General features: G+C 38.6%; 2 protein-coding genes and 2 long non-coding RNA genes across 4 annotated transcripts; 2 read left to right on the forward strand and 2 right to left on the reverse strand.

The window, feature by feature from the left end:
* Positions 1–52,501: 52,501 nt before the first annotated feature.
* On the reverse strand, positions 52,502–392,139 carry GUCY1A2 (guanylate cyclase 1 soluble subunit alpha 2). The gene is made up of 8 exons (XM_058686628.1): positions 391,703–392,139; positions 361,195–361,256; positions 352,563–352,684; positions 314,164–314,882; positions 188,694–189,179; positions 159,918–160,061; positions 105,684–105,838; positions 52,502–54,892 (listed from the first exon to the last, which is right to left on the reverse strand). The coding sequence occupies exons 1-8, from the start codon at positions 392,024–392,026 to the stop codon at positions 54,685–54,687; spliced, it is 2,220 nt and encodes a 739-aa protein (XP_058542611.1). The 5' UTR covers positions 392,027–392,139; the 3' UTR covers positions 52,502–54,684.
* LOC131486753 (uncharacterized) lies at positions 143,234–144,284 on the forward strand. Its single transcript, XR_009249434.1, has 2 exons — positions 143,234–143,620; positions 143,764–144,284. It is a non-coding gene; the product is annotated as an uncharacterized LOC131486753 (long non-coding RNA).
* On the forward strand, positions 355,781–357,414 carry LOC131486754 (uncharacterized). Its single transcript, XR_009249435.1, has 2 exons — positions 355,781–355,959; positions 357,114–357,414. It is a non-coding gene; the product is annotated as an uncharacterized LOC131486754 (long non-coding RNA).
* A 71,807-nt stretch (positions 392,140–463,946) lies between the features above and the next one.
* LOC131488477 (UPF0538 protein C2orf76-like) lies at positions 463,947–464,546 on the reverse strand. Its single transcript, XM_058690368.1, has 2 exons — positions 464,420–464,546; positions 463,947–464,143 (listed from the first exon to the last, which is right to left on the reverse strand). Exons 1-2 carry the CDS (start codon positions 464,544–464,546, stop codon positions 463,947–463,949), a joined length of 324 nt encoding a protein of 107 aa, XP_058546351.1.
* Positions 464,547–576,716: the final 112,170 nt, after the last annotated feature.

Genomic DNA, 576,716 nt, shown 5'->3' on the forward strand with positions numbered 1-576,716 from the left:
AATATTCCTCTCTGTGAATAAGTATACGTCTTTTTTGTTTATGCATTTTCCTATTGATGGACATCTGAGCTCTTTCCAATAGTTAGTTAGAATTAAGAAAACTGATAGGAGCATTATTGTACATGTTATTATTATTTTTAATGAACACATGTCTAATTCTTTGGAGTACACAGCTAGCAATGGGCCTTTAGGGCCATAGGGTGGGTATACATTCAATTTTATAAAAAACAGTGACATAGTTTCTCAAAGTGGTTGCATTGCACTTACCTTCCCACTAAACATCATATGAGGATCCCAGCTATTCCATGTTTTCACTAGTTTTGCAGTTGTCAGTTTGCCGTTCTGATGGGTTGGTAGTAGCAGGTATAGGTGGTTTTAATTTCCTGATTGGGCAGGATTTTATGTGCTTACTGGTCATTTCTATATCTTCATATAGTCTCTTTTCAAAACTTTAACCCATTTTATTGGAATTTTTTTATTCTTAATTGTGAGAGGGTTTTTAAAATATGTATTCTGGACCCTAGTCAGTTGTCAGATATTTGTTTGTGCTTCCCAATAATTTGAGAATAAGCATGCATAGTAAAAATGGTATTGGCTGCCTAAGTGTATTCAGAAGAATTCTGAGGGTTCATAGATTAAGCAGGAAAGCATAGATGATCAATCATCAATGCCAGCCATGAGGAGAGAGCTCTTTACTCTAACACAACACTACTGCAAATGGAATGTGTCTTTGTTGACATGGGTTCTTACAACAGAATTCCAGAGACTGGGTGGCTTGAACAACAAAGATTGATTGCTTTCCATTTGGGAGCCTGGGAAGTCCCAGATTAAGGCGCTATCAAATTTGGTACCTGGCGACAGTCCACTTTCTGTTTTATAGATGCCACCTTCTAGCTCTAACTTTGCTTGGGGAAAGAAGCAAGCTCTCTCTCTCTAAATTCTCTGTTAAAGGGGCACTAATCCCACTCATGAAGGTTCTACCTTCTTTCCCCAAGCATCTCCTAGAGGCCCCACTTCCTAATACCATCACACAGGGCATTAGGCTTCAAGATATGAATTTTGCAAGGACACAAACATTCAAACCATAGCAAGAGAGTTACAGAATGGAAATAAATTTCTGAGGTAAAATACAGACAGTAGTGATCATAGGATGTATGGTAGGACTAGAGGAAATGATACAGTTGACAATGGAACTATACAACTGAAGGGGTCAGGTATAACTACAATAAAGATGAAGAAAATATATATAATAAGGTTGATTTGGGACTTGTGATCTTTTGAGATTTGGAAATGAATGTGTAGATGTGTGGTGAGGAGTTGGACAAAAAAGGTCTAGAACTCTTTATAGATGAGCATTTCCATTCCTCATGTGACTGATTAGGAAACAAATGTTCTAGAAAGAAAGAGTAATTTGAACAAAATCCTAATGGCAGATCCAGGTCTAGAACCCAGGTCTCTTGCTTATTTATCTTGTATTTTCCTCACCACTCAGGGCACTCAGAGATGGCACTCCCACAGCAGAATCAGAATATTAGTGCATAAACAGAACTTTATTTGATAAACATTTAAATCTTTTCTCCAAACAGCAGCACAACAAAGGGAACGACCAAATGCATTTCTGCAGTTCATTAGCTGCTTTAATGCCAGCTGCAGAATTTACTCACCAATGGTGATTATAGGTACAGGATGTTTCAAATGATGCCAGGTGTAGTTCAAAGTGCTTTGGCTCTTCAATCTTTTGCTCTTTAAAGGAGATGAAGATTTTGATGCCAACTTGGTAAAGGTTAATTGACTATCAGATATCAAATAAGCTTGCCAAAAACAGATGTTAGCTAAAGCAGATGCAAAAGTGAGAGAAACAAAGTAATGGCTGTGATCCTTTGTTGAAACAGGTTGGCTGCACATTCCATTTTTTTTTCCAGCAGTTTCTGTTATTTTTAAAAAACAAAACAATTTCCAATTGTTTGTGGCTAGTATATACAAATACATTTTGTTTTCGCATATTGATCTTGTGACTTGCAACATTACTAAACTCATTTAGTTCTAGAATTTTTTAGTTTTTTTTTTTTAATGTATTCTCAACTTAGTTAACATACAGTGTAGTCTTGGCTTCAGGGTAGAATCCAGTGATTGATCACATAAAACAATGAGCGCTCATCCCAACAAGGGCCCTCCTTAATGCCCATCACCCATTTTCCCCACCACCATCAACCCTCAATTTGTTCTCTGTATTTAAGAGTCTCTTATGGTTTGTTGCCCTCTCTGTTTTCATCTTATTTTTCCTACCCTTCCCCTAGGTTCACCTGCTAAGTTTCTCAAAATTCCACATATAAGTGAAATCATGTCATATCTTTCTCTGACCGACTTATTTCACTTAGCATAATACCCTCCACTTCAATCCATGTTGGAATGATAAGATTTCATTATTTTTCATCGCTGAGTAGTATTCCATTGTGTATGTATCTCACACACACACACACACACACACACACACCTTTTTTTCCGATGTTTATGTATTTATTTATTTATTTAATATGAAATTTATTGTCAAATTGGTTTCCATAGGACACCCAGTGCTCATCACAACAGGTGCCCTCCTCAATGCCCATCACCCATTCTCCCCTCTCTCCCATCCCCCATCAATCCCCAGTTTATTCTCAGTTGTTAAGAGTCTCTTATGGTTTTTCTCTCTCCTTCTCTTTTTTTTTTCCATTGCCCTCCCCCATGGTCCTCTGTTAAGTTTCTCAGGATCCACATAAGAGTGGAAACATATGGTATCTGTCTTTCTCTGCCTGACTTATTCTACTTAGCATAACACTCTCCACTTCCATCCACATTGCTGCAAATGACCAGATTTCATTCTTTCTCATTGCCAAGTAGTATTCCATAATGTATATAAACTACAACTTCTTTATCTGTTTATCAGTTGATGGACATTTAGGCTCTTTCCATAATTTGGCTACTGTTGAAATTGCTGCTATAAACATTGGGGTACAAGTGCCCCTATGCATCAGCACTCCTATATCCCTTGGGTAAATTCTTAGCAGTGCTATTGCTGGGTCATAAGGTAGATCTATTTTTAATTTTTTGAGGAATCTACACACTGTTTTCCAGAGCGGCTGCACCAGTTTGCATTCCCACCAACAGTGCAAGAGGATTCCCATTTCTCCACATCCTCACCAGCATCTATAGTCTCCTGATTTGTTTATTTTAGCTCCACTGACTGGCGTGAGGTGATATCTCAGTGTGGTTTTGATTTGTATTTCCCTGATGAGGAGCGACGTTGAGCATCTTTTCATGTGCCTGTTGGCCATCTGGATGTCTTCTTTAGAGAAGTGTCTATTCATGTCTTCTGCCCATTTCTTCACTGGATTATTTGTTTTTTGGGTGTGGAGTTTGGTGAGTTCTTTATAGATTTGGGATACTAGCCCTTTGTCTGATATGTCATTTGAAAATATCTTTTCCCATTCCATTGGTTGCCGTTTAGTTTTGTTGATTGTTTACTTTGCAGTGCAGAAGCTTTTTATCTTCATGAGGTCCCAATAGTTCATTTTTGCTTTTAATTCCCTTGCCTTTGGAGATGTGTTAAGTAAGAAATTGCTGCGGCTGAGGTCAGAGAGGTTTTTTCCCTGCTTTCTCCTCTAGGGTTTTGATGATTTCCTGTCTCACATTCAGGTCCTTCATCCATTTTGAGTTTGTTTTTGTGAATGGTGTAAGAAAGTGGTCTAGTTTCACCCTTTTGCATGTTGCTGTCCAGTTCTCCCAGCACCATTTGTTAAAGAGACTGTCTTTTTCCATTGGATATTTTTTCCTGCTTTGCAAAGATTAGTTGGCCATACTTTTGTGGGTCCAATTCTGGAGTCTCTATTCTTTTCCATTGGTCTGTGTCTGTTTTTGTGCCAAAACCATACTGTCTTGATGATTACAGCTTTGTTGTAGAGGCTAAAGTCTGGGATTGTGATGCCTCCTGTTTTGGTCTTCTTCCTCAATATTACTGTGGCTATTGGGGGCCTTTTGTGGTTCCATACAAATTTTAGGATTGCTTGTTCTAGCTTCGAGAAGAATGAAGAATGCTGGTGCAATTTTGATTGGGATTGCATTGAATGTGTAGATAGCTTTGGGTTGTATTGACATTTTAATAATATTTATTCTTCCAATCCATGAGCATGGAATGTTTTTCCATTTCTTTATATGTTCTTCAATTTCCTTCATAAGCTTTCTATAGTTTTCAGCATACAGATCTTTTACATCTTTGGTTAGGTTTATTCCTAGGTATTTTATGCTTCTTGGTGCAATTGTGAATGGGATCAGTTTCTTTATTTGTCTTTCTGTTGCTTCATTATTAGTGTATAAGAATGCAACTGACTTCTGGACATTGATTTTGTATCCTACGACTTTGCTGAATTCATGTATCAGTTCTAACAGACTTTTGGTGGAGTCTATCAGGTTTTCCATGTATAATATGTCATCTGCAAAAAGTGAAAGCTTGACTTCATCTTTGCCAATTTTGATGGCTTTGATTTCCTTTTTTTTCTGATTGCTGGTGCTAGCACGTCCAACACTATGTTAAACAACAGCGGTGAGAGTGGACATCCCTGTCATGTTCCTGATCTCAGAGGGAAAGCTCTCAGTTTTTCCCCATTGAGGATGATATTAGCTGTGGGTCTTTCATAAATGGCTTTTATGATGTTTAAGTATGTTCCTTCTATCCAGACTTTCTCAAGCGTTTTTATTAAGAAAGAATGCTGAATTTTGTCAAATGCTTTTTCTGCATCGATTGACAGGGTCATATCGTTCTTTTCTTTTCTTTTATTAATGTGATGTATCACATTGATTGATTTGCGAATGTTGAATCAGCCCCACAGCCCAGGAATGAATCCCACTTGATCATGGTGAATAGTTCTTTTAATGTACTGTCGAACTCAACTTGCTAGTGTCTTCTTAAGAATTTTTGCATCCATGTTCATCAGGGATATTGGCCTATAGATCTCCTTTTTGGTGACGTCTTTGCCTGGTTTTGGAATCAAGGTAACGCTGGCTTCATAGAATGAGTCTGGAAGCTTTCTTTCCATTTCTATTTTTTTGGAACAACTTGAGAATAGGTATTAACTCTGCTTTAAACCTCTTATAGAATTCACCTGGGAAGCAATCTGGCCTAGGACTCTTGTTTTTGGGGGGATTTTTGATAACTGATTCAATTTCTTTATGGGTCTGTTCAAATTTTCTTTTTTTTTTTTCTCATTTGAGTTTTGGTAGTGTGTGGGTGTTTAGGAATTTGTCCACTTCTTCTAGATTGTTCAGTTGTTGGAATATAATATTTCATAATACTATCTAACAATTGTATTTTTCTGTTGTTGGTTATGATCTCTCCTCTTTCATTCATGATCTTATTGATTCAGGCCCTCTCTCTTTCTTTTTGAGAAGTCTGGCTAGGGATTTTGTTTATTCAATTTTGTTTATTCTTCAAAAAACCAGCTCTTAGATTCATGGATCTGTTCTGTTTTTTTTGTTTGTTTGTTTTTCTTTCCCCCTTGGATTCTATATTGTTTATTTCTTCTCTAATCTTTCTTATTTCTCTTCTTCTGCTGACTTTGGGCTTTCTTTGCTGCTGCCTTTATAGCTCCTTTAGGTATAAGGGTAGGTTGTTTATTTGGGACATTTCTTGCTTCTTGAGATAGGCTTCAATTGCAATGTATTTTCCTCTTAGGACTGCTTTGCTGAATCTAAGGGGTTTGGACTATTGTGTTTTAATTTTCGTTTGCTTCCATATATTTTTTTAATTTCCTCTTTAATTTCCTGGTTGACCCATTCATTCTTTAGTATGATGTTCTTTAGCATCCATGTATTTGGGGGCTTTCCAGATTTTTTTTTTTAATGTTTATTTGTTTTTGATAGAGGCAGAGTCCGAGCGCAAGCAGGGGAAGGGCAGAGAGAGAGGGAGACACAGAATCTGAAACAGGTTCCAGGCTCTGAGCTGTCAGCACAGGGCCCCATGTGGGGCTCAAACTCATGAACTGCAAGATCATGACCTGAGCCAAAGTCACACGCTTAACTGACTGAGCCACCCAGGCGTCCCTTTCAAGAATTTTTTTTTTTTGTAGTTGGTTTCAAGTTTCATTGTGTTGTGGTCTGAAAATATGTATGGTATGATCTCAATCTTTTTATACTTGTTGAGGGCTATTTTGTGACCCATTAGGTGATCTATTTTGGAGAATGTTCCATACGCATGTGAGAAGAATGTGTATTCTGCTGATTTTGGATGAGAAGTTCTGAATGTATCTGTTAAGCCCATCTGTTACAATATGTCATTCACAGACATTGTTTCCTTATTGATTTTCTGCCTACATGATCTTTCCTTGCTGTAAGTGGAGTATTAAAGTCCCGTACAATTATGGTATTATTATCTATACCATATATCTATTATTATCTATTGTATTATGTTTATGAATAATTGATTTAGATATTTGGGTTCTCTCATGTTGGGTACATAAACATTTACAATTGGTAGTTCTTCTTGATGGATAGACACCTTACTTATATCATGCCCTTCTTCATCTTTTCTTACAGCCTTTGTTTTGAAATCTAGTTTGTCTGATATAAGTCTGGCTACTCTGGCTTTCTTTTGACATCCAGTAGCATGATAGATGGTTCCTCATCCCCTCACTTTCAATCTGAAGGTTTTCTCAGGTCTTAATGAGTCTCTTGTAGGCATCATATGGATGGATCTTGTTTTTTTTATACATTCTAATACCCTATATCTTTTGATTGGAGCATTTAGTCCATTTACATTCAGAGCGATTATTAAAAGCTACAGATTTAGTGTTATTGTGTTATCCATAGGTTTCAGGCTTGTGATGATGTCTCTGATTCTATGTAGCCTTTGCTGCTTTTCATTCACAGAGTCCACCTTAGAGTCTCCTGTAGGGCTAGTATAGTGGTCATGAACACTTTTAGTTATTGTTTGGGAAATTATTGTTTGGGAAAGTTATTGTTTATCTCCCTTATTCTGAATGACAGGCTTGCTGGATAAAGGATTCTTGGCTGCATATTTTTCCTATTCAGCACATTGAATATTTCCAGCCATTCCCTTCTGGCCTGGCAAGTGTTGGTGGACAGGTCTGCTACTACCCTTATGTGTCTGTCCTTGTAGGTTAAGGTCTGTTTGTCCTAGTCTGCTTTCAGAATTCTTCTTTATCTTTGTATTTTGCCAATTTCGGTATGATAGGTCATGGTGTTGAGTTATTTTTGTTGATTTTGAAGGGAGTTCTCTGTGCCTCTTGGACTTGGATTCCTGTTTCCTTCCCTTCCCCATATTAGGGAAGTTCTCAGCTATAATTTGTTCACATAAACCTGCTGCCCCTTTCTCTCACTATTCTTCTGGAATTCCTATGATACAGATATTATTTCATTTCATGTAATCACTAAGCTCTCTAATTCTCCCTTAATGATCTAATAATTTCCTTTCTCTCTTTTAAGCTTCATCATTTTCCATAATTTTATCTTATATTTCACCTTTTTTCTCCTCTGCTTCCTCCATCCTCGTTGTCACTGTATCTAGTTTATTTTGCATTTCATTTATAGCATTTCTTAATTCGTTGTCATTATTTCTTAGATCTTTGATCTCTGCAGCAATAGATTCTCTGCTGTCTCCTATGCATTTTTGAGCTAGGCTATTAGTCTTATGACTGTTATTCTAAATTCTTGTTCAGATATATTGTTTGTATCTGTTTTGAGCAATTCTCTGGCTGTCATTTCTTCCTGGATTCTCTTTGGAGGAGAATCCTTCCATTGCATCATTTTGGCTAGGTTTTTGTCTTTCGTGTGTTTTAATACCTTGTTATGTGTCTTGCCCTCATGAGTGCTACCATATTAGAAAGGGTCATACATTGTCCAGGGCCTGGCACTTCAGGAAGTGTTTTTGGAGTGTGTTGTGTGCACTCTATTGGTACATATTTGGCTACTCTTTGCCACTGATCAGTCTTCTACAAAGCTCTTCCTTACTCATAGTGGTGGGTTGTTTAGACCTTCTACAGGGTGTGCTTTGGCTTGTTTATTGAAGTAACCCTGGCTTTAAGATATTACTTGTCTAGAAGAGTAAACAGTGACCTTCATGATGCTACAGATATTCACAACCAGGTACAAATCAGCCAAGCTAGATCATGCAGGGTCCAGGAGAGGTACATGCCATGTGCTTAACCAGAAACCAGACAGCACCAGGAGATTCCAGCACAAGGGCAACTCCCAGAGTCCATGCTGCCAGGCAGAGGCAGAAAGCACAGTCCAACACAACCCAGAAGGAAGACCTGAAGGCCACAAGGAGGGGCAGGGCCTAATTTTTTTATGTTTATTGAGATTCCTGTTAGTTATACAGTGTAATATTAGTTTCGGGTGTACAATATAGTGATTCATTATTTCCATACATCACCTGGTGCTCATCACAGCAAGTGCTCTCCTTCATCCCCATCACCTGTTTCCCCATCCTCCCACCCACCTTCCTTCTAGTGACCACTAGTGTGTTCTCTCTAGTCATATTCCACCTTGATTCTGATTTGAATGCCAACAATTTCAGACCTACTATTTTATAAAAGTCTTGCACTTTACCTTTCAATTACTAAAACCAAGACCAATAACTTCTTAGTAGACTGATCAGCAATACAGACTCTGTCTACCAATTGTATGAAACTGCAGATTTGAAGCATTATTAAAATCCATTCATTTCCAAGAGTCACTTTAAGCACTCTGGGATTTAAAAAAGAAAGTTCATGGATATTACTTTATTATAGGCAATATTATAAATTCCAACAAGAGGCTCCCTCATATTCACAAATTTAAAAAATATATGTAAGAATATCAAGTTTAGAGGAGTTGATGTTATGCATGTGGCAGCAAGAATTAAAATACTATGTCTGTCTGCTTACTGAAGAGGTATCCTACCAATGAGTAGGGAAGTAGAGACTTTCTTTAAATTGAGATTCCAAATGAGAACTGAGTAAAATTCTAAGCAAATACTCTGTAGTCCCAGACCATCTTCCAAATTCACACATTTCCCTGTCTAGCCTGTCTTTACCAGTTCAAAACTCCCGCCTCAGATATGACTCTTCTCCCCTATCTTTCCCTCACCTCTAACTGAAGTAGAAACAAATGCTCATGTAGAAACAATTTCTGTTTTTGACATTACAGTAATACATCTAAAGAGTTATTGTCCCTAATCACCTTATATCACCAATTATCTGGATTTCATCATTATAATCCGGTCCAAAAATATGTTTAAATATTTTTTAAATTTGTTTAAATATGTTTAAATATCTAAGTGACAACTGAAGATCACACACTGTCATAAGTACTAGGAATATAGCAATAAACTAAATAGAAAGAAAAATCCCTACTACCAATAGATTTATGTTCTACCAGATAATAAGTAATATTTATATAGTGCCTATTCTGCTAGTCATGTGCTGAGTACATATGCTGAATTGACTCATTTACTCTCTATCACACCTTAGTGCCTCATCATACAGATAAAGAAACTCAAGTACAGAGAATTTAAGTAACATATTCAAGGTCAGAACTCTAGTAAATATTGGAGCTGGTGTACAAATTCACATCCTTGGTTTTCCTTTCTACTCATCACATATTCATTGGTTTTAAATAATTCTGATAACACAGTGGATTCCCAAATTTATATCTCATATGAATACCGGGTTCATATATCCCATTGCCCATCAAATAACTCTTCTTTGATTTCTAACAAATTTTAGTTTGATGTGTACCAAATTGATCTCCTGATCACCCCTAAACCTACGTGCAAACTTTTCCATCTTAATGGAAGACATCTACATCTTTCTAATTGTTCAGCCTCAAAACCGTTATTTCTATTGTATTCCACATACATCTTGACTCCACATTCAACAGTCCATAATGCTTCACCCCAGCATATTGCTACCCTTACTTAGTGCGAACCACATCATCTCTCCTCCGACTTGCTGCAGTCTGCTTTATCGACACTGGAGTTCTTGGTCTTCATTGAACAGACAGAATTCCACCTTATGACCTTTGCACAGTCTCTGCCCTCTACCAGGACCTTCTTTCCCCAGATATCCACATCTGAAATCTTTCCCTTCCTTCAAACCCCTGTTCAAATGTTACTTTCTCAAGGAAGCCTACCATGAACTTGGCATTTAAAACTCTAAAATCCCTTTCACTCTTGGTATCTGTTCTTTCTCTAATTTTTCCTCATGACACTAATTCTCCTTTATTCCTTTTTTCATAGAATTTTTAATCTCCTAACAGATTTTATAATTATTTTATTCATTTTGTCTATTCTGCTAGAATGTAAGCTCCAAAAGGAACATGATTTTTATCTGCTTTGTTCATTAATGAATCCTGATATCTACAGTACTGTCTGATATATAACAGTTGTTCAGTACATAATTCTTGCATGAATTGAAAAAGACACCTTTATAAAAAGTCAGGAAAAGCAGCATTCCAGAGTTAGAGAACAATTAAAGAAAAGAACTTAGGTGGATATGACCTTGGCATTTTTATGAAATTGAAAGATCAGTGTAGCCACACGCAGTAACTGGCAGGGAGGAGGTATGAAGTCTTGCAGAGGTAAGAAGAAGCAAGGTCATAGAGGGCTTTATAAGCAAGGATAAGAGGTGTGGGCTTTATTCTAAGTGTCATGTGAATCATTTGAGGGTTTTTAAGCAGAGTAGAGACACAGTTAAGCTTAAATTTGAAAATATAAACTGGGTACTATGTGCACGGTGAATTGTAAGGAGGCAGATTTGAAGCAGGCAGGTAATTCTGGAATAATGCTTGGCATTATCCACTAAGGTTGAACATAATCTTATCCTACACTCTGTATATCCACACTTAGTTATCTATAAGCACTAAATGTGTAAACATGTGCAATGAAAAGACAGGCAGAAGAAGGTTCTTGAAAGCATTACTCACACCGGAAAAAAACTAGAATCAATCCAAATGACTTCAACAATAAATTGTGGTATATTCATGCAATGAAATAAAGCATGACCATAAAAAGACCCTGAACACCAACTACATGGAACCACATAAATGAATATCACAAACATATTCTTAAGTAAAAGAACAAAGACACAAGAGATAATATACCTGTGGTATATTCTCTTTCTCTGAAAATGACCCCCAATGGACTAGGGATCTAAGAGTCCATACATTTATATAGCTGCCTACATCAGTGAATATGGCCTCACCTATGACTAATTTTTACCCATAAATGTGGTGGAGTTGACATGTGCCAGTTCTAGGTCTAGGCTTTTTTTTTCTCTTTTTTTTTTGTTTGTTTTTAATATGAAATTTATTGTCAAATTGGTTTCCATACAACACCCAGTGCTAAGCTTTAAGAAGGCTTAGCAGTTCCTACTTTTGTGCATTTGAGATTTGAACCACAGGTAATACCAAATCAGCAAACCCTGCTGGAGAGACCACTTGGAGAATAGAGGCCCTGAGACTCTCATTAGCTGCCATCTGACTGTAAGCACATGAAGAGCCAAAGCAAGAACCAGCCACTGAATGTGGTTAATCCACAGAACCATGAAAGACAATAAAGTATTACTTTAGGTCACTAAGTATTTGGATGGTTTGTTGAGCAACAATATATAACCAAAGCATAAATTGTAGGTGGGGTACTGTTGTAACAAAAACCTAAACACATGGCATTGGCTTTGGGCATGGGCAGCATACTGAAGCAAGAAGGGCTCATGTTTACTGTGCAAAGAGGCTCTAAAGACAGAAAATACATTTTCCATGGAGGCTGTGATCATGGTGACCAACGTAATGCATCTGCTTCAACATGGAAATAGAAACTGCCTCATAAACTTGTATATTTGGCAAAGGGAATTTCCAGGCCTGATTTTAGAAGTGCCAACTGTATTACTTTAGCTTTACTTAATAAAATATGGGTAGAGGGAAAGATAAACCTAAGTGAAAGTGTTCCATTTTTAAACAGAAGAAACATTTCCAAGTCAGAACCTTCTGGGTCCCTGGAAAAAGACTCTCCAAATAAGAAATGACTTTGGGGGAATATTAAATCTAGAGTTTCTCAGTTATAATGTGATTTTAGGAGGACGCCTGGGTGACTCAGTCAGTTAAGCATCCGACTTTGGCTCAGGTCATGATCTTGTGGTTCGTGGGTTAGAGCCCCATGTTGGGCTCTGTGCTGACAGCTTGGAGCGTGGAGCCTGCTTCAAGTTCTGTGTGTGTGTCTCACTCTCTGCCCCTCCCCTGCTCATGTACTCTCTTGCTCTCTCTGTCTCTGTCTCTCTCTATCAAAAATAAATAAACATTAAAAATTTTTAAAAAGAAAAAAGAAAAAGAAACAAAATGTGATCTTAGGCTCAAGGTCCCTTTTAATATCTCAGAAACAACTAGGGTGGCCTCTCATAGACTCTGTCAGCTGGAGGTAGGGACTTGTAAAACCATAAAGGTGTTGTTTCCTAGCATCCTAACACTCCAACCAGTGTACAGAGGGCTTTGTCTATAATAGATGTGTGGGTATGACTTTTGTCTAAAAGAGCAAATTATCATTTGAATTACCAGAAACCTGACAAAGTTTTTAAAGAAATGACAGAATTTGAGAATGAAAAGGTGAGAGGCTATTCAAAATGAAAAAAGTCTTTCGGGGCCCTAAATTCTTAAGGACAGGAAGCTGGAAGGCTGAGAAGGCTACAGAATGTTTTTTTTTTCTTATGGAAAATGAAAAATGGCTCAGAGGCTGAAGTCAAAATGCATGTAGAATGATATCCATCCAAGGAACAAGATGGACCTTGATCGGGAACTGGCAACGTGTTCCTGGCTGCAGTTCACATTTGTTAGGCATGAGTGATTGCTGTGTGCTTTCTGTTTCTTCCTCCTGTTGAAGGGAGGTGGCTGTTGTGACCCTCCTGTCCCTGTGTAATTGCCCTGTATTGGTGGTGGTGGGAATGGGGGCAGGCATCCTCACTTTAGTTCACGTGACTTCCAATTGAGAGGACTCCTACCTAAAGAGCATTAGCCACATCTGGACCTAATATAGAAGACAACTTTCTAGAATCCAGCCCTTCGCCCCATGCTTCATTTGAATGGAATTTTAACTTCTATGTGGGACACAATGGGTTTATTTTACATGTGAGGATTACATGACTCTTTGACAGATGCTGTTCAATTCCAAAGATGGCCTCCTGGTGAATACTTCCCAGACTTTCACTCTGTGCAGTAATTTTCAGGACCTCTTTGAGTATTCCTTTACCTAGCATCCTGTTCTTGATTTATAGGTGCAATATCTGTTAGTCTCCCTAAAAATATTAATTTGAGTTACTTGCCTTTAAAGTGACATTCTCCTGCCTTGAATTAACTCTTGTTTTACTTAGGGTCATTTCTTCCCCCCATGTGTATCTGTATATGTGTTATTTTTCTTTCACATTGCAATTTCTCCCCAAATAACAGCTGATGCTGGGCTGCACATTTATTTTTAAGAATTAGACAATAAAAATGCTAACTAGAAATAGATGGAGCTTGTCAAAGAGTAACATGTCATTTTAAGACCAATAGTTGTTCCCACCTCAAAAACTTTGTACTTGTTCTCTCTACCTGGAAACTCCTTGAAATAAATTTTCATGCCTAGCTTCTTTTGGTCATTCAGGCGTCCCCTGAAGATTTCCATATTCATCCATGCCTTTCCTGATAGAAATATTTGTCATGTACCACCATCACCGCAGTAATACACACCGTATCTCTCTACATTTTATTCTTACTGGGATTGATTACTAATTTAAATGCTCCTGCTGACTTGTTTATTTCATGTGTTTGTTTGGCTGTCTCTTGCACTGAACTGTAAAACCATGAGATCAAGGATCTCATCAGCTTTCTTCCTCATAGTATCCTCAACACTTAGAATAAGGCAATGTGTACTGCATGTTCTTAATAAATATTGATTGAGAGAATTAATGATTAAAGCCCCATTCATTCATCTTGAGCCTCAAAGTCTCACATAGGTATTTTAACTCCTGTCCTACAATAAACAACCTGAGTGCCCTAATGCAACTTTTAAAAAATGACTATTGAAATGTTAATAATAGATGCTGTTGGCATCTACTATGAAATTCTCTCCTTATGGCAGTACTATTAGATTACAAAATTCCAGGGCGAGGAGACTATTTTCAGCAGCTTTTTTAAAAGAAAAGTGATTTCATACTGCATTGTCTTTCAGAGCAGAAATGAGGCATGTAAGAAAAGGGCACAAGAATTAGGTCACAACATCTTTGTTTGAATCAGGGCTCTGTCACTTATTAGTTGTGTGACCTTACTCAAATAGCTTAAACTCTCTGAACCAGTATCTTTGTATGTAATTTAAGGATAATAACCCCCACACACAGTTGAAGATCTGTGTGAAAATACTCACGTAGTGCATGTCATAAAGTAGTCACTTAATGAATAATTATTTCCTTACTATACTATGTTTTACATTTAGAAGTATTCTATTATGTCTAATTTAAATCTCTTCTGCTCTTTGTTCTCTACTGTGAATATGTTAACAGAAACTACCCACCAAATATGATGCTTGAAAAATTTTACATTTTATCATTTCATACAAATTTTAAAATTGTTCTATTTCGGAGTACCTGGGTGAGTCAATCGGTTAAGTGGCCAACTTCAGCTCGGGTCATGATTTCATGGTTCATGAGTTCAAGTCCCACATTGGGCTCTCTGCTGACTCAGAGCCTGGAGTCTTCTTCAGATTCTATGTCTCCCTCTCTCTGTACCTTCCCAATTCAGGCTCTCTCTCTGTCTCTGAAAAAAATGAATAAACGTTAAAAAAATGTTTTAATTGTTCTATTCCCGTGAAAACCATGCCATTGGAATTTTTATATGGATTGCATTGATCTGTAGTTTGCTTTGGACAGAATGACATGTTAATATAATTATCCCATTCCGTGAGCATAGGATATCTTTCCATTTCTTTGTGTCCTCTTCAATTTCTTTCATCACTGTCTTATAATTTTTTGGGTACAGATTTTTCACCTCCTTCGTTAAATATATTCCTAGGTATTTTTTCTTCGTAGTGTGACTATAATGTGATTGTTTTCTTAGTTTCTCTTTCTGATAATTTATTATTGGTGTATAGAAATATAGAGTTCTACATATTGATTTTGCACCCTGGAACTTTACAGAATTCATTTATTAGTTATAACAGTGTTTGGTGGAGTCTTTAGGGGTTTCCATGTATAATATTTTATCTGCAAATCATGACAGTTTTACTTCTTCCTTTCCAATTTGGATGCATTTTATTTCTTTTTCTTGCCTAATTCTCCTGGCTAGGACTTCCAATATGATGTCAAATAAAAGTGGCAAAAGTGGACATCGGTGTCTTCTTGATCTTAGAGGAAATGAAAACTTTTCTCCATTGAGTAGGATATTAGCTGTGGGTATGTCATATAAGACCTTAATTATGTTGAGTTACATTCCCTCTATATACATTTTGTTGAGTTTTATCATAAATGGATATTCTATTTTGTCAAATATCTTTTCTACATCAGCTGTGATGATCATATAATTTTTATCCTTCATTTTTTAAAATGTGTACATCACACTCACTGATTTGCACGTGTCAGTGCATCCTTGCATCCCTGGAATAAATCATACTTGATCAAGTGTATGATCCTTTTAATGTCTCATTAAATTCAGTTTGTTAATATTTTGTTAAGGATTTTTGCATCTGTGTTCATTAAGAATATTGGTTTCTAATCTTCCTTTTTTTGTGATGTCTTTGTCTGGTTTTAGTATCAGAATAATGCTAGTCTTATAAAATGAGTTTGAAGTGTTCCCTCCTCTTCTGTTCATGGAAGAGTTTGAAAAAGGTTGGCATTTATTCCTTGAATGTTTGGTAGAGATTATCAGTGAAGCCACCTGGTTCTGGACTTGTGTTTATTGGGGAGGCTTTTGATTATTTATTCCATTTCCTTACTAGCAACTGGTCTGTTCAGATTTTCTGCTTCTTCATGATTCAGTCTTTGAAGTTTGTAACTTTTCAGAATGTATCCATTTCCTCTAGATTGTTCAATTTGTGACATAAAATTGTGCATGTAGTCCCTTATAATTTTCTGCATTTCTGTAATATCAGTTGTAACTTCTCTTCTATTTCTGACTATGTTTTGGGGAGGGGTTCCTCTTATTTTCTTGGTAATTCCAGATAAAGATTTGTTAATTTTTTTTATCTTTTCAAAGAAAATTGATCTTTTCTATTGTCTTTTTATTCTCTGTGTCATCTGTTTCTTCTCTCATCTTTGTTATTGTCTTTCACCTACTAACTTTGGGTTTTGCTTGTTTTTTCTAGTTCCTTGTTTGTTTGATATTTTTATTGTTGTGGTTTTTTTTGTCTTTTTTGAAGTAGGTATTTATTGTTGTAAACTTCTCACTTAGAACTGCTTTTCTTGCATCTCATATGTTTGGAGGCATCATGCTCCTTTATTTCCAACCTTCTTACAAAAGTTGTAGTAACCAAGATAGTAAGGTATTGGCATAAAAAATGGACATATAGTTCAATGGAACAGAATAGGAAGCATAGAAATAAATCCATGCATCTGTGATCAGTTAACCTATGACAAAGGAGCCAAGAATATACAGTGTGGAAAGGGCAGTCTCTTTAATATATTGCATCAGGGAAACTGGACAGTCACATGCAAAAGAATGAAATTAGACTCATACCATTCATAAAATTAACTCATAACAGATCATTGACTTGAATGTAAGACCTTAAAATGTAAAAGTCCTAGAAAAAAAGATAAGCAGTAAGCTCCCTGACATCAGTCTTGATGTTTTTTTGAGAGTTGTCATCAAAAGTAAAGGCAACAAAATAAAAAATAAACAAGTTGGATAGCATCAAAATAAAATGCTTCTGCACAGCAAAGAAAACCTACAAAAAAATGAAAAGGCAACCTACAGAATGGGAGCAAATACTTGCAAGTCACATATCCAATAAGAGGCTAATATCTAAAATATATATAAATAACTTATAAAATTCAATAGCAAAAAAAAAAATCCAATTGAAAATAGGCAGAGGATATGGACAAACATCTTTCCAAAGAAGCCATAAAAATGGCCAAAAGACACATGAAAAGATGCTCGACATCATTCATCATCAGGGAAATGCAAGTCAAAATTAAAATGAGATACCAACTCACACCAGTCAGAATGGCTATTATCAAAAAGACAAGAAATACCAAGTATCGGCAAGGATGTGGAGAAAAGGGAACCCTCATGCACTGTTGGTGTGAATGTAAATTGGTGCAGCCACTGTGAAAAACAGTATGGAGTTTTAAAAATAGAACTGCTACATGATCCAGCAATTCGACTTCTAGATATTTATCTGAGAAAATGAAAATGCTAACTCAAAAATATATATGCATCCCCATGTTCACTGCAGTATTATGTATAATAGTCAAGATAGGGAAACAGTCTACCATCATTGGATATATATATATATATATATATATATATATATATATACATACACACACACATACATATATGGATATATATATATATATATATATATATATATATATACACACAGCCATGCCCATTCTTTTACATATTATCTGTGACATAGCAACTCTCATGCTGCAACAGCACCGTTCAGCTTTTGCAAGGGTGGATCAAACTTAAAGTATTTAATTGTGACCCTTTAGAGAGGAAAAAAAAAAGGTTGAGCCTTATTTTAATATATTGTCAAGGTAGCTTTTAAGAAAATTAAAAATTTAAAACATTTTTTTTACAAAAAGGCAAAAATGTGTAGAAGTCTTCGGCCATTGGCATGCAAAAAAAAAAAATCTCATTAAAAAGCCAATTCAGAAAGATCTTTAAAATTTTAGCTATTCAAGGGAAGAAATCTTTCCCATGTTGAACAGTGGTTCACAAAAACTGGGAGCGGTTTTCTCCCCTAGTAGATATTTGACAATGTCTGCAGACATTTGTTGTTGACACAGTAGGTGTGTGTGGGGGGGGGGGGGGGGGGTCAGGGTCACGGGTGAGTGGAGGCCAAGGTACACAAGGCAGCCCCCATGACAAGACACTATTCAGTCCCAAATGTTAACAGTACCTAGGTTGAGGTTGAGAAACCCTGGTATTAAGTGAGCTATATATATGATTAAATAGCTCCCTTGGAATCTGTTGTTTTTTCTAGTATGGGTTCCAAAACATTTTTACATGGTGACTGGCTCTCCAAGGAGAATCCACAACATTCACCCAAATAAGTTTGCCTTCTATTTATGACTTCCTGGCAAGTAAAAACCTTGTGATAATCTTTGACAAGGTCACAAATATTTTTGTTCTTCCCACCTTCCCTCTCTCCGATGTGTAGATAATTATACCTTCCCAGTTTCTCAGACCTCTGTCTGCACCTGTGGTCCTGGAACAGACTTCCTCAGGTTGTTAGCACATAAATGCCGTCCAACCGTTAGGAAACATCCAGGTAGCATCCAGGTGCTGATGCTAGCCATTGCTAGCCAGTATTTCCCTTATTGTCCCCATTACAGGCTGATTGTAAATGTAGGTTAAAGTATTTGTTTCTTCTTTAATCAGGCAATAGAGAGAATAAGAAGCAGTGAGCACTCTCTGTGGAAATAGGCAACAGTGTTTTGTGCCCAAAATAGCATTCAGACACCTGAAACATGCTTTGGGGATAACATAATAGTTATAATGAGCATTTATTATATATCATTTTCTCCCCACAGAATAGCAAATTGACAAATGGACAATTTAGTGCATCCTTAATGAGTTTGTAATTAAGAATGTTTTTATGGAAAGACCATGCTAACAAAGGATCTCTATGAACACATCAGGTGCAGCCTGCCTGCATCCCTTGCTAATGCTGCCTGTGGCTACATTTGGATCCATGTGCTTCCATACCAAGCTTGATTCTTTTGAAAATACTACATCCTGTGGTTGTAATATAAAATAACATCTCATTCTGAGTGTGTTGTCTTCTTTAATGTCACAGATATTCATGAAATAGAATGGTTAGTAGTAGTTATTTAAGTTCCTGTGGTTGACTCTATGCCCCCCTCCCCATATCAAATTATATGCACAAACAGGAAGTGCAACCAAGCACTTCTGGTATATATAAATATCTGGGGCTGGTCTACCGATTTAGTCAGGGTTCTTCAGAGAAACAGAACAAACAGAAGGTATGTAGTTAGGTAGATCGATTGATTGATTAATCTAGAAAGCTTTATTTACCCATCATTTAGAGAGAGAGAGAAGAAAGATTTTTTTATAGGTATTAGTCTCAGATGATTGTGGAGGCTGAAAAGTCCCCAAATCTACAATATAAAGGCCTGAGAACCAGAAAAGAAAGTGTGAGTTCCATTCTTGGTGCAAAGCCAGGATGAGACCTCTGTCCTAGCTCAAGACTGTCAGGAAGAGAAAGCCAGTTCTTTCTTGTTTAGCTTTTTGTTCTATTAAGTCCTACAACCAACTGAATGAAGGGTGAACATATTGTTAAGAGCAATCCCTTACTTCGTCTACCTACCAGTTCAAATGTTAATCTCACCCCAAAACACTCTCAGACACACCTAGAGTGATGTTTAAACAAATACCTGGGCACCCTGGGTTGCAGTTAAGTTTACAGAAAAAATTAACCATCACAGCTATGCTCATAGGATGCCCTTCAGGGTAAAAATAATGCTATTATAAAACCATGGAGTAGGTTTTTCATTTGTTTGTTATTTTTTTAATGTTTATTTGTTTTTGAGAGGGAGAGAGACAGAGCATGAGCAGGGGAGGGGCAGAGAGAGAGGGAGACACAGAATCCAAAACAGGTTTCAGGCTCTGAGCTGTCATCACAGAGTCCCATGCAGGGCTCTAACTCATGAACTGCGAGATCATGACTTGAGCTGAAGTCAGATACTTAACCAACTGAGCCCCCCAGGCACCCCAGTAACACAAACAATCCTGTCTATAGGAATTGCAGTTCCTGTAATCTGATACATCATGTCCAGCTTTCAACAAATTTATAGGACATGTGTAATAGGATTAATGGTGACCTCCCAAAATATCCTAACTCCATATTCATATCCTAACTCCCAGACTCTATAAATGTTACATTTGGAGAAAAAGAGCAATCTTTGAAGAATTTAATTTAAGATGAAGTAAGCATCCTGGATTTTCTGGGTGGAGTCTGAATCCAGTAGAAACTGTCCCTATACAAGTGAGGCAGAGAAAGACAACATGAAGAGAGAAAATCCCTGTGAAGACAGAGGTAGAGAATAAAGAAATTCACCCACAAGTCCCAAGAATTTCAATCAACAGCTGACAAAAGGTGGAAGCAGTGAAAACCACATTCTTTCTTGAAGCTTCCAGATAGAAGTATCCCTGTGGACACCTGGATTTCAGAATTATGGCCACCAGAACTGTGAGCAAATAAATTTCTGTTGGTATAAGCCACTACATGTGTTGTGATTTTTACAATAGCTACAGGATTAGCTATGTATTAATAATACAGCATGCTGAGAAGCAAGAAAAATATCTGAAGTAACAAAGTGAGTTCCAGAACGAGAATCAGATATCAGAACTATCCAATAAGAAGTAAAAATGACTATGATTAATATGTTCAGTGATTTAACAGAAAAAGTGGACAACATGCTTGATAATGTAAGAAGTGCAGAGATGGAAACTCTAAGAATCAAATAAAAAATTTAGAAATGAAAAGTTATAATTAACAGAAATGGAGAATGATTTTAATGGGCACATGGATAGATTTGCCATAGACAAAGAGGGATTCAGTGGGCTTGGAGCTAAGTCAATAGAAAATTCCCTAACCAATGGGGCGCCTGGGTGGCTCAGTTGGTTAAGCGTCTGACTTCAGCTCAGATCACCATCTCGCGGTCCATGAGTTCGAGCCCTGCGTCGGGCTCTGGGCTGATGGCTGAGAGCCTGGAACCTGCTTCCAGTTCTGTGTCTCCCTCTCTCTCTGCCCCTCCCCCGTTCATGCTCTGTCTCTCTCTGTCTCAAAAATAAATGTTTTAAAAAAAAAGAAAATTCCCTAACCGAAATTCAAAGAGGAAAAAAGAAGGAAAACAACCATATAACAGATACCCAAGAATTATGGGACAATTTCCAAAAGTATAACATAAGCATAATTAGAATACCAGAAGGAGAAGAAGGAGAGAACAGAACAGAAGAAATAATTGAATTAATAATGAATGAGAATTTTCCAGGATTAACGATAGGCCTCAAACCACAGATAGAGGAAGTCCAGAGAACACCATGGAGGATAAAAACCCAAAATCTATACACAGGCACCGCATACTCCATCTGTGGAAAACCAAAGACAAAGAGAAAATCTTGAATGAATAATAGAAAGAAAAGAGCCTATCTTTAGAGCAGGAGTAAGAATTAGGTTGGACTTCTCATTTAAAAAGCATGCAAGCCAGAAGATAATGGAGTGAGATAGTTAAAGTGTTAAAAGAAATTTAGAATTGTATATCAAGTGAAAATCTTCAAAAGTGCAGATGGTAAAAAGATTTTCTCAGAACCATGCCCCTGCCCCCCAAACTAAGGGAATTACCAGCAGACCTGCTCTGCAAGAAAAGTTAAAAGAAATTCTTCAGACAGAAAGAAAGTTATATAGACCAGACACCTAGATCTACATGAGGAAAAAACAAATATTGGAAAAGGAATAAAGGTATAATAAAATCTTATAAAAATAAAAATAAAATTATTTTTGTAGAAGGCATGATTAGGTGCTTAGAAAATCTTAAAGAATCCACACACACACACACACAAAAGCTACTAGAACATAAATATGCTAATTTAGCAAGATTTCAATATACAGTCAATATACAAAAATTAAGTGCATTTCTATGTACTATCAACAAACATTTAGAAAATACCACTTACAGTAGGATCAGAGATTTTTATACTTAATGAATATATTGATGATAGACAATAAAGGAAAATTATATAAATGAAGAGCTATATTATATTTGTGCGTTAGGTGAGTTAATATTGTTAAAATTTATATTCTTCCCAAGTTGTCCCATTAATTCAAAGCAATACCAATCACATTCACGGTATCAGGAGGTGTTTTGTAGAAATTCTCAAGATGATTCTAAATGGAAATGCAAATGATCTCAAATATCTTGATCAAATCAATTTTAAATAAATACAAAATCAAAAGACTTATATTACCTTACACGCATAATTCATAAGACTTACTATGAGCAACATTAATCAAGGCAGTGGGTTATTGATATAAGAAAAACATTATAAATCAGTGAAACAGAATAGAGGTCCAGAAAATGACCCATACTTATACATTCTATTGATTTTTGACAAAAGCACCAAATGCAACTGTGGAAAATGAAAGTCTTCTCACCAACAGATTGTGGAATGGCTGTATATCCACATGGAAAACTAAATTTTAACTCCCACTTCCAAAAATAATTTGAGGTGGATTATAAATCTGAACATTCTTCTCCAACAAAGCAAAGGAGAAGATCTTAAAATTTTAGGTATAGGCAAAAGATTTCTTAGGACACAGGGATATACTTTGTACTTTTTTAAACTTAAAATATGTTCAAGAATAAACCTATCAAGAAAATGAGTAGACCATCCATTAATTGGGAGAAAATAGTCACAATATGTACATGTAGCAAAGACTTAACGTCCACCACATGCAAAGAACTCGTAAACTCAATAATAAATTCCTAAAAAACTAAAAATAATTAAAGAATACCTCCAAAAGGAGTGGTTAATAATCACATGAAACAGTCTCTAACATCATTAGTTGTCAGGAAAATGCATATTAAATCCATAGTAAGATACCACTACACACACACTAAAATGGCTAATTTCAATAAAATTGACAACACCAAGTGTTGATGGGGGTGCAGGACAGTCAACATAGTCATACATTGTTGGTGGGATGAAATACTGAAAAACAACTTAGAAAACTATTTACAATTTAAGTATACTTCTACCCTATCACCTGGAAATTCCACTTCTAGAGAACTGAAAATACATATCCACAAAAAGACTTATACAATGTTTATATAACTGTTTTATTCATAATAGCCAAAACCTCAAAAAATTTTTGTTTTCATTAGTGGAATGAATACATTCATTTAATGAATGAAACATTCATTTAATGAATGAAACATTCATGTAATGAATTTCTATTAAGCAATAAAAACAATGAATTACTTATATATGCAACCATATTGATAAATCTCACAACTATTCTGAGCTAAGAGCTGAGATAAATAGGCCAATTACTGAATGTTTCAATTACATAAATTCTAGAACAGGTAAACCAATCTTTTGCAATGGTAATCAAAGAACTGGTTGCCTATGAGTAGTGAGAATTGATTAGAAGTGGATGCAGGAGAACCTCTGGGGTGATAGCAATCCATTAATAAGACAATCATATGGGTTTATGCATTAAACAAGCCTTTTGTAATTTTACACAATAATATCTGTACATTTCACTGGGTATAAAGTATATGTAAAAAATTAAATGCCAACACAAAATTATAGATGAAACCATTCTGAAAAAAACAGGCTGAATCTGGCTGACTGTAATATGGGGTATTATTTTACTATATTCTGGGTTTTTTTGTATGTTTAAAATATTTAAATAAGCATTTAAAAGAGACCCACTGTCATTATTACTTCTCATTACCTAATATATGTATGAAACACTAATGACGCAAAATTTTCAAAATGGAATGGTAGGCTATTCCTCATCTCCTTTGAGAGAAGATGAGAAATGTGTATTCAAATTACCAAACATCCAGAATTTAACTTTCCTTCCACTGTCTCCTAAGAATGCTAAGGAACTCTTAGACACTAATTCAGCTTTTGGAATTCTGGGATCCTGTCAATGCCAGCAGGTGGTTTGCGGGTCCCATAATATCCATCTATACTATGATCCCCATAATCTCCATCTGTACCACGATTCCCTGGAATAAAAACACTGACCGTGATAATGAAGGTAACAATGTTCGAAGGTATAGGTCTCTACCTACCATAAAAGCAATGCATAAAACCAGTGTGCTCGAATACAAATCCTTCTTCCAAACAAATCCATGAGCCCTGCCTTCCTGGAGATGGCCAATCCTAACATCTTCTATCAAGGTTCCAGAGCTGCGGTGGAAGATACCATGTTCCATTTTCTCCTCTGCCCGTTCCAGCCCTCACATGCTTCTATTCCTTCTTACAGACAATTCCAGTGCTTAATGAGGTTAGTGATGAAAGACAGTCACCCTTCCAGGCCAACTCCGGGTATTCAAGCTATCCTATTTACTTTCAGCACTTCAGAAGTCAGGAAAGCCTAGAAAATTCTGTGATTGAACAGTGTTTACAGACTCTGCCTAGTCTTCCACAAAATATATTACTTTTTGTACACTCTGTCCAGTTGAGTGGGCATTGGGACTTGGATTCATAGGAGTCATTTACCTGAGTACAGAACATTTAATTTGAATAGAAAAATCTGAGATTGTGTGACAAAGGCTTGTCACAAACTATATTCCAAACACTTTTCACAACAGAAGTGTCCCCAGTCTCTTCCCTTTATATGCTTTTGACATTTCCAGCCTCTTTCTTGAGCTCCTCTCTGGGAAGCTGTTGATCCTTTTGATTCTCTTTGGAGACCTACAGTCCTTCCTAGTTATAGAATGCCAGATTCTCGTCTTAAACCAGCTCCTCAGGGAAAGTGTCATTTTTCTAGATTTTAGAGGAAGAAGTTACTTTTCTGATTTCTCAGCTTTCTGTCATTGAATTAGTGATAGCTGTCCTTTTGCCCTTCCTTCACATACCCATGTGTATACTCACCAAAAAGTTATAAAAATGTAACAGAAACATGAGTTCAACCAAAGCTAGTATGTTAAATCTTACTATTATTTCTATCTCTATTTCCATCTGTTCACACGTGCATATGGGATAAGACAATAATTTAATGCATCTAACACTGGGTTCATGATTTACAGACTGTCAGCCTACCTTAAATAGGTAGGGGCTGTATTAAATAGCCCTGAAGCACTTCGAGAAATGAAGAAAAAAATATATATGTTGGAATCACCAAAAAGTTAAAAAGCAAAATCTGCATTAATTTGGATAAAGTTATAGGACTGAATAGATGTCATTTGACCTATATATAACCTGGTAATTTTTGAGTGGTATGTATTGGATTTTACTTTTAACTAAATATTTGATTAAATCATATTGCTTCAAAGGAGGAATGGTAGTCCAAATATTTGACAAACAATTCAGCACCAGCAGAAACTCCATCAGAATGGGTACCAAGTTCTAAACAACCAGGTTGAACAATACCACTGAGTTTTTACTCTGCCTCTTAATGCTTCTGAGCTTAAACATTTTTTTCAGCTTCAGTAAACTGTTTCCCTAGTCTCATGCTACTCATATTAAGCTCTAAATATATTACTTAATCTCACCGTGTTGAAACATTTCAATGAAAACACTTCAGCTAATTCAAGACATTTTAGATTCTAGGATGAATTTTTTTCTGTATGTTGCTATACCAACCAATAATAAATAAAATACATGTATGGTTTATTAAATGACCTGTAAATTTTGAAATACCTCCAGTGTCTTGGGGTATAAGTAAGCAATCAACATGATATCTTGATTGATGAAATGGAATCCAGGGAGATTAATTTGCCTAATATGCTTTAGAGTGGGTCTAGGATCTTAATGTGAAGCCAGGTCTGAAAATCATACTATTTTTCATAGCATAGAGCCCCATCGTTTTCAACTGCATTAAGAGTTGTTTATTGGTTGTCTTTCCTGTGCCAAACACTCTGTGTTAGACACCAGGAGACTAAGCAATGAGGACATAGTCCCTTGAAGCAAATGGATGACACATCCTTAACCCAGCATGATAAATAGTGTGTAGCTGTGTGAAGGTGGCTAGTGTTTTTTTGTGTGCGTCTCAGAAACCGGTCACAAATGAGATGATACTCAGGTAAGACCAGGACACCAGAACAGTATGTGCTGTTGCCTATAAATAGTATCCTACCGTGTGCTACACATATAATGTGCTATACCTATAAATCATATCCTGCTGTCTATACATAATTATTATTAATATATATTTCAAACATATAAAATTACATAGAGAACAGTATAATGGATACTATGTGCCATCTCACCATTTAGCTTCATCACATCCTATCATTTTTGCCATACGTGCTTCACATCACTCTCTCTTGAAATAAAATATTAAACCATACAGATAAAGTAATGCTTTCTGGGCATCTATTCCTGAACTTCTGTCAATAGAGGTAGCCACCATTACAGATTTGAGATTTAACCACACTGATTCTTGTAATTCTAGTGCTAACTAATTAGAATGATACTGTATATCACTTTATTTTTGTACATGTCTGCTTGTGTTCATATGCATGGATTCCTCCTGGACATAAACCTAGGTTTGGATTGCTAGATTTAGTGGATGTGGGTATCTGAAACTTTAACTTGGCTTTATATCCTTGCCAAATTGTGGTTTTGTGACACCTTTTAATTTTTGCCAACATCTGGATTTGAAATAGGATATGTTTATTGTCTTAATTTGCATTTCCATGTTTACTAGTGAACTGAATACCTTTCTTGTGTTTATTGGCCATTTGTATTCCCTTTGTTAATTATTACCATGCTTTTCCTTTGTAGTTTTAGAACCCAACCACATATTTGTGCATCCCTAAACAATACATTTTTAGATTTATCTCCTTTGAAACTTTTGTAACTAAAATCATACTATATGAATTTTTTGAGACTTATTTCTTTTGGTCAACATCATCTTTTAGAGATGCATCAATGTTGCAGCATTTTATTTCATTAATTTTACATACTGTGTTTTAGATAATTTTAAGAATATACCATAACAGATTAATCTTTCCATTGTTGATGGACATTTGGATAATTCCATTTTTTTGGTTTTTGGTTTGTTTTTTTCGTTATTTCTTTATAACAAGTCTTCCACAAATATTCTGGAACCTGGCTTATGGTGCATATGGGAAAAAAAATTCTCTAAGTTATACACAGAATAGTGGAGTTAATAAGTCTTACTGGGTTTGTTGTATATTTTCAGCTCAATTCGTGATGTCAAACTGGTTTTCAAAATAGCTTTACTATTTTTATCTTCCCATCAGAAATAGATGAGCATTTCTGTTCCTCCACACACTCCAGCTATCACTTGATAATGTTTCACTTTTAAATTTTGCCCATCTGAAGGACGGAAAATCTCATGGTGGTTTTGATTTGTATATTTGTATATCTCTATTTATAACTGTATCTCTAATTATTTGTGAGACTTCACATTCTTCCAACGTTTGAGTCTATTGTACTCCCTTCTATGAAATTCCTTTCCCTTTTATTTACTATTTTCTCATGTGTAAAAGTTCTTTAATATATGCTGGAGATAAATGAGATGCGCATGTGTTCTTTAAGTTTGATCTTGCTTTTCCACTTTCTTTGTGACTTTTAAAATGAACAGAATTTCATGCAGATGAATGTATTTTGCTTTATGACTATAACACTTTCTGTGTCTCATTAGGAAATCCTAAGATCATACAGATTTTCTGCTCTATTTTCCTCTAAAAGTTTTATAGTGTTTTCTTGTACATTTAAATCTTTAAACCACCTGGGATGTATGTTGTGTATGATATGAAGTCTGATTTAAATTTTTCAAATGAATGTTAGAAGGATCAGTAGAAATGTTGCACAGTTTTGAAATTATGAAATTCAATGATTTATGGGTCAAAGAACAAAGATAAGAGAATTTAACTACCATTTAAAACTGAAACCTGCTAATCATTTGGAATTTGTTGAGACATCCAATGGCCCAGTGTGGTACAATTTCGAATCTATTTTGTGCACTGGAAAAGGAAGAATATTTTGCAGGAATTAGGTAAAGTGTTCTATACCTGGCGTTAAGTGAGCTATTTAAATGTTTCATGTCCTTGTGGATCTTTTATCTGCTTAATCCATCCATTACTGACCAAAGTGTCTAAAAAATATGTTTCACTATAATTGTTGATTTTCCTGTTTTACCTCTTAGATTTGCCTATTTTTATTGGGATACACACACACACATATATGTATATATGTATATATATATTTACATATGTATGTATATATATTTATATATTTAATTATAATTATATTTACCCATAACATATACAACACTATTTTTTTTACAAAGTGCAAGTTTATAGTTTTACTCTTTTGAGGTGACTAAACATTTCATAATTATGAAAAAGACTTTCTCAACACCTAGTAATTTTGTTTTGCCTAAATCGCCAATTACCATATTATCGTTATAGCTGCTTTTTCTATTGAAATTAGACTTGGCAATTTATTTCAAAAAAATTTCTTATTTTTAAATTTTTTAATTAAAAAACCCCTTTTTTATTAAAGTACAGTTGACACAACATTACATTACTTTCAGGTGTACAACTTACTGATTCAACAAGTCTATACACTATGTTATGCTCACTGTGAGTGTGGCTACCCCGTGTATTACAATCACATTGGCTGACAATCCCTTTTATCTCATTCGGTAGCTGGAAGCTTACATCTTCCCCTCCCTTTCACCCCTTTTTCCGATCCCTCCATTGCTGTCCCTCTGGCAACCATCAGTTTGTTTTCTGTTTTTATAGGTCTGTTTCTACTAGTTTGTTTATTCATTTGTTTTACTTTTTAGATTTCACATATAAGTGAAATCATCTGGAATTTTTTTTTCTCTTAGTTCATTTAGCATGGACCTCTCAGTCCATCCATGTTGTTGCAAATGGCAGAATCTCACCCTTTTTTTATTTTTCTTAAGTTATTTACTTATTTTGAGAAAGAGAGAAAGTGCAAGCAGGGAAAGGGCAGAGAGAGAGGGACTGGGAGAGAATCCCAAGCAGGCTCCATGCTGCTAGCACAGAGCCCAATGTGGGGCTAGAACTCACAAACCATGAGATCATGACCTCAACCAAGGTTCTCATTCTTTTTAATGGCTGAGTAATATTAATGTGTGTGTGTGTGTGTGTGTGTGTGTGTGTGTGTGTGCGTGTACATACATGTCACATCTTTTTTTTTTTTAACTCATATTGACGGACACTTGGCTTTCTTCTATATTTTAACTATCATAAATAATGCTGCAATAAACATAGTGGTACATAGAATGAGCTGTATTTTTTAAGTGTAGCATTTACTCAGTATATCTTTTTTTTGCCCTTTTACTTCTCCTTTCTGTATTTTTATATTATAAACATATTTCACATAGATAACGTAGATGTACCCTTTCCAAGTCTGACAGTGTTTTATTTTAACTTGACCTTTAAATTCATTTTACTTTATTATAATTACTAACCTGTTTAGGTATATTTCTAACGGTATTTTGTGCTTTCTTTTGCTCAGCATTTTGTTTCTTTTTCTTTATTTTCTTGCCTTGTTTTTGACTATTTCCTTTTTTCATTCTATTTTTGATCTGCTAATTTGGTTATTTCATCATTTATTCTTATTATTTTAATGTTATCCTATAAATTTAAAGATAATATGTAACTTACCAAAATCTCAGGTTAGTCGATACCTTTTTTTGGTTCCTAGCAAATAACACAGGGATCTAATTTTAGAACATTTAAGGGTATATAAATATCTTCCATATTATCTCTGATCAACCTGTCCCAATCTACATGCCACCATTGTCAGATAGTCTGGTTTTATTTTATATTTTATAATCTCAAAATACTATTATAATTGATTTATATGGCAAATGTTTGTTTCTATTTACCCATAGTTTTGCAATTCCTTTTTTTTTTTTTAATTTATCATGGAGTCTCAGATTTTTTTTTTCCTGGGTTTATTTTCCTCTCATCTGAAGCACATCCTTTGGAATTGTCTTTAATAAAGTTGTACCAGAGGGGCACATGGGTGGCTCAGTCGGTTGAGTGTCCGACTTCGGCTCAGGTCATGATCTCACGGTTTGTGAGTTTGAGCCCCACATTCAGACTCTGTGCTGACAGCTCAGAGCCTGGAGCCTGCTTCAGATTCTGTGTCTCCCTCTCTCTCTGGCCCTTCCTCTCTCTCTCTTTCTCTCTCTCTCTCAAAAATAAACACACATTAAAAAAATTTTTTTAGATAAATAAATAAAGTTCTGCCAGATACAAAATTTGTCCATTTTCTATTGCCATATAAAAAGGTTTTATTTTACATTCCTTCTTAAGAAAACTTTGTGGTGAATATAATTTAGTAAGTTGACATTTACCTTCCATCTGCCTATGGTGGAAACTATCCATTGTCCTGAGACTTCCATTTTTGCTGTTAGTCCTCTTTACACTCCTTCTAGGAAACCCCCTTTTTTTTTTTTTAATTTAAATAGCATTGTATCCAAAGTTCTCTCTAGCTCTTGATTTCTTCTTATTCATTCTTCTTTTGTATTGTTTGGCTTCTCATTTTTCTGGTAAATCTAAGCCATTTTCTATCTATATTTTCTATCTATATTGCTTCCACCCCATTCTCCCCCTGGGTGGCGTTCCATTTAAGACATGTTAATTCTTCTAACTCTGTCCTCCAGCCCTTGGTCTTTATATTTCCATCTCTTTGTTTCTCTGATGTACCTTCCCTTACTCTCTTGATTTTCCCTTTCACTATTCTTTAATTGTATCCATTCTGCTGTTTGGTCAAAGATGGAGTTTTAAGTTACATTATTATATTATGCATTTCTTTAAATTTTTCTTAGCTTTGTTTAAATTTTGTTTGTTGTTTATTCTTACTGTAATGCCTCTTTCAATTTATTGAAATGTATTAAATACAGTCACTTAATAATGTTTTGCATTAACTCCGTCATCCAAAAGGTTTTGCAGTATTAGCTTTGCCCCTTTTTTTCAGCTGCCCCTTTCTCATAATAATGTCTTATTTCCTTGTACATTTGGTTATTTTTATGTGTGAGATACTACTTTCCTTGAAACTTATTTGAGCAAAAGTTTTTGTGGCCAGGGCAAAGGTAAGTTTCTCTAGAGAATGTTTCTATGTGCTTCCCAGGTGCTTGGGATATAGCCATTCTTTGAGGACCCAAAATAACTCTTGGTTTGGAAAAAATGATAATTCTTGGTTTGGGGTGATTTGGTCAACTCAGGTAGTGTCCATTTGGCTTGAACACCTGTGTTTGAATCATAATATGGTTTTAGTTGCTCAATGAGATTTTTATTTCCACCTCCAGTCAATATCAATGAATGAGATAGTCAAATGTTTTTGCTGTTTTCTGGGTGGTAGAAATGTGGCAGGGGAAGAAATCATATTTTAGTTCACCCTTACATTAAAAGTATGGCTCTGTGCAGTGTGAACTTATACAGTAAAGCAAAGCCCTGGACCCATCTTCTGTTTTCTAATGATACAAGTCCTCAACTCACACATGTTCATTTTCATTGGGAATAACAATGTGTTCAAGAGGAAAGTTGGCTGTATTCAAGAAAATGATTTTATTTCATATATGCATGTGATATATATGATATTGATATATATCACAGTTTATTTAGTTTTCCACAGGAGGGCCCAGGTACTTTAACTGTCGTGTTTCCAGAAACTGAATAAATTGAACATTTTCCTTCAATATCTAAGATGAAAATCTCATTATTCAAACTGGTGGTATTGATTTGCATTACTGTCCTTACTCTGATATTTGGGTTTATATACATTCTACTTTGTATTTTTCTTCACCATACTTTTGCATTGTTTCTTTGTATTGATTGAGTTTTCTTTTTTTCTCCCCTCTTTTGTTTTCTCTTTATATATTTGGCAGTTTACAACTTCTTTTTCTGTCAAGTTGACTCTTCAATTTTGACAGACATAACTACTGTAGAAAATCTAATGCTAATACTCACACACTCCTCTCAGATAATATAAGACTTAATGTACTGCACTCAAATCATTTATTCCTACCTTACTTTTTACATTACTTCCACCTTGAGGTTTAAAAATCTCTTCAATTAGCATTATGGTTATTATTTATTTATACGGTCATTGCTTGTTTGGATTTACCAACATATGTATTGGTATCTTTTCTCCTTATTCTCCTTACATCTCAGAAATTTTTTCTGAGAATCTTTGAGTTCTTCCCCAAGTATACTTTTAAGCTCTTCCAAATTCTTGAGTTCACCTGTATGTAAAAATGCCTTTATTCTGCCTTAATCCCTGAATTCTAAATTCACATTCTTTTTATCTCAGCACCCTGAAATATGCCAAACTGTTTCTGGCTTATGCTATGCCTACTGAGAACACATACTATTTGTCTAATTATGATTTCATTGTAGGACATCTGCCTTTTTCCTCAAGTTGCTTTTAGGTTCTGTGCTTGTGAAAGATGGTTTTGTCATGTTTACTGAGGTCAAGAACCACCCCCTTCCACGTTTGCCCCCTGTTGTTCTGTTTTGTTCCTTCCTGGTGGCATTTACCCCTGCTTCTAGGTTTTAAAATTTAGATTGTGAGCTAGTATTTGCGAAAGCTTTGTTTAAAAGCATTAACTGACTGCGGATTGAAGTAGTATCATTCCAGTGATGTTTTGCGTTTTCTCTTGACAGAGGCACAAGGGATCTCACCAGGACAGGACAATTTTTTATAGTAGTTTAACAGTTAAAATGCACAATTTTTAAATTTAAAATATAATTTGAAAATCCTAACTGTGGCCTCTGGTTATCAATTCTTAGGGGAAACTATAATTCTTGTCCTACCTGAACACTACTGAGAGAGAACTTCCTCTGTGCAACCTTCTGGCTGAGGGTGATTGTTTTTTTTTTTTTTTTCTTGCCGGTCCACTTTTTATCGATAGTGAGATCCCATGTGAGTTCTGGCTTTATCCCATGTGAGGGTACCCACCATTGTGTTCCTGCAACAATGTTCACATATTCCTTTTACTCTGGGCTTCAACTTCATCTTCTTACTTTCTTCCCTAAGCCGCCCACTTTATCCTTCATTTCTAGCTCTTTTTTTAGAAAAGTGGTTCCTACTTTTCTCCTCTACCACAGGGCTAGAGATCTTCCCTTAATATTTTTTGTGGAATCCTTACCCATCAGTTGTTGGTGGAAATGTCATTCTCGGTAATGTATTTCTCCAGCTCTATTTGTAAGTGTTCCATGTTACATTATTTGCTATTTTTAGTTATGAATTACTATGCAGTTCTGATGAATCTTTGTCTCCTTCACATTTAATTCAGCTTCATCTTGAGATAAAACATGTATATTTTGTTTACCTGTGATGGTCCCAGAACCCAGTACAGTTCTGGGCATAGTAACTATTTGATGACTGAATGAAGAGCCCTGAAGATGATGAAAAGTTAGCATATAGCTTGCAAGTGCTAAAATGTAGGCTCTGTAATGTAAGGTGAAGAAAATTGAAGCTGATTTTAAGGTGAAGGAAAGGGAAAAAATGTAAAACAATGTCCCTCTGTAAGTGTTGGAGACATATGGGGAAGGGCACTTAATTTCAAAGTTAGCTCTAAAATTTATCAAGTGGTTTTGGAAATGTTGCCCATCCTCTTTCTCTTTCTCTATTTTTTGATACTAATTCTCACCTGGTAAGGTTGCTATGAGGGTAAGTAAATTAAAGAATATAAAATGGGACCTGGCTGATAGTCCAGATTTAGTAATAACCATAGACTTTTATCTGGGAAACTTTAAAACAGAATTTACTCTAGTGACGAAAAGTGGACTCATCCTCAAGAAATCCCTCCTGAGGATAAAGGTGTGCAGGAATGGACCAGCAAGTTTGTAAAGCTTTGTCTGTTTCTGTTTGAAGACCTCATCTGGGGCCACTGTGATCATGCCCAGTGGGTTTGAATCATCCTGACTAGAGGTAGGGGGTGGATAAGGTGGCCATTGCAATATTTCCTACCTAGGAGTCTTGCTTAATTGTGCATAAGCAGGGAGAGCAGCAGAGGTTCTTTGAAGATTTCACTCCTTAACTGGCTGAAAACTTGTTCTATATTTGAAAGTGTTCCTCAGTATCAAGTATTTCAATCACTTCTCACTCTCTCACATTAGCACTAATAAACTCAGAGCTACATTATCTTAATAAGGCATCTTGACAATGAAGTGCTTCACTTGTGATCTTGAAGAAAACTCAGCCTTCTGGCCACATAGGGACAACTGTTCCCACAAGTTCAGTATCCCAGTGAGCAGGAGTCTCCTCCCAGAAAGAGAATGCAGGACTTCTTCCAGGTGAATGACAATGAGCAGAAGGAAGAAAGAGAACCTTCAAAAAATTCTCTTTGGGTTAAGATTTTAATATCTCATCCCATGGTAGGTTCTATCCCAAAGTCCCTGCCCTCAATGCAGTAATTTAAAAGTGGTGTGTTTTAGCAGTGGTAGTAAATGACACATTATATAATGTCAGCTCACAGAGCTGACCTTGTGCATGCACAGAACAGATGGCTGCCTACATGATGTGTTTGAAAGACATTGGAAACTGTCCTTCATCCTGAAACATTACCCTCTATACTACATTTTACCATTGCAGTTGATTCCTACTTTGAAAATACAAATGCAAGTATCTCTAAAACACTGAATTGGCTATACTGGGATCCTAGATATGTGTACAATAGGTTGCATATTCTAGGTGTTTCATAAGGAGACTAAATAACCCTGAAATATTTGGCATTATTATGGCTACCTCCCCAAACTCACTGCATCCCTTCCCTTTTGGATAATAGTCAATCAAAAAATTTTTCCTTATTGCTTAAGCTAACTATATAATTTGCTCCCTCTTTAAGCCATGGCAGGTTTAAAGGACAGTGAGAACACAGTAATCCTCAGGTCAAAGTAATTACTTGATATTTGTTTCAGGCTTTACATCTACATGGAACATTATCTAGAGGAAGAGAGAGGGTTTTCCCTTCCTTCAGTGATTGAACAAAAGTACTGCCAAAGCCATTTTACTTACATAAGGGAAGCCAGTCTCTCTGGACCAAGCCAAAACAAAAGGCGGGAGGGTGGAATCACACATAAATGCAACCTTTCACCACATCTAAATCCTGAATTCTTACTTTCAGGAGCCAATATGGTTCCTTTACCTTAAAAAAACAAACAAAAAACATTGACTTGAATTTTCTGTTCCTTGATGGTGTACCCATCTAAATAAACAGAGCTTGTTTTTTAATCATTGGCTATTAATGCATAATCGTTCTATTCTATTTTAGATTTCTAAGTGGCACAACCTCATTCCAGTAGTACCCCACTGTGGCAGTGAAAGGTGTAGGGAAGCAGATAGGGAGAATTTCATAAAAGATGTCATCTGAGTAGCCACTCTAAAGAATGAGTACGTTCTGTGGGAGGCTCAGGGCAAAAGGCAAGTACTCTGGAAAAGTAAAAACAAGCCAGGAAAACCCTTAAAACCACCTACCCCTCAATACATCTAAATTAGTTTTTCTGTTAATTTCCAAATGAAAAGGTTTTCAAATTAAATTGATTTAGCTTCATGAAAATTTTTCCCCACTTTTTTTTTTTTAACAAAAGTTCTTAGAGACAAGCAGATTGTGAAGGATTCATCTGGATTCGGGATCACTGCGTGTTCAGTGTCCATAAGGGCAATAACGGAGATGCTTTTGGGTAGGGTGAAGAATCTAAAGCAGATACTTCAGGATTTGGTGACAGCAAACATGTGTAATTAGGTCATTATAGGTAAGATGGGGAGGGTGTCCCTTCCCCCAGCTGTCAACTTTGTCAACTAGAATTTGAAGCAGCACTCTTTGTGCTCCAGGTATCTCATGGATCCTGAGCAGGATGGCCTCTTCACCTTTGGCTTTCTGGGCTTCTTCCTATGAGACCTCACACTTAATCCCTGAGGCCAGACTGGAGAGCAGATAACCTGTTGTTTCTCCAATGTTCACTGGTCTTTTCCTTCGGAACCCATTTACATCTCCTCTTTCTTTTTAGTATCTGAATCAACTTCATATAAATCAGCTCATGCAAATAGCCAGGCTCATTCATCGCATTTCTCCTTAAGGTTAGCTGGGATACTCGAGCATATTTAATATAATTGATGAACTGGACTTTAACATTTATCTAGCATAAATGCATTAACATATTATACCAAAGAACACAGTGTGATGATGTGTGTGTAGGATAACATATTATATTTAAATTTTGATTAAGAGGTAGATTCAAATAAGATAGAGTAGACAGAAGAGGTAGAAGCACTGAGGTGCAACTCTGTTCTGATGAATTTACTCCAAACTACTTCCTGCTAACCACCACTTACTTGGTTGCATAGAGGGCACCACATAAATAAATCTTGGGTGTTAGAATTTAAAGACAGCCGGGGCGCCTGGGTGGCCAGTTGGTTGAGCGTCCGACTTCAGCCAGGTCACGATCTCGCGGTCCGTGAGTTTGAGCCCCGCGCCGGGCTCTGGGATGATGGCTCGGAGCCTGGAGCCTGTTTCCGATTCTGTGTCTCCCTCTCTCTCTGCCCCTCCCCCGTTCATGCTCTGTCTCTCTCTGTCCCAAAAATAAATTAAAAACGTTGAAAAAAAAAATTAAAGACAGCCAATATTGTAAATTCACCCTTTGGAAGGAGATGCGGTTGGTCCACTCTAGTTGTGCATGGTTAACTCTTTGTTACAATAACAACAAACTTGAGGAATCTTCAGACTATGGTCACCTGAATTACTCATGAATGTTGTCAAAAGGTGTTTGCACTCGATTCACTTGAAATCAACACATTCTTCCCCTTTCATCTGTTTGTGATTTTCACTTGGCCCCTCAAGCATTCTGCATTGAGAGACAAGTCTTGTTAGTCATGGAGCCATCATCAAAGAACATTTAAAGAATGGAAGCCAATGCCTTTTTTGAAGTGAGAGCATCAGATGAATTACATGTGAAAATGAAATTAATAAAGCTCTTCTAAGAGAGCTTCATCTCTTCTTAAAAGAGGGACTCATTTCCTGCTGGTCTCCTCATGTTGGGGTTTAGCAGAAAGGTTTAGCCAGTAAGTATTTTCCTTCTGTGGAAACGTAGGCTGACAGAAGCACAGGTGTCAAATTGGATAGGAGTATTGTTTTCATCATTACCTAGCCAACAACTTGCGTGACTGGGGTTGGTCCCAGATCTGTATAATTCCAAGTATCACACACTTAAGTAATAACTTGTACTTCTTTGCACATGTTTCTGTAATTATAACTTTCAACTAAAAGACATAAAGTGAGATCAAAATTTGGTGAAGTGTTTCTATATAAATTCTGTATTTTGAAAGTTGAAACCTTCTGGGCATTGCCTGTTCACACTGGAAAACGTCCTGGGATTGAAGTCCAGACCTGAAAAAAGAAAGTGTGCATAATCTGTACAGCACTGGAATGATTAGGGGTTTCTTACTTCTCTTGTTCTGGTCATTGTAATTCCATGAGAATGAATGTTGGGACTGCTCTGTTAGCACTTTGTATATACCAGGTACATAGGTGGGATGGGCTTTGTCTCCTGAAGAATTGTCACCTTCCATCCTCTTATTTGATGATGGTGATGATGACACTTTGTAGTAGAGTCCCTTCCTGATTAGTAGAGGCCATTCCACAGGCATCTGGGACCCTTGTGGGAATCTGTGATCTGGTCACTGTGTTTTATTTGGGGGATTTATTTGCAAATACTAATCATTGACTTGTTGAGAATGTCTCTGTCCCTGAGAATTAGAGAAGCAAGATACCCGCGTGGCTAATATTGCAGGCACCATTTCTGAAAGATTCCAGCTCTGTTTGAAATAGGGAGATGCAGACTTAATTAAGCCTGAGTCAGTTTAGGTTTTCAAAATCCTTATTCTTTTTGAGTTGGACTGCTTTTTCTGTCCTCTCTTGCAGTTAGTTGTGGCTGCGAGACTGAGTCTAGAGGTAGGAATGTGGATGAAAGCAGTCCATGCCTACCAGGCCTGGCCTAGAAAATAGCACCAGGCAGGGCCATTCTCAGACTAGGTCCCTGAACGGCAGCATGAAATTGCTTTACTCTAACTTGGAAACTTTCTGTCCTGATATATGAGTGAGAAATACATAATCATTTCATGAGATCTTTATCTGTTGGGATTCCTTTGTAAGTGCAGCCTATCCTATATCTTAATCAGTATGCACAGTGTAAATGGGGAACATAGGTGCTACCATCACAAAAGCCTAAACTCCATGGCTCTGGTGCAGAGGTGAGGTGGTCCATGAGGTTGGAAAGAGGAGGATATGTGCTTATTAGGACCGAAACACTGGGTAGAACTCTCAGCCTTGGATAAGTTGGTGGGTGAGTCCAACGCCTTCAGTCTGCAGCAGAAGTGGTTGTGGGGAGGCAGACCATTAATATGTGTTGTTGGCTGCTTCTTGCTGTATTTGGCAAGGTATGAAGAGACGGAACTTTGCTTAGGACAGGACTGGGTGGTTTGTACACAAAATGTGGACAATGCTAAGGACTTCTGTATGGGGTGGGGGGAAAAGCAAGCAACCAAAGACAAAACTGAAATTTTAAGAAAAAGATAAGATTGAATTGAGACCCAGTGAGACTTCTTGTTGTGACAAACAGACAGCCTGGGGCAAAGATGAGATTAAGAGTGTCTCCTTCCCTCCAGCAAATGGAACTGACTGGAAGCAAATAAATAGATCAGAAGCCTTCTAAGTTGTTTTTTTTTTTTTAAGTTTGTTTATTTTTTCTTAAAGTTAATTTTTTTTTTTTTTGAGAGAGAGAGAGCTTGAACAGAGAGCTTGAGCAGGGAAGGGGCAGAGAGAGAGGGAGACACAAAATCAGAAGCAAGCTCCAGGCTCTGAGCTGTTAGCATAGAGCCCAACACAGGGCTTGAACTCATGAACCCCGAGATCATGACCTGAGCCAAAATCAGATGCTTAACTGGCTGAGCCACCTAGGTGCCCAAGTTTACTTATTTTGAGAGAGAGAGAAAGAGAGAGAGAGAAGAGAAGAATGAATGAACAAACCGGGGAGGGGCATAAAGGGAGGGAGAGACAGAATCCCAAGCAGGCTTCAAGCTATAGGCACAGACCCCAAAATGGGGCTCGATCCCACCAACAAACACTGAGATCATGACCTGAGCCAAGATCAAGAGCTGGACGCTTGAGGTGCCTGGGTGGTTCAGTAGGTTAAGCATCTGACTTTGGCTCAGGTCTTTTTCTCCAGGTTCATGAGTTTGAGTTCACGTCAGGCTCTGTGCTGACAGCTCAGAGCCTGGGGCCTGCTTCGAATTCTGTCACTCTCTCTCTCTGCTCCTCCCCTGCTTGCAGGTGCACCCACAGGCTTGCGCGCTCTCGCTCTCAAAAATAAATGGAAAAAACATTTAAAAATTTGTTTAAATCAAAAGAGCTGGACACAACCAACTGAGCCACCCAGGCACCTGAAGCCTTCTAAGTTTTAAGGGGATTATCTTGTCCAGCAACAAAGACAAAAAGGATCCTGTCTTGAAAAACCTGTGAAGTTACTGATGAGGTTTTGGGGGTGACAGTGGGGTTCATGAGGTCTGGAGCCAATGGCCAAGAAAGAATTCTTGAAGATGTCTTTGGTGCAAAAAGGTGATTTTATTGAAGCACAGGGGACAAGACCCATGGGCAGGAAGAGCTGCCCTGGGACCATGATGAGAGACTGGTTATATACTATGGGGTTGGGGGAGGTAAAGTCCAGGGGAAGTTTCCAGTGAGATTTTCATATGCTAAAGAAGATTCCCAAGAGAGTGGAGGCCTAGTAGCTATTGTCAAGCTAAGGTTGTTTTCCCTGTAGCAAAGCATTAGTCTTAAGACATAGGGGGTTCCAGGAGAAATGTTTCACTCTGCTGGCCATCAGTGCTTAAACCTATAAATATGTGTAGCATTTGGGGGCTATGGAAGCCACTAAGGAAGATTGCCCCACGCCCCTTTACATGTAGCCAGAGCTGCATAACCAGGACCCCATCCTGCTCCACACCCAGGAACTTTGTTCCATTTCCGCCTTTTAACTGCAGTTTTCCCACGCCCCACACAGGCATGTGTGCACACATCCTCTACTTTTTTCTGCCTCCTCAGTGTCATAGGGTCAGAAAAGTACTTCCCAGTGGCTTCAGAACTGCAGATGTCTGTAAGAGGACCAGGGCAGAAAATGAGAACAGCTCTGTTTAACACAGTTCTTTTGTTATGGAAACTGGTCTGGGTCACCAGGCAGAAGGATCAAGTGGCACTTCGAGATCTTGGAAGGCGGGAGGTTTATTTTACACCGGTGGGCTCAGACGAGATCATTCTCCAGAGGTCTGCACCCCAAACATAAGCAGAGGGGACAATTTATAGTCTGTTTGTGCGTGGCAAGCGGGGTGGGAAGAAAAACCGGAAAGGGGAGTCTCCGGGCAGGGACTTGAGTTCCCCTATCAGTCCTGTGGGCCGTCCTATAACAGATTTTTCCCTATCACTTTGGGAACAGCTAGAAATACTAGAAATAGATTGGTATAGTTGAGACCTAGTGGTTATGGAGAAGAGGGCCAACACAGTAACAAATGTGACTTGCTTTCATATATATTCACTGCAGAAATACAGGAACATGGGATCAAAATGGTCTTCTTTTAGGTGTGTGCAGCATCTAATCTAACTGCTGGATGAGGGCTGACAGGCACCCAGTGGGTATGCAACTGACATTTAAAGAAAATGTTTATTTATTTAGAGAGAGAGCAAGTGGGGGAGGGGGAGAGAGAGAATCCCAAGTAGGCTCCGGGCTGCCAGCACAGAGCCCTATGGGGCTCGATTGCATGAACTGTGAGATCATGACCTCTGAGCCCAAATCAAGAGTTAGATGCTTAATGGACTGAGAGACCCAGGCAGCCCTCATTCATATTCTTAGTCATTGTCATTCACGTTGTGAAAAAAATATGCTTAAAAGAATCTATAGACTCATCTTTTTTTGGTATTATTTATTGATTTAAATATTTTATAAGTGACAGTTTGGACTTAGAAAGTAAATAAATGCATGACTTAATTTTGTAATGAATTATGTAAATTTAACACACACAACTGTTATTTCCACTGTGTTTTGTAAGAATCCAAGGCTTTCCTCATTTTTCATATACAAATTTACCTTGTTCTGCAGTCTATAAATACAAAGACATTTTTCATGATGACACATGCTATTTACACTGTGCGTGATTTGGAATAATTACAAATAAAAATAATCACACAAGTAAAAAGTGGTGTTACATGAAAACCAAAGAAGATAGAGTGGAAGTTTATAATCCTGTAAGTGCTTACATACTTTTACAGGTACTAGTATTCTTAAAATTCCAGTGAAATGAGGCATATTTTATCATTTCATTCAGAAAAAGTTTCTCTAAACCTGTACTAGTAAAGGAAAATATTGAAAATATAATATGAAACACCAAATGAAACTTTTTAATTAATGGTACAGGTTTAAGAGATGCATTCATCTTTAAAAAAAAATAGCTTGACATTTCAAAATATATGCAATTTAACCATGCCTTACAGATATATTAGTATATTACCTGGTATTATTAATGACATTGTAATTCAAGTTTGTGATAACTAGATTTTTTTAAAAGAAATGACTCACAAAGTATACTCTGATAGCAAAATAGCAGATGTACAATAGTATTTACATTGCAAGCCAAACCAAAAATTCAGACCCATGAAATTACAGCAAATGAATTGGCCAAAGTATTAAAATAATTCAGGTATCTCGTTATGTAAGACCTACCCCATGCAGAGGAAGCAAATGAAGGCCTAGCACATTATAACTATGTGTTTTTATTGAGCTGGGAAACCTATTGATTATTATATAGTGCCAGAATGTTTGATGGAAATGCACTGGCTAGTTATCCACTGAAATGAACAGGCAAGTTTTTAAATCTAAAATACTGTTTGGGAAATGAGGCCCTTTGGTTTTGTAAAATGGCTACTCACAGTTGAAGAGTCAGAATTTAGGTAGGTTGATTTTGAAATGAAGAATGATATGTATTATTTCTGGAATGCGCTTAATCAGTACATTTTAAAAGCATAATGAGGCAATTCTGTCACTTGATTACTGAAGTATAATGTAGTTGCAGGCAGATGCTATAAAACTTCAGAGTTTTTCCAAGGCCTAACTCCCAGGAAGATTTTTTTCTTTTATAAGGGAAAAGCTGTTTATCCATCTCTAAGAAAAATAAAAAATTCTTTCTCTCCATGGACCATTTTTTTTTAATCTGAACTTAACCTAGTATTCACAGTAGTCAAAACCTGCCACAATGATGTGAACAAATGACCATGTAGTTGGAGTAATTTTTGCTTCTACCCAAATTCTTCAAGGAGACCGTGATTAGTAGAATACCAATCTGGGCCTCATATGCCAACTCAGCAGGAGGCAAAGACATGGAGAAAATGGGACTGTGGGTCCCAGCTGCTCTCATCTGATCTCAATTTCTTCTGTTTCCCTCAACCAATTTTTTTCTACTCTTACATCATTATTAAACATATTTCCCTCAAGAAATAAAAACGGTAAAGGTACTGAAGGTCATGTGTGTTCATTTGAACAAATACTGACCTTGTGCATCATTTTGAGACACAGGCTTTCTTAACACTGGAAATGATGATAAGAAAGTAATTTGGATTTTCTGAAGTGTCAATTTATATGGTAGCTGCCTGTGTCTTCACAATTTCACAATAGTTTGGTCAGCATGAAATAAATAAAAGTCAATTAACATAGAAATTTACTCTTTTAAAGTGTTAAATTTTTCTCAAGTTTTCATATCCTTTCTCTGGCCTGACTGGCTGAACATAGAAAACCCTTGAGGGGTATAAAGAAGAAGTCTAAATGAGAAGTGAGAACCAAAATTCAAAGATAAAGGACTTACAGAAGCACACCTTTCCATGAAAAAAAAAAAAGGCTGCATTATTTCTATGTAATTTTCTGTAATGAATACATCTATATCATGGAGACAAGGACAAATAGTTTGAATGTAATGTTAATACAGTAACAAAAAGTGAAAATAACATTTTCAGTTCCAGAGATTAAAGATTCTTTAAATCTTACTCAATACTTGTTCAAATGATTATAGTGTTAGGGATATCTAAAATGAAAGGGCATATTCTGTCTTCCTCACTTTTTTAAATAATTCACTTCTTTTCCCTTAAGAATCAAATACTTTGCTAGAAATGATTGAATTTTCCTTGAAAAAAAAATGGTTTTGGGTTAGGATTTGTAGATGATCCAACCTGTGTCTTTTTGTATTTAAGAACATGGTAATTAGTTAATTCTGGTGAATAAGTAGAAATTGTGGTTATAAATAGCTATCTGAATATATACTAAATGTCAAAGGCATAGAGCTAAGAAACAGGGAATACATTGTATATTGCTTTTTCAATACAGTAGACTTAGAAAATTGATAGCAAATGTTTTCAGACCCTCAAAAGAGAACCCAAAACATCATGCTATGCCAAACTGAGTTACAGAAGGGTATACAGAGGAAGCAAGACAGTGTAACAGTTCTCTCTAAATAAAAAGCCAGTAAAATCAAGTAGCATTGGGTGTATTTGCCTTACTGGAAAGTAATTTAAAAAAAAAAATAACAGTTTCCCTCCAAATGGAGAAATCTTCTTTTCTATTTCAATGAGCGCTTGGTACCCAAGTAAAAAATTACTATTTGTAAAGAAGTAAAGAGGATTCTTCTAAATGAAGATCCTTGTAGGGGCAAAAATGTCCAAAAAGATTGACCCTGATAACTTCTTGAGAAAGTGTTTAAATTCATTGTGAAAGAACAACATACATATATATTTTTAAGCCCCTGTTTTGTTAACTGAGAAGCCAAGGTCTCAATTATCTCAGCCTTTTCTTTCCCCAAACAATCTTTATCTAACATGTTCTCCTTTTCCTTACCTCCTGAATCCACACTGTGCTCAGTGGCATGAAACTGAAAAAGAGAAGCCCCAGCCAATAGTGAAATACTATTTTTACATCTTTCATAAGAGCTACAAAGAAAGAGAAGAAGGAAGGAAGGAAGGAAAGAAGGAGAGAAGAAGGGAGAGAGGGAGAGAGAGAAAGAACGAAAAGGATAAAAAGAGAAGCTGGCAATCTTTAATTAGTTTACTGCACATAATCCCTGTACACAGGCCATTCACTTTACTCTTGCCAAGAGTCTTCCTGAGAAATAATACCAAATTCCACTGATGCACAAGCGACAGCCACACTCAATATGGGGACCCTTTCACTGTTTCTCATTAAGACTATACTAATGTTTAATTAGGACATACAGCAAATAGTGTTTAAAGACATAATACCACATTTTCCCAAGACAACACAAATTCTGGCGGTGGGCATAAATGAAGCAAAAAGTTCTTGTACTTTTAAATAGATTCATTCTGGGGTGCCTGGTTGGCTCAGCCGGTTGAGCGTCTGACTTCGGCTCAGGTCATGATCTCGTGGTTTGTGAGTTTGAGCACCGCATTGGGCTCTGTGCAGACATCTTGGAACCTGGAGCCTGCTTCGGATTCTGTGTCTCCCCTCTCTCTGCCCCTCCCATGCTCCTGCTCTGTCTCTCTCTGTCTCTCAATAATAAATAAACGTTAAAAAAAGTTAAATAGGCTCATTCTGAAGAGCATATATTTTTAAGTTTCTCATTTATCAAAGTTTTGACATGATTAATTTTATGACATTCTATGAAATATGAATACCGTATTTAAAAAATCGATCATCATTTCATCTTTTTTCAGCCTTCTTTGGGATGAACAGGGTTGGGCTACAGACATAATCTTAATGTAGGTAAAGTTTGACTTTTCTGTCTCTTTTCATCTTCCCAGTTTCTATCCTTTCCCTTTCTTGCAGTCTAGCTGAATCCAAAGTATTTCATATATGCTCATAAAATGGGACACCTCCATACTCAGGTGTTTATTTACATTTTTGCTAGAAGAATTCTTTTAGATCAAAAAAAAAAGTTTTTTGAGGGTCAAAAAAAAAAAAAAAAAAGCAATGAGTGCCCATTATCCCAGGTCATGGAGTCATATAACAAAACAAGGAATGGATTTTACAAGTGCCTGGTGACACATTTGAAACAGATGAAAAATATAGCAATAATAGTTTTGGTTGTCATCCAGGAATAATCTTCACACAACAACCACAAAGACTAAAGAAGTTTTAAAAACACCCCCCTGGATAAATGTAGATAGTTACACAGTCATCTAGGTTATTGAGACCTTCCTGGCTAGAATGACATCTACCATAAGAGTTAATTTCTTCTTGATAGTTCCTTCTAGTCAAATACTATAAAAATAATTCATCTGAGACTCCAAGCCAAGGTTGGGTTTTAATTTCAACATGGTAACTTATACCAATAAAATTTGGAAGGGGGGTTTCAGGTTGTTGATAAGCTTTCTGGCCACCCTGATATTTCCAATATTATGCTTCACTTCATGGAGATTTGAATGAAAAAAGCAAAAAGGGAAGAAAGAAAGAAAGAAAGAAAGAAAGAAAGAAAGAAAGAAAGAAAGAAAGAAAGAAAGAAAGAAAGAAAGAAAGAAAGAAAGAAAGAAAGGAAAAAAAAAGAAAAGAAAAGAAAAGAAAAGAAAAGAAAAGAAAAGAAAAGAAAAGAAAAGAAAAGAAAAGAAAAGAAAAGAAAAGAAGGAGGGAATGTTTTAAGTGCTTATACAGAAATGTACTCATCCAGACTACCCCACCCTCAGAAGAAAACTGTCTTCTCTTGCTGGCCTTGAAAGTTAGTGATATTGAGCATAGAGGAATGCTTCTAGGGAGATAACAAATGTAGAATAGTTCAGGATTTGATGTCTCATTGGGTACAGAAATGTATAGACTGTTGTTTGTCAGAGGTGATGTAGGATATTTATATTTGTTCAAATGATCTGCATATACAGTAACTTTGATTTAGATTTTGGTTTGAGAATCATAAGATGAATAATCCTAATGTGAACAAGTCTTAACACAATATTATTTGACTATTATTCTCAATGCTTATATTATTACAAATGAGTTTATCATTTTAAGAAAGAATGTTGTTGCCCAATTTGCAAACCGTGGCTTAATGCCGCAATTTGTAAGTTTACCTTTTTTGTGACATCCTCTATATATTTTCTGCCACAAATGGAAACATGGAGAAAACAATTATTTAAATGCATCTTATAATTATGTGTTATCCCTGGGGGGTTAAACCTTAAGAAATGCATCAACAACATTTTTTTTCTTTCTCAGTGCTGAAGAACTTGATACATTTAGAAAACTTTGAAAAGTGTCTAGCGTTCCAACTTTGGGATGGAAGTAAGTTGAGTCTTTTAAGACGGCAAATCTTTGTCCTAAATTCTTTTCTAGCTGATAATTTTGACTAACAATTATCCAGACTTGTTTCCTTCCTTAAAAATTTTCCCGTTCTAAAAAATCTCTGCTCGAATTACCAGTTCCATAGATGTGAAGAAAAACGACTACCTGACCGCCTCTAATTTCGGAAGCCTGAGGGCTCCTCTTGCTCTCTCCCACAGCACACGGTCCGATGCTGGGGTGACTCTGGCTGGCTCCACTTCTGGAGTGTCCCTGCAGGAGCTGGGTGGGCTTGGGGTCAGAAAGGCTTCTATCTACAGTTGAGCGCTAGTCATGCCGGCAGCCAAAGCCCACCTGGAGAACAGGGTGAAGAAGAATTTGGAGGAGAGCAGAGCTCCAAAAATGATTTTCCTGATGGTAGAACCCAATATAGTTTTCATTCTTAGTGATCAAAGTTCCCAGCAAGGGAAAGCTATCATTGCTATCATGCCAGAACACCCAGAAAAAGGATGTATAAAATCAGACTGTATTCTTCTCCCTGAATGTTACCTCAGCCAGGCGTGTTATAAAGGGGGAAATGTTCTGACACTTCCATTTACCTTTATCACAGAAACCATGGCTGGTTCTATCTGCCACCTTCAGAGGGGCTCTATATTTATCTCCGTGAGGCTCTAATCCCAGCATTACTGGTGGTGCCACTACTGAGCGGCTGACACTACCTCCTAAGAAAACAGACTATGGCTTGTGAAGAATTTTTTCCCTTTTCTCTTTTCAAAATAAGAATGATCAGCAGTCAGATAAGTCATTTGGCTTCATGAAACCACATGTGTCTATTATGGAAACTTGCTCTCCTCTAAGGGTATCTATACCTTCCCGAAAAAAACAAGTAAATCTTTTTGCTTAATCTCTTCTAAGGCTCCTCCCATCCCCACCCTTTCCACACATCCCGTGTCCGTCTGTCTGAGTCTGACTTACAACTGCCAGGCAGCAAAATGGCAGGAGTGTCTTGAAAAACGGAGGTAGTGTGAAGAAGCAATTTTGCACATTTCTGATTTTACCCCAGTTAATACATGACTGTATTAATAGGCCACCATAAAAACATATTTAGAAGAATCTCTTCTTTATCTCCAAATAGTGAAAAGGCCACAGAAGAAGGCTGAACATGAACTGATCCCTTTATTTTTAAAATATGTATCAAAAGAATCAGAAACAAGGTACCACTCGGGCTTGCTATTTAGTTTTCTGCTTTCCATAATAACAGTACTGACGTCTAATATTAAGAATGATCTGCTCACCAACTAGATGAATTTGCTGAGAGGATAAGTTCACTATAGTTTAACACGTTCAAATTAAGTATTTTTCATTCTTAACAATCAAAAGCACATTTACTAAGAATTAAGCATCCAATGACATACCAAAAGAAAATTGTCAAAAGCTTTCTGAGGGAATCAACAATCCTGTTGGATTTTCAGCAGGGAGCTTCTCTAAATTGTGACAAGGATGCTGCCTTAACTTTTGCAGTGGTAACAGGAAGGTAATCTAGCAGCAAACTCATGCACCATCCCAACTGTATTCAGATTCATGGTTAAAAGAGAGCTTACCGGCTGAGGCAGTGATGGGAGCTGTAATCTTATTGAGAGGCCTCTGAATGGATCCTAAGCTTATGTGACTTTGCTAAATGATAATCTGATGTTTAGAAGTTCCTCTGTGTCACATACATTTACTGGTTGCTTTTAGCTATAATCCTAGTATGTTATGCTAAATGGTGGAGGGGTAATTTAAGTATTAAAGGACCGATTATTAATGATTATGCCATATTTGATTAAAATTACATTTTGAGACTAAACATTTAAGTTCCTCAGTTTGAAATTTGCAAGCTTCACTGCTATCATCAAAACAGTTGAGAAGGGCAGGTTATTTGCAACATGGCTACAGAATCATTTTCAGATGTTTCTTAAGTTATGCTACAGGTGACATGCAACCAGTCATATTCTGGAGACAAAATACTATTGTACTGACTAAGTATTTGCCACCATAGAAAACAGTAGTTGTGAGCTCTTTTTGTCTTTCATCTTCTGAGACCTTATCAATCCAAGAGTTGGATTTACATGTCCTAACATCTATCTACATTTCTGCAAAGCCTACATTCTCAACCAACTCATCCAACCTCTGCTCCACCTTTACTCATTTATCTATCCTTAACTCTTCCTTACTACTATATTCCACAAAGATCTGAAAGTCTGGGCAACATTACATACACATATCTCTTGAGAGGAATAGAAATCATATTACAGTAGGTATTTAAAAGTTATACAACAGAAATAATGTGATGGGAGTCTATTACTTTATAGCATGTGTGCAAGTGAATAACTTCTGAGACAGATGAACCATATTATTTGCTCAGCTAATTTTCGTCCAACTTATCACTTGCTGCTGCTCATTTCGCTGTAGTAGAATCACGGATATCTTTTGAGAGTCCATGCCAGCTATATTATTGCTTGTATAAAACGTGTCTCTATTTCCCTAAAGGTTCTATGACGTGCACAAAAGTGCAGGTTTCATGTGGCATCATACCATGGCTTAAATTATTGCTTGCAAGGTTGTTATAAAGTATTGCTAGGAAATCATTTTTAGATGAATGCACAATTCAACGTGAAAAGTACAGAGTGAGACTAAGTATTGAGTTGGTGATTTCTTATAACATAAAAATCAAAGCATTCAGAAATCAGGCTGTCACTTTGACATTTGCTTCTGTGTTCAAAAGTTGATAGTTAATATCTTGGTGGTGAGGATCAGCAAATACTGTGATATCCTGCACAGCTCTGGTGGTAACTAAGAAAATGGTACCATATCTAGTGTGCCTGATAGCCCTATAGTGAGCAATATTCATTCCTCATGCTTATTAGTGTTGACTCCTTTCTCTAATAGGTTTGAAATATCGTGCTCAAAAAGCAGACTGTAAATTTGAGACTAAAACTAAAATTAAAACTTGTGAAGGAAATAATGCCACAAAGCCCAGAATACTTAGCTCTTCAAAATAACTACACATGAAATAATATATACTCCCTTAGTCAACTTGTATTTATTCCTAGTAATTGGGATGATTTGAATACTCTTCAATGATTCCCAAATCTGGCTATACATTCACATTACCGAGAGTGATTTTTTTTCTCAGTACAGATTCCTAGGCCACACAGGTAAAGCTCAGTAATTTGTATTTCTGAAAGCTTCCTAGGTCATTCTTAGGTAGGCAGTCAGAGACTACCAAGCTGATGAGTTGAACCACTGAACAGGATCATTTCTTAATAAGGATGGGATGGCAGTGGAGCACTTGACTGGTGCTGTACTCTGGTCACAACATATTGGAAATAAAAATGCAAACTTTAATTTTTGACCTTGTAGGTCCTTCAAAATGGCACTCCTTTTAATCATGTTAATCTCTACATTCAGCACACACACGTACACCCACAAACACACAAAGAGCATTCATTACACTATAAAACTGTAACTATTTTATAAGGTGAGATTGACTGTAGCACTGACCTTTCTTTATGAAAGGGAGAAGGAAAAAAAGGAAGGAAGGCGACAGAAAAGCAGCAGGACAAGAATACTTAGGTTTCATTTGTTTGAATCAAGTGTGAGGAAGGAATTTTGCACACTATCTCAGTATATTCTGACAAGATTTATGTTACTCTGTTTATAATATCAGAGTCTGTTCTTCATTCACCACCTCAAGGATCCTCATACTGAGTCCAATGCTGGGGCCAATTTATCCATCTAACAATAAAGTTCAGTCATGTTAACACAACTTATGTATATATGAAATCAACTGCTTGTGGATGAAGTATATTCCTATCAAGAGCTACCCATACGGAATCATTCAGATTGGAATATGTTAGCCTCTGATTACTCAGTCTCTCCTATACTGTGTTTTTCCAGCTCTATCTCATAAAATGCCCTTATAGAAGCCTCTGATATAACATAGATTTTGTAGTTGAAGATCTATAACTTAATAATAGAAATACCTAGGCTGCAGTATGGGGCTTGGTCCTTGGACTTGAGTTTCTAGGTATTGTTGGCTGAAAGGCATCTGGTGTTGCCCAAAGCCTATGCAGAGTCATATATCATTCATTTTGAAGGAATTTTCTATGAAGTTACACCAAGTGCTTGGAGTCAGATTGTTATTTTGAAGACAAAGCACAGGGGAAAGCTGCAGATGTTGGCATGCCCCAGCACAACTTGAAGTGCTTAGTTCACTTCAGAAGTGCACTGTTACTTGGGCCTGGAGTGAGTCTTTCTGTCTGCCTGAGACAGACATCAGCAACTTTTGCTGTGGCCATCTTAGGTTCAGAAGCACAAGGAGGATGGGGTTGTTGGGGCCATGGTTGAGGGAGCCAGCTTGTTTCCAGTGACAGCATGGAGTAAGACAGGATCATGCTCCAAACGCATGATAAGACAGAAACCTACCTGTGTAAATAGGCCCTGACGATCCGTTATACCTGCCCTCAGCAAGTCACGATCCCAAGGCGCTTTCAGGAAATATGTGTAATGACATAATGACAGTTGTCATCTTGAGTTCCTTTTTGATATCTCCCAAACTCAAATACAGGATCTCAATTGGTAGCAGTATTTTTGTACAAAAAAAAAAAAAAAACAAAAAAGAAAAACAAAAACAGAGCTTGGTGGTTTTCCAGGCTCTGAGGCTTTGCCTTTTCTTTGCATGCATCAATTTAATTTTGCTTTATTGCTTGAAATCTTTGGAACATTTGCACAATTAAAAGCCCTGCTGCACTTGGGAGTAAGATTCTGTAGAAGCTGTTGTCTCGTTTTACTGTTTCCCGGAGAGGCACATTTTTGCACTTTAACAATAAAAGACTATGTCCCTGATACTATTGTCATTGGACAAGAAGACCAAGTGTGAGACCATGAGAGTTCACATTTGAAGTGCTGAATCCATGGACTCAAAGTCTCAGGCATCAGTGCCCATCTCAGAGTCCTAAGAGGTCATAGCTCATTGGACTCCACACAGTCAGATATTAAAAGAGAATTCCAAAATAAAGGAGAAGAGATGGATATCAAGGCAGGTTTTAGACAGTTTGGTCACCTGTTACATAGGAGCTATGTCTTCTTTCCTTCTTGATGTCACACTACGTGGCTGAGACAGCCAACTGTCTTGTGTGGGCATTGAGTATTAATCTTTGTTATTATGGCTAATGTTACCTATTTATCCAGATTCCCAAAGCACATACTGTGCACTGTGTTTGGGGGTACATATGAAGGTATATGACTTTGTTGAATAACTGATTTATTTGCAAACAATGATGTTCTATCAAAATAATACTAGTGCCATTGTGAATCTTTGCTGCTGATGCCTAGTCATAAGGTGACTTCTTCAAAACAGGTTCCTAAAAGAACACTAAACTGAAGGAGCTCTATGTGCCAAATTATTAATTAATTAATAATTAATGTATCCTTTTGAGAGTGGATTAATACTGTTTCCCTAATTTAATACCACATGTCTAATGAGACACCCCATTTACATTCTCTTTTAATCTGCACACTAAAATCATCGTGTCTGCAACAGTTTTTAGGTAAGAATAATGTATAGATATTAGTCAAGTGAAATCCTCGCTATGATTCATGGTTATAGTTTTAATTCCAAAATGGAGAATATGTGGACTGTGTTATATCGGAGAAATAAAAATGTAAGAGTTTTTCACAGTTTCTAAATTCTATGACAGCAGCTAGAACGAAGGCCATTTTATGCAGTTAACTTGCAAACACATAGCAACAGCATAACTAATAGTCAATGCTTGCAGGTTGGCAAAATGGAAACAGATGAGACTATTGTCTCAGACTCTAGCTTCAAAGATACATTTAGATTATATTGTTTGAAAAATGTAGTTTACATCCTGTCTGTGATATATAATAGATCTCTGGTATCTTTTTTGTTGTGATATTTGTGACAATGATATGGCTACTTCTTCTCTAAGTAGAACCATAGAAACTAAAAGAGTTTGTTATTTTGACCAACTGAATATATATACAATTCATGTCTTGGGCCCTATTACCAATTACTGGATAATGAAGTGGATTTTTAATGATGCTTTTAAAATATGCTTGCCATAGATATTCTTAAATATAGAGAGAATGATCATCTATCTAGAATAGTTGCTCAGACAAATCTTCACAAAAAACAGAGAAATAAATTGGATGATTACTGGAAGTCCCTTTTGGCTTTATGGTTACAAAACACATTGTTTACCACCCAAATGTTTATTGATTTACTTATGATCATAATAAACCCTAAGTAAATTCCTGTGCAGCATAAGCTTCCGTGACTTGAGCAAGCTTGGTGCTCTCTCCATGTTCCTGTGCTGTACAGAACACATTGCAAGGGCTGACTGCTTTTAGTATGAGGGCTCTGGTGCTCCCAGCCTGTGCTGGCCACCTGATGGTAAACCTCTCCTTATTCCCAGTTAAGGAAGTAGTTTAATCTCCCAGTCCCCTGAAGAGATTCCATGACAGCACCCTGTTCTCAGTCTATATGCCTCCCCTTAAATGTCCAAGCTTTCTGGCCTCCATGTTGTTCAAAACAGAGGCCTACTAGACCCAGGGAGGAGAGGGACAGGGAGCTATCAGAGAGCTCAGGGTCTAGATCCTGTCTCCACACTAAGTGTTGCCCTAGGGTCCTCATAAGTCTTGGGGTGCAATTACAAAAGTGATCACCATTTTAACAAATACTTGGCATATCTATAAATGTTTTCTAGCTACACACTTAGAGAACTTAAAAATACTCATAAGCCCCACAGTTACACTGGACATTAGTTAATATGCTCCTTAGCTGCGTTTTGTCGTAAACAAATCGTAATGCAGCCGAAATGCCTGACTAGAACAAGAAATGGATTACATTCAGTAGACATAAGCGGTCTATGAGGATACCATCTGAAGGAAAAGAAAGAGCCCCTTCAAGGTTTCAAGGAAACCAATGTTTCCAGCTCATCAACCTCAATAGAAACTTGGGTTTTATATTTGATCCAAAAGAGAAAAACTCTGGACAGCCTGTGCTCCTAATTGCAGGGCGAGTCTGCGATAATATTTTCATGCAGTATTGATTCGTGGGAACAGCTCTCCATGTTAGCACCATGTGCAATAGAAGCCTATCTGTCACGATGACAATTACTGGGCCTGAAGGCTAGACCTACTTCAGCATTCACCAAGGGGATTCACCGACTGAAGAGTCACATCAATGAAACTGCAGAAGAAAAACTCTTTCGTTTTTTTGAAATCTCAAAGCCATAAAATACAGGGTTCCTCCCCCACCCCCCACCCCCGGCTTATTTGGCAAGAGGAAACAGCATTCTTGGCAAAATGTCCCTACTACTGCTTTGTCACTAATGCCAGCGTTGAGGAATTTGCTCCCAAGAATGGCAGGTAGACTTGGGAGGCATCAGTGGTTGGGCAAGGTGGGGTTGGGGGGAAGTACTAACAAGTTCCGTAGCAGCAAGCTGCTTATGACAATGCCCTCGAACATGGAGCACAAGCTACCTAGATTTAGAAGCGCTAAATTGAAAAGGGTCCAATGCAGCAAAGCATTTCATTGTAACCGGCATTCGGTAGAAGATAGTAAGAAGACTTTTCTGTGATCCTAGTTACAGCGCAATCTGTTATTAGGAAATTTGATTTCCTCTGGATTCCATGCTACATTAATTAAATTTAAAAGATACGTTTACTAAGCAGACTTACGGTGCTTTCTCAGCATCTGAAATCCTGTTATATGTATTCTCAGTCCAAGCACTAATCTGTCTAAATATGTCAAACTACATTTGATTAATAGGTTAGTTACATAATATACCAACTACACAGTAGCAGATTCTGACAATTGAATAGTGTTGTGTGTGAAATGGAATTATTCAGAAGAGAGATGTATAAAAATAGGTAATATCCCTAAAATATTTTGTGGAGTTATAGTTCTTCCTGCCAGGAAGGCAACCACAGAGCTATGATGTACGTATGAAATGTCTGTTCGGGGAAACAAAATTATAAAATATTCCTCACATACCAACTCACTAAATGTAGGAATTGATCATCAAAACTGGCTCTCAAAAGTGATAGAAATATATAGGGAAAGATACCTGTATGTGCGACAAACAAGAAAACACAGAATCTATTTATTGGTTAGTTGTGATTAAAATATATATATGACTAAAAGCACTCCTATGGATGGACACCTCTTATTTCTGCCCCGCCCCCTCCGGTTTCTTTTTTACTGACAGTCATCACCCACCTTTTTCTAGGATTATTGCCTAACATAACACAGAAATTCTGCTGCTTGTTCTCAGCAAATCAGTGGAAGAGAAACAATCTCTTTGCACTCCCCCTTCATGACCCATGTTGTGGGCTTGTGCTTTGTGGAGAAGTCTTTGATCTGCTGAAGGTCTCAGAGGCTTGTCTCCCGGAGAAACATGGTGCCAATGTTGTAGGAAACTTTCTTGATTCTTGATGAAGAAAGAGAAGGCTTTGGCTGCTTAGGACCAGTTCTTACCTCCAGGAAATAGCAGATCCCAGGGATTTCCTTTGGAAAGTTATCTGGAAGCTCTTCACGGGACCGAGGAATGAATGTGAAGCTTTCTTCCCGTTTTAATAATCTAAGAAGAAAATACAGATAATGTGAATCAAATGGGTCAAATCGGCAGGATAAGGGAGAATAAACAGACAAAAAATTTAAAGGCTCAGGAAGCCTATCAACAACCAGGCTCATGTTGACACCTCTATTTCTTTGTAAAACACGTGGCCTTCCTAGGGCTCCAAATGCCAGGAAATGTTGTTTGTCAGGAAAGATGCCTTCATGTTATAATTTTTTTTAAAAAATGCTATTTCTGGTCCTACTTGAAAATATTTTTCAAATTTGATTTTTTTCCTAAACAAAAGGCAAAAGAAAACTGTACAATGCAAATTCTTTCTTTTTTTAATGTTTACTTATTTATTTTGAGAGCATGTGTGCATGCACACAAACAGGGAAGGGGCAAAGACAGAGAGGGAGACTGAGAAACCCAAGGAGGCTCCAGGCTCAGCACAAGCCCAACTTGAGGGCTCAATCACACGACTGTGAGATCATGACCTGTGCCAAAATCCAGAGTCAGATGCTCCACTGAGTGAGCCACCCAGGCACCCCATGTATGACACAAATCTTTATTTGAATATGTAGTATTTACCCTTTCTGGTTTTAAAACCTGCCTAAATTCTGGAGCACTGCTCTTATGTTTTGCAGATTCTTGATAGGCTTCAAATGTGTGTCCTGTGTGTCAAACATATCAGTTATTTAGCATTGTAGAACATTCATGACTTCAAGTGTCTTCAATAGTTGGTCACTGATCTCTAGCAATGTTTTGTGAACTCCAGCATTTACTGGTCAAACAGTGTGACTCTTCCCTTCCAGTCACACTTACTCTTTTCTAGTACACAAACACCAGAGACTTACTCTTGTCCAGGTCCATGAAACATTAAGTTCAATACCCAGACCTAAAGGTGTGGCCCCGCCATTCAATTTAACTCAACAGCCCTCCTAGGTTGCTTCTTATTGCCTGAGAAAAATCTCCTGGGCACTCTTGTGAATATACTCGTGAGTAGAATACCAAGTTTTGTCAACAGAGATGGAAACATGGAATAAAAGAAGCAGGAAATAAATACTGAAAACCAAAGCCCACAGTAATAGGGAAATGTGTGATCAGTATCAATGCATTTCCAACCATGTTTACATAATGAGGAAGACAGTGAAGGGTCTGCATAAGCAGTAGGGTAAGACAACACTTTGAAATCCTAAACATGTAGACTTTATTTGGAAGGCACAGTGGAGCCAAACCCAGCATCACCCCTTTCCTAAAAACAGCTCATTTTCCCGAGCCAGGTGAATGGTGACAGCAGATACCAGGTATGCAGTGTAAGAGACTGGTCAGGTACAAGAACCAGCTGTGGTAGAAGGCAGGGTCAAAAAGGGCAGTAAGTTCATGGAAAACAAAGGACATGTGGGAATGAAAGATCATTGCACAAGCATTGATAATCATCTCCACACTGAGAGGGAAAAAAACATTCCTTGATGTTTAATGGATAAAATATATGAAAACAACAGCTGATAGCACTAAGAATTCTTATAGTAGGAGGAGCAGTCTATATTTACTTTTACCAACAGGAGTGGTACTATTTTGCTTTGTAAAGGATTTTTAAGCTTTAGTTGTCTTTTTAATGTTTATTTCTGAGAGAGAGACAGAGATGGGGGTGGGGGGAAAGCGAGAGAGAGGGAGACACAATCTGAAGCAGACTCCAGACTCTGAGCTGTCAGCACAGATCCCGACACAGGGCTAGAACTCATAAACCATGAGATCATGACCTGAGCCAAACTCGGACGCTCAACTGACCAAGGTACCCAGGTACCCCAAGGATTTTTAAGTTTTAACTCACCATTTCTTTAAAAATATTATACAATGACCATACTGACTTGGAATATAAGGAAATGAGGCTCTAAAATTTCAGAATTCTTTCCCTTTTTCATCCTCATCCACATAACCCTATGTAGAATCTCTTCTCTGACAACAACATGCTCTTCTCTGACAAATTTATGGTAAAAGCAAGCCTGCATTAAGTTAGGCTGATTTGCTCAATCACTCTAATTTAATGTCTTAAGCAGTAAGACAGCAGTGGCCTTGGAACTAGAATCCAGATTTGTTAACTCCTAATTAAGCTCAACCCTATAATAAATAAGTCTACACTAAGATAGGATGCCTGGAGGGCTCAGTCAGTTAAGCCCGACTCTTGATTTCAGCTCAGGTCATGATCTCACAGTTTGTGGGTACAAGCCCTGCATAGGGCTCTGTGCTGGATTCCTGCTTAGGATTCTCTCTCTCTCTGCCCCTCCCCAACTCATGCTCACTCTCTGTCTCTCTCAAAAAAAAAAAAAAAAAAAAGACTACACTAAGATAGCTTTCTGTGATAACAATGAAACTGAGATATAGGTAAGGCATTAATGACAATCACAATGAAATTGTTGGTAGTTTGCTTTCTTTTTGTTTTTACAGATGTCAATTTTCTGTACATACAATATATAACCAGTCACTTCTGAAATAAAATGTAAGATTCCTCAACAGTAGTTAAGTTTAGCACTGAATTCCACAATAATTTTGCTTAGCTCAAACAGAATGGTCATCGATGTGAAAATATTTGGGTATCAATCAACAAACATGTTGAGTGCTGGCGACATGCTGTAATGGTTTTCTGAATGGATGAGAAGAAGTAGGGATGCCCAGAATGACTTAACATAGAATTTAAAAGGCAAGAAATACTCACAGGAACAAAGTAGCAGCAATACAAGGCGGTCTTGAGTAACACATAAAATAAAATCCAAAGAAGGAAATTCTGCATGGTTACTAGAGAGATGACTGTGCATCTTAGTACAAAAGTCAAGAGCCAGAGCAATAAAGTTCACCTCTACCAATTATAAAATTGAGCCACAACACCAACCTTTCAAACAAGTCTCCTTAAAGGCCCATGCAGTAGATAGGACTCCACATGAGCTATATTCTTCTATTTATGTTAAGTCCTCTATTTTTTTATGCTCTATTTGAGTCACCAAGGTCTTCATATTTTGCCGTAATTGAGATGTTCTGACACTGAAAAATAACATTGAGTTTACATCTATGAAAGTACTTGTAAATGACTGAAAGTGGGTCACTAGCGGCTTTAGAGGCAGTGCTTTTAAATAATTCACTGCACTTTGGTAGGAAACTTCACAATGAATTGATCTCTTGACCTTTTAAATATGTTTCATATTTGATGTGCTAAAAATCACAAAGACAGTAGCTTTTATGGGGCTTTATTCTTCTCCAACTAAATATTTTGGTATTAATAAACTCAGTACAGTTTTAAACTTCAATAACATGAATGAGAGCACAGAAAAGCAAATTCACAGAAGCTCCTATGATATCCAGGATTTAGCAGCGTTTGTATAAATGAATGCTGAAGTGAAATATTGAGATGACTTCCAGTAGTACAATCTGAATGAGTTCCTGGTGGGTCTGTGCGGGAGGTCAGGGGAAACATTTCACACAGCATGCCTGGCGATGATGAGTCGTGGTGCTGAATAAATGCTCAAATGTGTATACAGGGATTAGGAATTTATACACTGATCACTCCAGAACCTCTGATCCCCTCTGAAATGCTTTATTAAGTCCAAGTCCCTGGGCTGGCTCTAAAGCTCTGCCTAAGAATCCATTTCTTCAGCAACTTGGGACTGATATGGAAGCTTCGATGCCACACAAATCTAAATTCATCCCCAGCCATAATCCCCAGCTGGTTGATATATAACCTGGGGGTTTTGGCAACATGTTTAATAAGTATTGGGAAGGCACACAAATCCTACTTCACCTGCCTGTTAGTATTCATCGTCTCTCAACAAAGTTTTTCCTACAAATTGATTTTCAAGATGAGAATACTCTGCTGCTTTGAATCACTGGATGGCCCCCAAACATGTGAGGGGAGCTGGATACCATGGGGGTCCATGGAGCTGCTCCCTCACTGTTAGGAAAACTAAGCCATCTCTGACTCACTCAGTTCTTATTTGCACATCTCTGACCACACCAAGCTTTGTGCTCTATCCTGTATTCTGTTCTATAAATGGACCTGAAACTTATTCGTACTGAGGTCCAAATGACCTAAATGTAATTTACATTTTAACACGGGACTCAGAGCTTTTTAATAGGTAACAGAATTGTAACAATGACATTTCAGGCAACTTATTCTGGGATTTATTAACTTCTGCAGATCAGAAGATTTATTAACTTCTGCAAATTGGCTTCTATAAAATACAGCTTGGTCATCTATAGGATAAGGTCAGAATCTGGTCTTTCATTCTTCTATATACTTTTCTCCAATTACCTACAATGACTTCATTGTGAATTATGTCCACTTGCTCTATGTATTTCCCGCAATTCTCTAGACTCTGTTATGAGGAAAAATAACCAGTCGTGCAATTCTTGAGCCAGGCTTCATGCAGTCTTTGGTCAGTGAATTCAGCCGTCAGCCGGTCAAAAGTTATTTTATTCAATGCCTTCCACGAGCTGGGTGCTGACCGAGTGCTTTTCTACTTCTGATCGTATTAATTGTGGGACAGGAGAGGACTGAGAAGAATTTTTATTTTTGCTGAAAATATCTTTCTATAAAGTGGTTGGTTATGTTTTTGTTTTGATTTAGCCGAGTGGACACCATGGACCACCCACAGACAGAACCTACCTTGAGGAAATTAATACATGTCGTTGCAGTCTCTAATAGTGACCCACTAGTGTAGGTAGTCACCTAAGACCTACTTGTTTGAAGTCATCTTGTGAGATTAGAAAACCTTTGTTTCAACAACTGAAAAGATCCATGTAATATGCAGAAAGCTCTGAGATAGTGACCATTCAGAATGCTTACCAGAGTGGTCACTAACTTGTCTACTAATTACCATGCTACCACTCGCCAAAAGGGGATGTGAGACTGAGGCAAGATAGGGTAATATATGCTGCATCTTTCAGAGCTGAGGGCCTGAAAGATTATCTGGATAATGACCTTTTAAAGACTTTGGATGTCTGAAATGTCTTTAGTTAACTCTCAGTTTGATTGTTCTCATTAGGCATTAAATTTTTGTTTGGAAATTACTTTCCCCTCAGAACTTGCTGCTAGAAACTCAGATTTCATTCTGTTTGCTACTCCAGTGGATATGAATTTTCTCCTTGATGTTGATCAGTCTCTCTCATCATCATCATTCTATCTCTGGTGTTAGGAAAATTAAGGATAATATATCTCAATGTATCTTTTTCTCTACCTTTTTTAAAAAAAATTATTTAGTTAACTTATTGTGAGGCAGCAAGAGACAGAGCATGAGCAGGGGAGGAGGAGAGAGAGAGAGAGAGCAAGAGTGAGAGTGAGAGAGAGAGAGAGAGAGAGAGAGAGAGAGAGAGAGATTCCCAAGCAGGCTCCACAATGTCAGGACAGAGCCCAACCTGGGGCTCGATCTCACGAACTGTGAAGTCATGATCTGGATAGAAACCAAGAATCAGACACTTAACCCACTGAGACACCCAGGCTACACTGCACGGGGTTTTTTTGTTTGTTTGTTTGTTTGTTTGTTTGTTTGAAGTATAGCTGACCAGTGTAACATTTGTTTCAGATGTACAACACAGTGATTGGACAACTCTACAATTTAGGCTGTGCTCAGCTCAAGTGTAGCTGCAGTCTGTCACTGTACAACACGATTCCAGTGCCACTGACTACATTCCCTATATGGTCCCTTTTACTCCCATGACCAATTCATTCCAAAACTGAAAGTCTGTACCTCCCACTTACCTGCACCCGTTTTTGCCTACCCCCTCCTCTATGGCAACCACCAGATGGCTTTCCATACTTATGAGTCTATTTTTGCTTTTTATCTTTGTTCATTTCATTTTTTAGATTCCACATACAAGTGAAGTCCTATGGTATTTGTCTTTATCTGACTGCTTGAATTCACTTAACATAATGCAACCTATGTGCATTCATTGTTGTCACAAATGGCAAGACCTCATTCTTTTTTATGGCTGAGTAATATTCCATTTTTTAAATATACCATATATTTATCCTTTCATCTATGGCTACTTAGGGTGCTTCTGTAACTTGACTACTGTAAATAATGCTGCAAAAATATAGTGGTCAAGATATCTTTATGAGCTAGTGTTTTTTTTTTCCCTTTGGGTGAATACCCAATAGTGGAATTATTGGATCATACAGCATTTCTAGTTTTAATTTTTTAAGGAAACTCTATACTGATTTTCACAGTGACTGCACCAGTTTATGTTCCCATCAACAGAGCACATGGTTCTTTATCTCCTCATCCTCACCAACTCTTGTTATTTCTTCTCTTTGTGAAACTAGCTATTCTCAGAGGTATAAGGTGATAACTCATTGTGGTTTTGATTTGCATTTTCCTGATGATCAGTGATGTTCAGCATCTTCCATGTCTGTTGGTATCTCTCTCTTTCTTTAAAAAAAAAAAAGAAAATGTCAGATCAGGTCCCCTGCCCAATTTTTAATCAGACTGCTTGTTTTTTTGTTTGTTTGTTTGTTTGTTTGCTTGTTTTTTGTTTTTTGTTTTTCTTTTTTGGTTGGTGTTGAGTTGTATAAGAGGTCTTTATAAATTTTGGAGATTAATCCCTTGTTGGATATGTCATTTGCAAATGTCTTCTCCCATTCAGTATGATGCCTTTTTGTTTTGTTGGTAGTTTATTTTGCTGTGTGAAAGCTTTTTATATTGGTGTAGCCTTAACAGTTTATTTTTGCTTTTGTTTCCTTTACCTGAGGAGACATATCTAGAAAAAAATGTTGCTAATATTCATGCCAAAGAGATTACTGCCTATGTTTTCATCAAAGAGTTTTATGATTTCAGGTCCCACATTTAGGTCTCTATTCCATTTTGAGTTTTTGTGTATGCTGTAAGAAAGTGGTCCAGTTTCATTTTGTAGGTAGCATCCAGTCTTTCCAACACTGTTTACTGAAGAGATTTCCTCATTATACATTCTTGTCTCCTTTGTTATAGATTAATTGACAGTATAAATGTGGGTTTATTTCTAGACTCTGTTCTGTTCCCTTGATCTATGTGTCTATTTTTGTGCTAGTGCCATACAGTTTTCATTATTGTAGCTTTGGAGTATATCTTAAAATCTCAGATTGTGATTCCTCCACCTTTGTTCTTTCTCAAGATTGCTTTGGCTATTCAGGGTCTTTTGTGGTTTCATACAAATTTTTGAGTTATTTGTTCAGTTCTTTGGAAAATGCTATTGGTATTTCCACAGGCACTGATTAAAAATATAGAATGCTTTGGGTAGTATGGATATTTCAACAATATTTATTGTTCCAGCCTATGTGCATCATATGTCTTTTGTGTCCTCTTCAATTGCTTTCATTAATCTTTTAGAGTTGTTGGGTACAGGTGTGTCAACTCCTTGGTTCAATTTATTCCTAGGTATTTTGTTTGTTTTTGGTGCCACTATAAATGGAATTGTTTTCTTAAGTTCTCTTTCTGTTACTTCATTATTACTGTATAAAAATGCAACTGATGTCTCAGTTTGGTATCTTGCAATGTTATTAAATTTATTACTTCTAACACTGTTGTGGTAGCGACTTGAGGGTTTTCTATATTTTCTCTGTATCATGCCATCTGCAAATAGTGACACTTTTACTCCTTCCTTATCGGCTTGGATGCCTTTTATTTCTTTTTCTTATGTAACTGTTGTGACTAGAACTTCCAGTACTATGTTGGATAAAAGTGATGAGAATGGACATGTTTGTGTTATTCCTGGTCTTAAAGAAAAGGCTCTTGGGGCGCCTGGGTGGTTTAGTCAGTTAAGCATCCGACATTGGCTCAGGTCATGATCTCACAGCTTGTGCTGACAGTTCTGAGCCTGGAGCCTGCTTCAGATTCTGTGTCTCCCTTGCTCTCTGTCCCTCCCCCACTCATGTTGTCTCTTACTCCTTCAAAAAGAAACATAGGAAAAAAAATAAAAAGCTGTTCAGTTTTTCCCTATTGAGTATATACTATCTTGGGTTTGCCACACCTTACTCTTACTAGGTTGAAGTATTTCTGTCTAAAAACCCACTTTGAGAGTTTTTATCATGGAAGCATGTTGGATTTTGTCACACAATTTTTTTTTTTTGCATCTACTAAGATGAACATCTGATTTTTATCCTTCATTTGTTACCATAATGTATCAATTCATTTGCAGACACTAAATCATCCTCATACCCCAGAATAAATCTTACTTGATCATGGTCAATGATCCTTTTATTGTATTGTTGAATGCAGTTTGCTGACATTTTGCTGAGGATTTTTACAACTATGTTCACCAGAGATATTGGCCTATAATACTCCTTTTTTGTGTTATCCTTTTCTGGTTTTGGTATCACAGTAATGCTGGCTTCATAAAATGTGTTTGGAAGTTTTGTCTTATATTTTTTGGAATAGTTTCAGGAAAATTGGTATTAATTCTTCTTAATTACCTGAGAAGAACTTACCTGAGAATATATCTGGTCCTGGACTTTTGTGGCAGTTTTCCTATTACCAACTCAATTTTGTTACTGCTAATTGGTCCTGTTCAGATTTTCTCTTTCTTCCTCATTCCATTTGGAAGATTGCATGTTTCTAGGAATTTGGCCATTTCTTTGAAATTGTCCAATTTGTTACCATATAATTTTTCATAGTAGTCTCTTATAATCCTTTGTATGTCCATGGTATAGATTCTTCTCTTCATTTTGGATTTATTTCATTCCTCTCCCTTTTTTTTTTATGAGGAGTCAAGCTAAAGCTTTATCACTTTTGATAATTTGGCCTTCCCCAAAAACAAACTCGTTTTCATTGATCTTTTATTTTTTTTATTTTTAATGTTTATTTTTTCTATTTATTTTAATTTTTAAAAGTTTTTAATTTACATCCAAGTTAGTTAGCATATAGTGCAACAATGATTTCAGGAGTAGTTTCCTTAATGCCCCTTATCCATTTAGCCCATCCCCCCTCCCACAACCCCTCCAATAACCTTCTGTTTGTTCTCCGTATTTAAGAGTCTCCTATGTTTTGTCCCCCTCCCTGTTTTTATATTATTTTTACTTCCCTTCCCTTGTGTTCATCTGTTCTCTGTCTTAAAGTCCTCATATGAGTGAAGTCATGTGATATTTGTCTTTCTCTGGCTAATTTTGCTTAGCATAATACCCTCTAGTTCCATAGTTGCAAATGGCAAGATTTCATTCTTTTTAATTGCCAAGTAATACTCCATTGTGTGTGGATACACCACATCTTCTTTATCCATTCATCCATCAATGGACATTTGAGCTCTTTCCCTACTTGGATACTGTTGAGTGTGCTGCCACAAACACTGGGATGCATGTTCCCCTTTGAAACAGCATACCCATATCCCTTGGGTAAATACCTAATAGTGCCATTGCTGGGTTGTAGGATAGTTCTATTTTTAATTTTTTGAGGAACCTCCATACTGTTTTCCAGAGGGGCTGCACCAGTTTGCATTCCCACCAGCAGTGCAAAAGAGATCCTCCTTCTCCGCATCTTCACCAACATCTTGTGTTGCCTGAGTTGTTCATGTTAGCCATTCTGACAGGTGTGAGGTGGTATCTCATTGTGGGTTTGATGTATTTCCCTAATGGTGAGTGATGTTGGGCATGTTTTCATGTGTTGGTTGGCCACCTGCGTGTCTTCTTTGGAGAAGTGTCTATTCATATCTTTTGCCCATTTCTTCACTGGATTTGTTGTTTTTTGGGTGTTGAGTTTGATAAGTTATTTATAGATTTTTGGATACTAACCCTTTATCTGATATTCCGTTTGCAAATATCTTCTCCCAATCCATTGGTTGTTTTTTAGTTTTGCTGATCGTTTCCTTTGCTACACAGAAGCTTTTTAACATCAATTGATGAGATCCCAGTAGTTCATTTTTGCTTTTGTTTCCCTTGCCTCTGGAGAGATGTTGAGTAAGAAGTTGCTGCGGCCAAGGTCAAAGAGGTTTTTGCCTGCTTTCTCCTTGATGATTTTGATGGCTTTCTGTCTTACATTAAGGTCTTTCATCCATTTTGAATTTATTTTTGTGTATGGTGTAAGAAAGTGGTCCAGGTTCATTCTTCTGCATGTCGCTGTCCAGTGTTCCCAGCACCACTTGCTGAAGACACTGTGTTTATTCCATTGGATATTCTTTCCTGCTTTGTCAAAGATAAATTCGCCATACGTGTGTGGGTCCATTTGTGGGTTCTCTATTCTGTTCCATTGATCTGAGTGTCTGTTCTTGTGCCAGTACCATACTGTCTTGATGATTACAGCTTTGTAATGCAGCTTGAAGTCCAGGATTGTGATGCCTCCTGCTTTGGTTTTATTTTTCAAGATTGCTTTGGCTATTCGGGGTCTTTTCTGGTTCCATACAAATCTTAGGACAGTTTGTTCTAGCTCTGTGAAAAATGCTTGTTATTTTGATAGGTATAGCATTGAATATGTAGAGTGCTTTTGGTAGTATTGACATTGTAACAATATTTGTTCTTCCTATCCAACGGCATGGAATATTTTTCCATTTTTTGGTGTCTTCCTCAATTTCTTTCAAAAGCTTTCTATAGTTTTCAGTGTATACATTTTTCACCTCCTTGGTTAGATTTACTCCTAGGTATTTTATGGTTTTTGGTGCAATTGTAAATGGGATTCCTTATTTCTCTTTTGTTGCTTCATTGTTGCTGTATAGGAATGCAATAGATTTCTGTGCATTAATATTATATCCTGCAACTTTGCTGAATTCATGTATTAGTTCTAGCAGTTTTTTGTGGAATCTTTTAGGTTTTCCATATAGAGTATCATATCACCTGTGAAGAGTCAAAGTTTGACCTCCTTGCCAATTTGGTTGCCTCTTATTTCTTTGTGTTGTCTGATTGCTGAGGCTAAGACTTCCAATACTATGTTGAATAACAGTGGTGAGAGTGGACATCCCTGTCTTGTCCCTGACCTTAGGGGGAAAGCTCTCAGTTTTTCCCCTTTGAGGATGATATTAGCATTGGGTCATTCATATATGGCTTTTATGATCTTAAGGTGTGCTCCTGCTATCCCTACTTTCTTGAGGGTTTTTATCAAGAAAGGATGCTGTATTCTGTTAAATGTTTTCTCTGCATCTATTGAGAGGATCGTGTGGTTCTTGTCTTTCTTTTATTGATGTGATGTATCACATTGATTGTTTTGCAGATATTGAACCAGCCCTACATCACAGGTATAAATCCTACTGGGTCGTGGTGAATAATTTTTTTAATGTATTGTTGGATCTCGTTGGCTAGTATCTTGTTGAGGATTTTTGCATGCATGTTCATCAGGGAAATTGGTCCATAGTTCTCCTTTTTGGTAGGGTCTTTCTATGGTTTGGAATCAAGGCAATGCTGGCTTCATAGAAAGTGTTTGAAAGTTTTCCTTCCGTTTCTATTTTTTGGAATAGCTTCAAGAGTATGGGTTTTAACTCTTCCTTAGGTGTTTGGTAGAATTCCCCTGGAAAGCCATCTGGCCCTGGACTCTGTTTTTGGGGGGAGATTTTTGATTACTAATTCAATTTCTTTACTGGTTATGGGTCTGTTCAAAGTTTCTATTTCTTCCTGTTTCAGTTTAGGTAGATTACATGTTTCTAGGAATTCGTCCATTATTTCCAGACTGCCCATTTTATTGGCATATAATTGCTCATAATATTCTCTTATTATTGTTTTTATTTCTGCTATGTTAGTTGTGATCTCTCCTCTTTTATTCTTGATTTTATTTATTTGGGTCCTTTCCTTCTTTCTTTTTGATCAAACTGGCGAGTGGTTTATTAGTTTTGTTGATTCTTTCAAAGAGCCAGCTTCTGATTTCATTGATCTGTTCTACTGGGCTTTTGGGGGTTGGTTTGTTTGTTTTGTTTTGTTTTTGGTTTCTATAGCATGAATTTCTGCTCTAATCTTTATTATTTCCTGTCTTCTGCTGGTTGGGGTTTTATTTGCTGTTCTTTTTCCAGCTCTTTAAGGTGTAAGGTTAGGTTGTGTATCTGAGACCTTTCTTCCTTCTTTAGTAAGGCCTGGATTGTTATATATTTCCCTCTTATGACCGTCTTCGCTGCATCACAGAGGTTTTGGGCTGTGGTGTTATCATTTTCATTGGCTTCCATGTATTTTTAAATTTCCTCTTTAACTTCTTGGTTACCAATTCATTCTTTAGTAGGATGTTCTTTAGTCTCCAAGTATTTGTTGTCTTTCCAAATTTTTTCTTGTGGTTGATTTTGAGTTTCATAGCATTGTGGTCTGAAAATATGCATGGTATGATCTTGATCTTTTTGTATTTGTTGGGGACTGATTTGTGTCCCAGAATGTGATCTATTCTGGAGAATGTTCCATGTGCACTGGGAAGAATGTATATACCACTGCTTGAGGATGAAATATTCTGAATATATGTGTTAAGTCCATCTGGTCCAGTGTGTCATTCAAAACCATTGTTTCCTTCTAGATTTTCTGATTAGATGATCTGTTCATTGCTGTAAGTGGGTGTTGATTAATTGATTTATTTGTGTGCTCTCACATTTGGAGCATAAATGTTTACAATTGTTAGGTCTCCTTGGCGGATAGACCCCTTAATTATGATATAATGCCCTTCTTCATCTCTCGTTACAGTCTTTATTTTAAAGTCTAGATTTTCTGATATAAGTGTGGCTACGCCAGCTTTCTTTTGGCAACCATTAGCATGGTAGATGGTTCTCCATCCCCTTTCAGTCTGAAGGTATCTTTAGGTCTAAAGTGGGTCTTTTGTAAACAACATATAGATGGATCTTGTTTTCTTATCCATTCTGTTTACCCTTTGTTTTTTGATTGGAGCATTTAGTCCATTGACATTTAGAGTGAGTACTGAAAGATATTAGTTTATTGCCCTTATGTTTCTTGTAGAGTTGGAGTGTCTGGTGGTGGTCTCTGGTCCTTTCTAGTCTTTGTTGCTTTTGGTACGTATGTATGTATGTGTGTGTATGTATGCATGCATGTATGTGTGTATTTTTGTCTTTTCTCCCTCAGAGACTCCCCCTTTAAATTTTTTGTAGGGCTGGTTTAATGGTCGTGAACTCCTTTAAGTTTTGTTTGTCTGGGAAACATTAATCTCTCCTTCTATTTTGAATGACAGCCTTGCTGGATAACGAATACTTGGCTGCATGTTTTTCTGATCCAGCACATTGGACATATCATGCCACTCCTTTCTGGCCTGCCAAGTTTCTGAGGATAGGTCTGCTGCAAACCTGATCTGTCTTCCCTTGTAGGTTAAGGACTTTTATTCCCTTGATGCTTTCGTGATTCTCTCCTTGCCTGAGTATTTTGTGAATTTGACTATGATATGCCTTGTTGATGGTTGTTTTTTGTTGAATGTAATAGGAGTCTTCTGTGCTTCCTAGATTTTGATGTCTGTGTCTTTCCCCAGGTTAGGAAAGTTTTCCACTATGATTTGCTCCCTTTTTGTCCTCTCTTCATCTTCTGGGACCTTACGATTCTGACATTGTTCCTTTTTTCTTTTTTAATTTTTTTAACGTTTATTTATTTTTTTTTTAATTTTTTAACGTTTATTTATTTTTGAGACAGAGAGAGACAGAGCATGAACAGGGGAGGGGCAGAGAGAGAGGGAGACACAGAATCTGAAACAGGCTCCAGGCTCCGAGCTGTCAGCACAGAGCCCGATGTGGGGCTCGAACTCACGGACCGTGAGATCATGACCTGAGCCGAAGTTGGACGCTTAACCGACCAAGCCACCCGGGCGCCCCTATTTATTTATTTTTTTAATGTTTATTTATCTTTGAGACAGAGAGAGACACAGCATGAACAGGGGAGGGTCAGAGAGAGAGGGAGACACAGAATCTGAAGCAGGCTCCAGGCTCTGAGCTGTCAGCACAGAGCCCGAAGAGGGGCTCAAACTCATGGACAGTGAGATCATGACCTGACCTGAAGTCAGATGCTTAACCGACTGAGCCACCCAGGCGCCCCACTTTTATTTATTTTCTTGAGACAGAGCTTGAATGGGGGAGCGTCAGAGAGACAGGGAGACACAGAATCAGAAACAGGCTCCAGGCTCTGAGCTGTCAGCACAGAGCCCGATGTGGGGCTTGAACTCATGGACTGTGAGATCATGACCTGAGCTGAAGCCAGACGCTTAACTGACGGAGCCACCCAGGAATCCCTGACATTGTTCTCTTTTTAATGAGTCACTGATTTATCTAATTCTTAAATCGTGCTCTTTTGCCTTAGTCTCCCTCTTTGTTTCTGCTTCATTATTCTCCATAAGTTTGTGCTCTATATTGCTGAACGTCTGCTCTGCCTCATCCATCCCTGCCACCATGGCATCATTCGAGATTGCCAACTATGTTATCGCATTTTTTAAATTTCATCCTGACTAGCTTTTACTGCTTTTATCTCTGCAGAAAGGGATTCTAATCTATTTTCAACTCCAGCTAGTATTCTTACTATCATGATTCTAAATTCTGGTTCAGACATCTTGCTTGTATCTGTGTTGGTTAAGTCCCTGGCTGTCATTTCTTCATGCTCTTTCTTTTGGGGTGAATTCCTTCATTTCATATTTTGAATTAAGAAAAGGAATTAATGAGGTAAAGAAAAATTAAAATTAAAATAAATTAAAATTAAAACACACATACAAATCAAATAAATGGTGCTAGACTCAAGGTGTGTTTTGGTCGGGGTGTTGAAAGGGTCTTGATAGAGGAAAAAGGGGGAGGGAAGGAAATCATTTGAAAATTTGAAAAAAATGAATACACTGAAATAGAATAAAATGAAATAATGGATGTAAAATATAATTTGAAAAATTTACAAAAAAGTAAAATATATAGTAGAAAAAATTTAAAATATATATATTTAATAGAAATTTAAAACAAAATATTTTTTCTGTCTGTATTAAAGAAAAAGGAAATAAAAAGGAGAAAATAAGAAAATTGAATAGATGGACCAGGGAACAGACTGAAATACAATTGGAATTACATCGTTTTCCCCTAGAAGTCAAGCCATGAATTGATTTATAGCCCTTAAACTAAGCAGGTGGAGAGACTTGTGTTCCTGAAGAGCGAAGTTGGCCCAGTTGGGTGGGGCTTAGTGTAACAGCTCTATTCTCCACTAGATGGCACTGCTTAGCTTATTGGGGTGGATTGTTGTGGCACTTGTAGGTGTGTATGTGCATGCGTGAGAGTGGTGAACATGGTGTCACCCAGCTACCCTGTCTCTGGTATCAGAACTCTGTTCTCCCTGATCAGCAATCATGCACCTGTCCTTGGCCTCTGTCCACTCCCCACTTTTCCATGGTTTGTGACCAAGCCCCAGGCAACACCTCCCTCCTGAGTTCTATCTCAGATGCAGCTGCTTTTCCCAACCCCTTACTTCTGAGGGACTGTGGCTTTGACCAGTTTTGACCCTCTGTGGGAGAGTCTCACCGAGCAATGGCTGGGTGCTGGCAGCACCCAGGAATGTTAATGAGACCGTGCCACTGCTGATGCCTAGAGACTGCGGCTGGATACCAGCCCACCCCAGAAAAAGTTCACATGATCGTGTAGCAGCAGCATTTCAGGGATTATGGAAAATCACAACACACATCTGGCACCAGGCTTCAACCTTAATGACCTTGTTCCAGCACCAGGGAATGTGGTTGTTCTCCAGGGTCCACTGGGGCCTTTGCCTATGGGGGGGCCTCACAGCCTCTACCAGATGTCCTCCCTGCAGGGAAACTGCTTCTCCTCGTGTGGCCCAAAGACTCCGGACTTCACACTGCTTCTGGGGATTTGCCCTTCTCACCAGAGCACCACCAGTTATTGACCTGCGGAGTTTCAGACTCTGTGCTCCCCCTGTTTATAAAGTCTTAATGGAATTTAAACCCTCTCCTTTCTCCTTTCTCCCTTTTTAATTCAGTCCCTGTGGCTTTTTCCACTTTTCCACATTCTCTCCAGCAGATTACTCTCTGACTCCAAATTTCATGTCTACATTGTCATATTTTACATATTATTTTGTGAGTCCTCTTTTTTGATGTAATTGATTTTAGTACTTCCATTTGTAATCCTAATAGCTTTATAAGTGATTGTTCTACTATTTTTACTGTGTGTTTGCTTTTATCATGGGATTTTTTCTTTCATAATTTTCTTGGGTTTTTTTTAGTTTTCTTAATGTTTATTTTTGAGAGAGAGAGAGAGAGAGAGAGTCAGTCAGTCAGGGAGGGGCAGAGAGAGACGGAGATACAGAATCTGACGCAGGCTCCAGGCTCTGAAGCGGGGCTCAAACTTACAAACTGCAAGATCATGACCTGAGCCAAAGTTGGACACTGAACCGACTGAGCCATCCAGGTGCCCCAACAATTTTCTTATTTCTAATTATGGCCTTTTCTTTTCCATTTAAATAAGTCACTTTTAACATTGCTGCTAAGGCATGTTTAGTGATGAAGTCCTTTAGGTTTTGTTTGGGAAACCCTTTATTTCTGTTTGTATTCTGAATCAACCTTGGCATGTAGAAGTTAGGCTTATATTGTTTTCATAGTACATAACTAGTTGCTTTTCTATCTTTTTTTCAACTTTTTTTTTTTTGAGACAGAGAGAGACAGAGCATGAACGGGGGGGGGGGGCAGAGAGAGAGGGAGACACAGAATCGGAAACAGGCTCCAGGCTCCGAGCCATCAGCCCAGAGCCTGACGCGGGGCTCGAACTCACAGACCGCGAGATCGTGACCTGGCTGAAGTCGGACGCTTAACCAACTGCGCCACCCAGGCGCCCCTTCTATCTTTAATCATGGTGTGGTCCTCCTTGGGTTTATCTTGTTTAGAACTCTGTGCTTTTTTCACTATTATTTCATCAAAGTTTTCTGCCCCTTTCTCTCTTCTCTGTGACCCTCTACAACACAAATGTTTTTTCACTTCATGTTGCCCAAGAGATCCTTAATATATCTTCATTTTTTAAATTCTTTTTTTGCTTTTTGCTGTTTGGCTTGGGGGCTTTCCATTGCCTTGTCTTCCAGATTGCTGATCTGCTTTTCTGCCTCCTCTAAATCATTATTGATTGCCTCTAGTGTATGTTTCCTTTCAGTTATTGTATTTCTCAACTCTGGTTGTTTTTTATATTTTCTATTGCTTTGTTCTCACGGAGCTCATTCACTCATCTCTCCAGTCCAATAAGCAACTTTATGAACATGACATTGAACTCCTTGTCAGATTGCTTATCTCCATTTCACTTCGTTATTTTCTCTGAGGTTTTGTCTTATTCTTTCATGTGAAGCATATTCCTCTATCTCTTCATTTTCCTTGACTTTCTGTGTTTGTTTCTATGAATTAGGCTGAACTGGTACTTCTAAACTTGAAGGAATGATCTTTATATGGTCATCTCCTATAAACACTATATATGCCTGCTGACTTTGGCTAGCTGGTTGAAACTGCATCTGTCATGGGCTGGGAGTCCCAAGGCTTTCTGAATTGGGTCCACCCTGGAGGAATGACTGGAGCTGAAGTGGGCACTGCCCAGGGAGACATGAGGCTTTTTATGCAGAGGGCCCCTGGAAGGACACATGAAGCTGAAGTGAGTACAAGCCAACGGTCTTGGAGTGCCTTGCATTAGGGGTACCCTGGCAGGATAGCTGGAGCCAAGATAGGTGTGGGCTGGTGGTTTCCTGAGTGCTTTGCACAGGAGGTGACCTAGTAGAACAGTTGGATCAGAGGCAGGTGTTGGGGGGGGGGGTCCTGTGGCACTCCACTCAAGGGCCTCTGGCCAGCTGGCTGTAGCCAAAACAGGCATGGATGAGGAGGTTACGGGGTACCCTGGAAGTTGTCTGGGATCAACGTGGTGTGGACATAGAATGTTACTGGGTGCTTTGCATCTTTGTCACCTTGGTGAGATGGCTGGAGCTATAGTGATCACGGACCACGGGTGTCTTGTTGTATGCCATGTGGGTGTTGCCTAGGTAGAACAGGTAAGGCTGGTGTGGACTTGGAGCATAGGAGTCACTGAGGTTGTAGGCTAGTAGGGAGGTCAGGACAGTGCTCTTGTCTTTGCTCTCAAGGTGTGTGAGGGGGGGGGTGGATATAAACCATGGTATTTGCCAGCCCTTTCCATCTGGAGAGAGTTCCAGCAACTCCCCTGGCCATACTCTAGGGCGGGATCTTTTATATTCTAGTTGTTATTTGAAACTGTGGCTTTTTTTTAATGTCCCAGGATATCTGGGGCTGTTGTGGGCTAGGGATCCAGGGCTTGCAGAAGCAGCAGGTTGGCTATTATTACACTCAGAAGCAGCAGGTTGGCTATTACACTCAGGTTGTGGTGTCCTGTCCACACCAACAAGTTAGAGCAGGAAGGCAAACAGTGGCCCTCATCAGCCCCTCTGACCTAGAGAGAGTCCCAGTAGTTCCCCAACATATGACAGGGGTCTGGGTTGTGTTCTGCTTCCTCTATGTTCTAGTTTACGTTTTAAGCTATAGCTTTTCTTATTTTCCACAACGCAGACAAATATGCTCACAGTTTCTTCAGTACTATCCCTCCCCACTGTGAATGGTAGTATTGGAGGTGGGCAATCCCTTCATTACTATATCTGTTTCTTTTGCTCTTGTCTTAAGTGGTCTACCTCTTGTTGTGCAGAAACTGTTCAGTTATCCCTCAGTTCTTCAGGAGGAATTGCTCTATAAATAGGTGTAGGTTTGGTGCATCCATGGAGGAGGGGAGTTTAGGGTCTTCCTGTGTCACCATCTTGGACCACAACTCCATCAATGCATCTTTTTTAATCATTAAAATGACCCCTAGTGGAACGTTTTAATATAGAAAGTTAGATGTTTTAGTTCTGGGAATTTTGTTACTGTTATTGTTAATTCTTTGATGATTTCTTATGTTTTTCCTGTATGTGTTCTTTTTCTGGATTTCTGCTTAATCAGACATTGGGCTTGGTAAATTGATCAGACATTGGGCTTGGTAAATTGATCCTTCAACTTGTTTTCCTTTCTATCTGATCTACTTGCTCATTTTTCTCTTGTATTTTCTATGAGATTGCTTTCAGTATTACCTTTTCATTCTTCTATACAATTTTAAAAGTTCACATACAGCATTTTTAATTTCCAAAGCTCATTCATGTTATAGGATTGTTTCTTTTTTCCTGTGCTGTGCTCTTAATTATGATCTGAAACCTATGACAATATTAATCAATCTTTTATTGATTTTTGGTTTTAGTGGTTGTTCTCTGTATTGTTTCTGCTTCTCCAGACATTAAATAATTAACCTTTTTTTTCTTGTTTGTTTTGGTCTTTCTCTTTCATATTAAAGGCATTCAAGAAATGACTAATATTCCTCAAAGTCTCCTTCTATTTAACTGTGAGCCATTAAAATCTGATTGGAGGCTTTGTCATAAATGTAGTAAGACTATGGAATTGTGATTCTCCCCTGACTATGTCATTATGCTCCCCAAATAAAAAATATATTTAGTGGTTTTCCCTTCAGCTAATTTGTCCAAGTACCAATGTTGCAAACATGCCCATTGCATTATACCTAGCTTACAGCATTTTGAAAGCTGAATGGAAGGAAATCAGCTAGAAATATCACTGTTCAGTATGTAGACTTTTACTTAACGCCCCCCCCCCCCCGCCATGTTCACTTGCCGAAATATAGAACAATTTTGGTTCAAAATCTCAAGGAATGCAAACCTCTGATATCCTTCTCAAGTTACTTGTCCCCTCAACTGTATTCTTTCTTAGTAATGGAGTTTCAGGTAAGCACATCATTACCCAGATAGAAAACTAGATTTCCCCAAATTCCCTACCACTGTTTGTGTGTGATTATTAGGTTCTTACAGTTAGATGAATTTGCCCATTTTAAATGAAAGAAGTGAAGTAGACTCCATTTTCCTTTGGCAACTGTTAACACTGACTGTCAAGATTAGAATTTTGCAGAAGATGTCTCCAGCTTCTAGTTCCCTGAGTCTCATAAAGTGGGCTTTTCTCACCTATTGGTGACTTTCTCACATAATTGCCTAATCACTGGAATGTATTCACTTTTCAGTTTCCTGATGCTCAAAGGCAGCAATGGGAGTGGCCATGGCTCTAGTGGCAACCTCAGGGGTAGGGGCTTGCCTAACTAGCCAGTTTTGCATTTAAGGCATCATTTTGAGATTTAGAATCTGCTCTTTATCCCATTTCATTGATTCTGTAAATACATCATTCATTGTATGAAATCTCTTCCTGCTTAAAATAGTTGGAGTGGTTTCTACTTCCTGTACTTATTCTGGAAATCTTCTCAATTATATGTTGTACTTGGTAAATTAACCCTCTTGTTAGTTCCTTTCTCTCATTCTGTGTTCGTGTATTTGAGTGAATTGGCCAATATCTAGATTTAGAGTGAATATTGTTGCCTCTTACCGGTACCTTTTTTATCAGAATGCTAGACTTCAGCTTTGTCCTCTGGACAAAGTCAAATACCACTTACGTATACACTCTCCATCTTGCTCTCTTCCATTCCTTGTATGTTGGGAGAGGGCTGTACTTCTTTTACACCTTTACTATCATTTTACTATTGTTTGAGAAAATATTAATGATAAAGTCAGGCATCTATCTGCTGTGTTACATTAGAAGTCTCTGCTGTTGCTAATTGTCCATCTGAATATCTTTTTGATAAGGAAAGTATCTGGACTCTATTACGGTGGCTTTAGACACTATGCCTTTGAATGCTGGAGAAAGATGACAGTTCTGAAAAATGAAAATAAAAAATGATGAAGATTCTTTATGTTTTTTAAAGAGTTCTGTAGGTCCTGAATTTTTCCTATTCATCTTTCCAACTCAGTGGAAGAAATGGAAGTCTCTGTGTTTTTGCTTTGTGCTTCATTGCTCTTTGCTCTGAGATCTGATGTGGTCTGAAGACAGGCCCAATGCAACTATAGTTATTGAGTCAGCTAGAGAGCCTAAAATCCCTTGAAACTCAGTAATTCATGCTCTGGAAATAACACTCTTCTCCAAATAAGGACAGTAAGAATCCAGCTCACTATGAAATACAGCAAGAAGGATCTCACCAAATATGTATGCATTTTAAGGTCACAAACACTTGAAGTTGCAGGTTTTGTGGCAATTCTGTAGAATTATCAATTTATGGGTTTTTAATTCAAGTTAATCCTCAGAAAGGGATAGTCTTCCTGCATGTCCTCTGAAAAATACAGGGCAGAGAGCCCTATGCTGATGCTGTGACTCATTTTTTTCTGCAAGCATCCTGAGTTAAATGTTGACAGCCAAGTGTGCTTACTATGGATTCCATAGTCTGCATGTCTGGTGTTTTGCGAGAGGGTACATTCTGGCATGCATTTCCTATTTGAATGGCAAAACAAATGTCTGTTAAATTCATGAATTTCAGGATCCTAAATAGCTAAAGATGATTCCACCTCTAAGAGAAGGGAAGGAAAAATAAGATAAAAACACAGAGGGAGGCAAAGCATAAGAGACTCTTAATTATAGAGAACTGAGGGTTGCTGAAGGAGAGATGTGGGTGGGATGGGCTAAATGGGTGACGGGCATTAAGGAGGGCACTTTGTGATGAATCACTGGGTTATACTCCTAAAGCCAAGACTACAACGTATGTTAACTAACTTGAATTTAAAACAAACAAACAAACAAAACCATGATTCTACCCCACTGGATTCTGTGAACATTATCAATTCTGACCTTTAACAGCCTAAAAAATCCATCAACAGACTAAATACCAAGAGATTCAAAACACTAAAATGTTTTCCGTGTCTATTGATGGAACTTTAAAAAGATACGTCAAATGAGAGATTTGAAAAGATAACTGTAGTCAACTCATGTCAGTTAAATAATTGCCTCACATGTTTTTATGTCTTTGATCAAAATGATTTCTTAAAAACAAGTCCATTATTAAGGGACAGAGTAGAAAAAGAAAATATGCACATTTATTTTGAAAAATGAACAATTCTCTGTTGACTTCATTATTTAAAAATTAGGACCACAATTTTAAAGAATTCTATGTTCTCTATATTTTATATTCTTGAACCAATCAGATGTAGAAGTAGCTTAGATAAACTGTAAGGAGATATACACAGAGTTTTAATGACTTCAGTCCCACAGAAGGCAAGGCAGTAATAGAGATGAGACAGGAGAAGAGGCTGATAAACCATGTAAATCTCACCTCTTAAATTTTAGTGTCATTCCCACCCCACCTCCATCCAGGTGACATAGAAGAAAATTAGCTAATAACCTTGGTTAAATCACTTAGATTCTTTGGTTCTCAATGTCCTCGTGGAAAAAGAAAGATTTTGATCTAATTCATTTCAAAGTTTATTTATGTCTCTAACATTTAGTGCAGGTTGAGAATTCATATATCATTCAATTTTGCTAGATGAGACTTTTATTGGCACATTTAAGAAGGTAATATTAATTCTACTATCTCTAATTAGAAAAGTAGAAATATAATTTTCTTTTTAATTTAATTTTCTATTTTTTAAAATTTACATCCAAATTAGCATATAGTGAAACAATGATTTCAGGAGTAGATTCCTTAATGCCCCTTACCCATTTAGCTTATCCCCCCTCCCACAACCCTCAGTTTGTTCTCCATATTTATGAGTCTCTTCTGTTTTGTCCCCCTCCCTGTTTTTATATTATTTTTGTTTCCCTTCCTTTATGTTCATCTGTTTGGTCTCTTAAAGTCCTCATATGACTTTATTTCACTTTATTTCACTCATTTCATATGGGTGAAGTCATGTGATTTTTGTCTTTCTCTGACTGACTAATTTCACTTAGCATAATACCCTCCAGTTCCATCCAAGTAGTTGCAAATGGCAAGATTTCATTCTTTTTGATTACTGAGTAATACTCCATTGTATATATATATACCACATTTTCTTTATCCATTCATCCATAGAGGGAAATTTGGGCTCTTTCCATACTTTGGCTATAGTTGATAATGCTGCTATAAACATGGGGGTGCATGTGCCCCTTCAAAATGGCATACCTGTATCCCATGAATAAATGCCTAGTAGTGCAATTGCTGGGTCATAGGGTACTTCTATTTTTAGTTTTTTGAGGAATCTGCATACTCTTTTCCAGAGTGGTTGCACCAGCTTGCATTTCCAGAGTGGCTACACCAACAATGCAAAAGAGATCCTCTTTCTCTGCATCCTTGCCAAAATCTGTTGTTGCCTTAAGAGACTCTTAAAAACTGAGAACAAACTGAGGGTTGATGGGGGGTGGGAGAGAGGAGAGGGTGGGTGATGGGTATTAAGGAGGGCACCTTTTGGGATGAGCACTGGGTGTTGTATGGAAACCAATTTGACAGTAAATTTCATATCTAGAAAAAAAAATCTGTTGTTGCCTGAGTTGTTAAGGTTAGCCATTCTGACAGGTGTGAGATGGAATCTCATTTTGGTTTTGATTTGTATTTCCCTTATGATGAGTGATGTTTAAGTAGAAATATAGTTCTTGAGGCACAACTCAAGTTTTCCTTTTAGGAAAACCATTAAGTCATTTGTCTTCACTGATTGTTATTACTATTTTTTTTTTTTTTTTTGTAAAATACAGTGTTTACTGTTTTGGTGCTTCTACGATGGATAAGATGATTAATAAATTCACTTAAAAGACTAACAGGACAGTGTGAAACTTCTCATTTTCTTTAAACATCAAATGCCTAGTGCATGAGCATTTTGATTTTTAAAAAACAGAAAACTACAGGTAAACTACTAGATAGGAATTTTCTGAAGCTTTTTGGGAATCTTCCCCTACATTTAGTATCTGTATAAAGATTAAGTATCTAAAATACAGTAACTCTTTCTTGTATAATAATTATACCAACAAAAGGCATAGAAAATTTTCCAGCTAGTGTTCTGAACTAGTGTTAGTAACTACTAACATTTACATGGACAGAAAAATATACACAAGTAACCATCTTTCTTCTATTATTCCACACATAGTACAGTAGAAAGGTGCATTCTGGAAAATTGCCAACATTATTAGTGATTTTATTATATACATTAGAGACAAGTTCCCATAAACAAAATACAGTTTGCTGTTTAACATGGAGAACTGTATTTGACACATCGTTTTAATATACACTTGTGTTCAGATCCAGAGTTAGAGAAACCGATGTGGGTAGAAGTATGGAGACACCAAGTAAATATTTTCAGAAGAACATACCTCTTCTTCACCATCCTGAGTATGAAGAAAACTCCAGGGTAGCAAGAGATGGGAAAGGAACAAGAACAAGATCCCCTTCCTGATTCTGGTTTCCTCCCTTTTGCTCTCTGCACCACTCTTTTGCAGAGAAAATCCACTTATCAAGGTAAGTCCTATTCAGAGATTATCATTCCATATCATTCATTACTGACCAGCAGAGATGGTTTAGCCAAGGAGAAGAATGCAGGCAGCCCAGCATAAGGCTCTAGAGTATGGATTGAATTCTTACTCCACACTATCTAGCCATGCATTCTTGTTGACTTATTTAACCAAAGTCTCACTTTCCTCTTACATGGGCTAAAAGATATTTTAGAGACCATCTTGGTCACCACCACCTCATTGTAGACATTAAGAGACCAAACCCAGAAACATTATCCTGTTTGCAAAAAAATTACACAGCAAAGTAATTCCTGAACCAAGATGAGATTCCTAGTGCAAAACACAGGAGAAATGGGTCTATGCACTAGAACAAACTCAAGCCTGCACAACGTGGTTTGTGGAGCCTTATGCTTGGTGCTGGTCTTCTATTGCTGTTAAGGATTACAACCTCATGAGTGCCCAACTTTTTAAGAGATTATTCAGGGGGTAACTATGTCTGCAGACATCTCTATAAAAATTCCATGTTTCTTAGAAATTTTCCTTAACATCCTTCTAAAGCAAAGGACTCCACTTCTTCTTAAATATAAAAGTACAATTCATTCCTTGTTATGGAATGAATTAATTTGTTTAAATCCTACCCCGCTTTGTGATGGTATTAGGAAGTGGGACCTTTGGGATGGAGTTAGAACTAGGTTAAGTTTGTGAGGGTTGAGACCTCATGAATGAGATTTGTGCCCTTATGAGAGTCATATGGGACTCTTTCTTTCTACTACGTGAAGACAAAATGAGAGAGAAGCTATCAGAAAGCCATAGGGAAGCTCTCAACAGAACCCAACAATGCTGGCACTGTGATCTTGGACTTCTGGCATCCACAACTGTGATAAATACATTTATGTTGTCTATAAGCTGCCCAGACAATGGCACTTTGTTAAAGCAGCACAAAATGACAGGGCTATAGTTTTAGGCATATTTAGTCCTGAGATTTTTCCCTTGTTATATGCAGAATAAACAGTTCCTGTGCTGCTAAAAAAAAAAAAAAAAAAAAAAAAGCCCATGGCCTAATGTCTGGAAATGGATTATATTTGGACACCTGACAAAGATGAATTCAGGTGGCTGGATTATCCAGTGGACCCAATGTAATCACAAGGGTCCTCAAAAGTGGAAGAGGGAGCAAGAGATGTGATGAATAGAAACAGCATAATAAAGATGCAATATTCCTGACTTGATAATGGAGGAGGGAAGCAGTGAAGCAAGAAATACAAGTGGCCTCTAGAAGCTGAGAAGAAAATAGATGATCAACTAGAAACTCCAGAAAAGATTGCAGTCATAATGACAATGTTATCCCAGTGATACCCATGTTAGAATTCTGTTCTACAAAACGGAAAGATAATAAACGTGTCATTTAAGCCAGAAAGTCTGTAGTAACCTAATTAACATGTATATAATTATGTATCTCTGGTTAAATGTGGGCATTTGCAAAGGAAATAGGTAGGTTTTTAAAAATCACATTACTATGACTTAGTCATCAGGAAGAGGATTTTGCTAATAGAAACTTGTAGGATTAAGCTGATTGCTAGTTCAGAGCTGAGTCATGGCTTAAAATGGCTTTGGCCAAATTACCAAATACATTGTTTCTTTGGGATTTCCAGATGAGGCCTATAATCCAACTATCACACATCATTCAACATGGAGAAATTTATAAAATATGAGAATTAAGTCCAGAAATAAGATGATCTATTCTTTCAGGGAAATGACAGCATAGAGTCCTGGTCCAAGATGGAGATATGGGAGACCCCAAACTCACCTTATTCATAAACACACCAAATCTACATCTACTTACAGAGCAGTTCCTCCTGCAGAAGAACTGAGGGCTGACTGGACAGCTTCTGCACACCAAAAGGTAGACCACAGAGAGAAGAGCAAGAGAAACAGCGACATGGTAAGAATGGGAACCCCACCCCCACACTGTAAGCCGCAGCGGAGATGGATACCCCTGAGGGACCTTGGACCACGTACAAAAAAGTTTTGATTTAAAAGGCCAACTAGAAAGTAAAGGAACCAGCCCTAGAAGCCTGGCAAATGGTGGGGTAATGGAGGCTGGGAGGGTGGGGGAGCTGCTGGAACTCTGGTTTGGAAGGGCTAAAGAGCATCACTATTTATGTTCCCCTTCCACCTCGAGAGCAGCCCTGGTTAGTGCTCACTACAGCTCCAGGCCAGTACCACTTAGGCTCCAAAGGACATACCAGGGCACCCCCAACAGAGGGTACCGGAGGACCACCCATGCTCACTTAGGCTCCAGTCAACTTACCAGGGTGTTTTCTATGTGCACACCCTGGAGAGCACCCTGTCCAGAACACCCTGCAGCACTGTGTCTACCTCAGCTCCAGCTGCCTTGTTAGAGCACCCCTTGTATGGAAAGCCCCATAACATTCTGACTTGAACCCACTTTAGACATCCTACCTGGGTATCCTTTGTGCAGAGATTCCCAGGATCCCCTGGCTTGCAACCACTTCCACTGCAGCTGTCCTACCAGGGCACCCTCTGCACAGACACCCTGGAACTGCCTTGGCCTGCACCCACTATAGCTCCATATTTCCCTTCAGGAAAGCCTCAGCAAGGAGTGCTCCAAGATCCCCAGTCTATCACATCCAAAACCCCTGTCTGCCACAGTCACCAGGCACACGCAGTCTACACAAAGCACAACAATACACAAGACCATTCCCTTATGTTTGGGAGAAGTAATTTTTCTTCTAATTCATAAAAACACAGAAAGTCAAGCAAAATAAGGAAAGGGGGAAAATGTTCCAAATGAAAGAACAAGACCAAACCTAATAAAAAGAAGTGATATTGGAGATGAGTAATCTGGCTGATAAAGAGTTGAAAGTGATGTCATAAAGATGTTCACCATACTGGAAAGAATGGATGAACTCAGTGAGAACTTCAAGAGATAGAAAATAGAAAAAAGAACTAAAGTGGAAAAATATAATAACTGAAATGAAAAATACAGGGGGTCAACTGTATATTAGAAGAGTCAGAAGAATGGATCAGTGATCTGGAAGACAGGCTAATGGAAAGCACTTAATCACCTAATAAGGAAGAGGAATAAGGAGAAGTGAGAATAGGTTAAAGGCTCTTTAGGACAGCAAGTAAACAAACATTACATTATGAAGGTCCCAACATGAAAAAAGAGAGAGAGAGAGAGAGAGAGAGAGAGAGAGAGAAAGACTGAAAACCTCCCTTACCTGGAAAGGGATACAGACCACCAGGTCCAGGAAACACAGAACATTCCAAACAAGATTAACCCAAGGAGGACCACACCATGAAACGTAAAGAGAGAATTTAAAATCAGCAAGTGAGAAGCAATTACTTGTGTACTACAAACACTCTTTACGGCTATCACCTGATTATTCTGGAGAAACTTTGCAGGCCAAAACGGAGTGGCATGATATATTCAAAGTGCTGAATAAAAAAACAAACACCCCTACACCCAACATCATAAAATTATCAATCAGAAAAGAAGAAGAAATAGTTTCCTAGGCAAAGAGAAATTAAGGACTTCATCACTAAGCCTGCCTTAGAAGCAATGTTAAAAGGACTTATTCAAGTAGAAAAGAAAAGTCTATAATTAGAAGAAAATTATGAAAGCAAATTATTTCATAAGTACAAGTAAACGCAGTAAAAGTAGATCAATCATTTATAAAGCTAGTATGAAGGTTAAAAAATAAAAGTAGTATAACCAATTGTATCAAAAATTAGTTAAGGGGACTTACAAAGGTTAAAGTAGGACAACATATATATGAAATGTGGAGGCTGGTAGTAAAAATGAGATTATTTTAGAATGTGTCCAAATTTAAGTTACCATCAATATTTAATATAGAATGCTATATACTTAGGATGTTATATATAAGCTTCATAGTTCCCAGAAAGCAAAAACCTATAATAGATAAAATAAAGCCAAGCATAACACTAAAGTCACCAATCGCAAGGAAAGAGAACAAAAGAAGAAAAAGGAACAGAGAAGGACTACAAAACAACCACAAAACAATTAGCAAGATGCCAATAAGTATACACCTATCAATTATTACTTTAAATGTAAATGGCTGAAATGCTCCAATAAAACATATAGTGTGATAAAATGGATGAAGAAACAAGACCCATCTATATACTACCTACAGCAGACTCACTTCAGACCTAAACTACATACAGACTGAATTTGAAGACATGGAAAAATACATACCATGGAAATGGGAGCAAAACAAAACAAAACAAAACAACACACACACACGAAAGAACAGAAAACAAGATACCCAGGACTGCAATACTTATATCAGACAAAATAGGCTTCAAAACAAAGACTGTATTAAGAGACAAAGGCACTACATTATGATTAGAGGATAAGTCCAACAAGAGGATATAACAAATGTAAATATCTATGCCCCCAGGGCACTTGCATAGCTCACTTGGTTAAGTATCGCCCCCCTCCCCCCATCAGCTCAGGTCATGATCTTATGGTTCATGGGTTCAAGCCTTGCATTGGGCTCTGTGCTGCAAGCTCAGAGACTGGAGCCTGCTTGGGACTCTGTGTCTCCCTCTCTCCTGCACACACTCTGTCTCTCAAAAATAAATAAACACTTAAAAAATTAAAAATAGATAACTATGCATCTAACATGAGAGCACCTAAATACATAAAGCAAATATTAACAGATATAAACACAAACTGACCATAATCCAGAAATGGTAGGGGACTTTAACACCACGTTTACATCAATGGATAGATCATTTAGGCAGCAAATAAATAAGAAGACAGTGTCATTAAATGACATTTTAGACCAGGTGGACTTGACAGATATATACAGAATGTTCTATCCACAAACAGCAGAACATAAAATTCTTTTCAAGTTCACATGGACCATTCTCCAGGATAGACAGCATGTTAAGCCACAAACCAAGTGTCAATAAATTTAAGAAGACTGAAATCATATCAAGTATCTTTTCTGACTGCAGTAATATAAAACTAGAAAATAATTACAAGATGTTTCATTGTTAAAAAAAAAACAACAGCATAACAACAACAAAAAAGAAATAATTACAAGAAAAAAACCAGGACAAAACAGAAATACCTGGAGATTAAACAACATGCTATTAAACAACCAATAGGTCAGTAGGAAATCCAAGGGGAAATTTAAAAATACATGGAGGCAAACGAAAGTGAAAACACAATGGTCCCAAATCCTTGGGACACAGTGAAAGCACTTTTAAGAGGGAAGCTAATAGTGATATAGGCCTACCTCAAGAAACAAGAAAAATCTCAATCTAACCTTACACCTAAAGGGAGAAGAAAAAGAAGAACAAATGAACCCCAGATTTAACAGGAGAAAGGAAATAATAAAGATCATAGTGGTAATAGAGAGTAAGAAGAATAAAAGGAAAGATCAATAAAACCAAGAGCTAATTCTTGGAAAAGATAAACAAAATTGATAAGCCTTTAACCAGACTCATCAAGTAAAACAGAGACAGCCAAAATAATGAAACTCAGAAATAAAAGAGGAAAAATAACAACCTACACCACAGAAACACAAAGGATTTTAAGATACTATGACAAAAAAATATATGCCAACAAATTGGACAACTTACATTCCTAGATACATACAATCTCCAAAAACTAAACCAGAAAAAAATAGAAAATCTGAACAGACTGATTACCAATTCAATTTTCTTACTAATCAAAACAAACAAACAAAACAAGAAACAAAGTCCAGGACCAGATAGATTCACAGACGAATTCTACCTAACATTTGAAGAAGGGTTAATACCTACTCTTCTCAAACTATTCCAAAAAGTAGAAGACTCTGGGGTACCTGGGTTATTCAGTTGGTTAAGCATCTGACTCTTGATTTTGGCTCAGGTCATGATCTCACAATTATTAGATGGAACCCTGCAATGTGTTCCGTGCTGGGCATGGAGCTTTTTTAAGATTCTCTCTCTCTCTCTCTCTCTCTCTCTCTCTCTCTCTCTCTCTCTCTCTCTCTCTCTCCCTCTTCCCCTTCCCTACTTGCACATTCATGCTCTCTCTTTTTAAAAAGAAAATAAAAGAGGAAGTAAAACTTCCACATACATTCTACAAGGACAGCATTACCCTAATACTAAAACCAGACAAAGACACCACAGAAAAGAAAATTACAGGGAGTTCCGGAAGATGGCGGCGTAGGAGGACGCTGGGCTCACCGCGCGTCCTGCTAATCACTTAGATTCCACCTACACCTGCCTAAAGAACCCAGAAAACCGCCAGAGGATTAGCAGAACGGAGTCTCCGGAGCCAAGCGCAGACGAGAGGCCCACGGAAGAGGGTAGGAAGGGCGGCGAGGCGGTGCGCGCTCCACGGACTGGCGGGAGGGAGCCGGGGCGGAGGGGCGGCTCGCCGGCCAAGCAGAGCCCCTGAGTCGGGCTGGCAAAAGCGGAGGGGCCGGACGGACTGTGTTCTGACAGCAAGCGCGACTTAGCGTCTGGGAGGTCATAAGTTAACAGCTCTGCTCAGAAAGCGGGAAGGCTGGAGGACAAAGGGAGGGAGAGCTGCTGAGCCCCCAGACGGACGGCAGAGCTCAGCTTGGCGGGGAACAAAGGCGCTCGCCAGCGCCATCTCCCCCGCCCATCCCCCAGCCAAAATCCCAAAGAGAACCAGTTCCTGCCAGGGAACTTGCTCGCTCCGCGCAAACACCCAACTCTGTGCTTCTGCGGAGCCAAACCTCCGGCAGCGGATCTGACTCCCTCCCGCTGCCACAGGGCCCCTCCTGAAGTGGATCACCTAAGGAGAAGCGAGCTAAGCCTGCCCCTCCTGCCCCCGTGCACCTTGCCTACCCACCCCAGCTAATACGCCAGATCCCCAGCACCACAAGCCTGGCAGTGTGCAAGTAGCCCAGACGGGCCACGCCACCCCACAGTGAATCCCGCCCCTAGGAGAGGGGAAGAGAAGGCACTCACCAGTCTGACTGTGGCCCCAGCGGTGGGCTGGGGGCAGACATCAGGTCGGACTGCGGCCCTGCCCACCAACTCCAGTTATACACCACAGCACAGGGGAAGTGCCCTGCAGGTCCTCACCACTCCAGGGACTATCCAAAATGACCAAACGGAAGAATTCCCCTCAGAAGAATCTCCAGGAAATAACAACAGCTAATGAACTGATCAAAAAGGATTTAAATATTATAACAGAAAGTGAATTTAGAATAATAGTCATAAAATTAATCGCTGGGCTTGAAAACAGTATACAGGACAGCAGAGAATCTCTTGCTACAGAGATCAAGGGACTAAGGAACAGTCACGAGGAGCTGAAAAACGCTTTAAACGAAATGCAAAACAAAATGGAAACCACCACGGCTCGGATTGAAGAGGCAGAGGAGAGAATAGGTGAACTAGAAGATAAAGTTATGGAGAAAGAGGAAGCTGAAAGAAAGAGAGATAAAAAAATCCAGGAGTATGAGGGGAAAATTAGAGAACTAAGTGATACACTAAAAAGAAATAATATATGCATAATTGGTATCCCAGAGGAGGAAGAGAGAGGGAAAGGTGCTGAAGGGGTACTTGAAGAAATTATAGCTGAGAACTTCCCTGAACTGGGGAAGGAAAAAGGCATTGAAATCCAAGAGGCACAGAGAACTCCCTTCAGACGTAACTTGAATCGATCTTCTGCACGACATATCATAGTGAAACTGGCAAAATACAAGGATAAAGAGAAAATTCTGAAAGCAGCAAGGGATAAACGTGCCCTCACATATAAAGGGAGACCTATAAGACTCGTGACTGATCTATCCTTTGAAACTTGGCAGGCCAGAAAGGCTTGGCACGATATCTTCAGTGTGCTAAACAGAAAAAATATGCAGCCGAGAATCCTTTATCCAGCAAGTCTGTCATTTAGAATAGAAGGAGAGATAAAGGTCTTCCCAAACAAACAAAAACTGAAGGAATTTGTCACCACGAAACCAGCCCTACAAGAGATCCTAAGGGGGATCCTGTGAGACAAAGTACCAGAGACATCACTACAAGCATAAAACATACAGACATCACAATGACTCTAAACCCGTATCTTTCTATAATAACACTGAATGTAAATGGATTAAATGCGCCAACCAAAAGACATAGGGTATCAGAATGGATAAAAAAACAAGACCCATCTATTTGCTGTCTACAAGAGACTCATTTGAGATCTGAGGACACCTTTAGATTGAGAGTGAGGGGATGGAGAACTATTTATCATGCTACTGGAAGCCAAAAGAAAGCTGGAGTAGCCATACTTATATCAGACAAACTAGACTTTAAATTAAAGGCTGTAACAAGAGATGAAGAAGGGCATTATATAATAATTACAGGGTCTATCCATCAGGAAGAGCTAACAATTATAAATGTCTATGCGCCAAATACCGGAGCCCCCAGATATATAAATCAGTTACTCATAAACATAAGCAACCTTATTGATAAGAATGTGGTCATTGCAGGGGACTTTAACACCCCACTTACAGAAATGGATAGATCATCTAGACACACAGTCAATAAAGAAACAAGGGCCCTGAATGATACATTGGATCAGATGGACTTGACAGATATATTTAGAACTCTGCATCCCAAAGCAACAGAATATACTTTCTTCTCGAGTGCACATGGAACATTCTCCAAGATAGATCATATACTGGGTCACAAAACAGCCCTTCATAAGTTTACAAGAATTGAAATTATACCATGCATACTTTCAGACCACAATGCTATGAAGCTTGAAATCAACCACAGGAAAAAGTCTGGAAAACCTCCAAAAGCATGGAGGTTAAAGAACACCCTACTAACGAATGAGTGGGTCAACCAGGCAATTAGAGAAGAAATTTAAAAATATATGGAAACAAACGAAAATGAAAATACAACAATCCAAACTCTTTGGGACGCAGCGAAGGCAGTCCTGAGAGGAAAATACATTGCAATCCAGGACTATCTCAAGAAACAAGAAAAATCCCAAATACAAAATCTAACAGCACACCTAAAGGAAATAGAAGCAGAACAGCAAAGGCAGCCTAAACCCAGCAGAAGAAGAGAAATCATAAAGATCAGAGCAGAAATAAACAATATAGAATCTAAAAAAACTGTAGAGCAGATCAACGAAACCAAGAGTTGGTTTTTTGAAAAAATAAACAAAATTGACAAACCTCTAGCCAGGCTTCTCAAAAAGAAAAGGGAGATGACCCAAATAGATAAAATCATGAATGAAAATGGAATTATTACAACCAATCCCTCAGAGATACAAACAATTATCAGGGAATACTATGAAAAATTATATGCCAACAAATTGGACAACCTTGAAGAAATGGACAAATTCCTAAACACCCACACTCTTCCAAAACTCAATCAGGAGGAAATAGAAAGCTTGAACAGACCCATAACCAGTGAAGAAATTGAATCGGTTATCAAAAATCTCCCAACAAATAAGAGTCCAGGACCAGATGGCTTCCCAGGGGAGTTCTACCAGACGTTTAAAGCAGAGATAATACCTATCCTTCTCAAGCTATTCCAAGAAATAGAAAGGGAAGGAAAACTTCCAGACTCATTCTATGAAGCCAGTATTACTTTGATTCCTAAACCAGACAGAGACCCAGTAAAAAAAGAGAACTACAGGCCAATATCCCTGATGAATATGGATGCAAAAATTCTCAATAAGATACTAGCAAATCGAATTCAACAGCATATAAAAAGAATTATTCACCATGATCAAGTGGGATTCATTCCTGGGATGCAGGGCTGGTTCAACATTCGCAAATCGATCAACGTGATACATCACATTAACAAAAAAAAAGAGAAGAACCATATGATCCTGTCAATAGATGCAGAAAAGGCCTTTGACAAAATCCAGCACCCTTTCTTAATAAAAACCCTTGAGAAAGTCGGGATAGAAGGAACATACTTAAAGATCATAAAAGCCATTTATGAAAAGCCCACAGCTAACATCATCCTCAATGGGGAAAAACTGAGAGCTTTTTCCCTGAGATCAGGAACACGACAGGGATGCCCACTCTCACCGCTGTTGTTTAATATAGTGCTGGAAGTTCTAGCATCAGCAATCAGACAACAAAAGGAAATCAAAGGCATCAAAATTGGCAAAGATGAAGTCAAGCTTTCGCTTTTTGCAGATGACATGATATTATACATGGAAAATCCGATAGACTCCACCAAAAGTCTGCTAGAACTGATACATGAATTCAGCAAAGTTGCAGGATACAAAATCAGTGTACAGAAATCAGTTGCATTCTTATACACTAACAATGAAGCAACAGAAAGACAAATAAAGAAACTGATCCCATTCACAATTGCACGAAGAAGCATAAAATACCTAGGAATAAATCTAACCAAAGATGTAAAAGATCTGTATGCTGAAAACTATAGAAAGCTTATGCAGGTAATTGAAGAAGATATAAAGAAATGGAAAGACATTCCCTGCTCATGGATTGGAAGAATAAATATTGTCAAAATGTCAATACTACCCAAAGCTATCTACACATTCAATGCAATCCCAATCAAAATTGCACCAGCATTCTTCTTGAAACTAGAACAAGCAATCCTAAAATTCATATGGAACCACAAAAGGCCCCGAATAGCCAAAGTAATTTTGAAGAAGAAGACCAAAGCAGGAGGCATCACAATCCCAGACTTTAGCCTCTACTACAAAGCTGTCATCATCAAGACAGCATGGTATTGGCATAAAAACAGACACATAGACCAATGGAATCGAATAGAAACCCCAGAACTAGACCCACAAACGTATGGCCAACTCATTTTTGACAAAGCAGGAAAGAACATCCAATGGAAAAAAGACAGTCTCTTTAACAAATGGTGCTGGGAGAACTGGACAGCAACATGCAGAAGGTTGAAACTAGACCACTTTCTCACACCATTCACAAAAATAAACTCAAAATGGATAAAGGACCTGAATGTGAGACAGGAAACCATCAAAACCTTAGAGGAGAAAGCAGGAAAAGACCTCTCTGACCTCAGCCGTAGCAATCTCTTACTCGGCACATCCCCAAAGGCAAGGGAATTAAAAGCAAAAGTGAATTACTGGGACCTTATGAAGATAAAAAGCTTCTGCGCAGCAAAGGAAACAACCAACAAAACTAAAAGGCAACCAACGGAATGGGAAAAGATATTTGCAAATGACACATCGGACAAAGGGCTAGTATCCAAAAGCTATAAAGAGCTCATCAAACTCCACACCCGAAAAACAAATAACCCAGTGAAGAAATGGGCAGAAAACATGAATAGACACTTCTCTAAAGAAGACATCCGGATGGCCAACAGGCACATGAAAAGATGTTCAACGTCGCTCCTCATCAGGGAAATACAAATCAAAACCACACTCAGATACCACCTCACGCCAGTCAGAGTGGCCAAAATGAAGAAATCAGGAGACTATAGATGCTGGAGAGGATGTGGAGAGACGGGAACCCTCTTGCACTGTTGGTGGGAATGCAAATTGGTGCAGCCGCTCTGGAAAGCAGTGTGGAGGTTCCTCAGAAAATTAAAAATAGACCTACCCTATGACCCAGCAATAGCACTGCTAGGAATTTATCCAAGGGATACAGGAGTACTGATGCATAGGGGCACTTGTACCCCAATGTTTATAGCAGCACTCTCAACAATAGCCAAATTATGGAAAGAGCCTAAATGTCCATCAACTGATGAATGGATAAAGAAATTGTGGTTTATATACACAATGGAATACTACATGGCAATGAGAAAAAATGAAATATGGCCTTTTGTAGCAACGTGGATGGAACTGGAGAGTGTGATGCTAAGTGAAATAAGCCATACAGAGAAAGACAGATACCATATGGTTTCACTCTTATGTGGATCCTGAGAAACTTAACAGAAACCCATGGGGGAGGGGAAGGGAAAAAAAAAAAAAAAGAGGTTAGAGTGGGAGAGAGCCAAAGCATAAGAGACTGTTAAAACCTGAGAACAAACTGAGGGTTGATGGGGGGTGGGAGGGAGGGCAGGGTGGGTGATGGGTATTGAGGAGGGCACCTTTTGGGATGAGCACTGGGTGTTGTATGGAAACCAATTTGACAGTAAATTTCATATATTAAAAAATAAATAAATAAATAAATAAATAAAATAATAAAAGCAAGGATGTCAAAGAAAAAAAAAAAAAAAGAAAAGAAAATTACAAGCCAATATCTCTGATGAATGTATATGTAAAAATCCTCAACAAAATATTAGCAAGCCTCATTCAACAATACATTAAAAGGATCATTCACCACCATCAAGTGGGATTTATTCTAGGAATGCACGGTTGGTTCAATATCCACAAATCAATCAATACACCACAGTAACAAAGTGAATTCCCATCTTAGTAGATATAGAAAAAACACTTAATAAAATTCTACATCCTTTCATGATAAAACTTAACAAAGTAGGTTTAGAGGGAACATACTTCAACATAATAAAGGTCATATATGAAAAACCCACAGCTAATATCACACTCAATGGTGAAAAACTGACAGCTTTTCCTCTAAGATCAGGAACAACACAAGGATGTCCAGTATGCCACTTTTACTCAGTGTAGTAATGGAAGTCCTAGTGAAACAATCAGGCAAGAAAAAGAAGTAAAACGCATCCAGATTGGTAAGGAAGAAGTAAAACTGTCACTATTGTAAATGACATGATACTATATAGAAAACCCTAAAGACAGCACCAAAAACTATTAGAACTGACAAGTGAAATCAATACAGAGGCAAGATATAAAATTAACACAGAAATCAGCTGCATTTCTATACACTAAAAACAAAGTAGTAGAAAGAGAGCTTAAGAAGATAATTACCTTTACATTTGCACAAAAAGAATAAAATACCTAGGAATAAACTGAACTAAGGAGGTTAAAAACCTATATTCTGAAAATTATTAAAAAGAAATGATGAAAGAAATTCAAGAAAGCACAAAAAAATTAAATGCTCATGGAATGGAAGAATTAATGTTAAATGTCCACACTACCCAAAGCAATCTAAAGATTCAATGTAATCCCTATCAAAATACCAATAGCATGTTTCACAAAATGCTATCCTAAAATGTGTATGGAACACCTTTTATTTGTCCATTTATTTGTGCAACAAATTATCCTAAAATGTGTATGGAACCACAAAAGACCTTGAATAACCCAAAATATGCTGAAAAGGAACAAAGGTAGAGGTATCACAATCACAGATTTTACGATATACTACAAAGCTATAGTAATCAAGACAGGATGGTACTGGCACAAAAATCAGATCAGATGGAACAGGATAGAGACTCCAGGAACACACGCGTACATAAATGGTTAAATGATCTACAACAAAGAAGGCAAGTATAAACAATGGGGTAAAGACAGTTTCTTCAATAAATAGTGCTGGGAAAACTGGACCACTTTCTTACACCATACATAAAAATAAACTCACAGTTGACTGAAGACTTAAAATGTGAGGCCCAAATCCATAAAACTTGTAGAAGAAAATGCAGATAGTAATCTCTTTGACATTAACCTTAGCAACATTTTTCTAGATAGGTTTACTCAGTCAAGGAAGACAAAAATCAAAAATAAAGTATTGGGACTCCACCAAAATAAGATTTTGCACAGTAAAAAAGTCAACCTACTCCCTGGGAGAATGTATTTGCAAATGATATATCTGATAAGGGCTTAAGAGCCAAAATAAAGAACTTATACAAATAAACACAAAAACAATATATCTGATTTAAAACTGGGCAGAGGACCTGACTGGACATTCTTCCAAGAAGATACACAGGTACGGCCAACAGACGCATGAAAAGATGCTCAACGTCACTCATCATCAGGCAGACTTAAATCAAAACCACAATGAAATATCACCTTACACCTGTCATAATGGCTACTATCAAAAAGACAAAATAATAGCAAGTGTTTGTGAGGGTGTTAAGAAAAAGAGAACCCTTGTGCACTATTAGTGGGAATGTAAGTTGGTGTAACTGCTGTGGTAAACAGTATGGAGGTCCCTCAAAAATTAAAATTAGAAAAACCATATGAATCCAGTAATTCCACTACTGGGTGTTTATCCAAAGAAAATAAAAATACTAATTCCAGAAGATATATGCACCCCCATGTTTATTGCAGCAATATTCACAATAGCTAATGTATGGCACCAACTCAAGTGTCCATTCATAGGTGAATGGATAAAGAGGATGTGGTATATATACAACTGAATAGTATTCTGCCACCAAAGTAATAATAACAATAATAATAATAAGCTCGTGCCATTTGCAACATGGATAGACTTGGAGGGTATGATGCTGAGGGAAATAAGAGAAAGACAAATACCATATGATTTCACTTAAACGTAGAATCTAAGTAAAACAAGCAAATAAAAAAAAGCAAAAATAGACCCATAAATACGGAGAACAAACTAGTAATTGCCAGAGAGGAAGGAGTTAGGGATGGAGGGGATGGGTGAAAGGCAGTGGGAGATAGATACAGGCTTCTGGTTATTGAATGAGGAAGTCATGGGAATAAAAAATAGAGCATAGAGGATATTGTAGGTGGTATTGTAACATGTTGTATGGTGATGGATGGTAGTTACACTTGTGTTGAACATAACAAGGTATAGACTTGTTGAGTCACTAAGCTGTACACCTGAAACTAATCTAGCATTGTGTGTCAACAATACTTTAATTTAAAAAAAAGAATGGGATGAAGCAATAAATGAATTCTGTGTTCCAAGTATTAGGAGATTTATAAACAACATGTTTAATCCCAATGATAATCATCAGGAATAGGTACCCTTTTTTTTTTTTTTTTTTTTTTTTGGGGGGGACAGAGAGAGACAGAGCATGAACGGGGGAGGGGCAGAGAGAGAGGGAGACACAGAATCGGAAACAGGCTCCAGGCTCCGAGCCATCGGCCCAGAGCCTGACGCGGGGCTCGAACTCACGGACCGCGAGATCGTGACCTGGCTGAAGTCGGACGCTTAACCGACTGCGCCACCCAGGCGCCCCTAGGTACCCATTTTTAAGATGAGAAAACTGGATCCAAAAGCAATTAAGTTGCTAAACTGTACACAGATATTTAGAGCCTGGATTCCAATATAGGCACTCTGATAGTGGAATTTGTACACTCAACCACTACCCCATCTTGTCCACTGTAGATCCCCTAACATGATGAGCAGGAGTTAGTAGGTAACTGGGTTTTAGCAGAAGGGGACTTTGACAGTGAATGAAAAATCGGTATTTTGAAAAGCCCAGAAGTAGATCAACTGTAAAATAAGAAAAGAAAAATGTTTGAAGGTTAAGGAAAACTTCTTTTGCAGGAATTAAAGAGTCTTTGCACATTTTTAGTTTGCAATTAGCAAGGAAATGGATTTTTCTCAGGCAAATCATTTGATAATTCAAGCCATCTCAAAATTTGCTTCCACTATCCTAAATATACTCAATTATTTTAGTTCCAAAGATCAGTAACATAATGGTAAAAGACAAGTGTTTATCATGTGTGCATTATTTCAAAACTGGGATGAGTGGGAATAAAGATGAGTATAAGCTTCACATTCATTAGAGAAAAAGGGAACAACATCAAATATGGAAAACTTAAAAACTCATTGGCTACCTTTTTTTCCAGAACTAAAACAAGCAATGAACTGCTCTAGGTGAAGAAGGAATGGTTCTTGGCCATTACTCTATGCAACAAGATGACTCACACACTAAGAGTCTAAAAAAGTGAAGATTACCATATAGACCTTGTAGCTCTGATTTTTAAAGTGTTATTCCTTATATCTACAAAATTGTGAAGTACTCTAATTCCAACTCTTATATGTATAAGACACTCAATTTATATGACATGAAATATAAAGTGAGTTAAGTAATTACAGGTACATAATGTTCATAGGAACACACTTTGTCATAGTTAACAACTAAGAAAAAACAATTAGGTGTTAATCAATAGAGGAGCAGATGAATAAGTATTAAAATATAGTGTAGTCATAAAATGGAATGTTGCAGTAGATGAACTAGCGCTTATGTTCCATCATGTATCAATCTTAGATATATGACATTTTTTAAATAAAAACCAATGTTTGAGAAATTTTCATATACTGTGTTATCACTCATGCAAATAAAAATATATAAAATTCTGTTGTTTATGGTTATTTTTGAGAAAGTTAATGTATAAAACAGTGAACTTTGAAATATATCAAGTTCATAGTGGTGTTTGTCACAATGAAAGGGAGTAAAAATTCCAAAGGAAAAGTTTTATTAAGTAATATCTGAGGCAAATAAAGTATTAAACAAGTGGTGGGGTCATGAGTATTATTTCTTTTAATTTTTAGTACTTCAAAATATTTGTAAAAGTTCAGTGATTTCATAAAACTACTATTTTGGGCAAAATGTGTTTGGAATGAGTAACTGAGAAAATTATTTCAGTTCATCATAATATGCAAATGATTCACAGGTGTTTATGATGATCATATAGTCTTACTAAAAACAAAGTGAACATAAACCTCTCTGAAGATTTCCAGATAACCAGACAATAGGGAGCATTCTACAGGATTGAATTCAGGAAAGAAAACTAGAAGCTTCAAGCTCTCGTGAGCTAAACTTTGAGTTTTATATCACAAGTTCCTATTTGCTCTAAAAAGTGTAATTTTGCCTCCTTGTAGGTGATGTTCCTGAGAATTCAATCCTGATGTTTCACTTTCAGTGTCCTAGGAAAGGGGAGGTACACTCCACACTTGTGGGTTCATAAATCACCTTGTGCAGTGTAGAACACAACAATCAGACATGAGTCAACTGTGCAGAGTAGCACAGGCTAAACCAACTGATCCAGACTCTGAAAACCCAGTCATACTGAGATCATTGCCAGGACCCCAGGTACAGTGTTTTTAATGGTATCCCAGATCTACATGGATGTCAAAGGTCAGTAAGACCACCTGCTCTTCTGAAGTTTGGGAAGACAAGGTGAAATAGCCAAAGGTTAGGAGTCCACAGTATAACTAAGCTGTGCTCCCAGCAATGCAATGAGGGTAGGATTACCCGCTTTCAATCAATGGAGTGTTGCCCCTATGTACCACCTGATCTGTTCTCCTTTCGACCATCTTCGTCATTTTTAAAGCACAAATGTGGTCAAGTACACTCCTCTGCTTAAAAGACTTCAATATACTTCCTTGCACTTGGCATTAGGCTGAAACATCTTAACATGATGTACCAGCTTCGTTTTAGCCCACTTCTCCTCTTGCTCCAATACTCTAATTGGGGTTTCTTCACCTCAGCACTAGTCTGTTTAAATTAATTTGTTTTGCTCAGGTACATTTATCATCTAGTCTCTGATCTTGTCCCTGAGGGTAGAGATGGTTTTTATGCTGTTTATCCTTATAATGTTAGTGCCTATCATACTGCTTGGAATGTAGGAGGTTCTCAACAAATGTTTGTTGAAATAAGGGAAAGAGGAGGAAACGTGGGGAAAGAGGAAGGAAATGTTTTTTTTTTTTTGTAAAATAGAATAAAAGTAAAAACATTTGCATAAAGTATTAGTAGGAATGACAGGATTTGGGCCCAATCAGAAAAAATATCTTTTAGAATCTATCCATATGGCAGCTCAATGTGTCTGACCATGGCTCCACTTGTTTTCTTTGGTGGGGGGATGGAGGTAGACAATAACAGAATAAAATGTTTTGGTTGAAATGATTCAAGCCTGAAGACCTTATTGACCACTGAGGATCATCACAAACTCAATGTGAAAAAGATTATGATAGAAACAGCACCCAAAGGCACAGATCCTGTGTGGCTTGCAAGGTTTCCTTTACTGCTTATGTGTAAACAAAGCCAGCTATACCTATCCTGTCTCAGCTCAGGGCACGAACTCCTCAAACAGTTAATCCATTCTTTACATGTCATTTTTTAAAATAGAAAAATTTTAAGATGGAAACTGTCAAATCATCTGTAGTATGCCCAGAATTGTGTTAGAAAAAAAAATGGAAGAAATTTAAAAGAGGCAAAACCCTTATATAAATACCCTTTAAATGACAGGTAGTTCTTATGCAACTTTCGAGTTTATATTTGATATTTCAGTTCCCTTTCTCATCACCTCAGAAATCTGCATATATATCTTCCATCTAAAAGACTAACCTCTCTCTCTACAGATATATCAAAAGGTTCAAAATATCACCATTTTGTTTATCATTATCTATATATTCACATTTTCTGTCTCAGGGTGTTTGTTTTAGATACAATTTAAAACCCAAGGGAGGGGCGCCTGGGTGGCTCAGTCGGTTGGGCGTCCAACTTCAGCTCAGGTCATGACCTCGCGGTCCGTGAGTTCGAGCCCCGTGTCAGGCTCTGGGCTGCCGGCTCACAGCCTGGAACCTGCTTCCGATTCTGTGTCTCCCTCTCTGCCCCTCCCCCATTCATGCTCTGTCTCTCTCTGTCTCAAAAATAAATAAACGTTAAAAAAATAAATAAATAAAATCCAAGGGAAATTCAGAGAAGATAACAAAGTAAGAGGACCCTGAGCTCCCCTCAGCCCAAGGACATGCTAAGATAATGGCTACGTCTGCACAACTGACTCTGGAAACAGCCTGAAGACTGGCAGAGCAGACCCTCCAAAACTAATCCCAGAGAGGAATGAAAAGGGTAGGAGCGGTGGAGCTACAGTTGGGAACCAAACTTCCAGTGAGACTAACTATAAATGGAAGGTATGTCACAAGCATAGAGGGCAGTAGGAAACTCAGTGTAGTAACTCAACCCTGAGAAACACCACAGAAGCAACAGTTTAAAAGAGCTTGGATATATGTGAAGGAGATTTATTTACTAATCTTGGAATGTGTTCTGGAGGGGCAGAGATCTTCAAGAGATTTCTTGAGGAAGAAGAGTGCTGGTGGGCATCATTTTTCTTCTCCTCCCCCAGCCTAGGTAGCTGGAAACTTGCAGGAGCCAATGATAACACTCTCCATCTACCTTGCTAGCCCTGTACATCCAGCTTTCACAATCCTTTCCAGCTACACTGATCCAACCCACTCAACTTAGCAGACATCACTCCAAAGCAGCTCCTGCATTGCAACACCCTGTAAGCAGCTCCAGCAGGGACAAGTACCACTCCAAAGTGACTCCTGCCCTGGGGAAGGGATAAGGTAACCACACACCCCAGTGCCGTCAGTTCCAGCATCCTGGTCTCTTAGCTGTCTGCTGGGGGAGTAAGCCCTCCCATTCAGTGTTCCAATAGCTGTGGCAGAGATGCTAACTGTAGACCACTGGTCCCATTCACCAGTAACAGTCTCTGAGACTTGCAGGGAGAAAGCCCTGCCCTTTGATGTACCTGCAGTTCTGGCACAAATCCCAGCTGCAGACAGTCCACTAATGAGCCCACAGCAGCCTCGGGCCTCTCAACATTGAGGAAACTAACCCCCCCCCAACATTCACCACCCAATAGTACACCAATAGCAGGCAAACCTAGTCATTGCAACAGGCCTGGATAGAGACAATCATGGCTCAGCCAAAATGGGACGTGCATGCAGCCCACAGAGGGGACATTCCTGGAGCAAATGGTTCTGGTGACCAGGGGGACATTACTATAGGACACCACATGCCCTCTTCTACACAAGGCTGCTACTTTAAAGACCAGGAGACACGGCTGACATAATACATAGAAACAAACACAAAGAGTCATGCGAAATGAGAAGAAGGAATAGGTACCAAATCAAAGAACAAGATACTATCATTAAAATAAACTAGATGAAACAGAGATAAGCAATATGCCTGATAAAGAATTCAAAGCAATGGTCATAAAGATATTCAGTGGATTTTGGAAAAGAGTGGATGAAATAAGTGAGAATTTCAACAAGAAGAAAATAGAAAAAATAACCTCTCAGAGATAAGGAATTCAATTAATAAAATAAAAAATACACCATAGAGAATCAGTAGCAGATGAGAGGATGCAGAAAAAATGGATCAGCAATCTGGAAGACAATGTAATGGGAAGCATCCAAGCTGAACAGCAAAAAGAAAAAAAAATAACAATAAATGAGAAAAGGTTAAAGGAACTCAACAACATCAAGTGTAATAACATTCATGGTATAGGGATCTCAGAAGAAGAAGAGATAAAGAAGGACAAAAAAACTTATTAGAAGAAATAATAGCTGAAAACTTCCTGAATCTGGGGAAGGAAACAGGCATCCAGGTCCAGGAAGCACAAAGATCCCAGGAGGCCCACAAAATGACAAATAATGATTAAAAGAGTAATAAGTAATGATAAAGAGAAAATATTAACAGAAGCCATAAAAAAAAAAGTTTCCATACAAGTGAAATTCCCTAAAGCCATCAGCTGACTTGTCAGCAGAAACTTTGCAGGCCAGAAGGGAGTGCCATGATATATACAAAGTGCTAAAAGAAAACAAACAAACAAAACAAAACAAAACTACACTAAGAATACTTGATCCAGCAAGGCTATCATTCAGAACAGAAGGAAAGATAATTTCCCAAACAAAAGTGAAAGGATTCATCACCTTTAAACCAGCCTTATATAAAGTTTTGAAGAGAATTCCTTAAGTGTAAAGGAAAGGATATAATTAGAAATAAGAAAATTATGAAAGGGAAAATTTTGAGATGTAAAGCAAACATATGGTAAAAAATAGATTAAGCACTTAATAAAGTCAGTATGGAGGTTAAAACACAAAAGTGGTAAAAATCAATTGTATCTACAAAAATTAGTCAAATACACAAAACAAAAAGATGTAAAATGTGACATCATATACATAAAACATGGAGGGTGAGTAAAAATTTAGCGCTTACAGTGTGTTTGAACTTAAGAAACTATCACCTTAATTTAGACTGCTAGATACTTAAGAAGTTACAATGAACACAGCAGTGCCTGGGTGGCTCAGTTGGTTAAACATCTGACTTCGGTTCAGGTCATGATCTCATAGTTCATGGGTTTGAGCCTTCTGTCAGGCTCTGTGCTGACAGCTCAGAGCCTGGGGCCTGCCTTAGATTCTGGGTCTCCCTCTCTCTCTGCCCCTCCCCCACTTGCACCCTGTCTCTTTCTCTGTCTCAAAAATAAACATTAAAAAACATTCAAAAAAGAAGTTATATGTGAACACAATGGTAACAACAGATCAAAAACCTATAATAGTTACAGAAAAAAATAGAAAGTCTAGGGGCGCTTGGGTGGCTCAGTCAGTTGAGCTTCCGACTTCAGCTCAGGTCACGATCTCGCGGTTTGTGAGTTCGAGCCCCGTGTCGGGCTCTGTGCTGACAGCTTGGAGCCTGGAGCCTGCTTCAGATTCTGTGTCTCCCTCTCTTTCTGCCCCTCCCTCACTCACACTCTGTCTCTCTCTCCTTCAAAAATAAATAAACATTAAAAAAAATTTTTTAAACATAGAAAGTCAAGCATAACACTAAGTAAAGCCATCAAACCACAAGGGAAAAGATCAAGAGAAGAAGAAACAGGGAAGAACTATAAAACAAACAAACAGAAAACAAGTATATACCTACTAATCATTACTTTAAATGTAAATGGTCTTAATATTCCAATCAAAACATATCAGATGACTGAATGGATAAAAAGAAAATGAGACCCATCTATATGCAGCCTACAACTATCTCACTTCAAACCTGTAAACACATACAGACTAAAGGTGAAGAGATAAAAAAACATATACCATGCAAATGAAATTGCACAAAGGGCCAGTGTAGCAATTCTCATATCAAAATAAGCTTTAAAACAAAGACTGTAGCAAGAGATAATGAAGCACTATATAATGATAAATGGAACAACACATCAAGAGGATATAGTAATTGTAAATATCTATGCACACAATATAGAAACACCAAAATACATAAAGCAAATATTAACAGATATAAGCAGAAACTGACAGTAATACAATAGTAGTAGAGGGCTTTAACACCCCACTTACATCAATGGATAGATCATCCAGGTATAATATCAACAAGAGTGGCTTTGAAACACACATTATATCAGATGAAGCTGACAAATATACAGAACATTCCATCCCCCAAGAGCAGAATGCATATTCTTTTTAGGTGCACATGGACTCTCCAGGATACAACAGATGATAGGCCTTAAAGTAAGTCTCAGTAAATATTAAGAATATTGAGCTCATATCAAGTATGTTTTCCAACCACAACAATATGATACTAGAAATCAATTATAAGAAAAAAATCTGGAAGAAGCACACCAACATGTGGTGGAGGATAAACAAAATGCTACTCAACAATGAAAGTGTCAACCAAGAAATCAAAGAAGAAATCAACAAACACCTGGAGACAAATGAAAATGAAAACACAACAGTCCAACACCTTGGCATACAGCAAAAGCAGTAAGAGGGAATTTTATAGTAATCAGGCCTACTTCAAGAAATAAGAAAATTTTCAAATAAATTTCTAAGAAACTAAAGAAACTAATTTCTAAGAAACCTAAAGAAACTAAGAAGAAAAGAAAGGACAAACAAACCCAAGGTTAGAAGGAGAAAAGAAATAATAAACACCAGAGCAGAAAATAACAAAATAGAGACTAAGAGAACAATTGAAAAGATCAATGAAACCAAGAGTCAATTTTCTAAAAAAATAAAATTGATGGGGTGCCTGAGTGGCTCAGTCAGTTAAGCATTCGACTTTGGCTCAGGTCATGATCTCAAGGTTTGTGAGTTCGAGCCCTATGTCGGGCTCTGTGCTGACAGCTCAGAGCCTGAAGCCTGTTTCAGATTCTGTGTCTCCTTCTCTCTCTGACCCTCCCCCGTTCAGGCTCTGTCTCTCTCTGTCTCAAAAATAAATAAACATTAAAAAAAATTTTAAAAAAATAAATAAATAAAATTGATAACACTTTAGCCAAATTCATCAAGAAAAAATGAGAGAGGTTTCAAATAAAATCATAAATGAAGGAGAAGAAATAGCAACTGATACCAGAGAAATACAAAGGATAAGAGCATATTATGAAAAATGATATGCCAACATAGTGGACAATTTAGTCAAATGGATAAATTACAGAAACATATAATCTTCCAAAACTGTATCGGGAAGAAATAGAAAATGTGAACTGAGTAATTACTAGTAATGAAACTGAATTAGTAATCAACCAACTTCCTAATCCATCATACAAGGCCAGCATTAGTGTGATACTAAAACCAGACCAAAAACCTAACAACAACAATAACAAAAATGCAAAACAAACAAACAACTACAGGCCAACATATATGATGAACATAGCTGTAAAAACCCTCAAAAGACTGGCAAGCCTAATTCAACAATATATTAATTAGTGACCATGATCAAGTAGGGTTTTATTCTAGGGATGTAAGGGTGTTTCAGTATGTGCAAGTCAATCAGTGTGACACATCACATTAACAAGAGAAAGGGTAAAAACCATGGTAAAGATATGCAGATATAGTATTTGATACTTTCAACATCCTTTTCTGATAAAAACTCAGTGAAGTATCTCAACATAATAAAGACTGTACACAGCAAATCCATAGCTAACATCATATTCAATGGTGAAAAACTGGGAGGCTTTCCTCTAACATCAGGAACAAAATAAGGGTTCCACTCCTCCCACTTTTATTCAATGGAGTTCTGGAAGTCTCAGCCATCATAATAAGACAAGAAAAAGAAATGAAAAGCATCCAAATTGCTAAAGAAGCAGTAAAACTGTCACTCTTTATAGATGACATGTTACTATGTATAGAAAACCCTAAAGGCACCAACAAAAAACTATTACAACTGATAAATGAATTCAGCCAAGTTGCAGGATACAAAATCAGTATAAAGTATGTGTTGCATTTCTATACAGAAATATAAAAGTAGCAGAAAGAAAATTTAAGGACACAATCCAATTTACAGTTGCGCCGAAAGGATATAATAATTAATCAAGGAGGTGAAAGACCTAATCTCTGAAAACTATAAAACATTGATGAAAGAAATTGAAGATGAAACAACAAATGTAAAAGTATAACATGCTCATGGATTTGAAGAATTAGTGTTGGTAAAATGTCCATATTACCCAAAGCAATATATAGATTAAATGCAATCTCTTTCTAAATATCAACAGCATTTATCACAGAACTAGAACAAATAAAATTTTTCAAGAACCACAGAAGTTCTCAAATAGCCAACGCCATCTTGAGAGAGAACAAAACTAGAGGTATCACAATCTCAGATTTCAAGATATATTGCAGACCAATAGTAATAAAAACAGGATGTACTGGCATCAAAAGAGACACATAGATCAATGGAACAGGATAAAGAGCCCAGAAATAAGCCTACTCATATACGGTTGATTAATCTACAATAGAGGAGCAAGAATATATAGTGGGGAAAAGACAGTATTTTCAAAAAATGTTTTTGAGGAATCTGGTAGCTACATGCAAAAGGATGAAACTGGACAATTTCTTACACCATATACAAAAGTAATCTCAAAATGGATTAAAGTCCTACATATGAGAACTGAAACTCCTACAAGAAAACATAGACAGTAATCTCTTTGACATCAGCCTTAGCAATGTTTCTCTAAGTATGTCTCCTGAAGCAAGGAAAACAAAAGTGAAAATAAACTTTGACTACACCAAAATAAAAAGCTTTTGTACAGCAAAGGAAACAATGAAGTGGCAAAATGAAAGCAAAATAAAAAAGCAAAGGCAACTTACTGAATAGAAGAAAATATTTGCAAATGATCTATCTGATAAAGGGTTAATAACCAAAATAGATAAAGAACTTATACAACTCAACATCAACTAACAATCTGATTAAAAATGGGCAGAGGATCTGAATAGACATGCAGATGGCCAACAGATACATGCAAAGATGCTCAACATCACTAATCATCAGGAAAAAGACAACAACAACAACAACAACAAAAACCAACACCCCCCCCAAACAACAAAACAAATAATGAGACATCACTTCACACCAGTTAGAATGGCTAGTATCAAAAGGACAAGAAAAAACACATGTTGGAAAAGATGTGGAGAAAAGGGAACCCTTGTGCAATGCTGGTGGGAATGTAAAACGGTACAGCCACTCGAAGATACTGTGGAGTTTCCTAAAACTATTAAAAACAGAAGTACCATATGATGCAGTAATTCCACTACTGGGTATTTACCCAAAGAAAAAGAAAAGACTAATTCAAAAAGACATATGCACCCCTATGTTTACTGCAGCATTATTTACAACAGCTAAAATATGGAAGCAACCTAAAGTGTCCATCAAGCGATGAATGGATAAGTATGTGGTATACATATACAGTGGAATATTATTCAGCCATTAAAAAACAATGTGCTTTTGCCATTTGCAATAACATTAATGGACCTAGAGTGTATGACACTAAATGAAACAAGTCAGACAGGGAAGGACAAATACCATAGGATTTCACTTCTATGTGGAATCTAAAAAGCAAACAAACAAACAAAAGAGACAATCAAACTGATGTTTAAATACAGAGACCAAACTGGTGGTTGCCAGAAGGAAGGTGGGTGGGGGAATGGGTAAAATAAAGAGGATTAAGAAGGATAAAACTTCCAATGTGAAATAAATAAGTCACAGGGATGAAAACTACAGCAGAGGGAATATAGTCAATAATAGTATAAAAACATTTTATGAAGACTTATGTTGACTACACTTATCATGTGAACACTGAGGAATGTATAGAATTGTCAAAGCAATATGTTACACATTTGAAACTGAAGTATATTAATTATACTTCAGTAAACAATAAATAATAAAATAAAGGAGAATCAATGGCCACTATTTCCACTCTACAGTTTTACAATACGATTTCCTAGTTATCCAAATCATGGCACTAAATTAGTTTGCACACAGATGCCTAGTGTAAAGCCAAAGTCTAACATGTAGGAGATAGTCATGTTTTCTTACTCTAGAGAAGTCCACCCTATCAATGCATTTTTCAATAATTCAATAAATATTTATACAGTGATTATGTGCCAAACATGTTTTGTAAGTTCTGGGAAGACAATGATGAGCTGAAGCAGAGATCATCCCTGTCCCTGTGGAGTTTAGTATCTAGTGGGTGAGGGGACATCTACCAGGCACAAAATACAGATACGTTCAGCTGTCAGCTGTATATATCGAGTTAACAAATATGACCTTTAAGAATAAATAGAGTTTGCAGTTTCACTCTGTGTCCAGTATATATTTATCTTTAGAGAGTTTTTATCTTAATTATTCCAAAGAATAAATGTAGACAAAATGTCTTTTCTATCTCATTCCTTTGGCTTTATAAATACTGAGGAACATTTTGGAAATGTGAAGCCTTCTTGTGTGATGCAGCCACTTAACATTTGTTCTCTTGTCAGAAGGACAATGACTGTGGGAAATGACAAACCTGTGTTTCCTCTCAGCCAAGTCAGGCTCTTCATGCACTTGCTCATGGTGCAAATAAATGTCTGTGTCACAGCTGCTATCTTTCAGACTGGGTGCATCTATTCATATTACCTCAGAGAATGAAAGGATCAAACACAAAAAATACAGGGTCTCACAAATGACAGGATATCGCTCAAGGCAATGTCAACGACAAGAGGGGGTGGAGGCCAGAGAACACTTACTGGTAAGTGGTAGGGCTGACGTTGATGCGCCGAGGGTGACTTCCTGATTCGAACTTGCTGGCCAGAGTGACATTATTTCCAAACAGGCAATATCGTGGCATTCTTACCCCAACAACTCCAGCGAGCACAGAACCTGAGTGAATGCCTATCCTCATCTAAAAGAAAAAGAAAGAAAAATGAAAAGGATATATTTATGTTTTTCTTTTGGTATGCAATTCTTTTAAGGAGGGGTACTACTGCTAATTATGTAAACCACCGAACTAGGATCTCCTCAAAGACAGAAAGTTGGTCTTGGTCATCTTTGTGAGCCTGATATCTGGACCATTATAGTGGCAGTGAACATGAATACTATGGAATAAATAAGAAATTATAGGAAAAAATTGTATTTAATTAGCTACAGAAATCTGGTTATACTACAGGTCAGATCACCTTTCATTTGTACACATGTTCTAACACATAAAAACCTTATTATTTGCCCTCCATTTACTCTCACATACAACCCTATTTTTTCCTTCATAAAATTAAGCACAATTATAAATTAAATATGTATATTTCTGTTTATTTTGTTTACATGTTGGGTTGTCCTAGGAGAGAAGTATCCATATCTTTTTTCTTATTGCTGAATATTCAGTACTTAATATTATACCTAGAGCAAAGTAGGCCCTCAATGGTAAGTAATAAATGTTGAATAAGTTGAAAATAAGTGATAAATGTTGAATAAGTTGAATAAGAGTGTCAAAACTCTTCAACATTGTATTAAAATGGAGTTATAGAGAATTTAACCCTTGCGCCAGTCAAGAAGTATCTATTGAAAACCCTGAAAAATAAATTAAGGGCTGTATATTTTACACTCTGTGAATCTGATAACTGTTAGTCTGTCCCATGCCTTGGAGGAGTCCTCAGTGTGAAGTCAATATAAACTTCAGTGTGATTACAGCAATGAAGTTGCATGTACATGGTCTACACCAAAATAGCTGAAGCTAATGTTGACCAAGTGGGGAATGGGATCCTTAGTCCCAGGGGAATGTGGAAGAGAGGGAAGCAATCTGACCCCTAGGAGCTACTATGTAAGTAAAGTGTCACTCCTTCACTACCATGTCTCCTTCTGTCCCTATAGTTGTGAGGACAAAAAGTCATTCTGAGACTAACCTTTGTCAGAGAACTGGAGACTCCTGCATACATCAACTATTGATAAGACAGGCTGAAATCATTGTGATATAGCTGCATCTCTTAATAACCTCTTCATCTAATTTTTAAAAAGTGATTCTGACATTTATTTTGAAATCCAACACTGGTGAAAGAATAAAGATTTTTCTTTATTCTTTTTTTATATTTATATATATTTATAAAGAATAACTTTATATTTATAAATAATTTTATATTTATAAAGAATAAAAAATTTCCCTATTAGTGTGAACATACACCAGTATATATATAAACAGACTAACAGAAGAGGAAGTCGAGGAAGACTTCCATGTATATACAGGTGATTGATATATAATAGAGTTGGCATTTCAAATTAGTGAAAAAAGACGGCATTTCCATTAGGATGCTACAGATCAACTGTGTCTTCATGTTGAAAAAAAAATTCCAAGTAGAGTAAAGATCTTAATTTAAAAGGCACAACTTTACAGCTTTAAAAATAATTGTTTTAATTAAGGTAAAGGTCAATGTGCAGTATAAGTAATACTCTAAAATACAGAAATCCTAAAAAGTATAGACTTTTATTAGTCTCTCAGTAACAGTTCCCAGGTGAGTGGCCCAGATTGTCAGGAAGCTCTGTTTGGTCAGGGACAGGTCTTATCATTGTGTTCCTCCTCATGCATCATCACATATTCCTTGTTGGAAAACCTGAAGCTGAGTCAGGAGCACTCCCATGTTCCAAGTCATGATGGGGCAAGATAGATAGTGCAAGCTCAAGGGAAGGGTCATGATGTTACCATTTAAGGTGCTCTTCATTCCTTTGGGTAGATTCGGACTTACATTTTCTATCAATTTCCTTCTGCCTAAAAGATTTCTTCAAACATGTTTTTAACTGTAGGTCCACTGTCGATGAATTCTTTCAGCTTTTGTAGGTTTGAAAAGGTTTTTATTTTGTCTTCCTATCCAGATATTTTTGTTGGATATGGATTCTAGGTTGACAGCTTTTTCTTTCCTTTTAGTACTTTAGTGATGTTGTTCCATCATCTCCTCCTGTATACCGTTTCCTATGAGAACACTGCTGTCGTGCTTATATTAACTCCTTCATACGTACTAAGATCTCTTTCTGTCTTTTTCTAGTTTTGCAAAATTTATTTAAATAATTTTTTAATTAATAAACTTATTTATTTCTTTTTGAGAGAGACAGAGACTGCACAAGTGAGTGAGGGGCAGAGAGAGAGAATCCCACAATGTGCAGAATGAGAGGGAGAGAGAGAGAGGGACAGAGAGTATGGAGCCCAAGCTCACCTGAAGCAGGGCTGAAGATCACCCAATGTGGGGCTCGAACTCATGAACTGTGAGATCATGACCTAAGCCAAAGTCAGGTGCATAACCAAGTAAGCCACCCAGGCACCCCCTGCAGAATTTAGTTATGATTTTCCTTGATGTTTTCTTCATGCTTCTTGTGTTTGGGATTTGTTGAGTTTCTTGAATCTGTGAGTTTGTAGTTTTCTTCAGATTAGGAAAAACTTCAGCTATTTCTTCTTCAGATATGTTTTCTATACACCCCTCTATCCCAAAAACTCTAATTATATGCATATTGGGATACTTGCAGTATTTCCATGGAAGACAGATAATTTAATCATTTACATTACTTTTTCTGTTTATCTTGGATAACTTCTATTATAACGTCTTCAGATTTATTAATCTCTTCTTTTGTAATGTCTAATCTTTTGCTAACCCCATCCACTGCATGTTTAATCTCAGACATTGTGATTTTCCTCTCTAGAAGTTCAATTTGGGATTTTTCTTTTTCAGGCATCAAATTAACTTTTGAACATATGGAATTTAGTTAAAATAACTATTTTAAAACGTGTCTGCTAATACTAACATCTATTAGTCTATTTCAGTTTTGATTGGTCTTTTTCATCATTATGGGTAATATTTTTCAGCTTTGCTGCAAGCTAGTAATTTTTGGTTGAATGTTCAGTATCACAAATTTGACTCTGTTGAGTGGGGATATTTTTTATATCCTTGTACATATTCTTGAGTTCTGTCTATGGATGTAGTCAAGTTCCTTGGAAACAATTTGGTCTTTTCAAGTCTTGCTTTTTAGGATTTGTTAGGCAAGTCTTGAGCAGTATTTCATGTAGGGCTAATTATTCTCCACTACTGAGGCAAGAACACCCGGAGTACTGTACCCAGTGCCCATGATTTATGAGGTTCTCAGGTCTTCCCGACGGGAACAGGCAATTTTTTCCAGGTCCTTTGTGAGTGCCAGGAACTTTTTCCTCTAGTCCTTCCAGGTGTTTTTCCCTGTTAAGCCAAGGGAATCTTCTCACATAGAAACAATAATCAATGTTGTGCAGAACATATAGGGAGCTCCTTGGAAGAATGCTGGTGGTCTTTGTGCAACTCTCTCCTTACTGGTTCCCTGTCTGTGACCTCCAGCTTCCTTGGTCTCCCCAGATTGAGCTCCACCTCTCTGACTGCAGGAATTTGTTCGATGCCTCCTGATTTGCTTCTCCTTGCACCACAGTCTTGATATTCCCAAAACAACATACCAGGGAAATCCTATGTCTCATCTTATTTGTTTCCTATCTCTCAGGGATCACTGTTTTCTATTGCCTAGTGGCCAGTGTCATAAAAACTGTTCTATTGTACTTTTTCCTCCAGATTTTTAATTGTTTAAGGTAGAAGTATAAATCCAGTCTGTTATTCCATTTTAAGTGGAAGCAGAAATAGATAGTACTTTAAAAAAAAATTGTCAACGTTTGTTCATTTCTGAGAGATAGAGACAGAGACAAAGACAGAGACAGAGCATGAGTGGGGAAGGGCAGAGACAGAAGGAGACAGAATCTGAAGCAGGTTCCAGGCTATGAGTTGTCAGCACAGAGGCCAATGTGGGGCTCAAACTCACAGATGGCAAGACCATGACCTGAGTCAAAGTCAGACACTTACCCGACTGAGCCACCCCGGCGCCCCATACTTTTTTTTTTTTTTAAAGAAACCTGTCTGAAAAATGTAAGCCTATTTTTTTCTTTTTCTTTTTCTTTTTTTTTTTGAGAGACAGAGAGAGGTGCTCACGCAAGTAGGGGAGGGGCAGAGGAAGAGGAAGATAGAGAATCCCAAGCAGACTCTGTGCTGTCAGCATGGAGTCTGACATGGGGCTCCATCTCACCGACCATGAGATCATGACCTGAACCAAAATCATGAGTCAGATGCTTAACTAACTGAACTACCCTACCCAGGTGCCCCACAGGCCTGGTTCTGATGAGCGATTATCTATTTGGATTTAAAAAGGTGAAGAAGAAGAAGAAGAAGAAGAAGAAGAAGAAGAAGAAGAAGAAGAAGAAGAAGAAGAAGGAGGAGGAGGAGGAGGAGGAGGAGGAGGAGGAGGAGGAGGAGGAGGAGAAGGAGAAGGAGAAGGAGAAGGAGAAGGAGAAGGAGAAGGAGAAGGAGAAGGAGAAGGAGAAGGAGAAGGAGAAGGAGAAGGAGAAGGAGAAGGAGAAGGAGAAGGAGAAAGAAGGAGAAGGAGAAAGAAGGAGAAGGAGAAGAAGGAGAAGGAGAAGGAGAAGGAGAAGGAGAAGGAGAAGGAGAAGGAGAAGGAGAAGGAGAAGGAGAAGAAGGAGAAAAAGAAAGAAAAAGAAAAAGAAAAAGAGAAAGAAAGAAAAAGAGAAAGAGAAAGAAAAAGAGAAAGAAAAAGAAAAAGAGAAAGAGAAAGAAAACGGCTGAATGGCAATAGTCCTTTTAAACAAGATAATTATAAAGCACCTTCTCTCAAGTTAGAAAGCATTTTGCAATATTATTATATTTCTTTGGGTTTGCTTTTATGAGGCCCATTTATACTAAATTACTTTGTGTAATGAAGGCTTGCTAAAAAACACCTCAGATGCTAAGATTATCAGTTTGGACCTGTGATCACTGTATTGATCTTTTTATGCAGGAGGCAAGATACATCTCACAGCCTCTTTACTCTGTGTGTTTTGTTTGAGAAAGACTCTACACCCCCCACACACTACACAGAAGGCTTGTGTAGTTCCACTGCTGCCTCCTGTCAAAAGACCTGAGGGTTTTTTAAATGAAACTATCAGAATTAGAATTATTATAACCTAAAAAATGCTAGCAATAAAAACCCTGATATCCTTGGGCGGGGTGGATGGAGAAATGGTCATTTATTATCTCTTAGAAGGCACAAATTATTATCTCTTAGAAGGCACAAAACACCATGCACAAAATATCACCAAACATGCACAAAAATATCAATAACCACACAAATAGCACAAATTTGCTGTCATTGTGTCTATCATACAATGAAACAAAACTCAAAGAATTATTTAATTTTGGAAGGAGATACTATTGAGAAATTATAAACTGAATCATCAGCCTCTCTTTTCATTTCTTTTTTCTTAAGTTTATTTATTTATTTTGAGAGAGAAAGAATCCCAAGCAAGCTCTGTACTGTAGGCACTGAATCCTGATGCAGGGCTTGAACTCATGAAATCATGACCTGAGTCAAAGTCAGATGCTTAACCTGAGCCACTCAGGCGCCCATCTTCTGCATTTCTTTTGACAACTTACTGAGATTTCCCAAAAATTGGGAAGGATAGCAAAAAGTGTTGCCTATGTAAAGAAGGGAATGATTGCCTCACTCAGAATATGTCAGGAACATTGAGCAGTTAGACAAAATAGATGCATTCAACTCTCAATGATGAATTTAGATTCCTTTCAACAAGATTTAACATCATTTAAATAATTTAACCACTCAGAAACATTGGCATCCATCTGCCCAGGATGTCCTCACTAAAGAAGGTCATTTTGCACTAAACCAGTGGTTGTTAACTAGGGACATTTGTGCCCTTCAGTGAACATCTGACAATGTCTTGAGACATTTTTTTATTTTCACAACTGGGATGGGGAGCTGCTTCCATTCTTTTCATCTATTCAGTTGAGCTAAAGATCCCTAGGACAGCCTCCCCACAACAGAGAATTTTCCAGTCCAAAGTAGCAATGGTGCAGAATCTAAGAAATGGTGCAGAATCTGAGAAATGGTGCAGAATCTGAGAAATGGTGCAGAATCTGCCCTACACAGGCTTGTGGCACCCTATAGGTACTTAGTAGACCAGCACACACACGAAATAATAAATGCTTTAATCAGACCAAAGCCTTGATGCGTAACACTAGACTTCACTTTTCAGAGAACATTTATGAAAACAAATAGTGTTCACCCTAGGGATTTATTGAAAAACACAGTAACTTTTGGATCCATCCTGAGGTTAGGATGCCTGTTACCCAATCTCCTCTATCTACCTGAAATGTGTGAAAGACTGCAAAGCTCTGGGAAACATCAGAGTCCCCACTCATCAAAAGATGCAGTTATTCTCCTAATACTTCACTGATTATTCATCTGCTGAGGCACATAAACAAGTGCATTTTAAGATAATATTTCTCCCACGGTGCCTAAAAATAGAAGGCTTATAGGGTTAGACCTCAGAAACCAGATGAAACTGGTTTCACCAAGAAGGAATCTTTGGGTTGGGAGAGCAGCACAGATTCATTAGTTGAGCCCCTCATTTTACAAATAAACTCAACTCCAGAGGAGCACAATGAAAAAGAGCAATTAGTCCACAGGGGGCGCTCGTGCAAGTTCCCTTCCCATACCTCATGGCGCCCATCGTGGTGCTTATGTGGCAAGGACCCCTTTTTAGTTCAGTAAATAGATGGACTAATGCCCAAATGTCCGAATCAGACTGAAACCATGATTAACAGGAGTTAGGAGCTAGCAAGTTATGAAAATCAAATACCAATTTGTGTTGAAATAGTCCTGCTGGAGCAAGACAGAATTTCCAAATTAAAATAGAAGGTCTATAGTAGGAAAAAGAAGAAAGACTTCTGTAGAAAGAGCCAGTTATCTGTGTAATCATGTTTGCATTTAAGTATCATTCTGAGATTCATGTAGTTGAGATTTTAAGCTTTTAAAAATAGTGAATTGGGGCGCCTGGGTGGCTCAGTTGGTTAAGCATCTGACTGGCTCAGGTCATTATCTTGGGTTCAGGAGTTCAAGCACCGCCTGGGGCTCTGTGCTGACAGCTCAGAGTCTGGAGCCTGCTTCAGATTCTGTGTCTCACTCCCTCTCTGCCCCTCTCCCGCTCATGCTCTGTCTTTGTCTCTCTCAAAAATAAATAAATATTAAAAATTATTTTAAAAATAGTTAATTAACTGTTTTAATAGCCAGGACACTAAAATCGTTACTCACATTGTTAGGAAACAGGGAAGAAAACAAGTACTTTATTCTTCTTCCAGTATTAGCATGCATTATAAGTTTCATCCAAAAAATATTTCTTTCACTAATAAAAGGAAATAAATTAAATTGATTTTCACATTTTTGTCTCATTATTTTATTAATAACCAATATTTCCCTGACAAGAAAATGTCACTTAATGTTTTAACTTCTAATTTTAAAAGCTTGAGATGCTGAGGCAGAATACAATCAACTCATAAAACCTCTGTAGTTTTTCACAATTTCTCCTTATTTCCCCCACGTGTAGGAAAAGCAGGGAGAAATCATCTCTGTAGATATGTGGCATTTTTCCTTCTATCAGGGGACTCAGCCTCCAACTGATGGTGTCAAAATGTCATAGTCGCAAGTAATATGCTTGGACAAATAGCACTTTGGGCAAAATGTCTCATTGTGTTTACTCTGAACATTACAGAAGCACCACTCATAGATAAATTTCAATTTACAGAAAATACTTGACAAAAAAAAATGGTTCTCATTGCCGGTATGTTAACATATAATTTCAGACACAAGATATATGGTGACTTTTATAAAATAAAACGGTAACATTTTAAATAATTGGTACTTTAGAGTTAGGGGAGAAAGTGAGTTGGTAATCTTGTTTATGGTGTTTTGGTGGGGAAGGATAGGACCTTAAAAAAGATGATTAGGAGGGCATGCCCTGGAATCCTACAAAGGGTACCACTGGCAATGTTATCAGAGACTGCAGGGGGTGGGGAGGGGAGGGCACTATGGTTCAGCTTCACTGTAACCTTCTCACAGGGTATTGATAACCATGTATGTGAGTGATTATTTAAATACATTTGCTGCTAATAAAAGACTTAAATATGACTGAATTTGTAGGAGTCTTATTACTAAGGCCTCGAAGTAGAATCTCAAATTTACCTTTGTGCAGAAAAAAATGCTTTAAGAATTGTTTTTCAAAGGGAGAAACTGATTTAAGACAATTCATCTCCTTGAGTTAAATATGCGTGCATTTGGGAATAACCAGCATATAATTTAGCAGTTGAAAAACACAGCATTTTGTCCTAGAAATACAGACACTGATAAATCATTAACATAGTGCTATGCTTTAAACACATATGGAACTGCTCATTATAATAAAGATTAATAACATAATTAAAAGATAAGCTTTTTTTTAATTTAAGAAGATGATTGATACTATTTTCTAAGAGCACTTGATTTTTCATTCTGATATGCAGAAAAGAATAAGAAACCTTTATCTCAAGAAACATCCAATCTTTGGTTATCTAACCTGTGATACTAAGGGAATACTTACTTTACAAATCACATCTATAACATTTATCAAATCATTCTACTAAATACATCTATATTGTTTAACTGCACAGATTGAAATTTCCTTCTAACTAATATCACAAAGGCACTCCTTGTTAATGGCTCATTTTTTAACAACAAAGTATGTTAATTACTAAAACTTCAAAGCTCTTAGAAGTTTCTGTTTTGAGACTACCACTAAAAAATAATGCTACTGACCAATTCTCTCTCTGTTAACTAATGAAAATCTTCTGTCAAAATGCAGATCTTAACAACAGGTAATCTAGAATAAGTTTCTAGTCTAAAAGAATCTTTACAATATTATGGATTCAAAAAATGATTTAATAAAAGCTTAAATATGTAGAAATGGCATAAAGGAATTTACAAAGAATTCTAATAGTAAGGATTGTGTATTCATCAATTTATAAATTAATCCATCTAAAGTAAAAAATTTACATTAGTTTTTCTTTATATTTTTAATATTTTTATCTATTTATTTGTAACTTATTCTCAAGACCAAGCACCAAAGTCAACCAATAGAATAACTTTCCTTTCAATAGAAATAACCCTGAAGTCGAGCCCTTTTAATAATAATGCACAATTTCAAAGAAGAGAAAATCCCTCAAAAGAAACGTACAATGCAAAATGTGAGAACTCCTTTGCCCTTTGCCCATTCCTTCCTTTCAGCTTCCTTCCCTTCCTTTCCTTCTGAAGGTTATTATGTAACAGTTCAATCTCAAACACTTACTAGGCATTGTGGAGGAAAGGAAGGACAGAAAGACTTTATTCACTTACTTCAAGGAACCTGAAATGTTACAAAATTAAGGAAAGATAGAAACCTTATTTCTTAAGAAAAAATATACATGTGGTCAACAAATATCACTTTCAAGATTTTAGATAATAACATTACTACTTTACAATTTTACAAAAACTGAAAATAAAATTTGCAAATATAGGATTTTCCACTTAGATTCTATTTAAAACAAATAAAGTTCCTCTATGAGAAAATGGCATATATTATAATGATGTCCATGCTTACTGCTGATAACTAAATTTCTTCAGAGAAAATTGAGTTCATTTTACATCTCGAAAGAGTTCTATATCTCAGAAAACAATGAACTTGATAGATGTGTAAGAAAAAAATTAATGAGTTTAATTATTAAACATTAATAATTACCCTCTTTCTTTTATAAGCCATTATTTTTTTTCTTTATAAGAATTGATAGCATGGACATGTTTATCCCCCAAATGAAAGTAAAGTAACAAAATTAAATTCTTGAGTTACAATGTAGAACTCTTGGCCACACATCAGAATCAAGGGGGGAGACTTAAAATTGCTGTTTTGGTTCTCACTTCCAGAGATTTTGATTTAATGAGTCTGGAATGAGACGTGGGACTTGTAACTCCCTCTAGAGTTTCTAACGTGCATCCAAAGTTGAGAACCACCAAGTGTAGAACATCATTTCAGTTTCTGCTGGAACCAAGTCGTTTAAATAGCCCGGCCCTTTCCCAGCAAATGGTTTTAGCAGTGCTGTGTAAATACTTTCATATGCATTCACACATACATAATACCTTTCAGTTTTGAGAAGGAAACACAATATTCCCTCTTGCTCTTGGAAGACAACATTCCTGTATGTTGAAGACTTTTGAAAGCAATAAGAATATATGTTTAATTAAAATATTAGCAAATTGGGTAGAACTATGAATACTCCTCAGACTTCATATATTTCAGTTGGTTAGAGACAGAGGTTTCTTTGAGACCTCAGCACATCTGTTTTTGGGTGGGTGGCAACCCAGGCTCATATATAGTGTTTTAGAGAGTCTACATGGCTAGGGCCAATAGAACTGTCAAGAGAAAGAACCTCATCTGGGAGTGTTGGTCATTAGAGCAAACCTAGGACAAGCATGGTGGCTGGGATGGAGGGCGCTGTAGGCTTATGGATGCTGAAAGCAGTGTTGTCTCTGAAAGTTGTCATAGACCAGAATCTGACCCATCACTTACTTGCTCAATAATCCTGGGCAAATTACTTCTCTACATCGTGTCATCTATAATATAGAGATACTGTACCAGCTTAGGTGGTGGATACCTAGTGTTGACTCATATCAACACTAGGTATTAGTGTTGACTCATATCCAACATGAAACATTAGATTATTAACTTGTTCTAGGAAAATACTTTTTTAATCTTCTCATAGTACAAGGGCTGGGGAATTTCCAGGTTCACAGACCTTATTCCACAGATATAGAAACCTAATCCAAAGGGTAAGTGGCCTGGGGCGCCTGGGTGGCGCAGTCGGTTAAGCGTCCGACTTCAGCCAGGTCACGATCTCGCGGTCCGTGAGTTCGAGCCCCGCGTCAGGCTCTGGGCTGATGGCTCGGAGCCTGGAGCCTGTTTCCGACTCTGTGTCTCCCTCTCTCTCTGCCCCTCCCCTGTTCATGCTCTGTCTCTCTCTGTCCCAGAAATAAATAAAAAACGTTGAAAAAAAAAAAATTTTCAAAGGGTAAATGGCCTAAAGAATGCAGCTAGTAAGGATGAGAGTCCAAATGCAAACATAATTCTTATGATTTCTACCGAATTGGTCCTTCCATAACATCTTGGTATTTCTCTTTCTTAATTCTTTTTTTTTTCATTACTAGAGATGAAAATGCACAATGATAATTTGTATTTCTACAAACCTCCACAAAATCTGCTTAGTTATATAGCATTATCAAAGGAATAAAACAAGGGAAATTATTTTCTGAAAAATTCTTAAAAACATTCTGCGAACTAATGCCTACAATAAAATTCAAATACAACAACCATCATCATAACTAAGCCTAAGGAGACATGGCTATTAAATGCAATGTGCTATCCTTGATGGCATCTTGGAACAGAAAAAGGACAGTAGAGGAAAATTGAGAAAATCTGAATAAATTATAGATTTTAGTTAATAATAATGCATCCATGTGGGTTTATTAATTATAACAAAAGTGCCATACTACTGTTTGGAGAAAAGTGGATGTAGACTATTTGGGAACTCCTTGTACCAACTTTGCAATTATTCTGAAAATCTAAAACTATTATAAAATAAAAACTTTATTTTAAAATGTAAATCATCTGATCCTCCACCAATAAAAGGACACATTTTCAAAGTTGTTGTTTTTTTTAATCTTTACAAGTGTTAATATATCCTAGTCATGTTATTACTGTTGTTACCAACATTTTTCCATTTGGGCATTAGATGGCACTCATGCTCATTTTACTGAGCCGGTTGACTTAATATCAGCAATAGATCTCTCAACTCCAATATGTTTCTGGAAGATCTGGCCCAATATTAATTTTAAAGGTAAATTGTTTGAAAACAAAGTTAACCCCATAAAAAGGTTTAAATAATTACCTTAGGTTGGGAGGCAAAATTCAAACAATGAACAAAACCGGAAATTAAGAAATCATTAAGTAGTATTCATAAATCTCAAGGGCTCCAAAGGCAAACTTCAAGGCATCTACAGATCTCCTTAAGATGTTCATATATGTTGGATCCATCATGTTTATCAGATTTTCAAAGGATCCATAGATACCCCAATATTTGAGAACAATTATTTTAATATACCTTTCAGTTTCAAACCATGGCCCTATCTTCAACATTTACCATTAAATTTTGCATTTAATACACAATTTTAAAAAGTTCAACTGAATAAACAAACTGATGAGAAGAATGAACAAAAGGAAATTCTATGCTGAGCCCAAATGTCACCCCTTCCCTTCCTCTAAATACTTACATTATACTTTTTTACAACTCAAGTCATTGGACACTTATTTATCTATGTATCTCTCCTCAATATTTGCAAACTAAGATTGAAAAGCACCTTTTAAACAAGGGATCTTGAATTGGTGGTTTTATACCCAGTCCTGCCAATGCTTATCATATTAGTCCTGTAATTGATAAAGGAACATCATCCCAGAACTTTATAAAGTTGTAGCTTTAGATCATCCCAAATCTGGCTAAAAATTAGAAGAAACTAGTTAATGGCTGCAAAAAGAAAATAAAAACCTTAGCAACTGGGGCTAAAATTACAACTCAAACTGCAAAATTGTTCTTTTAGTGCTGCTTCAGTCCAGCTGTGATGTTTTTATTTTTGATGGCATTCTCTAGCACTAAATAAAAGGCTAATAGATTCTCAGGAATCAATGAGTCCATGGACTAGAAGAAGTCATCTGATTTAACCAGGGCTCTGCTTTTAACCTGGGCTTTGAGAGAAAGCTCTGAAGTTTGAAATGAAAGGCTTTGTAATATTTATTTCTAATTAACACAACACTTGATGATGCCATCTAAGCAAGCAACGGGAAAAAGAGTAGGAAACCTTTTTCTTCAAAAAGGTAACATGATAAATGAAGAACGTATACAGAGCAGTCATCAAAGACCAATTCTATGTGTGTGTGTGTGTGTGTGTGTGTGTGTGTGTGTGTGTCGCACACACACAATGTTAATTTTAAGGAATCTCTTCACACAAAGAACTCCGAGAACAGTTCATGTGTACGGATTTGTTTTGACCCCATTTTCTGAGCACGTGAAATGTGGGATAAGAACTCAGTAGCTTCAACCACACCTTTCTTTTTTTTAATTTATAAAGGGATTTCTGATTCTTTGTGTTTACTAATGTGTGACTTTATAAGACTATTAAAATCTACACAGTTCTTTTGATATATTTTATTATGGGGCCAAGTCACCTATATATTCCTAAAACCACCCCACTGCTTTACTGTCCTGGGCCTTTATTGTTGCTTTTTACCTGATGTGACTCCCTTCCACCACTTGCCTGGAGGACATTTTCAGACACCCAGCTTGGCCATCATCAGTGCTCTGTACCCATGCATAAGCTGCTCTCTCTGCTCTCCCCAGTCCTTGACCTATCTGGATGGCCTCTCACCTTTCACACCACAGCTTATAAATCGTTTCTTCCATGTAGCCTTTCATCAGGAATATAGGTGTCCCGGCATGAATTGTAGTCACTGCATTTCCCCTAACAGGCACTACATTTTGTTCATTTGTTTTCATTATCTATCTCTTTGACATGGTGTTAATCTCTGAAAAACAAGGGTAGCATATGTCTTGCTTACTGCTATATCTCAGCACCTACCAGAACATTTCTGCATATAGTAGTGGCTCAATAAATATTGAAGTGAAATATGAATAAGTCATTTCTTTCAACACCTCAGAATATGACTATGCCTTTTGAATTAGATATCTGAAACGTGTTTTGTTTTCTTCAACTGTTCCTCTTCATACAAGAAATACCCTAAAATGCAGATTTAACTAAAGAGTAATTTGCTAGAAACTTGCCTAAGATACTCCCCCATGTGTTTTAATTTTACTTCTAACACCAAGTGAAAAACAACAAGATGAACAAATAGAAGAAACTGAGTCAGGTTAAGTGACTGTATCGGAGCAATGGCACCTGCCCAGTGGAACTAACTCTCTAAGGGTTACCTGTGAGGGCTGTAATCAGGAGCCAGGCACGTGGCAAAATGAAGCCAGTTCCCACTTTCTTATTGACACTAGCCACTAAAACATCGAGCTGTGATATCCATTTGGCATATGGAACAGAACATATATATCCTACAATTACCAAAATTATATCGAGTACTTTAAATGTAAATAGGGACGGGTATCATCAGAACAAAAATCAAGCCATGGCAGATTACCATTCTTTAGTATAAAGTAACACATTTCAATATGTAATTTGTTTCTGTCACAAAATTAAAAAAGAGTATATTCTCATAGAAAGGACTTAGAAGTGTTTCAGGGTACCTTGAACCAAACATCAGAAATGGTAAGATACCAATTTTTATTATGAACTTAAGAGGTGGTCAGTAACAGACACGTGCATGTCTAATTAAGTGCCTGAATCTCCAGTGACTTTCACAGTGACAGCATTGGACCCAACTTCTTACACCAGATTGTTTCTGTCCCTTTTATATAGCCATGCATGGACTATGCATTACTTTTTTGGGGGGGTGGGGGGAGAAGCAAATAAAAGCAGATGTTACACAGTATGATTCCCCCTTTTCCACCAATAGGCAGGCAAGAACAGACTGTGGGTTTTACGCATTTTAAGGACTTTTGATGTGATTAAGAAAGCTATCAAGAGGCTGAGACTCAGTCGTGTCTATCTTGTAAATAGGTGATTGATACAAATTTATTAGGTAAACAAGCAAAACTTAAGTTGTACATTAGCAGATTATATTTTTGATCCAGAGTACTGACATGGGCTACAGGATGGAAAATGACTTTAGACTTTTGGCTGAGGAACAAAGATGGCAGGTTAAAGGAGTTCTTACTGAAATATGAGTGGTAATGCTGATGGAGAGGAGGAGCCGTCTTGGAGATTTAGGTGGCAAATTGATGGGACTTGGTGACCAAATGCAGGTAAGGTTAAAAGAATTATAAGGATGTCCAAAACTCTGGATTAGTGTGCTAGGTGTCATGGATTGGAATAAAGGCTAAAGAAGAAAGAATACATTCCTTTGGGTGAGATGAACATTTGAATGGGAGTGTTAAATGTGAGTTAGATTTGAATGGGAAAAATCAGCTCTGAAGTGGTTCCACATGCCGTGTCTTTGGCAGATTGACCAGTGAAACACGGGGGAAGAAAGAAAAAGAGCTGGGTGAATAATTTTGGGGAACAAAATATTTAAAAGATTCATGATCAAAGTATAGCCAAGTCCACAGTCTGAAATTGTAGAGTAGACACACGTAGGAGTTGTAGATCAGGGCAAAATGGCAGGACAAAACCAAGAAGTAGGTGATGTGTAAGGAGGCAAGTGACGAAGCTTGAGGCAATGAAAAAAAGGGGACCTTAAACGTAAAGAAAACCCATCAGGACAAGAGTCAGTCCCTTCACAAAGCCTAAGTTCTGGAGAAAGAAGAAAGTAGGCAAAAAGGACATCCATGTTGCGGTAAGCAGAGACTCAGAGGCCCATCCTGACAATGGGAGACCAAATTTGAGAGATGTCCCGAGAGAGGCAGCCCATCTGGAGAGTTTCCCACTGAGAGTCCCCTGAACCTGACTCACAGAATCTGGCAAAGAGAATCCAGACACTGGCATTTTCCCACATCTGCAAGATGAGAACATGTAATGAGGATATGAGCTTCTCAATTAGATGACTTTAGTCTCTTGATCTGGGAAGGAAACCACAGACATTCTTAATTTCTTAAGCCTCAGAAGAATTTTCAATCTCCTAAACACAGCACTAAGGTCACATTTTTTAATTGCTCCTTTGCCCCAGTCATTTAGAAAGAATTCAACAGAAGAAAAATACTGTAACACTTCTGAAAAAAGAAAATCACAGACCTCTTAAAAAGGAAAACAACGCATGTTCAGAAACTAGACTTAGTTTAGTTTAGTAACTGAAATCACTTAGAAATCTTTAACTGGCTTCTCTTCTCTCCTTTCCTGTTGTTCCCACCTTAGCTGGGGCTGTCACTCTCTTACCGAGTACCACCCTGATGTACCAACTTGTCTACCTGTGTCTAGCTTGGTTCCTCTTCAATCTTCCAATACATAGCTTCCAGGTGGTACTTTCTAAAATGTTCTAGGACATTCTTCTGAAAAAGTTTCTCCCCAACTAAAATCTCTCAATGGTTCCTGACTTCCTCCTGATTAATATCCAGACCCCTTTGCAAAGAGTTCATATTTTTTAATGGCCTGGCTCCTTGCCAACGGCCCTGCTTCATCAGACACTCCTTATAATTTCTCCTCTTAAAACACCATGTGCCTTCTCATTTTCTAAATTCAAAGAATAATTTCACACTTCTGCACTTTGGATATGCTATTTCTTCTGCTTGTACTGTCCTCCTACTTTAATTACCTGAGAAATTCCTACTCAATCTATTAATCTTCAATGCTCATCTCACATTCCCTCTTAATAAAGACTTCCCTGCTTTCTTGACCTCCCTCTTCCCACCCTTCACCAGCCATTGTCTATCATCCCATCCGCTTTGCTATTCTGGTTTCTTGTACACTCCTCTACTTTAGCCTGTATAAGTAATAGTAGACTCTTAAAATCTTACTGAAGAGATGAAGAGGTCATTTCTGTAGCAATCCAGACTAATCTTTGGAAATCCCTAAATTCACAAAGCCAGAGCATCATAAATTTCTCCCAAAAATGTTTCTTAAGAAGGAGACAAAACATATGTGTATATGAATGTGCAGATGATGAAAAACAGTCTCAGCTCACTGACTAGCTCCCTGCCCAACTCCTATCTCATGGACAATTTAAATATATGTCTAAGTGAAATTACTATTTATGGTGTATAACTACTCTGTACTTACTAGTGAACTATTCAAACTAAGAATGTAAATTGTATAAATACTAAGGATCAATATTATAGCACTTACTTGTTTAAACATTTGCCAATCCATCCCAATCTACATTCTATGAAAGGACAGACCATGTCTATTTATTTTTGTGTAAGAAATAGTAAATGTTCAATAGATTTTAGATGAATAAATGAACCACATACCTGAAATTGCAATGTTTAAAAAAAAATCACAAAATGCTCATTCCCTGCTTCCCTGGTTTTGAGAAGAATGTAACCACATCTTCCTGTTTATAAAAAGTAATATTGCTAGAAGAAAAGATTTACTTCATTCAGTACTGATTTATTTCAGTATATATTCATTCACCAACCAAATATTTGTTGAGTTCTTACTATACGCTTCACACTGTTCTATGTATTGAAGATACAGGAATAAATACAATAAGACGAGGTCTCTGCTTTTATAACATCTGCATTCTAATGGAAATACAATAAGCAAATAAATGAAAATCTCCATACTACCACAAATTCATATTTTTAAAAATGACTCTGTTCTTTAAGGTTTTTTTAGTGTTTGTTTATTTTGGGGAGAGATAGAGACAGACAGAGTGCAAGCAGGAGAGAGGGAGACACAGAATCCGAAGCAGGCTCCAGGCTCTGAGCTGTCAGCACAGAGCCCAACACAGGGCTTGAACTCATGAACTGTGAAATCATGACCTAAGCTGAAGTGGGATGCTTAACGGACTGAGCCACCCAAGCGCCCAACCTCTGTTCTTTTCAATACCTGGTAAAAAGATATGGGAGCTGAAGTCAGGAGGAAAGAATTGGTGGGGTCTGTTGTCTACTGTTGCCACTACACAATGCAAACTCTGAGCTTTGCAATTTCAGATTTTGGCTATCTTTCAAATCTTTGTAGTGTTCCTAACCTATTTGTATAAATAGCATTGCCAACTGACTGACTAAAATAATTTTTCATTTCTCTGGGCTGGGTGTATGACTTTGCAAACAAGCAACTTTGCCAGGAAACTGAGTGGTGAAAAAAAATCTTACTTTTGTCATAGGGAGAGACTTAGCTGAGAAAACCAAAGGGGGCAAAAATACGCAGTCTTGTAGTAGTAACTGCCCTTTAGAAATTCAGTATAATTTAAGTAGAGACCATTTTCTACAATGACACAAGTCAGCCAATCATTGTAAAATCAGCAGGGGGAAAAATGACTCCTTCAATGATGAACTAGCTCTTTTTGTAAATTTGGAGGAAATAATACCTGTCAGAATCACAACAATTAATTAAGGCAGGGCTTGGAAGACTGAAAACATCTTGTGGTTTCTCACAACTATTCTGTCCTTTGGAATAAGCTTCCCTCCACATTCCTCCAGTATCCAGCTTAAGGAAACCATCTTTTGAACCCTTCTCCCTCATGCCATTTAGTACCACTGTGCTCTATATATTTCAACTAGTTCATTGATGACATTGTACTCTAATTATTTTTATAAGTCTGCTTCCTATTCTAGATAATAATCTTGTTCCCATATACATCTTTAATCCCCAGAAGTCATCTTTCTGGAATGGATGGAATGAATGAATAATTATAGTTTATTTTCTACAATGGCTTCACCAAGCATATTATTCTATAGTGATAAGGAAGAAAAGTCACTCCTTCAATGGCTAAGCAACTTCCTTTAATTAAAATGATATATTTTTATATTCACATTCTTCAACTTTACATACACACAGTTAGCTTCAAAAGACTCTTATCCACCTTTGCTGAATTTGTTCATGATGACAAAATGGAATACTTAATGAATCTTTAACTTAAAAATGTTAAATATCAAATATTATAATTGCCTTTCCATACTACCAACAACATATGTAGGCAAGAATGATGATGAAGCGCTTCCTTAAAAGGCAAAAGACATGTTATCCCAAACAATGAAATGTTTAATGGGATTAGAGTTAGTAAAAAACTAATATTGGGAGAGGAAAATTCTTTAGGCTCTGACTTAAGGATGGGCAGTTTTTCTCTTACAGAAAGTAAGAGACAGTGTACTCATTTGTGAACAAGAGCTGTATACAGAAATCATTTCTTAACCAAAGCTAAGTAAGAAGGATAGGGTAAAAAGAGAGTAGAAAACACAGACTAGATTTGATAAAAAACAATATCCTTACGCTACGTCATTTATCTGCTATAAAATTATGTGTAAAAATGTAGTCCCTGAGAAAAAAATAAGGTAGTAATGGAAAATTCAGAATTGGAATAGTCACAGATGGCTGTAATCTAAGATTATTTGTTACATTTTAGCACTGAAATGCTTTCTGAAATACTTATTTTCGAACAAAGTAACTTATAGGCCACTGAACATTTTTCCGGTCAAGCTTGCCAAAGGAACTTATTTTTCTAAATCAGTGCTTGTTAAACTGCTGGTTCCAATCTTTGCGTGAGTTGTAAGGATAAGAGTTGTTTTATTATTCTTGTTTTTTTAATTATGTGTACCTTATATACACACATGAACATATATGTGTGCTGTGGCTCAGGGCGTAAAATGTATTTATTATGAGTTACAGTCAGACCATTTCAAAGCTGTCATTTTAAAGATCTTAACAATGTTTAATGGAAATGTCTGAATTGCCTCAGTAAAGATTAACTCAAGATATAAATGAAGTAAATGAATGCCTATAATACGTCGGTGGAGGACCCTAAGCACTCACTATTTCCTCAGTAAGTTAATTTCCCAACATTGGTCAAGGTGCCTTTCTCTCTCCACCTCACCTTAAAGCCCCACCATTAGCGCCCCCTGGAGTTTTACTGAGATACAACTGACAGAACACTGCAAGTTTAAGATGTATGACACCTTGATTTGTTTTACTACCACAGTATTAACTACCATCTCTCTCCCCCTGAGACATAGTTGCCATTTCTCTTCTGTGCTAAGAACAATGAAGGCCCACTCTGTTAGCAACAACTCAAGTATGTGATGCAGGACAGTTAGCTGTAACCCCTATGCTGTGCATTAGATCCCCAAATTCACCAGTCTTACAACTGAAAGTTTATACCCTTTGAACTGTAGCTCCTCCGTTAAGACTAAAAAAAAGGGGGGGGGGGCACCTGGGTGACTCGGCTGGACGTCCGACTTCAGCTCAGGTCATGATCTCGCAGCCCATGGGTTCGAGCCCCACATCAGGCTCTGTGCTGACAGCTCAGAGCCTGTAGCCTGCTTCGAATTCTGTCTCTCCCTCTCTCTCTGCCCCTACCCTGCTCATGCTCTGTCTCTGTCTCTCAAAGATAAATAAACATTAAAAAGTTTTTCAAAAAAGACTGAAAAAAGAAATCTGCTTCAAGATCATTTCTTAATGATTTTTACTAAAATGAGGTGATCTTTAAAGTCTAGTTTTAGTTATTTAACAGCCAGAAGCCGCAGAAAGACTGGCTCTGAGGGAATAAGATGCTGAGCACAAATACTATGTTTTCCTAATGAGAGAGAGACGAGTAGTGGCAGACCAGCCCGGGGCACTCACTGTAGAAGAAGGGGAGCTGGGGCAGGGAACCAGGACTCCTCAACAGCCGGAAGCGAAGAGTGCAGATGCTGGGCCAGGAGGAGGAGGGACCTCGGGATGCCCTAACCTGAGTAGCAGAGGACATCAGGAAGTATCTCTTAGAAACACCGTGACTCTTTTTCTGAGGATGCATTCAGCAACGCCTCCCACAGGATTATTCCTCCAGCTCCTGGGGACTGAAGCACGTGGCTACATGTACACTCTAGACTGTAACTGGTCAGTCACAGGGTATGACTGTGGGTGTGAACAGATCCCAGTATATGAATCTCCCTCCACCCCATGTCCTCCACACAAATAAATCTGAGTTCCTTTCTTTTATCTGTAAAACAAGAAAAAGGAGGATAACTAATATTTTGGAGTGCTTTTCCAATGTGCTTTTTAACTAACCACCTTCTGAAGAACACAAAGCAAGTGTATTATTATCGCCAGAGAAAACCCAGAGCTGCCATGACCCACACAAGTTCACAAATCCAGCAATTACTGAAGAACTAAAGCCCGGAGTCTGCACTCCAAATCCTTTGCCCTTTGTACCGACTGCTTTGCCATTTCAGAAAGAACAAAAGGAACCAAAATCAAAGATATATTTTCCTTACTCCCTGGCTCTACCCTTGGCCTGCCGCGGTGTTTGGTCACATTAAGAATATCTGGTAAATCGGAGATGATTCGGGGCTTCATGTGTTCATTTATATTCTCTTTCACAACAGGTTGAAAAAATACTGCATTTCCTAAACTCTAAGACTCCATAAATTGTAAGACCCATGATTATTTTATGTACCACCAAGAAAGTAAAAAAATACATAAGCAGTTAAACTATAACATGGTGCTTTCATATCTCTTTGAATTTCCTTTGACAAATACTGAAATATTTCTTTAGACTTATTCAGAGATAAATTTTTTATCACATTCACTCTGGGAACCCGTAAAAGCCAGTATGAGCGAAATAATTTGGTGAAGCAATTCCTAACAGTTCCTCGTGTCCCAACTCTAACTCTTATGACCCATTTTTCAAACTTCCATTACTGTTGTCCATGGCTTTCCACCTACACCATCCTCTGTGACCACAGGTTCGTGATTCAACAAGTCTGAATGATGAAACGTCTGGATTTCACCAACTATGAACAAAGGAATGTTTGCAAACAATCACTATGTCTCATAGTCTTTCTTCAAATAATCTTTAGAGGTTTTGTGGATTGAAATATCTAGGGTTGCATTTGTGTACACAAGCCACCAGAAGTAACGAGTCTCCAGATGCACAGTCAGGAACAACTACTTCAGTCTGGCTGACTTTGTAATGACCCAGTCCCTGGGTTCAGTGACATTAAATGGGGTGGGAGTGGGGGAAACCATGTGTTTTAAAGTTCTTTAAATAAAGCATGTTTTCCTTGAATTGTCTTTTAATTTCCCTTTAAAAATAATAGGTCACAGGGGTGCCTGGGTGGCTCAGTCGGTTAAGCATCCGATTCTTGATTTCAGCTCAGGTCACAATCTTGTGGTTTGCGAGTTGGAGCCCCATGTCAGGCTCCAAGCTGTCAGTTCAGAGCCTGCTTGGAATTCTCTCTTTCTCTCCCTCTGTATTTGCCCCTCCCCTGTTCACACTCTTGCGCTCTCGCTCTCTCAAAATAAATAAACTTAAAAAAAATTATGAACAGATTTGGATAAGACACTTAACCGCCCAATTCCTTCCAGGGAGTCAGCCAAAATTAGGCAAATATTCAAAATCAGTTAACCAAGAGTGGCCAAACATAATAGCTGACACTTATTGAATATTACAGGTACCGGATGCTGTGTTTCATGTTGTCTCTAATTCTTACTAGCCTGCATGGAAGTCTTTGTTATACATTTTACAGACCAGGAAACTGAAACTCATGGAGGTTAAGCAGCTAGCCCACAGTGAAGAGGCAGTGTATGCCAGAGCCTTAATTACAACCCTCGAAAGATCCTTCACCACCTCGTGTATAACCCCCACTTCTTCTCTCTACTCTCCTTATGGGCTTATCTCCATGTACAAAGCATTCCTTTTGGAAACTGTTCCCACCCGCACTTCCTTCATTCCGTTCTCCATTTGTTTTGTTCACTCTCCTCACTCCTGAATACTTTGTGGTGAACAATAAGATGTCCTGATTCTCACTAGACACAACCCCAGGAATCCTCCTCTTCCCTTCCCATTCCCCATTGGGGTTTCTCACAGGTGTCAGGTGGCTACATCTTGCTTTCCCCCCTCAGGAGCCACAACCTGAGGCCAGCCCCACATGGTCCCCCACCAATCTGATAGCCCCAGAGGGGCACTGCCTCCCCACCCTCACTGACGGGGCTAGTCCTTGCCAGAGGAAGGCAGGGCAGGGGACACACGTGCTGCCGAGTGCCACTGGTAAGGCCTTGAAATACTTTCCTGAAAGGTGTTTAGCTTCTAGGGTGATGTGATTAAATAACATCTGAGGAGATGACGTCGGCAACCTCTTTCTGTCACCAAAACTTTACCAGTGTGGTTTTCTCTACTGAACTGCTAATGTCCTCCTCTTCTGAGGATGGTCCAATATCACTTCTCCTGTGGACCCCTCCTCAGGTGCTCATCAGAAAGGATGACTCACTCTCCTCCTCACACCCTTCTGAGGGTCTTACCATCTTATGATATCATAGTTCCTCTCACGTCTAGTTTTGGAACCTCTGAGCAGAAAGCATGACTTCTTTAGGGACATTTATTGCCAGGCCGGGCAACAGAAATACAATGCAGGCCACATATGAAATACAGAATTTTCTAGTAATCATAATAAAAATAAGACACAGTTCATCACATATTTTACTTAACCTAATATATCCAAAATTTAACAATTTCAAAGTGTAATCAAACTGAAAATTAAGATTTTTATATCCATTTATTTTATAGGAAGTATTTGAAATCTAGTATTTTTCTTTTCCATCACATCTCAGTTCAGACTAGCTATGTGTAAAGTGCCCACAGGCCACTGTGGCTCAGGACCAGAATACTGGACATGGCAGCTGCAGACCTACCTACTGAAGCTTGAAGAGGAGGAAACAGATGTCATATTTTTACCAAATGAAAAGGGCCGTGTGATGAAACAATCGGCAAGGTGTGCTGGCATTGTGACTCATGGGAGAAGGAATAAGGAAAAACAGAAAGTAATCATAGAAACTAAGCTTTCAACAATGAGATCTAGTGTTTCATTAGTAGAAACAGAGAAATTACTGGAAATAGGAGGATTTGGGGACCAAAATAAAAGGTGGAAAGTTTTGAACCATTGGCTAACTATTCTGAAGGGAAGAAATGTAATGCTTTTAAGCAAAAATGTGGTCTCCCCTTCCGGCACCACCCACATACAGGCATTGAGAGAAAATTTTACAATGGTAATGACAACAAATGCACATGACCTCTCATTGTGCAAATACCAGCAATTACAGCAAACATGATGGATTTAACCATTAAATGAAATGTCACAAGTGCACTGAATCCTTTTAGTTCTTAATCTAGATAGGCGCTTCATGAATTTGACTAGCATTCATTTCTATATAGTGCATATGGCTAAACAGACAAGCCTGAATACAGTTATGACCTTTGACTATGTAAGAAGCCTGCTCATGTTTCATTCCTCAGGCTAACAGATTTATTATTTGATAAGAAGAAATGACCCCACTACATCTGGTTAGTCTTACTTACTTAGCAACTGCAGCCTTCCAAATAAGTGTCGTTTGAGCTGTTTTATCACACTTCATGATGTTATCAAAATACATTCAACAAAATCAAGTTATAAGTAGAAAAAAAAACACCAGACACCCGGAATTTCAGACAGCTGATGTCTCAATAGGGAAAGAGATGTTGAAGACGTTCTGCACTTCAGAAGTACCCTTTCCATGAAGAACCAATTATGGTTTCCTTTGGTATTTGTCTGCTAACCTAACATTTAGTTTTTAATAATAAGGAAAAGTAAATAAAAATGGTCTTTTGACCTTTGATAGGTTCCCGCTAAGGGAACAGTATGGTACCACTAAGGTGCTGCCCTCCAACCAGGATCCTGGGAGCAATCTTCTGTTCCTGAGTGTGCCCTGTCTAATCAAATAGCGATTGCTGTCAATTCAGATTCATAGGTCATTTTGAACCCTTTTTCATCTCCTCCAATACTGTTTCCTTAGTTCAGATTCACATTGTCTCTCACAGGACTACTACAATAACCTAATTAATCTCTCTGTTCTCCAGTTTGTCTCTTCCTATTCATGAGCCATGGAGCTACCAGAGGGGTCCTTCCCCTGCTTGGAAAAAGTCACACTCCTTAGCCCGATCACAAAGCCCAACATGATGCCCAGTCTGTCTCACTTCATGTCCTTGATTACCCTCCATTCACTCTGTGTTCACAGTGAACCTTTGTTTTTCCTGACTCTAGCTAGAGTTTGGGTCCTCCTGATCTTTCATACATTATCCCCATACTAATTTTTCTCTGTGCCTCCCACTAGTGGGAACTCACAAGTTCACTGAGATCAGGGAAAGTCGTTAATTTTTTTTTTAACCTTTAGTTCTTCACATCATATCAATTATGCCAGGATCTTCTCCATTCAAGAACCTAATTCCTCAAAGGAGTGTTTCACACATAAGAGGCACTAAGTTTGTCAAAATGGATTCAGTCTACCGACATGCCCAGAGTTGGATACAAAATTGCAGAGTGTAATATAATATTCTGAAAACTAAAAAGTTACCTCTTTTAAAAGTCCGTAGTTTAAGAATCCACCCCAATCTTAGATGAATCATGTTCTAATTTAGAAACTAGGACAGAAATGAACTACCAAGAAAACTTTGCATGTACAATATACAATGTTATTAAATCATGAGTATACCTAGCCATTATCCATTATTGTGTTAAGCAGAGGGAATACAGTTTGCTTTCACTCAGAACTGAAAAGGGCACTGAAAACAAGTTGAGGAGGGTATAAAAACCTTTGGAAACTTTCGTTTAGCAGATGTCTTCCTGTGTGTTCATCAAAATGAATATATATTTTTTTTTTTTTTAATTTTTTTTTTCAACGTTTTTTATTTATTTTTGGGACAGAGAGAGACATAGCATGAACGGGGGAGGGGCAGAGAGAGAGGGAGACACAGAACCGGAAACAGGCTCCAGGCTCCGAGCCATCAGCCCAGAGCCTGACGCGGGGCTCGAACTCACAGACCGCGAGATCGTGACCTGGCTGAAGTCGGACGCTTAACCGACTGCGCCACCCAGGCGCCCCTATATTTTTTAATTGTCAGATCTGTTACCCTTCCTGAAAAATTTAACTTTATTTTGTATACACTTTCCCCACCCTTATCTTTTTGACCCTTATATTTTCTTAGGCATTTCCAAAAGACATGCTTATGAAAGGTAGTGAGTAGAAGAGCTTTCCTTGCTATGTCATATAATGATCTTGTTTTATGAGCTGTTGGAAGAGCAAGTGAGAATCTGTATCACTGAGTAAACACAGTGGCTTCTAGGACTTCCCCAACATTTAAAGATTATAACTCGTCATCACACAGAAGATGGGGGTTGGGGGCAGAGCTCATTTTACGGTCCTTGGAAAAGAGGCTAATTACATACTTCATCAAAAACCATATTTTAGTGAGTACTTAAGTTGTCAAAAGTGGATAATGATGGACTTTTCTTTGTCCTTATACCTCCGCATTTTAAATTATGTTTCCACTTTGACACTTCCAAAAAGATTCCTCGACCAAATATTTTACTGTTTTTGTTAAGTTCCTGCGTGTAAAACCCTTGGTATAAAATTATTTAAAATGCTAAAACACTGTTTCATAAAGAAGAAGAATAAAAATGATTAGATTTGGAAGAGAGAGAAAAATAAGTTAAATTCACCACATGTTAACAGACTATGTACACAGGAGAGGATGCTTTGCCCTCTTTGGCAAAGATTTGTTCATTCTACATAGTTCACAGTAAGTGGGGCCAGAAAATACCACAGCACAATATTCAAATTAAAAATTATTTAGCTCTTGTATTTTTATTTAATGGCATGTGTACTTAAAAGAGTCTTACTTACTAAACTCCACAACAGTTCTTGGGTAATGTATAGTGATAGTTGTATAAACACATATACACACAAACATACATTTTAAAAAATTTTGTTTTTATTTTATTTTTGAGAGAGAGAGACATAGCACAGGGGAGTGGCAGAGAGAGATAGAGACAGAATCTGAAGCAGGCTCCAGGCTCTGAGCTGTCAGCACAGAGCCCGACATGAGGCTTGAACTCACAGACTGCAAGATCATGACCCGAGCCAAAGTCAGATGCCCAACCAACTGAGCCACCCAGGCACCCCACAAACATACGTTTTTTAAAATAAATGAGAAGTGTTTTGTCTAATTGGTTTTTGACTTCTTCAAAAAAATATGTAGTTATATATTAGCGATTTTATTATATCACTGTGTATTATATCCCTCATTAAGTTGCATCCCATTTTTAAATGATAAAATCCCATCAAATATTTATTTTAATTACCCCTTGTTGCTACATGTCAGTATTTCAGTGGATTGAAATTTTAATATTAAAATGCTTTTTATGACATGGCATAAAGAGTAATCAGTGTTTACTTCATAGCAACTTCTGTCTTAACAAGTTACCCATTTGTACACAACAGATACTCAATAAATAATAATTAACCATGAATGAAGACTGTCTTAATATGCAACACAGCTACTCTCAGAACAAACTACATTTGCAATTTTGCCCCCATGGTCTCTGTGATGTCTTGCATTTGGATAACAATTTCTGTCTTTTGCCAATAAGTTCCTCAAGCATTCCTTAAATGCTACTGTGGTTCTGCACTAACAACAGTCAAAGGGATCTATTTTGAGCCCAGAAAATATGTTTACCATCTCATGTAAATTCAAGTTATACCCTTTTTTTAGTCCTTTGTTTTCAAAATTGGATATTTTCAATTATTTTGATAGTCATCATCAACATCTGTTAGAGAAATGCATGGTGAGTTTCCATCTTTAGTCCCACAGTTAAGATTTGAGAACAAAAGTGTTTTCTTTTTGGCTCAAGGTTCAGACACAGTCCTGGTAAAGCAGAACCCTGAGTGGAAGCTACTGAAATCTGGAAGCACATCAGCACCTGGCTTGTAAGAGGAGAGCAAAACTGGGGAGCAGCGGCCACAGTGAGGGACAAAAGCTCTGTGCTAAAATGACCTACATAGGATTTCTGGCTCTGCCATTTACTAGCATGTGAGTGGGCAAGTCAGTTCATTTATGTGAGCCTATTTGTAAAGTGAGAAAAGCAAGGCATACATTATGGGGTTGCTGAGAGGACTAAAGAAAATTAACATTGACATATGTTCTCACATATGCTTGGCATGAAGTGAACACTCAACCAACTACTATTCCTCCTACTAACAAAATGAAGATGACAATATTTGAATGGAGAAATGAAGATTATAATCAGAGAAGTAGGCTAATAACCAGATGCACATCTACGTCCTCTGTTTTCCTTCTCCCAACCAGTGTAGACACCTCACCCTTCCAGCACCCAACTCCAACTCTTTAATGGTGATCCAAAACTGCTAGATGGGCAAAGGAAAGGAGAGGAGTTCATTCCTTTAGGATATGAAAAACCACACTAATACACGAAGTGAATCAAAGCACAAGAATCAAGAATTGATATGGGGACTTCTTAAATCTGCGTATGTGAATAGCCATGATCCTGTAGTTTACAGCTAATATCACTAAAGGAGACAATGGTGGTACAATAAAGAAATTATCCAGGAGAGGAAGGTTTGTTGTTTGAAGGGATGACAAAGTTCTTCAAGGGAACTTAGAAGAATAAAAAAACATCTTAGAAAAAGCAATGGCAAGGTCATCCAGGAAAAAAACAAAATGGCACACTGGTTAGAACCCTGTTTTCCATACTGAGCTATGAAAATAATCACTGTCTTTCAAGCTATTAAAAGATGTTTTATGAATAGATGTGGGAAATACTGGGTTTGAAAAGTTAAATTCCTGAACCTTGAGACTTGTCAGAGTCTTGAAGATGCTAACCTGCTTTACGAGCACTCACGCAGTAGGACAGCACTTCCCAAAGTTACCTCATTACCAAACTTAAGTTTCAACGGACACTCATGTAACATCACATGAAATCAGCTTCAGAACTGTTATCATAGAAGCTCTACTGTAACATGAAGAAGGCAACTGCTACCTACGGGTTACTACTAAAGGCGCTTCTTGGGAACAGTTGTGAACCCAGGTAGAGACATCCAGCGACAGATGGCAAAAGAAGCCCCCGAACCCAGCAGTCTCTGTGTTTTTTTTCCTACAATAAGTGGACGATATTCAATTACAACTGGGATTTTGTGAGACCTTAATACTAATAGGTAACTAAAAGATTCAGTGGTGTGTGTGTTTATGTGTGCCCATGTACACATGTGTTATCATTTCCATGAGACAGATTCATAGGAGTGCTTGGGAGGTGGGGGTGGAGCTCTTAGAAGGGGCTGTCTACACTAGCAAAGGTGGTGTTTGTAATTGCAAAAGACCTTATGGAAAGGTTGTGGCTGATGTGAGGGTTCCTAACCCTCTCGTTCATTTACCCCCTAACAGTGCCCTTGTATCAGAATGTGTTACAACCCCTGTGCTGTGGATTCCTGTGACAATGATATTCTTTTTTTTTTAATGTTTATTTTTGACACAGAGAGAGAAAGACAGAGACAGGGACAGAGACAGGACAGAGCATAAGTCGGGGAGGGGCAGAGAGAGAGGGAGACACAGAATCCGAAGCAGGCTCCAGGCCCTGAGCTGTCAGCACAGGGCCCCATGTGGGGCTCAAACTCACGAACCATGAGATCATGACCTAAGCCAAGTTGGATGCTCAACCAACTGAGCCACACAGGCACCCCAACAATGATATTCTTAAACACAATAGCTGACAGTAACAAGAGGCAGCCAGAGCTCACAGAAGCTGGGTGGGATTTCCCAGATTCTCAAGCTCTCATTTCCTCCGAAGAACATGAAGAAAAGAAATAGGAAAGAACAAAGTAGTTTCTTTTTTTACAAAAAAATCACCATTTGATTTGGAGGGTAAGGTGGGTGGTTGAATTATTATGATACACCTTCATAGCATAAAAATTACAGGTAATTTTCTCTTTTCTGAAAGGTTATTATGATAATAGAGCTCTGCTCTTAAGAGACCAAAAGCTCTTCCTCTACAAGAGGAGAAAAGAAGCTTAGAAATGACAACTGTCAAAACAATAACCCTGAAACAAACATAAAATGCAAACGGATCCTGAGATACTACACCAGCCAGCTCTAAGGATAAGCCGCACACAGCTGGCTGTGAATGTATGCATGTACCTATGCGCAAGTGTGCACTATCTCCTCACTGTCCACACATGAATTGGGACAGCAGGAAACAAAACAGCCAAGGGAAAAACAGGAGACACAGCACCTCATTATTCGGCCCTTCTGTGTTCCTACCCTGTTCGTTCTCTTATGGAGCTAGATGTTCTCTACCCATTTATAGATTCTGAAACACTGACAGATGAAATTCAGAACCATGAACAAGAACCCAGGCAACCCTGTTTTCTAATTTCTTAAGAATTCAGTCTACTGTTTTCAGTGACCTTGAGAATATGACCTTTATGTCTAAAAATTTCCTTGTAGGGGGCACCAGGGCACATGATTTTAATTATACTAATAAGCATTTTTTAATTTATTGAAAATCAGTTTAATTATCTTTTCAGCCAGTGTTTTCCAAACTCTGGGTTAATTTCAAAAATAATTTAGAGAGTTATGAATGGCATGTTTCAAATTAAGCACAAAATAACAGCATAGTACAGAATAGAAAATATTATATTGCTTTGTACACAGTAAGGGTATATAGTTTAATAAACTTTTGTCTCTGTATGCCCAATAGAATCAGGATATATTTTTTCTTACTGTTGTTTATAAGGAAAAAAATACTTGAAATCCATTGTTTTAGGTGATATTTGGGTGTCAGGTTTTCCTTTGTGCTGTGGAAGCAGCCATGTTACATGCCTCATGCTTACCAGGTCCTTCCAGTGCTCCACTTTGCAGCCTCTGGGCCATGATGGAGTTCAGCCATAGTTTTGTGGACAGTTCTAGAAGCTCTTAGACTCACTCTGCATTGCTATCTTCTCACCTATCCGTGTTTGTATGTTTGTTTGACTTTTTTCCCTGCAGTTTCTCTAACGCTGTGGGGTTTACTGGGGTGAGTTAGTGCACCCTGGAAGTGAGAGGCAGTTAATAACCTTGGGGTAACCTTCAACCCACATAGGATGGAGCTAGTGGATATATGCTTTTGTCTGCCTTTCTCTAGAGTCTGAGATAAGGTCTTAGGTGTAGGTGGTTTGTTTGGAAGACGATACCAGGGTCAGGAGTGAAAAAGGGAATGGAACTGAGAAGGAGGAAAGAATAGTGTAAGGTTACATCTCAAGATCACACTCCTGTGAGCCGTGTGGACTGGACTTTGCCAGGGGTTCCTCCTAGAAGTCATAGGGAATGCTCTATGTCTAGGGAAAGGCAGGCAAAAGCATATATCCACTAGCTCCATCCTGTATGGGTTGAAGGTAACCCCAAGGTCATTAACTCACTTCCAAATCTTCCAGTCTCCTTTATATTTTTCTTATTTCTACTTATTAGTGACAATAATACATAGAAAGGTAGAGTATCCTAGAATATTGCCATAAAAATTAAGGTGCATGATAAATATTTGATGAATACTGCACACTGTCCTTTCAGACATGGTATTTAAGGGACACCTGGGTGGCTCAGTCGGTTAAGCGTCCAACTTTGGCTCAGGTCATGATTTCCCAGTTCTTGAGTTTGAGCCCCGCGTTGGGCTCTGTGCTGACAGCTCAGAGCCTGGCGCCTGCTTCGGATTCTGTCTCCCTCTCTCTCTGCCCCTCGCCCAGTCCTGCCCTGTCTCTGTCTCTCTCGAAAATAAATAAACATTAAAAAATATACATGGCATTCAAGAGGGAAAATAATAACAAGTGTTGGTGAGGATGTATAGATATTGGAACCCTCATTGCTGGTCAGATGCAAGGTGGTGCAGCTGCTCTGGGCAACAGTGTGGTGGTTCCTCAAAAAGCTACAGAGTTAATATGAGCCAGCAATGTTTTCCTAGGTATGTACTCAAGAGAATTGAAAAGATATGTTCACATCAAAGCTTGTACATGAATGCTCAGAGCAGCAGTATTTACAGTGGCAAAAAAAAAAAAAAAAAAAAAAAAAAAAGGAAACCAAAAGGCACTCAATTGAGGAAATGATAAGCAAAACGTGGCATGCACATCCATACAATAGAATATCATTCAGCCATAAAAACGAATGGAGTTCTGATACATACCACAACATGGATGACCTTTTAAATCTTTATGCTAAGCCCAAGAAGCCAGACACAAAAGGCCACTTGCTGGAATCATATAAATGACTCCATGTATATGCAATGTCCAAATTAGGCCAGTCTATAGAGGGAAAGATTGGAAGTCGTCAGAGGCCATGGAGAGGGAAGGGAAGTGGGAAGTGACTGCTAATAGTACAGTATTTCTTTCTGAAGTGTTGAAAATGTTCTGGAATTAGACAGTGATGGTCAAACAACTTTGAATACTAATTCAATATACTAAAGTCCACCAAGCTGTACAGTTTATTGTGGGGATAACCTTAGGAATCCCCCCGGCTTACACCAATGGGTTAACAAGGCATAAAGAAATACAAAACCATAAAATGCTCACACCTGAGTTTGGGTAAACCAGACTGGCACCCCAAGAATAGGGGGGTGCAAAGACAGCCCGAGAATAGGGAGGCACAAAGGTGCCAGGATTAGGGAGGTGCAAATGTACCCCAAAATAGAGAGAGGGTGCAGAGCTGCCAAAATAGAGAGGGAGGGGCAAAGGCCTAAAATAGGTACGGCACAAAGGTGCCCACTGTATAGGTATATGAAATAGACAAGATTAGATGTTCAGGGTGGAAGCACCCCCAATTTAGTACTATGGCAGAAAAGCTGCTTTCACAGGAGGATAGGGTCAGGTTAGGTAAATTGGTGAATTGGACTATGGACCGCTGCGCTGCAGGCAAAGCAGCCCGGAGAGGAGATGGTTAACAAAAGAAAAGGTGCCTTGTCAACCCTGAGGTTATTTACCCCTGTCTCATCCCTGAGGTTAGTTAAGGTAAACAGAGGTGCTGCCTCCAGTGGGTTGTAAACAACCCTCCTCCCGCCTGGATTTTTTTTTTTTGCATTAACCCAAAACCCTAACTATGAGTATCTTCAAGACCCCCTTTCCCTCACGTCCACAAGTTCATGTTCACAGATTCATTGTCCCTTTGTGCATGTCCATCGCCATGTTTGTAAGCCTTCTGATCCTAATAAAAACAGGGCAAGGGCCCTTATTCAGAGCTCTTGCCTTTTTCTGGACATTAGCCATCTCTCACTTTCAATACTACGTCCCACTCTTTTGCTAGACAAGAGAGAACTTTAGACCCAGAGTCTACGACACTTTATAAAGGTGAATGTTATAGTATGTTAACCAAATCTCATTTTAAAAAGAGGGTAATGAAGCTCCCATCTTTCTTACACCAGGACAGAAGTCGTGAAGCTGTAAAATGCCACACAGAACACAGTCTCCAAGGCTTCAGTGCCTTCCGTCTGTCCATCTCACTGTGGAAGTGGGAGATGAGAACCACATCTACTCGCATGGCTTAGATGACCTCCAATACATCACAGCCACGTGTAAATACTGAGCACTAAAGGTACCATAATAACAACATAATAAAATATTGAATATTCCAATAAGCTATTACAAAGCTAAAATTCTGAATTCTTATACAGGAAAAATAACCCTTTCCTGCAATTACAAAATAAAGTACCAATTCCAATTGCATAAAAATGCAGAATGACACTACCAAAAATTAAATGAGTTATGCAGTACGATAAATGGTTGCTACATAAGAATGAAGTGTTTGATTTATACCAATCACCCCACAACTAAGGCATTTTCCAGCCTAGTGGTTTTAGCACCATAGTGGGTATAGAAAAATGTCTATATTTTATCTTGAGTATGTTCTTAATCAAAAAGGCTGTTTCCTTCCTTCTTTTCATCCATATATTTCTTTGTTTTCTCTTAGGAAATATTTCTGGAGTGTCCCTGAATTATAAGAATAAAAAAATACTGATGGGTCCTACTTGTCAATCAAGTTGACAGCTATAAAATAAAATCCGTTATTCTGCTACAGTTTAACTTTTAAGGATGAATTTTTAACTGTGAAATTTAATCATGTGCATGCTCCTTAAATGAAAAGATGATGCCTGGGTAATTCGCTCTATGTGCCACTGCATATTAATTCACACATCTCCTCTTTAAGGATACTGTCCTGATAGGATAATGTTGCCCCGGAAAAGGTTTGAATAGCCCAACCATTGGTACATTTTGTACTTTTCACTGCAAAGGGTTGATAATGACTCTAATAATAGTTAATGAGAGAAAGGGATAATTATTCAATCTTTGGTAACTACAGTGAATTTCAGAAGTAGCCTCTAGATTCAAGACATTAAAATGTACACAAATCAAAAGGAAGAATCTGCTCTATTTCTAGAGTCTCGACAGCTTGGGCAGAAAAGGATGTGCAGTAGGATTGGACATGATCAGTTTAATTAAGCCCAGTTTATGAAACCCTATTATGAGGTTTTATTCTCCTTTGGTTAGTGACACTCATCAGGTCATTAGATTATATCACTTTTCTTTTTCAAAAAATTTAAAATTTTTCTTTTATTAAGTTATCTATTCTGTGTGTGTGTGTGTGTGTGTGTGTGTGTGTGTGTGTGTGTGTGAAACAGAGAGAGCACAAGCTGGGGAGAGGCAGAGAGAAAGGGAGAGAGAGAATCCTAAGCAGGCTCTGTGTTGTCAGCACAAAGTCAGGCGTGGGGCTCAAACTCATGAAACATGAGATAATGACCTGAGCCCAGATCAACAGCTGGATGCTTAACTGACTGAGCCACCCAGGTGCTCCTCACTTTTCTTTTTAAAAAATTTTTATTTAAGTCTAGTTAGTTAACATACAGTATTACATTAGTTTTAGGTGTTTGATACAGTGATTAAATACTTCCATATGTCACTTTCCTAGCCCCATAGGGATTCCCATCCTCAGACTTGACATAAGGACCTTGTTTCCAATGTGTCTGACTACTGACAAGAGTAGTATGATGTTACAACCCAAGGTCCTGAGCTACGGTTATTAATAGACCATTTGCAGACATTACACAAATTTTCCGATTTATTTTAAAAAATAAAATTTTGAAAAGATATATGCACCCCTATGTTTACTGCAGCATTATTTACAGTAGCCAAGGTATGGAAGCAACCCAAGTGTCCGTGAATAGATGAATGGATAAGGAAGATGGGGTATATATACACAATGGAATATTACTTAGCCATGAAAAAAGAATGAATGTTTGCTATTTACAACAGCAAGGATACACCTGGAAGGTATTATGTTAAGTGAAATAAAATAAAGACAAATGCCATATGATTTCACTCATATGTAGAACTTGAGAAACAAAACAGGGGCACATGGGTGGCTCGGTTGGTTAAGTGTCTGACTCTTGATTTTGGCTCAGGTCATAATCTTGTGGCTCAAGAGTATGAGCCCCACATTGGGCTCTGTGCTGACAGTGTGGAGCCTGCTTGGGATTTGCTCTCTCCTTCTCTCTCTGCCCTTCCCTCACTTGTGTTGTCTCTGTCTCTCTCAAAATAAATAAATAAACTAAAAAATAAAAACAAAACAAATGAACAAAGGAAAAAAAAAAAACCAGACAAACTAACAAAACAGACCTGAACTATAGAGAAATGGTGGTTTCCAGAGGGAAGGGTGAGTGGGGGATAGGTGAAACAGGTGAAGGGGGTTAAGCATACACTTGTCATGATGAGCACTGAGTAGTGTACAGAATTTTTGATTGTATCATATACCTGAAACTAATATAACACTGTGTGTTAATTATACTTGAATAAAAAATTAAGAGGAAAAAGATGGGGAGAGAAGGAAGAGAGGTGTGCAAAAGAATTATTAAAATGTTCAAGATAAAATTAGAAAAGTTCACAAATATATTTAATTGATGCAAGTCTACAAGAAATAATAAACCTTTGTTTTAATTTAAAATAAAAAGTCACGGGGCACCTGGGTGGCTCAGTCGGTTGAGCATCCGACTTCGGCTCAGGTCATGATCTCACAGTTCGTGAGTTCAAGCCCCACGTCGGGCTCTGTGCTGACAGCTCAGAGCCTGGAGCCTGTTTCCGATTCTGTGTCTCCCTCTCTCTCTGCCCCTCCCCTCCTCATGCTCTGTCTCTCTCTGTGTCTCAAAAATAAATAAAACATTAAAAAAAAATTTTAAATAAAATAAATAAAATAAAATAAAAAGTCATATATGCTCGCCAAATACAATCATAATGGACTTATTTATAGAATAAAATTATATAGTAAATTGTAGTTTTCTATACCTATTGAGTATCTGGTATCAAGCACACAGTAGTATCTTGATAAATATTTTTTTTAATATTTAATATTTAAATATTTAATATTTAACGTTTATTCATTTTTGAGAGAGAGAGAGCATGAGCGGGGAAAGGGCAGAGAGAGGGAGACACAGAATCTGAAGCAGGCTCCAGGCTCTGAGCTGTCAGCACAGAGCCCGATGTGGGGCTCAAACTCACAAACTGCGAGATCCTGACCTGAGCTGAAGTTGGACGCTCAACTGACTGAGCCACCCAGGCGTCCCATCTTGATAAATATTTTGGATGGAAAAGTGATGTATGAAAAAATGAATAAAGAATGAATAACTATACCAGGATATCATTTTTCTCCTGTTTGTCACAATGAATATTCTACATTAGTGTATCAATTTTAATATAATTCAATAAATTATTCATAAGCTGCTTGCACTACAATGTACAAAGATGGAGACACCATCCAACATACGAAAGTTCTTCCAGTATAATTCATAATACAAAGAAGTATACATAACCTCTTTTTAATGGCAAATCCCAAATTTTGTTATCTTTAACTTGTTATGTAACAAGATATTTTACTTCAGAACCCATCATTGGTGGCTCTAATACACATAAAGGATTTATTTGCAAGATAGGAGATACTAAATACCAACAGTTATATGCTACAAAAGTTATGGATTTCCTTAAGAGGGAGCAATTAATTGCCACTAAAGAGAGTTTGATTGTTAGTGATGAATTTACACCGGTGAAACTTGGCCAAGAAGGATGAATAGAATAGGAAAATGAGAGGAAAATGAGTTAGAGAGGAAAGCCTTCAAAGACTATCAAAATTTCGTATTAATAATAGAAGAAATTTTGTTGACACATGGGGACCAGCTGAGTAGGAGAGACAAAAGAGGCCAAGGAGAAAACATTTGAAAAAGGACTATATAGGAGAGTGGTGTGGAGGAAAAGGTGAAGTCATTCATACTGATACCTTCTATTATTTTATTTCATTGGAAAATAAGAGTCTGTTGAGAATAAAAGTAGCAAGGGTAAGAGATAAACCCTTTTAAAGAGTGAAAAACATTAAGCAACGGTCACTGCCAGAGGGTAGTAAAATGACACCCCTGAGAATTTAGGGACCAGTTGCGTTCAAAGGCATGCGTTTGTAACAGATAATTTAATTATCATGATCACATCGTGTTCTCCAATAATCTTCATTAATTCCAGACCCAGACTGGTCTACTTAGGCAGTCCAGTGTGGCAGGAGATAAACAAGAATAAAACTAGAGGGCTGTCAGGAACAGTGTTGAGCCAAATATGAGACAATGGGATCTAGGCTAGATAAAGTGTTGTGAATTGGATTGTGTTGCCCCAAATTCATATGTTGAAATTCTAAGTTCCAGTACCTCAGAATGTAACTTAATGTAGGAAACAGGATCATTGTGCATGGAACTGGTTAAGATGAGGTCATACTGTATGGACTGTGCGTGGGGCCCTCTAATCCAGTAAGACTGATGCCCTTATAAAAAGGAGAAATCTGGACAGACATGCACGCAAGGAGAGCACCATGTGAAGACTGGAAGTTATGCTGTCCCCAGATCAAGAACTACAGACAGACCTTTTCCTAGTGCCTTCAGAGGGGCCTCCTGGCGCTGCCAATGCCTTGATCTGAGATTTCTAGCCACAAAACCGTGAGACAATAAAATTCTAGCATTTAAGACACTCAATTTGTGCCTTTGGCAAACAGAAGGCAAATAGCCAGAAGACAAATAAAAGACTGAAAACCTCTGAAAGGATTAGGCTTGCAGGTCACAGTGAGATCCGTGGGAATGGGAGAATACAAAATGGCAGACAAACAACAGGTTAACGTACAACTATCATGCACGTAAGCATAAATTTTTTTAAAGGTCAAAATTTTCCCTTAGAATAGCTTCTTATTATAAATTCATAGTATTTGTAACTTGATACTTAGGCAAAGTGTAAATAAAAATCATTTTTCTATAATCAATTTCTTTCACACATTTGAAGATGACAACAAATACAAGAAATATGAAAAATGTTCATACCTGAAGACACATCAGGACACTCTACTATTTTCAAAAGTAAACATGTTGTTAGAGATGCAATGGAAGAGGCATGGGGATACAGAAGGGTACTGACATATTGGTTGTTTTCCCTTTTGCAAGCTAACAACTGACCAACCCTAACAGAAAAGCTGAAGGTTAAAAGAAGAAATCTACTTGTCATCTTTGACCAAGTTCTACATGAACAGTTGCCCCCAAAATCATGAGTCTCTCACTGAAGGAAGACTCAGGAATTGGGAGAAAATAGTTTTTTACAAGAACTAAACAGTAAAAATGGTAATATTCTACTAATAGAGAAATGACACTCAAGAGGTCAAAATAATTGGACTTCCTGACACAGCTTTGTGCAATGTTTTCTACTTCTTTTATATAATAACCTCAAAAAGACTCCAAGTGATATTTCTTCTATCATAATGAGCAGCTACTGGGAAAAAACAGAAACTATAAAATTATTTCTCCTGCTTCTGTCTGGCCTTGTCTTCTTCATTAGCTTTCTTGGTAAATCTCAAATGTTGAGATTCCATTGCCAATGAGTTACCTAATGTTTTATACCTGTTTTATTGTATGTGGAATGACAGAACTGTCCTCCAAATGTTCTATTTTTTAAAATCTTAACAATTACCAATAGTTAACTATAATACAAATTAACTAAATACAAGTGAATTTCCTAAGTTCCTATATAATTATCATCTCTGGTTATTCTGGCTAAACTAGAGTAAAAGGGGGTGGGGGGAAAGGAAGGGCATTTTAGCCCCAGTTCAGTAAAGACAAAAAGCTATATTATGCTTAAACTTTTAACACACGTAATATGCTGTAATAGCATAGCTAAAGAGTAAAGTGATTTCAATATAGCACAGGATGCCCCACTGCATACAATGCAGACATCACACTGTATCATAATGTCACAATATATATTCTCAATAACGGCATGATGAAGAAGTTCCACTTAGCTTCATTGTACTTTTGGTACCACAATTACTAATTTCTGCCTTAAGTGGTAAATTTAGCACTGGGATACGTTTAGCAATTTTCAAAACATGTGATTCTAAATACGCAAATTTAGGGAGAAAAGAAGAATATGAGAAGATAATATAAAGGAAATAGAGACCACTATAAATTTATACAGACTCCAGAAGTCAGTGTATCTAGTGGTACGCCAGGTAAATGGTGGCAAAAATATGGCAAATATAAAAACATATTACTTGTACAATGAAGGATCAGAGAGAAGAAATTATATACATATAAGCAAAGATATGATAGCTATCAATGTCATAACAACTAAATTCTCTTTCTCCCACCACTGGGTAAATTTTAATTCAATTTATTGAGCAAACATGTCTACAACATCAGGTAATTACTATAACTAATAAAAGAGTTATAGTTTGAGACATCTGGATCCCAGCAAGGAATTCAATTGAATGCAGAAATTTACCAATGCTGAAGTTTATCATGAGGAATTATTTTCTGAACTGCTGTTAAGTAAATTTAATTCCTTGATCTATGCTCTGTATAACACAGTTAAACTGATTCTAATATTTTACATTTCTAGTTGTGTTCCTCTGAAAATATTTTAAATGGCATCAGTTCTTACCCATTTTAAATTTTGCAGTCCTGGGGCGCCTGGGTGGCGCAGTCGGTTAAGCGTCCGACTTCAGCCAGGTCACGATCTCGCGGTCCGTGAGTTCGAGCCCCGCTTCAGGCTCTGGGCTGATGGCTCGGAGCCTGGAGCCTGTTTCCGATTCTGTGTCTCCCTCTCTCTCTGCCCCTCCCCCATTCATGCTCTGTCTCTCTCTGTCCCAAAAATAAATAAAAAACGTTGAAAAAAAAATTTAAAAAAAAAAAAATTTTTGCAGTCATGATTTGTGACTCAGTAATCAAATATTTATTTATATTAATTTCTGCTAGTGTAGTTTTCTTTTATGACCATTATTTCTACCAACCCTCATTTTCCTGGCCAAATGCTTTAGTGCCCCATTTTGTTAAAAAGATTTGATGTTCCTAATAATTTTTAGCCAATAAATGTTTTTGACCCTGTTCAGTTTTGTTGTTCATTAACATAATTGTTTATTAATTAGCAGATAATGGTTAATAGCTCAGCTCATGTTTTAAAATTCTTCTTTAGCATTTATTTTGTATTTATTTATTTTTTAAATGAAATTTATTGTCACATTGGTTTCCATACAACACCTGGTGCTCATCCCAACAGGTGCCCTCCTCAATGCCCATTACCTACTTTCCCCTCCCCCCCACCCCCCATCAACCCTCAGTTTATTCTCAGTTTTTAAGAGTCTCTTATAGTTTGCCTCCTTCCCTCTCTGTAACTTTTTTTTTCCTTCCCCTCCCCCATGGTCTTCTGTTAAGTTTCTCAGGATCCACATAACAGTGAAAACATATGGTATCTGTCTTTCTCTATATGACTTATTTCACTTACCATAACACTCTCCAGTTCCATCCATGTTGCTACAAAAGGCCATATTTCATTCTTTCTCATTGCCAAGTAGTATTCCATTGTATATATAAACCACAACTTCTTTATCCATTCATCAGTTGATGGACATTTAGGCTCTTTCCATAATTTGGCTATTGTTGAGAGTGCTGCTGAAACATTGGGGTACAAGTGCCCCTAAGCATCAGCACTCCTGTATCCCTTGGGGAAATTCCTAGCAGTGCTATTGCTGGGTCATAGGGTAGATCTATTTTTAATTTTTTGAGGAACCTCCACACTGTTTTGCAGAGTGGCTGCACCAGTTTGCATTCCCACCAACAGTGCAAGAGGGTTCCCGTTTCTCCACATCCTCTCCAGCATCTGTAGTTTCCTGATATGTTCATTTTAGCCACTCTGACTGACGTGAGGTGATATATGAGTATGGTTTTGATGTGTATTTCCCTGATGAGGAGTGACGCTGAGCAACTTTTCATGTGCCTGTTGGCCATCTGGATGTCTTCTTTAGAGAAGTGTGTATTCATGTCTTCTGCCCATTTTTTCACTGGATAATTTGTTTTTCCGGTGTGCAGTTTGGTGAGTTCTTTATAGATTTTGGATACTACCCCTTTGTCCGATATGTCATTTGCAAACATCTTTTCCCATTCCATCGGTTGCCTTTAATTTTGTTGATTGTTTCCTTTGCAGTGCAGAAGCTTTTTTATCTTGATGACCCTGTTCAGTTTTAAGCATTATCTGCTGATTACTCTGTATGAACTGAATACATAGGTGAAAGTTTGTGCTTACTTCATTTTTAAGATATATTTATGTTTTTAAAATTATAGATACTTATAAAGAAGGAAAGAATAGAAGTCCATGATAGTGCTGCCTGTATACTCTTACTGATACATGCAGGGGGCACCTGGGTGGTTCAGTTAGTTAAGCGTCTGACTGTTGATTTTGGCTCAGGTCATGATCTCCCAGTTAGTGATTTCGAGCCCCAATATCAGGCTGTGCACTGACAGCGTGGAGCCTGCTTGGGATTCTCTGTCTCTCCTTCTCTCTCTGTTCCTCCTATGCATGCTCTCTCTCTCTCAAAATAAATAAATACACTTAAAAAAAGAAAAATGAATATGTAAAGTAATTCATGCACATATTTGGAAAATGTACACAAATATAAAACTTCAGGGTTAAAGGTAGAAAAAGCCACTTCTCCTAAGTGAACCAGTATCAACAGTTTTATGTGAATTATTTATAACAATATTATTTTGTGTTAATAAATCTAAGGTAGCCCATAGGAAAATGACAAGCAGTTTTATGAAATTGGCAGAGAAAGGGGAGTAAGTGGGGTCTGGGGGGTAGGGTGGGCTAGGGGTAGGGAAGGTAAACAGAATAGGAGAAGTAGAACACCACATGGGTCTGTACAAACACTTGACTGAGGGACCGTGAGAAGCAGGACTTGGGTTTTCTCTTCCATGTCTGTACCTTTTCTTAGGTAAGGTGCTTGCCAAGCATGTTGAAATAACCAAATATAGGCTACTGACTGTTTGACACAGCTTTCAGATAAACTAATAATTAAAGCAAACAAGTTGAATGGAATCCTAGAGTCTGAAAATCTGGGCGGCTAATTGCATTTTTGACTGAATGGATTTAAGTGACCAGATGTTGTGGTATTGTGTAGACAGAATTTTTACTTAATGAGAGCCAAGGAAAAGCAGATTAGTATTTGGCACTCCCACAGTTCAGTCTGCAACTCAATTATGTAGTTTTGTCCATGAGAGAGATTCAGTAAATGCTTGCTGGCTGAGTGATCAAACTATTTTACTACATTTTCCCACTTCCCATCAGGGCTTTGGTTATTGTAAATATAAAAGCGATCCTGGATAACTTAATATACAAAAGAATCAACTGATACCATCTGGAAAACAATATGTCTTAAAGAACAATATTTCTTTTGGGTTTTCTGTTGTGGTTTGAAATCTCTGTTTTCCCAGTTTGGGATTATTGTATTGCCACAAAGAAGAGATAACATCTTCTATTTCTCCTAAGAAGCTAATATTACAGAAGTTCATATTTCAGTATTATCCACAACTTAACGTTTCCTTCAGAGATTGTGAAATTTTAGAAAACCACCAATTTTCAACTCTCTATATTAAATGCAGACATAATTATCCTCATTTCCACATCTTTGTGCACAGTTACAGCCACTAGGGTTTGTCTCAAATTAGAATGCCTTCAAGTCATTGCACTGCTGATACATCTGAACATTTCTTAAGGAAGAGAGAAAAGCAGTCATTCTTTTTCAAGGAAGATTAAAGTGATTAGCTTAGTCCTAAGATTAGAAATCATACATTCTAATTATATTGTGGAGGCAGTGTTAGGGAAATGGTTAGAGAGAGGGACTTTGAAGTCAAACAGATTTAAATTCCAATTAGGAATCTACTCTTACTTACCTACTTACTCTTAGTTGACAATAACTCCCTTAACCTCTCTGAGTCCTGTTTTTTTCATTTGTAAATAAGGATGATACCTTATTCATGGTCCATGATTGCTGTAGGACTTACATGGTAACATTCAATACCTGTATATATTTCACCAATATGAAGACATGCTTGTAAGACACATGTATATGTGTGAATAAATTACATATATGTGTGTAGGTACATAGGAGTGTGTATAGATAGATGGACAGACAGATGAGAGGAAAAAGGAGCATGCACGCACTTTAGTTTAGCATAATGTTGGGCACATAATAAGTGCTCAATGAAAGGCAATTCTTATTAAATATTCAGGAAATAGAATTCTACTCTGAACATTCTGGCGAGGTCCTGGCCAGTTTGGTATAGCAGAAGTTCAAAGATTTTTTTTTTTTTCAAGAAGATAGATCTGTGTTCAAATTTAGTTCTGCAACTGACTAGCTGTATGATCTTGGTCAAATTATGTAAACTTCTGAAGCTCCAATTGTTTAAAGGTAAAATAAGATTACAGAAATAATAAGATTATATTTACTCTGCAGGGTTTTGAGGAGTGAGCAAGATTAAAAGACATAAAGTGTATAAAGCACTCGACACAAAGTCTGGCATACAGAAGACGTACAATATACATATCATTTTCTCCATGATCTTACACTTTTTTTAACCCCTGATGTTTTATTTCTTGATCTTTAAAGTATATAAGAACTACATCTGTACCCTTCATAGGGTTGCTGTGTAGACTGAATGAGATGCTATATGAACTACCAAACCAACCCAGTGTATAGCTGGTTTGCAATGTCTCTCAACTCCACTTTCCTAGATACAGACAAAATCTACAAAGTGAGACATTCAAAGCAGAGTCCAGGCCAATATTTGTACCCACCTGCTGATTCTCTGGTCATTTGACCATCAAAATTAGTCCATTTCTTCAACTTCAGCAGGCCTTCTACTAGAAACTACTCAAACGTATTTCGGACACTGTCGTCAAAATTACCATGTTTCACCAAAGAGCGCGATCTGCATTCATCAGATTTTACGAAATTTATTTTTTTATGGTTGGTTTAACCTTTGAATGAGCACATTAAACGCAAGCGTTAAAGCAGAATAATTTCTTAGAACCGAATCTACATGTAAATTTGATCTTGTAATATTTGCACACAGGGTGACAATTTCTGATGCTGTGGGAAGCATTACAAATGTGCAGAAATCAATTCAGCCATTAGGAAAAAGCAAGAGTTGCTAGGAAACCACATTCCAAATAAGGAATATTATAGTGGTGACCCAGACAATTACCATATGCCTGGCATGATATCAACACAAAGGGTAACAGACTTTTAAAAGCACACATGACACTGAATTATTCCTACCACTTTTGCAACTCAGGTGATTCAAGAGTTGCCTTTCTATGACTCAAAAATTCAAATGCAAAATCAAAGTGAGTTAAGAACAATGAGAGATGCCTCCTAAAACTTACCAAGTCTCACCAGTGTGCTTAGGTACGTCTATGGTATACAGTGTCACATAATTTCACTTTATTGAATGAAGTCCTCTCAATTTTTAAAAGAATCTACTCTTCAAGTCTGTATATTCTATTTCCATGTGTTTGAATATTCATAGGAGAAAAAAAAGCCTTCAAGAATAAACACTATTTTGGGGCGCCTGGGTGGCGCAGTTGGTTGGGCGTCCGACTTCAGCCAGGTCACGATCTCGCGGTCCGTGAGTTCGAGCCCCGCGTCGGGCTCTGGGCTGATGGCTCAGAGCCTGGAGCCTGTTTCCAATTCTGTGTCTCCCTCTCTCTCTGCCCCTCCCCCGTTCATGCTCTGTCTCTCTCTGTCCCAAAAATAAATAAATGTTGAAAAAAAAAATTAAAAAAAAAAAAGAATAAACACTATTTTTTTAATTTTTTAAACATTTATTTATTTTTGAGAGAGAGAGACAGATGTGAGTGGGGGAGGGTGAGAGAGAGAGGGAGACACAGAATCTGAAGCAGGCTCCAGGCTGTGAGGTGTCAGCACAGAGCCCATCGTGGGGCTTGAACTCACAAACCGTGAGATCAACACCTGAGCTGAAGTTGGACACTTAACTGACTGAGCCACCCAGATGTCCTAATATACGACACAATTTAATATGTGGTGATGGTTGGGTGGTAAATTACAGGTGATGTGACTTTCTTCCGTGTGTCATTTTTCAGAGGGCATTTGACATTTTGTGATTTTGGAAAACTAATAAAGTTACTTTGAAATGATTTTTACATTTTTATTTGGCGCTAGATATTAGATTTCAAGACAGCGTGACAAATCAAAAACATAAATCCTAACAGTACAGTTAGCAAGCAGAGAGCACATTCCTCTCTCTCATATTATTCCATCTGGCTATCTTCACATCAGTGGTGGTATTATAAGATTCAAGCTGCTGGCCTTGGCAGATGCACATGTCACAATTAACTTTAAAAGAGAGTAAGTTAAACTGGCAGTAAAAAAGAAAAACCTTCTTGGTCAATAACACCAGAGAGACCATATTCTAAAATATAATGGGCTAACTGCCCTCACAATAGGTTGGTAAAATCACATCTTAATGTCTTTTTAGGAGCAAGACTTGGCAGACAGAGATTCTTATTCTTTACATAAAACTCAGATAAATAAAAATATGAGCTACCTAACGGCTTAGAGGCTTCACACTCTAAAGCACATGATGCAAGAATCAAACGAAAAGGAGCACCTTTACTAATATAATTTCTAGTCTCCTCTTAGGACATTGTACAAACACTCCTGGGAGGGACCCTCTCTCAGACAGGCTAAAATAAATGAAACAGATTATATCTTCTTGAGGAGGGTTTACCCCATCGTGACATGATTTAACGGCATAACTTTATAAAACATTTAAAGTGTGTCCCCACTAAAGTGCATTTCTCTTGTGAAAATGCGGAAGTGTAAAAACCAGTACACAAAACCAGGCTAAGCAATTTTGTATTTTATGTGCACAGTTTCCACCCAAACAATTTAACTTTCCCTTAGTTGCTTGGCTTTGTTTTTCCTTGCACACACGTATTACTGCTATTTTTTTGCATGTAGCAAAAATATGCAAACACTTTCACGAAATGACTTCTTAGAAAATCTGTTTGACAAATATCGTGACAAAACTCTTCAATAAGGCCAACCCTTTCAGAAGTGTGTGCCTGACAAACTATTTTTTCCACAGATGAAAAAGGTGATCATCAGTCTAACTATATTATATGAGAACCAGTCATGATTAAAGACAAAAGCCAAAGCAAACCAGGAAGGGAATTCTAGCTCATTGACATGCGCAAAGCATAAATATTAAGGTCTATTAATTCATTATGCCAACATTTTATAGAAAGATTGCAAGGCAGTAGGTGTGCTCTATTACAGCTCAGAACTGCAGCATCGGGCCAGAAGTGCAATTCGATGACTAAAACAAATTTCTTGCTCAAAACATAAAAATAATGAATTAGAATATAAGACACGATGTTTAAATCCAAAGACTATCTTAGGAAAAAATGTAAACATTTTAAAATATACATCTTCTGTGTCACAATCCACAATAACCAAGGGACAATAAACAGAGAAAAAACAATGAAGTAAAGTGGCTAAGGATTCACCCAATCTGGCTGGTGACTGTGATTTTCAAAATAAGGATGAAATGACAGCCATTCCCTCCCCACACACACATCACGGAACTTATCTCCCTCATTTCATAATTTAAAAAATTAATCGTTTTGGATGGAATAATTCTTAAATAGATTACTTATTTCCATTCTCTTCAAGAGGACACCTAACGGTAGTTTAACTTTTCTTGACTAGAGCCATGAAAAGTCTAACTTAACAGATTCTACACAGTAAGAAAATTGTGACAATATGAAGTTTATTTACCACACTTCTATTTAACAAGCCCTATAGAGTGCAATTAGGAGCTCAGGTTAACGAATGTTTCTTATTCTTGCCTTCAACTGTAAAACTGAAATAATATCAATAGAGTCCTTCTAGGTTCGTGAGACTCAGCAGAGCTATCACATGCCAAGTCCTTGGATCGGCGACTGCCTGGCACACTGCGAAGTGCTTCAACAGATATTTATTGTTATTCTGCAGTGGCTAGTTTAAACACAGTTAGATGTTTTGGTCTTTTCTATTTACAGATAGTATCATCTGTGACTTGGGTTGAAAATAGGCACAAATGTAGATTAGTGAGGATGAATCATTATTAGTAATAAAACTCTTACAAAAAATGTACATGACTTTGAACTTCTATTTCTAGGAAGAGCAGGTTATATAATCTGAATATCCCTCTGCAGGTCAGCTCACGAGGCAATGAAAAGAATATGACACCAAGATGGGGGGGAGGGGGCGAAGATGAAGCTCAGTGAGAGGTCATTACTAAATCTGAGGGTGCTTGTCCGCTACAGGCATCTTGTGACTTTCAGAAGGGAGTGAGGTTAGAGAAATGCTTTTGGGACTCTAACGGTACCTACAGAACTACGGGGACAAATACCCAAGTCTGAGGATGGCCAAGGGGGACACCTTGTTAAACCCTCCATACTTTTAAGATGAGACCCTAGGAGCCAACACCCCAGGTATAAGGGTGATACCAAAAATATAAGGTGAATCAGTAACTGGCCCCCATGGGGAAGGATGCCTGGCATTAAATCATGTGACCCTGATTGCTAGAGCCCCGAGCAATTCCTCCCACCCGAAGAACACATACAATTTCCCTGCAGGAGGGTAACATCATTCCACTTCTCGAATGATTCTCTAACTGTTCATACACAATCTCCAGCACACAAACAAAAAGTAACAAGAATTAGGTACACAGGAGATAAGTAACATGACTAAAAAATAAGTGAAAGCACAGATAATATCATAGACCATGAGGCTCTAGAGAAGGTATTTATGGAGCAAAGAGTTTAAAGATGGCTGATACCATCAAGGAAATAAAAACAGTATGAAAAGTTTTGTCAGACGAATGGAAACTTAAAAAAACTACAAACTGCTCTGACAACATGAAGTATCAAGGGGGCGGGTTTAATGAATGATTTTCATAACCAGTTGAGGGGAGTATTAGTGAGTTAGAAGAGCTGAAGAGAATATACAGACTTTAAAGTTCTAATAATTAAACAGAAGCAAAGTATAAAAGAGAACCTATTGTAACCTCCTGTACTGGTAAACTCTTAGTGAAAATATTCTCTAAACATATTCTTTAAAGACACAGAAACACATTTCTAGTACCATATAAATTCACTATACAAAGTGATGTATTAGAAAATACATTTAGCCATAAATTTCACCAGTAATAGTAACTTTGTACATTATTGCTACAATAAAACAGTAATTTACCAAAACTGCAACTATCTGCATTAGCTAAAAGATTAAAAGTACTTTCAAACGTGTCTACTGGATAAACACAGGAGGTGAGAATAAATTGGGCTATTTTAGTGAGTTCCCACAATGCCCAAGTAGTTCTTCTGAACCCTTAGGTTTAAGTTCTAGAGATAGAACATTTCTGGTAAGTACAATACACACTTCAGGGTGAAAAATAAAATTAGAATATTATACATAAACACTTCTCAAAGAATCACAGAGAATCAAATTACCAAATAATTAGTTTTTTTTTTCCCTAGATACAATCTTGGGCTATAATCTCATGGGGTTAAGTGAATACTGCAGTATTTGCAGAGAACAAATCCCTCCAAATATTAAAGTAACAACATCAGATTTCCTTTATAAATAACAAGTATTTAAAAATTAATTGGAGAATAATTATTTCATAATCTCAAAAAATCCTGTAAACTCATTAGAAGATTCAGTCGAAGTTCACACAAGTTACAATTTAATGTAGTACATGCAAATTGTAGTATACATAAATTGTATGTTAATATTCCTGCCTTTGGACTAGGCGGTTAGAGAAGATTCATAGCATTTCCCTGATTTGCAATTAAGATTGCTAAACACGTTAGTATTACAACATGATTACACATTGTCTTTTTTTAAACTCTTTCACAATCTCTGTATAATTGCCTCATTATATAAAATGCACTGTTCTCTAAACTAATGAAGCGAATTTGAATTTGTGTGCCTGTGTGATGAAATTCAATGCAAATATTTTTTAAAAACTGAAGTCCAGAAGTAAAACTTAGATATTTGGACACACTGACTCAATCTTCTTCAAAAGCCTGAAATCATGAAAATGCCACTGGTCTTTCCAAAATCTATATAATCACATTCTCTAGTCCATCAATGCAGCTTCTCTTTCCTACCCACATTTTTATTTCTAAGGAATAAAGCACAAGCAGTAATAAACATTTTGTTATTTTAATCAAACAGTGGTTAAATTATTAGTAAAAGCCTTTCAGCCTTAAAAACTGTTCAAAATACTTTGGTAAGATTAGGGTCACAAGGTTAAGGAACAGCATGAAGTCATACAATTTTCTAGTGAAGTCACAATATAGCTAGCTCAAACAAAGGGCAAAGAATATAAATTTGATAGTACTTTTCTTCAAGAGTTAAGTCTAAGATGTAAGAAAATCAGATTTCCTCTGCACGGGGGGAGTGGAATAAGCATAATGCTGACATTATAAGTTCAGCCAGGAGAATAAACATCATATTGAGAAAATATTAAAAATTCTAATCATTAATTTTAAAAGCAGCTTTTTGTTTGTTTCAAATTTTTATTTAAATTCTAATTAGTTAATATATAGTGTAGCATTGGTTTCAGGAGAATTTAGTGATTCATCACTTACATACAACACCCAGTACCCATCAAAACAAGTGCTCTCCTTAGTGCCCATCACCCATCTAGCCCATCCCCCACCCACCGCCCTCCATCAACCCTCAGTCTGTTCTCTATGGCTAAGTCTCTTAGGGTTTGCTTCCCTCTATGAAAGCAGACTTAATTAAAGTCACTTTGGGATTATTTTTCCAAATGGACCATATTTGTGTATGCTTTATGGCTTCAGTGTGGAATGAGCTTGTGAGTCTCATTAGAGTATTTATAAAAAATAATTTCTGTGAATATTATAAAATGAATAACTGAAATACTATATTCTTTTGCTACTTTAAAAATTTTTTAAACTAAACCAATTTTACAGTTAATGATTCAAGGATATTACCAATCACCTTCAAGGAATTATAACTGATAATTCAGGTACCTATTTCCTGTAATGAGAGGTGCCTGAAAGACTTATAAAATCATGTACACATTATCAATTAATTTTTCAAAATATGAAAGGTTTGAGGGAACTTTATTTTGAACTATTACAACTTAAATAGCTTAAATTTTAAGCATCCTAAACTTACATAGTTTGAAGTAAACAATCAGCTGATCACATATCAACCCTACTGCACACCCAAGCATTTTTTTTTAACGTTTATTTATTTTTGAGACAGAGAGAGACAGAGCATGAATGGGAGAGGGTCAGAGAGAGAGGGAGACACAGAATCTGAAACAGGCTCCAGGCTCCGAGCTGTCAGCACAGACCCCGACGTGGGGTCGAACTCACAGACCGCAAGATCATGACCTGAGCCGAAGTCAAAAGCTTACCCGACTGGGCCACCCAGGAGCCCCACACCCAAGCATTTTTAATAAAAGATTCCTTCAATAAGTTTAGAAATGTTCCCATGGCACCAACTTAGAAGCCAATTCAAAGTCAAATTAATATGCCAAAAACAATCTCAAACCACGCAAATAATATGAATAAGTAATGAAGCTAAAATTATTAAAGTGGTTTTATGATTTTGAACTCTCTTTCTGCATTCTTATTAAATCTTTATAGACATTTCCTCTTCTGATTTAATAAGACTATCTGATTCATAAGACAGAGTAATGTTACATACCACAGATAAAAATATGGAGGAGCATACCGTAACGCATGATTCCCTGGTTTTGTTCTAGGGTAATTTAAGTTTGCTTTGACAAGGCTGAATCAATACAAACACGTTATCTCCTATAAAAGAAAATCCAACACAGAAAAACAATCCCAAGTGATAAGACTGCCCAGCTAGCAGTCTTGAAAATTTAAGAACTTATAGGAACTCAGTCTGGACTGTGTATATTTGCAGTTTGAAGCAGATCTGAGACAGCATCACTTTGTTTTCCTGGCAGTGGTAGAAGTGCCATTCCTATACTTGAATAACTGGATAATTACGTCCTGAGGGGACTTAAACTATTTTTTTGAATGCTCCATGCTTTCCTATTTTTATTGCTGATGAGAATGGTGAGAAAACCCTCTTTCCACTTTTTAAAACTGCCAAATGTAAACATATATGTAAACATCAAAGAACAGTAGTAAAATGGGTGATTCTGCACTACAATCCTACCTGCACTTTCCTTCCTGCCTCCTCTCTCTTCCCATCATCTTCTTCCTTTCCCTTGGAGTTAAGCACCATCTTGAATTTGTAGTAACCACTCCCTTTTTTTTTCCTTTACCCTTTTTCCAGCAATGCAGCTATCTCTAAATAACATATTTTTTCCCACTTTCCCAGTTTTGAGACTTAATTAAGTGGGATAAGGCTACAGCCTTCTTTTCAGACTTGCTTCTTTTGCTCAAGATTATGTTTTTGACATTCATCCTTGTTGGTGTCAGTAGCTGAAGTCATTCATTTTCCCAAGTGTATGGTGTGTGTGTGTGTGTCTACACATACACACGTACATATACATTTTTTTTACAGGGAATCCTTTCTATTAGATGGCTATTTGAGTTATTTCCAGTTTGAAACTCTTATCAAGGTGTTGCTGTGAATAATCTTGTGACTTGTGCTACACCTGAACACGTTCTTCCCTGAGCAAGCGTGTAGGGGCGAGGTTGCTGGGAGGTAGGCAAGGCACAAACTAAGGCACACACAATATACCGTACTTGGGACGGCACACTCCCACCAGCTGTGTGTGACTTCCCGCTGCTCCAGATCCTCACCAACCTGATAGTGTCAGAGCTTCAAAGTTGTGCCAAACTAGTAGGTAGAAATGCTACAGGATGGTGCTACCGATATACAGTCATCCCGTTACTCGTGAGGTCAACCTAAGATACTTTTAATGGTTAAATGTGTTGCAAAAAACCCTCCTAGTTTGTGGTTATCTTTTTACTCTTTTTAGGTGTTATTTGATAAGCAGGAAGGTTTTAACTTCAGTGTAGAAAAATTTACACCTAGTTTCCTGTATGATTTGGTAAGTTTTGACTTGACTAGTTTACAAAAAAAAATGTTCCGTAGGCTGAGTTAAAAACTCCCAAATTATAAATTTAAGACCTTATAGTGGGGCCCTTCACATTTAACCCAGGTGGAATTACATTCTGTACAGCTTCGTGAAGTAGACATCCAGTTTTAATACTTTTGTCCACATGGATAAACAGTTGTCCTCCAACCTTTGATGGAATAGCCCATTCTTTCCCCACAAATCAATTTCACCTTCGTCATGTATCAAGTCCCTCTTTTCTCCGACACACTACAGAATTATTAAGACATGTTCAGTTTTGAATTCCTATGATTTGGCTTCGTAGAATCCCTTAGGATTACTGGGTCTGAGAACTGATTGATGTCTTTTACTGTTCCAGAAAAAAAAAATGCCCTGTTTTGCATTCCCTCTGTAACTCCACGTGAAACCCCAACTGAACATATATTTTCCTACTCTGTCCTCCATTCCTCCCACATATTTTATATTTTACATTATCTTATTCATATTTCCACATTTTTAATTCTCTGGACCTGATAATGGGTAATTTCTTCAGCTTTAAGTTTCAGTATACTAATTTTTCCTTCAGCTCTGTCTAATCTGCTTTTAAATTCATCTACCGGCCATTTTCTTAAGTATTATGTTGATTACTTAGGGGTTCTCTGGTTCTTTTTCACATCTACTGTTCCTGTGTCATGTTTTTAAGCTTCTTCTTTATTTTCTTACTTATATTAAACATTGTCATTTTGATTCTGTCTGAAAATTTTGATAATCTGATAACACTTCACTGTTTTCTTAGCTATTGTTCCCACTGGTTCTTACCTATAATACTTTGATTTCTTTCATGAACGTGTGGGTTTAGGGTTATTTTTTTGTGGGGGAGGTGAGGGGTTGTTTTATTTTGTTTTTAGTATTAGTCACTCAGTCTCCAGATACGGATATCCATATATTCAAATACGGATATATCCAAAGATATGGATATTCTTTGCAAGAGGGATTGAAGTTGACTTCCTCCAGAAAGAAGTAATGTTTCCTAGTTTCCTACTATCACTTCTCATGACAGAGCAATTAATTTAAATTCCCCACTGAAATTTTGTCAATCTACACATGCAACATTATTGGCACATTTTTTCTTTCCTAATAGTTCAGTGAGGTGCTTAGTAGTTTTTAGAAATCTTAAAGAGTGTTAAATATTTTAAAAATATTTTTAACACAGCATTTTAATAATTTTAGTCAGAAGGACACTCATAATATCTAATTTGCCCTAACTCCAGGAATAGGATTGTACCACATTTTGAAGCTTTCTTTTTCTCTATTTATTTTAAACTCACATTTGGTGAGCTGTTATAAAAGGGCTGCCTTACATTCATGGTTACTTCTCCAAATACATGATTTCTGGTTTCTAAGAAGTCACAGTAACAATACTTCTGGGATCCACTGGGTCTGGGAAAGACTAGAGGTGGGTGATCTCATCCATTCTTAGAGGTAGACGTTAGACTGCAGAGAGGCATCAGTACCAAAAAGAGTACAACATACCAGGAGCTACATTTCCCACCACTATTAAATTTTCTTAGTTATTGGGCTCCAACCTTCAAGCTCTGCTACATTAAAAACACGCACAGGTAACCCTGAGTGCTGAGGTTTTATAAGGAACACTTACCTGTACACTACCCAAAGTAAGTGTTCAGGTCCTCCATTTTCTTCTGAGGATTATGTCTGAGACCCTGATTCCCACCACCATCTTTGCTTGGTGTTGGTGAATTGGTAACTGACAATGAGTGTTTCTTTAGTCTGTCTTTAGCTCTTTGTTTTCTCCATGGCAATTAGCCTTTCATACACCTTTTCCTTTTTTGGATCTTATTCCATTTGTTCTTTTGCTGGTGTTCTATGAGTTTTTTTTCTAGTTAAGCCTCATCCTCCTTACTTGTCTAAATCTGTAGGACACATAAGTAGAATTCAAAAGGGAATTTCTTGCCCCCTTCAGTTAAAGGCATGCTACTACTCAAACCACATTGTAGAGAAGATTACCTGAATTGGTCTTCCATCAGGTGTCAGCACCTCTTCTGAAAGTTCCATCATCTTCAGGGCCATGAGAGCAATGGGCTTTGCGTGGCAGAGGCTTTTCCTATGGAGTCCTGCAGCAACACAGTATGCATCACCTATTGTTTCCACCTGCAGCAATCAGACAAACCAAATGCAAACATATGATAATGAGCCAGAAGAGAAATGATGAGTTATCTGCAATCACAAATGTTGCTGAAAACATGTCAGCAAAACATCAATAAATTAAGCAATTAGACAACAGAGTGTAATCACAGCAGAGTTTGCAAACAGTCGCTGTCAAATACTGACATCTCACTCCAGGGCTGTTCATCAATGTAATCACCATAGATGATCATTGAAATTGGGGAAAACTGGAACATAAAACAATTATCCTCCACAAAAACAGAACTGCCAGTATTTTGTGTGAACAATTTTCAAATAATGACCTTTTACAAAGCTATCCTCTTGTCTCCTTCAACCTTTCAATATTATTTATATCTGAGAGATGAGAAACTGATGTACAAAAACCCATCCATAACCCTACAATTAAAGAGGTAACAGGCACTGTCAGAGTCTTTTCAGACCCTATTCTAATTTTATTGTCAGCATCCATTCTGAATAGACATTGCTTTTGTTAAATCTCCTAAGTATTTACCCCAGGTTAAAATTCTTAAATTTCTAAGGCATATAGCATGATACATAACTTATGTTCAGAGGAAAGTTCTCTAATTATCCAAAGTATATGGTGGTATACTTTGGATAATTTGCAAATGATATATCTGACAAGGGGTCAATATCCAAAAACTATAAAGAACTCCTATAACTCAACACTAAAGAAACCAAATAATCCAGTTAAAAACTGGGCAGAGGACCAGAATAGACACTTTTCCAAGGAAGACATACAGATGATCAAGAGACACATGAAAAGATGTTCAACATCACTAACAATCAGGGAAATCCAAATCAAAACCACAATGAGATATCACCTTACACCCATCCGGGCTAAAATTGAAAAGACAAGAAGTAACAAGTATTGGTGAGGATGTAGAGAAAAAGAAGGTGGGAATGTAAATTGGTGCAGCCATTGTGGAAAAGAGTATGGAAAAAGTATAATACTTTTTTAAAGAAACAGTTGCTCAAAACATTAAAAATAGACATGCCATATGATCCAATAATTCCATTATTCAGTATTTACTGAAGGAAAATAAAAACATGAACTAGAAAAGGTATATGCATCTCTATGTTTACTGCAGCATTATTTACAATAGCCAAGACCCAAAAGCTACCTAAGGGTCCATCAACAGACAAACAGATAAAAAAAGATGAAATTGTGCCATTTGAGACAAGATAGATGGACATAGGAGGTATTATTCCGAGTGAGATAAGTCAATCAGAGAAAGACAAAGACCATGTGAGTCCACTCATAAATGGAATCTTAGTAAACAAACAAAAAGCAGAATCAGAACTATAAATACAGAGAACTGATGGTTACCAGAGGAGAGGTGGATGGAGGTGTTGCCAAAATGGATGAAGGGGAGAGGGACATAGAAGCTTCCAGTTATGGAATAAGTCAAGGGAGTAAAAAGAGCATAAGGTATATAGTCAATGATATTGTAATAGCGATGTAATGGGACAAGTGATGGTGAGCACAGCATAATGTATAAACTTGACCAATCACTAAGTTGAACACCTACAACTAATCTAACATTGTGTGCCAACCATTCTCAAATTAAAAAAGTATATGGAGATGGGGCGCCTGGGTGGCTCAATCAGTTGAGTGTCCGACTTCGGCTCAGGTCAGGATCTCACAGTCCATGAGTTTGAGCCCCGCATCAGGCTCTGTGCTGACAGCTCGGAGCCTGGAGCCTGCTTCAGATTCTGTGTCTCCCCCTCTCTCTGCCCCTCCCCTACTCATGCTCTGTCTCTCTCTGTCTCAAAAATAAATAAAAACATTAAAAAAAAGTATATGGAGGTAAACTCCTCAATAGTTCTAACATTTTAATTAGAGGAAAGTGACAAAATATGTTAAATGTCCAATTCCAATATCATCTTTTCTATGAATCCTCCATGGTCTCTCCATTGGTTCTTAGTACAACTAACCATTCCTTCTGTTTCCACAGCACTTTCCACACCTCTTTTCTATGGCTTTCATCATAGGTTATAATCAAGATGTATTCCCAACTCTGATGGCAGCTCTTTAAGAATGGGTCCATGTTGGGGCGCCTGGGTGGCTCAGTCGGTTAAGCCTCCGACTTCAGCTCAGGTCACGATCTCACGGTCCGTGAGTTCGGTCCCCGAATCGGGCTCTGGGCTGATGGCTCAGAGCCTGGAGCCTGTTTCTGATTCTGCGTCTCCCTCTCTCTCTGCCCCTCCCCCATTCGTGCTCTGTCTCTCTCTGTCTCAAAAATAAATAAACGTTAAAAAAAAAATTTTTTTAAACAAACAAAAAAAAAGAATGGGTCCATGTTTTCTTCATCTCTGTATTCCTAATGCTTATAGTGGTTTCTAAAATATAGCTACTTAATAAATATATACCAAATGAATAAACAAATAAATCATGTTTATCATGATTTATCCATGTTTATCCATGTTTATCATGATTATAATAAATCATTCTAATAGTGTGTTCATATTCACTGCTCATTTCATGAGCGCCACATAGATGTGTATAGAAAAAAAAATTGCCTCTGAATGATTGGAGATGCTTCTATCATAAATTACCAACACTTATAAAATATGCTATTAGTTAAGATATAATGGCCATAATTAGATTTTGTGTGAGTGCATTCTAACAATAGGGTATTAAAAAATGTACTGCATAAAATCTGTTGGCACTTATTTAGGGAATATCATGAGAAGAGTTAAGCTCATGAGACGAGAAATGCCAAAACGATCACTTGATCACCAAAATCTTCTCAGAAAATATGCATCTAAAGTTACTCCCAATACCCTAGACCTATCATGAAGTTCAACATTTTCACCTGTTTCCTGTGCCAGAGAAATGGAAATAAAATCATATGGTGAGAAAAGAAAGACAATGCATTGTGAGTTGGGAAAGGTTATACTCCAAGGACTGAAATATACTTCCCCCAAAGAATTCCCACTGAGAAAGACATCCAGTAAATAATGAATGTCTAATATGTGTCAGTTTACCATTTCCCCCTGAAAACACAATGTCCTCTGCTAATTCTATTTATTTCATCTTTTTGTACTTCTATATACTTTTTTTAAATTTTTATATAAATTCCAGTTAACAAACAGTGTAATATTAGTTTCAGGTGTACAATATAGTGATTCAACACTTTCCTACAACACCCAGTGCCCATCACAAGTGTACTCCTTCATCCCTGTCACCTATTTCACTGATCCCCCCACTCACCCCCTGCTTTGGTAACCATCAGTGTATTCTCTGCAGTTAAGAGTATGTTTCTTGGTTTGCTTCTCTCTCTTTTTCCCCTTGGCTTACTTGTTTGTTTCTTAAATCCCACATGAGTGAAATCATATGGTATTTGTCTTTCTCTGACTGACTGACTTTGCTTAGCATTATACCCCCTAGCTCCAACCATATCATTGCAAATGGCAAGATTTCATTCTTTTTTATAGCTGAGAAATATTCCATTCTATGTATATACCACATGTTGTGAGCCATGAACTTTGAAACTAAATTCTGATTTTCAGATATCAGAACACATAGGCAGTAAACTATTTGTACAAATTGAATTGCTTTACAGTGAACTGTGAACATGCATGTTCCTGAAGCATTATCTCTTCTTGAAATCCCTATCCTCCTCTTCTTCATCAGCCATCATCTTCATTATCTTTTCAGCTAAAGTTGAATGAGTTCCACTAAATGTGTATTCCTAGAATTTGTACCATAAGAATACAGATTAGTTATATGTTGCACTTTTTCTTTTAGCAGTGTGTAATGTAGTATGGATATGGACCAGTTGCCAATGGATATGACACAGAATTCTAAGAAAGTGCAAGATAAATGTGTATACAATATAACAAATTCACATGAAAATCTATACATGATCATGTAAGCTTTTATAGTGTTTAGTTTCCAAATATTTGAAGTCTGTTTACCTGTCAGAAACAATAGGATCAAGAATTAGGCAAGGGATGCCTGGGTGGCTCAGTTGCTTAAGTGTCTGACTCTTGATTTTGGTTGAGGTCATGATCTCAACAATCATGAGTTCCAGCCCTGTGTTGGGCTTGGAGCTAATGGCAATGAGCCTGCTTGGGATTCTCTCTGTCTCTCCCTCTCTCTCCCTCTCCCTCCCTCCCTGCCCCCTCTTGCTCGTGCTCTCTCTCTCTCTCTCAAAATAAATAAATAAACTGAAAAAAACTAGGCAAGAAATAGACATCAAAAAACAATGGCCTGTATCAAGTTGTGCAACTCACAATTATTCATAAACACCAAACATATAGAAAAAATATAAAAGATGTTTTCATCATGCTAGGCTAGATTATGTTGCATTAACAATACAACTTCAAAATCTGAATGCCCCAAAATAACAAAGGCTTATTTTTGATTCATGCTACAAATTCATGTGAGTTAAGGGATTGGAGGAGAGAAGAGAAACATGTGCTGTGTCTCTCTACTCTAGGACAAAAGTTAATAGAACCTCCCCACCTGGTGCTGGTTGCCATGGCAGAGATAAAGAGGTTCTGACAAAACGTGCACTAGCCATTACAGCTTTTTCCCAGATGAGACATGTAGAGCTTCTCAAGATTCATCCACCAAAGCAAGTCACATGACCATGATCAGTGCAAAGTCAATGGGAAAATTCAGCCACCCTTCTGCCCAGACACGAATCAGAAATATTTGGTGAGTAGTACTTGTATGCACATGAATGAATAGGTAATAGCTTAAAAGTTTTCAAATACTTAGATGTCTGGAAACTGCAGGTAATATATCTGTAAGATGTTTTTTTTTTTTCTTTCCTTACAGATATATTCAGCATCTTAACCTAAAAATCTTGGTCTAAGTGCTACCACCTTAGCCATGCATCTTTCCATGGAGGTTCTATTCTTCTCTCCCTTCATCTAATTCTGATCTACGCAAGTTTAGCAGAATTAAGTATATATGCAAATTTTAATGGGTTCCCTCCAAAAACATTAGTCAATTTTGCTTCACGGGAGCAGAAAAAGGGAAAACATTATATATCAATTACATTTGCTCCTAAGGATGTTTCCTTGAGTTAAACCAGATAAACAAGTGGAAATTGTAAACTTTCAAAAAAAAAATGCCTGTAAAGTTGACTATGTTCTGAATTCCTTTACAATTGCCTTGGTGTTTTTTACATACAATTTTAAATACAACAAACTACCTAAAGTAGTACATTTCATTTATTTTTGACATCTCTGACCTGTTCTTGAATGGTACTAGTTAAGAATAAATATGGCTAAACTACTCATAGAGGTGGAAAAGACCGTTCACATCCTTTTCTGAACATAGGAGGCTTCTGCACTAAAATTATTATGTATGACTATTGCCTCACATATTATTATAGATGCTTTTATCAAACTAAAACAATTTACCCATCTCTGTATATCATCTGTTCAACCCTTGATAGTAAAAACCCTCACATTATCCCAGAAATAAAGGAGGTGTAGAAATAAAGGAGTGCACAGAGCTGTGCACTCTTCCTTTTTATTTATGTTATTTTAGTTAAAAAATTTTTTTTAATGTTTATTTATTTTTGAGAGAGAGACACACAGAGTCAGAGCCTGAGTGGGATAGGGTCAGAGAGAGAGGGAGACATAGAATCTGAAGCAGGCGCCAGGCTCCAAGATGTCAGCACAGAGCCTGATGCAGGGCTCAAACTCACGAACTGTGAGGTCATGACCTGAGCCAAAGTTGGACACCCAACCGACTGAGCCACCCAGGCACCCCAATGTTATTTTAGTTTTAAAGTAATCATTTAAAAGAGTTTATTTTAGTTCTTAATAGGATCTCACTCCTGTAACATTCTTCTCCATCCCCTCCAGGCTAATGCTCAAGAAATATCTACAAGGTTTCTTAGAAATTTGGGCACAGTAAGGAGAAAGGAGTTTGTGTGTGTCATGGGGAAGGGTAGTGGTGGTAATATTGGCCTAGGATTAGCCTAAAAGAATACTGTGTATAACAGGGCAATGAATAATCTCTGTCCCACGGATTCACATCCACCTCAGTCCTTCAATCCCACAATCCTTGGTCTGTCTTCTTTTGAACTTTAGGACTTGTAAAAGAATGCTTGTGGAGTGGGGGGAGGGGGCACAAAAATAGAGGGTCAGAGAGCTCTGGCAGCCTATTTTACTGGACAACCTCCCTCTCTCCTTCTAGGTATCATCAAGAGGAGAACCAAATTGGAAAGTCTGCTTTCTAATTGTTTTGCTTTCTGGTTTTGGTCCCTCAAGTCATTAAAAACAGAAAGAGGAGAGAAAAGTTGAGAGAGGCACAGAAAGGAGAAGAGAGATGTTGGAATGAGTTGGAGGCAGATGAAGTCTACAAATGAATATGTCTTTTCTCTCCTGGAATCTCACAGAGCACTTTGTCACCTGGTCATGATCAGGTAGGCAAAAGGGGGCTGAGAAACATGCCACACTCTGCATGAGCTCATTGACTGTGGCTAAGAACACGTGATTCCCAGAAAGGACACCCTATTCACCCTTGTTGAGAGGATAGAGCCACACCTGCCAGCCTAATCACCTCTCTGACATCAGGTATGGTTCCTGAGTGACAATGAAAGGAAGGGAGGTGGAAGAGGTTTCCAGTGGCTGGTAGGGAGCCTCAGTCCACAGGTGGTTCTGAAGGTCCCTGTCACCTAGAAACCAAAAAATGGGGTCGCTGGTGCTCTGGACACAGATTACCCAAAAGGCTGACTAGAAAAGGTAGACCATGGCACAGGCCTTCATGAAGACTTATCACTAGCAAAAAAGCTACTGGAAAGTTTTGGATTTGGGTAGATTTAGAGGTCCCTTACTTTTATCCTTTACCTCATACAAATTCAGCAGCTCTCCACTGTTTATGTCCCTGGTTCCAGATACTCAGCAGGGTGGGTGACATGGGCTCCTGGCCAAAGATGAAAATTCAGGTGTTGATGGCCAAGCACAGGTCTTGGGGCCATGGCATTATCCACTGGAAGATGAGCAATTTGCCAGACATTAAACATGAACCTAGATTTTCATTGTTCTTGTGGTTGTGGGGCTTGAAGATACAATGATCCTCTTCCAATATGACTGTTAAGTATCTATATCAGAAGCAGGCAGGAAGGCCTTGACACAAAGATTCAAGCAATGGAGATAAAGGCAGTGCTGTCTTTAGTATCATTTCCTTGGCTTAGACAGATGATGGCCATGTCCACAAAAGCTACATTAATGATGATGACAGCACTGATGGAGCACAGAGACCAGCACATGCACAACACCATAGTTGCCCAAACAGAGGTCCGACAAATGATGGCAGGTAATCTGGGGCGAGAACAATTTCCAAAGGCAGGCGTTAACCACATGAGTACCCAAAGAGCTTGAGTATCTCCATGGACTGCCCTGCTGAATGTGGTCTGATTTCCCTTCACAGGGTAGTTACTCCTGTATGAACTGGGCTATAGTTCCCCATTAGTAATAACAATTGTTTTGTCAGATTCTGGGAGGCTGTGGTCTGAGGCAGTGATGAAGGTGAAGAATCTACAGGTGATGTCCTGCTCCTGTAGATGAAGGGCAGGGTCGGAGGTGGGCAAACGGTGCTGATCCTATGTTTCAAATGGAAAGAAATGACACCTGTCCAGAAGATATGACCTCATCATACTCTTTAATGATCGCCTTGTTTCTGCAGTAAGAGTTTGTCCAAAAGGAGACCCTGAACTTGTAGCCTGTCCTGGGATGTCTGAACTCTTTCATCCCTAATTGGTATAAACCTTAGCAAATCTGCATTGGAGCTCTTAAGTGTTAGGTGGGGGTTGGCTCAAAAGGCGAGGTCCCACAAGGCGGGTATATTTTGGTTGATGAAACTTGTGCCCTCACCCAAGTGCCACTGCATTCACCCCAACTTGGGATTCAGGTGGAGAAGGCCCTGCCAACCTGAGCATCCATGGTCTCTAACTCCACACTCAAGAAAGTCCCTGAAGAGATCATGTTCAGGGCTCAAGCCCCCCCCCAACTTCCGTCACCTCCACCACTTTATTCTCGTGCACCATCTCTCATCTGAACTTCCCTTCCTCATCTTCTCCTCTACCTCCTCATTCATTTTTCTTCTCCAGGATTCCAATCTCTCCACTGGCTCTTCATCCACTACTTTCTTCTACTGCCACTGAGAGAGAGGTGGCACACTCTTCAGTCATCACCTGAGATCTCTATGACACCGTGAACCAGATCTCTGTAGGCATTCCACCTGGCATTACCAGGGTGTGAAAGTAGATCACTCACCAGTAACAGAGGTACGGGAGAAAACTGAGGCTTCACAGGTGATGGCTGGCAGAATGCAGCAGCCTGGATATGGCCACACCCTGCCACCCTAACTCTAAAGGAGGGGACACCACTGAGGACACCAGTTCCTGGGATTAGACAGAACAGTAACAACTGAGCATGAAGGGCCTCTATCTCCCACAGGGGGACCAAGAAGCAGCCTCCACCTCCTAAGCACATTCATTTTCATCAGACGCTATGTTGGGAATCCACCTCCACATATTTATCCCCTTCCTATACAACGATTACCAGAAAGCAAAATTGTCACCCTGTCCTTTTTAATTTTTTTTCAGATCATCTTATAGTCGATCCAATATTAGCACTTTCATCATAGGTCCTATTTTATGATGTCAAAGGCTGATATTCTGGAAATAATTTTGATGTTTTAATGAGTTAATGTTGCAAAGGCTAGTGCTCCATGCTGGTCCTTATGCGGTCACTGGCAATAAGAACGAAGGTGTGATGGGTCATTAAAGTAACGTCCTATTACTTCTAACTTTCTGTGGATGTTACCTCTTGTCACACAGGAACTGAAAGTTCTCACTTGGCATTGTCATTAACTGGAACTTCAGAGAGAGGAGTCTCTGTACACAAACACTGACTCTTTGCACAGTCTCAGGAAAATAAAAGTTCGCGCTCCTACAGTCAGCTCCCATTTTTACCCCTGGACTGCTTTCCCCACTACAGCTTTAAAATTCACAGCCTGATTACCCCCAGACATCCTGAATCAGCAAGTGGGTTGAAACCAGGTTTAATGACTCTTTTTTAAAGGCCTTGAAAACCACATGGATGTGCTCATTATTTTGAAAGGAGGTGTCTCATAAAGAAGAGGAACTATCTCTACCTCACTGGGTACACAGCTTGGAGGGCATGTTCCTAACACTACAAACTAGACAAACAAAGTCTATCTTAAGAGGCAGCCCTCACTTTCAAGTTTTCTTTCCCTACTTCTGAGTGTGTAACTGGCATACAAATACCCAATGGATAAATTTCTCTCTTTAGCATGGTATTACATTGGTGTTGGGAGTGTGTGTGTGTGTGTGTGTGTGTGTGTGTGTGTGCATGCGCGTGTACACACATGTTTATATTCTCCTCCTACTAGATATGTACTTTACTTTTTATATGCCTGGCTCCTAGCACAGTAGCAGGATCGTTTTTATGAGTTTTACTAAATGCTTTAAATTGTGTCTGATTTCTACAGGTTGGAATTGTAAAGTTTTCCAACTCAAAACTCAGGACCACCTACATAAAAATCACCCAGAGGGTACTTGTTAAAAATCAGACCCCAAAGGCCCCACACCTAGATCTACTAAATCAAAATATAGGTATAAGGCCCAGCCATCTACATTTTCACATGTTCTCAGGTATATTTGTGATTTTCAAAGTTGAAGGACTTCTCTTATATTACATGAACTAACAACACTACAATATTTACCCAGATATTCACCTTTTCTTTAAGACCCAAGGAGAAGAAAAGAAAAAGAAAAAAGAAAAGAAAGAAAAGTACTCCTACCCTTGAACTCCAGTCATTCCCATATACTCCTTCCTGGTCTTCCACCCTATCCCATAGGGCAATAAACTTCTCCAAAGATTTCCTTGTCAGAACTTTCAACAAGTTCTGACCAGGCATCACCCCAGCCCCCCCACACACACACCCAAAATGCTGAGGGTCATTTTGCACAATAGGTATTCAATGATCCAAAGCAAGTTTGCTAAATTCAATTAATGGCTGTATAATCGCTTAGCAATTCAAATGGAAACTACTTTAAGGATTTACTGATAAAGCTACTTAAAAACCTCTCATTCTTTAAAAAAAAATCTGTCTAATTACACTCATTTTGGTTGACATTTCTGACCCAAATACTACTTCTTTTAAGGATGTCTCTACAGTGCTCAGCTGATACAGCACTGGAAAAGAGGTCATGGATATAAATAGAACAGTGATTTGGCCTGGTAACTACTCCCAAATGAGGGAAAATAGATTCCAAATGACTGCCTATCAAATAAAGCTCTTCTGTTAATATGCTCAGTAGATCTAACAATATAAACTCCAGTTTCTTCCCAGGAATCTCAACCATGTGGAAAATGCTGCTGTCAAGCCCCAGATTATTTACCATAAAAGTTATTGAATACTGGGTCACGTGAAAAAAGAAAAATATATTGAAACATGCAGTCAAAATTTCTTTCTAAATCTTCAAGTTAGATGTGGGCAACCAAAAATTTCTTTCTGCTGTCCAGCAGGCTATCCTGTAGGATCATCAGTGATAGGGCTCCAACTCTCCACTTTCATCCCCCACTACCACTTTTACTCTATGCGCCAATCAAAATGAAGAACACAAAGTTCTTTGCCAACTTCCCATATCTCCCACCACCATGTTTATACTCAGAGTTACTGCTCCACTTGAAATCATCAACTGTTTACTCTTTGTAAAATAATTACTGAGTCTATCACTTTCAAGAGAAGTTTTCCAGGGATTCCTGATTTGCCAGAACTTTAAACATTGCCCCTAAAAATCAGTGAATGTCTGCTATATTTTCAGTAAACACATAATGAGTATAAAATTAAGTGAATTAATGTCACAAAGTGAATAATTTCAAGACTTATGATAATGCTACAGTAATCAAGACCTTGTGATACTAGTGAAGGAACAGACAAATATATCAGTGGCACAGAACAGAGAACCCAGATGTAGATTCTCAGAAATACAGTCAACTGATCTTTGACAAATAATGAAAGGCTGGGCACCTGAGTGGCTCAACTGGTCAAGTGTACCACTCTTGACTTCTTATCTCAGGTCTGACTCTTGACTTCAGCTCAGGTCATGATATCATGGTTCATGAGTCTGAGCCTCACATCAGGCTCTGTACTGACCGTGTGGTGGAGCCTGTTTCCGAAATGGTCTCTCCCTCCCTTTCTGCCCCTCCCCCGAGCATGCTGTGCTAGCTCTCACACACACAAAATAAACAAGCAAACAAAAAAGAAGCAATGACAACAAAGTGGAGCAAAGATAGCTTCTTTAACAAATGATACTGGAACGAGTAGATATCCACATGCAAAAGAATGAATCTAGACAGAGACCTTACACCCTTCACAAAAATTAACTAGAGGGGCGCCTGGGTGGCGCAGTCGGTTAAGCGTCCGACTTCAGCCAGGTCACGATCTCGCGGTCCGTGAGTTCGAGCCCCGCGTCGGGCTCTGGGCTGATGGCTCGGAGCCTGGAGCCTGCTTCCGATTCTGTGTCTCCCTCTCTCTCTGACCCTCCCCCATTCATGCTCTGTCTCTCTGTCTCAAAAATAAATAAACGTTAAAAAAAAAAATTTAAAAAAAAAAAAAAATTAACTAGAAATGGCTCACAGACCTAAATGGAAAATGGAAAACTATAAAACTACTGTAAGAAGAAAACCTAGATGACCTTGGGATATGGTGATGCCTTTTTACATACAATACTGAAGACAAGATCTATGATAGAAATAACTGATACACTGGACTTCATTAAAATTAAAACCTTCTCTACAAAAGACAGTATCAAGAGAATGAGAAGACAAGACAAAGACTGGGAGAAAATATTTGCAAAAGACACATCTGATAAAAGAACTCTTATCCAAAATATAGAGAGAGCTCTTAAAATTCACCAGTAAGAAAATAACCCGATTGAAAAATGGGCCAAACACCTTAATAGACATCTCACCAAAGATACACAGATAGCAAATAAGTATATGAAAAGATGCATCACATCCTATAGCATCAGAGAAATGATAAATTAGATAAATGAACAAATAAACACGGTCCATACCAACAATGGAATATTATTCAGCACTAAAACAAAATGAACTATCAAACCGTGATAAGACCTGGAGACTTAAATGCATATTAGTAAGTAAAAGAAACCAATCTGAAAAGGCATCATACTATATGATTCCAACTATACGACACTGTGGAAAAGGTAACACTATGGAGATAGCAAAAAGACTAGTAATTGACAGTGACTGGTGAGTGAGGAGGGGGATGACTAGGGATAGAATTTTTCAGGCATTAAAAATAATCTGTATATTAGAATGATGAACATATGTTGTTATACATTTAATCAAACCCATAGAATGTGCAATACAAGAGTGAATCCTAAAGCAAACTATGGACTTGAGGTGTTTATAATGTATCAATGTGAGTTCATCCTTGGTAAAAAATCATTCTGGTGAATGATGCTGACTGGGTAAAGCTACGGGGCCAGCAAGTATATGGGAAATTTCGGTACCTTACTCTCCATTTTATTGTAAACATAAAACTACTCTAAAAATATTAAGTCTTCTTTTAAGAAGTGCATGGTGAAGCCAAATAAGCAAATCAAATGAAACTGTTTCATTACAAATTTGTTTCTTGAAGCAAGATTATCTAATCACCAAAAATTCTAATAGCTTCAGGTACCAATATAATTACTTTTATCCTCCCAGATTAAGCTTTCCACACCCCCTCTTCCATGAGTTAAATGTGTCACATGCCTCCAAGTCCATTTCCATGCTCTATCTTTGCTGATCCTTTAAATCCTTCAGTAGAAAGTGATCTTTGCTTCTTAAAGAAATGCAATAAAACTTGGCCGCGGCACGGCACGTTGTACACCACAGTCACTCGTGTTTGCACTTTGTTATCATCCTGTCTAGATTACTAGGCCACTTGCTTTTGCAAGCAAGGATAGTATCTTAGTTATCTTTTTAAGTCCTGTAGGGGTTAATAGAGTGCTAGAATAGTAGACGCTTAGAGAATTATGACTGAGTCAAACTGTATTATAAACATCTCTATCAAGAGCTAGGTCAATATAGATAATATATAAACTACTTTCAAAATCAAAGTCATCGTTAACAATCAACTCACGATGAGCCTACCTAATGCCAAATCAAGAACATATTCAGATCAGCAGGTGATTTGCATGAATGGAAGTATTTCCATTAAGTAGACAAAATTAACTGCTTCCTTCTGGTTTCCATCAATGACTCAAGCCTCTGATACACACCTGCCAGCCCAGGTAATGCTACCATCATTTCTCACTTGAATGATGGCGATAATATCCTTATGTTCTGCTTTTGCTCTGAAGATCTATGCCCACACCACTGAGAAAGTGATTTTGTTAATTCTTTATTTTTTTAATGATTTCAGGAATAGAATTTACTGATTCATCACTTACATAGGACACCCAGTGCTCATCGCAAGTACCCTCCTTAATGCCCATCACCCATCTAGCCCGGCCCCGCCCACCTTCCTCCAGCAACCCTCAGTTCTTTCTCTGTATGTAATAGTCTCTCATGGTTTGCCTCCCTCTCTGTTTTTATTTCTTTTTTTTGCTTCCCTTCCCTTATGTTCATCTGTTGTGTTTCTTAAATTCCACATATGAATGAAATTATATGATATTTGTCTTTCTCTGACAGACTTATTTCATTTAGCATAATACATCCTAGTTTCATCCACAATGTCACAAAAGGCAAGATTCCATTCTTTTTGATGTCTAAGCAATATTTCATTGAATATATATACCACAGCTTCCTTATCCATTCATCTGTCAATGGACACTTGGGCTTTTTCCATATTTTGGCTATTGTCAATACCGCTGCTATAAACATTGGGGTACATGTGTCCCTTTGAATCAGCATTTTTATATCCTTTGGATAAATACCTAGTAGTGCAATTGCTGGGTCATAATGTAGTTCTATTTTTAATTTTTTGAGAAACCTCCATACTGTTTTCCAGAATGGCTGCACCAGTTTGAATTCCCACCAACAGTGCAAGAGTGTTCTCCTTTGTCCATATCCTCACCAACATCTGTTGTTGTGTTAATTTTAGTTTCTGTGACAGGTGTGAGGTGGTATCTCAATGTGGTTTTGATTGGCATTTCCCTGATGATGAATGATGCTGAGCATTTTTCATGTGTCTATTTCATGTGACATCTATCTGGATGTCTTCTTTGGAAAAGAATCTATTCATGTCTCCTGCCCATTTTTCACTGATTGATATGATAAAGTGATTTTGATAAAGCAAATCTACTTATGTCACTCCTCTATCCAAAATCCTTCCATGACTTCACTTTGATCCTATGATTAAGACCAAATTCCTTAAAAAGGCTAAAACACCAGGTTCTAGTTCCTACCTATTTTTACCTTGTGCTACTCTTCCTTTATTTCAGTTTGACCACAGTGATCTTCATTTACTTGTTCCAACTTAATCATGTTCCTTTCTGACTCACAGCCTTTGCGGATCCTGACCCCCCACCCCCACCCCCCGCGTACAATCCTCTGTTTCCACCATCCTTCCTACCTGGTTAGCTCCTCCTCATCCTTAGATCTCTACTTTAAGGTCACCTCCTCATGGATGCCTTCCTGAACTCCTAGGCTAAAGTGGATGTCTCTATCACAGGCTCTCATAGCACCATTTAATTTTTTCTCAGTCATTTTGTAGTAGTTTATAATTATGTATTTTTTTGAGAAGTGATTCTCTGTCATCCTCACTAGACTATGAACTCCATGAAGGCAGGTATCATGTCCATTTTGCTCACTAGTTGGCATGCTGGTGACATGTGGTAGGTGCTCAAGAAACATTCCTTTAAGGGATAAATGGGTGAAAGGGGTTGGTCAAGCTGTGGACCTCCTTAAGATCACGCAGCCTTGAGACCCCCACAAGCAGCCTTCTGGAAGAGATAAAGCCTAGCAATGTTAAGTCCACAACCTATTAGCTTTGTGACCTCAGACTATTTCTTTAACCTTTTTAAGCCTCATTTTCTTTCTCTGTAGAAAGCAAATAATATCTATTTTACAATACTGATGAAAAGATTAAATTTTATACCTCTCTAGTGATAGCCATAATTTTAATTAATCATTAACTGTGTCATTATTTGTTTAATGTCTATCCCCAACGCTCAATTTATAAGCACCAAACAATATGGACCATGCCACTATGCTCCAATGCCTAGCTCAGTATGTAGAACACAGTAGGTGATAATTATTTGTTGAAGATAAATCAATAAACATATAAAAAGAATTTAGCATGGTACCTAGCTAAATTAGGCATTCAGTAAATATCAATGTCTACTATAGATTGAATGTTTGTGTCCCCCCAAATTCCTATGTTGAAACTCAATCCTCAGTGTGATGATATTGGGATATAGGAGGTGATTAGAGACCTTTGGGAGGGCTCTACACTCATGAATGAGATTTGAGTCCTTATAAAAGAGACCACAGAAGGTGAACATCCTTGTCCCTTCCACTATGTGAGGACATGGCAAGAAGACAGCCATCTATGAGCCAGGAAGTGGATCCTCGCTAGACAGTGAATCTGCCGACACCTTGATCTTGGAACTCCCAGCATCCAAAACTGTGAGGAATGAATTTCTGTTGTGTATAAGCTACCTGGTGTGGTATTTTTGTTATAGCAATCCAAATGTACGCACACACTCTTCTTCCCTCCCTTCATAGCAAATTCCCCAAGACATTCCTTCTAACCCTGCTGTTCTTTCAATTGGATGGAGGTGGAATCAGTTGTTTGCACTGTTCATTAATTCACAAGGTATTTACTGCAGATAGTGTTATTATGTGGAAAATTCAACTGAATTTATAATTTTCCAAATAATAACACTCTCTTTTTTATGGGCAGAAAAAAATCCCAACAACAATGATCTGCTGAGCACAATTTATGTGTCAACCACAACAAAATGTTCTGTAAATACTACTGTTCCGACTTTATAGAAGCAGAAGGTAGGCACAGATATGTTACATGACTTAATTAAGTAACAAAGAATTAAAATGAGCTTCCCATGCTTCTGTTCAATACCCTTCCCTCTACTCTTAATTGTCATTGCACATGAGCAAATTCAACAGTCCTCAGCAGGCCTCCTGTGATGGTCAAAGAAATTTCTTTCATCATACAGCTGAAATATGCCCTATTGTTTATGAGACAGTGAAATGAGCAATGAAATTAGGTTAAGTGGGAAAGAGAGAAGCACAAAGTTTCCTTTCCATGACAGCATAAAAAAATCTATACAATATCAAACTTTGAGGGGCACCTGCGTGGCTCAGTGGGTTGAGCATCTGACTCTTGATTGCAGCAGCTTGGGTCATGATCCGAGGGTCATGTGATTGAGACCCAAGTTGGGTTCTGCACTGACAGCTCAGAGCCTGCCTGGGATTCTCTCTCTCCCTCTTTCTGTGCCCCTACCCCACATTCACTGTACACAAACAACAACCTTAAAAAAATATATCAAACTTTGAGTACTCAAGGAAAATAGGAAATTAAAAATATTGCTTTGGACTATATTAAGAACAGTATTATCTTAATAGGCAGCTTTAATACATTGCAACATCTTGGCACATGCATGTGCATGCACACACACACACACACACACACACACACACACACACACAGAGCTGGATCAGAAGTCCAACAAGAGTTTTGCTTCAGCTGATTTCTCATAGTTTTCTAAATTATTAAAAATCCTGTTAACAATTTCAAAGCTTGACCACTCTCAACAATAGCCAAATTATGCAAAGAGCCTAAATTTCCATCAACTGATGAATGGATAAAGAAATTGTGGTTTATATACACAATGGAATACTACGTGGCAATGAGAAAGAATGAAATATGGCCTTTTGTAGCAACATGGATGGAACTGGAGAGTGTTATGCTAAGTGAAGTAAGTCATACAGAGAAAGACAGATACCATATGTTTTCACTCTTATGTGGATCCTGAGAAACTTAACAGAAACCCACGGGGGAGGGGAAGGAAAAAAAAAGAGGTTAGAGTGGGAGAGAGCCAAAGCATAAGAGACTCTTAAAAACTGAGAACAAACTGAGGGTTGATGGGGGGTGGGAGGGAGGGGAGGGTGGGTGATGGGTATTGAGGAGGGCACCTTTTGGGATGAGCACTGGGTGTTGTATGGAAACCAATTTGACAATAAATTTCATATATTGAAAAAAAATAAAATGAAAAAAAAGAAAAAGAAATAAAAGGCATCCAAATTGGAAAAAAAAAACAATTTCAAAGCTTGAAAAATGCATCAAAATATGTAAACATTTATAATCAAATACCTGAATTTAAGAGAACAAAGTTAAATTCTCATTTTTTTACTTTAAAAAACATTTACAAAAATAAACCCAAATCATTTCAAATTTTTCATATTTGAATAACCAGTAATAGAGAATCAGCAGGTTGATTTTCACTTTAGGAACATTCTCCCAGCCAACTACATACAGCTCCAACATTGAGTATTAGAATCTTAGAATCTTGTGGAATGATGTGATCTTTTGAGATTTTCTTCTATCTATCCCATCAAAAGATCACAGCCTGTGTCTGAATTACTCCAGTAACCAGAGCATATAGCTCTAGCCAATCTATTTCATTTTGGGGAACAGCAACTTTCGTAAGGATAGTCTACTGTGCCTTAAGTATTTTTTTTAACTTCTGCATAAGGATTCTCTTTAGCTTCCTGGAGCCAAAGAGAAAAATCTTTATGAAATCCAACACATATTAAAAACTAGTACAGGGGCGCCTGGGTGGCTCTGTAGGTTGAGTGTCCAACTTTACCTCAGGTCATGATCTCTCATGGTTTGTAAGTTTGAGTCCCGCATTTGGCTCACTGCTGTCAGTGCAGATTCCACTTTGGATCCTCTGTCTGCTTCTCTGTCTGCTTTTCCCCTGCTTGCACTCTCTCTCTCTCTCAAAAATGAATAAACATTTAAAAAATAATAATAAAATAAAAATAGTACATATATGTTGAATGCCTTAAAAAAGGAGACCTGGTTATAGTCTTAACTCCAGGCTAAAATTCAAATCACAATTTAAAGACTCAAACTCAACCTTCAGCCATTATTTCAGGAGCCTTGTGTTCATAATAAAGGGTTTTGGCTATTCTTTCTTTTTGCTCTCTGAACAGTCCTGTGATGTACCCACTGTTTAATTCTAAAGGTATGAAATTTGCCTCGTGGTTGTCAGTTACTGGATGCAGGATACCACATTATGAAATATATATATAAAAGCTAGAACAACCTTTGGTCCTAGTTCTGCATCTAACTAATTAGGAACAGTAGCTGTCTGATATGTGAATGATCTCAACCACTGTTTTCTACAATATGAGAATCACATTACATTTCTGCTACATAGCATTAATTAAAGGTTAGTGAGGAAGATAACGGAATCAATCCGATTCAATAAGATTTGCAGATTGCACTGAGGCTATCCTATCAGATAAGTGAGAGGCATCTGTCCTGTCTAGAAGACCAATTTCCATTTTAGTAAACGCATCCAATACCCAGGTATTACAAACCTTGATGGGAATATAACTGACATATTCACATTCTAAAGCTTGCCAGAAATCCTCTGCTAAATGGCCTAAGGGTAAAAGAAATGATTATATAATGTAATAATTTTTTACAAAGAAAAGTTGATATCTGTAAGTGAAAAAAAATTAACTTTATTCATTTATTTTGAAAGAGAGAGAGAGCATGAGCAGGGGAGGAGCAGAGAGAAAGAGAGAGAGAGAATCCCAAGCAGGCTTTGCACCATCAGCATGGAGCCTGACACGGGCTTGAACCCATGAACTGTGGGATCATGACCTGAGCCGAAACCAAGAGTCAGATGCCCAGTGAACTGAGACACCCAGCTTTCCCTAAGTGAAATTGTTAAGTAAACATATTGAAGTAACTCACTAGGTGGGAAACTTAAAATTCCAAAGTGTACACAAACTAAAAGCTAGTTTCTCATAGTGTTCTGATAAAGGTGTTAGTGACAAGGGCAAGCATGCTGTTGAGCTCAGAGCTTAACTTCTTACAGCTTAATACATAAAAGACATACACTGTGTAATAACATAGGCCCCATAAAGGCTAGTGAAAAATCTTTCACTTGTATCATGAGGTAACATTTACCCTTGTAGATACAGGAAATTCTAGCAACATGGGTTAATATACTAAGAAAACTCGCTAGAGACTTGTTATCATAAATTTCCAGACTGTTTTTAGAATTGATAGGCCTTTCCTTGATGTCTTATTCCAATCAGGCTGCAAATAACAAAATACCATAGGCTAGGTGGCTTAAAACACAGGAATTTCTTGGGGCACCTGGGTGTCTCAGTCGGTTGAGCACCCGAATCTTGATTTGGGCTCAGGTCATGATCTCGTGGTTCGTGAGTTCTAGCCCCGCATCACACTCTGTGCTGATGGTGAGCTACCTGCTTGGGATTCTCTGTCTCCCTCTCTCTCTGCCCCTCCCCTGCTCACTCTTTCACTCCCCCTCAAAATAAATAGATAAATTAATTAATTAATACAAACAAACAAACAAACAAACAAACAGGAATTTCTTTCTCACAGTTTTGGTGGCTCGGAAATCTAAGACCAAGGTGCAGCCTGATTTGGTTCACTGGGGAAGGTGGACCTCCTGGCTTGCAGAGACTTCTCCCTGTGTCCTCGCTTGGCAGAAAGAGAAGGAACTCTGGTCTCTTCCTCTTCTTCTAAGGACACTGATCCCATCACAGGGCCCCTTCCTCATCATGTCATCTAATCCGGATCCCCCTTCCAAAGGCCCCACCTCCAAATGCCATCACAGTGGGGCTTAGGGTTTCAATGAAAGAAGTTGGGGAGGACACAAGCATTCAGCCCATGACACCTGGTAGCATAAAAATCAACCACCATCAATCTCTTAGCAGCGTCCACCACTCTTGAGGTGATTAAAAAATCAATAGAGATAAAAAGAACAACCCCCAAACACTTTGTTTGATCAATTCAGCAAGACACTTCATCAATTTTGATTTCTGCTTGGCAATCCACGTTATCTTAGCCTTCTCTCTATTTCAGAATTTGCCACAACACTAAAAGAAGACGGTGTTTGAATATCGAAGGAAAATCATTCAGGATGTCAGATTAGAACATAAAAAAACATTTTAAGTTCCATTTCATAGTGTTGGTAACACACATTGCACAAGTCAATGTTACTTAAAGAAGCACTGTTATCTTCATAGATGCCATATTGTAACTTGGGTTATTCAGATAAAAGTGCAGACAGACTATGGGCCCGTCTTCAGGAATGAGGATCCATGAGGCTCCACTAAACGTCATACAAATAATGCATTTCTGGGAGCTTCGCTCTTAGCCCTTATTTCACCTCTCTCCATACCCTTCCTTCATAGACTTTCTCTGGCATACAATGTAATTCTAATAACCAGAAAGAATGAACCCAAGAAAATGAGCATTTTATCTATTTCTAATAATCACTTGGATGTGCATGTACAAACACATGCACATCCAAGCATGTGCCTATCAAACACCCACCTCTCTACTCACCATATATGCCCAGAAACACCTATGTGAGAAAGGATAGTTAACATTTACAGTCACTACTATGGACCAGACACTGTAATAAGTACTTTATAGGTATTTCATTTAAAAGCTCATAAAATGAGGGGCACCTGGGTGGCTCAGTCGGTTAAGCGTCTGACTTTGGCTCAGGTCATGATCTCACAGGTCATGGGTTTGAGCCCCGCATCAGGCTCTGTGCTGACAATTCAGAGCCTGGAGCCTGCTTCAGATTCTGTGTCTGTCTCCCTCTCTCTCTCTCTCTCTCTATCTCTCTCTCTCTCTCTCTCTCTATCTCTATCTCTAACTCTCTGCTCCTCCCCTGCTCACACTCTTTCTCTCTCAAAACTAAACATTAAAAAAATAATTATTAACTAATTAAAAGCTCATAAAATGTAACTATGAGAAAGATGAAACTGGTCTATTTACAGACGGTGGGACTGAAGGAGAGCAGTTGACTAAGCAGTTAAATGTAGAAAGACCAGAACTCCAGGTAGTGTACTTTCGGGAACACTGGGATTTAGTCACTTTAGCAGACTGTGATGCCGAGAACATGCAAAAGCACCCAACCTCCTTCTTGTTTCTCCCTTATCTCCAACCCCAGTGCTTGCCAAAGGCAAAAATTTAAAGGCAAAACCCTCGTCGGGAAATTTCTAGGGCATTATGGTATTTTGAAAGTGACAATGCAATCCCCCTAGTAGAAAAGATATCAGAACGGAACGCTTATCTGCAACTTTCACCTTACCTTAGAAAGCATATAAATTAGTTCTTCCCTACTCATTAAAATCAGGCTAAAAATATATACTAATTTCCATAACATTTTTGTAGGCTTCTATGGGAGTCATACCCTGTTATCAAGCAAACAAGTCAAACATGTTTATTGAATGAGTGAATGAATGATGAGAATATATGTATTTTTTACTTCAGAAATTCCTCTTTTCTAGACTTACTAGAAGACACTGTGACTTCATTTCCAGCAAAAATAAATGGCACTAATGTGCTCCAAAGCACTGAAAAGAACTAGTATAAAGTGTTCGTAGCTTTTAATTTCAAAAGTATATGCACTGATTGTTAAAGCAGAAAATATGTGAATGTTGGGGGGGGGCGAAAATGAACCAGTCACCCACTCCTTATTAAATGGAACTGGCACTCAGTGCTGGGAAATGGAGTAAAATGATATACATGTATTTCTAAAATTCCAAGAATAATCTAAGTACTTAAGCATTTTAAAAGGCTATTTTATCATAAAATAAAACAAAGGGGAAAGGAGGCACTTGGGTATTTTTTTCCTGCAGAATCACATTCACGCTAGACTGATAGCCTTGAGCTCCTGCTTAATTTTCTGAAAGCTGGCTGCAGGGCCAGTGAACAAAGGCTTTAGTAGCTCCATAGTGGCACAAGATATATCAAAATTCTCAAAGCATAGAGTTGTGTGGCCTGGTAACTTCATGTGTGAAACGTCCACTTTCAGTTCCTACTAAGTAGGTTAAAGATGGGGTGCCAGTCCGGTACAGCTACCTGCCCAATTTACAAACCGCTAGCTTATCCATGCAAAGCAGAGGCAGTCTTCACCAAAACGTCTGAATCTGAAGGGATACATGACTCTCAGTTTCCCTGGGGTATTAACAACATGCCTACTCACACCTGACCACTGACCATCTGCTACTGGGTAGGAAACCTTCCTACTGCGGATATGTATCACTGTTCGCTTCTGCATTCTGTATTCATTTTTAGAATGTATAGACTTTTCCCCACATAGTAGTTAAGGAGTTACAGTTAAAAGGAGTGTATAATTAATAGGCAGACTGAACAATTTATATAAATTATGTTAAATGTATATCATGTTAATGGCTTTCTAGCCCTTTTTATTGGTACTGTATTTACTGAAGTTTGGAGGTTATAAAGTCAACAGTGTTTCCATGGGCCTTCAGAGATTTTCAGAACTCAAGCTACCTGGCAATTTTCAAATTGTATTAACATCAAGAGTGCCCCCAAATATGTTCTACTCACTTTCAAGAATGGAAAGAATTAACCTGCTAACTCTAGTATCTCTGTGGGTCTAATTCCGGTTTCAGCATTTAAAAGCTCAGTGGGGGCACCTGGGTCAGATGAGAGACTGACTCTTGGTTTCGGCTTAGGTCACGATCTTGTGGTCTTGTGAGTTTAGCTCCCTGTAGGGCTCTGTTCCAACAGTCTGGAACCTGACCAGGGTTCTCTCTCTCCCTCTTTCTCTGCCCCTCCCCAACTCGTGCTGTCTCTGTCTCTCTCAAAATAAATAAATAAATTTAAAGAAAAAATTATAAAAGCTCAGTGGACATCTCTACATCCTGTGATGAGGTTTCCATATTTGGTTACCTGTTGACTCTACCAAGGGGGTCCTATGCATCCTCTGGCTCTAATGCTGGTGCTGGTCAGGGAAGACTCTAGTTCTGTATCAGTTTGGCCTGATGCCTGTCTTCATACTTGCTGCCTGGACACACTGCCTGATTTCTGGTTCCTGTAATCCAGCCTCCTTGTGCTCTGTGCCAAGGTTTTGTTCCCCAATGAGTCTGGATTTCTGTTCCTTCCTACCTTGCTGTACAGCTTTTCCACTTGAATTTAAACTACTTGCATTCCCTTGTCAATATGAACTTTGTGTTGTTCTTCAGACGCTCAACATCAGGTTCCCTGACCTAACAGATCGGCTCCTGGCATTTTCTGGCTGCTGCATAGTGTCTTTCTACCCCTTCTCCCCAACCCAAGCCTGGCAGTGTTACTCAATGTTTAACTCCACTGACAGCTGCAAACCAAGTTTTCAGTTTGCAATAGAAACGCTCCTTCTACCCCCACCACAAAAGAGGAAAGGATTTTATTACTGGTATTCTTTAAGGGATGCCTGGTCAAAATGATTTTAAAAATCAACTTTTATTCAATTTTATTATTTTAAGATTATATTGCCTTTTGCCTACACTAGGGATCATTGGTCCCACTGTACCATTTCCGACATGTTATTTATCCATAAAATTAAGAGAGAAGATGCTACTGGTTTCTGACCAAAAAAGGAGAATGGCAGAGGCAAGAGTCCCCAACTTTTAAATGCAGCTTCTCGGGGTGCCTGGGTGGCGCAGTCGGTTGAGAGTCCGACTTCAGCCAGGTCACGATCTCGCGGTCCGTGAGTTCGAGCCCCGCATCAGGCTCTGGGCTGATGGCTCGGAGCCTGGAGCCTGTTTCCGATTCTGTGTCTCCCTCTCTCTCTGCCCCTCCCCCGTTCATGCTCTGTCTCTCTCTGTCCCAAAAATAAATAAAATAAATAAATAAATAAATAAATAAAAAATAAATGCAGCTTCTCAAAGCTCTGAACTATGTGCTCCTGGAAGGGAATCGGGCAGATTTGGGCAAAGTGGTCACATGATTTTTCTTCATCACCTGACATGATGATCATGTAACATCGTTTTAACAACAGTTCCACTTTATTATTATTACTATTATTATTATTATTATTATTATTATTTTACCTTTGAATAGATCACAGCCCAGACTTGTGACAATATTGTAGGCTTTAGAACGAGACAAGCTGTGGTTCATATTCTGATTTCTAAGTCACACTGTCTGGATTCTTTAACCTTTCTAAAACTCCATCTCCTAACCTGAAAATGGAGATCAAGAAACAACTCCACATGTTAGTCATGGGAGATGCAGTTAGATATTTTACTCTTTTCTCATACACACTGGATGCGCTATGGGTATGTATATCCAAAACATACAAAGCAGTCACATGAGGCAGATTCCCGTATGTCCAGATATACCTGTCTGAAAACTAACAATGGTGGCTACCATGTACATTTACTACTATGGAGCAGTTGCTGTTCTAAGCATTTTGCAGGGATCAGTTCATTGAAAAACAACTCTGAGGTAGACACACTTAGTATCTGAACCTGATAGGTTACAGAAATGGAGAAGAGTGAAGTTTAAAAAGTGGCTGCAGGTGTAAAGATGAGAACTCTATGAAGAGCATTAAGAAAGCACTGGGATGCTGCACTGTTGCCTAAGTGGAAAGCGGAGAACTAAGGGCTCACTTACCTCCTTGCTTATCCCTTATTTCTAAGTGATGGGTTTGCCAGAGATAAAAATATAAAATGAGGCAAAACCCTCATTATTCAATGTCATTATCACCACCATCACCACCACCATCATCATCATCACCATCATCACCACCATCACCACCATCATCATCACCATCATCACCACCATCATCACCACCATCACCATCACCATCATCATCACCACCATCACCACCACCATCATCACCATCATCACCACCATCACCACCACCACCATCCTCGTCATCTATATGCCAATGATTTAAAAAGTTAGATACTGGCTCTTTCTTCATCCCCTACACCATATAAAACCCAAGGAGCAAAATGTTATATTGTGCATTATTTATGCCAACTTTTTACTAAATATTTGCTTTTCTTTTTTTTTTTTTTTTTACTTTTTTTTTTTTTTTTTTTTTGGGACAGAGAGAGACAGAGCATGAACGGGGGAGGGGCAGAGAGAGAGGGAGACACAGAATCGGAAACAGGCTCCAGGCTCCGAGCCATCAGCCCAGAGCCTGACGCGGGGCTCGAACTCACGGACCGTGAGATCGTGACCTGGCTGAAGTCGGACGCTTAACCGACTGCGCCACCCAGGCGCCCCTAAATATTTGCTTTTCTAATCATAAAAGGATCAAAATTATAACCCATGCTTCCTTCAATTTACCTAACTTTTACTTAGGATCCATATACCTGGGACATCTTGGCAGCCAAGTGCTGTAAAGGCTTTAATTTTCTCAATGCCAGTAATATGCCCATTAAAATCTCTAGCTTCCTCCTATACCTCCTTCTTTACAGAAGGTTTACTCCTCATTATGGCCTAATTTAGCTGAATCCTAACCCTGGAATTAGAGTCCATCCCTGCACCATCTTCCCTAACGATAGGAAAGCATGGAATAATAACATGATCAAGAAAAGGACAACCATCAATTTGGAAAGGAGAGTCTCACTAGGCAATAGCAGGCTTTGAATGCCCCCCTGTGGGGCACTCTCTCTAGGTCTTTCTTGGTATTCAGATTTACCTGGTTTCCTTTCACATTTCCAACATAAAAGTGGGTTCCACGGGGAGCCTGGGTGGATCAGTCAGTTGAGCCTCCAACTTTGGCTCAGGTCATGATCTCATGGTTCGTGAGTTCAAGACCCGCGTTGGGTTCTGTGCTGACAGCTCAGAGCCTGGAGCCTGCTTCAGATTCTGTATCTACCTCTCTCTCTGACCCTCCTCCATTCATGTTCTGTCTGTCTCTGTCTCAAAGATAAATAAACATTAAAAAAAAAATTTAAAAAGTCGATTCCACCATATTTTTCCTCATGATATGATTATTCCAGAAAAATTCTACATGTAATTTAAATCCAGCAAAAAGTCTTCTTAATTTTATGAAATCAGCAGGTATCTGGTCCTTTAAGAACTGTACCACTTTTGGAATTTTTTTTCAATAGTAATTAGAAAATGAGCAGATAGCTCATGGTACAAAAGAGCACTGTGTAAATTTTCTAGAAAATAAGCTGATCTGCTTATGATGATTAGAAATCTCAGATTAAGCATATAAGAGGACTTCTACTTTATATTCCTCCTAATGCATTTCTCACAATGTATGTTGTTTTATCTTATACAAGGCTAATATTCTTTCTTTATTTAGTCTTTGCCTCTGTGTGGCCATGCCATCATCACTCTGGCTTCAGCACATAATGTTTTCCTTGTCTGAACCCTAAATTCAACCCATATAAACCTGAGGAGACATCAAAGCTGCCCTAGATACCTATTTAAGATACATACACATACTGGCATCAAAGACATATTAAAAACACCAGGCCTTAAAATAATATCACTTTATAATTTATTGCTAAAATTTCCAAACAAGTTCAGTTTAAGAGAATTTGTGAACCAGGAATGTTTGTTTCTCTTTCTCTCTCTTTCTCTATCTCTCTGATAGATATAGACATATATAGATATATAAACACATACACACACACACACACACACACACACACACACACATACACACACAAAGATGGAAAGCCCAGTCTTGAGCATCAGGGAAATAGTAGATCCATTTTATAAGTTAAAACTTGCTGATACATAAAACTTGTTTATATATATATATATATATATATATATATATATATATATATATATTAACCATGGGCAGTTTTATATATATATAAATATATATATTAACCATGGACAGTTTTATATATATAAAAATATATATATGTATATATATATGTGGTTATATATATATACAGTTATATATATATATGGTTATATATATGGTTAATATACATATATATACACATATATATATATGGAAAAATTTGAGGCTCACACAGAATATTACCATATTTTTTTCTGTGGGGTATCTTAGCTTATTTCAAGGTAAAGGAAACACGATGTTGTGAAATCTGTATTTTTAAACCTTCAAATTGTTGTGGTACCCTCAGAAGATATCACATACCTTCTTTTCTCAAAACCTTGACACTTATATTTAAATCAAGGATTCCCTTGGTTTTTCAAAGGAGAATCTGTTTATCTGTTTATCATTTATCTGTATCTCATTTAGTTGTAAAAGCTTAGAGCCAAAATAACATGACTACTTTGGTTGGAGAAAGCTAACACAGCAAATCAGGGGTTCACAGAGGAAGGAGATTGGTGGTTGCTAAGATTAGTGCAGTAGAGCCTGCAGCCTGGAGAAAGGCATGCGCTGGCAAATTCAGGCCAATCTGTTCTACCTTTTGGAAATCACTGAGTGTAACAGTGACAACTCATTGTAGTGTCTCTCTGGTTTAAGATCAGACATTTGGCTATGTCTACCATACATTATGTAACAATAAATTATAAGGAAGTTGAAGATAATTTATAAGAACTTCTGTACAAGGCAAATCCTGCACATATACCAAACACTGAAAATTCACCTTGCCAAAGAGACTCACTAAAATATTTAGCAGCAGCTACCCATTATACATAATGGCACTAAAGAACACCTTTCTCCAAAGGAGAGACACCTTAATGAAAACACCCTCTGGGATAATAATATCAAACTACAATGTTTCTTTCCAAGTCTTCTTATGTGCAGATCATGCTATGAAAAAAAAAAAGTAGCAGTCTAGATGCTTTAGTAAGGAAGAAAATAAAAGCCTACAGTTCACTACTGTTAATTATACTAAAAGTGCTTTCTGTCCTTTATATAAAAAAGCCATATACCCTGACATTGTGTAATCCACGTGAAATTCTATGTAAAGTTACAGAATTATTCATTAGGTATATATGATTCTGAATTGTTCAAGATAGCAGTTTTTAGTAAGAAAATAGTAAGGAGTTAACCAAATCAGACCAAAAAATGGTGACCCATTTTCAAAGCTCTTCCTTTATTTAGCTTGGAAGATTAAGATGCTTCCACTAAAAACCACTGGTCATTTGGTAATAGCTAGAACATTTCTAAGTATCCCTTTAGAATTAGAGGGTTATTTGACAATGCACTGCCAAATACCGATTAATCATCATATAACTGATAACGCAATGCATATTTTAACATAACTTATTTTTTACTGTCAAAATACAATACTTAGTTTATATTGGAATCCTGTTCTCTAAGAAAGACTAATTATGATGTTGTGCAAAGTTGCCTAGAATTCAGCAATTAAATTCTGTAATAATAATGAATGTAGAGAACTAGATCTGTAGAAGTTTTCCTTACTGAGCAATATTATGATTTGGTTACCTATAGTATGTCAATACTATGAATTGACTCACAATGGAAGTTCACTCATTAAACAGAAATACCTGTTATTTGGTATAAAATTTCTAAATTAAATAGATTTCCATCATTTACTATCAAGTTTAAGTACCAAAAGAAATTTATACCCATGCAATTTAATTTACTATTAAAAAGTATTTGTGTACAAGCAATTAAACCCAAATACCTTGTAAACATCCAAAAATCCACACTGGTGGTCAAATCTGGTGTACAGTTCATTCAGCATGCTGATCACCTGCATGGGGGTACACTGGGCACAGATGGCTGTGAAGCCAACAATGTCTGAAAAGAGCATGGTGACATCATCAAACTTTCTGGCCTGCACCTGCTGTCCTTGCCACAGCTGCTGAGCTACATCACCAGGGAAAATCGAATACAGAAGATCCACTGTTTTCTTTTTCTCTTCTTCCAGGGCCTGGTGAGTTCTTTCCAAGGTCGCCTTTAATTTATCCATCCTCTTCTTCAAGCCATCTTGGGCCTTGGCCTGCTCACCAACCAGAATGACATCTCGGGTGGCATCATGGATAGGGATGTCTGAGAGATGCAGCCCTCGGCCCATGAGTTCATCCAACTTGTCCACACATGGAGAGCCCAAGAATAAGATGGAATTTGACTCTGGAACATGGATCATCTGTCCCTTGACTTCCATCACCTGCAAAATTAACATGAAATTTTCATCAGCGCTCTTCATACAAGTAGGTTCACAAGTAGGTTTATTTATGACGCTGATGAAGAGGAGGAACATGAAATGTGCTAGTAGCTATGCTGAATTTCTGCATTCATATAAGCATATTTAAATATGGTTTCCAGCCAGCGTAAAAATTCATGGTTCTAAACAGAAATCTTTGTTATTATCTCCCACTCTGCCACTCTCCAAAGACAATGGTGAGATGAAGAGTGAGATCAATGAGAAATGAAGCAGGAAAACATTTTTTTTTTAATTTTTTTATTTTTGGAACAGAGAGAGGCAGAGCATGAACGGGAGAGGGGCAGAGAGAGAGGGAGACACAGAATCGGAAACAGGCTCCAGGCTCCGAGCCATCAGCCCAGAGCCTGACGCGGGGCTCGAACTCACGGACCGCGAGATCGTGACCTGGCTGAAGTCGGACGCTTAACCGACTGCGCCACCCAGGCGCCCCAGGAAAACATTTTTTATTCAAGATGAAATTACACTCAGGCACATCATGAAACGGGCTCAGGAGCCAGTTCAAAACCTTTCAACCTGCTTAACAATAAAATTAGGAAAAATCCATTTGTCAAAATAACTACATTCAATTGTCATTAAAATAAGGCTCAGGAAAAAGTCCAGAAGATTAAAATAAATCAAAATTATTGTTTAGCCTTATGTAAGTCATTTTTCAAACAGTTTGTAGACCTTTGAATAAGTAGCAGTTCTTGCACTGACTGGATTAGGGAATAATCCACTTGATCTTAAAAATAAAAATTTAGGGGAACCTGGATGGCTCAGTCGGTTAAGCCTATTACTCTTCATTTCAGCTCAGGTCATGATCTCACAGTCCTGAAATCAAGCCCAGCATGGGGGCTCTGTCCTGACAGCATGGAGCCTGCTTGGGATTCTCTCTCATTCTTTCTTTCTTTCTTTCTTTCTTTCTTTCTTTCTTTCTTTCTTTCTTTCTTTCTCTCTCTCTCTCTCTCTCTCTCTCTCTCTCTCTCTCTGCCCTTCCCTGCTCAGGTGAGCACACTGTCTCTCTCAAAATAACTAAATAAACATTTTTTTAAAAAACAGAAATTTATACTAGATATGATTAAGTCACTATTACTAGGAAGTAACTATCACTCAACTAGCATGTTCAACATAGGCTAAAAATAAACCCCGCAAATCAGAATAGCACTAGTGGAATGCATCTAATAAGATAAAGAATCTGAAGAAATAGTACTTTAAATCCATCCCTCCTTTCTGTGCTCTTGGACTGGAGAAGCTGGGGAATGGACGTTTGATGTTTCCCATCAGTGAACACAGGTTTATGCTATCTCTGCTCAGCGCCCCACAGAACACTGCAAGGAAAGGAGCAGAGGCAGGAAAGGAAGTAGACATAGGAGGCGGCAATATGAATATAGTTATTTGGGTCAGAATAAGGTATCTGATCACACCTGGAGAGGAAAGGGGCTGTAATGACCTAGAAAGAACAGCATACTATTTGGCCAGCAGAGACTGCCCATCCGTGTAACCTGTGTCACCTTCCACGGCCCCATGGAATGTGCTCAATAAATGTATCTTCCCTTACTCTTCATAGCATGAAGTAGTTAGGCTGGTGGATGAAACTAGAGGCAAAGAACAAATATGTGGTAGCCCTGCAGCTATGTCTTACTTTGCTCCCCCTGTGCCATTCATCAAGATCTAGTATGGGGAAGGAGATACAATTGAGTCCATGCTTGATGCTGTACTTTTCACGAAATCAAAAGTTGGCTTTATCTTGTGTAAAGTTTCTGCTAGTGCTCAGTATTTCATCCTTTTAAGCATAATCCTCTCATTTACTCACTGATATATATGCTGTTTTCTATTTACTCGAACTGGGTGATAAGCATAAAAGGGTAAAGGAAGATCCCCCTTCTCCAAGTTATCACACTATGGTGGAGGGGACTGGAGAACAGCATGAAGAAGACACTTCTAGCTCCCTCATGCAACATGGGCTCTCAAAAGACTGCAGACTGTGGTTTGAGTACAGAGAAAATAATTGTTCTCAGAAGTATTTCCAGGTTGTTTTATACCTGCTTATACTAAAATTTATTTTTTAATTTTTTAATGTTTATTTATTTTTGAGACAGAGACAGAGCACAAGCAGGGGAGGGGCAGAGAGAGAGGGGAACACAGAATTTGAAGCAGTTCCAGGCTCCGAGTTGAAAGCACAGAGCCCAATGTGGTGCTCGAACTCACGAACCACAAGATCATGACCTGAGCCAAAGTCGGACGCTCAACCAACTGAACCACCCAGGTGCTCCCTCAAATTATACTGAAGTTTAAATGAAAGAGCATGAGGTATAAGAAAAATAAACTTTTAAATCTGTCAGATTTCAGAAATTGGTAAGCATAATAAAAAGGAGTATTGGATGGGGCAAAAGGTTAAAGTCATCCTTTTAGAAATCTTGGTGGTCAGGTTCTGTTAAACTACCTGGGTCATTTTTATTTTAATGCACAGGTATCTCTATACTAACATTTACCAGCCTAACCAAGAAGTGATTGAAAACTGAGTAGCTCATGTAACTGCACACTACACATTTCTGTATTTCCGCATATCCTGAATGTGGACTAACCAATGCTCCCATGAGACTCAAGTCTAGGAAGACAATCATTGGTAGCAGGCTTATAGCATGGTTAAGAAAGAAGGATTTGGAAATAGTCAGACCTGGATTTGAATTCCAGTTCTCTTGACATTTAAATGGGCCAACTTAAGTTATTTATACTTTCAAAGCTTTGGTTTCTTTATCTCTAAGATAGAGATGAAATGATAATTATGTTGATGAGGATGAGCCTGTAGCTAACTCAACACATCTGCTGAGTGCTTGCCATCAGCTAGGTACTGTGCTGAGTACTTAATCTACATGTTGTTAAATTTTACTGTACCCTATTACTGTTCTCCTTTTTTTTTTTTTACAGATTTAGGGAGGTTGGAGGCCTTCTAACAACGCACAGGCTAATAAACAGCAAAGTCAGCATTTTAAACCCAGAGGACATGCTCTAAGTCACTGAAGAAGCATGATGGGTAAGGATGTTGGGCAAGGCCAGAAGGGACAATAATAATTCTACATGTAAACCAATGTGATGGCAAAGTAACCTTATTGAGATATTCACAATAGGCATGAGAAAAGATAGAAGTTGTTGCTCTTGATATAGATGAAATAGTTACTTGTATGCCTATCCACTGATAGCAGGGTAGTAAAAAATTACTTCTATATGTGATTTCATCTTTAGGATATAACTTATGCATGCACAGACAAAATGATATGTCCTTGGTGTCCACAGAGGTCTTTGTTCTCACAGAGTAACATTCACTTCGAAGGATTAGATCCAGAAGGAAAAAACAAAAGTAGAAAACAAATGGCCAGCCTGGAAAACTTCTGTATCTTCACAAGAGTTGAGATTCTCCCTCTCTCAAGCCCCCTCCTGAGGCACTGCCCAGCTGGAGTCACCAGCAAGAAGGATCTTGCCACAAGGGCCCAGTCAGGAAGTATTCATATCCCACATGAATGAAAAAAACCTCTTTTGCATGAAGACACCAGGACATCTCTCCTCTGGGAGCTGGTTCTTCTCCCTTAAGCAGCATTAACAAGGACTAGTGGGAACCCTGGAAGCATAAAATAAACTCAACAGATGAAAATAGGACCATGTGAGCTCTGAAAATCACACTGTCATTGCAACTACTATCTACAAAAGTAGGCCAGGACCTGTATGCCAAACTTAAACACAGTGACTGCTTGTTAAAATTTTTAAAAAATTAAATAGGATCTGGTGTCTTCTAACATAATAGCCAAAGTAACCAGGACATAATAGGACGCCAAGAATCATAATAAGAACCAGGAAAATCACATCTTGAATGAGAAAAGGCCATGAGTTGATGCCAACACTGAAATGAATCAGATATTGGAATTATCTGTCAAGAATTTTAAAGAACCCATCGTAAAATGTTTCAACAAGAAATTATAAATTCTTTTGAAAGGAATAAAAAATTAGAAAATCTTAGTAAGGCAACAGAAGATATAAAAATAACCAATGTTGATTATAGAGCTGAAAAATGCACCAAAAAATAGAAAATTTGCTGGGTGGGCTCAAAAAGATGACACAGGATGGAATCAGTGAATTTGAGAATAGTTCAAGAGAATTTACTCAACCTGAACAGAGAGAAAATAGACTAAAAAATAAAATAAAATGAACAGAGCTATAAGGACCTGCAGAACAACAACAACAATGACAACAATGATGACGACAATATCCGACCTTTTTATCATGGCAGTTCCAGGAGGAAAGGAGAAAGAACAGGAATGAAAAAGCATCTGGAAAAATAATGGCTGAAAATGTCTCAAATTTGACTAACAATATAAATCCACAGGTTTGACAAACTATGTGAGCCTCAAATAGGATAAACACAAAGAAACCCACTGTAAGACACACCTTAATTAAACTTCTTAAAAATAAGTTCAAAGAAAAGATCTTGAAAGTATCCCTAATGAAAGGATGCATTACTTACAGGCAACGCTAATTTGCATGGAAGTTTGTTTCTCATCTGAAACTATGGAGGCCAGGGGAAAGTAGCACAGTCGTTTAAATATCAAAAGAAAAGACTTGTCCACTGAATTCTCTATCTGGGGAAACTATTCTTGAAGAATGAAGGGAAAGTAAAGACATCTGCAGCTAAAGAGACACTAAAAGTCTGTGTCCTAACAGACCTACCCTTAAAGTCTGGACAAAGAAAAATTTTCAAACAGAAAAATAGTAAGAGAAGGAATCTTAGAGTATCAAGAAGGGGGAAAAAAAACAACCGAAAAACTAGGAATATGGGTTCTTACCACAGAGTATCTTTCTCCTGAGTTGTCTAAATTAGATATAATGATTGAAACAAAAATTATAACACCATCTGCTCTTATCCCAAGTGTGCTTATAAGGGAGAAGCAGAGGGAGATTATGTGTGAACACACGTGCGGGCACGCACTTAACGATGTGGAGGAAGAGACACAGTGGAGTAATGTAACTATAAGCCAAGAAACACCAAGGTGTGCCAATAGCCACCAGAAGCCAGAAGAGTCAAAGAACAGATTTTCCTCCAGACCCTCTGCAGAGTCCATGGCCCTATCCACACTTCTGGTGCAGTTCTGGGGTGATGGTGGGGTTCAGAGCTGAGAGTCAAGAACGAATTCTTGAAAACATCTTTGGTGCAAAAAGGTGATTTTATTAACGCATGGGGACAGGACCTGTGGGCAGAAAGAGCTGCACCGGGGTTGCGAAGAGTGACTGATTATATACCTTCAGGTTGAAAGGGAGTTAGGGACAGTTTAAGTATCTAAGGAATTTTGGAAGCAAGGTTTCCAGGACCTTGATGGGCTAGCTGTTATTAGGAAAATTCCATTTATTACTGTTTAGTAAAACCTCAGTCATGAGACCCTTCAGATGTATATCAGCAGCCATATGTTGAAGTATGATTGCCAACATATACTTGGGGGTTAAAGATAAAGGAGGTTTTCAAAGGAATTTTTAAGTAAGGAGACTCACAGGATCCAGGGAGGCAGGGGTGGGGGGTGGGGTGGGATAATGTTAAGCCAAGATTCCCTTTTGCCCCAACACAGTGTCATCATTGAGGCAGCTAAGCTCCTAGAGGGAGGTCACTCTGCCTGTTTCAAGGACTTGTCAATGGGCTGTAGGCAGTAAGGGAATTTAATTTTTCATTTGTCTTAAGTTCCCACATCACCATGGCAAACACTTAAACCCCCTTACATCTTGATGAGGGTGATATTAGGGCTCTAGGAAATGGAGTCTATAGGTTTCTGCAGATTGGAGTATGGATAAGATTGTCTTTTTCTTGCAGTTTACTAAGTTATCTGTAAACTGAAGGAGACTCCTATCCTGCATGACTGTGATCTCTATCAGTAAACCATTTGTTTTCTTTCCTTTCCTTTGTTCTTGGGCAGCCAGGAGTGTCCAAGGAATAGCACCCAAATCCCACCTGCGGGTGCGGGATGCTATTAGCCTGTACTTTGCCCTCAGCTTGCCTTATGCTTCCTCATCACTTTGATTTTAAATTCTGACCTTCAGGACTGTGTAAGAATAAGTTTCTGTTGTTTTACATCACCAAATTTGTAGTAATTTGTTACAACAGCTGTACAGATTGAAAGAGCAAAGTTAGCAAATAAGACCTTACTGACACATATGGGAAGACCCACCCAACAGCAGCATGTACATAATTTTTTCAAGATCTCATGGAACATACACTAAGTCAGACCATATCCTGGGCTGCAAAAAGAAAAACCAACACAACAAATGTTTTGACTTGGAATTATATACAATATGCTCTAAATGGTATAAAACTAGACATCAATTACCATAAAACATATTCATAACAGCCAAAACTGAAAAGAGTCCAGATGCATTTCAATGGATGAATGATAAAACGTAAAGAAGAATACTATCTAGTAAAATAAAGATGACTGTACTCACATAAGCCAAATTTTGGATTAATCTGTAAGGAACTCCACTAAGTGAAAAAAAAATTCTCATTTAATAAAATAGAGCGCTTGCTTTCCTGTTTGCTTATTTCTTTTTATCATTCACCTGTTTGTGTTTTGATTCTTAGACTATAATTATCCAAAGAAATAAAGTGTTTTGAAATAAAACCTGTTATCTCCCAGAGGGCTATTGGTTTTTTGTAATTCTAACCTACTCTGTGTATTTGTAACAGCTACAATTTTTAAAAACTGTAAATTTTGTTTTGATTTTCTCTGGCAAGAATCCTTCATTAAATATTCTTATTTAAAGAGGCAATACAAAAATTCTTAAGTGAAATACACTAATACATTTTACAAAAATTAAAAGCATTCTTATTTATTCATCTGTTTTATAAGTATTTACTTAGTAGATATGACCTATCATTGCTATGCTATGCACTTGAAATATGTAGGAATTTAAGCAGAACATCTTTGCATTTTTAAAGAACTAAACAATAAATTCAATAGTAAAGTGGATGTATCTGGGGGAATATTAACATCTAAGGCTAATTATGATACTTATTCTGTACACTGAAATGTTGCCTTTGTTGAAATGAGATACAAAAAAATTCATACTGTTTACTGATGAAATCAGCAACCCCCCACCCCCCAAAAAAACACATAACCCCCAGACATTTCATCTTAGAAGAGAAATGCTTAGCATAGAAATGCTTGCTTCCCTCCCGCTTCGTGTATTTGTACTTACTTCATTGTTATTCTTCAAACCTCAAAACTTCATTCTAAAAATGGATTCAGGTTTTGTTTTGGTAGATAAGCTGGTAAACCACATAATGAAGTCATTTAATGTTCCACGATTAGATGCCACTTTTCTTTTTAAGTCACAGCAGGATTCATATAATATTTAAAGGAAATAGTTTTATGCTTCATAGTTGAAAGAAGTGTATCAGCAAACATTTCATATTCTGTTGTGAAAATTTTCCAAATGTGAAAGGCTTATGTTTTGCTTTTAGATTCTTTATTCATTTTTTTTATTGAAAATTTCACACAATGTGGGGAATATTAAAGTGATACATGGTGTTTAATACTTTGCACCCAGAGATGGCTCTTTTTTTCCCCCAAAGAGTGCAAACGATTGTATTTTTCATCACATTCGCACCAGCAGCAAATCACACACATTTAAGGAATAGCACTAAAAAGTCTGCCTTGCTTTACCACCCATAGTTAGCCTGCACCTCTGGGACACCTCTGTCCCCACACTGCCACTCACATGTCCCATGGGAGATTTTGGTTAGATTTCTATATAAAGAGTTCAGAAAGCTATAGTAAATTTTTGGAACCACCACTAAAAGATTCTGCAAGGAAAGGAAATTCTGCACTCTCTTCAAGGAAATATTATAAAAAATAATCCTGCACAAAGCACTAACTCATTGTTATACAAGGATGAAGGAAAAGCTTCCTCATAGTAACAGAGTACAAAATAAGAATTTGGATTATAAAAAATACTGGCCATCGTGACCCAGCCAATTTATCATGAGAATATTCTGGCAAGGCCTCAAAACAAAACAAAAACCCTAACTTCCAATTATCCAATTTTATGTTATTATGTGTGTGTTGTGTGTGTGGGCATGTGTGCATTTTTGTTAAAATATTTGTTCTCCCATAACTCTTCATGTCATTTCTGTGAGTCAGGGGTCGGATGGAAGATTAACAGTGGCTGTTTATTTTTAGTAATAAAAACAGCATTTTGCACTTTGACTCGATTGCATTAAACATTTAAAAGAAATAACTAGGGTTTGTGCTTAGACTCAGGTTGGCAAAACCTGATGCTACATACTGAGAATCCCAGCCATTGGAAATCCAAGGAGAATTAAGGGCACTGGCACGCATAAGGAATTTTCTAATGAGATCAGAGGGCATTTGCTCAGTCTAGGGGATATACCATGGATAAACAAATATGGACAGCTGCAGAATCTAGCTTTTATATAGAAGATTCAAACTTTTATACAGAGGATTCTTACCCAGGAGATCTTTCTGTAATGATGAAAACAGCATGACCAAAGAACTAAATTTTAAATTTTACTTGATTTTCATTATTTTCAACTAAAATGCACAGAACCACATATGGCTACTCACTAAGATATCAGACAGCATGGTGCTCATGTAAAATTTATGGCTCCAATATTCAATCCATCATTTCATCTAGATATCATTTTTCACTTGTTTGTAGGTAAGAAATGAATTAGTATTGGGGTCATGGAGATGTTTTTGCTTTTAACAATATCACATAAAAGGTTTGAGAAAGCATTATGATCTGCCTTTCAGGAGCTTATATTCTACTATATTCTAATTCTAACAGAGGAGATATATATATGTATACATATATATATGTATATATTATATATATATATATATATATATATACATATATATATCCTAAAAAGGAAAGAAAGGGGAAAGAATGGACAGGTTAAGAAGGGCTGAGGGACCCTCCTGCTGCAGAACAAACATACTGCTGAGGCAATGGTGATCTCTTAAGAGGTAGGAGAGGTTTCCAAGGACACTCTCTTATACACACACCAGAAAATGCAACAACCAAATCAAAACAAAGAAAACAAATAGGCAAACAACAAGTGAAATGCTGAGCTGGATCCCTGACAAGGACAGAGAGAAGCTAGGCTGCCCTGACCAATGTTCTTTCCATACACAATGCGGAGGGATGGATCAAAGGAGTGATAGCTTTGAAACTATAAATGATGTGAGTTTAGAGCCTAGTTGCACCACTTACCGGCTGATTAACCACAGACAGATCACACGGCCCCTCAGGGCGATAGCAACCTCATCTGTAAGACTGGAATAGTAATGATTCTAATGCAATAGCATTAGGATTAAATTTAAATGAGGTAATATACATAAAAAGCCGAGCCTAGTACCCACGTACGCATCCACTCAGTAATTATTATTATATTATTGTTACTCTTGTTATTAAGCATCATGACAATGATAATGATGATTTGGCTGGTGCTACAGACACACTACAAATAAGAAATGATAATGCAATTTTGTTGAAGAAATTATGATGATAATACATTTTATGAAGCTGTCTGTATTGAATAGGCATGCGATAGGAGTAAATAACACATCCCTTTGGGGCGCCTGGGTGGCTCAGTCGGTTGAGCATCCAACTCTTGTTTTTGGCTCAGGTCATATCACGGTTCATGAGTTTGTGCTCTCAAAGCAAAACCTACTTGGGATTCTCCCCCCTTCCCCCTTCGTGCTTGTGCTTGCTCTCTCTCTCTCTCTCTCTCTCACTCTCTCTCCCAAAAATAAATACATAAACTTTAAAAATGCATGTCTTTATTCACTGAAGCATTTTTAGTAATAGTAAAAAAAAAAGGCAGTAAACAAATACCTGTAATAGATTTCTACTTAAATGAGTTATGTCGTATCAATTAAAAAGAAAGTTTCACAAATCATACAAAATGCTATCATAATTAAAATATCACAATGAAGGTTGACTTTGCATTGGCAAAATTTCTCAGACATACATAATTGGTATTTGTCTTTGTAAACATCCCCAGGAACATGAACAATGTGTAAGAATTCCTTGTCGAGATCATGGCACTTACCGGAAGAAGCGTGCCTTAGAGACTGTTTCTGACAGTGAAAAGCACAGGAGTTCTTGGCATATGGCAAGGGAAGTGTTCCAAGGTGAGTGATGGCAAGTTCAAAATCCCAGAGAAAAAAGAGAGTATAGAACATTGAGGGCACTCAGGAAGGTCCAGAATGATCACAAAAGAGAGCAAAAGGGAATTGACCAGAAGGTCTAGCCATTTCAAGGATACACAACAGAGTCATGACCACCAGAAGGTGTGCCTAGGCCTTGTGATTCTCCAGTCCTCTCTCTACTCTCTCTTCTGGAACCACAGAGGACACATGTCCAAGATGGTGGAATAAGAAGGAGCCTGGGTGCGAAAGTCTCTCTTGCATTATAGAAAGAGCTTAAATGTCCATCAACTGATGAATGGATAAAGAAATTGTGGTTTATATACACAATGGAATACTACGTGTCAATGACAAAGAATGAAATATGGCCTTTTGTAGCAGCGTGGATGGAACTGGAGAGTATTATGCTAAGTGAAATAAGTCATACAGAGAAAGACAGATACCATGTGTTTTCACTCTTATGTGGATCCTGAGTAACTTAACAGAAGACCATGGGGGAAGGGAAGGAAAAAAATAAAGTTAGAGAGGGAGGAGCCAAACCATAAGAGACTCTTAAAAACTGAGAATAAACTGAGGGTTGATGGGGGGTGGGAGGGAGGGGAGGCTGGGTGACGGGTATTGAGGAGGGCACCTGTTGCGATGAGCACTGGGTGTTGTATGGAAACCAACTTGACAATAAATTTCATATTAAAAAAAAAAAAAAAAGAAAGTCTCTCTTGCAACCCAGTGGCTTAGACATCTAACCAGGGCCCCCGACTCCAGATCATGGGAGCAAGAAATCAATCTTCACTGTGTCAAGGGAATAAGATTTGAAGACTGTTTGTCACCACAGCTAGCATTATTTACCTTGGCTAATACACCAGGTCTTGGTAAAAGGTCACTTTCCCCCATCTGCATGCCACACTTGACAGGTGGTCTAGAATCACACCACTTCCACGCTAAGACCTTGGAAAAAAGACTCAATCATGGGTCTTTCCCATCTAACCTGAATATATTCACCATCATTCTAGTTAATATCACTCTAAGGTTCTATGCCATCAGTGAATTACAAGAAGAGCCTTGAGACTCTTCATACTAATACCTAGTTCAGTCTATAATTATGAATCTAAAGCTTTGTGTAAAAGGCTAATGTATGCTTAGTATTATGCTTACCCAACGTGAATCATAACTTGCTATCAATCGTCTCTTTGCAACCAGATTACATGTATTTCCTTCATTCCAGTGAGATGGTATCAAAGCTTTTCAAGTATACCATAAATAATTTAAAACATTTCTTAGATCTAAATGTTTACAAAGAACGTATAAATGAATAGTGTTTGGGAGATACTGAGGAGATGTTTCCTCTAAAAATAAAAATCTCCAAGGGAAACAGTGGATTGGAGACTTTATTTCTTTTTGTTCTTTTTAAATTTAAATTTATCTTCTGATTTAATTTGACAGCTATTCAGTTAGTGTAAGAACAAGTGTAAGAATCGAGACAGAAAACAGCTAAATGATGGGCCCAAGGTCAATGGTTAAGGAACACACAGGGGGGACTAGAATATGGGCGTCCTCATCTTAAGCATACCCTTTCCCTCCATCTTCCACTATCACCAAAAAGAGGACTTTCCAAAATTGTGTGTTCACATGTATTGTAGGAAAACCTAAGGAAAATCTACTACACAAGGTCCAAGAATCTCTGTGCCCTGTAATGTTGGTTTAAATGTTTTCCTTCTCTTGGGAAGTAGATGCATGACCAAAATGTGAGTCCACATCTTTTAAATGGAAATAATGGGGGCACCTGGGTAGCTCAGTTGGTTAAGCACCCAGCTTTAGCTTTGGCATGATCTCATGGCTCGTGAGTTTGAGCCCTGTGTTGGAATCTGTACTAACAGCTCAGAGCCTGGAGCCTGCTTCAGATTCTGTGTCTCCTTCTGTCTCTGCCCCTCCCCTGCTCATGCTCTGTCTCTCTCAAAAATAAATATTAAATAAATAATAAATAAATAAATAAATAAATAAATAGCTAGCAATAATGGATGAACCTCTATAGCAGGATTGCTATTGGGATATATACTGGCTAATATTTACAAAATACATAGAATAGTACCTGGTATATAACAGACACATTATATTCATTAAATAAAACAACCACTTGTTTCATAATAAGCCATCACCAGTTTTAGAGCCTTTTTCCTTCTCATCTCCTATTGTCCTACAAAATGGTAAGCTTTATCACAATGAATTATTGATTGCATTGGTTTGTTAGGGCTACTGCAACAAAGTACCACAAATATGAATGGCTTAAACAATAGAAATTGAGTGTCTCAGAGTTCTGGAAGATAAAAGTCCAAGATCAAGCCTCTCTACACTAAATGCCTCTCTCCTAGCTTCTGATCATGGTTTGGCTTATAACAGTATGATCAGTATGAGAAGATAAGTAGAAGACTAATCTTCTCACAGTGCTCTCCTTCCCTGTGTGTATGTCCATCTCTATATCCAAACGTTCCCCTTTTTATAAGGACATCAGTCATACTGGATTAGGGCCATCCTAATGATCCCATTTTATGGTCACATTCTAAGGTACTAGGGGCTAGGTCTCTAACACATCTCTTTTGGAGGACACAATTCAACTCATAAGGCCAACTCCCTAAACAATGTTTACGTGACCATGTGAGCGTTCCAGCTGTGACATTTTAGACCAGATTCTAAGGCTCATTAGTAAAGTGCTTAGAACCAGTAAGTCCATCTACCCATCTGTTACTTTAACACCGCCATAGTTTATTCCTCTTGTAATGTTTATTGTTCTCCCTAGCACTTACCATCCTACCATAATATTTTACTATGCTTCCTTGTTTATGTCTATCTATCTTTATAATATAATGCAAGATCTATAAGCATATAGATTTCTAATTGCTCCTTGCTAGGTTTTCTACCATATGGAACAGTACATGCGATATAGTGACCACTCTACAAATATTTTTTTAATTAAACAAATTTATATGAAAGTAATCATGCATAAATGGATAAAGATTTTATTAACTAATGCAAGAATGGACAAATGACACCTTTGGTCTTACTTCACAGGTCTTTGATTGCTTAATGGATCAATTCCCTCTTTTCCCTTCCTTGGAACATTGTAAACCATATTATACTAAAGAAAATAGATATTTTATTTATTTATTTATTTATTTATTTATTTATTTATTTATTTATTTATTTTAAAGAGAGAGAAAGCACACAAGCAAGGGAGAGAGGCAGAGAGAGAGAGAGAGAGAGAGAGACAGAGAGACAGAGAGACAGAGAGAGAATCTTAAGCAGGCTCCATGCTCAGCAAAGAACTCAACACAGAGCTTGATCCCATAACCCCAAGATCAGGACCTGAGCCAAAATCAAGAGTTGGACGCACAAGCGACTAAGCCACCCAGGTGCCCCAGACAAAAGACATTTTAAGAAGAGGTATATACCAGTAGTCTCCTAGTGGCTCAGTTACTTCTTTTATTCAACAGGAACATTTCAAATATTTTATTAATACAATATTTTGGGTTATCTCCAAAAAGCACACACAAGCAAGAATTGGTATAGATAACTACACTGGACAAATCAGATGCCAAATTAGTGTTTGTTTGTTCTAAAATATCCTTGCTTGTCTTACTTATACTGATCAAACTATTTTGGTAATTCCCATATGGCTACTGTGCTACAATAATCTATCATTAGTCAGCTTCCAGCAGCAGGCCAATCTGGAGACTCTCAAAGAGAATCTTGAGAAGAAAAAAAAAAAAGTAGATCCTGTACATGACATAATTTTTATAGCATTGCTGAGCTTTACATAGGTGAAGAAAAGCTCCAAAGGGCCTACGCAAAAACAAAACCCATCATCTTGAACTAAAATCTTAACCGTGAGCCACATGTGCAAACTTAAAGATACAGTAGCTTGAAGGTAAATGCCAACATTAGCACCAAGTTCTGGAGACTTAGCTTTCCATTAGCAGCAGGGATGCAGAGCTAAACCTGATATGTTTGGATTGTACCAGAGACCCTCAAAGGGGTTCAAGTGGTCCCAGGTCTGCAATGCCCCCACAGTCCCCGTGGAAACACACGAACCTTCTCTCATGTGGAACACCCACTGAATTTAGGTTCCAAGATTTTCCTGACAATAAAATAATGTCAAACAGAAGACAACGGGCAACAATCCCAAAACATACAGGGAAACTAACCACTAGAAATGAGATGTGGAAGAAACAAAAAGTAGATTTAGACCACCAAGGACATCAGATACTGAGATCTCAGACTGAGAGCTACAAAACAGGTATGGAATGCTTACAGAAATAAAGGATAGCATCACAAGCACACAAACAGTGAGAAGTGACCAAAACTGACTTAGGAACATTCAAAAGGGGGGGGGGGGTGGATAGAAATTTATAAATTAAAAATATAAGCACTGAAATTTAAACAAAATGAAAGGGTAGATGGGTTAAAAAGTATTAAGATGCCACCAACAACAACAAAAAAAAAATTGATGAACTACAATCAGAGTACAGATCTGAAAATACTGTGAAATGTCACACAAAGAGATAAAAATGTGGGAAATATGGAAGACAAATCAAGTGATATGTAAGAAAAAATAATGAAAAAATGTAGCCTAACTCTAACCAGAGTACCTGAGGCAAAGAACAGGGAAAATGAAGGAAAGGTTAATATTTGAAGCTCTGGAGCTTGTGAATCTTCCCGAATGAATGGAAACTATCAATCCATACCACCAAGCACAGTATCCACTGAGAAATATAAATACAAGGAAATCCAATACTAGACGCTTGTAATGAGCCTGCCCGAGATTTAGCTATGACAAAGATCCTAAGAGAAGACAGAGAGAAAAGATCACCTGCAAACGAAAGACTGACAGCAGACAGCCATAACAGGAGTCAGAGTCAATAAAGTAATATTTTAAATGGGCTGAGAAATAATACTGTCATCCTGCAATGGTGCACTCAGAAGAAGCTACATTTTAAAAATGTTAAAGAGGGGCGCCTGGGTGGCTCAGTCGGTTAAGCGTCCGACTTCAGCTCAGGTCACGATCTCATGGCCCGTGAGTTCAAGCCCCGCGTCGGGCTCTGGGCTGATGGCTCAGAGCCTGGAGCATGCTTCCGATTCTGTGTCTCCCTCTCTCTCTGCCCCTACCCCGTTCATGCTCTGTCTCTCTCTGTCTCAAAAATAAATAAATGTTAAAAAAATTTTTTTAATTAAAAAATAGAAAAAATGAAAAATAAATAAATGAAAATGCTAAAGATAGGGTCACTTGTACCCCAATGTTTATAGCAGCACTCTCAACAATAGCCAAATTATGGAAAGAGCCTAAATGTCCATCAACTGATGAATGGATAAAGAAATTGTGGTTTATATACACAATGGAGTACTACGTGGCAATGAGAAAGAATGAAATATGGCCCTTTGTAGTAATGTCGATGGAACTGGAGAGTGTTATGCTAAGTGAAATAAGCCATACAGAGAAAGACAGATACCATATGGTTTCACTCTTATGTGGATCCTGAGAAACTTAACAGAAACCCATGGGGGAGGTTAGAAAAAAGAGGTTAGAGTGGGAGAGAGCCAAAGCATCAGAGACTCTTAAAAACTGATAACAAACTGAGGGTTGATGGGGGGTGGGAGGGAGGGGAGGGTGGGTGATGGGTATTGAGGAGGGCACCTTTTGGGATGAGCACTGGGTGTTGTATGGAAACCAATTTGACAATAAATTTCATATATTTAAAAAAAAAGAAGAAAGGAAAAAAATAAATAAAAATGCTAAAGAGATAAACATTGTTTATCTCATTGTTATCTCACAGTCTACTGTTTAGGAACAGTAAACTAAAACACATACAAAAATGTAATTATTGAAAAAAGAAAAAAAAATGGAAAACAAACCCAGAAGAATGGTCTACAATGGAAAAACACATGGTGAACAAAAAGGAGGTAAATCTAAAACAATATTCTGTCTATGGAACAGGACTTGAAATATTTATAGAAATTGTAGTATGCTACTTTTTTACGATCATCCCAGATGATTTTTTCTTACTGCACAAGCTTAAGAAATAATGATGTAATCGAAAAAATTTTATACAGCATACAGACGTAAGAAAGTAAGTTACTATGAAAGAGAAAAACAGAGTGAAAAGTCAGTGCATGTAAAGTTAGCCACTGCCACGCTGCAGTTCTTTCTTTGTTGTAAAATAAATAGTACATAAATAAATAATCCCCAGAGCATTATCAGATTCTAAGAAATGTATCTCTGTTATTTCTGTTGAATAGTAAGTTTTTGGTCATTTGCCTGTTGCAAACCACGTGATCTAGGCACCATTCCAAGCCTTCTCAAGATCCAATCTGACTCCACACTTTGCTTCCTTACACTGTGCTCCTGCCAAAACCGAGCCACTCTGCCCCAAGCACATATTCTACGCTAATACTTTATTTACAGATAAAAATGTGCTTTTCTCCAATCCTCCCATGGCTCAGTCCTATCCTTTGTGAGAGATGCTTTCCAAATGTCATTTCCATTAGGAAATTATTCCTGACCTCCAAGACTGCCTTCTCAGATAGAAATAACCTTCCCTACCTCAGAAGCATCATGGGTTTGCTCAAGCCTCTCTTTCAGGACTTAACACATTCACTCTTACAATTTCTGTTCACATCTCCCTACTTGACTCAAAGCTCGTTGAAATTAAGATCTGTTTAAGAGTAAACTTTGAAAACAGAGCCTAGCATGGGGCTTTACCTAGAGTAGGGCTTCAATATTTGTGGAATTAATAAAATGAAATGAAAATGGAAAACATCTCTGAAACAAATAAGCTTTCAGGAGCAATATGAAAGAGATAAATCACTTGTAAACTACATAGATTGTGTATGTACATTTATAATTATATTTTCACATTTATATTTAACTAATAACCAACGGACCAACAAGATTCCATCTTGAGAAGCAAAGAGAGACCATGAACAAATGGTCTATTATAAACTATGTATTACAGAAATCCAACATTTGGCAAGATCAGAACTTCTTATACAAAAATTTTGCCGTCCTCTTCGTGATGTGAAAAACATCTTTGTTAAAATAATTTAAAATGAGCCATTGAATCCATAAGGCTTGAAAAATAGGATGCTGTAAGCTGGTTAAGAAATCATTCCTTCTGTGGAGAAACTGAAACCATCATACATTGCTAGTGGGAATGTGAAATGGTATAGCCACCATGGAAAACATCTGGGCAGTTTTCCAAATGGTTAAGTAGAGTTACTTATGACCCAGCAGTTCTACTCCTAGGCATACACCCAAGAGAACTGAACACACACGTCTACATAAAAACCTGTACACAAATGTTCCCAGCAGCAGAGTCAACAAGTGGAAACAACACAAATGTCCACCACCTGGAGAATGGATACACAAAATAAGGTCTAGACATACAATGGAATATTATTCAGCTATAAAAAGGAATAAAGCACTAGTACTCACCACAACATGGATGAACCTCAAAAACATGAAGCTGACTAATGAGACAGGGCACAAAAGGCCACATACTGTATAAATCCTTTATATGAACTACCCAGATTAGAAAAATCTGTAGTGGTGAAAACCAGATTCATGGTTTCCAGGGCTGGGGTGGGACTGGGAATTGACTGTGGTAAACATGAGGGACCTTTGGGGGGTAATGGGAATGTTCTAAAACTAGATTTTGCTAGTTTGTCATAGCTTTGTGTATAATGTTAAAATCACTGAATAGTGAAGAAAGAGAAGGAGAAACAGAAGAAGCAGAAGCAGAGGCAGGAGGAAAAGCAGAAGCAGAAGCAGAAGCAGAAGCAGAAGCAGAAGCAGAAGAAGAAGAAGAAGAAGAAGAAGAAGAAGAGAAGAGGAGGAGAAGAAGGAGGAGAAGAAGATGAGACCAATGAAGAAATCATTCCTTCAATCATGTCCATCCATGTACAGTTTCATGTGTCTGAGAATAATATATTACCTCTCACCTGCACCAAGAATGACAATACTGGCAGTGGAAGAAATAAAGTGTTGTTGATTGCACTATTCATTTACTGTGTTAGAATCCTACAGGACTACTCTAGTGATAAAAGGAAACACTTGGAAAAATAAGGCAGAGGAAGAGATGACTGGCAGGATCTCAAACACTTCTGACAGTTCTCGTATGGTAGATATTGATAATAAATGTGCACATGAAATAATCGTGTCTGCGTAGATGGTTCTAGCACAAGAAAGACTCTGTATGTCATTTTCACTTGGCTAGCATTCAGAGAAATACATACTGGTCATAAATTACCTTCTCCAGAAGGCAAAATGACTGCATAGAAGCATCAACAGCCTAAGGTGGCGGATGAAGGAACTCAAAGATAAGTGCTATTACTGATAAAGAGAATTAAGAATTTTCAACAATGGGGGCGCCTGGGTGGCTCAGTCGGTTGGGCGTCTGGCTTCAGCTCAGGTCACGTTCTCACGGTTCCTTGTTCGAGCCCCACGTCGGGCTCTGTGCTGACAGCTCAGAGCCTGGAGCCTGCTTCCAACTCTGTGTCTCCCTCTCTCAGTCCCTCCTCCACTCACACTCTCTCTCTCTCTCTCTCTCTCTCTCAAAAATAAATAAATAAAAGAATTTTCAACAATGGCAAAAAACACATACATACGCGCACACACACACACAGTCATGAAATTTACTTGCTAATTGTCAACCATTCTATGATACTTTTTTAATGCTACTTTTAGCAATAACCAATTAAATATGCTTCTATCTTCATAAGATTGTTAATAAGGAACACTGTCATAAATTTCCTTTGAAAATGAGTTATTAGGTTGGTGTATAGCAGCATATGACAGAAAGTTCAGAACAATTCAGCTATTTTCCTACATTAAAGGAAAAAAATAAAAACTTAGGGAAAGTTTTGAGAAACATGCCTTTTTGTCCTTATTTTTCAGAGAAATTTCAGTAGACAATAAGTTCAAGTTTTACCTGAAGTGGCAACACTAAGTCCAATATTTTATATTCATAATTTCCCCCATTTGATCAAGCGATTCACTAATCATGATATCTTAATAACTTCACATTGCTTTATGGTACCATGCTTCCTTAGTTTTATGCACCACATGCAAGAGATTCTCGTCAGTTTGTTAAACATGTCATGGTCTCTTTTCTCTCTAAGCCTTCTGAACATATGATCTGCTCTGGCTGGAGCACCCCACACGGCCTTCCCTCCAGCACCTACACATATACATACCCTCACCTCCACCGCTCCCTTCAACTGCTCTTCATGGTAACTACCTTCCATTACCTGGCTGACTTCCTATCTCCATTTCAGATCTCAAATGCCTCAAGATGGCTTATTTTGGATCTCCAATTTAAATTAGGTGTATCTGTTATAAAGTCCCAAAGAACGCTATGTTTCTGTTTTTATCAACCCTTGAACTATAACTATTATTTATCTTCCCAACGAGACTATAAATTCTGTGTGGATATGGACCATATTATGTACAACTCATTATTTTTGTAAACTTTAGTCACAAAGATATTGTTTGGTATTCAGCAGGTGCTTGATAAATACTGGCTGAATAAATCATTCCATTCCATATGTATATTCTAGATGTATTTTATCATTTTTCTTTTAACCTGTATCACAGCCTGAAGATGGGGTTCAAGTTTTGTACCTGAGTGTTTTTAATAGCACCTACCAAAGAGAATGTATTAAGTAAATACAATTTAACATCATTCCGTTTTTTTTAAAACTTTTCACAGCAGAAGAAAGTATAAAAATACTTCTTTAAAGTATACCTTCTGCTATTACTTTTTCTTAAAAAACGTCTCCTTGATCATTTAACATATCTTCATGTTATACACATGATAGGTGTATATATACACATGAATGTGTAATATACATTCATTCATGTATATCTATGTATAAATACATATTCAAACAAAAGAAACCTTTCCATTAAAATTCTACTTTATTATCTGTTGTGTTATTGCCAAATCCAACCATCTTAGTCACTGCTTTAGCTATTCTAAATGTGCTCTTCAGAATCACTCTCTAACCTTCTGTACCCCACTCTGTGCCCCAAGAAGACAGTTATATGGACTTTATCCATTGGTTTTCCAGTTGCACTCTGGTTTCCAGTTGGGTTTGGCCACCAGCAGGTGAGTAAGAAAGGAGAAAAAGTGTGGTTTATTTATTTTTCTGGTTTGCTCCACCCTAATGTGTGGTTTGGCAGTGGTTGTATCATTTCACCTAAGGCAAGAGCTCCTATAATGGGCCCTTCCTACAGTTTAAGCTCTCCCAAGGTACTTTTCCTTTCCTTTCTCCATCAAGATTAGAAGTGTCAATGGTTCCCACCATTGCAAGTCTCTGGGTGCTTCACCATTGGTTCTCTTAATCCTGCCCACAACTCTTAAAAAGGCTTGTCAATCATCTTGGTTGAGTGTGTCATTAAGTTTCTGCTGGGCCCTTGACTGATAGATTAACATACATAAAGACCATTACATAGACCCTCCTTGAAATGATGTTGTGGAACAGATGGAACACTGGACTCTCTGTGAAATAAAATACTCCTTTGCATTCTTGATTCCAAGACTCTAAAAATGGCATTGCTTCCACTACTTCTTGTTCTTTCTGCCCACTGGGCTCCCAGCTGAGAAGTGGTCAGTGTGGTATATCAGAGGGCAAAAAAAATCATGCTTAATCCCTGTGGTAACATTAACTAGTCCAGTAGTTAGTTTTTAAATGGAGTTTCAGGGATCTCTAGAGCTGGACGTCTCAAACTTTACTGTGAAACATATTGCTGGGGTACCTATTAGAATGTAGCCTCAGATTCTGTAAGTCCAGCTGGGGCTTGAGATTCCCCTTTACTAGCTAGATTCTGAGGTTCTGCAACACCAACCAGGTGCTGATGCTGCCAGACCACACCCTTGAGTGTCAATGTCTGTGATCATGCCTCCAGAAATATGGGGGAGGCTGGGAGAAAGGACTTCTCTCCTACATCTTTATTTTCAATTGTTTGACATTTTATGATTCCAAGTAAGATTTCATTCCAAGGGGAAAATAACTCTATTTCTTTAAATGTTTATGAACTATTAAAATACTAGCCTAATGCTCACTTTGCAAGTGAAGTCAAGAGGTAAGATGATTTACCCAAAGTCAGAGCTGGTTGGTGACAGAGACACAATGAGAATTTAGCCATTTATTCCTTCTACTTTACCGACTCTGATTTATTTTCTTCTCTTTTCCTTATTTCTATTTTTGAATGTCACATTACTTTGGAAATTGTGAGAAAAATCTATTTCTACATGAGTTGTTGAGTCCCTGCATGACAGGACCCATATGGGGGCACTGAGAACTTTCCAGGGAATGGGGTGTAACACTGAGTCACCATCTTGTAATTCTGTTGGAGGTCCACTCAAAGTAACTCTCTTCCTATGGATAAAATTATTCCAGGTAATGTTTTCAAATGCAAAGAGAAAATAGTGCTCATGTTTTAAATTTGGGTGATATTACTTTTCCTCTGTATTCTGGAATATGTGGACATAAATATTTTTAGCTTTAGGATCCCATACTGTCTGCTATTCTGCTTATCTGATTCTCTAAAACTTGTTCTTTTATTAAAATATAATAGAGGAAGATAAAATATTTCCTAAGGGTTTCTTTCCAGCATTTCACACAATATATGTATTTTCACATTAGGAATCTATACAAAACCCAAGAAACATTTATCACTAGACAAATTCAATAGTTTGTATTATCAATATTTACTCATTTTCATCTTCCATTTGGCCATTCTCAGCAGATACCAAAATTGAAACCTAACTCTGAGCTAAAGCCTTGCCACAGTTGGTTTTATGCTTTTCATCTGCTATCTGTGACTCACCACTCTTGATTAATATCCATTCAAGATATTTACATTCTGTTTCTTGTGCCTCATAACCAGTATTTACAAGCTTGAGATTCACTTTTCAAACCTGTGGCTAAAGCACAAACATGAAACCCAAGTTTGCCCTTTTTTGTTCTTTTACAGTATCACTGCCATGTCAGAAATTATTTTCAATAAGCCATGTTTTGCTTAATATCTTGCCACCCAGCAAAGGTTGTAACGTCCTTCCATGAATGGGCTTACCAGGACTGACATGACAGGGCTTGCTATGCAACAAATGATAAGCTGAAGAACATCATCAAGAACAGAGCCTTATTCTTCTCTGAATAACACAGTCACAGCAATACTTAAGCCTCAATCTTTCAAATGAGTGAATTTTATTACATCATCTTTCAAGCTACCTTCTCATGAACGTGCCAAGAAAAAGGGTTTTACAGAAGAAAAAGAACAGCCAATCTTTGTCATCAGGTCAGCCTCTGTTCATGCTCCTATCTTAACATGGAGTGACCTCCCTCAATCTCTACATGTCCGAATCCCACCCATCTTTCAAGCTGGAGTTACTTCTTCTTCCCCTAAAGGTTCTCAACCCTGGCTGCACATTAACATCACCTGGAAAGACATTAAAGTATCACTGTCCAGGGTTCACCCCAGAGCAAGTAAATGAGAAAGGAGCTTGCTCATGTTTTATGGAAGCAGTGTTCTCTTCTTATTCAAAAGAGACAAAACAAAACAAAAAACAACATAAACAAAAGTGAGGCCAGTATTTTCTCAAATACTCTTCATTTTCCCGCAACAAATCAATTTCTGAGTCCTTAGGGCATTGGCCCACCTTATTTTTTGGAATGGCTTTAATATTTGGAACTGGGTATTTCTTTACTTTTTACTTGAAGGGAGATAAACATGTTAATATAGGTACACTTTATCTGTGTTCCTGGTGTCTGTCAGACATCTATCAACACTCATGTCTTTTCTATTAAAGAGATTTCATTCTAATCCACTAGACAGAAAAAGCAGCTCAGCATATTTGGGGCAGACAGAGATAGTTCTTAATGAGGTCACAGGTACGCTTAAAAGACTAGGAGGCAGAATTAGAAAATAGCTATTGTACCACCGCCAATGTAGTTATAGATTCAGGCAAGCATCATTAATAAATATTAAATCCACTGAGTGAAAGTTTGTTGGAGAACAGGGTATGTTCACATGGTACAGAGTATCACCCCACAAATAACTTGTTAATTACCAAGTAAAAGTTACCTTTTCAATGGAGAGCTCTAGCAGCCAAAACCTTAACCAAGTGATCTCAGTTAACATTACAAAGAATAGGATAAACAGATTAAGTACTTCTTGGTGTGATAGAAGGCAAACAATATTGCCTATCCAATATTCTTGCCAAAAACCTTTAACCTAAAGGAGAGACAAAGAGAGACAGAAACAGAGAGACAAAGACAGAGAGACAGAGACAGAGACTACAGAGAACACACTGATGGTTACCAGAGGGGAGGTGGGTGGGATGGGTGAAACAGGTGATGGGGATTAAGGATGCACATACTGTGATGAGCACCTGTGATGTATGTATATTGTATACCTGGACATAATATTACGGTGTATGTTAACAATACTGTAATTAAAATAAAATAAATGTTTAAGAAAGACAGAAAAAAAAGAGTCTTCTGTGGTTTTAATATACTTAGATAATCTGTGAAAGCACTTTAATTGGCCTTAAAGAAATAAATCCATGATAATTAACAAAACAAAACAAAACAAAACAAAACAAAACAAAACAAAATGTCTTTGACCTAACCCTATTCATGAGGAAACAGCCAGAAAAATTCGGATCAAAGTACTTCTGAAAATATGTTAGTCTTCAAAACAATAGTGTGAATCTGTTTAGAATAAAGGTGACTAAAAAACGTGAAAACTAAACATAACATATAAGGCTCAAGTGAATCCTAAGGGGAATAAACTTAAAATTTTGGGGAAAACTGGGGAAATTTGAATGTAAATTATATTTTAGGTAATATACTTTCAAAGTTAAATTTGGGGGAGGTGACAATGGTATTATGACTATGTAGATGAATCTTGTCCTTAGGATATACATACTGAAATCTTAGGGATTAGGTGGTGGAACTGAATTTCAACAACTAAAGAAATAAAACTCATTATTCACAGATGACATGATATTACACAAATCCCTAAAAATTCCATCCAAAAACTAGCAGAATAAACAAGTTCAGTCAAATTGCAGCATACAGAATCAATGCACAAAAATCTGTTTTATTTCTTTACACTTTATCAGAAGGATAAGTTAAGAAAACAGTCCCATTTACAACTGCAACCAAAAAGAATAAAATACCTAGGAATAAATTTAACCAAGAAAAGCAAAGGCCTAGATATGAAAAACTACCAGACATTAATAAAAAAAATTGAAGAGGACACAAATGGAAAGATATTCTGTGCTTAAGGACTGGAAGAATTAATATTGTTGTTGTTTTTTTTTTTAATTTTTTTTTCAACGTTTTTTATTTATTTTTGGGACAGAGAGAGAGCATGAACGGGGGAGGGGCAGAGAGAGAGGGAGACACAGAATCGGAAACAGGCTCCAGGCTCCGAGCCGTCAGCCCAGAGCCTGACGCGGGGCTCGAACTCACGGACCGCGAGATCGTGACCTGGCTGAAGTCGGACGCTTAACCGACTGCGCCACCCAGGCGCCCCAGAATTAATATTGTTAAAATGTTCATACACCCAAAGTAATCTACAAATTCAGGGCAATCTCTGTCAAAATTCCAATGGCATTTTTCACAGAAATAAAGCAAACAATCTTTAAAATTGTATGGAACCAAAAAAGACTGCAAACAGCCAAAGCCATCTTGAAAAAGAAGAACAAAGCTAGAGGCATCATGCTCCCTGGTTTCAAACTCTATTACAAAGCTATACTAATTAAGAGTTGGTGGCCCGGTAAAGGGCTCTTAAGAACAAGCATCTTGGATGCAGGTAATCAGCTCCCTTTTCCCCTTTCCCCCTTCTTCTAGGTTCTTGGGACTATCGCGGAGCTTTTGGACCTGATGCAAGCACCCAGTCTTGGGACCGTCCCACCATGCTCCTCTACTGCTCCAGGTGCTCCCGCACCCAGGTAGGGGTGAGGGGCAGGGGCAGTGGCAAGGGCTGGACTCCATTCTGGAATCTTCCTGTTGAAATCTCCTGGGTAACTCATGGTTCTTCTTCTTTTCCAGGACTAGTTTCTGGGGATTGTGTCTTGAAGGCTCTGCCAGGGAGCCAGAGCAGATGCTAGAAGGACAGACGGAGGTTGCAGAAAACCCTCACTTTGAGCACAGTCTCACAGACAATATTGAGAGGATAGTAGACAATGAGAAGATTAATACAGAAAAGTCATCAAAACAGAAAGTGGATCAGCAGATTTTACCAACTCGTGCCTAACCTGGAGAGATAGCTGTGCCCATTTCATCACAGGGACTTCCTGTGCTTGGAGAAGAAAGATCGCCAAATTCCACTGAATTTCTAGCAACATATCTTTTCAGAAACAATGCACAGTTTGAAGATCAAAACTGACTTACTAGGAAGAACAGAAAAAATTGTTTTCTCCTGTAGATTTACATACTTATGAGTCAGCTTTAATTGCCATGATTCCCATCCCTTCTTTTTGTAAGTATAAGAACCTTCAGGATGACAGAACCCATTTCCAGAATTGGGGAAGAAAACATATCTCCCTCAGTTTCATTTAAGCACCCTACTTATTCAATGAGTACAGTCTGTGCAATTTTTTTCTGATTGTCTTTAACTTTGTTTTTAAAATGACCTTCAAAATAAAATGTTAAAATGTCTTTTAAAAAACTATAGTAATTAAAACAGTGGGTATCTCCATAAAAACAGACACATAAATCAATCGAACAGAAAATACAGAGCCCAGAAACATGTCCACACATACACAATCAATTAATTTATGACAAAGGAGCCAAGAATACACAAGGGGAGAAAGGATAGTCTCTTTGAAAATGGTGCTGGGAAAACTGTACAGCCACATTCAAAGGAATAAAACTGGACTATCATCTTATGCAACACAGGAAAATTAACTCAAAATAGATTAAAGACTTGAACTTAAGACCCGAAACCATAAAACTCCTAGAAGAAAACATAGGAGGTATGCCCCTTGACATCGGTCTTAGCAATGCTGTTTTGAATCTCACACCAAAAGCCAAATCAACAAAAGCAAAATTAAACAAGTGGGGCTACATCAAACTAAAAACATTGTGCAGAACAAAATAAACCATCAATAAAATGTTAAGGCAATCTAATGAATGCGAGAAAATATTTGCAAATCATGTATCTGACCAGGTGTTAATATCCCAAATACATGAAGAACTCATATAACCCAAAAGCAAAACGAAACAAAAAACAATCTGATTTAAAAATGGGCAGAGGATCTGAATAGACATTTTCCCAAAGATATACAGATGGCCAACAAGTACATGAAAAGATGCTCAACATCACTAGTCATCAGGGAAATGCAAATCAAAACCACAATGAGCTATCACTTCACATCTATTAGAAAGGCTACTATCAAAAAGACAAGAAATAACAAGTGTTGGTGAGGTTGTGGAGAAAAAGGAACCCTTGTGCACTGTTGGTGGGAATAAAAAGTGGTACAAACACTATGGAAAACAATATGGAGTTCCCTTAAAAAATTAAAATAGAATTAAAATTAAAATATAATCTAGTAATTCCCCTTCTGAGTATTTATCTGAAGAAAATGAAATCACTCAAAAATATGTATTAATATATAAATATTATATGTATGTATATAAGATGAATGTTGTATATGTATATGACTCAACCGTTAATAAAGAACAGAACCTTGCCATTTGTGATAACATGTATGGACCTCAAAGGCATTATGCTAACTGAAAAGTCAGAAAAAGATAAATATCACCTCATTTCTCTTATATGTGGGGCTCTTAAAACAAAAACATCAAGCTCATAAATACAGAGAACAGACAGGTATTTACAAGAGACAGGGTGTACAAGGAGGCAGAAGCAATGACTGAATGTTTTTTTGTTTTAGTTTAAATAAGTAAATAACAATTTTTTAAAAACAAATGAAAAGTCCTATTTACAAAGATAGTCTCATTCTGAGATCCTATAAGTTAGGTTTTCAACATATGAATTATGGGTGGGAAGGCCCAAGTCAGCCCATAACAGACATATGGGAAAAATATAAAAAATGGTCTACTCTACATGTAAAAACAAACAAAAACAAAACTCCAGCAAATTAATTATGTCATAGAACACTCCAAATAATTTGAAAATATTGTTCTCAAGGGTGCAATAGGCTATGATATTAGTTTTAAAACCTGTATTTTACTCTTAGTGTCACAGTACTAATATACCCATTAGCTACGATTCAAAAGGAACTAGCAGCGAAATAAAATTATATTTAAGAAGATTAGAAGATATTTTTAAGAAAAGAAGTAAAAAGAATTATTTTCATATATAACAAACGTTTTAAACACTATAATGTCAACCAGAGAGTGGAAAAAATGATCCTAATTACATAAGAAACCTTAACTACATGTAAATTATTGCTTCTCTGACACAAAGGATTCATGGTTTTATGAAATCAATACTCACGATGAGTCATAAGAAACGCAGTAAAGTTTTAACAATCAGTAAGCCTGGATATCAAAAATTCATTTTTCTAGTTTCCAACTTTTTAGGAAGCTTTAAACTTTCAAAAAAGTTGGTGGGAAAAGTTTCAGATTTTGAATTAGAATATTAATGTCTTTGCAAAATTTAGCACATAATAAATTCACACTAAGTGACCACAAAATACTAATTTTATTTAGGGGGTTGGGGAGAGGCAGAGGGAGGGAGGGAGGGAGGAAGAGAGAGAGAGAGAGAGAGAGAGAGAGAGAGAGAATGAATCCTAAGCAGGCTCTCTGCTGAGCTGCATCTCATGACCTTAAGATCATGACCTGAGCCAAAATTGAGAGTCAGACTCACCGACTGAGCCACCCAGGTGCCCCACAAATTTTAAAAACCATTAAAGAAGTCAGTACTCTATTTGTACTGTTAATAAGACTCTTTGATGACTAATACACATTGAGGAGGTTTTCAGGGGACGTGTTTTGGGTGGGCTGCCTGGACATTTTGACCTCTTCAGCAGTAGTCATCTTGAAGTCTCTGCATTACACCTGTTCCTACTCTTCGCTCCTTCTACTGTCCAATACCAATTGAGTGTCTAATCATTTTTGTATTTTCCTTAAATAGAGAATGAAACAAAGGAAATGTAAAACTATTCAAAGATATAATACAGGACATTTCTGTGAAATAAAGAGAGAATTCAATCTTCAGATAGAAGTGGCATACAGTGTATCAAGGGAAAAGCTTATTAAACTTCAAGATTAAAAACAAAGTTCTTCAGGGACTCAAGCAGTGAAAAAAAAAAAAAGCAAATCCCTTCAAGAAGTCAAAACCAGGCTTGTTTCAAAAATTCCTGTGAAAGATCAGATGCCCAGAAAAAAATTCCTTGGGAGAAAAAAATGTGACCCAAGGTTATCTTGCCCAGAATAATGTGCTTGACTTTTCATTATGGACAGAAATCATTTTTATAAAAACAACAATGCCATATCTATATATAATTTATGCTTCTAAATGCACATTTAAATGTATGAAATATATAAATATTTATATATGATATTTATATGTACACAATTTTTATATACAATATCTAGGTTTATACATACACATACAGTCATATACATATGTGTAAGATAAAATGAAGATGACCATAATACTTTTAACACAAGGCGGTTGTAAGAATTAAACAGGATCTTGGGGTACCTGGGTGGCTCAGTCAGTTAAGTGTCCGACTTCAGCTCAGGTCATGATCTCACAGTTCGTGGGTTAGAGCCCACATCGGGCTCTGTGCCAACAGCTCAGAGCCTGGAACCTGCTTCAGATTCTGTGTCTCCCTCTCTCTCTGCCCCTCCCCTACTTGTACTCTGTCTCTCTGTCTGTCTCTCTCTCTTAAAAATAAACATTAAAAAATTAAAAAAAAACATTTTTAAAAAATTAAGAATTAAACAGGATCTTATATACAACGTTTCTGGCTCTAAGGAAATGCTTAATCAATTGTCATTGTCATTTTTTAATTATTTAGGACAACTAAGAACTGCACTCATATAACTGTAATAAGGCAAAATGTTTAAAAAACCAAAAGAGCTCTTGGGACCCAAAGGAAGGACAGATCCTTTAAGCTGAGTCCCACCAATGCAGGCTGGTGAAGAGGTGATGTTTGGTTCCAGACATCCCTCGTAAATTTCAGTGGCAAAAAGAAAAATGAACTGTTAATTAAACATTTGAGTCTGTCGAAGAAGAGCCCTAGAAAAATTTGAAAGACACATAAATCCGTTCTATTTTCTTCCTTTTCAGCAAATGTGTCTATTTTTCGTGGAATAAGAGGCTAAAGGAAAAGATAGGCAAAACAATAAATAACAAGTTTTGAAAGACACTAAAAGAAATAAACACTTTTTAAAAATGAGAAATGCCACCAGTTTATTAAATGGGGAGGGCAAGAACATGATAAATGATTCTAGAAAATTACAGACTTTCAGCAGATCTTTTAACTCTGTCTCTGTGAAGGTCAGCCCTAATTACCACAACAGCAGCCACTGCGGTAAGAGTGCAGGAAACCACAATAAAATAGGGAAGGATCCAGATGCTAATTACTTAAACTAATCAAATGCATTCAAATCTTTGGTCCCAATGATGCTCACTTTGCAGACATTTAGAACGAGCTGAAGGCATCAGCTCTACAAGGTATAAGAACAAGTTTTTTAGTTATTATTTATACTATTTATACTTTTGTTTTCATGATTAGGCAGAAGGAGATAAATCAATAGAACATATGGCAGCATAAACAGGTGGAAAGCCATTTCATGAGCAGAAAAAAACAAGGGTTCAAACAGCAAGCACAGAATCAGTATGTGCATATGGTGAATGTGAAATAATTTATTTTTGAGAAACATATACAGATACTGTTAAATGAGTATTATTCTTTCCAAAGTAGTACAAAGTAACACACACGATACTCACTCCGTCACTCAAGCGACATTTAACTAATTTAACTAAGTGCTGAGCATGTACCTGGTAGTGAATCAAGAGAAGCATTTGTTGTGGCACGGAGCTCAAAATCCATTTTAAAAAACTGTTATTGGTAGCATGTCTCCCTACTTTGACAGTAGATATAATTTTGGAAGCACCCTAACGTGATTCTGAGCTAAGCCTAGAATAAAGTAGTTGACTGACTTGAGTAATAGAATTTTGGTTGCAAACCAGATATGATTAAAAAGGACTAAGATTGCATGCTCATTTAACTTGCACACTGGCTTTCATAGAAATTACAAGAGAAAAACTAAAAAATTCTTTCACAGTATCACCATTAGTGAAAAAAAGAGTGCTGACGGCCAAAAACCTGCCACGAACGATGCTTGTTGGAATGTTTGGTCATTTATCGAAAATTCCATCTTATTGCCACATTACACCTTGCATTATGTATAGGAACATGTTGTATACAACATGAAGTATTGTCTGCATTTGATTCTCACTTTTAAATATTTATGGGAAGAAAAATTTATATTTTGAACTTTATTTAGAATTCCAGGAAGTCAAAGTCTTCTAGGCCAAACGTACTTTGCAAAGAGTTACCCTTTTTGAGGATAAAAAACTCTAGCTACTAAATGATGAACCTTGTAAGAGGGTAGAGAGCATCCTTAATTTTATCCATTCTATAATTTTCTGAATTATCAAAAGGGCCATTCACAGGGATAAATACACCTCATCCCTGGTGTGGAGACTGGCTTAACAACTAACTGAAACACTTACTGGTTAGCTCATTTGTAGAGATCTGTGTTAGGTGTCTGAGAAATTTAAAAAGTTCTGTCTTCTTACAGGGGCTCCTGGGTGGCTCAGTTGGTTGAGCGTCTGACTTCAGCTCAGGTCATGATCTTGCGGTTCATGAGTTTGAGCCCTGCATCGGTCTCTGTGCTAACAGCTCAGAGCCTGGAGACTGCTTCAGTTTCTGTGTCTCCCCCTCTCTCTGCCCCTCCCATGTTCACACTCTTTCTGTCTCAAAAATAAATACACATTAAAAAAAATTTTTTTTAAAGTTCTGTCTTCTACAGACTTAAAATTTTAATATGTATTTGAAAATATAGGATATATACAAAATAAATATTACAGATAAGTAAATATACCTATGCATATTTAAGTCTATACAAGCCCACATATGCTAACTGACAAATTCTGGGGTTGGGGGAAGCACAGAAGTGCAGAAAGGGTAGCAATTAGTGTGTTTCATGAAATTAGTCATTGTATTTGCAAGTTAGTAAATGGCTATTAGGGGATATGTGTTTGATTGGCTCTATTTTAAGAAATGAAGTAGAAAAACGTGCCACAAAACGTAAAGCATCCTTCTCCCAGCTCCAAAATTAAATCTTTGATCAAATATCTTCAACTATTTTTCAGAATAATTGTATCATGTTCCAAAGGAAAGGCAGCTTCGGGGCACCTGGCTGGCTCCGAGGGTTAAGCGTCTGACTTCGGCTCAGGTCATGATCTCACGGTTCGTGAGTTCAAGCCCCGCATCCGGCTCTGTGCTGATGGCTCAGAGCCCGGAGCCTGCTTTGGATTCTGCGTCTCCCTCTCTCTGGCCCTCCCCTGCTTGCTCTCTCTCTCTCTCTCTCTCAAGAATAAATAAACATTAAAATTTTTTCAAAGGAAAGGCAGCTTCCATATAAGACTCTCTTTTGAGAAATACCTGTTGTAGCCAAATCTACCTGAAAATTTCAGTAAAAGCAGAAGTAGTAATCGATCTCATCTAGGCACAATATTGGAGAAAATTAAGGGGAAAAAAATCACAGGCTGAAGTACACGATATAGAAGATGAGGGGACACCACTGTCTTCATTTTTACCTATTTTATTGAGATACCATCCATGTATTATAAAATTTACCCCTTTAGAGTGTATAATCCAGTAGATTTTATAGTGGATTTCACAGAGTTGTACAATCATCACCACAAATCAATTTTAGTTCATTTCATCACCTCCTAAAAAAACTTTGTACTCATCCCTCCTCCATCCTAGGCAACTACTAATTTACTTCTTGTCTCCATAGATTTGCCTGTTCTGGACATTTCTGGACACAAATGTAATCATATACCATGTTTCCTTGAAGAATTTTATTGGCTTAGCTCTTAACATTTCAATCTAACATCCATTTCAAGTTAATTTGTTTATATGGTGTGAGGTGGGGGTTCAAACTCATTCTTTTACAATGCACATACTAATCACTGAAAAAAGACTATTCTTTCCCCATTGAATTATCTCGGTACCTTTGTCAAAAATCAATCCACCATAAATGTAAGAGTTGTTTCTGGATGCTCTATTTTATTCCATGGGTCTATATGCCCATTCTTATGCCAGAACCATACTGTCTTGGTTACGATGGCTTTGTAATAAGTTTTTAAATAAAGAAATGTGAACCCTTCACATTTCAAAAGCATTTTAGATCCTGAGGTCCCTTGTGTTTCATGAATTTTAGCATGAGCTTGTCACTGTCTTCCCAAAAAGCAGGGGGAATTCTGATGACATTGATTTTGTAAGCCACTTTGCATAGTATCGCCATCTTAACGATATTAAGTTTTGCAATCCATTAACACAGACACCTTTCCATTATTTAGGCCTTTCATTTCTTTCAATAATGCTTTATAGTTTTCTATATGCAAGTCTTTTACTTGTTTGGTTATACTTTTTCCTAAGTTTATTATTTATTTTGATGCTGTAATTAGTGGAATTATTTTATTTCATTTTTGGATTGTTCATATATAATGTATATATAATGTACATATATATAAAATGTTCATATATAATGTATATACAATATGTATAATGTATATATATAATGTTCATATATAACGTATGTAATTTCATACAGTGATCTTCTATCTTGCAACCTTGATAAAGTGGTTTGTTAGTTGTAACTTTGTGTGGATTCCTTGAGGTTTTTCTATAGAGAAGATCATATCATCTGAGAATAGAGATACTTTTACTTTTTTCTTTCCCAATTTGAGTGTCTACTGTATCTTTTTCTTAGATTATTGCCCTAGTAAGAATTTCCTGAACAGTGTTGAATAATAGTAGGGGCAGATATGCTTGAGTTATTCCTGAAATTAGGGGGAAGTCAGGCACTCTTTCACCCTAGTTATGACATTAGCTGTGGGTTTTTGCAAGATTCCCTTTACCAGGTTGAGGAAGATGCCTTTCTATTGTTAGCTTGCTGAATATCTCTAACAGGAAAGGACGTAGGGTTGTCAAATGCTTTCTCTGCGTTTATAAAAATGATTATGAAGTTTTCATCTTTTATTCCATTAACTGGGTGTATTACATCGATTTTCAGATGTTAAACCCTACATTCCTGGGATAAATTTTACTTGGACATGGTGTATGATCATTTTCATATGTTGCCATGTTCAGTTTACCAGTATTTTGCTAATGATTTTGCATCTATATTCGTAAGGGATATTAATCTGAACTTTTATTGTTATGTCTTTGTCTGGTTTTCCTATCAAGATAATCATCCTGACCTCATAAAATATTTCAGTTTTCCCTCATCTTCTTTCACAAGAGCTTGTAAGTATTGGTATTAATTCTTCTTTAAATGTTTGGTAGAATTTGCCAGTGAAGTCTAGGCATTGCTTTGTTTCATTGTCTTTATATAAAAATAATATAATAGAAAGACTCACAGGGACTAGAGAAGGTCTGTGTTTTATTCCTTGATTCTGCTACAGAGAAACTAGAACTTTGAGCAATCTTATTTTCCATGTTTGTAATTTAGAGATAAAACTATCCATTCTATCTATTTTCAAGGATTATTTTTGAAAATTAAGTGAAATGATAGATGTAAAAGCTTTCTGTAACCAGAAAGTGCCATTCTATTATACCCTATTCTGCTTAGGATTTCTTGGCTCTACTATGGATAATGCTATCTGTAGACAGTTGAAATTTTCATTAAGTATCTGAAAAGCAAGGCTGACACCTTCATCTATGTCCCTGGGGCAAATACGACAACCACAATGTCCACTGTACTGAATTGAGAACCTGTGTCAATGTACTACCTGGCTTCTTTTTGTTCCTACCAGGCTTTCCTTCAAAACTTATCCTGCCAAAAGTGGAAGTCAGAGACATGCCAAGTTCCCTACTCATCAATAAAATGGTCTTTATGAGAAAATCAACTATTTCCTGGATATTTGTTTTTTCACTGAAACCCAACTGTAAAGACCCCATAATGTTTTTCACTGTTGAGGAACAAAGTCAATCTCCAAATAATTGGTATTTTTTTTTCCTAAAATGGACTATTTCCTACCTAGAGAATTCCGAAAGGAGCTGCTACGAATCTACCTGTACGTCAAAACCCAGCATTAAGTGAATTAATATGTTTATTTCTCTAACCTTGAGAATAAAGTCAGTCCCCTACTTACACGTGACTACATAAAATCAGCCATCACTGTTTCTCACATCCTACTCTCCCAACCCTTCCCTCCATGGTACGTCTCATTGCACCTGACAAAGAAGTCACAGTTTTTGAAGAAATGTATACTTTAAAAGGAATAAAGAAACAAATATGACAAAAGGTTTAATTTTCTGATTACCGAAATTTCTGATAAGCTTCTAAGCAATGCCAAGCAGCCTGAAGGGCAATGTACCACAAAAGTACCTTTTCACTATACCGTCTACAGCCTTTACTTCAATTTATCTCTTTGACTCCATCTTCAACAATTAATTATATTGAAGAAAACAAGAAATCTCTTCTTAAAACACAAATAATTCTTGAAGGGTTATAGCTCCTAGTGACTCACAGCTTAGTAAAAATTAATATAATTAAATTGCTTTCCTTCTAAGATCTACATGAACTCTATCCATTATACTGAAAGAATGAATAATTTTATTTGGCAGGAAACAAAAGGTAGATTAAGATCATTTAGAATGAGAAGCAATTTGTAAAGTTGAAAAGATTTGGCAGAATACCATAGTAAAGGACTTAGGGCACTATAATGGTAACAATTATCACATACTTAGCATGTGCAAGGCACATTTCCAAATGAGTTCCTCCATTGAATCCTCTTGACAACCCTGGGAAATACGTACAATTATTATCTTCATTTTATAGGTGAGAAAACTCAGACAAAGGGAGAGCAAGTAATTTGTCGAAGGACACATCACCAAGAGGTAGAACCAGAATTTAAACCTAGGTCTACCTGAACTCAGAATCACAGTTCCAAACATCTATGATGACTAGCCACCTAAAGGCTGAAGACCAGAAGCACTAGGACTCGGGGGGACCTGGGTGGCTCAGTGGGTTGAGCATCTGACTTCAACTCAGGTCATGATCTCACGGTTCATGGGTTCGAGCCCCGTGTCGGGCTCTTTGCTGACAGCTCAGAGCCTAGAGCTTGGCTCCTTCTCTCTCTGCCCCTCCCCCACTTGTGCTCTGTCTCTCTCTCTCAAAAATAACTAAATGTAAAAAAATAAATAAAAGAAGTACTTGGACTTATATGATAGATGAGGACAAAATGCTGAAAGGTAAAACCATTCCTCAGACAAGCTTCACTGGTCTCGAATATTGATCTAGTCCAAAAATCTAAAAAAATACCAAACAAAAGCATTATGCTCCTCCTCACCCCTACTTCTTGAAGTCAAAATTTTAGTTGAATATAGTCCCAGGCTTATTTAGATAATTTAGATAATTGGCTTTTGTAAAGTAGCCTGGAAACCTAGTGAGTTACCATGTCATCTGAGTAGGTAATTGCTATTTAAATTGCAAACAGCTGACTTAAAAATAATCTACTGAAACAGCAGCCACTCAATAGTTGAGGTTTCCCTGACCACATAGAAGCATAAATAGGTTGTGAATCTGAACAGTCGATGTTAGAATTACCTTTGGCTCCCTGTGTCATAGATTTTAGGGAATGTAGATTATTGTTATGATAATTTGACCTACTAGTGACATTATGTAAAATTAACGAATTCAGATTAAAATGAACAGTAAGATTGCAGTAATTGTAAATGTGCTAACATCTAAAATTAGATCATCAGACACATAATTGTGAACCAAGGTTGTTCTGAACTGACAGCTTTAAATCTGAATTAAGTCTTCTTTTAAAGGCTTATTTTTCTTTTGTATGAATATTTAAACTTCCCTAAAGGTAATAATTTATAACCAACAGAGGCTAATAAATATTGTCTCATACTTAACTTGAGCTAGCCATCCATGCCTAATTTATGTATTTGTTCTGCTAAATCTCATACATATATTATCCCTGGCCTGTTAAGAAATAAATTATAAGAAAGGACACAGAGTGCCCAATGAAATTTTACAGTGGCTTTATTAAACCCATAAAATTTACTAAGCTTCTATTATGCAAAAAGTGTGATAAAAAAATCAGCTATTAGTCATTAATAATAATCCAAGGTAGAGAGTGATATAATCTAGCTCTGATGGGAAAAGAAGACTTTCATCTGATTCAGAATATGATAAATAGCATGTGTTAATACATGCCAAGTACCCAAAACAGCTTTCAATAAAAGAAGCTATTATTACTGTTCAGCATGTCTGAATTTTATGAATTAATGAAGTTCTTATTTTCAAATACTAAACTATGTTTCAATGATAACATTTCAGGTTAAAATGAGCTTATGAGATACTCAGATGCTGCTCTGCTACTTTGTATAGGATACCCTGATCATAAAACTTCTCTCAAAACTCAAGGCAACATTATGAGCACTGATTTTTGTGCTGCAATGTAATATAATAATGTTTTCAGAGGGGGAAAAAAAGAAAATGTGAATTAAGCATCTAGTACTTACCTAACACTGTATGTATTATGTCCACATGACGTTCATGTTTTAATGTTCCTACCATCAGAATTCCTGTCTTCCAGATTATAGGTCATTTCCATGATAGCTCCCCTGACATAGGCTTTCCACAGTCACACTTGCTGTTATTAGAAACAGCTCCCCCTATCATGGTGTGTTGCAACATATTATATCTAATTTGCTATAGGTTAAGTAACCAGATGACAAAACAGACTGAAAGCTAACTGGGTTCCAATAAAGTGAGAGATGTGGCCTGCATCTTACTTCTCAGAGCTACTTGCCCCTTCTCATACTGTGATAAATTCAGAAAACTTGAGGTTGTCAGACACTGCAACTCCATTTAAAGTGTTAACGCCTAGGGGCACCTGGGTGGCTCAGGTGGTTGAGTGTCTGACTTCAGCTCAGGTCATGATCTCACAGCTTGTGAGTTTGAGCCCCACATCGGGCTCTGTGCTGACAGCTCCAAGCCTGGATCCTGCTTCGGATTCTGTGTCTCCCGGTCTCTCTGCCTCTCCCCTACTCATTCTCTCTCGCTCTCTCTCTCTCTCTCTCTCAAAAATAAGCAAACATCAAAAAAAATTTTAAGTAAATAATAAAGTGTTAATGTCTATGCTTTCACTGACTGCTACAATGGCTGAATTAACCCACAAATATTAAAAGGGTGCATTTTCTAGCTGCCGCTGGATGTATAATGCCATCGTGAAGAGCTTAAATTAAAAATATCCGTGCCAACCCTCATTTCAGTTGGACTCTAGTCCAAGGGATGGGTCATAGGCCAGAAAAGAAAAGGTCCATCCCTCATATTGTAAAGACAAACTTAAGAAGGAGAGTAAAGAGAAAGAGAAGAAACAGAAGAGGAGGAGAAGGGAGAATGGCAGGGGGAAGATGAGACAAGGAGGAGAAGGAAAATGAAGAATTTTCTTTGGTTATTAAGGGAAAGGAGGCAGCTGCCTTCTCACCCCCTCTTGAAAAGCTGTCCTTGAAAACTAAAGGAGACTTGAGTCCTTGCTCTAATCTAGGGAATAAAAATGGATCTCTCCAGGGATTAGATAAATCCAACCTCTAGTTTTACAATGCAAACATGTTGCCAAGGTTGGGACCTCAATCCCCCTTGAAAAGTCAATTTACTTCCAGAGTTAATCTGGGAGCCTCTCTTGAGATGTAACAGAGAGAATCAGAGAAATCTTTGTATTTTCCCCTACTTTGCTGTGTAATTTGTAGGAAATGTCACCCTGACTTCCTGGTTCTGGTAAGCTACCTATCTGCGGATACTCAGCTATGTTCACTGAGTAATGAATTCATTTTCTTTTCTTCCCCTTATTGATGTGGATGGGTTTCTTTTTGTCGGTAGGACATGTTGCTTACCCGCTAACTTGCCATTTGTTTCCTCAACTGCATCAATTTTCAGTCCCGAGATAATTCCCCTCCCCGAAGCACCAACTTCAGATACAAGTGTGGGCTACATCATCTGTGCACTGTTGTTATAGCTATCATTAGCAAGTTGTAGGCATGTTCTTGGGATTATACATCGCTAATTCTGAAGGCAGAGATGTGTGTGAAAGAAGAGCATTTAAAATTGGGCTTTCCTTTTATATTCTGTATATTCAAGCTGAAGATCTGATAATTGCAAGTTTTTTCTTGAATCAACAAGCCATTTAAAAAATAAATGCTCAAAAACAAATATAGGGAAACCTCCCAAGTAATTTTTTTTAAGTTCTCTCATTTCCCCATCTCACTTCCCTGTTCTCTTAACAGTGCTTGTCATTATCTAAAATTAGCTTTTATTCTACTTTTAAAAAATTGAAGTATAATATGCATATAGTAACATCATCACTTGTATGTACAGAAAAGCATTTTCTTATACCAAATTTTCAATACAATAAATCTCTGGCAGTGAAAGGAGGAAAATCTCTAAAAGCAATTGTTTTCTTTTAATTTTGTAATGTTTATTTATTTTAGAGACAGAGAGAGCACAAGTGGGGGAGGGGCAGAGAGAGAGGGAGACACAGGATCCGAAGCCCGCTCCAGGCTCCGAACTGCCAGCACAGAGCCCGACACAGGGCTTGAACCCATGAACCATGAGATCACGACCTGAGCCAAAGTCGGACACTTAACCGACTGAGCCACCCAGCCGCCCCTAAAAGCGATTGTTAAGTACGCTATTTGGATTTCCTCCTCACTGAGCACTGTAGAAAAATTGTGCTTAAAGGCACAATAAGCCAAAATTGAGAAATTACATAGTTGGCCTCTTTCTTCCTCCTAAAAGGAAGCAAGCTGTTGTAACAGTGTACGCAGATGTCCTCAAGTGCACTAAGCAAGCAACGCAGAGAGACGAGACGCTCCACCCATCCCATCAACAGATTTAGAATGCTCTCTTTTTCGAGAGAAGTAAGGCCAGTAGTGCAAAGAGTAGGTATGGGTGGGCTTTGAGGTCAGAAAAGACATGGGTCTGAATCAAAGAACTATTACCTACTGACCTCAGAGAAGTCACTTAACTCTCGTTTGCAAAATGGAAATAATAGCACAACTTGTATAGAAGTGTTGTGAGGATTCAGTAAGATAGAGAAAATGCAGACAGTAGATTCGTTTCTGGTGCAAGCAAGGAGCTGAAGTGGTAGCTGGTGATGATGTCAGCACACAGCCAACCTCCTGACCCCAGCCAGGAGCATCTCACTCCCCTCTGGACAGCTCCAGAATGTCCTGCAACTCTTCACAGAAACAGCCGCTACTGTGAAAACTGGGCGAATCAGTTCTTCACTGACAGAGTGAGGAAATGACTAAGACTTGTTCGCATCCTAGGGAATACCCAGAGAAGGACAGTCATTACTTTCCCCCTTAGAAGGTTAATGCTCTATACTGTTTCGGTTGGAAATTCTGTTCCAGTCCTTTGTTGGAGCATGATTTGGAAGGAGGAGGGAACTGGGGTAAGAAGTTCTCTGGTTCCTGAGCCAAAGCATAAGAGACTCTTAAAAACTGAGAACAAACTGAGGGTTGATGGGGAGTGGGCGGGAGGGGAGGGTGGGTGATGGGCATTGAGGAGGGCACCTGTTGGGATGAGCACTGGGTGTTGTATGGAAACCAATCTGACAATAAATTTCATACTTGAAAAAAAAAAAAAAGAAGTTCTCTGGTTCCTTTCTGAGGGTTTGGATTTTAGAGAAGGAAGGTGTGGAGGGGGCCCTGTAAACTCATCAAATACGTCTCTGCCTTGATGGTCAGACATATGAGGATGAAGAACTTGGTCAGGGTAAACTCTTCTTTGTTTCTGTGCTTTTATAGTTTCTCTCTTTTCTTTAGACTCCTAAAGAATACCTCTTTTGAAAAATGCTATACTTTGCAAACTAAAGGGAAGAGCGATTTTTCCAACTGTGGAGCATTTGTGAATCATCTGTGGCCAGGGTCTGAGATGGATGTGGCTGGCCCCTGAGTCTGCCTGCCCACTCTCTCTGCCTGGGCCTCCAGGTAAGCTTGAAATTAAAAAGACAAAAACAGAAAAAAGTAAGAGGTGACCCTAGATTAAATCCTTTTCACCTAGGATTAAAAAAAAGGGGGGGGGGGATTATCACATATATGGGACTGATATATGTGATATATCACATATATAGAACACAACGTACCTGACAGAACACAAACTGCTTGAGGAAACAGCCTCTGTGTCCTTCACCTCCACGTTGACGATAGCACCTTACAAACAGTAAGTGCTCAGGATATACGTGTTAAGACTTACAGCATTTGCTCATACTTTTATAGCATGTATATTATAAGGAGGGAACATGTGTGGCACAAAAAGGCCTAGATGAGAAAAATTTAGTTCTAACTCTGGCACCGCTGAAGCGATCTGGACCCTAGTTGCCTCATATTTAAAAAGTTGACTTGGATTACCTCTAATTCAACTTTGAGTTCTAAAATGAAAGAGAAAGATAGGGAGGGAGGGAGGCAGAAGAAAGAGAGAAGGAGGAAGGAAGGATAGCACCTTACTGTTTGTAAGGTGCTATCGTCAATGTGCAGGTGAAGGACACAGAGGTTGTTTCCTCAAGCAGTTTGTGTTCTGTCAGGCACATTGTGTTCTATATATGTGATATATCACCTATATGGAGTCCTATATATGTGATAAGGGAGGGAGGGAGGGAGGAGGGAAGGGTGATTCTATCAGAGAAAATTCAGTCACAGAAAATTCCCTAAGGAAGCATACCTGCCAGTGAATGGCTTCAAAGAATGGGAAAGTCGCTGTTACTGTTAAAGGCAAATCTTGGTGAATTAAAAACGATTTGGACCAAGAATGAAATTTGCTACCCCAGCCAGATGCAAGAAGGAGAATATGGACGAGCCATTGAAAAATGACCAATTTCCAAGGTCATTCTGCAAGTTGGTCCTGCTATGTTGAGTTAGCACATCTGTACCTTTGCTTTTATTTGGCCTGTGATAACAGTGACACTGCTCTCTTCATTTGCTAACACCTGAGCCTCCTTGCAGCTCCTAGTTTTTGCAGTTCGTAAGGTGAAGAGTCAAACCAGTCTATTAAAATGCACAGCATCAGGAGTGTGCACTCCAATTGCTTCGAGTGGCTACCCAGCTCACCATGGAATGAAGCAGGAGACAGCCTTTTCAGAAATGCAGATAACAAGACTCTTATCTTGCAGTAACAACCTCCAGCAATCAATTATGTTGCTACTAGCTGATAGTAGTAAAACCTTTTTCAATACAGGAAATTTATTTTAAAAGACAGCCTAGATCTTATCTGTCCACTAAATTTCCACAAGCCCTAAATACTGCCTTCCCTTAAACTCAAATGTTAACCAATATTTCTTTAAACTTCCTATGCACTTCAACACATAACTTGAGTCCCCCCCACCAAAGTAATGAACTGGTTAATTAATTAATTAAAAATAAAGCGCTAACTGGGCTCACTCCTTTAGAAAGCTAAGATATCTGTTCTCAGAAGGAGGCAATTATCAACGTGCACTACAGTTGATTTACTATGAAAATGTATGATTTCTTTTTGAGACATCATCCAAAGGATGGTATGTAGTAAACGTGATAGAGGAAATAAAAGAACCAACAATCTACATTAGTCTGCAGTCACAACCTCAATCGTCTTTGTTACCACCCTGTAGTAAGTGTGAAGTGTGTGAAGACACTACAAGATCTGGGAGACAGACACATATATCAGGCACTAACATCAACTACGAGCAATAGAGTCCCCCCAGTTACGAAGAGAAAGCACACACTAAAACACACTAAATGTAAAACACACTAAAACAGAATCACTTTCGGGGGGCGCCTGGGTGGCTCAGTCGGTAAAGCGTCCAACTTCGGCTCAGGTCATGATCTCAGGGCTTGTGGGTTCAAGTCCCGCGTCGGGCTGTGTGCTGACAGCTCAGAGCCTGGAGCCTGCTTCAGATTCTGTGTCCCTCTCTCACTCTGCACCTCCCCCACTCGTGCTCTGTCTGTCTCTCTCTCTCTCAAGAATAAAACATTAAAAAATTAAAAAAACAAACAAAAAAAAACATAACCACTTTCTAGAGATCAGTTGAAAAGTCATTTCAATTTCTCAGTGTGTACACAATCCTCTAGAGGTAAAATTTATTCAGATTGGCTAATTTTTAGTACTGTGGTACTCAAGATTCAAAATACCTAACCAGCATATTATACCATATTTAACATAAAATGGAACAAATTAAATCCCGATTCAAGGTCCCAATGTGAATGCTAAGGGCCGGTGTAACACTTTATAAGCAAAATTCAAGTTAAATAGAATCAGAATAAGTTAAAACATCCAAAACAGAGTTAGATCAAATGAATGTTTAACGTAGAGCACTATAAATCAAGCTGATTTTATATCAAAGACTAAGAGATCAATGCATTGGTTTAACCACCACATCTAAATCATACCTTTTCTAATTTTTAAAGCATTCAGAACACAAGAGAAAGGAGAGTGATGGAGAAGGATTAAAATGTTTTTACTCCCTATCCTATGGTAGCTCACTGCTGGAGCACAGGATGATTTATTAACCTGTCTGCAAATGGAATCAAATGGAATAACATGAATTCCCAATTTATTCCCAAATCTATATAAGAATTGTCCTTCACCACCTGTCCTAGCCACACTCCCCCAGTAGAAACCTTTCTCCGGTCTGGTTACAAATCCCCAGAGCAAACTAAAAGGAAATCCTGGGGTGCCTGCGTGGCTCACTCGGTTGACGTCGGGCTTCAGTTCATGTCATGATCTTGGGGTTCATGGGTTCCAGTCCAGCACTGGGCTTGCTACTACCAATGCAGAGCCCACTTGGAATTCTCTGTCCCCTTCTCTCTCTCTGCCCCTCCCCATTGGCACTCTGTCTCTCTCAAAAACAAACAACACAAAACAAAACAAAACAAAAAAGGAAATCCTGGAAGTCCTCTCTGTCCTTTAGGTAAGTCACAAATATACATTTGCTTATTTCACAAGGCCCATGAAAACACTGGATAAAACTGGACAAAATTCAGGCCAGGGGACATCATCTAAAAACTGTAGCTACAAAGCCATGCCTGTATTTGAAAAAGGCAAGACTGAGTAGGTAAAGTGATTTGTAGTAATCACAGTAAGTGATTTACAATTAAGGAAAACTATACCTCGCATGTCACCGTACAAGCAATGCAGTTTTTTTTTTTTTTTTAATTTTTTTTTTCCAACATTTTTTATTTATTTTTGGGACAGAGAGAGACAGAGCATGAACGGGGGAGGGGCAGAGAGAGAGGGAGACACAGAATCGGAAACAGGCTCCAGGCTCCGAGCCATCGGCCCAGAGCCTGATGCGGGGCTTGAACTCACGGACCGCGAGATCGTGACCTGGCTGAAGTCGGACGCTTAACCGACTGCGCCACCCAGGCGCCCCACAAGCAATGCAGTTTTGATCATAAATACCGCCTGCTTGAGAATCAGTAGAGGTCCCTCAGGAACACAATGATGTTGCAAGATAAATGTGATGACCATAAACACAGTCCTTGAAATTCTGTGTGAACATAGCATAATATTGACAGATGGCTTTTAGAACATCTTTATACTTATTATAAATATTTAATGAAGGGTCATAAAGTTCATTGAGAAGTATCTGATTCCAAGCAGACCAAGGGAGTTGAAACAAAATTTTCTTTTACATTTTAAAAAGAATTTTTTTTTAAATTCCACAGTTCCAATATTGCCTCAAGAACATCCTATGTTATTTACAAAGTCTGGATCACTGAGGTTTGCTAAGGGAGAATTTCTAAAAAAGAGTTTTCTACTGCAGCTCCTACAATGTAATGATTTTATTATATTAATACTGTTCAAAAACATTGCACTAACATAAATGCTTTTATATGTGAATCCCTTCTGATTTGGTATCTGGATAGCTACAGCTATGTGCAAAGATTGTATATTTGAAACAGCTAAACCTCAAAAAAAATCTGAAATCCAATTTATGTTATCAAAACTATAATATTCTTCAGAGTCTCAAAAAATAAAGCACAGACATTATTAAAGCCATTATTAAACCACAGCCATTATTAAACAAAGCACTGAGTATAAACAGTGCACTTTAGAATACCATGAGTACAGAACATGGTTTAGTTTCAAGTAAAATTCATCTTTAGCGTCAACTAAAATGAATTGTAAGCATTTTGTCCAGTTATAAGTTCACAATGCTTTATCAAGTCTATGATATCACTTCTATCCAGTACAATAGCCACTACCCACATGTGGCTATTAAGCATTTGAAATGTGGCTTGTATAACTGAGGAGTTGCATTTTAATGTTTACTTTACTTTAATTAATTTAAAATTAAATAGCTCCATGTGGCTAGTAGTTATTATATAGGACAGTGCACTTCTTTACAGTGAAAACTTATATAACTTATTATATAAGTATGTTAATTCTGCTCTCCAAATATAATAGTCAAGCTCAGCCCTAAAAGTGATTGACTCATTACCTATAAAAACTTAAACTTCAGGAATTTTTACCTCACCACTGGTATTTTTAACCCAACACTAGAACGTCAGTAATTGTCAGAATGCCTGAGTAATTGCTATATAAGTGAATGAATATATAATTGCTAAAAGAAAAAATACTCCTGTTTTGCTCCTATTTTACTGTCTTTACCCACGTGGATAATCTTCAAACTGTAAAGAAGAGAACAAACTTGATAACAAACCTGCAAGACCAGTTTAAAATGCTACTTTAAAATCTCTTGCTTTAAAATGCTGCAACACAATATTTTTCCAAACAGGATCAATTGACAAACATTATCTTTAACAAAACTCATAATGTCATGTTACAGTATACATTTAGTATAAACATATTTTAAGTTATAATTAATATTTACTAAACAATTTTGGGGCTCCTACGTGGCTCAGTTGGTTAAGCATTCAACTTTGGCTCAGGTCATGATCTCACCACTTCTGAGTTGGAGCCCCGCATCAGGCTCTGTGCTGAGAGCTCAGAGCCTGGAGCCTGCTTCAGATTCTGTGTCTCCCTCTCCCTCTGCCCTTCCCCTACTCACATACTCTCTCTCTCTCTCTCTCTCTCTCAAAAATAAACAAACATTAAAAGATTTAGAAAACAGTAAGTATTAAGCAATTCTAAGGCTTTTTTGTACTTGAATTTGTGTTATTGTTAGCTCTAAGAAGCACACTTTTTACTATCATAGGTGAAAAAAAATCACATTTGTGCTAAGAGGAAGCAAAAGGTTTCAGAAAGGATGTGACGGTGAATGCTTCGCAGTGGCTCAGAGAGAAAAAACTGGCACTGGAAATGGTGATAAACCTACCATAGAGCTAATAATGCTTGTCTCCTAGTTTGACTACAGGCTTGAAAGCATTTAATTGGGAAAAAAAAGCTATGATGCTGGTTGCATTATTAGGTTTTTCTACACCCTCCTATAAAATATCAAGACTCTGCCTTGGATAGTGTTAGCTTTTATTCCTTCTTGTCCCATTATGAATCTTTTAATATAAAAGAAGTGTACTTCTGTCATAGATTTTCATGAAACTGTATTAAATTGCTAAATATGCTCTTGACTTTTGGTAAACCGGAAAATCTCAGAGGGGAGACTGCATCCAAATTTCCATCCAAAGGTTCATAAGAGAATACTGATTTTACCAATGCCATATGGACAGGATAAGAAACATTACTCACATAAAAACACTAATTCAAAATTTTAAAAAAAAATTATAGCAGGTGCAATTTAGCTTCAGAAAATCATTGATTTTTCACATAACGATATTTCTAATTTGAAATAGAGGAGTTTCATGGGGTTTTGGTATTCCATTTATAAGTATATTTTCATTGGATATGAATTATATGCACAAAACTTTTATGTTTATGCATAACTGAAGTTACAACAAAACTGGAGATGAACAAAAAGTTGTTTTGGTTTTTCATTGTCATTTGTTTCCTTTGAAAGATTTGACTTAGTATACAAGTTTGGAGAGGCTGACAGTCATTTTAATGGCTGCATCGGACCTTCAGGAAGAAATCCAAGATCTACCATGAACCACTTCTGACCACATTCTCCAGCAACCTCTCTTCCCTGACATTGACCCTGCATTCCAAACATATCTACTTATCTAAATTCCCAGAACGCTTCTTGCTCTCTCTTACCTCCAAGCTATCTAATGCTCTTTCAATTCCTCTAGTTTATTTTTAATTAATTAATAAAGGTATTTATCTACCTATTTATTTATTTTTGGCTTAGGCTACTGCCACACATCATATTGTATTCAAACTCAATTTCAAAGCTATGGTAAACTTTCCCAGGTAAGCCTATTCTCCAAGCTTTCTCCTGGGAAAATTCATATCCTCTCTCAAATGCTCCATATTGTACTGATATTTGAACTGTTATGGATAAATAAAACCCTTATTTATCCATAAATTCTTCCAGTCCAAGAATATATCTGTATTTCCAGTGCCTATCTGATTCCCAAATGCATAATTAGTGATCCATAGATAGTTTTAAATGAGTAAACAGTGGAGCAATGAAGATCTAACTACTTGAAATGTGTACACACCCAGAGAAACTGTATCCTGGAGGATTAAAATATCTTGAAAATGTCATTAATCCATCTTCACTAATCTTTGGAGAATTACAGAGAATTAAAACATCACCAAAGGAATTAAGATGAGCATATATTGGCCTAATGTCAAAAAGGGGTACAAGTGAATTCTGGACACTTACACACATGCCTACATGTATTAGTTTTCAAGGGCTGCCATAACAAAGTATCCCAAACTAAGTGGCCTAAAAGCATAGAAATTTTTTCTCTCATAGCTCTAGAAGCAAGAAGCTCTCAGTCAAGGTTTTGACACAGCCATGCTCTCTCTAAAGGCTTGGGGGAGGGAGAGGGATCTGTTCCATGTCTTTCTCTTTGTTTCTGATGTTACTGGCAATCCTTAGCATTCCTATGATTGTAGACACATCACAAAATCTCCGCCGACACTGACACATGGCATTCTTTCTGTGTGGCTGTATGTCTCTTCTCCTTTTATAATAAGGACACTGATTATACTGGATTAGGGCTCACTCTAATGACTTATTTTATCTTGATTACAACTGCTAAGATCCAACTTCCAAATAAGGTCACATTCACATGGAAAATGAAATGGAGATTTCTGAGACTTAACATACATTCGTTAAGAAAAAGGGGTGCCAAACTGACAATATTTCCATTTGTTTTAAGGTTATTACACTGCTTGATCTGGATAATGTCAAAGACGTACTGTACTTTGATTTAAAAAAGCATTTAACATAATCATTATTTCTATTCTCCTGAATTCAGAACTGATTAGCCAAGGGGCGCCTGGGTGGCTCAGTCAGTTAAGCGTCCAACTTCAGCTCAGGTCATGATCTCGCAGTTTGTGAGTTCAACCCCACGTTGGGCTCTGTGCTGACAGCTCAGAGCCTGGAGCCTGCTTCGGATTCTTTGTCTCCCTCTCTCTCTGCCCCTCCCCTGCTCATGCTCTGTCTCTCTCTGTCTCTCAAAAATAAATAAATGTTAAAAAAATTGTTAATAAAAAAAAGAACTGATTAGCCAAGTCCCCAAAATATTGCATATTGCCTATTTTGCATAATATCAATCTTAACAGGCAGTCTATAGTGCCCTGCTGCAGGATGCTATAATACTTGCTTTGAAATAGTCTATTTTTATCAAAGATTGACGGGAAAGAATGTTTAACTCACAGATGATTCAAAAACAAAGGGTTAATAATAACACAGAAAAACAAAAGGAATATCTAAGCACCTTTACACACGACTGTGCTAGACTGTTATTAAATTTAAATTAACTGAACTGAACACAGATATAGGTGCCTATTCTAATTCTGTTCATGGGAAAAACACAAGAAGAATATTCATTAACCAGGTTCTGGGCCCCACTGAGACAATGAAATTCTATTTTCCAAAATACTTTTATCGGTACTACTATTGATAATTTGACTTTTACGACTGCAAATTATCAGGAGGTAGTGAGGAAGTCCAGGTCCCTCTCCCCGAGAGTATTAAGCGAGCAGGCAGGGCAAACACTCTGAAGACCGTGGTCAACATTCCACAGCAGGACCTTAAAGAGAACGTGGATCCCCAGTGAAATTCTGGGTGTTGTAGGTATATGGTATTAGCCTGGAATTCCGATTGAAACAGAGATATAGGACTCAAATCAGCTTAAATAATGAAAATATGCTGGTTTACACACCAAACATGCAAGGAAAAATTTCAGCTTCAGTCATAGTTGGATTGAGTGCTCAAATAATATCATGAGGACTAAGGCCCTTTTCATTTTTTTTTTTAAACTAGCTTTGCTCTCCTCTGCATTGCCTTTATTACAAGGGATGCTGTCTCTAATAGCAATTTTCAGTAGCCCGGACTTAGATCCTATCAGCTTAACCACCCCGGAAGAGAGAGTGGGTGCCTCATCCTCAGTAAGTCTAGTCAAAGTCTCAGGTCTATCCTTCACTGACTCAAATTACATTAAAAGCCAACCATAGAACTCATAAACCTGATATAATTGGCAATCAAGAATGGGGTTAGGGAAAGGGCAAGACTCGTGGACTGTAATAGGAAAAGGATAGAAGAACCCATACATACTAGGTAAGCAAAAACAATAAATATCTATTATACAAGTTGTCCTTTCCCTCCTGGTGCCAAAGCACATGTGGCTCTTCACACTCAGGTTAAATACAATTCGAGCTCCATGGCTTTGTAACGATGCAAAAACAAAACAAACAAACAAACAAACAAAAATCACAGAAGATATTCTATTATAATTAGAAGGATTAATCCTTCTTAGCCAACTAACCCTTGACCTTTTCCAGTTAAAAGCAATAAAAACTTCAGTTAAGATGTATTTAAATACCCAGTCTGATACAAGTACCTTCCATCTGCGAAGAATTATTCAATATTACAAAGCTAAGAATTAATGAAAATTTATAGCAATATCAGGAGAAGTAGTTGATCACTCTTTTTTTTTTTTTTAAGTTTTTTATTTTTATTTTTGGGACAGAGAGAGACAGAGCACAAATGGGGGAGGGTCAGAGAGAGAAGGAGACACAGAATCCGAAACAGGCTCCAGGCTCCAAGCTGTCAGCACAGAGCCCGACGCGGGGCTCGAACTCACGGACCGCGAGATCATGACCTGAGCCGAAGTCGGACGCTCAACCGACTGAGCCACCCAGGCGCCCCAGTTGATCACTCTGTACATAAAGTTACTTCCACAGGAATAAGGGAGACTTCTCCAACTGAGAAAAAGAGCCCCTTCAGAACAGCCATTGAAATACCAATGTTAAGGGAGGAAACACAAGACAGTGAGAAAATAAGAGAAAAACACTGACCCACAACTGAGTTAGAGCCTGGCTTCAGAGACCATCATGGTCCAGAAAGAGCCATCACTATACTCCAAACATAGGTAAGACCTGATTAAATCACTGATTTATAGAAAGTCTAACAATTGCCACTCGAATTCAAGAATTTGATCAAATAGGGGCACCTGAGAGGTTCAGTCGGTTAAGTGTCCAGCTTTGGTTTAGGTCCAAGATCTTGTGATTCATGAGTTTGAGCCCCGCATCAGGTTCTCTGCTGTTAGCACAGAGCCTGCTTACGATCCTCTGTTCCCCTCTCCCTCTGCCTCTCCCTTCCTCATGCACATGCTCTCTCTCTCAAAAATAAACATTTAAAAACAGAATTTGATCAAATAATCTACAGATGTGTATTAAGTGTCCACATATGTAAAGAACCAGGAAAGGAAACACATCCATTTCTGCATCTGCCAGAATCACTGCTTCAAACGTCCTCTCCACCAGGTTCTTCTACAAATCCTATCTAACTAATCTCTTACAAATACTATTTTCACAACACTAGCCATTTTCCAAAAATGTGAAATGGTTCAAACCTAAATCTCCTGTTCTCAACCTTAAAGCCCTTTGTAACCTGCCCACTAGTCAGGCGATTCGCCACACTGCTTAACATGTACTCCACATTTTGTTCTGATCATTTTATTGTTCATCTTTACACTCCATGCTTTCGTCCACCTCCAGAACTTTGCTCATGTTGATTCCCTACTATATGGTAGGAAGCATAATGTCTCCGCAAAGATTTCCACTTCCTAATCCCCAGAAACTGTGACTATGTTACCTTATGTGACCAAAGAGACTGTGCACATATTTTAAAGATCTTAAAATGGAAAGGATCTTAAAATGAAGAGTTGGGACAATATAATCACAGGGTGCTTGTAAGAAGGAGTCAGGAGGGTCCCAGGGCAGAAGCAAAGGTTGCGATAATGTGCATTAAAAACACAATAAAGGGCCACAAGCCAAAGAATGCAAGCAGTCCCTGGAAGCTGGAAAAGGCAAGGAATGGATTCTCTCCTTGGAGCCTCTAGAAGGAATGCAGCCCCACAGATAGTTCAATTTTAGCCTCATAAGACTGACTTCTAGAATTGCAAGCTATTAACTTGGTGCTATTTTAAGATACTTGACTTTGTGATCATTTCTTACAACAGCAGTCAGACATTAATTTAATGTATGCAGCAACAGCACCTTTACTAAATAATAATTTTCAACACTGTATTCTTTACGAAGCCTTCTCTGACCTCTCTCTTACATGGACATGTCCTATATCAAGGCTTTCAGTACAGAATGCTCTTGTTTAGTGTGTTGTCTTGAATAAACTCTAAACCTATCGACAGAAGAGATTCCCAGGGCTAATGCATCACGTACTCAACCGTAGTTGTGCACCGCATGTAACATACACACTTGTTGGTCCTGTAATGTATTCAGTCAGCCAACATTCACTGAAAGTATGATGCACACAAAGTAATGTACCGGTACCTGTGGGACTTACTAAAAAGAACATCTACTGTCCTTGTCTTCTAGAATGGTGTCTGGGGAGGGATAAAGCATATACGCAAACAACTAAATGAGAATCCAGAGCAGGCGAAGTAGAATTACAGAGTTAAGAAGGAAAAGTTTTAGGAGTGGAGACATGGAAGTTTTCTTGCAGGATTCAAAAATAACCTCATTGAGGAACTGGCATATTGTCCTACTGAATCTTTAGCACGCCTATGTTTGACGTCCTTTCTTCCTATCTACTGCCCTCAGACGAATCATCTTCCTCATGACACCTTCTGGTATTTTTATTTGGTTTGAGGATCACCCCAGTGAGCAAAGGACAGGGTTAAGAACCCTATCACTCTGAAACGGGCCTGATTCCTCTCCTCTCTCCTCTCTCTTCTGTCTGTTTCCACTGCCAAAGCCTCACACCTATATTTACACCATAATTACTACTATCTTCATTAGCATATTCAGTTTTCATTAGAGAGAACCTTATTCTCTCTCTTCACTAAGCCATGAATGAAAACTCCTACAAGCACTTATGGAACACTGACCTCTTTATTGGGAGAATGTCTGTGTATGTTAAGGTGGATCCATATGCCTCGTATCAGTTATCCTAATTTTAAAAACTGATCTTTCATTTGATTAGATGGCATAACAAAAAGTGATTTGACTAATTTTATGTCAAATTTCCTCAAAATGCACTGTTTCCTACAATAGGGGTTGGGTTATGAAAAATTGTGGGGAAGAGTGGATTAAACAATTATAGAATAATGCAGAGCTTCTCAGAGCCTTTATTACACTAAAGTGTGCTATAAATCCACAAAGGTGGGGGGAGGATATAGGAATGTAATATAGCAAAAAGATACTTTACCACAAAATCCTAGTTTTATTGTTGCTGTTCGTTAGCTTTGTTACTTACATTCATATGAACAATTTTGGAGATGACAGTTTGAGAAATATCAATACAGTAAGGAAGCCCTGAAATCTTAGTTTTAATACTAGTCCTTCTACTAAATAACTAAGTGACGAAAGCTTCTGTGGACTGTAATCATTTCCCCACTTATAATTGGAGGGGGAAATTAGATCATCTCTGAGGTCCCTTCCAGACAACCTTCTATGATTCTATTTTCCCAGAATTAATCTAATTATCCAGTGGTTTGGACTATGTTCAGACAATAAACAACTTTCATTTTCAATTACACTTGATTCTAGAAAAGTCACCTCCATTTTATTTTTTTTTTATGTTTACTCTTGAGTGAGAGAGACAGAGCGCGTGAGTGGGAAAGGGGCAAAGAGAGAGGGAGACACAGAATGTGAAGCAGGCTTTGGGCTCTGAGCTGTCAGCACAGAGCCTGACATGGGGCTTGAACCCACGAACCATGAGATCATGACCTGAGCCAAAGTTGGATGCTCAACCAAGCCACCCAGGTACCCCAAGTCACCTCCACTTTAAATGTTAGAAGTCTAATAATAACTCTATGTACATATAAAGTACAGTTACTTAAGGCATCAACTGCATGTAAACATTAGCCACTCCCTAAAGGTTCAAAGGATGAATAAATTACAAATGATACAATTTTTGGTTAGAAAACGGGAATCATCCTTAAGAGATGGCCATATCTCAGTTGACTTGCCTTCACAAATTACCATGTTTATTATATTATTTTTACATAAAGCCCAATACAATCCAGAATGATCATACAATGTGCTTGCTCAAAGTCACAAAACTAGGGACTATTAAGTCTGCCTTAAAATGTATTTATTCTTATTAAAAATTTATTATATATGAAAAGGGATAAGACTACATATACCCATTTACCCATCATCCATCTAAAGAAATAAAATGTTGACAATATGGATGAAGCCCCTTAGGACCCCTCTCCCAGACTACCTTCCTCTTCTCCTCCTCAGAGGCAATCTATGGTACTTCATAATAAGTACAATAAACATGGAATAAACATGGAAAGCTCTAAAATAAATACTATCACGACCAATTCTACAGAATTGTCCAGAATAATTTCTGATCAATTTTATTCATTTAAATATTCTCTGCATGAACATTTTGTTTCATGATATTTTGTAATGTTAATCACTAATAAGGGTGTATCTGCTATATACTGTTATATAAGCTACCTGAAAATGAGTGAGGAATGATACAAATGTCATCACAACATATGAGAACAGCATCTGTCGGAAGCTCCTTCATAACATCCCAGACTTTGCCTTGATCTGTCAATGGCAAAGCTTGATGAGTCACTTCCCTCCACTGGAAATTTCTGCCAAGCACTTTTCTCTCTTTCCCTTTCCCTCCTCCCTCTCTCTCTCTTTCTTCATTTCCCTTATTTATTTGACAAAAGAAAACAAAAGTTGGCTCAGCTCTTCACACTACATTTCAGTACATAATACCTGGAGCTGGGAGGTCCATAGATGCATCACCATCATCCAAGTGGCCAAAGATTATTACATAATTTGTGGAGATGCTAAAGAGAAGACACAGTGAGTAGGATAGGAACTGCCTTGTTCAAAATGGAATTTTACATGAATCAAATTATTCAGATGATTTGCCAACTGTGCATTTCACTTTTCTCTAATGGCTCTAGTTTCCACAATACTGTTGTAACAATTTAACAGGGTCACGGGGTGCCTGGGTGGCTCAGTCAGTTAAGCATCGAACTTCAGCTCAGGTCATGATCTCATGGTTCCTGAGTTCAAGCCTGGCATCGGGCTCTGTGCTGACAGCTCAGAGCCTGGAAGGTGCTTCAGATTCTGTGTCTCCCCCTCTTTCTGCCCTTCCCCCACTCATGATCTGTCTCTCTGTCTCTCTGTCTCTCTGTCTCTCTCTCTCTCAAAAGTAAATAAACAGTAACAGTAACAAAAAAAGAATTCAACAGTGTCGTGATTTATAACCAGCAGCTTAACAAGGTGGGGGTTTGAGGGGAGGAAGAGAAAGTATTGTTTAAACAATAACTAAATTACTAAGTTTCCCAATGGCTGCGTGAAGACAAAATGTGTGTTATAATATTTAAAATATTTAGTGAAAACAAGCACAAAGTACTCCTTTAGGACTTCATAAATCTAATCTACAGAAGAAACCATCTTGGACCTATGGTTGAGCATGGAGGTTGATTCTCATTTGACAGTATCTGCAATTTTCCCACTATCATTTCACAGAAAGTTACACTTGTCAAAAATATGTATTTTTGCTATTGAAATTTACCCCCAAAAGAATAAAATTTGTCTCAAGGAGGAAACGACCATATGCTTGGCAGTCTCAAGTGTTTACTGGAGATGTGATGTTAACACTGTATCCGTTCTGAACTCAAACTACAAAATTGACCCATGATTGCCCCTCATTCAAACCCTGAGACTCTCATCAGAGAAACACGTGAACACCCAGTATCTGAGGGTCACCATTTAGCTAACTGGCAGACTGCCTAATATCTCTGTGTTGTCTTCTCTTTGTATATAAACCTGCATTTGGATAAGGAAAAATGATTTTTGCCTTTGATATTACATATGGAAGCTGTTTGGAGAACGCAAATCCCTATTGAGGAGGGTTACAATGACACTATCTAGCCATTTATATTCATTCTGTCCTGCGCCTACAATGTTTTAATCCCTACAACACTTAGAACAAGCACACGTCTCACCCTGGGACCTGATCATTTAATGTTCACCTTTCATTTTTTGACTACATATCCATCTCAACTCAGCCAACAAGTGAGTAGACTTCTGGATATTCTTATCTCCACATGTGTAATGTACACAAAGGATGTTTTTATAATGGGTAGAATATGCCCAAAAAGATGTACTCATTCATTCGCCAACAAATACTTATTGTGCATCTAGTGTGTAAGAAAGATTGCAGACGTGAGGGTTAAGTCGTGAGCAACACAACATGGATTGTGTCTCCATGGACATGTCGTTCTGTTACGTCTGGAAGAGCTGAGTGATGCTATGACAGCCATAACGGGAATTTTTATTCGTCAGTTCAAGGAAGTCTTCCCTGAACAAGTGTTGGTTACATTTAGATCTAAAATGTAACTGGAACTAAGCAGGTGAATCCTGGAGAGAAGAACATTTCAGGCAAAGAGCAGGCCAGGTACAAACATTCTGAGGTAAGGAAGAGAAGAGAGAAAAGGCAGTTGGGAAGGAACAGCTTGGAACAAGCCCCATCCAATGGCTGGGTGCACAAGGATGATTGCAAAGTAAACCAAGAAGGAGCAAGCAAGCCTTTGGAAGGAGGAAAAACAAAAAAAAAGGCAAAGTTAACAGAAACCAAAGGAAAAAAGTGTCTCAAGATGTAGACAGAATTTAATAATAGATGATGTCACGAAACAAAGAGGTGTGATGAGGAATGAAAAACGTTCTTGGAGATCGGTACTGTTAGTAAAAAGCTGTATTACTAGTTTCTACAATATAGAACCTTATTAAAAACAAATGAGGGAGTTTCATGCCAAATTGTCTTGTTTTAGCCCTTGATTAGTTGTCAGCTTCTTACCAAGTGAGAGTTTAAATTTAAACCATGTCACTTAGGTTTTTAACTAAAAATTCAGTGTTTTAAAAAAACGTGGCTCAACTCCTGGGCCGGTCAGTGACTCAATAGTTTGCTTTCTCCTTTGCTACTTTCAAGAAAGAGGTATCCTCAGAAAGTTTACTCCTACAGATAATCGATTAAAAATACATACTTTGCATTAACTGGAAGGACCACTGGACAAGAAATTATAAACTATATCCTACTAAGCAATATATGGCATCAGCTCAAAACACATGGATTGGAGCCAGTTTCTACTGAAAGTGTTTGCCTCACTTTACATCTCTGGTGATCACACTTATCAGGATACTGTAAAATGAACATAGTTGAATTCTCTGGTTATTTTGTACAGTGAATACATCAAAAAACAATTAACATGTAGATCCATTTTGTGTGTCGCACTGTCAGGGAAGTGAAAGATGTTTGTGTTAATGAGCAACACCAAACAATTGACGTGTCCTGGTGGGAAAAGGAAATAGTCACACCCATGAGAAAATGCGAGGCTCTGACTATGGTCAAGATACCACTGTTCAATGTAAGTGAAAAAACAGACTTCTTGACTGCTAAGTTCTCAAATGCCAAGAATGCCATGCCATTACCAGCAGACATTCATCCGAACTAAAATATCAACTATAAATACCCTCTGTTAATTCCATTTCCCCAGTAATAAAATGCGGATAGTGCTATCGTCCTATTTACTTTAGAAATGCTAGCTAGACTATATGAGGTGTGAACGTACTTTGTAAAAATGTTGAAAAATCTTTAACAAATGCAATTTACTACAATCATATGTGGTACATACTAAGCCAACGACATAAACACGATCATTCTGAAAAATGCTTATACTTGCAAAATGTTATTAGTGCCCATAAAATATGTGATTTTAGGTTTTTCCGAATGGAGGACTTCTAAGAACACGTCAACTTCATATCCACACACTCACATTTTGTCTAGAGAGAACTACTGGAGGAGGAAGAAATGAAGCACTTAATGGCAGGGTCTGCTAGTTCTCATCTGTATTCCTTCTCCCCCTACTTCCTCATAGGGGAGCCATCACTGTAAACCGGGCATATTGCCATCCAGAACAGATAATATTTTACAGCCTCTCTCGCAGTCAAGCGAGGCTGTTAGGCTAAATCCTGGTCAATGGGATGTAAGTTGAAACATCATGTTTAATGTGCCCTTAGAGTAAAACGGTTCTTTAAGCCAAGGTTATCTGTTTCTTCCATCCTTTCTTCCTTCCTATTAGTTGGAATGTTTAAATTTTTTTTTTAACGTTTATTTATTTTTGAGACAGAGAGAGACAGAGCATGAACGGGGGAGGGGCAGAGAGAGAGGGAGACACAGAATCGGAAACAGGCTCCAGGCTCTGAGCCATCAGCCCAGAGCCCGACGCGGGGCTCGAACTCACGGACCGCGAGATCGTGACCTGAGCCGAAGTCGGACGCTTAACCGACTGAGCCACCCAGGCGCCCCTAGTTGGAATGTTTATATGACGCTGACAACTAGGCCACGAAGAAGAGCCTAGATGCTGAGGGAAATGGAACAAAAAATAAAAGTTGTCTGGATTCCTGATACACCAATACCAACTCTAGATGACTACACATTTGTCACATGAAACAGAAATAATTTTTTGGTATTTTAGGTCTTCAGCTATTGACAGGCACACTGCATCCTATCTGCATGCTGTATATGTTAGTGTGTGTGCTTACATTATCTCTATTTATAGGCACAGCTATGCATAAACACAAGAACAAATATTTATACACATACATACACATATATTTGTGCACACTTAATTTAATGTAAAACAAAAACAAAAGACTATGTCTATTCAACTGTCTAGTAGAACAGACACTTCAAATGTGGAATGCCCCAAAAGGCCTACAGCATTAATCTCTCCGATATAATCTCAACACAGCCAATAAAAGAGTCCTTAGAAACTCAAATTCCAAATCTGATTTTACCACATCCCATCGTGAAATCCTCCAATGGCTCTCTATTTCCTTAAAGATAAAGTCCAATAATATAAAGCAGGCATCCAGGACCTCCCCAGGGAAGCTCTCTAGTCCTCTCCTGCAGGCAGCCTCACCTGTCCTCTCTGCTTTTGCACAGAGAGGCATTTTCCACGTTTGGAATCCCTAGTCTCTAAACCGAGCTGGCAGATGGCTAAATAATCCCTCAAATTTCATTCAAAGCTTATCTCCACTAGATGTCTTTCCATGACTCTCCTGCATAGTCATTCCCCTGTTGTCCTTGCTGGGTTAGTTCCTTTGGGCTCCCTTAAGACGTCATGCATGTGCTTATTCTTTCAACAAATATTTAAGTATCTACTGAGAGAAAGGTACTATCTATCTCTATTGTAACCATCAAGTCTATTGTAATGAATTTTCTAATCTGTTACCCCCAGTCATAGAAATTATAAATAGTACATTTTCCAACTCCTTTCATGCTTAATGCCCCATACAGATGTTCAGTAACTGATAAACTAATTAATTATTGCAAGTCTGCTCTACTCTTCATCTGGATGACCCACCCATCCCCTTGTTGTCATAGTTCACTGACTTCACTTATTTCAATGACCTTCCTTTCTCCACTTACATGACCTCAATTTAGACAGGATCATCCAAAAAGGTATCTTAAATCTCAAAATCTGAAAGCTGTCTTATTCATCCTTTTAGCCACTGAACATATACTGAAGCATCCACTCCCTTGACTTCATGCTGTTCTCCAGTCACTAAACCCCACATGCTTCACCTCCTTTCCTGCCCAGCTTGAACCTCATCCCAACCATTTCAATCATGTTCCCCAGCACCCTCATTCCTCTCAGAGTTGTGTCACACCTACCTAATCGTAATGCCTGGTTCAAATTAATCAGTTGTTTACAATGCTACGTGCTACTGGAATAAGAAAAGGTAGCTGGTGACAGAAATATTTTTAGGTTAAGTGACAGGCATCAAAACTAAAGCCGGTCATTTTGCCTTTCTAAACTATCCAAAGATCTTTACATTGAGTAAAAGCCATAGAATTAAGTCATCCAACTCAGAATTAATAGTAGCCTTATATTCCCAATATTCCGCTAAAGATTGTCAACTGCCACAATTTAGAGTATCATTTTCATCTTTCCCCTACAGGGTCATGGTCCTACCAAGTTCTTTATCAGCCTCTGAAGGTTATTACCACAGTGATTCTGGATAAAACACTAAAACGTCACCTGAAGGTTCCTGGATGGCTCAGTCCATTAAGCATCTGACTTTGGCTTAGGTCATGATCTAACAGGTCGTGGGTTTGAGCCCCACATCTGGCTCTGTGCTGACAGCTCAGAGCCTGGAGCATGCTTCGTATTCTGTTTCCCTCTCTCTCTAGCCCTCCCCTGTTCACTCTCTCTGTGTCTCTCAAAAATAAAATAAAACATTAAAAAAAATTTTTAAGTTGCCTGAGAAGGTCTCTCTTTGAAGGGAAAAAAAATGAACAGTCACCTTACCTAACTACTATGTTCTAAGGTAAGTTGTCCGAAAAAAGTCTTTAAAAGATGCTGAGACCTAGAGCAGATTCTGAATGAGCAAACTATTTTTAGTACACAAGTCTTGAACAGGACATTCATCACCGCATGCTGTGGGGAGAGTAATACAATTGTTTTTATTTCCCTTGCCTTTTGCTTTTGTTTAAGGGCTATACTTTTCCTTTATAGCCAACAGGTGTTTGTGCCTCAATAAGGATAATGATTTAGTAAATATCTAATCCATCACTTCTGGTTGCCGGATACCATGGTTACAGGAATCTTTTGCTTGTCCCATAAGAACAGTTAGAAAAGTTCATTTCTTTGGTGCTATATTCTTTTTGATCATTGGAAAAGCAATTGATTTCCTTTCCAATTTGGCATCTTGATGCATCCTCCTACTTTGGCCCATTCCCTACTTTAGAACAACCAATTCTTTTAAGATTTATTGAGGACAGGAAGAGTAGCATGAACTATAGATAGTACAAAATTGCTACTGAAGACCGCAAGAAAAGCTCTCTTCAAAGGTATAACATATAAGGTTATATTTTAATCCAGTACTCTTTATTTTTAAAAAGGGCTTTCAAATTGTGCATCGGCTAAAAAGAAATTATTTGCAATGCACTATATCTCTTCTACACATAATACACATAAATTAAATGAAAACTGGGTCCTACGAATGAATGTCTTTTCATTGCCATATTTCTTGTTTTGCATTTTATATTCCTTATTCTTCTTGATAATTTAAAGGCACTTAACAATATTTCCCAGATAAAATGTACTTTAACTCTTGTCTCTCACATTATACATTTTACAAAGGGTTAGGAATCATGTTTTTGGCATCTTTTTGTTTTGTTTTGTTTTCTCTAGGATGAGCTCTCATACATTTCAAAAGGCCCAGAAAGAAGCTCAAAGAAGGACAATTCTGTTAGAAAATCAGATGGCAGGAAATAAATTAATTGGTCATGTAACAGATTCTTATCAACTTTTGAAGAGGTGTAGAATCTTGGCTTTCTAATCTCAGATGTGCCTACATCCAGTCCATATGGCAAGCTCCAACCTCTCGAGTCTCAAGCATTTCAAAATCCATGTCCATGGTTTCACAGTTCACTCTTGCACCAAGGAAAAATCTAGCACTGACATAATTTATTACAGGACCTTTGACACCTGAAGAAATTTTAAAGCAAAGATGAAACATGTGATTTTATTTTACTCATGCTAATTTTTTTTTTCATTTCAAAATCTCTTGACATGTCTGCAAAATTATTGTCTGTCTTGGCTGCTTTACCTCTTGCTGCCCAACAAAATTTCATTATTTCCTGGTATCAGTCAATGACATTTTGTACATGTGGTTCTGTATTACTCACCGAAAAGTGTTCAAAGAAACAGACACCATGTCACAACTAATGCTTCTTCAGCATGACAAAGCATATTAATTTTTAGCATCATGTAATTTCTCACCTTCAGAGGATTCTTACTGAGGATTTTTTTACTCATAAGTTACCAAAAAATATGAGACTGCAGAAATTTTCAAATTGAGATCACATCTTATATAAATAAATGTCTCCATCTCTCTCTCTCTCAGACCCTCACATTCCTAAAGGATGGATCTCCAATTATATGCCAATAGTCTTTCTATTGTATACTTTAACATCCTCACCTAATTAATCAACCTCACCTGCCCCAGGCTGTCTTTTCTAATTTTAACCGTCCCGTTTGAGTAATAATAAATTGTCAGTGGATGGATGTTCATTGCCATTAAATCTGCCACTCTTTCTTTTTTCTGTCTTTAAGGACAAAATTTATTAATTTATTATCTATCATTCCATTAAAACCCAACCCTCCACTAAACATTTTGCTAGTCTCAAATGCATTTGTATCTGCATAGCCAGCAACCTATCCTCACTAAATCCTGTGATTCTTCACTATGCTTCTCAATCTTACTCCTTAATAAGAAAAATACCAAGACAACACCAGTCACACAACCCATCTCGTTCTGCTGATACTCCAGCAGGCTGGTTCTTGCTCTTTGGCTGACTCCCCTTCACTCTTTCCACTGAAAGCTGGAGTCCTCTAAAAGGCTGAGTGTATGGCCATCATTACACTGCTTCTCTATGCTAGGAAGTTCCAGATTCTAATTTCCTCTATAGGTGATGGTTCATGACCTTAACCTCCCACACTTGAGCACTATATTTTTTGCTTACCACTGAACAGCACCACTCAGATAGTATGCTATGCCATCATATTGTACACAAAATTTCATCTAGTGAAGTCACCTGCAACAGCACCTCGCATGTAACTGTAGTCTCCAAGCCCTCTATACTGCATAAACATTGTAAAACAACACCATTTAAAGAACATTAGGCTTCTGATCAAGATAACTCTTTAAGTTTAAGGCTAGAAAAACCACTGAAATTCCATCATATAGCAGTGTTGGACAAACTACAGAAAGGCAACATTATAATGTTACAACCTATTAATGAACATATGGGCCATTTCCAGGTTTGGGCAATTATTAAGAAAACTACTAGCTACTAGTTATTAAGAAAGCTACTTGCACTATATTCCTATGCAAATACTTTTATGCACATTGTACTTATTTCCGTTGGGTATATTCCCAGTAATGAAATTGTTAGGTCAAACAGTAGAAATATGTTGAACTATCAGCCAATGCCAAAAAGTTTTCCAAAGTGCTTAAACCAATTACATCTCCTGTTGTGTGTGTAGAGTTGTATTACCTCCCCATCCTTGCCAGCATTCAGTATTGTTGGTCTTTCTATGATGACTCATTCTATAATGGCATATTATTGTGGTTTTAGTTTACATTTCCCTGAAGACAACAATTTTAAGTATCTTTTTCCGTATTTTTTTCTCAATTTATAAAAATGTTTGAGCAAGACTTTTGCTCATGTTTTCTCTGAGTTGTCTATTATTGAGCTATATGAATTCTTTATATATTGAAGATACAAGTCCTTTGTCATATCTATGCATTCCCAATCTATCGATGGCCTTTTCGCTTTCTGCCGTTTGATGATAAATGTTTTTAACTTTGATGAAATCCTATTTAAATAGATTTCTATTATCGTTAGTGCTTACTGTGCCCTTAAGAAATCTCCACCTTCCCTAAGATCATGAAAATATTTTGTAGTTTGTTACAGAACTTTTAGAATGTTCACATTTACATTTACACTTATGACCCTCTTGGATTAATTTTTGTTTACATACAAGAGGGATATGAGGATTCATTTTTTCCCATATAAAATATACAGTTACTGTAACACCACTTCATTGAAAGTTCTTCTGCTCTTCATATATAAGTTTGGGCTTATTTCTGAAGTCTCAATTCTGTTATTTTTATTTATTTACCTATTATAGTGCAAGTACCACACTGTGATAATTACTGCCACTTCGTATTAAGTCTTGAATCTGGCATGTTCTCCAACTTTTCTTTTCCTTCAAAACTATCTTAGATATGCTAAACATTTTGCATTTTCATATAAATTTTAGCATCATCTAAATTTAGCATCATCTACTTCTACAAAAAAAAAAAAAAAAAGTAGCTGTATTTTGATTGACATGCCCTGAACCTGTAGATCAATGTGTGGAGGATGACATTTTCATAATAGCTTTCAAACCCATGAATATAACATATTTCACCATATAAGTCTTCCTTAATTTCTCTTAGAAAAATGTTATAGTTTTGAGTGCAGAAAACTTGTACGTCTTTCATTAATTTTTTCCTAGGCATTTGTGTCCTACGATATCCCAGACACTTAGGCATCCTAGGTATTTCCTAGATATTATGCATTGCTAGTGAAACTGGTGGGTTAAAAATTATTTACAGTTATTTGTTGGATTTTCCCTTGGTTTTTTGGTGGCACATACACTTGTCCATGGTGACACAGTAAATAATAACTACAAATCTTGGGATATTTCCCCAGGACCAATGGATCTCTCATTTTCAAATCTTTCATATTCTGGTCTGGTAATGTATTTGCATTCATCATCTTAGCCAGATAATAATGAAAAATTTCCAATCATCTCTTGCTTTCAGGATTGCCAGCTAAACACTGAAATAAGGGCAGAATCATTATGTTTTCTTATTTAATTGATATGGGTTTGCACTCCCAACAGTATTTACTTATCAGATGTTTCTTCTCTAGAAAATATTAAGGAAAATACTTAAGGGTCCCTTTAAAATGATTTGTTCTTTTCAACATTTAAAGTATACAAGTGAAAACCTGATAAATAATCTTTAAAGAACATTCCTAAAGTTTTCTGTAGTCCCACGGGGCTAGCATCACATGAATGACACAATTCTAGACAAAGCCACAAAGGGATCTGACAGTGGAAAGCACCATCTATTTATTCATAAATGCTGAATCAAAAAGTATGTTGGCTAAAGGCATTTGCCTAAACTCAAACAAAATATATAAACTCTCACAGAGTAAAAGACCAAGTATTTGGTGCTTGAAAAAAATACTTCTTCAATATCTGGGGGAAGAAATATTCCAACCAATTCTTTTTGGTCTATTATTTATGTCATATCATAGCTGTAAGCTCCAAGCCAAATGTAAAGAACATCTATATTGAAATTCAAAACCAGAGGCTTCTGGGTGGCTTAGTCAGTTGAGTGTCCAACTTCTGATTTGGGTTCAGGTCATGATCTCATGGTTTTGAGATCAAGCCCCACATTAAGTTCCATGTTGAGCCTGGAGCCTGCTTAAGATATTCTCTCTCTCTCTCTCTCTCTCTCTCTCTCTCTCTCTCTCCTTATACCCCTCCACCCCATTCACACTCTCTCTAAAATAAAAAAAAGTAGAAATACAAAACTGTAAATTACGACATGAGATACCTAACTTAAAAATATATGGTGGTGGGATGCCTGGGTGGCTCAGTTGGTTAAGTGTCCGACTTTGGCACAGATCATGATCTCACGGTTCATGAGTTCAAGCCCCGCATTGGGCTCTGTGCTGACAGCTCAGAGCCTAGAGTCTGCTTCGGATTTTATGTCTCCCTCTCTCTATGCCTTTCCCCCACACACGCTCACTCTCTCGCTCTGTCTCTCTCAAAAATAAAATAAACATTAAAAATTTTTTTTAATATATATGGTGGTGACTTATGGTTTCTGGGCCAGCATATAAGTTGTCTAGAAGTTGTTACTCTATCCTGACATAAAGTAAAAAGCTGAACAAACTGAAAATTCAACTCTTCTTAGAAACATAAGAGAAGTGCACAGGGAAAATTTCTGCTCACAAAACTCGAGAAATACACAGGTGAAAACAGAGAAATACAATAAACCATAGTGGAAAGCTCCCAAAGAACCAACATTGGTGTAGGAAAATCTGATCCGTAATTGATGAACTGTTGGAGTCTCATGTGTAAAAGTCTGAAAGATTAAAAACCATAGGGGAAAGTACTGGGTGTTGTATGTAAGCAATGAATCATGGGAACCTACTCCCAAAGCCAAGAGCACACTGTATACACTGTATATTAGCTAATTTGGCAATAAATTATACTTAAAATATAAATAAATGCATGCATACATACATACATACATACCATGGGGGAGTCCAGTTGTGGGGAAGGGTGGGAGGGGGCAATTTGTGAATTTTACCTCCTGAATCTCTAATAGGTTCTTATGGTGAGTATCAGAGAAACATTCCCTAGTGCTTCCAGTGAGGAAAAGGAAAGAAGAACCATTTTTCAATACACCAGAACATTCCTTTCTTAACAAGGTCTGCCCACAGGAGAAATTAGTTTACCTGAGCCTAAGCAAGAGAGGTTTCATCAAAGCCTAACTGATCTGTAGGAAGAGAAACACTCAACTCCAGACAGCTCTCGCCTTCCTTGTGGAGAAAGGACAATAGCCAACTCCAGGTTACCTGAACCATCTTGTTCCACCTAAGGTGGGAGGGGAGCATACAGAAATAGGGGGGTGCCTGGGGGCTGAGTGGGTTAAGCATCTAGCTCTTGGTTTTGGCTTAGGTCATGGTCTCACAGGAGACAGCCAGCTTGGGCTTCTCTCTCTCTGTCTCTTTCCCTCCTTCTCTCACATGCTCGTGCTCACTCTCTCAAAATAAATAAAAACAGACAAAAAAAAGAAATGGAGACTTGTGAAGTTCACTGTCTAGAGACACAGGGTCATGAAAAGACGGAGAGGTGATCATAGGAACAGAGAATGCCACCCTCCCCTACACCTTACCATCACCTTGCTAAAGGCCTATTTACTTAGTACATCACGTCTCGCTGTCAGGAAAACAATTACAATGCATATTAAAGAGCAAAAAACACAATTTATGCATACAAAACAAGTATCAGAACCAGATTCAGAGATGGCAGGGATTTTGGAGTTGTCAAACCAAGAATTTAAAGCAATTCTGATTAATACACCAAGGGCTCTAACGGATAAAGTAGGTATCATCTAAGACCAAATGGACAATGTAAGAAGACATGGAAATACCAAGAAAAAACAAACAAAAATGCTAGATCAATAACACAGTAATATAAATGAAGAATGCCTATGACAGGTTTATAAGTGGTCAAGACAAAGCTGACGAAAGAAAATCTGAACTTGAAAATATCTCAATAGAAACATCCAATAATGGACAGGAAAGAGGGGGGAAACCTGCCAAAAAAAAAAAAAAAGATTATCCAAGAACTGAGGGAGAGCTACAAAAGATGTAACATACAAGTAATGGTAATACCAGAAGGAAAACAAAAAGAGAAAGGAACAACAATTACATATATATGTGTGTGTGTGTGTGTGTGTGTGTGTGTGTGTGTGTATACACACCGTATGTATACACACACACACACACACATATATATATGTATATGACAAAAAATGACAGAATTTATGCCACTCACAGATCCAGGAAGCTCTAAGAACACTAAGCAGGATAAATGTCAAATAACAATAACAATAACAATAATAATAATTTAAAAAATTAACTATGTCTATGCAGATCATATTCAAACTACAAAAAAAGATAAAGAAAAATTCCTGAAAGTAGCCAGAGTGGGAAGGGAAGGGGACTTAACTTAGAGAGGAGCAAAGTGAAAAATTAGATCTGACTTCTCTCAGAAACAAAGCAAGAAAGAAGAAAGTGGACTGAAATGGTTAAAAAACAAAAATTGGAATAATTTGTCGCCAGTAGACCCGCCTTGCAAGAAATGTTAGAAGAAATTCTTTAGAGAGAAGGCAAATGGTATAGAAACTCGGATCTACATAAAGAAAGGAAAAGCATTAGAGATAATAAATGGAAGCAAAATAAAAAATTTAAATTTCTGATTCTTAACTGATCTAACAGATAGCAGTTTTTTTCAAAGTAATAATAGAACAATGTGTCTGATTATGTTTGCTTACATATAAGTGAAATGAACAACAGCTATAATACAAGGGATGAAAGGGAGGAATTAAAAATATTTTGATATTATAAGGTGGATCATATTACCCTTTTCAATAATATAGTGTTACCTGAAAGTGGATTTGGACTTATAAAATATATTGCAAACTTTAGAACAACCTCTAAAAAATAAACTAAAATAAATAAAATAAAATAATAGAATTGAATAACTAATATACTAAGAAAGGAGAGAAAATGAAATCGTATGAAATAATTAAAACCAGAAAAGGGAGAAAAAGGCTGGAAGAAAAACAGAGACAAATAACAAGGGCAACAAATAAAAAACAGTAGCAGATATAATAAATATTAATCCAACTATATTAATAATCATTTTGAATATCAAGGGTTTAAATGCACCAATTAAACAGAGATTGACAGACTGGATAAAAAAATAAGACTCAAACATATGTTGTCTACAAGAAACCCACTTTAAATACAAAGAAACAGATTAAAAATAAATGGGTGGAAAACATATTTAATATTAACATAAATCAAAAGAAAGCAGGAGTAGCTATATTAACTTCAGAAAGAAGAGATTTCATATCCAGGAAAACTGTCAGAGAGAAAGAGGGTCATTATTACAGTATAAATGGATCAATTCTCTAAAAAGGCATAACAATCTTTAATGTGTATGCACCTAACAACAGAGTGTCAAAATATACGAAGCAAAAATTGATAGAATTGGTAAGAAAAAGACATGACTCCAGTATTATACTTGGAAATTTCAACATCCCTCTTTCAGAAATGGATTTATCCACAGGCAGGATTAGCAGGACACAGTTGAACTTAACAACACTATCCATCAACTAGATATACTGACATCTATATACAACTTCATCCAATAGCAGGATACATATTCTTCTCAAGCTCACATGGAACATTCACCAACATAGACCACATTCTGAAGACACAAAACACACTTTAACAAATTTAAAAGAACAGAAATCATTGATGTCAGCTCTCAGACCAAATATAATTAAACTAGAAATCAATAATAGAAAGATAAACAGGAATCTCAAAATAGTTGTAATATTCAATAAAAACACTTCTAAATAACACATGAGACAAAAAACCATAGAGGAATTTTTAAATATTTTGAATTATATGAACATGAAAACACAAAAAATTAGTGGAATACAGTGAAAGCAGCACATGGAAAACATATAACAATGAATACATATATTAAAAAGAAAGAGCTAAAAGATCTAAAACGAATAGTTCTGGCTTCCGCATTAGAAAACTAGGGGAAAAAGAGCAAATTAAATGCAGAGCAACTAGAAGAAATGAAATAATAAAAATGAGATGGACTTCAAGCTGTATTACAAAGCTGTAATCATCAAGACAGTATGGTACTGGCACAAAAACAGACACTCAGATCAATGGAACAGAATAGAGAATCCAGAAATGGACCCATAAACATATGGCCAATTAATCTTTGACAAAGCAGGAGAGAATATCCAATGGAATAAAGACAGTCTCTTTAGCAAGTGGGGCTGGGAAAATTGGACAGCGACATGCAGAAAAATGAACCCGGACCACTTTCTTACACCATACACAAAAACAAACTCAAAATGGATGAAAGATCTAAATGTAAGACAGGAAGCCATCAAAACCCTTGAGGAGAAAGCAGGCAAAAACCTCTTTGACCTTGGCCACAGCAGCTTCTTACTCGACATGTCTCCAGAAGCAAGGGAAACAAAAGCAAAAATGAACTACTGGGACTTCATCAAAATAAAAAGCACAGCAAAGGAAACAATCAGCAAAGCTAAAAGGCAACTGATGAAATGGGAGAAGATATTTGCAAGTGACACATCAAATAAACAGTTAGTATCCAACACCTATAAACAACTTATCAAACTCAACACCCAAAAAACCAAATAATCAAGTGAAGAAATGGGCAAAAGACATGAATACACACTTCTCCAAAGAAGACATCCAGATGGCCAACCGACACATGAAATAATGCTCCACATCACTCATCATCAGGGAAATACAAATCAAAACCACAAGGAGATACCACCTCACACCTGTCAGAATGGCTAACATGAACACCAAAGGCAACAACAGATGTTGGTGCTGAGAAAGAGGATCTCTTTTGCATTGCTGGCAGGAATGCAAACTGGTGCAGCCACTCTGGAAAACTACATGGAGGTTCCTGAAAAAACTAAAAATAGGACTACCCTATGACCCAGCAATTGCACTACCAGGTATTGATCCAAGGGATACAGGTGTGCTGTTTCGAAGGGGCACATGCACCCCCATGTTTATAGCAGCACTATCAACAATAGCCAAAGTACGGAAAGAGCCCAAATGTCCATCGATGGATGAATGGAAAAAGAAGATGTGGTACACACACACACACACACACACACATACACAATAGAGTATTACTTGGCAATCAAAAAGAATGAAATCTTGCCATTTGCAACTATGTGGATGGAACTAGAGGGTATTACACTAAGTGAAATTAGTCATCAGAGAAAGACAAAAATCATATGACTTCACTCATATGAGGACTTTAAGACACAGAACAGATGAACACAAGGGAAGGGAAGAAAAAATAATATAAAAACAGGGAGGAAGGGGCGCCTGGGTGGCTCAGTCGGTTCAGTGTCCGACTTCAGCCCAGGTCATGATCTCGCGGTCCGTGGGTTCGAGCCCCGCATTGGGCTCTGTGCTGACAGCTCGGAGCCCAGAGCCTGTTTCGGATTCTGTGTCTCCCTCTCTCTCAGACCCTCCCCTGTTCATGCTCTGTCTCTCTCTGTCTCAAAAATAAATTCACATTTAAAAAAATTTAAAAAAAAAACCAGGGAGGGGGACAAAACATAAGGGACTCTTGAATATGGAGAACAGAGGGTTACTGGAGGGGTTGTGAGAGGGGGGCTAAATGGGTAAGAGGCATTAAGGATGGGCTAAATGGGTAAGAGGCATTAAGGAATTTACTCCTGAAATCACTGTGGCACTATAAGCTAATGAACTTGGATGTAAATTGTAAAAAATAAAATAAAACAAAGAAAAAAGAGATACGTTTTTATAGTAATAATGAAATTGAAAACAAGAAATAGAGGAAATTAACAAAACCAAAAGCTAGTTCTTTGAGAAAATTAACAAAATAGATAAGCCTCTAGCCAAGCTAAGAAAAACAGAGGATACAAAATACTAATATTAAAAATGAAAAAGGGGACATCACTACAGATTCCATGGACATTAAAAAGATAATGCAGGAATACTACAAAAGACTGTGCCCACAAATTTGATAATCTAAATGAAATGGACTAATTCCTTGAAAGACACAACTCAGATAAGAAGAAATACATGATCTGAAGAGGGCTGTATCTATTAAACAAATTGAATAAATAATTAACAACCTTCCAAAATAGAAACCACCAGGCCCAGAAAGGTTCAATGATGAATCCACCAAACGTTTAAACTAGAAATTATACAAGTTCTCTACAATGCCTTTCAGAAGATAGAAGAAAAGGGAACTCCTAAGTCACTATATGAAGCTTCAGTACACGAATACCTAATATTAAAACCATAAAAAATATTACAATAAAACCACAAACCAGTATCTCTCATGAACAAAGAATTCTGAACAAATATTAAAAAATACAGAGCAAGAATTCTGAACAAATATTAAAAACTCACATATAACAATGTATAATAAGAATTTTGCACCACAACCAAATGGGATTTGTCCCTGGTACATGAGGTGGTTCAACATTCAAAAATCAATTAATGTAATCCGTCACATCATCAGGTTGAAAAGAAAAAATTACACGATCATATCAATAGATGCAGAAAAATCATCTGACAGAATCAAAAACCTACTCATAATAAAAACTCTCAGTAAACTAAGAAAAGAGAGAAACTTCCTTAACAAAGAATACCTTAAAAAATCATACAGTTAACATCATATTAGGGGTACCTGCTTGGCTCAGTGAGTAGAGCAGACAACTCAATTTCAGGGTTGTGAGTTCAAGCCCTACATTGGGCATGGAGTCTACTTAAAAACAAACAAACAAACAGACAAACAAAAAGTTAAAAAAAATCATACTCAATGGTGGAAAATTCAAAGCTTTCCTATGAAGATCAAGAACAAGGCAAGGATGTCCTCCTTGCCACTTCTTTTCAACATTATACTGAAAGTCTTTGTTAATGAAGGAAGAAAGGGAAAGGAAATAAAAATTATACTGATTGGAAAAGAAAAAATAAAACTGTCTTTGTTCACAAATGACATGATTTTTCATGCAGAAAATCTCAAAGAATTAAAAGGATACTCCTGTAACTAATAAACAATGATAGCAAAGTGGCAAGATATACTGCTTATACACAAGTCAATCACCTTCTGGTATACCAGCAACAAACAAGTGGAATTTGAAATTAAAAACACATGGGGGCGCCTGGGTGGCGCAGTCGGTTAAGCGTCCGACTTCAGCCAGGTCACGATCTCACGGTCCGTGAGTTCGAGCCCCGCGTCAGGCTCTGGGCTGATGGCTCGGAGCCTGGAGCCTGTTTCCGATTCTGTGTCTCCCTCTCTCTCTGCCCCTCCCCCGTTCATGCTCTGTCTCTCTCTGTCCCAAAAATAAATAAAAAACGTTGAAAAAAAAAATTTTTTTTTAAAAAAAAAATAAATAAAAAAAATAAATAAAAACACAATACCACTTATACTATCATCAAAAAAATGAAATAATTAGGTATACATCTAAGAATATATATATATATATATACACATATATATATACACACACACACATGTATATATATATATACATATATATATATATACACACACACACATATGAGATGTATGAAGAAAACTAAAAATATCTGATGAAAGAAATCAAAGAAATAAATGGAGAGCTACTATTCCATGTTCATAGATAGGAAGACCCAATGTTGTCAACATGTTAGTTCTTCCCAATTTGATCTATAGATTCAGTGCATTCCCAATCAAAATCCCAGCAAGTTATTTTGTGGATATTGAAAAATTAATTCTAAAGTTTATATGGAGAAGCAAAAGACTCAAAACAGACAATACAGTATTGTAAGAGACAATAAATTTGGAGGACGGACACAGCCCAACTTTCAAGACTTACTATAAGGCCACAGTAATTGAGACAGTGTGGTATCAGAAAAAGAATTGACAAACAGCAATGAAACATAGTAAGAGCTCAGAAACTCACTTTCATAAATACAGTCAACTGATCTTTGACAAACAAAGGAAATACAATGGTGAAAAGAATGTCTTCCCAACAAATAGTGTTGGAACAATTGGACATGCAAAAAATAAATTAGAACAGACACACATATTACACCTTTTTAAAAAATTAGTAAAATGGATTTGAGCTAAATGTAAAGTGCAAAACTGTACCACTCTTAGAAGATTAACAGGAGACTAGATTACCATGTGTTTGGTGATAAATCTTTAGATGCAACATGAAAGGCATGATCCATCAAAGAAAGAATAAGCTAGCCTTCATTAAAATAAGAAATTTCTAACCCACAAAAGACACTGTAAAGTCTCAGTGAAAATGCTTATAAAGACGTATCTGATAATGGCTGTTATACAAAATATGCAAAGATGACTTAAAACTTAACAGTAAGAACACAATCTGATTAAAAATAGGCCAAGACCTCAATGGACATCTCACCAAAGAAGATATACAGATAGCAAACAGGCATATGAAATGATGACCCACATCATACAACATGAAGGAACTGCAAATTACCACTACATTGAGATACCACATATCTATTAGCATAGTCCAAGTTCAGAACACTGACAACTGCAAATGCTGGCAAGGATGTTGCACAACAAAAACTCATTCACTGCTGATGGGAAAGCAAATGGCATAGTCTCTTTGGAAGACAGTTTGATGGCTTTTACAAAACTAAATATAATCTTACCATATGATTGATCCAGCAATCACACCCCTTGGTATTTACTTAAATGAATTGAAAACTTACGTCCACACAAAAGCTTGCACACAAACAGCAGCTTTATTCACAGCTGACAAATTTAGAAGCAATCAAGATGTCCTTCAGTAGGTGAATGGATAAACAAACTTTGGTACATCCAGACAATGGAATATTACTCAGTGCTATAAAATAAATGAGCTATCAAGGCATGACAAGCCATGCTGGAGCCTTAAAGGAATATTACAGAGAGAAGGGAGCCAATCTGAAAAGGCTACATATTTTCTAATTCCAGCTGTATTACATTCCATAACAGGCAAAACTAAGAAGACTGTTAAAAGATAAGTGGATGCTGGGGATACAGAGGAATGAAGAGATGAATAAGCAGAGAACAGACAATTTTTAGGGCAGCAAAACTCCTCTATATGATGTTCTAATCAGGGATATATGTTATTACACATTTGTCAAAACCTATAGCATGTACAATACCAAGAGTGAATGGTAATGTAACTCATGGACTTTGATGACTATGATGTATCAATGTAGGTTCATCATTTATAACAAATACCACTTTGATGGGGATGCAGTTAACAGAGAAGGCTAGGTAGGTTTAGGGGCACAAGGTGGGTAGAAAATACCTGTACCTTCCACATGATTTTGTTGTGAGCCTAAAATTGCTCTCAAAAACAGGCCATTAAATTAATACATAAAGCCACATATTTATGGGACGCCTGGGTGGCTCAGTTGGTTAGGCGTCCGACTTCAGCTCAGGTCACAATCTCGCGGTCCGTGAGTTCGAGCTCTGCGTCGGGCTCTGGGCTGATGGCTCAGAGCCTGGAGCCTGTTTCAGATTCTGTGTCTCCCTCTCTCTGCCCCTCCCCCGTTCATGCTCTGTATCTCTCTGTCTCAAAAATAAATAAACGTTAAAAAAAATTTTTTTTTTAAAGCCACATATTTATAATTTGGGCTTTGCTGTATGTAAGTTACACCTGAACAAAAATACATCATGGAATATGTACACAGAAAACTCTTTTAATGAAGTCCCCCATTGTGGGGAATAAGTTTAGGAATTCCCTGAGTTTGCAATGATGGGTTAACAAGGCATAAAGAAATAGAAAGCCACAGGATGTACACATCCAAGATTAGGTAAACAGGGAAAAGGCCCCCAGTATAGGACAAAGGTATAGGAATAGGAAATCTCAGGATGAAAACGTCCAAGATTAGGTAAACAAGATTAGGTATTCAGGGCAAAAGCACCCCCTAGTCAGTATAATAGCAGAAAGCTGCTTTCACAGGAAGGAAGGACCAAAATAGGTAAACAGGGCTAGAGACCACAGAAGGGTGAAGTTGCCCAGAGCTAATTAGAAAAAGAAAGGTGTCCTCTTGACTCTGAGGTAGCATGCTCTACCTTACTTGTCCCCTAGACAAGTTTAGGTAAAGAGAGGAGGCACCTCATACCTGCTGTAAACACCATCTGCCTGGTGCCAGATTTTGTTTTATACTGACCTGAACCCCTAACACTTCATATCTTCAAAACCCCCTGTCCCCCATGCCCATGAGTTAATGTTTATGGTTTCATTGTCTCTTTGTGATTGTCCATCACGTTTGTAAGTCTTCTGATCCTAATAAAAATGGAGCAAGGACTCTTACTCAAAGCTCTTGTCTCCTCCTGGACATTAGCCTCTCTCACATTTCAATCCTGCATCTGCTCTCTTGCTGGACAAGTGAGAACTCCAGACCCACAGTCTACAACACCCACATGAGAACTTTTTTGCAAGGAGAAGATACCAAGAAATATCACGAGAACAAAAAATACTGGAATATGTTATGACAAGGAAATCAATCCATACAATGAAAAGCAGAGTCATTCAAAATGCATTTTTAAAAGATAATTAAGCTTTACTGCTCCAGAAATAGTTTAAATGAAACAATATAATCTAGAAGAATGTATTTTTAAATATAAAAGTGGAAATGTCCTCCATGTGGGAAATTTAGTAGCAGCCCAAAGCATGCTGTTTCCATGGAGCAATAAATAGAAAAAGTGTGGGTGAATTTCATGTATTGTAAATTCAGACACAATTAAAGGACTTGCACTTTGTCTACATAATGCCAAACAACAGTTACAGAGAGAAAATTCAAGCAACCAGTTGTTTAATCTATTCCGTGTTAAAAATCATATTTTCTTCCCCAAAGAATTGAAGTAAAGTATTTGTAGTCACTTCCTCCAATATCAAATAGCCAAGAGTATGTATTTCTAAGAAAACTTTTCAAAAATTGGAGGGTCTTCACCTTATAAAAAGTTATCATATACCAAACTTTGCAGATTAATAATTCAGAAGCCCCTGAAATATATTTTTATGTCCTTGATTAAGAACCTATGATACATGTAGTGAATCAGTGTATGGCATGTGGTAACCACTATCATTATTTAAACAAAAACCAAGCATAATTATGAATCCATTAGCCATAATTGTATGGCCCAAAAAAAAAACCCTAATAATAATATATTTGTACTCAAATAAACACCTAATACCTACAGTAAATGTGAAGAAGAATCTTGGTATTTCTAAGGATAAGCTTCTTTAAAAAAAAAAAATCTAGGGGCAACTGGGTGACTCCGATGGTTAAGCACTGGACTTCAGCTCAAGTCAAGATCTCACAGTTCGTGGGTTTGAGCCCTGCATTGAGCTCTGTGCTGACAGCTCAGGGCCTGGAGCCTGCCTCAGATTCTGTGTCTCCCTCTCTTTCTGCCCCTCTCTTGCTCATGCTCAGTCCTCTCTTTCAAAAATAAACATCAAAAAAATGTTTAATAAATTAAAAAAATTTTAAATCTATATTTCTAATTAGTCTATAATCTCCCATGGGATGCCTATATAAATGCAAAATGCAATACATTTTAGGAAAAAATATGAAACTTATTTTCATCACCAAAAAAATAATTGTTTAGTCTTACACTTAATCAAAACACTGTGCAAGTATTATTTCTCCAAAAGCTATTACAATTCTTCTAAAGGAGAAAACTGGAAATTTAAAGCATTATAGAAGATAAACATTCATGATGCTATGGAATTCAGGGACTTTTAAAATAAGAGAGTTGTACTTTCAGGATCAAACAGAAGGCATAGCTAAAAATAAACAGTATGCCTTCTTTCCTCCTTGGAGATCCCAGACCTAGAACTTCTGTACTTAAAATGTGGTTCTCAGGCCTCCAGAATTTTTAGAAATAATTTCAGGGAATCCACAAGGTAAAAACTGTTTTCAAATTAATACCAAGACATGATTTGCCTTATTCACTGTGTTGACGTTTTCATGGGTAGTGCAACAATGATGGATAAAACTGCTGTCATCTTAACACAAATCAAGGCAGTGGCCCCAAACTATACCACGCATCCAACAGTGCCAGTTTTCCATTAGAGTCATGAAAGCACTCACACGTATCTTGATTACAAAGATGTATCCCTCAGACTGTTCTGATATAAAAAGTTTAACCCAACCTCAAACACATATGCAATGATGTACTCTGTCCTCAAACTCTACTTTCATTCTTTTGAATGTCAACTTTCAAAAGACAAAAAACAAGTCTGTAGAACATTAAATAGATGCACCAAAGTCCCAAACACAGGAGAGTCTTGAATACATATATTTAACAACTATTACATCTATTGAAATTATTTTTAAAATATTTCATTACCAAGTTCTGAAGCTTTTTACAGCCAGATTCAATTTCATTCCACTGTTGTCTGGCCATATCCAATTTTTTCAGTTCAAAGGCACTGCTTCCCTATCTTGATTCAATCTATATTTGACCTTTACTGAACTGTCTCTAAAGAAACAATGATACAGAATTTCTTTGTTATTACATTTCATCTTCACATGGCCCATCATGGCATTACATTGCATCACAACATAAAAGCAAGACCACTAGTAATCTTACAGCATTTCTCCTGAAGGCTGGTAAATTTCAGTTTACCACACAAAAGAAGTATTTGTTTCCTAATTTCCCACAACCAATTTCAGCTTAACCAGAACCAAACTTCCTCGTCAGACAAAATCATGAATCTCTGGTCAGGGTCTATTTTGAACATTCATAGTCCTCAGGCCCTGATGGAATCTGTAGCTAATCAACCCAAAGGCAAGCAAAGGTTTTAGGACTTTGTTACCTATTTGCTATGGCTAGATACCACTCAAATGTAGATCCATGATTTTTTTTTAGACTTTTTAAAGAGCAGTTTTAGGTTCACAGCAAAATTAAGTGGAAGGTACAGAGGTTTTCCATATATCCTTGCCTTCACACATGTATAGCCTCTCCCATTATTAACACCCCCCACCAAAGTGGTGCATCTGTTATAACTAACTTACAGTGACCCATCCTAATCACCCACAGTCAGTTTACACTACCATTCACTCTTGCTGCTATCCGTTCTATGGGTTTTGACAAATGCATAATGACATGTATCCATCATTATGGTATCATACAGAGTAGTTTCACTGCCCTAATAACCCTCCATGCTCCACCTCTTCTTCCCTCCTCCCTCCCTAAATCCCTGACAACCACTGCTCTTTTTACTACCTCCCTAGTTTTGCTTTTCTCAAAACGTCCTATAGTTGGAATTATACAATATGTAGGCTTTTGAGATTGGCTCCTTTCACTTAGTAATCTACCTTGAAGGTTCCTCCATGCCTTGTCATGGCTTGATAGCTCATTTCTTTTTAGTGCTCAAAAATACTCCACTGTCTGGATGCACCAAAGTTTAGTTATCCATCCACCTACTGAAGGACATCTTAGCTGCTTCCAAATTTGGGAAACTCTGAATAAAGCTGCCATAAACATCCCTGTGCAAGCTTTTCTGTAGACCTAAGTTCTCAACTCCTTTGAGTAAACACCAAGGAGTATGATTTCTGGATAAATCATATGATAAGATTGCATTCTGTTTTGCAAGAAACCAAAGGACCACACCGTTTTGCATTCCCCCAAGCAATGAATGAGAGATTTTTTTTTTAATAAAAATTCTGAAATCTGTCATCAACTAAGTAGCAAAGGAAACAAAATCCTCAAGGGCAGGGAAAATGCTAGAAAAAGACAAAAGGGTTTCTGTGAAGTGTTACCTGTCTTCTAATTTACCTTCAAACCATATAGCATGGTCACACTTGGGTAAAATGGTCTATTAATTGCTTGTAAGCCTTCTTGTAGGAATACTCACAACAGTACCCCATAATTCTCAGAGAATAGCATAAAAATGAAATGGATATTGTAGAACATTTTCTTACAGGAAAAGAAGCATTTTACCATCCAGGTCCTAAGCCACAAACAGTGGCTACATAAAGGACACTTTAGTAACCAGAATTATGGTCTTCACCAAACAGAAAACTCTGAAGTCACTCATAGTTAATCATAGTTTATTTAACCCTAAGATTCTTTTGAAGCAATGAGACTTACTTGCCAGCTGGACAAAGCCAGAGTTACTGATGTTAAGAGTCTCAAACAAACTAGCTAAACACACTATTCCCTACTTGCCTGTGTGCTGTCCTCAGGGCAAAAGCCTCGGCAGCTTTCCACAATGCAAAGCGCAGCTCCGGAGGACTGTTCCTGTGTGGTATCCAGAACAGAGGTGAGCAACATCATAAAAGTGTTCTTCACAAGGAGTTTCCTTATCTGCTTTCCTGATCTCCCATGTTAAATTCCTGTCATGTTGCCTCAATACTGCATTCTGTTGATTAAACGTTTAGAATATGTCATCATCATATGTCAGATGTTGTGAGTAAACATCTCTACCCCAGTAACTCAGAAGTTTACATAAACCTCTTTGCAGAAGTTGCCATAACTATTATTCTTTGAGGAGCACTTCAAAGTCAGAATGCTGCAAATTCTCACATGGATCAGATTTTATATGGAGGGTTTTTTTTTTATGTATAACAAATAACTATGCACCCATTGTCCTGACACATTTCAAGCACCGAAGATGTGAAAATAAAATAGACAAAATTTCTTTACCACACTTATGATGAAGTCCATGTTTTATTTAAATCCAAAACCTACTACCAATTTAATACATGCAATATGAGAATGAGGCCTCAGAAGTAGATATGAGAAAATGTCAGATTGTTATGACATATTCCCTTGGAGAAAAGTATGTATAATATCAACTGATATCAAAAACAGCAGTGCAATTATCCAATTTTCTTGGTGGTTCTGACTCTTGAAATGACCCTGCTCTGAAAAAAATAAAGATACATAAGCAATATTATTTTGCATTTCAGAAGCCTAAGTTACTAAGCGTGTCTCTGGTCACCTAAGTAAATTAGACAGCAAGATCATTTCAGATCCGGAGTATCAGAAAAGACACGAAATGACACATAAAGCCTAAACATGTTATAAGGCCCTGAGATGGCTAGAAAATGTCGTTGCCATTTCACACAGTTCATGAGGAGTCAGCAGACATGGACAGATAGAATCAATGCTTCATTTATTTTCTTTAATGCCTAAACACGCTGGAACAAAAATAGACTATAATAAGATGATTTCTAATCAAAGGTGACTCATTACTCATTACTCTTTACTCATGCCTCATTACTCTTAATATTCTTAATACTCTTAATATTACTCATTAATATGGCAATCATTATGATGTCAGACGTAGAGTGTTAGCTCAGGCTGCCATGACAAAATACCAAAGACTGGGTGGCCTAAACAAAAGAAATTTATTTTCTCCAGTTCTGGAGACTGGAAGTCTCAGATCTGGACACCAGCGTGGGCAGGTGCTGGTGAGGGCTGATGAGGGCTCTCTTTCTGGCTTGCAGACAACTGCCTTCTCGCTGTGTGCTCACATGGCAGAGAGAGCACTGGTGTGGGTTCTTACAGGTGACCCCATTATATAGGATCAGGACTCTGCCCTTGTGACTTCATTCATCACCTACTTAAAGGCTCTCTCTTCACAACACAGATACTGGGGAATGGGAGGGCAGGTTTCAACTTACGAATTTGGGGGAAACATAATTCAGTTCATAGCACTTAGAGAATTGAGACCACTACATATCATTAGCAAAAAAGAAGTCCAGATAAGCCAAGATCCATTTGTTCTAGCTATAGACAGAGCAATTTTATCTTTAAAATATTGTAAAGTTTTATCTTTATGCAAGTAAGTTTATCCACACAATTTCAAGAAAGTTTAAATTGAGTTTCAAATCCCTTTGACAGACTATTATAATTAAAATTTATATAAAAAAACAGTAAGGGAACATTTACAAACATTTTAACAGAAACCTATGTGTTAGTGTTATGATAATTACCTAAGTGTTAGTTCATGAACAGCAACAGGCACCCAAAATGCAGCAAAAATAATTCAAGCTTGGATACTAAAAGCATCATCAAAAAGACATTAGGCAAATGACACTAGGGTTCCCTTGTTAAAAAAGAAACAGATGCTGTCAAGTGTATTCTCTATCATTTAGACCCTTCTTTATGAGGCATGTACTAAATATAGTGATAAACTCAATTTTTCTCAAATTAATCTAAAAATACAGTACAATCCTAACCAAAATTCTAGATATTTTAAAGAACTCAATAAATTTACTCAAATATATAGGAAATAGACATCCTGAAATAATTCTATCATTTATTTTTTTAATGTTTATTTATTTTTTGAGATAAACAGAGATACAAAGAGAGCAGGGGAGGAGCAGAGAGAGGGAGACACAGAATCTGAAGCAGGCTCCAGGCTCTGAGCTGTCAGTACAGAGCCCAAGGCAAGGCTCGAACTCATGAACCACAAGATCATGACCTGAGCCGAAGTGGAAAGCTTAACAGACTGAGCCACCCAGACGCCCCTAACTCTTATCATTTAAACAGATACAAGTCATACAGCACAATAATATTTCTGTAAATGTAAAACACACACAAAATGCTACAGGTTTTACAAGAAAACATTCATACCTAAAACAGAAAACTGACTGTGGGATGTGGTGTTTTGAAGTGAGAGCCAGTGATAAAGAAGGAATGTAAACAAGCAAATTAATCAAGTATGAAAGAAAGGGCTTGGCACAGAGTGATAACAGAAAAGTGTTATAACCTGAGGATATGAGGAATATCACTAACTCAGTTCTCCTGTTCAGAGCAGTTTTCAAAATAAAAAAGTAAACAAAATCAGATTCTATTTTGATAAAATGAAAGAACTCCTTTAACAGCATTACTTATTGACCGAGAGCATATAAGTAGATACAATTGGTTCCTTATGCACAAAGACAACCCGTGCCACTGAAGAAGTCTCTTAGCAATTACTCTCTATCTAAAGAACATAAAAACACAAACTTAAAAATCAGGCTACAGTCAGAGCTACCCTAAATACACATCAGTGAAAACTTTATGATCATATGTCCAACCAAAAGGGCTACAGAATGAAGGAATATTTTTTGGAATTGCAATTATATTGGGGGAAAAATGCTAACAAGTAAAAGAAGAATATAGGAGCAAGATACAATAAAAGAACTCATCTGTATTTTGAATGTTTAACTACCAGCTAGAAAGAATAGGGAATGAGCAAGAAAGGCACAATTTCCTATTTACAGCAAAGCTTACAGACATCAAACAACAGAGCTTTTATTATATCGGAAGTACTAAAGCCTCATGATAAATTGTAGGCATTATTGTTTTTAATAAAACCTTTTATTTTGAGATGACTATAGATTAACATGTAGTGGTAAGAAAAACTAGAGATCTCCTATGTGTTTTACCCAGTTTCCCCAATGATAGCATCTGGCAAAACTTTCAAATAACATCACAGACTGAATATTGACATTAATACAGTCCACCACTGATCTTTTTTTTTTTTAATTTTTTGAGTGTTTATTTTTGAGAGAAAGAGACACAGTGTGTGTGGGAGAGGGGCAGAGAGAGAGGGAGACACAGAATCGGAAGCAGGCTCCAGGCTCTGAGCTGTCAGAACAGAGCCCGATGCAGGGCTTGAACTCACAAAACACGAGATCATGATCTAAGGTGAAGTCAGACGCCAAACTGACTGAGCCACCCAGGGGACCCAGCACTGATCTTTTTCTGATCTCCCTACTTGTGCTCAACTGTGTGTGTGTGTGTATGTGAAATTCTATGCAATTTTATCACATATGTAGGTTTGAGTATCCATCACGAGGCAAGATACACAACAGTTCCATCCCCACAGAGACTGCCTGTGTTGTCCCTTTTTAACTACATTCAGTCCAATGCCTCTCCCCCCCATCCTTAACCCATGGAAACCACTCGCCTGTTCTTTATTTTTCTCACTTCAAAAATATGTATAAATGGAATCACAGAGCACTTTATCTTTTGAGACTTTTTTTTGTTCACTCAGCATAATTCTCTGGAGATTCATCTACGTTCTGACTGTATCCATTCAGCTCTTTCCTTTTTACTATTGAGTAGTATTCCGTGATAGGGATCCACCATGGGTTATTCAACCTTTCACTTGTTGAAGGACATCTGGGTTTTCCAGTTTTTAGCTATTATGAATAATGCTCCTATGAAAATTCCTAATAGGTTTTTGCATGAACATAAGTTCTTATTTCTCTGGGATAATACCCAAGAGTATAATTGCTGGGTCACCGGGTAATTGCATGCATCATGTGGGCACATTTATTATTGCTCTTGGGAAGTTAAATTGTTATAATTCTTTGAAAATAACATGCATTGGGGTGCCTCGGTGGCTCAGGCAGTTGAGCATCCAACTCTTGACTTGGCTCAGGTCATGATCTCGTGGTTCATGTGTTCGAATCCCACATCCAGCCAGCTCTGCACTGACAGCACAGAGCCCGCTTAGGATTCTCTCTCTCTCCCTTTCTCTCTTCCCCTCCTGCACTGGTGTGCACATCCATACTCTCTCTCTCAAATAAATAAACTTTAAAAAAACTGCTTAAAAAAATTAACATTAATTAAGGACCTTAATTGTATTCCTACTCTTTGAGTCACCAAGTATACTATGGTAATAATTAGAAATGCAGGCACGGATTTATCTATAAAAGTTATTCACCAAAGACACATTTATAATAAAAAATAGAAATATCCTCAACTCCACCAATAAGATAATACTTAAATAAATCATAGATCATTCTTCTAATCATCTAAAAAGCCAATAACATTTTCAAGTATTTTTACTGTCATGAGAAAAAATTCAAAATATTAATTTTCAATTAAAAACATGAAGCCTAAACCATATGTAGTATAATCTCAATCACATTTTTATTTTTTTCAATATATGAAGTTTATTGTCAAATTGGTTTCCATACAACACCCAGTGCTCATCCCAAAAGGTGCCCTCCTCAATACCCATCACCCACCCTCCCCTCCCTCCCACCCCCCATCAGCCCTCAGTTTGTTCTCAGTTTTTTTTTTAAATTTTTTTTTAACGTTTATTTATTTTTGAGACAGAGAGAGACAGAGCATGAACAGGGGAGAGGCAGAGAGAGAGGGAGACACAGAATCCGAAGCAGGCTCCAGGCTCTGAGCTGTCAGCACAGAGCCCGATGCGGGGCTCAAACCCACAGACCGTGAGATCATGACCTGAGCTGAAGTCGGACGCTTAACCGACCAAGCCACCCAGGTGCCCCTCTTCTCAGTTTTTAAGAGTCTCTTATGCTTTGCCTCTCTCCCACTCTAACCTCTTTTTTTTTTTTCCTTCCCCTCCCCCATGGGTTTCTGTTACGTTTCTCAGGATCCACATAAGAGTGAAACCATATGGTATCTGTCTTTCTCTGTATGGCTTATTTCACTCAGCATAACACTCTCCAGTTCCATCCATGTTGCTACAAAGGGCCATATCTCATTCTTTCTCATTTCCACGTAGTACTCCATTGTGTATATAAACCACAATTTCTTCATACATTCATCAGTTCATGGACATTTAGGCTCTTTCCATAATTTGGCTATGGTTGAGAGTGCTGCTATAAACATTGGGGTACAAGTGCCCCTATGCATCAGTACTCCTGTATCCCTTGGGTAAATTCCTAGCAGTGCTATTGCTGGGTCATAGGGTAGGTCTATTTTTAATTTTTTGAGGAACCTCCACACTGTTTTCCAGAATAGCTGCACCAATTTGCATTCCCACCAACAGTGCAAGAGGGTTCCCGTTTCTCCACATCCTCGCCAGCATCTATAGTCTCCTGATTCGTTCATTTTGGCCACTCTGACTGGCGTGAGGTGACATCTGAGTGTGACAATCACATTTTTAAATGTATATAAAAGTTGATGGGGCGCCTGGGTGGCTCAGTCGGTTAAGTGTCCGACTTCGGCTCACGTCATGACCTCACAGTTTGTGAGTTCGAGCCCCGTGTCGGGCTCTGTGCTGACAGCTCAGAGGCTGGAGCCTGCTTCGGATTCTGTGTCTCCCTCTCTCTCTGCTCCTCCCCTGCTCATGCTCTGTCTCTCTCTGTCTCAAAAATAAATACAACATTCAAAAAAAATTTTTAATAAATAAATGTATATAAAAGTTGAGAAGGAAATACAAAAGTATTATGATAAGCTTCTCTGAGCTATATGACTAGGGACAGAATTAGCATTCTTCTGAATAGTTTATATCCAAAGAAAATTTCCTACAAAGTGCAGGAGCAGTTTTTGTAAACAGGAAATAAAAAGGCCAGAAATTATTTTTTTATGGTTTTTAAATTGAGAACTAATTATTATAGAGTGTATCATTGTGAAAGCTACTGATTGGTTCTGGCTCAAGGTGGCCACCCATGGCTGTGATCCATGACCATTAATTGTAGATCAAAATCCATTCCTCACTTATTTCTAGGTTCAAAATTAGATTCCATTTCTGTTTTTCTTTCACTTAGTGTGAATATGTGACTACAAAATATGAATAGAATTTATATACACTGTCCTTGATCTGATCCCTAAACCTCTCTGGCACAATATTCCATGCTTTCTTCTCCCTTACGTGGGCTGAAATGGCAAACACCCAAAAGCCATGCATCAGCCTGGGTCCCTCAGGGACTATAAAGGACAGATCCCCAGTCTCTGATTTGGGACATTTGCCAGGAACCTTTATTTGAGATGGACTTCAACTCTTCTTGAGCTATTATATACTAGTGATAGTTGTTACAGCAATATAGCTTTCCTTAACCAATACAACATCTCGAAAGGAAGAGGACTTTACCCACACTGAAGCCAGTCAGCTATTTATATCCAGAGACAGGTAACTGATTGTGCCCTTGATTTTCCAGGAAAAAAAAAAAAAGGAAAGATTTTCCTCCAGAAGGTCCACCATTAAGACATATGCAGACATACATGCCTGACATACAGATGACATTCGGTAAGTATTTGTTATGGGAAAGTAGGAAGGGTGGAAGAAAAAAGGAAGGAATGAAGGAAGGGAAAGAATAAAAGGTAGAAAAGGCACTTGAAGAAGGAAAATGCACACTCAGGAAAGGAGTTAGCAGACTGAATACAAACGGCACAATTTAAAAAAATGTTTTTCTGGGGGAACCTCAATATATATACTACTAAAGATAAAAATACATTTAAAATACTTCAAGATCTCACAGTGGCCACTTCTACTGAAAACTACTAAGAAACTAAACCCAAAGTGAAAGCAAATTCTTTACTATACAGGAAAATGAAAGCAAGACAGATTATGTGGAATCCTACTTTAACCACTCTGTTTAAACTCTTTCTCCAAAAACTAACCATCAGTCATAAAATTGACTAATTTGTATTAAGGTTCTATTTTTTTCTCCCTCTTCCTCAGAGAAGATTCCAATTAGCAAAGAAATGATAAACAGAAGCAGAAGTTAAAGCACAGGATTTAGATAATCCTCAGATTTAATAATCATCCCTTAAATGCCCAAACATTGGTTTTGCATGTAAATTGTAATGTGAAAAATCCCTAGGGCTAAAACGACTAAGAGTTTCACAAAACAATATCAACTTGTGTGCACAGCACTTATTATTTTTGTTTACCATCAAGAAGACTTTTATCTGCACAAACATGAACTATGCTTTGAAAGTATTTTTTAAATGTTCATTTTAAAGCAAACTGTTAGAAGCAATGCATAATTAAGTGCATAAAATTAGCTTGAGAATTTAGAGGTTTCTAAAATAAAATTTTAAGTTTTACTATATAGTAACTGAGGTTATGTTTTAGATGACAAAGCAACCAAATATTCTAATATTTCTGGTACTTCACTTCATCACATGCACTGAATTAGTTGCTCTAATTATTAAATCCATATTTAAAAGAAGTGATTATTTTATTGTTAAAAATTAGTTTAAGTAGAGATCCAAAATCACAGGAAATTTTTACTCTATAGTAATTTCCTATTCTAATTTCTTTGTTCCTCCAGCAAACTAGCTGCTGGAAAAAATAAAAATACAAGTTTTATAGTGTAAATCACCTGAACACTCTCTATATACCCTATAATTCACATTGACTCACAGGTTCTTAATTCATACCTAAATTCTACACCAACTCCCACCTTTTTTCACAACAAGCTTTCAATGCAAATCCATCTCAAAAACACTGAAATAAAACTTTCTCAAAAACAATCTCATCACAGTCTATAATGCTGCCCTCCACAAAAAATAATATTTAAAAAATACTTGACGTATTCACTGGTCCATGAATCTTCCCACCATCTTGAAAACACATTGATGGAAGGAAGGTCAAAATTTCATTTACACTTAAGCCTTTACCTCCAACCCAGATATTCTTTGTGTTTAAAAGAATATTCTCTGCAACAGCTATGAAGGACAGGGAACAATGTAAATCTCTATTCTTGAGTATTTTCTACCTACACATGGTAAACTTTCCTCTTCGATTTGAGATCACTGCACTAAGATGAGGTTTAACTCTGTGATTCTCTATATTCAATCATAATGAAGGTTTGGGAAATAGCTCAGCACATACTGTCAGAGGAATAGATTAAATGATTTCTCCAAGCCCTAACAGCACTGGGATACTAAAATGATGCAGATCAAATACCAACCAATGAAGAGAAAAAGCAAAAAGAAAATTGTTAACTGTGCCCACTAATAAAGCCTGTTGTTTCCCTGTTTGATGCAAGTTAGGTCTGCACAGCATTAGAACAACCAGCTGAACAGTGAAAATTACAATCAGCTAGACTTAGGTGTGCCTGCTTCCTTACACTGACTTCTACCATTACGTTTCTCATAATAACCAAATATTTTTGCATCATATAGACACAATCTGTATGCATTTGGCAAACCCACTCTGAAGATGTTTGCCAAACCCAGGGACGAGTTTTGGCTTTAGACACAGGATTCTACACACAATTACAAAAATAAACTGATGCCTTGCTTATGCCTTAGAAGAGTTTTTTAACATTAACATAACTAAAAGCAAATGTTTCAGTACAACTTGTATCATCTATGAAACACACACACACCAAAATTCAGCTCTTCAAAATACAAATCCAGTACCCATGTGAGGCTAGACAGGTGTAGACCTAATGTACTCTATAAATTCACAGGCACGACTTGTTTTGTCTCAAAATTATTTAAATAAAATACCGAAGTTTATTCCACTAGAGTATTTTTTTAAGTTTATTTATTGATTTTGAGAGAGCAAGAACATGTGAGCAGGGGAGGGGCAGAGAAAGGGAGAGAGAGAATCCCAAACAGGCTGCACACTGTTAGCGCAGAGCCCGATGTGGGACTCAAACTCACAAACTGTGAGATCATGACCTGAGGTGAAATCAAGAGTCAGACACAACAGACTGAGCCACCCAAGTGCCCCTCACAAAATTATTATTAAACTTCCAAAAGATTTCCTGTAAGGGAAAATGACCTATACTCAATGGCCAAAATATTCCTTAGCCACAATGTAGAAAGAGTACTAAACCTGATTCACTACTGCCCATCGTGTATAATTTGGATAAAGGCTAGAAGAGTACTTGAGTTTATCAAATTGTTGATACAAATCAACAAAAAAGCTATCAGTGCAGGAGACAGACAGGTAAAACACAAACACAGAGCACGAAGTATCTGCCAAATGCTATGGAAGCAGAGAGTAGGGGCTCTTAACTTAACCTCCAGGGCATCAGTACCTATACAGGTTTGCTTCCAGAGACATGCCCTGGAACTTACTAGATCACAGCACCTCATATCTATGCTCAGCAAATATCCATCCATAGCTCCACTATGACTGACATAATTAATGGGAAACTGACTCTAATCAAAATTTTTAGAGATTAAATTTAGTTGCAGAACGACTCCAGTGCCATCAACAAATGGTGACAACAGACACGCTGGGCTCATGTTTCATTGCCCAGCATACAGTAAACAGTCTTCAGTTGGTGTGGCATTTCTGTGTTTGATTTTGAGATATTTTGAAAATATTACCAGCCATGACATGACCATTAAGTATAAATACAGTAACAATACTAAAAGTGCTGATAAAAGGAGAAATAAATACAAGGGAGATTAAAGATAATAGCACTTTAAAAACTGGAACTCTGAGAAAACCAAGACTATTATATGAGGTCTGGATTTTTCCAATAATAAGAAGTATTTTGAAGGACAAAGAGGAAGTCACAAAGGGACTTCCAGTTTCAGCACAGAATGTCAAGAGTCTGGAAGTTATCATCACATCTTCCAACAAGAAAAAAAGCTGAACAAACTGAAAATCAAGAACTTTTACTAGATCAAATAATGCAAACAAAAAGGGAGTAGGGTGAAATATTTAGTGTCAAGTAAAAAAAATCAACCTAGAATTCTCTGTCCAGCAATTCTTCAAAGTAAAGGAGACAGTAAGACTCTGTGAGATCAACAAAAACTGAGGGAATTCATTGCCAGTAAGCCTGCCTTACAGGGAAATGTTAAAAGAAGTTCTTCATGGAAGAGGAAAATAACATAGATCAGAATTAGATCTAAATGAAGAAAGTAAGAGTAATGGAGAAACAATAAAGGTAAAGTAATTTCTCTTTTTCTTAATTGATCTAATAGTAAACTGTATTCAAACAATAATAGTAAGACACCTGGGTGACTCATTCCGACTTCAGCTCAGGTCATGATCTCATGGTTCATGAGTTCGAGCCCTGCACTGTGCTCTCTGCTCTCAGCGCGGAGCCTGCTTCAGATCCTCTGTCTCCTCTCTGTCCCTCTCCCTTCCACACACTGTCTAGCTCTCAAAAAACAACAACAACAACAACAACAACAACAACAACAACAACGATAGTAACAGTGCACTGTCTAACTATAGCACATGTATAAGTGCAATGAATGACATCAGTGCTACAGGGATGGGGAGGAAGGAATGGAACATTCTCTGCTGTAACATATCCATGCTACCATGTAGGAGTATAACATCATTTGAAAGTGGACTTAAGTTTAGTTGTCATCACATATTGCAAAATCTAAAGCAACCACTAAGAGGAAGTCACAACAAATGTGAAAGGGCCATGTCTGTGTAATCAACAATTTGTCATGAAAAATCTTTTAGTAATGTGACTAAAACATTGTATACTGAGGGGCCTAATATTAATCTTGGGTAAGTTAAATGCTTGTTCATGAACATGAAGGAAACAGGGTGATGGTCTTGCTGGAGATTCAGCAGCCACTATAAAATTTCTAAGTCACTTCAGGATATGACCACAAAGGGGACTTCTTGATTTAACCCAATGTCAATATAGATAAACCAGGTAACCCAAGTGAAAAAGAGATCATGCCTAATTTTAAGATTTCATAATATTTGTACATTTTTTCTTTTATTATTATTTTTAAATTTATTTATTTAAATTCAAGTTAGTTAACATACAGTGTAGTATTGGTTTCTGGAGTAGAACCCAGTGATTCATCAAATACATACACACCCAGTGCTCATCCCAGCAAGTGCCTTCCTTAATGCCTATCACCCATCTAGCCCATCCCCCACCCAACTCCCCTGCAGCAACTCTCAGTTTGTTCTCTGTATTAAAGAGTCTCTTATGGTTTGCATCCTGCTCTGTTTTTATCTTATTTTTCCTTCCCTTCCCCTATGTTCATCTGTTTTGTTTCTTAAACTCCACATATGAGCGAGATATTATACTTGTCTTTCTGTGCCTGACTTATTTCGCTTACCATAATACACTCTAGTTCCATCCACGTTGTTGCAAATGGCAAGACTTCATTCTTTTTCGTTGCCAAGTAATATTCCAGTATGTGTGTGTGTGTGTGCGTGTGTGTGTGTGTGTGTGTGTGTGTGTGTACACACATGCCACATCTTTAACCATTCATCAGTCAATGGACATTTGGACTCTTTCCATAATTTGGCTATTGTTGATAGTGCTGCTATAAACATTGGGGAGCATGTGCCCCTTTGAATCAGCATTTTTGTACCCTTTGGATAAATACCTAGTAGTGCAATTGCTAGGTCACAGGGTAGTTCTGTTTTTAATTTTTTGAGGAGCCTCCATACCATTTTCCAAAGTGGCCGCACCACTCTACATTCCCACCAACAGCGCAAAAGCATTCTTTCTCTGCATCCTCACCAACATCTGTTATTTCCTGAAATGTTCATTTTAGCCATTATGACAAGTACAAGGTGGTATCTCATTGTGGTTTTGACTTGTATGTCCCTGATGAGTGATGTTAAGCATCTTTTCATGTGTCTGTTAGCCATGTGGATGTCTTCTTTGGAAAAGTGTCTATTCATGTCTCTGCCCATTTCTTCACTGGATTATTTGTTTTTTGGGTGTTGAGTCTGGGAAGTTCTTTATAGATATTTGATACAAACCATTTATCTGATATGTCACCCACAAATATCTTCTCCCATTCTGTTGGATGCCTTTTAGTTTTGTTCATTGTTCCTTCACTGTGCAGAAGCTTTTTATCTTGATGAGGTCCCAATAGTTCATTTTTGCTTTTATTTTCCTTGCCTCCAGAGAAATGTCAAGTAGGAAATTACAGCCTGTTTTCTCCCATAGAATTTTGATGTTTTCCTGTCTCATATTTAGGTCTTTAATCCATTTTGAATCTAATTTTGTGTATGGTGTAAGAAAGTGGTCCAGTTTCATTCTTCATGTTGCTGTCCAACTCTCCCAGCACCGTTTATTGAAAAGACTGTCTTTTCTCCATTGGATACTCTCTCCTGCTTTGTCAAAGATTAGCTGGCCATATATTTCTAGGCTCTCTATTCTGTTCCATTGATCTATGCGTCTGTTTTTGTGCTAGTAACATACTGTTTTGATAACAAAAGACTCTACCAAAAAACTGCTATAAGTGATATGCGAATTCAGCAAAGTCGCAGGATATAAAATTAACATACAGAAATTGGTCGCATTTCTATACACCAATAATGAAGCAGCAGAAAGAGAAATCAAAGAATTGATCCCATTTACAATTGCACCAAAAACCATAAAATACCTAGGAATAAACCTAATCAAAGAAGTAAAAGATCTGTAGGCTGAAAACTATATAGAAACCTTATGAAAGAAACTGAAGAAGACACAAAGAAAGGAAAAAAACATGCTCATGGATTAGAAGAACAAATATTGTTAAAATGTCGATACTATCCAAAGCTATTTAAATATTCAATGCAATCCCTATCTAAATAATATAAGCATTGTTCACAGAGCTAGAACAAACAATCCTAAAATCTGTATGGAACCAGAAAAGCCCCCAAGTAGCCAAAGTGATGTTGAAAAAGAAAACCAAAGCTGGAGGCATCACAATTCTAGACTTCGAGCTGTATTACAAAGCTATACATTTTAAATCTCACACCTGTTTGTGTGAAATACATTTGACCCTACAAGCTGAAATCCTTAAGTCACACTGGACTCATCAAATGAGCAACAAAAAAAGGCAATCTGGAACCTAACTTGAAATAGAGGGGCTTCTACATACACAGCATTTTTTGTCTATCATGGTTAATACCACTCTCATTGCAAAAATACATAAAGGGGAATAAAGGCACTCAGGGACATAAGATACATAAAGAACATGATCAAAATATGCCAAGATCAACACTTTAAGCTGTGACTATGTTTTTGAAATCAGCTTTCCTATCACTGGTCACAAGAAGTATTCCTTTAATTAAAGCTTAAAAGACAAAATATTCATTTGACAGCCTAGTCAAACATATAAATTGCTTTTAAAGTTATATATTAAACTTAGACTACTTCATAAATCATAAATGACAGTAGCTGTCACATCAATCCTGTTTATTATCCATTTTAATTATGCGGGAAAAAATATTTGTTTAGCAAAAATTAAAGCTTAAAAACTTCAAACACACACACACACACACACACACACACACATTATTATAAGGCCATTAAAAACAAAACAAAACCAAAGACGCGGGAGTGATAACATGGAACGCAGGATGATTATCTCTTAACAGGCAGAGTAAGGTGAGATCAGACGGTACAGCAAAGAGATTCAGCAAGTTGTCCAGTAGAAAATCAGAAATGTTCTAATTGTCACATTAAGGAGTGGATTCACAGGTTATTATGTTATTTTTATTCTTCATAACTTACATTAATGTTATATATATGTTATATTATTCTGTCTGTATAAAATACCATTTACTAAAAAATTACTGTAGAGAAAAAGAGAAAAAAAAACATCTAGTGGCATTTAATTGTGTTCAGAGAAAATCTAACCCTCACACTCAAGATTTTGGTTAATCTAGTCCAAATTTAACAATGAAATCATACAAAGTATTTTAAAGCTCAGGGGAATTTTATGAAATCAATCTAGTGACTCCCACTTCTAGACAAAGGGCAAAACCTTACACAAATTAATGAAATTAATTCAAAGTTCTCAAATAATTCTTCAGTTTAAAGACAGTATGTTAGTAACTGTTAAGACTTCCTAAATTTTAATATATGTTTTTAAACTCGATTGACTCTTTATATTCCAAATTAACAATAGTTTGGGGAAGCTAAAATGAATAGATTATAAGTAATTCATAATTTATTAACAAATACTTTTACAAGTTGACCATCTTAATTTTTATATGCCGGGCACACAATAGGTGCTCTATAATTTATGAACAAATACAGGAAAAAGTAACAACTGAACTTGAGTTACTATAAAGTGTGTATAAGGACTTTTCAAATAATTTTTGATCACTTTCTTTTTATTTACTATTTAGTGTTTCCTTTAAGTAAAGTCTTCTTGAATACTAACAGTGGGGAGAAAGCATCTGTGTGTGTGAAACAAGACAGACGGAGGAAGAGATCAACTGTCTTCCAGTGAGTAGTATTTTAGAATCTTACTTCATGACCAAACACTCATCTTTTCTAGAACTTCTGGTTTCTACTGTTCTACTCTACCCAGTGTTCCTTTTCTTGGCTATTATAATCTCTAGGATGATCTGATCAGGTTACTCTCATTTCCATAACCAACCATCCTTGCTAGAAAGAAACAAGTCTAGAGAAACGACCCATCCAGGGGCACCAGGGTGGCTCAGTCAGTTAAGCATTGACCTCGGCTCAGGTCATGATCTCATGGTTTGTGAGTTCGAACTCCTCGTCGGGCTCTGTGCTGACGGCTCAGAGCCTGGAGCCTGCTTCAGATTCTCTCTTCCCTCCCCCACTCATGCTCTGTCTCTCAAAAATAAACAAACATGAAAAAAAAATGACCCATCCATTTCCCTAATTTCTTACATATGTTCTAAAAGATGGAATTTTCACCAAAGCAAGTCAGTTGCCACCATGTGCTCTGCTTTCGGCCATGTTGCCAAGGGACCGTCAAAATGGAGGTGTCTCCATGTGTCTTACCTCGATGTTAGTTTAGCAATTTCTGTTCGGAAATCCCCAGTCACATTTTCTGGCCACCTTCTGTGTAGAGTACACTCCCATCAAACCACTTCAATGTATCTCTTTTTAATTATGCCTTTAATACACTAATTGGTTTACATAGAGATCTATCTCTTGGCTAATCTGTTTCTCTTAGATCTATTTTCTAAAACAAAGTTTAGTTTTCAGCTGAGTTACAGTGCTATTAATATCGGTGAAGCTAGTCATGTATTTCACTTCCTATTTCAACTTATTATTACCTATCAAATGTGTATCACTGTGTACATATCAGAAACTATAATCATTGCCCTTGACTCCTCTTCCCTGCTGCTTTTTCCCATCAGTTATTATAGGAAGGCATTTTTTCTTTCTATGCTATCTGACATCAGGTTTTCCAAAACTTGTCTAAGCTTCATATTAATTGCCACCTTAAATCTCAGTTAAAAGACCTCTTGGTTAGGTCACTGAGTGGACTACTAAACACATTCTTTGAAGTCTCTGTGATCTGTACTCTACACCTCCCTACAACAGCAACCCCCGATAGCATCAGTCACAGTGTGTAGCACCTAATCCTGGGCTGAGTACCATCAGCCATGCCTGACTTTTCTCCTCATACTTCCTTTCTTTTTGTCAGGGATTTACCTTCCACTGGTACAAGAATGAGAGTATCTGTCAATGTATTGGGGGTCCTTTTTTCCAAATCTACCATTTGGTTCCCTTGAATTACTAGAAATTATCACCAGTCGGGTGGTATTGCTGGATCTTATGATGAACATGAGCACTTCTGAGTCTTCCAAGCCAGGACTCTATTTGGCTGCCTTCCTGGCTCTCAAAAGTGAAGCACACATGTTGTCAGTACCTCTTCATCTAGAGTTTAAAGAAGGATTCCTTATAAGTGTTAGTGCCTGTAAATCCTTCTGCAGTTTTGAGTGAGGGCTTCAGCAGGAGGGCCCTAACACCTAATTCTACAGTTTACTGTCTTCAGAAGCCTGAGGAAAGGACATTAGTTTCTTGACCTCCAACTTCCCTGTTCACCAAGAAATAAAATTTCAAACCTCATACCAATGTTTTAAGAATTAAATTAGTCACGAACAGTTCCGGAAGATGGCGGCGTAGGAGGACGCTGGGCTCACCGCGCGTCCTGCTGATCACTTAGATTCCACCTACACCTGCCTAAAGAACCCAGAAAACCGCCAGAGGATTAGCAGAACGGAGTCTCCAGAGCCAAGCGCAGACGAGAGGCCCACGGAAGAGGGTAGGAAGGGCGGCGAGGAGGTGCGCGCTCCACGGACTGGCGGGAGGGAGCCGGGGCGGAGGGGCGGCTCGCCGGCCAAGCAGAGCCCCCGAGTCGGGCTGGCAAAAGCGGAGGGGCCGGACGGACTGTGTTCCGACAGGAAGCGCGACTTAGCGTCTGGGAGGTCAGAAGTTAACAGCTCTGCTCAGAAAGCGGGAAGGCTGGAGGACAAAGGGAGGGAGAGCTGCTGAGCCCCCGGACGGCAGAGCTCAGCTTGGCGGGGAACAAAGGCGCTCGCCAGCGCCATCTCCCCCGCCCATCCCCCAGCCAAAATCCCAAAGAGAACCAGTTCCTGCCAGGGAACTTGCTCGCTCCGCGCAAACACCCAACTCTGTGCTTCTGCGGAGCCAAACCTCCAGCAGCGGATCTGACTCCCTCCCGCTGCCACAGGGCCCCTCCTGAAGTGGATCACCTAAGGAGAAGCGAGCTAAGCCTGCCCCTCCCGCCCCCGTGCACCTTGCCTACCCACCCCAGCTAATACGCCAGCTCCCCAGCACCACAAGCCTGGCAGTGTGCAAGTAGACCAGACGGGCCACACCACGCCACAGTGAATCCCGCCCCTAGGAGAGGGGAAGAGAAGGCACACACCAGTCTGACTGTGGCCCCAGCGGGGGGCTGGGGGCAGACATCAGGTCGGACTGCGGCCCCGCCCACCAACTCCAGTTATACACCACAGCACGGGGGAAGTGCCCTTCGGGTCCTCACCACTCCAGGGACTGTCCAAAATGACCAAACGGAAGAATTCCCCACAGAAGAATCTCCAGGAAATAACAACAGCTAATGAACTGATCAAAAAGGATTTAAATAATATAACAGAAAGTGAATTTACAATAATAGTCATAAAATTAATCGCTGGGCTTGAAAACAGTATACAGGACAGCAGAGAATCTCTTGCTACAGAGATCAAGGGACTAAGGAACAGTCACGAGGAGCTGAAAAACGCTTTAAACGAAATGCAAAACAAAATGGAAACCACGACAGCTCGGATTGAAGAGGCAGAGGAGAGAATAGGTGAACTAGAAGATAAAGTTATGGAGAAAGAGGAAACTGAAAGAAAGAGAGATAAAAAAATCCAGGAGTATGAGGGGAAAATTAGAGAACTAAGTGATACACTAAAAAGAAATAATATACGCATAATTGGTATCCCAGAGGAGGAAGAGAGAGGGAAAGGTGCTGAAGGGGTACTTGAAGAAATTATAGTTGAGAACTTCCCTGAACTGGGGAAGGAAAAAGGCATTGAAATCCAAGAGGCACAGAGAACTCCCTTCAGACGTAACTTGAATCGATCTTCTGCACGACATATCATAGTGAAACTGGCAAAATACAAGGATAAAGAGAAAATTCTGAAAGCAGCAAGGGATAAACGTGCCCTCACATATAAAGGGAGACCTATAAGACTCGTGACTGATCTCTCCTTTGAAACTTGGCAGGCCAGAAAGGCTTGGCACGATATCTTCAGTGTGCTAAACAGAAAAAATATGCAGCCGAGAATCCTTTATCCAGCAAGTCTGTCATTTAGAATAGAAGGAGAGATAAAGGTCTTCCCAAACAAACAAAAACTGAAGGAATTTGTCACCACGAAACCAGCCCTACAAGAGATCCTAAGGGGGATCCTGTGAGACAAAGTACCAGAGACATCACTACAAGCATAAAACATACAGACATCACAATGACTCTAAACCCGTATCTTTCTATAATAACACTGAATGTAAATGGATTAAATGCGCCAACCAAAAGACATAGGGTATCAGAATGGATAAAAAAACAAGACCCATCTATTTGCTGTCTACAAGAGACTCATTTGAGATCTGAGGACACCTTTAGATTGAGAGTGAGGGGATGGAGAACTATTTATCATGCGACTGGAAGCCAAAAGAAAGCTGGAGTAGCCATACTTATATCAGACAAACTAGACTTTAAATTAAAGGCTGTAACAAGAGATGAAGAAGGGCATTATATAATAATTACAGGGTCTATCCATCAGGAAGAGCTAACAATTATAAATGTCTATGCGCCAAATACCGGAGCCCCCAGATATATAAAACAGTTACTCATAAACATAAGCAACCTTATTGATAAGAATGTGGTCATTGCAGGGGACTTTAACACCCCACTTACAGAAATGGATAGATCATCTAGACACACAGTCAATAAAGAAACAAGGGCCCTGAATGATACATTGGATCAGATGGACTTGACAGATATATTTAGAACTCTGCATCCCAAAGCAACAGAATATACTTTCTTCTCGAGTGCACATGGAACATTCTCCAAGATAGATCATATACTGGGTCACAAAACAGCCCTTCATAAGTTTACAAGAATTGAAATTATACCATGCATACTTTCAGACCACAATGCTATGAAGCTTGAAATCAACCACAGGAAAAAGTCTGGAAAACCTCCAAAAGCATGGAGGTTAAAGAACACCCTACTAACGAATGAGTGGGTCAACCAGGCAATTAGAGAAGAAATTAAAAAATATATGGAAACAAACGAAAATGAAAATACAACAATCCAAACGCTTTGGGACGCAGCGAAGGCAGTCCTGAGAGGAAAATACATTGCAATCCAGGCCTATCTCAAGAAACAAGAAAAATCCCAAATACAAAATCTAACAGCACACCTAAAGGAAACAGAGGCAGAACAGCAAAGGCAGCCTAAACCCAGCAGAAGAAGAGAAATCATAAAGATCAGAGCAGAAATAAACAATATAGAATCTAAAAAAACTGTAGAGCAGATCAACGAAACCAAGAGTTGGTTTTTTGAAAAAATAAACAAAATTGACAAACCTCTAGCCAGGCTTCTCAAAAAGAAAAGGGAGATGACCCAAATAGATAAAATCATGAATGAAAATGGAATTATTACAACCAATCCCTCAGAGATACAAACAATTATCAGGGAATACTATGAAAAATTATATGCCAACAAATTGGACAACCTGGAAGAAATGGACAAATTCCTAAACACCCACACTCTTCCAAAACTCAATCAGGAGGAAATAGAAAGCTTGAACAGACCCATAACCAGCGAAGAAATTGAATCGGTTATCAAAAATCTCCCAACAAATAAGAGTCCAGGACCAGATGGCTTCCCAGGGGAGTTCTACCAGACGTTTAAAGCAGAGATAATACCTATCCTTCTCAAGCTATTCCAAGAAATAGAAAGGGAAGGAAAACTTCCAGACTCATTCTATGAAGCCAGTATTACTTTGATTCCTAAACCAGACAGAGACCCAGTAAAAAAAGAGAACTACAGGCCAATATCCCTGATGAATATGGATGCAAAAATTCTCAATAAGATACTAGCAAATCGAATTCAACAGCATATAAAAAGAATTATTCACCATGATCAAGTGGGATTCATTCCTGGGATGCAGGGCTGGTTCAACATTCGCAAATCGATCAACGTGATACATCACATTAACAAAAAAAAAGAGAAGAACCATATGATCCTGTCAATCGATGCAGAAAAGGCCTTTGACAAAATCCAGCACCCTTTCTTAATAAAAACCCTGGAGAAAGTCGGGATAGAAGGAACATACTTAAAGATCATAAAAGCCATTTATGAAAAGCCCACAGCTAACATCATCCTCAATGGGGAAAAACTGAGAGCTTTTTCCCTGAGATCAGGAACACGACAGGGATGCCCACTCTCACCGCTGCTGTTTAATATAGTGCTGGAAGTTCTAGCATCAGCAATCAGACAACAAAAGGAAATCAAAGGCATCCAAATTGGCAAAGATGAAGTCAAGCTTTCGCTTTTTGCAGATGACATGATATTATACATGGAAAATCCGATAGACTCCACCAAAAGTCTGCTAGAACTGATACATGAATTCAGCAAAGTTGCCGGATACAAAATCAATGTACAGAAATCAGTTGCATTCTTATACACTAACAATGAAGCAACAGAAAGACAAATAAAGAAACTGATCCCATTCACAATTGCACCAAGAAGCATAAAATACCTAGGAATAAATCTAACCAAAGATGTAAAAGATCTGTATGCTGAAAACTATAGAAAGCTTATGCAGGTAATTGAAGAAGATATAAAGAAATGGAAAGACATTCCCTGCTCATGGATTGGAAGAATAAATATTGTCAAAATGTCAATACTACCCAAAGCTATCTACACATTCAATGCAATCCCAATCAAAATTGCACCAGCATTCTTCTCGAAACTAGAACAAGCAATCCTAAAATTCATATGGAACCACAAAAGGCCCCGAATAGCCAAAGTAATTTTGAAGAAGAAGACCAAAGCAGGAGGCATCACAATCCCAGACTTTAGCCTCTACTACAAAGCTGTCATCATCAAGACAGCATGGTATTGGCATAAAAACAGACACATAGACCAATGGAATCGAATAGAAACCCCAGAACTAGACCCACAAACGTATGGCCAACTCATTTTTTTTTTTTTAATTTTTTTTTTCAACGTTTTTTTTTTTTATTTATTTTTGGGACAGAGAGAGACAGAGCATGAACGGGGGAGGGACAGAGAGAGAGGGAGACACAGAATTGGAAACAGGCTCCAGGCTCCGAGCCATCAGCCCAGAGCCTGACGCGGGGCTCGAACTCACGGACCGCGAGATCGTGACCTGGCTGAAGTCGGACGCTTAACCGACTGCGCCACCCAGGCGCCCCTGGCCAACTCATTTTTGACAAAGCAGGAAAGAACATCCAATGGAAAAAAGACAGTCTCTTTAACAAATGGTGCTGGGAGAACTGGACAGCAACATGCAGAAGGTTGAAACTAGACCACTTTCTCACACCATTCACAAAAATAAACTCAAAATGGATAAAGGACCTGAATGTGAGACAGGAAACCATCAAAACCTTAGAGGAGAAAGCAGGAAAAGACCTCTCTGACCTCAGCCGTAGCAATCTCTTACTCGGCACATCCCCAAAGGCAAGGGAATTAAAAGCAAAAGTGAATTACTGGGACCTTATGAAGATAAAAAGCTTCTGCACAGCAAAGGAAACAACCAACAAAACTAAAAGGCAACCAACGGAATGGGAAAAGATATTTGCAAATGACACATCGGACAAAGGGCTAGTATCCAAAATCTATAAAGAGCTCATCAAACTCCACACCCGAAAAACAAATAACCCAGTGAAGAAATGGGCAGAAAACATGAATAGACACTTCTCTAAAGAAGACATCCGGATGGCCAACAGGCACATGAAAAGATGTCAACATCGCTCCTTATCAGGGAAATACAAATCAAAACCACACTCAGATATCACCTCATGCCAGTCAGAGTGGCCAAAATAAACAAATCAGGAGACTATAGATGCTGGCGAGGATGTGGAGAAATGGGAACCCTCTTGCACTGTTGGTGGGAATGCAAATTGGTGCAGCCGCTCTGGAAAGCAGTGTGGAGGTTCCTCAAAAAATTAAAAATAGACCTACCCTATGACCCAGCAATAGCATTGCTAGGAATTTACCCAAGGGATACAGGAGTACTGATGCATAGGGGCACTTGTACCCCAATGTTTATAGCAGCACTCTCAACAATCGCCAAATTATGGAAAGAGCCTAAATGTCCATCAACTGATGAATGGATAAAGAAATTGTGGTTTATATACACAATGGAATACTACGTGGCAATGAGAAAGAATGAAATATGGCCTTTTGTAGCAACGTGGATGGAACTGGAGAGTGTGATGCTAAGTGAAATAAGCCATACAGAGAAAGACAGATACCATATGGTTTCACTCTTATGTGGATCCTGAGAAACGTAACAGAAACCCATGGGGGAGGGGAAGGGAAAAAAAAAAAAAAAGAGGTTAGAGTGGGAGAGAGCCAAAGCATAAGAGACTGTTAAAAACTGAGAACAAACTGAGGGTTGATGGGGGGGTGGGAGGGAGGGCAGGGTGGGTGATGGGTATTGAGGAGGGCACCTTTTGGGATGAGCACTGGGTGTTGTAAGGAAACCAATTTGACAGTAAATTTCATATATTAAAAAAATAAATAAATAAATAAATAAATAAATAAATAAATAAAAATTTGTAGAAGTAAAAAAAAAAAAAAAAAAAAAAAAAGAATTAAATTAGTCACATTTTGTAAAGCTACCATTTCTTAACCCAGAGGATTTAGTTAGTACATATTGAGTGAATTAAAGACCTGGCAGAGGCCAGTGCTTTAATGGGATTTCATTCCCTCCGTCCCTTTCCTTTCTATTTATGTCACAGCCTTCCACTTACCTACCTCTTGTTACAAAGCTGACTCAAACAAACAGCTGCTGATTGTCCTGGGCAGAAGAGAAGGCTCACACTTTCACCGGTTACTCATAAACCTCCTCTGGTGACCATTCCCATAGTACCTCAGGCTGAGTCCTCATGGCTCCCTGAAAATTGCCTGTTTGTTGCACCTGTTCACCACAGGCTGCTGAACTTGTGCAAATACCACTTTTACATCTATCTGCTAAAATGTGCTACGTGTTGGGGGATCCTTTCTCCCAGCCAAGTGCCTGTCCAGCCTATTGGGCAAAAGTGTGCCTTAGAAAGTCACTCACACAGTTTCTCACCACATGCATTCTGCCAGCTGGCTATTCTGTTCCCTCCTCTTCTGTTCACTCCTGTGAAGTCTCTATTTTCTCCTGAAAACTGTAAAAACCTTCCTGAAAACAGGAAGTGTACAGCAGGCTTATTTTTTAAAGTTTAAGAGGTTTACATTATTTTAAAGGTGAAAAATTCCTTTATTAAGTATTAAAAAATACTTTTCCTAACCAACCATCCTTGTTAGAAAGAAACAGGTCTAGAGAAATGACCCATCCAGGGGCACCTGGTGTACACAGGTCCACAAATATCTCTTAGCCAACTTGATTGATCCAGTAACATTTTAAAGCAAATGTAAACTTTTCAAGAGAAAAAGAAAACACTTTTCTTAACAAAAAAAGAGACACAGTAGCCCAAGAATTACTTTATTCTGTTTGATTCACATTTATCAAGGAAAAGCAAGAATAGATTTTTCTCCTATTGGAAAATGAGGTAAAATTGAATTAAAACAGGGTGAAACATGGGAAACTTGTAGACCAGGAGTAAGTCCAAGTGAGCAGAGCTCTAGAACAGACACTGGAGACCAGGGGAAGGACCAAAGGCAGATTTCATTCACTCATGTCTTCCCATTCCATGACATTTATTGAGTGTTTATGCTGCACCCAATACTGGGCTTTGTACTGGCATAAAAAGAGGACTATGGCACAACTCATCACTCGGCGAAGGGACACTGGACAATTTACACATAAACCGAGGTGAGAAAGTTTATACTCTGCTATATAACAAGAATACTTAAGAGTGTGATTATTAAATTGGTACTCTGTAAAAAATATGGGGATTTAAAGATGGAGTGGTTGTTTAGTTTTACCTGAGTCAGGAAAATCTTCTTAGAGGAGGGGACTACTGAATACTGAAAAATAGCTAGGTGTTCACCACTATGTGACTGCAAGATGGGGAACATAATCCAATGCAGGTTCTTTTTTTAAACCTTTTCCTTGAACTTCAGAGACCATGGAAACAGACATTAAAGCCCGAGGGACTAAATTACAGGAGACAATAGTAATAATAATAAATAGTAATAATTCAAGAGTATGTAACCAGAGACTATAGAGAAAAAGGTAGATCTCTTGCTTAATACTGACAACGTATGAGCATTTTGTGAAGAAAACTAAAAGCACTATGAAATCCATCACTAATATAATTATAGAAAAGAGCTTTCAACTGTCAATCATGGTTACAATCACATAAATGCATTTACTAAATTCACTTAAAAATATTGATAAATAATTGAAGTAGGGAAGGTATGTTACCCTGGTAGGAAGAAAAAATATTTAGCAATGATGTTGTATATATTCTGAATAGATGTATCATGTAATTATGATGCATTATTGTTAGTAATTACATCTTAGAACACATGCACATATGAATGGAGATTTTTACTGTGTTGGAAATGGGAAGTAAACACTACAAAATACCAACATTTATTGTTAAAACCTTTATAATGCCATCACTTGATAGGTTTTTGATAGGATTTCCCTATTGTGTCTTCCCCCATTTCCCTTCCCTTCTTAAAGATATGCTAAAACGCAGCCTTCCAGAAGGAATTCCTAATACACTAATGACAGAATCAGTCTGCAAAAATATTCCAATAACTAGAGCAATGAGCTAAACTTAAGATGATGAGACTGAACAGTGAAAACTTCATACAAAAACAAAATTCAAAGGCAGACAAAAGACCTTATTAAAAACAGTTTACTACAAAATGATCTGGGCATCAAAAGTGACTACCAATCCAAAGCACACGTTTCCTAGGACAGGGTGGGGACGGGGAGAAAGAAAAAGCATTAGCTGCATTAATGGAAGAAGCCTCATTTACACCTCAAATATTTCCAATCCTTCCAGGTCAGATCACGTCTAGACTATGGCATTCATTTAAGGACCAAGTGGCAAAATGAGAGCCTATCCATTGGTGAGCACACTGGAGGATGCAACATCTTAAACTCATATCACATGTGCAAAAGCTTAAAAATATCAACAATTCGTAATTAGTCCCCTCCAAAAAATGACTTAGAGTTATACCTATTTTCATGATCTTTCAACAGATAACTTGAGAATAGGTCAGGCTGTTCCATATTTACCCAGGACAAGAAGAGAAACTCAAGACAGACAGATCTACCCAGGATTAGAGTGGAACTGGATTAATTAGCATAGAAAAAATGCAGAGTAAATGCTATATTTCTATCACTGGAAAATAAAATGAAAAAGACATTAAACCACATAGCACCAATTCAAAATTTAAGATATATATCACTGAGTGTGGGTGAAGTGTAAGTTTATTAAATCTCATTAAAAGTGTAAGCAGGATTACTACTTTGGGGCAATTTTAATCTATTAAAAGGAACTCAACCCTGTTTAATGGCTTAAATATTTCCAATTGTTTGCCATTTGTATAATATAATTACACAGGACTCTTTTATAGCCACTCCAAAAGTCCTGCAAGATGCCTCTCACTAGCAGAACATTAACCTGGTGGTTTCTTTCACAATACCAAATAAAGTTGAGCATAAGAAAATTCCATTTATTTATTAAAAATATATCCATTTAATGAGTTCTCTTATTCAGACTGTCCTTACTGCAGTTATGCTCAAATAATGACACTTCAGTGCTTCATTAACTCCCAAACACAATGACATTCTAGTAATAAAAAACAATGGAGCCTCTACGTTTCTGAAATGTACATTATATTCAAAATCCTATGATAAGGCTAGTTTTTATTTTACTTTTCATATTTTATAATCGATTCAATACATGTAACATGTCCTAAAGCCAGTAAAGTATCATGTTATAAGGCCAACTGTGATATCCCCTGCCTTACATAGTCCATGTGCCACATAATGTGATTATGTGACACCATGGGAAAAGCCAGGGACAGGGCATGGAAGTCACCTATTTTTAAATCTTGTTTATGGATTTCTCATCATTATTTCCATGTTCACTGAACTCAATTTCTCATATCCTGAAATGCTCCAAGACTCGAACTTGCAGTATGACTTCTGTTCCTACTGGACCTGACCAGCAAAAATCCCTCAGATGTTTCCACATTTACAGCCAACTGGAACATTCTAAGATGGCCTTTCTTCATATTCCCAGGGATTCGTGCCAGAAATGTGATCCTCAAGACAAAATGCAATCCAAACATGGCCTCAAGGATCATTAAAAGACTAGAGCAATTCTGGTGTTAAACTGCAACTCTTTTATTAAGAATATGCTTTCAGTACCTTTCAGTGGTCTTTCTTGACCAGTATAATCATGTCATCCTTCTATTCTCAATTGCCTTCTCCAATTCCTCTATGTGTTGTCCCGTCTTTGATGAGCTTACAAAATAATATTCACACAATCAATTTTCTTATCTGTAAAATGGGAATAGTGGTTTGACCTTACAGGGCTGTTGGAACAATTAAATGAGACTGTAAGATAAAGAGTTTAGGCCAAGGCCTTCCTCATGGTAAGAACTTAATAAACAGTCACCAAGGAGACAAGCCAAGAACAAACCAACCCCTTCCATTTAAGGATTACCACAATGTATTGGCTATTTACCACACTGAATTTGGTCTTGCCTTCTCCAGGGGTGGAAACTCTTTAACAACAGATGGCTTATTCATCACTGTGTCCTTAATGTCAAGCACAACCCGCTGATTAGTATACAGTACATTATCAAGAATTAATCAAGTTACTGAATTTAAGAAAGACACTCAAGGGGGCTCCTGGGTGGCTCAGTCAGTTGAGCATCTGACTTCAGCTCAGGTCATGATCTCATGGTCTGTGAGTTCAAGCCCCGCATCGGACTCTGTGCTGACAGCTCAGAGCCTGGAGCCTGCTTCAGATTCTGTGTCTCCCTCTCTCTCTGCCCCTCCCCCGCTCATGCTCTGTCTTTCTTTCTCTGTGTCAAAAATAAATAAACATTTAAAAAAATTATTTTAAATAAATAAATAAATAAATAAAATAAAAAGACGTTCATTTCTTTTTCCAGTTAGGATCTTGTCATCGGTGCCCATCAATGCATCTCCAAAAGCATATTTATTCCATAAAAATTTGAAAAGTGCTAAACTCTCCACACTGTTAACAATTAGCTTTTGCATAGGTTACTTTCCTCATGAAAATGAGTCTGGGATTAGCACAGCATGTGGTACATCATTTCTATCATCTGCCCTTCTGTTTCTTCAACTATAAAATAGTGATAACAAAGACCTGCCCTCTTACTGCAGGTTGATGAGCTGAAAGAAGAATTTGAATTGAGGTTTATGCATGAAATGATTTTACATGGGCCTTCCTAATAAAGGATAAACTCTCTGTGAGCTTATTCACTCAATCAATGACTGAGGGCCTACACACAGAAACGGACAACAATTAAAAAATATATGTAATATGAGTAATGAGTGATAAGAGTCCTTAAGGGCTGGAAATGTGTCTTATTCAAATATGCACTTCCACGGGCTTGAATGAACTAAGTGTTCACTGAATGGTCTTGTGCTGAAACATGACTGAAGAGTTGCAGGCAGTAATGGAAAGGAAAGAAGGCAAAGAAAAATGACGAGGGACTTAAGGTCAAAATTCGCACTGTAGAAACATGTTAGACAAAGAAGGAGAAATATATAATAAGCTTGAATTATTTATGTTTAAGCAATGATTAAAACTGGACTAATAATCCATAAATGGGGGACCCTTATCAGAAAATTACTTTAGGATTTTACTTGTAATTCTTTTTGTCCCCTTTCTTTTTATGCCAGGCAGATTGTGACGCCAGGCATAGTAAATCAGAGAAGTATTGTCTAAGTAATCAAATTATTTTATGTTAACAGTGAAAGTTTAAATATGACCACTAACTAAGGAGTGAATTGGTTTTATCTAAAAGTACCTCCAGGGGTGCCTGGGTGGCGCCGTCGGTTAAGCGTCCGACTTCAGCCAGGTCACGATCTCGCGGTCCGTGAGTTCGAGCCCCGCGTCGGGCTCTCGGCTGATGGCTCGGAGCCTGGAGCCTGTTTCCGATTCTGTGTCTCCCTCTCTCTCTGCCCCTCCCCCGTTCATGCTCTGTCTCTCTCTGTCCCAAAAATAAATAAAAAACGTTGAAAAAATAAAATAAAATAAAATAAAATAAAATAAAATAAAAGTACCTCCCAATCCAACAGTACTTTACAAAATGCCATCACATGTATCCTCGCACTTTGGCCTTAACAAAACACAGTGAATTACAAAATTGTTCAATCACTCGCTCAGCAAACATTTCCTGAGTGCCTGTGACATGCCAGACAGGGGCCCAAGGTTGGGGATGGAGTCACGAATGGAAGCCGACATGCCTGACTCTCGGGATGGAGTCACGAATGGAAGCCGACATGCCTGACTCACGTGTGAAGCGAAAGGACAAGGTATGATGCCTGGTCATACATATGTGACTGGCCCAGATGTAGTCCCAGGCTAGCACTTTTGAGGTCCCAAAGCCACATTTGCCTAAACATGCCATTGTAAAGAGGACATTAACTATGGGAAGAAAATGCAAACTTTTAGAAACTTTCTAAAAAATGTATGACAAAAAAGATGCATTGGGAAGCAATATTTTTTTTAATTTTAATTTTAGCAACTACTAAAATATGAAATGGGGGGTAGCAATATATCAGAATTCTACCGAATAAAATAGGGAGGTGGATGATAGACTTAAGACTTTAAGGATGTCCTGTAAAGCCATCAAGACAGTATTAGATTTTCCTGTGTTTTATAACAGATGAGAAAGAAACTTAAATTAGCACAATTTGCTAATAAAATGATAAGTAAAAATGATAATACAATTACTTTGTTATCATCTACAGTTATACACCTAGGACAATCAAAAGAATTACCTAAATGTGATACTTAAAAACAAAGTTACCTCCTCTCAAAGAAGGTATTCTAAGTTCAGACTGATGTTAAGTTATTAAAAAATTCTAGGTATCTTTTGTGCTCATTATGACCTTTGCAAATATTTATCGTATTTCCCTGTGAGTTGATCTGTGAGAATATGAACCTTATGAGAACGTGTAATACCCCTTTTGCAATAAATGCTCAAAAAATATATGCTATTTGATATTCCTTCAGCAGAATATGATGATGAAGTTCATTCCGAGCTGCATATTGTAGGAAAGCCTGTGGAACCAGACTGTTTGGGTTCAAATACTGACTTTGGCAAGAACTAGGTCTAGAACCTTAGAAACGTTTTCACATCTTTGGACTTCACTTTCCTTACCTATGAAGTGGTCCTTAGTAACATACCTATACCTCACAGAGTTGTTATAGGAACTAAACAGGATCATACATAGGAAATATTTAGAAGAGGGCCTCATCATAATCACTCAATATGCCCTATTATCACTGCCATCATAATCATCGACTTTGAAAGGGTAGTAAGAAACTATCAGGCTATTACAACTATCAGGCTAGTAACCCATCAGGCTATTATAAGCTCTTTCCCCAAAGTACATTAAAATCCTGAGAAAGTTTCCAAAAGGTTTAGTCCCAAAGATCATCTTTTGTTTTACAATATACTAAGATTTGTGACCAGAAACTGGAAGTCACTAATTTTAAAGAAATTCATGTTAGTTTTAAACTTCAATTAACTTCATTAATCCTTCACAATAACTGCCACACAAAACCCGTTTTATATGTTTATCATCAGTGGTAGAATTTTAGATTACTTTCTTGCCTCTCCTACCATGGACCAATTCTATACCAGGTGATATGAAACCTGTTGTAAATTATCCTTAGTTCTGAAAGGGTAAATATATCAGGAATTCTAGGTCTCACTTTAAGTTAAATAAAAATAATTTTTTTTAATGTCTTGATTAATTCTGTTGGGAAAATACATGGAATAAGTAATCAGATAATTGTCTACTCCAATTTTTAACAGGATGGCTGGAATGATTTCTGGCATTTTACACTAAAAATAAAAAGAAACATCTACAATATGATACATAATAGTTCACAAGTAAATCAATGGTTGGTCTAATAACTGACTTTTTTGGCATTAGTGCTATCAACACTAGAAGGCTTCTTCTCTATCGTAAAGTGTGCTTTTGAAAAATATACTCAAACTTACAATATGTAAAAATAGTGTCAGAGTCAACCCAACTATGCCAAACCACGAAAACCAACCCTAACATTAAATTCAAACAATGAAAAAGGAGACAGATCAAATTGGGGAATGGAGTATCTCAAATAAAATAAGCTGAAAAGTTTTAAATAAACCATAAATGTTGGCAAAAGCAATTACAATTAAGATAGAGTGAAGGGAAGTGTGCCTGGGTAGTTGAGTTGGTTAAATAACCAACTTCAGCTCGGGTCATGATCTTACAATTCTGTTCATGGGTTCAAGCCCTGAATTGGGCTCCGTGCTGACAGCTCAGAGCCTGGAGCTTGGTTTGGATTCTGTGTTTCCCTCTCTCTCTCTGCTCTCCCCCATTCATGCTCTGCCTCTCTCTCTCTCTCTCTCAAAACCAAACATTAAAATTTTTTTTTAATTTTTTAAAAAATTAAAATAAAAGATGGGGTGAAGGGAACATGTCCAAAAGTTAACCCACAAAATCCTCACACCTTTGATACTAAGATAGGTAAAAGTAAATGTAATTTAGGTATTATGACTCAAGAATTATTAAGGGCAAAAACAGGAAAATATTAATAAAGCGCTGAAGTAAATTCTTGTACACATAACAAAACAATTTTGAAATTTACGAGAAATATTTTCTTCCAGGAAACATGAGATCAGAGCCTTGTTCAAATTATAAAGAACATTTCATACCAGACACACTTAATAATTTCTTCCCCTAGAAATTATCCAATTAGTGGTTAAGGGAAACAAAGCAGATGTACATATACTCTATATTTAGACTTAGAGAAGACTCTGAGGACACATTTTTTTAAATTACTTTAAATTGTTATATGATAGGGGTGAGAAACAGTCCTATAAATTGAATATTGGCAGCACTTACAAAGTCACACTACAAAACTGCTGATCTCTTCAAAGAAATGTCTGGGGAAAGCTAAAGATATCAAACTATATGGAATGTCTTCAGGATAATGTTCTTTAAGAAAATCAAACACATTTTTATAGTGCCCAATGATCCCTATCAGGAACAGAACATTGAATCCTTTTATGCATATGGAGACAAAATTATTCATTCTCTTCTGTAATTTAGTAATACAGGTTCAAGTTTAAAAAGGCATAGCCATGGGAATAAAGATTCAATAATACAAGAGCAGTAAGTTCTAGAGATCTGCCCTGTGGTTAACAATATTGTATTGTACACTTAAAAATTTGTTAGAGTGTTGGGGCGCCTGGGTGGCGCAGTCGGTTAAGCGTCCGACTTCAGCCAGGTCACGATCTCGCGGTCCGTGAGTTTGAGCCCCGCGTCAGGCTCTGGGCTGATGGCTCGGAGCCTGGAGCCTGTTTCCGATTCTGTGTCTCCCTCTCTCTCTGCCCCTCCCCCGTTCATGCTCTGTCTCTCTCTGTCCCAAAAATAAATAAAAAATGTTGAAAAAAAAAAAAATTTAAAAAATTTGTTAGAGTGTTGATCTTATGTTAAGTGTTCCAACTACAATAAAATTTTTAAAAAAGTATCTACTCATGAATGGAAAAACTGACAGACTGCAATGTAAAATCTATGAAATACATAATCCCATAAAATCAAAAAGATTATAAAGAAACTGAAAACAGAACCTGTAAATAATTTATTAGATATTATTTCTATTCTGTAAATTGGGAGGGAATAAATAAGGATTCTAACTTCATAAAACTTTGTCCTTTTGAGTTTATATAAATTGTAAGTATTATATATAAACTAACATGCAAATTATTTCACAGAATAATAAACTCACAGTATTGAAAAAACTACAGACCAGAGTTGAATGGTAATTAAATCACTGAAAATTAGTTGTTATAACCAGTGTCAGAAAGACCTGAAGAATAAAATAATGTATGGAGCACCTGGGTGGCTCAGTCAGATAAGCATCTGACTTTGGCTCAGGTCATGATCTCACATTTTGTGAGTTTGAGCCCCATATCGGGTTCTGTGCTGACAGCTCAAAGCCTGGAGCCTGCTTTGGATTCTGTATCTCCCTCTCTCTTTCTGCCCATTTGCCACTCAGGCTCTGTTTCTCTCTCTCTCAAAAATAAATAAACACTAAAATAAGTTTTAAGAATAAAATAATGTATAACCTACCTAGGAAATGCATCAGAATAGCACAGAATCCTTTTAATGTAAAATACTTATAAAAGTTTCTTTTTTACTCTTGTTTACTGAAATTCTGTACTAAAGGTACATTTATTGCATTTCTAGTACCATCTAAATTAGAAAATAAGGGAATGCAAGGTACTAGAATCATAGTAAAATTCTCCATACATGTAGAGAGTGACAGATTCCATGACATCTTTACTAAAGGGGAAGTATGTCTGAAGCTAGCGTTCAACAGTCCATAGAGAATTATTTCATTCATTCACTCATAATTTTGAGACATAAAACTTAAAGTCTCAATCCTTTTAACGAATTCTACATGTTACCAGAAGCATTCTCAATATTAACCATCAACAACAGTCGGGAAATAGGTTCTACTTACACAAATGGGTTAGGAAAAAATGCTTAGGGTGCAAAGCTGCCACCAAGGGGTGAAAATGCCCAAGATGAGCTAGTGAGATATTGTACTGGGATCACGAGTAACCTGTTATAACACCTGCAGGAAATTACTTTCCATCTGGCACCAATGTACATTGATCACAAACTCCACTTGTCCCTCAGACCCTTTGCTTCTTACACACACAAGTTAATGATTACTGTCTGATTGTTTTCTTCATGTTCACATGTGTAGGATCTTGTTTTCCTCATGTTCACCTTGTGGGTAATATCTTGTGAGCTCAAAAAACACAGAAACGAAACCCCTGTTTGGGGCTCTCGTCTCCTCCCAGACACTAGCCTCTCTCATATTCAATTCTGCATCCACTCTCTTGCTGGACAAGAGAGAACTCGAGACTCATAGTCTGTCACAAACATCACAGATTAGTCTGTCCTGACAAGAAATACAGTTCTAGATCTCTCCTTCAAAGGGACAGAGTTTGGAGATCAATTTTCTTTATCTGCTTGTCTCTGGCACTCAAATCAGATTTGAACTCCTCTGAGCCTCTATGAAAACATGCACACTGTCTTAAAAGAAAAGCAAAAATAAACAAAGACAATCATGTGATTCAAACATACTTTCTTTTCAGAAAAACACAATCCAGTTAACCCTACTCATTCTCTTGCAAAATAGGGAAACACTATTAAACATGACCAAGGGCTCTGGGTCATATTTTGTATGTATGACAGAAAAAGATCAACCTGATAAAAAAAAAAATCAGTCTTTAACCAACAATACACTAGAAAATGAAAACTGTTATTTTCTAATAACTAAAAAGCCTCAAGAAAACTTACTAAAGACTCAGATCCTAATGAATTATTTACTATTTCAGGATTTCCTAGAGGTTCAATTTTGATACTAAAAAGCATAAATAAATACTTTCTTATACAGTACTTCTGTAAGCTGTTGTAAAGGTAGCTTTTCCTATGTTTTACTATTCATAATAAAAAATAGCTCATACAAATCCAATTTTCATTGCATTTTGAGGAGTGGAAACTGGCTGCTAAACTTGGAGCCCAAATACAGGGGGCATTTCAAAGATACTTTAGTGAGATGAAATTTGAAGGACATTGTAGACTACATTATAAAAGACAAGGATTGTTGGCATGCGTGGATGGCTTAGTCGGTTAAGCATCTGACTCTTGATTTCGGCTGGGGTTACGATCTCACAGTTCCTGAGTTTGAGCCCCTCATCAGGCTCCGTGCTGACAGCAGAGCCTGCTTGGGATTTTCTCTCTTTGCCCCTCCCCAACTCACACATTTTCTCTTTCTCTCTCTCCCTCAAAATAAACTTAAAAAAAATAATAAAAAATAAAAGAAGAATTGATAACTAAAATTACAGCTTTTACAGAAATGTCTATTTCACAAATTCATCAGTTCAGGAAAGCAAATAAAATGGTATCAAAGCTTATCCTCATAAAAGCACAGAATGTCTGTCAGATATGAACTACTCTGGCTCAGTGAAATAAGTCAGACTGAGAAAGATACTGTACGATTCCACTCTTATGTGGAATCTAAAGAAACAAAACACGTAAATCAACAAATATAAAGCAGAAACAGGCCTGCAGACCCTGAGAACAAACTAGCTGTCCCCAGAGGGGAGGGGAGTAGGCAACACGGGTGGAGGACATGGGGAGAAGCAGTGTTCCAGTCAGATGGGAGCTGCACCTGTGGTGAGCTGGTGGCATGTTCAAACTCATCATGTCACCATGCTGTGCACCTGAAACTAACATAATACCATGTGTCAACTGTATTCAAAATAATTAAAGAAAAAAAAACAGCACAGTGCCACCTGTCAAATGGTAAGCGCAACAAATGTCAGCTGGTCTTACTGACAGACAAAAAGAAAAACATAGGTACTGCTCTTATTCCATAAAATAGCATTTTAAATTTTTTTTTCAACGTTTTTTATTTATTTTTGGGACAGAGAGGGACAGAGCATGAACAGGGGAGGGGCAGAGAGAGAGGGAGACACAGAATCAGAAACAGGCTCCAGGCTCCGAGCCATCAGCCCAGAGCCTGACGCGGGGCTCGAACTCATGGACCGCGAGATCGTGACCTGGCTGAAGTCAGACGCTTAACTGACTGCGCCACCCAGGCGCCCCTAAAATAGCATTTTAAAAACAATGTGCTATTATTTACCTCTGAAGATTTTGGGATTCCCTCTCTGAATCTTTGATAAAATATTTCTAAGAGGTTATCATTTAATATATTTTTGAATTCCCAAGTATCGCGTAGCTGACTATCTTGAACGGCAGCTCACTCCATTTTAAATGTATCTAATGATTAGAAAGTTCCTCTTAATCCTAAAACCAAATCTACTCCATTATAATCTGCACTTTGATCCTGGTTTTGCTTTCTGAAATAAAGTGGAATAAATAGTATCTTTCTTCTATTTGATAACTATTCAAATACTTGAAGGAAGTTTCCACATCTTTCTTATGAATATTTTCATGCAAGGCACTTAGTATCTTTCAATAGCCCAGGTACTGTTTTGAGTGCTTTGTGTGAATTAATGAATATATATAATATTATATTTCATATTTAAATATTAAACCACATTAAGAATGAGTAACACTCAAATTTAAGAAAAGGAACAGGGCTTAGTCAAAATCAAGAATTAAAGATATGAGAAGCCACCAAGGAAATGTTAGATATGTTTATTTGTAAAATGGAAGTAGTAAACATATTTGTAGACATCAGGAGAATGTGATAGTTGTGCAGGGAAAATGGGAGGGGACAAGAAAGGCCCACTGGCCATAAGGTTGGCAAGAAAAACAAGTTTTTAAAAGTTAAATTGCTCAAGATCATCCAGCAAGTAAGTGACAGAGTTGGAATGTGGGAAGTTCTGGTCCAAAGATGACATTCTTAATCACACAAAATACTGCCTCTCAACACCCCTTCTGTGCTTTCTGGAGGAGGATGTCCAACCAAGATACATATAGAGCTAACTGTTTCTATCAGAACCAGAATCATTACGCGCTATCATAAAATCCACTTGAAAAAAGAAAGAAGATATAGTTTAAAGAATGATGTACAAGTTGCTTCCACAGTCAAGAAGTCGTGATCAGTGTTCTGGGACTCAATTATAACAACTCTCAGAATCTTGCAGAGTAAAGACGTGATGTGAATAAAGGAGAAAAGAAAACCTAGTATATTGTGTTTTCATGTCTCTGAGATCTTCAGGAAGTCAGGATGACTTAAGCTGCCTTCCCACCATACAATTAACACAGTAAACGGTGGCCTCTGAGGTCCTTTTTTGATGAATATAGGGTGAAGCTTGCCTAGACAACTAATGTGTGTTCTCTTACGAGACACATACTATGGTAGTCATAACAACATTGACATGTCAACAGTGTTTGTCTAATGATCTTGGAGTATTCAGCTGACCAAGTTCAGTTGCTGCTCAGAGAAAAAAAAAGGATACATAAAGGTACATACTGGCCTTGTGGTTCAACTGAATTGCTGGGTTCCCACATGGGCACAAAAAATATATATATATACTCAGAGATACACCTGTCATTTCAACCAATGCTATTTATACAAAGGATGAAGTATAAGAGAAGGAGATACTGAAATATGCAAATAGTGTTGACTGATAAAGACTAGACTTATATTTGCAAAGAACAGAAGTTCCTGGGCCAAAATTTCTCCATAACTATTTTTTATAGGAGAGTAAATAAACAATCACACAAGACAATTACATGAGAACTAACAGGGATAGAGTTAGTAGGTGTGCCAAAGTATGTTAGACTGTTACTGAGTAACCAAAAAATGACACACAAAAAAGTAACTGCACTAATGATAATCTGAAGAAAAAAAACTGTAAAGACTAAATTGTCACATGTTACTCTTTTATCAGAGAAACAATTTTTAAATCCAATTATCTAAAACTATATAAAAAAAGATTTATAGGAAAAAGTAAAAATAAGTATACCAAAATGTTATCAGTGAATACTTCAAAGTGCTAATAAAATAGCTTTTTTAATGATCTACATTTTTTTTAACATTTATTTATTTTTGAGACAGGGAGAGACAGCATGAACGGGGGAGGGTCAGAGAGAGAGGGAGACACAGAATCTGAAATAGGCTCCAGGCTCTGAGCTGTCAGCACAGAACCCGACGCGGGGCTCGAACTTACAAACCTCGAGATCATGACCTGAGCCGAAGTCGGCCGCTTAACTGAGCCACCCAGGCACCCCATGATCTACATTTTTTACAAAGTATAAATTATTTCATAATAAAAAAAACTTAATAAAAAGATTCCAGGAACAGATTGAAAAAATATGATTAAAAATCTTCAGTAGCCAAAAAATATGTAGCTTTATTTGTTAGAAAGAAAGAAAGAAAGAAAGAAAGAAAGAAAGAAAGAAAGAAAGAAAGAAAGAAAGAAAGAAAGAAATTAAACAGATGCCCCAATGTTGTTTATAGCAGCATTATCAACAATGGTCAAACTATGGAGAGAGCCCAACTGTCCATCAACTGATGAATGCATAAAGAAGATATGGTGTGCATATATATATACACACACACATACACACACACACACACACACACACACACACACACACACACACACACAATGGAATAATACTCAGCCCTAAAAAAGAATGAAATGTTGCCATTCACAACAACATGAATGAAGCCAGAGTGTATTATGGTAGTGAAATAAGTCAGTCAGAGAGAGAACAAATACCACATGATTTCACTCATATGTGGAATTTAAGAAATAAAAAAAAGTGAGCATTCGGGGGAAAAAAGAGAGACAAACCAAAAACATACTCTTAACTATAGAGAACAAACTGATGTTTACCACAGGGGAATTGGGTGGGGGGAGGGGTAAAATAGGTGATGGGGATGAAGGAAGGCACTTGTGATGAGCATCTGGTGATGCATGGAAATGTTGAATCACTATATTGTACACTTAAAGATAATATTATACAGTATGTTAAATGGAATTTAAATTAAAACTTTAAAAAGAAATAGAGTATATAATACACTGGAATATATGTTTTTTCCTAATTAATTAAAAAAATAAATATATAGTTACAAATAATATATGTAATGATTATCCTATACATAATACTCACAATTATTACATATAACTAGGTTTATAACATGTAAACTGCATCACAAAATGTGGTGGGAGAGAAGGAATGGAACTGTGTAAGAACAGAACTGTCTACCAACACCAGGGCAGTATTAATTTGAAAGAGCTTATAACAAGCTAAATTATGCATTGTAATCTCTAGAGCATCCACTAATAAAATAACTTTAAAATATATTTGTAAAATCAATAAGGAATTAAAGTATCATGCTAAAAATATTCATTTAATGCAAAAGAATTCTTGAAAGAGGAACATGGGAACAAAGAAACATGAGACACATAGAAAACAAAACCATAGATGTAATTCCAAACAAGTCAACAATTACATTAAACGTGAATACACTACAATCCAGTCAAAATGCAGAGATTATTCAGGGTGTATAAAAAAGTGAAAGCCAACTTTATCTGTAAGAAACACCCTTCAGATTCAAAGGCAAACACAGGTTGAAAGTGAAAAGATAAAAAAAAAAGATATACCATGCAAACAGTATCTATTTATGAAACATTCAAAAACAAATATTAACTATCCTACACTAAGTCTTTCAGAAAATGAATAATAGCAAACACTTCCCAACTCATTCTCTGAGGCCAAAGACACTGCAAAAGAAAGAAAGAAAGAAAGAAAGAAAGAAAGAAAGAAAGAAAGAAAGAAAGAAAGAAAGAAAGAAAGAAAGAAAGAAAGAAAGAAAGAAAGAAAGAAAGAAAGAAAGAAAGAAAGAAAGAAAGAAAGAAAGAAAGAAAAAAAGAAATGACAAAATCTAAAGACCAATATCTCTCATGAACAAAGATGCAAAAATCCTTAACAAAACATCAACAAACCAAATTTAGCAACATATAAAAAGGTTTATAACATATAAATATGACCAAGTGGGATTTATCTCAAGATTTTGAGTGCAACATCTGGAAATAATTAGTATCTCATATTAAGAGAAAGGCAAAACCACATGATCATCTCAATAGATAAAAGAAAATAGATGGTACACAATCTAACACCTATTCATGATACAAAGTCTCAACAAACTAGGAATAGAAAGGAATTTCCTCCATCTGGGTTAAGAACATAAATACCCTACAGCTAACATCACATGGAGGGTAAAAGACTGAATGCTTTACTTTTTAAGTTCAGAAAAAGGCAAGGATATCCGCTATCACCACTTCTATTCAACACTGTACTGAAGGTTCTAACCAGGGCAAAGGTAGGGAGAGAGAGAGAAAGAAGTAGGGAGGGAGAAATACAGGGAGGGAGATAGACAAAGAAAGACAAATTAAAAACAAAGAAGGCTAACTATCCTAACTCTCAGACTACATGACCTCCTATGTAAAAAATCCTAAATACCCCCCTCCCCCACAAAATAGCATTTTTCCTATTCTGTAATAGTAAACTATTCTAATATGAGTTTAGTAAGACCATAGGACTCAAGATCAATATACAAAAATGATTTGTATTTCTATACAAAAATACCATTTAAAAATATTGTCTTTGTTGTATCAAGAAACAAACAAAATGTTGACAAAAGTTAAAGAAGATCTAAATTAACTGAGAGAGATAACTTCATGGAATGGAAGACTCAGTATTTTAAGACAGCTCTTCTTTCTAAATAAACCTACAGATTCAGTAAAATCCCTATCAAAATACTAGAAGCTATTTTGGAAATTGACAAGGGTATCCTAAACTTTATGTGGAAATAAAAAGGACCAAGAATAGCCAACACAACTTTGAAAAAGAGCCAACTTGGAAGACTTACCCAATTGCAAAACTTATTTTGATCCAGTAATCAAGACACTGTGTTATCACCATACAGTTAGGTATCTTTAAAAAAAATGAAAAAGAACAGAAAGGCAAGAAAAAATGTACAGTCAATTGATTTTTGACAAAGTTGCAAAGGCAATTCAATGGCAAAAAGATCGTTTTCTCAAAAACTGAGCAGAGACAACCGGAAATCTACCTGCAAAAAAATAAAAAACAAAAAACAAAAACTTGGGCCCACGTGGCATACACAAAATACACCTCAAAATGAATCACAAATTAAGATTTAAAACCATAAAACATCTAGAAGAAAACAAAGGAGAAAATCTGTGGCCTTCAGTTATATAAAGATTTGTGAGATACCATACTAAAAGCAAGCTTCCTAAAAGAAAATAATGGTACCATCACAGTACCATTGTGCTTCAAAAGACAGTAATTTTTGAAGTCAGTATCTAGAATGTATATTTTTTTTTAAATTCAGTAGGAAGACAAACAACACCGATATGGGCAAAACATTTGATTAGACATTTAACCAAAGAAATTATACCAATGGCTAATAAGCACAAGAGAAGATGCTTAACATCACCAGTCATCAGGGAAATGTGAACTAAAACCCAAGATACTACTTTACATCCACCAGGATGGTCATGATCAAAAAGAATGCCAATACCTAGTGTTGGTGAGAACGTGAAGAAGCATGAAGCCTCCTATGTTGGTCAAATGTGAGATAGCATACATAGCCTCTTTGTTCAACAGCACAGCAATTCTTTAAAAAGTGAAACATATACTTAGTATATGACACGGCAATTCCTCTGCTAGGAATCTACCAAGGAGAACTGGAAATATATCCAACACAATCACTTATATGCAGATGTTCATTGCAACATTATTCAGGACAGCCAAAGTCTGAAATCAGACTTTGTTTCCAGTGTCTATCAACTAGTAAATGGAAAAAAACAAAACAAAACAAGAAACACAGTATATATGTGCAATGAAACACTGTACTAAAAATGAACAAATTACTCATACATGCAACAACATGGATAAACCTCAAAAACATTATGCCGACCAAAAAAGACTACATATTTGTATGATTACGTTTTTAAGAAAGGTCAAGAAACATCTATATAGATGTATGTAGGCCAGTGGTTGCCTGGGATCAGGAGTAGGAGCAAAGATTGATCACAAATGGTCACAGGAAACTTTGTTTGGGGCCGGGGGAGGCAATAAAGTGTTCTAAAACTCTACTGTTGTGATAGTTGCACATACACTAACTAAAAATTACTATGCTGTATACTTATGAAAAATGTTAATATGAATTAAGAGCATCTTTAAAACTGAGAAGGTGGGCAATGAATTCCAAACAGCTCTTCAGCTTTTAATTTAACTGAGACTGAAAGCTACCAGCTAAAACAAAAGGATCAATCAAAGAAAGATTCTGAACAATTTGTAACTCTAAGGGCCAATTCCCCCTCCCCTCCAAGAAGGTACCACTCTAGCAGTCAATGGTATCTCATCTATGGTAGGAGACACCTTTTGTTAGTTCAGGTGCAATCTTTCCTGCTAACAAAAATTAAAACGTGGTAAATGGGCACTTGAGGCATGGAGGTCACTATAATGAATATATAATTCACCAAGTAACAAATACCTTGTCCTCTCTATAGAATACGGTAACTGGACGGTAGCATGGCACTATGCAGACATTTTAACGTTATAGGCATTTAAAGATTGAAAGACCCGGAATGAGCCTCAGCAATACTGGTGTCAGAATCCGAATTTGTCCAACACACTTTAAAAGGCAGTTTATGGTCAGGAAGCAGTTCCAGAGAAAAGACAAACAAACAAAAACAAAAAAAAAAACCCACAAAAATTAGACATCTCATTTATAACTACAAGAGCAAAGCAAACTCCAGATAGTTGTGACCTGAGTTATGACTATGTTCTATAATGCTAATTTATAGAGAAAGCCCTAATGGCATTTTGTCCATCACTAAAATTATCGTTCAATATTTGAAATTCTCTAGCAGACTGTTTCAGTCTGAAGAGAGAAAAAAAAACTCACATTTTCCCACACTAAACTGAACTGAAGTTGAAGTCAAATGATATACTCTTGACAGCCAGGTGAAATTTGTCTTTCAATGGTGTCATTATGGCATAGTAAGATTAATAAATATATTTTCAACTTTTCAATCATCGTGTCAGGAGAAAATGGGCACATGTCTAGGAAAAATAAAGGAGTCTGGAACCTGATCTGACCACAGAAAATCAGAGGTTAATTCTGTATTCTTTTAAAATTATTTCCTAGCATTTGTTTTGTGGCTTCTAATTAATAAGACAGACCTGGGGTGGGGGGGGGGGGTAGAATAAGACAGACCTGGGGATATTTCTAGGGATTGAAAAAGAAATGTGTTATTATTGTTCATGCTTTTCCTCAGTTCCAACTCTGAGAACACAAGTGAAAATGAGTAACAATGCCATTGCTCTATTGTGGGGATGATGTATTTCAAAACCTGGACTCCTTCCACAATATTATTAAAGTTCTTTGAAGCGTTGCTGCTAAGAAAAAAAATATCAGAAGAACTCATGTTACTTATTGTTTCTCAAATCCACTGCTATTTCAGGTTGTGCCTAAGCTAACCAGTTGGTTTTATCTTAGAAGCCATTGGCACAGCAGAGCACTATCACATGTGTATATAAAAGATATTAGTAGACCCAGGTAGTAAAAACTTGATTCCAAACTTCAGTGACTCTGAAAAGGAGACTCACGATTTTAAAACAAGAACAGTTTATAAAGAAAAAAGCAGATCCCCAAGTCATATTTTAGGGAGATGTTATACCAGCAGGTTTCATATTTCTTTAAAATTATTAAACCTACTGATGTCCAGTACCTTCTTTTCTAAGGCCATAAGTGAGGAGAAGAACAGATAGGAAGGAGGTTACAAGTGTGAAGAGCAAAAATAATAATCATGGCTTACACTGAAGCTGAAGATAGAAAAATTTTACATGGATTGTCATTTAATCCTTACAAAAAAGTGTTTGAGGTAGGCAGCCTAAGCTGTCAGAGAATTACTTTAAGTCGGTCCTGATAAGAGGATGACTCTTCATGGTTGAAAAGTCAGATTCCCCTCTGCTTCTCTTTGAAATTGCCTGAATTCATTGAATCAAAGGGATGATAGCAACTTTCATGACCCACTGACTTCCTATAAATTTACACATGTTAAAGATGACTTAATAAGGAGTATAAATACTAATTATTCATCTGGGTTTCTTAATTTCCAGATGAATTAACCTGAGGCTCAGATTACAGGGATTTACTAAAATCACGGGTCTGAGACGCCTCTCGCCCAGGCTACCTCCACTTTCCCACACACTATCACCTTATAATGTGGAGAAGGAAGCCATGGGCCATTCGTCCAGTTTCTAACAGCCCTCTTTACACACATGGCCCCTCCATACAAAGAGGCTTTGGAATCTATGTCAATACATTAGATTCATAGGACTAGATGTAACGCCCCAACCTGCACATTGCACCGCAACAAATTTCCTCTAAAACTCACCACAATGCCTCCAAAGACTGATGTGACAAACTTCCAAATTCTCCAAATAGTTAGATTTGAATGACCTAAAGATGCAAGTACAAATTAAGAGATTCATAATTCACCGTTAATTCCCAATGCTGAATCTGTTCTTTTTTAAATAATGAACTAATTCATTCATATTTAATGCCCAACATCTGATAAAGAAACGTGATGAAAAGAAGGTGAGCTTTAAGGAAAGATAAAAACACAGAAATGCCACATGGGAGGAGAAGAAAAGAGAGAGAGGAGACTATGTAAGGCATAGGTGATCACTTAGAAGATGCAGAGGGAGCCAAATAGAGGGACTCCAAGTTGGATCAATCCACCTGACCTCTAAAGTCTGCTGAATTGAAGCCTGCCACTGATGACTGCATATGATGCCTCTCGGTGACATTTTCCCTTCTGGTCTCCATAACTCATTACTGCACAATCACGATGCAAGTTCTCTGGAACTAGGATGATGGCTTTCTGATCCATTAGTATTTCACCAAACTGCACACAAACACATTCTGCCTCTAATCACATGGTTAACCAGTGACTGATAACACAAAATGACAAAGATCCTGTTTAGCAGAAGCATTACAATTCATTCCGCAAACGATTTACTGTCATTCAGCTACACAATCAGCTCTTGGTTTTCGTTTCTTGGGTATCTGGCATTTTATTTTGTTTTTTTGGATGGCAGGTATTAAGTGCACAGCCAAAACAGTTAAATTATCATGAAAGCCTTCACCGTTGGACCAAGGAATATCCTAAATTATTTAAAAATAGCACTTTCTTGGGGTGCCTGGGTGGCTCAGTCGGTTGAGCGTCTGACTTCGGCTCAGGTCATGATCTCACAGCTTGTGAGTTAAAGCCCCACATCATGCTCTGTGCTGACAGCTCAGAGCCTGGGGCCTGCTTTGGATTCTGTGTCTACCTCTCTCACTCTGCCCCTCCCTGGCTCATGGTCTCTCTCTCAAGAATATATAAAACATTAAAAAAAAATTTAATAAGTAAAAAAGAAATGAAACTAGCACTTTCTTATCAAAGCCCCATAAAAAATTAGAAACTTTAGACAACATGGAGTTATTCATTGATAAGAACAGCTATTATGGGGAAAATAATGAATAATAAGGTCAAATTTATCAAGAGAATCCTAATTTTTAACCTTGGTTTTCTTTCCTCTTTCCATGTGTTAAGAAAATACAAACTTGGGATTTGGAAACATAGTAATTCAAAAACGTTATTCCTCTGGTTAAGACTCCATGACATAATGTTACTGACCACAGTTCCAATTGGGGCCAAGAAGAACTTCCCAAATGACCCCTTCTGGCAAACCCAGGTGAATAAGCAGAACTATGAGCCTAAGGATGAGAGGATTGCTGTCCTATTCTAAGAAAAAATCCCGCCCTATTGCTTTATTTTTAAGCTGTCACTGCCATGTTTAAGTTACAATGGCATCTTCTCAATGAGCACATTTTCCTATTACTGGAATTGGCAGGGGGCCTTGACCTGTGAGTCGTCATTTCATTATGTCTATTCCTCACCATGGTACACAAATGAAATAAATACAAGCCAGATGAAATAAAGGGGGAAAATCTGTAGCAATAACTATAAATTGAATTAATTTTTCTCAAATCTACAAAATATATAAAGCAATTAACATTGGTAATAACATATTCTACTGCAGGCACATTTTCAAAAATATAAACTTCAATTTTAAAGGCCAACACTGCTCACACCCTTCTAGCCAAACACTTCACTTCTATAAAACAGAACCAACAGTTTTAATATTCTCTAAATTAAAAGGACAGAATAATTTCAAATTTAAATCACCTACAAATACGGACAAAAACATACACTAAACAACTTCGTTCTTTTGCAACAAGCTTCAAGAAGGAGTAGCAATCACTGAACATATAAATACATATAACATATATGTGAAAAATATTATTTAAAACACCATGTGTAATCAAACAGAAATAATAACAGTTCATTCAGACTAAAATACCCAAGCATGCCAAGTTGGAATTTTCAAGTTTATCCTTAGAAGCTTTCGAATCACTGAATCTAAATGATGAAAACAGCACTTGTATGAGTTTCCTAAGTCATGGGATCCAGTTATCCTGAATAAACGGGCATCGTTCCCTATTTCCCAAGTGTTTTGCTTAAAATGTTTCCATTGAATTTCAAAATTATAAAAAGCAGTTCTAAAACGAATGCTACAGAAAATCCTCAAAAATGTCTTTGGCTCTGCTTTCAGGGGGCTAGTCTCTCATTTATTTATCATGGCAGGCATGTCAGAATACGTGAGTACTCATTCACTGAGTTTTTAATTGTCTCTACAACTCATCTTTCCTTTAGCCCACAGGAGCCTGTTCATTTCCAAAAGTCAACAGCTTTCCCTAAAATGCTTGTGAACAAGCTGAATCACCTAGAAGAAGTTCACTTTTTTTTTAATTTTTTTAACATTTTATTTATTTTTGAGAGAGAGAGAGAGAGAGACAGAGCATGAGCAAGGGAGGGCAAAGAGTGAGGGGGGACACAGAATCTGAAGCAGGCTCAGACTCTGAGCTGTCAGCACAGAGCCCAATGCAGGTCTTGAATCCACGGACTGCGAGATCATGACCTGAGCCGAAGTCAGATGCTTAACTGACTGAGCCACCCAGGCGCCCCATACTTTCCTTGTCACAAAATACCAAAAAGCTCTACTGGAAGTTGATACACACAAAGGTCCACTGCAGAAGAATATCATTTATATCATTTATTTTTGTGTTTAAAACAATAATGACTAACTTTTCTTCACACTCCTATTTTAATGTTGACTTCCTCTAAAAAAAAAAAAAAAAAAAAAAAGCTTTACCCGAGGGCACATATTTGTGTCAACTATTTAAGATTCTTCTTTTATCTTTTCATTTCTTAATAACCCAGATTTTCCAAACAGGGATTCCAAGAAATTAATAACAATTCCTAGTGTTGATGCTGTTCTCCAAGCAGTGAGCCTGTTCTAAAGGAATGAGTCCCTGTGTCAATGCTACAATCTATTGAGAAAAGCACTCTTGAGGTAGCCACTTAATTTCCAACTCTTAGAAAATCCATTATTCTGCATACTGAGACAAAAATAGGATGCAACCAAGACGTTCCTAAATTATGACATTTAGAACAGAGCATATTCAAAGTGGAGCTAGCTTTCCCCCCATAGTTATTTAAGGAGAAGGCGAGCAGGCCCCACACTGTTGCAAACAATCTTTCTATTTCTCTCCTGTTTGCCTTCAGTTGGTAGAAATATTCATGGGTTTACAGGATCAGGTTCTTGGTGAGTCCTATCATTTTTGTAATTACTGTGGCTGGTATTAATAAGTGTCTTCTTTTTATATGCTGAAATAAATTAATGAAAGAGGCAGACACTATGCAAAATGGCTGGGAATAAGGCCAAATCCTTTTCCATACATCCAGGGACCAGTAATTTTCTAAATGGCACTTTAAGCTCTCTCGCCTAAATAATTACAACTACCGCCGGCATGTAATTTACAGAAATAATTATGCACTCTTCCAGTCCCCATCACCCATCTCAAGCCCATGGCCACTCACCTTGTCTTTATTTTCAGTGCCAGAAGCCTCAGGCTTGGTCCTGATCACAAACGGGGTGGACAGTCGCAACAGGACCCTCTCAAAGGCGGCACTGACCTTTGGAGAAACGATCTCGAAGCAGTCCTCAAACCTGAGCACTTTGTGGGTGTCGCAACGCAGCTGCTTCCGCAGGCCTTCCCCCAGCTGCAGGACGGACATGTGGGCGTCGAACATCAAGTGGAAAGGGAAGGCCCTGCAGAAGGTGCTGATGCTGATTCTGAGGTCGGCAGGGACTCGGGAGGCTCCCCGGGGAAGGTTCTTCATGGCATCAGTATTGTCACATTCTTTGATGAGGAAGGTAAGACAGCTACAGTTGCCTGGGTTCGAACCATCGGAGCACAGTTTCTCATTGGCCACCTGCTCCACGCTCACGTCCAGCCTGTAGATCTTCTTTCCTGCAGCCTTGATCATGCCCAGCATTGCAAAGCCCACAACGTGGTGAGGACGGAAGTAGTGAAGCAGAAGGGCACCCTCGGGGAGCTCCTTGCACAGGAACGATGGGGACTCCAGCGTGGCCTGTTTCCCAAAGGAAGTTCTGATGTGTTCCAACAAAGCATCAAAGCCATTAAAAAAGTCCTGCAAAGTGCCACCTACAGCTCGAAGGACTCTCTCATTCTCATCAAAGCATATATTAAAGAACTCCTCACCAAATCTTTCTTGAAGTTCCTCGAACTTCAAACCTAGAGGTAAATGGGAAGCAAATGTTAGTCAAGTGCAATAAAATAATCAAATTTATAGCTTTTTTTTGAATGCTCATCAAATGAGATAACTAGGCAGTGAAGCTGGAGAGGTATTTCCCTTGGGCCCACAGATTCCCAGAGAGATTAATTCATTTTGAATTAGAGAAAGAAAATTTCAATCCATCTTCTGGGGGCTTCTAAGATGTTGATGGGCATAAGCTTCCTTTATGTTTGTTTGCTTTTGTTTTTAAGTAGACTTTATTTTTTAGAGCAGTTTGAGATTCACAGCAAAAGTGAGCACAAAGTACAGATATTTTCCATAGAACCCTCTTTCCACAAACGCACAACCTCCCCACCCCACCCCACCCCACACATACAATCAGTCATGCACTACAGTGGTGCATCTGTTACAATCAATGAACTATAATGACACAACACCATCACTCAGTCGTTAGTTTACAGTAGGGTTCACTCTTGGTGTTGTATGTCTTTGGGCTTGGACAAATGTGTAGGGATATGTGTCCACCATTACAGCATCACACAGACTAGTTTTGCTGCTCTAGAAATCCTCTGTGCTCTGCCTGTTCATGCCTCCCCCCTTACCTCAACCCCCTGTAGCACAAACTTTCTAAATGCTGCTAATTTAGCTGCAACAATTTGTTTTCCATTTGCTATAATTATCACAAACAAGATCTTTTTCTTAATGGTTTCCCTCATCGGTAAAGAAACTTTTCAGAAGCAGCTATCAGCTTGTTTCTCTGTCGTGCCCATCCACTATTACTATTTGACTTACCAAAATTCTTATGTTAAGTGGGAAATGTCAACCAGAGAGGAAATTTACGGTACTTGAGCAGAGAAAGGTAATGGATTATCTAGTGTGAACAGAAGGAATGAAGTGAGACACTAGGGAGAGAGGGACAAAACAAGAAACTAAAATTGGCAGAAGGGTGGATGGATTTGCAATCTTTCACCCACAAAACTGAGAGTAACCAAGAGTCTGTAATCTCAAAAGAAAGAGTTAAAAGTCTTTGTCTTCCCAGTTCACATTCACTCCCACCTGCCATGGCGAGAGGAACTCTATCTTATAATAATGGAGGTATAATGAATGGTAAACACACACACACACACACACACACACACACACACACACACAATGCAATGCACTATGTAGAAATTAGAACCAGTCACACGTGATCTACTTAGATCCATCCTTAAGGATGATCTGAGGGAAAATATGGAGGGAATTTACGGTCCATAGAGGAAGGATACAACACCCATGTATGATTGAGGGTGTAGACTAAAGGAAACTTCTATACAGAGTCAGTCTGTTGCTTCTCCTTTGACTTTGGCTGAAATCAACACATTTTAAGTTCATATATTCATATTTTCTTGCCTCGTCTACTCCATCTTGCAAGGAGGTCCTGAAGATAAGGCCAGACTGGGAAAAAAACAGAAGGTCACTCTGCCAGTGTCCTATTCAAGGGCAGAGCCATCTGGGCTGTCTATGGCTCGCTTTGCTATCTATTCCTACATTTATTATTCCCTAAGGGTTCTCCCCATGCAGAAATCAGGGAATAAAGCAGAGTCAACACTACTATTTGAAAAACACAGTCAAAAGATACCAAATATTTTTTGAGAGAGTATTAGAGAGTATAAACTTTGTGACAGCCAAGTGAAGTAGTCAGTTGGACAAAAAAAGTGAAATGAATGTGAAAATCAATGTGAAATGAAAAAAAAAGTAGAAAACCTAAGAGAAAAAGAGTCCTTTTATTAAGAAGAATTTCATATTAATTTTACTTTCACAGGTTTGACATTCAAGTCAAGCTGACAAAGTCACCTATCAAGATAAAAAGATGAGCGCACATCTTACATGGTCATGGTACAAGATTGCCCTTCAACGTAGGCTGCAATCACGAGCAGTAAGACCAGCTCAACTGATGATAATAGCATTTATCTGTCCAGTTCTCCAGCGTGGAAGAAAAAAAGGTGGACGACACTCACTGCAATTTGGCTCCTGTCCCAATGGCTCCACTGAAACTACTCTTCCAATTGCTTAAAGCAATACATACTGTTTCATCCCTACCTTAGTTAACCTGGTTTGATGTTTTTCTTTTAATTTGACTGTATCATCATCTTACTCTCCTAAATCTCCCTTCTCTTGGCTTCTAAAAATATACCATTGGTTTGATTACTGACAGTCTGAAGACTCGTTCCTAAAATGTCTTCCTACACCAAATCTCTGTATCACCATCGATACATGACTAAAAAGTCCTAATACAAATTAAATGTATATCCCTTCAAATGTATATCCCTTCTTGGTTGCTATCAAATTTTTCAATTACAACATTCTAATTAAAACTAAATTCAAAATAAATAAAAATTCCTATAAGCTGATTATACTCCCTGAACAACAAAATTCCATGGGTCACTAAAACATCCCATGAATTGCTTCTATATTTTGAAGAGTTCTATCTTAAAAGGACTCAAGAGTCTTTATGCGCAAAAAAGAAAAAAAGAATTTCTTCTAACTTGCTTTTTTTTATAACATTGAAAACGCCCTCAGAGTTATTAAGAACAGAGATTAAACATAATATAGTAAGCTTATGTTCTATTTTCATGGCCAGAATCCCAAAAAATCATCCAGAAAATAACAAGTAAATTCACCAGGAGCACAAAATAAAAACTACTCCGTGAGTACAGCATTCTATCTGCTAGGAATCCCTGCTATCTTACAAAGCACTTCTCTACCTGAGGGTACAAGGGCTGTTAATTCTGAAATAAAGACACCGAGGCCTGCCCGGATACTAGAGTCACTTGTACCAACAAAGAAAAGCTAGAATATTTCTACTCTCACACCCAAATACTATACATGGTAATTCTATAAAATCACAGTACTCAATTAACTAATTAAGATTTTGGGGGCACCTGGGTAGCGCAGTCAGTTAAGCGTTCAACTCCTGATTCTGGTACAGGTCATGGTCTTATGGTTTGTGGGCTCCAGTCCCACATCAGGCTCTGTGATGGCAGCACAGAGCCTGCTTAGGATTCTCTCTCTCTCAGTCTCACTGTCTCTCTCTGTCCCTCCCCTCCATGTCAATCTCTCTGTCTCTCTCTAAATAAGCATTAAAAAAAAAAAAGACTTTTGTTTTCACAATTATTAAACTTCACACGATCATAAAAGAAGTTCTTCAAGTTGGAAACATGTAAAACTAGGGAAAGATCACTGTAACTTTTACAAATAGTTCCATTTTAAACCTTATCTCAAAATTCAGAAAGCACAGAGAAAGTAGTTCAGCTGAGACAAGTGGTACAGTTCTCACTTCCAATATCCCACTTACGAGGATGCAAACCCCCTACTTACAGCAAATCACATGAAACATACAGACCATGCTCATGTGTTCATGTCAGAAGATGCTATGACATCTTGACCTTTGGGTCTATAAGAATATGTTCCTCTAGAGGCAAAACTTACAATAAATGTGCTTTCATTAACAAGTTAAAATTTTAAATTACTGTTGGGGCACCTGGGTGGCTTAGGTGGTTAAGCGTCCGACTTCGGCTCAGGTCACAATCTCCCGGTTTGTGACTTCGAGGCCCACATTGGGGCTCTCTGCTGTTAGCATGGAGCTTGCCTCAGATCCTCTGTCTCCCTCTCTCGCTGGCCCTCCCCCTCCTTCCCTTCCTCTCTCTCCCTCTCTCAAAAATAAACATATAAAAAATAAAAAATTAAGTAAAAATTTAAAAAGTATCTAAAACCACAGTCATGCCACATTTAAGGGTACCTAGACACCTAGACACATTCTTTTCTGATATGAGCCTCTAGGGATAATTAAGTCACAGTGTGATTAGGCTGTGACAGAGGCAAACGGGAATACTTATGGACAATGGAGAAAAGAATGTGTGACCCCCTCCTCCACAGATTTTCCTGTTTGCCTCTGTTAGAGGCATGGGTTTGAGCCCCATGCCTCTGATAGCGTCTGAAGAAGAACTTGAATAAAAGTGGGTGTTCAAAAACCCATCAAGGAAGGCACAGTCACACTGACAGATGGACAGTAATGGAATACAGAGAATGAATACAGTAATGAACCAGAGAAGTGGGAGAGCCCAGCCTGGTCAGGGATGGGCAAACGGTAAGTGGATAGCATCTGGGGAATAGGAATGAGGGGGTGAGCTGTTAACTGATGGGCAACACCGAGCCTGGACTTTTGAGCACCAAGACCAGAGTCAAAGGCACCAGCCAGAGAGATGCTATAATGTCTTTAAAAGCCTACATTGACTGAACTAGAGAGGTCCCAGTGAGAAGAATATTAAGCAATGTGCCAAATATTTTCATAGATCACTTTACACTTTAAAAAATTCTTATCAAGTAGATATTTTTAATTGTCTTCATTTTACAGGTGAAAAATATTAAGACATTTGCCCAAGTTCACACAACTATACGTAGCAAAGGTAGGTCTCAAGGTGAAGTATGTCTGATACCACATCTTGTGAAATAAACACAGAGGAAAACATCTGTGCGAGGGAAGAAATGCACGTCTTGCCCACTGTTATTTAATCAATACCTAGCATTTTGCCTGTCATTTAGGAGATGCTATATACGTATTAGCTGGATGGTCAATGAATTAATGTATCACTGAAGTCAACAGAAAGCAGTTATAAGGAGCAGTCAACAGCTATCAAATGTCACAGTGAAGTCAAGTAAAAGAAAGACAGAAAACTGTAAAATGGATTGGTCAGCACTTTGGGGACCTTTGACAGCAATTTTAGTGGAGGAGTGGGGCAGACTACTGGGTGTAAGGGGTTAAGGAGTGTGTGACAAGTAAAGAAACAAAAAGTTTTCAGCTGAATTAATATTATTGGAGAGCTAAAATTACTTCCTTTATAAAACTGTAACAAATCTGACCACTATACTTGGAAAAGGAAATATTACCTTCATTGAGAACCAAGTAATTAGAGAGAGGTAGCACCAAATACACAGCATTGTACATTTGGGGTCCTGGATCCTCTGGGGGAAGATGTATCAATAAAAGAGTACAATAAGTGTTTTTTTAGATCCAGAGACCATCCTTGCCACCCAGGAAGGGCACGGGTCTCCACTAACACAGGAAAACACCAAAGCAGCAAGTGTATCCTTATGTGGACCAAATATCAACTGAGGAGGTGAATACCTACCAGCTACTCACTTCTGTGAGCTGCAGATGCCCCATAATTATCTTTTAAATATTTAGGCTCCATCAAATTTGCATCTAAGTAATGTCCCTCGGGGCACCTGGGTGGCTCAGTGGGTTGAGCGGCCGACTTCGGCTCAGGTCATGATCTTGTGGTCCATGAGTTCGAGCCCCACGTCGGGCTCTATGCTAACAGCTCGGAGCCTGGAGCCTGTTTCAGAATCTGTGTCTCCCTCTCTCTGACCCTCCCCCGTTCATGCTCTGTCTCTCTCTGTCTCAAAAATAAATAAACGTTAAAAAAAATTTTTTTTAATTTTAAGTAATGTCCCTCAAGCACAACTATATCTCCAGTCCAAACCGTAAAGAGATTCCAATATTTTAAGGAGATAATCATCCTCTTAGAGAAACCATTTTTTCAGCTTTCCTTCCTCCACTATAACTGACATATAATATTGTATAACTTTAAGGTGTACAAAGTGTTCTTTTGATACATTTATATATTGCAAAATGATTACCCTCATAGTGTTAGCTAACACTTTCATTATGCCACATAATTACTTTTTTTGTTTGTTTTTGGTAGTGAGAACATTTAAGATCTACTCTCTGAACATGCAAGCATATAATACATCATTGTTAACAATGCTCACAAAGCTGTGCAATAGATCCCAAGAACGTATTCATCTTCTAACTGGAAGTTTGTACCCTTTGACTAACATCTCCCCAGTCCCCCACCTCCCAGACCCTGGGAATCGCCATTCTGTGAATTTGGTGTTTTTTAGATTCCACATAGAAGTGACAGCATATAGTATTTGTCCAGAAACAATACTTTTATCTAGGAAGACCCTAAGGTTTTTGTGAGCTAGTTTGAAACCCAGATGACACTTTAATAAAAATTTATTCTAGTGTCTTGCCAATCTATAAAGAAATGACTGAAGTTGGTCTCGGCCTCCCAGGGGAGACTTACCGGTAAATACTATATGCATATGTCTAAATAATAACAAAGGAGAAAGGCTCAAAAGAAATGCCACTGGAAGTGGAAGGTATTATGCTGAGGGAAATAAATCAGTCAGAGAATGACAGATATCATAGGTTTTCACTCGTATGTGGATCTTGAGAAATTGAACAGAAGACCATGGGGGAAGGGAAGGGGAAAAAATAGATACAGAGAGGGAGGGAGGCAAACCACAAGAGACTATTAAATACAGAGAGCAAACTAAGGGTGGATGGGGCTCAGGAGAGACGGGGAAATGCGTGACGGGCATTGAGGAGGGCACTTGTTGGGAAGAACACTGGTGCTGTGTGGAAGCCAAGTTGACAATAAATTATATTCATGAGAAAAAAAAAGAAATGCCATTGCCTGAATTGTAATTTTAAAGAAAACTGTTTTCAATCTGATCTATCAATGCAGTTTCATTTGAATCTCTGTTGGGGTGATATAAAACCTCTGTAGTTTCAGGATATTCTGGAGTTAAGTAAGTAACAGTATAGGTATAATAGTGAAAAGAAAGATCCTTATCAATCTTGGCCTTAATCTGTGAAGAGTTAAACAATGAGTTTCTACTATTTTAGAAGCAAATCATTCTCCTTTTACTGCATTTGTGGCACCTGTGCCCCCTCCAAAAGGAACACAACTATGTCATATATTTACTTTTAAATATAAGTGAACCAAAATTAATTGTTTCAAATTTTATGATACACTTAAAGAAAACAGAGCATACAGTCAGATTCTTAAAAATATATATAGGGTTTTAACACCTTTGAGCTAACAAAGAATTTGCTAACAACAGGGAACTCTCTAATATATTTAAGATTAATTACTGAATATCCAAAGGCGTAGGTATTATCAAAGGCAAATTAAGTGCTTCCGGGACATTTGTGATGCTTAAGTTTAAAGTTTTTAAATTGGAGAATATGCTAAGATATACTTTAAAATATGCATAGGAGGGGCGCCTGGGTGGCGCAGTCGGTTGGGCGTCCGACTTCAGCCAGGTCACGATCTCGCGGTCAGTGAGTTCGAGCCCCGCGTCGGGCTCTGGGCTGATGGCTCGGAGCCTGGAGCCTGTTTCCGATTCTGTGTCTCCCTCTCTCTCTCTGCCCCTTCCCCGTTCATGCTCTGTCTCTCTCTGTCCCAAAAATAAATAAAAAACGTTGAAAAAAAAAAATAAATAAATAAAATAAAATATGCATAGGATATAAATTTTAATAGTGAGAAATATGGCATAATGGAGGTGAAGCTAGACTCTTTATAATCTGGGCCACATTTACAGTCTGCGATACATTTTTCACCAAGAAACCACATCTAAAAAGCAGAGCATCCTATGGAAATGATGAAATAGAGACTGTCGAATGTTGTATGATTGGAAATGTTTAATATGTAAATTAAGAGATTAATCTAAGTTTTAAAAAAAGAGCATCATAAAATTACACTCCAATATTATCAGTTGTTTCTCTTCCCTTTCAAACAGCAAAGCCTATCTGTGTGCCTTTCTTATAAAATACCAGATATCCCCTTGTATTATATATATTTGTCTGGATTCCTCTGTTGACTCTAAAACAGATTTAATAGCACAATTCATGAAAAGTACGACCTCTAAAAACAGTGTGATCTAGAATGAGAAGAAAAAACCAATGGAGGAAGAAATATAAACCCAAAATAGAATTTCCCCCTGAGCTGTAGAAAATCCTGCATCTTTAGATGGAAAGGCACAAGTTCCAGCCAGATTTATTTTTTTTTTTTTAACATTTATTTATTTTTGAGACAGAGAGAGACAGAGCATGAACGGGGGAGGGTCAGAGAGAGGAGGAGACACAGAATCGGAAGCAGGCTCCAGGCTCTGAGCCATCAGCACAGAGCCCGACGCGGGGCTCCAACCCACGGACCGCGAGATCGTGACCTGAGCCGAAGTCGGCCACTTAACCGACTGAGCCACCCAGGCGCCCCTCAGCCAGATTTAATAAGGGCACACGCGCACGCACACAAACACACACACACACTAACACACGGGATAATGGGATACAGGATAATGACAGATTATCTGCAAATTAATAAGTGTTAAATAAAAATTCATGAAATAAGGGCAAAGAGAAACTATTGACTCCTCCAAGATGTATTTTATCCATAATCTGGAGCTAAGCAATCGGAGTAAAATCCAGGAGTTGGGAGGTTGGGAACGAAGGCATTATCAGCATTCTAAAAGTCTCTTCTCAATGGAATCAGGGTGAGGAGAGACAAAATACAGTCTTAGTAGGAAAACAGGTAATAATTTGTTTTAAGACCATGAGACAAACGTGGGTCTAATTTGAGTAACAGCAAATGAAGGTAATCAGTTATGGGCAAGCACAGTAGAACTTTCAAATTATGAAGGTAAAAACATATGTTTATATTTAAGTTTATTTTCAGAGAGAGAAAGAGTAAGCATGCACACCAGCAGGGGAGAAGCAGGGAGATGGAGAGGAAGAGGGAGAGACAGAATCCCAAGCAGGCTCTGAGCTGTAAGCACAGAGCCCCACGTGGGGCTCATACTCACTAACTGTGAGATCATGACCTGAGACAAAATCGAGTCAGACACTCAAACAACTGAGCCACCCACACACCCCTGCACATATGTTGATTCAACTTCATCAATACAGAAAATGATAAGGAAAGAGGTTGGAAAATAATCAGAAATCAGGACAGAAGAAAGAAAATCAAGTAAATTATGCATTTCTGTAAGTATAAGCAAAACCTCCCGTCAAATGGCAGGAACTCTCTTTTCATCCACAAGAGGGGCACTTATAAAAAGTGATTTAAAAATAAATCAGTAGGCAACGACTTCCAGAAAACTACAAGAAAAATAAGCAAGGAGCAGGATTAATATCAAGCCAGGCAGAATTTAAGCTAAAAATGTAAATCAGGATAAAGAGACACTATATAACAAAACAACAAAATATAAAGAAGACTTAAACCAATCAACATTGCCGTTAAATACACAAAGTAAAAACCTTAGGAACTGATTGCTAATGGATACATTTTTTTTTTTTTATGTAGTGATGTTTTAAAATTGATTTAGTGATGGTTGTACAACTTTGGGTATACTAAAAACCCTGAAGAATACACTTTAAATGGGTACGTTTAAATTATAAGGTATGTGAATTATATTTCAATAAAGCTCATATATTTAAAAATTAAGAATGAAGGAATCCTATACAATTCTCCTGGGAAACTTTAATATAGATCTCTCAGGATCATATGCATCTAACAGAAAAGCAAAATCATAGAGAAATTAAATAACATATACAACATAACAATAAATGAACTTAATAAAAATAAAATTATAGTGGGAAACTTTAATGTGCCTTTTTCAGAATCAAAAAGATCAAAGATTAAAAAATCAAAGTCAATGATTAATTAAATACATATCAGCAATAAAAAATAAAAACTGATCAAAAAGTAAGGTCAATGGAAAAATGAAATTAAAATAACACAAGCAAAGTCCAAACACATATATGCATAAGTATACACACACATACACACACACACACACACACACACACACACATATATGCATGTGCTTTCATATATGTGTTTGCATACATAGGAAGAATTATAAAAATTCCTCAAATACTTGGTCAGAAAATTCCCGTAATATATTTTTAAGTAAAGATTTTGCAGATGACATTTTATAATAGTAATAAAAATAATAAATATTTTTAAATAACAAAAAGATAACCCAAAGTCCTATCTATTTAGAAGGTGAGCAATACTCTGTTGAATTAAAGAGACAATCAAAATTAGAATTATAACTTGTAGAAAGCAATGAAAAGAAGACTACTTCATACAAATCCTGAGGCACAGCAAAAACTGTACTCAAAAATGTAATCAATGTTTCCAGCAAAAAGTAAGCAAATAAAAACTGTGAAATTAAGAAAACTGTGTTGAGTTTTTTTTTTTAATTTTTTTAAGTTTATTTTTGAGATAGAAAGAGCATGAGCAGGGGAGGGGCAGAGAGAGAAGGAGACACAGAATCCAAAGCAGCTCCAGGCTCTGAGCTGTCAGCACAGAGCCCAACACAGCACTTGAACTCACGAACCGTGAGATCATGACCTGGACCAGAGTTGACCGCTTAACCCACTGAGCCAATCGGGTGCTCCAAGGTTTTAAAAACTTAATAGGTAAAAGCTGAAACTAAAAGAAAAATATATTAAATTAGGAATGAGAAAGAAGACATAGACACATATTAAGAAAAAATAGAGGAATCAAAAAAAATTGCAATGTTTGCCACATACAATTGCGTGTGTAAATGTAATGTTAAATAGATAATTTTATGGCAAAATAGAAATGATCAAAATTCACCAAGAAATGGGCAATGTGAGTTCTGACTAGTCATTAAAATAAATAATTCCAGTTATTTAAATATTTCCAGGCCACAGAAAAAAATATTAAAATCACTCAATTATTTTTATTAAGACCATACAACTGTAATACCAAAACTTGACATAGTATAGTAAAACCAATTTCTCTTATGAATATTTAATAGAATAGTAGCAAAATGAATCTATAAATTTGTAGAATAATACATTCTGACCCAATAGTATTTATATCAGAAATAAAAACATAGATCAATGGCAGAAAATCTATCAACAAAAAAATATCATCTACATGAATAAAATTAAATGAGAAAACGGTAAAATTCTATCAGTAGTTTCTGATGAGTCTGAAATTTAATGGTCTTAATAATTTTGAGTAAAATTGGGATATAAAGAAACTGCTCCAATATAATTAAATGCTGCTTTCCAAAAACTGGAAGTAAAACTTTTGTTCAAAGGATAAAACACTAAACACATTTCAACTAAAGTCAGAGATTAGATGAGTGGGCTTGGCATTGTCTTTGCTTTCAAGGTAGGTTGGAGTTTCCAGCACATGCTAGGAGATAATGAGTATACACACTGGAAAAAAGAGTAAAATTATCTTTTTGCTAATGAAGAAGACGTAGAAAGTCTTCTGATTGGAGGCTCTTTCTTGCTTACTAGATTTCTTTACAACATACACTTCATAAAAAAAAAAAAAAGACTAGTATTTTAAAACTGTGCTAAAGTAGCTGAATATAAAATAAGTTTAGAATCAATAGCTTTTCTCTGTATTAGCAATAAAAAACTAGAAGTAGAAATGGGAAAATATTCTAAGTAGAAATAAAAAACTGTAGTCAACATGACTACATGAGAAAGGCATAGAACTTATATTAAGAAAAGTATTAAATCTTAACACAGCAAACAAAACCTAACGAATGGGAAAATATTCTGTATTTTAGAATATAAAGACATACTATTATGAAACTATATATTCCCCCAAAATTAATGTAGACGTTTAATGCATTTCCAGGCTGGCTTCTTGCCAGTATAGTAATTTTAAAATTCCTATGTAAGAATAAGTATCTAGAATAGCACAGAATGCTTGAATAGGAATACTGGGGAGCAAACAGACACTAGAATAAATGAAAAAGACCACAGTTAAATTTCTTATTTCCAGAGGGACAAACAGAGAGATCACTGAGTCAGAATAGAGAATTCAGAAGTAAAACTGTGCATATGACAAGTTTTAATGCAGCACAAAATAGTATTTTAATTCAATGGGGGAAAGAATGGTTTACCTAATAAATGGCACTAGCCATGTGGAAAACAAAAGTAAATCCTAACTCAGATCACACACAAAATCAAACTGTAGATCACTTAGAAGCTTAAAATGTAAAAGACAAAACAATAAATACTATAGAAGAAAATCTAGGACAGTACATGTATCTCTTAATCAAAAGTGGCAAACATACATACAGACATCAAGACGTATTTGAGTTTGTAAAAGATCTAAATTTAAATAAAGTAAATAAATAAAAAAATTTTAATGAAATAAATACAACTGTCAGAATAATGTGTATAGTACAATTTTATTTTCATAAAAGTTCACGTGTGGGTGTGTGCATGTGTCTGTCTCCATGTGCATGCTATAGCTCCCAAGTCTGTCAGTCTCTCTGTCCTAAATACCACTTTGTTTAGGCCGCCATGATTAATAGTCTAGAATTATTTCAACAGCTTCCTAACCAACTTTTCTGCTTTCCAGTCTCTCTGCAATCCATTTTCTATGCACTCTTCGAAACCACAAATCTTCCATATCATTTCTCTGCTTAAAGCCCCCCCCCCATTACTGTCCACTGCCTTTAGAATAAAATACAAACCCAGCAAAGTTTGACCCGGCTTTCCCTTTGGGTCCATCCTCACCTTTGCCAATTTCCCGTGTCACATCTCTGCACAAGCCAGAAGGAACCACTTGGGAGTTTCCCAAACATGCTCAACAAACTCTCCCTCATGTACAGGCTCCTGCATATGCTCGCTTTCCGTTTTCTTCTGTTTTATTTCTTTACTGGAATTCTGTTCTCCTAACCCACTTAGCTAGTCATCTGCTTAGACTCACCTTGCAGATCCACACACCAAAATTCCTCTGGAACGCTTTCCTTGACACTCAGGCTGAGCTGCCTCTGCTTTTGGGCTTCTCAAGCACACTGTGATTACCCCCTAGAATTTATCCCATGATACTTGCTGGTTTGTGCACCCCCTCACCAGACTTGACCTCTCTGAAGACAAGAGTTACATCTTATTTAACATGTATTCACTGCTTTATAGAAATTAAAGAAAACGAAGGAACACCTGCTCTGGTTGAGTCTCCGTGCTGAGTACTGGCAATACTCTACTGATCAGAACAGACATGGCTCTTACTCTTACTGAGCTACAGGAAGGAATGAATAATCCACTAACTGAACATGTAATACAACAATAATCCAAAAGAAGACACACGATGTTAGTGTTAAAATGACAAGGGCATAGTACTTGAGGGCATGTAACAGGGACATAATATAATCTACTGGGTCAAAGAAAGCATCCTTTAAAAAGTGAAGGATAAATACAAGTCATCTAAGCAGCCAAGAAGGAACAGACAGAAAGAAAACCATTCCAGAACAAAAGAACATTATGTAAAAGTCCTGGAAGAGAAACACGGAGTTTTAGAGAAGCTAAGACCATGGCTGTAACCCTAATCACTGGCACACTGACTTGCCCATAGTGGATTTTCTGGGTAAACAGAAGAATCAATAATATGTTAACAAATACAGCTGTGTGTAACTGTTCATGTCTAATGCATAGGATGTATGTATTGTATAATATATATAGTAGGTATACTGGACTATGTTGTTGATATATAATTTTTCCCTTTCTGTTTTTCAGACCCTTCAATACTTAATGGCAGTCTTTTTACACAAGCATGGAAAAGTTCTACCAAATGACCAGTTTAATAGATGTAAATGCTTATTTGATGAATTCTTCTTCCTTTACCAAAACATAGCCACAGGTGAGAACTAAGAAATGGACAGACTCAGGGCAGCACATGGATCATGAAGTGGCCTTATCAGAGCCTGTGCTATGCTTGTGGGCCACCTGTCTGGTGACAAAGGGCTCCTCACACTTTCCAGCCTTCCTTCCCCAGCACCCTGGCACGCTGCTGTGGAAGATACTAAGCCAAAAGCCCAGCAGCAGTGTGGTACAGATTCAAAGAACACACACACACACATACACACACACACACACACACACACACAATCTAATTACAAAGAGGAGCTGGCCAAGCACCTGCTTCAGCTCAGTACCCAAAACCTGCATTTTTGCATTGTGTAAATAGGGCAATGGCTCACAGGCTTTGGCATCTGCCCACAGAGACCTGCTCTCATCATTTCTCATGCCTGTACCTCTCCCAATCTTTCACCTGGTGGCTAAGAAGGTTGGAGAGGGAATCACAGTGCAAATATGCATGGACTCTGGCTTCTGTTGATGACGGCTGGCCATGTTCAAATTGGAGGCCACCGTAGCGATGGCAGGAGAGTTTCATTTCCACAAGGACAGATCCTCAGAGGGCTTACTCGGAGCCATTAATCACTGCTAATGCCTCTTTAATTGCTATGCCTCTACAATTGTTCAGCTGTGTGATTCACCCTCCTGAACTGCTGCAACCCAGTCTTGGGAGCTACGTGTCTGATCAATTTGTACAGAAACGATTAGGTTTTGGAATGAAAGTTGTGTTACAGTAAAGAAATAAAATTGAGGAGAATCTGAAAATTTTTACCACTTTCCAAATGAATTAGGTAGAAATTAGCCAAAAACTAAATCTATGTGTTTCCTTATCCAATAGCATCAGATTTTAAGTGTGACAGAAATTAGTACATCATACGTCCACGATGTGGCTATTACAGTTAGCACATGGCAGCCTTTACAGAATTTACAAAGAACCAATCCTAGTAATTATGTCCTTCTGGAGGACAACAGCATAGGACTATGTGCATGTTTATTTAAAAGAGCATTTGTAGGTACACTGTTTCACACAAGATCAGTGACACGAAGTTATCAGATGCCCTGGAACTGCACTAGCCAGTCTAACCTCTGTCAAAATACAGTAGTCCTCGGGCACCTAGGTGGTTCAGTCAGTTACGTGTCCAACTATTGATTTCAGCTCAAGTCATGATCTCATGGTTCGTGGGTTCGAGCCCTGCATCAGGCTCTGCACTGACAGTGTGGAGACTGCTTGGGATTCTCTCTCTCTCTCTCTCTCTCTCTCTCTCTCTCTGTTCCTCTCCAGCTTGTGCTCTGTCTCAAAATAAATAAATAAACTTAAAAATATATAGTATTCCTCATAAATAGTCATCCTTCGTCTACTTCTGCACCACCCGTGATGAGGAACTCCTGAAGCATGCTCTCCCAATACTATCTCTAGTGATCACATAGTTCCTTCCTTCTTCCACAGAGAAACAATCTATTCCTATCACTTTGGCTCACTGGTTCTATTATACTCTCTGCTCTCCCCACAAAAATCCTTTAAAGTCCCTGAAAATAGCTCACAGGCTCTCCTTTGTCTTCTCATCTTATTTTCAAAGAACTAATTCAAAATGCATTAAAGGCAGCTCAAAAGAATGATCTTAAATGGATGTGAAAGGCAAGAGTACATGAGAAAAAAGATACATGGCATGTGTGTTTTGGAAGGACATTACAAGTTATGAGGAGGAAGGGAACAAGAAAGCGGCAGAAAGAGAAGAGGTCTATTTGAGGTAAGAGGAGATAATGTGAGATGCTTTAATGCCAGGTTTCAGCCCTGTGTGTATATGTGTTCTAACTGGGGAAAAGAGATGTCTGTATTTATTCATCCTCACTAGAGTATACACTGCAAACTGTTTTCCAGTGTCCTATTTGAGTTATTTGCTCTGACCCATCCACAGTTTTCATACTCCGTTCCCTTTATATCATGCATACAGAAGATGCTAGGCCAGGTAGAAAATCAATTGAGGACTATGGAAAAACAGTATTGATGGCACCCAGAGGAACTGAATGCATAGTCACTGTGTCTTCGGCATCATGGGTGAGGCCACCCTAGAAAAAGATGAGCAGAGATTGTTGATGTGTGTTACTATTTCCATGGGAATCTGACAGAACACTGAGCTACGTTCATCACACCACATCCAGACATATTCCACGAATAGAACGCAAAGGCAAGCCTGAGACACACAAGAATTAACAAAAATGGCCATATTTTTAAATCAGGAGAGGAGACCATATACACCTGAGCTCCTCTGTTACTGTAAAGGAACCTACGATCTGTTTGGATTCACGGTTTCTTTGGGGAAAGAGTTATGCCCTGATGACTTCTTTCACTTTTGTGACATAGCTGTGCTCATTTTTTTCTGTGTCCCCTTCCAGTTTCTGTACATACCCATACACATATTTTACAAAGCTGGATTCACAATGGACACAAAAACACTTGGTTTCTGTCTATTTTTTGTGTGTGTGTAATCATTTATCTCTAACAGATGCTGGGGTTATTTGTGGCTGTCGGTGCTCAGCCGAGTCTTGCTCTAGAAATTGCCTTCAGCTAAATAAGGCTGCCTGGCCCAATGTCCTGTCCCCTCCCCAGGGCAGCCTGCATCCAAAGACATGCACTGCAATGCAAAGATGAGGCTTCCTGGTCTCCATGGAGGGCAACTGTGAAAAGCTAAGCAGAGTCCTTTCCTGTGACAGCACATGAACCCTGGAGCCTCTCCTTTCTTCACATCCTCACAAGGAAGTAGTCTGGTGAAACTACAAAGCTGTACAGGTGCTACCTAACTTTCAGAAAAAGGGATGATTGGAGGGTGGAGCTGCGAGCCACAAAGCGTTATTCTCAGGACTTGAAACCTGCAGGGGTTTGCCTGGTTGTGTCACTGATCCTAAGGGTTCCTGAGCACAAATCTTCATCTGAGTCTGTTTCCTGGGGAAAGCAGGCTATCACAACATCATAAACATTCTCCCACGCCACAGTGTCATCTTGCCACACTGTTCTCATTGCAACAGCTGCTTAATGTCCTCGGAAGCAGATCATATTTTAATTGACCATTTCCTCACAGTAAGACGGTTGGTTGTTGCCAATATTTTGTCATTATGAAGAGCATTCAATAAACGCCATCGAGCCATTATTTAAAGATTCTTCTTCTTGTTTTGAATTATTTCTTCAAAAAAATCTAAGGTGTGGGCCATTACCAAGAGGATGGGAAGGTTTTAATCTACTGATACTAAAGGTTTATAGGTTGTAATATGGCACATAAGTCTAATAGGAAGATATACTAAGGAATCAGGGCAGATTATGTTCTGCATTATAGTGTCTTTGACCCAAGGCTCGGAACAGGATGCTTCAGAAGCCCAAAGAGAAAAAGAGAACAGAATGCTCTATAATGAACTTATATAGCATTCCATTATACTTGGCTGAGTAAATCAGAGCCTACACAAGGTACCCAGTGTACAATATATATTTGTTCAGTAGATATGTGAATGAATAAATGAATATTTAGGTTGCTTTAAATTTTAATTGAAACATGAGGGGGCTCATTAATATAGAAATGTAGATAATGCAGAAAATATGGACTGGATACTAATAAGTCCGTGGCTTTAAGTTCTTAAGTTATTCCCATTCCAAAGCAAAAGTGGTGGTGGTGGTAACAGTGAGAGCCCACATGGGTACGTGATAGATCCTCATTTATGCACAACTTAGCAGAGGGACCAATGAGGAAAATTTAAGGAAGAATAAAATAAAGTAATCACTAATAAAAGCACTCTGTCAGCCAAAAACCAGTAAGCCAACTTTGTCATTATCACAATAGGACACATACAACAAATCAATGCAAAAGAATGCCAAAGACTGGGTGATTTTAGTGAAAACCCCAATCATTAAATTTGGGGCAGATGAGGAATGAAGACAGTAAGCTGAGTACAGTCTACCTCTGAGATGCGCTGGCAGATCCTGGAGACTTAACCTAAGAATCATCTCCTGTTCTTATCTCTTAAAATGTCCAAACAAGAGTCATTTCTCAAATTAGGCTGACTTCATCAGTGCCTTGTGAGCACGTCCTACTATCCAACTGGTGTCCTATCACTCAGACCCTCCCTACGGTCATCACAAGCAAGCAGAGGAGGACAAAGAAGAAAACACTCTACTTGTTACAGAGGGGAGGGAGGAAAAACTATGGGACAAAGAAGGTGCAAGAGGAAGAAAACAGCACCAAAGGCTTAGTTTCTTCTTAATAGGTCAGTTTACGGGCCACGTGACCCAAAGAAGATGTAAAACAAAAATGTCTGGATTCAGAGTTCTTCATTTTCATATAAACATTTATCCCCGCCCTACCACTCCTTAATTCCTAAAGAAAACAAAGGTTCTATGAGAAATCTTTCTTAATATTTGAAAGCAAACAAAAAAGCATTTTCCAAAGGTCACCCAAATCTAGTACTTGACAGGAAGAAGATGTTACAGAGCTGTAAGATCTTGAACTTTCAGTCAACAAAAGATGTCACATGCTTTCCAAAGCACTTCTTTAATGCGCGGTAGAGAAATTCATAATTAAAAGCAAAATTTCAAAAAAATGGCTTTTCTCTCCTCAGTCCATTCCCAGGACTTGCCAGAATATTGCTATTTCCTTTCTAGCTTCCAGAAGGATGCCAATGGTCAACAGAGTTTGCTTTTTCTATCCCAGTGACAATGAAGTGGTTGGCCTGGTGCCCTAGAAGGCAAAGACACAGATTTTTTTTTTTTTAGCTTTGTGACCATGGTAACCTTGTTCCAAGTGCAAACCTTGCAATATGGGCGATCTTCTTTTAAAACAGTGAACCAATAAACTACACTTCTGCTGCCAACAGAACTGAGCCAACAGTGAAGCTTACTAACATCCGTTTCACTTATCAGAATGATCCAAATATGTAGATAAATAAGACAAGAATGAAACCAAGGGCAGGCAAGCCTGTTTGTGGTAACAGTAGTACTAAGATATACTCTATCCCCCAAATCCCTATTTTTCTTGAGTACTAAAGTGGAAGCAGCCACAGCGGTTTGTGAATACCGCTGTTACTTAAATTTCTGCCTCCCATCAGTAACTAGATTCAGCCCACCATTTAATTAAAAATTGTGCCCCCTAAGGATCAAGATTGTCAAGTATGTCACAGCATGAAAATGCATGTGTGGACGTCAGATTGGAGGGGGGTGGTTAAGAATACGTAGGGAGACATGAAATGACATTTATCTGCCTTGTATGTTGGCTTCTGATCCTAAACAAGTTTGAAATTTGAGTATAATTCACTTAAATCCCGTTATTTCTATACAACAATTAAGGTTTTCAAGAATTACACAGACATGCATTTAAAATGGATATGGTTCTTTGGGCGCCTGGGTGACTCAGTCAGTTAAGTGTCCAACTTAGGCTCAGGTCATGATCTCGCAGTTCTTGAGTTTGAGAACCACGTCGGGCTCTGTGCTGGCAGCTTAGAGCCTGGAGCCTGCTTCGAATTCTTTGTCTCCCTCTCTCTGCCCCTCCCCCATTCATACTGTCTGTCTGTCTGTCTCTCTCTCTCTCAAAAATAAAATAAACATTAAAAAAATGGATATGTTCTTGAAAAGTATTCCATCTGTACAACAAGAAAGAAAATTAGTATATCCAGCATGTGTCAGATGCTCTGACCCACTAGGAATTGCAACGACTGAGCCTAGGTCATTTTAACCATATATAGTTTCAGTCAAAGGGTTTTTCATCACCTCTAAATAGTTCACTTTGAACTCCTACTAGCTCAGTTGAAATACTAAACAGCTACTTAGCGTGATGTCCTGCTTAAGGTGAAGATTCTGCTTAACTGTACACACTGCTATAGACAGAGGCAGAAAGCACTGCTACTAAACATAGAAACACTTTATTTTTATTATTATTATTATTTTTAATGTTTTTATTTATTTTTGAGACAGAGAGAGACAGAGCATGAGCAGGGGAGGGGAAGAGAGAGAGGGAGACACAGAATATGAAGCAGGCTCCAGGCTCTGAGCTGTCAGCAAAGAGCCTGACGCAGGGCTCGAACTCACAGACCGTGAGATCATGACCTGAGCCGAAGTCGGACGCTCAACAGACTGAGCCACCCAGGCGTCCCAAACATAGAAACACTTTAATAGTACATTGCAATAGTATCTAATGACTGATGACAGACTGTGAAAAATCTTTTACCCTGGGTATTTAAAATGTCAGGGAAGCAATCAAAAAAATCACAGTCTACAGGAGAGATTATGTCAATGATTGATGAGGCTTCTGAATTCCATGAACGTATTTGGGAAGTCCAAAACTGCCCTAAGAGTAAAGGGATTACAAGAAGGAAGGTGTATGTGGAGTGTACCTGTCATTTACGAGAGCATCAGGAGATTAACAAGCAATACAAGCAGTCAGCAGTTTTATCATTTTCATGGTGTGGAAACACGTGCTCTCATTCCTGCATATTTTTCTACAGGGAAAACAATAAGATGATCTGGAACGTAGAGGCATGAATCACCTGTTCTGAGACCAATTCCCTGCAGTATTAGGAAAATAGAGTAGGATTATGTTCAGACACTATTCTAATTTCATCTACAAGATCCTTAGTGCTACATTAGGTCAATAAGCAAGACCACAGAATGAGGAAATGCACCCCATAGATGGGCTCTACTCTGGACACTGATTACATGTATAAAATTTGGTGCTTTCATGAGTGAGGTTAAGGGAAAAAACACACTTAAGTATAAAAACAGACTACAGGCTCTTATTCAGGTGTTTTAGTTTGGGTTTGGATTTTTTTTAACTGGGGCTACAACCAAGTAGTAATAAAAAGTCCCTTTGGACTTATCTATCTTAATTATAATTTTATTCAACAGCTTTTAGAAATATTTCATTTTGATATAATCTCAAACTTAGAGGAAAGTTGCAAGAATAGTACCAAAACTCCCTTTTTCTTTAACAATTTATCTCATCTGTCTTATTCTCATTCTCTCTCTCTCTCTCTCTCTCTCACACACACACACACACACACACACACACACACACACACACACACATACACACACACAATTTGAGAATTAAGTGGCACAGGTCCTTTCCTTTACCCCTAAATACTTCAATGCATATTTCCTAAAAACAAAGATGTTCCCTTACATAACCACAGTACAATTTTGAAGATGAGGAAATTTAACTTTGGACAATATTATCTAATCCACAGTCCATATTCCAAATTCGTTTAATGGCCCAATAATGTTCTTCATGGCTCTTTCCTAGCACAGGATCCAATACGGGATTATTCGCTGCATTTGTCTAGTATATTTAGCTTTCCTTCCTCTGAAACAGTTCCTCAGCCTTTGTCCTTCCAACAGTACTTCCCAGACACCTACTCTTCCAGGCCCCCTGCCTTGTTGGTGTGGTTACAAAGGATTAATACAGCACCTAACCACTAGGTACCCACAGTCAAGGTGGAGAGGAAGACCTGGAGACAATCAGGAAGCACACCATGAAATGTGCTTTAATAGAAGGATAAGCAGATTCCTCCCAACTTTATCAGTTCAAAACCCTTGCTCTCTAGATCCTTATTTTTTTCTATCTTCATAGAAGAATACTTGTATAGCCAGAATCGTCATTAGCAAAAATTATTTGTAAAATGTCTTTTAGTTCAAGGAACTGGCCAAAGTTGTGTGTGTGTGTGTGTGTGTGTGTGTGTGTGTGTATGTGTGTGTGTGTGTGTGTGTATGTATATATATGAATAAGGAGTATTATATGTACATGATACAGTATATACACAAACAGTGTGTGTGTGTGTGTGTGTGTGTGTGTGTACACACACATACAGTAGTTTACGGTAACACATGCACACACACACACACACCAAGTTGGTTTTTCTTTTCTTTTCTTTTTTAAGAAACAGGGATGGTTCTTTTAAATAGGACATGTGTTAAAATTACTATTTTCAGACACAAAAAAATGTGACCTGGTAAAAAGAACTATGTTTTTTTCCTATAGTTAGAAAAGTTATATTCAAACCAACCTCAATCATTTATTAGCTAAGTGATCTTGCGTAAGTCACAATGTGGGCTTTAATGAGTTCATCCATAAAATGGAATGACAACAGTTAACCATAGAGGTTAACGTTTAACAGAGTACAAAATAATATACATTCAAGTTTTTATAAATAGTAAAGCACTATGTAATTTATAGATGTGTGTCTATATACACGTCCACAGATATACTTATGTACATAGGTGTGTGTGTGCATTAGACAGAGCATGAGAATGAGAGGGAGAAAGCCAAGGATGCATTTGATTTAGGATTTTTTAAAAACACAGTTCTCCAGGGGCGCCTGGGTGGCTCAGTCGGTTAGGCGGCCGACTTCGGCTCAGGTCATGATCTTGCGGTCCGTGAGTTCTAGCCCCGCGTCGGGCTCTGTGCTGACAGCTCAGAGCCTGGAGCCTGCTTCATATTCTGTGTCTCCCTCTCTCTGACCCTCCCCTGTTCATGCTCTGTCTCTCCCTGTCTCAAAAATAAATAAACGTTAAAAAAAAAAATTTAAAAAACACAGTTCTCCCGATTACCACATAGAGGAATTTTGAATCCCAAATTTCTCAGCCTATTTGGGGATGGTGTTCCCACTTCTCTTAAAATGGCTGTCTTTCATTCTTCTCATTAAGTACACAAGTTCTATTCTTCACATCATGTGGTTTTCCCATGAGCTTCTGAAAACTGGCAATGCCAGGACAGCAGAGATTATGTTTGCCTGAGTCACTGTCAAATCTCTAGAACCAGCAGAGGCCTGATAGGTTGAGAGTACTCACCAAATGTCTGTGGTATGGGGAATACCAGTTGGGACCTTTTCTTGTCCAAAATACCGACACAGCATCACTGCCTTTCTCTTGAAGCAATCGCTACTGAGACATGAGTGGAGAAACCTGAACTTTTATCAACTGCCTTCACATTAGGGTAAATGATAAAAAGAAGGAAGGAAGGAAGGAAGGAAGGAAGGAAGGAAGGAAGGAAGGAAGGAAAGAAGGAAGGGAAGAAGGAAGTTCATTCTTGAAACTGTGAATCCAGAAATACCATTGAAACACCATAGTCCTGTAGAAATTCCATTCGAATTGTTTAAAAGAATTAAAAACTATTATCACTAACACAATTAATTAGTTAAGCCCTTCCCACCTGCTTTTACGTTCCATGGTCTTATTTTTCTTCTCAGTACCTATCACTCTCAAGTCACTGTTTTTGTTATTTGTGATTTTTTGTTGTCTGTCTCCCCAATTTGTTTATCTCCCTGCTCATCACCAACACCTAGAATGGTACCTCAAGATAGTAGATATTCATTAAATATTTGTACTGACAGAACAAAGTATTTGAAAATTCTTTTATAAGACACTGCCTACAATATTATATATATATATATATATATATACACACACACACACATACATAATACACATATCACTAGATTAATAAACGTTTCCTGTATTTAATACAACTAAAACCCCAATGATCATGTAGAACCTTAAACTAAAGAAGTTTTATAGATTTGTAACAAGTTAGGGTCTCCTGATGAATCAATCCCCATCTAAAACAGTAAGTTTCCATGTGGCATGCAAGCAAAAAGTAATAACAAATTAAGAGACGCCAATTTTTAAATGCAGATTTTCCTTGTTCCTTTTCACTGATACGTAGGACTGAGAATCAGAATAGTGAAAAAGAAAGGGTATGAAAGCATAAAAATAAATGAACAAGAGTATGAAGCCCCAGACATGAGTAAAGAAGTGACCAGCGGTCAGATGTGGCAGGAAGTACACAGAATGTGGAGAAACAGAACGAAAAGTAGAAAACTGGGGCACCTGGGTGGCTTAGTCAGTTAAGAGTCCGACTTTGGCTCAGGTCATGATGTCGCAGTTTGTGGGTTCAAGCCCCGCATCAGTCTCTGTGCTGACAGCTCAGAGCCTGGAGCCTGCTTTGGATTCTATGTCTCCCTCTCTCTCTGCCCCTTCCCCACTCATGCTCTGTCTCTCTCTCTGTCTCTCAAAAATGAATAAATGTTAAAAAAAATTTTTTTAATATTAAAAAAAAGAAAAAGAAAATTGAAGGCAACCAAGGGTATTTTCAGTCAAAATGTTTCTGGGCACTAGTCAGCACCATAACTCTTAAGAATCAGGATCATTTTTCAGTGCTCTGCATGTCCTCAGGGTGAAATCCCTCTTGGTCTCGCCTTTGTAAAGACCCTGCTCCGCTCAATGAATCACTCCCCTCAATGAAATCTCACAGACCAGTATCAACTTCTCTTTCCCATGGCAGCTGCAAACTCACTCTACTGCCCACTTAATTTCCCCCTAGGCTAACTGTCTTCTGGTGATTACTTGAATTCGAGTCCTGATATTATGGGGGATAAAAATGTTAATAAAGCTATCATTTTACTAAAACTATGACCAACAATTTCTGATGTTGGATGAACCACCTACCATATGTCTTTGCAAAGTTAATGACATAGGATAGAGAAAGGGAGAACTGACCCATAACTCATATATCCATTTATGCAGGGATGAGAGAAAATCGGGGGAAAAAAAGCAACATGATATCATAAATGTATGATGAAGATGGGCAGTCGAAGTCAGCAGTGCTCAGCATCAAAGATACCCGGCAAAGAGAAAAGAGAAAGCCTGGCTATAGCAGAGAGCATCTAGCAAGAGGCATTAAACCTTTACCTGGAAGGCAAAGGGCATAGAAGGGAAGCCGGGCCCCAGGTCCTGCTTGGGGTTCAAAAGCTGAGTTGAAAGTCATAGGCAGAAGTAGAGTAAGTCAAAGGAACTGAAAGTTGTCCAAGGCAGCAACCCACTCTCAAAAAGAAGACAGAAAGAGAATCCCAGGTTCTAGAACCTCGGGTAGCAGAATTGTAACTTGGTACCAAATTCCCTATGAATTCAATGAAGTGTCCTAAGCACACCTGGCCAAGAGCAGGGTTAGCCTTGGAATTCAAGTATCAAGACATGCCTGCACACCAGGGCTCTCTTGGGAGCTGATTTTTAAACAAATTCTTGGTCCCCATCCTAGACATGATGAATCAGAGGATCTGTTGTTTACAGAGTATCTAGTTTACACAATATATGGTGGCTGCAGGCTGGTTTTTTAGTTTGGTTTTAGTCTGTCTTTTGTTGTTGTTATTGTTGTTGTTGTTCTTGCTAATGTCTCCAGATGATCCTACTGAACCATCATAGAAGAATCCACTGTTTTAGACTCTGGAGTAGAAATGATCACTTGTGGGATTAGCATTCAAATCAATAATGCAAAACACATCTCCCTAGCAAAGGCAAAAGCATTAATTCATTAATGTTAAAACAAAAATACAAATTTTTGGAGTTGGCTTTTCCTCTTTTTTCCCCTCATCTGGCTCTGAACAATATTCAACTTGACCAGTGTGTCTGAGTCAGGAATTACCTCAGCTTCCTCGCGTTTGAAAATCACATCTGTTTCTTCTTCAACTGCCTCCTGTCAGGGCTCCACTGGTTCCTTTTTGCATCTTTTGCCAACACTTCCCTTACCTTAAATAACCTTCTATCCATACCATCCAGGATACACCTCTTTCATGGGGGACTCACCACTGTGGTTCTTCTGACTCCCATTTTCTGTGTGGTAAGTGAAGCCCGATCCTTCATGTCCCCAACCACTGTCTCTCCAACAACCTACCCAACCAGATCCAGACGGCACACTGGTGGGAAACAGTGTACCAGCTGCCTATTAAGACTACAATAAAATTCACTTGTATCACAGGCTGCTAGTATTTCCAGGTCTACATCTTCTCTTTCCACACAGAAAATTTACCATTTCTTTTAATATTTATTTTTGAGAGAGAGAGAAAGAGAGCGAGAGAGAGTGAGAGCGAGAGAGAATGTATTCTCACATGAGTGGGGGAGGGGCAGAGAGAGGAGAGGTAGAGGTGGGGTACGGAGAATCCCAAGCAGGCTCTGGGCTGACAGGAGAAAGCCCGAGGCAGGACTCGAACTCCCGAACCATGAGATCACAACCTGACCCAAAGTCGATGTTCAGTTGACTGAGCCACCCAGGCATCCCCAGAAATTACCATTTCTTATTTCAAAGCTAAGACCAGAGTTGGTGGAAATCTAGGGTAAAAAACATGATAGGGAAAAAAATTGGAATTTGGGGTTCAGTCATGCTATATCTGAAATGAATCTCCTCTCACACACACTACCTATCATTAGGGGTAACAGAAATAGGGAGATAGGATTCTAAAGCATCTAGAGAATTCATCCAGGATACAGAATCCTCCCTAGATCCCCACATGGAAAATAGAGCATATGGGAATCTTTAGCTGAGAAGGCTCATGAAAAACAAGAGAGTAATATTTTGCTTTTTGAATATAGACTAACAGTGAGATAATAAAAGGAATGTGCCATACATAAAAAGCCCTAATTTAAGTAACATTTTTATTGTGACTCATAAAACTCTACTCACCAAATTAATTTAAACAGCTGATAGAAATGCTGTCAAAAACACTTAAAACTGACTGAAAATCTGAACTCATGGCAAATAAGAATGACAACTCATCTAGCATAGAACCTAGGATGCTTGAATTTAACTCTAATCTTTGTCAATTTTCATTAATTTTCAGGATAATTAAATTGCATGTTATAAAAATGCACAGTTGAGTCAAAGTCAGAGTTCTGTAGCAAAGAGCAATGAAAACAGAAAACAAGGTACCAAATAAAAAAGAAAAAGTACACCTACAGGTAGAAATGATGAATCTGACAAATAAAAGTCATCAAATAAAAAGGAAAAAGTGAAGAGAGAAGGAGAGGCAGTGTGTTCATTTGAGTTTAAAAGACTCAAAAAAATAGGGGCACCTGGGTTGCTCAGTCAGTTGAGCATCTGACTTGGGCTCAGGTCATGATCTCACAGCTCCTGAGTTCAAGCCCAGCATCAGGCTTACTGTTCTCAGCATGGAGTCTGCTTCAGATCCTCTGTCCCCCTCTCTCTCTGCCCCTCCCCCCTCTCATGGTCTCTATCAAAAATAAACATTAAAAATAAGTAAATAAAAATAAAAGATTCAGGGGCGCCTGGGTGGCTCAGTCGGTTAAGCGTCCGACTTCGGCTCAGGTCACGATCTCGCGGTATGTGAGTTCGAGCCCCGCATCGGGCTCTGTGCTGACTGCTCAGAGCCTGGAGCCCGTTTCAGATTCTGTGTCTCCCTCTCTCTCTGACCCTCTCCCGTTCATGCTCTGTCTCTCTCTATCTCAAAAATAAATAAATGTTAAAAAAAAATTTTTTTTTAATAAAAAATAAAAAAAATAAAAGATTCAAAAAATAGTATTTACATTAAAAAAGGAAATGTGCCAAATCATGATGAACTCGCTTCACAAAAATGAGATCCAAGTCTGACGTATGAAATGATACAGGCTCACGCACCTCTTTCTCACATAGTAAGGAAAGAATCAGAATTCCTTCTAACTCAGAGAAAAAACAAAAATAGCCATTAGGCTTTTGCAATAGAGCAGTTGAGGGGTCAATAAACAAATCTGGAGACTCTCACATGTGAGCCTCAGCCTCGCCATCCCCACGAGCTCATGTGTGAACCTCTGCAAGCAGCCTGGCCTATCTGTGTGATTTCTTCTGTTCTAAGTCAGACCTAGCTTCTTTTCTTCCTTCCTCTCCATCTTCCTTCCTCCAGTTCATTCATTCTTTCGTTCTTTCTTTATTTTTTCCTTCCTTTCTTTCCTTCCTTACTTCTTCCCCCCTCCCTCTTTCTTTCTTTCTTCCTTTCTTGAATGTTGCAGATATTAAGTGAAAGTGATACCATCTCCTGAGAAGAGGGATGGGAGGTTGTTGAAGAGGACTGACAAACCTGCTCGGAAGAATGACCAGAGTAATAGGAGGTTTAGTGAAGTGAATGACTCACTGGTCCGGATGGTGTTGAAAGGAATTCAAATTACCGCCCTCTGGGGGCTAGGGGTGCATAAGGACATTGATCAAGACTGTTTGTGGGTATCTTCAAATTTGAACACCTCCAACAAACAGGATTACAAGTGATGTCACCTAGAATTTACACCCAAATTCCTAATTTCATTTCATTTCCCACTGTGTAATGCTGGCTAGCTCCATTTTAGAGACTTATTTTTTACCAAAGCAAAGATAAAGAGTCTACCCATTAGTACCATGGGCAATTTCTGCTATGATTGAGAATTTCCAAGCAGTTTCTCCATTCAGTCATAAAATCTTGAAAAAGCACTAAGGATGACAAAACAGGAGGCAAAATTCTTTTCTCTTTTGTTGATGTTGAAATTGTAAGAAGACAGCAGGGGCGGTTTTGTTTATGAAAACTTCAAGGGAGGGACAGTCAGTTGGGCATCTGACTCTTGATCTCAGTTCAGGCCATGATCTCAGAGTTCATGAGATCAAGCACTGCATCAGGCTCTGTGCTGACAGTGCAGAACCTGCTCGGGATTTCACTCTCCCTCTCTCTCTGCCCCTTCCCTGCTCGTGCTCTCTCTTGCTCAAAATAAATAAGTATTTTTAAAATATAAAAATAAAACTTCAAGAGAAAAGGCACATCAAGTAGAAGGAATAAATTTTTTTTAAAAATCTAACAATACCAATTTCTGTATAGGATGTGTAGCAAATGGTACAGCCACTTCGGAAGACACCTTAGTCGTTTCTTACACAGCTAAACAAAGGGCAGAAATCACACTCCTGGGTATTTACCTAACTAGTTTGAAAACTTATGTCTCCACAAAAACCTGTGATTGAATGTTTGTAGCAGGTTTATTCATAATTTCCAAACACAGAATCAACCAAGCTGTCCTTCAAGAGATGAACAGAGATGCCACCTGTGGTCTATATGTATGATGAAATACTCTTCAGAGATCAAGAGGAATGAACTATCGAGGCACACAAAGACATCTATTAACCCTAAATGCATACTGTTAACAAAAAAAACCAATGTAAAAATGTTAAATTTCGTGTGATTCCATTTAGAAGACACCCTAAAACAGACAAAAACTACAGAGAAACAAACATATCAGTATTTGCCAGGGATGTGGTGCAAGGAGGAGGGCAGGGCTGAATGGGTAAAGTGCAGGGGATTTTTTTCTAACAGTTAAAGTATTCCGTATGATACTGTAATGGTGGATGGTGGATACATGACACTGCACTTATCAATACTGATACGATTTTCCAGCACAAAATGTGAACTTTAATGCATGCCAATTTAAAAATACACACATACACACACGTGCACACACACACACACACACACACACACACACATACACACAGATCCAAGAATCACAGGACAAAATTAAGAATGTGATTAAATAATGGAACTGTATTATAAATGGAGGAAAAACTCCTCACTGGAGGTGGTAGGGGGTTAAGGTGCTGACCTAAGTAACATGGGAAATGAGTAGAGTCTAAAACTCCATACATAACTTCATACCCCAAAAATGCACAACACTACACTCTGGTTGATAAAACATTTTCCCCACAAGAGTGTGTGTCAACAATTCTGAAACAACTGAAACAACTGTACGTGTAAGCTGCAAGTGAACAATTAAGTGGATGGGATGCCTAAGGAGAGCCAAGTTTCCCGCTGTTGCAGTAAGAGGTTACAGACAAGCAAGGGGAATAAGCTAAAACATTCCATGCGGTTGGATCACTATGGACTCACATTTAGCATAATCCAGAGATGATGCACACAGAAACACTGACAGAGAGGCATATATACAGGAGTTAGTACACACATAGGTATTTTCCTGCTCTGTCAGCTGAGGGGGCCTGAAAGGAAGAATATCCCAGCCGCAGTAAGTACTCCGAGTGCCCAGATTTGGGTTTCTAACACCATTCTCCAATCAAAGGACTCCTCGGATTAACAGCTGATTCTAGGCCTGAGGCAGAAAATACACACGATGAGCCTGGAGCATCTTGTAGTGCTATCAAGTGAGGAACTGTTCAACACACACACACACACACACACACACACACACACACACACAGTGATGGGCATATGTCCAAGTACACAGCAGACAATTGCAAGACCTGACCAGTACTCTTCAAACCTGCTAAAGTCATCAAAAACAATGAAAATCTCAGAAACTGTCAGATGAAGGAGTCTAAGGAGATACAACAACTAAGTGTAATACAGTATCTTACATGCAAGTCCGGAACCGAACAGGTAAAAGCCAAGGATATCTGAATAAAGTGTGGAATTTAGTCACTAATAATGTATGAATATCAGTTCATTAATTGGGACCAAAGTACCATATGAATATCAAGACATCAATAATACAAGAGAGAAGTTTGGAATATGTGATAACTCTTCTATAAATATCGAACTATACTGAAATTAAGAATTTTTAAAAATATAAAGGTTAGAAAAGAAAAACAAAGACCTACCTACTGAAAATTTCAGGACAGAGAACAATAGTTGGAAGAATCCACGATGTGAGAAGTTGCCCTCCCATACAAAGAAGTGCCAGACAGAAAGTTGGTGATGACAATGAGGCAACGTAAAAGAGAAAAACAAAGACCCCCCAGAAAAGGGGGAAGAAAAATGACAGTCAGGTTTTTCCAGTAAGGAAGAGAAGCTAAGTATGGAGAAATCCAGCAGGACAATGGGAAAAGACCAGTTATAAGATACAGAAAAAAAATGTTCCTAAAATAAAACAGATGATCTACAGAAAGAGAGAAAACCTCCCCATCTCTGTGGATACGCCTATATCTTCTAAAAGTGATGTGCATGATTGAAGATTCAGTTATTAGTGTTTATTTTACATGCAGGAGCCAGTGTCCACCCTCAGCAGTCTTCCTCCTTTTCAGACTGACCTGCCACATCTCATCACTGCATGTAAATTATGCAAGCAGAAAGTGAAAAACACAGGTTCCTTCCAATTTACATAGACCCACTATTCAAGATCTCTGTTAGGAATTAAATTGTGTTATTAATTTGGGTCGCCTGGGTGGCTCCATCGGTTAAGCGTCTGACTCTTGATTCTGGCCCAGGTCATGATAGGGCCCTGCGTCCAGCTCTGTGCTGTGAGGAGTATGCTTGGGACTCTGTCCCTCCCTCTCTCTCTGCCCCTCCCCTGCGTGCACAGTCTCTTCCTCTCAAAACTAAACATTTTTAAAAAACCATGTTTAAAAAGAAAGAAAAAAGAAAACAGTTTGTGAGTTTGAGCTCCATGTCAGGCTCTGTGCTGACAGCTCAGAGCCTGGAGCCTGCTTCAGAATCTGTGTCTCCCTCTCCCTTGCCCTTTGCCGCTTGTACTCTCTCTGTCTCTCAAAAATAAATAAATGCTAAATTTTTTTTTAATTTTTTTTAAATTGTGTTAATACATGTTATTAAATGAGATAATGTAACAACTTTCCTAATGAGATACTGTGACCATGTTCCTAAACTTTAATAGGCAGCACCCACTAAAACAAAATCAATGGCCTAAGAAACACAACTTTTAGAGGCTTTGTGCCCCACCAGTGATGTCCAACATAGTAAGTTAAGCCACTTAAAATACCAAGATCGGCTTGAAATCTTGCAGCCAGCAGAACTGGCATGTCATTTACTACAGTTTAACTGTGAGGCCTTGTCTGTGTCTTGAGGACAAACGCATCAGCCTTCTTTCGCACTGTCAACTCCTGAAATCTAGACAAATACTGTTTCTAAACTGACAAGGGTCCACATTGTAAAGAAACTGCACTCTCCTCAACACCAGTGGGGAACGTTGTCGATACATGTCACGTGCAAGCACATATCGAAAAGCAGTGAACTAAGTACAATTCACACAATTCAGAGAGACTTGTGCAATTCGCGATAGAGAAGTGACATAAAGCCCAATTTGGTCGTGATTCTGGAAGACCGCGCAAAGCCCTGGAAAGAAAGCCCTGTGGTTCGAATCAGACTGACCTGGGTTTAAACCCTGCTTCTATGGCTTCTCATCCCTGACAAAGGAACCTAACAAGTTAACATCTCAAAATATCCATTTCCTCACCTGCAAGAGTGAGCAATGGAGTCTCCCAGGGCTGATGCAAACTTTTGTTTTGTGTAGCACTTGTCATGCATCAGGCTGCCTTAAGCACTTTATATAAATTAACTTATTTACTCTTCCTAACAACTGTAGGAGATACGTGGTTATATTACCATCATTTTACAAAATGGGAACTATAAAGTACAGAAAGGCTGGGTAACTCGTTCCAGCTCACACAGCCACTAAGTAGGTAAGCTGCATGTTCAACCCAAGTAGTCTGGTTCATTTTTGCCCTAAACCGTTAGTATATCAGAATACCATTATTAAAACAATTAATAAATCAAGTCTCCTCCAACCACCTTCTTTCTTTTTTTTTTTTAAACGTTTATTTATTTTTGAGACAGAGAGAGACAGAGCATGAACGGGGGAGGGGCAGAGACAGAGAGGGAGACACAGAATCGGAAGCAGGCTCCAGGCTCTGAGCCATCAACCCAGAGCCCGACGCGGGGCTCGAACTCACGGACCGCGAGATCGTGACCTGAGCCGAAGTCGGACGCTTAACCGACTGAGCCACCCAGGCGCCCCCAACCACCTTATTTCTAATCCATTTCTTTAAATACTGACATGATTTACTTAATGAAAGAGAAAAATTATCCATTACTAAGTGACATTAACAAGAACTATATTAGAATTTATCTATTACTGTCTATCTTAATTCATCAATAAAAATGTTAAGTGATTATTGCACCAGCGAGTTCTCCAAGATTCCATATATGTTAATCAAAGAATGGTTCAGTGAATGGGAGAATGTGTATGAGTTATTCCAAGAAAACCCCCAAAGTAATCTTAACCCTAAGTAAGGCTAACTAATCCTTCACAGTTTTATGGTCAATTAGCAAGGCTGCTAACACGCACACTCCGAGGCACAAGAAAACCAACCTAACAGTTAACATACAAACAAATTATTGCTTATAAAAAATAAAAGGGTCCCTATCAGCTAATGATTCTGGAATGGGGAGCACTTTACAGTGAGCTCTGCATTCAGAGTATTTCTGAGTCCCCAAGACTAAGAGAAAGCTGTAATGTGTAAGCCCCAAAGGCCATCTCCTTCATCCTCCTCATCAGCTCCTTCCCAACAAATATCCCCCTGACCTCACTTTGATTCTGACCTAACATGTGCTAAGTTTTTTGAAGATAATAAAGCCCCACTCTAACAGACAACCTTTAAAAAGAGAGACAACTTGGGGCCCGTGGGTGGCTCAGTCGGTTAAGCGTCTGACTTTGGCTCAGGTCATGATCTCACGGTTCGTGGGTTTGAGCCCCACGTCGGGCTCTTTGCTGACAGCTCGGAGCCTGAAGCCTGCTTCTGATTCTGTGTCTCCCCCTCTCTCTGCCCCTCCCCTGCTCACGCTCTGTCTCTCTCTGTCTCTCAAAAAGAAATAAATGTAAAAAAAAAATGTTTTTAATAAAATAAAATAAAAAGAGAGACAACTTAAATGAATATTCTTTCACTATTCATGTCCTTGTGATTATATCGAGAGGAAATGCACTTAGCAAAAGCAGCATGAAACTCTACTTTGTGAACACCCAGTAAATAACTGGTGCTTACTGAAACAGCAACCTCAAGTTTGCTCCAGGTCGTTAGGAAGTGAATTCCCTAGAGCACCCATCTCTGATTTCTATCCTACTGCGCGAGGACTTTTTCTGACACCACCATCACCTCCACCTCAGGGCACCAGATGCTCTCCAACCAACACATCCCCAGTCCCCCCAGCACAACTAAAACTGGTCAGAGCTGCAACAGCCACAGCAAAGTATGGGACCAAACTTAATGCCACATTAATACTGTTTTTCTATCTGCAAAGCTAAAAGGGAGCTGTGGGGAAGGCACTGCTCTGGCTTGATTAAAGACTGGTCAGCCTACATATTTAGGCAGATACACCATGGATGCCCTTCTGAACAGGGATGGTTACCTTGTTGTAAGGAAACAATCGAGCACACAGAGTAGTCTGGGTGTCTGTCCTTCTGTCATTAAGGGTAGCCTGAATATCCAAGACTCTGCTTGGGTTGATAAGGAAAATTCAAAAGGATAAAAACAACTGGAACAGCCATAACCCTCATTTATTTTACATTGCCTTATGTGAGGAAGTTATGCCATTTAGACTGCCTCTCCCTTAGCTCTCCCTACTCAGTCAGGGCTTTATCACAGATGCTCCTTTGTACCGTTCAAGCATTCCAATTTCCGAGAAAATACTCAATGCCACACCTAAGAATATCAATACATTTTACTACTTAATTGGAGCTAAAAATGGGCCTTGCTGACTACGGCTGGAAAAGCCATAATTTTTCAGACAACTAAAATTAGATCATTTCGGTGAGCAAAAGACATATTCCAAATAAAGCAGTAAATTTAACACAAAAAGCCTCCAGCAGGGAGGGCATAGTTCACAACTATCTTTCTTTGGAGAGCCTTTCTCAGAGTTTAAAAGCCCCTTTGGGGTGCTGTCCTGAATTAGCACAGGGACTGCTGGAGCACCAATATGAGGCGATGGATGAGTATGAGCAGCCTGTACTTAATATTCCTAATTTGTAAGATGAGACAAAAGACAGCAACAACCAGTTTCTAAGCCAAGAGAAGAGAAATAAGTGAGAGAATGTTGATCTGGAAACAGTTCTGTCCCATTACTCGTAGGGGCGTGAACCACTCTCTAATGCACATGCATTTCCAGGGAGTCCTAGGACAGCAAGGATGAAACAAATGCATGGCAGAGGCCAAACTGGTTTTCTGCAGCAAGATCTTGCAGACCCCTCACGTCCTTCTTTTTACTGCAGGCCAACCACTCAACTCAAACTTCAACCTAAAAACCAGCAAATGATCAAACCGTCCAAAGGAGGACATGCTTAGTTGATAGGGTTATTTTGAAAGGAGAAAAATTGGCTTCTCTAGTCTTATTTTCTGACCTAGGAATTTAAATCTTTCCTGAGAAGAGGAAGTGTAAGTCACCTACAGATGAGCGAACAAACCCATTTCTCGTCTCTACCACAATGTCCTTGTTGGTTAAGAAGGTGAGAGAAGTAGGTGTTTCTCCATCGCAATCCACCCATATTCTAACCATGCTCCCCAAAATCAATGAACATAAATCATACTGTTGGAAAATCGCCCTCTGGTAGGATTTGAGGATTCCAGCAATCAAAATTCCTCTGAACCTGGTTGAGACTCTCCACTCCCATGCTAAACTCCCCCACTCAGAAGATAACTTCCTTTCTCATACAGTGTTTTTCTGTTCAAGGAGTTGATCAACTCTTACATTCTCATAAATAAACCCTAAGAGACTCTTAAATACTGAGAACAAACTGAGGGTTGATGGGGGATGGGGGAGAGGGGAAAGTGGGTAATGGACATTGAGGAGGGCACCTGTTGGGATGAGCACTAGGTGTTGTATGGAAACCAATTTGATGATAAATTATATTTAATATTAAAAAAATGATTGCACTGTGGAATTTAAATGTAATTTAAAAAGAGGAAATCTAAGCAAGCCTAGGTCAGTCATAGTGCAGTGACCTGTTGAAAACAAAGCTCTCACTGACTCTGACCAGTAAAGGTAAAGCTGTTACCTTCGTCCTCGGATAGCCTGTATTGCAAGAGTTATGAAAAGGCATCACCCAAAAGAGAACAGCTACGTCTTAGACACATAATCACCTGTTGGATCCACGCCAGTATCTGGTCGACAGATGGCAGGCATTTCATTTTATTCTTCAGACATTTAAATTTTACAAGATTGTGATTTTTAGATTTGAAGAACAACCCATTGTTACTAAGAGGGAAAAAAAATCTAGTATCTCGTGTCTAGGAAAACTTGCTATTTATGAAATCCAAACCCTGTTGTACAGTCACCTTCTAAATCATAAGCACCTCACTTAAAAACACTCTGTCATTGATATCCTCAGGTAGCAAGCATCCTGCCTGCAGCTCTTTTCATGCCCTACTTGAGCTGCAACTCAAGGCAACTCCAGGAGAGCAACTGAGCTGTGCTGGGCCAACAGTGCCCCCTGGTGGTTACCCTGTCAAACTGTCTGACCTCAAGGTGTGTGGGACTTGGGCACACCCACCTTCAAGGCTGTTGACATGCCTTGAGCACCTGCATAGATTTATCCTCAACATTTCCTCCCTGCTCTCACTCCATGATGGGCAAGGTGGGGAGCATATGACACGACAATGTGAGGGGCGGTGAAATCTTTAGAAACTGAGTAAGAGCAGCTTTCAAAATCATAAACGCCCCTTGCCAAGATTCTAATACATCACTTAGTGGGGCATCATCTCACGCCACCCCTGGAAAATCACAAGGTCTCAAGAGAAATAAATGTTACTGATGGAGTTGGATTTTTTCTTTTTTTTTTTTTTTTTTTTTAAATTTTTTTTCAACGTTTTTTATTTATTTTTGGGACAGAGAGAGACAGAGCATGAACGGGGGAGGGGCAGAGAGAGAGGGAGACACAGAATCGGAAACAGGCTCCAGGCTCCGAGCCGAGCCATCAGCCCAGAGCCTGACGCGGGGCTCGAACTCACGGACCGCGAGATCGTGACCTGGCTGAAGTCGGACGCTTAACCGACTGCGCCACCCAGGCGCCCCGGATTTTTTCTTTTTTTGTCATCCAGCTAAATTTATTCCATTTAAATGCCCATCTTTTATTGGAGATTAGACTTTCCTATTTTGGGGAGAGTTTAAATGTCCCTTTTTTATGAAATGGTGACATTACAACATGATCACTTTAACAAATTATCCTTACTTGGCCAAGTTCACCAACTTTATTTGGGTTTTTTTTTTTTTAACTGATGGACAATTCTTGAAAATAAAAAATCAGAAAAGTTTGGTTTTGGGTAATGACTGGCCCCTCTTCCCAGTTATTCTTATACCTTCTCTTCCACAATAATTAAGTTTACTGGGGTAGTAAGACATCCCTGCACCTGTACTAAGATTGAGGACAGTCAGTCCTTGGGTTCTTCTCACTGTCCATCACTCTCTTGCATGCATAATAGACAAACCACCCCTCACAAAAAGGTCCATGTTCTTAATAATTTGTGTTTACCTAGGATGAAAATCTTATCAATTGGCAGGTGGCATCACAGCTTGAGTGTAAAAGCCAGATCCACCTCTGGGAGTCAGATATGTTTAGAAAAATCTGGTAGAGTCATGGTTTGAGGTCACCTGGAATCTGTCTGTAGAAGGGACTCAGATGTCTCCAGAGAAAGCACCTACTCTAACAGGAAACAAAGTCAGGCAAACAAGTTTGCCCCAGTCTTCATCCATCTGATTCTGAGAGAGAGGAGATTCTGAGTTCTATATGGAGTCTGTCACTAAGATTTGTTGTTCCCTACCACCCCTCCCCAACACTCTATGGATCCCTGAGTAGTAAGGAAAAAGGAGAATTCCCAAAAAATTCAAAGAGCTATTTTTTCTTTTACTACAAACCTACAAAAGACATTACGGCAAAAAAGTATTTCTGCTCTGATATCTACTGTGCATGTAATACAAGGTAGCTCTCACACACCAAGAACATCATATAGTAAGAGAGCATGGCTCATTTATGGTGCCTGAAGGCAGCATGATTTAGTGTGCTAACACTCCTCCTTCAAAAACAGTCCTGCTGCCATACTACTGGCATCTTCAAGGTGGACACACACACACACACACACACACCACACACGGACAAAGACCTCAGTAGATGACCTGCCACCACCTCTGAGTGTAGAGTCCACTATGGGTACATGTGAGCCACCCTCCAGCTCCAACCAAGGCCTCTCACAAATACTGTTATGCCAATAATAGAGTGTGGGCTTGGACAGGAAGATCCCCAACTTCAGTCGAAGTTAAGAACCAGAGAAATATGGATTACAGGAGGCTGATACCAACATACAAATTCTGGGTTTCCCTGGCACGTGAGTATTCTTATTATGTTTTTCTACCTCCAAGGAAACGGCGTGCACGTAATTTGCACTTACACATCTCCAGGAGTGTCGAAATTAAGTCACTTGAAGACAAGGTCCTAGTCTTCATTTGCCTTAGTCTCCAAACCCCCCATCAGTAGAAAATGAAACATTTATACTTGACTTTCCCTTCTCCCCTCATTCTCTCTCAACCTATAAACATATAGTTAATATACCGAGTATATTAGCAGTGCATTGAAGGATTCCTGAGACGTCTTCAATACCCTCTTTGTTGGAACGGTCTGCATAGGAGCATCTGTTAGAGATATTGTGGAAATTCCTTTCTGCATCCCTGTAACTAAGAAGAAAACAAAATTAGCATACAGAGCAAATTTTTAAACCATCTGCAAATGCACTCATATATGCACACACAAGCACACGTACTCTGTGCTTTTAAAAATAACTGCATTTTAAAATAACTCAGGGTTTCAGACACCACTTCTGGCATAACCCGCCATTAACATCAGCATGAGCTGTGTGGATCAGGAACCAGAGGCCATCATTAATAAGACAGCTGTGTGTGGGGAAAAAAAATACATGAGGAGAACCAGAACATGTATCAGTTTGTACAGCTAGTGGTTTCCTTATCTGAGTGCTTCAGAGCTGCTGGTAATCTGTTTCTGTAAGGAAGATGCCTGGCAATAAAAATAATTAATGGTACTTACTTGGTGCACTGGTACTTTGTGAAAAGTCAACACGTCCTAACCTCTATCACAGCCCAGGACGCAGCAGTGTGGTGCATGGATAACAAATTAGCTAACGAACCACTTGGAGTCTGACAGAATTTGAATCATGCTCTTACCATTTTCTATCTGTGGGACTTTGAGCAAGTAACCTCATCTCTTTGAGTCTAACTCGCCCCCCTCATAAAATGGAGATCCGCTCCCCCACCACAGTTCCTGTGAGGAAAGAATTACAAAATGCCTGTGTAATCAGGTGATGCCTGGAACTTCTCCAGTTGCCTCTAGATTAGAGCGAAGGCACCAGAGCTGAAGACACTAGAGGCCTGATGCTCCCACATTCTACAAAAGTAGCAATTCCCTTCAGAACTTAAGAAATGACTGGAGGCCCTGCCATCGCCAGCTCACAGAAGCAAAGGAATAAAAAAAAAAATGAAAGCAAATCCTCAGAAGAAAAAGTAACTGGCCTAGGAGGAGAACACTGTTGTTATTCTTCCCTTGCCCTACAAGAAAAAGAGAAAGGACAGGTTTTCTGCAGAAGCCCAGTTGGGGAGAGAGGGGTCCGCCCCTGGTCAAGATGGGGCGCTGGGTACCACATTCCGCTGTGAACGTCTGCTGAGGTGGTATAATTCCTGATCATCCCTTGGTGCCTGAGTGGAGGGAGAAGGTTCCAGAAAGACTTATTAACAGGGAAAAGAAAGAGAGGCAAAATAGGAGCCGCCTACCATACCTCCATTTGGCAAGGCAAAAATTAGGCATTTCCCATGGGTCGGGGAGATACTAGGAAAGAGAAGAATGCTTGGGTTGTCCCCTCTTACTGCCTTCCCCAGCCAGAGGCTCCCAGCAGGAGAGAGATCCCACCAGCAAGACCATGAAGTATACTTCTCAGGGGCAAGAGTGGGGCATCTGAAATACCTTACTGAGGGTCTCCTAGCCAAGACAGGACTGTCACAGTCATCAGTGAATTTAAAAAGGTTGCCCCTATCTTCCATTTTACTCCTGCCTGATACATAAGAGAAAGGGACGTAGAAAGGGTTGGCCTGGACCACAGGAGTGAAATGCCCCAGGATACCCCTCTACTTGCATTCTGACACAGGCAGAGAGGGATGGAATGGGGAGAATGGATATGGGATTGACATGTGAACTCATCTGGAGTAGACTATAGACTCCCTGGAAGTTCTTGAAAATCAGGGCAATCCACCCAATATCACAGCGGACCCATCCCTGCATGTTTGAAGTAACTGAGAGAAAAAATAAGATGGCCTCAGGCTTGCACACTTCCCTGAGATCAGATCCCAACAAACCAGTTTGGCAAAATGCTCATTACAGTTTCCAGGATGCAGGAATCACTCAGTAAAAGGTAGAATGGGGAACATGGTCATCAAAAACAGACAAATACAGGATTGTTTGTAAAATCAGGCTCTCTCACTTTAATTGGACTGATCCTAGACAAAATGTTTTTTTCTCACAGCTTCAGTTTCCTTATCTACAAAATGAGCTTTATGCAATAATCTTATGAAACAGATGGTCAATATCCCATAAAATAAGAGATGTAAAGTGTCCAGTACATTGCCTCAAAAAGAGTAATCAATTAATAGATAATAGCTTTTATTTTTTTTTTTAATTTTTTAAGTTTATTTATTTTGAGAGAGTGTGTGTGTGAGCAGGACAGGGGAGGAGAGGGAAGGACAGAGATATCCAAGCAGACTCCACACTGTCCGTGCAGAGCCCAACTCAGGGCTCGAACTCAGTAACTGTGAGATCATGACCTGAACTGAAATCATGAGTAGAATGCTTAACGCACTGGGCCACCCACCCATGAGAAAAGATAATAGCTTTTATCTAACATTGTGTTTATCCATTCACATATTCTTTGTAAATATATGAAAAGGAAGCTATATCACTTTTTAGATAAAATGACGATAGCCACAAAATCTAATCATGACAGCCTAAGTAATAACATTAAGGTTTGTGTCCCAGAATATCCAGGGTTCACCTACTTCTAATGTTCTATGGAAATTATTCTAGTTTATTAATCCCTATTCGACTGTCAAAAGAAAAAAGAAGGTTGGCAATACAAAACAAACATGAGGCCCGCAGTGATAAAGGGAATGAGAGAATTTAATTTTAGATGACTATAGGAAAAGTTGTCCCAAATAATAAAAGAGCTTGGCAGTGGCCCCACCCGCGATATTAGCACAATGATGCTTCTTCTGGCAAAAAAGGCTCGAAATGAGTGGCAGTGTTCTGAATATACATTTCTTCAGGCTTCAGCTTTTAAAATATGTAACGATTGAACATTCCGTCTCAGGAAGATGGATCATCGCGTGTTTTCCAATCATGGGTTTAAAGAACTCTCTGTCTGCACCATCGTGGTAATCCACTTTGGTGAGCTGTAGACCAGGGGGAGTCATGAAGCACAAACGTGAGGACAGTCTGGGAGTGGCACTCTGGACGTCAGTATGTTGTTACCAGTTTAAAAATGAGAAAACTGAGGCTCGTTTTTGTTACCTAATGTGCCCTAAAGCATTCAAAGGCAGAATCAGACTTTAAATCTAGGAAACCTGGTATGTGGTAGGTCTCCTCCCAAAGCATTTTCTCATCCCTCTGCTCAGAGACCAGGAGGGACACAACATAATGGCAACAATGACATCAGAGGGAGAAAGTCATCATAAAGCAGACTTTCCTCAATCTGGGGTGCCTTTCAATTCTGACAGTGATGCCGGCCTGTCCCCTACTTACCCCTTCTGGCTCTGATTGTTCCTTCCACCACACTGTCCAAGAAGCGAGTCCAGCCCCTAGAAGCTGGAGTTACAGAAAGACTAACACAAAGATGTACACTCAGTGCCGCTTTTCCTCATATTGAGGGAAGAAGACTGTGCTGTATGGACAGGTGAGTGTGCTTGTGCAGAGTTTATATAAAAAAATTTAAAAATAAACTTACCACAAACTCAGCCTGACACACAGTAGTAGAACATTAAGCATAAAGGAGAAACTAAACAAATAAATCAGTAAAATTTATGCTATGCAGGAAAGGCTCTTGGATACTACAATTGTAATGGAACCTGGAGATTATTTCTACCCCTCATTTTAAGCCCCCTTCCAAGCATAATCTACTCTTATCCACTAGACACATACTTCTATGTATATACTTCCAGGGAGCAACTTTCTCATTTATTCACACTTCCCCAAGCCCCCCAAAAAACATGTTAGTCCCTCCTATGTACCAAGCAATTATAAAGGCATAGAAATATAAAAGAAAGTAATTTAGATAAATAAACAAGATAACATCAGCTATGATAAATTGTATGAAAAGGAATACCAGAGAGGAATAGAATACAAAATATCTGGGTTGGAGATGTAAGGAGGGGATGGAGGGCTTCTCTAGATTGGGTGGCCATGGGATGTTTTTCTGAAGATAATGATGTTTAAAAAGAGACCTGAATATTAAAAAAAAAAAAAAAAAAAGTAATCCATGTACCTATCTGGGGACAGGCCATTTCAAGAAAGTGGGATGGTATGTGCAAAGGTCCTGAGGCTAAGCAGGAGTTGAGAAGCCCACAGATGCCTGGCAGGGAGGGCGGGGAGTGACAAGGGGGAGTGGAAGAAGATGGAATCAGAGAGGTAAGCAGAGCCCAGATCACAGGCAAAGTTCATATTTTACTCTATCACAGGAAGCCATTAAATGGTGTAAAGCAAGGTTTTCACAGTGTGATAGCTGGCCCAGCAGCGTCAGCAGAATTATCTGGAAACTCATTAGAAACTCCCCACGAGTGCATGGGAGGCATGGGGTCAGAGTCCTGTAGGTGAGGTCCAGCCCCCTGGGTTTTAACAAGCCCGCAGGTGATTCTGATGCACCTTAACAAGTGAGAACCATTGGGCTGAAATGAGAAAGGGACATAATCTAATCTGATTAGTCACCTTTCTGTGGTGGACACAACGTTGAGGCACAAGACTAAGTGTCCAGGCCAGAAGCTGCCACAGCAACAGTGGGGATGCAGAGGCTTTTCCACACGGTATGAATAATTTTCACCCTCCTTTTTCCAGCCTGAACGGTCTCTGTGAATAACTGTGTGAACCAGAGAATGGACAAGCTGAGGACTAGAATAAATTTTTGAAGATGAAGTTCCTGGGGCACAGAGAGGCTGTCTCCCTGACAGAGGCTAGCGAGCTCCTCCCTTCCATCCTCCATCTGTGTGAGCCTTTCAACAGCTGCTCCCTGCATTCATGTCTCCATCTCGGAGACTAAAAAAGCCTCAGAGAGTTTCTGTGAACTACTTGTAAGAATTCATCAAGGACCAGCAGGCAGTCCTGAAGTTCTGATAAATAAAGCAGGTCCAAGGGCAGTTTTAAAGGATAAGAAAGGGAGGCTGGGAGGCCAGTGGTTAGAAGGGACTTAAGAAATTCACAACAGAAGGGCTGGGACCCTTCTGGACATGGATGGAGCTAGAAAGTTATGCTAAGTGAAATCAGTCAGAGAAAGACATACCATATCATGTCACTCGTATGTGGGATTTAAGAAACAAAACATATGAGCAAAAGGAAAAAAAAGAGAGACAAACCAAGAAACAGACTCTTGACTACCGAGAATACATTGACACACTGGTGGTCCCCCAAGGGGAGGGGGGTGGGGGATGAATGAAACAGGTGAAGGGTGCACTTGTGATGAGCACAGGGTGATGTATGGAAGTGAAGAATAACCATATTCTACACCTGAAGCTAACATAACACTGTATGTTAACTGCACTGCAATTACAATTTTGAAAAAAAGAAACCCCAGGAGGGCTAGCTCATACTCCTTACCATTCATCCCGATTCATCCTCCCAACTCAAGGCTCCTTAAAGCTGAATTACTTCAAGACAAACCTTGGGCAAAGCCCTATTTCAGAGATTTGGAAAACCATCGCTCTCCCAACCTCACCCTCTGCCGGAAACATGTAAACTAATACTCAGCAATTTTTACCAATTGCCTGAAATCCCTTTAACTGGAAGAAACACACTCCTTTTCAGTTAGAGATAAAAAGCCTTTAATTGTGTCTTTGAAAGAGGTACAACAGGCAGGTGTGAATACTGAATTCAAATGTTAATCATAATAGATGCTCTCCTTTTTCACTATTACAGAGAAATAGGAAGAAAGAGAGACAGATGGGTGGGGACACTGGGGCCAAGGGAAGAGGGAAGACAAAGTCAAGAAAGGCCAGTGTCACAATACTGCCACCAACATCTCTCTGTTCGCGTGCCAACGAATAAAGGCAGCGGGCACTGGTACTTCCAAGTCCTCAGAAGTCACTCAGGTGAAAATGTGTTAACGGGTCTCTTTGGAGACAGCTGGACATCAGGATGCCTCTTTATCGGAGTCACATGCACGGTTTTCCTTACACTGTCTCTAAGAAACAGAACTACCAAAGACTATTTGGAGGCCAAGAATCACCACAGGCTATGTCTACAAGGAAAGAGGGAGCAGGAGAGTTGAGGCAATGGCTGAGATAAAAGAGAACGCCCTCTTACTAATGGAAAAAAGACTTTTCTCCTGAATACGGTAACATAGTCTAGGTAACTACTCTGATCACAGTTACAAGATTCCTGCTCCAATCTGCCCTGAGGACATAAGTTCAGTTCACAAATGAGCCTTTCATCAGTTACCATTTCATTTCAAAAGAGAGGGCATTTGCAATTCCAGGAAATGATTTGTTTTTTGGTTACTGGTATTGTGTTTAAAATATTAAAAATACTCATTGCCAAGTAGTATTCCATTGTGTATATAAACCACACCTTCTTTGTCCATTCATCACTTGATGGACATTTAGGGTCTTTCCATAATTTGGCCGTTGTTGAATGTGCCGCTATAAACATTGGGGTACAAGTGCCCCTATGCATCAGCACTCCTGTATCCCTGGTGTAAATTCCTAGCAGTGCTATTGCTGGGTCATAGGGTAGGTCTATTTTTAATTTTTTGAGGAACCTCCACACTGTTTTCCAGAGCGGCTGCAACAGTTTGCATTCCCACCAACAGTGCAAGGGGGTTCCCCTTTCTCCACATCCTCGCCAGCATCTATAGTCTCCTGATTTGTTCATTTTAGCCACTCTGACTGGCGTGAGGTGATATCTCAGTGTGGTTTTGAATGAAATATGGCCTTTTGTAGTAACGTGGATGGAACTGGAGAGTGTGATGCTAAGTGAAATAAGTCATACAGAGAAAGATACCATATGTTTTCACTCTTATGTGGATCCTGAGAAACTTAGCAGAAGACCATGGGGGAGGGGAAGGAAAAAAAAAAAAAAGGGGAGAGAGGGAGCCAAACCATAAGAGACTCTTAGAAACTGAGAATAAACTGAGGGTTGATGGGGGGTGGAAGGGAGGGGAAAGTGGGTGATGGGCATTGAGCCGGGCACCTGTTGGGATGAGCACTGGGTGTTGTATAGAAACCAATTTGACAATAAATTTCATTAAATAAATAAATAAATAAATAAATAAATAAATAAATAAAATATTAAAAATAGAGGCGCCTGGGTGGCTCAGTCGGTTAGGTGACCAACTTTGGCTCAGGTCATGATCTCACGGTTCATGGGTTTGAACCCTGTTTCAGGATCTGTGCTGACAACTCAGAGCCTGGAGCCTCCTTTGGATGCTCCCTCTCTCTCTGCCCCTTTGCCGCTCGCGCACACACTCTCTTCCTCTCAAAAACAAACAAACTTTAAAAAAAATTTTAATAAAATAAAATTTAAAAAATAATAATGACACTAAACACAAGAGCAAACAGGTTGTAGTGCTCACCACACACAAGAAACTGTGCCAAGTATATTGACTAATTTGATCCAAATACCACACTTTGGAAGCAGCAAATCCAATGAGAGTGATTAAGTTTTATTTTAGATATGTGGGGAGAGATTAATTTGACATCATTTGCCTCCATTAGGGTAAACCATTTAAAGTCACTAATGGCCTCAAACTAAAAGCCATCTCACAAGTTTAAATAATATGCTTCTCCTAGTACCACACTTTTGAGGACTCATGTGACAAAGTTTCAAAGCAATTCCCTCTGAAATGACAATGAACATAATTATCCAGCACTTAAAGTATATGGCATTGTACTAGGTACTGAGATTATGTTTCCACTAAATCTTCTTTTCTTCTGTTTTGGTTTAAAAAAATAATCACAGTGTAGCCTACTAGCCACAAATATAGTCTCGATCCCCAGGGCAATGACTATTGGCCCCAAATGTTAAATGATGCTTGATGGCCTTTCAAAAGGTACTAGGATTTGAATCTTAGCTCCTCAAAAGTGCTCACAATCTTACACAAATAAATGATGGCAGCTCAGAGAAATTAACTATGTGAATTACAAATATGCACTGCCTCTCATGTCAATGACTTCAACTTCTTCATTATAAGGTAGTCTGCATCAGAAAGTGAATTGAGGCTTCTGTATTTCCAATTGCTTTCTGCCATAGCCAGTCGTTAAGTATACCTTACACTTATCTGGAGCTTTCTATTTACAGAATACTCCCACTGAAATTATCTCATTTACCCACAGCATCTAATCTTCAATTACCTGTTACCATCGTCATCCTCCCTTACAAAACAGATTAAAGTAACTTTAAAGTTCTATGTGCTGGTGAGGGCTGGAGTTCCTGTTCCTTGATTTTGTCTTCTTACATTACACCATATCCCAAAGATGTCAAGAAAAGAAAGATTAAAAACAAATATGGAACGTGGAACTAACTAAACTAACTAAAGCAATACCTCTCCTTGAACTGTATTAGGCTTGTAATGACTCTGAGTCGACTTTCCTAAAGGAATCTAAAATCCCATTTAAAGCCTCTCAGTTGGTACCATTAAACCTGACTGTATTACGAAGGCACAATTAGGAGATTCAGTGGAGAAGATGGAAAGAACACAAGAAGAAGAAAAGTTGAAAAGGAAAGGCAATACCAAAAGGGAGTTTCATTTAAAAGGATTAAACAAAAATAAAGCAAAGGAAGTCAATCCAGGGGTCCCGAGGAATCTCCGCCCCACAGCCACTGGTAAAGACTGACTTGGGTGGCAGGAAAGCGCATGCTCAACAGCTGTGTTTGAGTAATTATCTTTAATTTTCCCCAAATAATGACCAAAATCTATTTTACTTACCCAATAACTTGGTGCTCATAATACTGCAATGTTCTCTGGAGAGTCTGCTGTATCGTCTGAGGCTGGAGAAGAAGAAGAAAAATAAAAATATATTATCAGCAAATCAGTGCCTTTCCCCTTCTGAGCATCAGAGGCAGATATGGGGCTTCTGATTTATCTTCTACGAGTTTTCACTTTGTAATATTAACCCATTATGCATTTTGCCATGTATTTTCTCCAGAGGAACTAATATGAGGCAATCAGCAATTACCCCGAATTTCCCAGCGTTTCAAGGGTGATAGCATTTCCTAGCCATATTTTTTCCAATTCTTTTGCACCAGCCCTTAGGTTCAATATTTATTGTGGTTGTCTACAACAAACCGAGGCCTTGAGGGCAGGGGAGGGGAGGCGGACTCAAGAAACAAGGGCCATGCCCAGATCAAGCCTCACCTCCTCAAGGACCCAAGAGATTTCAAGCAAGGATTCTGAGGCCTCCAAGAGGGGCCACAGGTGCTCTGGGCAACAAAATGGGGTCTGCAGCAAACACATAAGTAGTTCCCAGCCGAATCATATAATCCTTGCCTCTCTGGGAGAGCTGAAGATAGTTTCTTACCCCCAGGTCAACAAATTTTTCTTAGACTTATTTAGGCAACGGAGCCTGGGCTTGGAGTTTCTGACACAGGTAGCCACAAAGTTCCCTGAACATAGATTTTATTAAGAAATTGGGGTAAGAACCAAATCAGAAATTAATTTTTGGAGGAATCAGCCTCCAAGTGTGCAAGGAAATGGGTACAGGGCAAATGCCTTCAACAGCTGTTTTTCATATACACCAGGTGAAGAAGATGAACAGGAAGCCTCAATCGCACTGATGTTTCTTCTCTTCCGGACGGAGTCAAAGCACAGTAGATAGAATGTGCCCAAGCAAGAAAAATCACTCCTGAATCGAGAAGCAATGGAGCTGTTGAGAAATCTAAAGAAGCAGCAGACACAAAAATCCCAGTGCACAAGAAAAGTGTGCTTTAAAAACTCAACCCACGGCCAAGCTAAACCAAGTCATTATCAGTCACTGGCCGGGTACCCCTGGGAGCTGGGCCTCTTGCACTGGCTGGGAAGCTTGTGAGCTAAGATAACTTTCTCTTTGGCAACATGCCCTAAAAGCAGTGACTATGCACACAGGGATTACCCTTCCAATAACCTCTGGTCACAAAACGTGGAACAGAACGCAGGAACTAGAGTGCCTAGGGCCAGTTAAGACCAGAATGACCTCATTTGTACAAAAGGGCATTTTTTCCCTGCACCAGGAATTTCCCAGTTATTAAAAAGCACATGTTTGTGACAGGAGTTAAGCCTTTTAAAGAGCTTTTTTTCCTTTGTGAAACCATTACTTTTTTTTCCCCCAGCAGGAGTTAAATTTATAGTTTCCAAATACATTAAAAGGGAAACGTTCTCTGGGAATATCCGACAGAGCTCCAATGCCAGAAAGCATTTGTATACTTCCTGTCGCTCACCAGAGCTGGTAGGCACGTTCTGATGGTCTAAACTCCAAACCCAGCAGGTGACTACAGACTATCTCCTCATCATCAGCAAGCCAAAGCTGACTTCAGCACAGAACATCTCATCACCATGGATTCATAGAGTCCTCTTCAGAGTTTGCCTGATTGCTCACCCAATGGCTCTTATCGGTGAGAGATGTCTTCACGTAATCTCGGGGTCTCTCTTGACCTGAATAAAAAAGCCACGTGTGGGCCAAAGCCATCCACGGGGGTGACTTCTGCCTTGAGAGTCATAGGATCCATTCTTAGTCCACGTATGTCAGCAATGCCGGTCAGTATATTAATGGGAAAAACAGGGGCTTTGAAGATATGCAGACCTTCTCTCCTCCTCTAAGAATACACCTCCATACCTGACCCCGACTCAAGAGGTCATCCAACATTCTATAGGCCAAGATCCCATTCTTCTTACCTGTATCTGCTCCTTCCTTTCAGAAGGAATTTAGAAACATGATTTTAGAACACAGGGTTTAATATCAAAGTGAGTTCAAAAATCCACTCAAAAGCCACATGACCTTGGGCAGTTTACTTAAGCTCTCTAAGATTCCTCATGTGTACATTATTTTTATGGAGATTAATTGAAATAAAGCAAAGTCTCTGGTGCACAGTAGATACATAATGATAGTTATGACAATACTCAGCTATAAAACATGGCTTCTACCCTCAAGAGTCTCATAATCTAGTGGAGGAGCACAGGATTTAAGTCAGACCACCCAGCCCACAAGTGTAATGTTTGGAGATCCTTACCACCTAAAAATTCAATACAGCTCCTACTACTGTTAATCATAAGAGGGTGCTGATTCCAGTAGACAAAGGAAACAACAGAAAAATGGCAGTTTCATTTCCAATGAAAACTTCAGATGAGTCCAGAGATGGTCATACAAGCAGAATTCTGAAAATTAAGATTGAGGATAGTCCTAGAAAGCAGGCTTACAAGTGGGAAGGACACTGAAGCCCCATAGTTGGAATCAAGACCTGAGGCCTTAAGCTTTACAAGGAATAAGAAACCACGAACCTCCTTCCTAGGACACAAAGAATGGGCAACAGGAGAACTAGGTGGCCTAATCATTTTATAGCCAAATGCTGAAGGATCTGAGAGACAAGGGTGGGGAAAAAGATGAAATCCAGTATTCCTATCATAAAAACAACAACAACAATAAAAGAGGTCTATGATTCTTCTGTGCTTACCCCAAGCTAAGATAGAGATAGGAGCCTCTCATTGTTCCTGTTCAACCCCAAGAAGCAATGGCTAAGAACATAGAGCTGGAGACACAAGGCAGCCATCTGGGTCCTGCACACAGATCATCTGGGGCAGACAGAAGGTACTCAATGGCTGCCATCACATGGCCACAAGATCTCCTTCATCTCCTGTCTCATGAACAGCTTCACTCTGCTTGGCCAGCAGTACTGACCCCTGCACACTAAATGTTATGCTCACTTAAGGTCATGGGATCCAAACATCCAGCCATGAAACAGTCCCAACAGAGCCAGAGAAGTGGTCCCCGAGGAGTGGGAGGAAGCAGTTCCCAGAAGCTGGCCCTGCAGAGGCGGCAACGCAGTCCCTGCCATGGACATCTGCACCAGATGGGATCAAGGTAGGAGGCAGGGAAGCAAGACATGCGTGTGTGTGCCCATGAAACACACTCGTCATCATATAAAGCACATGCTCACCTCGATTTTACAGATCAAGAAGTTGAGGCTCAGATTGGTTCAGTAAAGAACCCAAGATCACAAAGGTAGGAAGTGAATAAGCCACTAAAAGCCAGGACTGGCTTCAAAGTGTACCCCTCTTTCTACGAGATGCCTTGAGGGTCCCTCTCATCTTTAACATTCTGGGATTTCTATATTGTTTGCTAATATTGACAGCACTTCATCCTTCCAAAAACAAACAAAACTTCATAGCTAATTTTTGTTTTTTAATGTTTATTTATTTTTGAGAGAGAGAGACAGAGACAGAGACAGAGCATGAGTGGGGCAGGAGCGAGAGAGGCATAGGCAGAATAGAAAACTGGCTCTAGGCTCTGAGCTGTCAGCACAGAGTCTGACAGGGGGCTCAAACTCACAAACCGTGAGACCATGACCTGAGCCGAGGTAGGACACTTAACCACCTGAGCCGCCCAGGTGACCTTGATAATTTTAAAACAAGCTTCTCATTTCTGCTTTACGGCACACACCCATAGGCTACAGAATTAATGGAAACCCTAGGCCCTCCTTTAAAGAAATATCTGTAAATAGCCATGTCATTTTATTTACTTAAATATGAGGAAATTACATATCAATGTCAGCAATTAAATGATAGAGATATACATTTAATTACTAACTCTCTAGGCCAGTGGTTTTCTATTCTGTCTGTACATTAAAATCACCTTGGGGAGCTCTTAAAAAATACCAATGCCTGAGTTTCACCTCCAAATTTTCCAATTCAACTGGTCTGAGAGACCCAGTTGCTTCTAATGTGCAGTCATGGGTTGTAAACGTTTCGTTTAAGGTATAAACATGATGATCAAGACCAATAATACTCTATGAAACTTACCTGAACTGAGTAAGTCTACGTTAATGAGAACAGATTCTTTATTCAAATATCAAGAGAAGTAAGCTTCTGGGAGGTGTTCATACGTAACTGCCAAGTTCAACACAGTTCCATTTATTAACTGTCACTAATGGCTGATAATTAAAGTGAATTTCTTACATAAACAAAGCGCTATATTGCTTGAGGCATAAATAAAGGATGTTTAAAATTTCCATACAACTCAGTCCCGGGCACTTATGTCAGCAATGCTGGGACACATACATACAACATAACAGCTAGTATGACACTCCCTCTATGAGAGGCACTGCTGTAAGCTCCCTGCACACGAACTCCCTTGTTCGTCACATCAACAGCATGACATAGACATGGGTGTTATTATTTTACAGATAAGAGAACTGAGACACACAAAATTGAAGCTGCCCTATGTCACACAGGTAAAAAGAGGCAAAACCAGTACTGAAGAGTAGGTAATCTGCTCCAGAGTCCACGCACAAAGCCTCCAACCTACACTGCACATTACACTTAAGACTTTGGATCTGGTTGTACACTTTACAGTTCACGTTTTTTAACGCGTGCCGTGCCAGTGGATCTTCCACCAGTCACAGGGGCCTCCAGGGAAATAGTCAGGCTGGTGTTATTGTCACCATTTGACTGAAAAAGAACCAAAGTTAGAGATGTTACAAGTCCTCTTTTGCAAACAGAGCATCTCTCCCCTTAGAAAGTGTTTCCAGTAAGAAAGAATTTTTTTAATGTCAACGCACAATTAAAGAATCACATGGATTCAAATTGCTTCTTAAAAACACATTTAAAATTCTTGACACCAAACCTGTATAAACAAAGAAAGACATAGGCAAAATCAGGAATAAAGTCTTGCCTTGGACACACGTTTCCACTCCTCCTCTCTCAACTCTTTGTCCTCCTCTGGCTCACCCCTTCCTTACACCCTGGGCATCTAATATCTTCAGCTGCATTCTGATAGGCTCAATCGCTTCCATCATCATGTAAACTCCCTAAACAGGTCTCCAGTCATCATCATTGCATAATCTACTTCCTTTTCTCCTCAAAATTTTAAATACCTTTAGTGCTCTTATCTCAGGTGGTGCTCAGAAGGAGTCATGCCTCCATTTCCTCAAAAACTCGATCCCTGGTCCTAAGGTAGAGGAAGATAAAAAAGGAGCTTCCCTACATTATAAAATATGGTCTGAACCACAAACAGTGGAGTTGTGGTAAATAGGCTTATCAGTGAGAGACAAACTGGGGGCAGAGACCACTTCTCATCCTCTAAATCACACCACAGGGACCTCCATGTTCTCCACAAGATTATTTCATGTACTAGGACATGATATACCAAATTCTATCATTTAACATGACCAAAATCATAATGTGAGATACCCTATCTTTACGACTAAGCCTATAGACACCAACGGACCAAATGATATGATTGGTATTAATAAAACTAGTCAAAACAATAAGTCAAAACAATAAGTCACTTCCAACAACCAGCTTAACTGCTTCTGAAAGATATGTGATTGCAGTATTCATCAATCTTGCTAAATATGAAGACAAAATATTCACTTTCCCAGCCTCTGACTAAACTTACTACATATAAACCAAAAAAAAAAAAAAAAAAAAAGAGAGAAAGAGAGCAAGAGAGAGAGAAAATAGATGACAAATTAAATATAGAACTTTGAGTCAGGACCTCTGTATTTCAAGCCCAGCTGTGCTACTGACCTTTTTATAAAATTAGCCAACATCTCTTCACCTGGGAGTAGGAAACCTTGGGGAAAAAGATGCTTCCATTTTCCCATCTGAAAAACACTTGCAAGAAGTTCCTAGTTCTCAGGGTCATTTGAAGTAAAGCATTGCAAAGTTAAGCACTTGAAAACAGAGGGTTGGATCAGACCGGAGATTCAACCATCTCTTGGGAAGCTCGGCAGTACCATTTCAAGTGAATGACACCAGTAATTTGCTAAACAAAACTGTGGTAGTTCAGATAATTAATCACAAAAAGCAAAAGTGGTAAGTGTGTTAAAAGAAAAAAAAATAAAGCTACGAATGCATTAGAAGGTAGACTTCTTCTCCCCGTACTGGTTGAAGATCTGCATGATTTCATCCAATCTCCATTTTATTCTCCTTGTGAACACAAGTACACACCTGAATGACCCCATGAGAGCTTAGGGTGGAGGCTGACATGATGCTAATTGACCCATACAGGGATTCAAACTGATCACCTTGGCCTTATTAGAGATATGCTCTAATTAGCAAAGCACAGTGGTTACCATCATTGTAATTATTGATTGTAACTGAATATACTTACCCCCAATCAACAGTATAATTAAGTCTTCCTATACAAAGTATGTTTCCTTTCCAAGCATTTCCCTCTGTTATTTTAATGCCCTTCCAAATATACCCATTGAGTTCCAATTTAATACAAGACCTAATATCAACAATACCAATTTAAGCTGGAAGCACTCGTTCCTTAAACTGAAAGAGATCCAAGAGGTGATTTATTTAGTCCTATCCTTCCTTCCGGCAAGAATACATTTAAGTTATCCAAGAATTTTGGATGTTTTCAACAAACTCTGGAGAATAACAACACCACTTTAAGTTTGTAAAACACTTCGCAGCTTACCAATCACTTTCTTTTCTTTCATCTCATTAGACATTCACAACAACCTTGTGAGTCTCCGATGTAATTATCCACGTTGTACAGATGCAAACACTGAGATCCAGAGAGGTCAAAGTGCTTTGCCTCAGCTACCCAGAGGGAAAGAGCCACCAACAGGACAAGGACTTGGGTCTCCTACAATTTTTCTCCCACAAGCTGCTTTCACTCTGTTGAGTATTGAAATATCCTTCCATGTATCTAACTGAAATCCCTAATTTCCTTTTATTCACTTTTAATGGCTTTGAAAACAATGTGGTAAAATCGTTTCCCCAAATTCATAAATGTTGTTATTGTTATTTTAATAGTTCTGGTGTGGTCGTTAACTTCTTAATTGGGAAGCTTTAGGAGAAACGTGCTTCACTGGGCACCATCGTGGCCAACTTGGCTGTCCGAATAAAAATGCTGTCCGAGGGGCGCCTGGGTGGCTCAGACGGTTGAGCGTCCGACTTCAGCTCAGGTCACGATCTCGCGGTCCGTGAGTTCGAGCCCCGCGTCCGGCTCTGGGCTGATGGCTCAGAGCCTGGAGCCTGCTTCCGATTCTGTGTCTCCCTCTCTCTCTGCTCCTCCCCTGTTCATGCTCTGTCTCTCTCTCTATCTCAAAAATAAATAAACGTTTAAAAAAAAAAAAAAATGCTGTCCGAATAAAAATGTTGAGACAGGACGGTACTGGTTCTAGACACCTTCTCGGGGCAATGGATCATGCTGCACTACAAACCTTTAGAGGATATGGCTCCAGTCCTGAACCCTCCAACCAAAAAGCATCCCACAGATGGTGCAAGGCTGACTCAGTCTACGAAGAGAAATAATGCTAAGTTTTCCTGATTAAACACCGTAGTTACGTGGAGCAACTCATTTACTCCTCACAGAAACCCTAGAAGAAGTATTATGCTACTTCATAAATGTGAAAACTAATCCCAGACAAGTTAAAAAATATGCCCAAAGTCACGTAGGTACTAAGTGTCTAAGTCTACATATGTGTCTCCTTTACATGTGACTGCCTCCAAACGGCCAAGCTTTTAATCTGTTTTTCTAAACTGAAACACATTCTTCAATCTTCAAGGCAGAAAAGGTTACAGTTGAAAGGAATTAACCCTTGAGGCACCTGGGTGGCTCAGTCGGTTAAGCAACCGTCTTTGGCTCAAGTCATGATCTCATGGCTTATGAGTTCCAGCCCCACGTTGGGCTCTGTACTGACAGCTCAGAGCCTGGAGCCTGCTTCAGATTCTGTGTCTCCCTCTCTCTGCCTTCCCTCCCTTACTCATGCTCTGTCTCTCTCTTTCTCAAAAATAACCATTAAAAAAATTTAATAAATAAATAATAAAAAGAAAGGAATTAACTCTTGGCTAGATTGTGTGATTTTGAATACAGCATTTTATTTTTCTGAACTTCAGCTTCCTTTTTTATAAAACAGAAATTTCTAGCATAGCTACTTCTAAGGGTTGTTACAAGGTCAAAATGAAATTAAACTACAAAATATGATACATATATGTGTTATATGATGATTCCATAAAAAAAAAAAATCTCTTGATGAGGAGGTAGTCAAAAAATTGTTAAATTGAACTAAACTGACCATGTCTAACATCTAGGACTGTTGCCAGACATGCCTCACAGCCCAAAGATGCCAATTAGATGCTGCAAAGCTAATTGGTATCATTTCAACTCCTGAATATGCTACTGGAGAGCAATGGCCCTCGTGTCAGGAAATCATTTGTAGCCCCTTACTTTCCTTTGCAGCCTGCACTTGGGCATTCCCAAAGAATTCTCTATTGTTTCTAGTACTTGGGAGCCACAGCAAGGGGTTTTCCCAACAGGAGCCTGGAGATGAGGGAAGTAGGATTTCCTGACAGTTAAATTACAAAATTAACCCACAAAAAGGGGAAATGTTTTGTCAACTCCAAATGCATCAGCTTCAAAGATAATTTGTAAATGGGTGACGGAGATTTATCTCCAATCATCCAGCCCAAAGTACAGCTCCAGGCAAAATGGGCCACTGAGCAACAGATACAACAAAGGTCAAGAGGATGCAAACAGGGCATGGGGATGGAAGGTGAGGTTAACAGAGAGCAACCCACAGGGCAGAGAAGGAAGGGGAACAGTTTATGAAACATTACATCTAACACCGTTCAGGGTATACTGCCCTCCGTCACATGGAGAAAGATTATTCCTAAACAAAAAAGTGCCCAACCACCTTAACCAGAGGGATTCTTATCAACAGCCATGGAGCATCAGGTCTCATTAGCAAGATCGAACCCAATAGCTCCTTAAACCGGATTGAATCATTCGGCTTGAAATTTCATTTTGCTTTGACTCCAAGTGGATTAAAGCAAACTTAAAAAATTTTTTTTGGGGGGCGCCTGGGTGGCGCAGTCGGTTAAGCGTCCGACTTCAGCCAGGTCACGATCTCACGGTCCGTGAGTTCGAGCCCCGCGTCAGGCATCTGGGCTGATGGCTCGGAGCCTGGAGCCTGTTTCGGATTCTGTGTCTCCCTCTCTCTCTGCCCCTCCCCCGTTCATGCTCTGTCTCTCTGTCCCAAAAATAAATAAAAAACGTTGAAAAAAAAACTTTTTTTAAAAAAATAAATAAATAAATAAATTTTTTTTTTGTTAATGTTTATTTTTGAGAGACAGAAAGACACAGAGACAGAGCACAAGAGGGGGAGGGGCAGAGAGAGAGGGAGACACAGAATTCGAAGCGGGCTCCAGGCTCTGAGCCGTCAGCACAGAGCGCAACGTGGAGTTCGAACCCACAAACCGTGAGATCGCGGCCTGAGCCGAAGTCCGACGCTTAACCGACTGAGCCACCCAGACGCCACTAAAGCAAACTTTTAATTATGACTTGGCTCATCATGTAGCCTGAACAGGTAAGAAATGTGCTGACCACACAGACTTCAGGTAATAAGCCTCACTTCACACTTACTGCTCAGTGTCAATAAGTAAATTGTCATGCAGATGCCACAACACAACTAGAGTGACACAGGTGTTTTGTTCAGTCAGTCAGAGGCTGAAGGTCTGATGGCTTCAGGATACTGACTAGAACAGGTCCCTGCAGTTTAAAAGTCTCGGTTGCTGAAACATGGACAACCGTCCAAATCCTACCCAGGGTCCTGCCCAGCTCTGCTGCTCCCACCTCTCTTGGAAGATAAAACTCAACAAGGGCCTAAAAATAGTCCTATCTAGTGTTAACTACCATCTGATGATCCAGACAGATAGAAGCGTGCTTACTAGTCAGATAATGGCGCCTACGTCATCAGTGTTTATGACGCATCACGTTCCTAGGCTGAGGCACAGAATAATCACACTTCATTCTGGAAAAAACGTGCAGGCAAAGAGAACGCTAACCCTGCATGACGTGAAAAGCCTTACTTTCTTTCATTCGACTCTATGTGAGCCCATTTTTTTACTCTAGGGATCACTCCATTATTACACTGTTTCCCCACTCCTTCCCACAAAGTATTTAATTACACCAAGATCTGTGTATGTCTGGGTATGCACAATTATATGCAACCTATGAGGAGAAATATAAACCCTCGCTTACATAACTATTTCTATGATAATCATGACTTCTTTTGCATTCAGAAATCAAACCACAAGTAACATCATTGCTCTTCCCAGACTGCGGCGTAAGCTAAACTACTGGCAGTGATGATGGCTTTTGTCAGTCTGTTCAGAGCTGCCTTGCCTATGGGAGCCCAGAGCGCACAGACATGACAGTGGACAGGCAAACTAGGTCAGCCTGGAGGCAGAGCCCTGATGAAGAAAGAGTCCTTGTGGTTTCTAACACAGGTCGATTTGGGACTCCAAGCACAGTCAGGAACTACGCAACTGGCAAGGAATGGTCAGGTTCAGGAAAACCAACAGGAAATTGCTACCAGCCATCCCTCAGCGAGTCACACTTAGAAAACATGTGAGAGAGGAAACAGGGAGTCTACACGGTATGTGGAGGATGAAACAATTCATGGCCGGGTAGACAGATGTCCACATCATGATGGCAAGAGCTAGGGCTACAAACAGGAGGCTGGACACTAAAATGCAGGTGGTTGCTGGCATCTTCACTTTGGGCAAGTTACTGCTCTTCTCTGAGCTTTGGTTTCCTCTTCCTTAAATTGGAGTTAATACTAATCGTGGTCCTGCCTACGTCATACACATCCTGCACGAAACATGCCTTGTAAACTCCAATGATGGCACTCACTGCTAGTGGCTTTTCTGGATGGAAAGTGTGGGTCAGCACATCATTCCCTCACAGTCCTGAAGGGGGTTAAATTTAGAAGGGGAAAAAAAATGTCACTAAGGCTTTGTGTTCTTGAGTGCTAAAAAAAAAAAAAAATACAGTCAGCAAAAGCCCTTGATTTTTCAAACTCCTCTTCAAATCGGCTTACACTATAAACTAATCAAAATAAGCCATTTATCACCTAAAATGGCCATGATAATAAGAATTGTTGTGGTCATTTTAGATGAATTCCAACAAAAGCCATCGAAGCTTGCTCACATTGGAACCAAACTTTTAACTATGTGGTAATTCTTAGCCATTTGCTTGCCTCATTACCTAATGGAAAATTAGTAACTGGGAAAAGGAGCAGGGTAAAAGGATGTGAGTAAGAAAGGGATACTGGGAAAAGCTGCCTACAGAAGAGGAGAAATGTTTCTGGTGCAGTATTATTTTTTCACATCCTTCCTAGAATACTACATGAGTTTTAAATACCTTACTCTGCATCCAGCTTTACAAATGTCATTCAAATGTGGATCCACACAAGTCACATGTACACATTTACACCAAACAACAGAGAATTATAATGAAATGATGCTTGGGAACAAGATCTTGATGGGATATCATCCAGTGCTTTCCAGCTTTAAAAACAATTTAATTTCCTTGCACGTACAAGGGCTTTTAACTGGAGTTTCCAAGGCAAACCCAGTGCAAGGGCATCCATAATTGGCACAATACATATTAACCCATAATTTATTCATTTCAGTAGCCAAATCTCCAGAATCTCTGAGCATTATAAAACATAAGGACAACATCAGTCCTGCGAGCTTTATTTCAAATGAACCCTGAAGTAGCAGTAACAGCTCTTTAAAAAACACATAATAGTTTATGATACAAAATTAATAAGTATAACAGCATATAATCAAAGTTTTATATAGATGTATATATATATTATATATAATCTCCTGTATATTACATATTATCCCATATATTTCCTATGTTATATATATCCCATCATATACGTGTGTGTATATATATATACACATATATATATACATATATATATATATATATATATACTTGATACCTACAGACCAAGGAATATATATTATCCCATATTATATCTCCCATATATTATATATACACACATAGTTGATTCCTACAGACCAAGAACATTAGATAGTTTACTGCAGTTCCAGAGGGCTCTAGAAGGCGGCCTGAGAAGCAGCGAGATATACCCACTTCTATAGCCATCAATGTATGTCGGAGCTTTGTGGGAACCGACACCAAGTCTGATTTCAGGATTTTAGGAGCACCAAGAGAACTATCTTCATGCCATCCATTCCCAATCCTCCCCGGCCAAAACTTACTTTCCACTCCTTTAAGGTTCTTAAAATCAAGAGAGGTACTTTTCAACCAAGAATTTAACGTAAGTCCAATTTGTCTGATGGGAGAGACTCATGGCAGATTTTTGCGGCATGAGGTTTTGATAATAGAGAAAGAGTGACAGCAGTGAGAAAGAGAGAGAGAGAGAGAGAACAGGGACAACCAGAAGTAACTGTCCCCTGCTTCACAATTTTTTTTCAACCTTAAGTCATAGCATATGAGAGTTTAACATCAAGGCAGAAACTTTGATACTCTTAACGTAAAGCATACATGATATACCCTTGCTTTCATTCCTGTTAGTGACTCTGGAAGAACAAAATAATAAACTTTGTTATTTTAGGTTTTTAAGATGTTTCCAGGCAGGCGTATCTTGATTTGATTTATAAGTCACAGAAAGTAGCTGAATACCTTATTTAATGGCCAAGAACCATCGGTCAGATCTTATTTTCAGATTCACATTTTTAGCCTCGTATGTTATAGTTCTACAATGGTAACATTTTTATTGACCCGTACTTGAAAGTGTCTTACTCAATTTTTCTTTGAAAAATTATTATGTGTCTTGGAGTAACTTGTAGTAAAATGCTTTTTCCAATTATATACCCGATGGAATTGGTAATTTCTGTCATTACTGTCATCATGAATGCTATTGATTAAGACGATTTATCCCACTGATATAATCAAAATAATTGGATATCTGTGTTAACTAGATATCTGAGACCTAGATTTTTCTCAATAGTCAAGAATGCAAGGCTAATGGTGGAAAATTACACTTACAATTTAACTTAGTATTTGATTTCCTCAATCTTCTCCCTACCCCCATCCCTAGAATGTAGTTGAATAAGGAATGAACTGACCAAGTGCTTAAAATACCAGCAGGGAGCAGCCTCATATACCAGACTTACACAGTTAGGTCCTTGCGAGCTGCGGGTCCCAGCCATTCTCCTTCAGCACGAAGGCTGGGTTCATACTTTGCAAGCAAACTCTTAGAGAAAGAATTTCATTCAGAACAAAAGGAAAGACTGGTTTTCTTTGAAATGTGTTTATAATGGCAGTAAGTTTACACAAGAGGGAGAGAGGGGGAAAAAAGGAGACTTTCTAGCTTGCAAACACTGTCAGGTCCACAAAGTGCTTATTGATCGCTATTATCAGGAGGAAACAATAAACCTCTCTTCTCCAGCATCCACACCAGAAACTCCCTCCTATGTGTCTGAAGCTTCAGATGGAATCACAATAGTCAGGAGCTACAATTTACTCTTTCCCCCAATCTTTGTTCCATTTCCATTACAACACAGTTACTTCATCATTATCACTCCTTGTAATAAACGCCTTTAGAGGCAGATTCTTTTGTTAAGGAGATAAAAGACATTTTCACTGCTAGTGGCAAATTATTAAAGAAACACAATGATAGTAATTATACCTACTCCAGATTCCTACTGAGTGGCATTTTTTAATTCAGAATCCAAAGACAGAGTCCTTTCCTTTCTGCCCTGCATGATCAACAGTAGATAGAAAGACAGATACATGCATACATACACACATGAATGACATATACGTCGATAAATAGGTAAATATCAAAAATGCTATTAAAATAAACTCATGTTTATATATGTACATACCATGATGAAAACACAGTTTGTAATAATCTCTGAACCCTTTCCTCAGTGAAAAACAAATAAAGAAATAAATTCCTTAAGTTAAAAATCAAGTATTTCCTGACACAACTTTTGAAAATGAAGACATCTCCAGGCACCTGAGTTGTTCAGTCAGTTAAGCGTCTGACTCTTGATTTCAGCTCAGGTCATGATCTCACAGTTCGGGTGATGGAGCCCCACATCAGGATCTGCACTGACAGCACAGAGCCTGCTTGGGATTCTTTCTCTCTCCCCTCTCTGTCCCTTCCCTGCTTGCTCTCTCTCTCTCTCTCAAAATAAGTAAATAAAAACTTTTATAAAAAAGAAAATCAAGACACCTCTTATACACAAATTAAACCAATCACACATGAATATGTGAAATAAGAAGACAGAGTGACCCTGCACTGGGAGAATCTGGTCAACAGGCATTTTTAAACAAGACACTTTTTCTTTCGTTGAGATCTCCATAAGGTTACAAATTCGGATGACAGGCTTCTCACCAGGGCAGCGGCAGATTCTCCTTGAATGTGCTGTTGGGGTGATGTGAGTTTTTCTTCCAAGAGTTTTTGCTTTCCCTCGGGAAGACTTTACACAAGAAATAGGTTGGAAGAAAGATAAAATCTTTTTCATGCTTTAATCCTGAAATGTTTGCAACAGAATCATAAGAAAAAATGGGGTCGGAAAGGGGGGATTGTAATTTTTCCCATGTAAATATGACATAGCCAATTTTTGGCACAGAAAAAGCCAACAACAGGTATCTGTTTAATGAACTGGAGTTGAATTTTTTTTTTTAAATATGGTTTGATCACATAGCAAAAACTTATTTCTTCCTCCTTGTACATGATGTAAATTGAGTGGTATAGTAGATTACAAGAGTATTTAAGGAAAACCCAATCACAAAGCTATATTTGATTGTGTATGCCCTGACTGGCCTTATCTGACCTTACACACCTCCTTTCAACTGTGTGAAACGCATTCAATATAACAACAAAGTACAGTCCCATGCACTTGGCCCCTAATCCCTGGAGAGTTCCTTCCATTAGGGACCTTTCCATCAGGGTCAAAAAGAGCTCTAACTCTAAACAAAGTCATATCAGACATGGCAAGGGTAAGAACAGGGGTTATATATATAAAATATATATCTCAAATTACCTTTAAAACTGAAAGAGAGCACACTAATGCAAGCACAAATCAAAAAAATAGTTCCCGCCACATGTTATTAGGCTTACCAATTCTATCTTTAGAAGGATAAAAAAAAAAAAAAAAATCTGAAGTGTTCACACTGATAAAAACAATCCAAAAGTTATATGCAGTATAATATACGAATGAAAACATGTACTTCCTGGGGCACCTTGGTGGCTCATTCCGTTAAGCATCTGACTTTGGCTCAAATCATGATCTCGCAGTTTGTGAGTTCGAGGCCCACATCAAGCTCTGTGCTGACGGCTCAGAGCCTGGAGCCTGCTTCAGATTCTGTCTCTCCCTCTCTCTCTGCCTTTCCCCTGCTCATGTGCGCTCTCTCTCTCTCTCTCTCTCTCTCTTAAAAATAAACATTAAAAAAATTTTTTAAATGTACTTCCTGATTTGAGTATAAAATTTCTGAAGGATGCATTAGTGACATTTCTGGCCTCAACTGACATCCCATGGTCAGTGCAGCTACCACAGTTGAACTAGATCTTGGGAACCGCAAATAGCACAAGTTAAACGTAACATTCATTAGGTATACAAAATTATTGGCCGATCACAGAGTTATAAAATCAGGATGAGATCGTAATAAAACAGGTATAAATAAAACCAAACTTTGCCAGCTGCCTTTGCATCACACCCCTAGTGCACCATATTACTTTCCCCTTGGGCAGAGAGAAAATATCCTCATACTTGGCCAAGGGACTCAAGACTCTCTAGATCAATCCCATTTTTTCTGAAGCCTATTTATCTCATCCATCTCCAACTTTTTTTGACTGTTACCTTCAAACACTAGTCTCCACTTCTTTAATAAACTTTTATTTGGCCTCACAGGCCCTGTCAGCTCTTTCTCGCTTTTTACTTTTATTGCCAAATGTCTCGGGTGATAAATTGATGCGTATGATATCCTTTGTTTACTCACCACACATTCCCTCTGTAAATAGGTTTCTATCTCCGAAGCAGGTTTGACATCACTTTTCTAAGGCCCCCAGCCGCTTCATTCACACTGAGCACCACCCTTAAATCCCTGTCATTTCACAAATGGTCATTTCACAAATGTCAACCACTGCAGCCCTTGCTCTCAGATGCTCCCAGCCACCTCCCACCCCCACAGGCAGACAAACAAAACAGCACCCGGGCACCTACATTCTTCAGCTTCTTTGTATGCTAGTCTCAATGCTCTCTTAGGATTTTTGTCTCTCTCTCTTTCACTCAGAGAGCTCATCAGTCTTCAAGATATTAGCTACTACGTCCACAAGCTCTTGTCAAAACCCAATCCCAAATCTCTGTCTCTTTATTGGGTACATTGCCTGCAACGTGACAGGCACTGACTGTGCTGAGGCTGGTGATCCAGCAATGCCAAGCCCTGAAAGAATGCACATGGCTCAGCCAACCATTTGCACCTAACGTCAAAACATCCACTGCTTTGGATTTTCTCCTTCTCTCTGCCCTTCCCCTGTTCGTTCTTTCTCTCTCTCTCTCTCTCTCTCTCTTCCACTTCTCTCTGCCCTTCCCCTGTTCGTTCTCTCTCTCTCTCTCTCTCTCTCTCTCTCTTCCACTTCTCTCTGAAAAATGAACGTTAAAAATTTTCTTTAAAAAGGGGGCACCTGGGTGGCTCAGTTGGTTGAGCGTCTAACTTCAGCTCAGGTCATGATCTCATGGTCCGTGAATTCGAGGCCCACATCTGGCTCTGGCTGACAGCTCAGAACCTGGAGCCTGCTTCACATTCTGTGTCTCTTTATCTCTGCCCTTTGCCTGCTCTCTCTCTCTCTCTCTCTCTCTCTCTCTCTCTCTCTCTCTCTCTTTCCCTCAAAAATAAATAAGCATTAAAAAAATTTTTTTAATCCAAGTGCAAACAAGGTTATCATGATATTTCTCCCACATGCCATCTCCCCATTACTACCTGGGTCTATCACTGTTTTCAAACGCAGGCACAGGCTGGGCTCCCTGGGAAGCACATTCTGAGAAGATCAGCATGTAGAAAGCTTATTAGGGGGTATTCTTGGGATCAATACCCATGGAACAGCACAGAAGGAGGCAGAACAAGAGGAAAGGAGGAGATGGAGGGTGATGCAGTCTCAGGGGAGGCCTCAGTTTACCCTACATGAAGATGTCCCTTCAGAGTTGGCTAAATGAGGGCAAGAAGATCAAGCCTTCATAGCTTCATGCTCACTAGTTACTGCAAGGGGGCAAGACCTTGGACAAGGCGGCTCTTTTCAGTCTGGGCAATGCATCCAAGGTACTGACAATAGAGGGTGAGCATTCGCATCATGGCTAGCATCCAGGGGAATAAGTCCTTCATTTCTAAAGGGGCATCTAGACACTCCATCACAATGTCCACCATGCGCACTGAGGCTCAAAACATACCACAGGGTGGAAGGAATACAGCGCTTGGAGCTAAACACACCAAAATTCTAATCTCTTCTCTATCAGTAACGAATTGTGATCCTAGGCAAGTTGCTCAACTTCTCTGAATCTCTGATAAGATTATTTTTAAAAGTCACAGACACAAATGGGGAAACATTTAAATGCCTTATACAGGTTAATTGCCTTCTTCCACCCTCTAAGTTGGTGGTGTTGTTGTTTAGAACTCTGCTCTTTCTTTCCCAAGTGCTGTGACTTCTTCCAAAATGACACTTGCTCATCGAGTCAGTGAGGATGCACCGAGCACCACGTGCCAGCCAGGCCTGCTCTGGGCACAGCGAACACCATCGTGTGCACCCAGACAACGCCTCTGCCCTGGAGGAGCCGGAAGTACAGCAGGGAAGACAGAGAACACACAGGAAGACAAGCAGATAAAGAGTAATTTGTGATGGTGAGGGCTGTGATGGCAGTAAACAGCCAGGTGACAGGGGCTGGGTAACAAAGGGCTGCCTGCTGCTGAGGCTGAAACCTCCTGAGAGCAGAAGGCTGAGCGAAAACAAAATGGCTGCCCGATGCTTCAGCGAGGCTCGATGTTACACTAAGTAGCCCCTTTCGTGTCTCTTCTGCAAACCTTCCCTCCTCCTTCCTTAGCCCTTTCTTTCAGGAACCAGCGCCACCCTAAAAACACGACAAAGGCAGCACATACACACTCCCTGTCCCGAAACCCATGAGGTCCTGTATCTCCCGCTAAAACCCCCAGCTCCTTCCTCTCGGTGGGCTTGCAGTTTGAAGACCTAGGCCTCCTGCAGCCTCTTTTGTCCCCCAAAGCAATAAAGCTATTGATCCTGTTTATCCCCAGACTCTGTCTTCACATAGAGGTGGGTTTTCCACAAGGTGTCATTGAGCTGGAACGTGAAAACCAAGAAAGGGTCAGTCACGTGGACAACTGGAGCCAGGGGGCATTTCTGACCTGGGGATTAGGACCAAAGTCCAGAGGCAAGATGGTCCTTGCCTGGAATGTTCAGGGAGCTACTGTAGAACCGTGAGTGTAGGTTAGACCTCACGGGGTGAGGTCAGAAAGGTAGGCTTTCCCTGTCATGTAGACCATGGTAAGGTAGCACTCCCTATTACTGTTAGGAGTAGCTCATTAAATACAATGCGCACAGCACTTAGCACGACGCCTGAGGCATGATGAGGGCTTGATAAATCAACACCATTGTTATTACTATCACGTCATTATTGTTGCAGCTTCAAATGGTCTTTTGCATACAAACCCTTTTTTTGTCCCTATATCCCCAGTATCATGCCAAATAAAGAAAAGTTGGGGTAAGACGAAGGGGAAAGACAGAAGGAGGGGTAGAAGCAGCTGTCATGTACATTACTCAGTAATTTTTTTAAGGTGGTTTTATGGTTTTTAAATCCAAAAGGACCACATCCCATTTCTGTCTGAATGTCCTACTTCAGTCATGTTGCTTCAGGCACATGGTGCGCGTGCTGAATGAATCACTGAATAAATGCTCTATGAATGAATGAAAATGAGAGGTAGGGGGATGCACAAATGAACAAGAGACCAGAATCATATGTGGTTTTTAGATTTCTAGGACAGAACTTCTGGAAGTGTTCATAACCCTGAAAGGTTGCATGCCCAGAAAATGGTGGAAATGTTTCCCATAAAAAGCACAAGAAGGCTGAACAAGATACCCCTCTAACAAAGGGGAGCACCTACAGGTTTTGCCAAAACTTGTGGCTGGAGGGGAAGGAAGGTTACCAGGAGATGTGATTAACAATATGCCGATTGGTAAAATGGCCGTCAGGAAGGGGTTGGATAGAGGCAGCAACACGGATTATTTACTGGATTCAAAATACTATGCTGTCATTATACTTTTGATTTTCATAATTCTATAAAATATTACCTTCATCTTATCAGCACCAGGCTCGAACCCACGGAGCTAACCATCCACTCATCACCTTCATTTTATAGATAAGAAACTGAGCCTCAAAGAGGCTTAGCCAAGAACACACAAAATAATGGCCAGAGTCAGTGATTGACTCCACAGCCTGTTCTCTTCCCAGAGTGCAGGGAGCAAAAGAATCTGAACCAATGCCGTAGTCCTCAAAAAATCAGCATAGCAGCACAATGAAGTAATCCATAATAGTTAAACACAACGTCTTCAATTCACCACCCACATTTCATTACATATTTACACTTAAGTAAGAGATTTGTATTATCATATATGATTTCAGAGATGGGGAAAGAGAGACGGGAGTTATTTCCCCAAAGTCAAATTAAAACAACAAAAATCAGAATGCAGCATGTATTGAATTGTAGCTTCTGCACAAACACACAAACATACACACATACACACACAGGCATTTTTCAAGAAAACAAGGCACACACATGCACATTAGCCAAATTATAAAGAGGACTGTAAAAGTTAAAACTTCTTTTAATTTTTTTAATGTTTATTTATTTTTGAGAGAGAGAGAGAGAGAGAGACAGCAAGAGAGAGAATGAGTGGGGGAGGGGCAGAGAGAGAGAAAGAGAGACAGAATCCCAAGCAGGCTCCAGACCCTAAGCTGTCAACACAGAGCCTGACACATGGCTCCAACTCATGAACTGAACCATGAGATCATGACTTGAGCCAAAGTCAGATGCTTAACCAACTGAGCCACCCAGGCACCCCAAATTAAAACTTCTTTTAAAATCCACTCCTAACTTGCCTCCCCTTGCCTCCTGCTGGAGTGTGAGAAACTAAGTAAACTCATATTAACTCTCTGAGGCCACAAGAACCTTAGAGTTCTTCAGTGTTTCCATTTAGAAGAAATGTCCTGTTCATAAGCATCTGATTATCTAAGATATTCCACTTATGAGAATGTCCACACACCTATAGCACAGTGGTAATTATGACGCATAATGATGACACTGAGGTACTGAAACCCATAGCCAGTCTCTGGGATTATCAAAGACTGATTAATACAACGAAAATTGCTTAACCCTCAAGTGTGTTTTATTGAATTTCATCCACTGACAAATTGATATTGCATATGTAACAGTTTACTTAGAATGTTTGGTTCACCAAAACTATTTTCTTAACTTTTCAGGTAAGAAAATATCTGCTGGGGAAAAAGGAAGGAAGGAAGGAAGGAAGGAAGGAAGGATGGATGGAAAGGGAAAGAAAGAAGGAAAGAAGGAAGGGAGGAAGGGAAGACAGAGAGAGAGAGAGAGAGAGAGAGAGGAAGGAAGAAAGAAAGAAATGTGCTCTCCAATACAAGAGGAAATGTGTTGGTAGCCACCATTAGCCTAAACTCCACATACTCCACATACACATTACTTCTGATACTCAAGAAGCAGTGTATCAAGTCTGAGCCAAGGAAACCTCATTGTGTGACAACTAAGGACCATAAATAGTGCATTGAATGATGTAACTGAATATTCTCATATTTTTCAAGGATTAATTCTAACTTTGAAAACATCATGTAAATACTAATCAAGCAGATAGAACTGAGTTTTTCAATCACTAATTATGAGTTACCAGTTCTGGTTTGGGGATGGTGTAGTGGAGAGGGAAGGCCACCTGGGGGAATCAGCTATTCTAAGAGAATGATTTCAATAGCGAAAACAATAAGACCGAGATATAAATTAAATAAGCTTAACATCAGATCTGCGTCCAATAGAGGGTGACTAGAAATGCCTTTGAATATTACAGTCTGCCCCCTGTGACATTCATTCTCATTATTTCCCAAGGCAAAACCCTCTACTTCAATGGATTGCTCTCAAACACCTCAAACTCAACTGACATATAGACCTTTTAATATACAACGCATATACCTTCACAACTTTCTGTCTCTCCTAGTTGTAATCACCTGCTCAGTTTAGGCTACAAATTCATTACATTCAGCCTCAGCTGGGCCCTCAAAAAATACCCAATAATACATCTACCTATTCCTGGTCAGTTTTCTTTTCCATTCCTTAAGTCAATAATTTCTAACTTTACCACTTTCCTGAAGACTCTATCCCTCCAGCACCATTATTATGTCTATAATGGTCACTGTGGATGTGCTAGTTTGTGAAGATTTTGTTTAGTAGAATGTTTGATAACACAGGATTTCGTATACATTGAGATAACGCTGAATAAAAGAGCAGAGCGGGATACCATCTCTATAACTTATAGAGAACCATATCCCTTTCGCAGAAAAGACACAAACACCTCTAAGTGAGAATACATATGTCCCCCCCCCCGTTACTGTGTCTCTAGGCATTTACGATAATCATACTAAGCAAAGTTAAAGATAATTGGCATAAAATCTATAGATTATTGTGAAGCTACAATAAAATACCCAAAACAGAGTGTCGTGAAAATTTTAAAGCACTGTAAAACATGTTATAACTATATTTACTCCTATTTGTGATTGAGCAAAAGCTACAAACGGAACCCTTCACGAAGCAGAACTGAAATATGGCAGCATAAAATAATGGGAACCTACAAAGCATTACCAGATACACGACAATCTACACAAGGATTTATTCAACATTTATTTGTTCTCCTAACATTTACTGAGGGTCTTTATAAATCAGACTTTCTAGGGGTACCTGGGTGGCTCAGTCGGTTAAGCATCTGACTCTTGGTGTTGGCTCAGGTCATGATCTCACAGTTTCCTGGGTTTGAGCCCCACGTTGGGCTCTGTGCTGGCAGTACAGAGCCTGCTTGGGATCCTCTGTCTCCCTCTCTCTCTGCCCTTCCCCCACTTTCACTGTCTGTCTCTGTCTCTCTCAAAAGAAATAAATAAACTTTAAAATAAATAAATAAGTAAATAAATAGGCAAATGACTTTCTACTAGGCATGAACATATATAGATCTCTGCCTTAAGGAGGCAGAATAAACCAAAATCACATCACAACACAGTAAGTACTATACTAGAGATGTGAAAGATAACTTAGTAGTCTATAGGGAAAATAATGCAGTGACTGGAAACAAGATGGATGGGTGTGTGTGTGTGTGTGTGTGTGTGTGTATGTTTGCCTGTTGGTCCGTCTCTAGTTGTGTGTGCACAATACTAATTTAAAAAACCATTCTCTCCCAATATTAAATTGGAGGGTTTATGCATGAAGAAGTATAGGCATAAAGCAACAAGAAATGGAAGCATATTCTAGAACATTTTTATTTCCTCCACCAGGCACAGCAGACTCACACATAACAAACTACGGTGAAAGGAAAAGGAGGCAAAGGTGACTTCAAGGACTTACAAGTAAGATAACATCAGGATTTCCACAGGACAGCCTCCTCTCATGACAGAATGGTTCTAGAGTTCTCTGCAAATGCAAATTTCTTTAAATGTTGGATCACCATTTATCTGGACAGTTCAACTGGACTCTTACCCAGCTCAACCACGGAATAAGAGAAAGACTAATTGGCTACAGATGGAGATATTAGCAACCAGTATTGTATTTGTCATGTTTTGGTAGGGTTTGAAGGCTGGTTCTACATGTCTGCTATCTGAATGTCCTATTGCTTCTTTTCTAGGAAGATCATTTTTTTCTGGCATCCAGATGTTTCTTTCTCCCTTCACCTTAAAAAAAATGTATTGGCATACAAACAAGTCATTGCTCCAAAAGGAACCAGTAGAAGGAACATTTGAGAAATGCCATGTCAGTCTCACTCTGAAAACCAAACTCGGAATGCAATGTCAAGTGGACCCTCACAACAACCCTTCTCCCTTCTCCTCTACTCTCCCCAACGTTTTTTGAATAGCTGTTTCTTGAATCAGAGGAAAGAGGCCACAGAACACTGACGGCAACGACATGTGACCTATTGAACAGAAACTTCGGGAAGCTAACAAGGCATCCTCAGCAAAAATGGGAAGAGGGTCATAAATAATTGAAACCACAAACAGTGAAATCTCAGATACCTTCTGCCATGCAACCAACCAGGTTATTTTGAACACAAAGGATACCATATGAGACATGGCTCCAAGTCACTGCCTTTATTCTGTCCCCTGTTGGTCAGTAATTGCTTGACATGTATTCACCCCAAAGGAGTTACTTCCAGATCTATTCTGTCCAAAAAATTCAGTCTGCAGAGCTCAGTGAGCCTGGATCCACGATCCTGACAGTATGGAATTCAGTCACTTTCAGTGTGCCTAGCAATCACCTGGAGTGTGACTTAAAAGTTAGAGCCCATGCCCCTCCCTAGGGCTACAAACTAGACTTTCTGAGGAAGAGGCCCAAGAATCTGCATTTTCACAACTTTCTTCAGGTATTTATGTTCAACGAGGTCTGATAAACCACTAGCTTAAAGGAAGACCTGTTTAATAAGCCTTAGATAAAGCCTGTACTGATAGTGACTTTTCACTGTTCTATTTATAAGAATGTTCACTCTTTCTCAATTCCCCACCACAGCTCAACAGATCTCCAGGCTTCAGAGATATTTCCAGCTCCCCTACTTCCTAAATCACTCTAGTCTGGAATTGTCAATTTTATGAGATACTCTGAGTTTACAGCACATAATTCTAGGTCTTCAGATCCTGTCCTGAAGTGATATTTGAAGAGCAGAATTATGTCATTCCAGCTCTTAAGAGTGCATTTCTGGCAGCAGGATCCCACTTGCTGACAAACATATTTCTCTCATTTGGGAGGGAATTGTATAAAAAAAAAAAAAAAAAAACAAGAAAATATAAGGAAACTGGAGGAGAGTCATCACATTTACCTAACTTCTTAAAATACAAATGGGCCTCTCGCTAAGTTTCCAGGACGAGGAAACTACTCCATCTGCTCTCTTTGAACATGACTGCATTCTGAAGTTTTGCTTTAAAAGGCAGGTGTAGGGGGTGCCTGGGTGGCTCAGTCAGTTAAGCGTCTGACTCTTGGTTTCAGCTCGGGTCATGATCTCACGGTTTGTGGGTTCAAGCCCTGCATTGGGCTCTGTGCTGATAATGTGGAGTCTGCTTGGGATTGTCTCTGCCCCGCCCCCCCTCAAATAAATAAATAAACTTTAAAAAAATTTTTTTAATGGCAGGTGTAAGTAAAATTCAAACAGGTTCACATACTTCAAAGTATCTCTCACAGACTGGGCACAAAATATAAATACTTTGTTTGAACCACACATAATACAAGAAACCTCAAACACAAAAGAAATAATGGAATTTGACAACTGAACAAAGAACATCCATTCATTTATTCTGAGTATTTTACTGAATCACCCATCAGGTACCAGGTACTGTGCTAAATATGAGACCAACATAAGAGTATCAAGGTAAGAGTCAGAATTTAAAAAGAGGAACTTTAAATTTTGAGCTAAATACTAGCTCATGCATCAAGTAAGGGAAACCTGGTCACCAGACAGCCCTAGCAAATATTCTCCCTGCTAATATCAGGATCCTTTTTCCTTCCTAGATATGTGTGAAATTCCAAAAGGGATCATTCTGTCTTCTTGCTAACTCACAGTGAATGATGTATATACCTCGATACAATCAATGCATTTATTTTACTATCATATGCAATGAAATACGTGTCTTTCAATTTCTACCTTCAGCTCTACATGATGGAACAAGTCCAAAAAAAAAAAAAAAAGGTAAATAAAAGAGCAATGATGATATAGATGGAAAACACGTAACAGTACTCAAGTACTCTCCCCACATTTCCCAGAGTATTTCGAGGTAGATAAATCACATACTAAAATGGAATGTATAATCACTTATCACCTCAGCCTATAAACTAAGAATCACTGATGGCATTTCTCATTGTCAAAAATCAACTTCAAAATAAAGACTTAACAACTGAGCCAGTAGCCAAACAAGGATAGAGCACTGTGCATGAAACATAAATGCCACTAGCTGAGTAACTACTGGACATCACAGCCTAAGCCCTTGAACAGCCGTACAAATTCGTTTGAATGGGGAATTGGTTAGATGGGGAATGCTTGAAATTCTCAGGCAATAAAAATAAGCAATTTCTCTATCACCTCTCTAATTTTCTTTCTAATCTAAAACTGACTTATTGGAAAATACCCACATTCTACCAAATATACACACCCTTGTATTTTTAGAGAATTTACAAGACTGGTTTTCATAATGCCACATAGCATTCAGCAGTTTGCTGGAAATGTTTGAATCTGCAATGATTACACATGCTCGTGCGCACACAGGAGTCCTAGCCAGGAAGCCAAAAAGGGACTCCAGTTTTAATTTTTTTAATGGATTGGCTGGGTAAGGCCAACAAAATTAATTCCTTCTTATCACCTTTTTTTCTGAGGACATGACATCAGTTAACCCATAAACTCCTTCAATAAGGTTACTAGCAAGTAATTATTGCAAAAAAAAAAAAAGTAAAAGAAAAAGAAAATTTTTATGTAGAAAAATTTTCAATCATTTGGAGACATTCGAATTCAGTTGAAATTGATGGATCGCAGTCTGAAGCTAATGTTTAACTGTGTTGCAGGAGTGTCACAAAGAATAGTGCCCTCTTTCACAACAAATCCACAAGGTAGCTATTATTCCTATTTCACAAAACAGGAAACCAAGGCTCTGAGAAGGGAGGAGTCACCTTTCCAGGGTCCCACACTTAGTAAGGGGCTCAGCAGGGAGTTACTCAAACCCACAGCTGTCAAATTCCAAATCCGCCTTCCTTCAGCTCTGCCATGATGCTTCTCAATGACTAGGGATGAGGTAGGGAAATGCGACAGATGGCCATCAAATTCTGATTTCAGATTCCAGCATCTAATTACTACAGATATAAAAACATGGATCTACTAGAATACCTTTTGTCTAACTTTTTAATTTTAATGGATGTGTTGCTCAGAACTTATTAGCCAAATTGAGCCCCAAATCTTGAAATCATCAATAAGATATATAAATTGATGAAGTATCCTCTCTCATGAATATACCATACTCATTTTTCATTATTTCCATATTAGTACCACTGTCACATTCTAAGGTTTTTTTTTTTGTTTTTTTTTTTTTTAAGGGTTTACACAGGGCAGAGAGCTCATTTTATTTAATATCAGGGAAGGCTAAATGTGTATTTTTTCACGTTCTTCCACTTTTTCCTAGACATGTACCAATACAATTTCCTTTCCACTAATAATGAAGCAATTTTTGTTTTTTTGTTTTTTGTTTTTTGTTTTTTGTTTTTGCTGCTTGAATGTAGGCTTCCCTTCCATTTCCTTTCCTCGCTGTTCTCTCATTTTCTTGGACTACTCTCTGTCAGTAGCTTTCCTCCCCTTATTTGCCACCCTTCCAGTTACTTTTCTTCCTGCCATTTGGCTCTCCAAAGCTTCTGGGGCCTTGAGAGCCACCTGTGTTGCTGTGACAGCCAACAGTTCTCCGACAAGAAAACCAGCAAAGCCATGACCTTAAACTGGTCCCTTGGAATATCTTCACTGACAGGCTGACATTAGCAATCCCAAGCCCGGTAAGTGATAGGGTTCTAAGTGATAGGGTTCTCAACAACTCTCATTTATAAGAACAAAATAGCAATACATGAGTTACTAAATTCACCCTTGATGTAAAATCCCCAGCTGTTTCTCCATATGTGTTCCCAAGTAAATTATTTCAAAATCAATAATGTGATAAGTGATTTATGCATCTTCAGCCAGGTCTTTAGGATTATTTTTATTGCTATGGCTGTGCCCCAGAAATTCACAATGAACAAAATTATCCACAGCGAATGGTAAATCAACTTCCCGTAGACAGCTCCAAGACAATCGGAGTTCTTATGTTTTCCTTCAGCACAGCTTCCTTGAAATAAAGGCTATAATTAAAGAAGTTCCATGAGGTCAAGGACCGGGAATGTTTTGTTTGGAATATGTATTGCCAGTACTTTGCACAATACTTACCACACACTAGATCCACAAATATTTCAAATATTTTTAAATAACTGCGCGGAATAAATGTCCCTACTTCAGAAAGTAATCTACTTTCTTCAAAGTTTTAAAACTTATAGATGCCTGCTTTCCTTTGAAATGCCTTTATAAGAGCTTATCAAAAGCTTGAAAATATGTCTTCATAGGTTGCAAGAACAGGGAGGGATCCTGGGAACCCTAAGTGTCACACCGTACAGACAAGGGGGCTCCTAGAGGGTTAAAGTAACATGCACAGGGATAGATAAGTAGTTAGTTGTCCAAGGTCCAGTGAATGAGAACCAGGCCTCATGAATTCTGGAATTTTTTCACTTTCACCAATTCAGTTTACTTTTATCATTAAAACTGTGTCAAGTATTACACTATTTACAGCCAACATCAATGCATCTAACAATGTCTATCAAAATGTCAAAAACCTGAGTGTGACTATTCCAATGATCCAACAGCTAGCTGAATCACTTGGCCATATCCTTGGGCTTATTAAATTCATTTCCTACTTGCAAGTTATTCTGAATAAAGAGCCAATCTGCTGTGGCTGAGACAACATTCCGTGGCGAGGCCACGAAGAAGGCAGAAACTTCCACAGCAAAGATAGCTTCTCCTAAGGTACGCTGTGACAGAATACAAAAAAGGGTTCCCAACACAAAACAGCTGGAAACTGCCCTCTAAGAATGCTTTGGTTATAACTACTCTCTATTAAATTACTTCTTTCAAAAACAGTCACTTGGTGCTAATGAAAGAGAATGCAGAAGACATAATTTGTTTCCCCAAGTGTTTTCAGAGAAACTTAGAATGCTGACAACATAAGAAAATGAATCTACAGAAACTTCTTGAAGCAGAGTTCTAGACTGCCAAAAAAAAAGGGGGGGGGGGGGAGGGTGGAGAACACAGAAATAAGTCACCGCTTTGAAATAAAATCTTTCTGTTGTTTTTGTGTTACCAAGTCTACAGGTGATATGGTTAGCCAAAGAAAATTTGCTCCTACGTGCCTTACGATGTTGCAAATATTTATACCATACTCACCTGTGTGCTGTCAGCATTGTAGCTAATAGGCTAATTTCAAAATGGAAAATAACTGTAGCATGGGAAGCAGACAGAGCTGTTACCTATATAAGATCATTGCAATGATTTGCAAATTTCTTATCCTGAAAACTATTATCTGGGCACATGCTTTTTATCCATCAGAAAGCTAGTGTCATTCAAATTTGACCTATAAGGGTAAAAATCAGAAGCTATTCCTTCCTTCCCTCTTATTCTGGCAGTAAATACTTGAGTTCAGTTTATTTTATGCACCTCTCACCTAAGCGGTCGAGAACAGCCTTCAGTTAAATCGGCATTACCGGAGGCATTGCCATGACTTTTTAGAGATTTGTAAATTCTGATGCAAAGGCAAAAAGAAAACTCCAAAATGATAAAAGAAAAAAAAAGTCCCCAAAACTAGTCATTTCCTTCAGTAAAATCACTGTATCAGATACGAATCTGTTGTACTGACCAATTACTACATTGCACAAATGTTGCTTTAGGTACTAACACAAAACTACAGACCTGCAGGATTACCAGCCTCCTTTTATAAAGGCTTCTAAGTTCAACAATTTGCAACATCACATAGTTCCTAAGATGATGCGTCTTGGGAAGTATTTGCAGTAAAGAATAGCAAACAGTTGCCAACCCATTCTGAAATCTGTTTTGTATGTTATCAATGGAAGACGTGGAAGGAAGAAAGGGACGCTGAAGGGAAAATACGCAAGGCAAGGAAGAGGACTGAGAGTAGTTTCATTGTCAGAGACAGAAAAGGTCCTTCTTCACTAATGCCAAGGCCACAGGGATATTTGTAGGACTGCCTGGTACTAATACCCTGTCCCTCTGGATCCCACGCTTTCACAGGTGCCTCCTATCATCATTTGCAAGAGTGCTTTCAAAAGTGAGATTCCAGAATAGTCAAATAAGATGGCTGTTCAGATTCATTTCACAAACTTTGAGAAAAGGAAGAGGAGTGCAGGGGTGCACCCAGGGGTGCAAAGGTTAAAGTTCTGTCCCGAGTGGAAGCCCCTGCACCCAAGACCAGGATGAGAATAAAAGGTTTCTCAGGAGATTTGACACAGAATCTCCTTAGGATTCCGTCTGCACTGGAGCGGATTCCTTCAAAACAGAGCTCATCTGTCACAGAAAGACTGGAACAGAGGTCTGGCATTCCTGCGGTCGGTAAAAGTCAAAGGGTAGCTGAACAGCCTGAACAGGAATGAGGCAGAAGCCACTGGAAAAATGTCTAGAACGTGGAGGAGTCTGGAGCACACCCCGAAATGCTGATGCAGACATCCCGGTGAGCACAAGTTTAAGAGAAGGCTAGGAAGGCATTTAGTAATTCAACAGATCAGTATAAAGCGTCCAATACAAGGCAGCCAGGACAAAATGAGGGAGAAAGCACTGAAGAATCCAGGGTAAAGGGAGTGAAGGTTGAGGTAGGTGTGCAAGAAACACCAGGGAGGTTTAGAAAAGCAGACACCAGGCTCCCCCAGAGAAGAAAGTTGAGCCAGTAAATGCTCAGGGAATAAGGGGGGGGGGGGCAGCGGGTGGGGGAAAAAAACAGAGATCATTAGAAGGCAACTCAGAAAAGTATCTGACAGCCAGTTCCTGAAATTCTTGAGAAAAGGGATGCAACACAGAAGGCAGAAAGCCTGTGGAATTCAGAGATGTCAGAAAAGGTCACGCGGAGCCCAAGAGAGTGTGGGAAAAAAGAGAGGAAGAGTTTCCTGGAAGGGGCAGGGGCTCCTTTGGGATCCTGGGGAACAGTGAGGCAAGACCGGGAAAGGGGAGCTGCACGACACTGGGCCTGGGAAAGTTTAGGGATAGCAGAACAGGTGGGTGTGAAGGGGGCGCCGGGGTGACCGAGAGCGAGCAGGAGTGCACGGCCAGGAGGGGAGCGTCCGGGCCACCACACCCCCCCCTCCCCCGCGTAGAACCCTGACACCCCATGTGTGAAGCCTCGCCCCGCCGCCGCGCGCGCTGACGCCCCCCTCCGGCCGGGCGCAGGGGTCGGGGCGGCCCGGGGACCGCAGCCGGCTCGCCCCCCAGAGGCCGGGCTCGGCGCGCACGCCCGCGCTCTCCCGGCGCCAACTTTCCCCACCCGGGTCCTCCGCCCCCCACCCCCCCGGGCTCACCGAGGGCGCCGTCAGGCGGCTGATGCTCTCGCCCAGCGAGTCCAGGTTGACCCGCCTCCGGCGCTGCGCCCTCCGGGCCCCGGCCGTGGCGGCGGCGGCGGCGGCGGCGGCGGCTGAGGCTGAGGAGGAGGAGGAGGAGGCGGCGGCGGCAGGGGCCGGGGCGACGGCGGCGGCCGCGCGGGGCTCGGGCGGCCCGGGCGGGCTCCGGCTGCCGTTCCAGCAGAGCCGGGACAGGGGGCACTCGCCCTCGTCCTCGGGACTGGTCTCCAGGTAGTCGGAGCCCAGGGAGCTGAAGGACTCGGACGAGATCTTCCTCCGAGACATGCTGCGGGCGGCCCTGCGGCGGCTGAGGCGGCGGCGGCGGCGGGGACGCGGGCGGCGGCCGCGGTGGCGGCGGCGGCGGGACCCGCGGGCGGCGGCGTTAGGCGCGTCGGGGTCGCGGGGCTGTACGGGCGCGCCCGGCCGGGCGGGAGTCACCGGAGCCGCGGAGCCCGCGCGGGCGGCCGCTCATGGCGGGAACTTGGGGCCCGGGCGCGGCGGCGACGCCAGGCTGCGCTAGGGGGCCGCCGCCGCCTCCGCCGCTGCTCGCGCCGCGCCGCCTCTGCGCTCGCCCGGCCGCCTGGCGGTGCGCCGCGCTCCCGCTCCCGCTCGCGGGGAGGCTGCGAGAGTGCGGCCGCGGGCGGCGGGGCGGCGGCGCTGCGGCCCCGAGCGGTCCGGGAGGCTGAGCTTCTGCCGCCCGCGCGCCGATCGCTCCCCCCTTCCCCTCTCTCCGCCCGCCCCTCGCCGCCCGCCTCCCTCCTTCTCCCTTTATCAGCCCCCCCCCCCCCGTGCGCTCCCTCCGCCGGTATCACGTGTCGCCATCATACTCGTTGCGAGTCCCAGCCTCGCCCGTCGCCACGTTTCAGGAGCAACGAGGACACTTGGTCGCCGTCCTCTGTGCGCCCTCCCCGCTCCCACCCTCCCCTCCTCCGAAGAGGAGCGCACGGCGGGCCGGATCGGACCGCAGGGCCCACACAGCCCCCGAGCGCCCCCGGCCCTCGACCGCGGGGGGCCAGCCCGGGAGCGGACGGACAGCGCGGGGGGCCGAGCGTGGGAGACGTCCCTGTGGAGACACCTCGGGGCAGCCTGGGGGCGCCAACTGGAAGAGCGGGGGTCCAGAGCCGTCCTTCCCCTGCCTTCCTCCGAGTTTATTTAAGTTCTGAGGCGAAGGGGAAAGGCCGGTCGGCGCAGCCCGCCGGCTCCAGAGAAGACGCTTCCAAGGGGAGGGAAGGGGCAACGTGCTGGCACCCAGCCCTCCGGAGCAGCTCGCGGGGCGGAGTGCTCGCCTCGGTCGAGGCCGCGGGGGCTCGGAGCGGGCCCAGGGCCGGGAGGCAGCTAACGAGGACAAGGTTCTGCCGGGCGAGAGCCCTGTTGCTGCGCGTCCGCGGGGCTGGGGCGCGCGGGGCTCCGGGCTCCCGCCGGCTCCGCACGAGTGCTGGACAGCTCCGCCTGCCACCTGCAGCCGCGCGCGCCGGCGTCGCGGACCGGGGGGACAGTTTTCTGCACACTCCGCTACCTAGGACCCGGCCTGGGGACACCGGGGAGTGATTCCAGGCCCCGCAGTCTCCCTGCTCTTTGCACTACACATGCGATCTCTGTGCACTTGGCATGCTGCTCGGAAAGCTGAGGGAGGATGGAGAGAAAGGCCTTTCAAAGCCCAGGAGCAGACCGGCCAGGGCGCGAGCACATCTCTTGCCGCGAGTTTTCGGTGGAGCTGTTTCCTTCCAAAGCTTGCCTCGTGGCAAACCAGCAGCCGCCCTCAGAGCCTGGCCCCATTGCGCCTGCTCGTTAGCTCCTGAAAAGCGTCGGACTTGTTCGGACATTAGTGAAGAGATGGGGGACAAAAAGGGCAAATAAGAGAGTCACCAAAAAGAGGGGTCCCGGGCTGTGCTTCCCCGTGCGGCAGAGCAGGTGAGCACGCTCCCCACCTCCACTCGCCTGGAAAGAAAAGTTCAGGGGCTCTAGCTTTAGCTCCTCAAGGATGCACATGCCAAAGTGCTTTTGGTGGTGTTTTTGTTTAAAGGACTGGCCCTTCCAAGGTGAAAGCAGATGAATTTGTGGGCTGTTTGTGTATTGAAACACACACACAGGCGCACGCACACACACACACACGACAAAAAAACCTTTGCTATATGTCCAACCCCAATTTGATTTTAACTCTAAATTTTCCCAGTTGTTTATGAGGACCCAAATAAGTATAAATGCTATTCGAGGTCTCCTTTTATATTTTGGGAAAATCCACTCAATTAATTCAGGACATCCCTTCTTCTCAGATTTTAAGTAGACGTTAAAGTTATAAAAAGTGTGTACTCTCACATGCTTGCCTTCAAAAATATATGTACTCTTTCTGAACCTGCTGAATAAGTTCCTAACTGCATAGGTTATCCTAGTACAGGAAATTCAGGTCTTGCTTTTAAAATAATAATATGGGCCTGGGTGGCCCAGTTGGTTAAGCTTCCGACTCTTGATTTCTGCTCAGGTCATGATCTCAAGGTTGGTGAGATCATGAGATAAAGCCCTGCATTGGGCTCTCCACTGACAGCTAGGAGCCTGCTTGAGATTCTTTCTCTTTCTCCCTCTCTCTCTCTGTCTTTCTTTCTCTGCCCCTCCGGCCCATTCATGCTCTCTCTCTCAAAATATATATAAATAGGGGCGCCTGGGTGGCGCAGTCGGTTAAGCGTCCGACTTCAGCCAGGTCACGATCTCGCGGTCCGTGAGTTCGAGCCCCGCGTCAGGCTCTGGGCTGATGGCTCGGAGCCTGGAGCCTGTTTCCGATTCTGTGTCTTCCTCTCTCTCTGCCCCTCCCCCGTTCATGCTCTGTCTCTCTCTGTCCCAAAAATAAATAAAAAATGTTGAAAAAAAAAAATTAAAAAAAAAAAACAAAATATATATAAATAAAAACTTGTAAAAAATAAATAAAACAATAATGATTATTATATTTATAGTAATTATTACATATAATTATTATTGTTGCTATTTTTCATTTGATCGTGTGGTGCATCTACTGTTGATTTTCCCATTACCTAATTTAATCTTATATGTATTTGTTTCCACTGGAAATGAGACACAAATTATACCTTCTATCATAAACAATAGTCATCGGTTTTGCTAAAAAGCTTCTCTAGTCCTTGTTTTTCCCATGAAATACAACGGATGGTACCTTTGAAAAGTACATTATTCCAACTTGGGAGAAACTGTTTAATAATCTTGCTGTGCGGTATCCATCACAGCACAAGCTGTAGTTCTTAATTCTTTAGTACTAATGAAGTAATTGGCCAGTTCTTCAGAGTCACAGGATTTTATAGCTTCCATTAAGGATGCTAAATGGCATACGCCCTTCATTCTTTTAACCAAGTACTGCTTTGAGCGAGTGCGCACACACACACACACACACACACACACACACACGTATTTCTACGCTAAGGGAAATACCTGTGCACTGAACTTAAAACCAGAACTTTTACTAAACATTCCAACTCATGTTTCAAAGTAAAAATGACTGGGTGCAAAGCAATAAGTATCTTCTGTTTCTAAAATTCACAAGAGGCCTAAGTAGTCTTCCTGTTTACACTACAAGTTTATTGCCAGAAAGAACTTTGAACCACTGGAACATTTCCGCTTTGTGTGAACCATTTGAATCAAAGACTCTTTATAGAACCTAGCCAGATGAAGGGGTCTTATGATTTTCTGTATAAATTACCCTGCCTTTCATCATGATTTTCCCACTGATCTTTAAACTATAAACAAATGGAGGCCTAAATATAGACAATAGATAATGTCCACTACTTTCAACAGTTTCCTTTGTATTTCTGTTCAGGAGTAGGATTCAGAATGCTGTGTTCTATAGTTGGATTAACATTTTTAAAGGAAACATAATCGATTCTCATAAAAAAATTTTTTAAGGCTTAGGCCTAGTGTAAGGAATCCAAACACTTTAGGAAAGAGTAGTCTACTGAAAATGAAGAGTTTGTGCTCTGATTTTTTTTCAAAGACTCATATCCACAAATCTAGCCCTGCTGGATACACCGTGCTTCAATAAACTCCTTAAAGCATCATTTCCCAATGGAAAAGGGAAATACAGGAATATATTTGGTTTGTTTATGAGGCTGGAGAGGGCACCCAAGGACTCGTTTCAGATTGATCAAGCATTGGAAAACACTCCTTAAGAAAGCAGATTCTCCTGGTCAACTAATTTACAACGGAGGAAGCAAGAATACACAATGTGGAATGGACATTTGAATGGTGTTGGGAAAACTGGACAGCCACATGCAAAAGAATGAAACTAGATTGCTATCTTACACCATACACCACAATTAACCCTAAACGGATTAGACATGAATATAAGACCTGAAACCATAAAACTTTTCAAAGTAAACATAGGCAGTGAGTTCCTTGACATGGGTCTTACCAATGAATTTTTGGATCTAACTCTATAAGCAAGGATAACAAAACCAAAAGCAAACAAGTGGGACTACATCAAACTAAAAACCTTTTTCAGAGCAAAGAAAACCATCAACAAAATGAAAAGGCAACTTACTAAATGGGAGAAAATATTTGTAAGTCATATATCTACCAAGAGATTAGCATCTAATAGCCAAAACAAAACAATCCAATTAAAAATGGGCAGAGGACCTAAAGAAACATTTTCCCAAAGAAGACGTCCAGATGGCCAACACATGAAAAGGTGCTCAACATCACTCATTATCATGGCAATGCAAATCAAAACCATAGTGAGTTATCACCTCATACCTGTTATTAAGCATGGGTATTATCAAAGTAGACAAGAAACAACAGGTGTTGGAGAGGATTTGGAGAAAGAGACCCTTGTACACTGTTGGTGGAAATACAAAATGTTGCAGCCACTATGGAAAATAGTATGGAGGTTCCTCAAAAAAACCAGAAGTAGAATTACCATATGGTCCAGCTAATCCATTTCTGGATATTTATCCAATGAAAACAAAAATACTAATATGAAAAGATACATACACCCCTATGTTCACTGCAGTGTTATTTACAATAGCCAAGATATGGGAGCTACCCAAGTGTCCACCAAAGGATGAGTGAATAAAGAATATGTGATAGAGTTATAGACAGTTATAGATATATACTTGAATACTACTCTGCCATAAAAAATAATGAAATCTTGCCATTTGCAACAACATGAATGGCCCTTGAGGATATTATGCTAAGTGAAATAAGTCCAACAAAGAAAGAGAAATACTTTATCATTTCACTTGTATGTGGAATCTAAAAAACAAAACAAAGGGAAAGAACAAATCTCATAGATACAGAGGACAGACTGGAGGTTATCAGAAGGGGAGGTAGGTGGGAGTGGGTAAAATGGGTGAAGGGGGTCAAATGCGGTGATGGATGGTAACTAGAGTTACTGTGATGATCACTTTGTAATGCATACAAAACTCAAATTATTAGCTCGTACCCCTGAAACTAATATGTCATATATCAATTGTACCTCAATTTAAAAAAGGGAAGAATGCTCCAAAATATTTTTTAAAAGCAAGCAGATTCTCCACCTTAATTAAGATAGTGACTCTTCCCCACCATTAAACATAAAACTGTTGTGTATGCCTTAGCTTCATATACAGCATCGCCATTTATAAACTCCTTTCACTTACATTTTCCATTTAATTTGATGTTCATCCTTCCTAGAGAAGTAGTTTTAAAAAGTCACATCTGGGGCACCTGGGTGGCTCAGTCAGTTAAGCACCTGACTTCAGCCAGGTCATTATCTCAGGTTCATGAGTTGAGCCCTGCATCCAGCTCTGTGCTGACGGCTTAGAGCCTGGAGCCTGCTTTGGACCTTGTGTCTCCCTCTCTCTCTGCCCCTGCCCTGTTCACACTCTGTCTCTCTCTGTCCCTCAAAAGTTAATAAACATTAAAAATTTTTTTTTAATTTTTAAAAAATTCACGTCTGTCAAATTCAAATAAAAACTACAATCAGTCCTTGCTCCCCAAATTCTTTGCTTTTTGAACCTCAAACTCTTTCTTAATTTCTTTTCATCCATCTAAGTCTCCAGAAAGAAAACCTGTAACATCTGCATAAGTGTTCCCTGGAGCAGATCTCTTGCCTACTATCAGAAGTCTGATGAAATCTCTCCCTGGAGTCAGTCTTTACATAAATCTGGTGCCTCAGAGGAACTGTACATGTAACATTAAAGCAAGTTCTCTAATGAAATATAGTAGCTGCTGAATTCTTAACTAGGGCAAGCATTTCTGGATCCCTAACCTAGAAAATTACACACAAACACACACACACACACACACACACACGCTCAATCCCTGTAGTTTTAACCCTAGGTACAGATCTCCCTGAATGAGATCTGTCTATACCTCCCACTTTCTCATACTTTCCTTTTTAAAAGAGAGCAAAAATACTTTCTTGCAAGTTTGTGAACAAATAAGAGTGGAGATATTATACTTCATAGTTTTGCATAACTTTGCAAGTAAAACTAAATATTAAGGATAATATCAAATTGAGAAGAACCATCTGCTTTGTTCATATATAGACACATGGAAGACAATGCAATCCATCATCCTACGGTTCCATTTCATTATGAAACCATCCCTAAGGGATAAAGCACTCGATACTCAAAAAAAGAAAAGGTGGGGGAGGGGGGCGTGCAGTGGGGGGAGGTAGAAGGCAAGTAATAAAATTAATGCAATGTTTAGTAGAATTTGTTCCAGAAAGATACTCATGAGTTATGAGTGGGATGGCTACTTTTTGATGCTACCATTTCCAAGAAAGCAAGAAAAGGGAAAGAAAGCAGTGTCTTTTGGTGCCTTTGGCAGATTACGCTCTCTTTCCTACGTGGCTCTAAGTGGTTTTGCATTCTCCATCATGCATTGCAGAAACCTATCTTCTGCTAAGGAAAGACCCTATAAGTCAATGCCTCCTATAATTCCCAGCCTCTGTGTCTTCAGCATCATTAGCTCTCTGCACACTTTACTTAAGTTGGGATTCTTTTTCAGATACTAAGTGAAGACTATATTTTAAGATTAGTGTGCCCTTGCCTACATGTTTTTGTAGACCACAGTATTGCTCTTATAGGTCTAATAAGAGCAATATTTTCTCACTAATGATTCTATTGTGGTCTACTGCAGCCTGTAAAAATTTTCCTAAATACCTCTTTCCACCTTGTACCCATACCTTTACCTTCCAAATTATTTCCAAACCTTTGCTTTCCAGATCTATATAAGCAAAGGTGAATTAACATTTGTTGAGAACCTGTTAAGGACCAGGATCTCTTCATTAGCTTCATGTAATTTTTTTCAGTGCCACACTAGGACGTATCATCCCACTTTCACATATATAAAAATTCTTTTTTTTTTAGTTTATTTATTTTGAGAGAGAGAGAGAGAGAGAGAGAACATGAGCAAGGGAGGGGGAAAGAGAGACAGATCCCAAGCAGGCTGCGCACTGCCAGGGTGAAGCCCAATGCGGGGGCCAAACTCATGAACCGTGAGATCATGACCTGAGCCAAAACCAAAAACTGGACAGTTCACCAACTGAGCCACCCAGGTACTCCCAGATATGAAAATTCTTGCACAGAGACTTTAAATGTCTTCCCCAGGGTCATGGAGCTGATAAATATTAGTCATAATTCCAGCCCTGAATCCTAAGCCTGCGCTTTCTCTACTGAAACACGTTTCCTGACTGATTCTTGTAAGTGTCCTCAAATGTCCTAAAAACACAGAGAAAAACAAATCTGATGCATTAAAATCACAATGTGAGTGGTTTATTGCATTACAAATAAATACTGCATACACAATTAACATGTTGGAATTATTCCCTGGCACAAAGTGTCATGGAAAACCACTGATGGGTGCAGCATCTCCACATTCTAGAAGCTGCTCTGCTAATAACTAGCCACAAGCAAGTTTGCTTAACCTCCCTGGGATCAGACCCCTCACCTCTCGATTAAACTCTCCAGGCTATGATCAATCCCCAGTATTTTATGTTTCTACTTGTGTAGTTACTCATTTTCACTCCAGACATACCCTGTGCCTAGAAAAATTTCTCCTTGCACATCATAAGGCCATCTTCTATTCTTCCTCCCCACTGTATCCTTTCTGAGAATGCAATTCCTCAGCAAATCCTTTCTGTAACTGCCTAAGATCTTCTCCTTATACAAAGCTGCCGTGAACATGGTCCACAGGATTAAATGGATAAAAAAAAAATTTCATCTCAATTGTATTTGGTTAGATGTTCACCGTCTCCCTGTCTTTTCATAACCTAATTCCTCTGTCTGCTTTATTATATTATAGAAAGGAATCATATCTTCCTGTCTGCAACTTATTAAGCTTGACAGCTAGCAATAATAAGTATGAATTATCAGTAAGAGTATCTTGATATAACCTTGTTAATGTTAACAGACATTTACTTAAATATGCCCAATTTGTCATGATTATGCAATCTGTTATTTAATCAGTATCTTAAAACAAAGACTCTATTCTTTTAAAATCCAATTTTTATATAAATATCAGAATTCTTAAAAGTATTAGCATTAAGAATGAAATGTTGTACCCTTGTCACAAGATATAAAGTAAATAGTTGCAAAATATCACTATCAATGGTTAAATGGCAATGTACTTAGATCCCTTAAAATAATTAATAGGAACAAACTGTTTAAGAAATTAAGAAAGCACAATTTATACTCATGCTATTATCATTTCTGAAAAACATTTCAAGGTTGATTTTGCAATGAGTGACCTCAGCAATGAACAGATCACTTCAAGCATAAAAAACAGTGGTAAAATAATTCTAAAACACTTCCCCACCAAAAGATTTGAAACCTTTCAAATAAAACATATGTTTACTCATTCCCGACAGTTCGCCTTAGAGTGACTGCATTAATTCCTCTTTTTGGTGGACCAAAATCAATGGGCATCCATACCACCACCATGAACTAGAAAACGTTCCATTTCTCTAACTCACAGTAAGTCTTATCAGGGCCAAATACAGAGAAATCCTTGTTGCCAAACAAGAACCATGTAACTGTGTACGCACACGTCCTCTGTCCTAAGACCCCACAAGTGACTCTGTCTCCGTCCAGGTTATACACACGTAAACTGGACCTATCCTTGCTCGATCCAAAAGCCTTTGCACTTTGATCTCAAGGAACAGAAGTCCCAAATTTTCTTGGTTTTTAGCTTTTCTAAGCAATTTTAATAGCACCCTAGACCAAAAGAAATACGCAACAATTCAATTTGTAAGGTAGCTGCACCCAAACAATTTAATAAGCATTCACATCTTAACAATCTGGTAGCACTTAAAAACATGTGTAACATGAACAAAAAAAGTTTCTTAAGTAATTTTAATTATTTAATTCATTTTTAAACGAACTAATAATGAGGTTGAGCACCGCACACCTTCTCAAACCCAGTGAGGAGACAATGGTGCCACCCTCATACCCTGTTCCACACTGATTTTCCTGTGCTTTTCACTTTTTTATCACAGCAACGTCCCAAAAACCCAGCCTCACAAATGTATGAAGTGATCGAAATGATGTAGCACAATCCAATATTAAAACTGTAAACTACTTAAAGCTAACAGTCTGGTCAGTTTTTAACAGATGTTAAGTATAGGCATTTTTCCCTTGGGCTTTTAAACTCTCTCTCTGCACCCCTGTGCATTCATGACAGCATCCCAGGAATCTGTTGCTGTGCAACTTGGGAACTATGACCATGGTTGCTCAGCCCTTCCAAAGTTCTCAAAAAAGCTTGCCCATTATCTTGATTACAGACTCTGAGTAAATAGACATTAAGAGCTTACAAGTGTAAAATGAAAATTATGAAAGACAGATACCATATGTTTTCACTCTTATGTGGATCCTGAGAAACTTAGAAGACCTTGGGGAGGGGAAGGAAAAAAAAAAAGTTGGAGAGGGAGGGAGCCAAACCATAAGAGACTCTTAAAAACTGAGAATAAACTGAGGATTGATGAGGGGAAGAGAGGGAAAAGTGGGCAATGGGCACTGAGGAGGGCACCTGTTGGAAGGAGCACTGGGTGTTGTATGGAAACCAATTTGACAATAAATTTCATATTAAAAAAAAGAAAGTTATGCATTTTAATGCCATTTTCTAATGTAATAAATTTGTGTACAGAATATTACCTTAAGTATGATTAACAGTGCATTATTCTATGATTTAAAAATGTTTCATAGTTTAACTCATTAATTGTCTATCAACTAAAGCTTTGAATGCCTAGTAAGAAATTAAATAATTTGGAAAGACACATAAAATATTTGCTTTTAATATTTCTTATACATATAATCTTTTTTACCAAAGATTGTGTATGCCAATAGTGTAGCAGAACAGTATTACCTTATGAAATACTTGTTAAAGATTTTTGTATGTTTTTCTTGTAAAAACTGACCCTGAAATCTTGGTAAGTATTCTTTGTTGATAAGGCCAGGAAAGGCACAGGTAGGGCTCATTATTCCCTATAACATCTACTGCCACGCAGGGGAAAGAAAGAACTTTATGGCATTTGTTGATAGAGAAACAAAGGCGTTCAGAGATTGAAAGACCTGTCCATGGTTCAACGGCACATAGTTAATCACAGGTAGAGTTCTTATCACTGCAAAATCTCATTTCATAGTTCTATAGTAGAATACTGTTTCTAAGAAAGACTCCCTTGGGAAAGGAAAAAAAGTTTAGCTCATTATTTGTAAAGGATATTATTTGGTTGTTTTCTCAGATAGTAAGAATAGACTTGCATTAATCCCCTTACACATGACCATTATGGAGAAGTTAATTCATCCATGTCCATTCATCTTAATGCATATTTTAAAAGTATATTATTAAGCCAAGAACAGTGGACATTATAAAGACAAAATATGGTCTCCACTTTTGGAGAATTTACACCCCAAAAAGCATAAGAAAAACTTAAATAATATCAATACCTAAATGGCCCTACAAAATATACCAGATTAGCTGTCCAATGGAAAATAAGTTGCAATATTTTAGAAAATAAAGAAAGATAAACTCTGTTTCCATATGAAGGGAATGAGACCCAAATGGGCCTTTGAAGAATGGGTAATATTTGAAAAGATGTAAATGAATAAATTGGACATGGAAGAGAGGGTATTTTGTGTTCAGAAATACAGTGCACGCAATCCAAACAGGGTCAAAGAATAAATACTGAGGGATTGTGGGAAGTTTAATAAGAAAACAAAGACCAGATTGGGATAGGCCTTACTATCCCAATTGTTCTGGCAAGCATTGAAAAAAAAATTATTCTAATTGTTTTACCTGGCAGGTGACATCAAGACTGTATTAGACATGTGAAAAAAAGCTACCCGTTCATCTCTACAACCCATTATTTCCAAGAACATAAATCAGCAAAACTGCCTCAGTTGTCCAAGAAATTGGCTGCATATGATTAAAACTACAGTATGCTGCCTCTTCATGATGTTCCCTCCTCCACATGCACACACACACACACACACACACACAACGACTTTCTTTAATCTCATTCAAATTTGGGGCATACTTGCTATGTATTATCTGCCTATGATATTATCCAAGAATATAATCCAAATCCATAAAGGACATCAACTTTCCATTTCAGCTTTCTTAGTGTCTAAAATGACCAATTTGCAAAGCACATCGGTCATAATAAAGCAGTAGGAAGAAGAGTTACCTTCTACAGAAGCCACTTGTTTAAAATATGGAACCCCCCCAAAGACCCAGTAATTACCACTTGTGTGTTAGGATCAGTGGTATGTCTTGTACTTAACAGACAGACACAAAAATCCTTCCTTTGGTGTCCTAAGACAGTCATGCAGTTGACTCAGTGAAAAGGATCCTAAACCACATTGGTCAAGAAAATCATCTCACCTTGACTCATACCAAATACACTGTACCCTTACATTCAATCTAATACAGCTCCCTTTCCTGTGAAAGAAAGACTGTGAGATTGCTCCCTTTGGTATCTCAGCTGAAAGTGGATGTTCATCCACACAAACTGAAAGGATTGGCTTCCAGGCATTTCTTGTCAGTTAGTGAGCCAGTGCAGATTATACTTTGGAAGCACCATCAGCCAGGACCTGGAGATTCTAGAGGCAGGGAGGAGGAGAGAGAGATAGGAAGATGGCTGTGTGAATACTGATCATTGTCATGGTGACTATAGGATAACTGGGGGAGAGGAGGAGGATATCATGGGATCAATATATACAATTCTACAACAAATATTGGCCAAATAGGAGTGAAGATGGACCAAACAGGAGCAAACAGGTATCTGAAATTACCAGACTTTTCTTTTTGAGAGAGAGAGAGAGAGAGAGAGAGAGGAAGAGACAGAGAGAGAAGGATAGAGAGAATCTCAAGCAGGCTCCACATTCAGCACAGAGCCTGATGTGAGGCTGGATCCCATGACCATGAGATCATGACCTGAGCCGAAATCAAGATTCAGATGCTCAAGAGACTGAGCCACCCATTAATGAGCAAATGGGATCTTTACTCAGAGACAGCAAAATTGAGAGTGTTCACTACTTTGACAAGAAAACAAGAGTCATCTCCCAAATTTCCCATAAACACTGTCCATTTTATAAGGCAGTAACCACCATTTGTAACTTTGTTCAGAAGTGCCTCAAAGATTTGATTAAAGTTTAAATGTAAATGTCCCATCCAAATATCATACTTAATTGCTTCTAAAGTGTTCTTTTCACAGGATAACTAAAGTATTTGCAAAACCAAAATAGCATTAAAGCTACTAAAGGAAAATGTTCAACTTGTTCTCTATCTGTAGCTCTCAACTGCTCCTTCATTTGTCTTAGTTTATATGGTGGTTGTTTCTTTAGGAGGTTATGTAATGAACCATAATAAAATTAATTGTTTCCAGACTGATGAGGTCATAGATTCTCAGTGTCCTTGATTTCCAGTTATCTTAGCAGAATTTCTTCCTCAGTTGTTCCTGCTCTATTTGGTGTCCTATTTCGAAAATGAACACCTTTGCTCTTTGCTGTTTGCTTTCTGTTGGTAGTTTTCCATTAGCAAAAAAAAAAAAAAAAAGTTTTCTTATTATACAAATGACATAATTTCTGTGCAATCTGGCCAGATTTAAAGGGAATTCAATATTAATCACTAAAAAAGTGTCAATTTATAAAATAGATCATAATAGTCTTCATACACTTGGGAATTAAGTAAGCGTCAGCACTGGCAAAGTCAGACTGTCACTCAAATTCACTGGCATACAGCAATCAGTGACACGCTGGTATTCTACTGTGGTGAGTTCCAATGTTCTGAGGTAAAGCTATACATTTTTTTCACAAAGAAAAATAATCTTTTTTTCCAAGGTATTTGCTACCCAGTTTCTAAGCTACAAGAGACATATTCCTGTTACGTAAATTGATAACTGAGAACAAATTATAGATGCATTCATGCTTGAATGGATACCAACACAAACAGAAAAAGAATTCATTTCCACCATTAGTTAGTTCTGAGGAATTTAAATTATGTGAATAAAGATTTTTTACATTTGCTCTACATTATACTTGCAGCTTACTTAAACCAGGAAAAAAGTAGAAAATGCTTTCTAAAGGGTAATGAAAGCATTGTTCTATTTAACATTAATTTCATGATTTATTTTATTTTTATTATTTTGTATAAAGCAATTCCTTACAAAAACAGGAATCCATATCAAGGATAGAATTAAGTTGTCTTTTCTCCAGCATGGTAATTACCTCTATTATGATTATTACTTAAAGACTTAGAGATAATGGCTTCATGCAGAAAACACAAAGAATGTTTCTGGTTTTATTGAGAAAAAATAATAAAACCAACATATATTTGCTAATTCATTCCTTAATCTGCAAGCATTTATTGAGTAATACTTTGTGTCATGCACTGTACTTGGTGTTGTAAACAAAAAGGAGTATAAAACAGTCTTTTTATTTAAAGACCCAGCAATACAGTTTTTTTTTTTAAATCCCCTTGGAAAAAACAGACACACAAACTGATAAACATTTTTTTTAATGTGTATTTATTTTTGAGAGACAGAGAGAGACAGAGAATGAGCAGGGGAGGGGTAGAAAAAGACAGGGAGACACAGAATCCAAAGCAGGCTCCAGGCTCTGAGCTGTCAGCACAGAGCCCGACGTGGGGCTCAAACTCACCAACTCTGAGATCATGACTTGAGCTGAAGACAGACACTTAACCGACTGAGCCACCCAGATGCCCTATGATAAACATCTTTTAATGGTAGGTTTAATAATGGAGATCACACAGGATTTACAAAGAGGTACCTAATACAACTTAGGAGAAAAAGAAGGTCTAAAGACCTTCTTGGAGATAAAGATGTCTAAACTGAGTTTCACAGTGGACATCACAGTTAAATCCCAACTCCCTCACTAGGTAACCATACACGGGCCCTCATCTCCCTATGCTTCAATTTCTTTATCTGTAAAGTTGGCATAATAGTGCTTACAAGAATTATACACTATCACACCATTTTGCAAATGAGGGAAATGATAATTGAAAATAAAGATAAATTAAAGGAGAAATATTAGACAAGTGTAGAGAATCTAAGTTAGGAGGACACAGTGGCTGATTTAATACAGGAACTGAGAGAGAGCTGAGATTTAAGAATGACCCCATGTTTCAGTTTTGGAGACTGTCAACTGATATAAAGAACACAGGAAAAGGACACGGTCTGGTGAAGATGATAAGGTCTCTTTCTTATAATTGAATTTGAAATAGATTCAGATGAAAATGTCTAGCAAGCAGTGAGATGTATGGACCTTGAATGCAGGAAAAGGAACTGGATAGGACATGTGGATAACAGAAATTATTAGCATTTGGGTTTTAATCAAAACCATAAGAATAAAGGAGACTTAGGGTGCCTGGGTGGTTAAGCCTTGTCTCTTGATTTTGGCTCAGGCCATGATCTAACTCTTGGTGAGACTGAGCGCTGCGTCAGGCTCTGCACTGACAGCATTCAACCTGCTTGGAATTCTCTGTTCCCCTCTCTCTCCATCTTTCTCTCTTTTTCTCTAAGAAAAGAAAAGAAAAGAAAAGAAAGAAAAGAAAAGAAACAAAAACAAACAAATAAAACATAAAAAAAAAAAGAGTAAGAGAGACTGATAAAAGTGTGATAGGCTGAATAATGCCCTCCTCAAGGACCTCCATAGCCTAATCACTGGAATTTATGACTATGTTACTTTAAATGGCAAAAGATAATTTACCAATGTGATTAAGATAAGGAATTTGAGACAGGGGAGATTATTCTAGATTATCTGGGTAAATGCAATGTAATCACGGGGTCCTTGTAAGAATGCAGGAGGAATCAGAGCTAGGAAAGAAAGCCAAGTGATGACAGGAACACAGATTTGAGTGATATACTTTGAAAATGGACAAAGAGGCTGCAAGCTGAAGAATACAGAAGAGTACAGGTAGCGGCTGGAAGATGGAAGAGACAAGAGAATATATATTCCCCTAAAAACCCCCAGAAGGAACAAGCCCTCATGATACCTAGGCTTTAGTCCAGCGAAACTGATTTTGGACTTCTGACCTCCAGAACTTCAAGAGAATGAATTTGTGCTGTTTTAAGGCACTAAATTTGTAGTTAATTTATTACATCAGCAATAGCAAACCGACACACAGAGAGACTATCATAAAAATAGAAACAAAAATATTTGAGCAACACCAAATTCTAAGAACAACTCTCAGAGGAGAAAGAGGAAAATCGATCAGAAAAGGACCAGAAAGAATTAGGAGAATGTCAAGTCAAAGAATTTTAGGAATGGAGGGTGATGTAGTCAAACATGACAGAGGGGTCTACTAATAACTTTTTTATATGGACAAATGTATATCGCCCAACTACTCTGGCAAGTGATACTCAACAAACAAAGGTCCTGGGTATCCAGTGAGAGACCACAGGATGGCAGAGGAGACTGGACATGTGCAGGATAAGAATCTGTGAAGAAAGAGAAAAAACAAAAAACAAGAACAAAGCCCTACAGTATAGAGGAATGCATAGAAAAAAAATTAACCAGCAACAACAACAAAAAATAACTGATAGGAAATAAGAACCAACCCTCCTCCCCCAGATACCCAAAATTAATGATGAAAGGAGAGGAAGAAATAAACGCATGTCTCAAAGACCTCAACATTAGTAAACACCACAGGAGGAAAACAGGCAATGCTAGAGGAAGATCGGGGAACTATAATCTGGTTTAACCAGCTAGATTGGCAGTTGGTGGAAACTGGAAAATAGTTTGGAGTATGTAAGTCAGGCTTCCGTTATAGCTTTATTCTATGAGATTTTTTTAGTGGTGAAAATATTAGGACTTACTAGATAAAGAAAAAATAGTCCATTACGGAAGCATTAAAAAAAAAAGATAAAAGATGGCAAATAATATAGGAATAGCCTAAACATTCGTGGAAGAAGTACTTGTGGTAGGGGTAGTTTTCAGATTAAAATACTGAAGGAGAATGAGAAATTAAAAGTAATAAATTCTGGGGTACCGGGGTGGCCCAGTCCGTTGAGCGTCTGACATCAGCTCAGGTCATGATCTCACAGTTCCTGAGTTCAAGCCCCACATCGGATTCCGTGCTGTCAGTGCAGAGCTGGCTTCAGATCCTCTGCTCCCCTCTGTCTGTCTCCCCTGCTCACGCGCTCTCTCTCAAAATAAATAATAAAACAAAAAGTTTTAAAGTAATACATTCTATTTTGAAAAGGTAAACATCAAAATATAATTCAGTCATTTGAAAAATTAGTCCGATGCTCTGTCAATGATTTGCCAAATCCATAGAACCCATGTCCATCGAAAGAAATACTACAGGAGGATTGGACACAGCATATATATTTCCCATCCATCTCAAGACTTTCATAACATTGGCATTTCCCATGGTAATTCAAGCCAAGGTATTTCCCAAGCCATTGTGAAACATTCTGCTTCTGTGAAGAAAAAGTCCATATTACAACTTAAATTTCACAGAGAATTTTAAGTAGGTGAGTCAGTCCTCAAATTCATATCTAGCCATTCTACTAAAATCTCTTGAAAATATAAAGGGTACATATCTACTATATAACACAGTACTAAACAAAAGAATAGAGACAGAGAAAATAATAAGCATTTTGATACAAATATGACTGGCATAATGAATTTATTTAAAATCAAAATGTATGAATAACCTCACTGAAGGTAGTAGGGGTAAAAGGGGTTTACCTAAGTGACAGTAAAATGGTGTTTTCACTGAAAATAAGACTAGAGACAAAAAGAACTGTGCATAAACACAGTATGCAAGTTAGTAAATTTGTTTCCCATAGGAGTATCAGTTAACATTCTGAAATTATTTTACATGTCCACTAGGATTGAAAACATTAAGTGCATAAATGATAGATAAATAGGATCTAGGTTTCTTACTATCAGAAAAAGAAATTACAAACAGCAAGGGGAAGAGTCTAAGCCAAACTCTGTGGTACTTGATTAGAGTCAACAACGTCAAGTATGAACTCATGTTTTGGATGGTCGGATGGATGGACAGATAGATGATAGACTGATAGATCGATGGAGATAGAAAGATAGATAGATAGACAGACTGATTATGGATAGGTGTTTATACATATTTTAGTGTATGTACACATATTTCCTAGCTCTGTTCTCAGAGAGAGCCTGGAGGTAATGACACCCCAGTATCAATAAGCACACTCACTGCTCTGATCTTGGTGTTCTATACACAATTTTCCAATAAAGGAGCTAGGGATCCTTGGAGAAAGGGCTAATTCTAGGGCTGGCACAGGGAAAAAACGAGACAACTCTAGAGCATCTTCCAGTGCCAAAAAATAAAGAAACACTGAAAAGGAAGGAAATAAATAAATAGTGGGTATGTATGGCAAAAGAACACTGGAGTCAACCTAAAATAGCTTCCAGTGGTCAACACTAGATGAATTTGAAGAAAAATGTATTATTAGACCAGTGGTCAACACTAGATGAATTTGAAGAAAAATGTATTATTAGACCAGTGGTCAACACTAGATGAATTTGAAGAAAAATGTATTATTAGACCAGTGGTCAACACTAGATGAATTTGAAGAAAAATGTATTATTAGACCAGTGGTCAACACTAGATGAATTTGAAGAAAAATGTATTATTAGACCAGTGGTCAACACTAGATGAATTTGAAGAAAAATGTATTATTAGACCAGTGGTCAACACTAGATGAATTTGAAGAAAAATGTATTATTAGACCAGTGGTCAACACTAGATGAATTTGAAGAAAAATGTATTATTAGACCAGTGGTCAACACTAGATGAATTTGAAGAAAAATGTATTATTAGACCAGTGGTCAACACTAGATGAATTTGAAGAAAAATGTATTATTAGACCAGTGGTCAACACTAGATGAATTTGAAGAAAAATGTATTATTAGACCAGTGGTCAACACTAGATGAATTTGAAGAAAAATGTATTATTAGACCAGTGGTCAACACTAGATGAATTTGAAGAAAAATGTATTATTAGACCAGTGGTCAACACTAGATGAATTTGAAGAAAAATGTATTATTAGACCAGTGGTCAACACTAGATGAATTTGAAGAAAAATGTATTATTAGACCAGTGGTCAACACTAGATGAATTTGAAGAAAAATGTATTATTAGACCAGTGGTCAACACTAGATGAATTTGAAGAAAAATGTATTATTAGACCAGTGGTCAACACTAGATGAATTTGAAGAAAAATGTATTATTAGACCAGTGGTCAACACTAGATGAATTTGAAGAAAAATGTATTATTAGACCAGTGGTCAACACTAGATGAATTTGAAGAAAAATGTATTATTAGACCAGTGGTCAACACTAGATGAATTTGAAGAAAAATGTATTATTAGACCAGTGGTCAACACTAGATGAATTTGAAGAAAAATGTATTATTAGACCAGTGGTCAACACTAGATGAATTTGAAGAAAAATGTATTATTAGACCAGTGGTCAACACTAGATGAATTTGAAGAAAAATGTATTATTAGACCAGTGGTCAACACTAGATGAATTTGAAGAAAAATGTATTATTAGACCAGTGGTCAACACTAGATGAATTTGAAGAAAAATGTATTATTAGACCAGTGGTCAACACTAGATGAATTTGAAGAAAAATGTATTATTAGACCAGTGGTCAACACTAGATGAATTTGAAGAAAAATGTATTATTAGACCAGTGGTCAACACTAGATGAATTTGAAGAAAAATGTATTATTAGACCAGTGGTCAACACTAGATGAATTTGAAGAAAAATGTATTATTAGACCAGTGGTCAACACTAGATGAATTTGAAGAAAAATGTATTATTAGACCAGTGGTCAACACTAGATGAATTTGAAGAAAAATGTATTATTAGACCAGTGGTCAACACTAGATGAATTTGAAGAAAAATGTATTATTAGACCAGTGGTCAACACTAGATGAATTTGAAGAAAAATGTATTATTAGACCAGTGGTCAACACTAGATGAATTTGAAGAAAAATGTATTATTAGACCAGTGGTCAACACTAGATGAATTTGAAGAAAAATGTATTATTAGACCAGTGGTCAACACTAGATGAATTTGAAGAAAAATGTATTATTAGACCAGTGGTCAACACTAGATGAATTTGAAGAAAAATGTATTATTAGACCAGTGGTCAACACTAGATGAATTTGAAGAAAAATGTATTATTAGACCAGTGGTCAACACTAGATGAATTTGAAGAAAAATGTATTATTAGACCAGTGGTCAACACTAGATGAATTTGAAGAAAAATGTATTATTAGACCAGTGGTCAACACTAGATGAATTTGAAGAAAAATGTATTATTAGACCAGTGGTCAACACTAGATGAATTTGAAGAAAAATGTATTATTAGACCAGTGGTCAACACTAGATGAATTTGAAGAAAAATGTATTATTAGACCAGTGGTCAACACTAGATGAATTTGAAGAAAAATGTATTATTAGACCAGTGGTCAACACTAGATGAATTTGAAGAAAAATGTATTATTAGACCAGTGGTCAACACTAGATGAATTTGAAGAAAAATGTATTATTAGACCAGTGGTCAACACTAGATGAATTTGAAGAAAAATGTATTATTAGACCAGTGGTCAACACTAGATGAATTTGAAGAAAAATGTATTATTAGACCAGTGGTCAACACTAGATGAATTTGAAGAAAAATGTATTATTAGACCAGTGGTCAACACTAGATGAATTTGAAGAAAAATGTATTATTAGACCAGTGGTCAACACTAGATGAATTTGAAGAAAAATGTATTATTAGACCAGTGGTCAACACTAGATGAATTTGAAGAAAAATGTATTATTAGACCAGTGGTCAACACTAGATGAATTTGAAGAAAAATGTATTATTAGACCAGTGGTCAACACTAGATGAATTTGAAGAAAAATGTATTATTAGACCAGTGGTCAACACTAGATGAATTTGAAGAAAAATGTATTATTAGACCAGTGGTCAACACTAGATGAATTTGAAGAAAAATGTATTATTAGACCAGTGGTCAACACTAGATGAATTTGAAGAAAAATGTATTATTAGACCAGTGGTCAACACTAGATGAATTTGAAGAAAAATGTATTATTAGACCAGTGGTCAACACTAGATGAATTTGAAGAAAAATGTATTATTAGACCAGTGGTCAACACTAGATGAATTTGAAGAAAAATGTATTATTAGACCAGTGGTCAACACTAGATGAATTTGAAGAAAAATGTATTATTAGACCAGTGGTCAACACTAGATGAATTTGAAGAAAAATGTATTATTAGACCAGTGGTCAACACTAGATGAATTTGAAGAAAAATGTATTATTAGACCAGTGGTCAACACTAGATGAATTTGAAGAAAAATGTATTATTAGACCAGTGGTCAACACTAGATGAATTTGAAGAAAAATGTATTATTAGACCAGTGGTCAACACTAGATGAATTTGAAGAAAAATGTATTATTAGACCAGTGGTCAACACTAGATGAATTTGAAGAAAAATGTATTATTAGACCAGTGGTCAACACTAGATGAATTTGAAGAAAAATGTATTATTAGACCAGTGGTCAACACTAGATGAATTTGAAGAAAAATGTATTATTAGACCAGTGGTCAACACTAGATGAATTTGAAGAAAAATGTATTATTAGACCAGTGGTCAACACTAGATGAATTTGAAGAAAAATGTATTATTAGACCAGTGGTCAACACTAGATGAATTTGAAGAAAAATGTATTATTAGACCAGTGGTCAACACTAGATGAATTTGAAGAAAAATGTATTATTAGACCAGTGGTCAACACTAGATGAATTTGAAGAAAAATGTATTATTAGACCAGTGGTCAACACTAGATGAATTTGAAGAAAAATGTATTATTAGACCAGTGGTCAACACTAGATGAATTTGAAGAAAAATGTATTATTAGACCAGTGGTCAACACTAGATGAATTTGAAGAAAAATGTATTATTAGACCAGTGGTCAACACTAGATGAATTTGAAGAAAAATGTATTATTAGACCAGTGGTCAACACTAGATGAATTTGAAGAAAAATGTATTATTAGACCAGTGGTCAACACTAGATGAATTTGAAGAAAAATGTATTATTAGACCAGTGGTCAACACTAGATGAATTTGAAGAAAAATGTATTATTAGACCAGTGGTCAACACTAGATGAATTTGAAGAAAAATGTATTATTAGACCAGTGGTCAACACTAGATGAATTTGAAGAAAAATGTATTATTAGACCAGTGGTCAACACTAGATGAATTTGAAGAAAAATGTATTATTAGACCAGTGGTCAACACTAGATGAATTTGAAGAAAAATGTATTATTAGACCAGTGGTCAACACTAGATGAATTTGAAGAAAAATGTATTATTAGACCAGTGGTCAACACTAGATGAATTTGAAGAAAAATGTATTATTAGACCAGTGGTCAACACTAGATGAATTTGAAGAAAAATGTATTATTAGACCAGTGGTCAACACTAGATGAATTTGAAGAAAAATGTATTATTAGACCAGTGGTCAACACTAGATGAATTTGAAGAAAAATGTATTATTAGACCAGTGGTCAACACTAGATGAATTTGAAGAAAAATGTATTATTAGACCAGTGGTCAACACTAGATGAATTTGAAGAAAAATGTATTATTAGACCAGTGGTCAACACTAGATGAATTTGAAGAAAAATGTATTATTAGACCAGTGGTCAACACTAGATGAATTTGAAGAAAAATGTATTATTAGACCAGTGGTCAACACTAGATGAATTTGAAGAAAAATGTATTATTAGACCAGTGGTCAACACTAGATGAATTTGAAGAAAAATGTATTATTAGACCAGTGGTCAACACTAGATGAATTTGAAGAAAAATGTATTATTAGACCAGTGGTCAACACTAGATGAATTTGAAGAAAAATGTATTATTAGACCAGTGGTCAACACTAGATGAATTTGAAGAAAAATGTATTATTAGACCAGTGGTCAACACTAGATGAATTTGAAGAAAAATGTATTATTAGACCAGTGGTCAACACTAGATGAATTTGAAGAAAAATGTATTATTAGACCAGTGGTCAACACTAGATGAATTTGAAGAAAAATGTATTATTAGACCAGTGGTCAACACTAGATGAATTTGAAGAAAAATGTATTATTAGACCAGTGGTCAACACTAGATGAATTTGAAGAAAAATGTATTATTAGACCAGTGGTCAACACTAGATGAATTTGAAGAAAAATGTATTATTAGACCAGTGGTCAACACTAGATGAATTTGAAGAAAAATGTATTATTAGACCAGTGGTCAACACTAGATGAATTTGAAGAAAAATGTATTATTAGACCAGTGGTCAACACTAGATGAATTTGAAGAAAAATGTATTATTAGACCAGTGGTCAACACTAGATGAATTTGAAGAAAAATGTATTATTAGACCAGTGGTCAACACTAGATGAATTTGAAGAAAAATGTATTATTAGACCAGTGGTCAACACTAGATGAATTTGAAGAAAAATGTATTATTAGACCAGTGGTCAACACTAGATGAATTTGAAGAAAAATGTATTATTAGACCAGTGGTCAACACTAGATGAATTTGAAGAAAAATGTATTATTAGACCAGTGGTCAACACTAGATGAATTTGAAGAAAAATGTATTATTAGACCAGTGGTCAACACTAGATGAATTTGAAGAAAAATGTATTATTAGACCAGTGGTCAACACTAGATGAATTTGAAGAAAAATGTATTATTAGACCAGTGGTCAACACTAGATGAATTTGAAGAAAAATGTATTATTAGACCAGTGGTCAACACTAGATGAATTTGAAGAAAAATGTATTATTAGACCAGTGGTCAACACTAGATGAATTTGAAGAAAAATGTATTATTAGACCAGTGGTCAACACTAGATGAATTTGAAGAAAAATGTATTATTAGACCAGTGGTCAACACTAGATGAATTTGAAGAAAAATGTATTATTAGACCAGTGGTCAACACTAGATGAATTTGAAGAAAAATGTATTATTAGACCAGTGGTCAACACTAGATGAATTTGAAGAAAAATGTATTATTAGACCAGTGGTCAACACTAGATGAATTTGAAGAAAAATGTATTATTAGACCAGTGGTCAACACTAGATGAATTTGAAGAAAAATGTATTATTAGACCAGTGGTCAACACTAGATGAATTTGAAGAAAAATGTATTATTAGACCAGTGGTCAACACTAGATGAATTTGAAGAAAAATGTATTATTAGACCAGTGGTCAACACTAGATGAATTTGAAGAAAAATGTATTATTAGACCAGTGGTCAACACTAGATGAATTTGAAGAAAAATGTATTATTAGACCAGTGGTCAACACTAGATGAATTTGAAGAAAAATGTATTATTAGACCAGTGGTCAACACTAGATGAATTTGAAGAAAAATGTATTATTAGACCAGTGGTCAACACTAGATGAATTTGAAGAAAAATGTATTATTAGACCAGTGGTCAACACTAGATGAATTTGAAGAAAAATGTATTATTAGACCAGTGGTCAACACTAGATGAATTTGAAGAAAAATGTATTATTAGACCAGTGGTCAACACTAGATGAATTTGAAGAAAAATGTATTATTAGACCAGTGGTCAACACTAGATGAATTTGAAGAAAAATGTATTATTAGACCAGTGGTCAACACTAGATGAATTTGAAGAAAAATGTATTATTAGACCAGTGGTCAACACTAGATGAATTTGAAGAAAAATGTATTATTAGACCAGTGGTCAACACTAGATGAATTTGAAGAAAAATGTATTATTAGACCAGTGGTCAACACTAGATGAATTTGAAGAAAAATGTATTATTAGACCAGTGGTCAACACTAGATGAATTTGAAGAAAAAATGTATTATTAGACCAGTGGTCAACACTAGATGAATTTGAAGAAAAATGTATTATTAGACCAGTGGTCAACACTAGATGAATTTGAAGAAAAATGTATTATTAGACCAGTGGTCAACACTAGATGAATTTGAAGAAAAATGTATTATTAGACCAGTGGTCAACACTAGATGAATTTGAAGAAAAATGTATTATTAGACCAGTGGTCAACACTAGATGAATTTGAAGAAAAATGTATTATTAGACCAGTGGTCAACACTAGATGAATTTGAAGAAAAATGTATTATTAGACCAGTGGTCAACACTAGATGAATTTGAAGAAAAATGTATTATTAGACCAGTGGTCAACACTAGATGAATTTGAAGAAAAATGTATTATTAGACCAGTGGTCAACACTAGATGAATTTGAAGAAAAATGTATTATTAGACCAGTGGTCAACACTAGATGAATTTGAAGAAAAATGTATTATTAGACCAGTGGTCAACACTAGATGAATTTGAAGAAAAATGTATTATTAGACCAGTGGTCAACACTAGATGAATTTGAAGAAAAATGTATTATTAGACTATAACCCAAAGTTTATAAAGTTATGAATATCCATTAGTCCATGGATGGATGGATGGATGGATGGATAGATAGATAGATAATAAATAGAAAATACATCTTCTTTACAGAAAAATTCCAAATAATATAAGTAGATATTCCCTCGCTCCGAAACATGAAACAATCTCCATCCTCCCCCAACCTCTACTATAGGTACACATATGTTAAGTGTGGACTGAGTTTAATGACCCACTTCCAAAGAACAGAGAATGAAAAGGGAGAAACAGTAACTTCATGTGGTTAAATATGACAGGTAGCATCTTGTCTGAGTGACCAAGCTCAATATCACAGTGATAAGTTATGTTGATATCATCTATCTCTGAAAAGATATGATGAGGACCCTCCACCTCTGTGGTATTTGTAACCTAAAACCATAACTCCTGTCTAATCATGTGAAAAGCATCAGACGACGCAAATTGAGGGATGTTCTACAAAATATTTGATCAGGACTCATCAAAGTTATCAAGATCCTGAAAAACCAGAAAAGGTTAAGAAATTGTCACCGATCTAGGGTATCTAAGGATACATGACAACTAAGTACAATGTGATATTGTAGATTGGGTCCTGGAACCAAAAAAAAAAAAAAAAAGGACGTTAGTAGAAAAACTGGCAAAATCCAGGGGCGCCTGGGTGGTGCAGTCGGTTAAGCGTCCGATTTCAGCTCAGGTCACGATCTCGCAGTCTGTGAGTTCAAGCCCCATGTCGGGCTCTGGGCTGATGGCTCAGAGCCTGGAGCCTGCTTCCAGTTCTGTGTCTCCCTCTCTCTCTGCCCCTCCCCCATTCATGCTCTGTCTCTCTCTGTCTCAAAAATAAATAAACGTTAAAAAAAATTTAGAAAAACTGGCAAAATCCAGATAAAATCTTATGTTTATTAGCAGTAATATATCAGTATTATTTCTTAGTTTTAACAAATGCACCTTGTACATTGTTAACATTAGGGAAACATGGGTGAAGGGTGTATGGGACCCTTGTGTTATCCTCATAACTTTCCTATAAATCTAAAATTATCCCAAATTAAATGTTTATTTTTTATAAAGTTGGTTGGCACATTTTAAAACTCAGAATTTAACATTTAAGATTGTGAAATATAAGTACAGTGATGAGCGATTTTTTTAATGCCAAGATCTAAATATACTAGCTCTATCATATCTATGACCAATAAAAGTCCACCAAGATGTTTTGATGATCTATGGTAGCAATAAATTCTATATTCTCCTTTAAGTATAAATTATATTCACCTTACTATGAGAAGATCTACAGAAAGCCCCCTTCCCAGCTATGATAAAAGATGATTTCAAAACAGAAGGTCCCATCCACAAGTGAGTCTCTGTAGAGGGGTGAAGTGTGAATAGTATATTTAATATTAGAAAACTCTTCAGGATGAAGTGTCTTCTACAAACGGGTTTAATTACTCTAACAGACTATGACCAGTATGTTATGGTACCATAAGAATAAGACCAAGAATAGGTTCTGGGCTGTTCTAATTCCAACATCCCACTATCATGTAGACAGTTTGTAAAGTTTCAACTATCAGTTGGGCTGCACAGAGCTAAATGCACTGCATACCTGAGGTATGGGCTCCCACCTGCACTTTTAAATGGCTCTTACCTCTCTTACTTAGCTGGCTAAAATGAAAGCCTCTGATCACCTGTCTGCTCTTAGCACAAAATCTCTTCCCAATGTCACTTTGGTTTTTTTTTTTCTCTCCAAGATTCCTCTTTTCACACCCGATCTCCCAAGTTTTCCCACCATGCCCTCCAGGGCTATGGTAGCATTGTTGACAACTGAGTCAGGTGCACATCTTCACAATGAAATACGACTTTGCACCCCTAGCATGCTTCAAATTACCATTGGCTGTACTACATGTTGCTAAAGATGTAGAGCAACTTGAAACTTCTTCTATTATTGTCAGGAGTATAAAATAGTATAAACACCTTGGAAAACTATTTGGCAATTCCTTGTAGAGTTAAAAATACATCTATACTAGAACCCAGCCATTCCATTTTTAGGTATATATCCAAAAGAAATGAAACTATATGTCTGCAAAAAAATGTGCACAAGAATGGTCATAGAATCCTTATTCATGGTAGTCAAATACAAGCAACTGAAGCATCCATCAATAGTAGAATGCACAAGCAATTTGTGGTACATTTATATGATAGAATATTACTCACAATAAAAAAAAATGCATTATTGATTCACCCAACAACATGGATAAACTTCAAAAATGCTATGCTGAGTGAAACAAGTCACACATAAAAAATCGCATTCTATTTATATGAAGTTCAAGAAGAAGCCAGATTAATCTATAGAAATAGAAATCAGAATGGGTGCTGCAGGTAGGGGGTGCTCAGGGGGAACTGCCTTGAAATCAATGGAAGGGATGTGAGGGGACTTTCTAGGGTGATGAAAATGTCTTATATCTGGACTCGAAGGTTACTCCTATAGGTAAATATATTTGTCAGAAGCCATCAAACTGAAAATTTTTCTGTGCATGTACAAAAACTTGATTATAAAGAATTCATGTCTGTCTTATTAACTTAATGTATACTTAATAGCTATAATTAAGTAATACACACTTAACACTTAGTAACTAATGATATTTAATATACAGGATAATACCTAGTTCAGAGTTGGTGTTTGATGGGTGGTTGATTAATGAATGATTATTGATACAATTTGATTTCCATCGACATTTGACACATAAGAGCAGATCCCAAATCCTTCGGATACATACAACCCAGAAAATCCCTTCAGTTCTATCTAAGCATGTCTAGCTTAGCCTTCTCATTCACAGTTGTGGGAGGAGATATAGGAAATGAAAAAACATCCTTAGCATATTAGTCATCTGGTAAAAATGGGAGACAGATGGAAAAGGAGACAGAAAAAGAAGGAGGAGGAGGAGGAGGGATGGGAAGGGAGAAGAAGGAAAGAGAAGGAGAAGGAATGGGGAAAGAAAGGAAGGCATTGTATGTTAAGGAATGCTATAAAAATCTCTTTAGAAGTACCACTTTATGTTATACATGCAGATACATAGTCAGTACAAGAATTCAAGGCAAGAACTCAAACTCACTATTTGGCAAGAAAAAATTATACGCATCCACTAAAATTAAGATCATTTAGGAAGAAGAAATACTTCTTCCAGAATTGTTTTAAAATATTTCAAATGCCAGTTAAAATTTGCAAGCGTTATATTGCTACAAACTCATGCCCGTTCCCAACAGCAGCAACAATAGCAAAAATAAAACTAGGTAACTGCTTGCTCTCATAGATCCCAAAATTAGCTGTCTTGTTTATAATTTAGCCCCATCTTGTGGTAGTCTAGCAAACTGTGGCTAAAGGCTCTCCCTGTCCTATTGTGTTTTTGAAACCGTAGGCATAAATGATACTATTCCTAGCATTGCTAATACCTTTCTTGGCCAAAAGAAACTGCGCTAAAAGACAGACATGGCCAGTGACTGAAGCTACGTACCTTCTCCTTAGCTACTTAATACAGACATTCACAGGTGTCTATGAACTACTGTGGGTTCCTTAAACAAACCACTTCTCACAGTGTAACTGTTTTCACAGAAGGGCATTCTCAAAACAAGTCTTCACGTAACTTTTTGTTTTCTACCTCAGCCAAATAAAAGTCAGAAATCTGAAAAGGCATCTCTGGGAACCCACAGGGGAAGTGAAACCATTCAAAAAGAAGGCAAACACCTTGTCCTCCCATCTCCACAACCATGATAACTTTGGAGTAAATGACAGTTTGCAAAGCTATTAATGAAGACACTTTGGCAAAGATTCATGCTGATCAGTAACATTCAGCTAAAAGATAAAAGATGACACTGAAATTTATTTCTTTGATTTCCTTTTTACATTCGAAATTACGTGGAGAAATGCATTTCTTGCTGTCTTTTGGCAATAAAAGCAGTTTTTGGAAGTGCCATTTAAAAATGTCTTCAGCCTGACCTTTCAGTGCTAAATGAAACTTGTTCTACACAGTCCAAAATAGATACTTCTTTCTATCTAATTTAGATAGTTAACCACACTATGATTCTGAATATCATGATTACTCATATATAATTATCAGAATGAGAATTACTCATACATGACCATCTAAGCGAATGTGATTGAATTAGGTACTTCAGTTATTTACAAAAATATTTATATTTGGATCTGTGTCAAGGTGGCCTGCAAATTCAAGCATGAATATAATGTGAATTATGAACATACTTCAAGTAATATTGCCCAGACTTGATTTACTGCACCACTGATAGGATATAATACCACACAGTCCAAGAACCCATCTCATATATTACCATTTCACTTAACTTTAAAAGGAAACATATGTAGCTAACTGTAAATGACATAACTTGGGAGAAGCAGAGATACTTTCATTTAACCCTGGTAAAATAGGTTCTTAAAATACACCCAATTACTTTGTAGTTTGGGTAATAACTTCATATTGAACGAAATGACATATGTAATCACACATCTTCCCAGATGTCTTATTTCTGACTGATCACAGTTCACACGTAAATGTACCAAGCATCTATACTTCAGAAGATACCCACCAAACATACTTTGATGAAAAAAGAATAGTTTTGGAATATAAAGATTCTTCTTACTCTACCAGCTTGATGCATTTCATTTTCCTTTGTAGGATTTCTTAACACAAGACAAATCATAAACACAAAGTTGTACAGCTCCTAACACTTCTTTTCCACTAGGTGATATAATTCCCATAAACTTCTCATCACTAAATTTTATCCCTCATAATACTAGTGGACAGTCACTTCCATAGATTAATCGATCGACGAAGGGTTGTTCTGGAGATCTGATGAACAGTGTGGTAACTATAGTTAATAATACTGTATCATATATTTGCAATGTTCTACAAGAGTTGATCTTAAGTTTTCCTGCCATACATGCCAAAACAAACAAAAAACCTTAACTCTGTGAGGTGATGGATATGTTTATCAACTTGATTGTGGTAATCATTTTACAATGCATATGTATGTCAGAACATTACCTTAAATATACAAAGTTTCTCTTGTCGATTATAACCTCAGTAAAGTGGGAAGGAAAAAAAGAAGTGCATCACAGAAGACCAGGTTTTGTATGAATGCATTTAGAGAAAGTGTCCAAAACAGGCAAATTTAGACAGAGAGAAAGTAGATTAGTATTGCTTAAGACTGGGGTTGGGAGGGCAATGGGACGGACTGCTTATGGGTACAAGGTCTTTTGGGGCTGAACAGTATTAAGTGAATCATACGGTACATGACATATTTCAATAAAGCAATAAAAAGTAAAGCTTTCCATGTTTTAATAAATGAATGAGAATTTTTATTTATACATTTTAGGCATTTTTGAAATTGCGTGTGTGTGTGTGTGTGTGTGTGTGTGTGTGTGCCCACTGACTTCCATTTTGCTGGTAGATGTGATTCTTCTTGTTACGGAAACTGGTCTGGATCACCCAGCAGAAGAACCAAGCAGCACTCAGAGATCTTGGAAGGCAGGAGGTTTATTTTACACCGATGGGATCAGAGGAGATCATTCTCCACCGGTCTGCACCCCAAACATAAGCAGAAGGGACAGTGTATAGTCTGTTACTTTAGCATTCCTGATTAGTGGTAATTTGGTGCGTGTGGCAAGCAAGGTGGGAAGGAGAACCCACAAGGGTGTCTTCAGACAGGGACTGGAGTTGCCCTATCAGTCCTGTGGACCATCCTATAACAGATATTTCCCTATCACTGCCACAGGTCCCTCCTCCCTAAATATATAGTAACATCCCTCTTCCTTTCCCCTGGCCCTTGTGTCCACTCTCTTGTCTCTTTATCCATCTTCTGATTCTTTCTTTTCCTGCATCTCTCTTCTCTGTTTTTAATTCCTTTCTTTGGGGAGCCTGGGTGGCTCAGTCGCTTAAGCGTCCAACTTCTGCTCAGGTCCGGATCTCATGGTTCATGGGTTCATGGGTTTGTGGGTTCATGAAGGGAGCACCTGGGTGGCTTGGTCAGTTAAGTGTCCCACTCTTGTCTCTGCTCAGGTCATGATCTCACAGTTTATGAGTTCCAGCCCCACACTGGGCTCTGCTGAAAGCGTGGAGCCTGCTTGGGATTCTCCCCCCTCCCTCTCTCTCTGCCCCTCCCCTGCTTGCAACTCTAAATAAACAAACAGATTTTTAAGAATTTTGCCTGCGGGAACTACTCTGATTACTTAAATAAGATAATACAAGAAAATTCTTATATAAATATATAAATTGTAAGTATAATGACCATCAATCATAATATAACACCTATGTAATGCTAGAACACTGGCAATTGTGAGTTGCCTGGTCTAAGATGCCTGGACCCCCATGCCCAGGAAGGCGTTAATAAAAGCTGGAGAGCTTTCACTATTTCACTATTTGTCACTGGTTTTTAAAGAATAATTAATGGGAATTGCACTTACTATCTCTAAAAAGTCAACAAAAGCCTAACTAAAACATCACTCTTTTTTTCTTTCTTAGCTATAATTTTATTACCTGATTAGAAATTATGAATTATGGCTGCCGTTTTTAATTAAAATGGAAAGAAAGTGTTTGATGGACAACACTTCTCAGAAAATGGTATGCTTGATGGAGACAAGAAATAAAAACAATTCCTAATGATTAAAATAAAAGAAACCCTTTATAATCAAGTTACTGGGTTTTTTTTTTTATGTTTTTATTTATTTTTGAGAGAGACAGAGACAGAGACAGACTGTGAGTTGGGGAGGGGCGGAAAGGGAGGGAGACACAGAATCTGAAGCAAGTTCCAGCCTCTGAGCTATCAGCACAGAGCCCAACACGGGGCTCAAACCCACGAACCGTGAGATCGTGACCTGAGCCGAAGTCGGATACTCAACCCACTGAACCACCCAGGAGCCCCTCTAGAGTTACTATTTTAAAAATACCAGAGACCCACCAGGGGTTTGCCACATCTCCCTTAGACATCTCTCCAACACGCTCCTGTGAAAAGTGATGCTTTGTTGGGCAGAGTACGCCTTCTAAAATGTAAATGAAGACAAATGTGTGGCTATTTATAGCAAACAATAAGCTGGTGGCATGTAATTAATTGTACACAGTAATGAGGAGATGCTTTTGCAGCTCCAGAACATTCTAAGCCAGTTGCTTCCACCATCAGGGGAGACCATATCACAGGCTCCCATCTGGCACATACAAAATCACCCTCAGCCCCTCATCTGCATTATGCATCCTTGCGCTCCCACAAACGTGACAGGTCAGCAATGGAACAAACACCCACCACAGAATGATCTAGCTACTTGCCTATAGCAATGAAACCTACCTGGCCAAAAACACAGAAGCAGGGCCGTGGATTTGACAATGAAGCTTCCCGGCCCCGGGCTCGAGGTTGGTAATGCTTCTCTCTCGCTTTCGTGTTTGCCTTTGTTTTTGTTCTGCAAGCTCCTTAAACCTGCGCCTGTTCCCAACACAGGAATGCAATACCTACATACCAGCCTACTGACTGAACGTAGTCATTAACGTGATCATTAATGTGATCGAGGGGGACACACAACTATCTGGAAACTACTCTCGGTCAGTTTCACAGAGAACACTTTATTAATGCCTCATTTGGGCCAGGCTTAATGAAAGAGGCAGACTGAGTCAGAGCTCTGCCACAGAGCATGTGCAGGCCCGTGGTTTGCGTTTGAAGAGTGAGATTCAGTATTCACGGGCCGTCACCCCATCACGAGTGGTAACACTACGCTGAAGGCCACGTGAGAGACACCAGTAATCTTCGCACCAGGACATGCACACTCGAGCTCCAGGGTGTCCTCCTTCATGGCTACTCATGTAGGAACGCGAGGCGAACTCCTAAGACTTACCTGAAAACAGCTCTTTCATAGGAGTCCCTAGCACTGTGTTTTAGACATTTATTTCTACACACAAGGAGCTTGGAGTGTGAGAGAATAGAGGGAATTTTCTCAGCTTCTATTGTGGTGAACACAAGAATGAAAACTCAGCTGGCCTTTTGGCCACCACTCAGTGTTGTCTTCCAGAGACCCCCTCAACCTCCTCCCAAAACATCACTACATAAAAGGCCCAACACAAAAGACTGAGAAAAGCCAGTGAAACCACCAAGGCGCTAATCATTCTGCCCTTATGACAGTTTCAAATGTCCAAGGCACTGACCTCAGATGGCCTTACTATTGCCCCAAGCCATACAGACCAAAGCTGAAAATAAGCAAGAGCAAATAGGAGTCGTGTATGTTCTGCCCGAAAAAGCAGCAGTGACCAGACCTAAGCCAACGGGGCCTGGTCTGAGTAAGAACACAGAAAGTTTGGTACATTTTTACAATTCCCAGCCATTAATGCACAAGAGAGCTTATATTCTCAACACCTAGATTTTTACACCACGGATCTGTTCTCCATTTTACATATATGACAATTCTTCACCTTTGCAGCTAACAATTAGGCTTTTTTTTCTTTACCAATCCACCTCCTGCTTAATTCACAGCAAATCATTCCCACTGTCTCAACAATTATTTGTCTTATTTGGTTAACAGGTCCTTCCCCAGCCTGGCTATCTTTCTACAAACATTAATGTTCCTTTTAAGTTGTGATTTGATATTCTGTAAAACTTTACTTTTCTACTATACAAAAACAAAACAGTAACAATAACCACCATTTTTTGAGGCTCTTTTGGGTACCTGGAATCAATTCTAATGTTTGGGGGTAGGGGAGGCAAGGTTCCCACCACACCAACAAATGGTTCAGGGATGCCAGAAAGTGTTCAAGGAGAATTCAACTCAATTCTGACAGTATCCACCTGCAGAGAGCAATCAGGAGCCACAGGGGAGGGTTCACCCCTACAGCACTGCCCTCCACAACTTCAGACACCAGTCACAAGCCCAGGCTGTCACCTGTGCATCTGACCACCTGGCTATAGACTGGGGGACTCCAGCAAGCCCCCACCAGATGCCAGGTGCAAGTCTAGGTTGTTACCTGGCAGACTGGCTATAAACAAGAGGTTCTCACAACACCCTCCTTCAGTTCCCTTAATTTGCCAGAGCAGCTGCCAGAACTCAGAGAAACATTTTATTACATACTCGATCGCCAGTTTACTATAAAAGGATATACCCGAGGGGCAGTCAGACATAAAAGATGCCTAGGGCAAGTCATGGAGAAAGGGAGATGAGCGACCACTTCCTCCAGGAACACCACTTCCTTGCAAATCTCTGCAAGTGCATCAACCCAGAAGCTCTTTGAACCCATCCCTTGTGGGTTTTTATGGAGGTTTCATTGCATAGGTTTGGCTGATGAAGTCACTGGCCATTGGCAACTGATTTGACCTCCAGCCTCTCCCCTCTCTGAAGGCGGGGAGGTGAGCATGAAGCTCAAAGTCCCAACGCTCTAATCGCCTGTGAGCTTGGTTTTCCTGGCAGTCGGCCTCATCCTTACAGGGGATCCAGAAGCCAACTAATTAACAAAAGACACCTTTGTGGCTCTCATTACTTAGGAAATGCCAAAGGTTTTAGGAGCTCTGTGCCAGAAACAAAGACCCCACATATATTTCTTATTATAAATCACAAGAGTATATACCCCTTACGTGTGCCATTCAGTATGCTAAGTGCTTTACAAGAATGATCCCTTATGATGCTCAATCAATCATTACCTCAGTTTACCAGAAAACAAAGTGAGGTGCAGGGAGCTTAAATCCTTAAGTAACTTACAGCAGTTGAAGAGCCAAGATACAAAGTCAGGTTTCTTTGACTCCAAAGCTTTTGCTGCAAAGTGACTGAACGGAGCCTAGCGCAGTGAAATAGGCCATTATATTTGGTATACCATATTATAACATAACACGGTCTTCTATGGCTCACCAGCTTGGCTCTCAGGAACAGTGTTTCCTCCACATTTTCAAGTTTCTGAAATCAGGATATCTCTTAAAATTGGTGTGGACATCTAATATGGCAGTGTGAACATCTAATATGGCGGTGTGAACTTGCCCCTCCCTAAAGCCCTTGTAGCAGCTGTTAATAAGTAAGTATCACACGTTAGAATTGAGGTCGAAATGAGGAAGTATCTGACTTAGGTTTAATTGTTTCCAGGTCTCATCCACCTGTCTGCCTCCAGAGGAAAGCACGTCAACAATAGTCTTCATCACGGGTTGCCCCAACCCAGTCTGGCAATACCTCTGGAAAGCACCCCAAGGGTATTCACACTTGCGTTCACCAAATTCTCCAGAGCTAGGCACCAATACCACCCATCTGGGCAGAAACACTGCTTTTATCCCCACATTTTGATCCCTTTGTTGAAAGAGCTTCTGTAGCATCTGCTTAGAGCTCTTGCTCCATAGAATCTGACCATTGGGCCAAGCACAGCACACAAAGGGATAGATTCCATTCTGGCTTCGCTACCATGCCTATCCACAGATGCTCCTGCAGAAACTTCCTCCCATTTTTATTAGGAAATAAAAACTTAAAGCCTGTGCAGCATTATTCCCCACTATTTATGGAAATAATCTAAATTTCCACCAATGCATGAATGGATAAAGAAGATGTGGTGTGAGAAAGCTATGAGAAACAAGGAAATCCTGCCATTTGCAACAACATAAGCGGACCTTGAGGAGAAAGCCAAGTGAAATAAGTCAGAGAAAAAAAATACTGTATGATATCACTTCCATGTGGAATCTAAAAAATCCAAACCTATAGAGACAGAGAAGCATGGTGGTTACCAGCAGCTGGGGGGGGGGGGGGGCGGGTGAGGGAAGTGGGGAGACATTGGCCAAAGGGTACAAACTACCAGTTACGAGATTAATAGGTTCTGGGGATCTATTGTACAGCTTGGTGGTTATAGTTAATAATACCGTGTCACATACTTGAAAGTTGCTAAGAGGTAAACCTTAAATGTTCTTATCCCAAAAAAGAAATGGTAATGATGTGGTGTGATGGAGATGCTAGCTAATACTCTGAGGGCAAGTATTTTGCAATATATAAGTGTGTCAAATCATCCCAATGTACACCTTACACTTGTACAATGATAGATGTCAACTGCGTCTTGATGTGGCAGGAAAAAAAGTCTTCAAACTTTCCTCTCAGGAAAGTTTATTGTTCAATCCTTTGGTTGTGTTTTCTTCTATTAAACCCTGAAAAAGGTTTTGAGATTGGATACCTCCAAATTATTCTAGGAAGCATTTTGGGAAAGGGCTCAATTATCTGGCAAGGATCTAGTTGGAGCTGGTCAGAGTTTCCTGATGAAAAGTACCTTTATTAGAGGATCCTTCTGCAAAATACCACCGCCTGCAATTTCATAGCCTGATTTCATACTTCATCCAGGTGTCTGCCCAAATAGGTCCTTTTTAAAGAGGTCTTCTATTTGCACCCACATAAAAACGCCTCCCACCATGTCAGTGAATGTCCCTGTACCTTACTTACTTTTTGTAGTCTTCATCACTACCTAAAATCACGTCACATGTTATAACACATTATATAAAATGCACATGTTCCTTTGTTTCTTGTTTACATTCCTCCCCACCCCTGCAATCTAGTCCTGTCTTGTCATGCCCATCACTGCATCCCCAGCTCTAGCGCAGTGCCTGGAACATAATAGAATTTTATTAGACATTGGTTGCATTGATGCTCATTGATCTTCATATTAGCTGCTCTCGGGAAGGCCATCCATACAACTCTTCACCATTTCAGGCACTGAAAACTCCTGTGCAGGCCAAGCGCAAAAAAGACCCCTCCTCAGACTGAGGACTGAATCTTGGTTCTTCCAACTACATGACCTTGCTGCAGAGTACTTAACCTCTCAGAGCCTTGGTTCCCTCTTTATAAAATGTAGATAATAATGATGACTTAATAGGTCTTTCCTGAGGATTAAATTATCTATGTAATCCATGAAAACATGTATGTTCTGCAAAGAGGGGTTTTTATCTATTCTTTCCAGGCCTAGATTAGTACCTAGCAACTGTCAGTAAGGGATCTTCACTGAACTCTGAATGATCAACTGAATGAATGTCCAATAGAGAAAAGTCAGAATATCTGAAAGAGAATGTTCCCGATGAGGAAATTTTGCCAAAAAAAAAAAAATAGGTCAGAAACCTTCATAGGTTTGATGACCAATATCTTATAGAAATTATGAAAATTCTGAGCAGTGAGGCCAAAAATTCTTGACCTTTTCCTTCAGGGACTTTCCAGCTTCGTTTTTAGGCATGCGGAATATTTTCTGGTTACATAAAACAAACATTAAAGACCATAAGATCAAAGTGTACTTGGCACATTCACGAGCTGAATTCGTGTAGAGGTGTGTCCTCTCTAACCCTCCAACCCAAGCTCCACGTCCAGTCAGACAAGCACACCTCCCTCAGCTTTATCCCAAAGATCCCTGTGGCAACAGCGGCCTGAAGCCAGTGTCAGGAGGCAACTCACCTCCTGGTTGAGAAAGTCACAGAAGGCATGTGACAAGAGGCGCCTGGGTAGCTGTGGCTGAGCGTCAGGTCTTGATCTCACAGTTCGTGAGTTCCAGCCCTGCATTGGGCTCTGTGCTGAGAGGGCTGAGCCTGGAGCTTGCTTCCGATTCTGAGTCTCCCTCTCTCTCTGCCCCTCCCCCACTCATTCATTCATTCTCTCTCTCTTTCTCTCTCTCTCTCTCAAAAATAAATGAACATTAAGAACAAGGCATGTGAGAAGGGTCTTGAATGGCCGTAAAAGATACATCAGCCCCTTTTAAATACTGCAGTCTATAAACTCAAAGAACATGGTGAGCCATTTAGAACCCCTTAAAAGAAACTGTATGAGTCAGGAAGAAGGGTAGTGTGGGGGGAACCATTTGGTAAAAAGCAAAAATCTAATGCTAAAGTTGAAAACTGTCCCTTAAACAATAAGGATTGTGATTCCAAATATAGTTTCAACTTTTCAAAGCTTTCTCCCACCTGGATGCCTTAACCATTTTAGTCTTCAGTCTTTCTCCCTCAAGAGAACCTGTCCCTCTGTGGAGGAAAAAAGGAAAGCTGTGCTCTTTGGAGAAAGTACTTAATGCGAATGGCTTCCAGAAAGAAAAACATGTACCAAACACACATTTAGTGTGACTCAAATGGATGTCGAGCTCAGTTCTCTCTGCTGTCTGCATGCCATCTGCCTCACCCAAGCCAGAGGGATCTCTGTCCCATGCAGATGTGAGGAAGGCTGCACAGCATGACAGACATGGGCAGCTTTGGGGCACTTCTGTCATTAAATAAATATCCATCCTTTTAAACATTATTATCATACAGAATTACTATAAAACAAACAAAAGAGCGGTCTTGTCCATATGCATGCATAATTTTAAGTATAATATAGCAGAATACATTTTCTATTTTTCATTAACACATATGATAACCATTTTCCCAAGTGGGATTCACAATGATCACATTTGATTATCATATAAGATTCCACTGAGTAGATGAGCCATAAATTATGGAACTCCCCTCTTCTGGTAGACAATTAAAGTTGTTTCTGCAGTATCCTTCTTTAGAGTAATGTAAGAAACATATATAAGAATGTAACTTTTAATGCTTTCATGTGAATCACTTTATTTATAAATGCTCAATATTCATTTTAGATGATTCGCTCATTTATCCAAGAAATGTTTATAACTTACTATTTTGTTCAAAGTACAGCAGCAACAACACTTCTCAAAAAGATCTCTCGATTCCTCATTTCTGAGTCGTAATGACTTCCATCATTTCCTAACGTGTCATAAATCCAGCAGTGAATGTTGTCTTAAAAAAAAAAAAAGTCCCTGATACCAAGAAGCCTGAAGAATAGATTTACTCTGTCCACAAGTTTTCCTGTGCCTTACTGTGCTCAGGCTGCCATAACAAAATACCAAAGACCAGGTAGCCTAAACAACAGAAATTGAACTTGTTACAGCTCCACAGGCTGACAGTCCAAGATCAAGGTTCTCACCCATTTGGTTTCTAGTGAGGGCCATTTCCTAGCCTGTGGATGGCCGGCTTCTTGCTATCTGCTCACACAGCCTTTCCTTGGTGTGTGCACTCAGAGAGACAGAGCTCAAGAGAGCAATCTAGTGCCTCTTCTGCTAAGGAAACTAATCCTATCAGATCAAGGCACCACCCTTAGGACTTCATTTCACCTTAGTTACTTCATTAGAAGCCCTACTCTCAAATATAGCCATGCTGGAGATGGGGATTTAACATGTGGATTCAGTCCATAACATTTCATCCATATGCAGGATGGTTGTATTGTGTTAGGCAGAATTATGACCTTGCTATTATCTGTGCCTGGAGATTAAGTATGGTTTAAGGACAGGTGTATGGGTGCCAAATTGGGGCTGCTGAAAGCCCAGATATTTGGTCAAACATTATTCTGAATGTTTCTCTAATGATGTTTTTGGATGAGTTTAACATGTAATTTGGTGAACTGAGTATGCAGATTGCCTTTCCTAATGTAGGTGGGCCTCATCCAATCAGGTGAAGGCCTGAATAGAACAAAAAGCAGCCTCCAGAACTGGGAGACAATACAAACATACTTCTATTGTTTAAGCCACCAGGTTAGAGGCACTTTTCAGGACCCTCTCCTGAAAAGAAAGGGCAATTCCTCTTGTCTGACTGACTTCAAGCTTAGACACTTTTTTTTTCCTGCCTTCAGACTTGAAATGTAACATCTGCTCCTCCTGTGTCTCAAACCTGCCCACTTTCAGACCGGAATTATACCGTCAGCTGTCCTGAGTCTCCAGCTTGCCAAATGTGCATCTTGCAATTTGTCAGCCTCCATAATTACATGAGCTACTTCTTTAAAACAAATTTCTTTATATATGTAAAAATATATACGCACACTCTACTGGTTCTGTTTCTCTGGAAAACCCTGACTAATACACCCTTCGGTCAAGATGCTTTGTAAAACAGATTGAAACGTCCTCAAATGTAAACTGAAATCTGCCTTATTGAAGAAGCAGTGGTATTGGTAACTAAGATGGAAATAGAATGCCACAGTTCTGGGGTCAGTAAGGTTCTGGATGCATCAAGAGCCCCGAAAAAGAACCACGGTAGATTTGTCAGGATTTGATGGAGTTCTATTCAAGTTCCAGGCTTCCATTTCATTTTACCCATAGCAAGACCCTCAAAATATCTCAAATGAAGTGTCATAACCAGACACAAGCTCATGAATATTCTAAGATAAACCTCAGCTTTGGAAGTTGTTCAAAGCAACAAACTGAGTAAGCCCTGGTCTTTGCTTTCTTCAGGAACAAACCTTAAGAATTTATCCCCATTCCCTATCCCAGTGGAACAGCAGAGGTTAAAAAAATGTATCCATATCTATATCTATATCTAATCTATATCTATATTTACACACACATACATATGTGAATTCTTAAATATTAATTAGTGGATTATGAGGTATTTTAGAAAAGGGATGGCAGCAAGTATATTTGGTTGTCAGTTTGAGAGAGAGAGAGACAGCACACATACGTGAGAGAACAAGAGAGAAAGAGAAAACCCACAATACCAACATAAACATTAACCAGAAGCAACGTTTTAAAATTTCCACATCAAGAAAGGAAAAAACACTAAATTGGTTCTATAAGGAGCCTCAAAGCACCAAGTCACCTTTGGTAAAGACAAGGAACAACTTTTTAAAACCTAGAGAGGGGGGTGCTTTAAAGTCATCTTCTTTCCTCTCTGCTGCCTGCAAGGAAGGTCAACTTAAAATGACTAGGTCTTGGCCATCTGATCTTTCTGATTCACAAGTCAGGAAGAAGGAAAAGTTTGAAAATTTTATCAAAGAGAAATTCTCTTCAGGGAAGAGCCATAAGAACAAGCAAAATGGTTTCTGTTAGACTTGAGGGTGAAGAAAAGAGGCAAAACCACTTTTTTGAAAATGCTCTGTTCACTCCCCAAAAGAGACTCTTTGATCACCAGTGATCTCTGAAACACCCACAAACAGCCTGTGAAATGTGTCAGATAATTTTTATTATCACCTTCTGGACTCAGAGAACATCCAATCACTCATTCTTTTATTGATACACAAACTATTCAACACATGTTTATTAAACATCTTTTCTTTCTTCCTTTCCCACATCCAAAACTCTAGAACCTTCCATCACTGGCACCCCCTCCCAATACCACCAGCTAATCTTAGGGTGATTTTAAAGACCTATTTATAGGGCTTCATCCAGATTTCTTCTCCCTGAGATGTTCTAAGTCCCAAACATGAGCTTCAACATCTTTTCCCCCACACACCTGCACACACACATGAATACACACACACACACACACACACACACACACACACACACACACAGCCTTTCAGCCCTCCAGCTAGGTGAATATCTCAGTAAGGGCAATATACTGTGAAAAACTACCAAAAATTTACCCACAGAGGAGCATATGAATTCATAAATATTAATTAGTGGATCATCAGGTATTTTGGAAAAAGGATGATAGCAAGTGTATTTGACAATCAACGGATACCACCCACCCATATGCCACATCCTCCATCACACACAGAAATACACACCCACCCACGTTGTTCGAAGAAGAAGGATTAGAATCTTAGGAATTAATTTGGAAAAGTTGTCCATTTCTAAAATGTGGCCAAATTTGTTTTTATAATAACAAATCACTGTCTAATCTACAAGGACAATGTGGAAAGAAAACAGTCTTTCTTGGCAGTGAGAATTAGTTAAATATTCCACTGTATCTAGACACCTAACTAAAAAGAAGAACTGAATTATTCCTTCATAGCTATTAATATAGTTGTCACTTTCCTTGTCACTATCATCATCATTACCCCTTGAAAGGTAAGTAGAAAAGAGTATCATCTAGTCTACATAACCTTCCAGAACCATTTGGGCAGTTCAGTCACAGACTCACAGTGTTGGACACCATGCATTTTTCTCCCTTCCTAGTTAACAAAATATTTTAGGAAGAACTCACATTCCCTAATCACAGTTAACCCATCATAAAGATTAAAGGCAGACAGTGAGTATGCTTTTGGCTTCGCTTGCCTATATCTTTGGCTGTATACCAAAAGCACTCAAGCACTCAATTTTGCCATCATAATTCTTTAATAATGTGGTTTGTCGTATTGATTTCAGTAAACAGACCCTAGAGAGCCTAATAGATTTTAGAGATTTTATGAATGATAAGTAGGCCCATTTGGTCATGTCTTAGAGAGTAATAAGTGTCTGAGCCAATTTCCTTTGCCTTTGTACATGCAAAATCTACTCTGTCTCATACAGGCTTTGAAAGAAAGTGAAACTGGCTGAATAAGAAAGAGGTCAGCCTACAGAGTACCTGCCTGAAAGGATGGGACACTCACTCTGCCAAGTGACTAGTAACTTTGGAACTATTTATTTGTTCACCCAAACATGTTATTCAATCATTCAAAAATATTTACTGAGTATTGACAATGCTCTAGGCACCATTTATGTGCTTGAGATCCAGTAAAGATCTAAAATCTTTTTGGAGCTTATATTCTAACGGGAAGAGAAAATAAACAATAGTTAAAATAAAGAGAAAACTAACTATCCATGGCATGTTAGAGTCTTAAGTGTAACGGGGGGAGAAAATATAGAGTAGGATGAGAGGGATAGTAAGATGAGGGGGTTTTCATTTTAATAGAGTGGTTGGGGTAGGCTTTATTGACATTCAAACAAAAAAGTGAAGGAGGTGAGAGATTTAGCCATGTCTGGAAGTTCAAGGAACATCAAAGAAACCATTTCAGTTAGTGTGAGCTCAGTGCCACGCAGTAAGGAAAGAGCAACAAAAAGGTAGAGGGGTAGTTGGGTGTACAGATCATGTAGGGTCTTGGAAGACATTATGAATTATATCTGGGTAAAATAGGGACAGAACGGCTCAATGTATGCTTTTTCACAGAGGAGTGACAATCTGACTAATGTTGGGAAGGGTTACTCTGGGTTCTGTTTTAAGGATGGACTGGGGGAAGGGATTGGGATGAATGGAAACAGATCTGTTAGGAGGATATTTCAATAATCTGCAGAAACACAAAGGTAACAGCACTAGGGATAGGGAGATACAGTCTAATCTCAAATGTATTTTGAAGGTAGAATCAAAAAGATTATCTGAGAGATTGGATATGGGGGTTAAGAGGAAGAAAAGAATCATGAATAACTCCATCTGGCTTGAGTAGCTGCATGAAAAAATATTGTGGCCACCAGTTGAAAAGGGAAATGTTTAAGGTGGAGCAGTTTCGGGACAACAGCTTGGTTTAGGGTCACGCTGAATTGGAGGTCTCTAAGGTAGTTGGATACATTCGTCTGGAGTTTGGGAGGAGCCTAGGCTGGAGGTACGCAGTTGTAAATCACTGTCATGAAGTGGTCACCAAAGGAGTCATTGCACGCAGGAAAATAAAGAGGACATGAACCAAGACAGAGTCCAATATTAAGAGGTGAAGAAGGAAAGGACGATTCCACAAACACTATAAAGGAGTGACTTGAGGGGCGCCTGGGTGGCTCAGTAGGTTAAACATACAACTTTGGCTCAGGTCATGATCTCAAGGTTCGTGAGCCCAAGCCCTGGGTCCGGCTCTGTGCTGACAGCTCAGAGATTGGAGTCTGCTAAGGATTCTGTGGCTCCCTCTCTCTCTGCCCCTCCTCTGCTTGCATTCCGTCTCTCTCTCAAAAATAAACAAACATTAAAAAAAAAAAAGGAGTGACTTTCAAGGTAGAAAGAAAACCAGGACACTGCATTGTGCAAGGGGCCAAACAAGGTGTGTGCTTTGCACACAGAACAGAGTGAACAATTCCAAGTGCTGATAAAAATTCAGCTAAAATGAGGACTGAGAATGGGCCACTGAAATCATCAACATGAACGTTGTTGGTGACACTGACAAGAGTAACTGAAGCAAAGTAGTGAAGGTGAAAGAATAATTGCAATTGGCTTAACAGACAAAGAGAATAACTGGAAACAGTGGAAATTTGGGTGTCTGAGTGGTTCTGTTGGTTAAGCATCTGACTTCAACTCAGGTCATGATCTCACGGTTCATGGGTTTGAGCCCCACGTTGGGCTCTGTGCTGACAGCTCAGAGCCTGGAGCCTGCTTTGGATTCTGTCTCCCTCCCTCTGCCCCTCCCCTGCTCACACTCTGTCTCTCTTTCCTTCAAAAGTCAATACTACCCAAAGCTATCTACACATTCAATGCAATTCCAATCAAAATTGCACCAGCATTCTTCTCGAAGATAGAACAAGCAATCCTAAAATTTATATGGAACCACAAAAGACCCCGAATAGCCGAAGTAATATTGAAGAAGACCAAAGCAAGAAGCATCATAATCCCAGACTTTAGCCTCTACTACAAAGCTGTAATCATCAAGACAGCATAGTAGTGGCACAAAAACAGACACATAGACCAATGTAATAGAAGAGAAACTCCAGAATTGGACTTACAAAAGTATGGCCAACTAATCTTTGACAAAGCAGGAAAGAATATCCAATGGAAAAAGGACAGTCTCTTTAACAAATGGTGCTGGGAGAACTGGACAGCAACAGGAAGAAGGATGAAACTAGACCACTTTCTTATACCATTCACAAAAATAAACTCAAAATGGATAAAGGACCTGAATGTGAGACAAGAAACCATCAAAACCCTAGAGGAGAAATCAGGAAAAAAACCTCTCTGACCTCAGCCGCAGCAATCTCTTACTTGACACATCTCCAAAGGCAAGGGAATTAAAAGCAACAATGAACTGTTGGGATCTCAGGAAGATAAAAAGCTTCTGTACTGCAAAGGAAACAATAAACAAAACTAAAAGGCAGCCAACGGAATGGGAAAAGATATTTGCAAATGACATATCAGACAAAGGGCTAGTATCCAAAATCTATAAAGAGCTCACCAAACTCCACACCCGAAAAACAAATAATCCAGTGAAGAAATGGGCAGAGGACATGAATACACACTTCTCTAACAAAGACATCCAGATGGCCAACGTCACTCCTCATCAGGGAAATACAAATCAAAACCACACTCAGATACCACCTCATGCCAGTCAGAGTGGTTAAAATGAACAAATCAGGAGACTATAGATGCTGGAGAGGATGTGAAGAAACAGGAACCCTCTTGCACTGTTGGTGGGAATGCAAACTGGTGTAGCCACTCTGGAAACAGTGTGGAGGTTCCTCAAAAAATTAAAAATAGAGCTACGCTATGACCCAGCAGTAGCACTGCTAGGAATTTACCCAAGGGATACAGGAGCGCTGATGCATAGGGGGCACTTGTACCCCAATGTTTATAGCAGCACTCTCCACAATAGCCAAATTGTGGAAAGAGCCTAAATGTCCATCAACTGATGAATGGATAAAGAAGTTGTGGTTTATATATACAATGGAATACTACTTGGCAATGAGAAAGAATGAAATATGGCCATTTGCAGCAATGTGGATGGAACTGGAGAGTGTTATGCTAAGTGAAATAAATCATACAAAGACAGATACCATATGTTTTCACTCTTATGTGGATCCTGAGAAACTTAACAGAAGACCATGGGGGAGAGGGAAAAAAACTTAGAAAGGGGGGAAGCCAAATCATAAGAGATTCTTAAAAATTGAGAATAAACTGAGGGTTGATGGGGGGTGGGGGGGGAGGGGAAAGTGGGTGATGGGTATAGAGAAGGGCACCTGTTGGGATAAACACTGGGTGTTGTATAGAAACCAATTTGACAATAAATTTCATAAATAAATAAATAAACAAACAAACAAACAAACATTAAAAAGAAACAAACAAATAGCAGAAATTGTGAGTGCAAACAAATATCATGAGGAGTTCCTAGGAAGGAGATGTAAATAAGTAATTCTGGAGAAGTGTTCTGTTCTGTTTCCTTTCCAGTTCTTTTGTGAAAGAAGAAATAGCAATATGTTTGCATGCTGATGAGAATGTTCTGGTGCAGGGGAAAGTTCATCATGTAGGAGAGAAGGGGAGTTGCTGGAGTAGTATCTCTGAGTAGGTGAGAGGGGAGGACAGTAGTCAGCAAATGGCAAGACTGATTTTCAATAAGACTATGACTAGGTCATGGATGGTAACAAGGCAGAGAACAGAAAATGTGGATGCAGGTTTAGGGAGGGGGATAAATGTGGGAATGGTAGTTAGGATAAGATCCTGTCTGAGTGCTTTCATTTTGCAGGGAAGTAGGAAATTTCATAAGCTTAGGGTAGTTTGGGGAAGATGACGTTGGATGTTTAAGTAGAGAAAAGGTCTGAAATAATTATCTAAAGAGTATGAAGGTGGAAGTATAGAGGGGAAAGAGTGTGGAGCAGCACTAAGGGAATGCTTGGGGTTGGTGGATGTGAGTTTAACAAGAGTGTTGAGAGTCAATGAGCACACAAGGGAGTGATTATAACAACTGACCATAAAGCATAAGCTGGGCAAAGAGGGGGGAAAGAGGACCTCAAGGGGGTAAAGATCAGAGCATGTGGGTGGTTGAGCTGGTTGAGCATCTGACTCTTGATTTTGGCTCAGGTCATAATCCTAGGGTCATGAGATTGAGCCCCATCTCAGGCTCCACACTGAGCATGGAGTCTTCTTATGATTCTCTCTCTCTCTCTCTCTCTCTCTCTCTCTCTCTCTCTCTCTCTCAAAAAAAAAAAAAAAGAAAAAAGAAAAAAGGTGGGGGGGGGTTCACCTGAAAAGGAGGTAAAAATCAAGCAATAGATTGGTGATCTTAGTGGGACTAACAAATTGCTGGGCTTGGAGTACTAACAGCAGTGAAGCAGAAAGAAAAATGAGGGAGGGGTTGCAGCTACCACTGTTCACAAGCTCCAGGTCATGCGCCTGAAAAACAAGTTGCTCAGTACAGAGGCCAGAGCCTTGGAGAAGATAACTTCAAGGAATGAGTGTGCAGGGAATGATTATTTAAAAAATATTGAAGAAAAAACAAGAATTATGATGAGCCATATGAGACAGTTCCAGTTAGGCAGGAGCCAAAATGATGGGAAATGTAAGGGAAATGCTTCAGGAGAAGGAAGAGCAAAGGAACCGTGAGCGGTGGTGGGTAAAATAATCCAATGTTGTGAGACTCCAAGATGGACTTCTGAAGAAGGGGAAGAGTGAGCATGGTCTGCAAACAAAAGTGGAGGGCAAACAGGGCTCCCTCCCATCTCCAGGTTGGTAAGGCAATGAGAGTAAAAGCAACTACCACTGGGGATCGCTGTAGGGAAAGCAGGACCCTTGGAGAGGCCAGATGTCAGTGAGAGCAGCAAGCAAAGAGGGGTGTTCAGAGAAATGACTAAGATACAGAGACTTCTGGAAACAACACACTGTGATTTCCAGAGGGCGCAGTGGGAGGAATTGAGGAGTTGAAGAGGCAGGAGAAGCAAGTGCAATAGGAGATGCTCAGGTAGTTACGATAATCTGAGAACAAGAATAAGAACACAACAGGGAACCAGGGCCCTAATAAAGACGTGATGGTCCTCATCAGAAGGTTATTCCTATACATGAAGAGCAAGGAGTGCTGTGATGACACGGGGAAGGCTGGACGATGGACATACAATCAGTATATACTCACCATCCAATTTAATCCATCCAATCAAGCTTCTGCCCCAAATCCTGCTGGGAGTTTCCCTGAAGATGGCCAGTGATGCCCGTGGGCCAAATCCAGTCCTCGTGTGCCCGCTCTCACTAGCAGTTTGTAGACTTGACTTCTCCCTACCTCACGGAACCCCTCTCTTGGCTTCAGCAATATCATTCCTTCCAGGATTTTCCCCTCTCTTTCCAGCCACCCCTTCCCAGACTCCTTTGTTGGCTCTTTGTCCTTTATCCTGACCTGAGTCAGAGCTTCTCTGATTCATCCCTGCTGAATCTCAGTGACTGAAACACCATCTGAAAAACACCTTACCTCTCAGCTCCCAATGGATCAGTTACCCACCTAACAGTGAAAAGCTACAGCTAGCCAGACGTCGCTCAGAGATGTCAAACTTTACATGCCGAAACTAGAATGAGACTTCTGTCTCCCAAAACACCCCTTATACCAACACCAACCATCTCCATTTCAGTGAGTAATATGACATCCACCCAACTTCAGAAGTCGAAAACCCTAGAAGCTGGTCCAGATTCTTCCTTATCCAGCAGCGCACATATCCAGTACATAATTAAGTCCTATCAACATGATCTCCAAAATTATCTTGCTGTTCCTCTTCCCTAGAGCTCTCCCACTACCCTATTAAGCCAGCTTTCACAATCTCCTTCCACCCATCGGCCACCCAGCTCATGTCTCCATACCCACCCCTGCTCTCCTCCAGTCCACACACCACACAGCACCAAAAATGAGCTTTTAAGATACAAATCAAGGGGCGCCTGGGTGGGCCAGTTGGTTGAGTGTCCAACTCTTGATTTCAGCTCAGGTTATGATCTCACAGTTCATGAGTTCAAGCCCCATATCAGGCTCTGCACTGTCAGTGCTTGGGATTCTCTCTCTCTCTCTCTCTCTCTCTCTCTGTCCCTCCCCTGCTCACTCTCTCTCTCTCTCTCTCTCAAAGTAAATAAACTTTAAAAATTAATTAATTAATTAATTATTAAAACTAAAATACAAATCAAAACATATCACCAGCTTGCTTGAAACTATTCAAAATGATAGTTGCAGATGAAAATACAGTTGAGTTTATCTGTAATATATTTATGATCTGGAAGTGGAAAAATTCTTTTAAACATGGTTTAAATCTAGGCACCATAAAGAACAACTTGACAAATTTGACTACTTAAAAATCAAAACTCTGGGGGCGCCTGGGTGGCGCAGTCGGTTAAGCGTCCGACTTCAGCCAGGTCACGATCTCGCGGTCCGTGAGTTCGAGCCCCGCGTCAGGCTCTGGGCTGATGGCTCGGAGCCTGGAGCCTGTTTCCGATTCTGTGTCTCCCTCTCTCTCTGCCCCTCCCCCGTTCATGCTCTGTCTCTCTCTGTCCCAAAAATAAATAAAAAAAAAAAAAAAAAATCAAAACTCTGGATCGCAAAATATCAAGCTAGGAAAATATGTTTGTTACAGTATCACCAGGCATCCTTTCCTCAATTACAAAGCAATTATTTCACAAGGAACTCAAATAAATCCATAATGAAAAGAAGGACCCAGGATAAAGGTGATTAAAATGTATGAAAAGACACAAACATGAAAAACTTATAGACATAAGAAAAACTCAATTCTATTCATGATTCAAAAAATGTCATTTCAAAAGACATGGGGATACCATTTCCTACTTACCAAGTAGGCAAAACTTAAAATAAAAATATTTAATGATAGGGGTGTTGGGTGGCTCCGTCGGGTGAGCATCTGACTCTTGATTTCAGCTCAGATCATGATCTTACAGTTTGTAGTTTAAGCCCTGTGTCAAGCTCTGCACTGACAGTGTGGAGCCTACTGTGGATTCTCTCTCTTCCTCTCTCTCTGCCCCTCCCTGCTTGCACTCTCTCTGTGTCTCGAAATAAATAGATAAACGTGAAAAAAATTGTTTAAAAACTTAATATTATCCAGTGTTCAGGAAGGTGTAGGAAAACAGGCACACTCATATATTTGAAGGGAGCGGTTTTAAATTGGTGAAATCATTCTGGAAGGACAATTCAGCACTATCTTTCAAAAGTTGAAAAGCACATAGTAATGTTACTTAATAATTAAGCTTGCAAAAGAGCTCCAAGATTTATGATCAAAGATTCTGCGGGAAGTATTGTTTGCTATGACAAAACAAAAATGAAAGGAAAGCTACAAAAATATCTATTGATAGGTAATTGGTGAAAAAAAAAAGATCATGAATTCATAAGCCAGAATATTATGTAGCTTTTTATAAGAATGAGGTTTTCGAGGTGTCGATATATTATTCAGTGAAAAGATAAGTACAGAACATCATGTAAACATGATCCCTTTGTTTTTTATACATACAAATATTCAGGTATTTGAATAAAATTTTGAAGGAAACACAAGACATTTTAATAGCGACTATCCTTGAGGAAAGGACAAGAGCATCAGAGTAAGAGAGAGAAACATATATGCCTATATATTTAAATGTATAAAAACAAAACTTTTGGGGCACCTGGGTAGCTCAGTCAGTTAAGCGTCCAACTTCGGCTCAGGTCATGATATCACAGTTCGTGAGGCTCATGATCTGAGCCTTGTCTACTACTCTTCTCTGATATTAAACAACATCCTCACTGCATTCTTTCAATTTCTCAAATATGCCATAGTACAAAGCCTCAGGGCCTTTGCATCTGCCAGAGATATTCTGCCCCTGACTTTGTATGGCTAACTCCTCATCTCTTAGGTCTTGGCCTAAATGATACCTCTTCAGAAGTTCTTTTTGTAGTTTCTCTAAGGATGGTCTCTCGTTTGCAATTATTATCTCAGGTCCTGGTTTGATTCCTTCACATTACTCTGTAAATTTTTGCTTACCTTTTCTGTGACTCTTTTTTTTTTTTTTTTTTGAGGGGTGGGATGGCCCTTCCACTAGAACATTAGCTCCTTGAAAATATGGAACCATGTTTGTTTTGTTTGCTTCTGTGTCTCTCTCCAGATCCTACCATATGGTGGGTGTTCCGCAGAGTAACCATGGAACTGATCACTCAAGCAGGGACGCTTGTGAGAAAGAAGGGGGGTGGGGCGCCTGGGTGGCTCAGTCGGTTAAGCGTCCGACTTCGGCTCAGGTCACGATCTCACGGTCCGTGAGTTCGAGCCCCGCGTCGGGCTCTGTGCTGATGGCTCAGAGCCTGGAGCCTGTTTCAGATTCTGTGTCTCCCTCTCTCTCTGGCCCTCCCCTGTTCATGCTCTGTCTCTCTCTATCTCAAAAATAAATAAGTATTTAAAAAAAAAAAAAGAAAGAAAGAAAGAAAGAAAGAAGGGGGGAGCCTAAAAATTTTTCCACACTCACAAGTATAACCAGGAGAATCCTAAAAAACTTAGAAATATGTTTGCCCTATTAAGGACACATTTTGAAAACTGCATGAATGACTATTAATACTGAAAAGCTTAAAGATCTGTCAGAAAAGAAGAGACTGCTCAAAATAAGCAACTATTAGAATTTGTTTTCAGAAGTTGTTTCCTGATCTCCTCCTCTCCTCCCTTCGGGCTGTTGTTTCACGTTCTTGCTGTACATGAGCAACAGTGACAAGAGTTCTAGTGTTTCTTTGGGGTTGGCCTTCAAATTTAGTTCAGCTAACTAATCTATATGATCTACCTCAAACTATAATTCTCCTCCATTCTAATCACTACCCCTTTACTGCCTTGACTGAAAAATAATACCATGCAAACAGTCCTCAAGGAAACATTCCTGACTTAGAGCAGGACTTTCTCAAGTCAGGAATCAGAAACCACAGTTAAATACAGTGCCAATTACCCTGTAAGTTGTGATAACTAAGTTAATGAGCATCGATTTTATTTTCTACTGTTCGACCAGAATAGATTACACATCAGTACATATCTGACATGATCATATTAAAGAAGTCAGCCTCCTACAATACACCGGAGCTCTATTTATCAAACCTATTACACATGCATGTGCATCCAAACACACACACACACACACACACACAGAATATGAGGTAGCCTACAAGGGGAGCCTTTGGGTGGCTACAAGGGTGGCTCAGTTGGTTAAGCGTCTGACCTCACCTCAGATAATGATCTCATGATTTGTGGGTTTGAGCTCCACATCCGGCTCCGTGCTGATGGCGGGGAGCTTGCTTGGGATCCTCTCTGCTTCCTCTTTCTCTGCCCCTCCCCTGCTTGTGATTTCTCTCTCTTTCAAAGTAAATAAATAAAAACTTTAAAAAAGAAAAAGGTAGCCTGTAAGAGAATGATTCCTGGAAATCAAGGATGCCCAAACATTTCCAGGGGACAGCCATATCCCTTCACAAATTCTGAGACGATAAGCATGAGTTGGATGAACCCAAGTTTAAGCCAGTCTCACACAATAATCACAAAATTATTTAGTCTTTCTCCCTCCATTTTTAATCTTTCCAAATGAGGTCAATGCCAATGGAACAGGTGGGGTCTTGCAAGGATTAAGCGGGACTCAAATAGCAACTAGCATGTACACCTGCATACATTCCATATTCAACAAATGTTAGCCCCTTCCAGACTCTCTCTGTTTTCACCCCAAGCCTCCACAAGGGACCAGCACGGCTCCCACACCAACCTCACGTGGTGATGTGGGGTATGGAGGAGGGAGTGAGGGAAGGTGGGGGGGAGAGGTGACAATCAATGACTCACTCTCCCTGGGAAACCATTTGGCTTTCTCGGTGCTGCCTGTGCACCCTGTACTGACACATGAGAGCCTTTTCTTAGCAGCTGCAGATACACGATGTTCTCGCAAGCCAACGTGACACAGCCACATTTTTACATTTTATTTTTTTTTTTAATTTTTTTTCAACGTTTTTTATTTATTTTTGGGACAGAGAGAAACAGAGCATGAAGGGGGGAGGGGCAGAGAGAGAGGGAGACACAGAATCGGAAACAGGCTCCAGGCTCCGAGCCATCAGCTCAGAGCCTGACGCGGGGCTCGAACTCACGGACCACGAGATCGTGACCTGGCTGAAGTCGGACGCTTAACCGACTGCGCCACCCAGGCGCCCCCACATTTTTACATTTTAACGTGACCCTAAGAAATAAGCAATTATAGTTTTGGGGTTTTTTAAATAGGAAGTACTACATGTAAAAAGGAGCCCTCCCTCCTCCTGGGGAGATAGGAGTCATGCCCTGAGACTGGGGTGAAAGTCAAAGACAGGCTATCTACAGTGATGCCATGGGCAGAGGTAGGGGAAGGGTCTGGATGGAATGATAGTGTGAGCATCTGCGGGCACCTCTTAGTGACAGCACAAGATGGAAGCTGAAGGCTGTTTTTAAGATCATGAAATATCCATGATATCAAATCAGACACATCCAACTGCCATCGAGACTGTCAGACTGGGATTCACCTGCTGGGACTCTTACTACCCACCCACCCACCCCCCAAAATCAGCTTCAAATTTTAAAAATTCTACAAGGCAGTTACTGCCACAGTTTGAAACTTGTCAAATATATTTGCAACTGCTCCTGCGTTTTGGTGTGCAAAATACAAATGTCATTAGTAATCAGTATTTGAAGTTTCTCTTTGTCTATGTAAAGCTCCAGCTCAAAATATTTTAGTATCTGTTCTTTCCTTCAGCAATGTTAAATGAAGCATCCCAAATTTAGCCTTACACACAACGCGTTTTAAAAAAGAAATCCCAGAAGGATGTAATTATTTAAATCCAATTTCATAAAGATTGTAACTGCTTGGGGGGAAAAAAAGGAAAATAATTACAAGAACTGTCACTGATAATTTTGGCTAACAAAATGGAACAAACTAGAATGGGCTACACCCTGTACCTAAGTGCATTTAGTGTAAATGAATGTTTTCCATAAAAATGCTGTATTTTTAGATTTGTGACAACTTTCTGCTTCACAGGGCCCCTCCTTGGGGACAATAAATTAGGAATAGTAAGAGGCCACCTGAGAACAGGTGGCAGTTCATTTTATCTTAGCCGAGCTGTGTCAGAGCACATGAGCAATGGATTCGGTTGACTTCCTTTCTTAACAGGACCCATGAATTCCCAGTGCTCCATCCTGTCTCTCTTGAAGTGCACGCTTCCCTCCCACAGGCCTCTTGGGTTCCAGCACAACACGTCAGCTCAAATCTGCACACCTCTTCAAGGTCCTCCACATCTGTAATAACATTTTCCATGTTTGTCCTTCTCACCTTAGGCTTTAAACCGGCGTGTGAAGGAGGAATAAGAAAGTGGAAAGGGCTCTGGCTTTGGAACCAGGCGGCCCCGAATCCCAAATCTCTCTGCAGTGTTTTCTACCTATGATTCCTTGATCGGCCTATTAACATCTCTGAATTTGCCTCATCTTTAAAATAATGGTGAGGATACTTCTTTCACACTGTTCCTGTGAAGGTGAAATAGTCTAGTGTGTAGGACATCCCTAGTACGGTGCTACCAATGTCTAAACTCTAAACCAGAGGAAGTTGTAAATCTCTAGGTGACCTCCTGGGACCCTGGTCTTAAATATGACTTAGGACAATGTCAGTTAAACATGTGTAAAGTTAGCAGTCATGGTGGCTGTACTGAAATGTGGGCTAACAATGCTATTGACCAAGTGAATTGCCTCTCTGTTCAATGAGTTATCATCAAAGATAAGGTACCTGAAGTTTTACTAACAAAGGACCACTTAGCACAGACCCTTCTTTACTTTTACCCTGTTCAAGATGTTGTACAATGGATTTGTATTTTTTAAACAATCCATTTGTTTATTGCCATGTAAAAATGAACACAAAAATATAAAAGCTTAAAATAGCAACAACAAAGCAATTTCTTTGGGCTGGGAAATCCAGGGAGAGCTTAGCTGGGGGCCCTCTGTCTGAGGGCCTCTCAAACAGTAAACTGAGGCTGTGATATGATCTGAACGCTTGATGAGAAAATGACTGAGGGAGTCCACTTCCAATCCCATTCACCTAATTATTGAGAAGGCTGTCTTTCACCACGAGGGCCATTCCCCAGAACAAACAATCTAAGAGGGAGAAAAAGAGAGAGAGTATCCAAGGTAGAAGTGCAGTCTTTTTACAACCTCATCTCACAGAAGACATCTCACAATCTGCCATACTCTGTTCATTAGAACTAAGTCCCTCAGTCCAGCCCGCAGTCCCTGAGCGGAAATGACACAGTGGTGTAAAGGCCCAGCAGCAGGGGTCACTGGGGGCTACCTCCCATGTAGTCACTGACACAACTGCTGAAAACAAGTCTAGCTGACTCCTCTGTGATGGGAGCCACTTTGTTGAGTTCCTGAATTGGTAGGACAACATGACTCTCTCCTCTATTTTTCTTCCAAGTATGGAAGAACTGGAAACCCACCCCCTTTTAGGACAGTCCCCATCCAGTAAATACATCCTGGTGCTTCAGACCATGTTTATAGCCAATGCATGCTTAATGCAGTTTCAGAGCATGCCTTCACAGAAAAACGAAGTGGGGAACATGATCCAAAAGAATCACTCTCACCAGCATGCCTTCCCAAATCCCACTCTTCACCAAACTAATGCAGTGCAGTTAAAACCCTATGCATTCCATGGACTGTCCTGGTATCATAAGCCTTCCAACCTAAGCCTGAATACTTCCAAAGACTTTAGTTCAATCCTTTGAAAAGTCTTTCAGGCCACAATGGAATACACTAATGCATTAAATTTAGAGCTGCTACCTTTGGAGTTTGCTAAACATTTCTCTTGTGACCTGAAAGAGTTAATGTGACATACACAGCTTATCTTGTAATGAGGGTACCACTTGAACACTGATGATAATAAAGCTCTTTATATTGGCATCCTACTGAGATCTTGGTTACTAGTTTTTTCAAACAACGAACAGGCACACAATGACTTTTTATTTTGTGTCTGGAGAACTAGAAATAATATTTAAATACTACTACAATGCAAAGATTACCAACAAAAGAAACACACTGTTAATTTGAAAGCCAAATACCAACCAAATAGAGCCATGAAGGCAAACTCATAAACCATGATTTCAAACCACGTTTAATGGAGTTCTGCGATTCCTGAGAGATGCCACTGAGGACCCCCAGGACAGGGAGATGGGAAGCTGACTAGACAGGGCGGTGGCCCTCCCCAACCGGGATTTCATTTCAGTCACAGCTCACAGCCTTCATCTGTTGTGCACAGTGAGCTTAGCTTAAAATGTCACACAAAACTGATAATATCCAGGATTGGCAAGTTTATGAGAAGTGTGCATTGTAAGGTAGAATACAAATTATTATAATAGTATTGGGGGACAATTTGACATAACCTATCAAAATTTAACTCTGATACTTTTTGTCCCTGAGTTTCTGGATCTAAAGTACCATAGTGAGGAACCAGCTGAGTCTGGTATGTCATAAACTCAAGCAGGGTGATAAGTTTCACAAACACTCTTTGTGAAAGAGTGACTGATTTTTGTGAATTAAATTTTTATTTCCCTGTCTTGAAACACTGTGACACATAGGTATTGAGAACATTTAAAGGGAAGACCACTTTCAGGATGCTGTCTGCCACTCGGTGGACAGTCATGTCTTTTTGTTTTTGTTTTTGTTTTTGTTTTTGTTTTGAGAGAGACAGAGCACGAAAGGGGGAGGGGCAGAGAGAGAGGGACACACAGAATCCGAAGCAGGCTCCAGGATCTGAGCTGCCAGCACAGAGCCTGACTCAGAGCTCAAACTCTTGAACCACGAGATTATGACCTAAGACAAAGTCAGAGGCTTCACGACTGAGCCACCCAGGCACCCCAGTCATTTCTTTTTGTAAAAGACAATAGTTTGCATTTTTATATCCAGTAGCAAGACCACAGCCTGACACAAAGAAAGTACTAAAAACATGTTTGCTAAGCAGATAAGTGAATCACTGTTAAGCAATGTGTAAATATGGTAAAGTATCAATTATGTACACCTGTATAAGGAAAAAGAGATAATGACTATCTTTGCTTGACAGTGGGAGCTGGAAATTCTCCTTTAGGAAAACCAAACAGCCATTTCTTATATATTCTCCAACCATTTCCTACTCAGATCGGAAGGAAAGGAAGGAAGGAGGGAGGAAAGGAAAGTAGGGAGGGAAGGAGGGAGAAAGGGAGGGGAGGAGAGGGGAGGTAGGAAGGAGACATGGAGAATCGTAGGCTAGACAGATTGCTTCAAGACCATGAAAATAATTATGTTATATACCTATGACAATAGCAGCTTTAAAATTATTTCCATTGTCATGAGGGTAAGAACTATTTTTTGATGTCTCCAGGAAATGAAAAAATATGTACGGTTAGTTTCATATTGTCAGTTAGATATTGAGTTACCAAAATTATAATTCTACTCAATATCTGAAGTGATGGCTCAGATAAAAAGTTTGCCTGATCAGAAACATAATTTTCCATGAGGCACTCTGTGTCACTCCATAAATACTTTTGTACTTAACAGACAAGATACAGAAATAGGGCTTTTTGTCTATGCCCTGAGAAACAAAATCTATACCACAGTGCCATGTACACTGTACTTCTACCTTGAAGTGAAATATTAATACCCTAGTATAATACCCAAGTATTATTTCAACAAAAGCAGGGAATATATCTATTTAAATTTTATATTCAACAGCTACTATGGTATTTGACACATAGTACATGTCAACAAATATTTGGTGTTGATGATGCCCTGAACAGACACTGCACACACTCCACTCAGCATCATCTGTCTTTTCTGCTCCACTCCCATCAAACAGCTTTATGTGGGTATAATTTACATGACATAAAATTCATCTGGGTGGTAGAATTTAATTCTTTTTTTTTTTTTTTTTAATTTTTTTTTCAATTTATTTTTGGGACAGAGAGAGACAGAGCATGAACGGGGGAGGGGCAGAGAGAGAGGGAGCCACAGAATCGGAAACAGGCTCCAGGCTCCGAGCCATCAGCCCAGAGCCCGACGCGGGGCTCGAACTCACGGACCGCGAGATCGTGACCTGGCTGAAGTCGGACGCTTAACCGACTGCGCCACCCAGGCGCCCCTAGAATTTAATTCTTTACTAGGTGGGCCAAATCTCTGAAAGACCTGTTATGCACAAAGCTCCTTCTCAGGGACTCCTATCTAAGGGCTCCTTCTTAACTACTTTCACACAAGTCACCATGCTACTGTCACATTACACCACAAATTATGAATTAGCTGATTTAATAAAGAATGGACCCCAGACCCAAAGGCAGCCAGTCCACAGGTATCCCTGGGCCCATGAGATAAGTTAACAAGAAAATTTTTCCCAGCAGAGAGGATCATAACCACCTGTAGTGATCACGTATTTGTCTGAGAGAGTCCAATCATGAGACATTCAGAATGGAAGGCCCAGGGGCTAACCTACAACACCCAGAATATAGCAAAGTGAGAGGCTGCTATCACACTAAAGGAGAGAACCTAGAATCCCTGCCATGAGAGATGAATGAGAAGATCTGCTCCCTAGAACTGTAAGACGATTTCAATCCAACTCCAGGGAGGAGTTAATGAGCCCCAGCTAGCACTGAGACACAAGGTTAACCAGTGCTCACTGTTCAGCTGATGCTGTAACAAGTCTCCCAAGGCATCCTAACAATAGTAGATCTTGACCCTGGTTATGCCATTTCAGCAACTTTGTACACAGTCCTTATCCACACAATTCCTTTGATAACAACACGCAAGCACCAGAGGTTTATCTATTGCCTTGAGCTGATAGCTCACCTAGAGGTTCAGTGATTTTTCCCGTAAGTTGTTGGCAAAACAATTTTGCCGCTAATGAAAATGATAGTAGCAGGCCCTTACATTCAGTGCGTACTTATTCTTTACCCAGCCCATCTTTCTTCAGATTGAATTGTCCCAAGAATCAAATAAAGATTGGTCATTATTCCCATTTTACACGTGGCCTAACTGAGCCTAAGAAAATATGAAGCAGCTTGCCCCAAGGCACACAGCCAGTTAGTAAAGTCAAAACTCAAGTCAGGGACACAAGATGCTAGATCCAGAACACCTAGCCACTAAGCGTATGGCCTTGAATTTATTGGTTCCAAAGGGTGAGTATGAACCCTGGACCTACAAAAGAGAGTTAAGATCAAGAGAGAACCTAGAAAAATATGTATAGAACTCCCTTATGCTCTGTCAGGATTTTCACTTAAAAGAAACTGGACTGCCTGCTAGTTGCCTTGAGATCTAGTTTTGTGCAATATCACCTCTTCTTAAAGTCTAATTTCATGATAGAAATTACTATTTTATTTATTTCTGTTGATGTCTTCATAATAAACTCGTTATTTAAGGGAGCATGAGTGTGTCTCAACTCCTTGAAACCTAAAAACAAGCCAACAACAACAACAAAAAACCTAACTAAAACATATGCTGTTGTAAGGAAAAGGCATTCAACCTCTGTTTCCATCAAATAAAGAATGGCTAATAGAATGAGGAAGATAGGAATATGGTGAGCAAAGTGATTAGCCAGGGTCCCAGCAGGAAACGGCACGCTCACATGGAAGAATCTGAGGAGGGTTTAAAAAAACAGATCATGTACAAAGGTTTGAGCAGGTATCAGGGAAGTCATGAGAATGATGATGGTGAGAGATGGAGACGTAGCTAGAACCTGGAAACAGAACTGTGAGGAGAGTTTCACGTGGAAGTCACTATGGCCTTTCATCATTCAAGGAGGAAGCAACAAGCCCAAGGTGACCCTGAAGAGAGGGAACCAGGGGAATAAATACCCTGACTTCACCACCACCCCAACTCCTGCGATTCTCCATCAGCCAAGTCCAGCTTGATGTTTGAGGAACAGGAAGCCTATTTCTATGGGTCAGCATTCTGGGGCAAAGACAGAGTGGAGAGTGCATATGGAAGAGAAAATTGGAAAGTACTTGGACACAGTGGTAAAAATAAAGGGTTGGAGGAATCAGATTTAAGAATAAAGGAGAAATTGTGATAATATGGAGCAGGCAGTTACACAGATATGACAGGTTAGTGAACAGACACCCACAAAATCCCTTTGCACCAACTCCCTTTGGCTCCCCTATCCCCTTTCACCTTGTGGCCAGCTGTCTTGCTCACACTGCCTCTGCAAGGTCCAAGGTCAGTCAGGAGCATAGGCCCTATTGTAAGAGTGATTCTAATTAGTACCCTAAGTTTCTTCCCACTGTTTAAAACTTTTGTTCCTAACATTTAAAGAGTTACCACTGGGTACCTGGGTGGCTCAGTCGATTAAGCGTCAGACTCTTGATCTTGGCTCAGGTCATGATCTCATGGTTCATGGGTTGAGGTCCCACACTAAGCTCTGTGTTGAAAGCACAGAATCTGTTGGGGGTTCTCTGTCTCCCTCTCTCTCTGCCCCTCCTGGCTCACACTCTATCTTTCTCTCTCAAAATAAATAAATAAGAATTTAAGAGAAAATAAAGAATTAGCACCAATCCTTCTCCAACTCTTCCAAAAACTTTAAGAGGGGAGAGTACTCACAAACCCTTTTTTGAGGCCATCATTACTCAAATAACAAAGCCAGATAAGGACACGGCTGGAAAAGAAAAGTACAGGCCAATGTCTCTGATAACCACAGATACAAAAATTCGCAACAAAATATTAGCAAACTGAATTCAACATCACATTAAGAGGGTCATCACCATGATCAAGCATGATTTATCACTGGGATGCAAGAATGTTTAACATACATAAATCAATAAAATGTGATTCACCACATTAATAGAAGAAAAGATAAAAACCATATGATCAACTCAATGAATGCAGAAAGAGAATTTGACAAAATACAACACCCTTTCATGATAAAAAAACTCTCAACAAATTGTGTGTAGAAAGAACATATCTCAGCATAACAAAGAGCACATATGACAAGCTCACAGCTAACATACTCAGTAGTGAAAGACACAGAGGTTTTCCTCTAAGATCAGAAACAAAACAAGGGTGTCCACTCTCACCACTCCTGTTTGACACAGAAGTCCCAGCCAGAGCAATCAGGAAAGAAAAAGAAATATAAGACATCCAGATCAGAAAGCTAGAAGTAAAACCGTCTTTATTTGCAGATGATATGATCTCACATATACAAAATCCTAAAGGCTCTACCAAAAACAAATTTAGTAAAGCTGCAGGATACAAAATCAACATAAAGAAATCAGTTTCCCAGCTGGCATAAAACAAAAATGCTTATCCTAAAATTTAGATGGAAATGCATGGGACCCAGGATAGCCAAACAATAGTGAAAAAGAAGAACAAAGTTGGAGGACTCATATTTTGAAAAGATCAATAAAAACAGATAAATCTCTAGTGAGATCAATATAGTGAGAGAGAGAGAGAATTCACACATTACCAATACCAGGAATGAGAGATACATTACTATGGATCGTCCATCTAGTCAAAGAATAAGAGGAAAAAAGGACAAATTCCTTGAAATACACCAACTACCAAAACTCACTCAAGAATGAATAAAGGGCTATTTATTAATTATAATGAGCATGTATTATTGAAGGTGGGTGATAGGCACAAAAGTGTTCAGTAGGCTATTCTCTCTGCATTTACGTTTTTGAAATATCATTAATGTTTTTAAATAGATACAGCACAAGGCAAAACAAATATTTATCAAATGTTCAGCTTACTTTGACGAGATTTTATGTCATCTTTCATCCCCACCAGCAAATTGGATGGCCTTAAGCCAGCTAACTTTTTCAAATAACAGTTTTTCTATTTTTGAAATGAAGGAATTGACCTAAATCATAAGATTCTTTCCAGCTTTCAAGTTCTATGACTTTGGACTAATGCATTCCAAGACTTCCTGTAAATTTTCCCTTCAAAGAACTCACTAGGTAGCAGTATGACTACATTTCTGAGTGTGAGCACTGCAGAGATAATTGTTTGTGAGTAAAATCCATGAGTTACTCATGGTTTCTTTGTGTCCTGAAAATACACAGATTAAAACAAAAACCAAGTTTCTCTTAACTAAATTGTTCATGTTCCCTCTCTCTCCCTTCCTCCTCCCATCCTCCTCTTTCTTTCTCTACAGTTTCTTCCTGTCAATGACTATGTTGTTACATATATTATCAATTAAAAAAATAGAACATGGTGTAACAGAAGTAATATTAAGTCAGCAGAAACTACCATTGTCTTCCTTTTGTGATTTAGAAGGACTCTGAGTCCCTTAGGACTGTTAAATAACCCAAAATGATAATTATATAGTGGATGCCCTTTGTTTAGTTCCTCTTTCTCTGGTCCTAGTGCAACATTTTTTTTTAATTTATTTATTTTGAAAGAGAGAGGACAGATTTATTTATTTTGTGGGGAGAGGGAGCACACATGAGGAGAGGAGGGGCAGAGAGAGGGAGAGAGAAAATACCAAGCAGGCTCTTCACCGTCAGCATCAGAGCCCAATGTGGGTCTCAAATTGATGAACTGTGAGATCATGACCTGAGCTGAAACCAAGCGTTAGATGCTTAACCAACTGAGCCACCCAGGCACTGCCCCCAGTGAAACATGTTTTAACTACATGATTCTTTCCTATTTACCAAAGTTGACTGATCCCAGAGTAGACCCCTGACACACATCGGTCAGTCTGTCCTGAACACATGAAAAAGTAAAACGCAGGGTCACAAAGTTTCTGAGAAACTGTGATAGCTCTCCTCTAGATGAAAAAGAAGGAGGTCCATAATCTGCCACTGCTGAATCCTTGTGTGAGTCAGTATTCAGTCATGAGACAAAACCCACACCAGTTACTTAAACGGAGAGAATTTAATATAGAGAATGATCAGTTAGGCACTGAAGAAGTAGAAAGGCAGAAAGTGACCAAAGATAACCTGGAAGTAAGCAAATACAGGAAATAGCTCTGGCATGACTGGGAAATAAAGGGAAGAAGCTGGAATTGTGGGAACCACGAGAATAATTCTCCATATTTCTTCTCACACTCCTGACATGACAGCGATGGACGAGAGGAACCCTGTGCTTGAAGTCAGTTGTGGAGAAGAATGCAACTCGGAAATGCTGGCCTTCAGTGACCTGCCTCTTAGGGGCAGAGAAGAGCCAGCATTACGCTGGGACTCAGGAGCTGAAGACAATGGCAAAACAACACAATTCGAAAAACAAATTCTGAATCCCAAAGTGCAGTTTCTGGAGTATTCTGTTCTGGCAAATGAGAACTGCAGAGAATGCCAAAAAGAACTTGTATCTGGATCAAAGGCTGATATTAACGAAGTAACTCAGAGAGGCGTTTTGTTCCCAGAGGACAGTAAAGTTCCCAAAGACCTGGGTGGTGTTTATCCTTACACACAACAGAAACAGCACTCACTGCCTGTGCCCCCACACCCTACCCCCAATCTGGAAAATGGTTCCTTGAGAGGCCTTAGGAGTTCAAATTTCAAGAAGCCAAAGAATACAATGGAAGGCTTCCTGGGAATTTAGTACGGAAGGGGAGTGTGGGAAGGCTTTGGTGTCAGATCTGAGAACTGAATCCTAGCTCAATCGCTTACTAGTGATTGAGTTACCTTGGGAAAATGTCTTTCCCCTTCTGCAGGTGGGTTTCCTCATCTACAAAAGGTGGATAATAATAACCATCTCCTAGGTTGGTGGAGTGATCTGGCTTTCTCTAATAGTAGACCCATTTATTCTACTGCAGGAGGAATCCCCGTACGGATAATTCGACAGGTTGATAATATACATCATCACCACCTGAGGCAGTCCGCTTTCCTGTATGTTCAGTCTCTCAGCATACATTTACTAAATGAATGCTTTGTATCAGACAACTTGCAAAATTATTGAATACCACAGTGAAAACACATCATGGCTCTGACTGTAAAAGAGCTAAACAGTGTAGCCCGGGAGATGAGTATGTAAACGGTTATGAGCATAATCATTCGTGATTACTAGCAAGTCTTTCATGCTTTGTGAAGACCAAATCTCCTTAGGGCAGCTAGGCCAAAACCGTCACCTGTCATCATATGGAAAACAGGGAACCTGGATGTTAAATGTGATAGGATACAGAAAGCACCTGATATATAGCAAGTAGCCAAGAGATGTAAGTTCCCTTCTCCCCCTCCCAAAGATGTGTCTTAAATTCGTATGAACCTACAACATCCTCTCCCATGTCTTTGGTAAACCCAAGTTTTGCTTGATGGTTTCACTCTCTATATTTCCTGTGAAATGAGACCCCTCTAACAAAGTGCTCCATGTTGTCCAGAGTTGTTCCTGTACACTGATACATCTATCTCCGATCTTCTTCTTGTCTAGGGTGGGGGTTTCCCTAAGTGTTTTTCTGTGATGGGAAGGCCAGGAAGTGATGATATGAATATATGTCAGAAATGTTTGACTTGTGGCTTCCGTGAGAAGACAGCATTTTACTTCTTCCCAAAACAGCCCGATCTGCGAAGAGCCTCAAAGTGTCTTGGGTCGCTTTGTTGTGCTTCCAGTATTTCTGGAAATCATACTGGGAAAAAGAAAATATTTCTCCTCTGAAACTCACATTACTCTGGAATGGCACCTTTCATATATTGTTTACATTGTAATGTGTCTGTGAGTTATCTCCAAGCTGAGTTCACGAAGGGAAAGGATGCAAGTATGTAGCTTTTAATAATTGCTTTCAGCTTTCACATTCTGATCAAAGACCAGGTCTGATAACAGCACCTTGCTCTAAAACTCCTTCCATAGCAAACTAGACATAATATATTTATTGTTATAAATGGCAATGTCTTATTAGCTCATGATGTTTTAAGTCTATCCATCTTCTGCCCTGGGCCATTTTACACAGGAATGCGGTTAATCCGACACAGGCTAATTCATAGCATTGTTCTGTACAAAATCTCCTTTGGATTCAGGTTCCTCAGCTGTTTGTTTAAACTCCAATCTTTAATTTTAGATAAATTCAGCGCTTCCTTAGCCTACAAGAATGACAAGTGATTTTACTGGATAAAAGTGAAATTCTGAACATTATTAATGAGGAATGAAAAAATGGGAAGAAAATGAAGTTTGCAAATATGGCATGCTTCATCACAAGATGATGATTTTAAGAGAACTACTTTAATCATCAGAGTTATTCTGTATCAAATAGGCTTTATTTAATTGCAAGGAGCAGCCACTCTCAAGTAATGGGAATACTGAGATGTTAAACGGTGAATCGAATGTTGAGAATTTAGCTAAAAGACTCCGTACTTGTTGCTGCCTGGGCCTCCATTCTGTGTGGGCAAGGGGGGCCGGCAGAACTGACACCCCCCCCCCAGAGCATGCCCACAGAGTCACGAGCCCCCCAGAGCTCATGCTCCCTGCCCCCAGAGCAGGCCCACAGAGTCATGAGCAAATGTGATCTCCTGAAGTGACATCCCCTGAGGCCCCCCAAAAAAGCATTCTCCCTGTCTCCTAGGGCCTTCCCTTGGTGTGCCCCATAGAGAAGACCCCTGAGAAGCTCACCAAAAGCCAGCACTTTTTGGTTTGTATTGGCCACTCTGGCCTCAGCCAGGGAACCCGAAAGCCCCTCACTCGGACTGTCATAAAGGCACCTACTCCAGATCCTGCTGGGCTCTCACTGCCTGCGTGCTGCCTTGACCTCCCCATGTGATCCCTCCAGGCACACCCTGTACCTCCTCCAGGACTTGGGAGTAATAAACTTCTCTATTTTAATTCCCCTGTGGCCCTTTGTTAAATCCATGAGATACACTGGGGCTCTACTCTACAGATGTTAATTTAACAAAGTCACAACCGTAAGACAAGAAGCCATTCCAGCACTCGTGCTCTCGACTGCAGGGGATGGGGCAGGGGGAAGAGAACATCATTCAGTATCCCTCAGAACACCTAGATCACTCTGGTGAGCCTACAGAGCTCTGCCCTAGTGAACGTGTCATTTGTCAGGAACAAGCGGTTACTCCATATCCTGGTGTTTCTGCTCTGTGTCAGAGTTTTATCTTTGTCTCTGTGTGTGCTCACTTCTACCGCCAGCTATCCCTGCATCTAACACTGCCTATTGCCTTTCCTCTGTGTGGACTTCACCTTCCCCAAGGACAGAGTCATAGTGGGTAAGAATGTCTCCATCCATGATGGCACACCCTACTGAGGACAATTCTTCCATCAAGACACCCTGTAGACCTTTAACACAACCTTCAGTTGAGTGGATCTTACTCTCTCATGGGCCACAAGAAACCTAAAGAATGTTTCTCAAAATTGTAATATCTTTGGGTCATTAGATGGACATCTGTATATATGCCTCCAATAACAACTTGAGGTAAAAAAAAAAAATGTATGAGAATCATAACACATTTAAATAATGAAAGCATAACTTTTTATATATTAATATTATGATACTAATATTAGTTTGTTTCAGTAAAAGGTGACATAATATGTTTTTATACAGACCACTGAGAGCTTGGACCATGGGTTGTTTCTTATCCAGGAAGTTTCTTTTCTTAGTTTTTGCTTCTACAAAATTAAAAATATAAACTCCAAATAATACCGGCAATAGCAGGGAGTGCGTAGTGTCTTTCTTTTCCAGATAATTTTGTCTCTTAAGATGGAATATGGACTCAGAAACTGTGGATTCCAGAAGATATTAATTTGAGTTTTTATTTTATTTTATTTTTTTTTAAATTTTTTTTCAACGTTTTTTATTTATTTTTGGGACAGAGAGAGACAGAGCATGAACAGGGGAGGGGCAGAGAGAGAGGGAGAGGCAGAATTGGAAACAGGCTCCAGGCTCCGAGCCATCAGCCCAGAGCCCGACGCGGGGCTCGAACTCACGGACCGCGAGATCGTGACCTGGCTGAAGTCGGACGCTTAACCGACTGCGCCACCCAGGCGCCCCTAATTTGAGTTTTTAAATGATGATGGGGTGTCTGGGTGTCTCGGTCGGCTAAGTGTCCGACTTAGGCTCAGGTTATGATCTCACGGTCCGTGAGTTTGAGCCCCACGTCAGGCTCTGGGCTGACAGCTCAGAACCTGGAACCTGCTTCGGATTCTGTGTCTCCTTCTCTCTCTCTGCCCCACCCTTGCTCAGACTTTCTGCACACACTCTCAAAAATAAGCATTAAAAAATATTTTTACAAATAAAAAATAAAATGCCTGTATCCACTGAAACAGTCATAATTTTTCTTCTTTCATGTGGTTAAATTAGGCAAATAAAATAAATTTTTCTGACATTGAAATTCTTGCTTTGCTGCTCCACAAATTCCATGTTATATTTGTCCAGAATTTTATCTCTACCTTGTTTAAAATTCTCTAATTAATCGGTATTAAAGATTGTTTTCCACAGTGTTAATTTAGTCTTAACTATATTTTGATTAATTTCTTTACTCACCTGGAAACTTTTGTATTCCTTTCTTGATTCAATTTTCTTCATCCTGAGGTAAACTTTTTTTTTTATGTTTATTTTTGAGAGAGAGAGAGAGAGAGAGAGAGACTGAGTGTGAGTAGGGGAGGGGCAGAGAGAGGGAGACACAGGGTCCAAAGCAGCCTCCAGGCTCTGAGTTGTCAGCACAGAGCCCGATGAGGGGCTTGAACCCATGAGACATGAGATCATGACCTGAGCCGAAGTCAGACACTTAACTAACTGAGACACCCAGGTGCCCCTGAGGTAAACTTTTAATGGATCTTTCAGTGATGATTAATCTGTGATTAGTAAGCTCTCAGTTTTTGTCTTTTTTCACTATTATTCTTGAAAGTAGTATAGACATATACAGAGTCCACAGTTGATAGTTATTTTATGCTCAGCATCTTCAAAATATTACTCTACTATGCCCTAAATATGCCTAATTATGCCTAATTCCATTATGCCACTCTTGTTTCTGATAACAACTACTGTCAGTCTAACTGGTACTCCTTTCAGATGACTTGTCTTTTTTCTGGTGGCTTTTTACTTATTTTTTAATGTTTATTTATTTTTGAAAGAGAGAGCGACAGAGCCTGATGTGGGACTCAAACCCACAAACCACAAGATCATGACCTGAGCCGAAGTTGGACACAACCAACTGAGCCACTGAGGTGCCCCTTTATTTTATTTTTTTAATGTTATTTTCTTTTGAGAGAGCACAAGCAGGAGAGGGGCAGAGAGAGAGGGGGACCAAGGATCCAAAGCAGGCTCCACGCTGTCAGCCCAGTGCCCAATTTGGAGCTTGAAATCACAAACCGTAAGATCATGACCTGAGGCGAAGTTGGACGCTCAACCAACTGAGCCACCCAGGTGCCCCTCTGGTAGCTTTTTAAATAGTATCTTGTTCCTTGAGGTAATGCAAGTTCACTATGTTCCCAGGTTTCTATTTATTTTTCTTTATCTAATGAATTCTTGCTTTCTGGAACATTCTTACCCATTTCTTCATTCTATATTATCTCTCTTGTATTTATTCCAAAATGCTTTCCATGTCTCTCAATCACTCCTTAATACTTTCAGTCACTTTATTCTGTTCTCTAAATGACTTCTTTTAGTGTCATTTTTACCTTAATTCTCTGTTTAATTATATCTAATTTACTACTTAATATAGTCACTCTTTTTTTTTAATTTACATTCTAGTTAGTTAACATACAGTGTAATATTAGCGAGTCAACACTTCCATACAACATACAGAGTGGTTTATAATTGTTTTGTTATTGTGAGCTGTGCTTGTAGGGCTGTTTTTTCCTGGACAAGTATTCTGGATTGTAGAAAAGCAGCCACACTAAAGTTCTGCATTTCTACTGCAAAAGCCCCAAAGGTTTCACTAGTCCTAGATTAGCAATTTTTAACAAGTTTAATTGACATATACTTATAATTGACATATAAGTATAATTGACATAAAAATAAAATCTACATGAATAAAGTATACAATATGATAAATTTTGACATATTTAGGCACTCATGAAATTATTAATGTAATCAAAATTGTTAACATATTCATGACCTAAAAGAGTTTCTGGTGCCATTTGTAATCCATTTCTCCTGACCCACACCCCATCCCACCTCCTCCTCCCCACGTAACCACTGAGCGGTCTCCACCACGATAGATTAGTTTGCATTTTCTAGATCCTTGTACAAATGGAATAATAAATTATGTACTCTTTGTTGATTTGATTCTTACATTGAACAAAATATTAGGAATGAAGTGTTGAGGTAATATAGAAGGCATATATCTACAATTTTTTTTTAATTTCCAACCTGTTTTCCAAGTGGTTGTACAATTATACATCCTTGCTAACAGTGTATAATGGTTCCAATTTACCCACATATTCATCAATTCATTTTAATTATAGAAAGCCTAATAACTGTATCATGTATCCTATTGTGGTTCTAATTTCCATTTCCCAAAGGACTAACTGTAAGCATGGAGAACCCCTACTGCTGTGACCCCAAGAATTTCTTCCTCTTACTCAAGTCACACAGTCTCAGCAACCCATCAAAATTACCATGCAAGTGTTTCTATCAGAGTTGAAGGCTCTAGTGGTTTCTTCTCTGGGTAAGCAGATTTCGATTTCTGTATCTCTCTGGACATGTCCGTCTCCACATTTATTATTTTATTTTATTTTATTTTATTTTTCAATATATGAAATTTATTGTCAAGTTGGTTTCCATACAACACCCAGTGCTCATCCCAAAAGGTGCCCTCCTCAATACCCATCACCCACCCTCCCCTCCCTCCCACCCCCCATCAACCCTCAGTTTGTTCTCAGTTTTTAAGAGTCTCTTATGCTTTGGCTCTCTTCCACTCTAACCTCTTTTATAGTCTCCTGATTTGTTCATTTTAGCCACTCTGACTGGCGTGAGGTGATATCTGAGTGTGGTTTTGATTTGTATTTCCCTGATGAGGAGCGACGTTGAGCATCTTTTCATGTGCCTGTTGGCCATCCGGATGTCTTCTTTAGAGAAGTGTCTATTCATGTTTTCTGCCCATTTATTCACTGGGTTATTTGTTTTTCGTGTGCCGTCTCTCCATATTTAAAGGCAGCAGTTTGCCCTGAGATTTTACCTTGCTACAAGGTGCAAGACAAGTTGTTAATTTTCCATTTGTCCAGCTTTTTCTGAGAATGGGAATGGTAACTTCCATGCTCAGTACATGTCCGAGTGGAAACTGGATATCTACAGAAAGGTTAACTGAAGATTTTAACCAAAATTTAATTTATTCAATATAAAGAGAGCTATCCTGGTTTTATGGGGTTTTTTTTCCTTTTGTGAGCTGTGAAACTTTGTGTTTTCAGGAATATGCTCAATTTTTCATATTCATTGTCATTAAGTTTATTATATATTCCCTTAATATCTTTAATATTTGTAGAATCTGTAATTATGTCACCTATCTCATTTCTCATCATAATAACTTGTGTGTTTTCTGTTTCCTGACTATTTTGGCTAGAGATTTTATTTCACAATTTTATTATCTTCTGAACTACTATTTTAGCCACATCCCACATATTTTGATAAGTTAATTTCCATGTAGTTCAACACATTTTCAATTTTTTAATGTTTCCTTAAATCTTGGATTATAAGTATGTTAATTTTTTAATTGAGGTATAACTGACATAATGTCATATTAGTTCAGGTGTACAACATACTGATATTTGTATATGCTGCAAAATGACCACCATAGTAACTCCCATTAATATCCATCACCATACATAATTACAATTTTTTTTCATGAGAACTTTCAACATCCGTTCTCCTAGCTACTTTCAAATATGCAATACAGTATCCTTAACTATAGTCACCACACTATAGATCCCCATGATTTATACATTTTGCAATTGGAAATTTGTACCTTTTGAAACCCTCACACCCATTTTGCCCATCCTCCACTCTCCACCTCAGGCAGCCACCTCATTCTGCTCTTTACACCCATGAGCTCTGGTTTTTGTTTGTTTTTTTAGATTTTTAACCTGATTTTTTTTTTAGTTTTTAAATATTGTGGTTTTTCCTGATATCTTTGTTATTGGCTACCTATAATTTAATTTTGTTCAGAGAAAATTATGTAGTTTGATTTGACTCCTTTAAAATGTATTCAGATTTTTTTGATGGCCAAAAATGTGGTCTATCTTAATAAATGCTTACTTTTACTTATTCACTTAAAAAGTACCTGTTGTTTGGTGGGAAATTTTATAAATGACACAGATCAAGTTGGTCAACACTACTGTTCAAGTCTTTATATACTTATTTTTTGTCTACTGGTTTCATTAGTTATTGAGATACGGTATTAAAATATTCAATAATTGTGGATTTGCCAAATATTTTCTATCAGTTTTGCTTTATTTTAGAACTCTGTTATTAGGTAACAAATGCTTAGAAATCTTATTTCCTCTTGATAAATTTATCCTTTGTAACATTATGAAATTATCCTCTTTATCCCTCGTTATATTCTTTGCTCTGAAATCTAATTTGTCTAAAATGAAAATAACCACCCCAGCTTGCTTTTGCTTGAAGTTATTATGGCATATATATTATAGCCATCCTTTCATTTTTAACCTAGCTGTGTCTTTAAAGTTTCTTGAAAGTTTCTTGTAGGCAGCATATAATAATATACTGCTTTTCTTTTAATCTAATTTGACAACCTGGGGACGCCTGGGTGGCTCAGTTGGTTAAGCATCCAACTCTTGGTTTCGTCTCAGGTCATGATCTCATGGTTTGTGGGTTCAAGCCCCACATCCAGCTCTGTGCAAAAGGCACAGAGCCTGCTTGGAATTCTGTTCTCTCTCTCTCTCTCTCTGCCCCTCCCCTGCTCGCTCTCTCAAGAATAAATAAACATTAAACAAATTTTAATTTGGCAATCTGTACTTTTTGATTAGGCTGTTTAGACCACTTATATTTAATGTGATTTTTTAAATATCTTTGGGTTTAAACAGACCATCTTGTTAGTTTTGTTCTATATACTCCATCTGTCCTTTGATTGCCTTTTCCTCTTTTTCTGCCTTGAGACTAAATGAGCATTTTTTTTATTATTTCATTTTATCTCCTTTTTGGTTTAATAGCTACAAATTTTTGTTATGCTATTTTAGTTGTTACTTTAGGGTATATATAATACTCTTTAAAAATTTATCACAGTTTGCTTTTAGATGATACTTTATCAATTCTTTTATAAGAAAATTACAGAATTTTTTACAAAATTTATTTAAAGGAGAAGTTCTAATTCTCTTCCACAAGGTTTTATGCTTTTCTTTCATACATTTTATTTATGAATTTTATAATTCCAACACATTATCACTTTTTATTTAAGAGTTAATTATATTTTTTAGGGGTGCCTGGGTGGCTCAGTGGGCTAAGCGTCTGACTTTGGCTCAGGTCATGATCTCACAGTTTGTGGGTTCAAGCCCTGTGTTGGGCTCTGTGCTGACAGCTCGGAGCCTGGAGCCTGCTTCAGATTCTGTGTCTCCCTTTCTCTCTGCCCCGACCCTGCTCATGCTCTGTCTCTCTCTGTCTCTCAAAAATAAATAAATGTCAAAAAAATTTTTTAAAGAGTTAATTATATTTTCAAGAAAATTGTTTAAAGTAAAAAAGAAAAGTTCTTATATTTACCCGTGTAGTTAGTTTCTGTTGTTTTCTCTTTCTGTGTGTAGATCAAGGTTTCTATATGATATAATTTACATCTACGTGAAGGACTTCTCTTAACACGTCTTGCACTGCAGGTCTCTGTTAAGAATCATTGCAACTTGTGTATGCATGAAGAAAATGTAATTTTCCAAAACAAGTCTTTTAAAAAAAATTTTAAGTTTGTTAATTTCAAAAACCTCACTAGTGGAATAAAAGAATTTAATACAGGCACACAAAAAAGGAAGCCCCATGAGGTTTTCACTAGGATGAAATGGGATTAGCTTTGTAGTTCTCATAATCCTCTTCATGGAAGGATGCAATTTCAGTTTCATTGCTGATTCTAGCAGCTTCCAGAATACTACCTTCTTTTACCAGGGGTCTGCCAGTTTCCAAATTCAACACAAGTTTATTTGCGTTTGATTTATGAGCTTGATGAATTACCTTCAGTTTGTCATATGTATAATTAATGAATGGTGGTGTCAGGCTGGCCCTTAAAGAGACCTCTTGCTTTAGAAATACAACAGGGGGACTGGGTGGCTCAGTTGGTCAAGTGTCCCACTTCAGCTCAGGGCATGATCTCACAGTTTGTGAGTTCGAGCCCTGTGTCAGGCTATGTGTTGATGCTCAGAGCCTGAAGCTTGCTTTGGATTTTGTGTCTCCCTCTCTCTCTGCCCCTCTCCTGTGCTCTCTCACTCTCTCAAAAACAAATAATGAGACTTTTTTTTAATTAAAAAAAAGAAATACTATAAATTTCTCTACAGTTTGGTCCAAATTAATTCCATGATATACTACAGGTTTGTAATTATAATGCTCAAATGAATGAATGAGGCAAACTATAATGGTCACCTCTCCAGAAGTCATGTGAAGAAATTCTTTTGATCCAAAATTTTTTTCACATGTAGGCTCCCTAGGGAATCTCTCACATACACAAACAAGGAAAACTCTGCTAATATATTTTGCCCATTTGGTTTTACTGAACATTCAGCAAGTTAAGCCTGTGATTAGTCAAAATTGGTATCCCAATATTCTTTTTTTTTTAAGTTTATTTATTTATTTAGAGAGAGACAGAGACAGCATGAGCAGGGGAGGAGCAGAGAGAGAGGGAGAAGAGAGAGAATCCCAAGCAGGATCCGCACCTTCAGCACAGAGACCGACATGGGGCTCAAACTCACAAAACCACAAGATCATGACCTGAGGTGAAACTGAGACTCTGATGCTTAACTAACTGAGCCACCCAGACACCTCCAATATTCTTCTATTTGAAGAATATTTTTGATGGTAAAGTAATTCTAGACTGATATATTTTTTTTCTTTCAATACTTTAAAGATGTTGCACCTCTATTTTTTTCTTCTATTGTTTCTAGTGAGAAATCTGTCATCTATACCTTTGTTTTTCTGAACATAAGGAATATATTTTCGAAGTGATTTTGAGATTTTATTACTGGTTTTAAGCAATTTGATTAATAAATGACTTGGTATAGTTTCCTTCATCTTTCTTGTACTTAAGGTTCTTTGGACTTTTGGATTTACATGCTTGTAATTTTCACTGAATTTGGATATATTTTAGCTACTTTTTCTTCAAATGTTTTTAAGTTCCCTCTCTCTATCCTCTTCTTAGGGGACTCTAATTATTTGTATATTTAGCTCCTTAAATTTGTCTTACAGGTCACTAATGCTTTTTCATTTTTAAGTATTTTTTCCTCTATGTTTCATTATGGGTATTTTCTATTGCTATGTCTTCAAGTTTATTAATATGTATTTTGTGCTTTATTATTTAATCTTCTAGTAATGCTATACAGTGTATTTTTGATCTCAGAAACCATAATTTTATCATTTGAAGTTTGATTTGCTGAGTCTTTCCTCCAGCTTTTTGAACATATAAAATACGATCATAATGAACCTTTTAATGTCCCTTCTACTAAATTTACCATTTGTGTCATTTCTAGTTTCATTTTCATTGATTGATTTTTCTCATTAAGGGTTGCATTTTCCTATGTCTTTGCATGTTTGGTAATTTCACTTGGATGCTAGACCTTGTGCTTTATACCTTGTTGGGTGCTAATACTTTTTTATTCCTATAAATATGTTTGAGCTTCATTCTGGAACATAATTAAGTGATTTAAAAACTTATCCTTTTAGATGTGACTTTTAAGCTTTGTTACATGGGGACAAAGCAACATTTAATCTAGAGTTAATTTTTCCCACTACTGACATCATTAGTTACTAAGTTTTTCACTCTGTTGGCAATATTCCCAGTCATATGTGACTTTCTAGGTAATTCCCTCCTCTCATTTGGCGTATTTCTTCCCCACACTCTGAGTAATTTCCTCAAATTCATGTACTGATCATTACTGTACTGCATATTTGAAAGAGTGTCTCTGCTGATTTCTGAAGTCTTGTCTCTGTGCAGTTTTCTTCTCTATGTTATTCAGTCCTGTAAACTCTAGCTGTCTTAGTATCTCCAAACTACCACATCTGTCTCTCAACTTAGGGAGGAGGCTCCCTTCCCTAAGCCTTGTCCGGGCAATAAACTAGGGCAATCATAGGGCTCATTTAATTTATTTCTCATATCTAAAGATCAACATTCTTAACTGCCTGATGCCCAGTGTCTTGAAAACCTTTGATTCTGATATTTTGTCTATTTTCAGAAGTTTCAGCATAAATCTTGTCCTGATTACTCCATCTTCACCAAATGAGGAAAGCTTCTCATTAGTTCTATGTTGTTTCTCAATTTGGTATATTTGCATTATGTGTAATTAAATATAAACTTATACTGTGTCTTCCATGAGCTAGAAAGTTTTTCTTAAGGGTGAGTTTTTTCTACCTTTATTGGATTCTTGAGAGGGTGAATGAAAACAAATCTATACTTCAACTTCCAAGGAAGGTGTGTTGAGAGTTTTTTCCAATTTACTTTTCAAAACCTGGAGTTACTTGATGATCCCATAAAATGGAATATGGCTTCATTCTACTGTGTGGGGAAAATTATTTCACTTACATTTGCAGCTTATTTGTAACTTCCTTGGCCATACCAAAACATGTATCCTTTTTCAAGGAATGCAGAGTGTAACTTCATTTATGATCTATTGTTTTGTTTTGGCTTCTTCTCTGCCTTTAATATCAAAATGTATCAATTTCATACTGGAAGCATTATGTTATTCTTATTTTGGAAAAATTTGATTTGACTGGAGAGGTCACTGTGCTCTTTGGAAATGACATGAAAACCTCTCAGGGTTCATGCGATGTTTTTCAAAATTTTGTAAGATAGGTGCAGCTATCTGCACCAGCTCCTTTCAGACAATTCCTTGTTTATACTCTTTTCTTTTTCTAATCCTTAAGAAAGTTATCACACTATATTCTGTTATTCAAGCTCATAAACCTTCACACTCCATATTGGCAGTGGTGCCTTGTTCACTTTGTACATTTGGAATATTCTTTAAAGTTGTAATATTTAAACTACTGTCAATTTGAGATACAGGTTTATCTTTTGTGAATTGCTTATGTAATGCAATTCATATAATATAGCAGCAAAAAGGTAAATTCATCAGGTACAACAAAAGCATACAAATGATGTAAAAATAGGTTAACCATTTTAAACTTCAACTTGATTAATGAATATTTTAAAAGACTGATGAATGCAGTCCTAAATCATTCAGTGTCTCCAAGGACATAATGATTAAAATAAAGAATAATGTATTTCTCTGCAAATATGATCAAACTTACATTTCACATGTAAAATGTATTTGTGTGAACTTTTTTCTAAAATTGCCAAGGGCCTGTTAAGTACTCTATAGTCTTACAAGGATTCTGAGTTGTACATTAGCTACATTTTAGGAAATTCTGCCTTCAAAAATGCATTAAAACTATAGACCTTTTCAAATATATTTGCACAAATGTCCCTGAAATCCCTTTGCAGACCTCAGGCTAGGAATCACTCAGATGTTTACTTTGATTAAGGCACAGATCCTCCAATAAATGTGTTATGGCCAAGAGAACAGGATCTTTTGCCCCAAAGCCTAACAATTTCTTAGCAAGCAACTACCTAGGGTTACTTTTTCAAAAGGGGATTGTGACATGGCAAACAATTGTAATTCCATGCATTGTCCAGTTTGAAAACCAAAATGAGAAAAAAAAAACAGACACAATCAGATATCAGACACTGTGGCAAACACCATTCACAGGCAATTGATTTATCATTTATATGTGCTCAGTTTTAGAGAGATATCTAAAACCCTTTAAACATTACTAGACTAGAAGTTACCAGAAAGGCTGCATGACAAATCTAGAATACTATAAGGGCCAGAAACACACTTAAACGAGGCACTCATGCTTTGACAAAACAAAAACACAAAATCTGATATGAATCTTAATGTTTTGGCTTGCCATTAGTGTATACCCTCTTGAAAATGAGTCTTGTTTAGACAGGAATAGAAAGAGCACATTTAGCCAAATTGCATCCACCATTCATGTGTTACAGATTTTAAACTCACTAGTTACCATCCACATATGTGCTCCTTTTTTAAAAGCAAAAAGATAATATTCTTCCCAAATGACATTGCAATCATATAACTCTAAGTGAAATTAAAAAACAATAACACTTCCTTTAAGGCTGAAATCAACTCACATGTAAAAATAACAAATGAAGATGCTTTAGATAGAATGATTCAAGATTCATCTAACTAAATATGGTAGAATTTGCTTTAAGATGGTTATTTAAAGGGTGCCTGGGTGACTCAGTTGGTTGAGCGTCCAACTTCAGCTCAGGTCATGGTCTCATGGTTCGTGGGTTCGAGACCCAGGTCAGGCTCTGTGCTGACAGCTCAGAGCCTGGAGTCTGCTTCAGATTCTGTGTCCATCTCTGACTCTGCCCCTCCTTCACTCATGCTCTCTGTCTCTCTCTTTCTCTCTCTCTCTAAGAATAAATAAAACATTAAAAAAATTTTAAAGATGGTTATTTAAACCGCTCATCCCTATATTCTCTAGTACAGTTTGACATCTGTCCCATCTACTGACCTAAAATCAGCTGACTTTCATGAAATATTATTTCATTATTAATGAAACATCTTTTTAATATCTCCAAATGCAGGTGGACATCTTTCAAAGATACCTTCGAAAGATCTCAAGGAAATAATCTCCCTACCTACTGATATAGCATAGTACTCCCAATAATTCATGGATATTTTACCATCCCAGTAGTACCCAGTCTTTCTCAAGGTAGGGCGAAAATTGAAACAAGTTCAGAAAATTAAACTCAGCACTGCAATCTTTACAACACAAGACTATTAGCTTCCGGAGCCTCTAACTCAGTATCTCACAGCTGGATAATTAACACATCCTGGTTACAGTGGGAACTTTCCAAATCTCTACTCCTTGATGGCTTTTTAGAGCAGTATCAATAAAGCATTTATAAATAAGCATGGATTTCCCCCATTGACTTCATTCAAAGTCTGAAACTGCCTTAGTATGAGCAAAAAGGAAAAAGTTTTAAATACTCACTGGCAGCAGGCACAGTATTCCAGAGCCTGGGGACATAATAGAGAAAAAAACTGAACTACTCCATCTTGACTTATTCAAGAAATTCTTAGAGGGTTGCATATAGCATACACAAGACTTTAAAATGTAGTGATATAGCCAGGGAAGTGGGCTTGGAGCTGCTATACTGAGAGAGGAAGAAAACATTGATTAATCAGCATAATCAGACTGCAGACTTTTGCAGTAGAAAGTACCCTGGATGTAGGTCAGAAGATCGGAGTCCCAGATCAGCTCTCCCATTATCATCTCTATGGCCCAAGGCAAGTGACTCGTATTCTCTGATGCAGTTCCTGCAGAAATAATAAAATCCTCCTAGGACAGTTACTAGAGATGATGATTTTTAAAATAAAATAAAAGCACCTGGGGTCTGAAAAGGTGGGTTTTAATCTTACCTCTGAAATGTCTGATTAATGTCTTTGAATATGTCACTTAACCTCTCTGAACTTCAGTTTCTTCGCACTGTATATAAAATAATTGCTGGTGCTCAGGTGGAGTTCTGTAAAGCAAATGTGTACCAGGTCCATACCAAGACTTAAAGAATGAGAGCCCGAAGTGATCTATGCTAAATGGACAATGAACACTGCTGCATTATAGCTGCACTAAGGAGGGCTCCTGGAAACTGGTCAGTTCTAACTTTGTAAGTCTATCTTCCTTGGGAATTTGTAGTCCTTTTTATCTCAGCTGGCTTAGAGACAAGCTGTTTGACAAGATGTAATGTTTGGTGATCTTTGCAGGGATCCACACAGACAAAGTCCATCCAGGTAGAACACAGATTCCTGAAAAATTCTTCGTAACAAAGTCTTTTCCCTATGCCTTAGCCCTCCTATCTCTCAAACATACACTGACACAGACAGGAAGAGAGAAAGATGGTTTCAACATCTTATAGTTAACTAATAAAGGTTTTATTTTCTGGTCTTTGTCTTTTTACAGTGTTCTTTCTAAAACCAAAAGTAGTAAAAAGAATGAGAAGCAAAGAAAAAAGAAAGAAAGAAATAAAGGTAGAAAGAAAGAAAGAAAGAAAGAAAGAAAGAAAGAAAGAAAGAAAGAAAGATAAAACCCCCAAAAAAACAAACAAACAAAAAAACACTGATCCATCTCTGTTATAACTAGAAAAAAGGTACAGCTCCAAGTCACAATCTATGAAGAGTGGTATATATTCTACATACAGTATAATTTCAGCTAAGTCCAGGAAAGATGCTGATAATGGAAATGTCTCTGTACAACTCTGTTAGTGCCCCAAATACATCCAAAGTGGGTGGCAAAAATAATGTAATGAACCAATGATCCACTGCTTGAAGTAGCAAGATCTAGGAGCCTATGAAGATGGAAGGTTCCTGAGCCATGCAGTAGAAGATACAAGGCACAAAGAAGATTCATTCAGACTTGCCTTCTTTCAAAGAAATATACTGTTAGTGAGACAGAGTTGAAGAGGAGTGAGTGGCAATCAGTCCTGCAATGTATAGAGAAGGCAGTGCCCAATTGTCTGATACATCAAGGGCTGATAAGATGCATAGTTTTGCTATTAGCCAGGCAGATCTGGTCAGTCAGAGCAGAGATGTAACTGAGAGACCTCAACACCAATGCACCTAATAATTAAAGTTGCTTTCTGCTCTAGATTTTTCCTTTAATCTTTCCCTTACATTGTTTTTCTTTAAATATCAGGCATAGAAAAAATGGCCCCTGTTTAAAGATCATTGATGTCTGAAACATGGAAAAAGAAATAATACATATTTTAACATATATAGTATAAGAAATATATAAGAAAATAAAAGCAAAGAGATAAAAATAAGCAAAAGTTAAAAGTATTAAAAAGAAAAACTTTGCATAACCATCTCCCATGAATTAAACAAAATACTGTCTTTCTGAAAAAAAGATTTCAAAGGAGAGATAATAATCTATCAAAGTAGATTCAAAGTGAGATGCTATAAACTCAAATAAGAAATGTAAGAGGGGAGAAGCCAAGATGGCAGAACAGCATGGAAATTTTTTGTGTCTCACATCCATGAAATACAGCCAGACCAATAGTAAACCATCCTGCACACCTAGAAAACTGATCTGAGGATTAACACAACAATCTGCACAACCTGAACCATAGAATTCAGCAGGTACACGGCGTGGAGAGGTGAACTTGGGGAGAGAGAAGCTGCAGAGGGCAAGGAACCACTTTTGCACGCAGAGTGAAGATGGAGACAGGGACAGGGAGGAGAATACAGGAAAAGCACCCCTCCATAAAAGCAGCTGGAGAGAAAGTGGAAAATTGGAAACAGCCACAGTGACTGGACTAAAAAGGGAGAAAGGAGAAAGGAGAGGGTTTAGATTCCATTCAGATGGTAAACAAGGGGAGTGCAGAGTCTGAAACTCCACAGCTGGACACCTGGATGTGCTCTGGTGGGAAGAGCAAATCCCCAAGAGCAGAGTGAGGTCCAGGAGGTTCTCAGGACACATGGGGAGAAGCGGTTCCACTGCTGGAAGCACATTTGGTAGAGGCTGTGAGGCCACCTGGGCCCAGCAGACCCCAGAGAATGGCCACATTCGTTGGTGCTGGAATATGGTCATTGTGGGTAAAGCCTGGTGCCAGATATGTGTTGTGATTTTCCATAATCCCTGAGGTGCTGCTGCTACACTGTCTTGTGAACCTTTTCTGGGGCGGGCTGGCACCTGGCCACAGTCTCTGGGCATCGGCAGCAGCACCATCCCACGAATCTTCCTGGGTGCAGCCAGCACCCGCCATTGCTCCGTGAGACCCTCTGCAGAGGGGTGGAGCAGGTCAAAGCCACAGTCCCTCAGAAGTGGGGGGCAGGGGAAGGCAGCCACATCTGAGAAAAAACTCAGGAGAGAGGTACTACCTGGGGCTTGGTTACGGACAGTGTGGAAGTGGGGAGTGGACAGAAGCCAAGACAAAGGATGGGTGCACGATTGTTGATCGGGGAGAACAGAAGTCTGATACTAGAGACCAGGTAGCTGGGTGCCACCATTTTCACCGCTCCCGCGCATGCACGCCTACATGCGCCACAACAATCCACCCTACTGGCTAGGAGCTCCATCTATTGGAGAATGGAGCCATTACACTAAGTCCTGCCCAACTGGGCCAACCTCACTCTTCAAGAACCCAAGTCTCACCACCTGCTTAGTTTATGGAATATAAAGTAATTCATAGTTTGACTTCTAGGGGAAATCAAAGTAATTTCAGTCTTATTTCAGTCTGTTAGCTGGTCCAACTATTCAATTTTCTTTTTTTTTCTTTTTTTTTGTTTCTCTTTTTTGTTTCTTTTCTTTTTCTTGAATACAGAAAGAGAAAAAAATTCATTTTTATTTTCAATTTTTATTAAAAATTTTTTTTTTAATTTTTCTTATACTATATTTTCTACTTTTATGCAAATTTTTTCAAATTCTATTTTACTTCCATCATTTCATTTTAGTCTACTTCAGTGTATTCATGTTTTTCAAATTTTCAAATGATTTTCTTTTTTTTTTCTTTTTCCCCCCTTTTTTCTCTATCAAGCCACTTTCAACACCCAGACCAAAAGATACCTAGTATCTAGCATCATTTACTCAATTTGTGTGTGTGTGTTTGTTTTAATTTTTTAACTTTAATTTTTTTAATTTATTTTTTTCTCCTTCATTAATTCCTTTCCTCCCTTCAAAATGACAAAATGAAGGAATTCACCTCAAAAGAGCAGAAGAAACGACAGCCAGGAACGTAACCAACACAGATACAAGCAACGTGTCTGAACGAGAGTTTAGAATCACAATAATAAGAATGTTATCTGGAGTCAAAAATAGATTAGAATCCCTTTCTGTGGAGACAAAAGAAGTAAAATCTTGTCAGGATGAAATAAAAAATGCTATAACTGAGCTGTAATCTCGAATGGATTCCATGGTGGCAAGGATGGATGAGGCAGAACAGAGAGTCAGCAATATAGAGGACAAACTTATGGAGAACAATGAAGCAGAAAAAAAGAGGGAGGCTAAGGCAAAAGAGAACAATTTAAAAATTAGAGAAATCAGTGATGCATTAAAAAGGAACAACAGCAGAATCATAGGGGTCCCAGAAGAGGAAGAGAGAGAAATAGAGGTAGAAGTGTTATGTGAGCAAATCATAGCAGAAAACTTTACTAACCTGGGAAAAGACAGACATCAAAATCCAGGAAGCACAGAGGACTCCAATTATATTTAAAAAACTGACCATCAATAAGGCATATCTTGGTCAAATTCACAAAATTCTCAGCAAAGGAGAGAATCATAAAAGCAGAAAGGGAAAAAAAAGTCCTTAACCTACAAGGGAAGACAGATCAGGTTTGCAGCAGACCTATCCACAGAAACTTGGCAGGCCAGAAAGGAGTGGCAGGATATATTCAATGTTCTGAGTTGGAAAAAAATATGCATCCAAGAATTCTTTATCCAGCAAGGCTGTCATTCAAAATAGAAGAAGAAATAAAAAGTTTCCCAGACAAACAAAAATTAAAGGAGTTTGTGACCACTAAGCCAGCCCTGCAAGAAATTTTAAGGGGGACTCTCTGAGGGGAGAAAAGATGAATGAATGAATGAATGAATGAATGAGTGAATAAATACCAAAAGCAACAAAGATTAGAAAGGACCAGAGAACAAACCAGAAACTCCAACTCTACAAGAAACATAATGGCAATAAATTCATATCTTTCAGTACTCACTCTAAACGTCAATGGACTCAATGCTCCAATCAAAAGACATAAGGTAACAGAATGGATAAGAAAACAAGATCCATCTATATTCTGTTTACAAGAGACCCACTTTAGACCTAAAGACACCTACAGATTGAAAATAAGGGGATGGAGAACCATCTATCATGCTAATGGCCAACAAAAGAAAGCCAGAGTAGCCATACTTATATCAGACAATCTAGACTTTAAACTAAAGACTGTATCAAGAGATGCAGAAGGGCATTATATCATAATCAAGGGGTCTATAGACCAAGAAGACCTAACAATTGTAAACATTTATGTGCCAATGTGAGAGCACCCAAATATATAAATCAATTAATCACAAACATCAAGAAACTCATTGATAGTAATACCATAATAGTAGGAGACTTCAACACCCCACTCACTGCAATGGACAGATCATCTAATCAAAAAATCAACAAGGAAACAATGGCTTTGAATGACACACTGGACCAGATGGACTTAACAGATATATTCAGAACATTTCATCCTAAAGCAGCAGAATATACATTCTTCTCCAGTACACACGGAACGTTCTCCAGAATACACCACATACTGGGACACAAATCAGCCCTCAGCAAGTACAAAAAGACCGAGATCGTACCATGCATATTTTCAGACCACAATGCTATGAAACTCCAAATCAACCACAAGAAAAAATATGGAAAGGTAACAAATACTTGGAGACTAAAGAGAATTCAACTAAAGAATGAATGGGATAACCAAGAAATTAAACAGGAAATTAAAAAGTATAGGGAAGCCAGTGAAAATGATAACACCACAACCCAAAACCTCTGGGACAAAACAAAGGCGGTCATAAGAGGAAAATATATAGCACTCCGGCCAGGAGGAGGTCAAACTTTCACTCTTCGCAGATGGTATGAAACTCTATATGGAAAACCCAAAAGATTCCACCAAAAAACTGCTAGAACTGATCCATGAATTCAGCAAAGTGGCAGGAGATAAAATCAATGCACAGAAATCTGTTGCATTCCTATTCACCAACAATGAAGCAACAGAAAGAGAAATCAAGGAATCAATTCCATTTACAATTGCACCAAAACCAATAAAATACCTAGGAATAAATCTAACCAAAGAGGTGGAAAATCTATACACTGAAATCTATAGAAAGTTTATGAAAGAAATTGAAGAAGACATAAAAAAATGGAAAAAGATTCCATGCCCCTGGATAGGAAGAACAAATATTGTTAAAATGTTGATACTACCCAAAGTAATCTACATATTCAATGCAATTCCTATCAAAGTAACACCAGCATTCTTCACAGAGATAGAACAATTCTAAAATTTGTATGGAACTAGAAAAGACCCTGAATAGCCAAAGCAATCTTGAAAAAGAAAACCAAAGCAGGAGGCATCACAATCACGGACTTCAAGCTGTATTACAAAGCTGTAATCATCAAGACAGTCTGGTACTGGCACAAGAACAGACACTCAGATCAATGGAACAGAATAGAGAACCCAGAAATGGACCCACAACTGTATGGCCAACTAATCTTTGACAAAGCAGGAAAGAATATCCAATGGAATAAAGACAGTCTCTTCAGCAAGTGGTGCTGGGAACACTAGACAGCAACATGCAGAAGAATGAACCTGGACCACTTTCTTACACCATACACAAAAATAAAGTCAAAATGGATGAAAGATCTAAATGTAAGATGGGAAGTCACCAAAATCCTTGAGGAGAAAGCAGACAAAAACTCTACGATCTTGGCCGCAGCAATTTCTTAGTCAACACGTCTCCAGAAGCAAGGGAAACAAAAGCAAAAATGAACTATTGGGACCTCATCAAAATAAAAGGCTTCTGCACAGTGAAATAAACAATCAGCAAAATTAAATGCAACTGACAGAATGGGAGAAGATATTTGCAAACGACAACAGAAGTTGTCGAGGATACAAAGAGGATCTCTTGTGCATTGTTGGTGGGAAGGCAAGCTGGTGCACCCACTCTGGAAAACAGTATGGAGGTTCCTCAAAAAACTAAAAATAGAACTACCCTATGACCCAGCAACTGCACTGCTAGGTATTTATCCAAGGGATATGGGTGTGCTCTTTCGAAGGGACACATACACCCCCAATGTTTATAGCAGCACTATCAACAATAGCCAAAGTATGGAAAGAGCCCAAATGTCCATCGATGGATGAATGGATAAAGAAGATGTGGTGTATATATACAATGGAGTATTACTCAGCAATCAAAAAGAATGAAATCTTGCCATTTGCAACTACGTGGATGGAACTGAGGGTATTATGCTAAGCAAAATTAGTCAGAGAAAGACAAATATCATATGACTTCACTCATATGAGGACTTTAAGAGACAAAACAGATGAACATAAGGGAAGGGAAACAAAAATAATATAAAAACAGGGAGAGGGACAGAACATAAGAGACTCAAAAATATGGAGAAAAAAACAGAGGGTTACTGGAGGGCGTGTGGGAGGGGGGATGGGCTAAATGTGTAAGGGGCATTAAGGAATCTACTACTGAAATCATTGTTGCACTATATGCTAACTAATTTGGATGTAAATTTTTTAAAAAAAGAAAAAATTTTTTAAAAGAAAATAAATTTTTAAAAAATGACATTTTTCCAAATAAAAAAATAATGGGATTGTCTAATTACAGTTTTATATTTTTGTTGAGATTGAGTTAAATGTGTAGATAAATTCAGGCATATTTTACATCCTTTGTTTTTCCAAGAACAAGTCATATCTCTTTATTCATCTAAGTCTTAGTTAATTTCCCTCAAAAAATACTACTTTCATGTTTTTAGGTATTCCATTTTTCAATTGCTACAGTAAGTGAGATATTTTATCAACATACTTTTTAGCAGTTTTATTAAAGCATAACTGTAACATTAAACATAAAATTTATTCATTGTAAGTATACAGTTTGATTTTTAATAGATTTATACTTTGTGCAGTCATGACCCCACAAAGTTCCCTCATGCCCATTTGCCATCAATTCCTGTGCCCACCTCCAGTTTCAGGGAATAATTGATGTGCTGTTTCTATAGTTTTGTCTTTTCTATAAATTTCTTATAAATGGAATTATATATAACTTTTTGTTTTTGATTTATTTTCATTTTTATTTATTAATATATTCAGTATTTATTTTATTACTTTTAAGAAACAGATCTAGTGTTTATTATGTGTTATGTATAGGATTCATGTTCAAACCATTAACTATTCGTATTAATTACTTCTCTTTTCATTGACTATATTTTTTTGTTACACTTCTAATTTTTGAGGGGAACTACATATTTATTTATCATTTTTCTATCTTGCTCAGTAATTAAGCATTTTGGGATGTGAATATCTCTCAAACTCTTTTAAATTGTATTCCATAGGTTCTGATGTGTACACCGTTATCATTTTACTTTGTCAACTTTCTGCAATATTTAGATATTTCTCTTTGGCTCACATTGTTTGAGAGAGAGTTTTAAATTTTCAACTAGTCAAGATGTAATTTCTCTTTCAAAAACATTAATTTCTAGCTTTTCTATTTTTTAATTCTTGAAAGAAGTGTGTTCTTATTGTTTCTATATATATATATTTTTTTATTTCATGGCACTTTCTGGTTAATTTTTGTAAATACTCTGTGATCATTTGAGTACAAATTGTATATTCTGTTTAGTGTATATTTATACATCAATATATTAGTCTAAGGCTGTATGCTGGAGTAGGGTCTTGGAATATACTCTATTTTATGATTCCTGGCAGAGTTTGCTGCAAGTGATCCTTGGAACATACTCAGAGAAAGTCTTCTCTATATTGTTACTTATTTGTATTATGCACTTAATTTTTTTATTTTTTCAATATATGAAATTTATTGCCAAATTGGTTTCCATACAACACCCAGTGCTCATCCCAAAAGATGCCCTCTTCAATACCCATCACCTACCCACCCCTCCCTCCCACCCCCCATCAACCCTCAGTTTGTTCTCAGTTTTTAACAGTCTCTTATGCTTTGGCTCTCTCCCACTCTAACCTCTTTTTTTTTTCCTTCCCCTCCTCCATGGGTTTCTGTTACGTTTCTCAGGATCCACATAAGAGTGAAACCATATGGTATCTGTCTTTCTCTGTATGGCTTATTTCACTTAGCATCACACTCTCCAGTTCCATCCATGTTGCTACAAAAGGCCATATTTCATTCTTTCTCATTACCATGTAGTACTCCATTGTGTATATAACCCACAATTTCTTTATCCATTCATCAGTTGATGGACATTTAGGCTCTTTCCATCATTTGGCTATTGTTGAGAGTGCTGCTATAAACATTGGGGTACAAGTGCCCCTATGCATCAGTACTCCTGTATCCCTTGGGTAAATTCCTACCAGTGCTACTGCTGGGTCATAGGGTTAATTTTTTAACCCTATGGGTCATAGTTTGCTGGGTCATAGGGTTAATTTTTTATGAGCTGAAAGAGGTGGATGAAAATTACCTTAATATTCTACTTTTTGTTATAGTTGTTTTGGTTGCCATTTTGAAATGATACTATGCTATTTGATGCAACAAAATTTATAAAAATTTATGCTTTATCAATTGCCCTTCTTTATTCATTTTTTAACCCTGTGTGATTCTAACATCTAACTAATCCTGTATTAATATCCAGTTTGCTTGTGTGCTAGTGTGTGTGTGTGTTTTCCTAGTAATATTCGGCCCACTTTTTAAAAACTTAAAAACTTTCTAAATGACTTTGCTGCAAATGTATTTCTTATGGACAGAAAATATTGGATTTTCTGGGGACCCAGTCTTGACAGTGTTATCCCTTTAATAGTTAAGTTTTTCTCATTTTCATTATGACATATATGTTATCTTGGGCTGTCGTATTTTGGAAAAAATGAGAATTTGTGTTGGCTTTAGATTTGGAAATTGTCAGAAGTTCTTCTATTTAATTCAGATTGTCATAAACAGCTGCAGCAGAGATCACTAATTATAAAACTTATCTCAACGACCAGAAGTTACTCTGAATTTTTATAGGCATGTCAAACAGGGCTTAATCTAAGGCAAAAAGAGGAGAGAGGAAAATAAAATATTTGCAATGAATTCTCTTGCATCTGAAATGACCAACTATACATATAGTAATGAGTTATCAAAATATTATATTTTAGATGTTTATAAAATTATCTAAAATATGTTTTACAAACTTTAAAAGCCACATACCCAGCATATCTCTTCTTTTCTCCAATTTATAGAGGTACGTTATTCCAATAAAGTCCATCTATTTAAAGAATATAATTTGATAAGTTTTGACATATGATATATACCTGAAAACATAGCCACAGTCAAGTTAATATATTCATTACTCCTAAAATTTCCTCAAGACTTTTTATAAATTCTTCTTTTTTTGGCCTGCCCCCACATCCCCCACCCCAGCATCTGCAGTCGACTACTCATCTGCTTCCTGGCACTATAAATTACTGTGCATTTTCTAGAATTTTAAATAAATTAAACCATTCAGTAGATAGTCGTGTCTATTTCCCATAATTCAACATATAATTATTTGAGATTCATTTATGTACATGTTTTCAGTATATAAGTTTTACATGTCTTTGGGAGATTTATTCATAAGGATTTGCATTTTGGATGCTTAAGTGGGCTTATTTACTTAATTTCAATTTCTGATTTTTTATTGCTAGTATATAGAAATACATTACATGGTCGTATATTTATCTTCTATCCTGAAACTTTACTAAATTCACTTATTAATTCTGTAGCTTATTTATTTATTTTGTTTATACTTTTCTTTTTTTATTTAATCTTTAAAAAAATTATGTAAATTCAAATTAGTTAGCATATAGTGTAATAATGGCTTCAGGAGTAGAATCCAGTGATTCATCACTTACGTACAACGCCTAGTGCTCATCGTAACAAGTGTCCTCTTGAATGTCCATCACCCATTTAGTCCATTCCCCCACCCAACACCCCTTCAGCAGCCCTCAGTTTGTTCTCTGTATTTAAGAGGATCTTATGGTTTGCCTCCCTCTCTGTTTTTATCTTGATTTTTCCTTCCCTTCCCGTCTTTTCATCTGTTTTGGTTTTTTTTAATTCCACATATGAGTGAGATCATATATTAATCTTCCTCTGCCTTACTTATTTTGCTTAGCATAATACATTTTAGTTTCATTCACTTTGTTGCAAATGGCAATATTTCATTCTTTTTGATCACCAAGTAATATTCCATTGTATGTATATACCACATCTTCTCTATTTGTCAGTTTTTGGACATTTGGCTTCTTTCCAAAATTTGGCTATTGTTGATAGTGCTGCTATATACACTCGTGTGCATGTGACTTTTCAAATCAGCATTTTTGTGGCCTTTGGATAACTACTTAGTAGTGTAATTGCTGGGTCATAGGTTGGAGGTTTGAAGGACCTCCATACTGTTTTCCAGACTGGCTGAACCAGTTTGCATTCCCACCAGCAGTGCAAAAGGGTTCCACTTTCTCCTCATTCCTGCCAATGTCTGTTGTTATAATGAGATTTGCTAAAATTTTTAAAAATACAGTTATATTCATAAGGCCTATTGGTCTGGAGTTTTTTCTTTGTTTTTGGTAATGTGTTTAGTTTTGATATCAGGCAAATGTTTGACTCAATGAATGAAAAGTTTCCTCTTTTTTTTCAACTTTCTGAAAGAGTTTATGAAAATTGATATTCTTTAAGTGTTTGGTGTAGTTACCAGTGAAATCATCTGGGCCTGGAGTTTTCTTTGTGGGGAAGCTTTTAATTACAAATATAATTACTAGATATAGGGCTATTCATGTTGTATATTTATTCTTAAGTGAGTTTTGCCTTTCAAAGAATTTTCCCATTTCATCAAAGTTTTTAAATGCTTAGGCACTGCATTCCCATATCCTTTTAATTTCTGTAGAGTCTATAGTGATGTCATCTTTCTCATTCTTGATATTGGTAGTTTGTCTTTTTTTTCCTAACAGTATGGCAAAAGTTTCCAATTTTACTGATCTTCTCAAAGAATCAACTATGGTTTTGTTGATTTCTCATATAGTTTTTCTACTTTATATTTCATTCATTATTTTACCTATATTATTTTCTTCTTCTTACTTTGGCTTTAATTTACTCTTCTTTTTCTACTTTCTTATGGTGGAAGAAAGGATAATATATTATCATATCTTAATGTGTGATAATTAAGATTTAATGTCCTTGTCTGCTAATTTTAATAACTGTGACAGTGCCTAGCGAGTTTTGATTAATTTTTCTCATTATGGGTCATGCTTTTCTGCTTTTTTGCATGCCTGGTAATATTCACTTAGAAGTAAAACACGTGAATTTTATTTTGTTGGTTGATAGATGTTTTAATTCTCATAAATATTCTCATCTTTGTCCCATGATGCAGTTAATTTACTTGGAAACAGTGTGATTCCTCTGTATCTTTTTTGAATGATGTGTTTTGTAGGTCTGGGGTTGTACTCAAGCTAGAATTAATTATTCCCTACTATCGAGGCAAGACCTCCCTGAGGATTTTACCTAATATTATCTTGTGAGTACGAGGGGTTTTTTTTCTTCCAATCTTGCTATAAAATGGCACTATTCTGGTTCCCATGTGAGAATCAGGCACTGTTCTGTAATATGTTGGATAATTTTCCTGGGCTTCAGGTAGTTTCATTACGTGAATGCTCTATCAGCATTCTGTTGAATATTAGAAACGGATCTAGTGCAGTTGTCTGGGGCTCTCTCTCTCTCTCTCCAACAATTTCTCCTTTCATTCTTTGTCTTGCGCACACCAGTTGTTTTAATCTCCTGTACTCTCAGTCCCATCTCCTCAACATACAGCATCTTCTGGCTCCATCTGTGTTCTCTATCCGTGCACAGTAACCTGGACCTTTTAGGCATTACACTAGGACAATTGTAGGTTTTATTTGTTTCTTTTTTTCTAAGGGATTACTGCCCTTTATTACTTGATGTCTAGTGACATGAAAACTGTTTCATATATTTTGTCCTTTTGGGTTTTTTCCCTGAAAAGGGAGAATAAATCCAGCCTCTTCTATCTTGGGCAGACATAGGTGTTCCCATCAATCCCTTTACATTTGTTTCTCCATCCATCTTTTGGATGGCTGGATTTCATAACTGAATAATTTTTTAAAAAGAATACCTCATCACAACATTTCTCCTGGAATATTATTGCATTTATACTTTAAAAAGTAAAAGGCTGGATTATTTTAACAGAAGATTTTGAAGATATTCTTTCACCATCTTCTTGCTTATATGTTGCTAAGAAGTCCCCTAAATATTAAATTTTAAAGTTGAAGTCCAATAACTTTCTTAACTCAGAAATATCTTGCTATATACTTTTTTGTTTAATTTGCTCCCTCTTACATTAGCCACGGTATGTCCTTTCAATCAGCAGATTCAAGTTTTCATTTATTTCAGAAAAGTTTCCTGCTATTGTATCCTTGAATATTTTATTTTGTGTTCCATTTATTCTATTCTTCAGGATAGAATAGAATCTATTCTATTCTTCAGGAACACCCACTAGGCATTTTCTGGCTTATATATGTATTCTTTATTTATTATATTAAATAATTTTAAATTTCATTTTCATCTATACAATATTGTTCACCATGTGCTGGACCTAACTATATCTATTCTCCTTTTTATGGCTTCAATTTACTTTTATCTTTATAATTATTTTTCTATTACATTTCTTTTTTTTTAATGTTTATTTATTTTTGTGAGAGAGAGAGAGCAAACTGTGGAGGGGCAGAGAGAGAGGGAGACACAGAATCTAAAGCAGGCTCCAGTCTCTGAGCTGTCAGCACAGAGCCTGACACGGGACTCAAACTCATTAACTGTGAGATCACGACCTGAGCCAAAGTCAGATGCCCAACAAACTGAGCCACCAAGGTGTCCCTCTCTTACATTTCTTTCTTTTTTATTTTATAATTTAATTTTTTAAATTTACATCCATATTAGTTAGCATATAGTGCAACAATGATTTCAGGAGTAGATTCCTTAATGCCTCTTACCCATTTAGCCCATCCCCCCTCCCACACCCCCTCCAGTAACCCTCTGTTCTCCATATTTATGAGTCTCTTATGCTTTGTCCCCCTCCCTTTTTTTATATTACTTTTGTTTCCCTTCCATTATGTTCACCTGTTTTGTCTCTTAAAGTCCTCATATGAGTGAAGTCATATGATATTTGTCTTTCTCTAATTTTGCTTAGCATAATACCCTCCAGTTCCATCCACGTAGTTGCAAATGGCAAGATTTCATTCTTTTTGATTGCTGAGTAATACTCCATTGTATATATACACCACATCTTCTTTATCCATTCATCCATTGGTGAACATTTGGGCTCTTTCCATACTTTGGCTATTGTTGATAGTACTGCTATAAACATGGGGGTACATGTGTCCCTTCAAAACAGCACACCCATATCCCTTGGATAAATGCATAGTAGTGCAATTGCTGGGTCATAGGGTAGTTCTATTTTTAGCTTTTTGAGGAACCTCCATACTATTTTCCAGAGTGGGTGCACCAGCTTGCATTCCCACCAACAATGCAAAAGAGATCCTCTTTCTCCGCATCCTCGCCAACATTTGTTGTTGCCTGAGTTGTTAATGTTAGCCATTCTTACAGGTGTAAGGTGGTAGGCAATCACATCTAATTGGGTAAATATATGATTGTTCAGTGGATGGTTACGATGACCATTTAAGGAGGGATTAAAAATACAGTATTAACTCCCAACACTATAATAAATCCCAGATGGAATAAAAAGAGTGGATATTTTATGTGATTTGAAAAAGAGGGTAGCTTTTACAGACAACACACACAACCCAAAATCACAAAGGAATAAATGAATCAAATAGACTACATAAAAATTTGAAATGTGTTAATGGTGAAAAATAAGAAATATATAACAACATGGGGCGCCTGGGTGGCGCAGTCGGTTGAGCGTCCGACTTCAGCCAGGTCACGATCTCGCGGTCCGTGAGTTCGAGCCCCGCGTCAGGCTCTGGGCCGATGGCTCGGAGCCTGGAGCCTGTTTCCGATTCTGTGTCTCCCTCTCTCTCTGCCCCTCCCCCGTTCATGCTCTGTCTCTCTCTGTCCCAAAAAATAAATTAAAAACGTTGAAAAAAAAAAAATTAAAAAAAAAAAAATAAAAAGAAATATATAACAACATACTATAAAAATAGCCAACACGTTTGACAAAGACTTGATTTTATTATTACAGAAATAACTTTCAAATTCCATATCAAATGTGTTACCAAACCCTGTTGGCTCTACTTCCAACATACAGCTGGCATCTGAGCATTTCTCATTACCTGCATGGTGGCATCCGTGCCCTGTCGCCATCATAGCTCACCTGGATGATTGCAACATCCCCCCAGCTAGTGTTTCTCTCTCTCTGCCCTTGCTTCCTTTCAAACTATTCTCAAACAACAGCTAATGTGATCCAGTTAAAACTGTGTCAATTCGCTCTTCTTCTCACAAGTCTCCAAAGGCTTCTCATTCAAATGGTTTTCATATCTTTTTTCAGAATAAAAAGAAAATGGTTTGAGTCCCTAAACAATATGGCTTCCATATCTCCTACTTCCCTTACTCACTCTGCTTGAGCCACATTGGTCTAATTGCTGGTCTTGAACTTGACCAGCATATGTCACCTCTGTATTTGCCATCCCTGTCTGGTGTTCTGTGTCTCAAAATACCTTATGGATTGTCCTCTCACCTTCTTTAAGCCTGTGTTCAAATGCTTTTTCAGTAAGGCCTTCCCTGATTATTCTTGTTTAAAATCACAAACATACCCTACTCCCAGTACCTCCTGTCTTTCTTTCCTCCTTTTTGTTCACCTAGTATATATATTTACTTATATATCTGCTTCTCCCTGCTAGAGTGCAAGCTTTGTGAGGGCAAATTTTTGGTCTATTTTGTTCTCTGCTATACTTTTAGCACTTCAAAAAGTGTCTAGAACATAACACTCTCAAAAACCTTTGATGAATAAAGAAAAATGCCAACAACCCCACACAGAAAAAATAAGTCAAAATGACTTAAGAATATATGGACATGAAGATGTCTCCAACCTCATCTGTAATTAAAGAAGTATAAACTACAAATGGCCAGATTTCATTCTTTCTCATTGCCAAGTAGTATTCCATTATATATAAACCACATCTTGTTTATCCATTTGTCAGGCAGAGAAAGGCAGTTACCATAAGTTTTCACTCATATGCGGATCCTGAGAAACTTAACAGAGAACCATAGGGGAGGAGAAGGGGAGGGAAGTTACAGAGAGGGAGGGAGGCAAATTATAAGAGACTTAAATACTGAGAACAAATTGAGGGTTGATGGGGTGTGGGGGAGAGGGGAAAGTGGGTGATGGTCATTGAGGAGGGCACCTGCTGGGATGAGCACTGGGTGTTGTACGGAAACCAATCTGACAATAAATTATATTTAATATAAAAAAGAAGTATAAACTAAAATAACAATTTTTTACCTATCGATTGTAAAGATCATTCTATGTAGTTTAAGGTATGGAAAACTGAAAATTTTCATGTATTATTAGGGGGATGTAATCATTGCAACCTCTTTGAAGAAAATTTGGTAATATCTTTTACAATTTCCAAAGCACATATTCCTTAAGAATTGTCCCTAACATGAGGTTTGCATTTTTGCGCTAAGATAAATGAACAAGGACGTTAATGGCAAAAGACTAAATATATCAGCAGATATGTAATTGTAGGTAAATGATTGTGGAATTCAATCACATAATGTGTAGGTATTCATGCAGCAAATGTTTACTGAGGGCCTTTTGTGTGCCACCTATTATTCTAGATGCTTGTAATACAAGGAGGGAGGAAGGGATAGAGAAGAAGAAGGAGGAGGAGGAAGCGGAGGAGAAGGAGGAAGGGAGGGAGGGGAGGAGGGGGAGGAGGAGGAGGAAAAGGAGGAGAATAAGAAGAAGGAGGAGGAGGAAAGAAAGAGAGGGAGGAAGGCGAAGGTAGAGAAGGAGGGGAAAGAAATAGAGGAAGAGAGGAAGAGAGGGAGAAAGAAACAAAGAAACAAGAAAGAAAGAAAGAAAGAAAGAAAGAAAGAAAGAAAGAAAGAAAGAAAGAAAGAAAGAAAGAAAGAAAAAGAAAGAGAAAGAAAGAAAGAAAGAAAGAACCTGCCACTACAAAGCTTACTTTTCTGGCAGTGGAGAGAGAAAACAGAATTACATGAGATAATAGCAGATAGTAGTAAATGCAATGAAGAAAAAAGCAAAATAAATTAATGGGGAAAAGGGCAATTGGGACATGGGTTAATTTTTACAGGATGGTCAAGGACAACCTCTCTGAAGATGAGGCAATGACCAGAGATGCAAGCTAGTGCAGTATAGTCAATACTGGAGGCTGACTGTTCTTCCTCCTTGACCAATACATTTGAGCACACAAGTGTTCACAGAATGCTACAGAACAACAAAGAGACCAGTAGGACTGTAGTAGAGAAGGTAAGGGGGAGAGTAAGAGGAGAGGGGGTCACTGTGGTAACAGGAGCCAAATACTGTAGTAAGAGGAGAGTTATACGAATTCAACTTTTTTAGAGAATGAGATGGGAAACCAGCGGAGAATTTTGAGGTATGATCTGATTTAACATTTTTAAGAAAACGTTCTGGATGCTGTGTTCTGGATCAATTTCACAGATGCAATGGCAGAAGTGAAGAACCCAGTAAGAACATACGGCAATGATCCAGACAAGAAATGATGGTGGCTTAAACCAGGAGAACTGAGAATCAATGTAATAAAATGTAGTAAAAGTTGTTGCTCTGACGGGTTAAGACTTGAGGGGCTTTGGGTGGGGGTGACAAAAGACCCAGAGTAGCAAACACAGTAGTGAAGGAGAAGAAAAAAGGTGGACGACTGACACTGCCCAACTTTAAGACTTACTATAGGGTTGCCTAGGTGGCTCAGTCAGTTAAGCATATGACTTGATTTTGGCTCTAGGCATGATGTCATGGTTCATGAGATCGAGCCCCACATCGGGCTGCGCCACTGATGTGCAGACCCTGCTTGGGATTCTCTCACTCCCTCTCTCTCTGCCCCTCCCCCGCTCATGCTCACTCTCAAAATAAATAAATAAATTTTTTTAAAAACTTAGCTTAAAGCTACAGTAATCAAGACAGTGTGATACTGGTGAAAGAATAGATGAATAGGGGCGCCTGGGTGGCGCAGTCGGTTAAGCGGCCGACTTCAGCCAGGTCACGATCTCGCGGTACGGTCCGTGAGTTCGAGCCCCGCGTCAGGCTCTGGGCTGATGGCTCGGAGCCTGGAGCCTGTTTCCGATTCTGTGTCTCCCTCTCTCTCTGCCCCTCCCCCGTTCATGCTCTGTCTCTCTCTGTCCCAAAAATAAATAAAAAACGTTGAAAAAAAAATTTAAAAAAAAAAAAAAGAATAGATGAATAAATCAATGGAGCAGAACAGAGAGCTCAGAAGTAGACCCACATAAATACAGTCAGCTAATCTTTGACAAAAGCTAAAGGCAATACAATGGAGAAAAGATAGTCTTTTCAACAAATGGTGCAGGAACAACTGGACATCTGCATGCAAACATTCTTCCCTCCTTCACAGTAATTAATTCAAAATAGATCACAGACTTAAATGTCAAATGCCTAGTTTTCTGGCTAGAAAGGTCAAGGCACAAGTTTAACATTACAATCAAATTATATCCAGTGAAAATGAGGTTATTTTCTAAAAGTAAATTAGGATGCTTTTAGGTAAGGGAAATGGATATTAGTCAACCAAAATAACAAAATGACTAATTGGATCCATAGAAAAAAAATAATAAAATCTCTGTTCCTTTGAACCATTGTGTCTTTTCACTGGCAGTTCCACTGCTAAATCAAAATGGGGACATGAAAGCTTATTTAACATCCATTTAACAGATTTAGGACATTCTGAGTTTTTCTAGTAATGCATCTACTGGGTAATTAACAGCTAGAGGTAATTAATGATGTTGACATTTACACCCCTCATACGCGTCACCAATTCCTACATCACACTAATTGGCATTCAGAGGCATCGGAAATGTGTTTGTGAACTAAACACTGACACTGTCATGGCGTTGCAGTTTTTCTGAACTCAAAGACCTATTGTCCTGTTGACATATTAGTATCATTTTCTAATGGCATTTGTTTAGAGAAATTACCCCGAAATCGTGAGAATTTGAAACAGCAAACATTCTACTTTTACAGTCAGAAGTTATCAATGTGAGCTTACTCCCTAGGGTACTTTTCAATATCTTTGTAAAGTTAACATATAACAAGCATAACCACGCAGACATTTGGGTTTAGTAGCAAAAAAATATTGTCAGAACTCCCTGAATTTAAGAGAAAAAATTACCTTGCTGAAAGGTGCATAGCTAAGTACACAGGGCTCTTGAGCCCAAAACTGCCAGATTGTGCCCCCTTTACTTTGTATAATTGTACAATAAATTGGTTTTTGTACTGTTCAATGTGTTGAGTTTATAAGACAGTATTTGAGTTTATGGAAAAAGAGGGGAAAGAGGTTGAAGTAGAGGATATAGAGGAGAGAGGTAAGAAGAGAAAGGAAAAGAAGAATGAAGATATTAGGAGCATGATCTATCTCATGATGATGTAAAGCACCATTAAGGAAAAAAAAGGGGTATTACCCTCCAAAGAGATCCCTAGAATAAGTACAGCTTCCCCAACCCTTTCTCATTTATCTGTAATCCTTCCCCCTACATCCCCTCCACCCTGACACTAAAAGAACACGTGGACGAAAGGTAAGCCCTGGGCATAGCAGTGTCCACCAGGGAAGCACTAGGGAAACATAATTCACACAAAGACAGCATTTTGTTTTATAGCTCAGATGCCAGATCGTCCTTAACAGCCACTGGATGAATCATTGGGTGTCTTTCACCTTCCCCTGGATGCAAAATTAATTTTTCTAAATCCTTAATCATCCTTCCTGGCAATACTCTGAAGGAAAGCCGTCCCCAGCAGTACTTAGTCTGATTAACTACCTTGGGTTTTACCTATTTAGGCATTCAAATTGCTCCTTTGGTAACAGATATTTTGCTTGCCAACATTTAATTCTTCACATCCAAAATTAAAGCTGATCTGGACCATTAATCCCTAATACTTTGATACCAAGGAGACTATAATTCCATTCAAAAAAAAAACCTCTTTAATGTATCTCTTTTCATAAAAAATTAGGGATTCTTTTTCTTCCTTTTTATTTTCCCCCAACATGGGGCGCCTGGGTGGCGCAGTCGGTTAAGCGTCCGACTTCAGCCAGGTCACGATCTCGTGGTCCGTGAGTTCGAGCCCCGCATCAGGCTCTGGGCTGATGGCTCGGAGCCTGGAGCCTGTTTCCGATTCTGTGTCTCCCTCTCTCTCTGCCCCTCCCCCATTCATGCTCTGTCTCTCTCTGTCCCAAAAATAAAATAGAAAACGTTGGAAAAAAAAAAATTATTTTCCCCCAACCTTCATTTAAAAAAAGAAAGAAAGACAAAATTCAGATGAAAAATGTTTGCCTCATATTCTTTCAAGAAGAAAATGCCTTCAATCCTTCTATCCTAATATCAAGCCAAACAGACGGACACCCAGACAGACTGTGACTGGAATAACTTCCCATTGTAAAATGGAGCCCACAGAAGCATGTGACTGTCATTCCACACAGCAATGGTCACCTGAAATGCAGGTTGTTTCTTTGATTCCCAATTTTGTGCTATCATGCATACATATCCAATTAATTCCCAAATCCTGTTAGTTTTATCTCCTCAATATTTCTCCAAACTACTAGCCACCTTTGCCTTCATTAAAGCTTTTCTTTTTCATCCCGCCCTGAGCTATAACAACTATTTCCTAAGTGGCCCCTTAATCCCCTCTCCTTCCACTGAACACCATTTCAACCAAATGAACTTTTTCAAGCTCAAATACAATGATAGCGCTTCCTTGCTTAAAACTCAGTAATGGTTCCCCACTGCCTACAAAATAAGTCCAGATGCACAACAAAAAGCACACAAGGTCCTCTAATACCTGGTTATGCTCAGGTCTGCAGCCTCACGTCCTTCCCAAAGACTTCATCATGTCACATTCTAATCCCTGAACACATTACGCATTTTCACACCTTGTTCCTTTGTTCATGTGGCGTTCTGTCTGGAACATCTCTCATGTTCCTCTGGGTTTGCCTATTTCCTTTCATCCTGTACAATCAGTTCAGGCCTTCCCTCATCCCCAAACCCTACCCTTCCTCCTCCACCAGCACCCCACACTCCTGCAAGCTGCGTGCATTCCTCTACCCCTGCATTTCACACAGACTGTAATAATCTTGAATCGTCTAGAAAAGCCTCTTTCCTCTACTTATGGGAAGAAATGATGACTCCATCTTCGTTGTCTTCCCATGGCCCAAAAGTGCCTGTGTAGATTTTTGTTGAATAAATGTCGGAACAGTTGCTACACAGCATCTTGCCTATAAGCTCTGAGGCTCTTTGCTGCTGCTGCCCTAGCATGCCACCATGGCCCATTATGTGGTTCATATTTTAAATAAATAAATAAACCAACAAACATGTGATCCCAAAACTGAAGTTCCTCCCTGAATGTAGTGTTAAAGTTAAAATAAAGTGATTTATATTGACTGTGACCTCTGTTTCCAGTAACGGAGAAAAGAACATAATCACCAGGAAATCACATAAACTCAGGGCAGGGAAGTAACATTGTCCAAATCTCAGCCACCAGGAAAAGAATGAAGCCACCTTAGCTTGTCCCGGCAGGCCTCTATGTGCTTGTCACCTTGTCATGGAGGAAGATGGAGGCCCAATTCAGCTCCTCACACCATGCACTTTGCACTTGTTCCTGTGTGACACTCTTGTCCCTTCCTACATCCATGAGACAGCAGGTACAGAGGTCTGAAGCCAGAAGGCTCACTTCAGTAGGAAAAGCTATAGAAGCTGAGGTCCTGACCCCCAAGAGAGCAAATGGGTTATTCTTCACATTTATCCCAGGAGACTGCCTTCTTTAATTATCTGTTCATTAAGTTACTGCCTAGCACTGGACACAGTGAGACAACCAGGACTTGCGAGAAGAGTAGAAGAGGGAAGGCACAGAAAGGCTTTAGGAAGTGCAAATGAGGTAAGTCTTGTAGGGGGAAAAGTTGAAACAAAGGACAATTCCTCATTTGAATTTGTGGCCAGTACAATGCAGAGGAGGAAGACAGCCTTTGATGCTCAAGAGAGGGGGTATCCATCCTCCTGGCCAGAGACACTGAACCCAACTTGAGGACCCCTCTGCCCCTCCAGCTTGGCCTGGTTTCTGGGTTTTACACCCCTGTGGCTTCCATATTGTAGGTGTGATGGTTTTAACTCCAAGGGAGCAAGGACAGCCATGTACACAGGTTTGGGGGCTTTTTTAAAATACCCTTTTAGGAGCACCTGGGTGGTTCAGTCAGTTAAGCCTCAGACTCTTGATTTCAGCTCAGGTCATGATCTCATGGTCATGAAATTCAGTCCCGTGTCAGGCTCCACACTGGACATGGAGCCTGCTTGGGATTCTCTCTCTCCCTCTCTCTCTGCCCCTCCCCTGCTCATGCTCTGTCTCCCTCTCAAAAAAAAAAATACCCTTTTAAATTATTACACAAGTATATTTTTATTGTAGAAAAATGTTTACTACAAATAAGTAAGCAGAAAAAATTAAAATCTTCCATAACCACACAACTGAGCAATCAATGTATATGGAAGATAAAAGTAGAATTATAGTACTTAGGAAATTTGCTTTTTAAAGTTAACAAAAAGGGGGAAACTGGTTGGCTCACTTGGTTGAGCTTCCAACTCTTGAATTTGGCTCAGGTCATGATACTAAGGTTGTGGGATCAAGCCCCATGGTGGGCTCCACACTGAGCATGAAGCCTGCCTGGGATTCCTTCTCTCTCTGTCCCTCTCCCCTGCTCTCTCTTTCTCTCTAAAATAAATAAATAAATAAATAAATAAATAAATAAATAAATAAATAAATTTTTAAAAAGTTAACAAATGGTTGTGAAGGTGTTGTCCCTGTTAAGTGTTCTTTTATAATGTTATTTTCAGTGGGTGAATAATATTTCATTGTACAGATGTAGCATGATTTATCCAATTACACAGTGATGCACATTTAATTATTTCCAATTTTTCCTATTATTAATACTTCTGTGATGAGCATTTTTATAGGTAAAACTTTGACAATCTACACTAATTGCCTTAGTGGGAGCTACTTCACATAGAAGTATTAGGTCAAAAGATAGGAATGTGCCGAAGCTCTTTATATGTAAAGCCAAATTACCCTGCAGAAAGGTGGTGCTAATTGCTATTTCCGCAAGCAGAGGAAAAAAGTGCCCATTTCCCAATGGCCTGCAGAAAGTTTTTGAAAGCACAGTCACTGAAAATATTCTACAAAGCTCCTATTTAGAAGCCAGTCTATTGATCACAGATAGTTTATTCATCCACTTGGATTTGATTCCACATTTATAGAGAGCCTTTCCTGTGCTAAGCAGTGTAGACAGAACCAATACATTTAATTCATCTGATAATGCTGTAATCAGTTTGGCCAAAATAGTCACACTGGCTGATACAAAAACACCCTTAAAACATATTTTAAAAGTATACTGTAGTCAAACTTTCCATTTTGTAATCCATCCTTTCTATAGTTTCTGATGCTCATTCAGCCTCCACCTGACACAGAGTATACTACGGGACCAACCCATGCCCAAGGTCAGGGCCTTTAATTACAGAAAAGACCTTTATCACATTGAATCCAAAATTTCTTTCTATAAATCCCACATATTAGTCCTTATTATTTCCTAGGGAAGAGTCCATTTTCTCTTCAAATGTTCTCCAGGCAAACAGCACTAATACCTCCCACATTTCCTTATATTACATTACTTCCAAGATTCTGTTTCAGCCATGTGGAATGTCAACAGTTATTTTTCCTGGTCTTTTCTCCATCCTGGTATCTCCTACACCAAGGAGACCTCGTTCTAAGTCCTGCATGTGTGTCACGTCCCAGAATCCTTCACTTAACCTACAACTCCTTCAGAATTAACTAGTCCCCTTTCTGCATTCCCATACCATTTTGGACAGATCTTTACTACATGCCTTAATTATTTCATATTTTAATTATTTGTTTGCATGACTGTCTTCATGCCTCATCTTTGACGTCTTTGACGATAAAGACTATGTCCAAAGCACCTAAAACAGTACCTGTTTGACATGACAGTTACTAAAGAATGCATGCCTACATTAAATAAAATAGTAGAAGTTCACAATCTATCAGGATGAATGAAACATACATATAAATAACTATAGTAAAAGACAGAAGATACAGAAATTAGAAAATATCAGAGGGTGATTATAACTAGCTTCTGTGGAAAGGCAAAGATAAGGCAGAAAGGTAAATGGCCTCAAAAACTAAGCTGAGGTATTTGGCTTCTCACTATAGACGATGTGGACACATTTTGAACAGACGATGCAGAAGAGCTCAGAGGGAGGAGCAAAGAAATAGTCCATGAATAATCTGGTAAGGAATCTAAAACAAGATCAATAAGAATAAGATGAAAACGGACAGAAGAGGAAACTACTGAGACAGAAGAAGCCTTACATTTGGTCACGAATGAAATGACAGGAAGAAAATTAATGATGGGGGTAGGGGTAGGGGGTAGGGGGCAGGGGGAGGGAAGGACAGAAACTCCTCCAAGATGTCCAGCCTGGGTAACTAGGATACTAGTAATGTATAACCCCTGGGAAAGTGTCACTTACAGATAAGGATTTTGTGGCTCCTACTCTGAGTTAACTTTTTGCTTAGAAGGATTTTAGTTATGGTTATGTTATCTTCAGAACATCACAATTGCCACTACTCTCTTTTGTCTTCGACTCAGGGAATTTCACTCATTTACATTTTGTGCCTGGCTCCTGTAGACATATGTTTGTAGGTCCTAGTAACAACAATGGAAATTAATAAGTCGCGAGTAGGGGCGCCTGGGTGGCGCAGTCGGTTAAGCGTCCGACTTCAGCCAGGTCACGATCTCACGGTCTGTGAGTTCGAGCCCCGCGTCAGGCTCTGGGCTGATGGCTCGGAGCCTGGAGCCTGTTTCCGATTCTGTGTCTCCCTCTCTCTCTGCCCCTCCCCCGTTCAGCTCTGTCTCTCTCTGTCCCAAAAATAAATAAAAAACGTTGAAAAAAAAATTTTTTTTTTAAAATAAAAAAATAAAAAAATAAAAAAAATAAAAAAAAAAAAAGTCGCGAGTAGAAGGAACTAGCTCAGGATACTAACTAGCTCAGGGTAACTTAGTGGTTTCCAAACACTTTTTCAACGTCATAACTCTTGAGAAAAATGAAATCACACTTGGAGGTCCCACATATCAAACAGAAGAACAAAAAGTGCTCCAGTTAGTTGAACCGGAGAACTGGGGCCCTCATTCTCATGACCACTAGCCCTACCTCCAGTTAGCATGTAAGGCATTTTCATGAACCCTAGGGATCAGGAAAACCCAACTCAAAAACCTATGATGGGATTGTTGAATCACTATATTGTACAGTTGAAGTAAATATAACACTGTATATTAAATACACTGGAATTAAAATTTTTTTAATTAAAATAAAACTGGGGCACCTGGGTGGCTCAGTTGGTTAAGCATCTGACTTCAGCTTAGGTCATGATCTCACAGTTCCTGAGTTTGAGCCCCATGTCGGGCTCTGTGCTGACATCTCAGAGCCTGGAGCCTGCTTCGGATTCTGTGTCTCTGCCTCTCTCTGACCCTTCCCCACTCGCACACACACTCTCTCTCTCTAAAAAATAAACAAAAATTAAAATAACAAAAAAATTAAAATAAAACTAAAAAAAAAACCTATGAATGATAAATTCAGATTAGATATGTTGCTTTTGAGGTACCCAAAGATCCACAGGTGAAAACAACAAGCAAGTGAACAGAGAGAACAGGAGATTGGGAGAGAGTTAAGATGTGGATTAAGATTTGAGAGCCATTGGCGAGAAGGTGTATTTGAGGCCGTGGTAGTGGACAAGATGCTTGAGAAAAGGGGTGGGCAGAAAGATGAAATAACACAGGTAATAACAGGCCTTTGGGGAATGCCTACATTTCTAAGGTGGGCAAAGAAGGAAACATCAGCCTAGCAGACAGAGGAACAATCTGACAAGTAGCAGGGGAAGCCAAGTGGTAGAAAATATTAGAAGTCGGGCAAGCCATTGCAGGAAGAGAAGGATGATGCAGAGTTTCACATACACCAGGAAGCAAGATGGGCTTGGGGGAGGGAATCTGCTGGGGCACCAGGAGACAACTAAGAATGTGGCCCCGCAGTGAGCAACTTCAGAATCATGGTGCAGACAAGAGGCAGTGTGTGGATGGCATAGGAGTGAACAAGCAGAGTGTCTACTCGCTTGAAAAGTTTGGAGGTCAAAGAAAAGATTTCATGACGTGAAGGCCCCTAGCCAGAAATATGAAGAGGCTGGTAAGAAATGTTGTGTTAGATGAAAGTCAAAAACATTTGTATGGCAAGTAGCCTAACCCAGCAGAAAGGTAAAAACATACCAGGCGGTCCACATGTGATCCCCAACTTATTATAGGGCCGGTTAGGACTGAAGTACTAGTGAGCTCTTGACTAGCCTTGAGAGTTTGTGGTTGTATGTATGTATCAGGTAAGACGGTTTTGACCTCTGTCCAATAGAAATGATACATGAGTAAGAACACGTGAGTTTGTTTTGTTTATGGGGAGACGAAGGAAAAAGAAGCACACCAAGGTGTGAAAGTAAGTGAACCTTCTGGTGGCTCAGAGGCATTCTGCCAGCACAAGCCAATACCTGCAATGATCATTTAGCTGTGCTCCAAGTTGTGAAGTCACAGTCCTGGTTTCACTCCCTGGTACCAATACCCATTTCTTTATTTGAGCTGTGAACACATCATACCCAGGGCCAGTGATCTTATAGATGTTCATTGCTGAACATAAAATCAGGAAAGGGAGAGGGAGAGAATGTGTCTGAACAAATTAGCCTACCGTGGAAAATAATTCAAAATGATGCTGTAGTGATACGTCAGAAGAGACATTTTCCTTTGTGAAATTTCTTATTAAAGCCAAGCCCAAAGTGAGAGGAGTTGGAATATACATGGAGACTTCAGAATCTTGGAATTATAGTCATAGAGAATATAGCATCAACAATTTGATGATGAGAATGACAAGTATCATATATGGTTCCCTACTATGCTTCAGGTCCTTGATATACCTTGTCTCATTTAATCCACATAGAAATCACACAAAGCAGGTATTTCAAAACAGAAGTTCTCAGAGGTTAAGTACTGCCCAAGGTCATTTGGCTGATAAGGGATAGAGCAGAATTGCAACTCAAATCTCTTTTATTTATATGTCAGTCTACACTGCCATCCATTCCCCGTGGGCAGGGACTGAGGTAGCCCCAGGTCATTCTTTGAAGGTCAGCCTTTCACCAAGAGACCAAGTATTATTTGCCAGCTTTCTGCCTCTACAGGACTGCCTGCATCACTGGACCAGACTGTACTTTTTGTGTCCCAGAAAGGGAGAGCATGTCATTTAAATAAAGATACAAAACAATTTCACTCGTGGAGCACACCAGGCAAGAAAGGATATATGGTTGGAATCTCTGACATCCTAGGGAAGCTCCAGGTCAGCAGGGTGAGCTTACCCAAATGATGATGCTTGAAAGCCAAGACTACTCTTGCAAGAATTACATACATATGGAGATTTTCCAAAGGAGAGGCAGCCTGTTTCTAACTACTTTTCTCTACTAAAGCCTTGGGAGACAGAGAAGGGAAGTGTTCCACTCCACCCTGTGCTGGTAAGTGTCAGGGCATGCTGAGGAGACCTTCGTTCTTGACAGTATGTGGCAGAGATGATTAATATGGACATCATGGGTAGGTGGATAATAGTTCACTCCTGCTACCAAGGTTTACTAATTGGTTTCTCCCATGCTGGGCTGGTGCAAATTCCAAAGTTTTATCATTTCAATTTGAAGATCTGCACAAAACACACTAAAGTTTACTGCCCAGATATATCTGGCTCCTCTTACCAAAATGGGCTCTACAAAACCCAATAAGTACTTAAGGGAAAACAAAAATACCATATCCTTCTCACTCCTCAAGGAGATTCAAGACATCAAAGATTACCTAGTTCTTTCCTCTGTGCTTGAAAAGGAAAGATGTTGGCTTGCTTGTCCTCCATATGTTGCAAAATTGACAGCACTCTCATTGGGGTAGGTGCTGTGAGGTGTAAACTGCTCTGTCTTAACTGAGGTTAGGAATGGACACAGCTCTCTGAGTCACAGAGAAGCTACTAGGCTCCCTTGGTATCTGGCCCAGGGGGTGGGGGTGGGGGTGGGGGTGGAATGGGTATAGATGGAGTAGGGTGAGAAATAAACTGGGCCATTGGTGTCATAGTAGTTATAGGACATTTCCTAATCAGTAAATAAAGGATACCAACGATACCTTCCAGCACCAACATTTCAAGAGTTCATAAACAGCCTACAGATAGACTATGCCTCCAGATACACCACTACCTCTTTAGAATAAACAGAAACTTTTATTACTTAACTAGAGCAATAGGGGCTGTCCTAAATTACTTTCTTATTGTTGCAGTAGACTAGATAAACTTTAATGTCAAAAATAAATGCATATCCATAGATCTATACTGATATAAATAAGTGATTGATTAAATAAATAAATTGGGGGGGGGGACAAATCCCCTGCACAGAAAAATTTCAAATTATTTTTGTAGATATTCCACCTTCAAAGAAATGGAACTTAACCCCTCACCCCTTTAAACATGGGCTGTGCAATGACTTCTTTCCAAAGAGTACAATAAAGGGGGAAAAAGAACTACTTTACAATGGAGAAAACTGACATAAACCACCTCAGCCAGGTGATAAAAATCAATATCCACAGCAATAATTTATATTGAAAGTATCTATCCCTGATATGATGTGATGAAAATGGCACTTTATTTTGGTGGCCTTCCTTCCAAAAATCCACAACAGACTAGTCTGAGAAAAACATCAGACAAATCCAAACAGAAAGACATCCTACAACACACCTGACCAGCATTCCTCAAAATTGTCAAGGTCATCAAAACCAAGGAAAGTCTAGGAAACCATCACAGCCAAGAGGAGCCTACAGAGTCATGGTAAGTGAAGGTAATGTGGTATCTTGGTGAGATCCTGAAATGGAAAAAAGGACATTAGGTAAAAACTAAGGAAACCTGAATAAAATACAGACATTAGTTAATGCTAACGCACCAATATTTGTTCATCAGTGGTAACAAATGTGCCATACTTGTAAAATGTTAATAATGGGGAAACTGGGCAACAGGTATTCAGGAATTCTCTGTATCATCTTCATAATTGTTCTGTATATCTAGAACTTCTATTAAAAAATAAGGTTATTTTTGAAAGGAGTAAATAAATAAATAAATAAATAAATCACCTTCTTTTTTAAGGCAGGAGTTGTAACGAAAAACAAGAATTGATTGTGTGTCTTCTTACTGGTTCTGCCCTAAGCAGGCTGCCACATCTTTCCAAGCCCTAATTCCCATATCTGTAAAAGACAAGCGTAGCATGGTTAAGATGCCCAGGCTTTGGGGACAGACAGTCCTGAGTTTGCATTCCAGCTCTGCCTCTTACAAGCTCTATGACCTTGAGCCTTAGTTTCAACATCTGAGGATAATAACATCTACCCTGTGGAGCAAATGTGAGGAATTAATGAGATAGTGCGCTTGGAGGCATTTAGAGACATGGAAATATAAAGGGGTGAGACGTGAGTCATCTTTCTAAAGAATGTTCAAATCTTTCTAAAGAATGATTGCTGTATCTTCCTCTTTGGGACCACTCATCTCATGTTTAAAATCTAGCTTTGAGGAGAATGAAACATTTTCCAGAGCATGGAGGACATGGAGCTTTGGCAGTAAGTTTCCTCATTTCGCTGCAGAACTCAAGTCAAAGAATGTACTCCAAGCTAGCCTTGGTGTCTGTGCCCTTGTTCCCGGCAGCCAAACTTTCAGGAGCCCTAAGCCAGTGTTACCCTGACTCCCCACAGCCAAAGACACAAAATTCAGGTCAAAGCTCACACTGAATCCTTTGAGGGTTATGTAACCCTTTATACAATTCATCCTCCTCCTTTTCAGCATTGGAATACACTATCTTTGTGGACCATCACATTGGGGCCATGGAAAGACCCCAGCAATTATGACTTCTCTAATACTGAATGGCAAGAGTCAGAGAATGGCTTTGGAGAGAGAGAAATGGGGATTAAAATCCTGGTTGTGCTACCTATTGGCTTGGCAAATCTTCAGGCAGATTGTTTACCTCCTCTGAGTCTTACTTTCCTTATCTCTGGAAGGGCCTTATGTTCTTTCCAAGACTCAGATTGGACAGTGAATGCCAAACACCCAGCGCAACACTTAGTACATACTCAACATTCAATAAACAATATGTTTATCATAATATGGGATTCAAATAAAGCAGTGATGGTCCCATAAGTCTTTGAAAATTTTCCCTAAAATGGGAGGAAAATAAGGTATAGATATGGAGTCTAATAATTTGAAGTTAGTTGGTTGAGAAAAAAACGAACTCTTAAGGAGAATGTGATTCATTACGGCTGGTTGATTGGGCTTATTCCAAAATTTAGACATTGTGGTTTTAATTTACAAATGAGAACTAAGAAAGCAACACAAGAGCAGTTTGAGAAATCCCTACCAGCCTCCACCACCCTGTCCCAGGACCTACATGGCCAGTGAGCCTCCCTCCATCTTTCCTGGAGCCGCCTGGACAGCTCTATGCCTCTGGAAACAGGATCTGTTCATATCTCTTGTCATGATGGAGGCCCATGGGCCCAAAGAGGATCACATCTGTTCCTGTCACAGGTGACACATTCCCAACCAGACTCTTCAAAGCAAGCCAGTTCTGTGTACTCTTTCAACGCCTTCTGGCTAAAGACACACATGAATGCTGAAGAACTCAGGGCTGATTGATAACAATTTTGATCCCCTTAGGCTCACTTGTTCCTTTTTTAAAATTTTTCCAATCTGCTTACCAGCTGCTTCTGTTCATAAATGCCAGTGAAACGTTAGCACCATATGTCTTCTGGTTATCTGGGTGTCTGATGAAAAATGCATTTAAAGGATTCATCAGATCCTAATAGAAAGGCTAGAATGAGAACTGGCCAACATCAAAACTGAAGCTCTGGTTTCCTGGCCACAGCTAAGCAGCCACGGGTCCTCCTGGCCTGTTCTCCCTCTCTCTTCCATTTGCTGCTGGTGCCTGGCATGGAAATTTGCACCTCGTACATAGTTAGTAGATATGTGTTAAGTTTAAGGGAACCATGAGTCTAAGGCAAGAGTTGACTTGATATCAGTCTAAGTAGAAAGGTTTAATAGAAATTTTAAGTTAGAATTCCTCTATTAAGCTCTGGAAATGTATTTGCTTATCGTGAGTGATATATGCTTGTACCTTTATGATTTCTTTTTTGATACATGAACTTGAATGCCTTGCTTCCACTTTATAAATTAGAGAGGGCTATTTTTATTTACCACTGTCTATGGGTGACCATAAACCCCACTTTTCCTACCGAAAGACTGTAACTGGCTATTTGTGGAGAAAGAAACTACCTTTCTTTATTTAAAAATCAACAGTTAATAACCTTAAGGGGCTTTCCAGAAAGAAAAAAAAATGCTTGACACTCTCCCAGAACTTTGTTCTTTGTCTTTGGCAACTCTTCTAGAATTGCACTTAATAGGTCTCTTGCCTGGTTGTTTCCCCACACACCATAAACCCTTAAGGAAAGAGAATGCATCTCTATATGTATCCCCAGCACAGAGCACTGTGTGTGCCACATGCAGCAGGGAGCGTGGAATAAGGAAAAACCTGAGACAGGAACAAGTTTAATGGTTATTGTGATAGTAAAGCAAGTGATAAAGGATTATCCTACAGAGAGCAATGGAGGCCACAAGAACAACAAAACTGGGGGCCTGGTCAATTACCTCTCTCTGCGTGAATATAGTATCCTGTATTTTTTGCCTGAAATCTCCACTATGTGTCACTTTCCAGGCTGGGCAGCAAACCTATAAAGAGTACCTTTGAAAGCCCACTGTTCAAACATGGTATCCAGGGATATCTAGCCTTTTAGCATCTTTGTAGTCTATGTTTTGCTCAGAGCCAGCCACAGGACCCTCTCTGCATACAGGCAACACTGAGTAATCAAAGTCCTGAGTACTTCTGTCCTAACACATTACCTTAATGCAATGGGAAGATGAAGCCAAACTCACGTCCACCAGGTCCCAATAACACAGACAATCTCACCTATTCTCTTTCCAATTCCCACTGGCTGTCAGCCTGCCAGCTTCACTGTGGTGTTTTATAAATTCAGCTCTTACACACAGCATGCCAACTGGGGAAAGGGAGCTCACACAGCAGAGATCTGGCCTGAGTTAAATGCCTCTCCAGTGCTCCCAAAAGTGTGACATCTCATCTGATGTGTGTTAACTCCAGCTGCACACAGTCCCCTGGCATAAGGAGCATGTCCCTTCTTCTCAGCCATCCTATTACCTCTGAATCCCTGACAGTCAAACTTCCTCGTGTCTGACTGGTCCCAGCTCCAGCAGGGAAATTCGCTGTTTCTTGCACCCATGAAAATGGCATAGATGGAAATTCATGTGCTTCCCACAGCAGCTGTGTTTTCTCCTAGCAATAGCAGGGGTCATAGGTTGGCTTGTTTGAATGATTTTATTTGTGAATAACTTGTAGGCATGTATGCAAAATATTTGAAATAGCATGCTATCCAGTCAGGCAATATCTAGCAGAGACCAAGGCAATTGCCCCCATTTTCAGGGGGCCTCACTAAAAATTCCTCTTACAAGATGGCAAGGAGGAGGAAATCATGAGTGATAGTCACATTTGTTGACTCAGCTTTCCTAAATTAACAATGATATTTATTAAGGATCTTAATATCCCACACTCAGAATGTTGTGAAAAGTTGCAGGAATGCTTTTCCTAAGCCAAAATTCTTAAGGGAATTTCAATTCTGTGCATCACAGTACAGCTGAGAATTCTTGTTCTTCTTCTTCTTTTTCTTCTTCTTTTTTTTTTTTTTTTTATCTTTCAGCTTCTATTTTTGTAATATGCTCCTAGAAGCAGGAAAATACCATTTATTTCCTTTCCAGTTTTAGCCTGTTCCATTTAGCAAGCTATGAATGCTTCCCTCCTGGAAGATCTTTGTGGAGTAAAGGTGATGAGGGGGGCTGTTTACCTCCAGCTTCCAAAACTCCAAGGTCAATGGACAGTCCAAGACCAGTGGGCACCTCTTGAAAAGCTGGGCAGTTTTCATAGTTAGTTAATTCCGTAAGGGGGAGAGAGTGCTTGGGAAAGTAGGAGTTTCTCTCCAAATGCATAGATTTTAGATATTCAGGAACAGTTTTATCTATGTAGACAATAAAGAAGCAATTCCACTTTTAACACCCAGGAAACAGAGTTTTGCCCAAAATCAGAGACAGCTTAAGATGAACAGTAGCTGAGGAATAAAAGGGACCCCATCTACATGACTTGGACTGACAGGGAAATAGATTGAAAAATAATTAGATAGGGGTTAACCTTAGGTAAGAGACCCATGGGGGCATTAGTTCCTCCACCTCCTCTTCCTCTCCTTCCTCTTTCCCTACCACCCACACCTCTTCTTTTTTCCAGTCTCTTCCCCCTTCCTCCCCGCCCCCCCCCCATTTAAGCTAACTGGAGGAGCACACATAAGGCAAAGAATGAACTCTGTGCTAAGACGTTAAAAAACAAAAAAACAAAAAACAAAAAAAACATAAAATGGAGAAACACTAAAAGGGTCCTGTGGCAGGAGCAAGGGTAAATCTATGAACTGGGCAACTGTAAACTTCAGAAAATTACCCTTCCATCTTTACTTGATTGTTGTCTCCCTCCTCTGGCCAATCTACCTGTGGGGGCACCACCAGTGAAAAAGGCTATGTTGGGGTGGCATAGATCAGCCTCCCTCAAGTAGATTCTTTCCCCAACATCTACTTCTGGATTGTCCTTCTGGAAGCTTCTTCCCTGCATTCCAAGCTCTTCTACCCCTACTTCCACCCTCCACTGCCCACTTCATTACCAGGCACAACCTGGAACTCTTGGGCCACAAGTCCAATCCAAGTCTTGGTCTCCTTTCCTGGCACCTACTCTCCTTTGAGACAGTAACTCCTTCAATGAGACTTCAGTATGGGGCTCTCAATCCCATAAAGAAAAACCCCACTGACTGGGTCCCTAAAAACCACAGTCTTACTTAGGGGATGTTGTTCTAGGAGTTAATCTTCAGCAGTTGATTCTTCTGGAAGTCTAAGCTACTTAAGGCTGACTCCACAGAAAATCCTCAAGAAGAAGGTCTAGTGTGGGCTTTGACTGTGCAGGTCAGTGTGAGGTGTCAGGTGAAGGCTCTTCGTTGTGTTCTAGGTAATAAACATTAAATCCCATACAACAGAAGCATGCCAACACACCAGCACGCACCCTACATCACCCATCCATAAGACAGGCATTTGTCCCGAGAATCAGTTTGCTCTAGACCCGGACTGAAGAAAGATTATCTCTATCCTCTGCACAGGCCCTAGGTCTGGCTTCCCATTTTTATGCTGGCTCTGACAGTCTCTTCCTTTGTTCAATCTCTGATTTCCAGGTCATGCCCCGGGACTTCTCTACAGAAGGACACTGGTCCTCTTAATCATGTCCATTATTTGAAAACTGCCCTTAAAACAATGAGATATTGCCTTTTCTGCCTCTATCACATTGGAAAGAATTGAAGGTTTGATAATACACAGAATGAATAAGAATATGAGGAAACGAGTACTTATATACATTGGCTTGGAGTAGAAATTTGAATAATCTCTTCAAAAACCAATCTGGCAATTTCTCTCAACTTTCCAAAAGTTCCCATATATACAAAGACTTATCTATGTGTCAGTGTTATTAATACATAAAACTGGAGGCAACTTCAAGTTCCACCAATAGAACATTGGTTAAAAAATACACCATGGTACGTCCCTAGGATGGAATAATATGCAGCTATTTAACATACAGCTGTCAATCTACACAGGCTAATAGGAAAGATCTCCAGGCTATATCATAAAATAGAAAGGCAACATATAAATATTAAAATCTCACTTACATAAAAAAGAATATTTATGTATATGAATATATAATCATAGAAAATTTCTGGAAGAACATTGCTTATCAGTCAGTGTCAAAACAGAGAACACACTACCCTAGATATTTCAAAAAGAAGAACTTAACACAGCTGTGGAACAGACGAAGAAAAACCTGAGGCATCCACAGAATTTAGCAAAATCAGGAAGTAACTAAGATCCCTCGGCTGGAAGAACACAGGGAGGCAGTGTCACCAAATCCCAGGTGCTGGAGCCATGCAAGAGAAGCATGAACCATGATGGGCCCCGGAGAGGGACACGGGGTCACAGATGAGATACACTTGCCTTAGAAATGCCATGGTACCATTCAGTCTCCCACCAGTGTATTCCATCAACTGAACCTTCCTGGAAACCTGAGGATAAAGCAGAGGATGGGAAGTGAGTTCTTGGTAACACAGAACAGAGGAGAGACAGGATCTGAGGGCAAATACACAGATGACTGGCAGAATAACATACTAGCTCCTTCACTGTGGTTACCTCTTGGGAGTGATATGTGGGTTTGGTGACGAAGACTCTTCTTCTGTTCTTGTTGAATATTCTTAAAAGTAGACATATTGGGGCCCCTGGGTGGACCCCTGAGCGTTGGACCTCGGCTCAGGTCATGATATCACGGTTGATCAGTTCAAGTCCTGCCTCAGGCTCTGTGCTGACAACTCAGAGTGTGGAGCCGGCTTCAGAATCTGTGCTTCCTTCTCTCTCTGCACTTCCACCCCCCACCCCACCCCCCAGAAAATGAATCAACATTTTTTTAAGTACACATATAATTTTCAACATAATAAACTTTTTAATGTTTATTTATTTATTTTGAGAGACAGAGGAAAGGTGAGCAGTGGAAGGGCAGAGAGGGACAGAATCCCAAGCTGGCTCCACACTATCAGCACAGAGCCCAATGCGGGGCTCAAACCTACGAACTATGAGATCATGACTTGAGCCAAAATCAAGAGTCCGATGCTTAACCGACTGAGACATCCAGGTACCCCCACATAATTTTTAATATAATTAAGTTTATCATATATATGTAACATATATCATATATTATATATAATATATAACCACTATATATGATATATATTATATATAATTAAATATAATTAAAATAATAAATTTTAATATAATAAATTGCTGTTTTAAAGGACTGTACATTTTCATATTGTATCATTTAAGTTTCTGATGCTTTCCTGTAAGAACTGTCCCCTGTTCAGTAGACCCGGCAGCCTAGAATCCTGAGCTGCCAGATGCAACCACAGGAAGCTGCCCAGTTGAGCAGAGGTGAACTTCAGCATAATGAGGGATATGGAATCTGTACATTTTTTAAGACGAGGCAACACTCTCACTTCTACCAGGCAGAGAAGGTGATTTTCCAATCCTGGGACCTTGTAATGAGACAGATCACCAAGTGCAGTCACTCCCTTGGCCTGGTTTAGCAGTGGGGGACTTCCCTTTGAGCCACTTTCAAACAGGTTGTGTACAGGTGAAATATCTGCAAAGAATTCTCTGTGGGTACGGCACTAAGGAAAAACAGTCCTTTCAGGGATGAGTCTGTGATTTTTTAGGTTTGCTATAGCTACTTGTTATGATTCAGTTGTGTGCCTTAAAAGAAAGTATCAGAACTGAAAAGGACCTTGGAATGCATTTTTTTTTAATCACAAATTTATTAAGACAAAATTTATGTAACACAAAATTCAACTTTTTCATATGTACAAGTCAGTGGTTTTTAGTACATCCACAGAGTCGTGCAACCATCACCACTATCTAATTCAAGAAAATTTAACCAACCCCAGAAGAAACCCTATACCTCTCAGCCATTCCTTGTGTTCCTCTCTCTCCAGCCCATGGAAACAACTAATGTACCTTATGTCTCTAAGAATTTGCATATTCTGGACATTTCATATAAATGGGGACTAACCAATGTTATACAATATAATATGCATTTATGACTGGCTTTTTTTTCACTGACCCTAATGCCTTCAAGGCTTATCCACGTGGTATCAGTACTTTGTTTTTACAGCTGAATAATATTCCATTGTATGAATATAAAACATTGTGTTCCTCCATTCATAGGAATTGTTGCCGTATGTTTAGTGTTATAACCCAGGTATGAACATTTGTGTACAAGTTTGTATGAATATATGTTTCAATGCTCTTGGATATATACTTAGAAGTGGGATTGCTAGATAATATGGTAATCATATATTTAACTTTTTGAGGAACTACAAACTATTTTTCAATGTATGAAGATTGCAATTTCTCCACGTTCTCACCAATACTTCTTATAACAATACTTCCGGTTTACAATGTATTTGTGTTGGATTGCTTTTTTTCTAATTTTATTGAAATATAATGAACATACAGCACTGTACAGGGATAAGGTGTACAGTGTAATCATTCGACTTACATGTATTGTGAAATGATGACCATAGTAAGTTTAGTTACCATCCATCATCTCATACAGTTACAAAAAAAGAAAAAAGAAAAAATATATTCTTAAATCTTATACTTCTTTTGTTAAATTTATTCCTAAGGATTTCATTCCTTTTTATTCTATTGTAAATGGAATAGCCTTCATTTTCTTATATCTTCATTGCTTTTCTTAATTTTGTTTTGAATTATTCATTGCTGGTGTATAGAAATACGGTTGATTTCTCTATGCTGATATTGTACCCTGCCACATTGCTGACTCATTTATTAATTTTTAGCTATAAATTTCCATTCAAACCTATAAATTCATTTAAGCACTGATTTTCCTGCACTCCAATGATTTTAGTATGGACTTTCCCTCTTATAAAGGGCAATAAGGCAAACTTATTTCCCCTAGTCACATTTTCTGTTGTTAAAATTTATTTTGCTGGTATTAGTATAGGCCCTTCAACTACCTTTTGGGAACTGTTTGCATTCTATCTTTTCTTATGCTCTTATTTTCAACCTATTTGATACTAATGCCCAAAGTGTGCCTCTTATACAGAGATGACAGCTGGATTATATTTTTATTCATTTCTGCCAACCTGTGACTTTTGACTGGAGTGTTTAGTCCACTTACATTTAATGTACTTATTGATGAGGCAAGATACATTTCTGTCATTTTACTATTTGTTTCCTGTAAGTCTGTCTTTTTTTCCACCATCACTGTTTCTACTTTGTTTAACAGATATTTTTCTAGTATACCATTTCAATTCTCTTGTTTCTTTTATGATTTTTTGAGTGATATTAGTGGGTAACCTGGAGTGCTAAAATTAAGTTCTCAACTTAAAAGCTTCTATTAGATAAGCACAACTTCATTTCCATAGTAGACAAAAGCTTTGCTGCAATAGAGCTTTTACCTCACTTCCTTTGTGCTGTTATTGCCACACAAACTACATCTTTATGCGTTATAAGCCCATCAACACAATATTATAATTATTGCTTTATGCAGTTCTTTTTAAAATCCAATAGGAGAAAAAAAGGAATTACAAATACACTTATACTGTCTTTTATATTTATCTACATGGTTATCTTTACTAGTATTCTTTATATATTCTTGTTAATTTACAACTCTTGTTAATTCTTGTTAATTTCATAATACAATCTATCATGCTTTTGTTTCAGTCTGATGTACACTCTTTAGTATTTGTTGTAGGAAAGATCTGCTAGCAACAAATTCAGCTTTTGTTTATCTGGAAAGGCCTTAATTTATCATTCATTTTTGAATCACAGTATTGCTGGATATTGAAATCTGGGTTAACAGTCTTTTTTCTCTGAGGACTTAAATATGTCATTACACTGCTTTCTGGTGTCCATGGTTTCTGAGGAGAAAAAATCAGTTGATAATATTGATAATCCTTCATACGTGATGAATCACTCTTCTCCTAATGCTTTCAGGCTTCTCTGTTTTTTGGATTTCAGAAGCTTGACAGTTTTTAATCATTGTTTCTTCAAAAATTCTTTCTTTTCCATTCTCTCTCTTCTCTCTTTTGTGGGCTTCCATTATGCATATGGTGGTGTCACACACACTTCTGAAGGTCTGTTCATTTTTCTTCATTCTTTTGTACTTTCTGTTGCTCAGACTACATAATCTCTACCTATCTATCTTCAAGTTCTCTGCTTCATTCTTCTTCCTATTCAATATGCTATGGAACCCCTGCAGTGAATTTAACATTTCACTTATTGTACTTTTCAACTGCAGAATTTCTATTTGGTTCTTTTTGATACTTTCTCTCCCTTTATTGATATTCACTATTTGGCAAGACCTCATTATCCTTTGTCCCTTTGGCTCTTTGAACATATTTAAAATAACTTATTTAAATTTTTTGTGTAGTGAGTATGTTTGGTTTTTCTAGGAGTAGCATCTAGTGACTACATTTTTTTCTGTATATAGATCATGCTTATTTCTATGAATGTCTCTTAATTTTCATTAAAAACTTGTTTAAATGATATACTTCCTTAACTTAATAAAAATCTGATCCTCTCTTCCCAAGGTTTGTTGATGTTGTTGTTTAGTTACTTCTATGAATTAATACTGTTAAGTCTGTATTCTTTGTTGTATATGGCCCTTAAAGTCTCTGATTGATCAACTTAATGATCAGCTAAAGACTGGACAGAGATTTTTGTAAATTCCTTGAACCAGTAAGTGTCTCAGTCTTTGCTGAGGGGCTCTGTGTGGGTATTGGGGAACACCTTCAATGCTCTGGCAGGCTGTTTACACTCTTCCTTAGGCCTCAGGTCCTGCTTGCAACAGCCTCAAGGTCACGGAGAGTTTAGAGACTTTCCAGGCCTTTCCTAGGCATGTGCACATCCATGTACATGCATGTGGCCTTCTAAATTCCCAGGATATGTTGGAGCTTTTCAAAGCTCCATGCAGACATCTCATTCCCAGCTTTTTCCTTTTAAGTGGTATAGTCTGCCTTTTTTCACCCTTACTACACTCAGCAGGGTTAAACAATTATTTTTGACAAATTCTCCGGGGATAGGGCTATTGACACAGAGTGAGTTCTGAAGTCAAATAAAGACAAGCCTGGGAATGGAAATCTTTAGTGAGCTACCAAATGGGTCAAATAATGTCACATGTCTGGGTTGTGGGATTTTAGAGAGCTTCAAAACCATACCAGGCCCCCCAATAGCCACTAGTTTGCTGGTTATTACAGCCACTGTAGTTGTCAAAGTGTCAGTGTTCAAGGTTACTACAGATCTAAAAAGATAGCAAGAGATGATAGCAACTTAAGACACCACAGAGCTCAATGTTCTTACCATGATCCAGCTGACTTTCTTGAACAGATGCCCCTCAAATGTTGCAATCCTGTAGCTTCCAGAGTTCTGAACATTTTAATTTTGACATTTTTTGTCAGTGTTCTTGTTGCTTTTCTACAAAGAGGAGGGGATTTTCAAGGGTTCTTACTCCACCATCCTGGAAGTGCTCCTCTATCTGACTCTTGCACTCAGTTCTGCATTTTTAGTAGATTTTCAAATATCTCTCTTTATTCTACACTCATACTTTCACATGCATTTAAATGAATGGCATTTACCTAAACATATGCTATTATGAAAAAGGCATGACTCACTTATTAAGGTGCTGGATCTTTTCATATCAGTAATTGTACCATCACTTTGAATAGCTATATTCCACTTAAAGCATATTTCCACATTTTTAAAAAGATTATATTATGTTGGATACATAATGCATATATTTAAGTTATGAAGCATAATCCCAAATTCACACCCACGAACTAAACACTCAACTTTTAAAAAAATAAAGGTGAAAAAAAGTTAAATAAGACTGAATAAATTAGATATGTTCTGTATTCACAGAAAAGCTCAATATTCTAAAAAATGTAAATTCAACTTAATCTAGAGAATAGTGTAATATCAATCAAAATCCAAACATAGTTAGTTGACCAATTTCATAAACTAATTACAAAATTAGCAGGAAAGAGCCAAGGCCCAAGAGTGTTTGAGAAGAATAATACAGGAGACTTGCTCTCCTACACATCAAAATTTGTTATAAAGCTATAATAATTAATATATTTATTGAATAAGAAACAAAAAGGCACTAAGCATAAGAAAAAAATTGCTAGGTGGTGACTGGGTGGCTCAGTCAGTTAAGCATCTGACTTCAGCTCAGATCATGATCTCATGGCTTGTGGGTTTGAGCCCCATGCCGGGCTCTGTGTTGAAAGCTCAGAGTCTGGAGTCTGCTTCAGATTCTCCCTCTCTCTCCACCCCTCCCCCCCGCAATCACACTCTGTCTCTCTCTCTCAAAAATAAATAAGCATTAAAAAATTAAAAAAATATTGCTGCAATTGGTTACTTTAAAATCAAGAATGTCTAAAAAAAATCATAAAGAAAGTGAGGAACAACAGTGATTTAGGTGGTAGTAAAATAAGAAAAAGAGGTTCATTTGTCAAAGGAATACTGACATTTCAAACTAAAACTTTTTCACTTGATGTGTATTTCTCTATTCTCCAAAAAGTTTAACAGCTGGTAACATTCTATTCTTCTTTTATGAGTTCAAAGATCACAGAATGGAAATACTAAAATCTTTAAAACTGGAAGCCTATCAGAGCATCCAAGATGGCAGACCTGCATGTAAGTTTTTTTGTGTGTCTCACATCCATGAAATACAGCCAGATCAACACTAAACAATTCTGCACACCTAGAAAACTGATTTGAGGATTAACAAAACAATCTGCACAACCTGAACCACAGAATTCAGCAGGTACATGGCACAGAGAGGTGAACTGGGGGAGAGAGAAACCATGGAGGGCAGGGAGCTGTTTTTGCTTGTACAGAGAGGATGGAGACAGGGTGAAAGTACAGGAAAAGCAACCCACCAAAAGTAGCTGGGGAGAAAGTGGAAAAGTGGAAATAGCCACAGGGACTGAAAAGGGATAAAGAAGGTTTAAATTCCATTAAGACTCTATAAACAGGGGGAGCACAGAGTCTGCAACTCTGCAGCTCGATACCTGGCAGTGCTCTGGTGGAAAGGGCAAATCCCCAGGAGTAGAGTGAAGTCTAGGTGTCTTCGGACTACACAGTAAGAGGCAGTTCCACTGCTGGGAGGACATCGGGCACAGGCTGTGTGCCCCCCCCACCCCACCACAGGCAAAGTCCCTGTGGACCCCAGAGAACAACCACATTCACTGGTGCTGGAACAAGGTCATTAAGGGTGAAGCCTTGTGCCAGATGTGTGTTGTGATTTTCCATAATCCCTGAAACATTGCTGCTACACAATCATGTGAACTTTTTCTGGGGCAGGTTGGTACCCAGCCACAGTATCTGGGCATCGGCAGCAGCATGATCCCGTGAATGTTCCTGGGCACAGCTGGCACCCAGCCATTGCTTGGTGACCCAGAAGAGGTCAAAGCCACAGCTCCTCAGAAGTGAGGGGTTGGGAAACACAGCCACATCTCAGATAAAACTCAGGAGGGAGGTGCTTCCTGGCAACCTGATGGCTTGGTCACAGATAGTGTAAAAGTAGGAGTGGATCGAAGTCAGAGACCAAGGATAGGTGGGCAATTGCTGACTGGGGAGAACAGAATTCTGATACTAAAGACTGGGTAGCTGTGTGACGCCATTTTCACCCCTCCCGCACATGCGCATACACACCTACAAGTGCCATAATGATTTACCCCAGTAAGCTAAGCAGCACCATCTAGTGGAGAACAGAGCTGTTACACTAAGCTCTGCCCAACTATGCCAACCTCGCTCTTCAGGAACAACACAAGTCTCTACACCTGCTTAGCTTACAGACTATAAAGTGCTTCATAGTTTGACTTCTAGGGGAAGATGATGTAATTTCAATTGTATTTCAGCCTGTTCACTGCTCCATCTGTTCAATTTGCTTTTTGATTCTTTTTCATTTATTTTCCTTTCCTTGAATAAAAGAAAAATATATTTTTATTGTCGATTATTAAAAATATTCTTTAATTTTTTTCTACTATATTTTTTTACTTTTTTCTAAATTTTTCAAATTCTATTTTACCTCAATCATTTCATTCTATGTAAATGTATTCATTGTTTTCAAATTTTCAAACGTTTTCCTTTTGTTCCCCCCCTTTTTCTCTAACCTATCAAGCTTCTTTCAACACCCAGATCAAAACACACCTAGGATCTGGCATCATTTATTTGATGTGTGTGTGTGTGTGTGTGTGTGTGTGTGTGTGTGTGTTATTCTTAATTTTTTAATTTTAATTTTTTTACCTTATTAATTCCTTTTCTTGCTTCAAAATGATGAAACAAAGGAATTCACTCCCAAATAAAGAGCAGGAAAAATGACAGCCAGGGGCTTAATCAACAAAGATACAAGCAAGATGCCTGAACCAAAATTTAGAATCGTGATAATAAGAATACTAGCTGGAGTCCAAAATAGATTAGAATCCCTTTCTGCAGAGATAAAAGAAGTAAAAGCTAGGCAGGATGAAATTAAAAAAATCTATAACTGAGCTGCAATCTTGAATGGATGAGGCAGAGAAGAGACTTAGCAATACAGAGGACAAACTTATGGAGAAAAAAGAAGCAGAAAAAAAGAGACTAAGGCAAAAGAGCATGATTTAAGAATTAGAGAAATCAGTAACTCATTAAAAAGGAACAACATCAGAATCATAGGGGTCCCAGAAGATGAAGAGAGAGAAAAAGTGGTAGAAGGGTTATGTGAGCAAATCATAGAGGAAAGCTTTCCTAACCTGGAGAAAGACAGAGACATCAAAATCCAGGAAGCACAAAGGATTCCCATTAGATTCGCGTACTTTGTGAATTTGACTATGATATGCCATGTATTCAGGCAAGGAAGCAATCATGAAAACAGCAAGGGAAAAAAAAGTCCTTAACCTACAAAGGAAGACAGATCAGGTTTGCAGCAGACCTATCCACAGAAACTTGGCAGGCCAGAAAGGAGTCGCAGGATATATTCAATGTGCTGAGTTGGAAAAATATGCAGCCAATTCTTTATCCAGCAAGGCTGTCATTGAAAATAGGGGAGGGGGCGCCTGGGTGGCTCAGTCGGTTAAGCGTCCGACTTCGGCTCAGGTCACGATCTCACGGTATGTGAGTTCGAGCCCCACGTCGGGCTCTGTGCTGACTGTTCAGAGCCTGGAGCCTGTTTCAGATTCTGTGTCTCCCTCTCTCTCTGACCTTCCCCCGTTCATGCTCTGTCTCTCTCTGTCTCAAAAATAAATAAACGTTAAAAAAATTTTTTTAGAAAATAGGGGAGATTAAGTTTCCCAAACAAAAATTAAAGGAGTTCATGACCACTGAACCAGCCCTGAAAGAAATATTAAGGGGGTCTCTCTGAGGGGAGAAAAGAAGGGGGAAAAAAATACCAAAAGCAACAAAGATTAGAAAGGGCCAGAGAACACACCAGAAACTCCAACTCTACAAGACACACAATGGCAATAAATTCATATCTTTCAGTACTCACTCTAAACATCAATGGACTAAACACTCCAATCAAAAGACATAAGGTAACAGAATGGATAAGAAAACAAGATCCATCTATATTCTGTTTACAAGAGACCCACTTTAGACCTAAAGACACCTTCAGATTGAAAGTAAGGGGATGAAGAACCATCTATCATGCTAATGGTCAATAAAAGAGAGCCAGAGTAGCCATACTTATATCAGACAATCTAGACTTTAAAATAAAGACTGTAACAAGAGATGAAGAAGGGCTTTATATCATAATTAAGGGGTCTATCCACCAGGAAGACCTAACAATTGTAAACATTTGTGCACCAAATGTGACAGCACCCAAATATATAAATCAATTAATCCCAAACATCAAGAAACTCATCGATAGTAATACCATAATAGTAGGGGATTTCAACTCCCGATTTAAACAATGCAAAGATCATCTAAACAGAAAATAAACAAGGAAACAGTGGCTTTGAATGACACACCAGACCAGATGGACTTAACAGATATATTCAGAATATTTCATCCTAAAGCAGCAGAATATACATTCTTCCCCAGTGCACATGGAACATTCTCAAGAATAGATCACATATTGAGACACAAATCAGCCCTCGACAGGTACAAAAAGATCAAGATCATACTGTGCATATTTTCAGACCACAATGCTATGAAACTTGAAGTCAGCCACAAGAAAAAATTTGGAAAGGTAACAGATATTTGTAGACTAAAGAGAATTCTACTAAAGAATGAATGGGGTAACCAAGAAATTAAAGACATTAAAAAGGACATGGAAGCCAATGAAAATGATAACACCACAATACAAAACCCCTGGGATGCAGGAAAGGCAGTCATAAGAGGAAAGTATATAGCACTCCAGGCCTTCCTAAAGAAGGAAGAAAGGTCTCAGATACACAACCTAACCTTAAACCTTAAAGAGCTGGAAAAAGAACAGCAAATAAAACCCAAAACCAGCAAAAGACAGGAAATAATAAAGATTAGAGCAGAAAGCAATGCTATTGAAACCAAGAGGAAAAAAAAGTACAATAGATCAAAGAAACCAGAAGCTGGTTCTTTAAAAGAATCAACACACTTGATAAACCACTAGCCAGTTTGATCAAAAAGAAAAAGGAAAGGACCCAAATAAATAAAATCAAGAATGAAAGAGGACAGATCACAACCAACACAGCAGAAATAAAAACAATAATAAAAGAATATTATGAGCAATTATATGCCAATGAAATGGGTAATCTGCAAGAAATGGACAAATTCCTAGAAACATATACGCTACCAAAACTGAAAACAGAAAGAAATAGAAAATTTGAACAGACTCATAACCAGTAAAGAAATTCAATTAGTAATCAAAAATCTCCCCCCCAAAAAAGAGTCCAGGGCCAGATGGATTTCCAAGGGAATTCTACCAAACATTTAAGGAAGAGTTAACACCTATTCTCTTGAAGCTGTTCCAAAAAATAGAAATGGAAGGAAAACTTCCAAACTCTTTCTATGAGGCCAGAATTACCTTGATTCCAAAACCAGACAAAGACCCCACTAAAAAAGAGAACTATAGACCAATTTCCCTGATGAACATGGATGCAAAAATCCTCAACAAGGTATTAGCCAACCACATCCAACAATACATTAAAAAAATTATTCACCACCACCAAGTGGGATTTATACCTGGGATGCAGGGCTGGTTCAATATCCACAAAACAATCGACATGGTTCATCACATCAATAAAAGAAAGGACAAGAACCACATGATCCTCTCAATAAATGCAGAGAAAGCATTTGACAAAATACAGCATCCTTTCTTGATAAAAACCCTCAAGAAGGTAGGGATACAAGGATTATACCTTGAGAAAATAAAAGCCATATATGAAAGACCCGACGCTAATATCATCCTCAATGGGGATAAACTGAGAGCTTCCCCACTAAGGTCAGGATGAAGACAGGGATGACCACTCTCGCCACTGTTATTCAACATAGTATTGGAAGTCTTAGCTTCTGCAATCAGACAACACAAAGAAATAAAAGGCATCCAAATCAGCCAGGAGGAGGTCAAATTTTTACTCTTCGCAGATGGCATGAAACTCTAAATGGAAAACCCAAAAGATTCCACCAAAAAACTGCTAGAACTGATCCATGAATTCAGCAAAGTGGATATAAAATCAATGCACAGAAATCTGTTGCTTTCCTATTCACCAACAATGAAGCAACAGAAAGAGAAATCAAGGAATCAATTAATTCCATTTACAATTGCACCAAAACCATAAAATACCTAGGAATAAATCTAACCAAAGAGGTGAAAAATCTTTGCACTGAACACTATGGAAAGCTTATGAAAGAAATTGAAGAAGACACCAAAAAATGGAAAAGATTCCATGCTCCTAGATAGGAAGAACAAATATTGTTAAAATGTCAAGAGTACCCAAAGCAATCTACATATTCAATGCAATCCCTATCAAAATAACACAAGCATTCTTCACAGAGCTACAACAAACAATCCTACAATGTGTATGCAACCAGAAAAGACCCTGAATAGCCAAAGCAATCTTGAAAAAGAAAAACAAAGCAGGAGGCATCACAATCACGGACTTCAAGCTGTATTACAAAGCTGTAATCATCAAGACAGTATGGTACTGGCACAAGAACATATACTCAGATTAATGGACCAGAATAGAGAACCCAGAAATGGACCCACAGACATATGGCCAACTAATCTTTGACAAAGCAGGAAAGAAATTCCAATGGATTAAAGACAGTCTCTTCAGCAAGTGGTGCTGGGAAAATGGATAGCAACATGCAGAAGAATGAGCCTGGACCACTTTCTCACACCATACACAAAAAGACACTCAAAACGGATGAAAGATCTAAATGTAAGCTAGGAAGCCATCAAAATCCTCAAGGAGAAAGCGGGCAAAAACCTCTCTGACCTTGGCCTCAGCAAATTCTTACTCAACATGTCCCCGGAGGCCAGGGAAACAAAAGCAAAAATCAACTATTAGAACTTCATCAAAATAAAAAGCTGTTGCATGTCAAGGAAACAATCAGCAAAACTAAAAGGCAACCATAGGAATGGGAGAGGATATTTGCAAATGACACATCAGATAAAGGGTTAGTATCCAAAATGTATAAAGAACTTATCGAACTCAACAACCAAAAGACAAATAATCCAGTGAAGAAATGGGCAAAAGACATGAATAGACACTTCTCCAAAGAAGACATCCAGATGGCCAACTGACACATGAAAAACTGCTCAACATCGCTCACCATCCAGGAAATACAAATCAAAACCACAATGAGATACCACTTCACACCTGTCAGAATGGCTAACATTAACAACTCAGGCAACAACGGATGTTGACGAGGATGCGGAGAAAGAGGATCTCTTCTGCACTGCTGTTGGGAATGCAAACTGGTGCGGCCACTCTGGAAAACAGCATGTAGGTTCCTCAAAAAACTGAAAATAGAACTACCTTATGACCCAGCAATTGCACTACTAGTTATTTATCCAAGGGATACAGATGTGCTCTTTTGAAGGGACACTTACACCACAATGTTTATAGCAGCACTATCAACAATAGCCAAAGTATGGAAAGAGCCCAAATGTCCATCAATGGATGAATGCATAAATAAGATGTGGTATATATATACAATGGAGTATTACTCGGCAACCAAAAAGAATGAAATCTTGCCATTTGCAACTACGTGGATGGAAGTAGAGTGTATTATGCTAAGTGAAATCAGTCAGAGAAAGACAAGTATCACATGACTTCACACATATGAGAACTTTAAGATACAAAACAGATGAAAATAAGGGAAAGGAAACATAAATAATACAAAAACAGGGAGGGGGACAAAACATAAGAGACTCTTAAATATGGAGAACAAACAGAGGGTTCCTGGAAGTGTTGTGGGGGAGGGGGGGGAAACGGGCTAAATGGGTAAGGGTCATTAAGGAATCTACCCCTGAAATTATTGTTGCACTATATGCTAACTAATTTGGATGTAAATTTAAAAAATAAATTTAATTTTTAAAATAAATAAATAAATAAAAGTGGAAGGCTGTCTTCAAGGAGAAAAGAAGAGAATGAACACTTCCTAAATACCTACTATGTGCCAGGCACTTTCTTTACATTCTCACTTAATTGTTGTTGGTTCCTTTTCATTTAGTCCTCATAATTCTTTGAGTTTAGGCATTACCCTTCTTGCATAAAATTAAAGAAATGATTTCTCTGAGGTTAAGTATTTTCTCAAAACAGCATTAAAAATAATGTTTAGCTTTACTCCAAAATGCATGTTCTTTCCACCTTATCACGTTGCTTTGATATAAATTCCTTGTCATTCATTATTCTTGGGAAGACAAGAAAAATCCATATGAAGTATTTTTAGAAAAACTCAAAGATGATATTGATTGGATTTCACTTCTAGGAATAAATTTGGGGAGAATTTATAACTTTACAATACACTGACTTATTTTCCATGAAAATGGTAAATCTTTCCACTTATTTAGCCATATATAATGACTTCCAAGGAAGTGTATAATTTTTATAACTTTCTCCATACATGTCTAACACATTTTTTAAATTATGTTTTCTGTTTATTTCTGGTATATAGAAATTCATTTTATTTTTATAGTGGTCTTATATCCAATCACTGCAGCAGATGCTCAGATGCCCTGCACCACATTTTGTCACCCTACTTCCAACTTTAGCACAACAGTGGTGGGCATTTGATGTACATACTGCCAATGTCCTACCTCAAGCATATGCTTTGGTGCCTCTTCCCCAGTGTCCCATGTTTGGAGGGACAGTTCTAAGCCACATTCTATCTACACAGACCTTCACAAAATCACCAGTGGTACTAAACTGCAGATGCCCATAGCAGTAACTAACTCAATAACACATCATGGATTGGCTTTTCTTACTCCCTGTCCCATTCTTCCAGCCACCTCACTGCTACTTCTCTGAGCTAACCTCTCAAATAAAAGCCAAGCATCCTAGTTCCTTTCTCAGATTCTACTTTTAGATCAACACCTGTATTGCTTTTAATAATTTCACTATAGATTCTTTTGCATTTTCTATGTATTCAATCAGAGCAACTCTGTGTATTGACAGGTTTGTTAGTTCCAATTCTCAGGTAGTTTGTCCAATGGATTTTGTTATTCTAGATAGGCCCTCCAGAAAAGATGATATGGGCATTTGTGTCTTATTCCTAGTTTTAAAATAAATATTTCCAACAATTTTTCATGAAGAATATTTGCACTGAATTTTGCCAGATATATTGTACTAAGTTAAGAAAGTTTGTTTATAGTCATATTTCACTAAAAGTGTTTCTCATGAAAGGATGCTGATTTTTTAAAAATAAGTTATCTGCATCTTTTCAGGTGATTATATATTATCTTTCTCCTTTCATCTGTTAATGAGATAAATAACACTTGTAGATTTTCTGATAGTAAACTATTCTTGGATTTCAGTATTAGACTAAACTTGTTTATGATCATATACTGTTGGATTTGGTTTGCTAATAATTTTCTTTTACAATTTATACATTTATATTCACAAGGGAGATTTGCAGGTAATTTTTTTGCTCAGGTTGTCCTCACTTGGTTTTGCAATCAAGGTTCTATTTAGCTGCATAAAATGATTTGGGAAATATTCACTCCTTATCTAGACTCTGAAAGAGTTCCTGTAAGTTTTAAATGATCTTTTCATTTAGGGGCACCTTGGTAGGTTGAGCGTCCGACTTCAACTCAGGGCATGATCTCGTGGTCCAAGAGTTCGAGCCCTGCATTGGGCTCTGTACTGACAGCTCTGAGCCTGGAGCCTGCTTTGGATTCTGTGTTTCCCTCTTTCTCTGCCCCTCCCCCTGCTCATGCTCTATCTCTCTCTCTCTGTCAAAAATAAACATTAAAAAAAATTTTTTAATGATCTTTTCATTTAAAGTTTCACAGAAACCATATTTTCCTTCTGTTTTTTTAATGAAAAGGTCCTAGTGATTTATTTAATAATTGCTATGAAGTGAATTATATCTGCTCCAAATGTATATGTTGAAAAGACCTAGCCACCAGTGTGCTTGTATTTGGAGTAAGAAAGTAATCAGAGTTAAATGATGTCATAAGGATGGAACTCTCATCCTAAAGGATGTGTTCTTGTAAGAGCTGCTAGACAGCTACCTCTTTTTTTGTGCCATGTGAAAATACAGTGGGAAAGCAGCTATCTGCAAGCCAGGAAGGATTCTTCCTGGGAACCAAACTGTCCAGCACTTTTAACATGGACTTCCCAACCTCCAGAATTTTGAGAAAATTAATTTCTGTTGTTTAACCAACCCAGTCTATGGTATTTTGTTATAGAACCCTCAGCAGACAAATATGATGGTTATAAAAGTATCAAGGCTTTCTTTTTAAGTTTTAATTTTTTAGGATTTTATCCAAATGTATGGGTATATGTAACCTATTCTTTTCTAAGTGATAAGACTGAAGCTCGGAGAAGTTAAATGACCTATTTAAAGGCACAATGTTAGTGTCTTGATTGAAAAATCAGGTTTGGGGCGCCTGGATGGCGCAGTCGGTTAAGCGTCCGACTTCAGCCAGGTCACGATCTCACGGTCCGTGAGTTCGAGCCCCGCGTCAGGCTCTGGGGCTCTGATGGCTCGGAGCCTGGAGCCTGTTTCCGATTCTGTGTCTCCCTCTCTCTCTGCCCCTCCCCCGTTCATGCTCTGTCTCTCTCTGTCCCAAAAAAATAAATAAAAAACGTTGAAAAAAAAATTTAAAAAAAGAAAAATCAGGTTTTTTTTAAAAATTGTATTGTTGGTTAATATCCCCTGAGTTATACAAGTGCAGGGGCTCTTGGGTGAATTGAGTAACCAACTCTTGATTTCGGCTCAGGTCATGAACTCACAGTTCATGGGTTCAAGCCCCACATTGAGCCCCACTTCAGGCTCCATGCTGACAGTACAGAGCCTGCTTGAGTTTCCCTCTCTGCCCCTTCCCTGCTTGCATGCACTCACTCTCTTCCCTGCCCCCACCATATCTCTTCATCAAAATAAGTAAACTTTAAAAAAAAATAAGATATACCAGTGCAAAGATAAGTTTAATTAAAAATTCTGCTGCTCCAAAAACCATGAACTAGAAATTCTAACTTTTAATTAAATACTATTTGAGATTGCGTATTCAACTAGTATAACCTTTGGAGAAAAGTTTAATAATACTGTGCATTAGCCAGCTCATTTCTTTCAAATATTCTCAATGCCTAATCCCCAAAGAAGAGATAGCTATTACATGGGCATTAGCCAATTATCTTTCCACAACATATTTCAGAGCTATGGATGGATCTGTCAAAAATTATATTTTAAATGAGAGTTAGGCCGTTGAATGACATAATCAATTTCCATGGGTAACTTGTCATATGGCTGACTGTCACAGCCCTAGCTAAACAAGTAAAGCTGGGAAAATAGCCAAAACCACATGGTAATGATTTGTTGGCTAATAAAAGATGAAGTCCAGACATGGGAATCAGGGATTCACTTTGATTACTGAACAGGCAGTGGAAGCCTAAGGGAAGAGTGCATCCATGAGAACATACTGGGAGTGTGGTTTCAGAAGTGTGGAGAGAAATTAGGTGGAAAGAAAATAGTTTCCTTGACAAATCCTTCTAGAAATATTGTGCACTCAAAGTGAGACACAGAAGACTGAAATTTCCAGTAAGTTAGACAGAGATGGAGCCTCATTACAACTGCAAAGCCCTTGTCAAGTATCTGCATTCTGGAGGCCACAGAGAAAATTCAACAGTCTATGAAACCTGAGAAGAAAGAAGTAAGATTGATAAGCATGACAGGCACTATGGATGGATTATCAAGTCTTAGCCTGATGCTGTATATACATCGTTGCATTAAATTCTCTCAGCCACCATATGAAAGAACTAAAGATGTAAAAGCCAACACCTCTCAGCTTACAAAACATCATGCACACACATCGCCACCACTGGACAGAAAACAGACTGGGATTTTCCCAGCTCCACTGCAGAGTGAAGGTTCTTGATAGATTGACATGCTACCTTCTTACTGAACCAGAAATGGGGCAGGAACATCTCCTGATAACTGAGCACTCACATTGACTTCTGGACTGGAAGCAAGGCTGTGCAAGGACAAAACATTGATGGCACCTCCAAATATGACAAAAAGTAGTGTGTTTCATTATCTATTATGGATGACAAACCATTGGCAAGACTTGGTGGCTTAAAATAATAATGCTCCATTATTTCTCACAATTTCGCAGTCTAGGTAAGCTTTACTTGGCATTTCTTCTAGTGGGGCTGGATTATCCAAGATAACTTCTTTCACCTGTATGGTACCTTAGTTAGGATGGATGGAACCATTGGAGCTGTTCCTAGCATTTCTTTCTCTTTCTCTTACTCTTTCCCTTTCTCTGCCTCTCTCCCTCTTTCCCTCTCTCCACACGGTCTCTCCAATAGTGCAGCCAGACATCTTTACTTAGTGCCTCAGGAATCCAAGATTGAACATTCTAAGAGTACAACACCCCAGTATGCAAGTGATTTTCAAACCTCTGCTTGTGTCATGTTTGCTCGTGTCCCATTGGCCAAAGCCCAGAATTAATACCAGAGGAAACTACATAAAATGTGAATATCAAAAGTTATGGTATATATAATGTAAAAGCTGTACATGGTGTGCCTTCTCTCTCAGGTAAAGCTATCATAGGGGAGGAAACTGAAGTCTGCACCCAGTGACAGTGGTCTGTAAGAAGAGCAGGAGGACTGCCACTGGACTACTCCCAGAGTCCTCCTCCAGCCTGGTCACATATAGGCAGTAAGTATTACTCCAGGATATCAACCAACCTCACAGAGTCTAACATGAGGAAAATGGGTTTTATAATAAACACACTGTCGACGTAGCATGGCAATATAAAATCCAGAAGCAAATAATGTTTGGGAATCGAAAAGGGAGAAAATTGATCTCAAAGGAGTAGATCCAACCATAGAATGATCTACTTCCTGACTAATTTCAGGTCAAGAGGAACTAGAAATACTAGAGATTATATCATGGTGTAGCCTATGGAAACGGGGACAGAACAGTGTTAAAATACTCAGAACCCAAGTACTTGGCAACAGCTTGGTCTCAGGAACTAGAAAGAAGCCTAATTTCTGAAAATGAGAAACACCATTTTAGTACCATCAGAGCTATACGAGTCAAAATATGGCTTGATTCTGAATCCCTGAGCATTAATTTTGAGATGTTTCAATTTCCCCAAATCATAGATATGCCCAGCCTCTATGGAATGAGCGTGTGTCCTTTATATTAATGCATCCTCTCCTTTAAAGAATCACCATTAACCCATTAAGCGTGGTTTTTATGGGGTGGCACCTGGCTCTTCCCTTCTTCACGGTGACAGTAATGGGCATGCGACCTTGTCAATGATAACTAATTATCTTCCCAATAAGAGAGATTTATCCTAAGGTGTGAGCCTGTGTTATAAACAGGGCCGGCCAATCAGAGTCCTTCTCCAGGGCTGATTTTCAGACATGAAAAACAGAACTTCCCGTTTAGGTTGCTGCACTACGAGAGTGTAAACCTGAGTGTGAGTGGTTTTTTTCTGCATGTGAAGAGGCTTTCAACAGGAAAAGTCTTTCAAATCAGTCAAGCAGACAAAAGCACACACAAAAGAGGGAGAGCATGAGTGAGCAAGTGTTGGTGGCTTTCCCTGAGGCTAGACTTCCTTCCTTCCTTCCTTCCTTCCTTCCTTCCTTCCTTCCTTCCTTCCTTCCTAGACATCTCTTCCTTTAAGCCTGTGAGTTATGCCATTATCTATTCTATCAGATGAGTGGCTGTATTCATCTGCTTGGGCTGCTATAACATAATTCCATAGACTGAGAGGCTTGAAAACAACAGATATTTATTTTCCATAGCTCTAGAAGCTGGACGTTTAAGATGAAGCTATAGGCCAGTCTGGTTTCTGGTGAGATATCTCTTCCTAGTTTGGAACAGAGAGCTGTCTGCTCACTGTGTGTTCACATGGTCTTTCCTCCTTGCATGCAGAGAGAGGGTGAGATCTGCCCTTTCTTCCTCTTCTTATAAGGACACTCATCCTATCAGATCGGAGCCCTACCCTTATGAGTTAATTACTTTTACAAAAGCTCTATCTCTACATACAGTCCCACTGAGTTTTATGGCTTCGACATATAAATTTGGGGGGTACACAAACATTCAGTCCACAGCAGTAACTAATCTACTTTTTTGCCTACAATGAACATGTTTTTGCCACCTACAACCAAAGAACCCTGAGTTTGCAGAAAGAAGAGCTATTATAGGGGTAGAAAAGTTGTGAGACCTCCAATGATCCCATTTCTGAATTATCAAATAATTTTAATGGGTATGTATTGGTGCATCTCCATTCCCAGTACCATTCTGTAAAAATGACACCAGGTGATGTACTCTTTCACTTATCGAATGGCATTTTTTCAGCACTTATTATGCCTCAAGGGAAATACAAAGTCAAAACAGACACAACCACCTCCTTCAGAGAACTCCCTTCCTTTCCTTTATATCTTTCCAGGCACATTCACATATACTGCTGGAGGCATTTCAATTTTCAAATCTAGTTCTTTTCATTATTAAAAACTTGGCAAAACTAAATAGTAGAATAGACTGTCAAGGGAAAAAAATGATTACTCATATAGCAACTAAAATAAATAGCCATAAATCACACCTGAAAAACCCAAGCTCTGCCTGGGTAGGAAGTTTTCTTCTTTGCTCTTCTGTAGGGGCAAAACATCTGAAATAGAACACCCTTTACAAACTCAGAATCATGTACTCACTGATCCTTGGATTCGTAAAAGACAAAGACCCTGTTTATGGTGACTGTGACCTTTTCCTGTGGTATATTAATCGTCAGTGACACTAGCCAATTTCTCACCTGGAAATCCCAAATTTCACCACAGGATTGCATTATGTCCATTATTCAACCATATGAGGCTGAACTAAAAGGATGGGATTTGAGGGGGTTTTCCCCTTCTTAAATAGTGGATCTGAAAAGAGAGTTTTATTGTTCCAAATGGACATCTTTTGTAACAAAATCCACTTTATGCTGAAAAACAAAAATCTTCTCTTTGAAACTTTTGGGACACAGAAAAGGGAAGGGAACAGCATATGATAAAACCAAAGAAAACCGCAATTGATAAGTACAACAAAGATGCTTCCTGCCATTTCTGGAAAAATACTTTTAATCTCAATGTTTCCTACATACAGATTAGGAAGAAAAAATAAAATTGTCTGTTCAGGGGCGCCTGGGTGGCTCAGTCAGTTGAGTGTCCGACTTCGGCTCTGGTCACGATCTCATGGTTCATGGGTTTGAGCCCCGCGTCGGGCTCTGTGCTGACAGCTCAGTCTGGAGCCTGCTTCAGATTCTGTGTCTCCCTCTCTCTCTGCCCCTCTCCTGTTTGCACTTTGTCTCTCTCTCAAAAATAAATAAGCATTAAAAAAAATTTTTTTAATGTAAAACTGTCTGTTCAAAGGTAACATGTAGTATTCTTCTCTTCTTACCTACCAATGATCAGTAAATGGGAGATATGTGACATTTTGCATTTGTCAAACCCATAAAACTTTAGAGCATAAAGAGCTTCAATGTTAAGGTATGCAAACTTTTGAAAATCATTTAGGAAGTCAGAGGATCCTAGAAAGGAATGCAGACAGCGACAAGAGAACCTAACTGTGTAACAAATGTATAAATCCACCTCACTGGATGGGGAAATGATGCTGACCTAAGTAACTTTGGAATTCAGTGGATTCTAAAGACAAAAGTCAAAAGTAATTGCTCACAGGAACTGTATTCTACCTGATGAGGTTATTCTCCACGATGATGTGGCTTAACAATTGTGATACTGTTCTAAGATATACCGAAATTGAGTAAATGGAGGGCAGATGATGGGAGTAGGCTTCCCACTGTTGAATTAGGAATTTACAGACAGCAGGGAGAGGAGGCTGGAGTAATTGATTAGAGTTGGAAACGGCAGAATAAACTCTTATTTTTCTTAATATATATACAAATAGTCACATCAAAAAATATTACTGGGGCGCTTGGGTGGCTCAGTCAGTTAAACGTCCAACTCTTGATTTCAGCTCAGGTCATGATCTCATGATTCATGAGATGGAGCCCCATGTCAAGCTCTGCACTGACATCACAGAGCCTGCTTGGGATTCCCTCTCTTCCTCTCCCTCTGCCCCTCCCCCACTCGTGTGTGCTGTCACTCTAAATAAACATCTAATAAATAAATAAAAATATTTATAGATATGTGTACATACATGTGTTAGTATACACGTGTCTAATTCCTTGTTAGGTCAGCTGAGAGAGCCTAAAAGAGGAATACCTCAGTAACAGTGAGTGCAGTTAGTGCTCTCATGTTGGCTTCTAATACTATTGCCCAATAAAAGTAACCAGGGTTCCTTGGAAAATGGCTGATTCCAGGACGACATTAGAGCCGAAAATATACAAGATGAGACTGGAGCAACTTATAGTGCCAAATGTAATTTAAAAAATTTTAATTACCATTTATGGTAGTAAGTATGTCAAAGGGACACAACTGAAAGAGCTCCTAATGGCCAAACCTAGAACAACTTGAGCAACAAAATATAGCATTAGATTATAACCTGAAGTATAAAATATCTATGCATCTATATTGATATTAAAAGTAGATCAATTGGGGGAAAGAGACAAATCTCTCATACAGAAGAATTCCAAATAATTTACGTTGATACTCTGCTTTTTAAAAAAATGGAGCATAATTCCCAACTCCTTAAGCGTGGGCTGTGTGTACCCATTTCCCTCCAAAGAATATTCTGTAGAAATGGGCAGAAAGAGTAACTTCATAGTGAAGAAACCTGAGAAACACTACTTTAGGCAAGTAATGGTCAAGGTCAACATAGGCAGCAGTAGGGGTACCTGGGTGGCTCAGTCGGTTGGGCAGCCCACTACAGCTCAGGTCACAATCTCACGGTCTGTGGGTTCAAGCCCCGCATCTGGCTCTGTGCTGACAGCTCAGAGCCTGGAGCCTGGTTCCAATTCTGTCTCCCTCTCTCTCTGCCCCTTCCCTGCTTGCTCTCTGTCTCTCTCTCTCAAAAATAATAAACATTAAAAAAAAGTTTTTAACATAGGCAGCAGTAAATTAAATTATGCCATAAATCCTAGATGTGAAGTGATGAAAATGGCACTTTATCTCTGTGATCTTCTTCCCCCAAACCCATAATTCTATTCTAATCATGAGGAAAAACATGAGAGAAGTTCTAGTAGAGGCGCATCTACAAAATATCTGACCAAGACTCCTCAAAACTGTCAGGGTCATGAAAAGCAAGAAAATTTGTTAATTTCCCTATAAAAACATCTGGTCTGATATTTTTGTGTGTGTAGACATTTCACACTAGATCTTTTACTCTATAGCATAAATAGCCTATTTCACTTTCTGCCTCTAGGAAGAGTCAATTTTGTAAGACTGCATATTTTAGAAAATTATCAATTTCTCTGTTTTCAGATTTTCATAAGATACTCTTGATTCTGTAATTTTATGTATTAATGATTGTCCTTTACATTTCTAATTTTGTCCTATTTCTAAGTTTTGACTAAGAACAAAGTTTTATCTTTTCTTTCTTTTGTTAATTTTTAAAAATCTATTTCAGGGGCGCCTGGGTGGCTCAGTCAGTTAAGCGTCTGACTTCGACTCCGGTCATGATCTCACGGTCTGTGAGTTCGAGCCCCGCGTCAGGCTCTGGGATGGGATGGCTCAGACCCTGGAGCCTGCTTTGGATTCTGTGTCTCCCTCTCTCTCTGCCTCTCCCCCACTTGTGCTCTGTCTCTCTCTGTCTCAAAAATAAATAAACGTTAAAAATTTTTTTTTTAAAAATCTATTTCAGAAAATTTCTCTTGGATTATTATGATCACACACACACTTTTTTTTTTCTGCTTCATTCCTTTGGCTGATTTTTCAGGGTTTGGATTCTAGCTGTGGATCATCTTTGTCTGTCTTCTCTACCTGTTACTTTCTCTCAAATACATATAATCTCTTTCTTCATTTCTAATTCATTTAAAATTTTTTCTTTTACTTTTTTAAAAAAATTTTTTTAGTTTATTTTTTATTTATTTTGAGAGGGAGAGAGAGAGCAAACAGGGGAGGGGCAGAGAGAAAGGGAGACAGCATCCTAAGCAGGCTCCATGCTGTCAGCACAGAGCCAAATGCAGGGCTTGAAATCACCAAGTATGAGATCATGACCCTAGCTGAAGTCAGACGCTTAACCAACTGAGCCACCCAGGCACCCCAGAAATTTTCCTTTTTTTTTTAAACTTACATTGCTGTTTAGACATAATGCATTGTGCATGTTTACTTTTTGTTCCTTCTAGATTAGCCTTCATTTTGGAGTTATTTTTAGTTTATAGCTTTATTGTTTTCTTTTGTATTCTTGTATTCTAATGTAGTTTGCATCGTTTTCTTTTGTAGTTTCCCGTGATCTCTTAATTCCTTTAAGCTTACTTTGAAACATTAGGTGAAAATTTTTCCTTTATTTCTATGAGCATTGTCTCTAAGAATTTTATTCTGTTTCTCACTTTTTTCTGGTAATAACTTTATGGCTTTAAATAGTAATGAATACACTGCTCTTCTGGTCTCACATTTAATTTAAATTTCTTCCACTTTTAATATGAGAGAGCATTCCAGAATGACTTTCCTGGATGCTTGGTTCCAGATCTCTCTGCTCATGTTGTCCCCAAAGTGTTGAAAAATGCATATGCAATTAACATTTTCCAAAGACCTGCTATGTTCTCCTGTTTGAGTCTTATCTAAAACCATCTTTTGCTTTAGTTCCTATTGTTCTTCTGCTCAATTTAGATTCTACTTTGTACAAGTTCCTCTTGGCCAGGGATCTTAGTGTAGATTGCTTTAGTTAGTTTCAAGTGTTTCTTTTTTTTTTTTTTTTTTTTTTTTTTTCCCAACGTTTTTTATTTATTTTTGGGACAGAGAGAGACAGAGCATGAACGGGGGAGGGGCAGAGAGAGAGGGAGACACAGAATCGGAAACAGGCTCCAGGCTCCGAGCCATCAGCCCAGAGCCTGACGCGGGGCTCGAACTCACGGACCGCGAGATCGTGACCTGGCTGAAGTCGGACGCTTAACCGACTGCGCCACCCAGGCGCCCCTCAAGTGTTTCAAGTAGGAATATATACTTTTTTTTTAAGACTAGGTAGATTTTCTGCAATGTGGGCCACATGTGATCTCTGACAAGGTATTTTTTATGTATAATATTTTTTTTGCAATCCTTTAAAATTGTAATAAATAAAAATTCTTGATCTGCAGGCCACTCAAAATTAGGCTGTGAGATAGATTTGTCCTTTGGCCCAAGGTTTGCCAAACCCTGCTTTGTGGGACCAGACTCAGCATGTACTGACCTAACTACTACCTTCTTGAACATACTCACAAATGCAACCTGTAAAACCCCACTGATTTTATGCTGTTCTCAGACCAGTCTTCTGATCTTTCCACTGAGTACGCATTAGTGTGTAGGTAGAGTTCTCTCCCTATCATTTAAATTTGCATTTTGCAGATAATTAATGTGGTTGAGCATCTCTTCCTTTGCTCATTTTCCATTCATATGTCTTCATAATGAAGGGTTTATTCAAATATCCTGCCATTTTTGAAAAACAATCAGGTCGTCTTCTTATTGCTATATCATTAAATTATAAGTAGTCTTTCTGTATTCTGGTCTCCTATTATTTTTTAATTTGTAAAATTGGCTCTTTCTAAACCTCAAGTTATGAAATGCAGTATGAGGTGAAAATCAGTATTAACTGCCCAGTACCACTTCTTGAATAATTTCTCCTTTCCCCACTGACTTGTGAGGCTGCTTTAGCAGAAGTTCTATGCATCTAGTCAACATGAGGAATTGCATCTCAGCTACTCATCAATTTTCATTCTGGTGTATACTGTCAGTACTTATTTCATTATTATCTTAGGTATTCTTATTTATTTATTCTTCAAAATTAACTTCAGAAAATTTAGAAAGTTAAAAAAGAGATCCAATTGCATCAAATCCTTAGATTACTTTGGATTAAACCGACAGCTAAAATATTCAGTCTTCCAACTCAATTTGGATTTTTTGTGTGCCACTCAATAAAATCTCATGTTTTTCTTCATTTACATCATACCTAATTTTCTTATATTATTCCATTTTTGTGGCATCATTTTTACATGTTAACATAATTTTTTTCTGGTATAAGAAAATTGAAGGATTTCTTAATACTTATTTTATACATAACTACCTCAAAACACTTTTTTAGTTTGGGGCCGGGGGGGAAAAAAAACTTTTTTAGTTTAATAATTTCTAGGTTGATTCTCTTGGATTTCCAAATAAGATGTACAAATATTATCTGGAAATTCTAATAATTCTGTCTTCTCTTTCCATATATGTATATGCATAGTCTGTTTCAGGTCATCTTAAATTGACTAGAAATTCAAAGATATTCTTAGCATGTGTTGTAACAATCAGCATTCTTTGTTTGCTTCTCACCTACACAGCAATGCCTGTAATATTTCATGACTAAACATATTATTGACTTTAAGTTCATGATCTCGTTCCACAGAAATATATATGCCCAATTTCCAAGAGTTTATTTTGAAAATCAGAAACTATTATTAAATTTAATGAAAACTTTTTGACACAGAAAGAGACAAAGTCATCTTGCTTAATAAACTTTAGGGGTGTAAGCCTTTGGAAACACTTTCAATGTATTTCATGGTTATTCAGCTATTCGACTTCTGAGTCAATTTCAGTGTTTTATATTTTACCAGAAAATGATCAGTTCCTTCAAGATTATGAAAAGTATCACTGCAAAGTAATATAATTCCAATATTTTACCTTTCTTAGAGCTTATCCCTAATTTTGTTTTTGAACTTCATTCTACATGTTTGTAAAAGGACCTTTAATCTCCTGATGAGATTTGCCAAGAAAAAAATGGATAGGTAGATGATAGAACTGATCTTCATTATTCATGGATTCTGAATGTACCTACTCACTGAAATTTATTTATAACCCCCAAAGCCATGCTCACAGTGTCCTCATTGTCATTGGCAGACATGTGCAGGGCAGGAAAAAAAATTGATTTGAAGGTGCCAAGAGACACATTCCCAGCTGAGGCCAAACAAAGAGATTCTGTGTCCTCCTGTTTCAGTCTCAAACTGTGAAAAAGCATCCCTTTTATGGTCTATTTTGTGTCACTTTTTTTGGCATTTTTGTACTTTTTTCAGGGATTTCACTATTTAAAAGGTTTTTTTGAATGTTTATTTATTTTTGAAAGAGAGAGAGAGAGTAAGCACAAGCAGGGGAGGGGCAGAGAGAGGGAGACACAGAATGTGAAGCAGGCTCCAGGCTCTGAGATGTCAGCACAGAGGCTGAGGTGGGGTTCAGATTCACAAACCACAAGATCATGACCCAACCCAAAGGCAGTCACCGAGGTGACCCAGGAATTTTTCTGTTTAAAATGGCACCATCCAAAGTGATGAAGTGCTGTCAAGTGTTCCAAAGCACAAGAGGCTGCAATGTCCCTTATGGAGAAAATACGTTTGCTTCATTCAGGCATGAATTATAATGCTGTTGGCTCTAGGTCAATGTTAATGATACATATATGATATATGCTATATGCATATATATACATATACATATATATATACATATATATCAACCATATATATATATATTTTTTTTTATTTTAAATGTTTTATTTATTTTTGACAGAGAGAGACAGAGCATGAGCTAGGGAGGGGCAGAGGGAGGGAGACACAGAATCCAAAGCAGGCTCCAGGCTCTGAGCTGTCAGCGCAGAGCCCAATGTGGGCCTCAAACTCACAGACCCCGAGACCATGACCTGAACTGAAGTCGGACACTCAACTGACTGAGCCACCCAGGCGCCCCTACCGTATATATTTTTTAAAGAGTAAGTTATATATTTATTGGTTGATGAAAATGTTGTGACCAGAGACTCACAGGAATGTATGTCCTGTATGTCCTCTGGGAACAATGACAGAATTTTGGCGAAGTCAAAGCGTCCAGTGACTACAGAATACAACTACAATAAATAATGAGAACAATATAAAAGTACATACATATACATATAAATTTTTATAAGTGTTTTTACATCTATAAAGCAGCTTCATAAAGATGCTGGTTCTGTAATTTGGTATCTGTCAGATTATTGAAACAATATTGTGTTGGTCCTATAAAATGAATTAGAAAGCACTCATTTTCTTTTCTCTGAAAATTTTTATATGATTGATATTATATCTTAAGTCTTTGGGAGAATTCACCAGTAAAGTAATCTGGGATTAGAGAAGGTTTTCAATCAGAAATTCAATTTCCTTAACAAATCTACAAGTGTTCATATTTTATACTGGTTGTGTCTGTTTGGGAAAATTAGGTCTTTTAAGGAATTTCCTAAGGTGTTAAAATTATTGGTTTAAAGTTTGTTTATAGGGCTGTAAAATTTATAAGGATGTTCTCATTTTCATTACTGATTTGTATGTTTTATTTCTTTCAATTTTATAAATCTTTTCAAAGGTGAAATTGTGGGCTTTGTTAATTTCCCCTATTGTTTGATTTCTGCTCTTTCTTTTGATTCCCTCTTCTTTCTTTGTATTTAATTTGCTATTTTTCCTAACTTCTTTTTTTTATTTTTAATTTTTTTTAATGTTTTTATTTATTTTTGAGACAGAGAGAGACAAAGAATGAGCAGGGGAGGGGCAGAGAGAGGGGGAGACACAGAATCTGAAGCAGACTCCAGGTTCTGAGCTGTCAGCACAGAGCTGACGCGGGGCTCCAACTCATGGAGTGTGAGATCATGACCTGAGGTGAAGTCATATGTTCAACCAACTGAGCCAGCCAGGCGCCCCTATTTTTCCTAACTTCTTGAAGTAAATCTCCTATCACTGATTTTAAGTCTTTCTTTTCCTTCTAATATGTAAATTTAAAGCAATAAATAAAAGCAATAAAATAAAGCAGTAATTTACCTACATCCCACAAATTTGGAAATGTTGTACATACATTATGTTTACAGTAAAAATATTTGTTAATTTCCATGGGTTATTTAGATGTATGCTGTTAAATTTCCAAGTATTTGGAGATTTTCTTGTTACCTTTTAATATATGGATTTCTAGAAAATTCCAGTTGTCTGTGGCCATATGCAGTACAAATTCCATCCTTTGATATTTGTTAAAATCTATTTATGCCCCATCATATGGACCATATTTTGGTGAATAATCTATGTGCACTTAAAAAAAACATATAATGTATGGTTATTTGGTGTATAGTTATCTATAATTGTTAATTATATCAAGCTAGTTTATAGTGTTTAAATTTATGTTCTCAAGACTCTTCTTTGGGGGTGCCTGGGTGGCTCAATCACTTAAGCGTCCAACTTCAGCTCAGGTCATGATCTCACAGTTTGTGAGTTTAAGCCCCACATCGGGCTCTGTGCTGACAGCTCAGAGCCTGGAGCCGGCTTCAGATTCTGTGTCTCCCTGTCTCTCTGCCTCTCCCCCGCTTGTGCTCTGTCTCTCCTCTCCTCTCTCTCTCTCTCTCTCTCTCTCTCTCTCTCTCTCTCAAAAATAAATAAAATGTAAAAAGAAATTTAAAAAAAAAGACTTCTTTGTCTGCTTGTTCAAATAATTACTGACAGAGGAGTTTTAAAATCTCTAATTATTTTTGTTTATATCTTCTTTCAGTTCTGTCATTTTTCTCTTCGTGCATTTTGAAGCTACATTTTAAAATCAGATGTCTAAAATTTTGTATCTTTTAGATGAAATTGAATATATTACCATTACGAAAAATTCATCTTTTTATCTGGTAATACTTTTTGTCTTGAAATCTATTTTGTCTGAAATTAATAAAGCCACATTATCGTTAAGATTCATATTTGTATGGTGTATGTTTTTTCATTTTTTTCCATTTTTTCATGTTCACCTTATCTGTGTCCTTTTATTTAAGATGACAATTCTTGCAAACAAAAAATAATTGGATTTTTAAAAAATATATAGACTGACGATATCTGTCTTTTATATGGAGTGTTAATCCATTTACATTCCATGTGATTACTGATATAGGTAGGTTAATTAATACTTTTAGTATCCTACTTTAACTTTTTTGTTAGTCTTTTACCTCTTTGTGTTTTCTTTGGTAATTGCTCTAAAGATTGTAATGCGAATTTTTAATCTCTCACAATCACAATGTGATAGGAGATTTACTTCAAGAAGTTAGGAAAAACAGCAAATTAAATACAAAGAAAGAAGAAGTAATCAAAAGAAAGGGCAGAAGTCAAACAATAGGGGAAATTAAAGTGCATGGTTTACACTGAATTAATGTCCTTCCACTTTACATAAAATGTAAAAACGTTTAACAGTAAAATTCCTTTTAATTTTCCTTGTCCTCTATGTCACTTTTGTCATACAGATTTTACGTCTAAGTACAGCATAAACTCTACCATACGTTTTTTAAATTTTATTTATTTTAAGAGAGACAGGCAGAGAGAGAGAGAGAGAGAGAGAGAGAGAGAGTATAAACAGGGGATGGGCACAGAAAGAGGGACAGGAATCCCAAGCAGCTCCACTGACAACACAGAGCCCAACCTGTGGCTCAATCCCATGAACTGTGAGATGATGACCTGAGCCGAAATCAGAGTCAGATGCCCAACCCAATGAACCACCCAAGTGTCCCTACCATACATTTTTATTATTTCTATTTTAAACAGCCAAAAATCTTTTGTTTTGAGGGAGAGAGGGCATGTGTGAGCAGGGGAGAGGGCAAAGGGAGAGAGAAAAAAAAATCCTAATCCAGATCCATGCTCAATTCAGAGCCTCATACAAGGCTCAATCCCACAGCCCTGAGATCATGACCTGAGCCAAAGTCAAGAGTTCAGCACTCAACCAACTGAGCCACCCAGACACCCCACTAATCTCTAATATTTTAATGGACTTTTTAATGAAGATATTTACCACTTGTTGTGCTCTGCTTTCATCTGGAATCATTTCTCTTCAGCCTAAAGAACTTCTTTCTCTATTTCCTGTGGTTTGTCTCTGATAGCAGTGAATTGTCCCAGTTTTTCTGTTTATCTGAAAATTTTTTAATTTTATCTTTATTTTTAAGGGACATGTTTACATCATGTAGAATTTCTGGTGATATTATTTTTTCTCAGGATTTTCAAGATCACATTCTATCCTTCTATCTTTTTTGTTTTTAATTAGAAGTCACTTGTCTTATTAAACACCCTGCATCCCTTTTCTCTGGCTGCTTTCAGAATTTCACTTTATCTTTGGTTTTCAGTAGTTTATCTAGAACATGATGAGTGTGGCCCTCTTTGTAGTTATTTTGCTCAGGATATGCATTTTGGGGTTGATATCTTTTATCAATTGTAGAAAAATTGTATTCATTTACTCTACCACATTATATCTCTTCTCTCCTCATAGGATTCCAAATACACATATATTAAGCCATTTGTTTTGTGCCACAGGCCCTAGATCCTCTGTTTTGTGTTTTATGCTTATTTTGGATATTGCAATGTTTTTTAGTTCTAAAATTTTCGTTTGCTTCTTTGTAGAGTTTCCATCTGTCTACTAAAATGCCACATCAGTTCAACTATATTTATCTATTATCTGTTCTAAATTACATTTAGATAATGTTTCTACAATGGTAATTTTAAAATCTTTGCAAATTTCCACATTGTGGTCATCTCTGGATATTCTTTCATTGACTGATTTTTCTCTTGGTTACGGGCCACGGTTTCCTTCCCTTTGCATCTCTAGTGATTTTTTATTGTATGATGGGCATTGTAAATAAGACACTCTGGATTATGTTATCTTCCTTGAGTGAAGGCTGTATCTTGTCTGGTGGACAACAAGTAACTGGGGGATCACTTTGATCCTACAGATATTTAATTTTAGGGGTTTTTTTAGGTTTGGCATATTTTAGTTTTAAACTTAGATGTCTAAGATGTCTTGGATGTCTAATTGTAAGTTCAAAACTAAAATAACACTTAATCTTAGAATGTGATACCTATTCTTAAAGCAGGACCTTTCTGAAGTCTTTTTTTTTTTTAATTTTTTTTTAAACGTTTATTTATTTTTGAGACAGAGAGAGACAGAGCATGAACGGGGGAGGGACAGAGAGAGGGAGACACAGAATCGGAAGCAGGCTCCAGGCTCTGAGCCATCAGCCCAGAGCCTGATGCGGGGCTCGAACTCACGGACCGCGAGATCGTGACCTGAGCTGAAGTCGGACGCCTAACCGACCGAGCCACCCAGGTGCCCCTGAAGTCTTAAATGTGATCAGGATGTACACTAAGATCTGCCTACTCTGGCTGTGTCAGAACACCAATATCTCTTCAGTACTGTATGATCTCTCTTCTATCCCAACCTCTGTTCTCTGCTATACCTGAAGAGTCTTGTCCTAGTAGAATTTGTCAAGAACCCAAAAGGAATCCCTATACAAATTTCTAAATATTATTTGCATCTTCTTCTCTGGAACTCTGCCATTTGAAATCAACTGCTTTAGCAACCACAAACTCCTTTTTTTTTTTCTGCCCAGTGAGGTTAATATTCTATGCTTGGGCTCCATTTCACTGCTACATTTTGGAAAATGCCCCCTGAAAGAAAGCCTGAGTGGATGTAGATCTCATCTCATACGCTTCTATTATCTCAAAGATTGTGACCCCATGTTGTCCACTCTTTAATGCTTGAAAATGTTTTTTCTTATGTGTTTCCCACTTCATAGTTGTTTACTACAGGATATTAAGTCCAATACTAGATAATTCATTTGTGACTAGAACCAAAAATTCCTATAATAAGGTGTTCATGTTTCAGATTAGTATTATAATATTGCTTATTTCTATGAGTATTCAAGAAATTTTAAACATTTGGATTGTTATTCTATTTAAAATGTTTTTATTCCAACCTCTATATTTATACTGTTTCAAAACTCACCTAATTATTTTTCCATTTTTTTCAATTTCTGGGTTTGAATAATTCATCTCATAATCAAAAGAATCTTTCAATCAAAGAATGCCTTTGAGTAATTATTCTTCATGCAGCTTACATAACTGGCATATTCTAAAGCTCTGACTGAATTGAAAATCTACCCGTTGCCTTAATGTATGATCACAAAAGGCAGTTCTACTGGGTACTTTATGTTTATGTTGCCCCCTTTTTTAATGGCAATTTTAAATGATGGTAATATTTTAAAAGTATGAAGTAAGCCCACTTCGTGATCTTTTTGCAAAAAGTTAGATTATATTTTTCCCCTTAATGGTCATGAGTTTTTCCCCATTACTCTTGAAATTGAAAAATACTTCTATCATGCCTCATTATAGATGTATTACCATTAATATTACATATAAAACAGTTATCTCTTTAGAGAAAACTAAAAATCCTACCTCTATTTTTAGTGTGTATTAATTTTTGTGATCTATATGTCTTGATCTTATTCTGAAACACTTAAAATTTTTAAACTCTCCATTTATCAACTTTTGCTGTTTTGTTTTCTACCTCTTTATATTTTCTTTCTACATTCCTTGCATTCTTATCCTCATAACTACTTCCTTCCATTTCAAATTGTCCTTTCTCTCATATCATTGTCTCTTTACTATTAGTTACTCCTACTTCGTAAAGGTCATACATTCAAATATTTCATTGAGAACACTAAACAGATTATCTAAATATTCTTCTATTCCTCATCATAAATATTTTTAGAGGTCTACCCTGCATTGAACCTTCAGGTTAACATCATTTCTTTTTTGGTGCTATAGAATAGTTCATAAACCAAATTATTTTGCTATTTTTTCTTGCCTTTTTAAAATATTTATGATTGACTGAATTGAGATTTGTTAAAATCTAGTGTTGCCAAAAAACATGGTAAATTGTGTGTCTTCAAGTGTCTCTTTGTTGGGCATTTGGAACATTAGATGGTTTATTTCAAATTGACAGTTAGGAACATAGTAAGTATACCCCTAATCCAATTTATGGGATATGCCAAGCATTCATCCCTTGTGGCTCTAAAATATTCTCCTTTGCTATTAGACTCTCCATGTTAGCTAATTAAATACATGTCCCAGGATGCAAAGATTAACGTACATCTTCCTCTCCCCTCGTGTGTCCTGGAAGCTGCAGATGTAGAATGAGATAATTTACTTGTTTGGGTTACAGAGGGAGGGAAAATTCTGGGACAATGGTAACATACTTCCTATGTAGCATGGGGATCAATTGCCTGATTAGTATACCCCTTCTGTACCTGAGCTAGAGGAAGACACACAAAATGAGACGAAACCTTCTCAGGTGAAGAGTCAGCATGCATAATGTAAGGAAGTATTTCTCAGTCGAACCCAATCAGTTTTTCATTTCATAGACACTGACCTTGAATGCTAACCTATATTACACTCTTACCATTGATTTCCAAAGCAATGAAAAATTTGTACATCTTCAAAAATATTTTAAAGGAAAATGTGGCTAAGACAGCACCATATTGCCTTAGAATTCCCAATGATCACTTGTAATAGAACTAGTGTGTGTTTCAATGTTTCCTTTTTTCTACCTCTCCTCCTGACAGTCACTAAATACAAATTCTCTACCTGCTTTGCCTTTATGTTTAGGTATGTAATAAGAGTATTAGGGAAGATTCATGATAAAACCCATATTTGTGGGAGTGATGTCCTGATTCTCAGTGATGGAAGACAACCTTGGGAAATAATAAATGTAATAGCCTATGCAGAAATAAGTCCCCTTGCACAGAATCCTTTGCCCATCTGTAGTCAGCAATGAGGAAGGAACAAAGGAGTGTACAACAACAGACTTTTTAAAAGTTGAAAATCAAATGTATTTTAAGAAACATTAAACTTGCGGGACGCCTGGGTGGCTCAGCCGGTTAAGCGTCTGACTCTTGTTTTCGGCTCAAGTCATGATCTCACAGTTAGTGGGGTCAAGCCCCACATCAGGTTCTGCGTTGACAGTGCAGAGCCTGTTTGGTATTCTCTCTCTCACCCTCTCTCTTCACCCCTCCCCTGTTCATGCTGTCACTGTCTCTCTCAAAAATAAATAAATAAGCTTTTTTAAAAAAAGAAACATTAAACTTGCCTTTTAAAAAAAATCTTTCAAAAAAATAAAAAATAAAATAAAAATCTTTCAGGGACTAACTTGAAGACATTTCCTCCAAGAAATGTCCCCTTCTGAACTTCTTAGTGCTTAGAAACAACGTCACACTGTTTAAACGTAGAAAGAAAAACTGAGTAATGCACTTGGTAATAATATGTTACTGTGATAGATTTGGAATACATTGAGTTACTTATCCCATATTTTCTTTTACAAAATTCTGAAATATGATCCTATTATTTTGTCAATTAAAGTCATTAAAATAAATGAATTGTGTACTTTGGAAAACTCTGAAGTCACATCTATAACATGGGGGATAATAATAGTATCTGCCTCAGAGAGTTACTGTAAGGACTAAGTAAGGCAAGATATGTTATACATTTAAATATAAATAAGCTAAATTAATAAAATCATTGACAAGAAATACTAACTATAATCATTACTGTTGTTACCACATAAATCACAAAATCATTTTTGTGTAATTTAGTAAATTACAAGGAAAACAGCAAAGCAACAGCTATATGGGGGTTTTTTACTTAATAATCATAATTTCTTGGGGCATCTGAGCCTCAGTCAGTTAAGCATCTGACTCTTCATTTTGGCTCAGGCCATGATCTCATGGTTTGTGGGATCAAGCCCTGATCGGGCTCTGCACTGACAGCATAGAAACTGCTTGAGATTCTCTCTCTCCCTCTCTCTCTGCCTCTCCCCCACTCTCTCTCAAATAAACATTTAAAAATCATCATCATCATAATTTCTTATAACATTGGGGCTATTTTCCCTTACTTCCTTCTCTAGACCACAAAATTCCAAGCATGATATTCAACGCAAAACAAAAGTGCTTTTGGCTTTATAGACAACATACGATGGCAATTTCATACCTGGCTCCCTAGACTATAAATTCTTAGAAAGTAGAGGTTTCATGTAATTACTTCTCCATGTAACTAAGCCCAGGACCATGCATATGAGCAACTCAGTGAGACAGTTCCTGAAGAGGACACTTTACCTATACAGTCACATCACTGGAAGAAACTAACCTATCCCTTGGGTATATATTCAGTGGAACTTTGCGCTTTGTAGAGTTTGTGTGCCCACGATACCAGGATAACCAAATATTCACTAATGTTGATTGAACATATTCTAGGAGTCAGACAATAAAGTAATTGCCAGGGAGACAATGCTAAGACATGACCCTATCTTCAAGAATCTCACAGGCTAGAAGAAGGAAGAGAGTGCTTTAAAAAACAAACAAATGAAAACACAACTCAGTTTAACAATGCTTGAGACATCATGAATAAAATTTGGGAGCCCCCCCAGCTGAGATGAGGGGATTGTGGCTAGCCTGAAGAACACCAGGAGTTCACCAAAGAGTAAGACTCCCCACCTGCCACCACCAACATACCGCAGAGTGGCAGACATCTGGACACGGTGGCTGACTGCCTGGGGTTGGATCCCAGCTCTGCCAGCCATTAGCTGAGTGAGCTTTGGCAAATCATTTGGCCCCTTGGGGTTTTATCTGTAAAATGAGCATTATAATAATTTCTAATTAAAGGAGTTGTGGGGACCAAATGGGTTAACTAAGGCTTTTAACAAACCTTGGGACAAAGCAATCCCTAGTGCGGTGTTAACTTTTATTATCATCATTATTGCTTTTCTTTCCCCCAGTACCTTCCTCTGAAGCTTCTAGTCAAGTTCTAATCTCCTTGAATGTGCTAACAGCTCAGGCATATCCAGGGCAGCCAATGTGATGGGCATTTAGTAAAGGTTCTGTTGGAGCTCATGAGAATTCACCCATGCCTGGTGTGAAACATGGGCCACCCACTGAGCAACCTAACAGTGAAAAAGAAAGGAGCCCATTTCTTTAAAATGCCTCCAGATGATTAGAGGCAAAATGCCTTGGTAATTAGAACATGAATGTTTGGCCGAGGTGGGGGTAGAGTGTTTACTTAAAATGACAATAAAGCCAAAGTTCTATGTGTGCTTGCTGCACAGAAAGAATCCATGTAACCCAGGAAGTACCATCATTAACTTATAAAAGTCACAATCGTTTCCAGTCCTCCTACCCAGAACAAAAGCGCTATGGCCTTTTATATGAAAGGTTCCAGTCTTTCTTCTGTACACGCATGTTCTGGTAAAAATACATCTTCTGCCCATCTTATTAACTCCAAATACATCTCCACTCAAACATCTCCTAGTTCGTCATTTTATTGGCCAGAGTTCAGGATGGCTATTGTGCCAGATTTAACCAGCGGACCAAGCTATTACACCTTAAAGACCACAAGCTCTCTCCTTTGATTCACCTCTTTCTATGACTTGTGATGATAGCAGCAAGGACTGCAAGGGGTCAGTGTGTGTGTCCTATCTATAACTAAATAGCTAAATTAGCCATCTTTCATTCAGAAAGCCTCACTTAAAGATCTCTGGATTTAAGTATTTTCTCCTTGTGCTTCTACTGATCTCTTTTTTTTTTTTTTTTTTAATTTTTTTTTTCAACGTTTTTTATTTATTTTTGGGACAGAGAGAGACAGAGCACGAACGGGGGAGGGGCAGAGAGAGAGGGAGACACAGAATCGGAAACAGGCTCCAGGCTCCGAGCCATCAGCCCAGAGCCTGACGTGGGGCTCGAACTCACGGACCGCGAGATCGTGACCTGGCTGAAGTCGGACGCTTAACCGACTGCGCCACCCAGGCGCCCCTCTACTGATCTCTTAACTCAGAGTTCTCAGGTGGACTAAATGCTTATCCAGGTATTAGGAAACAATACCATCTCCTGTTGCTCCTTGAATAGCACTTGCTTGGTTGATAAGACCTGAGAAAGATACACAATCAGCATGGCAGAAACTTGGCATTCCTGCATACCTGACCATATATCATCACCTCTTACCTCTACGCTATTTATACAAATAAACCATTTGCATAAAAATGAAGTTGTATTATACATATCACCTTATCTATGTTAATGGTGATCAATAACTCAATCACATGGAAAACAGTGTGAAGCCTCCTGAAAAAATTAAAAATAGAACTACCCTACAACCCAGCAATACCACTACTTGGAATTTATCCAAAGGATAGAGGAGTGCTGATTCATAGGAACACATGTACCCCAATGTTTAAGGCAACACTATTTACAATAGCCAAAGTATGGAAGAAGCCCAAATGTCCATCAATGGATGAATGGATAAAGAAGATGTGGTTTATATATATAATGGAGTACTACTCGGCAATGAGAAAAAATGGAATATTGCCATTTGCAACAAAGTGGTATGGAACTGGAGGGTATTACACTAAGTGAAATAAGTCAGTCAGAGAAAGACAAATATCATGTTTTCACTCATATGTGGAACTTGAGAAACTTAATAGAAGACCATGGGGGAAGGGAAGGGGACAAAATAGTTTCAAACAGAGAGGGAGACAAATCATACAAGACTCTGGAATACAGAGAACAAACTGAGGGTTGATGAGGGAGTGCGGGGGCAGGAAAACGGGTGATGGGCATTGAGGAGGGCACTTGTTGGGATGATCAGTGGGTGTTGTATGTCAGTGATGCATCACTGGAAACTACTCCCAAAGCCAAGGACAGACTATATACACTATATGTTAACTAAATTGACAATAAATTATATTTAAAAAAGAAAAAGAAAAAATAATCATATTTTAAGCTGATATATATTTAAACACACATCTACTTCTTTATTTTTAATTTTTCACTTTTTAACGGTTTTGTTGGGTGAACACAGCACTATCGTAATTTACTGAGCCAATCCTCTACCATTGGAAATTCCAACTGTTAAATTATTTCCAATCTTTGACTTTTAAAAATAATGTTTTAGTGAAAATCCACGTTCATGTATCTTTGTGCTTGTGCCCAATTATAGCCAATGAATATACTCCTTATCCTGCCACGCTTCCTACCAGAGCTTAACTTTTCCAGGTCTGTTTCCAGGCAGCAAGAAGCAGCTGAAAACCACTTCGCTTTAGATGAAACTGCATGCAAACGGCCTGAGAGGCTTGGAGCTCCAAACTGAATTAATTGGTCCCTCAGGTAACTAATCTTGAATTTCTAATGGACACTCTGGAACAGAGAGAACTGCAGGGCTGAATTTAGTTAACAGAATCAGGCCTGACAGTATAAAAAAAATTTTTTTTAACATTTATTTATTTTTGAGACAGACAGAGCATGAACGGGGGAGGGGCAGAGAGAGAGGGAGACACAGAATCGGAAGCAGGCTCCAGGCTCTGAGCCATCGGCCCAGAGCCTGATGTGGGGCTCGAACTCACGGACTGTGAGATCGTGACCTGAGCTGAAGTCAGACGCTTAACCGACTGAGCCACCCAGGCGCCCCCAGGCCTGACAGTATAAAGTACAATCAACAAGCAGAGAGGCAAAAACCTAAATGGGGCTAATTTAATACACCTGCTAAAGCTCCCGGTGTCCAAGCTGCCAGGTTTAGGATGGATGGGAGGACTAACAATTACTGAACCTCAGAATCACACTGGACCTGTTTGGGAGGTCTTAGGGGATACTGTATGAAGATTTTCGGGTTGTGGCTAGAGCCACAAACCAAAGGTATTCTCCTTTCCAAACCTCTAATATCTCCCTCATAAATGCAGATGACTCAGGAGATAGTTTTAGATACTAAAATCTCCTTTGATGGACACCATGGAACCAGAGCTTCCCAAAGGAAAGAAACACTGACAGAGATACTGTGCTTGAAATACAAAACTCCTATTTATAATGAATAGTAATGATCATCATCATCATCCTTTAAAATAATGATCTTTCAAAACTTATCACGTGGTAGAAAAAAAAAATCAGTCAAACAGAGCAGTGTGACTTCCACATACATAGCAAAGTAGGGAATGCATGAGTGTATTGGGCACTTGAGTGGAATTTCCAAGGATTTGGGCCACGAGTGCATCCTCTACAACCCTTCAAATGATTGAAAGGTTTTTAAATTTTACAAAATCTTACATCTGCCGTTCCTGCCTATGCATTATTACCTCTTCCCTCTTTTATTCATCCCCTGTCGTTTAAGGAACTGCCTAGTCCTCCCTGACAGGAATATCCATTATCCTGTGCCCACCACCATAATTGAAGACTGTCCCTTCAGTCAAGACCCAGGCTGTCTAACCTAAGTACCCCATCCTTCTGGAAATAATGATTGGCCCAGGGCGTAGGCTCATGGCTCAAGCTAGACAATGATGATCCTCTATTGAACACTGATACAGGCTGAGAAGAAATTTCTCTCCTTCAGAGATCATAAGCCTATGGACCATGTAACGTATAGCTGCCAGAGGGCATCTTAGCTATTTCATGGAAGAAACCTCACAAGATGCTCAAGTTCTCTTTTTGTAATTAAGAGACTCTGGAGTAAATGTATATGTCTTGCAAGTGAGAGAACTGTCATCCAAAATTCCTAGGATCATTTGATTTCTGTAAGAGGTCACCTGCCTCTAAAGAAAAGATTAATGTGCAACTAGAAATTCCGCCATAATTCACTTATAAGTTGGATGTAACATGGAAATTTGGTTCTGGTTTAATTTATGCATTCGGATTACTTGTATTAATGAATACATTTGACCTGATATTACATTTCTTCTTGGGACGGCACTGATCCAAACGAAAAGAATCAAATGTGTCATTCATTACGTACTCATTCATTCATCCAAATTATTACCTCACAACTTTTCACATCGTCCTCAAACTCACTTAACATACCTGCCTGGTCACATCATTTTTATTTAAGAAGAAATTCCAAGTGTTGCTCTTGCACTCAATTTTTTTTTAAGTTTATTTATCTTGAGAAAGAGAGTGTGAGCAGGGGAGGGGCAGAGAGAGAGGGAGAAAGGATCCCAAGAAGGCTCTGTGCTATCAGCGCAGTGCCTGACATGGGGCTCTGTCTCACCGACTGTGAGATCATGACCTGAGCCGAGATCAAGAGTTGGACACTTAACCGACGAAACCATCCCCAGTGCCCTTGAAATGTTTTTCAATAACTGTGATAGAGAAAGATGAAAGAAAGAGTTGTAGCTTAATGGGTACAGAGCTTCACTACAAGATGAAAAGTTATGCAGATCTGTTTCACAGTAATATAGTCAATACTGCTAAACTATACCCTTAAAAATGGTAAAGATGGTAAATTTTATGATATGTGTTTCTGCCACAATAAAAATTGTAACACCTTAAGAACTAAAATGTGTTTCAATACTTTATAGGGTCTGAGCTGCATTCATCTGAGGAAGAAAGACACCTTGTTGGAAAAACTCACTGAAAGTGTTTGGGAGGGGAATTTCGTGTTGGCTTGGCACCAATACCTCCCAAAATGAAGAAAGTTATTTTGTGTCATCGAAGGCAAAGGAGTTGGAGCTCCTAGAAGACACCTAGGACACACAGATGAAACACAATAAAATGGCCAGATGTTTATGAGAGTGTAGTTTGACCCGTCTCCATGACCACATGAAATGCCAGTGCTGGTAAATTCTTTGGGGAGGAAGTCACCAAGACATTTCCTTCCATTTCATCACACATGTGGGTCAGTGCTGCAGCCACAAGGGGCACTTAGAAGGGCTGCTGAAGAGCAAGGTTGAAAAAGTCCCAACTGGTGTCTGGATTAAAATAGTTCACACAGCACTTTCCTATTTAGAATCGGATTAGTCTCCACAGTAACTTATAAAAATGGTATTAGTATTAGTCCCGTTTTACAGGCCAGGAAAGTGATGCCCAGGGAAGCTAGGCCTGTTGTCCAAAGTCATGAAATCAATAAGGGATGAGCACAGTCCCCCAATCGAAGACCCCATCTTCTTCTCACATACATTTCCACTGTGTCCCCCAACAACACTGTGCAAGCCCACACACGTTCTCTCTCCAAAGCCTGCACCCTAGTGTCGGCTCGAATCATGCATTTCCACTTCATCTCCAGGGTGTAAAATTTGGAGACTGACACAAGTACTACCATGATTCTATTCATCTTTAAATCCCCAATGCTAGGCTCTTTGTAAATGACAAAAGAGGGTTGGGAACATGACAAATTTAGCTGATAAGTCAGCAGCAGGGTTGGAGAGGATTGACTCCAGTTTCGAAAGAAGATCTACGGAGGGCAAAATGCTATCAAACAGCACTGCGTGCTTTAGAGCAATCACTCCTGAAAGGGAATCAATCCATGTAGCAAGCTTTAGTGTCTTATTTTGAGAAACTGTCTCAGCCACCCCAGCCTTGAGCCACTGCCACTCTGATCAGTCAGCAGCCATCTACACTGAGGCAGGACCTCCATCAGCAAGAAGATTGCCACTCACTCAAAGCTCAAGTGCTGGTTAGAATTTTTTAGCAATAAAGTATTCTTAAATTAAGGCATGGACATTGTTTTTTTAGACATAATGCTATTGCCACCTAATAGACTACAACATAGTCTATTAAGTCACTTAGGGTAAACTTACAGTAAACGTAACTTTTATGTGCACGAAAGATTCATTTGACTGGCTTTATTGCAATCTCTGCTTTAGTGTGGTGGTCTGGAGCCCTGAAGTATCTTAAGGTATTTCTATATTGTATTTTCCCTTAAAGTTACTGTATATCCTTGAATCTCTTACAACTGTGACATCAAAAACAGGTGATTAATGTGAATGAAGTACAATGCTCAGATGTGGACCACTAAAACTTGAGATGTCTCGGGGCGCCTGGGTGGCTCGGTCGGTTAAGCGTCCGACTTCGGCTCAGGTCATGATCTCACGGTCCGTGAGTTCGAGCCCCACGTCGGGCTCTGTGCTGACAGCTCAGAGCCTGGAGCCTGCTTCCAATTCTGTGTCTCCCTCTCTCTCTGACCCTCCCCCGCTCATGCTCTGTCTCTCTCTGTCTCAAAAATAAATAAACGTTAAAAAAGAAAATTAAAAAAAAAAAAAAACTTGAGATGTCTCAGCCACTTTCCCTATCATTCCTACCAGCTTATGCTTCAAATCCTTGAAATGCGTCATATTATTTAAAAAGAAAAAATTTAGATATCCATTTTATTATTTTTTATATGCATAGTCATTCAAATGAAAGGCTTTGAAGCACATGGTCTCCTTTGAAAACTTCGGCGTTGGTAATTTAGTGCCTGCAAACGGTTTGAGGCACTTTGTTTCTGACAGGTGTGGGTAGAGGTGGCCTTTCTGTTCTCTTACTGGGGGACAGGGAACTTTTGTTCTCCATTATGCCAACTGTCAGGAACAGTCACAGAAATCTAGTCAAGGAAAAGTCCAAGAGGTGACCACATGACTCCTTGAGGCATAATGACAAGATGAAAAACCAAGTTCTTGGGCTTGTATTACTTCCTGCCTTGGGCCAGTAACTTCACCTCATTCAGCCCTGTTGACTGCACAGTAAAACACAAAACAGAAGATTGAGTCCTGAAACCCCCCCCATGACTCAGAGGCGGTACCTCAAAAGAGGGGGGGGGGTGACCAAACCCAGCAATGATGTGGTCCCTCCTTTCAGTTCCAATCAGAAGGCCTTCAACTTGGGGATAGCTAGGTGGCTCAGTTGGTTGAGCGTCTGGCTTTGGCTCAAGTCATGATCTGACGATAAGTGAGTTTGAGCCCTGCATCAGGCTCTGTGCTGACAGCTCAGATCCTGGAGCCTGCTTCTGATTCTGTGGCTCCCTCTCTGTCTGTGCCTCCCCTACTCATGTTCTGTCTCTCTCTCTCTCTCTCTCTCTCTCTCAAAGAAAAAAAAAAAGAACTTCACCTTGACTTATTTTGTTATTGATTGGATTTATGGGAAAGATTTAATGTAATCCAAAATCAAGGTTCCATGACTAAAAAATACTTGAAAACCACTCAGTTACCTAGATCCCTTATAATTCAACATTCCTTCCCTCTGATCTCACTCTGAAAATTCCTCAGTTTTCCCACTGTACTATTCGTAACTGGAAGGAGCGTGCCAGGCACTGCGAGTTTATTATGCTTGTGTGGGCCTTTCCCAGCAAGGGTATTTAACAGTGTCTGAAAGAAAAAGTTTTAAGCACTGTGCCAGATGCTTTCACATTCACGACTTCATCTACTTGCCAAGTATTTACTGACCTTTACCAATATGCTGCCACTAAGCTGGCTGCTATAGGCAGTGCAAGAGGAACGTGGAGAAGTAACAGGGCATAGTTCATTCTATACAAATATGAAGGAAATGATGTCATCAGCGTCTTCTTAGCCAGAGCTCTGGGTTAAGAGACGTATGTTTACCAATGTCGATCCTGTCAGGGATGAATATAAATTTAGGCAATTTCTTCAACCTGTCAGCCTCAGGCTTTGCACCTCAAGACGGAGAGAATGTCTACCTCATAGGATGTCTCATTGGGCTAATAAAAATATTTAACAGGGGTGCATCAGTGGCTCAGTTGGGCGACCAACTCTTGATTTCAGCTCAGGTCATGATCTCACAGTTGTGGGATCGAGCCCCACATCAGGCTCCGCACTGATGGCATGGAGCCTGCTTGGGATTCTCTGCCTCCACTCTCTCTCACCCCTCCTGTGCATTCTCTCTCTCTTTCTCTCAATAAATAAATAAGCAAACTTTAAAAAACAAAAATATTTAACATACTTTGAAGGCTTACAGTATGCCAAGTACTCTAAGTCTTAGACATCTAGAATCTAACTTAATCCTTACAACAACCAAATAGGTTATAATTAGCTCCAATTTACAGATAAAATAATAACTAAAACACAAAAAAGTGTGTCCAGAGCCACAGAGCTACCACACCAAAGAGCCAGTCTTCAAGCTCAGGTTCTAACCCCAGGGTTCACAAAAGTACCCAGCAGAGAGTCCCTGCATGGGTAGGCATCGAACACGCAGCCTAGAGCTGAGGAGGCACTCCCTGATGACTCATTCCCTCCTCTCTGAGGATGATTTCATTCTCCTCCCTGTGTGGGTGGAGATGTTGAGTAATATATAACAGCACAGTATACTAGAAGCCACAAACAAGGGCTTAAGCTCACATACACACTATCCACTGTTTAACCAAATTTAAAAAGCACAGGCAAAAAGATGACTGTCAGTGGGAGATATTCATTAAAGAAGTTGATTTCTGGCTGGCCCCTGAAAAAAGGTGGGTGTGAAAAGACAGAGGAGGCCCACCAGCATTTCAGAAAATCAGAGGAACATAAGCAAAGGCTAGAGTTGTAGACAAACATGAAGACCTGGGAAAGGAAAGAGGGTTGGAGACATACATAATTTCTCTGTTGTACCTTTAAAGACATACCCTCCTTTAGGCAAATTTAACATATAAAGAAAGATCTGGATTTTCAGGAGGAAAAAAAGCAATTATCATTAAGCTTACAAAACTACTCTCCTTCTCAGAAGAATAAAGAGGTTATCTTGAAATAATGAGTTCCCTTCCAGAATTTAAGTGTGTTGCTTTTCAGAAAACAAATTAACTTACATGCTATTTTTAAATTAGACATTCCTTCCTATAGCAGTGGGAGACATGTGTGTTTTGAGAGCAGAAACCTTTCCTTCAAACCAAATATTTTATAGGATCTCAATGAGAGTAGCTCTGGCTGAAGCCAAACATTAAAAGCAAAGTCTTGCCTCCCACAGAACACTGAGGAGCCTGGATCAGGAAGCAAGAGCCCTTAGAGAATGAGCTGCACCTAGGGGCATCTGGGTGACTCAGTCCACTAAGCATCTGACTTCGGCTCAGGTCATGAACCCACGGTTTGTGGACTGGAGCCCCCCGTCGGGCTCTGTGCTGGCAGCTCAGAGCCTGGAGCCTGCTTTGGATTCTCTGTCTCCCTGTCTGCGTCTCTCTCCCTCTCTCTCTTTTTCTCTCTCTCAAAAATAAGTAAAGATTAACAAATAAATCAAAAGAAGAAGAAATATTTAAGAATGAGCTGCACCTCACTCAGCCCACGTGGCTGTGCCAATGTGCTCTGCCCTCACATGATGCAGTATCTGCCCAGCCTCCCTGGCTAATGTTGGCTGGGTAACGTCACCAGAAACAACAGTAACAGATGGCAGAAGGAGAGCCAATAGACTCTGCCAACCTGAAGCCAGGTAAACTGAAGCCCATGTGATACGTTGTTTTGTTGAACATGATTTTTCTTGATTTTCCCATTTCTCTCTCTCTCTCTCTCTCTCTCTCCCTCCTTCCCTCCCTCCCTCCCTCTCCCTCTCCCTCTGTGTGTGTGTGTGTGTGTGTGTGTGTGTGTGCGCGCGTGTGCATGTGACAGGTTACTTTCCATACCATGTCTTACAAATAAAAAAAAAAAAATGATACCCAAAGTTGGGACAATGCCAGCATTCTTCATGAATATGGGACAAGGCCAGTTGGAGTGTTTCTCACCATTCTTTGATTGGTAAACATGATTTTCTGTTCTATTTTGATAAGCATGCCCCACCGAAGTTACCTTGTTGACTCTTGTTTTGTGTAGAATGCACCCACCACATCAAAAGGACAGAACGTTAACATTTCTGCAATGTATAACAAAATCTGACACTGGATAAATTTCTGCCTGCCCCCTCACTAGATTATTAAAAACTGATAACAGAAAAGACACAATTTAAAACTGGTAACAGAAGAGAAGCAATTTAAAAGCTGATGACACAAGAGAAGATGCTTCCAATAGAGCCCTATAGAATCACTTTGCTAACTAATAATTAGAGCCCTCTAGTCCCACTGGGACGCTTGTAGAAAGCAAAATGAAATGTGCTATCTTATCTGCCTCCAGAAGAAGAGGGGTAAGTTTGTCCACACAGGGGCTCTTAAGTTATGTGCATACTATTTTTCAGTATGATAGAAACTGGTAAAAAAAACACCCTTTCCCACCTCCCACAGAATATTCCCATTTTGCTCTTTCATTACGAGGGGGCCATTACATTTTACAAACAAGAGATTATCCAAAGTGTGTAGACTATGATTCTAACCCACACCCAGGAAAAGGAATAAGACAATGGGGAGGAGGGGGGAGATGAAGGTGGAGGGAGAATGGAAAGAGAACTGCTTTAACTCACAAGAAAAGAGTTTTGTTAGGGCAACTAGGTGGCTCAGTCAAGTGTCTGACTTCGGCTCAGGTCATGATCTCTCAGTTCTTGAGTTCGAGCCCCACATCGGGCTCTGTGCTGACAGCTCAGAGCCTGGAGCCTGCTTTGGATTCTGTGTCTCCCTCTCTCTCTCTGCCCCTCCCCTGCTCATGCTCTGTGTCTCTCTCTCTCTCTCTCCTCCAAAAATAAACATTAAAAACATTTTTTTTAAAGAAGAAAAGAATTTGTTAATGAATCCCCACAATTTCCTAGAATGTGGCCAAGAACTGACTGGGAGGCATGAGTAGAAAAATTATTTCCTCTTGGCCTAATGAAGCAAGGCAAGTTGGGATCTTCTCCCAAATCAATGGGAAAACGAAAAGCAAAGAAAGTCCAAGAGCATACAAAGAGATGGCTGCACAGAGCAGAGACTTCCCAAACCAAGTATAACCTAGTGTTTTCCCATTCTGCCTCAACCCAACCCGGGTGGGAAATTGCAGCTCCCCATCCTGGGCATTGGGCAAGTCACCCATAAACAGGCACTTAAATAGACACCTCTGGTCTTGTCCTCTGAGAAATCCCTTAGGGTGAAAGAGGAAGCACTGTTAGCCTCCATTTCTAGTGACTCAGAGAATAACTGATTTTCCAAACTCTCATGGATTCTCATCTTTTTGCTCATCAACTGTCAAAAGATTCTCTGAATCTTAAGTTCATAATGTACCAGGGATATCCAAACTCATCTGGTGAGCTGGTGCCTGACAGGAGAAGGAACCACTCAGGGAAGTGGAATTAGGACAGAGGGCTGGGCAGGTCCACCAGGAAACTGTCCTCCCCAAGTAAATTTTGGAGATTTCTAAGCTGCATTTCTTAAGAAAGACAGCTTTATTTTTAATATCTGAACTTCAAACTTGGTATTTTTTGCAAGAATAAGTCACTTAGGGTAAAATGATCTGAGAATATTTGAGACAAGTTGATGCAAAATCAGGCTTATGTAATATGTACAGAGCTCCGTGCAGTGATCATAAAAAGAGTGTGTCTCTGGCTCTGACACAAGAATGCATGGGGGCACCTGGGTGGCTGGCTCCGTTGGGTGAGCCTCTACTCTTGATTTTGACTCAGGTCATGATCCCAGGTTGGTGGGATCCAGCCCCACGTAGGGCTTTGAGCTGAGCATGGAGCCTGCCTGAGATTCTCTCTCTCTCTCTCTCTCTCTCTCTCTCTCTCTCTCTCTCTCGCCACTCATGTTCTCTCTCTAAAAATAACAAATTAAAATAAATACGAAATTAAAAATTAAAAAAAGAACTCGTGTTAGGGGACGGCAGGATGGCAGGGAGGATGGTGACACTGAGGCACACACAACCAGGGAGCTGCTGGACCGAGGCTCCAGCATGTGGGATGCAGAGTAGGGAGGAGAGCAGTGCCCACACCACCCAGCATCCTAGAGCTGACCAGCCAGGAGGGCCGAGAGCACCAAGCATCCGGTGCATGTCCCGGAAGGCTGTAGTGACTATAGGACAGGCCATTTCCAGCACATGCACACAGCAGAAGTTTACCCCCTACGCCCTTCATGACTCCTTTGTTCATCTAGTCCTGGGGCCTTCCAAGTACTCCTGCCTCCCATCCCAGAGTCAGGGCCTCAGGCAGTTCCCTGATGACACCACCTGTCCTCCCAGCAGTGCTCACCTGTGGACCTTTTCTCATCCCCCTGAGGTAATTTTTGACCCAATGGTAAATCAGGAGGTAGAACCATATGGTCGCTTAACGCGGGCTCAACCACCTAGGTTTAAAACCTTAACATACTGAGAGGCCTCGAGATATTTTGTAACGTGACAGAAAAGGTCATTAGGGACATTGGTTTCACTTAACACGGGATTCCCAACCCACCTGGGGAGCCCTCTGCCCCCTCTACTCTCTGACCTTCCGCTCATGGTCAAAATGTTCTCACCTACATGGCGGTGACCTTGGTTTGGTTTTGCTTTTGCAGAAACAAAACAAATGCCACCACAAAAATTTACAGGAACACAGGTGTTAAACATATTCATAAATAAAGTCTACCTTCCTGTAAACAGGACCGAAGAAGAGACCAAACATTATGAAGAGATCAGTGAGGAATCTGTCCCTGTGGACAGAGAAGTGTAGCTTAGGATTTTAATCATTGATGCGAGCCATGTTTGCCCAGCTTTCCTATTACAGCGCTCTGAAGTATACCAGGCTTATTGAAAACTATTACAAAATGAGGAGTAAATTAGAATCCATTCGTTATCCACCCAGTTTCCTCCACAGAAAACATAGGACATAGCTTTTGGGGAACAAAAAGGGACAGAGGTGATGTAAGGTGAAGCTTAGGCTGACTTCTTCTCAAGGAGAGTGGCTTCCAAAACATCTTAATAGGATAACAGTTAAGGTCCTGAATTCACTAGCTATAAAATTTTATTTTCACACAGCACCAAGGAGTCAGGCTCCAAAGAGGAGTTAGCCCAGAAAGCAAAGAAACAAGATTATATTCGCTGTCTAGGGCAGGTTGAGAAAGTAAGATAAGCCAAGACTGGGGGCTGTTCTAGACAATCACCTGTTCAACTGTGTGACCCCTATAAGCCCCGTGTGCAGCAGATTCCTCTCCTCTGAAATTTCAGAGGAGGAGATGAAAAGAGCCTGGAGAATCAAGGAAGCACAATCAGAGGGAAAAAGAAGGATCTGTAAGTATAAGGAAATGTGACAAATGTTACTTATTTTTACTTGCCTCTAGAGTGAGTGACCCAGTCTGGGAGGTGTGATTTTTCTTATCTGAAAATCCTGCTGCCGGATTTATCTTTCTCAAGAAAAGATCTGAGCACATCAGACATGAAGCGAGGAAGCTTCTGGGCTGCACAGTCCACTTCCTTCCAATTGCATTTAGAAAAATCCTCCCTACCCCAGATGCTGTCACGTTCACTGGGGAGAGAGGAGAGAACACATCAGACATGGTGGACTTGGGGAAGTGGAGACTTAATGTATCGTAGACTCTAGTCTCAAGCATTAACTCAAGAAGCCTCTCTGCATATATACAAAATATCTTGCCCTACTATACTTCACAGTGAATTCAATTTCTAAAAAACTGAATTCTGAGAAAAATGAAATACTACAATGATTCGGAAAGCTTTTCCTCTGGAGGTGAGTCGTGTGGTTCTTGGAGACCTGATGCTCCCCTTTGAAAACAAATACTCTCGGGGTGCCTGGGTGGCTCGGTAGGTTAAGCGTCCGACTTCGGCTCAGGTCACGATCTCACGGTCCGTGAGTTCGAGCCCCGCGTCGGCCTCTGTGCTGACCACTCAGAGCCTGGAGCCTGTTTCGGATTCTGTGTCTCCCTCTCTCTCTGCCCCTCCCCTGTTCATGCTCTGTCTCTCTCTGTCTCAAAAATAAATAAACGTTAAAAAAATTAAAAAAAAAAAAAAAAACAAATACTCTCTAAAGTCCCTTAAGTCTCCAGACCAAAAAAAAAAAAAAAAATTCAAAGAGAGTCTGTCTATGTATACCACCTGCACATATATCAAAGGAAGTATTTTATACTAAAATAATACCTGTTTAATATTTAAAAATCAAATGGGACATGGGACAGATCTCTGTTGTACAAACCCCCAATGTGATGCAAGCTGTCTAGCTTCCCTGGGTCAGATCTCTGCAATGCCAGCAGCAGATGTGACCATCAAATCCTCCCAAGAATTTTCTGAAGGCCCTTCCAGGCTCTGTAAAGAGCCACTGATCTTGCTGGCCTGCCCATAACCATTTTCGAAACTGAGAGGTTAACTCTGCCATCCTTGGGAAGGGCTCCATTTCACAAGGAGACACTCAACATCACCCACAAGTTGGTGCTTTTGCTGTCACTTCTAAGTTGATTTCATCCATTAGCTCTGAACAAGTTTTAAAAAGTGTTAATAGTGCATGAAAATCTCAGGATGAAAAGTAAAACTTCCCCCAGTAAAACCAGGGTTGTGAGGACATGAAACATTGAGTATTTCCTAATACAGGCCTTTCATCAAACATCTAGATAATGGACAGCCACATAACGTGCTGGTGACTGGATGATATTACATCTAGACTTTCTTTCAAGTTTCAGAGACCACAGTAGAAATCTGAGTCTGATGCTGGTAAGGACACATATGATCCTGGACTAGATATGCTTCCTATACATGCAAAGATTGCTTTTGTAAGAAGTTGACATTTTTGTTATGTTTTCTGAACACCTATTCACCAACATAACCTTACCTTCTTTTGAGTTATGTTACATTTACAGGATAGCATTCATTCATTTGTTCATTCTTTCCTTCTTCAGAATTTACTCAGTACCCCTTACAAACCAGTCACTCTTACAGTTACATAAAAATTAAAGACATGGGTGGGAGGAGCCAAGATGGGGGAACAGCATGGAAGCTTTTTGTGTGTCTCGCATCCATGAAATACAGCCAGACCAACACTAGACCATCCTGCACACATAGAAAACTGATCGGAGGATTAACACAACAATCTGCACAGCCTGAACCACAGGATTCAGCAGGGACGCGACACAAAGAGCTGAACTTGAGGAGTAAGAAGCCCCGAAAGGTGGGGAACCACTTTTGCTGGCAGAGAGAGGACTGAGACTGGGGAGAGGGGGAGAAAACAGGAAAATCACCACTCCCCAAAAGCAGCTGGAGAGAAAGCGGAAAACTGGAAACAGCCGCAGGGACTAAACTAAAAAGGGAAAAAGGAGAGAGTTTAAATTCCATTAAGACTATGAACAAGGGGAGCACAAAGGCTGCAACTCCGCAGCTCGATACCTGGCCGTGCTCTGGTGCGAAGGGCGAAGCCCCAGGAACAGGGTGGGGTCCGGGAGGTTCTCGGGCCTCACGGGGAAAAGCGGTTCCACTGCTGGAAGGACATTTGGTAGAGACTGTTGAAGCCACCTGGTCCCACCAGACCCCGGAAGGCAGCCACATTCGCTGGTGCTGGGGCAAGGTTGTTGAGGGTGAAGCCTGGTGCCAGATGTGTGTTGCGATTTTCCATGGTCCCTGAAACGCTGAGGCTACACTGTCTCACGATTTTTTGGGGGGGCAGGCTGGCACCTGGCCGCAGTCTCAGGGCACCGGCAACAGCAGGGTCCAGTGGGCGTTCCTGGGTACAGCCGATATTCGGCCATTGCTCATTTGGCCATCGCTTGGTGAGACTCTCCCACAGAGGGGCGGAACGGGTCAAGGACACAGGCCTTCAGAAGTAAGGGACTGGAGAAAACAGCTGCATCTGAGACAAAACTTGAAAGAGGTACTACCTGGGGCCTGGTCACGGAGAGTGAACGAGAGCTGAAGACGACGACGGGTGCCCAATTGCTGATCTGGGAAAACACACTGGGTGGGTAGGTAGCGCCATTTTTCACCACTCCCGCACATGCGCACGTGCACCGACGAGCACCGCAACAATCCACCCCAGTAGGCTAGCAGCGCCATCTAGTGGAGAGCGGAGCTGTTACACTGAGCCCCGCCCAACTGGGCCAACTTCGCTCTTCAAGAACACAGACCTCACTGCCGGCTTAATTTATGGACTATAAAGAGCTACACAGACTGACTTCTAGGGGAAAATGAAGCAATTTCAGTCCTACTTCAATCTGTTAGCAGGTTCATCTATATTCAATTTTTTTTCTTTCTCCTTTCTCTCTTTTACAATTTTCTTTTTCTTGAATACAGAAAGAGAAAAAACTCATTTTTATTTTCAATTTTTATTAAAAATATCTGTCTTTAATTTTTATTACTATATTTTTTACTTTTGTGTAAATTTTTTCAAGTTCTACTTTACTTCCATCATTTTATTTTAGTCTACTTCACTGTACTCACCTTTTCAAATTTTCAATTTCCTTTTTTTCTTTTTCTTTTTTTCTCTTTTTCATTTCTTTTTTCTTGAATGCAGAAAGAGAAAAACTTCATTTTTACTTTCAATTTCTTTTAAAAATATTATTTAATTTTTATTACTATATATTTTTGCTTTTATGTAAACTTTTTCAAATTCTATATTACTCCCATTATTTTATTTCAGTCTACTACAGTGTATTCACTTTTTCGAATTTTCAAGCAATTTCTTTTTTTGTCTTTTCTTTTTTCTTTTTTATCTTTTTTATCTTTTTCACTTCTTTTCTTAAATACAGAAAATGAAAAATTTATATTTCTTTTTAATTTTTATTAAAAATATTTTTCTATAATTTTTTCTACTATATTCTCTACTTTTGTGTATTGTAGTCTACTTTAGTGTATTCATTTTTTCAAATTCTCAAATGATTTCCTTTTTTTTTCTCTCCCACCCTTTCCTTTTGTTTGTTTCTCTAATCTGTCAAACCACTTTCTACACTCAGACCAAAACACACCTAGGATCTAGCATCATCTATTCGATTTGTGTGTGTGTGTGTGTGTATGTGTGTTTAATTTTTAATTTTAATATTTTTTAATTTTAATTTTTAATTTCAATTTTTCTACCTCATTAATTCCTTTTCTCCCTTCAAAATGACAAAACGAAGGAATTCACCCCCAAAAGAAAGAGCACGAAGAAACGACAGCCAGGGACTTAATCAACACAGACAAAAGCAAGATGTCTGAATCAGAATTTAAAATCACGATAATAAGAATACTAGCTGGAGTCAAAAATATATTAGAATCCCTTTCTGCAGAGATAAAAGAAGTAAAAAATAGCCATAATGAAATTAAAAATTCTATAACTGAGCTGCAATCACGGATGGATGCAGCAGTGGCAAGGATGGACAAAGCAGAACAGAGAATCAGCGATACAGAGGACAAACATTATAGAGAATAAAGAAGCAGAATAAAAGAGGGAGATAAAAGCAAAAGACCACGATTTAATAATTAGAGAAATCAGTGACTCATTAAAAAGGAACAACATCAGAATCATAGGGGTCCCAGAGGAGGAAGAGAGAGAATAGGGGTAGAAAGGTTATGTGAGCAAATCATAGCAGAAAACTTTACTAACCTGGGCAAAGACACAGACATCAAAATCCAGGAAGTACAGAGGACCCCCATTAGATTCGACAAAGACCGACCATCAACAAAGCTTATCATAGTCAAATTCACAAAATACTCAGACAAGGAGAGAATCATGAAAGCAGCAAGGGAAAAAAAAAGTCCCTAACCTACAAGGGAAGACAGATCAGGTTTGCAGCAGACCTATCCACAGAAACTTGGCAGGCCAGAAAGGAGTGGTGGGATATATTCAGTGTGCTGAATCAGAAAAATATGCAGCCAAGAATTCTTTATCCAGCAAGGATGTCATTCACAATAGAAGGAGAGATAAAAAGTTTCCCAGACAAACAAAACTTAAAGGAGTTTGTGACCACTGAACCAGACCTGCAAGAAATTTTAAGGGGGCTCTCTGTGGGGAGAAAACATGAAAAAAAATTAGCAACAAAAGATTAGAAAGGACCAGAGACCACCACCACAAACTCGAACTCTACAAGCATCATAATGGCAATAAATTCGTATCTTTAAGTACTCTCTCTAAACGTCAATGGACTCAATCCTCCAATCAAAAGACATAGGGTAACAGAATGGATAAGAAAACAAGACCCATCTGTTTATAAGAGACCCACTTTAGACCTAAAGACACCTACAGATTCAAAGTAAGGGGATGGAGAACCATCTGTCATGCTAATGGTCAAAAAAAGAAAACCAGAGTAGCCATACTTATATCAGACAAGCTAGACTTTAAAATAAAGACTGTATCAAGAGATGCAGAAGGGCATCATATCATAATCAAGGAGTTCATAGTATTGGAAATCTTAGCCTCAGCAATCAGAGAACACAAAAAGATAAAAGGTGTCCAAATTGGCTAGAAGGAAGTCAAACTTTCACTCTTCACAGATGACATGATACTCTATATGAAAACCCAAAAGATTCCACCAAAAAACTGCTAGAACTGATTCATGAATTCAGCAAAGTTGCAGGGTATAAAATCAATGCACAGAAATCAGCTGCATTCCTATACACGAACAATGAAGCGACAGAGAAATCAAGGAATCGATCCCATTTACAGTTGCACCAAAAACCATAAAATACCTAGGAATAAATCTAACCAAAGAGGTGAAAAATCTATACACTGAAAACTATAGAAAGCTTATGAAAGAAACTGAAGAAGACACAAAGAAATGGAAAGATTCCGTACTCCAGGATAGGAAGAACAAATATTGTTAAAATGTCGATACTACCCAAAGCAATCTACATATTCAACACAATCCCTATCAAAGTAACACCAGCATTCTTCACAGATTTAGAACAAATAATCTTAAAATTTGTATGGAACAAGAAAAGACCCTGAATAGCCAAAGCAATCTTGAAAAAGAAAACCAAAGCAGGAGGCATCACAATCCCAGACTTCAAGCTATACAACAAAGCTGTAATCATCAAGACAGTATGGTACTGGCACAAGAACAGACACTCAGATCAATGGAACAGAATAGAGAACCCAGAAATGGACCCACAAACATATGGGCTACTAATCTTTGACAAAGCAAGAAAGAATATCCAATGGAAGAAAGACAGTCTTTTCAGCAAGTGGTGCTGGGAAAACTGGACAGTGACATGCAGAAGAATGAACCTGGACCACTTTCTTACACCATACACAAAAATAAACTCAAAGTGGATGAAAGACCTCAATGTAAGACAGGAAGCCATCAAAATCCTCGAGGAGAAAGCAGGTAAAAACCTCTTTGATCTTGCCCACAGCAATTTCTTGCTCAATACATCTCTGGAGGCAAGGGAAACAAAAGCAAAAATGAACTACTGGGACCTCATCAAAATAAAAAGCTTCTGCACAGCGAAGAAAACAATCCGCAAAACTAAAAGGCAACCTATAGAATGGGAGAAGATATTTGCAAATGACATATCAGATAAAGGGTTAGTATCCAAAATCTACAAAGAACACCCAAAAAAAGAAATAATCCAGTGAAGAAATGGGCAAAAGACATGAATAGACACTTCTCCAAAGAAGACATCGAGATGGCCAACCGACACATGAAAAAATGCTCAACATCATTCATCGTCAGGGAAATATAAATCAAAACCACAATGAGATGCCACCTCACACCTGTCAGAATGGCTAACATGAACAACTGAGGCAACAACAGATGTTGGCGAGGATGCGGAGAAAGAGGATCTCTTTTGCATTGTTGGTGGGAATGCAAGCTGATGCAGCCACTCTGGAAAACAGTATGGAGGTTCCTCAAAAAACTAAAAATAGAACTACTCCACGACCCAGCAATTGCACTACTAGGTATTTATCCATGGGATACAGGTGTGCTGTTTCAAAGGGACACATGCACTCCAATGTTTATAGCAGCAGTATCAACAATAGCCAAAGTATGTGTGTGTGTGTATACACACACACACACACACACACACACACACACACACACACAATGGAGTATTACTCGGCAATCAAAAAGAATGAAATCTTGCCATTTGCAACTACATGGGTGGAATTGGAGGGTATTATGCTAAGTGAAATTAGTCAGAGAAAGGCAAAAATCATATGACATCACTCATATAAGGACTTTAAGAGACAACACAGATGAACATAAGGGAAGGGAAACAAAAATAATATAAAAACAGGGAGAGGGACAAAACAAAAGAGACTCCTAAATATGGAGAACAAACTGAGGGTTGCTTGAGGAGTTGTGGGAGGGGGGATGGGCTAAATGGGTAAGGGGAATTAAGGAATCTACTCCTGAAATCATTGCTTCACTATATACTAATTTGGATGTAAATTTTAAAAATAAAAAATAAAGTTAAATTATTAAAAAAAAAATTAAAGACATGACCTCGACCGTCAAGAAGCTCACACTCATATTTAGGAGTCAGACATGACAAAGAATTATGACACAGACAATGCTTCAATAACACAGTTATGTAGTGTATTACTATAGCACTGTACATGCTTGGAGTTCAGTATGAATAAGAGGAGCTTAGAGTAAAGGTTCTGGAGTCAGGCCATCAGGCTCAAATCCCCATCCCTCTATTTATTTACTTTGTTATTTTAGGCATTTACTGCTCCTCTCTTCCTTCAGCTATTAAAGTAGGAATCATAATACAACCAGTTAATTTTACTTACTTCATAGGGTTGTTGTGAGGACTAAAAGCTATCAACAGAATGAATTTATACTGCACTCATTAAGTGCCTGCTGTTGTTATTATTGTTGTAATGGATATAGAGAGACAGGATTTTATTTGAATATTCTGAAAGGTAGCAAAGGCTCTTCTAGAGGTTTTGCCCCAAACCCTAATATTGGGAGAGCTTTCCAAAAGAAAGTTACCCTCTTCCCAATCCCTCTGCCAGTTATCAAGTGTTCCAGACAAGAACAAAAGTCCATTTAAAGATGGCAGAACAATCTGATTAGCCACGGGTAAGAGAATGGTTAAATAAGTTAGAGATCCTTATTCTTGTCTATCACAGTGTCTCAGACTACCCAGGGACTCAATAATTACTTGTTAAGTGAGTGACTGCGTGAATGGAATGTTTTTATCCATCAAAACATATAGGCCCCAATTTATTGATATAGAAACCCAAATAAATGGGCTCCTGGGCGACTCAGTCAGTTAAGCATCCAACTTCGGCTCAGGTCATGATCTCACAGTTCATGAGTTCGAGCCCCGTATCAGGCTCTGTGCTGACAGCTCAGAGCCTGGAGCCTGCTTCAGATTCTGTGTCTCCCTCTCTCTCTGCCTCTCCCCCACCCATTCTCTCTCTGTTTCTCTCTCTCTTTTTCAAAACAAAAATTAAAATTTTTTTTACAAAAATTTTTTTAAAAATTTAAAAACCCATTTATACTAAATGAGAAATGATTACAAAACAATATGGTACTTATTTTTGTCTTTTAAATGTTTATGTATTTCTATGAATATATATGAACAAGTTCTGAGAAAATGCCCACCAAAGTGGTAACAGCCTTTTACTAATCAGATTACATTTGGCTTTTGCTTTCTTCTTTGTAATTTACTGGATTTCACTACATCTTTTGGCAATACATATGTGTTTCCTTTATAAACAGCAAAAAAGGGAGTAACATTCATTTGATGGCCAACAGCCAAAGGGGCAAATGTAAAGAGAAAAAAATAGTAATAAAAGGGAAACAATATTCACAAATAGGTCATTGGCCTACTCCAGAAGTGGCTATTACACAAATAAACTTTTGAAAATTATACTGTAATTACATATTGTTAACATTTCTGCTTTCTCTAGCTGACTATCTCTCTACCTGCCTTCTATGTCCACTTCGGTTACCGTAAGAGCTGGTCTCACACTATAATCACATCACTGAGAATTTATTATTACTTGTCCATAGTCATCTACCATTTCCAATGGATCATCCCTTCCAACTTGGTCTAAAAACAAAATGCTGAAGCATGAATTTTTTTTTTTTTTTGCAACCTTTGAAGTTACTTCTCTGTTTCAGAGCTTCCCTATGGTGTGGATCAATCAATATCTTTACCCTTCTTGACAATGAAAGAATTACAAATGAATTGAGTCCAAGCACTTTCTGGGAGCGTGATGGTTAAAATTCCCAAGAGACTGCTGTCTCTTTCCAGCAGATCAGAACTGAGTGACATGACCTAGCTTGTAGGCTGAGGAAAAAGTGTAATTACTATGAGATGACAAGTCAACTATGAGGAAACTGCAACAGGTGAATCTGCACGTGAGAGCTCTTCTATTAGAAACTGCAAGCACAAAATAAGCCATACAGAGAAAGACAGATACCATATGGTTTCACTCTTATGTGGATCCTGAGAAACGTAACAGAAACCCATGGGGGAGGGGAAGGGAAAAAAAAAAAAAAAAGAGGTTAGAGTGGGAGAGAGCCAAAGCATAAGAGACTGTTAAAAACTGAGAACAAACTGAGGGTTGATGGGGGGTGGGAGGGAGGGCAGGGTGGGTGATGGGTATTGAGGAGGGCACCTTTTGGGATGAGCACTGGGTGTTGTATGGAAACCAATTTGACAGTAAATTTCATATATTAAAAAATAAATAAATAAATAAATAAATAAAATAAACATTAAAAAATTAAAAAAAAAATAAATAAAATTAACATTTTCTTACCATAAAAAAAAAAAAAGAAAAAAGAAACTGCAAGCACAGTATATGAGAGAGGTCCGGATTTAAGTCTTTGTCTTATTGTCCTGTTGAACACTGCAGTGAAAAAGTAGAACATTTGAGGAAGATGTGTTTCCTTTGTAAAAATCAGAATCTTAACTGAAATTTCCAGTGCATCGTGCCATGCAGGGACAGCGATGGCGAACCAACAATGCCGCTCCCATGTGTCAGCAGAAGCAGGGCTTTGACAGTTCATGGCATATTTTGCAGGTCTGCTGAGACCTCCAGGATTGTATTAAAGGAAGGATTTAGACTTGTTTCTATGGAAACCATAACTACTCCGTAAGACTGTTAAACAAGACCGTCTGCAACATGGTATCTTATTTGAGATGATAGTTTTCACAATCCATCATTGAAAAATTTTTTCAATCTGGATTTCAACATCTGCTGAGAAAATGCTATCTCTGTAAGGGCCATATTAGAAAAGAATTAGCTGGCCACTGCACCCAGGTTCACACACTGCAAATCAGAATGGCCTTCACTTCCAGGAAAAGGGCTTCTGCCCAGAACCCAGGGATAACATCTTCACTTTGAACAACTCATGAGATATCGGCATTTTCCTAACTAGCTTTTATTTGCATTTCTCAGACTTTTTAACTTGTCTTCACCCCAAAGGCATTAATGCATTTAAAACTAAATTGGTTTAGGGCCGCATGGGTGGCTCAGTCGGCTGAGTGGCCGACTTCGGATCAGGTCATGATCTTGTGGTCCGTGAGTTCAAGCCCCGCATCAGACTCTGTGCTGATAGCTGGGAGCCTGGAGCGTGCTTCTGTTTCTGTGTCTCCCTCTCTCTCTGCCCCTTCCCCATTTGCATTTGGTCTCTCTCCGCCTTTCAAAAATGAATAAATGTTTAAAAAAATTAAAACTAAATTGGTTTAAGGATTAAGAAGCAGAAAATGTGTGCAGTCTCTTCTACCTACTAGTTGTAAATATTTATGCAAGTACGCCAGACTATCTTTTACAGTTCTGTCTCCAGCACCTACCACAGTGCCCAGAACATAGATGAAAAAGCAGTCATATTAATATGACAACATCGGCCACCACTTTTATGGAGCAACAGCTATGCTCCAAATACTGTGTTTCATATTTTACATGAATTACCATATTTAATTTCTCACTGTGTCCCTATGAGTGTATATTTTGAGTAGCCCCAAAACACACATAAGAAAGCTGAAGTTTAGTAGGGCTAGAAAACTTGGCCAGCATCACATGGCTAATAAACGGGCCAGAAATTGAATGAAAAGTTTGGTGTGATTCCAAATCCTGTGATCCTGAAACTATGCTACTCTGCATGTTCCTAAATAAATAATTAATTAATGATGTAACTCCTCGGAATCTTTGTTCCATCTCTACAAAATTGGAGATAATCCCCACTTCAGAGGGGACTTGTAATGACTATATAATCTATTTTACATGCCATAAAAAAAACTATACAAAATTTTAGCACTGACATTAATTCTTATTGACTGCATGTTTTCAAACTAGATACCATCTGGATACAACAAAAGAACAGTGCCTGAACATCTAATGTTTCGCATGTGAGTAAGTTCCATTCATTATAGTGTCTTAAGAGCATCGCATAGACAGTGAGTTGCAAAGAAATAGGAGAAGTTGGACATTAACCCTAATGACAAAGTAGTTTATCTATTCTTTTACCTTAGCTCTGTATCTTTGAACCAAAGGCCTACAGATCTGAGGACTAGAAAAAGTCTCCATAAAATGGATAACATCTTTTAGCCAGACCTGATTACCACACAAAGTAAAGGGGACCACAATATTGTAGCTGGGTTGTTGCTGATTCTCAAAGCTCAGGACAGGCAGTGAAAAGTAATGAGCAGTGTTTGAGCACCTAGCCAACATTTGTTGATTAATTGATGGCATGGCTGACAATGAGACGTATCGTTTGTATATACAGGTGTTTCTGGTGGCACTTATAAGAGCTGTCACTCTTTGCAGGCCATTGTGCTCTGAGGGTGAACATCCAAATGCTAGGAAACCAGAGAACCAAAGGCCTCAACAGTTCCACTTGATGCCTACTGAGCTGTGTGGGACTGCGACCAGCAGAAATTTGGGGACAGGACCCCAGCTTCAGACAGCTGCTGACAGCTCAGAGCCTGGAGCCTGTTTCAGATTCTGTGTCTCCCTCCCTCTCTGCTCCTGCCCCTGTACATGCTCTGTCTCTGTCTCAAGAATAAATAAACATTAAAAAATTTTTTATTAAAAAAAAAAAAAAAAGATCCAGCTTCAAGTTCTAAATCCACCCCTAACTAGTGTGGTCTTGGACAAAATACTTAACATTTATACATATTGGTTACATATGTTGGTTCCCGAATTTGTAAAGCAGAAATGGGAACAGTACCTGTGTTGAAGATAAAAAGAGAAAGTGCGGGAGGTGATATAAAGAAAGGGTTCATCAAATGCCAATTGGCATTACTGAGTGAAATTCCATATTTAAAATTCTCAAGTGAATACCCGATTTTTTAAAAAAAATTTTTTTAATGTTTATTTATTTTTGAGACAGAGAGAGACAGAGCATGAACGGGGGAGGGTCAGAGAGAGAGGGAGACAGAATCCGGAACAGGCTCCAGGCTCTGAGCTGTCAGCACAGAGCCCGACGCGGGGCTCAAACTCACGGACGGCGAGATCGTGACCTGAGCCAAAGTCGGACGCTTAACCAACTGAGCTACCCAGGCGCCCCGACCCGATTTTTTTTAAATTGGCTCTTTGCTCTTATAAACCAGAGACCCTATGAGTTATGGGGATTACCATGAATATGAATTGAGAAATTATCTTTAGACATTCTTCAAAAGGATGTTCGATTTCCCTATGTTTTGCCTATCATGCATCCTCTGTATTTGTAGGTCCTGTGAAGATAATGATAGAGAACACTCAGTCTCTTCTGGAAATTCATAGAGACACCCAGAGCATAGCAGATGCCTAACTAATGTTTATTAAAGGGAAAATATCATTAAACTAGGTATCTGGATTCACAGGGTCAAATATATACTTTGAAACTTAAAACCAAAATTTTAATAAAAGGTGATTTCATTCACTAGTGTCAAAGTAAATTGCTGTCAAGGGAGAAGAGGCCTGTCTTTTCAATCCATGGACTTATGGGCAGGGTTTGGAGGAGGGAGCTGGACTCTGCTCCAGGATCGGCAGTAATTACAGATCGGTGCAGCACTGAATATTTTGTCACTAAGGCCAGTTACCTCCAATTCATAACTCTGTTTCCCTACTTACCGGTCATAAAAAAGCAATATATTTATCATACCTAGAAGTTAAAGTTCATGCCATTAGACATAATCTTCGGAAAATCTTTGCCACGGAAATCATAGTTTCTGCATCTTAACATTATTAAATCACAAAACTTTAGTGCTGAAGGAATCTTAACAATTTTTACCTGGGGCATCTGGGTAGCTGTCGGATGAGTATCTGACTGTTGATTTTGGCTCAGGTCAACATCTCATAGTCATGGAATGGGGTCCCTCGCTGAGCATGGAGCCTACTTAAGATTGTCTCTCTCTCTCTCTCCCCCTCTCTCCCTTTCCCCCTCCCCTCTCCCCCTCTCCCCCTCTCGCCCCCTTCCTCTCCCTCTCCCTCTCTCCCCCTCTTCCACTACCCTCCCCACTCTCTAAATAAATAAATAATAAATAAATAAATTTAAAAGAACAATTTTTATCTAACATCCTCATTTATAGATGAACAGTCTCATGTCTAAAGAACTTAAGAGGCGTTCTGTGATCCCTCATCTACCCCAGGGAAACAGCCAGGGCTAGAATCTGACAAAGCTGTAAGAATAAAATTACCATGTTGTGAGGGCTCACTATGTGCCAGGCAGAACTACCCAGGACAGCTCTTTCTGCTGCAAGATTACTAGAAATAAAGAAAGAAGCATAGATTTGATCATAGAGTTTGCCTCCGTTTATGGAAGAAAAAAATTTTTTTGATATGGCAAGAAAATATCATTGATTTCCTGTTATTGGTTCTTTGTCTACTAGTCACAGAATCAAGGCCTGATGTATTAGAAACCACTTTCCCTTAAGTATTTACATACTCCTTAGCAAACTCGGGATCCAAACAATTCTTGCCTCGCACATGCTCAATCTTCAAGAGAAGATTCTACTGTTTGATAAAGTGGGAGAGGACGACACGGAATGTGGCCACACAACCCCATAAGAGCAGATAAACGACCAAAGGCTGGGAAGTGACAAGTCACTCCCTTCCATTTCCTGTCTTTACATGTGCCTTCCCTTCCAAATCTTTTCCTAAAGATGTAAAAGGAAGGTGTGCCCTGGAAAAAAATGCCTTCAAAACCTCTAACATAAACATGTCAAGCAAGATTTCTTCTACACCAAGCCTCGGCTACCCTGTCTTGTTTGAGATACTTTAGAAGATGCTAAATCAGCTCAGATTATGCTGAAGCCTCATTACAGTTCCCATCTCAAGGCAAGTGGTGTTTCAGTGTGATTGCTGGTGTTTCCGGGAACAAAACTCCCCTGAAAACGGGTGCGCAGTCTCGAGCAGGTCACATTCCAGCCACCATGAACTGCCACCTTGAACTGCCACCATGTTGAAGCAATCATGGTCTAACATCACTGTTAACAGTAATCGTGGGAATAGGGGTGCATCAGACTCGGGAAGACTTTCCAGCAGTTCAAGCGTGTTCTCGCCTCCTGTCCACTTTCAGCAGGCCAGGACTGAGAGTTGCCTTTGCCTTTACTCCACGCACCTGACTGTACCGCCTAGCCTCTCCCAGCCCTTCCAGCTGCTCTCCTCCCTCTTAGCAGCTTGGTCTCCATACATCTTCCAAATGAGCAGGGATCACTCTGGTCTCCATGCCTTCGCTGGCCAAGTTTGCACAACCTAAACACATCATCTGCTTTCTCAGCCTAGCATATCAATACTGCAGGTGAACTACGTTATCACCATATTCCTAACTAACGTATGTGTACTATTATCTCTTGACTTATAGTGTCTACTGTGTTGCCCTTAGAAAACTAAAGTTCTCTTACTACGTATTCAATATTTTTGAGTCACAAATTTTAGTCACTATTTGACTATGTTAAAATTGTTTGTGCTGAGGGACACCTGGGTGGCTCTGTCGGTGAAACATCTGACTTCAGCTCAGTCATGATCTTGCAGTTCGTGGGTTTGGGCCCCACGTCAGGCTCTGTGCTGACAGCTCAGAGCCTGGAGCCTGTTTCGGATTCTGTGTCTCCCTCTCTCTCTGCCCCTCCCCTGCTCATGCTCTCTCTCTCTCTAAGATAAACATTGAAAAAAAAATTTTTAATTGTTTATGCTGAGCCAAGTAGCAACTAGGATTATCGTTGTTTCTGAACATTTTTTTTTTTTGCTCCCGGAGTTAATAATTACCCCATTTTGTGATTAATTTAATTTTCTTCATTTCTTAATTTTTTTTCCACCTCCTCTGAAAGCTCAGTAAAAGGCTAGTTAATACAAATTTCCTCTTGCTCAAACCTGTCAGATAATCTACTAAGTCCATTGTTCTCCCAGAGACATTCTTCCTGGAGTCCTCCTTTTTCCCAATCTAGTCTGGATTGGGTGGCCCCCAAGCCCTGTGTCCACTTGGACCCCTCCCGGCCTCTCTCCCGTGATGGATTCTGTTTTCGGGGTCCATTGTCTTCCTCTTTCTTGCATTAGCCTTCCATTGAAGAGAGGACCTCTTCTGGGATCTTTAAATAGAGCTCTTGGCAGACGTATTTGTGAAATCATGCATGCCTGAAATCTTTTTATTCTGCTGTGGACTAGACTGATCATTTTGCTTGGTTAAGAATTCTGTGCTGGAAATCATGTTCCTTCACATTGTTGAAAACCTATTCCACTGTCTTCTGACATTCAGACTCTGTTTTGAGCAATGCCATTCTGATTCCTGGTCCTGTATATGTGTTCCTTCCTTTCTTCTCTCTCCAAGTTTCTGGAATCTCCTTTTAATCTCTATGTTGTAAAAGGGCATGATTCTATGCCCTGGGGTGACACCTTTTCATTCATTTTGCTGGGTACTCAACAGGTATTTTCCATCAACAAATTCCTATCTTTCAGTTTTACCGAAATTGCAATATGACTAGATGAACTACTCCCTTCTTCCCTCTGGCTTGTCTTCTGGAGCCTTTCATGTTGATTCTAGAGCTCAGCTCATCCACCAGCTGTGTTAGAAAATGTGACTCTTATTCCATGTTCTGGGAAACTTCTCATGTTTTGGTAGTCCCATCCCTGTTACCCCGTTTTTCCTTCCTGTGACTCCAATATGGAATTGTTTTTCAAATTTCCTTTACTCTTCTCCCTTATTGTTTATTCCCTGATTTTTTTTTTAAGTCTCAGCTCTGGGAAATCTGTTCAAGTTTTAAATGTTACTTTTTATTTTTAAGAGTTCTTTCCTGTTTTTTTTTTTTATTATTATCTCATAGCATCCTAAAACTTACTTAGGAGTACTGAAATTAAAAAAGTCTCATCTCTCTGAAGCTATTAATTATAGCCTATCACTTCTTCTATTCTTGGCTTTTTTACTATTATTTTGGACTTGGTCTTTCATGTTCCAGAGCTGCCTAGGGACATAGGCTGGAGCCTTATCTTTCTGGTTTTGAACTTTAATATAAGCCCTCAATTTTACATCTGATGCCTTGTTACTGCTCAGCTGGTGTCCCAGAAGCTCAGCTAAGCAGAGGGGTGAGAAAAGACAGTCGCTATGCCAAGTGAGGACCCTCACTCTCTACAAACTTTCCAATAGCCACTCCTAACTCATTCTCTACTGTTAGCCTCACATATTTTTGGCACCTGGAGCATCCAATTACAAGGCTTTCTGGGGACCACCTGAGCATGTTGGCTTAGTCTTATCAGTGTCCTCTCCACCCCTAAGCTTGACTTCCTCCCTGCCTTCCTTACCCTTTCTCCATCTGCCTCTCTTCCTCATATGCTGGTTCAGATGCCTCCATTTCTTGTCTTCCTTGATTTGACTTAAATTTTGTAGGGTTTTTTTGTTTTCCTAAGAGAAGAAGGTGTGGAAGTATCTTTATTCCACTTTAAACCCATTACTCACCCCCACAAACTTGGATAGAATACTCTGACTCATATTTTTCTCCCCCCACCGCCGCTAAATCTTTTAACGTTTATTTATTTTTGAGACAGAGAGAGACAGAGCATGAACAGGAGAGGGTCAGAGAGAGAGGGAGACACAGAATCCAAAACAGGCTCCAGGCTCTGAGCGGTCAGCACAGAGCCTGACGCGGGGCTCGAACTCACGGACCGTGAGATCATGACCTGAGCTGAAGTCGGACACTTAACCGACTGAGCCACACAGGCACCCCCCCAACCCAAATCTTAAAGTCAGAGCCTAAGTGACCACTATGGCTTCCACAGGTGTTGCAGACATTGTCTGTGCCATGTCACTGTTGTCTGGCCAACTTCTAACTAGCTTCGTCCTCTCCTCTCTGCATGAGAGGAACTGCAGCAGGCTGCTCTGCCTGTATGTGCATGGCAGTCCGGAAGGAAGAGGAAATTACCACCCAGAGAAGTATCTCCCCACAAACAACTCTTAGGAGTTGATGCAGAAATACCCCAGCTCCTTCCCCTTTGGTGACATAATACTAACATCTGTGCTGTGTTCTTTTTCCACAGTCTCTCCATGAGATAAAGCTCTATTTGCTCACAACACGGACCCACTGTTGGGAACCAAATCTGAAACGCTTAGTAGTAGAAGTATTCCTAAGAAGAGCCTCAGGAACTGGATCACCCAAGGCCACATTACAACGCAAACTCCACGCTGGGCTTTTGATGATGTCTACAATGCTGCAGGATCACAATTACGAAGGCTGTCATCCGTGGTAAACTGAGATGGGATACAGGTTCAAGGACACACACCGGCCTGTGCAACCTCTCCAGCAGGTCACATACATGGTCATTTTAAGCAGCATGGAGTTGGTAGGCTGCTCTTAGGTGCCACTGATCACCGAAGAAAGAAAATGACAGGCCCAAGTCCCACTAGCTAAGGTTATAATGGAAATCCAGAAATCCTTTTTTCACAAGCAGTGAAAGGGGGCTTCAATTTCTGTCCAGATCCCCAGCCTGTCGCCCCCCAAGCCAAGAATCAGGAAATGGTCTGAGGGGACAAGTGACATAAAGGACATCTGCCCACTTTATTTCTGGGATCAAGTCCTCAAATTCCGACTTCCTCAGCAACTCTCCACTGCCTTCAAACACACTGTTTTCCCTTCATTTTACCTTGTTCAGTTATTCTCAGTGAAACTACTTGTCTGCCACGAGCCCCTCTATCTCAGCTGTTCTGTACGTCATTGAATCTTCTCTCTCCATAAAAACCTGTTTTTTCATATTTCAAGTAATTTTGCTAAAAATTGCTCATCATATGTACTAAAAATACTACCAAGAGTTATATTTAGAGTGGACTTAGTGTTTCACGGCATTTAAAATAGCTTGGAATATGAAACAATTTTCACCGTGAGAAATCATCCCGGACTTAGAGAATTTTTGTCATCTTTTGCCATTTTCCTACTAAATGCCAATGTGCATCCCAATCATTATGGCAACCAAAAGATTTCCCCACACATTTCCAAATTCCCCCGAGGTGAACAGTGTCCTTTCAATGAGAACGACTGGTCTGTGCCAACCCTGCCAACCCCAGGAACTGAGCCACAGATAGTCAGCTCAGGGCATCTCTCCAGTGTAAGCTAGGAGTCCAGAGTTAGGCTCGGGATCTAAATTGGCCCCAAAAGTGACTCCATCCATCCCTATAGCTTTCTTTGTCCTCCCCCCATCTCTTCCCCACCCCCTCCGTCTTGCTCTCTGACATAGGCAGCATGTAGTTAATAGTGGGGCCACATTATTACTATGACGGGAAGTGTGCTTGCAACAGCACCAGCTCTGCGGGTGGTGGACTGAGCAGCAGAAAACACCCCGGGTTCTCGATGCCACAGCTGTCTTGCTAACTAAATCAGCCAACCGCAAAGCCCACCCCACCTGAGGACCTGGGGCTGTGACAGGATTTCATCATTCCTTGAAATAGTTTGAGAAAGGCTTTCTCTCACTTTCTTTTCAAGCATCCGAACGGATACCAGTAGAGAAAGAAGCCCAGTCTTCCCTCTATTATACCAAACATTCCGGGTCCGGCCCCAGTTTACATGGTCTATTCAACAAAACAAAGCTCCTGCCTCTCATCCTTAGAAGACACTTTGTGCATCATCTCTGGCCAGTTGAGTATTTTACCTGTCAGGGTTCTCCAGGGAGACATACGTATATGTATGTGCATACAGAGAAAAAGACAGAGTTAGGGATGGACCTACGTACCGATGGAGGCAATGAGGTCCCAAATCTGCAGGTGAGTCAGCAAGCCAGAGACCCAGGCGGGCTTATGGGTTAGTTCCAGTCCGAGTCCAAAGGCCTGAGAACCAGAAGAACCAAAGGTTTGGTTCCCGTTGGAAGGCCAGCAGGCTGGAGATCCAGGAAGAGTCCATGTTTCAGTTCAGGCAAAAAGGCCAGTGATCAAGGCTGGAAAGAATTCTATGTTGCACAGGAAAGGTCTTCCCGCTCTGTTTGGGCCTTCAGCTGATTGGGAGAGAGCAGTCTGCTTCCGTCCACGTTGGAGAAGGTGGTTGAGGGGCACCACCGCTGGTTGAGCCTGAACAGGACTGGGCAAGGGGAGCCTCCTCACCTGCTCCCGTTCCTGGAATGTACTTTCCGCCCACCGTTCCCACAGCTGGCATCATTTGTAAGGAATCACCTTGAGAGAGAGCGGTGTTGCTAAGACCACCTGTTTATATAGAGGCTTGTAAAGATTCTGGTGGTCAGGTGCAGAGATCTAGTCATCTGTGACCACCCAAGACAAGCCTCATAGGCCAGTTCCTTGCTCCTTAAACCCGCTTCCCAGCAACCTGGAGCGTCTGCCTCTTCCTTTGGTCTCTCTCCCTCCAGGGACAGGGGCCAGAGTGCAAACCAGTAGTCAGTCTATTGTTTTAAATGTTAATTTCATCCCCAAACACCCTCACGGAAACCCACAGAACAACGCTTGAGCAAACTTCTGGGCACCCCACGGGCCCAGTCCACCTGACATATAAAACTAACCATCACAAGCCAGCACATGGGGAAGCTTATTCCACCTCCACCAAGTGAGCTTGACAAAGAATTAATGCCAACAGCATACCACACACACCTGAGGAAAGTTCTGACTAGACATTTCTAGTGTGCTCTATCTCCTATACTTGTAGTAATATTTTAGTAACCCCTGTAAATGGACCTATAAATCGCTTATAAGTAAATAAATTATTACCCCTGATAAATTATAAATTAACAAATTAATCCCTTATAAAAGGAGCCCGTTGCCTCCTTCACCTGCCTCTCATTTGGCTCTGCTTAAAGTGCTTTTAATAAAACTAGTTATAACCACAGCTATTTGTCAAACAAACAAATGAACAAACAAGCAAGGGGTACACGGCACAAATTTTAGTTGTCATTCTTAAAAATCCACCTTGGGGGCACCCGGGTGGCTTGGTCTTGCTAAACGTCTGACTTTAGCTCAGGTCAAGATCTCACAGTTTGTGGGTTCGAGCCCCGTGTCAGGGGGGTTATAAATAAACAACCATTTTGTAAGAATCAGCCTGGAATAACTGAACAAGGCTCTAAGCTAATTATACTGTTAAATTAACGAATACAGTAATGAACAGGCTATTGTGTAGGAGTTAAATTGTGTACAGCTGGGTACCTGGCAGAGGAAAAGGGGGCGGGGGGGAGGGTGGATGACAGAAATTCTCCTCAAGTCCGTAAATACCTCCCTCTAATTGTAAAGAGATGGGAAGGAGGGTCCATAACAAAGGGCAATGGAAACATCCACAGATCCATGAATGAAGTCTTATTTGAGGTGGAGAGACGTGGAGACGAGGCGACAGGGACTGAATAAAGGCCAGTGATCCCTGTTCATGGTGGCACTCTCTTCCTCTGCCGCCATGTTCTGTCCCTCAAGCCAGCAAGGCAGGTCCCCACAGCTTCTGTGCCAGCTCTGACTGCCCTCCAAGAGTCCTGGGTGGCATCCCTTCAGCACAGTACCTCCAACCCATTCTTCCTTTTTTTTTAAGTTTATTTACTTATTTTGAAAGAGAAAGAGAGTGAGGGAGGGGCAGAGAGAGAGGGAGACACAGAATCTGAAGCAGGCTCCAGGCTCCGAGCTGTCAGCACAGAGCCCGACGCGGGGCTCGAACCCACGAACCGTGAGATCACGACCTGAGCCAAATTCAGGAGTCTGGCACTTAACTGACTGAGCCACCCAGGCACCCCTCTTTCTTCCTGATGATAACTGTGGTCAGGTCAGTTCTCCGCTTGCACCCCTTCAACAGTACCTTGTATTCTCAGAATAAGACAGTACCTGCCATTGTCCTCATCCAGGCCGACAAGGCCTTCCCCATCCACACCCCTTCCTCCGTGTGCATTCAGTGCTGCCCTACGCTTCGGCCATTCTCAAATATTTCTGGTTCTGAGAAGGCACCACGCTCCCGCTCACCTTCGGGTGTTGTAACGGCCTTTCTTTTCTACCTGTCATCTAGTTAGAATTGAGTCTGTCGCCAGCGACAATGACTTACACGTGACAGTTGATTTCCTGCTCACATATTCAAGTCGCCATGGAGAGCTGCTGCGGAAACAGTAATGAGGTGGGAGGGCTTCTTGTTCTGCTCTGTACAGCCTCCATGCCTCAGTTTCCTCTAAGGTCTAAAAGGGTTGCTGCAGCTCCAGTCATCACAACTGCATTGCACTGAGGAGGCAAGAAACGTGAGGGTGAGAAGCGCATGTCCCTTTCCTTTAGGAGGACTTCCTGGAAGAGGCTCCCATTGCTGGCACTTACAAGTCATCGACCAGAAAGTGGTGACAGGAGGCATCTGACTGTAAGAGACGCTAAGAACCGCATTTTCCGCCTCGGGTAGCGTGTGCTTCGCTAAAACCCTACACTTCCGTGGCTGTAAAAGAAGGGGAAGACGGACAGAGAGACAACTAGCAGACTCCAACAGCCTCACTTCCACTCTCTTTACCACCACTTGGCCTGGATATCACACGGTTACCACAGACCACACAGCCTTGCCGTCGCCTTCTATAAAAAGCCTTTCTGAAGGCCTATCTCAAGTCTAAGTCCTTGTTTTATGCTATTACAGTCACCGTCCGCCCCTTTCTGGTCAATTCACCAAATCACTCCCTTCATATACGCTGTTGTGGACTGAATGCCATGTCACCCCAAATTCATACGGTGAAATCCTAGCTCCCAGTGCGATGGTACCAGGGAGAGGGACTTTGGGATGATGAAACCATGAGAGTGGAGTCCATGTAAAGATTACAAAAAAGGGGCACCTGGGTGGCACAGTAGGGTGAGCATCCTGCTTCGGCTCAGGTCATGACCTCACTGTTTGTGGGTCCAAACTCCACGTCCAGCTCTGTGCTGACACCTCGGAGCCTGGAACCTGCTTCGGATTCTGTGTCTCCCTCTCTCTCTCTGCCTCTCCCCTGCTCATGCTCTGTCTCTCTCTCTCTCTCTCTCTCTCTTTCTCAAAAATAAATAAACATTTAAAAGATTACAAAAGATATTTAAAAGACATATAAAAGAGGGATTAATGCCCTATACAAGAGACCCAGTGAGCTCTGATGTCCTTTCCACCATTTGGCCACACAGAGAGATTGCAGCCACCTATGAACCAGCTGGACTGTCCTCACCAGGTGCCACATCTGCTGGGGCCTTGATCTTAGACTTCCCAGCCACCAGAACTGTGACAAAGAAATTTTTTTCTGATGTTTATAAGTCACCCAGTCTGTGGTGTTCTGTTATACTGACCCAAATGGTCTGAAACACACAGAGACTAGGGTGCCTGGGTGGCTCAGTCGGTTAAGCATCTGACTCTTGATTTCAGCTCAGGTCATGATCTCATGGTTCAAGAGTTCGAGTTTCACATCAGGCTCTGTCCTGACAGCATGGAGCCTGCTTCGGATTCTCTCTCTGTCTCTCTGCGCCTCCCTTGTTCGTGCTATCTCAAAATAGCTAATAAATAAATTAAAAAAAAATACAACACAGAGACTAACTGATTTGCACAGGTCATACAACAGGAGGGGATGAAATTGGTATAAGAACCCAGGTAATTGGTCCCTAGAGTTGGGTCGGTGCCCTGGGCCACTTCATTATTTCCCCATAATCTCCAAGAGGGTGGTAAATGGCTAGTCTCAGTTACTGATGTTTCCCATTACCTAGCCCAAAGCCTAACACATAGTGAGGTCCAAAAAACATGTGTTAAATCAATGAAAAGGCAAATAACAATGTGTCTCACGGCAATCTGCAGCTGGCCTGTGTTATCTCCAGGACCCGGGCAAATTATACAAGATACAGAATGGCTACAGCCTGGTTTATAATGAGATCATCTGTTTCAGTCCCACTCAGACAAGAGAAAAAAAGAAAAAAAGATCTCACACACAAAACAAAGAACTTCAACTTGTTTTTCATAGACTCAGGGCCTAAAGCTTCTGGGCTCTTGTCCTCGGTACCATAAAGGTTCCCAGATGAGAGACACAGCTCTGAAATTCCAGGATGATAAGAAGATCTGCTTTAGACAGAGTCATTATTCACGGGAAAGTAAGGGGGCCACTCATTCAGATGAATCCAATCTACACGGCATTTATCTGTTGTTAAACTGGATAACAAACTGCTCATTTCACAACAACAAGATCTAAACCATTTCTTAAGTGAACCTTCTCAGGATGCACTTGGATGTTTTATACTTCTGCTGTGCGTGTGTGTGTGTGTGTGTGTGTGTGTGTCTCACTTATTTTCTGCAGGGAAACCATGGTGTGTTTGGATTCGCTCCTGTTCTACATAGTAAGACACCAGGACTGTACCCTGTCCTTGGG

The sequence above is a fragment of the Neofelis nebulosa genome, chromosome 10 (assembly GCF_028018385.1).
Source record: "Neofelis nebulosa isolate mNeoNeb1 chromosome 10, mNeoNeb1.pri, whole genome shotgun sequence".
In the NCBI taxonomy this organism is placed as follows: Eukaryota; Metazoa; Chordata; class Mammalia; order Carnivora; family Felidae; genus Neofelis; species Neofelis nebulosa.

Bases quoted from the DNA above. Each gene is read 5' to 3' on its own strand.
- GUCY1A2 (XM_058686628.1), bottom strand. From the start codon at position 392,026: ATGTCTCGGAGGAAGATCTCGTCCGAGTCCTTCAGCTCCCTGGGCTCC. The intron at 314,883-352,562 runs GTATATTAACTA...ATTTACCTCTAG, and splicing joins ATGCACTGCTAATATACTCG to GTTTGAAGTTCGAGGAACTT. The intron at 54,893-105,683 runs GTAAGTGTTCTC...TTTTCTTCTTAG, and splicing joins GTCAGCCCTACCACTTACCA to ATTATTAAAACGGGAAGAAA.
- LOC131488477 (XM_058690368.1), bottom strand. From the start codon at position 464,546: ATGACTTCTGGAGAGGTGACCATTATAGTTTGCCTCATTCATTCATTT. The intron at 464,144-464,419 runs TTTTTAATTAAA...TCATTAATTATA, and splicing joins GAAATTTATAGTATTTCTTT to CATATGACAAACTGAAGGTA.